Genomic DNA, 576716 nt, shown 5'->3' with positions numbered 1-576716 from the left:
ATTTCAGTGACAGTTGTCACAGTGTCTGTTTTTTTTTTTTTATGAATTGTGCCTGTTTAGCATGGTGAAATAAAAAAGCACCAATAGGGATTTTACCTAAATGTCATATTATCAGCCCTTTAAAATATTAAATCTTAATATGAGAGTTTGAAAATTTGCCTGTAAGAGACCGAGGACAAGCACAAACAGACTCAAATGTCTTTATTATGGCTTTGTTATAGCCTTAATAGCCAGTATTCTTTAGAAAGGTCACACTCCAGCACAACACTATTAGTCATTTTCTTTTACCAAAGAAGAAGTACTAGGTCACTAGGATGCAGATTGGTTCCAGTACCTGTACCTGTCCAGCACCTTAGCAGTTACGTACAATATTATAAAGCCAGGGGGCCCAGCCCTGGTCCTGAAGGGCCACGGTCTTGCTTGGTTTCTAACTATCCCTAGCTGCAGGGGTGGTTGGAAAACAAGCAGGACCCCTGTTATGAAGCACTGTAGTTATGCAGTTTTTTGTTCACAGATGAAATAAAATTTAATCTTATGTTTACATGAACCAGAAACCACTCCATGTGGTTCATTTGCATACATCAACAAGAAAACATGGCTAATTAGCGTCTCCTTGGGAGTGCATACCATTTCTCTGAACTAATATGACCACATATTCACTATATGATTACTATACAAGAGTAATTATTACACACACGTTTAATAGTAACCTCTCATTAAGGAAGCACTTTAATAATAAGGGTTTTCTAACATACTGTACCAGTAGCACCCCTGAAGAACTGTGTATGTGTTCTTTCAGTGATGCATTTGTCTGGCAGGTAAAGCAGAGCAGTGCTCGGAAAGACACACACACACACACACACACACACACACACACACACACACACACACACACACGCATACACACATACCTAGACTTGTCACATTATTCAGCTCACAGAGCCTTGGGATTTGAACTTTACCTCAACTTCTTCTTGACACAGTGAAAACACAGAAGAACACAGAAGTATACAGTCATAAAAATACACACGTACAAACACAAAGTACAGTTTATGTCAGGCATCTTTGTAGGCAGTATTAATGTCTTTAATGTTCTGTACTTCATGAACTTTAACCTTCAACCTTAACCCAGTTATCACCCTAAACAAAACCTAAATAGATATAACACATGTTAACGTAATAGGCGTGTTAACAACATTGAAGTACACAGTGTACAGTCCAGTGTTGTGTTAGTAATATCCCACAGTGACTTGTTAGACCACCTCAGATGCAGGAAACAGGAGTCTACCAGCAAACCATTTACACCATGTTTGTCCAGTATAACCTGACCACAGACATGAGCATCTTTAAGCCTGTTAGTGCTGGAAACAAAGCAATACAACAAGCTGTGAAGCACGGCATGACAAATGAGTGATGTGACAGTGTGGTTATAGGCCCGGAAAGCCAGATGGGTACGTGCTTTCAAACGGTGCAATATGCTTCCAATGCGGCTGATATCAAGCTAAAATAAAGACATGGGCAGAAATCTTCCAGTTGAGTCACAGATTGTGAGTTCAATGTTTTGTAAATTCTCCTATCTATCGTCTTTCTTTGTTTTCTAAAGACAAACACTTTTTCATGCAATTCAAAACCAATTTGATCAATTTCACAAAACAATTAAAATTAATAAGGCCTCTATGCAATAATGTAGATCATGCTTTAAAAATCATCTATTATTAGCAATTGTCAGTCCTCTGCATCCACCTCCTGGTATGGCTGCTAATTCAAGTTAATTCTTTTATAAGGCTAATTGATTATGAGAAAACTCTTTTGCAATTATGTTTCTCAGCTGAGAACAGTTGTACTAATGGAGCAAACAAGGGAGCATGGCATTCATTAGGTTAGTTTAGTACCTGAACACCGGCAGTTGTTTGTTTGTTTACAGGTTCAAAATGGCCAGAAAGAAAAAGCTTTCATTAGAGACCCATCAGTCTGTTGTTGTCCTTAGAAAGGAAGATACTCAGTGCGAGAAAGTGCAAGGAACCTTAAAATTTCTTATCGTGCTGTTAACTACTCCCTTCAGAGAGCAGCATAAACTGACTCTAACAGAGATAGAAAAAGGATTAGGAGGTCCCGACAAATATCTGAGAGTGTGTGGTTTAAGACAAAGATGTCTCACAGGTCCCCAAATGGCAGCTGCACTAAATAGTACACATCAAACACCAGTGTCAGCAGCAACAGTGAAGAAGAGACTTCAGGATGCTGGACTTGATGGCAGAATTGCTGAGAAAAAGCCGTATCTCAGACTGGCCAATGAAAAATGGCTGAGATGGGCAAAAGACATTGGACACAGGACGGCTGGAAGAAGGTGCTGTCTACAGATGAGTCCAAGTTTGAGATCTCAAAATTTGTGAGACGCAGAAAAACAATAGAATATCTAAGTGAGTTGCTCGTAGTGACAAATATTTATCAAAAAATTATTGTGCAATTTTGCAGGTTTCTTGTGTCTCATCCTTGTGCACTGTTCCGTATCTATGTTATGGGACCCACATCTTACCTTTTATACACAGCATAATTGCCCAAAGTGAGACTACAATGAATGTACATGTGACTTTGTGACATGTACTGGGGTCCCCTTGATGAATAACTGTTTACATTATAATGATCCCTGCACAGTAGTGCACACACAGCATTCTGGGTAACAATGTCATTGGAAAACAAATTACATTGTTTTAATAGGTATTCATTTAAAGAAGTGTACCTGTAAACGCACAGTAACTAACATTGACTACAGTAGAGCACAGTGATCATCGAGCATAATCTGTCAATAACTACTCATAGGTGGGACATCCTGTGAAGTGATGGGTTGGCCCACATACAGTATGTGGAAGACAAAAAATAGACTGCTCAAAGAAATTTAAGAAACACATCAAATCTCAATGGGGATAAAAATCAGAGTGCTGAATTCAAAGACACCCTGAAAATCTAAGGAAAAAAAAGATGCAGCAGGTTAGTCCATTTTACTGGAATTTAATTTTCCTTCAACTGAAGATGGTAGTTTGCATGGTCCTCACTTGCTGGTGTGCAGGCCTGACAACATTGGGACATGGTCCTAAAGAAAAGATGGATGGTGTACTGGGGTATCTCCACCCAGATCTTGACCAGCGCATCACTGAGCTCCCGGGCAGCCTGAGGTGCAACGTGGCGGCGTCAGATCGACAATGATAATGTCCCAGAGGTGTTCTATTGGATTTAGGTCAAGTGAGCGTTGAGGGTCAGTCAATGGTATTAATTCCTTCATCCTTCAGGAACTGCCAGCACACTCTCACCACATGACGCTGGGCATTAATGTGCATCAGGAGGAACCCAAGACCTACTGCACCAACGTAGGGTCTGACAGTGGGTCCAAGGATTCCATCCTGATACCTAAAGGCACTCAGGGTGTTGTAGAGGTCTGTGCATCCCCCCATTGTTATGGTTCCCTAGACCATCCATGATCCACCACCAAACCGGTCATGCCGAATGATGTTGAAGGCAGCATAACCTAAGGGTGGCCCTTAGGCCTTTATGTGATCCAATTGCAGGATTCAAAGTTTGAGTGGTCAAAGTAGCTCTAGTCAACACCCTCAAAATAATTTTCTTCCAGGTTTTCTAATGCACCACTGCAATGAGCTTTTTGGAGGTCATTAAGGTTCACATACTTTTTCCAGTAACACTATGAGGTTTATATGGTTGTTCTCAAGAAAGACATGACGTATCAGGATTGTATTATTACTATATGCATATCATATTTGTTAATAGTCTTGACTTATGATTGAAGATCGGATCACATTGTAATTCAGAAATGTAATTGTTGTCATCACTGGTGTGATGCTTGAAGTTAAAAAGCTGCTGGTCATAGTTTTAATGTAAAAAAGCTGAACCTGGTTAATGCTGCATTGTTCTTACTTTACCCCTTATAACACACACACACACACACACACACACACACACACACACACACACACACACACACACACACACACACACACACACACACACACACACACACACACACAATAGAGCTTTAAGGTACAGTAAAAGGGCAAGAAGCTAATGATTTATATTGCACTTATTCCACAGCCTAGATTAACATCATTTTAAATACACCTTGGACAGCGTTTCTGGATTTCATATCTGCTGAAATATTGATTGCTCCAGCCACCCCTTAAATCACCTGCTACTGGGCTATTCTGTCTCTGTGATGCTGTGGACGTGTGCATGCCCGTGTGATCTGCCATCCTTTGCCAAGTGTGAATTTTGTGTATCTCCTGTCACCATATGAGCACACAAACACAAACACCTCCACCACAGTCCTGTCGCCTTTTAACAAGGTAGATTCTGGGAATGGCCACGTTTAGAGAGAGAGAGAGAGAGAGATATTTAATTGGGATGTGTCACTACTCTCCTCTGACGACAGAGCACTCATTATGGCTGCAGGGAACGTATGCTCAATTTTAACCCTGGGATTAAGCAGTGCAATCCCACAATGCATTGTGCTGAATGGGCAAGTTGCTGGCCAAACTGCAAGGGGAACAGAGCAGAAGTGTACTGTAAAAGTATAACAGTGAAGACACCCTTAAGACTAATTTTACAAACAGCTCTGGGACATTTCTAAACATATTCTACATTTTGCATTAAGCCAGTACGTTTTGTTACTTCATTTAAAAGGATACTTTTGCACATTCATTGGGGAAAGTACCTATCTCTACCCAGCGATAACAGTTGTCTTGGCAGGAAAAGCAAGATTGAAGACAGGAAGTCCCCTCTCAGTGAAAGGCCAGGATAGACACAAACTTGTGTCAGCATTTTTATGTCAACATCCAAGATTGTATTTACATTTGGGTCTGCACCAAAAGCAAACTTCTGAGAATAGCATGCCTCAATTATTTTGTAAATTAAACATTTTCACAGGGAACTAGTGTTGAAATACAGCCCCTGTCAGCCTTTCTGCTGTTGCACAGGACACATGTGGTAAGAGCCAATCCACGACTTGAAATTTGTAATAATTTTATTAAAGCACAAAACGCAGACATCACCCTCAAAAATCTTTAAATGGCTAATATTTCTATTATTAGATCCATATGTGAACCCTGTCAGGAAAACTGACAGGCTTGCCATACAGTACTATTGGACCATCACTCACCAGGATGAGATATAATGAATGCTTAACCCTGCATTCCAACATGTGGGCAAAATACCTCTCTAGTTCCACAAATCAGACATCCCTAAGATGTGTGGAGCAGGTATGTAAGATTTACAGGCAGCCGTTTAGAGAGGCAAAGCAAGTAAGCAAAAATTCATATGGATTTTTATTGTTGTTGATCCAAACATCAATATCCTACTGGGGTTCTGTCAGTTTGGATTCATCCTGATGCAAAGCTCTCTGAGAGCAGAAAATTGCAGCAGATAAAAGCCAAAGCAGAGTTAGCTGGACAGGGTGGGGAACTAGACGTGGTCTGAACAAGTCAATGTTGCATTATTTCACACAGATTTACTGAAAAATAGCCAAAGCTCTTATAATAATTCAGTGTCTTTTATTTCTAAGACCTCAGTCGAAACACCAACACTTCATGTTTAGAAAAACTGCAGCAACTTTTCTCAAAGCCACAAATAGATGGAGTGATGAAGTCAAGATAGTGACTGCTGAGATCAGGGGATATTAGTGCTGTCACTGTGTTTTGTCCCACGTCTCCCTCCCTGTTCCCCAGACGCTACACCTCCCTCTGTGGACGGATGTCCCACTCAGGGACAGGAGGCCTCTGTTTGTGGAAACTCAAGCGTGTCCTGCACTGGGCAATGCTGCGTGCATGTGAGCATCTGCTCGTCAACCCCTGCATGCCTATCTCAGGCCGCTGCATAACGTCCAGGAAATCAGAGGCAAAACAGAATTGAACATTATGTAAACAGCTCATGACACACGTGTGGAGAGACCATCCGACTCGACGTAAGCTGCCTTCAATAAGAGGAGGGTGCACAGATTCAGTATTGTCTCTGTGGTATACAGCAAATGGTCTATGTCATTGCTTACTGTGTTCCAGCACAACCACAGCCAGATGTGTATCTCTTATAAGCTGCAACTCCTCCAAATGACATGGGACATTTTCTGTGTGAATTTTTTTGTGAGTTCCAAACTGAAAGAAAACGCAGCTTTGTACTTTTCATAATGAAATATTTTCAAAACTTAAAATGAATGCAGCTTTTCACATGCAGCGTAATGCCATATCTGTTTTAAATGTTACAAAAAAAACCTCTCTGCTACTAAAATGATTAACCGACCAAAAATAAAAATGTCTAATATTTATTGAAACCTGAATATCTTGGGATATTCTGATCTGGCACTAGCACTCAATTCATCTGTGAATCTAACTATTTGAAATTTGTGAATGTGCTTTAAGGCTATTCAAATTTTTACGAAAAGCCTAATTAAAGAAATAATAACTTACATTATGTTGTGATAATTAGCTATATCTACTGATATGGAAACAATTATCATGATCATTTCTTTTTTTTTTTTTTTTGGCTACATCGCCCAGTCCTAGCTGCAGCTGTAAATGGTAATTGCAAATTGGAGTTTGCTCAACTCCTCAGGCTGTGAGGCTACAGTATGAGTGATTAACCCAGGGAGTTAGATCCATATTATTTCTTCTCTAACACAGGAGCTCTTGCTTTCATTCTTATTCCATGTCACACAGCTGGGATATTTCTGTGAGGTCCAGCTGAAAAGACCGTTCTACAAACTTGCCTGGCCGCCTGGACCACAGATATCCAACTATATTATTACAGGAAAACAGAAACAAAAATAGCTTTAATGGACGCCTTCCAACACACACACAGAAAGAGTAAAGATCACAATGTGAACTATTACAAACATTTGGATCTGCTGGCCTCAAGGCTTCTAGCCACTTCTCTTCAAACAGTGAAAGCCTCTGTTATTTTAGAAGATCGAGTTACTAGAGACAGCTAACCAAAATAACATATTTCATATCTTCTAACATTGACCTTGGACGGGAAACAGACTCTGCTTCGGGGGTTACCTACAGATGCACATATTAACAGAACAGATGACACCCACCCTTTATGGTACAAATCAACAATACAGTAACAACGTGTGTTTCACTTGCATAACAAAAAATGCAATTAAAAGAATCGAATTTTCTTAAAAATTAACAATGAAAGAAGCTGGATATTTTCACAGATGTTTTTTAAAGTTCTGATTTGTTACTGGTGGTGTGTGTACTAATTAAATATAAAGTACCTACATATTCCTCACATTATGGGACCTTGCAGTGGACGAGGTGTAAACAAACTGCACTTGACCGGAAACAAATGGACATGAGGAAAATGGCATCCTGAATAGAGTTTTTATTCATGAGCTTTGCGATCTGCAAAATACCCTTGAATTAGCAAATTTCTAAGCTAATGTTTGTTTTATGTAACATTTTGTCTCTCTGCAGAGGTTCCCCATTGACTTTTTAATCCACTTTGTTTCTATAGTGCATTTGATGCACACACATCCTGCCCCAGGTGGGGATAGATAGAGAGACTTGGAAGCAATGCACAGTATAAAATATGCTTAACAATTGGCTTTGCAAATGTTTCTGAGTAAGAAATAAAATGCATCCAACATGTTTGGCAGCCCTCAGGGGTACGCGCAATGCATTTTGCTGAGGGACACATAATGTAAACAGAAGCAATTTGTTCACAACAACACTCCACAAGCCACTGTGCAGTGCCAAAGTTTCTTTCTGACGATAAAGAAGCACCACCGCGTCCCACCGCTGTGCTGTATAATCACGTTTTTGCAGTTCTACAAGAACAATAAAGGTTAAGTTACACATTACAGACCTGATCTGGTCGTTCTGTGTTGATGGTTCATGTTCATGTTTCTACCTGACCTGCATATGCAGAAATAAATTAGTACAACTAAAACAATGACATGATTGTGCGACAGCTAAACGTCTCCACAAAGATAAAACAAAACGATTTCTTCCTTCCAGCATGGCTTGAACAGATCCTTCTGCATAAATTCATCCATTAAACGCGAAACTTCCCCATCTCTCCGCTGACCCACGTTGCTGTTGCTGTAGCTGTTCTCCTCTATGTTTATTTTTACTGGGATGTGGGGTACCGACTGTTGAGCATTAAAATTGAATTTGAATCAGATCTAGCATCACATACAATAAGTTGGGTTTGGTTTGTTCCATGAAAACACTGTGATCTGAGTCACACAGCGGTATGTAGTGTGAGCGTCGGTAAAGTGATGAGTGATCACTAGTGAAACAGTCGTCAGTCGTGGTACTGAGTGGCTAAATTAACTTACTGCCTTTGTCAACCTAACAGTTCTGTTAATCAGTTTCTATTATCTTAGTGTATGTTAATACTCCATGTTCTGTACATGTTCTAATAAAGATGTATTGCCAAAACATTTTGCCTCAGGCTTTTTCATGGCACTGTACGTATCATGAGAAAAGGGTTTGCGGGATAATGTGACACTGAAGTGCATCAATATTTTTGACTGTAGATGTTAAATATGCTCTATAGCATGAAGTATGGATAAATATTTCTTTGTAAAAGCAGTTCTCCTACATGATTATTTTGCTGAAAGCCTGAGTGACTTTCAAGTGTTCAGCTCGCCATTATGTGAAGTAACACAGCGCTTCAATCAACATCAATGACTCGCACTGACAAATACACAAGCTGACAGACGTCAAGGATCCTATATAAACACCTACGCCGGGACTCCTTGTGTGCACACACACAGGCACACAGCGCTGATAAAGGCCTGCCAGGGCTCCGGCGAGACAGGCAGGCGAGCTAATATACTTCCCACTGAGAACAGAAGCAGCACACATCAGGCCTTTAATCACCTTGTTTTACAATAAGTCAGAAAACAGCGAAAAGACAACGCGCTTCTAAGTTGGCCTCCTCTGCTCTCTCAAATTTACGACCCTTTAAGTAACCTCAGTATTTACTCTGTGCTGCAGGGAAGACGCGGAGATAGCAGAACAGTGAAGTATGCTTGGCAGACACTGTATTTATCTTTACCTAATATTTTACGTGGTGAGTCTGGGTTTCGACACATTCTTGATTTTTCGAGGCTAAAGCACAATTTACAGAGTCTTCTCTCTCTCTCCCAGCGGTCACGAACCCTCCATCACTGAATCATTATTGTCTAAAGCAAAGCTGATCAGCTGTTTTCTTGAAAGCGTACCACATCTGAAGGCAGCTTATCTGGAGGCCGGCAGACCTGCACTTTTACTGAAGGATGCCTCAACACACATCCACAGACGTCCTGACAAAATAGTAACCGTTTGCCGGTGAAGAGATTAATCAGTGTCTACTTGTTAGGGAGAGGTTTTTACATAGACCAACATTACAGCTCAGCCTTGACCTCACAGTCCCCGAACACACAGCCAGCACGAGGGCAAATGTTCTCGGCTTTAGCTATTGCAGAGGGGAAAGTGCTGGGGATCTAAAAGTATTACACCCTCTGGGGCTTAGACGACTGATATCGGAGAGTGCACTCATCTAAAGATGAACCTTTTGCTTTAAAAAAAAAAGTCTTCTGTATCAGTGGAGATAAGCGCAAGAGAAGCCAACAAAGAGTCCGAGAGAGAAAGAGAGATTGGCATGACTCCCTGCAGGTTGAGATGTAAGATACAACATATTTGATCAGGGTCATTTTGGTCGTGTCTCTTCAGATTAGCAGCCAGCTCTCTTTGTAGGTGAAATGTGCATTTTTACACCATGAATGTCCCGATGCTGGGCATCACTCACAGGTTTTGTTAGCGAGGTAATGCACATGAGAATATGGACAGGCTATGTGCGTATGGCAATGAAATATTCATGTCGAAGTACTCAGAACTCTGAAGAGGGTAGAGCACAAACAGCACCTCGGCAGTGTAGGAAAAAAAATCCCCCCAAGGAATAACAGCAAGGGAAAATAAGAGAGAGAGAGTGAATAAGAAAGGAGGCGGGGGTGGGGGGGGGGGGGGGGATATACAGAATTATATTTTTAGCAGTACTAAAAAATAAGATGAGAGAATGCAGAAAGCCATTTTAGGGAAAGAAATAAGGCATGATATGCTCCAGTGGTTCAGGAGGATGCCCACAGATCAATGCAACCGTCTCGTTCCTTCTATCCGCTACAGAACGAGATCACAAACACTCAACCTACAGTGCAGCAGCACAGTACTTCCAATCCACCAGCTGTTTAACAGCCACAGCCTGCAGGAGCGTCCCATGGGCCTTTGGCACGCTGGCACAATGACTGGCGTGTTCTTATAGTGGTTTAGAGTCAGCTACAGCCTCGTCCTGATCACTACCCTCGAGACACCACAAACAGCCCTTCCTGTCTGTTTCTTAAAGGACGACGGTTGATTTGGCTCCGGCCTAAACCTAATTCCCTCGCCCTTTCTCCCTTAAACAGGAGACAGATGGGCTTTGGAGGAGGTTAGCGTGGTTTCTTTAAATGAAAATGTAAAAGTGCAAAATACCTGTTTAGGACTGCAATTCTTTTAAATGAGTTCTCACAATTGACTCGATCTATTTCAGTACAGAAAACAACCACACGTCTCTAAAAATCAACAGAACATCCTGGAGACACTTAAAGTATTTATTCCAGTGAGTTTGTGTGATTGTTTGTTTATTAGAAGCAGAATTGTACACATAGTTCATTCATATCATTCATTCATATGTGTTATATTTCAGTCAAGAATTGAATGGAAGACTTCGAAATGGTGCCCATGTGAACACTGAAACCGTTTTTTCTTTGTTGTAACTATTCCACCTCCTCCTTATACGCACCTTTAACAGTTCAATTATCAAACCCACAGTCCTTCATCTGTGCAACAATGGACTGAAAGGTTTATCTGAAGAGAATATAAAGACTGCATCTTCCAAACGAGTCACATTAAATAGATGTCTTCCAAAGTGACAGCTTGTTACTTTCCTTCACACTAAAAATCATTTACAATGGGGAAGAAATCAAATGAACTCACAGTGCGTGAGCCGTGGAGCTTTACATATACATTTGAATACAGTTTGGACAGAACAAGGACTGTGGATTTTGGCCCCCATCACTTCCATTGTAAGGGCTTTAGGAAGTGATCTCTTCATGGCCAGTATGAACCGGAGAAACAGGAAGAACAGTTACAGCAAGACCTGCACCTGACTGTCGTTGTGAGACCATTTTAATCCTTTAAACGGATATAACACACCTGTTGGCTGACTCCTGCCTTTTCACCCCTTCACCGTTCATTTGCAGCTGCGTATCAGGCGCTCGCTCTCTTTTTAAGCCGTTTTTGGTCACCACCAACTCCTGAGTGAACCCTTTTCTGTTTGCTGTGGCTGAAGATTTGTGCTTTAAGAGCAGTGAGAACAAACCGAAACATTTGTGGGCTCTAAAAAAAAAAAAAACAACTCAGCTGAGCTAAAGGAGAACCACAGAGTCGGGTCATTCTCTGTGTTCACGACTACAAGTGGCCCATTTTAATACACTTCGTCATGTGGTTTATTATTAAAAGAGTCATATTATGCCTTTTTATAAAAGCACACAGTTTGCAGACGCAGAAGAAAAAAAAGTCTGGGCGTGCAACAATTACACAATTGTGGGAATCAAACTGAAAGTCATTTTGAACCTCACACACAGGGCTGCACTCAGCAGGTGAAAAGAAATAGTCAGAACAAAATGCAAATACTATGTGACCCAGGTCTGGTTTCAACACAACAGCTCAGCAAGAGATGAAACAGCAGCAGCAGCAGCAGCAGCTGTAAGACAAACTTCAGAACTTTCCAGTTATGTAAGTGCACAGTCTGGAGCTCATTGCGTTCAGTTTCCAGCAGTGAAGAGACTCCGAGGCTCAGTTTCAGTCTGTGCAGCAGCCTCCGCATCCAAACAATCAATTTGCAGCAGTCGTGTCATCTCAATTAGCCTCGGCTCTCGGTTGACATTTGATCACACACTTCCTCTCCTCACTTTCCCAGCATCCTCTCTGTCGTTCCCTCTGTTCCTCCAGCTCTATGTCTATCTCGCATCTTCACTCTGCCGTCCCTCCACCTGCTGGAGCGCCACCTCACGCAGGTGTTGGCTGCTCTGCAGAGACAGGGCCTCTACCGCTTGGCCGCAATGAAGCAATTACACCATCCAGATCCCAAGGTCAACAGAGCTGTCAGACCTTGCGCCAAACTCTGCAACTCCCATTTCCCCTCATGGAAGATAAGAAAATCAGCAGCTGTGCACAGATACTGTAATGACACACTCTTAGGTTTAATTTCACCTCTCTTATGTTTTTCTCTCATGGGTTCTTTAACTTATTAAGCTGGTTTTCTTTGGCACACCCGAGTCATCACATTGTTGCAGGGTTTGTTCCTCATAAACATTTTATACATTTCACAAAAGTGAAATGTATAAAAAAAGTGCTCTTAATTGGAGGTGGCGTTTGGATCAGGGGCAGCGCACTCGGACGTGACACACGGTGCCCGAGTCGTCATTGAGGAAATGGTTCTGCAAGGAGCTCATTGTCTATGTAGGAGGTGAGATGAGAGCACACAGGGAGACATTTGGGAGATTTCTTCAGCCGTCCACATGCTTCCCTTGATATATCTGTTTATTTGCACAGCATATCTAAACAAAAGAAAGAGCAGGGAGGCCACTTCAGAATGGCAAAGGTCACATTTCCTAATGCAGGAAAACTGCTTCCTGGCCAGCTACAGCTTGGAGGTAGGATTTAGTTCACCGAGGACCAGGACTGACTGAGGAATTTGCATATTTATTCCGATCTAATAATAACACAGCATACACAATACCTCAGGTTTGACTGAGGAAGAGATGTCAACCTCTGAGAGCACCCATTCAGTTTGACCCTTACTGTATAGTCTTTAAGGAAAACGTCAAATCTATGGAGACCGCTTTGAAAATCTAACTTTGTCAGTGCCTGTGACCTATAAAACAGTCCCACCTTGATGAATGAATGAAAAGAAAACAAAGCCTTTAAGCATTCTCCACTTAAAGGAACAAAAGCACTGCTGCCTACACTGAAGCAAACAGCACTCCGAATAAATTGCGGTAAGCAAAGTGCTCCCATTAATCAGCTGCGCTCGTAGTTCAGAATGAGTGGTCGGCTGTAACTTGTCGAGGGCCTTTGCATTTAGTATTTGCTCTGACACTGGAACAGCACACCTAGAGTTTCCAAGAATAAAGCAGTATATTAATCTAGAAGTCAATCTGTGCTCCGGTGGGGGGGGGGGGGCTATCAACGCCTCGAGTGTTTGAAGTGCTATTTCATCTACAGGAGAGGCACAGATGAATACTAAGAGAGGGAGGAAGTGCAAAAATCTATATTTGAATAACTTTGAATACAATGCAAATAATATCCCTAAAGAGCGAAGTCACGAGGGTGACAACTAAAGGCAGGTGAGACTAGTGCGAGACTCTGGTTCTGGGGGTTTTCTTTCCATAAAGACTTAGATTTCATGACCTAATTCATAACAATTAGAATAATTATCATTTTCGTTATTAATAAAGCTGCTGATTGTTTGTTTTTTTCAGGTCATCAAAGATACAGCAATTAACTGTCTTTATTTAACTAACATGAATTCTGAATCAGTTATCAAAGTTTGTATTGATTATTTCCTACTGTCCTATTGTTGACTGATCTTTTTGAGTGTGTGGAGTTTCTTGGCATGTTACAGTAACTGCACTTTGCTACTCGATAACGCGTTTCAAATTAGAGACACGTGTTGTGATTTGTAATATTGCATCTTTAGTGACTTCAGTGACACAGCTGAGGTGCTTTAACCTTTAAAGCCATATTTCCACAGGATAATATACAGCAGCCTGTAAACTGCTGTTTACTGGTTCCTGTTTACTTCTAATAGTCATTTTCTTCTGTGTAAGACACCTGCTGGTTGTTGAACCCTGTGGAATCAATTTATAACATCCACTTCGCTCCCCCCATGGATCTCATGGGGCCTTTTATGGTGCTCCCATGACCTCCAGTAAAAATCATCCACTAAAACATCCCAAAGAAAGTTTTTCAGTGTTACTACAGTCCGGTCCAGACGGTTCGATCTGGATGAGCACTGAATGAAAACCTCTGACAGGAGACACAGTTGATCAGTGTGTGTGTGTGTGTGTGTTTCCAGTACAAACCTGTTGTTTGAGGTTTTAGTTTTTGTCTTGTACTGAAAGCTACTTACAGGGAAACGGTTCTGTTGGGCAGGAAAGTGGGAGGCAGGGTGTCCATCAAGTCCACATCATCACACACTACTTTGACTCGGACGTGGTGCCTGCTCAGCTCCTTGGACCTCTCAGCGGAGCAGTGACAGCTGTCAACGATCAGGTCCGGACAGTTTCTGTTGCCCAGGCTCGACTCCCACAGTCCGACTATTACGCACAGCAAGCTCAGCGCTCTCATGGCGGAACCGAGACTGTTTCAAACACACGCTTTTCAAGTGATGTCCTCCCAGCTTCTGGGACTGGTCTGGAGCATTTCACGTTGCCAGTGAACTACAGGCTGTGATCGAGCAGCAGTCCGGCTCTCATGCCCCCCGCCGCTCACCTGCTGCCTTCCCAAGAGCCGGAAACCTTCCGCGCTACGTTCACGGCAGAAACCGGGAGTAAAAGTTTGTCATCAAGGGTGTGAAACGCTGAATAGGTCCCATTTCCTGTCATTATATTTCCTCCAGTTTGTCTTCTGTGTGGCTGCAGGCGGAGAGAAAACCTCCGACGGCGCGCTTTCAAAGTCCGGACAAACTTTACTGCGACACATCCCTCTCCCGGGAGCTGAGGGAACGAAAACACATCAGAGTGTTTGTGTCGGAGGTTTTTCCCTCATGATCCACGTAGAGACCCGTCTCCTGACACAAGCACAGCACCCCGTGTTGTCATTCACTCCCATCACGCACACTTGGACTTGTTGCGCATGCAGTGTCCAGAAAGTCCCTCCCCGCCAAGAAATGACAGGCTCAGTGGGAGAGTTCCTGAACTTCTCATGACTAAACAGTTTCTTTCTGCTACTTTCACATAGTTGAAGTGTTAATTTCTGCAGAGCGTCAAACAAACGACAGTGATATTGAACCGTTTCCCAAATGTGCCACAGAGGTCTGTGGGGGTCCCTGTCGGATCCGCAGCGCCGCGCACTTCATGTGTGTCAGGCATGATTTCCCAAACACAAACATTTACAAAGTGTCGCTGTTTGTTTGATTCTCTTATTGACTTGAAGAGAACAACAGCAGCAGAGGAGCCTCTCTGGATCCTTTCACTGTGACCTGCACACAAACTGGAAATAATCTCATTCTTCAGTTGTCTCTGAATCACAAGAGAGAAAAGAAACTAGAAATCTCTTTTTTTCCTTATGATTTTATTAAAAGGACATTTATGGAAGGATAATTGCTCAGAACAAAATGTAGAAAAATACAAAGGGCTTAGTTGGTGATTCAGGATTCATGTTGCTCTGCTGTGATTAGCTGCTGCTGCAGGCACTGAGCCCCTGAGCAAAGGACACACTTGTAAACCTGTCATTCATTTAAATGATGACAATAAATAAAGCATATGGTTTTGGAAAGTGAGCTGACTGACACAGCAACACGATGTTGGAGGCGCAGGAGCAGTTAATGACATGCTGCATATTTATAGATGAACTTATAATATTTAAAAGAAAATGTTCTAAAGTGGAAAAGAAACAAGACAAAGAAAAGGAAACAGGGTCTGGGAGTCGTCTTCATTTCCAGCTGCAGCTTTGATTGACTCCACGTATTGCTTCTGGAAGCTTCTTGACACACATATGAGACGATGTGATCTGATATCTGTGTCATAATCCCAGAATTGGTACATGTTGGAGTGAGAGGATGGAGAGTTTGAACAGCCCACACAACGAATCCAGTGACATCAATCATGTTTCTTAATGGTGGATCATCTTGGCCCCAGGGAGACTGAAGCTGAGACAGCTGGCTGGTTGGGCTCCCCGGGGCCTGGGCGAGGTGCTTCTCCTTTGTGTGTGTGTGTGTGTATGTGAGGGTGTGTGTGTATGTGAGGGTGTGTGTGTGTGCGGACTGCACCCTACGCCAAATTCCTCCCTCATCATCCACATTGTCTCTGACTCTGGCCTGAAAGCACAAAGGAGGATTTGAAGCCGCTCCCACTGACCCTGCGAGCGGGCCGTGTTCCCTTTTCTTCTGTCTGACAGGCGAACGTGGAGGAGCAGACTGCGCAGGACAGGACACATCCCTCTGCCCTGGGTTTATCCACATATGGAGGCCTTATTCTCCCCGTATTGTGCTCCCATGACGCTGTCACTCACGCTTGTTTACACAGATGCATATCTACCTCGTGCCTGTAAGTGCATGGGAGGATCTTTCCTCTGAAAAGCCAATAGGAAAGTCACCCGGTGGAGCTGACATCATATTTGAAGTGATCCATCTTTAACGGGGCCTGCAGAAACATTTTCTTGGACGCAAGCCACGGCAGTTCATCAAGCTACTTGTATGCTCCTAATGGAAAACAGATCCACGCATGTGAGCCCGTGCTATAAAGGTTTACTTCTGGCAGGAGCTGCACTTTCACACCATTAATCCATCGTGTACTGGATCACTAATCAGTACAAACAACGTTATTTGAGCTATAAAATAGTTTACACTTCAACAATATCATTAAAACAACTTGAGATCACAGTGTTAACTCAAGATAAAGACTCATTAGTGCACAATGGGAGGAATGGGGTCCGTTGTGTTGCAGCAATGCAAACAGTTTTTCCTCTGCAGAGCGTGTTCACATGTTTCGCCTCTCTCACATTAGTGTTCACAGAACTCTATTATTACTTGGTGACAGAGATGAATAGGCAATGGCCGGGAGCAATCACAGTCCTCACTAAATATTTACCTGCTCCACTTGAAGAGGCCAGAGTACAGCAGGATGACAGACTCTCATTATTACTCCATGACTTTTGGGGATAAAGGCTCACGGCATTTTAACTTATTCTGGTTTTATGGAGTTCCCGCCACGCCGCTGCTGCAGTGCAGAAAGGAGGCGAGAGCCGTCGTTGTGGCCTTCGGCAGGTCTGACAGGTGGGATTTGGTTGCATGGTGCAATCACTAATGAAAGTGTTATCTGTGAGGTGTGAAGTAGTAAAATCATACCACAACGATGCCTCTGTCTGTGATAGTTTAAAGAGAGTCAGCTGAGGATACAATGACCCCCCCCTCCCCAAGAAAAAGTGGGATGTGGACGTGGATTGTTCTGTAAAAACTCCAACTACTTATATTTGTTGGTACATTTCAATTTATTGCTACTCGGGACAAGATAAATGAAGCAGGTTTCCAGAAGGTCACGACCCGATGGCGCTTCTGTGAGTCAGATAACAGCTCAGTTGATCAGCACAAACAATGCAGCCACCGCGTTAACATGTGCTTGTGGAGGCCTGATCAAATGCGACTGGGCACCGGGCACCGGTGACATGCATTGTTGTGACACTGTGAACATCAACACGAGCCCACGGCCATTAACCGGCTTAAAGCCCGGAGGATTTCGGTCAAGAAAAGTCAAGTCGCATCAAGTCCGATTTATTTAGAGAGCGCTTTTATAAAAACAGTCCTTCATCACTTTCTGCAGAGAACAAAAGAAACCCAAGTGGAGCGTGGGACTGCAAGCTGTCGAGCATGTGAACCAGAGCTGCCACAGTCCAAAGTAATGTTAATGCTAATTCCAACCACAGAGCAACAAGTACAATAACAACACAGTAGAAAAGTCGAATCACATGTTGCACTCTGAACAATCTGGGTTCCTTTCCTGGATCCCACCATAAATTTACCATCAATAAACTAGGACTCACTGTAACAAGGTGCCAGGAGAATTTCGGAAACCAGTGCTACTTTTACATTTGAGAACGATGCGGTGTGAGCTGACATGTTAGTGTTCCTGCAGCAGCAGGGTGGACCCACTGACCACCAACCACCAGAGTGCTTTACAAGGCCCTCAGCAAAGCTTTGGACCATGCATAATGATCTAAACAGAGACTACTGGAATTAATCTGCTGAGGCCTTTTTACGAGAGTGTGGATTTGTTATTGCCTCTGCAGCCCTTCTCCACCTTCCCTCGCCTTGCTGAGAATATAAGCACCGCATCACAAACCAGATGCCAACAATGAGTTTGAGCTGCGGTCGTTTTCACCTCATTTACAAACCGGGCACATGACAGCTTTTTCAGCTATATTGTTTTCAAGGGAGGCTGCAGGCAGTAAGTCGAGCATGCTCATTTGTAATCAAAGTTCCCCCTCAAGTCTCATAAACGTGCCGCACCATCGTTTTCACATCTCAATACGATCATTGGGAAATTTCATCAGCTCGCTCCTTTGTCATCATTAGCGTTGATGGAGATCACTCTGCTCCCCTTTGCCGATTTCCAACAATAGGTTTGACAGAAATAAAAGCTGTTTGCTGTGGCTTTTGTTTTGATGCTCCGACAAACCGTTCTGGTGAAGGAACAGGGGATTCACAGGCCAGTTCTGTCGGTGGTGCAGCACTGAACTCATCCTTATAAGTATTCTGGTCTCCATCCATAATCTAGCCTGCGTGAGTGGGGACACAATGAAGAGATAAGTACCATGGGAAGAAGAAGAGGAAGGGCAGTGAGAAAAAAAAAACCTGTTCTCTGTCTTAAAACATGATATTTAATAAAACAAAACACAGAAAACAACCTGCCAGCAGGGTGCAAAAAAACTCACATGGACTCTTGAGCTCATCTCAGTTGTCTTTTTAAACAACAAACGATATCTCTACACACATCACACTGATCCTTAGGTGTAAAGATACATCTTCCTGTGTCTTTTTTTTTTCAGAATAACAGATTTACTGACATTTTTGTTGCAGTATAAGAAAAACATTTCCTTGCTGCCCTTTGCTTGAGTTATTCTTGGGTTGTGTGTGATTCTGTCTGTTTCACAGAGCTGGGAAAGGGCAAGAAACATGCAGCACATGCATGCACACACACACACACACACACACTGAGAGAGAGAGAGAGAGAGAGAGTGAAGCATCGTCAAACAGTGTGATCCAATCACGGTTATGGGAATGACGTGACAACGCTGTGTCTGGAAACTACGTTGCAGTATGTTCGACACTTGTTTAGAGGATGCGTTATGAAAAGCGACGCTCCCTCACTGTCTTCTCACTGTCTATAGTAAGAATAATAATGATGAGGAAGCAGAAATACAAAAACGTGTTTCAAAGGAGCACGCTTAGCTAGAATTTATTTCACTTTCACACAGAGATGTATTGTGTGAAAAAGGATTCATCCAAAAGCAGCCCCCTGAGGGGCGGCTTGCATGTGAACTTTGACCTCAGTGGCTGTAAACTCAGAATAGCAAGGGGGTAAAAGGCAGGACTCTCATAGCCTGGCCTATCATGCCCATTTCTGGCGCATAATTGCTACTTGTTTTCAGTGGTGAGATAGGTCATGGTGGAGTCAGAGCTGCAGCCCTCTCATGACAGATATTTCACGCCTGTCGGTGGATCCCTCTTTATCTCGCTCCCTCGTTCTCCATTAAAAAGACTGTAGCTCATTCTGGAGATGTCTTCTTCTTCTTCCTGTAGCTGCTGCTGTGAGAGGCTTAGAGCTGGACACTTTGGCCTTGAGTTAGCCCTCCTTCCCCCCCCCCCCCCCCCCCCCCCCCACCCCCGCCTCCTCCTTCACAACGGTTTGCATCCAGTAAGTGTTTCTTTTTTTAAACCACCCTTAATTTATTGCAAATCCACTCATCCTCAACGTGACCTTCATGCAGAAACATCTCTTTTCTGTTTCCTACCCACACCAAAGAGGACGGATGGGAGGAAATCAAGAAAGCATATGTCGCTCACCACAGGAACCTCCAGCTAAGCTCTGCCTCATCAGGAGACATTTCACCAAGTGAATGTCTCATTCTCATGGACACCTTATGAGCAGGGTCGGCTGGTGGCTTCTCTCTTCCCCGCCTGAATTCGACGGCTCCGTCGCTTTCCCACTTCAACCCTCCTTTCACCATCCAAACTGAAACCCCGATCTCCAAATCCATCTAATTGGTCAGAACCGCTCATTTGGCTCTTGCGGCTTGGCCCCGTCCACAGAATGTTCCACGGCCGCTGTGCCGCAGCAGAGCCTGGGAGGATGCAGCGGGCTGTGGCACAAAGGAGGAGGGATGTGGCTGGCATGGCTTGGAGAGAAAAACCACGACCTCAGAAACCCAGAGGGTGATACACAGAGCATTCCCAGATGAGCTAGAAGAGCAGATAGCTTTGAAAAGCGAAGGTACAAACAGCCAGGCTGGCAGAACAGAACAAATCCACTACAAGCACACATTCATTTACTAGACTAGAAGTAGCAGCTGGGTGAGGTTAACCAAGCAGACAGTGTTGTGCTGTTACCTGCAGACATTTAATCTTTCTGTTTTATCATTTCAGTATTCCTTAAGGAAAGCCTGACACCTCTATCTCCACATACTCATCTGCCTTTGCTCTTGACCCATATCGGGGTTACAGGGCTTCATTCTTCCCCGACCAGACCCCCCCACACGCACTTCAGCCAAGTTCTGCTTTGTTTTATTGGTCGTGTCATTTAAATCCCTTTGCTTAGCAAAATATAGATGAGCAGGTAGGATTCAATCCCTCCACCAGCTCTGATTTTGCATGCACACACGTGAATAAGCTGATAATTTATTGGCTTTATTACACAACTGTCACGAGGCAATAAAGATCTCAGGCCGCCACGTTTTTTTGGATGGGATAGAAGAGGGCCTCGGAGCAACTGCAGGATTTTTATGACTGGTTTCTGCTGGAATTATCGAACACATCAGCCTCTCTCTGCCCTCACTGAAATTTTAATGTTAATGGTGGAGGTTTGAAATAAACATATTTCTCACAGACGAGCACATATAACATTATTAGGAACCATTCAGTCCTGTTCTCAGCAAACATGACAACATTTGGCATTAATGAAGGAGGGAGTGAGAAGAGCTGCTTCAACAGATGGGTACTGGGGTCTGTGGGAAAACAGCCTCTTCACTTTATACAGATGAGGGAGAGGTCGTGCACCTGATGGGCTCCTGTTATTCTGGTCGACAGAGGCAAAATAAAAAACTCTAAAAATGACACACATACACACACACACACACCCAAGAGAAGATGTGACTGGTAACACACAGAAACAAGTTTGAATCTTTGCAATTTAGGCTAATATTTATGTTGCCAAGACATTTACTGTAGTTATAAAGTTAGCTGGGCCCAGTTTATGTGGATGGTGGTTACTGCTGCTCTGCCAAGCTAGTTAGTCGGATCTGGAGTTTAGATTTATCACAGGATGACAGTTCAGTTTAGCTACAGCATCATTTAGTTAATTGCAAATCATGAAGCAGGCAACAGTGGGTTTATGGACTAAAAACATATGCTTTATTGTTTGAAACACTACAGTTACAGTGGTGTCTAGCATGCAGTGAGCTAAGAGATGAAAGATGATGAGAAAAAAAAAAGGAGGAAATTAACATTAACATAACAACATTAAATGAGGTATCGGCTGGTTTGTCAGCATCAAGACTCATTGAGAACAAACAGAAACTCTTCATTAGACTGACGAAAGGATTAAATGATCAGTCAATTAGAACTGGCACAAAACAAATATCAATAATTTTGATAAATATGCAGCAAAAAATAAGCAATTAGATAAACACAACTGTATGAGTGAGCTCAGTAGAAAATACAACACTGAAAAATTTGAAAAGCTAAATATCGGTACAGGGCCTCTCTTCAAGACTAGGAGGACCCGATGATGAACAAATTACAGTATGTACGCAGAAATAAATAACTTAAGCTAACTTCTGGGTTTCCTAGGGGATTTGCATCATTCGTCCACCTATAAACCAGCCTTGTTTCTACAATCTGAGCAGCGATGTGCAATCATTGAAGCTGGTTGTGATTTTACACTCTGTTTAGAGCTCACAGGGTGTTTACATTTAATATGCTGTTTTTATGCACATGAATATGGCGCATTAATATTTGAAAACACATGGCAAAAGCTCATTCCAGTCTTAACGTAGCTAAATCTCTCTGTGTTTTGTCTCCGTGTGGCAAGAATTAACCCCGGTTAAAGTCAACTCACCCCAAAGGGTTTCTCATGTTCACACATACTGTACTCTCCAGAGAGGTCTTGGAGCAAGATGGATGGAACATGAAGCTCAGCGGCGGAGTCGTCAAACCCCCGAGGCCGACTAACCTCTGCACTGCTGCTCTCCGATCTGCTTGGCCCTGATGTGTGTTTTTTCACTCTCTCTCTCTCTCTCTCTCTCTCTCTCTCTCCCCTGATTTCCTGGGCTTATTGAGTCATGATTGCGCACCGGGCCCAGTGACAGAGGATGTCAGTTGGCTGTCAGGCAATGAGGAGGCTCCAGCTGAATCAACAGTCTCTGCACAGAGAACAGCTCACTCAAACACATGCATGCTCACCATCTCAGCATCTCAGTATATACACACACAAGAGAAGCGCTAGAAAAAATATGGCTAGAAAAATAGACCGGGAGATATTTACTACATCTCGTGGACATCACAGAAACATAACCTGAGGGAAACTGTATGTTGTGAATGACACCAGATGCTAATGAAAGACCCGGGCTGAGGATACTCCTCTGTCTGGCTGCATTTATCCTCAGCAGACAGCTCCATACATCTTTGTGACGTACTGGAGGAGTTAAAAATATTACCTCTTTTTTCCTGTTCTCTTTTTTTTCCTCCCCTCCTCATTCCCTTCCCTCTTCAGTTCATGACACTGGAAGAGTGCCAAGAAAAATGTTGACCCTGATTCCCCAGCGTCACTCATGGAGCTGGTTCTGCAGGACTTCAGTTCTCAGTATAAGCAGCACTCATGGCTGATTGGCTGTCAGGAGTCAACAGGTAGTATCCAGTATACCTTAGAGAATTTGCTGGTGCACTCGGACAGGATTTTGCCAGTTGAGAAAATGGACAGAAGTTGGTTTTAAGCTTGAGAAGAGCTGATTTTACTTTTCAAAAAAAAAACAACTAACTTCTCCACGGAGACAGTCCAACTGAATGTATCTTCAAAGAGGTTCAACATGTCTAATGTAAACTCTGAAGGGTCACATTATTCTCAGAACGTCTAGTGGGAAACACTCACCACTCAATCTCCTTTTATTCACGTCAAATCATTCACAAGACGTTGAAAAAGAAAACAGTTTTACATCTGTCTGGTTTCAAATGAGAGTAACCCTAAACCCAGACTGTGACATCACATCCTGTCATTGTGTTGAGAACGCAGCGCTGAACAGACGAGCGTGTGGGCCAGTAACATCCCAATCAAGCCTGTCCCTGCCTGCAGTCGACCAAGAAAAACAAAACTTACAATTAGAGGAAAACTACGAGAAGAATAACAAACTATAGTCCAGACATATGAGTCATAAGAGATGCTGGCTGAACAATGGCGCTGGTAAACACACTGACCATACATACATGCACCTGTTGAGTATCAGTACCAAACTAAACCAAGAGTGGCCTGAAACACAGCAACATACAAAAACCCCAAACAATGTGGAAAGAAATGGAAATTTAAAACCCACCTTCAATGATTTATTCCTTTTCTCACAGTGTTGACTCGAGCTGCTGTTCATCTTACAGAAGCCTCTTTGCATGAGAGACAGGCCGACTGACCTGCTGTACATCATTACTGTCATTATGAACAAAGGATGTTAATGTATGCAAAAGAAGCACCAGATCAGAGCGATCGACAGAAAAATGCATGAAACTAACAGTATACCAGTCTTAAGAAAAAGTATGTGAACCTATGTGCTTACAATAATAACACAAAACTAATTCTGATCTATCATGTCTTTATTAAAAACGAAAACATGGAAAAAACATGTGAACTCATGAAATAATGACCTCCAAAAAGCCACCTGGAGACAGGTGACAGCATACCCCTTGTCTTGTTGAAATAAATCAGTTTGCAGGTGTGGACTAGAGCTAGTTTGAATGACAAAAAACCCGACACACGAAGAATGTGCTTATGTGAGCCATGTCTCATCAGAAGGAGGTTTTGAGAGGATCTGCAATCAAGAATTGATGATTTACATAAAGCTAAAACAAGGATTACAAAGTGCTTTTAAAGAATTTAGAAATTGACCAGTCCACAGTGAGACAATCTTCAAATGGAGACACTTGGGAACTGTGGCTACTCTAACAAGACGTGGGTGGCCAGTCAAAATGACCCCAACAGCACAACAAACACTCATTAATAAGGTAAAAAAAAAAACAACCTGCCAAAGATGCGAAGGCATCATTGGAACTGGTTAACATCTGTGTTCATCTACAAGGAATCCACCCAGCACTACAGCTGGAGTAAAAATCCTAATCATCCCAGTCTTAAAAGATGGTGGAGGAAACATCATGATTTGTGCCTGCTTTAATGCATCAGGGCCTGGCCAGCTCGCAGTGATTGAGAGGAAGATGAATTCCCAAGTGTAAAATTCTTCAGGAGAATGTGGGAATGTTATTAATTACAAGGGTTCACATACTTTCCACTATCCACTAGCACTATGAGTTTGTTTTGGTTGCTCTGAATAAAAACATGAAAGCTCAGAATGTCTTTTGTGTGTTTTGTTATTATTTTAGGTACATTATATTTGTCAATACTCTTGAGATCAGATCGCTTTTTATGACAAATTAATGCAGAAAACCATGAAATTCCACACGGGTTCACATACTTTTTCTTGTCATCGTATGGCTGATTGTGCTCAACAGACAATCTGTCTAACCCAACAACTCTATGCACACTCCATCCACCCCAAACCCCTCCTGACAACATCCTCTCTGCTAATAAATGTAGCGCTTCATTCATTCACTAAATGCGACGCTTCAGACCATATTCATTGCACGATGACGTATGTTACACAAACATTTGCAGTGTGGTTGAAGACCGGGTTAAAGGCACGCAGAGGAATGGATGAAAGACATGCAAGACTGCAGGAGAAACTGTTTCCAGTAGGAGATCAATGTGTTTACAGTGAGCATAATTCAATATTTATGTGCTGCTGTAGTGAATAAAATTTTTCAATCATATAATAAAGCCTGACAGAAAACCATTCCTGGCTGATGTAGTGGCACATATGTTGCAGTTATACTGATACAGGTGAGTGTTGTCCACCAACAAAGATACATTTGAGGTCATTCACCATTTTATAGTTGGTTACATTTAATTAACATGACTTCTTTGTGAATTACTGTACAGTTTGTACCTAAACAAGCTGAGGACTGTCAGGTGAACTGATCACACATACTCCTACAGTACAAATAGCTCAAATCTAAATGAAGTCTTGTAATCTTAAGTCTTTCCACAGTGCTACGTCCATCCTACAAGCTACAAAAACTGTGTTGCTCTGGTTCCTCTCAGCTGAAAGTGGGTCAGATTCTGGGGTTTTATTTTATGTTATTCATTGCTCACCTGTAATGCAACTCCTCTACGGCTTATGGGATAACAAATTCAGTTTGACCTTTTCTTAGGTTGCACATCTGTCATTGAAATGTTATCACTATGCCTCAGTCATGCGTGTGCTTTTAGACACCTGTCAGCTTCAAGCAAGGTTGTACTGTCGTTGACGGTTTTCCAGCTCAGTGGTTGTTAGTGTATTTTATCACCCATCAGGCTTTCTTGTCTCTCAGGCCTGGGAGGAGATGTACTTCACTTCTGATTGTGTCACTCCATGGTGCCTTAAATCTATGATTCCCAACCAGGGGTACTTGTAGCCTGTCCCAGGGGATACAGCAGCTGACAGGGTGCTCAACTGACCTGAAAAGAAGAAATTAGTTTTTAGTAATATATACAGTAGAACATTATAAATGTATTGTAACAGTAGGTCTCTGTGTTGCAAAGTTTAAATCATGCTAAAATAGTGGGTGAGCACTGTGCCTTGTGTCGGCTCAAGAGGGGTTTGTTGTCGTTTTATTACTCCAGTTATCTGAATCCCGTGTACCTTACAATTTAAAGCGCCTTGAGATGATTGTTGTTGTGTATTGACACTATATGAACTGAAAAGACGTAACTGAAATGATTATCTAAAATGGTGTGTTTGTAATAATTAAACTGATACAGTGGAGCCAATGTAGACTTCACAAACACACCGAATTAAAATGGCTTGTTTACAAAAAAAAGAAAGAAAGAAACTGTATAAATGTGACAGTGACATGCAAATCAGATGACACATTTGGTGCATGGTGGATGATGTAATCAGACAAAATAATTAAAGACCAGCACCAAATGGCAACAAAGCAGACATTTAATTCTCCTTTTTTGCTTCCTGCATTTTTCTCTAAGTGGTAAAATGTAGCCTTTGCATCATAAACATCTTTGTTGTTCATAATATGACATATAGAAGCCCACACAGCTAATTTCCAACACTCCACACAAAGATTCTTTTAATGCTGCTTTGAGGAAAAAAAAAAAAGAAAAAAAAAGCTCCTCTCGAGTTAAGACTCTGAGATTGAATGTCGCTTCAAGTACTTTTTGGAGTGTTGGAGATAGCAGGTCTGTGTGCCCATCCTTGTTTGACTTGCCTGGTTCCAGAGTGGCAGATAAGAGCTCACTAAATAACAAGGAGCAGCTAGTGGGCCAAACTGCCAAGGGATAAGACAACCCCCTGAGGACTGTGGCCTTCAACTTCAGTGACAAGTTAATCGAGAGCGTGCCGCTCTCCAGCTGGACTTATTCGTTTGAGCGTACGTGTGCGCGTCTGCGTACAGTACGCATGTGTGTGAGGACGTCTGGTGCCTGTGGGTTTGTGCAACACACACATTTCGCAGCACGTTTTGACAATGAAATCACAGCTTTGTCAACACTTTCCCAGCCCTGCTTTAGCGCTCCCCGACGCTTTAATCCCTATGTAACAAGCTGAAGAGACAGCCGGGTAATATCATCAGAGTATGAAGTATTTATACTGATCAATAACTCACATAATAAAACAGGTACCATGAGAGGAGTCTGTCTCATCTCGACATGTTCCCCTTGATGCTTTTAGATCAGAAACCTGCTGTTCTACAGTATCCACCTTTTACTTCGCCTACAGCAGCATGAGTGATATCATATTTTATGTGTATTTTCTCTAACTGTACATGATGCACAATTTCTCCTCCGCCGTGTTTATTTGAATGTTAAGTCGTGCACATATAATTGCGTAGGCGCTCCCCGGTGTGTCTGTGTTTCTATCTACTTGCTCTTAATTAGGGGAACGCAGTGAGCATTTCAGTTCAGGGGGGGATTTTATAGCTATGTAAACATCATACATCATGATTCAGCGAGGTGAGGTGAGAGCGACCCAGCGCCTGCCAAATCTCACACACAGATTGCTGTCTATATGGCAAACAGGCGAGGGTGGCACAGGCGGCGTGGAAGTGATGACTGATTTGTTTCCCTGGGTCTCAACACATAAGGATGGAGGAGATTTCAATGTGCCCATGGTATTTGGCTCTGGGTTTTGAACTTCAGGTGCTGGATATGCTTGAAAATGCGACCAAATCACATACAACTACATAAAGGCATGTCTTTCAAAGACACTGATACAGTACAAGCTGATCTGGCTGTTTCTTTATTACTATAAAGGAAATAAAACGCTGAACAACATAAGTTATGAAGTAATTATGACACCTTGGTTTAATTACTGAAAAGGGAACACCTATGAGGCCAACACTATGTTACTGCTCTATCCACTATGACTTTGACACTTTTACATTTAGTTTTTGTGACTCTGTCATTTCCTGTTTTTCCAATCTAACACATTTCCCACCAAACCACAACCACCATCTTTTATTGCAGCTGCTGTAACAAGCTTTAATGCTTAACCTGTATATATATTGAAGAAAAAATCTATTCAGTTCACAGCAAAGCGCCCATTTGTTAGAGCCATGCCAACAATAGCAGCCGTTCCATTCATTTCACTGCGAGCGGGGGAGATTTTTAACCTGCACGCTGTTGTGGCTCTGCTGTAACTCTTGATGGATGTGCTGTGCATTATCAGGCCGTGTTGTGGATTTGTTATACAGCACATTTGAAGTTTTACATTTTTTCCACTTTGTCATAAAGAGTGACAATGATAGCGAGGAGTCCTGCATAACAGGAAACGTAAAGAGTCTTTTTCCCAACTGCTCTTTTAAACTGGCTTTTGTTTGCTACGACCAAAGACAAACACAAGTGTTTACGATAAATAACAAAATTAAAAAGCATGCAGCACAGGACTAAGTTTTTTTTTTTTCCCATGCAGCCCACGTCGCCTTAATGCATCATTAAATCGTTGTGTTGTGTAGCTCCGGTGAGACCATTCATATGTGCCTCTGACATTCATATGATCCTACACTGCTCTGATCAGCGTGATCTAAGAGCCCGCTGCGACGTGCCTCACACTGGTTTTCGAAAGGAGCTCAGAAATGTGACATTAAAAATTCTAGAGTGATTATTTCAACTAAAAAAAACTGTATCTTGAATTAAAGGAAAGCTCAACTTGATAAATACACAAACAATCCTCAGCAAAATATAAAAAGATAGAGTTGAAAGAGTTCTTTACTTGATCAGTTAACAGAAACTTGATCATCACTACATGTTTTATATGTTTCAAATTTACCAACATGTGAAACATTCACTGGTTTCAGTTTTTTAAATGTAAAAATGTTTTTGTTGGGGTTTTAGAATGTATCTGTCTGTCTGTCTTTCAGATAAGACAGATAGTAAGGGACTTTTCTTTCAGCCAAATGATGCTAATTCTTCACCACAGTAAGTGGAATGACGCGAGAAAGGATTCATGATTTCAGAGCTCACTTCAGTATCATCTGTTCAGACAGGAGACGCAGGAAGACAAAGTGAATCTGCTCTTTATGTGCTTTGAATTTGAAAAACCTGACATAACAACATGTCGTTTTCAACCCTTAGAAAGAAAAACCTGTCGTGGTCAGGATCCTCTAGACCAACAGGTAACAGACGCACCGACCTGCAAACATTTTGTTTGTTTACACTATAATTTTGTACAGTAGCCTTTTGTACTGTACTGTTTGTTAACTCTAACTCTAATGACTCAGACATACAACCCTGGGACATGTTGTACAGCAGGATCAGTCAATACCAGTTCCAGTGATCCAGGTTTAGTGGCTGCTTTGGTAAAGTTGCTGTGTGCAACTTGAACTGCAGACACCAAAGAAATGATGGCTCCTCAAGTGGAGGACCAGTGGGTCCTACGAGCAGAGAGCAGCAGAGAGGCAGATCATCTTTAGTCTTATTAAATCTTTGAGTGGCACATTTTTTTTTAAACTCATAAAAAGATCTTATTTTTGTCTCGATACGTTCTCCTAGACACATTTAGGCTTATTTTAAAACCAGCATGAGATTTCATTCTCATATGTAGCGTGAGACATTGAACTGTGGCTCCTGAAATGATTCATTTCATCATTTCTTTGACCTGTTAAGATATCGGGTGTAATTTGTTCAAGATTCTTACTTTGACTTTTACTTGGATTTAATTTTTTTCATAAATTAAAGGGTAATGTTTCTGTTCTGCTCTGCACATAATTACATAGACTTTTGCTGGCATATAATTAACATGTAGGTGATTCTCCCACCAAAATCCATATTGTGAATAAAAATTGCTTTGGTCCACTGTATCAGATTTTGTTAGTTTGAGTTTAAAGGTTTCGTCCACCCAAATCCTTTGGCTGTGCTCTAATTAAGATGATGATAGACAAGACTCAATGACAGCTTTCTACCGTTACCCCGACATCTACATTCTACAACCAAACTGAGTCTGAGATCACTTTAACAATTACACAAACAACCCTAATCTTAATTTTGACTCTCCGACCTTTTACCTTTCTTTATCAAAACGGTTATTTAAAAGAAAACCTATGACAGCTCCCACAATTTCGGGCTAATTAAACTGATCTCAGCTGCATGTTTCTTCTTAGTTGTGATTTACTTCCCAGAGAAGGAAAAGCACAGTTTTGCTCTGGGTAACATGAACTGTTAGCTTGTGTGGTTTCTGCTTGTTTCTCTCAAGTTGGCAGCTTCGATCCAAACAGCTTCTTTGAAGGCTTCGAACACAAAGGGAGCACCTGTCTAGCGTTCGAAATGCTGGACAAGAATCTCCATGAGGTGCTGAGGGAGAGACGTGGTAACCCGCTGTCTTATTGAGCAATTAACCCCATCACACAGCAAGTATGTGCATGTAATCATTCTATTACCGAGTCATGATAGCGTATTGGATTATATCTAAAAGCAGGCTGCACACAGCAAAATCACAACATTTTCAACTTTGGTGTCCCTGCAGCTGCTGACTGCACTCGAGTCTCTGAAAACTGTAGGTGTCATCCATTCAAACATAACCCTGCATAACATCCTGATGGTGAGGCAAAAGGACCAAGCCTTCAGATTTCTCATTGACTTTGGTTCAGCCACTGCAGCGGCTGAAGTCGAGCGTGGCGTCACCATGCAGCCTTTTGGATACAGGTCAGTTTGTAGGTTTGTGTTTGGTCAAATCTAATCCCACCACAGGTCACTGATAAAAATAAGATATTCTACTAATAAACTCTTGTATTCCATCCTCAGGTCTCCTGATGTTATTCTGGGACTCTCTCTGTGGTCTCTGGGTGGTGTGTTGGCAACCATGTACCTCGGCAGCCTGCCATTCCCTCAGAGGTGCCCATATTACCTGGTATGTCTTCTAATGTAATTGGATTTATCTCTACAGCTTTACGTCAAAAGCTAAATATATATGTGAACATCTTTTGGCATGATGTCATTTTACATACCTTTACTCTGCATAGAGAAAAATGCTTGTGGAGACTCTGGGTCAGTCGGAGGACGAGCTCCTAAATGAAGGCATCTACATTAGCCAAGACTCTACAAAGACAGCATGGAGACTCAAGGTTTGTATCCCTCCATGAAGAGGAGAACAGTTTCTTCCTAGTTAGACAGCAACCATTTTAAAGTTGCAAAAAAAAAAACAAAACAACAACTTAAAGAAAGTATTTTTCTGTTTTTTTATACAGCTAAGGAGTACAAGGCAGTGACTGGCTTCCCGCCTCAAATTTACAAGGGCAAGTTCAACTGTGTTGATTATCTGTTACAGTGGGTGGTCCTTGTTTTACTGTACTCTGTTATGTGATGGTACATTCATGCAGCTTTACCCACAGATGGATCACTATGTGGATAGGATAATGTTTGTGAGCCTCCGTCTTTAAAGCGAGAGTCTCAAGGGGCAGATCGAAAATCCAAGGTCCAAGAACAGTCCAGATCATACATGGAGCAACACAGTAGCAGAAGTCAGAACACAGGCCAGGTCATACACAGTAAACAGATCCGAGGGAAATCCAAAATGCAAAAGCCACAACAGAATCCAGTCGGGGTCAAGACACAGGGAGGTCCACACAGAATCAAAGCAGGAGGGGAAAACAACAAGGAAGGGAACAGAACAGGAGAGTCAAACTCACAGAACCAAGGGAACAGGCTGAAGTCGGGGGTCAGGTCGGGCAGATCCAGTAACGAGTAGTCAAAACAAAGAAACGCTAGATAGTATGAATCTCAGAAGGCGTGAGACTATCTGGCAAGGGAATCCAGCGGACAGACCTGCTTAAGTAGGGAGAGAGGAAGCACAGGTGAGGTGGATGGCCAATCGGCAAGGTGCAGCAGGAAGGGGGAGGAGCAGGAAGCTGGCCAAAAACAACATGGAGGGCAGACAGGCAGAAAGAGCAGAATGGTGATAGCTCCTGATGATGATGCTGCATCTAAATCCTCAGATGAGGATAACACCCAGTGAAGCTCTGATTCACCCATTTTTAACGCTGAGCGAAGTGAACGATGATGATGACATCATCTCTCAGTAAGTGATCACATGTGTTGTTGTATAACAGGTGGATGGAGGGGGAGACTGTTATTGCACTGGTCATATGATTGACTGATTTAATTAATTTGTTGTTATTCTTCATGCAGAAAGATGATCTCACTCACTGAACCAGGTAACAAAGATCGGGCTGCTAGTGAACAACCTACCAGCTGCTTGTTCAGCCGATGTGCCCACTGCATCTTCAGATGCAGACGTGATGGCTGGCGTTGTACGATACTGTTTCAGCTGGTGATGAGGCGTCAGAGGGGACTGCTGGATCAGCTGATGACTCTAACGCTGGAAGTAAATCTGTAAGAAGAGAGTGAAATGACGCAGCCGCCAGACCAGCTGATGGTGAAGAAGCTGCAGTCATGTCGCTACAGAACCTTTGACCACGACTGCTGCAACTTGCCTGCATGATGTCCTTTCAGCTGACGAAGGCACCAGCTCCAGAACCACTCAGAGGAAGCATCTGAAAAGAGTCAGAAGAGTCTTCAGTGTTCAGATGTCAGAGTCCTGTGCTGCTGCTGCTGCTGCAGCGTCTGTGCAGAAGCAGTGGAACTTTAATAATTACTCAGAATTTCATTCTTCTGTTCTGTGCATAAACTTACAAACTTAAGCTAAAGTTAATTTGAGCTGTTTGTAAACAACTACTCCTGGTCAAACAGTGTTTCATGAGACTAGCAGCATGCTGGACATCACAATTAAGTTGGATAAAATACACATTTAAAATTAGCACATAATAGACCAAGGTTCCAGACTGGACGAACAGGACTTTGCAGCACTTCATAATTAATGTGTTCCACTATAACTCCAGGGGAAATGAGAGATCCCACTCTATGGCACTATCATTGTAATCAGGAGCTGCAACTTTTCATCACTAATTCTATTTTAGGTACATTTCCACTCAACTGTTTTATGGAAATGATTCAGCTAAAACTTAAAGATCTTGAAAAATATTCAACATATATTAACTTCTCTGCCCTGTTTGTTGTGACTGACAGGAAAGAATTTTGTGTTAAAAAAAAAAAAGTCGTTATGAAAAAAACCAGGCATTGGGAAAATTATCCTAGTTTTATTTTTACTTGCAAGTTAACTTATAGCCTAGACCTGTCCTTTCTAATTCATTGTAATTTCACCATGTACATGTGTTGCAGGCTACAAGACATTGTTATCAAGCCCACCAAAGCAAAGGGGCAGGTCTTGTATAACTATAGGAGCTATATTTAGAAAGTCTTTCTGTGTTAGGTAAAGGAAGTATGAAAAATTCCTTCATATTTTCACAAACTGACGATTTATTAGGCAGAGATCTAATGTGACATATTGGTGTTGTTTTGTATTCCACACCAGAGGGCATCAGAGCGCTAAATTATGATGATCCAGACTATCCTTTGCCAGTATTCAGCCCAAGCTCACCCCTCTATGTTTATGAATGGCAACTGGACAGAAAAAAAACAAACTCTCACACCAATCTCACAGCAGCTCACAGACTTTGCACACACACAGCACACATGCTGAAACAGAAAGTCAGATGCAGAATGAAGCCTTATACCGTACAGCACTTGTTATTTAGGATCCAGATGAGAAGTTGGAAAGAAATTTGTGTTTGACATACAGTGTGTTTACTGGACAAGAGATACTGCTGCTGCTTCTGATCCATGTGAAGATTTGTACATTTCTGGTTAAGAAAATTAGTCATCCACCAACAGATTGGAGGTTTATTCATCAGAGTTGCAAGCAGTAAATGCAGCAATCCACCCACAAATGGAGGTCAACAGCCCTCATACTAGTTTGTCATAGATCTCACCAAAATCTAAAACTTTTTTCAGTTTATCTCCTAGATACATTATTTTCTGTCCCTGATTATAAGGGTAGCCTATACTGGTTTGTATTTTCATTACACTTAGAACATCTGTGTCCTAAGGGGCTACTCCACAAGTCCAGGAGCATTCCACAGAGCTCTGAGTGACTCTATTTACCTGTAGATTACCTTATGATCCTGAGAGGAGGCATTCAAAACTGACACAATGCAGCTATTGAATTTTCTAGCTTCAAATGGCCATTCACTTGAACTTGAACAAACTGCAGCTTGCACAGCCAAAGGTCACGTATATGCAGCATGTGATCCTGCGAGCGCATTGCAGCAGGAGAGTCTGTTCCCGAGCCAGTGACAAAGAAACAAATGATGGGCTTCGTTAGTACAACATCAAACTGCAGAAGCTGGGTACCAAATTATTCAGAGAGAGATGTTCCACTGTCTTTCTTGATACAGTACATGGCAAAAACCTCCTAGCACATGATAAAATCACATGGACTCCTGAAGACAAAAAAAAGGGTTTGATGATCTGAAGGTAGCACTCACCCAACCTACCCTACACACAGTATGTTTTATGACCTGTATTCTCTGAAAAAAAACTGAATCCAGTTGCTGTAGCAGTTGCAGGAGACATTGTGGGACATTCAGATGTCACACTGACGGAGCCACATGCTGTTGCACACGTCTCACACACACAGAAAACACTGTATTTGCCCAAACAAAGTAAAAAAATTTAATGTTCTCAACCAAGCCACTTGTGGGTGAACACGACTGTGCTGGCTGCGTGGGGCGGCAGTAGTTCTGGTGGCAGAGCAGTTGATATGAACCCAAGGGTGAGTGGTTCAATTCCTGGTTCCTCGTGGCTACTTGCTGAGGTGTCCTTGGAGAAGACACCAAAGCCATGTAGTAGTACTGACATGTACTGTCTGGCAGCTGTCCAACCACAATTTCCCCAGGAGGATCAATAAAGTATTCATTATTATTTAACCGTGCCGCTCTCTTTACACTCAGATCTCACGGACATACTAGTAACAAATGCTGATCTAGAACTGTCGATGGCTCTAGATCACAAAGTACTGACACAAGCAAAAGTCTAATTGGCTTTGCTGTAGATACACAACATGAATCAGTGGCACATTACCATCTTATTGAACAGAGCTTTTTACTAGCACTACTAGTACTTAAGTAAAAACAGGTTGTTTGCTTGTGATTCTGTGCTATTGCAAATGTTATTTACTGATACAGTATTTAAACTTTTCTCCAGTATTAAATTCATTCTAATAAAAACCTCCACGTGTCAGACTCATCTCTGCCAGCAGTGGAGCCATATTCTCTCAGAGACCTTAAATGATTTCTGCTTGAGTGGATTGATTTGAGTGTCATGCTACAGTAGCACTAGTAAAGCAAGGTTGCATTCTGTGGTTTTAGAGATAAATGGTCTTAATACTTTACCATTAATTACAAGTCCTTCAAACACGCATGACCAGGCAGTCACACATGACAATGTGGATTATTACAGAGCACTATCTACTGTTAACGTTCTGTCTTCCTGTAAGGGAATGGAAACAAATTGGGATCAGATTTTCCTAAGAGATGACTGGATGATCTCATTTCTTACAGCCCTAAAGTAATTTATGCATTCATCCCTAACAGAACCCCAGGACCACGTCTTCTGTTCTCTTAATATGGTAATGGTTTCTTCTTGCAAAAATGCACCCACCACACCTCTAAATATTTTCAGAGCGAGTCGCAGATGACAGCTGGTATTTCTTACAGTAAAGTCTATCTGCTGCATTCCCAAACTCACTCCTCTAAGTGGGTTTAAAGTGCTGGGGTTATGTGAGTTGAAGACAGTAGGAGAGAGTAAAGAGACTCATTAGGCTGATTCTTCAGAGGCAGTTCCAGTTGCTCCTGTGCTTATAATATACATCTTTTTCTTTGCCTCTCTCATTTTGTCCTATCTTGTCTATAACACAGTTTGAAGAGGGGTTATTCTTCTTCTTTATGAACTCACAGTGGACTAAACTGATTTAATAATAAACAAAACACACACACAGGCACCAGGAATGACCACTAGTGCACATTGTGGAGTAAGTAGAGTGGAGCAGGAAGCATCTATTAGCAGCCCTAACAAACCAATGCTGTTCCTAACCTCAGACCTATCCACTCTCTTTGATTTGAATGAACTGTTTCCTTCTGCGTCCCAGAATAAACTGACTACAAAAAGGATTCAGGTCCATCATGAAAGTCACTGAAACCCCCTAATCACGCACGCTGTGATTAGGGGCCGCACGTAAACAAAATACCTTGCAAAAAACCCAGCGCCCCATTACAGAGCACAAGGTCACACTTAGTCCACAGAGACCAGGGTCCTGTTGTAGTCTTCACTTCGCAAGAAGTCATCTGACACCTGCTAATCAGCACAGTTCTCCACACGAGTCTACCACCTCCCTTTCCGGGAGAGCGGCTTGGTTAATCAGCCTCGGCTGCAGATGTGCTGTCTCTGATGGGTACAGGAATGAAAGTTACTGATTTAACCCAGGGCCTCGAGGCCGTCCCTTCACCAGCTGGACCCTGCTTACTGGCACACACACTCCCTGTTTCCTTTCTCTCTCTCAGCAGCGAGCTGTGTGCAGCTACTGACCCTAATCCCAAACCACTGCTGTCACTTCTGCTTAGCCACTGCTTCTGATTACTCTACAGGGGTATGCCATAAAAACCCACTTTCTCCATTTTCTCCAGCTCAACACATGGAGCAGATTGCTGATGAAAAGTGATATGAGAGATTTCAAGAACACACGTGTCCATGTGCTGTGTTCGCCAGCAAGTTTACCAGGATCTGTGGAGCCATAAATATGCCATATAAATTCAACAGGTGTGTGTGTCTTTTTTCAGTTTTTGACATTTCACACTTTTCTGAGAAATTGTCCCTATGAGGGTTTCATAAACAAGAATGTGTTCACCCTCAGTAGCCTTAAGATGGGATATGAACGCTCGATTAAAATATGTTACCTTGATCTTCATCTCATATCTCACTACGACAGCTTCCATTTATGCAGAAAACCTCAAATGCTTCATATGAAATGAAACAGAAGCAGGTGAAACGGTGTCTTTGACAGGCTACTCAAGTTCCCCCAGCGTACAAAGAAGAAACCCCAAAATAGACTGATCAAAACAAACCAGCCGTAAGGAGCATCTTTTGAGCTGCGTTCCGTTTTCTCTCAAGTCTTTAAAGAGATCTTCTTAGTTCAACATAATCAAACTTTAAGAGTTTTATGATGCGGGCGGGGGAGGGGGAATCAAACGGCTGAGCATCTGTACGGTAAACATTAGAGAGGAAGAAACCACAGAGCTCCTCAGAAAGCTTGTCGTCCGGACTGTTTTTATCCCTCTGTTTGCCTCTTATGATTTATGGGAACACCACTTAGTGTTAGAAAATAGAAGCCAATGACTGTAAGCTTTATGGGAAGTTCAGGTCCGTGTGTGTGTGTGCGTGTGGTGGGAATGTGTATTTATCCACTAAAAAATATCCATTTGCACAAGTGCTTCAATGTAGCAATTATCATAAAATGGACATAATGGACTAAATATATCCAAATAAAACTCTTGCTACTTGTTTAATGAAAATGAATGGAAATCCCTCAGTCTACCTCTGTGCATTCTATAGTGTGTGTTGTGGAAGTTGTTTTAGTAGACAGGGCCACCTACTAAGGCCTGTGCTCTTGTCTAGTGCTTTAAAATGAGCCAAGGACCAGAAATAAGTAAGATAGTCCACCGTAGCTCCACATAGATTTCGTCAGCACAGTAATCACACATCACAGTCTCCTGCTCACTTTTAGCGTGTAAAGCACACACCACTTCTGCTTTGTGAGTGTGGGTGACCAAATCAAACACAGACTGTTAAAGCTGTTGGGAGCTGTTCTTGTTCTCCAGCCGTGGACACAGCAGCTGAATGCCAATGCTTTTCAGGACAGTGCTTGTTTGTCAGTTCTTTTGGTTACCCAGTTGGAAATTTGGCTTTTGAGTGAGTGCTACTCAGCAGCAGCTGAGTTAACTACTGTACATGTATATGTGATTCCCTGCTCACCCCTGATTTCCTTTTTGACTGGTAGGTGAATGTAATTTAACTTCAGAGATGCACTCTAAACTCTGTGCGCTCTGTTCTTAAATAATAATCGGACTCTAAAACTAACTCTGCATCACCAGTAGCCTCAGGTGCATGTGTCCATGTGCTCCATGCATCCCTATATGTAACAGCAAAGCAATGATCTCGATTTTCCCTCAGCGAAATGACACACCACTTCTAATTATACTCAAACACATGACAGACTAACCTGTACATGTTTCTAAGGACGCTGTTGCAGATCAATGAGTTCAGATAAGACGATGTGTTTGGACCAGTGTCTGAACAGTCACCACTAAAGCACAATGAAAAAACGGCAGCCAAATGTGGTCTCGTAAAAGCATTTAATATCAATATCTAGTTAAAATACTGTTAAAAAAGAAGTACTGACAAATAGCAAAGACGGAGATGGGTAATATTCCTATAAAAAAAAGAGTGAATGAGACAAAATGTATTGAAAAAATGGTTTAATGGTAGCAAAAAGTTTCTGTCTTACAGAGACACAGCTACCACATTGATTTTCATCATTCTCTTTCATCTCTTGCCTCTAGTTTTACACAAATGCAATACCAAGTTTCAGATGCCCATTTAAGAACGAATTTAAAGTTACATTACTGTCTGAGTGTGTAACTTGTTCTGTAGGTATGCGTGTGTGTGTGTGTGTGTGCGCTTGTGTGTTTGTGTGTGTGTGTGCGTGTGTGTGTGTGTTTACGTGCTACGTGCAGGTGAAATACAGGATGGAGGTTTAAGCTTGTTTCCTTTTTTTCCCCACTGTGCAGACACATTGCAGTGTTGCAGTGAGTTCACAAGGTAGTGTCCAAATACACCTGACTTGTTTAGTGAATACATGTGGGAGCAGACTAGCTGACTTTATTCATGCACTGTATTGCGCTGCTGCAGGATGTGTGTACCTTTTTTCCTTGAGCCAGAATATTTGGGAACCATGACTCATCTCTATACCTTCACTCACTAGAGGCCAAATGCATTCAGACTCCCAATAAAACTAACCCCGGGTACACTGGAGATAGATCTCCTTTCTGCACCCCTTTATTTACCTCTGTGGTACACACACACACATTGGTTCAAATTCAAGCCATTGATCAGAGGAGTGGCGCAAACGTGTTTAAGATGAAAAAAACAGAGCCTCACCGATGCAGAGGCTCTCCAGCTAAACGTTCACCAGCGTCGATGTCACGACTATGTAGCTACCACCACAGCACAAGAGGGAAGAGAGAGGAGAGGAAGAATGGGAGGAGTAGAGGGAAAAAACAGAGGGATTTTAAGATAGGGTTTGCTGAAGGAAGTAACTGAAATATACATCACAGCATGCCGTTCTTTTGAGATCCCACTGCAGTCTCAGGAGGTGCAGGGGTGGGAGAATGGAAAACACGCTCTTTAGTCACAGAGAGATGAAACTCAAATACTGCAAGGCGAGAGATGGCAAGGATACAACAGCGGAAACCGTCTTAATGCAGCGCTGTGTTGGGTGGTAGCGTGAATTTCAATCACACTGCCGAGTGAAATTAATCAGGGACATGGAGGGCTCTTGACTATTCCAGCAAAAGTGAACAAGATCAGAGGAACGTCACAGTGGTGCATTTTACAGGATCAGGGTTAGACAATAAGATAATCTGCTTCTGGGGATGAGGCATTATTTTGAATAACAATGTACGTGCGTGTGTGTGTGCAAATGTGTGTGTCCATGATTATTCTTTTGTGTTGATTGGGAGGTATGGCTCATGAGCCTACACCTTGTCAAATGTGTTCACCTTTGAAAACTCACACACGCACACACACTTTCTTATACAGTTTGTGTCCAAGTATATTTACACGTACATGCACCTTCAGGTACATCTTTGTTCCCCATTTGTTTGTCCTTCTCTACTGCTCCAATGTGTACGACTGTGTGCGCATCTGTGTGTGTTGGCAAAACGCTGGGGCTGCTCTGTATTCCCGACTCCCCGCTGTGATGCAGAGGCTCCAGACTGAGCTATGACTCATCACGGGCTCTCAGCGAGATCTCTGAGGTCAGACACAAAAGGAAAACAGGCAGGCAGAGCGGCACAGAGACATACCAAGAGGAATGGGCTTAACAAGCGCGTGAACATGGGCTTTGAAAGCCCCCACCAGGTCGAAGCCATTTCACTCACATAGAAAATAAGCAGTTAAATAGGAAAAGGGGGATGCAAAACACACATAGGGGGGCGAAGAGACAGTAAGATAAATAGATTTAACGAGGACATAACGCTTTGAAATACCCCAGCTGCAGAATCAACGGTTAAAGCTGCCAGAAACCTCACACCACACAAACCTGATCATACAAATTTCCTTAAACATTTTTTTTTGTTCTATTTTTCCGGACACATCTCAAATTATTATTATTATTATTTTTTGGCCGCCATCAAGAGTCTGTGTTGCCTCACTGCCTCACAGAAGCTTTGGATGGGAGTCAGCAGAGAAAATGGACAGACAGGGCAACAGACAGTGGCGTTATCACACAAATGCTTGTTACATAAACAAGCACAGATCCTGCTTCCAATTTGAGCACAATTACATGGTGCTCACAGGCTAGGGATAGGGAGAAACACAGATCTCAGGGCAGATTAGGGATCACTGCAGCACGACCAGCATAGGGGGCCCTCAATAGAGGCTAAATGCTGCCATTGTGCTCTTAAAAGGGTAAAGTGGCAGGCAGAGGTAGGTGTGTATCTGTGTGTGCAGGTTGACGAATCAGCAAGTTTGAAGGTTTATTTATGGTGTGTAGCTGACATGTCATCGACTACTACCTCACTCTGTATGCAGCAACCTGGTAACTTTGATCCACTGCCTCGTAGTCCTTTTTAGATGTGCCGTGTGCTGAGTTTGACTCAGTGAAGAAAAAGGTGACGACATTGCATCATGTTATATATTGTATCTATTCATCTAATCAGATGATTGCAGATGTAGAGCAAAAACCACACAGAATGGAGTTCCTCATAAAGGTGGAGCTGTCACGTTTTCTGTTCATAGCGCTGTTTGCCTGATTTAATAATGCCGTGTGATGTAACAGGTTCTTTACTATGGAATGAAATATATTATTTTTGAAGTATAACAACAACAAAAACGCTTCAGTGCATGCTAGAGGTGATGGTCTGTTGAAGTTACAAAGGACCACATAATCAGCAAAGAGGGGTAAAACTATTCTAAGGTCCCCCGTCAATGAAAACAAAAACCTGTTTGACCTCATCTTATGAACATGGAGTAGTGTATAAGAACTAGCTGACTCTAGCTGTGTGCACCTTTTTATCCTGAGCTAAAGCTGGTGAGCCATGACTCATCTCTATACCTTCACTCACTGTAGACCAAATGCATTCGGACTCCAATTGAAATATATATATATATATATATATATATATATATATATATATATATATATATATATATATATATATATATATATATATATATATATTCCAAACTGATGTTTTGTAGGCACAGGGAACAGTCAGAGCCTTTCATATAGAGCTGGCCCTCCCATTCTACATGAAGAACCTTTAGCCCAGGGCTCATCGTGAGGAACCTCTCCAGCACTTTGTTCCAGAACCGGTGCTATCAATAAAAGTGAGCCCAACTATATCTGGCTGGTACTGTTCCACATCACGCACCAACTCCAGCTCTTCCCCTTTAGACAGGTGACTGGTTAGAGGCAGCCTATGATGCCAGGGGTTATCTAGATCCTATAAATCACTCTTAGTCTAACTCCTCCCCTGGGGCCAATTTGCCTTGTGGGGCCCTATCAAGGACTGATGCTAAAGATAACAGAGCTTCCAGGATCACTGGGACACACAGACCTCTCCACCACATTAAGGTGGGATTTTGTGAGGGAAGTTAAATGATCTGATGTGAGAACAATTTGTGGTTAGCTGAGTTTATCAAAAACAAACCAAAAATGTTAAACAAGTCCATGGTGACTAGAAATGAGATGTGTCATCCTTTTTAAAGCCAGGTTAGAAAATGTATATTTCTCAAGACTTAAAGGATTGAACTATGTTTTCTTATTGACTGTTTCTTAACAGGATTACAACTTGGTTGATGTTAAATCAAATTCAGGTGATTGTAGCCTTTTGCAGGAACTAACACTTATGTGTGTGTGTGTGTGTGTGTGTGTGTGTATGTTAGTCCTAGAAAGCCACGTGAACGAGAGTAACATAGTATATATACATAGATGTTTATCATCTAATTTCTATATAAAGTATGTACCTTTAAAAACCCCATTCAGTCTTCTGTCGTGGTCCTCAGACACCGGTATGGAGAATGCTGGCTTAATGGAAGAAGCTCTGTTATGAAAAACTGGGCAGTGTGTTAAACATAGTCAGTTAAATGACTAGTGGTTAAAAGGTTTGACTGAAATTCAATTTGCAGGGTAATGTTCCCATTGGTACGAATTTGCAAATTACAGGGAAATCTGATTGACATGGAATGAGTCACAAGAAGTGGGTAATGCATTCCTTTCAGCCAGAGAGCTGCTGCTGAGAGCAGTTTGCAGGTACATTGACTTGAGCAATTCAATTTTTGGCTTCTTAGCAGTTTTTGTCCTGAATGATTGTATTTATATGCAATTAATTTATCGTAGTTCTATTTAAATTAGCACCACTTGACATAACAGCTAGTGGGTGAGCCACGTCTGTCTAAAAAAATCCCTTGTATCCTTGTCATTCTTATTTAGGTTTGTTGTTTAGTCATCTTAATGATTAAATTACAGATGATCAATGTGCAAATTGTACTTTGTAGTGGATACAATGGGAGTAAAAGGGACCTAATCGACTGGCATTATACAAGTCATAACAACTTATAAACTCTGCATGTTTAAAAGCATAGTTCATTAGTGTTTTGTTAGAGGCTATATACAGACACAGCTATACATGTGTTGGACTGAATGGCTTGTTGTAATGAAGCTGCTCACAGTGCAGTACTTTGGGAGTATTTGGGATTTTGAATTAAGTCTATATTTGATGAAGATATTAAGTTATAAATGTAAGTGGACTGAATGAGACCTTACAGATGATAATGTAGTAAATATATAATTTGCACATATAAAGAGTAATTCAGTGTAAAAAAGTGAACATTTTGAAATTCAAATCGAATCAGTCCTGTATATACTGTATGGAGCAGTAGATTATGAAGTTTTACAGCAGGAGTGAATGACCCTAGACTTATAGACATAATGGATTATATGTAAAACAACAAATCAATGATAGTGCATGTTGTCAAAACAAGCTTAGGCTTGCTGCAGTTATGTAAGTGTTGGATAGTGAAACCCTTAAGATACTATATATCAATCAAAAAATAAAGAGTCCTGAAAAAGATTTGACTGCATCAAGCTACGAAGAACAATATATGAAGCACACTAATGTGTCTTTATAGTTACTGCAATAAATATGCAAATGTGCACAAAAATACTCATCTAAATACTTTCTGATTGTAGTTTTGCAAAAAAGCTAAAAGTATTCAAGACAATGAGGGTGATTGCTGTAATCAGGATGTAATCAGTTCATTAATATTATGCAATATAATCAAGTGTTACGTGTGATATTTTTCAGAAAAACAAACAAAATAAAATAAAACAAAATAAATGAACCATCAACATTCAGCAGTACTCTTGGTATCTGAAAATAGAGCAAAATTTAGCTAATCAATAAATGAGTCTTATCAATTCATTAACTTTCTCATTAACACTGATGCCACATTTTCAGATTTATCATTTACTCGTACTGTTCCTTCACCCAAGCTGAACCTCATTTTAATGAGCATCTTTTTTTTTTTTTTTTTTTTCCTTATGTGTCTTCCCATGGCTGTAACCTGCAGTTCCCTCAGGACAGGAGCACTGAAATTAAACAACCGCTAAACAAGAGACACACTCGTGTTTCACGCACGTAATCGGCTTAAAACATTAAAGGGGGATTGTCAATAAAGTGTGATAACAGCTGATACTTTCTCAGTGCCTCAAACATGTGAGTGAATTTCATTATTCTTTGCTGCACAGTGCGGCTCCCCAGCACTGCGGTGGATTGGATGGTGAAATGTGATTACACAATGCCATCGTGTGGCCGCACATGATGGTACCACACCGTGCTGACGCTCATCAGTCTGGAGAACATGCTGATTTGCTGATTTTATTTCGCTGTGGGACTGTTGCTTATGGACATGTCACATTTTTTGCTACGTAACTAACTGCACTGATCTTTTAAACAGCTGTGTATGCGCAGACACAAATGAACACACAGGTATTATTCTGCATGGCTATTCTGAAATCCCTTTAGAATCCATTATCCACTCAATCAATTCTTTGCATGCGTTTGAAAGGTCTCATCAATTTTGTGTCAACAATCTGAATGAGTTTGGACATTTATCGGCTTGGCTAGATTGTAATGACTCATGGCCTCTCCCTCCTGCCTCTGTCCATTTGATTAGACCACTATTGATAATCCATGAACTGCGAGGAAAAAAGATTGCACACATTATTTCACATGCCTGCGCGACTTTTTGTGCCAAGACAGGATCTGACACCCTGAAATCTGTTTTGCAATAACTTTCTCCTCCATGCTCCGTCAAAACCAGATTCAGACTCGATGTGCTGCGGGCAGAGTAAGAGACTCTGCAAGATGACTCATCATATCAGTTTTTACACCGACGTGACTGATGTTTCCAGATACACACTGTAAGGAAAGTCGTCTGGGGTATGATGATGTTTTTTTACAAGCTATGTGACAGTTAGAGGACAAATTTAGGACACTGCATCGCGATACCAGAAGACCAAACCATGATACCCCCAAACCCCATCGCACTGACACCACTGCAGCCTGTTGAGTTCTCATTTCACTAGTAACACACTCAACTTCAAATCCAGCACTATAAGGTCTAAAGCATGAAATTATCATGCTATTTTAAAATTTGATATTTATATATCTCTGTACCCAGTACTGCACATTACACCTGTTTCATTGTCCTCCAATTGCATGTGTCACATGACTATTGACCCCCACATTATGTACTACATGCGGTTTTTGCAGCAGTTTTGGATGCACAAGAGTGGTGTATACTGTAATGGTGTATAATGTGATGTATGTTAGTTCACAAATTGCACATTGTATTTCACATTCTTACAGTGAATTCAATAAAAGCAAAACAAAACATTTGTAGTTTCAGTCTTATTTTTAACTGCAGTGGACATTTTCAAAGCCTCTGCTCAAAGAATCATTTAGTGCTTGCTTTCCAATGAGATATGGAAGGTTTACGGTATTGTCTTTGCAGGGTTATTGTCTATCAAAGTAGTCCAGTACTGGACAGTTATGAGAGACTTCAGGATAAGACCATAAATGATATACCCAGAGTTTGTTCCAGACTTATATGACCCATAAGGTGTCGCACAGCACAGTAGCTGTGAGATCAAGCCAAATGTGTCCTGACAGTTGTAATGCGACACTGGAGTTCAAAGCCAATTCTCAGTTCAATCCAACCACCGGACAAGTGTTTTGTATATAATGTCTGATGAAATGTAGGATTCACGTGTAGCTGACTGAAAACCAAATAAAAATCTGTCTTTTAAAATTCTTCCTTTCAGCTGTACAGTTATTGGAGTCTAGGTGAACATGATGCAGTTCTACTCATAATGAAAAAGTGTGATCAAAAACGTGACTGACCTTTGGGCAGTGCAGTTATGATCAAAGAAGCTGAAGCATAAAAAATGTGCAACAGAGAGGTCCTGAGAAGGTCAAAACTGGCATCTTTGATATACGCTACGTCCAGCTAATGAGACTGAGATGTTAAAATTCAGGGGGTTACACAGAGAAATCTAATTACTCTGTATCACTTATGATGTTGAAATCTGTTCAATCCTCATGTTTATTCTTCTCTGATACTTGCCAAGATTAGTTATTTTTTCCCCCACTTGGAACCACCAAGAGCAAAATGTCCCGGTGCTTCTTTAAAGTAAAGTAAGTCTTACAGAATTCACCCATAAAGAGTAATTATGTGTGTGTGTGTGTGTGTTTGTACTGTATGATGATCTCAGATCTCCCCTCTCTGTATACTGCTGACTCAGAGCTAATGAAGCTGCAGGGAAGTAAGACTCACTTTCTCCACTCCCACTGGGACAGTGCTGTCCTAACATCTGCAACACACAAGCACACACATTTACATATTTGCAGACAGTCTAAGCTGTTGCACTGCTAATGACGTTTTTGGACACTTGCTGAAATTCGATCTTCACACGCTTACGTCATGTCCCAATTATTGCAGTGAGTGAAATTGTACAGATTGTTGTCCACACATTAAACCTCTTTTATTGCTATCATTCATATTCAAACACCAAATAAGCATGCATAGAGTTACTATTTATTTACACCAGGTTATAAGCAAACCAATGCCTATATTAGCATGGTACTAGATGAATACATTTCACATGATGATGTCCAAGGAACTGGTTGTTAGTCAATGTCGTCTCGAGGCATTATTTTACACATTATCCCTCAACAGGAAAACAAAGGGCAATCCGGTGGCAGCCATTTTTCCACAAAGTTGCTGAGAAGTCACTTAAAAAACATTCTGGCAATGTTCCCCATAATGTTTCAGAACGTTCCTGCTGCAATTTTGCCATCTTCCTTGGGCAGTTGTAATTGTCCAGAGTGCTGTCCATTCAGAGCAAAGCAGCACTCATAACGTATTAGCGACTGTGGAGCCAGATAACAATTAAATACTTTTGAGCCGTGTGAATCTACTGAGTCAGTGGGTGACAAAATGTTCTATTTGACTCCACACTGACAGAAAACATTAGTGGTTGCTCCAGTGGGTCTTTGGCTCCCATTTGTTTTGCGATTCACTGAGAAGATCACTATCAAAACTACAACTGTGCTGCTCTATTGTATAAAACCTGACAGTCTGTTCCATCACATAAACCTTTTCAAAAGTTCAGTGCTCACCATCATCCACAGAGCAGATGCTGGTCAGCCGAGCACTGGCAACGATCACTAGTCCTTAACTGAAAATTAGAAAAGTCCAGAAGGTGCTCAAAATGAAACTTGCATTATCAAAATATACATCCTTTCATTAGCTTCCACTGAGCATTTTATGACTCATGTCATGTCTCATGTTAAACTAAACCAAAAACAAAAGAAAAGGAATAAAACTTACACTTAATAATCATGCATAAAGAACAGAAAGAAAACCAAATCTTATAATATCATCAGGAAAACAGAGCAATCAAAAAGTGGTAGCTGATGTATAGTTAAACATAAGAAGCAATGCAGATAAAATGTGAAGTCTGAAAACCAGTGAAGCATAAATAGATATAACAATTTGCGTTATGTTCAATACAAATCAAAAGGTAGTTTTAAAAAAAATGAAACATCTGAAACTTGCATCATGAGTAAATTGCCTGTTAAATTTGGCTTTCATTTAAATGACAGAGCATGTCACAGCAATACTGAATACAGCAATAAATAAACATGCACCTTGGTTGTTCAACTGAATTCTGTGACCTAGAAACATGAATTGTCTGCTGACTGCATGCTATTTCAAAATTTGTACCCAACATGATACTAACATTTGAAAATACACTCCCTCTAGTCCCACTTAGCAGAGGAACTAAAGGGAGGAACAGTAAAAGCAAAGTGTAATCTTTGGTTCACATAACTGGTAGCAAACATACTCAATCACCTGAACGTCTGTGGCAAATCTCAGTCACCCGCCTAAACTAATGTACTCAACACTCACAATGCAAAATATGATAATAGTTTAAAAAACAAGCAATTTAAGTCAGTGTAGCGTAGGTAGACATTTTTTCCATGTGGATAAGGGACTGATGATGTCATTCTGTTGAAAAACTCTGACTATTCCATTTATGTTGAAATTACTCTACTATGTTAACACATGTAGGTGTGATACTGCTTTACGTAATGGAAAAACACAGTGAGAAACACAACCAGCAAGGTACCTGTGTGCCCAGATGTTGCTGTTCTTTATACCAACACCTTCTTATGACACCTGCCAGGTTAGTATGGATCCAAGTGTTCAGCATTTCGTAACGTCATTTCATGCCTTACTTTTCAGTTGGTCACCCCACCTAGCCATCTTGCCAACAGCTACTAGCAGCTTTGCAAAAGCAGTGCAAAAGCAATAGTCTTTGTCTATGTCTATGTGTGTGTGTCTGTCTATAAGAAAGAATTCATCATAAAACTGCTGAGGTAATTCTAAATTAGGTTGCTGTTGTTGCTAGTGATGTCTCTTCAGTTTAATACTAAGCAAATAAGCCATGCTTTCAGCCTATCCGAGCATGTATTCTTGAAATGGTTTATTTAAAAAAAAAACCCTATCCTAGCTGGTTGGCTAGTGGGTAAGTTATCATTACCTCTGCATTTTTGTACCAGCAGCTATTATTGTTAGCAATTGTGAAAGCTTAACTAAACTTAACATTAAAAACATTAAAAAGACACATTGAACTAAGACCATCAATACTGAACACTTTGGAGTTCTATAAGTTAGGACATGTTCCTTAAAGAAGAACAGATATTTGCAATGACAATACTGCTCATGATGCCACATTTCCATAATAAAACTGAGGGGAAATCAAAGGCCAATACATTTATAAAGTTGATGAAGAAAAAAATACAAAGATAGTAGATAGTAATGCTCAATGAATTAAAAAAAACTCAAATGAGGACGCAAACAGAGATTTCAGTAGCCACCCTGTGTCATGGGAGCTTTTAAAACACATTCTTATTGAGTATCTTTAAACACAGCTGCCATGTGTTATTTTTCCTATTTTCATGTAAAATGTTATACCTACACGTAAAAGTAAAAACCTATAAATATACTAGAGCTAGAAGGATGCAGACTGACCAATGTTCTATTTATTTGAAGGTGGATTAGAATTGATCAAATCTTACCACTTAATGTCAGGTAGGCCCACTGAATTTAATGAAGCCAATTTAAAATAGAGCTGTAATTATATATGTGACCATTTTCTGTGCGACTTTAGTCATGAATAAATAACTCCATATGTAGAAATTGTACACACTCATCTCAGATCACACCTACATAACATTTACTGTACATACAGTAAAATCAACTTGTCTTGTGGAAGACATGTTGCTCTCGAGCAAATGCTAAAAATACAGATAATATGTCCAGTAAAGGAGGTTAACCATGACAAAAGACAGGGGGAAGATTAGTCTAGAATAGTTGTCTATGTGATGGGGGTTCTCCACGTGACAGCAGTTTATGGAGCGGATGATTTTGCGGAGGCTGACCAGGACAGTGATGCACCAGTTGGTGTGCTCCGGAGGCGATGCCTCAGGCTTAGGCTCACTGCTTGAGGGGCTGGATGGGCTTACAGCGAGCTCTGTAGAGGAGGGAGCTGGGGCTGGACTTGCAGCAGGCTCCTTGCGTCGCTTAGCTCTCTTGGAGTGACTGGAGATGGTCGTGACGATGCCGTTCATTTCATCATCAAAGTCATGCATGTGGTGGCCGTACTGCAAGACAGTGAGATAGGATGAGTTTTAAATAAAAACAAAAAAACAGAAATCTTGAAGCACTTGTTCAACTCACCATAAAGAGCTCATGATGACATGATGATGAGAATGATGGTGATGACGATGACTGCCATCATGAGAACAATGACTGTGACCGTAACAGCAATGACCACAACAATGAACTAAACAGTATAGTCAGGAGGCGCTCACCAGGAGTGCGTGTGAGTCGGCGTGTGACAGGATACAGAAGTGAGCCACAGCATACTCAATGAGTGCCCCAAAGATAAAGCTGAAGCAGATTCCCAAGTAAACATCTATGGCCTTGATGAAGCAGTTGGCATTGGGTAGAGATGTTCTTGCTCCCATCATCAGAGTGGTCATCGTCAGTACTGTTGTCACTCCTTGTAGAGAAAACACATTGGTGAACTACACATCCTCCAATCAACTGCTCCACATCTACAGTGTGTTAAATGTATAAAATAATTATTTTTAACATGTATATATAAGATCCAGAAGGCAACATGTATGTAAAATGTATTCTTATATAAAATGTATTCTTTTGTATGCATTAATGGCAAAGGTGGATCACACATCATAAATATAGTTACAAATATTTTGTGTATCATCATAGTTCTACCTTGCAACTACATAAAGACATATCTGTCTATACAAGTGCATAGACAGTGTCCTATTCATAACTCCAGTTTGGCCTTAAGTTCTGAATTCCTGTTGGTGACTTTTTTGACTTGGGGCATGGCAGATTCTCCTAAAATACTTCCCAACAGAATGATTATCATTCCTCTGTGTTCAAATCTAGAGCTCTGGAGCTTACCATATGTCCTGGACAAGAAGCAGCTATACTGGCTCTCTTCAAAGAAATAAAATAAGCCTACCAAATACAAAAATGCTCAGTAATTAATTTGCTGTATCTTGTTTGTTAACTGCATAGTGATGGAAATACCCCAGGAACAAAATTAAACAGTACTGTTAATTTAAACGAATTTGTACTTTTAATTACCAATCTAAAGAAGCTGGTGGACATATTTTTAAACCTTTGGCCCTCTTCTATTTTAACTCCTCTCTCTAACTGCATATATTCTGCAAACATGAGAGTCGTGTCAGTCTTGTAAAATGTTAAAAGCAGATGCAAATTATTCTTTTAAATTAGTAAAGATACTTAAACTCAGTGAAAAAGCAAAAACAGCCAACACAGAAGAATGAGGAACCTCACTGGAAAAAAATCTAGTGGGCCATGTAGTGGAGTATCTTGTGGTTGTTTTGAGTGTTTGAGTGGATCTAATTCAGCTACATCTACTGTATGTCTGAAAGTCATCACTGTTTAAATTCAAACTCTCAGTCAAACAATGAAAAAGGACAAAAATAAACAATGAACCTATAATAATACACAATGTCCACATAAGGGTTAGAACGAAATTATGTGACATTTGCTCAGTAACATTTCACATTTGAGCAAAACAGCATTTATTTGCCCCATACCTATACAAATACGTGCTGGAACAGAGGATAGGGAAATCCAGAAGGAAACCCATGAAAGGACCACCAGAAGGCTCGAGGGGACGTATGTCTCCAGGATAAAGTACAGAATGCTCCTCTTCAGCTCAAAGTGGAAAACCAGCTTTGGGTAATGGCCTTGGAGAAGGACAAAGCCAGTAAATGTTCTTGCAAAAACTTAACGACGATGTGAATGAAAAACTGCTGTTAACTGCTCTGCAAGTAACATCACACAATGGTCTTGAATGTAACTTACCAGTTTCATAGATGGCCTCTGAAACAGATGTGTAGTGGTCTTCTACTGTGTACTGAGCCAGCTGTAGAGTGTCTAAACCACTGACAGACTCATTTCCTCTGGTCCAATAGAACATGACATCGTTGATGTTGTAACCCCCTGTAAAAACAAAAAAAAGAAGAGAGATTTACAGATTTACAAAATGTTTTAGCTGCAAAGAAGAAATTCCAGTAAGCTCATGTATGCTACCTACCCAGCACCTAAAATTTGAGAACATTAGTAAGTTATTAGCTAAGGAGCCACATACTTCACAACTATGCAGTTTTTATGGCTGTTCTCAATAACGATCACGAAGGATCAGAATTATCTTCATACTTCTTGCCACTCTACACCTAATAGATAAAGACAAAGACAGCTGTGTTTCTCACACCTAAACAGTTTGTGTTTGACAGATGAACACAAATATTAATCTCCTATGTGTGGGTGAAAACATTACCAGCACACAATAAATTCACATAGAAAGAAGCTAGAGTTTAAAATTATAGTGATGGAGTGACAACTGTGATTTAGAAACAGTATTAACAGTCAGTTTTACTAAACTCTAAAGCAGTTGGTGGAAATAGCTGAGATGTTAATTGCTAAAGCTTTGCTAAAGCCTGATCCACGGTTGAATTGTTAGGAATTGCAGCTCATAGTGGGTGGTAAAATCCCACTTATGCTAAATATCAGCACGAAAGAGAACCAAAGGAAGTGTGAAAACACTTTCTGAAAAGCTAGTTTAACAACTCATGGTTCTCCTGAGAAGAAAATGGGAAAATCATGCACAGTGCAACACTCAAATATATCTGGAGTTAAAACAACACTTGAATTTGACACACTAACTGGAACACCCCCACTCTGTACTGTATATAGTTATCGTCACAGTGGAAACAGAAAAATCTCATTATTTACTGTAACTCAGTGTGAAACAGTGAAGAATTACAAATGGAAATGTGTTTTGGTGTTCAATCAATTCTTCAAAGGGGGTAACAAATAAGAAAGTCCTGATGAAAAGCAACATAAACTAATCATGCACATTGCACTGTGACCTAGGGAACCTGTATAACAGGGAATCCAGAATGGAGACCGTCAAAGAAGCCACAGCTTAATGTGCTTTTGAGTGATCAACACAAAAGAAAAAAAATTGGGAGCAGGCATGGTTTCATTATAACTTTTGTTACAGACCAATACGTTGTGACAAACAAGGCTAAACCTAATCCTAGGTGTATTTTTCTAAGTTATCTGCAGAGGGAGCAAGAGAATAAGACAAGTAAAAACAAGAGCTTTTAGCTGAAGCTGGAATACACAACTCTCAACTGATCCGATACCCTTTCATTAGTTTTCACCTGGTCCCTTTAAAAGAATACTAAGTTTGAGACATGATATTGAGAGCTAAGTCTGATGATGGGCAGTGATGACTTTGATGCTGAAAGGTCCTGTTTATAAATGTGCTGTTCTCTCTCTCTTATTGTAATTCTCTTACCAGAACAACTCATTATTTTCCTGATGTAAGGCCCTGTACAAATTAGAGAGACAATATGGCATGTTGTGTAATAGCATGGAAAGATTTACATATGAATATACAGAACCTTTCTGTGCTTGTTCTTGAAAAAAAAAAAATCACAATTAATGACTTTAAACAATGCTACTAAAGGTCACATAAAAGACTGTGACTCTATATTGTCAAAATATATGCAGTAATTATCCAGTGGGAGGCTCTTACCTATTAAACCTATGAAATCAAGTTGGTGACTATTTTTTTTGGATGGGCAGTGTATTTTCCCACAATCCCAATCAAAACGCCCCACACCCGCCCACAAAGGCATTCTCTTTAAACCTTCCTCCTATGCAGAGGATCCACTTTTGGCAAAGCATTAAAGGAAATAAATCCTTGAATATACATCTTCATAAAAGGATAGAGAGGGCATAAGGGAGATGAAAGCGCAAGGAGAGGAGGAACACAGAGTGACAGGGAGTAAGAGGAGGCAGGGGCACAGCAGCGGGATGAGAGAGAGATTGTAAGAGGGGATAGAGAAGAGAGGCAGACAGAGAAAGATGTTGATATTTAGCCTGGAATTATTGATGCAGCAGAGAAAGGATCCATCATCCTTTCAGTTACCTAACTTTAACCTCCAGATGTCTTTTTGTCTGGTAAGTGGGACCAGAGCTGCTGTTAAATGTTTTATTTGGCAGTGAGGTCCTGGTGGGTTTCTGGCAGGGATCAGACTTAGCTTAGCCTAGGTGGCAAACACAATACATGAGTGATGGAGGCGGGGAGGGGGGGGGGGATTCTTTTTATCCCTTGCACGGGCAAAAAAAACCCTCTTTCTTGTCATATGATTTGATGGAAGTAATAGATTACTTTATTATTAAACTTAGTGCCATCTGTTTCCCACGTTTAACTAGTGGAAATCTGTCTAAATTATGAGAATCTCTTGTCTGATTTCAGAAATATCTAGAATTGTTAACCACAGAAAGATTTTTAAAGCCTTTTGTGCCTATTGCTATATTGTATGTAATATGTGTGTATCTTTAGGCACATTCGTTCCAGTACAGCTATAGTACCAGCACCAATTAAATTATTAAAATGTTGTGTCTTGTTTGTTTAGTGCATGTAGGTCAACATGCAAGACTCCTTGTAAAAGCACAACCTTTTAGTTTTTACATGTGTCTTTAATAGATTAAAACAAACGAGATACATTGTATTAAATTAGTGTGATTTTGAGGTGTTGAGGTGAATTTTCTGAGCTTTGGTGTGGGCCAAGCAATCTGTTTACCTCCTGCCTCTAGCTTAATTCTGAATAGATATACAGCTTCTCACCCACCTGTGGGAAAAAAGTAACCAAGCTTACTTACCAAGCTGTTAACACAGTGAGTGAAGCGTTTGGTCTGCAATTTATGTTAAACTTGCAAAGCATTATAAAACAGTTTTATTTTAACACTTATAAAGGTAAACTTTAGTTTACACACACACACACACACACACAGTTTGGACGATGAGGGAACATAATCTGTTCAGATCTTTATTAAGTATGAAGTGTCCTTACAGCTCTCGAGTTGTAGGGTGCAGGTCTGCTTGTCCATGGGATACTTGGTCAGATCCATGTTGCAGGCTACAGTGGTAGTAATCCTTAAAGAAACAAACAAACAAATAAAACAAATGTTATTAAAAGTAAATTCCATAATAGTTTTTCCTGCAGCATAAATAAAAAGGTTGAGCAGCCCTTTCAGAACAGCAGGATTGACATGTCTGTGAAGGCCTAGGTCACAAGACTGCACTCATAAGAACGGTATTCCTATTTTTTCTCTGTTTAATAAAATAAAATATGTAAATCCACATAATAATTAGCAATTGATGAAGAAACAGCAAACAAAAGTTCAAACTTGACATAAGGGAGAGGTAACTCTGGTTACACATTTACATATTTTATGAATCTATGATGTTATTTTTTTTTTTGTCAAATGCATTACAGATTCTGCTGAGGTTAGAGGCAGTGTAGGACACTAAAATAAAAATATTATTCTAAACATATAAATTTTCCCATGTTTTAAAACAAAAATATATGCATTTGAGTCACATACAAAGATTTTTAGGACTACCATACCTGAATTTTTAAGCCGTTAATATACCTTTTATTAAGTTAAGAGGATTTTTAAAACGTGTCAACTGCAAACTAATACAACGTCCCCACCACAAATATGAATAAAGCACAGAGAAATGAAATGTGATCTGTGTACCTCACTGGACTCTCACAAGGTCAAGAGTGCAAGTAAGGGTCTCTTAGGCTGAAAAAAAAAAGCTAAAAAACATATGCAAAAACAGTTTGGAAAACTATAAGTGCTTCCAAGTACAGATGGACAATGACCTAATGCAAAAAGTGACCCAAGAGTTTCTAAATTTAAAGAAATCGGATATTCTCCACTGGCTAAGTCAGTTATCTGATCTCAACCTGACAGAGCATGGCTTTCCCGTGATAAAGACAAGACTGAAGGCAGAAAGACCTACAAACAAGCAGCAGCTGAAGACAGCCACAGTAAAGGTCTGCCAAAACATCTCAGGTGAAGAAACTCAGCATTTGGTCATATCCATGGGTTCCAGACTTGAGGGAGTCAAGGATTTGCATCCAAGTATTACAGGCTATCCTTATTTGTGTAATTATGCTAGTTAGTTCCATTATTTATGAGCCCCCAAAATGTGTGTATGGAAATGGCTGTAATTCCTGAATGGTTAATCCCACTGTTGTTAGACCCCTTGAATTAAAACAATATATTGTTGTTCCATTACTTAGGATATTGGCCAATCCTAATCTATTATAAAGTGACCAGTAATTATTGAATTGAACTTCCCCCCTTAACTGACCAAACTTCGCTTTCAATCACCTCAGTGCCTCTCATGCGTTCCCCCTGGTATTGCACTGAAACATTTACCACAACTGTCTTTCTTTCCACCACTACCTCACATATCTCACTTTATTCTGTCCTTTCTCAGAGCCCAAATTCTCTGAGGTGGCCAACCATCTCCTGACATCTTTTTTGCCTGGTTCTACTCTCACTAGTCCTGCTCTCCGACTGTGAAGTACTACCCACCTCCACACTGTCTGTGTCACAGTAAAATAGAGAAATGGTAAAGTTCCCTATATTGGGTCTACAAACACAAGGATACAGATACTGTATACACATATCAGCTTAAATCAACAAAAGGTTTTTTACAACATACTGTAACATAAAATCATGAATATAAATTGTGGTACAAGCAAGTTCACATACTGGTACCCATCCCCAAAGAAAGCAAAGCAGTGTCCCCCTGGTGAATCCAATACATAGAGAAATTATTAACTTAACTGATCTACATTACTCCTCCATCACAGTTTCAAACTTGCCATTAGAACAATGAGAATTACTCCCATGGGACTTCACTCACAGTTTGCAACCACAACAGTATTATCCACATAAAGTTCACTCCCATAAAGATAAAGGCACTGCAGGACGAGGCAATGGAATCGAATCAGGACAGCATACAGCTCCTATACAATCCACCCATGAACCTTTAAAGCATGAGGTATAAATCTGCAGGATGTGTGAATCAAATCACCCTACATCTACATTAAGAAACACTGATCAAATTCACTCTCTAGATCAAATGACCCATCTATATCCTGTTTGCTTTGCCTACAGAAAACAGAGCTTGTCAGATGTTAAGCCCTTGTACATAGCAACATTTCTGTTGGCAAGACCCTGAAGAGACTTACAGTATGTTGCTTTGTTAGGCCACGGCTCTTTGCTATTGACCAATCACATGCACCTGTGCTCATACAATTCAATACCCAATATCTAATCTAATAGAATTGACAGAACTCCCGCCTTTGCAATTGCATTATCTCATATACTACATGCGCTTTCTCCCTCATCCATTATCTTCTTTACTCCCTGGCCTACTTTTCATTGTCTATTAGAGAAGGACAAAACAGTCACACACACACTAATAAAGAAACAAATAAAGCAACAAACTTGTTTAGAATCTAACCTCAGCGCATAAAGGACAGTCCCATTGGGGAAGATGCGAATCAGTCTGTTCTCCACGGTGATGTCATGGAGAAAGGACTTCTTGGAGTCCACAATAAAGGTGTCAGGGACCCAAAGGAGCTCCACTAGCCGACCATCAAGACTCAGGCTCTTGTTGCCTTCAAACACCAAGCGCTCATCTGTCCAGCGCTGACGGAGGAATATAGTGGCAGTGTAGTCCTGCAGGATTGGAGCCCAAACGTAAACAACAGATATAACAAACAGGAATGGCCACAACATGATAACAGGCAAGTCTGGTTTTTGCAAACCAAGCCTCTCAGTTCTACTTAAATTTCATTAGTCAGCTTGAGACTTTTCTTTTGGGTGCATTGTTGAGTATTGTTGGTGTCAGGTCCCTAAGCCCCTCTATGCCTGAAGCAACAATAATCCTCAGCATTGCTCCAGGTCAGCAAGTGTGTTTTTTTTTTTTTTTTTTAAATGCTGTGCAGGACATTCAGCCTCAAAGTCCAGAGGTTACATCATGCACAGCAGCATAATCAATGTCTTCCATTATCTTGGAACAAACTGTGACTGTGACACATTTATACATTAAATGCTGGAGTCAATAATTTACTCATTAGCCAAATTAGCAAATTTTTATAAGCATCTGCAAAGCATCTTGCTAACACAAACCAATCTCATAAGTAATATTTTTAACTGTATTGGGTACTTTACCAGTGTTTTAAATTCTAACCCTTCATGTTGGATGTGTCACTATGATATGGTGAATTTGCTGTGTACAGTATGTTTAGTTAGAGGTGCAGCATTATTTTGACGATATACCTATACAGGTATATTCTTTCACAAAGTTCTTGTAAACACTCTCTAAGCAATTATACACTTTGATAAAGTCATGTTACTGATATTGTTTATCTTTACTAAGCTCATAAAGTCAGGTTTTGTGACATTGTTGTGTCATTTTGTATTGAGGTCATGGTTAATAACCTAAATCTATGATGCAGATAGGTACAACTAGTGCAACGTTATTTGGCTTGAGGAAACATAATGACCCCTGAAATCAATTTATAGCCTTACCATGTTGATCTCTGAGATGGTGTCAATACTGGCAATATCCAAGCTCATGCCCACTGTTACAGGACCGTCTGGAAACAAAGAAGAAACTTAGGTCGCTTTCACACCTTAATTCGTTTGCTTTGATCCGAATCAGTTAATGAGTTTGTAATATTGTATCAGTTTCTCTTCGGTTCGGTTTCGTTTCACACTGAGTAAAAATCCAAACGAACCAAAACACGTCACTTCAAACTACGTGAGAACGTCCTCTCTTCTTATTGGTCAGATTGTTTCTGCCGCTGGAAATAATAAGTAAATACATAATAATAGGAAGAAGATAAAGTGTTGTTCTACTGTACGTTTGTGTGACAGTAGGGAGATTATTTTTAACTATAAATGTTAATGCAGATCGATCATCCCGTTCATTATTGTTTATTACGTTACATCGCTTGCAGAGTCTTCAGACCTGGTCTGTGAGACACTTCACCTCCTCACGTCTCCACATTTGTCCTCCATTAATCAGGCTGCATGTTTTTGTTGGACAAACGAAAGAAATTGGAATCTACACACTACCCAAAGTCCTCAAAACACGAGATTCATAAAGCTGCAAGTGTTTATATACTGCAATATCCCCACTACTCAAATGGGACCATGAGGAAAACATGGATGAGGTTGTGGTGGAGGTTCAGTAGGTAGGGTAATCAAGGACACATGTTAAGGTGTCCTTAGACACTATAACCCCAGTGTCATCATCTATTTCAACAAAGTTAAAGTTAAATTTAAAACAAGAAATTAAAAGTTGAAGATATAAAGCGCATAGTGTTGTATAATAAAAGGTTACTGAAGGACAGCATATTTAAAGAGACCCCACATTGCTGGCACATCAACAGCTGCAGTCTATCAAGTGTGAACCTCCTTCAGGGAATTAGTTCTCCCAGATTTCCCATCAAAGAGGGGTAACTTTGCTGCTCTTCCATATTTCATCTTCTTATTCTCATTCTCTCTCTCACACATCAGCCTTCATTTTTGGGACGGAGATTAATGAGCCCGAAGTCATATTGCCCATACTGTACAGTTCTTTAGCTGTACAGTAAATAACTGCTATGTAGGTATGAGTGCGTTCGTGCATTTACTGAATCTTTCAATGTATCAGTGCATCCACTGTGTTTGGGGGGGTGTTTGTATGTTTCTGTCCATGGAATACATCTTCTCAAAGCCCAATAAAACATTTTACATTCAAAGGAAAAGTTCAACATTTTAAGAACAATTCTATAGCTTTTTGGCAAATAACATGACTAGTATGAGTCAGGTATCTGCAGTAAATATTTTATGAGGCTACTAGTAGTAATTGGCAAGCTTGGTACGGAAACAGAGGGAAACAGCTAACCTGGTTCTGCCCAGAGGTACAGTAACCACATGCTCTTAATGCCTCTTCTTAATGCCTCTTCTGAAGTTCACTAATTAACATGTTATGTCCCATTTTTATAGTAGCTGGATATATTGATAATGATATGATGAAATAATCCATTACATACAACAACTAAATCAATGCATACCCAAAATGTCAAATCAGTCTTTTAATTTTACTGAAACATTAGAAACTGTTAGTTTCAATTAAAGGAGCATTCTGCTAAAAATGCCTACTCAGACTGGTCTGTGTCTGAACTGCATTCAAAAAACCTGAACAAATCCTGTGACTGAAATGTTAAAAAATAGTTCCCACAGAGCACTGTATTAGAAAGGAGTCTATGTTCATACTGTTACAGGTTTTACTGAAGCTTTTCTGCTTCAGGATCATGGAATGCCTAAAATTCACATAAACCAAACATAATTACAGGCAAACTAATTTCAAAGGTAACAGTTCTCATAATATATGCATATGCAATAAATTTACAAGCATGTATGAAGGTGCATACAAGCACAACATTTCAACATTTCTCTTCTCAGTCAAATATGTATTTCCCCTGAATTTTCTGTCATTCCCATTGAAGCATATGCTATGCTGCAGTTTCCTTACTGTCAAAGAAAGGCCTGAGGTACTTGTTGTATCCTTTCATCAGCCTCTGAATGGTAGGAGGCAGAATTTCTCCTTCCTTCATTTCTGCGTTGAGCAACGAGTTCTCTAACAACCTGAGAACAAAGACAGAAAAAAGCAGAAACACAGAAACAAGAATTATTTTCCTCCTGTTGTGCATTTGTCAGGTGCATTCCTGCGCAGACCAACTTCCAATTCATAGACTCTGCAGGATGTCAATTGACTTTTACAGCAAATCGTATAAACCATGTTGAGTCAAAGAAAAAATGTAAATGCCAACTTAGAACTGAACAACAGAAAGAAAATTAAACAAAAGTGCTCTTTGGCTTTTTAATTATTAGATTACCTTGCATTGACTGGTTTCTGAATATTTTAAGCCATCCATCTAGTTTCTATTCATTTACGCCTTTAAAATTACTGTTTGCTTTGATGAGATTTCTTTGCCCCGTTCTTTCTGAATTCTATCCTTAAAGGCATATTGAAGTGTGGGAAGATGATTATATTGCTGGCAACTGTGGCAGGGGAAAAGAACACTCATTGCGCCTTCCCGTGTGGCATGTGTGTTTGTGTATAAATCAGGCTCTAAATACAGAACGCCTGCTCTTTAGAGAGTAAGGCCCCAGGGCACGTGCCATGATGTAAGAGGGGCTGAAGCAAGACAGATCAGGCCATGTGCAGAGGCAGAAAACATTCATCTCCATACGCTGGCAGCATTTCAGACTCCCCCTCTGCCACTTGTACACTGCTGTAGTCAAATGTGTGACAAGGAAAGCAAGAAGAAGAATACAAAAGTGAGATGGGCTACACTTTTTTAAACCACACACTTGCATCAAATAGGCCTTTATTTGTTCCAATATCAACACATTCACAAGCTTTTAATTTTTAGGGTCAAGATGTTTCAAAACATGATTGCTTATTAATGGTTTAGCCTTGGTAAACATTAACTGACTTAGGTATTTAGTTTTAATGCCATGCTTGAATTCTGAGTTTCTTTTTTAATGGCATAAGTTAAAATGTCGCAAGAGAAATGTAATATGTTTAGTATTTACCAAATTTAAGGAAGAAATGGGGAAAGGTACAAGAGTTTGGAATCTTAAAAAAAAGTCATCCTTTGTATTAAACCACTTGCAGTGAGTGTCCATGTCAATCTATGAAAGGATCACTGGTTCTCTCCATTTTTGTCTCATGGGAAAACAGGCTGTTCTAATAGTGGATCCACCACTTGGACAAGAGTTGAACTTCTGGACCAGACAGGCTTCTACAAAAAAGAAAAGCAGCGAAAGAGTCTTTTCCATGAAACTCTGAACTGGTTTCACCTGACTGTGTCAAATCAGCTTAGACAGTAACTTGCTCCCAGCACACTGTTGCTAGGCTGCATCAAGTCTCACTCACATGGCTTGCAGCCTGTTGTTTCACCAGGCAAGAGTCTTGAATAGGAAAGCCATGTTAGTGACGGTAGTGATAGCACTGTGCCTCTGGCATCACTGCATTATCAGTCTAGGTTGCCATATGTGACCCTCGTTACCTTCACAAATGCTTATGCATGTATATAAGGAAGATGAGTGTGTCTTTCTTCCTGGTATCTAAAATACAGCAGTACAGCAAAAGAAGAAAAAGAAAAAAAGTCAGAGGGCCATGTCATTAGGAAACTTTGAATAATAATAAAATATGTTTTAATTATAAGAAGGCAAATACAGATAACATGTAGTTGCCATATATCATATTGAAACAAACATTGCTTCTTTGACCTCAATGTGTATGAAGAGCTCCCAGCTTCTCTCTCTCTATCCATCTCTGCAAATCCCCTGACTCTAACTTTTGGCTGTCTAAACCTTCACCTGCAGACGTGGAGGAGACCTCAGTTTTCCAACCTGCCAAACAGTCTCTATCCACTGAGCCCTGACAATAGAATAAAAAGACAAAGATGGAGCCTTAGAATTCTCCAAGAATCCCACAAGCTACTAATACAAATACACAAATACATGTGAACATTTTGCAATTTCATGTTTTTCTGCATTAATTTTTCATAAAATACGATTTGATCTTCATCAGAGTATTAAGAAAGAGAATTAAGAACCTAAAATAATAACACCAAAAAATTCTGATCTTTTATGTCTTTATTGAGAACCGACATAGAAACCTCATTCTAGTAGCTTAGGTATGTGAACTCTTGGTATTAATACCTAAGTTGACCCCCCCCCTTGGCAGCAATAACCTCAACCAGGTGCTTCCTGTAGCTGTGGATCAGACCTGCACATTGTTCAGGAGGAATTTTAGCCCATTCCTCCAGATAGAACTGCTTTAGCTCTGTCATATTTTTTGGATGTCTCATGTGTCAAGTGATTCCATAGCATCTCTATTGGGTTGAGGTATGGGCTCTGACTTGGCCTATCCAAAGGTGCATTTTATTTTACTGAAAGCATTCTGTTGTGAACTTGTTTTGATGTTTGGGTTCATTGACCTGTAGCATTACCCAGCTTCTACAAAGTTTCAGCTGACGTACAGAAATTATCATGGAGATTGTTTTGATACACTTGGGAATTCATCTTACCCCCAATCAATCTAAGCTGGCCAAGCCCTGATGCAGCAAAGCAGGCCCAAATCCTGATGATTCTTCCCATACTTTCCAATTGGGTTGATATTTTCATGATAATCTGCAGTGACCCTTTGATGCCAGATGTTGTGCTGGGTGTTCTTTCCAAATGGTTAAATCTTAGTTTTATCAGTCCACAAAACATTTTGCCCATACCGCTGTGGAGTGTCAATGTGCTCTTTGGCAAACGTTAGGTGACTGGACACACACTTCTTGATAGAGTAGCCACAGTCCCAAAGTGTCTCCATTTGTAGATTGTGTGTCTAACTGTAGACTGGTGAATTTCTATAGTCTTTGACATCACTTTGGAACCCTTTCCAGCTTTATGTAAATTATCAATTCTTGCATGTAGATCTTCTGAAAGGTGCTTTTGGTAAGGCATGGCTTACATAAGCACCTTTTTCTTGTGTAGAGTAAAATCAAAAAAGTTTGAGTGTTTTTTTTTTTGTCAGTCAAAGTAGCTCTAGACTAACTAGGTCTAGGATAAGAGTCCAGGTCTGAGTTTTTTGAGGTCATTAATTCAAGGGTTCACATACTTTTTCAGCTAGCGCTATGAGGTTTTAATGGTTGTTCTTAATAAGCTATAGACAATCAAAGAAAGAAAAGATCATAATTTGTTTGTATTATTTTAAGCACATCATATTTGTTAATATTCTTGACTTAGATGAAGATCAGATCAACGTTTTATTCCAAATTAATGCAGAAAACCACAAAATTCCACAAAGTTCACATAATTTTTCTTGCCACTATATGTCACCTTTGTTTGAAGCAGCATCGTCAAGAGGATATTTAGAGTGTGTGCATTTGTGTTGCAACATGAACTCACACTGCACTGTACACACACGCATGAATGGATGTGCACAGACACAAACATCACTCCATACCGGTAGTTATGTACTACGCATTTACCCAGAATGCTCGCTGACAGACCTGATGCACCTGCCCACCAGGCTGCCTATCACATTTAACAAGAAAACACACTGAGTGCCCACAGATGAGCTGGAAATGGTCCCTGCAATACTAAGTCACAAACTATTGTTTGGCTTTAATTCATTACAACATTTATAAATATGCATTTAAAAATTACATTTTGTATTAACAAACCCTGGAGCAATATCTTGCTCCAGGGTTGCAGTAGCTGCCATGGAAATTGTTATTCTGGTATTTCCTGAGCAGAATCCACTAGAAATAAAACTACTAGTACAATACTAAAGAAGAGAAAAACATTTAAAATCAATAATCACGTTTTGGTATAACAGCATAGAGTTGACACTGCAGCACTACCGTGCTGATGTGGTAAAACCTTGTCACACTACAAAAACACATCTGTAAATTGGCATTAACAGTAATACTAAAGAGAATAAAACTTTATTTTATAAATGCATCTTGCGGATTATCACTTCAAACTACCAACTCAACAGTTGGATGTCAACATGAGCAACAGAGTTGCACGACACCAGCAGATTTCTGAGGGCTTGATCTGTCACGGCACTTGTAGCCTTTTCAGTACAGACAAGACTGTGTGAATCTTAACAACACCTTCTAATGTGCTAATTGGCCAGTCACAAACGATTGCTTCTTAGCTCCCCGAATGTGGTGGAAAATGAAGTGCCAGCAGGAAGTAATGATCAGGCTGTCCGTGTTTTTCATGATGAAAATCTTCCGCTGTACCCAGTAATGAGCCCTTTGGTTTTGCTTATTCTGGTCCGCTTCTCTCCTGTCTCATTCTTGTACTTTATTTCTCCCTTCATCTCTCCTCCTGTCTCACAATCTTAAAAGTCATTGTCTGATTTGCTTAACTGCATCACGATAAGCTAATTAGCTAAGACATTACTCTTACCATGACCCCTGACAATGTGGCATAAACACTCACTTGGCACCAATAATAACAGTAAATTTGTTAACCAACACTAAAACCAAATCACAAATCTATAAATACAGTTCAACATTACCTGTATCAATATTACTTTGCAATCATAAAGCAGTGGAAAATCATGTATATCACGTTTACTAGTTAGTTTGTTCATGTTTAATGTAGCACCCCTGTTTTCATCAACCTCTAAAATGATTCTCAGATTTTCTCAACATTTATGCCTCTGCTTGATTTGAAGCAGAGAAAACTGAGAGCTCTCTGTATGACCTTACACTATTCTTATCCCTGCGTGATCAATGCATCTTATGCTGAGCTCAGACATAGAGAATAAAGAGCCATCTGCACGCAGTGAATTCTCATCCTGAATTATACCTGCGCAAGTTTTCTATTCTACTGCTTGAAAACAAAACTGTAATTCTCATATTAGTCTTTTTTTCAAAAAAATGTTTCCGTGTCCATTCTATCACATGTGGTCCAGGAAATAGAATGATTGTCCACTAAATGCATGATCAGTAGTTTAGTCTTCGTATTTTACTGTGGCTGTAAAGTGTAATTGGGTAGAACAATTAAATCCAAGTAGCCCCCAATGGGTCAGGCATGGCAGCTCCACTGTTATATGATGTTTGAATGCAATTAGAATTATGTGTACCTAATGAATTGGGAAGTAAAATACTGTGTGTATAACTTTGCAGAAACATGTAAGACAAAAATAAATAAATAAAATAAGAATCACAACTTTATCTCCTGAGCTGTGAAAGAGGAAGCTTTTAGCGGAAAACTTTTCCTCTGGACAAACTGCAAAATATCCAACACAATTCATTACCAAGTTGTACCAAATTTCAATACATTTCATCAGAGTGTTCTTCACATATTGCATTTACAAGAATGGGCTGTAAGAACTGGATAAACATGAAGTCAGTGTGACCCTGACCTTTCATACTTGGCCACCAAAATCTAATCAGGTCACCAAAAATTTCTTACATATTGTTTACATATTGTTGTACATGTTCACAACAATTGGTTGGGCATATAGATAGACAACCCAAAAACGTAATGCCTCTGGCCATGACTATCACTGGTGTCATGGCATAAAAATCTATGAGCAGTGAGATTAGTAATGAAAAAGGGGACTGTTCTTTGTTCTTCTTTGTTACTGCTTCATCCAGTTCTTAATGTCAAGGAATTTAATTCAGGGAGATATTACTAACTCTATAGTTTTACTTTACTGTTGCAGACATTCTACCTTCTGTCCTAGACATAAAATGTGATCATTTAAAATATAAACATTTTCTAATTCTGATCCTAATGTATTTGTACAAAAAAAGAACTGAATAAAGATTTCATAAGAATATTATTAAAGTATGAGGCAAAGACTGAGAGTATCCATAAAATCATACTTATCCCTAGTTGTCATTAGCCTCTGTGTGCACATTCAGGCAGTAGCCTCTCATTTATAGCCTCTGCTGATTGTGACTTATGCTTTAATATGAAAATGTCAGTTCATACAGTATGCAACTCAAGTTAAATCCATGACACTGGATTCAAACTAAGAATTCATAGTAAATGTTTATAAAGTGTGTCTCACATGGGACTGTAAAACTAAGTAGGACAAAAAGAGCGATACAACGAGCATAACTGGCCAGCTGTATGAGTGAGTCATGAGTGACCTATACTACTGCACATGGAACTTTTTATGTCCTATGTATTTCAGTAATACAGTAACACATGGGTGACAGGCTGTCTAGGAATGGTCTCAAGCCCTGTAGGGAAATTTGCCTTTTCTGATCCTGTTTCATGATATAACTCTTTCACAGCCCTCTTTCACTCCCAGTGTTACAGTCTTCTGCCCAGTCTTCAATGCACACAAGACATCAGTACAGGCAGCACTTTATATGTATATTTCACAACAGATTAATTTAGTTGAACATAGTTCCTGCAGAGATCGCTCTCTGTGGATCCCATCACTCCTTGTTCCCCAATCTCCCCCTTCACTGCTGCAGAAATCCTTGCAGTTATTGTCATCTTATGATGTTTGAGCCTAACAATGGAATATACAACATGTGTATTCTTTACACAGACACACACACAGAAAGCAAAGTGACTGAATATAGTCCATTAAGGAACACATAAAATTCAACTGAGCAGAGTGGGATTTGATAAGGCAGGGGTGCAGCTCCATCACATCCTAGATTTCTTGTTACAAATTCCCATAAACTTGCACATATACCAGTCCTATGTACTGTATCTTCATAAGAAGAATTTTCATTTTGGGGGAAAGATACATACAGTTATTTGTTTGTTTTTTTCATATTTGTCCAAATTCCCATTTGAGGAAATGAGTGGGTTATGTCATTATAATTTAAATCAGGTCACAGATGTATGTAGGTCATTGAACACATCATATAAAATATGAAATAAGGAAAGCTTTCTATTGACTGTTAAGATCAGAAAATCAAGCTTAAATATTCAAATGACAACTAATAACATTTCTTTCACAATTCTAACCAATAAAACAAAAGGGGAAACCACAGAGGTGGTTCATTCTCTCTATTCTGCTGTTTTCAAATACAGAGTCCCCTCATGAGCTCTTTGTACAGTAGACCATAAGTCAGAGGAGGATTCCATTGTCTAGCGACAGGCTGCTAGGGAGAACAGGTAAACATGTGGCATTAGCTCAATCCTCAAGGTGTGCTAGAAAAGTTAGCTTTACATTGGATGCTTTGCCTGACAAGCTGACTCAAATGTCTTCTTTTCTTCGTTCGCAGAGAATATTCATTTTTTGCCACTGTGAAATGAGATTTGAGAAAAGTCGCTGGTGCGCTCATATGCAGAGATTATTCTCCTGCTCATCAGGGACTTTTGAGGCTTCCTCAGACCCCTCAGCCATTCCAGGCTCAGGGATGCAGAGGCAGGCAACGAGGCACCACAAAAAAGCCCTCCTGAGTTCATGTTGCAGGCTTTTGTGGATAAAAGCAGCTGTTTCTCCTTTTCATGCTATCCAAGGCAGCTCCCTAAGCCCCTCTGGATACAAGAGCAGAAGAACTCCCTCGTGCTAAATGCAGAACATTTACCATCTTCATAAGCCTACTGAAGTCAGAATCTTGTCACATAAAAAAGAGATTTTTATATGGTTTCAATCTGCACTCTAGCCTCAAACCTTAAAAACACAAAGCCTAATCATTACCACCACAAGTTAGTTAAAGTAGAAGGAATATATATAATTGTATAATACATTTTGCCTTAATTATAAAACTTCATATTCTTCAGTCTTGATAGTTCTACTAGAGTATTGCTATTTCTTAATTATTTAGAATACCGATGTGTAGTGCTCTGCTCATTCCGTTATATTATTCTGACCTCGTTTTCATTAATACTAGACATAGAAACCTGCTCTGGTTATAAAGTGGCAAAGTGACATTTGTTTGTCACATCTTCAAACCTTCACTACCAGCCAATTAAACTGAAGCATCATTCACTTTGCGTAATCAACTTGTAAGTACCTCTTATATCTATTCAGTGTTCAATGAGTTACTGTGTCTGTACAGTCAGTGCACTTTGCTAAGTGTTTGTGTGGTAACTGTTACCAATTAACAAGAAGCTGCTTTAAAATGAGACAAAGCTTCTGTAGAAGCAATTTGTCTCCTGCAAAGTTTAGCTGTGTGTGTGTGTGTGTGTGTGTGTGTTAACATTTATTATCACACTGGTAACCTGCATCTTGACAACTGAAAGAGAAAACACAGACATATTTGGCTATTGAAACAATAAACAGTGCATGATTTAAATTGAGGCTGGGCAGAAGCCTTCTATTTCTGCACGTAGTTTTTTTAATCATGTCTGTAGATGCTGTGTGAAAAACTAAGTCACTATTTGTGAGGACTGCATTTTGCGTGTTTTAGAGACAACTAATAACTAATTTATTTGTTTAAAAGGTAGAAGTTCAACATTCAACAGTTATGTAAGAAGATATCTCTTTCAAGTCTACATATTAAATATGATGCTAGAGCCAGAAGCCAATTTGCACAGCATAAGGCCTGAAAGCAGGAGAAAACATTTAGACTCTGCTAAAAGTAACAAAAATCCACCTACGAGCACCACAAACATTGTAGATTGCTAGTTAAATTACTACAAAAACCATGTGTAGTGTACAAGTGACAAGTTGTGCTTTTACTGGAAATTAAGTGTCTTGTCTGTTCACAAGGGTCAGTGATTTCCTGAAATCTCTACTGGCTAACTGGCAAACCCATAGTGGAAACCAGATAGTAAGTGCAAGCTTAGCCTGTGGCCAGTATTTAACTGACAGATATGAAAGTGTTATTAATCTTCCAATCTAATTCTGAGAAAGAAAGCAAATAAGCATATTAGCTAAAATGTGGAAACATAAGACTGTGGATGCCATCCAACTGAGACTGACCAGGATTTTCATTAAGAGAAATCATCAAGGATACATTTTATGCCTCTGTGGATAATCGATAATTACTCTTAGTCAATAAGAAATATTTAACCATCCAGAAAAATCCTATCAGCAGGATAATTAATTGTGTTTTCTTTTAAACACCAGATGAATACAGAATTTATTTGCAGTATACAATGGTATAACTGTAATGACAGTGTATAAGCTAGCAATGGTGTTTCCAGCTTCATTTTTATCCAAACTCAAAAAACTAAAAATGTTAATTTATTTCTGAATATGTATGAATAAGGATAGATAAAAAACAGACTTTGATAAGCTGCTGTGCCAAAATATGCATACTAGGGGGAAACTATACTAGAAATAGAAGAAACTAGAACTAATAACAGGGACAAACAAAAGAAAAAGAGACAAAACTAAACTAGACCAGAACATAAACAAAGCCAACTAAACCTAGACATGGAATGATTAAAACTTAGATTAGAACAGGACAGGACAGGACAGGACAGAAAGGAGGTTGAACTGGCGATGTCGTTGATGAACAAACAAGAGCTCAAGAACACCAAAATATTGTTACTGTGTAGATGACATATTTGCAGTCAAGATTTGAAAATGCACATCATTTGATAACACATTACTGTAATGTGACTTTTGCCAGTATTGATAAGTAATTACATGTTTGCAACTATGATAGCTTGATGCAGAATCTTTAGTAGAAGTTACCAACTAGCACCTTCTAATGTTCTTTGCTTTTAAAGTCTTAATTATGTGTGTTTTCTTAACTGGTTTGCTAATGTTAGCCACTGGCAAGTCAGCATTTATGAATCCTGATTTGATCAGGGTTGAAGGGTGCGTGATCTTTAAAATAAAACAAAATAGGATTTGGAGATGAGCTGTTATTTGAAAAATGCATTTAAGTTGAAAATAAAACTCAGTGTCTTGACAAAAAATTTAAATACTTAATGAAGGTAGATAAAACATATACAGTATTTCATTTCTGCTACTGTGTGTTTGTTGTTGTGACTACAAAGAAAGGGTCCAACATTCACACTTAAGCAAAATAGAGCCCCTTGAGTGCTGTGTGTCTGTGTGTGCAGAATGATTATTCAATGTTAGGTGAAAAGTGGCACAACAATCAGTTTGAAAGTGACTTTTAATCATGAGAAAGGAGTTCCGTTGTCCTGAGAGATACAAATTATGCCCTTCAGTTTAGAGTTTCCAAGGCTATCTACTACAGTAATGTTCCTCTTAAGGCAAGTGTGCTCCTTTTACATTAGCTCAAAGGTCAAAATAAGCGCACTGGGAAATATTAGTTAAAATGACACTATATTGTGTTATTATGTTAAAGGGAGCCTTATGATATGAAATAGACCTGAAAGAGCTTGTTCACAAATACTGTACATAAAGTACACGCATAGCTCCCTAAATTCTGAATTGAAGAATTGAATATAGAATAACATATAATAGCAAATACCTCACTTCCAGACAATGGAACAATAGTTTGCAGTGAGCACAACATTTTGTATTATTATAAGCCAGTACATTGGTATATTAAAAAAAAATTATTTTGTGAAATATAAAAAAATCTCATTGCCTCAATATTTAACATAATGAGGCAACAAAAGAAGAAGACAATGTTTTTTTGAGTATTAAAGACTGCTTGCTTGACAGAAGATAAATACATATATCATACATGGATGATTAATAAAGAAATGTTTAACTATTTTGGTAGCTTAAAAATTGCTGCTACCAGTAACACTGGGCCTCTTTCTAAACAATTACACAAGTTAGCTAGCACTTGTAACCCTAAAGGTAATCTAAAGGTAATAACAGCTAAATCTGTTTTCTCCTTTAAGAAAGCTTTTTTATGACATCTAGATCAGATCTTTTGTGTTTTTTGCCTTTCAGCCGAGCTTTAAATGGGCCATGACATCAGCTGTGAAACATCAGTGGTGATATATTTTGGTAACCCTTGACAAGTGACATCAGTGAGCCCCCTCAAGCATTAGCATATCAAGAGTAGTAAAATTGAGGATCACTCTTCCAAATCAATGTGCCAAAGCACTTGTTGGAGTCCAACCTCAGTCTCTTATCTCAAAAAAGCTCAGAGTTATTTTTTAACATACTAACTTCAAACTGATATTGTCGGATTCTGAGTTGATGGTGAAAACAAAATCTTCATACACTGGAATTTAAACTTCTCATTATATAGCCAATCAGTCCATTAATATTAATATTATTTTTTTCATGTACCACTCAAATGTTCCATTATGTGATATGAGGTCAGAGACAATCCAGTTATATGAGCATAGGGGTGCATTAATCTCTCTAGTGACAATCATAAAAAAAAAAAGCAGACACTGAATGGATTTCTATACAGAAGTAAAACATGTCTCTCCAGTAAAAGCAAAAAAGTGCCAAGTGTAAGCCTTTAATCTGCCTCTAATAGGCTTCAGTAAAATTTTATCCATGCTTTCTGTAACCGGTGTTGAAACCATTGCTGGCTACAGTATGTGCAGTATTATGATTTTACTTTGTGTTACTAAGCTTCTATTGAGAGAGATTCAATGAGAAATGAAGCCTGACTGCTTTGATATTAAAGCCTGTTTGTAAATGTGGGAGTCAAAAGAGAACAGACCTTGTGGTTCAAAAACCATTAATAAACCCTCTCTAGGCATTCACAGTTAACTGTAAAGTGTGAAACACAGCACTTTCTCCTTTTTGAACTTAATTATGCTTATACTAATAAGGGGGGAAGAGGGAGCTGAGGCTGAACTAGTAAGAGTGATACTTAGCATTTTTTGGAGATGGTGTTAATTTTTAGCCGTTTGTACAACAGCAAAAGCCTAACAAATACATTAAACATTATGTTTGGTTTCTCTAACTGTAGCGTCAATTTTTTTGTTTGCCCAGCTAGCTTACAACTTAAAAACAAAAGTAAATGTATGTCACGTCTTAGGCTAAGGAGAACATTGGTTAAGTATGAGAGCTGCTTATCCTATCAGAGTATAATGTTTATGCCACTGTCCTTTTCTTTATTGACTTTGCAAAAGTTCACACTCCAGAAATCCTCTTTACTGGATCGCTGGAGTCTTTTCCAAAATGTATTTGCTCTTGAACATCTAACATGGAAACAAACAGAAAATATGACCTATAAAAATACAAATGATGTAATCTAGACAGCCAAACAGGGTTCAGTTAGAAGATTTTATAGGATTAACTAGATGTACATGTCTTTTCATATTTCCTTTACAGATTAGTGTGAATTGGTAAATATAACTACTGTGAGCTCGCTGATGAAGTTAAAAACCAAAATTATTTCAGCCAACACTATCAACAGTTACTGGCTAGAAGTGATGAACATATGTTTGTCTACCTTTGTCTGAATTCAAAGACCAAGGTTAAAAAATTACAAGTAATTAACTAGAGAATTAATCAGTACATGATAAAATTAACTGACTATAAAATGCATGTGTGGTGTGCATCATTTCCATGTTTAGTCAACAATAAGTAAATACTTGTGTATGCCCGCCAAAGTCATGGTTGACTGCTTCAGACAACACAGATTCAGCTTGTTTTACTTTTTTTTTTTAAACTAAGCTCAGCTGTGATTCTCAGCCTCTTCTCTTGAATCTCTTGCTTTGTTCTACTGATTCGAGGAGAGAAAAAACAATGCCCCAGTGCCACTGAGAGTTTTCAGTGCAAGCCAAAGAAACATGAGGAGGACGTTTTCTGAGGTTGGATTGACACTCAAGGCTTTGACAATGTGTCATTATGGAATTCAGCTACATTGGTGGTATGCTATAGCCTCAACGTGTAGCAAGACATGAATCTTTCTACAGACGTCAACAAGCCATTTTTGTTCTTGAGTCTTTCTTCCCAGATGAATGTGCGACTTTCTCGACCCTTAATGAGCTTACGGTACATTGCTGCAACTCGTGACCTGTTACAAGATCAATACTTCTTTCTGAGGTGAGGGTCTTGGTAGTTTCAGCATTGCCAAGGTCAATAGTTGTCTTAATCAAGTTTCTGGGTCAATAATGTGGCCATGTATGTGAAATATATGCTTGTATGGTATTCGTGTTCAGTTTATATTATTTGTAAGCTAAGATGGGTCATGGATCATCACTTTGTGCCAAACTTCATGTGAGAATTGTCAATCTGTGGCAAAATATTTCTCAATACAAGTTTGCAAAGAATTATACAAATCCCCCATCTACAGTAAATAATATAGTGAAAATGTTTGGGTACTCCAAAGAAGTCGCAGTGAGTAAAGGCCAAGGGCGGAAACCACTGCTGAATGTGTGAGATTTTAGAGCCCTGTGGGGATATTGCGTGAGCATCCGCCAAGCTACTGTTAATGAATATGGCCAGATAGGCTCAAGAGTAAATCGGAAAACTGTTGCCATGGTCCACTGCTGCATCCAGAAATGCAACCTAAAACTCTATGATGCGCAGACGAAGCCATACATCAATTATGCGTAGAAATGGCACTGAGTTGGTGCAAGTGCATGTTTGAGCTTGTTTTCTGGAAAACCATCTTTGGCAGTGTCCATCACAAGAGTAACTTTCATACGATTGATTAACTTCTATCAAATTAGAAACATGAGCTGCTGTCTTCTAATGTCTTTTGTTAAGAAAATTGTCAGGTTTAAAGGCAGTACCTGAAAAACATGGCATGTTCATATCCACATTTTCAGCATGGTATTTCTTTTTTCTGATCCATCCCTGTTTCCAGTAGCCAAAAAATACCTCCTCCATCAGGTTCAAGAAAATAGAGCCCAAAGTCAGCAAATGCTGCAAAGCTACAAATCACAACTCAAAATCCCTCATTCAACACTAAATGTAACTTTTTTCCATTTTGCTGTTGCAAGTATGAACTAAGTAGATGTATGAGAAGCCTTTTCATTTTATTTCAAATAGGAGTCTATGAAAAATTATGCTTAGACTTACTTTTGTAAAAAGGTTTGCAAAAAGTCCATAGACACTGTCTTCTGCCTATACTTCTTACTCATGTGATTATTTGTTATTGTTGTGGCCATACACGGTGTGGTTTAAGTTATATCGACCACATTGCAGTAACAACAATGGCAGCACCCACAGACAAGTCACCCAAACACCACAATGATCAATGTTTAAGTAATCTGTATACAGTCTTTGAATACTCACAGATTAATGAAATCAACTCATATCATGCTTGAAAGCCTAAAATTAGGCATATGGCATTCACACTGAAAGCAGACTCATTTGGCAACATAGGAGTGAAGTAAACCTGCTACAGCACATTAATTCTGGGACTGATTGTGCCAAGACATGCTACACTATACAGAGAAGAATATGCTATAGTAGTAGTAGTATAGGAGTCAGTGATCCCCAGAGGGTTTGTCATATCTAAAATGTGCATTTTGTGATTTGGAAACAAAGTGTAAGAATAGGAGAAGCTTCTCTTCATAGTAACAAACAACTGTGCACAAAAACATCCCATCATTCTCTCTGTGTGACTTCTGCAGGGATTATAACACCAATTCTATGCAATGACTGATGCATGTGGGGTTAGATCCTGCCTCATCAGTTCTGCTCAGCAGCACTATGAATATGGCACTGAAATTCTTAATGTTTCTCTGATGCACAGGGAGTTGATGAGTATTGATGGTTTACAAGAAAATGACACAACTGAGTGACTCTCCATCTCCCCCCGTCCACTGCATTTAAAGGTTCGGTTTTGTTGCAAATTAGAACCTGCACACAGCTTGATTATACATTCAGCCTGTTAGGACAACTTTGTAACTGCCGATCACAGCAGTTGTATTTCTCCTTCTTTATCAATCTTACCTGCTAATGAGGAGGATGGCGAACACAGTCCCTCCAGATATGGAGAGTGCCATGGCTGCCAGAAGAGTGAACACACCAGGTGGAGTTTATCTGGAAGAGAGAGCACTACAATTTAAATGGATGCAAGTGATTATAGTGCTTTTAAAAATGTATACTTTGTTCTCCTAGATAGCAAAGTGTTTGATATACCACTACAAAGATAAATCATACTACTTGCTGACCCAGTGACTACTAAGTATTTTCTTTTCATTCAGCAGTAATCAAAGATTGGATGTGCCCCCTTTTCCCTTTTCCTTAATCTTTACAGTTGATTGTTCCACACTATTTTTACTAAGATGATATCTATCACCCAGGTAAGAGGGTTTTTTCTTTCGCAGATTCCTCACAGAAACTGAAATGTAGGAGTGTCTGTTACAGCCCTGAAGGCCTGAGGGACAAGAGCATTGTGACCACTCATTAATGACTTCACCCTAAGCATATTGTGGTTTATTTGCAACGGAAAACATTCAGAGACCAGAATGACTTATCCAACTGCAGTGGATGGCAAGCTAGGATAAGAAAGTATTTTTTGAAAAAGTTGAAAGCAATATTCTTTGGCTGTGCTGTTAAAAGTGAAATTGGGATTTTGACTGCTATTGAAAACATGAGGTAACTGTTTTGAAACATACATACATACATACATACATACATACATGCATACATACATACATAGATAAAACTGCTCATTATTGCTGACTAATTATTGCTGACTAACAGTTTGATATCTAGGGAAATATCATTATTTATTTCTTAGGAATGAGGAGAGACGTTCTGTCCATTAAATATATGGCTGCGTCAGTTTAACACAACAGCAAATACTAAGGAGCTAATGATGTGTTAATTAGTGAGGTGCTGGTAGGTACGTTTTGGTAAAAAGACGGAGATAAACTGCTTTCTTGTTTCCAGTCTTTGTGCAAAGCCGAGAAAAGCATATCGGCTTACTAACTCCTAAAAAGTTAAACTACATTTAGCTGGACTATGCATAAGTCAGCTGTTTGCTGCTTTCTTTCATTCTGTCATAGTGGAGAGAACGAATAGCAAGTATTCAGCATTTTGAAAGAGTAAAAACTGCTTTTTCATTAACTAATTGCAAGAGACTAGTTTATATGCTAAATATCTTAAAGCCTACCTTGCAATGCATAAAAAGGTCTGAATGACATTCAGATACTGTTTAGGGGATCAGGAATACACTTTGTTCGACTTAGTTTTAAGCTGAATACACTATGCAAAGACTTAATTGTACATTTGCTACCTATAATCTGCCTCTTCTAAAACAGTGGACTATATGGACTATGTGCTCAAAACAAGTAGTTTTGAGCACATAGTACATAATCATTTATTTTTTGTTTTCTCGCTATCTGGTGCAACTGGATTCATCTGTCACAGTGTGTGGATAGGTTGTACATCCTTTGGCAGAAGTAAATAAATAAGGCAGCTTTCAGACAAGCCTTTGTGGCCTTATTTCACATTTACAGCGCCCAACCTCAGGCCAACACACCCCCCTAGATAGAGAAGTGACTGGTTGACTATGATAACCCTAACCTTTAAAGTATCAAATACTGTACTTGCTTACTTGTTATTTTAGGAGATGAGCCCACGATTTTGCCCTAGGTTAGGCCGGGCTTCGTCTAAGCTCTGAAATCTCCACTCTTCAGCCCATGTCTGTCTGTTAAATCCCTCATAGCATGCAGCAGGCCTCAGTGACCGAGGTGGTGATGGTCATGCCGCTGTGGGAGGACGAGCTTCCTCCAAAGTGAAGCATGTCTTTCAGCCCTGACTCTAAGTGCTGGCAATTTGATTTTAAGCTGACTTGAAAAGGACAGGGGGAAATATAAAAAGATATGTCAGGCAGGACTGAGTCACCTCCTCTAATTCTCTGGCTCTTCTCTCTTTTGTTGCTCTTCTAGGTGTTTATTCTAGGCATGCTAAATGACTCATCTTGTAGTCAACCTGGGGCCTCAGAAGTTGCTAGGTCATCACGCTATCTAAATTCACATTATCACCCATTATTCATTCTTTTCTTTAGAGACCTGATTTAGCTACTAACTAGCGTTTTGTCTTCATGTTTCATATCACATTTAGTTACTAAAGAGAGCTTGTCCTGTCTTAAGTGCCTGACAGTAATCTGTTAGCAGCTAAGCTGCTAAGGTACTGTGGAACGAAAAAAAGGCTGTTAATGCTAATTAGTTAGCTAACCATCACGGCTATCAAAACAAAAACATGTTAGCACCGTGTTTGTATGCGAACAAATACATACATACTGTAGCTGAAGGCTAGTAGTAGCATGTTAGCACACCACATTATAACAATAAAGGGCGCTAGCATTAGCCTTGCTACATTTTTCTTTTCAAATTTTAAATGGGCTTTTAGCTAATAGGCTAGCTACCTAACAATGCTAAAAATACAGTTTCAGACTTACAGAACAGGCGAACAGCCACTTCATGACTACATCCAAATATCTTCCTCAGTTATTTACTATCATGTGGCTACATAACGTTAATGCTATATCTGATTAAAACTGGGAAGTAGAGCTCCATAAAGTAACGTTATCAGACCTTTGACCTGTGACGTGTCATTAAAACGCAGAAGAATTTAACAAGGTCAATTACAGCTGGGTTGTTTTATGCTAAATGCTAAATGCTAAATGCTAAACCTAACCTGAGTCTGCACATGTATTTGTAGATAGTTACGACAATAAAGGTGCTGCAGCATGTACTTGTGTGTTTGTGTTTTAAGTAAGGATTTAAAATGCCCAGATCCTTTTCTGTTTAGCTGTGAGTACTGCAGAGATGTTGTATAGCATTAGTTTTGTATGATGTCTTTCCAAAACAAACAGGAAGTTAAGATTATACCAGCGAGTCACATTGCACAGAACTGGTTAATGTTGCATCCCTCCAGACTTTATTGTTTTAATACCTCTTTCATGTCTGGATGATTTGCTTAAATTAATCTCATCCGACCAGGCGCCCTCTCTGCAAAGCAGCATTCTTAATCACACAACCTGTCATTGTGTGGCCTATTTAGCCTGAATTCAGTTGATGAAATCTGAAGAATCGAGTTTGATTTCAAGGCTCATTCTTGGACTATAATATTCATTTTGATTACTAATGCTGTAAATGTAAATTTTGGTGAATAATAATTTGGCTAAAAATTGAAAGGATGGGGTCAAACAAGAGATGGCTGGAACTAACACGAGATTAGGATTAGGACTGGGACAAGATAATAAAAAAGAGCTGAGGAAACACTAATCAGCAATCAGCTGCTGTAGAGACCACACATTATAACTCTGTGCTGAGAAGACAGAAGAAAAAAGAAAGATGTATGTGGTTGTACTCCTAACAATGAGCACCCTGTGTATGGAAAGTAAAACCCTTTTATCATCACTGTCGGAACAAAAGTTTGATATAAAATTCAAGCAGAGCGCTTTGTACACACAGAATATGAAAGAATTGTCCCTCACATTCAGACTTCAGTCCCCTTGTTTTTTTGTTTTATTTATTTATTTATTTATGTTTTTTATAAATCTTCACCATTTCTTCAAGGATTCCACAAGTTCCCTGGAACAAATATAGCTCCAAAAAAACAACTAATGTACGAGTGATGGAACAAAGTAATGGAGCATTTCGCTGTGTGTTCGAAACGTTTCATCTCTGTCATTAAAGCCTCTTTGTGATACTGTCAGTGTTGTGTCTTGAAGGTTCTTGCCACAGTCTAACCAGCATTTCTTTTTATATAAAAGAAGCTTGGCTCAGTGCTCCTCAGCTCATCTCCCGACAGCCTCTCTCTTTCTTGCTCTGTCTCTACAACTTATTACTCCGTGGATCTCGGCTGGGCTCACGCCTCTCCTCCACTTTTTTCATCTGTGGCCTCAGAAGCACCAATTCAGGTTCTGAGTCACTTCTTTTTCTCATCATCCCTGACTGCTCTCCAGAGTCCATCACACTACATTATTATTGACATGAAGTGTAGAGCGATGTAACAATGTTTTTAATTCTTACATCTTCTACGCAAGTTTACGCTCACTGCCATCTTTGATTTAGGTGTTAAAATCAGCATTAGCATGAACTATTTGTTCGAGACATGATGTCGCTGAATGTGAGGGGCCTCTTACCAGAGCAACAGGTCAGCTATAGACAGCTGCAGTAAATCAACATCTAATCAAGAGATGTTTCAGATGGTGGATGATATGTGCCCTGGTAAAGGCTGTAGGTTTTACTTCTAAACACGTCCAGTTTGTAATTTCGCACATTTTCGTTCTGCATTTATCTCATAAATGAATCTGTCAATTTATTCCAGTAACTCAAAACGTTATAGATTTCTTCATTATTCTCATTCATGGGTTGCTACTTGTAGGCTGTGTACAAAAGTTGCTTCCAAAATCACTTCTTCATTAGCTCATTCTTCCTCATTCCTCATTCTTCCACTCACTTCCATAACACCCTCATTAGGCTACACTTTGCAATCATCGTTATTTTGCATCATCACTAACTAGGTGTTGAATTGCTCAACAGTCAATTTCCCATCTGTAACATAAGTTTTGAAATGAGTCTGTCAGGAAGAATGGACATTCGGGAGGATTCGGAGGCGTGAAAGTGTGCCTGCAGATAAGCAGATCAGCCTCAGTTGATGCAGTTACCTGCAGTATGGATGTATCTTAGAGTGCATGGGACTCACTGTGACTGCTCCAGTGGTGCTTCACTACTAGATCTCTGGGCTTTGGCCACGGTTCTATCACATGTAAACATTGAAAAGAAAAGCCTGGGGGAAACCAGCTGATGGTAAGACACGTCTGGACACTGTGACAGCTCGAAAATGAACAATACCAGAAGGACTCATGCCATCAGCTTACACTACTGATGACAGATGACAGAAGCCACTGGGTCAAAGCAACGTCCCATTAGGCACAAGGCAGAAATGGACAGAGCTGTTGTCAGGATGCACCCGCGCTGCAAACAGACCTTGCAAATTTACAACGTATGTGCTTTGATTGAGCGCAAATATAAAACAGTACGAAAAAGTGGAGTCATGAGATGATAAGAGATGGGCCCCAAATCAAATGACTAAGATGTATCACAGAGCTGCCGTTTAGCCTTCTAGGCCGCAGACAGCAATCAATATTCAGGTAAAGCAAGAAAAGAAAGAATAATCAATACAGAGACACTCAGCCACTTCAGTACTTCAGTTTGTTGTTTAAGACTCTTTGTTTTTATTCTTCCATCTGACAGGGAAAAGCAAACACCACTCCCAGCTCAAGAGTTGGGATGATAACAGAGAGCTTTTTCCATTATCTCTACACAACTCAACTCATGCAAATCCCGTTCCTCTCCTGCACTGCAAGAGCGAAACCTGAAAGTCAGCTGGCGCTTTATGCCCAATGAGTGATCAGAAATCGGCACCAATTAAGTAATGTTGTGCAATCTGTGCTTATTCCACTGATGACAGGAATGATCACTGTGAATGTAGTTGGAGAAATTAGAATAAGACTCGGGGAAACTCACCATAAGGTTTCATGGAGCATTAGTGAGATTTTAATTACTGTTTTTATCCCAGTGGAATCGTCGCTTGGAGCATTTGTCTACTGACTTGAGAGGGTTTACTGTTCTTATCTGATGCAGAGCTGCTGGGTAATGTAGACGTCACCACTGATAAGAAGTATCTAATACACAAGGTTAGGCTGTCTTATAAATGTCTACAGGCTCTAGGGGTTAACACTGAATCCAATATTTCCCAGTAACACCCACATGCTATAAACACACATATTACTGTATACACCCTGAGGATCCCTGTTCAATGAATTCCCAATTAAAGGTTGCAGAATGTTTGTATGGTCCTGATATTATCATCAACAGTATCCAAAAATGGCCCCTAGGAGAAATAAATCAACAATCAAGAAGGCTTGAGTGGTAAAGAAAAACTTGTTAACCTCCTAACCTTCGTACATTTCAACAAAGAGCTTCATAGGCGCTGGTGCACCAGCAGCGCGCACAAGCAGAATTAATTGAAAGCAGCGGAATTTAGGAGGGAGACGCACACACACACACACACACAGTCGTGCACACACACATGCGATGCATGCATTTGGATGTGCGATGAGCCTGAAATAGTTGACTACGCATTCACATTTTTACAGATTTTCTGACTTAAACAACAATACTTCAAAGTTTCGACAGCGGACTTGCATCAGGCGCCACAGTCCATACAGCGACGCGCCGGCGAGAGAGCAAAAAAAAAAAAAAACGCACGAAAAAGATGCCTCCAAAATGTGGGGCGCAGCAAGCAAGAAGAGGTGGCATTTGAAATAAATAAAAAAACACCCGGAGAAATAAAGTTACATCACGATTTCTTACCTGAAACTGTCGATCGCTGCGAGCATGTCGCGTATGTCTGCGCACCCTGAAAACAAGAGTCCGTAACGTTAGAGTTTCGCCTTCAGATGGCTGTTGTCGCGATCCAGACTTCCATCCAGTTCTGTTAAAGACGGCACCTGCTGATGCGCGCGTACATACGACCGCACAACTGGTTGTGCTCTGTCAGCGGATTTCCATTAAGCACTACGAGCTGGATGCGCCACTGCGCAATGACGCACGCCATGGACTCGCAGATGATTTGGAGTCTCCAACGCTGCCCGACATAAATGCCCAGAATATCTGTCATGGTGATGTCTGCCCTGCCTTAGCCGCACATTGTCTATGAAAAACAACACTTCATTTATATCAAAACAAACATGCATGGGTTTTCTTTTCTCCTGATATTTCAAAGCTATAAAGTGACAATAATCCCGTCAGATCATGTTTAATGTTCCGCAGCAGTCACTCACGCTCTAGAAATTCTGAGTAGGAATATTTGGGGCTCCACATAAGGATGGAGTACAGGTGCCAAGTTGTTGATCTCTGATGGATGAAGCTCTACAACCCAGGCCTCACGTTTGCCTCTGCGTGGGTGTACAACGCACCACTAGGGCTGAGAGGGACAGTCACGTATGAGTTCACTCAGTGTGATAGGGCAGGAGACAACCATAAGGATTATAGAGAGACCAGCATTCAAGCCGGTCAAGCGGGAGAACCATGTCACCTCTGACCTTATGGTGGGAGAGTAAAGAAAAAAGAGAGCATTTCCCTTAAAACCTATACCTTGCCCTGCACATTGCACTGTTCCTGTGGATATTATCATCTTCAAATCTTTGGCTTTCACTCAGGGTTGTTTCTTTACCTCATTGATGAGTGTTTGTTGGGCTCTTGGGGTCATTGTGACTGGACGCCCCAGTTCTTGGTAGAGCAGCCACAGTCCCAAACCGCTCAAAAGGTTTGAGTGGTAGACATCAGTGACATCAGTGAGGTAGAGACTGTGGTAAAATATAAATATAGCTATATTACTCATATATTGTGCACATTTACAAGTTGCCTAATACAGATTTGCCAGGAATGAGCATGGACAGCAGGTACGTGCAGAAGGGTGAGCTCTGCGAGCTGAAGCCTCCTTCCCTTTCCCCGAGTTGAACAAAGCTGCCAACATTAATTAAACCTCCTGCGTCTTGGCCACTTTCTTCTTTTTAACAGCATCTGATCTCTTAGTGTCTATATATCAGGGAGTTTTCAACTTTTTATTTGTTTGTTAAGTTTGTTATATTTCAACTCTAACATTCGTCCTACACCTGAATAGCTCTGTACTCATAGACGCCTCCTTTTAAGCGTGAGCTTCTGTCTGTGAGAAACTTTCTGCACGTCCCTGATGAACAGCATCCTTTCACTGAAGAACACGTGACTGCATATTTCTTGTTCCTGCTTAAAGCTCTGTCCATTCATCCATTCTGCCAACCAGAAAACCAAATATACTGTGCAAGAACCCCCCTTTTGCTTGTCCCCCGCAGTATATTTTCACAGCATGCAGAAATGATTGCCCCGTCTTTTTGCCCTTGTATTATGTTAAAGGCTTAATATATATCTTCTGAATATCCTTGAAGTTCCAACAGAGGAACCTCCCCTCGTAATTCTTCATGCATGCGAGAGCAGGGGCTTTGAGAGCTGTCCAGCCCTCAGCCTCTAACGACAAGCCCACTTGTGATGAATCTCCCAGTCATATCTCTTCCTGTCATAGTTGAATCCTGCTGGGGTATTTCACCACATCCACCTGAGACTTCATTCATTTGCTGCTGCTGCTGCCGGAGCCAAACCATCTCAGTAACACGAGAGCTATATGACCACGTGTGCGTTTTAAGCATGATTTATGTGTGCTGTGTTCTCCGAGTCCCGTTAGCGAGCTCACCAGAGGGGACAAGATCAAAGGCACACCATGAAACCAAAGCCCTCGATCATTTGGCCAGTGTTTATTTTGTTATCCATTTTCATAACGAGAGGATGACGAGAATACATCTCTTCATTAGGTCGTGCATTTCTGAAGACCTAGAAACCTCATGATATCAAGGCAGCGTTATGTCTAGCTTCACAGGAGCTACTGTGCACCCTCATTAGACAGATGCTGTTGCCAGAGGGGACCGTGGTATCTGGGGTAAACTGTTAGTGGCGTCCCTGCTTTCCTTTCACAGGAACAGATGTCGGAGAGAGTGAGTCTGTCTTGTCATTCCACCTGAGGTTCATATCCTTTCATTCATGCACTTTTTCCTGGTGTATTCATATTAAATGAATAATCTCTCCCCCCATAAAAGGGAGAATAATGTGCCACAAAACCCTTGTGCTAGGATAATGAATAAGTCAAAACATGCATGTTGCAATAGCGTGTCATTAGCTGAAAGAGTAATTACGGAGCTAAAAATAGTGTCGATTTGCCCGTTAAGTAATGGTACCCTGTGCGTGTCATTTATTTTGCATAGCTAGAAGGGATCCAGGGTCATTAAAAGTACGTGTGAGCATTGTACTTGCTCATTTTTAAAGAAAGTTCAAACACGGAGTAAAGGGAGGAGATCATTATTGTAAAGAACTCCAAGACACAACCAAATCTTTGAGATCTGGCGGAGCACGTAGAAGCACACCCTCCATAATTGGTTCCCACAACACCTTTTCCTGTTTTCTTCCCTTCTCCCTCCCTGTGACATCCTTTATGTCTCACTACTCTGTGTAAATATTCTCCCTATTTGATCCCCCTCCCCTCGTTCAGTCGCACCCGCTATCTTTGTCTTTTCGTCTTTTGTTGTTCTCCTTTGTTTAAGTCCCCTGATTCCCAAGCTGGTTCACGTTCAACCTGCCTCGCCATCTCATCCCGGTTGTCTGGGATGAGATGTACACTCTCGATTGCCAAAACAATCCTGATTAATGAGTAGAGTGCATCAATTTGCTTTCATGCCAAGCCCATTAGTAATGTTCACAAGTCTGCACAGACATTTAATTTTTAGACAGAGGAAAAAGCCTTTCCCTCCTGTTTCCATTTATCATGCTAAGCTACTCTAATTGCCTCACGGCTCCATCTACATACATATATTTATATTAGTAGATTTTATAATACTTTTATTAGTGCTCATTAACACATTTTCTGCTATGTTCATCAAGGCAGGAGCTTTGCATTCTATGTTTGCAGCAATACCACAACATTTACTTCAAACCTAAACTTGTTACTCATGTATGATACTTATGTAACAGTGTGAGCACAGCTGTCCATTGTGAATGTACAGTACTGGTGCTGTACTGTAGCTGTGCAATGCTAAATCGCTGAAGAACTCTTTCATTGCACAAAGTAGACAAACTCGCTTTAACCCGCCAACATTCGCAGCATAATGAGTATTTACCTCCTCCACTGAAACTCCAACAGAAGCAGCCAGTGCAGCACATTTTTAAAGATCATCTTCACACAACGTGAGTCTCTAGGTTTGCGTTCTTACAGCTTACAGGGGAAATTTGCTTACCGCCGGCTCTCGATTTGCCAGCACCGTATGCTCAAAAGCATTACATAGTGAGTGTGTGTGTGAGAGATACTGCTAATCATACTGAGCTTTTTCATTTTCCACTGGACATAGAGTGTTATCCCCTAGGATGTATTTAACTGACCAGTTGCAGCTGGACCGGGTCATGAGAACAAGAAACATTCATTTCTTGTACGGTGAACTTGTAAACATGCAAGTACACGGCCGGCGTGCTTGTTTTGTTTGACAATTACACCGAATTAACTTTTAAAATACACCGAGTTTACTTTTGGCCCATGTAGAGTTATGTTTTGTTTCCATGGTAACGCTCTAAATATTCTGCATGTTGATCTGCTGGGACCGATGAGCAGAATATGAAGATGCTTTACAAACAACATAACCCAGCTCAGACTCTCAACTCAGCAGAGCTTGTACATACGTGAAGCCTCACAGCCAAACAGCATTAACGGAAACCACCAGCAAATCACTTTGCAGGATTAGCCGGCTACAGTTCTGCACGCCAGTTTGTTTTGCTGTATCTGAACTACAGTGAGTTCATTTCTTTATCATTGCAGTGAAGCTGATCGGCACCTGCTTTTTATATGTATGCATGTATGTATGCATGTATTTCAATCAGTCTTCCCCCCCCCCCCCTCACACTCTTTCCACCTCCAGAAACTTTAAGGTTGGCCAAAAAAAAACTGAACCAGAAACAAAGATTGCAGAACCACAGGCTCAAACCTGCATAAATAATTTTCTAGAGGTTGCAAATAAAGCACATATAGTACTCTGAGCTAGTCAAGTGAAGGTGAAGTGCCTGCAAGTAAATAATAAGCTGCCAACAATAATACAAAAATAATAAAAAGTGAAGTCCCCTCACACACACACACACACACACAAAAACAGTGCTGTTTGGTAAATGTGTAAATAACCCTATTCTTAGTGCCTGAAAGTTACAGCTGAATTGATTCCAGAGACACAAAGAGCTTCTGTAAATATGCGTAGTAGAAAAGTTTGGTGCATTAATAATTTCCTGGCAAAGTCGAAACTTTCTAATGGGTTTCAGGCACAGTTTGTTACTTGCGCCTCAGTCTTCTGTAAGATTGCGGCAGCTGAAATAAACAGTGAGTTGGCATCAAGCAGTTAGCAGAAGAGTCAGACGCACACACTGGATATATATTACACACCGGCTAGACATGGGTCGAATGTGTCGGAGACGGTGCAACACGCAAAGGTCAGGTCAGGTCAGAATAACAAGAAGTGTTGTGTTGGCAGTTAACCGAAGTGTGTCTGGATTGTGCCACAGTTCAGCGAAATGCAATGTAACACAACACAAGCACAAACCGACACCTCACACATCCCAGATCTCAACAGTGCAGACCTATTGTTTTTGCTGAATATTATTGCTACATGCTGTGGGCGTTTACCCCACAACTGAATCAATTATAAAAGCGAAGGCCGTCCACAGGCTGGCCTGCAGGTATCACACCTGTGCTGAATAATGACTGCTATTCTTTTCCACTTATTCTTTCCTTATCTTGGGAGAAGACTTTGCCTCCTGAATGTGGAATTTGCCGTGTCTTGCACTGAACTGTCACCCATGCTTACTATCACCCTTGCACCTCGTACTTCAGTGTGTGCTGAAGTGAATTTCAAGTTGTCTCTTGACTCTGGGTGAATTAAGGACAATAAAACAAATGCTTATATGTTTAGTTTACTGCCGTGAACATTCATGGTCACCATCATCATTGTCAACATGGTGCAGATTATAGGTGCATCTCAAGTCTCTCTTAAGATCATTGCTCACTATTTGCTGCATCTTTAGTGGGAGACGGAGATCAGAACCACTTCATTTGAAATCATAAACAGTACAAAAACATAGCAATACAGCATTATGTTCACACATCACATCCAGAACTAGTATATCAGTCAATGAATGACAGGCATATTGGATGACATACCTATATTTGTATTTAATATTAAATAACATGCTAGATTTCTTAGCAGGCGTTGAGTCATGCCACAGCTTCGTCTGTAGATACAGTTTTAAACAGATTTTGACAAGTACATTAATAAACACTTAAATATTTCCCACTGTGTATTGTGCTGTGTTGTCAAATCAAGTACGGTGTAGACTAATAGTCAGATATGCAAATGTCAGTACGTGTAGATCTGTGTTAGCTGTGATGGAAAGGTAACAGCCAGGGTGTCAAGTGCCTGAGAAGCATGCTGTGACAGGATCTGGGATCAACCTAAAGAAAATGAGCACATAAATAAAATAAAGAATGACTCACATGTCATGAGCTGAAGGAATTAGAGATTGTTGTGTTTTTTTATGTATTAACGCTAATGATATAACGGAGATGCAGGAATCTGGTTATAATGCACAACATATTTAGCATTGACTGACGGATGACGGATGAGGATGGATGATCGGTGCAGCTACACTAGAATTATGTACGTGCCTTCCCACAGTCTGCTGCGTTGGGGGACTTTCTGCTCCGCGTTCTTTATGGGCTGTAATTAGGACAGAGTTTTGCATAAAGTGTCACCGTGAGGGGGAATCCATCACACCGTCTCTGTCACCAGGCTGTCAACACAAACGCATCACGAGACAGCGGGAAAGCCAAGAAACACACAAACACATATATACACAGCACTACAGACAAGCATTCGTAGGCAAATAAACTTGTGCACAGTATGCAGCATGAACATTGTACCGAATTTAAAGCATCTTAAACATTCTCAATGTACATTTGCATCTATGAATAACATACGGACATCCGCATATGTGAATAGTGACTCACTGAGGTTTGTACTAATGCAGCTCAAGTCTCTCAGCATGAATTTCTTTCTTTCTTTCAAAAGAAGAAGAAGCATTAAAGTAGTGTGTTGTTTTTTTTGCACCATGTATTTGAAGTCGTGCTTCAAAGTGGCTAAAAATGCTCAAATGTCCTCAAAATAGTTTGTTTAAAAAAAAAAAGAAGATATAAATATGCTCAAAGTGAATGCGAACAATTAAATTCATCATCACAGAGCCTCTGGGTTTTAAGCGGGGTTGCTGTGTACAGTACGTGCGTCCCTCCGTGCACGTGTGGACTCACTCAAGGACAAAAAGAGAATGTGAAACGTGCACAGACACATTTCCAGAAAGCAATTGTGTACGAGTCTGTGAAGTATGATTAATAACCTGCGTGCTTATTGAATGAGTGGGGCAGAGTCTTTGTCGAGGTGTATCTGCTGTGTGACTGTGGAAGTAATTACAGAACACGTACGACGGGCGTCAATACGCTCTCGGCCAGCTCCTCACAGTGTAGGAGGATGTAGGTTATTTTAGCAGTAAATGAGAATTCCACACAACACGGCAACAACCAATTATAAAGAGATTATAGTGATTTATGACCAATGAAATTAATAGACCTCACTTACTTGCAAGCTCCAGCTGCACTGTTTGGGTTCATACTGTACTGTATGTGGAGACTTCAGTTGACTGTGCCTGCATTAAAATAATGCATGTTGACCTTCTCAGCTAAATCCAACAAAGACTGGTGAGTGCCACGAGAAGATAAATGAAGCAGTGACAGTTTTATCTCACGGCCTACTCGATAAATCCTCCACCTTTTCCTGTTCTTTTTGATATGACAGTTCCAATTAAAAGGATGATCACTTTAACTCAGTGGTAATTTAAGTTATGATGACATTTAATCAAGCCTGAATTCATGTGTAAAGTCGAGGGGCGGACTGTGCTGGAACTGTACAGTTTCTTTTGGAAGCAAGTCATTTTGCCCATTGTAATATTTTCATGGCAGCACAGTGGTGGCTTGACATAAATACCAGCTATGTATAAAAATATGAGCATGCTCACAGTAGCTTAGTTTCCATCTAAATTTACACAAATTTCAGACAAATGTCCAGAATCCTGACAGCCATTCCCCACAGTTCCCTTAAACACGAGGTGACGTAATGAAAGACTCCAGGTCGAACCTCAAATGATGGAGAAGCATGTGGAAAAGATGAGGGGAAATTCTTTTCTTACTTAGTTTCTGTTCAAGGTACAGTCTACATTCAGTGTCTCTTCAGCTGACATTCACTGTAGCTCAACATTATTTATACCCCAGACTAGCACCACACTCAGGAATAATACTGGAAGTGTATGAGTGGTTTATAAACATTAACTCTTCCAGGTACCTAGAGAGATACTGAGACACACATTTTCTCACACACACATTTGGACCACCTGTACATTTTATTTCCCACCGCCTTTTCCTGTAATTCATTTCTTTTCTCCCCCAATTACACACCAGGCTAAGAAATAACACAGAAGAACTGCTAACGCGTCCCTGCAGATGGTGTGGTGGATCCCCTATCTGACAGGCAAGAAACCATGCTGCTACACCAGTCCAATAGCAGCCAGTGGCCTGACTGCATATGCTTGAACTATTTTAAGCACATTAGCGCCTCATATGCTTTCAATATTGTCCCTGTCAGTTCTCAAACCAGCCCACCTGCCATTAAATCTGAGGAAAGATCGCACTTAATCTCCGTTTCAATTAGCGCATTTATGCCAAATGTACCAGCTCATCATTCCCAGTCAGTCCCATGACAGACGTCTCAAACGATTCCTTGAACTCCAGCTCCTGTAGACTTCTCTAAGTGAGGTTTCTGGGCTTCTACATTTTATTACTTCTGATCAGTTTGACATTCTTTTCATCAGTGACACATGGTTGAGCCCTAGACGCTGTGTTGTGTTAAATGAGCCCAGTGCTTTTTAACTATTCTTATCTGAATCAATCCAGATATCTGCGCTGATGAGTCTGATGAGGTACCTGGCATTTTTAAAAATAATCTGAAATGCTGACCCCCTGTTCTTTGTACGTTTCTCCCTCATTAAAGTTACTTTGTTGTTTAATTCAGTAACATCTCTAAACCTAGATCTCCGAACTTAATCTTGTCTTTGAACAACGTAAATGTGCATAATTCACAGTTCATTGTCTCAAACCATGAAGGTGAGACGCTCTGTTCTCTGATCCAGCTGCTAGTCCACATCCTCAAATCCACACTTTTTCAGTTTGAGTCAGCAAAACAGTTCCCTAAGAACAGCTGATGGTAGTGGCTGTGTGGTTGATTTATTTTCAGACATAGATAACAACAAATCTATGTGACATCGGCCTTGTATGCTTTCCAAATTCCCTAACCGCTTGCAGTGGTTTAGTGCACACAGAATAGTGCTGCATAGTGAAAATGTAAAAAAGATCAACTTTAAATTATATTTTTCTATGTTGATTCTGCATAGTTGAACCTCAGGCTTGGATTTCAAACCCTGAGTTCTGTGACAAGCCCTCCAGCTCACACTTAGAGGCTGTCTGTGAGAACACTTTCTCCATCACTTTGTGTATAAAATAATAAGGCCTCTCCACAGCCCTCCAGCACCATGTCTCACTTTAAACTAACTTTAGAACACGGTTTCACACTTGAACTCAACCACTTGGCTTTTGACATTGTTCCAACTAGATTTCTGAAAGTGGTGTTTCAGAGTGTTGACAGTGAGCCACGAGCTGGTCACGCTGGACCACTCCATTATCAAACCATATCATAGTAGTTCACAAGTATTCTATGAGACACAATGCCACCTACACCTGATTTGACATTAGTCGCCATCCTAAAGTCGACTGTGCTACAACAGAAGTGTTTTGACTTGGAGGTCCGAGGTCCATTGCAGGGTTGTGTTGCAGTGTGTGAATCAATTACTAATCCGATGCAGCATTTTATACTGCATTGGTATACATGGAATATAGCTCAGTGTCAGCAGAAGGGTCTTATGAGAAACAGTTCCTTTCAGTATTCTATGCACATTGGTTTAGAAACTCTTAATGAACCACAAAGCATGCAAAAGGCAGAATATCTATAAGCATATGACAGCGTATTTGGCCTCACTCTGACCTCTGCTACGTTATATAAACAAATTTGAATAGATGCCTGTCCTCCACACTTAACATCTTTATGTGTGAAAGCAGAGCAGACTACCAACTTAGCAAAGCGTTAAACAGCTTACTGTAGCAGCATCGTTTCAATCTAACAAGTACAGTCTTTCAGGCGTCAAGACACATGGTCAGACTGTTTGCACCTTTTAAAATGGTCACTGTGAAAAGTTTCCAGTGTTTCAGTGAAAAGATTATGAACTTGATCAAGGACATGATAAATTATCGTTTGTGCTACCACACTATACAGTCTTTCTTTCTGACTTATCCATATTTCTGGAGGGAACTAGCTGCTTGGAGCATCACCTTGCCTGTGGCTGGTTATGCTGTAATAATAATAATAATAATAATAATAATCATACAGATTTAGTCATAATCTACCCATAACCATGGTCAAACTACAGTACATTAGCTACAGCTACAGGCGTAGAAACAGCAATGACTACAGCCTGAACATCAATCATGGCAGCAGTCTGAACAGCCACAACTAAAACTGCAAACACTGATACAAGTTTGCAGACTGTGGGAAACTGTAGGGTTGAATTAAATGAATAATAATTTTATACTACACCTAATCTATACATAGTTTTCAGTATCAATCATGTCACCGAGCCTGGAGGTTAAACTAGAACGTCCTTCCTGTACGTTGTGGACTCTGTAATGTAATAAACTGTATACTGTATGGGAGGTTTATGAGGAGTTAGAAATGGAATTAAACATAAGGCTCATGACTTCAATGAAATGGGGAATTTAAGTCTGTTTATGCATACACCCGATGTAAAATTTAGTGCCTTGCATTGCACATCTATCATGCATGCACCATCTGTCTGCAGAGATTCTTTCTATTTTCCTCCCCGCTCATACGCATTGTCTCCCTTTTCACCGTCTGTCTCTCACACATTGGAACGCTGTCTTTTTAATATCATGAATCTGCCAGTGATCAGGTGACAGGGGTGTACACCGTGTCAGATTAGCGAGTCTGTCATATTATCAAGAAATGTGTGGGAGACTACAAAGCCCTGTCAAGTGCCGGAGAGGCGCACTGTATAATCTCTCAGTACAAACTCTGCCGCAGGACACAGCAGCTGTTTTTTTCTGCAGTGCCTCAAACGAGGAGAATAAGGAAGAGGGACTGTTCTTTACTCCCCAGATTCCCAAATCAGGTTTGGATGCTGTGGCAGAGGAGAACTTCTAACTACAGAAATTACCAGAGTGATTACAAAGGATTAGTCATTGGAAGGAAAAGAGAGTGTGAGGAGGTACAGAGTCAAATGTCTCTCAGCTTCATCTAGCTGGTGCAGCTGTTATTAGACAGATCCTTTCCCACGGGAGGGGAGAGGAATAGATCTGGTTTTGAACCACTGCAGGATTACATAATTTTTTCCCCAACCAGATACACACACGACGGCAAATGATTGTCGCTAATTGGCTACCCCCCACTGAAGAAAGTAAGCTATTCCATTTTTATGTTCAGTAACATATATCCGTCTTGATAGGAGTCCGTGTCAAGAGGGCTTTCTGCACTTGATGTTTCTTTTAGGCCACTGAACAGATTCTCCTTTCAAAACACGGCCTAATCAAAGCCAAAGAGAAAAAGTCCAGGATGAAGAAACGCTGGTTTTCACAGCTCCAAATCACCATAAATTGACTCTTCAAAGCTCAATGGGTGACCTACTTTTGTGCAACCCATTACATTATGTCTCCCTCTTGCATCTTTTTCTTTTTTTAAAAAAGTGGGTCAAGAAACGCGAGAAATCTGAAAACAACCGACAAAGTTATGGTGTTTGTACACAGGTGGGGTATTTGTTTTTCACTTTCGCCATTGTATCTCCAGCTCATAAAGAATATTCTAACAGAAGAATTTCCTGTTGCTTTCGATTTTGGATTTGTTTAAAATTTCCGGCTGACTCCATGTGTGCAGTCTTTTAGTCGTGATATGATACAACACAATACAACAACAGACGATCTCCTTATGTTAGTAATGATGAGATTGATGATGATCCAGCATTAGACATGAAAAGGTATAAAATTCAAAGCTGCTACATAATTCTACATGTAACTACTGTAAATCAGACACTGAGGATGAACATGGGGTCAAAAAGGATACCCAGAGTATTTATACTTGCACAGCATGTTAGCAGAACTAGTAGTGTTTCAAAGCAGCAGCAGTGATTGTTAATACACAACACAACTGTCACGCAGCATGATGTCTTGCTGTGCAACTACCTGCACTTTCTAAAACACAATCTTTTACAAATGCAGTAGACAGCGGCTATCAATCAGCACGAGTGGCATGTTTGGTTTCATTTCTTTGTTTTTTTTTTTCATCTTTATTTAATGTTGTCAACAAATCCGATAGCTGGAGATGTGTCTGTCTTTCTACCACAACAGAATACTGACAACTCCTGCTTCTCTTGATCAGTCTGCACTGGACTGTATTAGGAAAACACTGCTAGGACTACTGGGAACCAATCCGCTGAAAAGAGAAACTGCGCTTTCAGTCTTTTAAAAATCCATTATTGTCCACAGACCCAACAGAGTCCAAGACAAACACAGCTCTGAGTGGAATTTTAAATAGTGGGTTGACACGTGAAACAGGGGATAAACCTGCTTAACAACTTGCATGAGTTCCTTTTTCAGAGCAAAACAAACACCTCACGCCTCTGTCTGCTAAACTCGCTGAGTTAACAAGGTGTGAAGTCTCTCCTCCAGCTGATATTTTACTCTCCGCTCTGTTGTCTCCGCTCTGCTCTGACTGGATTCCCAACTTCGTCAGAGACGACAGCCTGATAGGTTGAAGGATATAGGTTTAAAGACCGGAAGCAGAACTTTTTGGAATCATAGCTTAAACTGATCATTTTATGCCAAAGTGATTGATTGTGATTGGACTGAAGAGTCACTGAAACCATTTTTAGAACAGGAAACATCACATTACAGGTGTCCGTTAATGAAAATACAAAGCAATATTTCACTTAAGCCTTAGTCTTAATGAAGCCATGTTTAAAGTCAAGATTTTACAAATACTGTGCATTTGTGTGTGTGCAACACAAAAGTTAGGCACAGAAGAAGCCCAGATTGCCTCCAGCATCACACAGTCAGTCTGGGCCATTTGGCAAGCAGGACTGGAGTCTCTGTCACCAGGAGGAATGCAGAGCCTGAGGAGGGGAAAGAAGTGGAGGAAGGCAAAACGCCAGCGAACACTCAGAAATAATCACACTCTCCCCCAGTCACCCACACGCCGAGTTCTGTCAGCGCAAATACAGCCACCCACTCGCTCTGTCCGTACTCCTACGAACACTGAAGAGCCAAATCGACACAGTCCAGCAGGTTTTTGGAAAAAAGCATATGCCTGGTAATCGCAGTCTTATCCAGACTTGGGAAGAGTGCTTTGTGCAGCCTAAACAGGTCACACAATCCGTGACAGCTATGGAATCAGCAGTTCCTCGCAAATGTTTAATGAGAATGGTCCAGTTACAGCCTGGAGAGGAGTTGTGGTTTGGCCGGTGGTGTTGGGAATTTAATTATGAATGTGGATTTTTAAAATGTAACCAAGAGACCTGGCATCAACCAATCAGCAACGACTGAAATCAATTCATGGAGTGAACCACATTGTAAAGTATAGTTACAAATGCAGCACACACACACAACACCTACATGTCATCAAATTCTGATTCTGATGTTTATGTTTCCAACATGATCATCTCAAACCTTATGAAGGGCAAACAGCTTACTGTGGAAAGGTAGTGTCAGAGCAGGCAGTGGTGCAGAGATACACTCTGACCCCACCTCAACCTCAAGGTAACAAGCCTCTTCTCAAACCAAAGCTTGGTCTTATTATGTTAAACGAGGTGGAGCATGTTAATTACTAAGCTTTAGAAGTGCAAGATGAAAGTCTAAACTGGTGCAACCCATCACACCCCCCTGCTTATACAGTAGGCACACTCTGTCCTGCAGTGACACTGAACACTGGCACTGAATGGAAATTGTACGGTGCAGAATTTAAATGTCATTCCTTGGATTATGTGATTCTTTCACATGTATTACTGTGTTCATTAAGGACACTAATCACTTACAGAAAGAGGATAAAGGAAAACATCCTGACTAGCACAACTAATCATGGGAAATCCCAGCAAGTGGCAAAAAACATATTTGTGCTTTCTGGTCCTTTTGGCATGTGCTTGACTTAAATCAACCAGCCCACCTTGAAATGGCACTGTATCCCACCAGGAGAGCTGTATCAGTGAAAACAAAGACAAGGCCAGATATGTAATTTTTTTTTTTTAAGGAACTGTCTCTGTCCATCTCCTCCTGAGTGCATTGCATGATTGACAGACGTGCAGAGACAGTGCAGAGTATAGCAGCGCTGATATAAAAACATTCAACTGAGCAGTGTTGGAGAGGAATTAAACAGAAGTTTGACTGAATCGAATTTAAAGTAAAAGCTGTAAGACAGGCAGGAGAATTATTATCTGTTTATAAATCATTAGGCCATTCATCAATTCAGCTGTCTGTTCCAGATTAATGGCGCTAAGGGAAGTTTTAATGGCTGAATCCTCTGTGCAAAGATGTATCTGGACAGCATGTCAAAGAGTCTTTCTTTGTAACAGTCCAGTATTAATATCATCTACAAGTCACTCCACTAAGTGCTCTATGTGTGTGTTTTTTTTCTGCAATAGTGGGAGGTAGCAAGAGGGAGATAGAAAATGTGCGAGTGTGAGTGAGCGTAACGAGCGCCAGCAGGAGCTGAAATCCACTGATCATTTTGGGATGTACAGTAAATGGTAGGAGGACAGAGATGGTAGGTGGAGAGAGTGGAGAGGGTGAGACTAAGGAATTCTAATTTGCTCAGGGCTGCATGGCAAATATCTTGTGCTGATGATGTTTACAGAAATGCAAACTCGCTGCTGTTTTTGGTGCAGAATCCACGAGAGCACTCCAAAAGCAGAGTGTGTCACGGTGCAATACGCTGCAACACTTAGTGAAATGTCAAGTTTAGAGCCATTGTAAATTGAAGCTTTTTTTTTTTTTTTAATTTAGCTGGGAGCAACTGAAGAAGAATGTAAAGCTTTTGCTCATGCCCTTCACAGTTGCGTAACTTTGGCATTAGAGCTCATGCAACGCCAGCATCTTTATGTCTGTGTCACACGTCATGCCATTGAGTATCATGAATGACTCAAAGAAGTGAAGCACTCACTTTGCCAGTGTATTATGGCAGCTGTCATGAAAAGGGGGGGATGGGAGAATGGCATGTTCCAAGCGCATGGTCTCAGATGATTCTTCTCACATTATTTTCCACATATTAGCTTCTACAAAATGACTAAAATACATGAATGTATTTATACAACTACCAGCTTTTGCCTTCAGGGCGACTGCTGCTTGAGCTGAAACCAGTAAATGTATCCTGCTGTGATGCATAATGATTTGCTATTGCTACCTTAATTAGGCTTCCCCATTAAGAATGAGCATGCAGTTTTAATTTAACTGTTTAATTTTAAATGATTTATTGGAAGACCATACTGTCATTATAACTTCTCATATCTATGCTGTATGCAGCCATAATTTGGAATATACACAAACATGGAATATAAGTATGTGACCATTTTGATTTTGACTCTGCAGGCAGTGCATACAGGTGTTATGGAGAAATAGATTTTTGCTGCAGCGCTGACTTCCACGTCACAATCTTATCTCTATTGGAATCTATGGCGCCAAAGTGAATTCATTCATTTCTAATGGCCACATTGTAAAGGTGAGTGTTTGTTACTCATAAGAATGAATTAGTGTTGTCACTTTAATTCAACTTAGGATATACAAACAGAAAGAAGAGGTTAGATTAGAATTAGCTATTTAAAATATGAAATGAGCATTGGGACACATATTTCTCTGACTGTAAAATCTGACCCTGACGAGTTTATGATATTTCCTATTTAAAAATGACCCTACTGATGCATTAGTATGGCCCTCATGCTTGACTCTGAGGAAGACCTGCAGGTTGAAACATCAATCTCCTCAACCCAAATATGATTTCTGTGTGAATCTCAGAATCTGAGTACTAGTGGGTTCCCCAGGTTCAGTTTGGGTATCTACCTCCTGCTGAGAGCTACCTCTCTTTCGCAGGAAAGCTTCAATTACATTCACAGGAGGGGAAACTAGATTGCAATCCTACCAGGATGAACCAGCTCATTTGTCTAAACTTTAGGCCACAGCTGATGGCGTGCCTTGGATACAAATGATGAAAAGAATGCAACAACACAAGACAGACAAACAGGAACAACACAGTAACTGTATCATCTCTTGCTCTTTTAAGCTTCAAACCTGTTCCATTTATTGCTGTAAACACTACAGTAGGTGTGAAGTGGTGTATTGTCCCAGGTAATAATCCAAGTCCTGCCTCAGAAAGTCAAGGACAAACACTTCACAGTACACTGGTTCACTGATGTCTCAGAAGTGCAGTGCAAGGACATATTCTGTACCATGTCAAAAAAAAAAAAGGTCTGCCTTCCTGTTATCAAAGACATCTCAGCATTTGTGCTTAAAAACATCCCTTTCTCAGTAGCTGAAATGGAGAACATCTGTGACGGCAACTAGCACAACATATAAAACCAAAGAGCACAATGTAAGTTTAATAGGCTATAGCCAGCAGTGTTTTCAGTGTGATGTCTTTGCATCTGCTGCACGCAGCAGAGAGGCTGTCTGTGCACAGGAGGTGTCTGCAATATCCTTCCACAACATCTTACACATCAAGCTTAGATCTAAGCCCTCCTCCCAGGACGTGTTGGGTTTGAAAGTTTCCCATTCTGGACCAGATCTCAACTGAAAAAACAAAACAAAAAAACAAAATCAGTCTGAACTGACTGAGCAAAAAAGATAAATGAGATGCTGGACCTGCTGGATGTGTGTTGCAATGTGAACTGCACAAATAAGATACTCTCCAGTCAAAGTTCCTCACAAGCCTGCCCCACTGTACGTCTCCTCAATGTGCGTCTGTTCCTCTATAGCTGTCAAGCGTGCGTGTGCTCTGATAAAAAACTGCTGGGTGTCCGGGTCATGGCTGGACATCTCTGGCAAAAAAGAAAAGACCATAATAGCTTGGTCAGAGTAACCCTGATTCAAGGAAACACTGAATGAAGAAGTAACAGAGTGACAGCATGACCTTCAGACATGAAATTGGCGTTGGCCGGCGGATGAAGCAGGCGGTCAGCACTTGGCTAGCGAGGTCAGTGTGTTGTGGGAGGAGGACGAGGAGGATGAAAGATATGAGAGAGCGGTCTGTTAATAGGGCCACGCGTGGCTCAGAACACTCGCACCCTGCAGGCTTCTGAAGAGTCAATTGAGCGACAGAATTACGGAGGATGTGGACATGCGAGAGGGGGGGGGAGAGAGGACAGTGCGGCAGAGAGAAACAGGGGATGGGGAAAGCCTGCGTTTGGTTGAAGTTGATGTCTCGGCTCACAGGGGATAGATTTTCAGGAGCATAACAGCCCATCTGTGCCCTTACATAAAATGTTTTCCCTCTAGTGGATTGTGAATTGAGGGAAATGCCCTATTCTGCCAATCAGTCTGGTGAAAGAGAAGCCGCGTGAACCGTAAAAAAGCTGGGACCACTCTAAAGGACGTGCGATGACAGAAAGGTGCCGTGTCTCCTTCTCACTCTGCGGTTCTCTGTTTGACCTGTCGCTGTCAGCCGCTGCAAGGCTTCACGACAGAGTCCAGTCGACTGTTCAGTGGACATGAATCATCAGTTAGGATTTTTCTCCATGAATTAAAAGTCATGCACAGGGAGCAGTAATAAACAAAACGCCTGCATATTAGAAGATCCCTCTCCAAAAACCAGGGTAAGAAAGTAGTTTGTGTTTACTGCAAACATTAGTATTTCCAACTAACTAGCTCACCACAAACAGTAGAAACCTAACGAAGCATAACCTCAGGCAGGTCGGCAGCATTTCATGTGTTGGAGGAAAATAAAGAGTAGCTCAGTTCACATCTAGCACAGCCACTGTGCTGAACACTGTTTCTCCACTGTGCCCTGTGCACTGAAGCTATTTTATCATAGTGTCAGCATCTTTTGACACCTCTGTCCTCCTCGGTTAGATTTGGGGAACATCACATTTCAATGTGTTTATTAAAGGCCAAACACTGGACAAAGGTTTCCAATACTCAGGATTTTACAACTCCGTAAAGTTTCCAATGCAGTTGATCTGAGAGGAACATGAACTGGCACATACTGGATGCAACACTTGGTGCAGTTTAGATTGCTTCAACGTTTTTTCACCCCTTCCCTGCACAGTTTCCAGCCAACGCAGTCAACATCTGCTTTCTTAGATAAGTTAGTTAGCTGCAGCTGATACAATCTGACAGCAAAAGTAATTTCACATAATTATGTTGGTGGTTTCGTCAGGCTGAAATAAAAAATGTACTATGATGTATGGTAAAATTAGCATTTTGCCACAGTAGTATTATGAGGAGGAATTAAATACACTGGTTTCTTGGCTCCTTTGGTACATATGGTAACTCCTCAGAGGACTACATAATACATCCGTCTTCAATTTCTTGTGTCATCGCATCATCCTTTCCACCAGTTTGAGTTGACAATAATTAATGTGTAGAGGAACGAGCACTCGTCCTTTCAAGAATACAAAGAAGTGTTCGAACTAACTTACTTAATAGGAATTACTTTCCTGTTATTAAATTCTGAGTTGCTCTATTTTGAATAATCCATGCAGCGAGAGCCAGTGGGCCGTCTTATTTTGGCAGCTAGTGCCCGTTTGTTGGGCAAACAGCCAAGGTGAAATTGAAAAATGACAGAGAAATGACTCTCAAAATGTTCTTCACATTGTGTAAATACAATTTTATGACTGACCCAACTGAGTTTCTCTTTGACAAATCTCGAGGTCGTTTTTCAATCATTCTGTGACAGCATATCGTTATAAGTTTTTTTTTTTTTTTTTCAGGCACACATTATTTTTCTTATCATCAAAGAGGAAAAGAAGAGAAGGAGTGACAGGGGGGAAGGAAGGAGGGAGCTGTTCCCGCAGAAACTGCTTTGATAATGTGACCGTGATGTGAACTTTGTCATTGGTATAGTGTGAACAGCTGTTTTGTAAATCTACGCTGTTAAATAATCAGTCCGATGCTGCTTGATGACCAGTCCTCCATATGTTTATGCATTTTGACAGAGGATGGTCTTTTTTTTAAAGATGGGGATAAGGAAATAGAGAAAAAGGAGATAAAATGGGAAAATAGCAGAGGGAGGAGGAAGTGCTCCGACTGGTTACCATGGTACCTGAGCTCAGCGATGTTGCACAAGTATTAAATATCACTGAGGGTCCTTTTGCTTTTGATCCAACTCTTCCAGACTCAGGCTGCTCCTCCTCCATATCCTGGCAAGAGCAACACCTGGCAAGAGGAACACATCAGCCGCCTGAAAAAGAGAGAAGCACCCAATGACAGTGACAAAAACACACACACATTCACAAACTGGTGCAGCACTTAATATATAACAGCATGATGAAATACACATTCTCATTAGCCAAGAGTAGCATTCTGTGAATGACAAGTTCCTCCTGAACTATTCACACGAAGGTTTTCATCTCTTTGTGGAAGCATGTGCCAGATTTTGTCAAAGCTGATAATGTCAAATCAGATATCTATGGAATTTGGAAATGTCATTTCCATGACGTGTGGTAAACAATATTTCTTTTGTTATGTTTCTTTTGTCATTGTTTACAGTTTATAGAGTGAAACCTGGACTGCTTAAAAAATACCACAAAATGTGTTAAGGAATTTGCATCCAAGAAGGATCCACAGGTTTTTGAGAACCATCATAAATGATTTGAATGAATACACCGAGGTGACCAAAATATATTTTTATACCATATAAAAAACATTAAGTCAAAAGCAGAGGGCAGCTCACTTCAACATCCACCTGTATCATCATCATTTATATTTATACGTTTGGATCCACAAAGCTCATGTCTTGAGTCGGGTGTGAAACGACATGTAGCATGATGTTTATTTGGCATTGCTTATTTATGTTCTGAGCAACAGCTCAATGAAAACATGTGGCAGCTGATGTAGACATCCAAGAAAAAAAAAAAGGTGAGTGATCAATCTTGTCACCTGCAAACACGTGAGAAATAAATAGCCATGCTGCTAATACATCCTACAATGAACATACAGGCCACCAGTGATCTGGCTAAATGTTCTCATCTGGAAGCTGATGACAACTAAATACATCAACGACGGTTGGTACTTTCAGCTTCTGTTAGTTCAATGCTCGGGAGTAAGGTCTTAATTTATTGTCTCACATGATTTCAAACATCTCACAACCCTTAAGAGGAAAAGTGGTTAGGATAATGGATGGATGGATGAATGGATGATTTCATATATTAATCCCAGCATCTGGACAGCAATAGGTTGTAAAGACGCACAATACTGGAGGATCAGTAAATTGTGCTGAGGAGAGATTATTTTATGTGGGCAGGAAGTTACAGAACATGTTTATCAGTGAGCATGAATGAATTGAAGTGAGTGAAGGTGCAGTTATGCCAACAAATATATGGTTTATGTTCAGGTCAAGCTGCACTGGTGCACTGTCAGCCGGTAGAAGATGCATGGGAGGTAAAAGTGCAACCATCGTGTGACTTTAAGTGGTTTATTGATGCCTGTCAACAGGGAACCAGCGTGTGGCTAATCACAACTGACACCCTGTCTCTATGCTGGGAGGGGGGCTTTGAGAAGAAGCCGTACCTCTTAGCAAGGTCAATCAGGCCGGCTTATCCTTTCAGCAATCTAAATGGAAACAAGTTCACTGCAGCCCTGCAAGGCTACAGTGATCATTAGACATTAGAAAAGTTGCTGAATAAAAGATGTTGGATAGGTGAGAAATGGAGAAGCAGCTCTGCAATTCTTAAGTTACATTGTTATAACTAGAGGGGCAAAAGTTCATTGTCAAAAGGGTTTGCTTTGTTACTATGGATACCACCACTAAAAGTAGTTTCCACCCAAATACAACTCTAATGTGATAAAAATGACACAGAGCTGAGAGATCGATAACAGAAGCAGTGAGACATCATTTGTACTTAATAATTAGCATTGTTAATAAAAATTATTTTTTCAGTGAGTGATGTGTAATGAGTATTTTGACATTTTTCAAGTGCCTTGCCAAACACCTGGGCACATCTAGATAAACAGCTGGTCTCCAGTCCGCTTCCATACAGTAAACCGCTGCAGCTGGAGGGGGCTCAACCAGATGATGTAATTAAAAGAGCACTAGTCAAACATTAAACAGTGGAAACATGATGAAAATATATTTAATTTATGTTGTTGTATGCACAGTATGTTTCATGTTACATTGTAATGAATAACATTATATATGTCAGCCAGTCAGTGGACCAGCAGAACAAAACCACAGTTCTAAAAGTCATTCATCTATCTATCCATCCATTATCCTAACTACATGTATTTGTCCTCTTAAAGTCTGCAAGTCTATGGATGGTGACAGGAAACCAGAGTACCTGGGAAAACACCCACGTAAACATGGTGGTGAACATGCACACTGCACAGATTCTGACAGATTCAAACCCCGGACCTTCTTATTGTGAAGTGACAATTGTAACCACTACACCAGCGTGCCACCCTTGAGTCATGCATCTAACATGGCTAAAAATACATCTGATGAATGCACTGTGTTGTTTAGTTCCTGGGCAGACTTTGTCAGAGAAAGACATTTTTTGCATGGGTACAAGATATTGACACTATAAACCTTAAAATAACTTTAGTTTCATGAGCTGGTTTTTGTGTGTTTATAAAATGTGAAGCGTGGTATTCATGTAGACATCAGCAAAAATTAGATTGTCACAAAATGTGAAAAATCATCTCACAAATCCACCTGAGAGTACGACTTGCATCATATGTGTAAATTATGTGCAGCAATGCAGCTTGAGTGTAACTTGATATAAACGACTAATCTCTATGGAGCGCAAATGCATGATGTAAAGGATTGGGCATCGTGTCAGTTTTTGCTAAGTATGCATCCAGGGTGCCTTTAAATCCAATCCCCATGCTGATGTTGTTTAAACAAATCAGTGACATCTGTCATCTCCAATGAAAGTGTGAGCTCTGAGTCAATACCCTCATTAGCTTTTTTGAACACATGCTTGCATAGATAAGAAACTGTGTCTGATGGTCCAGCTCTGACAGGCCAGATTACATTCTCAAATGTCGAACTGTTGAGGCAGTTTAGGCATCCTAAAAGTGTGCAAGCCTCCTGTGCACAAGGTAAGACACTGGGAGAGCACAGTAAACTGCTGGGGACAAAGATACATACAAATTAACCCACTCAGTGTTACAAAATTGAATTACATACATTACATCTTGTGGGAATAAAAAGTCCAAGTATAAAAACTGTAAATAATTTCCAGCTCATAATAATTCTGAATCAATATGGGAACTGGCTATTCTGTGCCAGAACTTCTACGAGGTGTAACGAATGCGTGCAGAAGCTCCACAGCATGATTCACACCACTAATTACTCCTATCTAAAATAAAACCTCATTCTTAAAGGGAAAGGAACATTAATACATACGGAACCTAAAGAGACAACATAAGTATGTGATGGTTTGCCACATTTTTGTTTGGACTGCCAGATCATTTCATATTTATTTTCTGAAAGGATTTGAAATAGACATTTGGAAACATTTAACATGCAACTGTTGTTACTGTCTGCCTTTTCTTTTCTTTTTTTAGTTTATGAGAAAATAATTATGCCTAGCTCGACGTGGGCTTTCTGAGCAAATGCAAAGTGAATTTCAAATGCATCCATTTAAATAACTAACACCTACATGTTTTTAAAATTCTATCCTGACTGAGCTGTATTCTAAATGTGGGGGGTCCTACTGATTAGTTATGGCTAAATGCCTCTGTAGTGCAGAAAGTATTCATAGTTATCATTCTGTGTTTACGGTTGTCTATAGGGTTGTTGTAGCCTATTTGTTTTTAGACATTTATATGCTAAAGTGGTATGAGTTTAGCAAAACTAGTGCTGCACTATAGGTTGGTCTATTGTCAGCACACTACTCAATACTCTAGATGGAAATATCCCAACAACTCCCAAACAGATGAGATGCACTGCACAGAACTTAGACAGCCTACTGTGGTGGTTCCAGCAGTTACCAGCAGTATGAACTATTTGGTATTAAGTGCAATATCTTCAAACAATTAGCTGGATTACAACGAAACAGGCCTTCATGGTCCTCTGGTTATAAATCCTAAGAGTTTGGCAAACTTTTCCTCTAGCACTGTAAGGTACATTATTGTGTTTTGAGTGACATTTTGACATTCCTGTAGCTTTTTGTGTTTAATTCTAATTAGGAACTTCAACAGAGGTGCATTGTGGTTGTGTTGTAATTGTATTTCAACATTAGCCTATCACAGTCACTTTCATTTCCTTTTAAAACTGCTGCGTTTGGCCCATTTTATTGATAATATTTTGCTGAAAAATATGATAGAGATATTTGTACACCTAATATATAATACATATTAAGTTCATAAGAATTTCCCCATCGTGGGATAAATAAATCTTATCTTATCTTATCTTATCTTATCTTATCTTATCTTATCTTATCTTATCTTATCTTATCTTATCTTATCTTATCTTATCTTATCTTAAGGTCTATTTACCAGTACCGCAGCCAAAACCTACATCATGAAAACAAAAGAACACTCTGACCAATTCAAAAAGGATATTGAAAAGTGCAAGTTAGGTTGGATACAAGAAAATGTCCATGTCACTGAATATTCTTTGGAGTACAATTAATCCATTATTAAGAAATGGAACGAATATGGCCCAGGCCTAAATCTGCCGACAGAAGTCATCCTCAACAACAGAGAGGCAGTGTGAAACAGAACTAGTGAAAGAGCTTCAAGTTTTCATGGTTGAAATGGGGGAGACTTTACATACAGGAACCGTTACTGGGGTTTTCAATCATCGTAGGGCTAGTCTGATGGCCAAAAGATCAAATCTGGTGTTATCAGACCATTGAACCTTCTTCAATTTTACCTTTGGCAAATTCTAGCTGAGGATTAATGTGAACTTTATCCCTTTCCCACTCTCCTATAAAGCTTCGACAGGTGAGGAACCAGGTCAATAGTTGTGTGCACAGTCTCTCCCATTTCAAACTCCTTCAGAGGAGTCACCGGGTGCACCCTTCTTGCATGCTTCACTGCACTCAGCTGATCTCCATTCATCTAATTGTGTGACCATGATTAAAGGTTTTAAAAACATGAAAGGTGAAAACTTCCGAGGGCGGGCAGGTGAATGTAACTCAAAGCACCACTGTGCCTCAATGCAGCCTGCACACCAGCTGTAGCATCTGAGTTTGGTTTAAAACTTTCACAGATTTCTATATAGTTACATGTGGTATGGTACAAATTGTTTTAATTTGAAGCGGTAGACGTTTTTGCACTAGTTATGGATTATTTTAATGAGCCTCTCAGAGTTGCATCACACTTCACTAATACAGTATTCATAGAATTTTATTAATTTTAGACTAATGTCACAATAGTTTCACCAGCTTGTATACACAGGCTAGTGTATTCTAACTCTTAATGAAAGGCTATTTCTAAGTATTACACTCATTTGCAGCAACTGTTTCATAAATATACAGAAAACAAAAAAAAAAAATCACTGTTAAATTATAGATTAAATGTTTTAAGTCTAAAAACATGACATTTCCTACTTATATGAACCAAAATAGTTAAGTATGTGGGATGGTGTGGATCGGGGCTGTTGCCATTCTTGTGTATGCTGCTTCACATGTGCTAAATACTTAATTATTGATAACCATTTGAAAGTTGATCAATAATTAATCTCATGCTGCTGATACAACATCTTAAGGATTTTCTGGTATTATGGGATAATGGCTTTGATTAATTATGAATGAGAATTGTGCCTGTGTGTGGCTTGATGCAAACAAATACTTGGATAGAAGATTGAATATCTAAGTGGCTTTTTTCTCAAAAATGCATCCATTCTCAGTGGCTAGCTGTTGATTAATAGCGTGACTTCAAAGCACGTAGCGTTTTGTAAATTTGCCGGGTCAAATGTAACTGACACAACGCTGAGGAGGTTAATTCATCTTAGTGTGCGATGCAAACTAGCTGCTGCGAACGCCCTCTCAGCAAGTTCTTTTACTATTACTTTATGGTCAGAAAATTGTCTCATTATAACTTCTAAGCACTTAAGGTAAAAAAGAAATTAAAAACAGCCAACAAATCTGTTCCGAAGCATCGTGTTTATCTGAAATCATGTTTACAATGAGCCTCCTGGTGAGAAACACAGTTACTAATAGCCTTTTGGGTTTTTGCTTCTTTCCATTTCTGGAAGATGTTGGGCTAATTAATGTAATTTCACCACTGGTGGTGCATTGTTTATCTTTGTTCTCCACCTTGGTGTGCATCAGCACTGCTGACAAGATTATGTCATGTGGTTATATCCTGATTGTGTACGTCTATGCACTTGCAGATAACACACACACAGCTTGTGGATCATTATTTAATGGCACTGGAATTTCCTTTTTTCATTGTATAAGAGACCAAGACCCAAACACGCTGCATGCAACAGAATATTATGATGGTGTGTCGACAGAAGCTGAAAGGAAGTGAAATCTACTTTTGAGCCCTAACTGGAGCTTAACATTTATTCATGGGATTGAACTTCCAACTCATTCTTCAGAAAAAGTCCAGGCTTGTTATTTGTGTAATCCTAGACATTAAGTCTCTCTGTATGAATATGAACCATTTATGGAGCAGCTCCACTGACAGTAAATTAAAGCCATATACTGTGTAAACAGTGAAAATGCTCTGGTTGTTTCTCCTGGAATATTGGCACATTCAATATTCTGTTATTACTTCTATTTTAGAAAAGCTCATTTAGGCAAATATTTCCACATCCAATGAGCTTTCATCCAGACATCACATACTGGAGCCTTAATTCTCCAAACTTAATGAAAACTTTTCCACATTGACAGATAACTTTATTTTAGATGACATTCATATTGCATTTAACTTCATTCTACTGTTGTTTTATTCTATTTATTTCTACTATTTTCTTATTTTACTACTCTACCATCTAGTTTTAAGTGTGTTAAGTGTTTTATGTTACACTGCAGGCCCTAATATTTTAGTGCAGAGTATGTCTGGGTATGTTGTAGAATGACAATAAAGCTTCTTGAAACTTGATGGAGATGGTAAAAATATAACATAATGCATCAACTGGATTTAATAATATTGTACACAAGTAAAGCCTCTTGTAAAGGATACAGCTGGGCAGGTGTATCGCTTTAACACACTGGACGACAGCCTGAAAAGACATTCAGCATTTTAAGAGCCTATTCATCCTCAGATACTGTAGTACCATCTGTGCTGGCCAGATTGTCTGGCTCCTGTATTTGTGAAGCCAACCACAACCTCCTGTGATATGAACTGATTATATCAATAATAGACGTAAAACTGCTCGTCCTGTACATTGATTTTTAACAAAGCAGGTTGTGCATAATCTGTTTTAATAAGAACGTACGGGTGACATAAGGAAAGCGGACATGTCACTGATTAGTTCTGACAGCGTATAATTTCAGGTATGATCTGAGCTCTGAGAACTTACTTCATAAGCTTTTTTACAATAAGTATATTAAACAGAGACACTGTCATAAATTATCTCTCTCATATTTACTCACATACATAAGCAAAATCACAATATGACATGACAATACAATCTACACTAACTCAAACCGTAAAATAGGTCAAGTGACAGAGGAAAAATCTTTTTGAGAAAAATATTATATATTTCATTAAAGGGTGAGTATTGTCTTAGTGTGTATTTTTGGACAGATCCCACAATGAACAGCTTTACAATTTTGTTTGAGCGCCACTGAGGAGCTCTCTATGCAGGGAACACATGGTTCTACACAATAAGCCTCAAATTGGGAGCCCTGAGTTCATTATATGGAGATTATATGAAGGCTTTGTCACCTGTCCCCTGTCTTCATCAGTAGTTTGACCAAACAAGTTATATTCGCACACTGAGCAGCCTGATTTCTAATGACACGCTTTAAGAATTAAGAAGCACAAACAACAACAACACAGGAGGAGGTGCTTTTCTGCACCCATGTCTGCGTTTAGATGTGTTTAGATGAAAGTCCTGGGGAATCCGAGGCAGAGAAAGACTGTGGGACCTGTCATCTTTCATTTTTTACATTTGCATTGTTGTTTTAATCGATCCTTTTAAACTAATGAAAATGACGTACACATTATGTCAATAAAGCATATGGGATTTTAATTTAGAGACTACAATGAGCTGTTTGACCTCTGATGTAACACAGATGATTCATACTTAAAGAAGAGTTTCAACAATTTTGGTCTAATTTGTTCACCGTAGTTCACAAAGCGGTCGCCGGTTGCTTAGTAACGCTAGCTACAAACACGTTAGTGATAGTTGAGGTCTAACTAGTGTTTCTGTTGACACCGGGTTATTTGTTAAGGTAAATAAAGACGCTGCATCAGGCAACATGTTTGCATTAGCAACACATTAAACAAAAGACTAGATAGTTTTATTAACTGTCTTAGAATTTCGCACAATTACGCACGCCTGTACCATTTTATTGGGGTAGCGCCAACTTGAAACAGGCTATTTTTATTTTTACGCTAATTAGCAAATGTTAGCCCAGAGACAAATAACTGCTACTTAAGCCCGTTTTTGTCAGTTTAACAGGACATGGAGCTGGATATTCATCAGTATCTAACTAAGGCAAAGGAGAAACAAGGTTTGTTATGTGATAGTTTCGAGTACGTTAGTTTTCAGTTGTTAAAAGTTGTCATAGTAAGCTAACGCTAATCTTATGTTCACCGTGTGTATTTCATATAACTCCAACGCTGTGCAACGATAGACTCTGGAGCACTGCAGTCAGCCTTCAGTCTAATCAAGGACATCACAGCAGCAGGAACCAGCAGAGGAAACCTACGTATTTCCCCAGAGTTGTACGTCTTGTGTGCGGAAGCAGGCCTCCAGGTGAGTCATGGATAGCCATGGATGACTTACTGTAAGGTAAGTGTAGATGTAGCCTTCCTACCGCCTACAGGGCCATACTCAGCATTTTAGACATGCAGAGGTCATGATAAACAGCCCCTGGATAAGGCTCTGAATCAGAGTGAAGTGTGACGTCAAGGGCCGGAGAACATGACGTAGCTTTCAGAAAGAAAATGTCATTCAGAAAAATGGTCAATCTAAGAAAATGCCTTGTCGATCCAAAGGGTGGAATATCAGGTATTACAGCAGCAGAGTAAAAATTATAGTACAAGTATTAAATATCTAGAATAAGACAAAACTGTAATGCATAGGTACACAATGTACAAGGTGGTTAAGATATACAGGCAACTCAGTCTGTAGTTATTTTAGTTTGCTTGGAACAATGATGGAGATTGTTTAATCTGATGGCAGCAGATCACACACTATGGGTGAAACAGCCGGTCCCTGAACTTGGTATAGAGGACACTGCCCTCCAGGTTTTGGGAGTTGTCCATAATAGCTAACAGTATGGCCACCGTTCTCGTTTTCTCCACCTCCACAACTGAGTCTAGGACCTTCGTTATCACTTTGACGAGTTTTTTTATTTCTGCTCTTGTGATAACACATAACGCTGCCCTAGCAAACCACTGCATTTAAGATGCATTCATAAAGTTCAAAATTTCATAAAATAGTTGAGGAGTGTCCTGCACACTCCAAAGCAACTGAGTCACCTTATCACCCTGCTCCATCCCTTTTCTGTACATGGCAGTGATGTTGTGTGTTTGTCCAATTTGCTGTAAAAGCAAGGTAAACACCCAGGTATTTGTACATCTGAACAGTCTATTTGTCCATTCCCTGGATGTTTACTGGTCTGGTAGAGGCTTTATTATTTGTTGTGCATGTCCACAGCTTGATCTTATGCATCAAACTGAAAGCTGTTCCACTGACACTATTGAGTAAAGTCTTCAATCAAAAGTCCTGTACTCATCCTTATCCTGCCCTTTATGTTGAATTCTAGCAAATACAGGGTACATTTATAGAAATTAAATTACTACAAATCCCACAGTCTGAACTTGCGGCGACTAATTAAGGTTAGGAAATGCAGATCAATACATTTGCCTATAGTCATCATCAGACTTTGATGAATACTCAACATTAGACAAGAACTGAACTCCCCTGAGCGATTGATAAAAGAAAACACATAGGAATGTGTTTACAGCCTTTCCCTCCAAGTGCTGTGAGGAATGTTTTCATGTTGTGTGGAGCTCACGAGTGCTGAGATGTCACATAAGACATGATGCTTCAAGGAGCCTCCAAGAATTGAAGATTTGCATCTGGCTTTGAAAAATGTGGAGCTTTTTTCTATCAGTATATACCCACTACTGTTATGATATGTAAGCATCTTCTTCATCATCATCTTCTTCATCATCTTTGGTTGTTAAATTATCACAGACACTATTTCTATGTAGAGTTGATTTATTGGGTTTATCTAAATAAAGCATGAATTATTAGCTAATTCGATCATTTTGGATGTGCTGCTTGACACCCAACATCCATGCCTTGTGTTGTTAGTGTTGGTAAGTATTCACAGGTACCCAAAAACAAAATTATAGAAATAAAATTTCTCTTAAAATTGCCAAAGACTGTATTATGTCTTTGGACAGTAACATTAGTTAGCTAAATCTGACAATTCTCCCAGCAGGGAATAGTAATGACTATTTACCAATGTGGACTGAACTGTCCTAGAGCAAGGGAACATATTTGAATAATGAAACACAGTGATATTCCATAATGTGATTTGTTTTCTGTGCTTTATTTCATATAGCATGGTTTATCAGTAAAAGCAGCTTGCCTTGAAGTCTCAGGCCTAAGTGAATACTGAATTAGTCCTCATCTTCAGTAGATAGTACATCACTATATTCTTCAGTTTTCTAGAAAAGCAATAATTTTGTTTTTACACTGTTTGAACACTCTTATCCAATGTTCATTACTGTCTCATATATATGTTAACCCATTCTGTATGGTTTTAGAAAAATACCGGTGACACAGTATTACATAAGGTTGAAATATTTATTTTGTTTTTCAGTTGGGTGTCTCTTCCTTTGTGTTTTCAGCTTGGTTGTTTAGAGATAAGCACAGCGTGTCTAAAGATGTACTTTGAAGAGAATCCGCCGGCTAATCAATTTTTGTGTCGAGCCTACCTCTGCCAGGGCCAGCTGAAGTCTCCACCGGCCACTGGAAGCTTGGTGAGAACAGTAAATTGGACACATCTCCTGAAGGGGTTGGGTGTGTTTGTGCCAATAAAATACAGACACAATTACTGTAAAGATATGCTGTCCTGTATTTTCTTGCACTAAAAGTGGAGCAGGTGCTCTCGCTTAGAAAACAACAGTTTCCCTTTTTTTTCTACAATATGACTGAATCTTTAAGGCATATTGCCCCTTATCTTCACAGTTTAGCTCAGTTTACAGTTTTTATTGGTCTGCATTGAACTGTAGCCTGTATTGAACAATCTTTATTACTGATCTTCATATCTATGATGTGACAAGTTTTCACTTCTCCCTTTGTATTGATTTCTATTTTAGGAAGAGTTTGAAGAAGCTACAATGTGTTTTCTGAAAGCAATTGAAATTTCAAAACATGAACCAAGGTATGCAACCTCTCAGAAATGTCAATAAAGTTGACCACTTTATGCCATACTCAGTGTGATATTGTTTGTACAGCTGAAAAAACATAACTAAAGTAGTATTCACTGCAGGAATTAGCTAAGAGGGCTTATCACAGTTCAGTCTACCACACAGATGTGGTCTGGGTGTGGAGGTTTGATTTGCAAAGAGCATCGTTGAAATTTAACATAATTCTTCAGACATCTTATTCACAAGTGGGTAATATTCAGCTTGTATTTTTCTAAAATGTGATGGTAGACTGGAAGGATCTGTGCATAGGGTGAAAGGGGTGATAAATATAGATGCAATAATAGAAATTATGAAAGATATGCTCCCTTGTTCCCTGCTCTGAAAGATTTGTTTGGAGATGCTGGATTATCCCTAACAAGCAATCAGCACTGAATCTCTTTCCTAATGAACTCATAACCTGTCAATGAAGAGCTAAATGAGCAATCCCAATTAACACCAAAGGGAATGCATATCTAGTACATCCTGCCTAAACTAATGCAGAACACACTCTCTGGTGAATAAATTAGCGGTAGTCAAAAAGTCTCACACAGTCACAGTCTCTTCATAAATTTCACCTATTTCACATAGGACATATAGCACATGCAGGGTCTCCTGTGGTTCATTGGATAGTAGCTAATCCACACACATTTGCAATTCAGAGGTCTCCTACACACAGAGTTGACACTTGATATGAATTTATTGTTACTATGGAATGAAATGGCTTACATGTGCATCATATAAAATATTTAGCATTCTTTGTTTAATTGTTATGCATGTCATTTGTGTCTTTCAGATGCACCTTCCTGGTGTTCAATGCGTCAGTGCTGTATTTCCAGACAGTGCATCCTCTCTTGCAGCCAGGGAGGTACCAGCACCTGGTTTCTTCCCTCAGGCAGGTGGTCCAAAGTCTGGAGGAGGTGGCAGATCAAGACCACAGCTGGAGGGCTGAACTCATGATGCAAGTGGTCCCTCATTGCTCTCTGACTTCCTTTTCACGAAGTCTGGTCCTATTCTCTTCAGTTTCATGCTGGCAAGATATGGCGTGCAGAGCTAATTAACTAACAGGCAGCCTTGTTAAATGGTTGCTTTGTTCTCTTTTATAGAGTGTAGAATCTGTTCTCATGTAAGCTGTGTTATCATGTTCTCATATTCGTGTTTAGAGGATTGTCAGTGATACGGCTAGCTAGTGTATTAATAGGATTGGGTACAGTATGTCAGGCATGACTGAAATTCATAGCTATTGTGGTCATATTATCATCCGTGTAAGATAGAATACTCACTATAAGAGGCTTTTTTTTTTACAACTCACTGTGCGACTCCCATGCATCATATGCATGCATCATATGGTCATTTTCTATTCACAGTAATCAGACTAATGGTCTAATGGTGAACAAAACTTGCATTTTGATAGAATCTAATGCATAATTACAGGATCACAAACTTTCAATTGACCATAGGGACATAGTGTCAGCCAGAAGGGAATATTATAGATTTCAAAAAGCTTAATCTGGATGTACAGTAGCTACTTGTGCTGTACATGGAGAGTATAGTGTAATAACTGTAATAAGTCACATCATGATCCATAAATTACAGTAATAGGCAATGCTCAGTAGGCTATTCTTTCAAATTCAAAGATCATCAGTCACATTTGCTTCCCGTTTCTATTCAGGCACCTGATCAAAGGTCTTGTGGACTCCGGGAAAATGGAAGATGCTGCAAGTTTTGCCAAAGTTACAGAAGAGTTCATTAAGTCACACATACCACAACTTTATCCCAGACTTTTTACATTACTGGTACATAGCATTTCTTTGTTACATACTAAACTGATAAATGTGTGGACGTTTTGTAGCCAAATGGCTTTAGGATGATGAATAAATCGTGACATCTACTTTCATTATTGTCTTTTTAGGTACAACACAAGTTGTCAGAAAGTGATGTCCTCATTGAAATGAGCAGAGAGAGTACGTCTTTAGCAGTCAATTACAAAATACAGGAATTCAAAAGGTAAGGAACATTTTCTGTCCATTTTAAGCAAAGGTTTAATTTATTTGCTTTGCTGCAGGATTGTTTTGCAGAAAACATTGTTTTTATGCTATCAAGAAGAAAGCCAATTCCATCTATCTGCAGGACAAGACAAACACAAGACAAACACGTTGTACTGGAGCTATAGCTGCCCAAGAAAAGAACCCTTTGATCTTCTTTGATAATGTTTGCTTTCTAGCCATTGTGTGACGCTCAGTTGGAAAGACTGTGTGTTATTCATCAATTGCATGTTTACTTTTTTAGAATGTTTCCTGCTAATAATAGAATCAAGCTGACCCAAAACATTCACTAGTTAGGAGCTAATTCACGGTCTCAATAGGTTATGATTTGTCATAGCAAGTTCATACAATCTATCATTCTTTGTTTGTAACCTGCAATTTAAAGTTTTCCTATGTGCTAGGTTTTCTTAAGGTGTGGGCCTTACAGAGGGATATTGATGTTTCTCTCATCCCAAAGCTTTTATGCCTTCAGCTAACTTGGAAGCTCTGCAAACTTGGGTCAATGGTCCACTAGCTGTCAGCTTAGCCTGTGGCATCCCATAGTGAGGAGGTTTATTTGGCTGCCTGCATACAGTACATTAACAGCATAGCACCATGACTTCTGGTGTGGCATACTTTAGTACAAACCCAGCCCCCACCCCGATTTCTCCAGGCATGTACTCAACATGTCAGAGCTCCTTATGGCTTCTCAACTCAGTGATATACATTGACAGAATGACTCAGTCCTAACGCAGCCATCATGAGAATTATATAGGTTATTCAGCCTAAGGATTATGGGCTGTATGATGTGAGAGGGCAAATGAGAATACAGATGCATGCACAGTCTTGGATGCACAAGTGTATGTATATTAATGCACACACAAAAGAAATTTCCCCTTTGTTTTGTAGCTGGCTGGAAAAAATGAATGAGGGTGAGCTGAAAAGGGAGGATTCTGCCAAGCTTGAGGAGATTTTCCATCTCTTGAGGGATTGTTCCAAAGCATCCACTACACCCAGGAACTCCAGCCCTCTGCACAGCCCAATTCCTATTCAAGTAGCTGACAGGTCTGTGACCCAATCTGTCCCAAAAAATGTCCTACCAAACAACTTAGCTTTGTAACTTCCTGTCCTTTTCCTAAACTTCCCAACACCATACACCCACATACTGCACGGGTATCGCAAGGGAATTACAAGACTGAGATTACTGTACTCAACTGTTGTAAATTGTATAAATTAGGTTTTATCTGGGATTTGCAGAGTTGCCTTCCTACTGGAGTTGGCTCTGCTGGCCTTGCAAGTGAAGCATCAGAAAGTAGCTGCCGACTGTTTGAAAGAGCTGAAGTCAGTGGGAGAGACAGTGAGTGTCCAATATTCTCTTAAAACCTCAGGCAGTATCATTGCTCCATGTTGTAACTGTACATATTATAGAAACATGCAAAAGCTTGAATGGAATTTTCACATGCCCTCTTATGTCGAAGAGATTAATTAGCAAAGCCTATGCCAAGAGCTACAGAGGTTTCACTGTAGAATTAATTTCATAGAAATGTATGCAGCTTTTTCAGAAATGTTCTGATTTAACTGAATTAAACTGTAATTATTAGATTTTTTTTTAATGTGCAAGTTCATTCTTTGTAGATCTGTCATCCTCTTTCTCATACACAAGGCCCCTGAAATCCCATCTATATTTGTCTTTTTAGAGTGTTGGGCAACGCATAGTAATGGAATGTGTGAACTGTGGAATCAACCTTCTGAAGAAAGAGGCGAAGATGAATGACTACTGCAAATCCAGTGTGGAGGTGCTTGATCATATACCTGAATGAGCTGTATTTCCACTGCATGTTTTTAGTGGACCCATTGGCAGAGGCTTGAATAACCATTCATTACTGATGGTCATCAGTTACTATATTTTTTTAAATCTCACTTTTTGTTCAAAGGCAGTGAATCCAGAAATCCCCTTCACTAGGATAGAAATATAAGAATTTTCATTATTATATAACAAGCCTAATCCATGTTCAAGAGTTTCTGCCCCCCAGAAAAAAAGCATGAAAAACAACTTGGTGGAAGTATGATCTTTTAATCTAATTTTATGCCATATAATATTTTGGTGTGAAACTGTCACATTTAAGAACTGGCACAAAATATTCCAGTGCAATTCAATCCAGATTTTCTTGCCAAGTGATAGAAGTGTTGTCTTCTTGCTACCGGAGAGATTCTCAATCTGTAATTGTTATCCGACAGGCACGGCTGAAGGAGATAGGCAAGCTGGATCAGTGGCTGCACACTGCGGTGAGAGAGAGGAACCCTCAGGCAGTGCAGGCAGTGTGTGCTACCCAGTGGAACTTCTGCCTGCCACTCCTGCAGCACAACCTCAGGAGGCGCATCAAGGCACCTCTGCTCAGGGTGGTCCAAGCGCTGGAGGACATGCAAAGGTTTCCAGCTACTGCAAATTCATGACAACACAGGTTTATGTGTGTATGTCTTAGGGCTAGTTTGTTGTGTTTGCACTTAACTAAAACATATGTTTGGCTGCGTAGCCCATGTAGCTTAGTGTGAAAAAAGGCATACAGCAAGGTTATGACCTAAGTTGACTTTTATGTCTTTTGTTACTGTTTACATTTAGGCATTACTCACGATGAAGTAGATATCATTAATATCCCCAGTTTTGGACTTTGGTATCACACCTACATTGTTTCTTCTAATTTAGATTTGATAATAGTTTTTGGTTTCATGAAGTTTCATTTGTATGTTATTTTTAACAGTATATTGCTGGGGATGCGCAGTCAGATCCACTCAGAGCTGGCAGCGATAGAAGAGGAGGAGGGTCGTCTTGAGGCTTCTTTGACTCACCTTCGGAAAGCCATGCTGCTGGATGATGGGACACAACGACAACGCCTGTCATCGGCTGCCTACCTCCTGCAGCTTAGAGGGACCCTCTACCAAACACCATCCCGGAATGAGGAGAAAGCTGCTAAGCTACTGCAGCAGGTTTTCAGTCTTTCTGCATTAAACAGTCTAACATCATGTAATGTTCCTAAAGCTACACAAGACAAGATGTTTATATAAAAACATACATGGGTTATAAACCATAATTGCACATTAGTCTAGTAAAAAAAAAAAAGACCAGAATAATTGTATTTTTTTTATTATGCCTGGAAAGATGACTTTAAAGTGTATTCTCCTGGGCTTGGAGCCACAGATGGCTGCTTAAAGGACTGTTAACATCACAGATGCAAGTGTATTCTGACATCCAAACCTTTCTTTCTATCTCAGGCCAGGGACATGCAGCCCCAAGATAAGACAGACATTCGTCCCACTCTCATTGCTGTGGGTCTTCTTTTGGCCCCTGATGATTTCCAGATAGTTCTGGATGCAGACAGCACCTCCATAAGTAAATATTTTTCTTCCTCAATTTCAGTTTTTACTAAAACACAGGAACATTTTCTTAGATGTTTTCTGATTAGTAAGACTTATGTTCCTACTAGAATATGGAACACACATATTTTCCATATTTACTGAACATTTTTTCCAATTTGGTGGCACAAGGAAACATGTTTTTCATTAAGCTTTATTAAATGGACAGTTACTGGCCTGGTAGGACATACCAGGATATTAGTAGTAAAGCACATATACAGTATTGCATATAACTAGTACTATAGCTAGTACTGCGCATATGTAAGTGAGGCACAAGAATATATCCTAAGTAACTGTGTTATAGCATTAAAATATGTCAGGACTTCAGCTTTTGCTCAACCTGCCGCTCAGTCTCTCTTTCTCAGATATCTCTATGGCTGTTTTGGCTATTTTGGTAACTACTTTGTGTGTGTGTGTGTGTTTTTTTTCCTTACAGATCAGGAGGTATTATAAATACCTGAATAATGGAACATTAATCTTAGGTGTTCACTCACAGAATACGACTGAAAGGCACTCCTCTGTGCTGATTGTATACTGAGGTGGTGTCTCAGTAATGCAGACTTATTTAAATGATTAATTTATTTGAATGAATGTCGCACAGTGAAATTGGTGTGTGGCGACTCACGTCTAGAATTGTTGCAGAATTGGTGGCAGATTGTGTGGGGACCAGCAGGTGTTCCAGTGTAGCTCACAGTGAATCCCACCGCACACTGTATTCAGTGGATCAAGTGCTTGATCCTTGAAAGAGCCTTTGATCTCACACTCATTCCAGGTCTCTCGGTACACATCAGCTAATAAACATTCAGAATTCAGAAGTTAACATTCAGAATAAACATTCAGGGTTCTAATAACCACTTGCCTCTGAAAGTTAATCAAGGTCAGGTCAGGTTTTCCACTGCAGACATGATTTAAAAGCTTTTTGTGCTTGTCTTTGTCAGTAAACCTCAAGCACCCCCAGGTGATGTCACTTAATAACTTTATTGTTTGCTTCAAAGCCAGAAGTCCAAGTTACCACTAAGACTAGTGCGTAATATTGCAGAAGAGTTTGTTTAACCGTTCAGACAGTCATGCAGTGGATGTGTGTATGAGAATATGCTTATTTAAACTTTCAGAGAGGTCACACAGGCACTTGAGAATTTAGCTTCTTTAGAACACTGCAGTCAAAGTCACAGACCTCTAGTCTGTATTCAGTCCTTGAAATAAATTCCCCTGATGTTGTAGATAGGTGAGACTGACAATGTGGAAGACCTTCTTTGTTTAACACTGCAGTTAGTAACACCCCAAGTTAGCAATGCTGAAAATTTAATCTACTTATTTGTGCTTTTTTTTTTTTTTGCTTGCATTTGAATGGCACTGTAAATATAATTATTTACCTTCCTGTGCATATGAATGCACATTTTGATACATAAATTATCATTTAGGCCTAAGAAGTTATGCAAACAAATGACTAGACCTCTTGTTATGCATAATAGCAAGGGACCTGTATTGATTCATTTTTTTTATGCAGCAACATTTCCAACAGTGTTGATAAAGGTTGTCTTTATTAAGATGGACCAGCTCCAGGCAGTCCTGGATCTGGACCAGTGGCTCAGCTCTGTGCCAGGGCTCAACATCACACTACATCTGTACAAAAGGTGGATGGACACCTGGCCAGCCAAGGAGATGACACTGACAGGTGTGTGTACAGTATGTGTGTGTGCGTTAATGTCTAATTTTGACTATGCATGTACAGTAAAGTATCTACAAGTAAACCCCTTTTTCTGTTTATTACTGTAAAGCTATGTTTGTCTGTATTCTCTGGCCCGATCTGCGGTTAACATGTTGTGTTACTATAAGAGTCTGCAACCACCTGTTCCACCTCCTTATTCATATAGCTATGTTTGCTTGTGTTATCCTTAAAACATGGGCAAACGGGCAGAAGTGAACAACCTTTGCACCCTTCCCTCGGACCACCGTCTTTGAAAAGGGAATCATCTGAAAGTTCACTTGTTTCCTAGCTGTTCCAGGTTGAAGTTGTGGGCAACACTCGTGAAGACAGCCAGGAAACACGAAGTTTGGGATGTGTGCCGAGCTGCTTGTCGATTGTGTTTGCTTTATGATGATGGGAGATGGAAGACTTTCAAGACGGACAGTAAGATAAGAGAGGTTTAGATTTAGATATAAAACTGTTCTACTTGAGTCTATAGAACTATGACAGGATTATAAGGTAACTTTGCTCATGATCATGTGTGAGTAACGTCCATAATAATATAATCAGTTCTTATTTCTTTCAGTTACAATTTGGTTAGAAGTAATGCTAATGAAAAAACACAAATGGGCAAGAAGTTAATCTAATAGCTAGTAGAAGTAGTAGTTGTCTTATATTTAAGGAGAGAATTCCTGTCACAGATTTGTCCTTTCTCTCCAGAATGCAGATGCTCAGGGGAGGAGCACTGTGCAGAATGTCTTCACTGTTGCACTGAAAACCAAACATACGTGAGGGACGTGCTACGCCTTTTAGCTGAAATCCGCTTCATTAGTGGTGAGGTGTGTGCTAACTAATTCATACCTTCTAATACACTCACACACACCTTCTGTATGTTCTTACAGAAGTAATTCACAAAAGAGGTTTCACATTGTATGAACATGCATACCTGTTGTTGTTGCATGTTGTTGCAGACAAAAAAAACAAAAACAAATGTCTGCACTCCATCTTTAACTGATCCATGGTCAGTCAAAGGTGACATAATCCTTTAAATTTCAGGAGCAGTGGCATGACTGCATTTACAGGTTTCACATTATCAGCTTTAAATATCTAGAGTATCAAAATACCAATGATTTTTGTAGTAGAGATTTTCATGTTATTGTGGACTATCTGCGATTATAGACGTTTTCAAGGTCATTGTATTAGTTTGAGTTATTCTCTTGAAATATACTGAATACATTGCTCATGATAGTAGACATGTAGGAATCTTAAGGATTTCTAATAAGCCTATGGAGTAGAGTCAGAAATAGTGGTTGTCTGATGAGCCTACCATATTGTGTAATCCCACTTCCCATCAATCTTGCGTCTCTTCAGTCAGGTTTTCCCGCAGTTCATAAAGATGCTACCTTGATAGCACTTTGAAGAAATGGAACTATGAACTATTCAGACATACTGCATGAGCTTGACACAAGTCACCCTCTGCTTGCCCCTCTCATGTCTCGCTCTCTTTGTTCTATGCCATATAATTTTTTTAAGAATGAGGTTATAATATAATAAATCTGATTAAAAGATTTCTACCACTCGGTTTGATGATGAAGAAAGGTTCCTCTTGTATTACCTGATTTGTCCACCACTTTTCTGTAAAAAGTTCATCAGGTGCTTGTTTTTTCTTTGATGTGCTTCAACTGAGCTTTAATAGCTGTGGAGAAGCTGTCATTCCCCTACTCAGAGGTCTTCACATCTCCCTTTTTTATGAAATTGTCAAAATAGGAAGTCAACTTTAATATTTCTCATTACGGTTTTCGCTCAGGCCACTGTGCAAAAGCTGCAAACAGAGGGAGTGCAGCTTAACAGCCCTGCCGTCCTCCCACAGGAGAGAGGAGTTCACGTGTCTGAAGAGGATCCACACTGGGTTATTTACAGGTGAAAACACAATAAGTACACAGACACTAAAAAAGTACTTACTTACTATATTTATTTTAAATTTGAAACTTTTTACTCACTCATAGGCTTTGTTGTTCACATTTCAAAAATCTTCACACATTCCATCAACAACACATCATCAGTAAGGTAAAACTAACCTGTCTCACGACGGTCTAAACCCAGCTCACGTTCCCTATTAGTGGGTGAACAATCCAACGCTTGGTGAATCCTGTATAACCTTTGTCCTGATCAATACCTCACTACGATAAATCATAGAGGTCTAATGCATGACAAAAATAAGGCTTTCAGCCATCACTGGTGATATAATTGTCTTAAAGACCAAGACTTTACAGTTGTGCTCTACAAAGGATCAGACACCATTGTTTTGTGCTGTTTCCCCACCACCTCAAGCCTTTTACAGTTTACAGAGTTACAGTGGTTTTAAGATGTTTCTCATTGATTATTGTAGGATTCGAACATTGACCCACACAGAATCTGCGTCAAAACTAGATTTTTAATGGATAAATTAACTCCCTGGATTGCAGTCATGTATTATACAAAACAAAAGTTTGTATAATACATGACAAAAGTTCCATTCAGTAAATGGAACTATTCATACTATGCATTATAATTTTAAACAAGTAACTTTTTAAACATTCACAGACTTTTTCACCTATAGTTAAGTTTGTTAGATACATCAACATATGTCACTATCCTTCTCTTTCACGCAAAGAATTCCTTTTTTTTTCCCCACTCTATGCTGTGCTTCTGTACCTCTAGAGATTGGATCCAGACTCTATCCGCCCACGCCACCTTCAACTTTATCCGGGCAGCAGAGCTTGGAGCAGAGATCAAGGAGCCTTGGGTGGTCGCCAATGCAGCGATTTACCTGTGGAACTACAACAGCCACCTGTTGGCAGCTGGGGAGTACCAACACCTGGTTGCCACTTTCCAGAGCTTGGTGGAAATGCTCCAAAAGATAGAGTTCACTCGGTAGGCTGGCTCCTCAAAGAAAAGTTTTGTTTTACAATTTCTACTTATACAAGCCTGGACTTCTGGCAAAAGCTATTTTGGTGAGGTGCTAAAAAGAGTCTGCCTTATTGCATTTCTGAAATGAAATGTTACATGTCTGTGATGAAAATGTCAGCATTTAAAGAAACATGAAACATAGCTCTTCTAGAACGATGACCATACACATTTTAATTACTGTAGGATTTGTGTCAGTCCAGCAGTCATTATCACAACCCACAGTGGACAATTGTGTACACACAGTCTTTCAGTTCAAGTGGATCTTGTAAATTATTGCTTTCTCAGCTAATAACAACAAATATACACTTGTCCTTAGAAAATAATCTTAGATATGGTCAAAGTTGACATTTATAAATATAGTGTATACACTTGTAAGTATGGAAGGAGGCAGTGAATGTAGTGAAAACAGACCAAACTCTCCACATCAATTATGTTGGCATTCAGTGACACTTTCATTTAACAGCATGGCAATGAAGGAAACAAATATTTCTGTTACGTTTAATGGATAGGGTTTATATTTTACTTTCTTTCAAGAAGTAAGCTAAGAGGTACAAACTGAGTTTAGACCTGAAAAAGCTCAACTTCCTGGTCAGATTTTTGGACATTTTGGTCACTATTTGTATTTTTCAGGGACCGTGCTCTAGTTGTGCTGCTGTGTGATGCTGTGGCCAGAGGGTTGATTCAGCCCGTGTGTGGAGCAGACAATATTGAGCCGGCCCCGCCAAGAGACAAAGGCAAAAACAGAGCTGAGAAGGGGACGGAGAAGACTGCCAATATCCATGGAGGTTACTTAGACTCTGCTGCCCTGCAGGATGTTTGCAAGGCATTAGAGGTATGTCAGTGTCTAAGTGTTTTAATTTTTATATTTAAAACATATCATGCCTATGTGAGTAAATACATTGCAGTCGTTTTAAACACCCTGGTTCAAATTCACAGGTTGGTAGGGTGCCTTTCCATGTTCTCTCTGCATGGGTCCTCTCCGGGTACTCTGGCTTCTTCCAAAGATATGCATATTAGGTTAATTGGTGACTCTAAATTGCCCATATGTGTGAATGTGAGTGTGGAAGTTCATCATTCATTCAAGTTCAACTCTTGTAACCCTTCAGTAGATAAGAGTTAAGAAAGTGGATGGATAGTTTTTAACACAATGAGAATCATTATAAAACAATAACCAAGTTGGATGCAAACTACTTTGTCACAATATATTTAAATAAAAGCTGCATTCATTGCTTGTAATTTACATAAAATGCCCTGTATGCTCATATGTGTAACACATTTATATTACATTAATTTGCAAATAATATTGTTAGGTCACTATATGTGATTAACTTGAAAAAAACATAAATGGAGTACTACAGTATTACTAGCTGAGATTACTATCTGAAAAGACTTAGAAGGTACAGTAATTGTAAAAAAAAAAAAGAAAAAAAAGGAAAGATTTAGCCCTGAATGACTAATGTGGTTAAGGGAAAGAGTTATTAGAATTAAGGTTTAGAAATATGTACAGATATTAAACAAATATATAACATCCTAAATAGTTATGTTTACACACTGTCAGGTCGTTGACAGTGGCTACTGAATTAATGGCTACTAAACATATGCAACAAATGGCATTTTTTCATTTTAAAAAAAAATCTTTAAAATGTTGGATTCATATTTTGAAAATGTTAATAATTGATCATCCTCTGAAAAGTCTTTCCAGCAGCACTTAGGTACAGCAATAATGTGTCAAAATGTTCATGGGGTTTATCAGAACAGAAATAAAGACAAAGAAAGACAAAGAATAAACACACTTTTTATATGTTTAGACAAAGTAGGAAGGAAGAAATGTATCATAAACATGGGCATTTTTTAGACTTCATTCAGAAGCCTTACAGCTGTATTTGTGAAACCTAAGGAAGCACTGATGTTATCATATCATGAACGTTACTACTATTCACTGTCAGAATAGATTTTGTTATCTCATTCATCCTTTGACATACATTACTTCAATCATGCATGTATATGTATGCAAATGAATACACAGTCACATGTAACTTGAATGAGTGGGTAACTGTGTCACAGGACTCTGATTTCTCTCTTTTTTACTCTAGTTGCCAATTAAGCCCTGATTCTTTTCTTCTTTTTTATTCAAAGGATCCACCATGGATATCAGCTCTAACTTCAGATGAAAGGCGCTTTATCAGTAAATTATTAACTCAATTTTCCTGTCTGCCTGTTTCCCCTTTTAAAGAAAGATAAAAAGTGATCCTTTCCAATACATTTTTTATAAATAGTCACTGTATTTTCAGATCCACTGAACAAAGTCATACTGAATTCTCAGTCATTTGCGTATGTCTTCAACTGACAGACTTGCAGAGGGCCTTGGGTTGGAGAAAGAACAGGGTGTGGAGAGCTTTACAGAACTGTACTTATAAACATCATAATGTTCAGTATTAGAGAGAAGCTTTAATCCGCATACGTATTTTAATATTATTTAAGATTAAGAACGATGCTGACTATGTTTTCATATTCTACCTAAAATACATACAAGCTCCTTGTTGTTTTTTGCACTTCCTCCTAGCTGTGTGACTATGCCCTCCACATATCCAGCTGCAACACTCCAGAAGAGACAGTCCCCATTGCAGTAAGAAAACAAGTGGTGGCCACATGGGTGCAGATCAAGAAGCTATTGCAGCAGCAAATTGGCTCAAAGATTGACATTAAAGATGAGGTACCATTCTTCATGTAATATTCAAAGAATTTAGCTACTTATATGCACATTTTTGCACTTTAGTGTTCTGACTTTTGATTCAGGTAGACTTTGGATGCTGATTTGGAGCTTTCTCTATATCTATTTGATGCATGGTACGTCCTTTTTGTGAACAGGATAAACCAGCTATTTCTCTGGTTTTCAAAACAGTGAAAATGTGAACATGTTGGGTTATTAAAACTTTAGTTAAAAGATGCTTTAGCTAAATGTGTGTTTTTTACACATTTAGTTAATATCACAGAAACAGGCTTCTCTTGAGGCTGAACGTTCATTTTTAAAATAAATCTAATAGAACTAATTTAATAACTGGAAACATAATTGAGAATATTGCAAGACTTCAATGTTGGAGTTGTCTGGAGTTGTAAAGAGAACTGTGTCAACAAAATAAAGTATCCTCCAAAGTGAAGTGAACCCATTTGTAGCTGTGATTATGGCATTTTTTATGATGTGCTTAAAATATTCTAGGCTTCTGATGGCCGACATTAATCTTACTACAGTAGGTGTTACTTCGGTCATCACAGCATTGTACCCACTGGCATGTGATCATCTCCGGTTTTACAGTTTTACAGTGAGACAGAAATGTGGGAAAAGCACTTGTACCATTTGTCATTTAAATCAGCACTATTTGATTGCTTGTCAGCTAAGAATTTCCTGCCCAACCCTGGTCCCTTTATTTTGATGTGCTTTGAGTCACAGCCGAATGAGATTTGTTTCTTGCTACACAAATTAAGAAATGAAGTATTGATAAAAAAGGGACTTTTCTCAAAATTCAATCAATAAATTATTCATGACCTAATTTTGCACAAAAAGTCATTCATTATCAGCAAGGTTAACTCTCATTGGGATACATACAATTTGATAATCTTGCTGCAGGTCTGTGTATAATTTATTAGCATACGGTGATATTGGAATATTTGCTTTGTGTTAGTTGGTATATATGTTAAGAGGACTATATTGAAATGCACAGTATTGTTCTTTTCTGCATCTCTTTTCCAGTGTGAGAATGAGGAAGTCTCTGCGATGACACGGGTGCTGGTTGGAGTGGAGATGCTCCAGTGCAATAAGAACCCGAGGCACATGGAGTTCTCTGTTCCCAGTCTCTCCACAGTATGTACTGTTCATGTTTTCTACAGTAGCTATTACCCAGATGGTGACAACAGATGCTAAGATGACATATGAGCCTTTGGAGTCTGTCTGCATGTCATTATGTGTCAGTACTTTCACAGTACTGTAGCTGCCTTGATAATGTTGTTTTGGTCAGATTGTGGCTGTCAGACATTTCTCTGACACCTTTTCCACATCTGTATCTTTTTTATGCATCTCATCTGTCTATGTCCCCAATTCTCATTCACTGCCACTGTGTACCCTCTTTTCTTCTTTCTGTACATGTACGTATCCACTTTTCCCACACTATTAACTCCCCATTTCTATTACTTATCCTTAATCCTTTCTCCTACTAACCAATAATCTTGTGCAAACCCCTATCTTCTCCCTGTACCTCCTACTTTTGTTTACGTCTTTGCTTCCTGTCTATTTCTTTCAAACCCTGCTTGATTTACTTTTTCTGCCAATCCTTTTTTCATTTCTGTCTCTTCTTTTTCTTCTGCTTTCTGTTCACTATTCTATTCCCTCTTTCATTCACTGCTTCCTATTGCCTCCATTTGTCTGCTTGTATTAACTCCCCCATCTCTTCTACCTTTTCTTTCCCTCCTTGTCTCCCCTCTGTTCTCGTCCTTCCTTTGCCAATGTATATTCTCTCACTCTCCCCTCTGTCGGCACACTCCCCCATCCCATGCTTTCACATTTCCTCCACTCTATCCCTTTTCCTCATACCTATATATTCCTCTTTTCTTTTTTCTCCCCTCACCCAAAGCTGGTGAGCATGGCATCAGAATGTAGCTGGACTGACGCTGTAGTGGAGCTGCAGGTGTGGTGTCAGCTGGCTGCCTTCTGCTACAATGTCAAGGACCACAGCTTGGTGCTGTGCTGCACCAAGAGCGCTCTGCAGCTAGAAGAAGCAGCAGCAAAGAGTCTCAAGACCATGCCTTATGCTTTGTAAGTGTAGTTGACTGGTTATAATGTATCATGACATAGACAGTCTATGTCAAGATAATCTTATAAATGCCTGTTTTATCCAGTTGTTAAAAATCATTAGGGACTTCAAATTATATGAATGGACCACGAAAAGCAGTGGTAAGTATTAGGAGTAGAGATGTTTGCTTTCAAAGAATATGTGTGCATATTAATAATGTAAATCCTACAAAGCTACAAAGTTTCAGATTTTCTGTGATATGTCAGTTTTACATTTTGGTTAATTGAATGAATGACCAGTTAATACATCCCCTCATAACCCTAGATATGGCCTGACTACAGTGAATGAAATGCTGAGCAGTGCAGCCTGTTTGAGAGGTTTAAGCTTAGCCCATGAATCCAGTGGAGATCTACACACTTACAGAGAGGCCATGAAGCTGCTTCTGTCCAGTGTCAGGTGCATTTCACATTCTTGTCACAATACTGGCCCATGTTTTTGGCTGCAATCAATTTATTTGTTTAATTGTTATATGTGCTTGCTGTTTTCTCTTGTCCAAAGCTATGCAGAAAAGGCTGACAATCCAGAATTGTGTATCGCAGCTGCCAAACATTACTGGAACACTTGTGTAATTCTGACACAGATTCCTGGGGAAAGATGGCAGCTTCAAAATCCCCTGAAGAAGATCCTGACTGCTCTGCTCCATACAAACTCCAAACATACAAATGTATGAATCTATGTTGTCTGCTGCCACATTTATGCTATACATAATTTCATGTTAGCATCATGTGTGACTAGTAATCAAAGCATATTTTTTTATGATGCTCACTCAACCCATAGTCAGATTTCATAACTTGTCGTTTGGAACATTCCAAGTCTTCATTGGCCAAATGGCCTCCATGTCAAAGGACACTATGGTTTATACACTCCCCATCCAAAAGAAAAAGTCACCACTGAATTTAACAAAGCAAATAGAATAGTTTGATTGGATAAATTACTGCATTGATGATTATTTTTCAGCTGGCAACAAGTTATTTAACAATATGACAATGCCAGGATTCATTGGACTCAAATTGTGAAAGAGTGGTTCAGGGAGCAGGACACATCATTTTTACACAGGATTGGCCACCACAGAGTCCAGACCTTAACTCCATTGAGAATCTTTGAGATTTTGCAGTGGTCCGACTCCCATCATTAATACAAGATCTTGTGAAAAATGAATGCAACTCTGGACAGGAATAAACGATGTCATGGCAAATGCATGCTGTATATAAAGCTTAAGGTGGTCCAACAAAACATTAGAGTGTGTGACTTTTATTTTGGATGGGCAGTGAACATGGGCACGAACTGATGACATCCTGTTGTAGTCTTAGTCAAATCGCACAATATACAGCCACACTTACAAAGTAGTATGTGTACAGGACTTGCCTGTACACAACTACCTTCTTGGATTTCTATGATATTTAAAATTGTAGAATTATTAATGGTGCGGTTTAACTTTGAAACAGGAGTAGAAACAGCACAGCAACAAGAGAACCCACAGAAACACAGTCTACACCTTTGTTAAAGAAAATGGGAAAATGTAATGTTTTGGAGAGAACCAAAACATTACATTTTTAGTCATGCCACCTGCTGACAGGACAAGTGTTGATTCATACAATGAAATAAGCAAAATAAATGGCAGCCAGAATTGGAATCACATCTTTTATTACACAGTTTAAAAATGTAGGTTGTTTGCAACCACACATTATAACTGTAAGTGGTGTAATTGTTTTAAAAGAAATTACAATTTTTGTCTTTAGGGTTTTACTTTAAAATTAGTTTGAGAAAAACTCTCCATGGCACTACTTTTAAACAGCCAGGGAGATAAACACTTAATAACCTAAGATACATAATTAAAGACAGAAATCAGAATGACATTTGTTTCCAATTTGTCACTATTCTTTAGCAGTGTGACCCACAGGAAGTATGGAAAATGCTGGATCTGTCCAAAATAGCTGTGTGTTGTCTGTACAGACTGGATATGGATGTTTGGTGTATGGGATGCCCAAGTGTGCACAATGTAAACAACCTCATCCAGATAATTGAAGCCATTAATGTTGCAAACTCTGGATGTGAAAGAATATTTGCAGATAAGAGGACAGGGTCATATATAGGGCAAGGTCAGATAGCAATTTACCTTATATATTAGAGCGCTATCCATCGCTACCACTAGACCTCTATCACTCCTCTAGCGATTTAAGTGTTAATCCTTGCCTACTTCTATTTCACAAACAGGGCAAAGAAGAAGATTTGCTGACCTTGACAGCGCTGCCTCCTGGGAATTCTAAACACGGGGCAAATGGTGAGTGGTAAAAGAACAGACCAACCTTTTTTTTCTTTGAAGTCTTGCAGGATATACCCCTTGCAAATCGCTTTACGTATTGCTGTGCTTCCTGTTATGAATCTGATTGATTCCCTGCATACTACGATTAAAAGATGGCTCAAAATGGATGTCTGTATTCTAAATATGTGTTTTATATATCTGTGTTCTGTATGTCTTTTATGTATCTGTGAGCAGATGAAGAGGACCTAACCCTGAGAGCAGCTATTTACAGTTTCTTGCTTCAACTCCATGTTGATAAAACAGACTGGAAAAGTGCTCTGCAACTGCTGGACAAAGCAATTAGAGACATGCCCCGCACCAGACACAGACTGTAAGTGACAAAATAACAACACAGGACTGAGTGCAGGAGATGGGGCAGAACAACAAAATTAAATCTTATTGTTGCCTATGTTTTACCAGACCTCTGCTGAAACAACGTATACTGGTAAAAGCACAACTGGGGGAAAACGTGCTGATGGACATGCAGAAGTTACAAGATGAAGATGAGCAGTGCTGTTCATCTATGTGGCATCAGGTGGCACTTTGTGCTGGCAATATAACCCAACAACTGACATGCTACCAGAAATCCATCACCTCTGTCTTGGTAATACTTCTGCTCTGGCTCTGTTTTTTTTTTTTTTAACAAATACCTTCATCCGCAGATTAAATTAAATACATCATGTTGGAATCTGTCATATGAGTAGAATCTGTTCATTAAACGTGAAGGTAAGAATGAGCATGAAGCTCTACCACCATCTTGTGGAGTCAGAATATCATAACAATTTATTTCTAACTACTTCTTGTAGCCTGGAAGAAAGAACACAGTACATATATTACTTGTTGTAATGCCTGGAACTACATTATGTATTGTTTAAATTCTTTTCAGAAGTTCAGAAGATTTTGCATTTGTGACATATGTATCACTATTCAGAGCATATCACTCTCCAGCATACAGAAATGTCCTGACCAGTAGATGGAGAAAAACTTGATGGTCCATCTTATACAGTAGCAATTAAATTTTGTCCTGATTGATCATGAGTAAAACAAACACAAAACCAATAAACATGCTTAAACATAAAAAAATATGTTTTAATTGGCCTCTCCGTTTGTGTGAACAGTTTCCAGAGAGTCAGTGTCAGAAGGTCAGCCTTCTGCTTGAATTTGGAGCATGGCTGTACTGTCACAACTTTCCCAAAGCTAATGCCCAGCACCAGGTTCAGTGGGCCATTGACATCCTTCTACACTTGGAACCTGGACAAACAGAAGGGACAGGTAGGACTCATCAACTCAGGTTGTTCTTTCTTTGATAATGGCCCCGCTGTGTAAATTACAAGGTCGTATTACCTATGCTACTGTACACGCTAAACTCCACAGGGGAAGGCAACAGATTAAAAAAATTCTTCTTGAGGAATGCATGTGGGTGTTATTCTAAGGGGAATAACATATGATCCTGTTTGATCCAGAAAAAGGCCATCCCACAGCTTTCTAATAGTTGCAACAGCAATCACCCTTTGTTCTTTTATTTCAATTGTTACCTTGTGTAAATATTAAACCAAATATTGCTCAGAGGAAAAGGACTGACCAGACAAAGACTCATTTCTCAATTCCCCTGTGGATAACCAGTGAGAATAGCATAATGCTATTTATAAGACTGCTGTGAGAAGTTTGTTTACTTTCCCGCTAAGAGCCTATTAAATATCCCCTGAGAGACTAAGTGAACACTCAAATAAGGAAAAAAAGGGAAAACTAAGCACAGTGCATTTGAAGGATAGGCTTTACTAATGATGTTCAGTTGCTTCCAAATTGTATATACAGTATCTGTCTTTCTTAAATACATTTTCACACAGTGTGTATTTTTCTTTTAGAGGATGAGTCCAGAAAGAAGGATTTGAGCTCAGTGAAATGTGAACCCCTGTTAGGAGTCCAGGGTTTGTTATCGACGCAGAATTTGTCTAATCTGAAGGAAGTATGGCGTCTTGACCGTTTGATACAAGCACACACTCTGCTTGCCGTCATGACAAACGAAGCTTCACCTGAACACCAGCTTAATCTGCTCAGAGCCTACACCTTTGTACTTCAAATTTGGCAGGTGCTGTGTCTTCACGACAACATTGTTCTCTCATTCAAATCTGAGATGATGAGAATGTTTTTCAATGGACATTTTATTTCACTGTAGGTGTCCATGGCAGTGGCTAGTGAAATCTTCAGTGATATTGGAAAGAGTCAACCACCCCAGCCTCCTCCATCTGCTGGATCCAAAAAAGACAAAGACAAGACTAAAAGTAGAAAACTGAAAGATGTATGTCCTTCAGCGTAATTCTGTTTCATAATGTGGTAAATTTACAGAGTTTAACTGTATATTCTGCACTGCTGAAAACTGATGAAGAGGAATATTCCAGTTGACCTGCTCATGTTTAGTTAACATTCAGTAAACATTTTATTTATTATAAATATCTCATCCAAGTCTCATCTGTTTGTCTAGCACACCCCTGCAGAAGAGAGACCGAAACCCTTTGTCTTGGATCACACACTTCCATCCACCCCAAATGACTGGGCTCGCTACATTTGTCCTGACCAGGCCAGGCAGATTTTCAGAACCAACAGTAACCCGGGTTGTATCAATATCCACAGCATTACAAAGCAGGCAAGATTTATGGCTTTACCACCAAAGTTAGAGATAAAATTGGAGCTAATTGGTTTGTAAATAAAGCACAAAGCTGATATTGTGGGTCATTTCCTATTCTGATCAAACGCTGGATAGCAATGATTTTTATGGCAGTGCAATAAGATTATTTTTTATTTTTTCCCAATGTTCATGTGACTGTAGACTCAAAGCCTGTTTTATCTCAACCTGCTGGACAAAAAGCTTCACGCTCTGTCACTTGACCACCTGACCCTGCCTGTATTGCATCTGGCTGAGACCATTGCTCATGACCTTATGGATAAGAGGAGCCTCTCTGACCTCTACCGACTTAGGTAAAAACACAGTTACATGGAAGGGGATTGCCAAAATCGTATTGTATCAAATCTATTTCCAGGTCTTTGGTATTCTTACAACATATGAGAATCAAAAACATCATATAAAGTCTATTGTGGTTACAGAGGGAGCTGTGATAAATTGCATCGAATGGTGTCACTGGAGTCTGCATCAGTAGAAGGGATACTCTTTTAATACACTGCTCAAAAAAATTAAAGGAACACTTTGAAAACACATCAGACCTTAATGGGAAAATAAATTATGCTGGCTATCTAAACTGATATGAATTATGTGTTAGGAAGGAAAGGATGCCACATTGCTTGATGGAAATAAAAATGATCTGCCTACAGAGGGCTGAATTCAAAAAAATATCCAGCAGGTAAATCCATTTTGCTGAAATTTATTACAGCAACTGAAAATGGTACTTAGTAGTTTATATGGCTGCCACATGTTTGTATGCTCCTAATGAGATGACGGGAACTGCCTACATACTCTCACCACGAGGCCAGGCATTGTCAGAAAGGTTGACTAGGGAAAAACGTGTCAGTGGCATCCACCTGTAAAACCATGCCTTTTTTGGCCGTTGTCTCATTGTTGCCCCTCTAGTTCACCTGTTGTTAATTTCATTAACACCAAAGCAGCTGAAACGGATTAACAACCCCCTCTGCTACTTAACTGACCAGATTAATATCTGGAAAAGGGGTTCTTTTTTTGGGCAGTGTATTTTTGTAGGGAAAAGGACAGATTCACAGAAAACCGGTAGGCTGATGAGGATCATCTCGTGCTTCTATCACTTACTTTTCGCAATCTTATTATGTGTAATGACTTTCGTCTTGATTGTTTTTCCAATCTGTAATTAGAATTGTGAGGACCTGTTGTCATCTGGGTTTGGAAACACACTCACCATATCAGGAGAAGCTCTTGAATTTGAGTAATATCCAGGAACAAGAACAGATGGAGTATGTCACCTAATTTATTAACATTTCATATTTGAACATATTTCTTTGTGTCAAAAAAGATGAGAAGGGAACAAATTGTCAATGACCTGTAAATCATTCCTGTTTCGTTGCCTATGATACAATATGTTGTGATTTCAGGTGCCACAAAGTGATTGCTTTGTCACAGGAGAGGAGAGTCCTTTTCAGAGCTTACAGCCAGGTCAGACAGCTTCTCACAGAGTTAAATCTATAGTTTTTTTTTTGTTTGTTTTTGTTTCTTTTTTTCACAAATTGATACGAAGTTAAAGCATTGTCTGTTTAAATGAACAACTTTTAATTTACTCCAGCTTTATTATTTCTTAACCTCATGAGGGACCTTAGGGTTCAAGGGGTAAAAGGATGATTGGCAAGCATCCATAAGTGATTATCTGTGCAGGAAATGTAATGTATGCTGTATTATAACACTGAGTGATGACAAAAGATGGCATATTAATATATGCTATCATTTAATATGTTAATACGTTTTTTTTCACCTTCACTTGTTTCATAAATCTAAAGTGAGTCTTAAGACGATTATGATTCTTTTATGATAATAATACCCTGTGCGAATGTCATTTTAAAATTTACAGGGCTCATTCAATTAACTGCAGATAACATAGTGTTCCTTTTTTTTTCCTAATACAGCTATTGATTCAGTTCTTGGTGTCGCTGTGTGAGTTGCATGGTTGTGCATGTATGAAACTTTATGTTAGATGGTGCTTGTCTTGTGTGGACAGTTCAGCAAATTAAATAACCTGAATTGTCCTAACAGCTTGGTGATTTTTTTAGAAAACAGAGATGGATGAAAATGCTGGGTCTTGGCCACAAACTATGGATGTGTGTGCTCAGGACATTTGGGTGGACAAAGCTGAGGTTTGCCTCAGTATGGGGCTCTATCAGCAAGCTAGACAGCTTCTAGCAGAGGCCCACTTAATGGCTGTGGTGAGTTGAAAGAGAAGACCACGGTGTCAGACCCTGACCATTAAATACAAACTGGCTAATCACTCTTGCTCACATTATGTTCAAATTACATTACTTTACTACATTAAATTACAAGAGACATTACTATCTTGACATACCAGACTGAACTATTTTATGTATCTGCTATTCTGACACATACTGTATTTTGACTTATTATAACACTTTATTTTACTAGTACAGTAGATAATTTAGTGAGAAACTTATTATTGGGGATCCTCATACACAGCTTAAAAACTAATTTCCTAAAAAAAAAAAAAAAAATTTAGCTTTGAATTAAACACATATTTCTAAGAAACATTTTCTAGGGTAATTAAAGCATTAAATGCTATAATTATGTTGCTTGTTATTATTACAGTACCAGCAAAATAATAACCATCTACCCTATAATGTTGGGAAGAAGAATAAAAAATACAGATGGATATTGATTGATTGGTTGCCTTTGCATTAACCATACTGTATGTAATGAGTCAGAAAGTAGAACTTTCTGGAGCATGTTGTTAGTCGAATGGTTTGTGCACATGCCCCATTATTGTATTGTCATATTGCATTTTGGTCTGGCTAGGGACCGTTGTTGCATGTCACACCCTTTTCCTATTTCTTTTCTGCCTCTCTACTGTCAAACTATCACATAATGGATCATCATAAATAAAATTAACTCCCTATTTTTCCCTTATAATTAGTACCAATTTGTGTGGATGTTTTTTGGAAATATTCTAGTAATCAACAGCTAAATGCCAGCTATTTTTAGGAAACTACAAGAAAGGTTTTCAGAAATGTATTGGAATTAACAATATTTTCTTTTTACTTTACTCTCCACTTTATATCTAATACTGATATGTACTTATGGGAAATACTATATGTCCACTAAAATATTAAAACATGCCTCTTGCAAAGGTTCTGCTAATATACTCAATTATTCTAATCTACATTTTTAAGGAGCTTGAAGATCAGAAAGCAATGGCAAGATGTTTGCTCAGTCTGGCCACTCTGGCTTGTGAAGAGCAGAACCATGACCAGGCTTTGATTCTGTTGGACAAGGCCCAAGCCCTGGGCGGAGACAAGGAGTTCTGGTACCATCTCACCCTCATCAAGGTCAGAGCTGTAATAGGACAGGGACATCAAGATGCACAAACCAAGGTAACAGTCCTCTGCCGTGCCGTCACCTTGTTTTTGTAGTCAACATTATTTCCAGCATTTCGTTCTTGTTTTCATAGGCTGATCAAATTATAAAGCACGGCTGTGAGGCTCTGGAGCAGCAGGCAAACCAGGTCCCTGAGCTCACATTCATGATCATTTCACTAGAGATGAGGTAATCCTTCTGCTTGTGCATTAATGTGCTTTTTTTTTTTTCATGGTGGGATTTTTAAATGTTAACAAAAAACAATGTCATTATTATTACAAATGATCATTATGTAACTACCAGACACACCGGCAAGTTGTAACTTTCACAGGCACTTATGCAATCCTGATCTAAAGCAGTATGAATGTATTCCAGAGGTGCCTTGGAATGTATACGTGCCATCAGTGACAGTGGACATGGAGAACTACTCTGCACTGAGGCTGCTCAGAGGCTAATGACCACCTGTGATATACTCAGAAAGTGTGCTAACGGTTTTACTAAACTCAGCTACAGAGAACAGGCAGCAGAGGCGCATGAAGGATGTGCACATGCTCTGAGGTTAGTCACTCAGGAGTTAATTCTAATTGAAATATATGTATTTATACATATATATGTATTTGAATATAGTGTATGTCATTTACAAAATGTTTAATCTACCTGGATGCTTCTTGATAACTTTTGATGAATGATTTTGTACTTTTCCAACACAGATTCACAGTCTGCTCTCACATACTATATTTGACATTTGCTCTCTTGCATACTTTATGTTTTCTTTGTGTTTTATATGCTGTATGTATGAACAGTATCTCACAATATCCCTCTACAGAATTTTGTCCAACCATTCAGTTGATCCAGATGATAAAACGCGTTTTCTGCTCAATGGCCTCTCCCAGTTGCAGTTAGCTGTCACATTGCAGGAACAGGCAGCTCTGAATGCTCAGAACCTGCTCCATCCACACAGTGAGGTAAATAAAATATGAATGTGTTCTTTGGAAATCTTTTACTGTAATGATCCCAAAAACCTTAGAAGGCAATATCATCTTTCACATGTCCACAGAAACAGCTACTCTAATTAACTTATTTTTGAGGATATTGCATAAAATGCGGGGGAAAAATCAACACCACAAATCACTTTAGAGCAAAGGAGGCATTACTAATACTAAATAAAAAAATGCTTTGAACAATTGTTAAAGTACATTCTTCTGGGTGTTTAACTCATCAGAAGCTTTCTGAGTTCTGGCTAAAATTCTTGGCCCATTAGGGGTGCGCAGATGGCAAAATCTTTTATCCTATTTAAAGAAGCATAGTTTTCAGTGTTGAGAGCAGGAAAGAGTTTAAATTACTGACTCACAATTAAGCTGTTGCATGAGGTCATTAAGTTCCTGATACAACACTGTTATTCAGTATTATTATTATTTTGGCTACTGTATGTAATGTCTTAGAAAATAGTTTCTGTGTGTATTTGTGTGTTGCTATTTTTATAACGTACATTTTTGAACAATGTTTTCACATAAACAGATAAAGCCTCTATTACTGTAACAGATGGATGTTAGAATCACAGTTTATCCCACCACTATACTGTTCGAATGCGAGAGATGCACTGACATAACAGTGGCTGCAACCTTGATTTACATGTTGATGGAATAACAGAAGAATATTGATTGAGCAATTCTCACTTCTGCTGCAAATCCTTGTTCAATTGAGTTTTTGATGAAATCTTCTGTGGATGCTTGCCTCAGCCATTAGAGAGAGTGTAGCAATATGCTTTCAGCAGATGGTGCTGCTGCCCTTTTAAGTACTGACATCCAGCCTGCATTTAAAACAAGACAAGAGGTAGCTGTCATGTGTTCATCTTCATGAGCTGAGAGAACTTTTATTTCACGGTCAATCCTAGCTTGGTTAAATTAGTGGTTTTCACTCTCAATTATACTATTGCCAAAGCTTCTCATTTTACATGTCTCACAATATCTGATCACATCTCACCTAAGTTGCTATTTGTGAACTCATCACATCCAGCTCCTGCATCCTAACCTGCAATTTGAGAATGATTTTAAAATTGCCATTTTAAAACTAGTCAGATATTTTATTATTAAAGTGCTTCTTTTTTTAGGGCTGACTCTTCATATAGCAGACAACAAGTTAATTGCTGTGGAATTCTCTTAATCATTAAACCTTGACTACTACATGTGTATACCACTTTTCAATGCATTGTCCTTTTTGTGTTCCTTACCAGAGCCAGGGACTGTCACTGGCAGCCATGCGGAGGCTGCTTCGCCTGCGACTGGACTTGGCAGAATTTAGTCTGGTGATGTTGGAGCACCACTGCTCTGAGGAGAAAAGCCGAGCTGTGGAGCGGGCATGGAAGAGCGCTGTTGAGATAGCACTGGAGGAGTTTACACGCTGCACACCTGAGCCCAACTCTACGGAACAGGTAAGATGTGCATAGGCACAACAAAAACTGGGCCAAACGTGAAATCTTACCTGTCTATCTTTCTTTTATCTATGTTAAGTTAAAACTTTCCTGGCTGGAAGTATGTATGTACAGTACAGTACTAACTGGACTCCACATTAACTTAAAAGACATTAACTGTTATACTGGACTGCTGCCTAACACAGCATGTAATCACCCATATGAGGATGGGTTCCCTGTTGAGTCTGGTTCCTCTCAAGGTTTCTTCCTGTTGCCTTCTCAGGGAGTTTTTCCTTGCCACCGTCGCCCTCGGCTTGTTCATCAGGGACAGTCTGATTATTATGATTCATACACATTCACTGTTCATGTACTGTTCTTTGGTTGTGTAAAGCTGCTTTGCGACAATGTCAATTGTAAAAAACGCTATACAAATAAAATGTAATTGAATTGAATTATGATTCATTGATTATTTGTTCATTGATTACAAACTGTAATGTCATAGCACTTTCATACATTCTCTCTTGTAACACACTATGTTAGTATTTAAAGACCCCCCAGCAGCTCATATAGAGTGCAATCCTATTTCTTGTCTTTTTCTTAGTCTGCATGTCAGTTTTTATCTGAAAAAAACGACTTAATTAATGCTGCCTCCATAAACACCACACCTCCTTTATAGTGTATATGAATATCTTGATGTTTGAAAATAAAAAATCTAACTATATTGATTAAACCCTGGGTAGCATCTGCATCCACAAAGTGTTTCTGTTTTGCCAATTCCTGAACATGTGTTTGTATACACACATTTTTGTTGGTCAGAGTGTACTGCAGTTGTAGTAACTAAATTGCTCTCCTGTCTATCTCCTTATTTAGGACTGGGTGAGTGTGGGCACCACCTTGGGACAGGTGGCACTGAGCCAGCTGGCTGCAGTCAAATCTCACTCCCTGGGCAACATGGAGACCAGAGCTCGTCAACTGTTTCTCATGGGGAAGTACCTCAGACTGCTGGCTGTGCACGAGGACCCCATTTATCTGTGTTCTCTTTGGGACAGACACAAGCAGGTACACAAAATAAATGTTGTTTAGATAAACTATGGAAACTATATAAATGTTGTGACACAAAAACAACTTATTGGATAATCCTGTGAAGTCATCATGAATCTTTTCTAGGCAGACCTTTTCATCAGGAGTCCTGACACACACACACACACACACACCCACACACACCACAGGCTAAGAACCTGAGAGAGATTACAGACATTTATGTCCACTGACATAATTTAAGATGAAAGAAAGATTAGGTTTTCATGGTTTGTGATCATTAGGGGATTATGTGCTAATTATGACCATTGTTCTGTGATCTTGAAATAACTCTGTGCAGATGGAGGTCAGTTCTGATCCTAAAGCTGTTGCCATGAAGGAAGAGAATTCAGAGAAAGACAAAAGCAGAAAAGAGCCAAGGATGACCTCTGCCAAACATGTCGAGCTGCAGGTACATACAGTACCTCCTGACAAGTGCCTCTCAGTTCTGAGACTTCTCTAATCTAAGGTCTTTATATTGAGGCTTACCTCACATCTCAGATCCTCAGAAAGTTTTTCTGAGTACAGGATAAGGGTGTGATGACATTTCCAGGAACACTAAAATAGTTTAGTGTAACCCCATAATAGCACTAACTTTGACATGTGATGTAATCCAATAAACAGTAACTTGAATTAAATACTTTAATTCCTGAACAGGGTACTTACATGTTTATAGGTACAAGAATACTTGCTTTTCTTGTCCATAGTGGCAGTGAAGCCAACAGGAGGTTCCTGCGTTCTAGATTAGAACTTAAATAAATTACAGTTTTTGCATAGTACAAAAATTCTTGTTCATGTTAATAACTCCCTTGGAGATGGATGTATACACAGTAATACACTTCTTTATACACAACTGTATAAGGACCTTAATCTGCCAACATCTTGTCTGTGATCTGTCTTTATTGTGTAGCAAAGAAGGCATAAAGCCCAGCAGCTGTTGGCACAGGCCAGTAAAGCATTTGCTGAAGCTATCAGCCTGTGTCTCCAACATAACCTGCCTTGTTCCATCGTTGCTGATGCCTCTCTTAACATGTTGGAGTGTCATGGCCAGTCTGACCCTGTGGTGGCAGGCCAATATCTTGCTCTTTTTCAGGTAATAAGCAAAACTGCATGTAGCTTGAGTATGTGGTGTATGTATAACATATAATTATCAGGGTTGACATACTGTATAGTACATTATGTGAAATAGGGCTTTGTATGTGACCACTGACCTACTGATTCTATGCACACACTCCTTTTATTAATATTCAGTTTTATTTCCAGAGCTGCTGCACTGTGTCTGTGATAGCTGAGATCCTCAATTCTGCCTGTGCGGACACCAGTGTGTCCCAGCTCTCAGCCCTGCTTAGCCTCCACAGGAAACTACTCCTCTCTCAGGAGGAGAGGCCCAGCAGCATGCTGAAGGGAGTGGAGGACTCCCTCAACAGCCTTTCAAAGGTACTGGGTCACCAACTCATGATTAATGGATGCTGTCACAGTAAGCTTGGTAATGTCCCTTGATGGGGGACACTGTATCTGTGATCTCTGATCTTTATGCACTGTAATATTCCATAGTTACACAGCACTATAACTGCAAACATACTGAACTTGTTAAAAAACATTTATGCACTGTCTTGGTTCTGGTGGTAAGTGGATAGTTTGGATACCATCTGCATTGTTGAATGTATTGTAGTACCTCAAGAACCTGCCTACTATTTGCTTTAAGAATTGTAACACTTTTTAATTTAATTTTTAAGTGTTTTCATTATGGTTGTTGATGAATTAGCTGAAGGTCTCTCACTTTTAAAATACCTAGAGATTGAGACAAAAATATATTTAATTTAATGTTTGCTCTCTAAAAAAAAAGGTAACCAGTCTCTTTAGGTTTTCAGTGTTATCACAAAAACTTAACTCAAGTGTCACAAACACAAAAAAGCAATTTTTTTCAACCAGATGACATTGAAGAAATGTTCTGCATTCTCCAAACAACAAAATTATTATCATTTTATTTTAAGACTAAAACATTCTAACAACACATTTCAATCAATGAAATAGATGAAGGTCAAATACCTAAAACATTGTAAATCAATAAATAATACAGCCTAGGGTTAGGGTTAGGGTTACAGATTTTTTGTTTTCACTAAAGTAGTTTTGTAAAACTGAAATGGGGTGTTTCCTTACATGTGTCTTTCTGGTACAACAGGCCTTTACATGTTCTGAAATCAAACCTTAGAACTCAGATCTTGTTTCTTATATTTTCTAAAATCTTGTGATTTTGTAATGCCTTTGTGGTTTGCAGGCCTCCGGCCATCTGACAGTCAGTCCCAATCACCTAAATATACTTGCAGAGCTTCCACCTAATCTGAAGATCTTACTGCTTCAGCACTCTGAGGATGGGTAACTACTATTTTGTCCTTATCTGTTTTCTCTCACTATTTTTCTATCTTTGTCATGTTGTCAGTTGTGTCCCTATTCGTCTTTCACAGTGTCTTGGTACATGTGTAAATAAGTGAGTACCTTCATTTTTAGGCTACAATCAGAGCAAACAGAGACTGCTATGTGGTAGACAGACCACTAGAGGTCCAATGATTGGAATGACATTTGTGTCGGTAGCTTGTGTCTATGCCATTGCTTACAGGTACAGTGTAAAAATCCATGGGGTGGTGTGTGTCATTTTCAGGTCAGAACTTTATGGGGCCTTCTTTGAAACAACCAAAGCCTCAGAAAATCACAAAGGAAAGACAGGTTTGTTACATTTTTAAACCTGTGTTCACAACACAAAGTGTAGTCAGTGTTCCTCCTTATATTGCAGCTATGGGTTATTTAAAACATAACATTTATTGTATTTTTATACTGCATCTAATTTGTTCCATAGCCCCGAGAAACATTTTTTCATCACACATACACTGCTGCATTTAGCATTATTGTCAGCATGTAAGTATAGTCAAATGAATTTTGTATTACCATGTAACATTTATCTGCAAGGCAGATGAAAAGTTCAGATTTAATGAAGACATGGTGAGAGGAAAAAAAGCAGTGAAATACAGAAAAATCCTGTTTCCCCTTGACCTCTTTACTGCAAGCTTGTCATGGAACACCAGCTTTCATACGGTACAGTAGAACAGTATTAGAATATTATACAACCTACTCTCCTACTCACCTTTTCTGTGACTAGTCTCAGATAACTAGAGTAGATAAAGTGGAAAAAGCAAGAGGCTAATCTGATCTAGTGTCATTATCTGGGAATTAGGACCAAGTCATAAAACAGCAAAGGCAGTATAGAATAAACAAGATGAGCTAGATTAAAAGAGGGAGACAAGAGGATACAAAAGGAGCATGAGTAGGAGGAGAGGATGGAGGATCTCACAGGGACTAATTACTAAGCTTGTATTGCATCTGAGTATGTGTCTTATTGTGTGGTAATGTTGTTGCAGGTACCCTTGCGTGCTCCAGGGTGGCCAAGGTTTCAGTCTGCCCGTGGGCTCTGTTGGCACTGAGGGAGCAGACTCGAGCCTTTGGCCAGGAGACTAAACATGCTTTTCTCAAGGAAGGCTGCTGGCATGGTGCTGAGGGCAGGCTGGAGGTCTCTGAGGAGCATCAGGTTTTTCCCTGTCTATGTCATGTGCTCTTTTTTTATTCTATTAACATTATCAACTACAAGCCTCATCTGTAAGCTCACTCCACTGCAAATCATTATTATCTGTTCTCACTTACTGTTGACAAATTATAACAGCACCTTGGAGCTGAAAGAAATATTTGTATGTAAGTAATTAGAGGCCACAAGCAGTAAATGCAGTTTTTTGTCATTTTTCTTTCCCGACTCAGAAAACTGTTGCAGAAAAAAAATTAGCACATCACTTCAGACAAATTGTCCAAGATATGGAAGAATATTTGAAACCACTTCTCACACAGTTTGACTTCTCATGCTTAAGGTGAAGTACTGAATATCTCAGTCCTATACAAAAATAATTAATGTACTTTTCATATCCCAAGGAAGGAAACTTTGCTACTTTGAAGTGAAGATTTTTAATGTTTATAAGTCCTTTTACACAATACCTATGTACAGTTGTTATGTACAGTTAACATAATGTATGTACACCCTTGCAAGGTACATTTGGATTTGTCAGACACAGCTGTTACAGTGCTATGGCCCTGACTTTGTGTATGCTGGCTAGCTAGCAGTCCTTTTTATTGCTGCAGCAGATATAAATGCCCACTGTGAGAAAAGTCTGTTCAAATATGTTTTATAAATAAAAATAAGGTGACATGGATCTGTTTATCTGCTTATCTCGTTAGCACATTTACACAAAATCCTGCATATCTATTTTTTGCAACTTGTCACATCTTACAATACCTGATATCTTATGTGGTTGTTAGACAGAACGTAGTGTACCCACACAGATCTTTACCTGTCTGTATTTGCCTCAGGCTTAAGGCTTTATCAGTTCCAGAGATGACCAAAACCAGAGACAGAGAAGAGAAGGGGAACTCAGCTAAAGGTACATTATGTTGAACATAGGTTTATGTTTGTCTGTGATATCCAAGGGGCTTTGTGGTTATCTTTGCGGTGTATCATATGAACCACTATTCCCAACATCTGCTTTTTTGTCTGCTTATTGGCACCCCCTCGGCAGGTTTCTGCTCAAGCAGACTGAAGCTCATCCCCCTCTGACATGTTGTTGCTGTGAATGTGATTTGATGTGATACATATTGCCTTACACACACAACACGATAACTTCTTATTTTCAGAAGTTACATTGGATTATACTTGAAACTTGATACTGTTTAAAATGATTAAAATGATTAACTGTTCTCTCTCTCTCTCTCTATCTATCTATCTATCTATCTATCTATCTATCTATCTATCTATCTATCTATCTATCTATCTATCTATCTATCTATCTATCCCAGTGCATGTGTGTGTATATATATATATATACATGCAGTGGGAACACACAACTGACTTATTTTATATAAAATAAGTCAGTTGTGTGTTCCCACAACAATGCATGTTTCGTTCTGAATAATCCAGAATCCATGTGTTGTTTGTACAGTTAAATCACCAGAGGAACTAGGAAAGTATATGGTTTTGCTGGCAGACAGGAAGTTGCTGGAGTTGCCGCTGGAATCCTTGTCCATGCTGCAGGAGGAAGGCCTGAGTTCTGTGTCACGAGACTTTTCACTGCAGCTTTTCCACAGTCGTCTGAAAAAGGAAGAACCTGAGAAAGGTATGAAAAAAAACACACATGAGCAGAATTTTAAAAAAAATGAGAATCCAACTTTAACAACAGAATAATCTAGTAGATTCCAAGTCGACTTACTGCAGAAAATTTGATGAATGATAACTTAACTTCATGATAACTTAACCATTGTCCAACAATTGTCCAAACAATGGATGTTTTGCTGAAACTTACAACATTCGAAGAATTAGAATTCTTGCTCAGCATTTGTTCAACCCATTGTCATAGCCTCAAGTAAACAAGCCCCCTGGGTAAATGCTAATACATTTTTTTATTACCTAAAGAGCTTTTAATCAAGATGATTAATTTTGTAATACTGTAATTATTCTTAATTCAAAGAAATATTTTGTTCTTTGTTAAGTTTAGACTATATCTAACTGAATCTTTCATATTTTGTGTGTATCCCTGCAAAACTGTCCGTGCCTAATTAGGTAGCAAAAAATATAACTCTCTCTACTTTCTTAGAAAAGTTCATCTCAGATGAATAGGACATGCTATATGATATCACTGTTACACTGACGGTGTCATATAAAGTAAAAAGAAAAGTGAAGAAACAACAAGATTTGACTTAAAATGACAGAATACCCACAAATGGGCCAAAACAAAAATTCTTAATGTGATTCATGCCAGAGTCACAAATACTATGAGATCAGAGGACAAGGCAGTGTAACTGTTTTAACCATCAGCTGTTAATAATAAGAAAAGGCTTTTTGTATGACTGGATGTTCACCTCATCATATTCTAACAACCAGCATATATTTGTAAAAGCATCTTGACGCCACCATTTAGACTGCAGGCAGCCATCCATAGAAATGGAATTTGTTCAGGAGAGAAAGGTCATTCCACATCCTGCCGGCATGCAGAACGTCATGCGGACATCCGTGAACACCGCGGCCTGCTTTGCTGAAGTGCATGTCCACTGCCTGCTAAAACAATTTCAAATCAGGACTGTGAGTTTGATTGTCCAGGTGTAAGGATCATGTTTGTTCTTTGTTAAGATTACACTATATAAGTGTAAACTTTATGTCATGCTCTACGTTTTAAATGGCTACATGTGCCTACAACACAAAAACGGCTGGCCCAATTAAAATTCATTTGGTTTTATTTTAGGACATTGGAAGGAAGAAAAAAAAATCTTTCTTATAATTATATTATTTAACAGTTTACAAATAAACTGTAATGTATAAATTGTCTAGCTTTGGCTGTGTCTAGTAGTGTCTGATGTTTTCCTCCTGTCTTCCTATTGAAAACAATTCACTTTCATGTTTATTCATCAGTGTATTGTGCAGAAGTGAATGTGAATGAATTTGCCACACCCCCACAGTTTTTGTAAAGTTTCCGTCCTGTTTCACTGTCTTTTTTTCAGCAGTTTATTTCATATGTGTGTCTATTTTTAATTTTGTTGTCAATTTGTGGATTTAAAATGCTGAAGAAGTATTGTTTTGGGGTAATGAGCAGTAAAAGCTAATGAGCTAAATGTTTGATTAATATTAACCAACTCAGTGTGACCTTGTTCAGTCCAGTTCAGGGATTTTTTGGAGGTCCATGAGGAGCAGAAAATCCCTAGAAAAAACTAACCTGTTGTTTTGTGGCAATGATACCTCAGTGCTTGAAGGTATTATACACATGAATATTTTGGAAAGTAAAGCATTGAATCTGATGCTGCTGACATCTTTACATTTTTAAAGGTTGAGCATTTTGCATAACTTAAGTGAATGTTCAAAGGTTAGTGTGTGTGTGTGTGTGTGTGTGTGTTTGTGTGTGTGCATATGTCAGACACAAAACTACTGCTTTTCCTGTTGTGTCTTTCAATGCGTAGATATCCAGTATGACAAGATTAGAGAAAAAGTCATTACCATAATTTTGACAACTACAGTTTACCATTCTGTCAAGAAGATTTAGTGCCTGGAACCACATTTGAAAGGTCTGTTTGTTATTCCGTGTAGTGCTTTGCATGAAGTATGCACAGACCATAAAAAGATAGCCTTCAGGTTGGAAATGTTTTGCCTTTGTATGGGACAGTGGGTGCCACGTGACATTATGTACTGTAGTACTATGAACAGTATGTAGGCAGTAAGTTAATAAGCTGTATTAGTTAGGACAAAACAGTACCAAGCATACTACAGTACAGTGTTTCAGTGTATCAGACTTAACAACTTTCTCTTCAAAGTTTGCTTTAAAGTTTACCCTGGGATTGGAGTTTCATTGCAAGAGATGTATAGCATATAGTGGGGTTTTTTTTATTCTTTCACAAGACTAGCATTTTTATCTCCCACCACCAGAAAGGATTTTGTGGCGGTGGTAGATAAAAAAACTCAACAGATAAGCGTTTGATTCATCGCCAGAGAATCTTAAATATTTATGGAATTTTAAACCATGTTATACTTGTGTTGCATTACTGTTGCAAACACGTTTGGCCCAAACAAGCTACAATAGCTTGCATTCAAAACTCAATAGAAATGAGAGCAGAATGTCATCAAATATAAGAAGTGTATGTCTCTGAAGTACAACATTGATGGTGAAAAGTTACTTTGGATCAAAGTGTTGGACTGAGACTGATGAAATGAACACAGTAATTCAATTGATAATCAATTCTTAATCAATTGTCTATGTTTTCATTGACAGAGGGTAATAGATGTTGCATCCATGAGGAAACTTGTCAAACAGTTGTTCAGTCAATGTTATTGACTTCTACTCTCAGAGATTCTGAGAGTTTTTAGTTAGTTTGTTTTTCGCTCCCCAGTCCAAATGCTGTGTTTTCTACCCGAGAGACAAACGTATGTGTTAATTTTGCCTCCTGTGTGTGGCAGTTGAAAGAGACAACAAAAAGGAGACCAAAGGTGGCAGGGGAACTAAGTCGAAGGGAGATCAAAGCCAAGCCATCAAAGCGGTGAGTTCAGTATATTAATCTGGGCCTGCCAGATACAGACCACAAAATTACCTTTACCCACTGTCACCACTGGTAATTATTTAAGTTTTTCCCAACTCTCTTTTAAGTGTGTTTTTCCAATCAATTACATAATATGTTTTCTTAAAGCTCCTATTTGTAATCTGAGCATTGATTCTCTGTCATGAACCACTTCTAATTTTTCCACCAACTAATTTCATTTTCCTTCCATTTCATTTGCAGACTGTACTATCATGTGCTATAGACAATATTAGATGTTTATTTACTTTTAATGTATATGCTTTGAGTGTACTGTATTAACTTAGTTTCATTATTTTCCCAGATACCTGTCAGTCGTGTCTTGCCTTCAAACACCTTCCCTGTGGATATACGTAACTTCAAATGTATCTTTTCTGAGGGTGTCCTTTCAAAATGAAATGAGAATGGAAAACAAGATGAAAGTCTAGTCTAGTCTAATTTTACATGTTGGACTAGATATTTTACATAATAATAATAATAATATTTATTATAATAATATTATTCTTAACGTGCTTCTGAAGACCTAATCGACCCTTACAATCAAGGCAACTTCGGTAAGAATTATAAATGTAATACAATTCAGTGCAGTTTTTGCCTGATAACAGCACATAATTAATACACTACTTGTTGTTCCAAATATGATTTATAAGGTGTAAATGTACTCAGTTATTCTAGTTGTTAGTTGCTTTATTAGGCTCTGTATGCGTGTCGTGTACTGTTGTCAGAGGAGGGCTAGGAGTTTTAAAGCTAAAGAAGTCAATTTCTGGTGTGATTAATGTTCTCTCTGTATGGTATCGCAGCTGGGGATTGTTACAGCTGGCTATGTACAGTATGTGCCCCCCACGACACCTAGCTTTTAAGAGATTCTTCATATGCTTTTATACTGTTTCATTTTACAAAAGCTCTACCTTTGTCACTTTATGTAAGACAATGTGCTGCTGCAAATCATTGGTTTGCAGGTTTCTGACTATTTCTATGTTATTGTCTTTATTTGACATAGGAGGGATCAGTTTATGCATGAGCATGAAGGAGATTTTAGAATCTCACAGCCAACATTTTACCCATCTGTGGGAGGGCTTCATGGGCAACAAACAAAAACCCAGGTTAGATCAAATGAAAGCAATGCAGCACTTCTCTGTTATTTGCTTATATTTCAACACACCTAATTTGTTCCACTTTGTTGTCACTTTCCATATCTGTCAAGTCTGTCTGAGATGGAGCAGCTGCTGTGCAGATGCAGTGCCTTTATTTACCTAGGGGTGGAGCACTTCATGGCAAACATTTCAGCTGCCAAATTGTCAGCTTTCAATCTATGTGGTATAGTACACCCATACACTACATTTTACTGTGTGTGTGTTATTTTAAAGAGAGATGTCAGCCCAAAATAACACCAGTCTGCTGTCTGTTTACACCTGACAAAATGTGTTATGTAAGTAAGAAATTAGCTAAATAAGTGTGTATATGGATATTCAGTCTACAATTACAGATGTAAGGCTTTATACTAGACTTGTCAGTCTAGTATACTTATATCAGTCTTGGAATTTACCATGCATTCTTCATTTAACCTCTTTATTACTAAGACTACCTTTAGGCCTCAAAAAACAGAAGCAGTAAAAACAATTGTTATAAAGGCTCCCATCGAACCTCAAAATGAGAAAAAATATCTTATGTGCCTATCTTTTGAGTTTTCTGAAGCATTTTAAGTGGTTTAATGGTTTAACAGTGTAATGAATAAATGATTGAAATTTGGAGCAGAGCTATTTGTGGATAATGTAAGCAGTAAATGCAGCAGTAGGCTTAAGCTCTTCAAACACATCAATCCTTCATTTCCCAAGTGGGTATATATAGAAATATTCCTGTTCTGCAGTAAGAAATCAATAAGGTTTTATTGGTTACTTGCTAAAACACTTCACTGAATGGCTGTAAAATGCATGAATTCAGAAAATCTAATGAAGACTAATGAGTTAGTTGTGCTCATTTAAAAGAATTGTACATTTATCATAAATACGTTTAACAAGGGCCTGTTTCCTATAACAATCTAAACTAAATCTAAACTCTTGCTTAAGGTAGCTGTATAGTTTAGTGTAATGTATTATTGTATTGTGTTGTATGTAGAATGGCTAGGGTAACAATGGATGTGTACAGCCATCTTTAGGTCATTTTTAAAATAAATCATTAATATTTTGGTCATTATTTGGATCATTATTAAAAGGCTTTTTACCTTCTTCACTACTATTTAAATAAATAATAACTTTACTCTAAACCTTTTAATCTTTAAGCTTTTCAAATATATTTCACAAGTATGGCTTTATCTTCATGGCACTTTTCCTCTCCACCAGCAAGCCAAGGTAGTTTGATGATGAGTGGACTTTTTGATTGACGAAGTCTTGGCCTTACACATCACCCCAGGCAAGACATATGTGCCACCCGCTAACCAGGCGTTATTGCTGCTAACTATAGTGTGACTGTCACCATGGTCTGAATTCCAGCTGTTATTTCAACAACAACACACTGTTCCTACTTAATTGGGCGTCGGGATATGATTAGGTGATGGCAGATTTGTGTTTCTCAGAATGAAGGGGGTCATACGGTTGATGCTGCACCATCTGCGTTCACGGCAAATTTGTCTTGTTTAAGTAAGAATATCACCTCTTGACATGACTCTCTGAAGGACAAAACATGATGACCATATCACTGCTATAACAGCATTTATGTGACTGAGACTCACTTTATGCTGGACCACTCTTCTGGCCTAGAACAATAGTGCAACAAAGAGTAGGGGGGGGGCAACAGAGTGCAGACAGGCAGACATGTCACTGTATAGAAGGTCAGCCAGAATAGCCGTAAGGCACTGCTCGTCCTTTGCTGCTGTGGAGAGAAAGGTGAATGACCTTGCTGGCATATGCCTGAGGTCAGACACAAGCACCAGGTTTTCACACCCGCAGGTCTAGTCCAAGTGTTTCTTCAGTAAAAGCATGTTTGTGTTCTCAGACATAGATGGACTGTGTGGGGGTAACAGCGTTTTTGTGCTGGGAGTTCTGCTAAAAGCCTCTTTGGCTCTTCGACATCACTCATTGCCTCAATAAAAACAGTTTGTATCTTCTTCTTAGAGTTTCAGCTGAGGTGATGTTTTAGCTCATTAATACAGTTACATAGAATTTATATTTTTCTATAAAACAACTATGTCTTTCTTTTAGCTGGAAGTGATTTTAGGAAATGTTCAAAGGCAAAAGGCTCCCACTGTTAACTCATGACAAATTGAATCATTTAAATCTCATTTATATTGAAGTACTGTAGAGGGAGCAGTATTCTTTGGGGCTGCTTTTCTGCTTCTGGGCCTGCACAGCTTACATTGGGAGGAAGTGAATTCCCAGGTTTTTGGAAGTGTTGTACCAAACAATGTCATAGGACTGTAGCTCTCCAGGACAATGACTCTAAACGTCAGTTGTTTGAGGTTATTCCTGTCAAAAGTGGTTTAACCAGTTTAACCATTTAATCTGAGGGTTCACTTTCCAGCTGCACAGTGAATGTTGAATGGGTAATCAGTAATAACAGAAAAGACCAGAACTGTTTGTGGATTAGTAGCTTGTGTGCAATATGTTTAGATAAAGATTACATCATATTTTATGACCGATCAATACAGAAAACCAGGCCACGTTTTCACATACTATTTGTTGACACTGCATCATTTGTTATGTATTCTATATCCTTTTTATAAAACTGAATGAATGAATATTTATCTTTCATTAGAACGTTTATTGATTCTGTTACTAGATACTGATACTAATGTTTTTCTTCAGAGTGTCGCATGGCTCTGCTCTTTGACCGGCTTCAGAACACTGCCAGCCTTTTCCACCAATCAAACCTTCATGTGCGAAAGAGGTAACAAAAGAGACGTACTACAGAAAGTACATACTAACTCACATATTTTTACAGAATGTCTCGTTTTCTCTTTCCTCATTAGATTCACCTCACAGTAACAGCACTTGATATTTTTGTCTTTGGCAGCATTGCAGCTTTTTGTTTGGTAGGATTTTATAGGGACAGGTCTCACTTTCCTTTAGTATGTATAATCATGCTGTATCTCTGCTCCAGTCCAGGACAGTTTGCTTTGGAGGAACCCCTGGAGACTGCTCTTCTGTTGAGTTTGGGTGGTGTCGGCTGTGTTATCCTCAATCAATGGCACAGCAGCCTTCTGCAGAACACACACAATGTGGCTACAGTTGTTGATAGTAGGGTTTGGATATGACTTTTCAGTGCTTTCTGTCAGCTTCATATGTTGTACTTACTGCAATACTACTACTACTACTACAATGCATTTTTAAAGAGTATCTTTATTCCACTGCAAGTAATTGGTGGTCACTGTAATAGTGTGTGTTCACCATGTGTTTCAGATCTATTGAGGGTCAGTCAGACCTCTGGCCAGACCATCCATGCCTTAAGGAAAAGGAAGAGCTCAGAGACACCATGTGACAATCGATCAAATGGTTGCATTTTTTAAGCATTTTCATTTCTATTTACTGTAAATACATTTTCATATGGATACACCACATCCACACACCTTTCTCTGTTTCTGTGGATGTGACTTTGGTTGCTTTGCAAAATGAAAATATATAGGTCAAGCAGAATAGTTCACGATGAATCAGAATTAGCTGGATTTTAGTATAACCCTCAGATATAATCTTCACCTTCTCTGTCTTTGCTTTACAGATCAAGAGCTCCTCACAGACTCAAAGGATGATGATCACCACAAAATGACTCATTCAACCTTCAACTGTGTTCTATATGGACTCCCTAACTTAATTGTTACATGATATACTGTATACCCTCAATATGTATCACTTTGTGTCACAGTTCAAGATGAGTGCAGGTGCATGGGGTTAAGCATTTCATTTAAGATAAACCTTAATTCTTCTTACTCTACCAAATAGTGGAAGTGAGATACGTCAATCCTGACTCTGTTACGTAAGAATAGAACTTATAGAGATTAACCCTATACATTGTTGTTTTGTTCTCTGTTATTGAAGTACTAGTGTTTGGGAGCTCTGACCCCACATTTAATGAGGGGGTTTAAACATGTACCAAACTATATCATCACAAAGACCATTAGGTCTCTGTTTGGTGACTTCAGTTGAGAGAAGCTGGTTTTAGCCTTTAATTAAAATGAGGCTTAGATGTATTTGTGTTTACTAATTTATATTTATAGAATGCCTCATTCCAGGGCAAGCTTAATCCTTGTATTTCATTTTATATTGGACTAAATGTTAAGTTGGTAACTTCCGTAATAGTAAATACATGCCTTGAAGGAAAAAAACAAAACACTTCTCACTGTAAGAAGTGTTTGACATGAGGATTTGCATGTAAATGTTTTCTTATTTATGGCAATGTACTGAGCTCTAAGTTACACCTAAAGCTAGAAGAGAGAGTGGAGGTTATCATTACTAACATGTTGCAATATTATTCCTCAATAGACTGCAGAGTGTAAGTTCACTAGAACACGTATGTATTTAAAAATGAGGAGATTTCTACATCTAACATCTAACTTTCATTCAAGTCAACAAACTTCAATGGTTACAAATAAATGCCTACTATGTATTTATTCATTTTGGTGTTTGACTGACCTATTTTAATCAATCTCTCTTTCTTCTATCTTTATTGTTTGTGTGTGTTGAGGTGAACTGTCCTCAAACTTGCATGGCAACTGTTGAGCGCTTCAGTCACGTTTTGAAGTGGACCAACAAAGATGGCACAGGCATCAGGCATAAAAGGAAGGGTTAGAGAATACAATCCCTATTTGTTTTTTGATCAACAGACACAAAGTTTTTGTGCTGCTTCTGAATTATATGGATTTCTGGAGTGTCCTCTGAAGATATAGTTGATTTGTGTTTGATATATCTTTTAAATAAGAACACAGTGAAGGGCTCTAGTCTTATCTTGCTGCCTTGGCAGATGACAAATGGTATTGATTTGTCACCTTGTACATTCAGGCTTAAAATTATTATTATTATTTGTTTATGGCTCTATGTCCTCAGTCAGACATTGATCATTAGACTATAGAACATCTCCTGTGTAGACATGTAAAAACATGGCACTGTAACCTTTACCTTTTACAACAAATCGTTGATTACTGAATGACATTAAAGTAATCACTGCTTCAGCTCATGTTTGCAGCACTGATGTAAAGCTCATGGTTAGCCGATGACAGTCAGAGCAAACAGCTGGGTACGTTTCTCTTATTCTGATAAATAACTGCTGCTAGCTGTCTGTCCCAGCGGCGTTTTTGTCTTCTCACCCTGGGACAACATGGCTTTTCACCCCTCTGGGCAGCCAACAGATGTTTCTATCTTGCTTCTGTGCCCCCAGATTTCAACAGGCATAGCCCTACTAAGTCTCCTAAACTTAGATCTTTAACAGCATGATGCAACCATGCATGTTTAAACACTCCATAGATTTGTACAGTATATATGCGTTGTTTTCAATTTCAAAGCTGTTTGTCATTATTCTTTGGTGTGAAACTATGAAATGTACCTTTCTTTTTTATCAAAGCATTGACAAATCAACAGTGAAAGGCACAGTAGAGCACATTGCTACTAATACCACTTCTACTACTCATCAGTGTTTTTAACTCATTCTTACTGACTTTGTTGTGTCCCAAAAGACTAGAAGCCACTTTATCACTGTGTTTGTTTTGACCAAAGAGAACGAGCCACAGGATGTTCTCCTCCAGCGTGTCATTTGACCTTTGTGTGCACTGTATGTATGTAAGTAGGTCAGAGAGAGCTCTTCACTGTGCAGCAGATTTATCACACGCTGGAGGCAGCAGAGACAGGGGAAAAGGAGTCAGAAGGCCTGGAAATTATTCACACACAGACGAACTACTACATCTTGGGGATAAACCCTATCATCAGTAAGCATCATCACCACAGTGAGGTCATGCTTGGTAAATATTGGCATAGCATAAAGAGACAGATGCAGTGAACTGCTGTCAATAAAAATAGAGTTCTGATGTTAAACTTAACATTAAAGAAAACAAAAATGCTAAAGTTAGCTGCCTTTACTTTTTCATTTTTAGCTGAATAGTAAAGCTAATTGACAACTTTTTAGTTGCCTTTCTTGGTTTCTCTTTCAGATTAAAGAATGACAAAATAATCAAAATGTTAAGTGGTGGCGAGCTGTAGGGTAGTTTTGTCAATAATACAATAATAACCCATATGTATTTTTGGTTTAGTGTCTGTGTGCTGTAAAGATTATTTCCTGAAAACTTCATTCTCATAAAATTCTAAAATTATTTGAAATTTAGCTGCGCATTTCCAGTAATAGTTTATAATGGGTTTTTATAGCAAATATAAAGAGAAAATGTTAGTTGGTGTAGTTTCCATGTACCAGCTCATTATATTCCCCCATGTTTTTATAAAAATAAATAAATAAATAAACATATTAGTAGCTAATAGAAAAACAGTTAAGATGTCAATATCCACGTATACTGTAGATAGAAAGGCTAAGGTGAGATCTTTAAGAGTGCTCAGTCACTAATGAAAATGGGACATGAATACAGTGCCTTGCAAAAGTGTGTCTTTTCTAGGTTGATATTTTTTTCTATACTGTATACATGCTCATTTAAATTAGAATAATACTAGTTACAGTTACTAGTTACATAACTTTCCACACAATGGAAGAGCCTGTGCTGTTTACAAAAGTATTGAAGCCCTTTCACTTCAGTTAACCTCAGTTCAATGAGTTAGGTACTTTTAGAAGCAGCCTTATTAGTTGTGTGGTGGTCTATTGTAAAATAATATTGGTTCAACGACACATCTTCAACAACACATCAAGTCTTGACCACCTGAATAAGTTGTAGCTTAGGGTTAATTCATTCCCTTTGACATAACAACACATAATTTACCCAGTACGACACTTCATTTTCCATAAGTAGACACACACTATATATTATGTACAACTGAGAATTATGATTCTTCTATTAGCTCTAAAAATAAGTGAGAGAAAGGCCATGGCTGCCGTCCTTATGCACCCACTATGATGACCAGCTTCTTACTCCACCCCCTATGAGAGTGCAGACAGCTGACAAGGAGAAATGAGATGCACCTGTAACCACTGGCTGCATAATGAAGGGATACTGTTTGTCTGGCAGTATAGCAAAGGGACTATAGGAAGTATAGCCGGTACATCAACTGATAAGATTCATAATTTTCTGTATGAATGTGCAAAGTGTAACTTTTGCCTGGCCAATCCCTTCGCCTGGATCTCCCGCTCATCGCCCCGTCTGGTCCATGGCTGCATTTAAGCAATGTGCAACAGACAATGCCTGCATTACTGTAGTCTGACATACAGCCATTCTGACAAGCAAGGTTGTTAGATGCAACCCTGTGAAGCATCTATGAAACCTCTGCATCTTTATTCAAGGCCTGAGCAGGCTGCCTACTAACCATGGGTGCACTGCTCTGATTTATGGTGATGCTTTATTTGACAGACACCCTTTCTTGGCAAAGTTTAGGGATTTGTCGTTGAGCACACTGGAGACACCATAAAGCTAGAGAGAAGCAAACAAACATCAACAACAATAAAGAACATGTACAGACAGTCTAAACCTACATCCATCCATTAACATCACTAACTGGCTTGTTAAAGATTTGGCTCATCACAAGTTCTTTCAACCTAAAAACATGAGTTGTTCTGAATGAATGAACATCTGAAAGTTCAACTCATTAAATTAAGTTTGAAAGAAACAAAACTAGTTGACTTCCCTGCATGCATTGTTGAGAGTTGCACAGAAAGATTCAAGAAAGATTTTAAGGAGGTGGAAGAAGGAAGTTTTAGCTGAAAAAACTAAAACAATCTCTCCTCAAGCCACGTGTTTCACAAGCCATCTTTAAAATTAACATTGACATTTGATTACAATAACTATAGAGACAGGGGTAATACACCCAATAATGAGGCATCATTTTATCACAAGCAATTCTGCCTAAGGATTATAATCTATAGTCATGAAATCAAAATTTGCCGTTTGAGGCTGTAATCATATAAGAACAGCGAAGACTGTAGTGCATGTTCTAAGCACATGCTTTTTATTGATTGCATTATTGAATGTGTTGAAAGATGCTGTGCACAGTTGGTCTGTTTTCTGACATGACTACTTTACATCTGTATCACATGCAGAGGCCATTATAGTACTGTTTCCATAATGAGTGGTTTTATGTGTGAGGGATTGCATATAGAAGTGATGAGAAGTCTCAGAGCTAAACACATACAATAATGCAAAAAGTGATGTACAAGAATGTGCACACAGATTTAAAATGTCATGTTGTTAAACTACAACACAATAATATTGAAATTTGCAGATGGAAGAAGCTGTCACTTACTCTACTATGTGACATTTGCTTGGATTATCTTATTTACGTAAGCCTTGAATGAGAATTGCAGTGAAATGTCATATTTTCAGACATTATGTAATGCACAACTTTGGAAAATACTAAACTAACCAGCATTTTACATGCAACTTAGAGCATGTTTTATTATTATATACATAGTATTATATATTATTAGGTAATTAAATGATGTGCGTTACACTTCAAACAGTTAATAATGTACCTTGAAACACTTGTGCCTATAGTAAGTTGCAAATCAAAAACGTCAGTGACACTTCCGAGGTGACCCTGCGACTGTGATGTGCGGTAAAGCAATGTTGAAAAGCCTACATATATGCTGTAGCATGTCAGATTGGCAAAAAACATGCAAATTCCAAACCTACAGTCTGCAGACAGGACTGTTAGTACTGTGAGTTGAAGGCCTGGTGACTTTACCACGTGGAACGTAGCTGACATTCTTTGTCTGCTCTTTCTTTCTCTTGTTTGGCAGCAGATCTGAGATTGTTCGGATGAAGATCTATTCAGAGCAAAGATGGGCAAGAAGCAGAAAAGGTCAGACTCTAAAGAGATGATTGCTGCAGAATTCACACAATTTTACCCTCTCTTCTGTCCTTCTATGTATCTCTCAGCACAGTTTTGTCTTGTTATAGTGTTGCCTTGTTTGGTCTTTGATATGTTATCTTTTATCACCTCTGACCTTATTATTTCTACCTCTCCTCCCTATTCCTTGACTTTGACTGTCCTTAACAGCAGCATGGTATTCTGTGGGGTCTCTTTTTCACATAGCACTGCAACAAAAATGAATCAATTTTGCATCTAATTTACATTCCCCCATAACAGCCTATCACACTCAATTTTGTGTGAAGGCTCGGCTGTGCTGCTGCTATCTGTGCAGTTCTGTGTTGGCAGGTCTGGGTGCACTTCAAGGACCCATTCACCTCTGAGATGGTGAAGCTACTGTAAGCTGTACGTTGTCTCAATATCTCAGTGTGTTTTGACACTAATTATAAGAAAATGTCTACCAGCACTCAAACCTGGGTGTGGCATTCTTGTTATGGTGTTTTGAATTTACTGGCTGACAACTATTGGCAGGTGGATACGTAATGCAGAGGTGCAATAACTGGCTAAAACTCGTAATATCAAGCTCCTTCTCTATGCAATATCAATCAATGTTTTCTCTGTTTTTTCTTACCTGCCATACCTCATTCAGACAGAAGAATCTTTGAATCTTTATTGGATTTTTATTTGGTGCACTACATTAGCTGGCATGAGACACTGTACATAAAATGCCTGAATGCTTGTAGTGAACTCTGGGCTGCTGCATATTATACATTCATTAAAGTCAAAACTGGGTCCATCACAGACACTCAGGGTTGACATTGTGTGCAGCAGTGATTAAAACCTATCAAATCACATAGGAATTATAACTAAATTATCACTTAGTCAATGGACAGGTGGACTACTTTTCTCACTTTGGCCTTCTAGTAATGAAAAGTCAGCAGATCACTGCAATCATAGCCATTTGATCTGACATGGTTACCACTTCAGCCACTGGGGGCTGCAGTAGCTCATGTGGTAGAGCAGTCATATACAAACCAGCTACCTGCCGAGGTGTCCTTGAACAAGACACTGAAACGCCTGAAATACTAGTGGCAAAATGTGCTACCTGGCAGCTGTCCAACCACAATTTCCCCAGATGAATGACGTATGTCATTATCATTATTATGGGAGCCTTGAAGTTTTTTAGCAAACTTCCATCAAGTATGTATCGAACAACAATTAAGTATTGTTTGTGTTCTGTTATTGCTAAAAATACTGGAAAGCTAAATATAGCATTTCTTTCTGTCAGGCTTCAGGCAGAACACGGGGAAGTTAATGCTCAGACAGGGAAGAGGGAAAAGTAACTGTATGAAACCATTTCAGGGATTTCGCTCCATCAGAAATGTTTGCCCTGCAAATTGTTGCTATGCCACTAGAAATACTACACATTCCCATTAATAGTCCTGGTAATATGTATTTATATTTAAGTATTTATATGTTAATGTCAAAAAACATGATAAATTCATTTGAGGCAGCAGGTGATTAGTAAACTTCTCCATTTCCAGTCCAGTCCATTTCTGGATGAACGTATTTTTCTCTAATACATCATATTCTGGTGTTATTACTGGGTGACATCACACTCTACAGTCACTATCATCATGTGTTTTACAAAAAATATAATATAATATTTTAAATGTTTAACAATTTAAGACATTTATTTTCATTAATTAAAATGCAAATGAACAGTTTACAGAGTGTATTACATTTTCAGTTCAGTGCAGTTTACATCATTTGTTTAAGATTTTAAAGACAAGCAGCAGACGAAACACGGAGCAGGTTGTTTGGTCCACAGCTGCACACAGGTACAATACAGCTCCAAAGCTGAGGATCCCTGCAGAAAGGTCCAGAGACAGAGACAGAGAAAAACAAACATTGTAAGTTTAATATGATCTAAAAGAGCTTCTTGATTACATTTGTCTTTGAATTCAGTAAAACCAGATAACTGCAGGAATAAATCCATAAACTCCATAAATAACGTGTAAAATACAAAAACAGACTCACGTTGTTGAAATGGTGTCAGGTGTAGTTGAGGAGCGACGAGAGATGATGAAGAATCTTCTTGGTTGCTGTTGACGAGGAGAGGTGTGACTTTGTCTCTGTTTGGTAGAGAAGCAGGAGTTGGTGGTGAACATGGATGATGAAGAGGAATACGTCTGACACAATAAGAAAACCTCAGACTCTTCTACAGTGGACTTGTTATTACCTTAAGTTCACAGTTTAGACGGAGGAAGAACAGTTGTTTAAGTCAAGCTCAGTCCTGGTTTCACATGATGCAGGTTCCTGTTGACGACTGTGTGTCTTCACTCATCCAGAACATGGAAACACCTGAGAAACAAAGAACATTTGGTTCATTGAACAACAAACACAGGTTGAAATGATCAGACGGGAAAAGCTGGAGAAAATACTTTTGGACAACAGGTGACCGCTGGAATCTGTGGGTGGAGGTGGCAACTGCAGGGAACTGGTAGAAGCTGACAGACAAAGGTTGAAGGTGGATGAGAATATTTGGGTGGATGTTAGAGGCTGTGGACAGTGGATGTAGGTGGAGGATGAAGGTGGTGCTGCATGATGTTAAAACAGCAGAGGGAGGCTGGAAATGGAGGATGAAGGTGGTGCTGCATGATGTTATAGGCAGCTGACGGAGGCTGGAAGTGGAGGATGAAGGTGGTGCTGCATGATGTTAAAAGCAGCGGAGAGAGGATGGAAGTGGAGGATGAAGGTGGTGCTGCATGATGTTAATGGCAGCTGACGGAGGCTGGAAGTGGAGAATGAAGGAGGTGCTGCATGATGTTAAAACAGCAGAGGGAGGCTGGAAGTGGAGGATGAAGGTGGTGCTGCATGATGTTAAAAGCAGCGGAGAGAGGATGGAAGTGGAGGATGAAGGTGGTGCTGCATGATGTTAAAGGCAGCAGAGGGAGGCTGGAAGTGGAGGATGAAGGTGGTGCTGCATGATGTTAAAGGCAGCAGAGGGAGGCTGGAAGTGGAGGATGAAGGTGGTGCTGCATGATGTTAAAAGCAGCGGAGAGAGGATGGAAGTGGAGGATGAAGGTGGTGCTGCATGATGTTAATGGCAGCTGACAGAGGCTGGAAGTGAAGAATGAAGGAGGTGCTGCATGATGTTAAAACAGCAGAGGGAGGCTGGAAGTGGAGGATGAAGGTGGTGCTGCATGATGTTAAAGGCAGCAGAGGGAGGCTGGAAGTGGAGGATGAAGGAGGTGCTGCATGATGTTAAAACAGCAGAGGGAGGCTGGAAGTGGAGGATGAAGGTGGTGCTGCATGATGTTAAAACAGCAGAGGGAGGCTGGAAGTGGAGGATGAAGGTGGTGCTGCATGATGTTAAAGGCAGCAGAGGGAGGCTGGAAGCGGAGAATGGAGGTGGTGCTGCATGATGTTAAAGGCAGCAGAGGGAGGCTGGAAGTGGAGGATGAAGGTGGTGCTGCATGATGTTAAAACAGCAGAGGGAGGCTGGAAGTGGAGGATGAAGGTGGTGCTGCATGATGTTAAAGGCAGCAGAGGGAGGCTGGAAGTGGAGAATAGAGGTGGTGCTGCATGATGTTAATGGCAGCTGACGGAGGCTGGAAGTGGAGGATGAAGGAGGTGCTGCATGATGTTAAAACAGCAGAGGGAGGCTGAAAGTGGAGGATGAAGGTGGTGCTGCATGATGTTAAAAGCAGCGGAGAGAGGATGGAAGTGGAGGATGAAGGTGGTGCTGCATGATGTTAATGGCAGCTGACGGAGGCTGGAAGTGGAGAATGAAGGAGGTGCTGCATGATGTTAAAACAGCAGAGGGAGGCTGGAAGTGGAGGATGAAGGTGGTGCTGCATGATGTTAAAGGCAGCAGAGGGAGGCTGGAAGTGGAGAATAGAGGTGGTGCTGCATGATGTTAAAACAGCAGAGGGAGGCTGGAAGTGGAGGATGAAGGTGGTGCTGCATGATGTTAAAGGCAGCAGAGGGAGGCTGGAAGTGGAGGATGAAGGTGGTGCTGCATGATGTTAAAAGCAGCGGAGAGAGGATAGAAGTGGAGGATGAAGGTGGTGCTGCATGATGTTAATGGCAGCTGACGGAGGCTGGAAGTGGAGAATGAAGGAGGTGCTGCATGATGTTAAAACAGCAGAGGGAGGCTGGAAGTGGAGGATGAAGGTGGTGCTGCATGATGTTAAAGGCAGCAGAAGGAGGCTGGAAGTGGAGAATAGAGGTGGTGCTGCATGATGTTAAAACAGCAGAGGGAGGCTGGAAGTGGAGGATGAAGGTGGTGCTGCATGATGTTAAAGGCAGCAGAGGGAGGCTGGAAGTGGAGAATAGAGGTGGTGCTGCATGATGTTAATGGCAGCTGACGGAGGCTGGAAGTGGAGGATGAAGGAGGTGCTGCATGATGTTAAAACAGCAGAGGGAGGCTGGAAGTGGAGAATAGAGGTGGTGCTGCATGATGTTAATGGCAGCTGACGGAGGCTGGAAGTGGAGGATGAAGGAGGTGCTGCATGATGTTAAAACAGCAGAGGGAGGCTGGAAGTGGAGGATGAAGGTGGTGCTGCATGATGTTAAAACAGCAGAGGGAGGCTGGAAGTGGAGGATGAAGGTGGTGCTGCATGATGTTAAAGGCAGCAGAGGGAGGCTGGAAGCGGAGAATGGAGGTGGTGCTGCATGATGTTAAAGGCAGCAGAGGGAGGCTGGAAGTGGAGAATAGAGGTGGTGCTGCATGATGTTAAAACAGCAGAGGGAGGCTGGAAGTGGAGAATAGAGGTGGTGCTGCATGATGTTAATGGCAGCTGACGGAGGCTGGAAGTAGAGGATGAAGGAGGTGCTGCATGATGTTAAAACAGCAGAGGGAGGCTGAAAGTGGAGGATGAAGGTGGTGCTGCATGATGTTAAAAGCAGCGGAGGATGGAAGTGGAGGATGAAGGTGGTGCTGCATGATGTTATAGGCAGCAGAGGGAGGCTGGAAGTGTAGGCTGAAGGTGGTGCTGCATGATGTTAATGGCAGCTGACGGAGGCTGGAAGTGGAGAATGAAGGAGGTGCTGCATGATGTTAAAACAGCAGAGGGAGGCTGGAAGTGGAGGATGAAGGTGGTGCTGCATGATGTTAAAGGCAGCAGAACAAGAGTGGATGTAGAGGTGGAGGAGGAAGGTGGTGCTGCATGATGTTATAGGCAGCAGAGGGAGTCTAGATGTGTAGGATAAAGGTGGTGCTGCATGATGTTAAAACAGCAGAGGGAGGCTGAAAGTGGAGGATGAAGGTGGTGCTGCATGATGTTAAAAGCAGCGGAGGATGGAAGTGGAGGATGAAGGTGGTGCTGCATGATGTTATAGGCAGCAGAGGGAGGCTGGAAGTGTAGGCTGAAGGTGGTGCTGCATGATGTTAATGGCAGCTGACGGAGGCTGGAAGTGGAGAATGAAGGAGGTGCTGCATGATGTTAAAACAGCAGAGGGAGGCTGGAAGTGGAGGATGAAGGTGGTGCTGCATGATGTTAAAAGCAGCAGAACAAGAGTGGATGTAGAGGTGGAGGAGGAAGGTGGTGCTGCATGATGTTAATGGCAGCAGAGGGAGTCTAGATGTGTAGGATAAAGGTGGTGCTGCATGATGTAAAAAGCAGCAGAGCAAGAGTGGATGTAGAGGTGGAAGAGGAAGGTGCAGGATGTTAGTGGCAGAGGCTGGCGGTGGAGGAGGTGGTGTAGGTGGATGTTTCAGGAAGCAGAGAGTCACTTTACTTTTACTTCTTTGCTCTTTTTCTTTCTGGATTCTGAGGCTTCGGTTCTCCTGAAACATCCACGTCATAAAGTGGAGGATAGACACCAACCTCGTATGACGCCACCACGTCCAAACGTCCGTCCTCACCGGCTGACGTCTCCATCAGGGGACGATTCAGCGTCTCCCACAGCCTCTGCTTGATGCGACGTCCCAGCTCCAAACTGTACGGACGAGGTCGACCGGTCTTGTACCTGTGAGGAGCAGAAGAAACACAAACCAAATCTTATTGATACAAAATCTCACATGTGGAAAAGTTGAGACACAGAAAAATGTGGAAATGATGTGATTCAAAGAGTCGGGAACATACTTCAGCAGCTCATCGACCACTCGCTGGTAGATCTGCTGGTACTCTCCCACTGACCAGTTGTGGATCATCAGGGGGACGTCGTCCTGCAGTGGAGCAGTGGAGGGTCGGGGGCTGGGGGCCACGCTGGAAACAACGGGCAGGTCGGCATCTGGGATGGTGGACAGAGGCCTCGGGACAGGAGTCAGCAGAGCTGAGGTGGAGGTCTGAGGAGAGGACACCACGTCCTCCTCTGGCTGTTCAGTTGGAGCCTCTGAGGTCCTCTTCCTCTTCCTGGGACGCTGGACAGCAGCAGCAGCAGCAGCAGCAGCCTGGTGGAGCTTTATTAGAAAATGGAAACACACCAGAGGACGTCAGGTTTTCATCAACTAGTTACTTAATACCACACGTTAACATGTGACCAGAGACAAATGTCCATCAGATGGACACAGGAGACGACAAGTTCAATTAACACATCCTTGACACAGTTTTTAAATTTCACTGAATTTAAGAGGAACAACATTTCTTTGATTTTACACCAGGCTGCAGAACTAATTTAAATGATGGACAATAAAAGTGAAGATGAAACAGAAACAAAAATGTTTCATGACTGATGTATTTTTATTTTCATGACACACAAATGGACTTGGTTCACTTCACTTTCCATCATTTCATTCAAATGTCTGCTCCACTATCTATTACTTATTACAGCGTCCTGTCTGTGTGTTTCCACTCATTTAATAATAATATCAATAAATAAATCTCATTTCCTGATCAGTGGATTTTGTGGATGCTGTGAGCACCGGGGTGGACACTGTTCATGTCTCAGTCAACTCACAAACACAGAGAAAACAGCAGAGACTTTCAAAGGGTTCAAATCTCACATTTTCCATCATGAAACTCGGATGTTGCTCTTTCTTCTCTGACTGGGAGTCTTTAGTCGTCGTTAGGACGGAACAAGTCCTCAGTACAAGAGACAATCTGGAAGAAATCGTCGAGTGAAACTTGGAAAAACTTTTCTTGACCGTCTGAGGTTGTGTTGATTTTTAAATGGTGATCTGATGGACATGATTCACCATGGCAACCACAGAATCTCTGTCCTCCATTTTGATCTGACTGGTCCTCACTTCTTCTCTGCTCCAAGTTCACTTTCACTCTTTCTGCCCACATCTTGTCATCAAGTCACCGTGTCTCTGCTGTTTGACCACATTTTCCCACAGCAAATAAATCCACACTTCGTTTCTTCTTATTCTTCATGTTGTTGTTGTAGTTTTTCTTCTGTGGACTTTATTTAATACTTGTCGTCATCACAGCAGCTCAATCGATTTGTGCGTCTCCAGGTGAAAATGCGTATTTTACGCATAGAATTGAAGCTAAAATGAATGGGAAAGTACCGAAAGGCCACAAGCAATTAAATACCCCAAAATAAATCGTGTTATTTGGGTTAAATTACAGATTTTGTTGACGTATACATTGAAATCTACATTTTAAAACCTTTTTACTATTTAGCATTTGGATTTAAACAAAATGTAATTCAATTGTCATTTTATTTTATGCCGTTGTAAGGCTTTCATTTGTGATTGAAAACTAAAACATGAATAATACATTTCATGAAGAAATTAAAGTCTAATCTTACCATCTTACAAGCTAACTTGCTAGCTAACGTTTGTCTTACATCCAACGGACTTAGCTATTTCTGTGTGAACCATTAATGTGTTTAGCTAGCTAGCTAAGTGTACAACAACATGTGTCGTTTTCATTTCTACTATGGTACTATGTCCTTCTCTGCAGACTTCACTGCAGCAATGAACCACATTGTTTATTTAAGTGTGGAGCTGGTTGCAACCAGACGTTTTGTAGAGATGAGGCGTTTAAAGCTCCTTTTTATCGGTTAAAGAGCTAATAGCTCACTTAAAGGAGCAGAATATTCTGTATTGATCTTATTATTGGTTTTGTGTATTTATGTTGGTGTTGGATCTTTCCTGGTTGTGGTTCCTTTTCTTTCTGTCTGTTTAGAACTACATTATTAACACGTCCTGCAAAACTATACTTCAGAGAACTTTCTATGACATACAATTCCTTGGAACTACATCTAGTTAAGGCTGTCTGTATATATGTGTGTGGATATGATGCTCATCACTGCATTCATCTCATTTCGCTTTGTTTGTGTTCAGGCCAGTCCACAGTGTGCACTTCATGGACATCTTGAAATGATGAGCGTACACATCTTAGAGGCTCTAAACCATGCTGAGCACCGTCTTCAGTCATGTCTGACTTATTACTCTTGATCAATCTGGGCAAGTGGCTGATTTGTTTATGACCTAAATTCCACTGTACATTGTCCTAAAAATACGTTGCTGCTTTTTCAAGCTCTTAAAACTACTTTGTGAGTTACATGGGAAGTTTATTAGATCAGATCAACACAGAATGCTTAAAGGCACAACCTTTACTTTTAATAATGATAGTTTGTTTGATTTACAGTGCATTTGTCAGTTTAATTTGGAAGTTATCAGAAGTAATTGTTGACTGTAAAATCTAAGCTAATCAACTTTAATGCCTTATTTCACATACCGTTACGTTACGTTACGTTTAACTTTGAACTTTGCAATAAAATCAACCAAAAAAGTTGCTGACTATAAAATGTACGGTTTCTTATCAAATATACAGTAATGTGTCATACATTTGTAACTTGTTTTTTATGGTGAAATTCTGGCATCCACAGCTGCCGGTATTTCACCGTGAATTACACTGATTTTTCAGCTTCAAAACAGCAGTCAGACATTTTGATTCCTACTATAAACCCAAACACCAGAGTTCCTCTAGGGAAACACTTTCTGTCCTGTCACATTCGTCATCACAGACACTTTTCAGCTTCTTAAATGTAAAGATTGACAGAATTTGCTCCAATGATCATTAGTGTGCTCATTGAGAAGCAGCGTCCATATTCACCATGACTAACAACATCTTCTCTTTAATGGTGAAAACAAGTGGCAGCACGTTGCAGCAACAGTGGAAGAAAATGACATTTTCAGCATCATCACAGTATCTTAGATAGATTTAGACCAGACTAGATAATAAATGAAAAACAAACATCTGCTTCTTATATTGTTCTAAGAAAACTTTGTTTTCCTCATTAAATCCGTCAGTGTTAAAATGATCAAAGTGTAGAATGAGCTTCCTGTGTACATCAGGCAGGATAACTCACTTTCTGATTTTAAATCTTTTCTTAAAAACACATTAATTCTCTTTGGCTTTTGACTCAGTTTCAGATGTTAGTTTAACTGTTGTTTTACACTTGTTTTTTTATGTCATTTATTTTTAAGAAAATATCAAATATCATGTTGTTTGTCAAAGTATCTTTAACACTGAGCTGATCATAACCATGAGGTTACACTGGAACTGTAATGTACATGTTTCTATTTCTACTGTTAAGGAAGGGTGGTGCAGCATTCATATTTTATTTAATCAATCGCATTAGTCCCATTAATACATACTTATATTGAAGTATTTATTTAAGGCAGCAAGTGATTAGTAAACTTCTCAAATGATCATAGAGTTTATATCTGTGTTGATTTATTTTTCTCTAATACATCATATTCTGGTGTTATTACTGGGTGACATCACACTCTACAGTCACAATATCATGTGTTTTACAAAAAATATAATATAATAAAATAATATTTTAAATGTTTAACAATTTAAGACATTTATTTTCATGAATTAAAATGCAAATGAACAGTTAACAGAGTTTATTACATTTTCAGTTGAGTGCAGTTGCATTCACACATTTTACATCATATGTTTAAGATTTATAGACAAGCAGCAGACAAAACACGGAGCAGGGTGTTTGGTCCACAGCTGCACACAGGTACAATACAGCTCCAAAGCTGAGGATCCCTGCAGAAAGGTCCAGAGACAGAGAGAAACAAACACAACTATGGTAAGTTTAATATGATCTAAAATAGCTTCTTGATTACATTTGTCTTTGAATTCAGTAAAACCAGATAACTGCAGGAATAAATCCATAAACTCCATAAATAACTTGTAAAATACAAAAACAGACTCAAGTTGTTGAAATGGTGTCAGGTGTAGTTGAGGAGCGACGAGAGATGATGAAGAATCTTCTTGGTTGCCGTTGACGAGGAGAGGTGTGACTCTGTCTCTGTTTGGTAGAGAAGCAGTAGTTGGTGGTGAACATGGATGATGAAGAGGAATACGTCTGACACAATAAGAAAACGTCAGACTCTTCTACAGTGGACTTGTTACTACCTTAAGTTCACAGTTTAGACGGAGGAAGAACAGTTGTTTAAGTGAAGCTCAGTCCTGGTTTCACATGATGCAGGTTCCTGTTGACGACTGTATGATCTTCACTCATCCAGAACATGGAAACACCTGAGAAACAAAGAACATTTGGTTCATTGAACAACAAACACAGGTTGAAATGATCAGACGGGAAAAGCTGGAGAAAATACTTTTGGACAACAGGTGACCGCTGGAATCTGTGGGTGGAGGCGGCAACTGCAGGGAACTGGTAGAAGCTGACAGACAAAGGTTGAAGGTGGATGAGAATATTTGGGTGGATGTTAGAGGCTGTGGACAGTGGATGTAGGTGGAGGATGAAGGTGGTGCTGCATGATGTTAAAACAGCAAAGGGAGGCTGGAAGTGGAGGATGAAGGTGGTGCTGCATGATGTTAAAACAGCAGAGGGAGGCTGGAAGTGGAGGATGAAGGTGGTGCTGCATGATGTTAATGGCAGCTGACGGAGGCTGGAAGTGGAGGATGAAGGTGGTGCTGCATGATGTTAAAAGCAGCAGATGAAGGCTGGAAGTGGAGGATGAAGGTGGTGCTGCATGATGTTAAAAGCAGCGGAGAGAGGATGGAAGTGGAGGATGAAGGTGGTGCTGCATGATGTTAAAAGCAGCGGAGAGAGGATGGAAGTGGAGGATGAAGGTGGTGCTGCATGATGTTATAGGCAGCAGAGGGAGTCTAGATGTGTATGATGAAGGTGGTGCTGCATGATGTTATAGGCAGCAGAGGGAGGCTGGAAGTGGAGGATGAAGGTGGTGCTGCATGATGTTAATGGCAGCTGACGGAGGCTGGAAGTGGAGGATGAAGGTGGTGCTGCATGATGTTAAAAGCAGCAGATGAAGGCTGGAAGTGGAGGATGAAGGTGGTGCTGCATGATGTTAAAACAGCAGAGGGAGGATGGAAGTGGAGGATGAAGGTGGTGCTGCATGATGTTAAAGGCAGCAGAGGGAGGCTGGAAGTGGAGAATAGAGGTGGTGCTGCATGATGTTAATGGCAGCTGACGGAGGCTGGAAGTGGAGGATGAAGGAGGTGCTGCATGATGTTAAAACAGCAGAGGGAGGCTGGAAGTGGAGGATGAAGGTGGTGCTGCATGATGTTAAAGGCAGCAGAGGGAGGCTGGAAGTGGAGAATAGAGGTGGTGCTGCATGATGTTAATAGCAGCTGACGGAGGCTGGAAGTGGAGGATGAAAGTGGTGCTGCATGATGTTAAAAGCAGCAGATGAAGGCTGAAAGTGGAGGATGAAGGTGGTGCTGCATGATGTTAAAAGCAGCGGAGAGAGGATGGAAGTGGAGGATGAAGGTGGTGCTGCATGATGTTAAAAGCAGCAGATGAAGGCTGGAAGTGGAGGATGAAGGTGGTGCTGCATGATGTTAAAAGCAGCGGAGAGAGGATGGAAGCGGAGGATGAAGGTGGTGCTGCATGATGTTAAAGGCAGCAGAGGGAGGCTGAAAGTGGAGGATGGAGGTGGTGCTGCATGATGTTAAAAGCAGCAGAACAAGAGTAGATGTAGAGGTGGAGGATGAAGGTGGTGCTGCATGATGTAAAAAGCAGCAGAGCAAGAGTGGATGTAGAGGTGGAAGAGGAAGGTGCAGGATGTTAGTGGCAGAGGCTGGCGGTGGAGGAGGTGGTGTAGGTGGATGTTTCAGGAAGCAGAGAGTCACTTTACTTTTACTTCTTTGCTCTTTTTCTTTCTGGATTCTGAGGCTTTGGTTCTCCTGAAACATCCACGTCATAAAGTGGAGGATAGACACCAACCTCGTATGACGCCACCACGTCCAAACGTCCGTCCTCACCGGCTGACGTCTCCATCAGGGGACGATTCAGCGTCTCCCACAGCCTCTGCTTGATGCGACGTCCCAGCTCCAAACTGTACGGACGAGGTCGACCGTTCTTGTACCTGTGAGGAGCAGAAGAAACACAAACCAAATCTTATTGATACAAAATCTCACATGTGGAAAAGTTGAGACACAGAAAAATGTGGAAATGATGTGATTCAAAGAGTCGGGAACATACTTCAGCAGGTCGTCGACCACTCGCTGGTAGATCTGCTGGTACTCTCCCACTGACCAGTTGTGGATCATCAGGGGGACGTCGTCCTGCAGTGGAGCAGTGGATGGTCGGGGGCTGGGGGCCACGCTGGAAACAACGGGCAGGTCGGCATCTGGGATGGTGGACAGAGGCCTCGGGACAGGAGTCAGCAGAGCTGAGGTGGAGGTCTGAGGAGAGGACACCACGTCCTCCTCTGGCTGTATAGTTGAAGCCTCTGAGGTCCTCTTCCTCTTCCTGGGACGCTGGACAGCTGCAGCAGCAGCAGCAGCCTGGTGGAGCTTTATTAGAAAATGGAAACACACCAGAGGACGTCAGGTTTTCATCAACTAGTTACTTAATACCACACGTTAACATCTGACCAGAGACAAATGTCCATCAGATGGACACAGGAGACGACAAGTTTGTTCAATTAAAACATCCTTGACACAGTTTTTAAATTTCACTGAATTTAAGAGGAACAACATTTCTTTGATTTTACACCAGGCTGCAGAACTAATTTAAATGATGGACAATAAAAGTGAAGATGAAACAGAAACAAAAATGTTTCATGATTGATGTATTTTTATTTTCATGACACACAAATGGACTTGGTTCACTTCACTTTCCATCATTTCATTCAAATGTCTGCTCCACTATCTATTACTTATTACAGCGTCCTGTCTGTGTGTTTCCACTCATTTAATAATAATATCAATAAATAAATCTCATTTCCTGATCAGTGGATTTTGTGGATGCTGTGAGCACCGGGGTGGACACTGTTCATGTCTCAGTCAACTCACAAACACAGAGAAAACAGCAGAGACTTTCAAAGGGTTCAAATCTCACATTTTCCATCATGAAACTCGGATGTTGCTCTTTCTTCTCTGACTGGGAGTCTTTAGTCGTCGTTAGGACGGAACAAGTCCTCAGTACAAGAGACAATCTGGAAGAAATCGTCGAGTGAAACTTGGAAAAACTTTTCTTGACCGTTTGAGGTTGTGTTGATTTTTAAATGGCGATCCGATAGAAATGATTTACCATGGCAACCACAGAATCTTTGTCGTCCATTTTGTGATTTTTAAATGGTGATCTGATGGACATGATTCACCATGGCAACCACAGAATCTCTGTCCTCCATTTTGGGATCTGACTGGTCCTCACTTCTTCTCTGCTCCAAGTTCACTTTCACTCTTTCTGCCCACATCTTGTCATCAAGTCACCGTGTCTCTGCTGTTTGACCACATTTTCCCACAGGAAATAAATCCACACTTCATTTCTTCTTATTCTTCATGTGTTCATCTGGGTTTTCTTCTGTGGACTTTATTAAATACTTCGTCGTCATCACAGCATCTCAATCGATTTGTGCGTCTCCAGGTGGAAAGAGGCGCCGCGCGTATTTTACGCACGTGGCACACTCGGACAGGATCAGTGAGGATGAGCCAGTTAGTGAGCTGCAGAGTTTCCTTCACATCACACAGGTTTGCTGCTCCACACAGATCACAGGCTGATGAGGAAAGGGTGGGCAGTCAACAACAGCAGGGAAAAAAGGACAAAAACAAGAAGCAGCAAAAACACTGCTTCTGAAATGTAACTGAATGTGGAGTGTGTAAATGGTGGAAGTGTAACTGCACTGCAAATATACAGCTCAGAGGCTGGGGATACCTGCAGACAGGTAGAGAGAGAGAGACAGAGAAAGGGAGAGGAGCCCAGTGTGTAAGGAAGGTCCCCCAGCAGACTAATCTATAGCAGCATAGGAGATGGTCAAGAGGAAAGTTTTAAGCCTAGTCTTAAATGTAGAGAGGGTGTCTGCCTCCTGAACCTGAACTGAGCTTGATAGCTAAAGGTTTTGCCTCCCAGTCTACATCTGGAAACTCTAGGTTAAGTTGCTGTTGCTGTTGATTGCTATATTGGAGGTTAGAGACTTTCACTTCTCCTTAAATAATGTTGAACCAAAGACCAAAGCCTTCGCAATGAAGGGCAGTGCAGTCAGTATAAAGGAATCGGTCATTTTGTCCAGTAGCCAGCACCCACAGTGCAATAAAAAGAGAGTGTGTTGGATGAGACCGTGAGAGACACTGATAGAGTCTGTGTTACGTTTCCTCCTTTCTGACTTTTCCCAATCTCTTCTTCAACTTTTCACTCGCTTGTTTTTGATGGGGGTTTGGACACTTTACTTTGGACTTTACTCGACTACTCTTTCTCCTTTTAGTCACACTTTATGTGCTGTGAAAGTTCCAAGAAGACAAATCAGAGGCACCTAACACATATTGGTAAGACATTATATCAGGAGTGCTTTCATACACAAAATCATTCCTCTCCTGATTGCTTCTATCTGTGACCTTCTGATTGCTCACCTGGAGTTTCTACCACTCTACTGCCTTATAACTAGGGGTCTCTTTAGGAAATTGTGATTCTGATTGAGAGGACTGGGCTCAATATGATCTCCTGGCCTCTCATTAGTAGTGTATAATAGCTACTTAGTAAAGTGGATGGCTTTCATTTATTGGCAGCTGACTTTGTTTATGTGCTCACTGTAGTGATTGCTTTGCCACCCCCTCTTTTATCCATTTGATCTCCTGATTTGTAGCGTAAGCCTCTGAATCCTAATGCTTGCAGTTATATTATTGCTGGTATTAGACACATATTTGCCACATTTGTCTACAGCATTGGCGATTTTCCCAGTCATTTAGACTGGCTAGATAAAAGGTGGAGAGCCTGGGTACACACCTGAAAGTCCTATTAAACTTATCAACATCTATCCAGTAGCTTTAAAGTGATTTCACTGAAATGTTACCCTGCTGATAGCAGGCACATAGTGCCTCTGAAGACTTGAACAAGAATGTTGCTGCCAAATTTCTTGGCCGTCTATCCAAAGTTTGTTGGAATATTTAATCAAAACCAAAGTGTGTTGGATGAGACCAGCTGACACCACTATTCTTAGAGCCACGCCAACAGTCCAGCTGAAGGCTGATTCACAGTAAGCGATAAGTGCTGTCTTAGTTTCGGGTGTGCTAGAAACAAACCCGTTTAAATGCTTTCAAGAAGAAAGGTCTACAGTAATACCTTAATAGTTCATCGTCAAATGTAATAGTGTTGTGAATCCTTCCAAATATTTTAAAAGCCTCTTGCTCTGTTCAGCTCTGAAGTAGCACTGCTCTTGAGCCCAGCTGCAGTTCCTCATTAGCTGTGAAGATACATGATTTTGTGTCACTGGAACAGAACATGACTAAGGAGTAAGTAGGTAACAGTGTGGATCTACTTTGCCCCGCAGATATTAAACACATTGCTTTGTATAATAGTCACCATCTGACATCAAGCAGTAAATGCTTTTCTGTAAAGTGGCTGTTCAGTCTGTGAACACAGGAATGGATGTCAATGTACAGTACATGTTTCTCATGCGAAAATAGGTAGTAATTGCCTGAAGACCTTCATTTATTAGCAGCTGATTGAGCTTCTGTACCCACTGCATTGACTGATCCAAAAACTGACCCCTGATGTACTCACTGTGTAATCAAAATTCAAGAGGAGATCAACCCATGTATATTGGTCCACTGCAGACTCATGCAGTAAGAATACAACAGTCTCTAATGTCAAGTCTATCTCTCCATTGGACTTGTATGGGCAGCAGACCCAAATCCCGTACATCTTTTCACTGAAGGACTCTCTAAGCGTAGTTTAAAACAGATTTTTATTTCCACAGAATTTTCTAACTCTTTTCTTAGACAGTCGTAAAACAGCAACACCCAGAGCTAGTCAGGAAATACTGTATAATGGGGGCATAATTGTGGAGACAGCATAATGCAGAGAAAGGAATGATCCAGATTTTGCCTGTCAAAAATTCCTGTCTACTGGTCTCAGATAGATTCTCCTGCAGCTGCATTCACACTTTTTATTATCAGCCTGTGCCATCAATTACAGCAGCTATCTGGGAGAAGAATACACACACCTTTCACATTTTTACTTTTGTGTGGAGACTGTATCTAGAGACAGCAAGAATCTCATTGTATCAATATGGTGATGGCGACCCCCAGTCAGTGTTCACTGACAGGCTGATTAACCGTCCGTCAGTCATGGCTTAAAGAAATGATGGATTGTGATCAACATTATGCACATGGTGTGGCGGCTTTTAGGCAAAGAGTTGCACTTATGATATCTTTCTGGAACTTTGTGGTGATGGCATGCAGGCCAGCTCTTCACCCCTCATCTCTCTGCTCTCACCACTCTGCAAGAGTATGGTGACTCAGGAAAAAACGCAGACTGACCTGGCATTTTGTTACAAACTGGATCTAAAGTGACAACTACTGGGACATATGTGTTAGATTCTCAGACAAACAAGGAGTAAAAAGCACACTGGAAGTTGTCGAGAAGTTCCTCCGTGGGCATCATGTAACATTCTAAACATATAAATCTGTAAAGATCCATGAAGAGTTACATTGTGCTATGATGATTAAAGGTTGTGGCTGATCCCTATACAACCATTCATCTTTCAGGTAACATGAAATTATACAGTTCCATCATATTTCACACTCAAATGTCACGATGGGCAAAAAAACATCTCTGGGGACCAAGAATGTCACTGCCAAATTTCTTGGCCAGAGTAGTGGACAAACCAGCTGACACCACAACCCCCAGAGACACTCTAGCAGTGTGGCTAAAAGGTTATTCACAGTGAATAAAAGGCTAGTTAGCCTTCACTGACAGTATGGAACTGGAGTGTTTCATGTTGGTCCAAATGTGCAAAACAGCTTTTTAAAAAGGAAATTTTGTTGTACTTTTCTGTTCAGCTCTGAAGTAGCACTGATGTTGAGAACAGCCTGAGTTCCTCATTAGCTGTGAAGATACATGATTTTGTGTCACTAGAACTCAGCATGAGTAAGGAATAAATAGGTAACATTGTGCCCTTCATTTTTGAAAATCACCTCAATGTCAATTTGAACTCTATTTGGATCTATTTGCCCCGCAGATATCACACACATTACTTTGTGTAATAGACCCCATCTGCCATCAAGCAGTTAGCTGCCTTGTTGTTATTGTGAGCTCAGACGATGGATCATTGAGGACACATTTGTAATAGTCTTACTAGACTTGCCTAAACAGCCGAAAGCAGGTAAAGCTGACTCACAATCACCTGTACTTTCTTAATAGACAGATTGATATCCCTGAAGTTTACCCTACTTAGTGTTATACTATGATTATTAAGTGTTCCCTTAATCTTCTTCAGCAGTTTGTATTTGTTGCACTTGACACATGTGATGTGTTATAGGACCATTCAATTTCCCAATTTTTTTTAATTTGTATTTTTGCAGCCTGCAGTCTCTGTCTGTGGTCATCTACCTTGCAGGACGGAAATATAGGTACGAAACTAGTCTGTTTTGGTTAAATACAGAAAAAGTTTCTGAGTCAAAAGCGAGTTAAAGCATGGCCCTCAACTGCACTCTGAGATCTGTCTACATCAGAACTGAGTCTCTAATTAAAGTCAGTAGAAACTGGTTCCTCTAACATTCCTGCTCTACCCTGCACGCTGAGGATTTATTACTGTGTCTACCAGCTCTGTCACAGATGTACAGTATTATTACGTTTGTATTTATTCAGTCATATCAAACTGCAAAATCCATATGCACAGCATGTAGCCTGTAAAGATATGTCCTATGTGTCTCGCGTGATAAAACCCAGTTTTCACGTGCAGTGTTTGATAAATATACTGCTGTGCAAACAAAGCAGATGCTGTATTACAGGTGTATGTTTGGTGTTGGTGTTTACGGTGATGACTAGGATCACAGTTTGAAATATTAAAACCCTGTAGGGTTGTTTATTTATGTACTATACAGTGTATGTAAAATGTTACCTGATACCTGAGTGTTGTTTTTCTACAACAGCCATGTTGATTACACTTAATTTTGGTTATGTTTAGGCAACTTAAAGGACTGGTTTGACCTGAAGGAAATATTGCAGTGTTAATTATATAGTGCAACAAAAAAAAAAAAAAAAAAATCAGTGAGCTAGTCAATCAAAAGTGCATCAAAGCATGGCACACAACATGCATTTCATTAATGCTTACCTGTGTATATGTTGCCTAAAGCATAATAAGCATTCTTAGAGGGTAGGGTTGATATTTGTTAGAAGAAATCACAATCAAGTTGGACTCAGATAACAGATGAAGATGCACTGAGGCTTCTGTCAATGTGACATTTCTGTAGAAATTGAAATTTGTACCCATGACAGTAACACTGTTACATAACTTAAGTGTGAAGGTGTCAGTAATTCACACTAGTACCTTTGTGCCAGGGATAAATTATGGGTTTTTGAAGGTCACCAGATAACCCTGATTCTCTTGTGTCACAGCACCACCGGCTGTGCTGCAAATGGAGTATCGAATGCCAGTGGAAGGATGGCAATACAGCAACCAGGCCAGAAAGATGGATCTATGGACCAGGTGCTCAGGTATTTGGAAAACACTGGGGAGAATAATGCAGAGGACAACTCTTGATATTGTCAAAACAGCATCACATCACACCAGGGTCACAAACATGGGATGATACATAGTGTACATAGTGTATAGATAGACAAGTAACAGATTTTAATTTTACTTGCATTTCAGAAAAAGTACCAGCTCCTCTTGAAATGGGGTTTGGGGGTCTATAACCTAGTTTTTTCCAGCTGAACTGAAGTAATCCTTGTTCAAAGGCACATTGAGAGTTAAGGAATGGAACTAAGAAAAAATTCATTCACTCCTCCCACTCAGTTTGTCATTGACCCTCCAGCTGTTAAGTTATTAACGCCGCTATGGAACCTTCCTTTGGGTTACAACTACACCCCACAATTATATTATATTCATATGAAAATGTATTATTCTAATGAGAAAGCAGAATCACTCAGAACATTAAAATGGTCTTCATGGTGTACTTACATTACATATTACCTTATATAAATTTAACTGGTGGAGGAAAAATAAAAAACAGATAAGTTACACAGTGTCCTTTGTCCTTTGTTTTACTCATTATTGTTAAATGTAAAAAAAAAAATAGTATAAAATACCATTGTGGAGTACAGCCCCAACAGTCTCGGCAACAATTAAGTAAAACCCAAGGAAGTACACTTTGACATAGGGACATTGTAGGGTAAGTACATTATGGACAATGTGGTTGTGTCTACTTGGAGCAAAGTGATGGCAGGTGAATAGGAGAAACTGGTTTTAGAGGATGTTCACAGGCAAGAAAGTACAAGAAAGTATGAGCAACTTATACTATCCCAGTATTTTAATTGCGTACACAAGGATTTAACTTGTCCTGTGCGTGCAGCTATAGCTTTATTTTAACACATCTTATCTTATCAGTGTGATAAACAAACTTAGCTCAAGGTGAGACACCTAGAGGACGAAATTAAAATCCCACTGAAGTGGTTGAAGTGTTGATTGTGTTAAATAGGGTAACTACAGAGGGAAACAGTGCTGGGTTCTTTTAGACCTCACCTTGTATTGTAGGAAAAAGGGAAATGAAATAGTGGACAGGACGCAATAGATAGGAAAAAAATCAAATGAAATGTTCTATATATATCTCACCCTCACACATTTGCCTTGAGGAGCTTTACAATCTGTAAAACATAACCCTTCTGTCCTTAGAGCCTTGAATCAAAAAAGGAAAAAAGGATTTGGATAGATCTGGAAGTATTGTGTGGAACAGTTGAATTTGAAAAGCTACAGTAATAAAAGGAACTTAATTTAGCCATATACTTAACATGCATGCTCTCCCAGATGAGTATTGATAGCTGGCTGTTTTTCCATGTGAACATGTTATTTAATGATATAAAACCTTTTACGATGTCATGAAAAAGAGCAAATTTGGATTTTCTCTCTCCAAGTAGCAAAAAGCTCGTAAATGTTACCAGGCTGGGATGGAAATCCCACAGGCATATGTTAACTTGGGCCTCTCATATACAGTAGTCTTCACCCAATGTTCTCTCTATAATAAGATGAATTTTCAAAGGGTCCCATGATCAGTCAATGACATTATCTAAAAAACGTCATTAGTCCACCAAGTCAAACTACATTACAGTAAATATGAAAGAGATTAGTCTGGCCTTGAGGCTGCCATGTGGAAATTTTGTGGTAAACTTTCAGGGTCCCACTCCTTACATGCCTGTCTGCGGTGATGAGATGAGAAACACAGTGTGTGTTGGTAACATTGTGGGAGATGGTAAGCAGCTAAATTCTAAAGTATGAAATATAAACTGTGGTGCTAACTTATCCAATTCTAATGACCTGGATAAAGGAGCCTTTAACTGTACAGTAACGTTCTGTACATAATGTCTAATGGACAAAGATTTATCACCCACCATTGCCGTTTCCCATAGTCTGAGGGGGATTTGATTCTTTATGCTTACCACTCTCTTCAACCCAGTTTCCAGCAACAACTATGATAAATGACTGAACACTACCAGCACCAAATGGCACTGGTGAACATGTGAACAGTATTTAACTGCTGAGAAGTCACAGACAGAGCAAAAAGAAAGTGCTCTAAGAGTTAGTGGAAACCAAAACAGACATAAAACAAGTGTGAACTTTAACTTGCATTAGTCAAGCAGCCATCAGTTTTGTTAAGTACCAAGTTGATGATTATATTGTTCTGCTGATCCCAACTGGCAATAAAACCAATTCATACATGTCAGGCTGGGATAAAATGTTACTGAGTACATGGATTGGCGTGCTCTGAATGTACCCGGTGTGAGCCATTAATACTTTAACTAGTATTACAACAGTATGTAACATGACATACTGTACATGTAATGGTATAATAGTTTATTAAGATAACTAGTAGCTGTCAGATCGCTACACAGACTAATTCTGTTAGCATGATGGAGCATGACAGAGATATCACTAGCAGCAGCATCTCTCGGCATCATTGCTTTAATGCTTATTTATATATATACTCAACACTCACGTTACATATGTCCGAAACAGCACCTGAGTAGACAGGTTTCTTGTTGTCAGCCTGTATCTGTGTGATCAGAAAGTCAGGGCCCTCCACAGCATCAATCAGTCGGGTAATAGTGTTCAGTAGTGCACACAGAACTGCATTTAGTGTTTAGTGACTATGTGCATATGGCTGATAACATCTCTAAATCAGCACACCGTGTTGATGGAAGAATCCTTTCATGTGTTTTATGTATTATATTCATGTGTCTCTCTGTCTGCCATGTTAATGTGTTATTAGAACAATGTAACATATAAAACCATTTATAAAAATTTATAAAATCTATAATTGATAATGAATGGTCCAGACTTTCTTTATTTGATGTCGCACAAACTTGTGAAAGTACATACAATTGAGTCTAGACTTAGCCTAGACTTTGATTAGTTTTGCTGCTGCGTCTGGCAGGTGTTGAAGCACAAATTAGAAACCGTCTTCAAATAAAGCAGCGGCAGACAGAGAAAGCAGTGGGACGGAGGAGGAGTGCAGCTGTACACACAGTGAAATGACAGCACGCGGCTGTTAAATGGTTTTTCAACTTGCCTACCTGATAGGAGCAAGATTGCTGCCTGACAGAAAGCCTGAGCAGATAAGTGTATTCAGCAGGTGATAATAATTGTGAGGCAGTGATGCAACGACACTGTGGTGAGGTCACAGAGATTTTCTTCAAGATCAAACTTACATCAGCTTTAATGTAATCGTACTGACAACAGATTTATTGCAGAATAGTATGTATTATGTAAAAAGCAATTCCCCTTTCGGAGCATGTGGGGGAGAATCTTCATAAGACTAATTATTTTAGAGCTCAGCTTAGAAAGAGTTAAACCTACCTGTTTAAGTCAAAATCTATCAGTGGCATTTGGAATCCCCCAAAGGTACCAACAATGTGGGGCCCTTTCATTCATGATCATTTTACCAGGATTCACATTTTCTTTCTACTGGGATAAAATATTACCCCTGAAGCTTTGACAAAATGATGACATCTTATCAATTAATGATGGCTGTAAAATGGCAGGGGAAATAGAAAGCCCTAATGTCCCTTTTCATCTTCTGGAAAAATGACTGATGTTATGGAATATTTATACACCAGCAATTAAATCACTGCGTTATAAAGAGTGATGCTTTGTAAAGCTGGACCGGATCTGTTTGACTTATCAGAATTACATAATGTGCTTTTCATTTTTTATTTTTTATGCTTGCTTCTTTTCCAGATGTCAACATCGTAAGCAAGCGAAGCAGCTAATCAGCAAGAAATGACATATACAAGATTATAATCAAATAATATAATAAATGTGAATGTGTCACCATGAGTTATGTAAGTTCTTCACTTGGATTCTGTTTACAGCGTGTTTTTTTTAACTCTCATTGAAGCTCTGGAAACCTATTTTTCATTCACTTCACCAGCTAACGTGGAGCTCTGCCAGCTAATTTGATGGATGTTAGGTTCATTGTTATGTGTTGACTGTCACCAGTAATTGTATGAATTAATAAATTCAAAATTTTAATTACATGCACTGCTCCTTTAAAACCTCTAATCCTTTTTCCATTAGCTTAGCTTGTATTGTATGTTTTCAGATGTAATGATGAAATCTCAGTTCCTTTCTACTTTGCTGGTGTAAACGCTGAAGCGTGGTCTGGTGCATTTCTGTAAGTTGTGTATAGAACATGACTGGACAGGACACAACAAAACCATTAGATGAAGTCTCTGTGGACTTCAGATCAGATCATCATATATAATAATGCCAAACCCCAGCACGGTAACACTAAATATCTACGAGAACAAATCTGCTTACTTTCATTTTTTTACACACAGCTGCACGTTTGCCTCCTCTTTTTACTGTTTACTTTTTTGTAAAGCAAAAGAGTAACAGTACCAGGATGGTACATGTACTTGCTGTTATACAGTCATAAAAAAATAACCCAAAAAATAAAACGTGTAGACAAGAATACTGATGAAAAACAAAGAGAATCATGGGGGAAGAAAATCAATGCTACTGTATCACTTGAGGCTGACGTGCAGAATTGCTCTCACCATGGTAAACTTTGTTAACACCTGGGAATGAAATTGATTTCACTTGGGGGTGAAATGAGATTGATTTTCAGGGGCTGAATTTTGCTCTTGAAGGCAACATGGCGACAGCAGCAACCTGGCAATTTTTTTTTTGTCCGACTTGAGAACGTACATGAAGCTTGACAACCAAAAGAGATGAGCGTTGCACTTCTTTTCACTCGTGACAGTTACAGAAGCTCTTTTAATCAGACGTATTCAATTCAGACTCGGAACATGTTATTTTGCCATCACTCTCCTGTGATGTCCCGTCCTCCTCGTGTTTTATATACACACACACACACACACAGAGAGAGAGAGAGAGAGAGAGGCTCCTGCTAACACACACTTTTGTAAAAAAACATTTAAACACAGTACAAGCTTATCACATTATAGCTGCACTTCTTTCATGAAGCTTGAGTTGAATCTTTGCTGTTGTATGAACATATCAGTCTTTTTTCCCCCCGCAGGAGTTACATCAGATCAGCTGCTTTTTGAATGATGCCCCCCTTGACACATAAGCAGCTCTCTGTCATCGGCAAGATACAGCATCATTTTGCTGACAGTGAAAGATCTGTTGTGCTGAGCTTAGAGGGGGAGACACACATCTGCTAGGACACCAACACAGCATCATACCCACACACAGTTACCAAACAGACCATTGTAAAGGAAGAAGAATTATGGTCCAGCCTACTGAAAATTCTCTTTTGGTGTCTAAGAGCCACAGTGGGAAGAAAAGAGAGCAGAGTGCTTTCACAGCACTTAAAGGAGGAATGCAATTTGCACTCTGTCATTCTATTTACAGGGTGAATCTGAAGCAAAGCGGAGCAAAATCACATGTGAACTGCAGTGTTGCAAGAAAGGAAAGGCGTGTGGCTCGGGAGTTCAACTGCAGAGTTAGGTCTCGGGGCTCCTGTCGAGAGTGGAATGACACCCACAAGTCTTTAAACACAGCTATCATTGTAAAGAAAAGGTCCTTTATTGCTGACTTAGAAATAAAAAGTAATAATCTGGAGCATCGCCAGCTAAAAGAACGTTTTCACCGATGTTCTGAAATATCTCAACATCCGCTTTATTTATTGGCTCAGCATTTTGTACAGACATTCGTCTAGATGATGGCACTCTAATTACTTTGGTGATCCCCAACTTTTCCTTGAGATTTAGTTTTGTCATGAAATGTCTTGACATTTATGATAACGTAGTCATGAATAACGAAGTTACTGACTAGAAGCCAAGAATTGGCAGTGTTGATGCACCTTAGCCAGAATGCCAGTATAATACTAACTGTCCGCCACAGTCAGAACTGCATTTGATGTGATGTTATCTGGAACAGAAAGAAGATGTTTGCCACAAACATTGAAAATCATTTGCAGCAGGAGAGATGGTTTGATTGGAATAATTTAGGAGCCATCTTTGAAGTAGTATCTGGATCTCCTGTATGTATGATAAGTGACGGGTCTTAACATGCATTAGCCCTCCATCTGCTGTTTTTGTAATACAGTGTGATGTCTCAGCATCTTGAGCAGAGAAGATAAAGTGCTGTCTACAGCTCTCTTATTCAGCCTGCCCTCTTATTGTCACTGTGTTCACATAGATGATGGACGGCACCTGTCGCTGCTTTGACTGGACAAGAGAATGACCACTTATAATGATTTATGAGAGGGTTAAGAAGTCCCTATAGATATACAGTATGTGGATTATTTTGTGAGACTAAAATGGTTGTTGGGTTGGTTGAGTATCATCATGAAACAAACCACATGAAGACATTATTGATCGTGTTGATATTTATCATTCATCATTGTTCATATTTACATGTGGAAAATGTGTCTATCATACTGTTGCCATTAGTTTACACATTATACCTCCCCTACTACTATAAAAAAAAAGAATTTTAAATTTTAACCACACATAAACTGTGCCATGTTTAATGAACTGTACCAGCACACCTGTACTTACAGTATACTGTGTGCAAGTAAGCTTTGTTGAAGCACCCATTTCCACATGGGAATCACTCGGTCACTTTCATTACAGCTGTGCTCGGTGATGAATTTAACACGTACGTGCACCATGATAGCTGTAAAGGCTGTAGGCATGAATTGAAGCCTCTCATCACGTCAACCTGTTTACCATAACCTCTGCTCCTGTGACTTGTGCCGTCTTCCTCTTTCCTCGCCTCTGCCTTTGCCTGCACCAGCAGCCTTCATCTTAGCTGTCATGCGTGGCGTGCAGTTTGACAATGCTTGTTTAATATTTACTGTTTCCTCTGCATGATAGATATGGAATCGCTGGTGTCACTGTTGCTTCAAAGGGTGGCTTGAAAGCTTCCAGAGGATGGAGGAAGGAGGAAAGATCACTTGAGACCAGCAGAGATACTATTCAACAAAGATGTTTGAGACCTTTGAGACATTGAATCTCAACTATCATCAAACACCACATATCAAACACCAGAATCAACCAAAGTGCAATTACTTACATATAAGATGCAGAAATTAGACAATGGATGTTCTACTCATAATAAAACAACAAAAAGTACTCTAATCTCTTATTCGGGAGACGTATTGCTTTGACCAGGAGTCATTTGTATGGAATCTCATGTCTGCTAGGAAAAAAAATGTGACGCATGGGGAAAAATGAAGGTATTCATGCTATTTGACATGCTTGATATAACGGCTTGTGTGATTCTATATCTATTTAGTGGTGAATGCCCTGAACAGCATTCACACATGTCTCAATATAGTTGCTTTTTTAATATCAGTGATTTGCAGGCATTCAAATATGAAAAAGCACAGATTAAAAAAAATCACTCTCATATTTAAAGACTAGAATATAATTTGATGTCTTGTTTTGTGTGTGTGTGTGTGTGTGTGTGTGTGTGTGTGTGTGTGTGTGTGTGTACATAGTGAAATAACACTCTTGATATGATAATAATAATAATAATTATTATTATAATAACTTAAATACTTCTCCAACAAGCCCTTTTTACATATGAACTGTATTTTAGCAGGTAACAAGGTCACATCACAGTGTCAGTCAATACAGTTCATCAGGATGTGTGTCACTGCACTGGCTGTGAACCATGCATATGGTCAAACATCCATCATCACAAGTAGGGTGAAAATATTGATTGCTTCACTCTGGGGGCAGAGCAGGACCTTGTAAATGCCTATTTGTGAGAAAATCCTTTTTTTTTCTGGCACTAGAGCTACTTGGACCTTTGCCATTTAAATGTCTGCTGGATGCTGGATTCTGCTGAAGTAGTTACAGATTAGACTGAAGGACATCGCTCACACAATTCTTTCTCTTTACAAACTGCTAATAAAACAAAACAACTGGAATGTGAAGTTCAACAAGGCACATAAACCCCAAAGCTTATGTTCACATTTCTTCCATTCTTCCACTTTATCTTAATCACTTCCCTCTACAGAGCAACCTTATCACTGCCACTGCCCCCTATCTACTGATCTCAGTTTTACTGTAGCAAGAAAGTGCCCTCAATCAGATACATTGAGTGTGTTCATATCTGTATATGTTAAATACAGAATATGTGATGTGTGTAGAAGATTTAGACTTATCTAAAGGTACCTTTGACTTAGTTTGGCTGGATATTATCTGTATATCACACATGATTTTATGTGTTGCTGTCACTAAAATAAGGTACACTTTCCATGTCTAATATGTAAAATTGATTCTATTTTTCTTTTAACTTGCACAACACCTGTACATACTGAAATAATTTATCAAAACACGTTTGCCACAACAAAGCATCAGTAAATTGAGGCACTTTGTCGACATTTATGATGACAAGCTAAGGCTGCATATTCAGCAGATTCGTGTGACAAGAAGCCATGTCTAGGGTGCTGAAATGTGGAAAAACGTTCCGCCTGCTTCTCATTAGTAGAAGATATCGCTCTGTTTGCATGTGTAGTCCACCTTGATTCTGCTCTTCGTTCTAGTCACTTTTTTTATTTGGGTGATCATATCTAAAAACTGCAGTAGTTCTCAACATTATCATTATTATTATTGCAAAATATACAAAGAGAACAACACAGTTGTTATTGCTTTTCAAAAAATATACTTTAATACCAACATCTTTATAACCAGCGTGCATCAATGACTTGTAAACCCATATAAATCCAACTCAAAATCACTTGTGACACAAGAAACATACAGCAGAGGAAGTCTTGACATGCCTTGTAGGTACAACACAACAAACAGGTGGAGTGATTTGATATTCGGGGTAAAGAGGTGATTGGAGCTTTAACCCATCTACACATTTTGGAAGTGTTCCCTCCCCTCATCAGCATGCAGCACAGTCAGTAGTCTGTGCACCAAAACCTTAAGACTGGCAGGTTTGTTTGATTTATATCCTGTCTGATCTTCAAAGTGAAGATACTGCTTCCAAAAGCCTCTACACACCTACAGTATCCACACCTGTAAATGTGTGTGTGTGTGTGTGCATCAGTAGTGGGGAGGCAAATTGGTAAAGGTTAAATAAAAAATGTAATAATACTTAATGGTACTGAATGGTGAAAAGAATACGTCTCAACACAATTGGCATCATTGTGGTTCGTGTTTTTGGAGCAAGACGTGGCCAGATAAGACCAACCAACAAGCATCTAAAGACACACTGGCACATGAACTGCCACTTTAGTTTATATAATTAGGTAATCTGGTTGCGCCGTCTTCGTCTCCAATTCTTTAATGGCACCTGACTCCTTATGTTCACTTAATGTTAGCGAAAGGCTACACAAATTTGGGAATCCACCAGACAACCCAGACTGATAATGTCAAAACCACAAGTAGAGAAGTAAAGAGGAAAAACTTTGACATATGGCCACGATGTAAAGTAGCAATTAAGCACGAGATGTGTTTCCCTTTTAATTTCTACAAATGCTTAAACATTGTCCATCAATAAATTAGGAATGTTGAGACATTAATAAAATTGCCATGTAAATAAGGCCGTGTCCAAGAAAACTGTAAATCTTTACTGGCAAAAGAATCATATTACACAGTATGTTTTTAGATTACTGACTGGTGAAATGTTATTACAAAAAATGACTTATTCCTGCATTAATCAATTTTTGTTCACTTAAATTTTTGTGCTTCTGTTGAAATCAGCTACCTGCTGCTCAAACAGAGTTGAAGTGAAGTGAAGTGAAGTGCTCTCACAAAATCAAAACTGTAGAGTGGCTAGATTCATTCATCCTCTGGGATTTTTAGCAGTGTGAGAAAACCTTTCACAACAAAGTCATTATCAACTGCTGACACCAAAAAATCGATTAATGCACGCCAATGTTCCAAAAGTGTAATTTTCACAGGTAAGAAAAAAAATAAATAAATAAAAAAAAAAGCAACAAGAGTCATGTAAAAAGCAGATCATCTGTGAAACTGTGTGAGAGTCATATCAAGGCCTCGCTATTAATGTGGCACAGGTGCACTGATGCATGAAGATGCTAAATGATACTGCTTCTAGACTGGGCGAACATGGCTGGAACACAGTACGCTTGAAACACACACCACACTGTTACATTTCTAACACAGAGAATCACTGTGCAGCACAGAGAATACAACATTATTTGAACACATATCCAGTAACAGTGAACAAACATGCACCACGGGTCGACATTTTAACACTCACTGCTACGTCTACTGTAGCTAACACTGACTGTGTTCAACTGTGTGACAGTATATCGCGTTAATATTGCTGTAGACCTGTGCTTGTGATGGCCTTGCTTTTGTGCACGGCCACTGAGCTAAGCCACTTTTGTGCTAGGCCATTTATTGGTGCACTGCATCACCGACACAGCGCCTATAAAGAGTATTATTGTAATTCAGGCAGTGAGCTTCAATCTATGTGCTGCTTGTAGTTGTGTGCATGTTGGTGCGCTTGTTGATCCCCTGCTGACACTTCATAAATATCTAGTCCTACATCTGCAACACAGGCCGAAAGGAGACTGACTTCTCCAAGTCGCATTGTCCATCATCACCAAAGATGAAAGCACTGACCCAAACTGGTTCACGTGGGACCAACTAAAGCAAAAGTATCCAAGTTCATGAGACTGCTCTGTCCTCTTGACAAGCAGAGATGAATGAGGACGTGCCATCGCAACAGCATAAAAAAAACAATGGTTTCTCTGCAGGCGCCATCTCATGGCTTCAAAGGAGAAGGCAAGAAGGAGATGAAAGGCTGGATGTGCTGTAGTTTGAGAAAAATGCTGGTTAGCCCTCAACTAACTAATGTAACTGACGTTTGTGTGATTTTTAGCAGCCTCTTTTATTGTGGAGATGCGAAGGCAGACACCAAGTCAAACAGAGTGCTTCTAACTGACAGCTGTGGCAATGACGCTCAAGAGAACATCCGAGACGTTCTCTGATTTCAGGACAGAAAGGAAATATTTACAGGATATCTACAAGGTAAGGGTCCGAGCATTTGTGTGTGAGCAGTTCTCTTGCCCTCTGTTGTGCTTTGTTAATCAAATATTAAACAAACTACTGAACTTTTTTTGTTTTGTGTCTGTCCTTGATTACTTTTTCAAGTAAAATATAAAAAATGCGTTAACCCTTCAAAAGTTGGTCCTCTGCTCTTCACACTGAACTCTCCATCTCTCCATGAACTGAACTAAATATTTAGGGTTCTGTGAAAACAGTTTCTGAAAAAAAAAAAAACATATCTAAATAATAGAAGGTTATAATGGGCGCTGAGGGTTAGAGGGTATATATGTATTGGGATTTACTGTTATATGGGACACACTTTGTTCTCTGGAATGGGCAGCTGAGCAAATGGGCCACAGTCGGTTGGAGAATTGTCAGACCTAGGAGATGCACTGTCGCCCATGGGGATGCGAGCTGCGATGGCTGACATTTCTCCCGTGTGACTCTCGGCGGTAATTCCGGGTCGCTCTGAGGTCTGGTTCAAGTTGCTGTCTGGGATGGACCCCATGCCGGTGAAGAGCTGAATTAGACACTTTCTGAACTGGAAACAGAAAATAAGAAATTAAAAATTAAAGCTGTTTTAAACCTGCTTAACATAACTTACATTGGTACAATGTTTTTGATATGAAATGAAAATAACGCTTTTAGATGTTGATGAATATGTGTGATCCAGTGGTTCAGTGTATGCTAAGCTAAGCTGATCAATTGTTTCAAATGGCATCGTGATTTCTTAGAAAGCCATTCTTACATAACAGCAGTGACAGTGAAGCTGTGTCCAAAGCATTTCTAGGAATAACAGCCATTTCTAACCTGTTCTCACTAATTGCCCCACAGTCAACGCTTTCCACATTACTTTAAATCTAGAAAACACTTAATTGACTGTTTTCAGTGTTCCCACTTTGTGGAGCCCTGGGGAGAAACTGTGACTCCTGACCCTTAATAGCTTGTCTAATTCAACACAAAAGCCTCCTAACTGCTGCCCTCAAACCAGCGACGCTTTCCAAAGTGTGGCAGTGACATCTGTGTTACCTTCTAATGTCATTAAAAAGCAAAAGGCAGCTTTAAGGTAATGGTGTTGTTCACGTAAAATATGCTGTCGAACTCCTTACATCTACTTGTATAACTTTTCCCTCCAACTGTGAAAAATTTGGCTTTTAAAGTACATGGACCAGGAATGAGGTCACAGAGCGTCCTAATGATAAAATGAATAGAGGGAATCTTTAACCCTGAACTTCCACAGCGCATGCATCAGTTTACGGATGAATTCTAGAAAGCCACAAAAGCTGATTACAGACACTGCAACACTGGTAATTACCACAGTTTACTGATCCATTCATTCACTCCTGACCTGGCTTCACCTGTTTACTGACCCTCTTGTTGTTTTGGACCCTCCACACCCACATACCCTGTGATGTCCCTCTCAATTAGTCTTTTAACAACTCCCGACTTTCCTAATGCATTGTATATATTGTGTTCCTGATATACTCCATTAACTGGGAGTGGGACAGACATAAAGTCTAATTAGAATATGACCTTGACCTTTGACCTCCGACCATGAAAATTCTAATCATACCTGATTCCAAGTGGCCATTTATGTAAATCTTACAGAAATTCCCTCAAGGCATTCCTGACCTATCACGTTCAGTGTTGGATTGATGAACAGAGAGCTGGACAGATGTACAATATCTTGGTCCTCTCACACATCAGCACAGGTGACCTGTCAGATTACAAGGCTGTGTTTCATTCTTATGTTTGATAACCTCTAAAAACTGCTCTTCACATTCATTCACAAAGCGTCTACGTAACTGTCAGTGATTACAGCAACATCTGATTACATCAGTTTGCTTTCTAAATGTACATTAGTGAATTGGATCCCATTGAAGCACATATCTGCTTACTGTGAGTGCTTATATTGTACCTTTATTATCGTTATCATCATTATTAACAACACAAGCACTGATGTCATTGTGCTCTCAGGCCATTTCTCGTTTTTAAGCTGGCATCTGGTCAGAACCATCACAGGTTTGTGATATGACAGCACTGTAAATATTCCTTCTGGCTGCTTTAAGTTAATGTCTCGAGCTCTCTAACAGCTTCATCATAGCATAACATTTGGGAAAATCTGCTGTTCAGTTGCAGTTTCTTGTGACTTAACACTTGAAGTTTTACAAAACCCAATCACTGGCAACAGGAGTAGAAGAAGAAGGAAAAACTATTTTCCTCTTTCTCATGTACAAACATCACTTTATTCATGTCCTAAATATATATTGTTAGTTCACACTTAATTTCATTACAGGTTTTTAATATCTCTTGTTTGCATTTACAATTGGATATTGAGAGATCAAAGCTTATTTAAGCCACATGTTAAATACTAGTAGAGATGATAAATTGCTATTTTATAATCTTTATTCACCTCCCTCTAATGTTGCATCATGGAAATCCCCAGACACTCTGCTTTGCCTCACCTTGTTACACATGTAGCTCAGAGAGGGGACGGAGGGTAAGTAGGGGTGGGGACGGGGTCAGCTGACTCCTATGAGCACCAGTAGTTTGGCTTCTGCTCAGACCAGAATCTGCTTGCTAGAAAACCTTATTTATATCCTGTTGATGTCCTAGTAGAGACACTGGTTGACCCATTTACAACTGTATAGAAATAGGGCAGTCGGACATGCAGTTCCCTGGCAAAGGAGATCTGATTTAGGCATTTACAGAAGATTCAGAAAGTATTTAGACTGCACAATAAAGTGGGTTAAAATGTCAAAGGCTGGACAAAGTATGCAGCAGTACAACATCTAGTGTGGTGTGTGGATTGAACCCCTCAGAATCATAGTTGTTGTTGTTTTACAGTCCAGTGTACCACTGCCTAACCTTTATAGCGCGGCTTCATTAAATAAAACACCAACAGCTCATTAATCGATTCTTAAATCCAGTCTTTAGAGTTATGGTGCCACACTACAAATAATCCAGGAATTGCTGTCAGCTCTTAACTAAAAAAAAACCTTTGTTTTTGTCAGTGTGAACCACAGTGCAGTTGCTTCACACAGTTTGCAAAGAAGAGTCTAGACACTTACAAACACTTTTTAACTAAAATCCTTGTGTCATGTGATCAAGATGTGAACATAATCACTCTTTTCAGACAGCAATAACAGTTACCACATTTAACCACACATCTCAAATACTCTCTGGATTTCCCCTTTCATTTAGTTGTACATAATGTATTATTGAGAGACAGGGAAAACCCAACAAAAGAAAGTAACTCAGTATTGTGCAGCAACTTTCATCTGCTGCCGTTGAGCAGTGATGTGACTCACCTGTACCAGAGGAAGGAAATGAGCTATCTACCCTGGTCCAGGCCACTGTGCTGCACTGAGCACAGCCAGTGGCACAAATCAAGTAATGTGTGAGACTAATGTTCACCGAGTTACCTGTTTGTTCATGAAGACGTAGATGATTGGGTTGTAGACAGCGGCTGTCTTGGAGAAGAAGGCCGGGATGGACGCCAGCCTGGGATCCAGTTCAATGGCTGGATGAGCTGTGACCAGAATAGAGAACACTGCATACGGTGTCCAGCCCACCATGAATGCAACAATCATTACAACCACCATGCGGGTCACCTGCCGCTCGGGCTTCTTGGCATTGGCCAGACGACCATGAGAAACCTAGAGGAAACAGAAAACCTTTGTAATTTAACAGCTAAACTATTAAAGTATTGAAAGACTATTAGTTTCTAACAAACAAATATGCAAGTACTAAATTTAATTTGAATTCAGCTGCTGAGCCTAGTGGGTCTGACCTTCCTGAGTTTCCTGAGGAGTTTTCCATAGCAGAAGAATATCACTCCAAGAGGGAAAATGAAACAGGTGGTGAAGAAAGTGATGATGTAGCTGTGATTCATCACGCTGGTTGTGTACCTGTCCACAGATGGAGAAAAACATTTGGACATTTATGTTTTTTCAGGGGATTTAAACATGGATTTATCTACATTACAATACAATTTCTAAACAGGACAAAAAGAAGATTATAGATCTGAGTTTGTTGAGCAAAGTGAGTGTCTCTTTAAGAACAAAATGGTTAACAATCCCGTATTTTCCCAGCTTTGAGCTGTCTGTGAAATGTCGTTTTGGCATTCAGAGGCTTTTATCTGGCTGGAGAGAAAGACGACAGTTTTGCACCTCGTTTACGTGTCGATTAAAAGGGAAATTTCACAGCTGAGACAAATCTCAGTGACACATTTAGGGGCCCCGAGGTCTCTAATTTATTCTAATTGTGTTATTTCCATGAGAATACCTACCGCTGTCAAACGAAACAACCTCAACATCCATTTGTAAGGAATTACCTGGCAGAAACAGTGGTGTACATGTGTGTGTAAAGACGTATTTTGTGTTCAAGCATATTAATCCTTGCTGAAGCAGGGGAGTGTGGCTGAGCACACATTCGATGGTGCACTTCACATCTCATTCCTCACATGAAACAAATAGTAGCCCATGGCGAACAATTATTTTCTCAGTTCGTTTTGGTGGTTTGAACTGAACCGATCATTCAGGGGAGTCAGCTAGTTAAAACACACAGTCGAGCGGTTTGGAACAGTAAGGACCTCTGTTAGAAATGACAGTACTGAGGCTCTCAAACTTTATCCAGCGCCCCTGAAGGCAGGAAATGAGCACGCTCATTTTTCTTCTAAATGAATCCTGACAGTCAGGTTGTGCTCTCTGTAGTTTTATTAAAACATAACATACTCTATGTCAACCTCAGGCCATTTGTTTTGTTTCTCTAGCACCAACACACATACCTTCACGTTTATCTCCTCATTTTATTCAGACATCAGTAAATTTTACAGTTTGTTTCACTGGGTACTGTTTACTCCCCTGTTTAGAAGTTTGGACTCACTAATTTTCTAATGGTCGATTCGTTGCATTAGCAAGCACGATGTGCCGCCGGAACACAGGACTTATATTTGCTGATCATGGGCTTTTGTATGTTTGGGTATATTACATTTAAAAAAAACAGCTGTTATAACATTATTAATGTCTATGTAGTATTTCTGATCAATTTCATGTTAGAAAATCACTTTTGAACTGTGCACTAGCTCCATTTCAACTTATTTATAATCATAATGGAAAAGACACACCAGTAGATAAATTAACTTTATCAATGTTGCATCAGACAGCTTGCATGCATCTATAGAATCCAGCACTTCACGCTCCTGATTAATACTGATTTGCAGGCTATTTGCCACCTGTAATGTAAGTGTAATATACTATAGTCTGGTACAACCGTGTAAAAAGTGTAATGATAACCGTAGTTGAATGAAGGCAGGTATTGGGTTACTGATATATGAACAGATTTTCCTGGCAACTCCCAGGGATTTGATCAGGCAACTTCCATCGGCGCGTGTATTTATAATAAATGTCTAACATAACACATGAGCACCAGAAGGGATTTGCAAGAAAATCTGCAGCATACTAGCGGAAGATTGCATCCCAAGCCCTCACCAAAGATGCAGCCACCTACTGACAATCCACTGATACCAAAGTCTGATGCGCAATCATTCAAACGTTTGCATATATGCCTTTTAACATCCAGAAGCTGGCCAGCGCTGAATAGATGCATGTATCCAGTGATAAAAAGATGCACATAAATGAGGCTTTTAAAATGCATCCGACTGTGCATATGTGGCACCATTGTGGCCCTAACATGCCTGTGCTGTTCATGCTCCTGCTGTTAACCAAATGTTTCCTGAGAGGACTCGTGCTGTGTACCATCAGAGGTGCATCGGGTCATGTATTCTGCAGGTATCTCCATAAGGTGATCTGTTAATTGTATTGTCTGAACCATCTGTTCCCCACTCGCTCCGTCTGAGCATCCTTTTCCTTTATGGGCTTGAGGCAAACACTCAGCACCCTATCTGCACACCTTTCATCAAAGCGGCTAAATAGCATTACCCAAATGGCACCCTGAGGGCCAAGGTTATAGAGCTGACCTGTTTCTCGACTGTTTCCATGAGACACATTCACACAGTGTGAGCTAAAATGGCTGGAGCGGCTGCTGAACCTCTATGATCATCTGTTTGTATGTGTGAGGTGTGCAATAACAAAAATTATAAAAACAAGCATGTTTCTGGGTTAAAGGTAGAGTGGAAATGCCAGAGTCACTGTAAGGTTTAAGACTGGTATTAAGGTGAGCATTAGGATTTAGTTTAATGTTGCTGCTGGGTAAACTTACCATATGTAATGTAAGGATGTTGCTTGTACTGACAAACTTTAAGCTGAAGAACTGTCCTCTGCAGTTCACCTTATCTCTATGAAAAGCTTTAGTTTTCATTGTTATCTGCCTATTGACCCCTTAAGATCAACAACTTACCGTTGTCTGCTGGTGTAAACAGTCACAGTTATTTGTGGGAGAAAATAAAATACCCATTTCTCACCAGTCGGGTTCACAGGTGGTTCCAATCTTGCTTACGGTGTATCTGTTCCAGCCTAGCACAGGAGGGAAGGTCCAGATGAAGGAGAAGGTCCAACAGAACAGCAGACCCAGGACTGCATGCTTGGCTTGCAGTCTGATATTCCCCAGAGGTCGGCAGATTACGAAGAAGCGCTCAAAGGACAGAACGGCCAGGGACCACAGGGCTACGATCCCTGAGACAAACAGCATGAGGTGAGTGTGTAGGAGCACAATGGGACAACAGCAGTTAAAACACCTACTGTGCCACACAGCCCTGTGTATCTGCACAGTAATAAACCTTTTGTATTGGTATTTTGGTTTGTAGCTAGTTAACCAGCAGTAGTTAACTTATGAGACTTGAAGTGAGATCTCCTGATGATGAAGACCACCAACTCATGTTTGACAAAGTATTCCCATTCTGTGCTGTGCAGAGGTGAGAGCGGCAAGACAGCTGCTAGAAATAGTTTAATGATGTGAGGTGGGTGCATTAGGCTGACTCCTAATGGGCTAAAAAAAAGCTGATTTTAATTATGGTGATAAGTCACTCTCACAGACCGGCTAATTATCTGTCTCTGCGCAGCCAGGTACCGGTGGCCATTGACCACACAGGACAAAAGAGAGAAGTGGAAACCAGGGGGGTGTTAAAATACCTTACACGCATTTCAACAAGAAGCGCCTCAGCTGAGCATCACGCCGGTACTCCTGTGCTGCTTTTGTAGCTTTGAAAAGTGCACTAGGACTGACCATCAAAGGGAGTGCTCCTCTAGAAAAACACTCATTCCACTTTAACGTTTTAACGTCTTTATCTGCAAAGCACAGCCTGACAGGAAACCTAGAAATAGACTGAAATGTGAAAATACTGTCACTCTGAGCAGAATATGCTAAAGGGGGATGCCTGGCTCAGCTTAATCACTTCCCAATTTACTCACATGCACACCTATACATACACGCACAGGTGATATCCGATGTATAAAAAAAACAAAAACTGCTTTTCAGACTAAAGCTGGAGTGGCTTACCAGCACAAGCCCCTTGAAGATAAGCTCATATCTCCATCAGTGGGTTATTGATTATGCATCAGCGTGGTTCTCTCAGTGATGACTTTATTATGTCAGATGGTTCCTTTCAGCACAAAACGTGTTTTTGTGTCTCCCTGTGCTGCAGCTGCTCTTTGCTCCATTTGTTTTTCATTCACTGCTTAATCAGATCAGCAATTAATCCTTTTCTGGCTTCGATCCAAATGGCATAATGTAACTCATATTACGGACCTAATCTCCCTCATTACCTTTCCAAGTGAAAGCGATCTGATATTATGTTCAGAGAGTCACATGAAAGTCCTCATATTCTCCTGAGCATTCATCACAGTAATGTTTTTATTGACTGGAGCTGTGGCACTTTGACCAGGCGTAATAAGGATATCCTGTGGTTTCTTGCATCATTTCTCTTCTTCGAGGTTCTTTAATTTGCCATAATGGGAATCACACAAACCTTGTGACCAAATCTAGCATTTGTACTGAATTAATAAGGAACTCTCCCTCTGGTCATCTTGATTTAATGTCCTCACGCTTCTCACAAAGACACAGGTTCCCACTATTATATATAAATATAATACACTTAAAACTAAAAAGTTGACACTGTAAAATCACTCAAAAGACTTGTCACATTTATTTTACCTCACTACCAGATGCCCTAATTAATGAACAGGCGTTAAATGCAGTTTTGGTGCAGGTTTGAACATGTGCCATATGGAGCTGCTACTCATCGCGCGTCTCTGCAGCGCATCTGGAAAAAGCTCCAACACTGACATCTGCAGTTATAAAAACTGTGATAGTGCAAATAAATAAAAAAAAAGCAACAGCAGGAAACAAAAGTAACGTGGAGTACACCTACCGAAAAAAGTAACAGCAAACCCCTCCAGGACGCAAGCCCACTTTCCAAGGAAGAAATAGCCTCTTGCATTAGTCAGGAAACTTATTACTCCACCGGTGAGCGAGACAAGAAAGTCAGCGATGGCCAAATTAACTATGATGTAGTTTAGAGGCTGCCTGAGCTGTTTGTACTTGAAGGTGACAAACATAACCAGGAAATTTTCGCTCAGAGACAGCGAGGTGACCACAAACATGAGCACGGCCAGGACGGTGAAGTTCCAGGGAGCGATGTTGGCGATGGGTCCAGAAAACGGATCATGAGTTGTGTAGAGTGGAGTTGCCACAGTGTAGGGCACGGCGTTCACTGACAGATTCAAAGTATCCATTGTCCATGTCCGGAGAGTAGGCTACCTGCTCTGTGACCTTAACCGAGATCAAATCCAGACCGTCCTCTTTTTCTCATACTCACAAGTTCAGGTGGAGTCGCTTCCAGGCAGCGTGCAGTGAAACGCGCCGCCTGCGCCGCGGAGCATCCTGTGCTCCTCCAGGACTCTTCTTTGACAAAGTTCTAGTGGTGAAATCCGTGTTGGAAATCCGACGGAGATGTGCGCTGTGTGGGCTGATGGAAGAATGAGTTGCGGAGCGCACGGTGAGAGGCGATGCCCTTAAAAGTGCTGGCAGCAAGTGCATGAATGAGCGACCAGTGGCTTTTTGGCAGCTCTTATATAGGAGGTTCCAGCATCACTGGTGCCCTCCAGGAAGACGCGTGCTCTTCAGATGAGCGCGTCTTTGCGCGGTGCACACTCCGACTGAATCACTATCCAAATGTTTCTCCTCAGCGTCTTCTGTACACACCCTTATCCCCGACCCCAACGACTGTCTTCTGGGGTGTTTTCCTGACCCAACACCGTACCCCCTCACCCCGACCCGGCTACCTTCCGTACGCACAATCCAAACCCCAACCCCAGCCAGGTAGGGGGCGCTACGGGAAACAGTAAAGGGAAGCGCACCGGGACTCAGTGTTGTGCCAAAAAACGATGTCCTGACAAAAACTGAAAAACTGAAATCAGATTTTCAGCTTAAAGCTGAGATTAATCTCACTCATTTCTTTAGACACAAACCAATAATCACTCCTTGTCATGATTGATGGGTTACAACAAGCGGGGATCTGTGGCGCGTCCACAATTTTAATGTGCAATTCATTCATGATGCGTAATTAGGAACCTCAGTAGACCATTTGTCCACTGTGGTTGTATGCATCAATCTTGATTAAATCAAACCTTTTAATCACATTGTATAGCCACAACATTAAGGTGGATTTAGTGTTTAGTGGCTGATTGATGTACTTTTGCGCTTTGTGCACAAGTCTTTATGGTGCAGTCAAGAGTACAGATAAGTGTATTGTGTGCTAGCTGAAAAATGGATTAAATAACATCCCATGCTGCAGCCAAAAAATGCAGAAATCACACTACAGACTGAGCTCTGATTATGTTAGACTGGCACCGCACCACACACATAATGCACACTTATGAATAAAAAGCCAACTGAACAAAGAAAATAAAGCATGAACAGTGAACATGTTGAATCTGAGATGAGCCATTGTACCTGCTGTCAAAACTATATGTGGTTTACTGAGCATAACAACAGCTTCAATCCGCACCTCACACTTTCCAGCTGCACAGATTGTTTAGGCACAGATGGACATTAAAAATATAAAATTTGCATGACAGTATGTGCAAATGGAAAATGCCCAACTTAGACACATGAAAACATCAGTTAAATAATTAATAATTATGCATTTAGGCAAATGCACTTTAAGATTGCACGTTGAGGCAGCTATAATTTGTCTGGGGAACAGTTTGAGTGCATTTTAAAGCAAATTGTCACTAAATCACACCTGTCACGATGCAAATTCAGTGGCTGCCGTCCGTTTCCGGTCGTAGATGCATATAATCATTTTGGAAAGCAAAAAAAGTGACATAGTTTTTGTGTACAAAGCATGAGCAGTGTCTACTGTATGTTTAAGTGCCATTTCAGTTAGAGGCAGCTCAACTATAACTTGTAAAGTTATAAAGGAAAGGAGAAGTGTCACAGTGTCAACAGTTTGTCACTTTTGAGCTGCAGCTACGTGTTAGAAAAACCAGCTCCCAGCTGAACCTATTAGTGATCAGGTCACCAGAATGGTGCATGGTCCAGCTGCCTTTTAGAGCTGCCACTTACATTAAGCTGGTTCCACACACATGTATTTTAGTAGTCGTACTATCAAAAGGATCAGGAGTTTCAAAGGGATTAGGAGTTAGATTTGTTCCACATTTATTTCAACTCTTACAAACATGCCATTTAATTTGCTAGGTTCTGCTTTCATGTTAACTTAGAGGCAGAACTTGAAGGTCAAATCAGAGTTTGCACAGAACATTTCCTCAGAGGTGAATCACCTTCCCCTCTATCTCCATCTCTGCCCAGTCTTTGATCTAGTTCCCTCTTGTGGAAGCCAGCTTGTCACACCTCAGTGACCATCACGTAAATGAGGATTTATTGCCTGTGCTGTCTGTCCAGACCTCCGTATGATACTTTTAGTTTTGGCAGGTGTTAGAAAATGTCATTGCCAAGTTCAGCCCTGTGCATCGCTCAAGAAGAGTCAAAAGAGCAGATCCAATTAGTTTTGGTCCAATCTGAAACTCGTGCCAAAAAACCTAGAAGCACAGTAATTCAATGTAGTAAATGCCATAGACCTGTAGTTGTATTTAGCAGACGCCTTTATCCAAACCAACTCATAAAGCAACGGCAGGGTGAGCGTAAGGAGCCCTACTGGAGGGAGGCCACAGGCCAGTCACCCGCATGGTGACACCATCCAACCACTATATGGAAGCAATTCTGAAGAGGAATCTCCACAGTTGACAACATTACATCACTGTAACAACACACAGGGTTTGTTTTCAACCTTCAATCCAGCCCCACTTCATCCCACAAGCAGTGTGGGATGTTCACCAGGCTTCCACCAGGACAGTGACCTGTGGAATTGGCTAGTTCAGCTGTCTCAGCAATGGCTTTGGATGGGAATGCAAGCCCGTGGGGGAAATCTTGAGAAGCACTGGCAACTGTAAGTTATTGGCCTTTTCTTCAGCACTCTATCACAGAGAGCCTAAATTAACAGAGGGAATCCTGCAGACAATGTTTTTCCACTGACCATTTAAAAAAACAATTTTTTTGTTTCATTTGATATTGTAGTGCTGTACATAACTTGATTAATGTCACTGTTATTGTCATTTCCTTTTTCGTTTTCTCTAAATGCACACTCACTGTTGTCACCTGAACCAAAACCAAACTGAAAATGAGTTGCTGTCTCTCTACCATTGTAGTGTGAGGCATTCAGTGTAGATCAGTTGTGTTATGGAAACGCTTCAAATTTGAACTATGAACATGAACCAGTATATTTCAATTTGTTGAAATTGAATTGTTCTCATTTTAAACACCTGTTTTGTCCCAGGAAGATTTTTCATATATAATAATATTTTTAAAAAACTCAAATAATACTATTAAAATAACTTAAATGTATTTCAAGTGCTTCTACGTGCCCACAGTACTGACCTCCCTTTATGTTCCTCTGATTTCCAGGTTTCACTTATCTAGTCTATACATGAGCCACAGAGGTTCAATGTACAGGTCGGCTTATGAGATTCCTCTGTTTCCCAGGCGGGCAGGGGCAGAACTAACCTCATGGGCCTTGTTTATTTCACTTCCCCATGCTCCAGCTCACCTGCAGTGTGCAGAAACACCCTCCAGCCCTGCAGTTTTTGTGTTGGCGTGTGTGAATGAAATTGCGATAACATCCTGTGACTTATTTAGGTGAGCTTGGGCACGTGTGCTACATTTTGGTCTTCTACTTGATGATGTACTGAAATACACAAAAAACGTTTGGAGACTTGATAAACACAGTCATATCCAGGGGTTTGAACTGAAATGTTACACTATACACACACACACACACACTCAATTGTGGATTCAAGGAGCAGAAATGTTATATTTAAAGTTCTCTCGCAAACCTGTCTGGTTATCAGAAGTCGAATAAAAAGAAGGGATTTTGTGTACTGTGATTTCAAAGCATAGGGTTATACATAGTGACTAGCAAACAAACATTTCAGACTCGCTTTGAACAAAATTCCAATGCCATCCACATCAGACCCTTCAGATCACACAGGCATTTTCAACAGCTGCTGCGCTTTAGTAGTCTTTTATACAGTGTGTGGCACTGTAGCAAAAAGTGTGGCAAAATGCTGATGGTCAAAGTTTGAGCTTTTTAGCATCCAAATCAGTCACAGGCGACAAAGTCAGGCTTCGTACAGCATCTAACCACAGAACACTGTATGTGTCACATGTCCATATTTCCAGGACTAATCATGCTCATTTCCAAATCAATATGTGCAATTTTGACAAGCCTTCTATCTAAAAGGGATTCTGCTTTGACACGATTAGACCTGGTGATCATGTCTGTGCGAATGATGTCGTCATTGTCAAGGAGCTCCATGTAGAAACAGGAGCTTTAAGGAAAGTGCCATGTGAGGATAGGGTTTCTACTGTTTGTTCCGTCCTTGTGTCGACAAACTGAAAGGAAAGTTGAAAGATGTCAGCTGTATTCAGATTTACAATATACTGCATTACTGTTGTCCGGGAATTGTTAAAACACATCAGTAAGCTACACTTTTAACGCACTTTTTAAAAAAAATTAACTATATTGTTATAATATTACAAGGTTGTTCCAAAACATCTGGTCTGGAAGAGCGGTGGAAAGTCTTATGCGTAATGGGTGTTATAATGTTTTGTTCTTTCATAGGTTAATTGTAATGACAAAAAGGTTCACATCTGAAAATGAATCCAAAAGGTGCAGATATGCGAGTCCACCTCTGTTCCTCTGAAGTCACATTAATTCCATGTGGTAGATACTGTACACTGTTCCTCTATCTGTGGCACACAGCTGTTATACGGAGGTTATGCTAATTCATTCTGTGTGAAATCACAATCAGGAAGATCAATGGTACCCGCTAGCCACCGTGGACTCGGCACAATGACCTCTGCCATTCTGCTCGCAGCTGTACACTGCTTCCAAGAATGCAGCGCCAAACTGAGTGAAAGGTTTTATGTTGACAGATTCGAGGTTGTGCTGATGGTTCGCTGTGTGAGCTAAAAGCTGCAGAGCATCTGAAGGGCTCATCGGGAAATTGAATTACCCCCAAGACATGAGAATATAAACTTATTACATTCACTGTAAAAAAAACTGAAGCAATCCCTCCTGGGTTGACTGTTTACTTAGAAACAAGTAGAATGATGCACACTACAGACACAGTGTGTATCTAACCCTGCTGCACATGTGTACCATGTGTACCTAAGAGGCTTGATGCAACAATAACAATAAATGGCAGGCCTCTACCGAAAAAGAAAGACAGTCAGAGGAACGCTTGATATATTTCTAATAATTTCCAGGTCACCCATAGTTACAGACTTTTAGATGAGGTCTGACTTGATATGAGTGATAAACAGCCGCTGTGAGTTAACTGGGTGTGTTGAGAGGCTAATGTGCCATTACCTGAGTGCAACCTGTCGTCATCTTTAGCATGAGTTGGAAAAGTCGAGAAGGAAAAGTCATACTGGAGGGTTTGAGTTGGAAACACAGGGGTGAGTCTGAGTATTTATGTTTCATATACAGGGATATACAAGAAATATCCAGGAATCCAAAGTAATCTTGTTTGGATTCTTCTATCCAAACTTCTTTCCTATTAAGTCTCACACAGCTCCAAGAACTTTAATAAAGGCTTGTTTCAAAATCACAATCTTTTGGCTAGAATGAATCGAGGCTATGCAGATCTCTTCTGCCCTATTTTAAAAAGTGGACATTTTATCAAAAGAAAAGCACATTTGACAGAGTGTAGCGATACAAAAACATACAGTTACAGCAAGAGTAATAGTTAGATGGGAAAATGCATGTTCAAGGAAAAAAAAAACACGAGTAATGTTTGGTTTGTCTTCAACTAATAGATCATGTAACATTAAACACCTGAAAGATTTATCCTCTCTGTCATCACAGAGGGGTGTGTGTGTGTGTGTGTGTGTGTGTGTGTGTGTGTGTGTGTGTGTGTGTGTGTGTGTGTGTGTGTGTGTGTGTGTGTGTGTGTGCGTATGTGTGAGTCAAGTTCAGCTGTTTGGTGTGTAAGTGTGTGCTGCAAGGTCACAGAATATTAAAAGAGAAAAATGCAAACAGCCACAGAAAATCAGCTCCATGTGTTTGACACCTCAGACCAGCAACGAGCCATTCTCATATACAGGACGCTGATCAGTCACAACATTAAAACCACTGACAGGAGACATGAATACCATTGATTTTCTTATTACAAAGGCACCTGTCAAGAGGCGAGACATGCTAGGTAGGAAGTGAGCAGTCAGTTTTGAAGCTGATGTGTTGGAAGAAGGAAAGATAGGCACTGCGAAAGGATCTGAGTAACTTTGGCAAGGGTCAAAATGTGATGGCTTGATGACGGGGTCAGACCTTCAAACGTACCATGGTCATGGTCATGTTCATGTTCAGACCCACCAATAGCATCAGGGTCATGGGCATGCATGTGGCGAGTGAAAGTTCACCCATATGTTCTGATCTCACAGAAGAGCTACAGTAGAACAAATTGCAGAAACACTGAGTGCTGGTCATAATCAACAGGTGTCAGACCACACGGTGCACCACATCGCTAGAACTCGATCATGGAGTAATGGAAGATGCTGGACTGGTCAGATAAAACACAAAGTTGTGTAGAGGGTGAAGAGATGGTACCAGGATGCATGATGGTATAAGGGGAGAGATATTCTGCTGATGTCTTGGTGCCAGATACCAGAGCACCACGTTCAGAGGCCTCTCGTGCAGTCCACGTCTTGATGGGTCAGAGTGAGAAGTGTGCAAACTAAATTAGGTTGGTGGTTGATCAGTGTAATGTAATCAGGACCATTATATTAAGTCAATATGATTATTTATGGAAAATGTAATTAAACTCTTGAATTGTAAAAAAACATTGTGAAAACAACCTATTGACCTTTAGTATCAGCATATTTGTCACAAACTGTCATTTGTGTTAATTGTCAACATATCCTCATTATGTTTGATCCAGTTGTAATTAGGTTCCCTTCAAACACACATTTGTGGCTGCTGTCTATTTGTGGGAACATCATTTGGAGAAGACAGGGCTGCTTTCTGCAGTGTCTCGTGATTTTTTAAAACCATGGCTTCATGTTCGTCTTGAAAGTTTTAGTAGACTTAGAGGAGACTTGGACTCGACTCTGCAGATCAACCGCAGACAGTCGTTCAAATCAAATTTGCTTTGTACTCTCTCTGATTTCCCTCCCTTTGAATGAACACCCATTGACTTTGCAGGCACGTTCTGTGAAGCAGAGATGACCTATGACAGAGTGTCAATATCATTTCTGCACCTTCAGCCTCAGCTAATTTCTTCCCACTCTGTGGACCTTTCCGAGATCAAACAGCCAAGTCTCTGACTGTGTGTGTGTTGGGTCTGGGAAGGGTAGAAGGTGACGGAGTAATATTTTGGTGTTGTTTTGATGACATCTCATCCTGGAACCTTTCTTCATATGCCAGTCCACCAACTGGCATAACACGTTTCTCTCCCCCAGCTCTTATTTGCCAGCTCTCTTATCTGCCACATGAGAGACACAGACAACCCCCCATCAGGAGACGAACGATAATTGTCAGCGCCTTTACAGGACGACGCGGCTAATAGACTGGCATTTATCCCCCCATTAGTTTATTGGTCAAGCCAGGGAAGATGGAAGCGGGGCTGCGTGCAGCTGGAAACAATCTGATTCTGCCACTCTTTCAGACTGAGTGTAAAACACAACATCAGCTACATTTGGTTCATGAATCACAAATGAAAAGCCGAGAAGATCTTTTCCTCATCTAATTCTTCACTCTTAGATGTCGCAGTCACCAACACACGTTAATCGGTCACTGGGAGAAAGTGTTATAGCAGCAAAGTGGGACATGACTGAACCCCCTCATTAGGTTTCACATAACAGTAATCAGAGCTCAGACTCTACCCCTCCTACAGCAAGGGATCTTAATCAGGTCCCCCTGCCACATATAAATGCAAATTGCTCTTTTGTGGTTGTACACAATGCCAGACGTTTCCTGCACATGGTAATAATATGCAACAGTGGCATGAAGCTGCAGCAGCCTTTGTAATGGCACAGATAAATGACTTTGGTGTTAAGCTGTTCATTTGTTGTAACCTTTTAGCAATATGTTGAATTAGAGAGCATGACATTATGCTGTTCGCATGGTGTAATGTGACAGTCACGTGGGTGGGCCTCCACTGGCGTTGCAGTGGCTTGACCTTTCCAAAATACTCTCCGCTGGCATGTCTGTAAATGTCGGATCACTTCCTATTATGAGGGAGAAGTTCCTTGCGGCTTAGTTCTTGTTATCAGTATTTTTGTATCGAGCAAGTGTGTGTTACACGCCGCAGCAGGGCAGAATTATGTGCACGTAACGGTCTAAGAAATCTGCTGGATATTCATTGTGTTGCGTAAGAAAGTTGGAATCCTCCAGAACAGGACGGCTGATGATCTGGGCTTGATTCCTCTCACAGTAAAGTCTCACTTTTTTTATTGATTTAGCTTCTGTAATAAAACTAAAGCGAACTTTTTAATGTTTTAGTTTGACTGATTTTAAGCTCCATAGTGTGAAATTCTTCTTCTTCTTACACTTGCATCATGTAATATTTTGCAGCTCAATGAAGTCTTAAAGCCGCAGTTCATACACTTATTTGGAATGTTTGTCCATTAATATGACATGAAGACATGATCATAAGGGAGCCCAAATTAAAAGTGACATTTATTCATTGATTTATCCTAGAAAATCACCACATTATTCATTATAATACTGAATAACATACTAAAACCATGAATATCTGTGTGTGCCAAAAGTATGTGAAACTGTCCTGTCAGTAAGGGTGAGAACAGACTTTGCAGCATTAGACCTAAACGATTTCAGTCATTGTTTCTCAGACTTGCACATCAGCTTAGAGAGATTTTAGCACATTCCTCATCACTGGCTTTCTTGCATGAACTGCTTCAGTTCTGTAGGATTAAGGTCAGGACTTTGAGAAGTCGGCTGATATCTGAGCTTTCCTCTGTGATAACAACTTAACTCTGGGCAGGACAGGAAAGGTGAAAGCACTGATTAGAGGGATGTTAGCTCCCCATGTGGCAGTTCGGAGGATCTCTGTGTTGCTAAATGAGTGTGGCCTCCGGTGAAGTGCATGATGGAGCAGCTGGCTGTCTGTTGAGATCTTCAGTGCCGCTGGAAATCCAGACTAGATGCCCCTGATGCATGTGTCAGGCCACAGACACTTCTAAAAAAGTCGTCCTGAGCCTCCCACCACCATTTTCTTTGTGCATGTCTGTGTGCGTGGACGTCATTTATCAGCTTTCCATGTAAGCACGTGGTGTACCTTCAGAAATATCAGTTACAGGATATGAAGAAAGCACTATGAGTGATTTGGAAGCAGTGCAGATCTGACGTTTCACAGTGGAGCACACAGTTTTTGTTGATGTCCTGTGTGGTTATGATGGGAGCATCATATGAAACAAAAGATCCTTGCCAATGAAATTAATTAATTAACTCTTCAAGCTTCAGTGGGTCTTCACCGCTCCTCAAAACACACCTGGGATTGCTGTTGGAGCATTGTAATTCAAAGGTCACAAGTTTCTCCGTTCATCTAAAAAGGCGTGCTGCGAATTTAAGATCAAACACAAATCACGCCCCGAGGGCAGCGGGGAAGGGCGTGACAGGCAAAGCTCAGCTGTTCGCCTCGAGACTCGAGAAGGCCAGGGAGATGTTGAGCCGTCTGTGCTGAGAAAAACCATGTGTCACCTCAAAAACACGGCCCTCCTCCCTCCTCGTCCGTCTGCGACCACATGGGGACCGGGCACACATGATGTTCTTCACTTCCTTCCTGTGAATTACACAACATGACCCACTTTTCTCTGGTGGTCCATAAAAGATCACAGATGAAGACGAGTCAAGGGACAGATGAGTTTCAGTAACTTGTGACTTCACAAAAGAAAAATGTCTAAGACAGATTTCTCAGCTCTTGTTGTCAGATACTAACTCCATCTGACAGGCAGTTACTTTTCAACTCTGCCGTTTATCATTGAATGTCTTAGGTTTTAAAAAATATACAATTTTTAAAATTATTAGCGTCTTCAAAATGGTCCAGATGTCCACTGGAGCTGGATCCAATACAAGTAGGTTACATGTGAGAGGTGGATTTAAAAAATTAATAGTCTGAAATCATTTGTGCAGTAAAGCGCTTTAATTATTTAGAGTCATCCTGACTTTTAGCTCTTTTATTCATTTATTTATTCGTTTATCACATTGTTCAGGAAGAAACAAAATGAAACAAATGGATTTTTCTGGTCTTTACCTGTTTGCCAAAAAAGAAAAGTTCTGGATGAATGCCAACTAAAAAGGTCTGCACCCTGTTTGCCATTACCTACATCTGGTTAGGAGTCCCTCTGTGATACTTCTTCCACAAACAATCTTAGATGTCTGCATTTGCTGAACCAGTACTTCAGACAGAGTATCTGCATAAGTCAGGAACAGCTTGATGAGAATAGGAACTGGTTCTATGTCTCTGGGCCTAAGACTCTTCAGTCATGAACAGATTTGTGTTCTAACTGATAGGAAGACAATAAATGTTTGTTCACTACGTGTGATTATGATGGACAGACAAGACCTCTTTTCTCCATCAGTGCATAGAGCCTGAATCATGCCACAAGGCTTTGCTTTAACACCACCAGGGCATACCAGGTAGTTTAAAAAAACAGGTTCTATATTTATACTACTGCAAAACATCTGTAGCAAACTACAGATACAGCAGCAGTGAGCAGCCTAACAAACTAGTAGGACAGGCGAGTGTCCGAGTTAGGAGCTGAAGAGAAGAGCTTGAAGGCTAATGAGCCAGTTAAGTGAACATCCTCTATAAAAATATGTCAGTAGCTGCTCTCATCTCTGCACTGGGCGTAACTGAACTGTGGCTTAATTCCTCTTTAGATACACACACGCTCTTCGTGGAATCTTTAGATGAATGAAGCAGAATAAACCTATTAACCTGTTGGACAACATGTGAAAAATACCACATCACTACATTCAGCATCGATCAGACTCAGGAAAATCCCTGTAAAAACACAGAAGGAGCAGCAGCCGGGTGCAGAAGCGATTTATGTAAAATCATTCACATGTCCGTCCCTGTTAGGGAAACTGATTGAAGGTGTTATGGCTCGGCTACTTTTTGACAGTTTGATTCTCTGTTGATTGAGCATGCAGACATTCATATGAAAAGAAAAGAATTTAAATAAGGAGTGCTTGGTCGTTTATTGCTGAATTGCATTTCACTGTACATCTTACACTGATTAAAATGAAGGTATAAGAAGCCTGGTGCTCCTGTCCTGCAGAGGAACACAGGCAAACGGAAGCTGTAAACTACCCTTAATTTCTCCTGCCTGTCATCTGTGCATTCAGCAGAGGTTGTAACCTGCCCTGGAGAAGACAACAGGAAGTCTACCAGGTTGACTGACAGCCAACCTTTCAGTCTTTGAATTCATTACCACATTGCTGAGCTGGACTTTGGGTTTGTGTGCACTGTGATGTGAAGCCATCTTAAATGTTTCAAATCAATGCTCACATCACACCTAAGCCACTGTAATTCTGCTCCAGTTCTGTCTCCATCTCAGAGAAATTGTGGTATTATAGTACTAATTTCTGAACTGCTACTGAGATTGTTTTCAAAGGAGCAGGCAGAGGAGGAGTGGGTCCAGTTTGGGGACCCCTAAAACACTCTTGATGCTTTTTACAGATGATTCAGTGTGCACCGTGGCACCAGAGGAACACTCAAGCGGAAAGTGATATTGACACAATCAGTATCAACACATTTGTGACTAAGTTAACAACACAACCTCGTTATGTTCACCTATAATGCATCAAAATGTATTTGTTGCTGCATATTAGTTGTTTATATGTAAACAGTAAGAGATGGAAGAGAAAAACTAGGGTCTTAATCATGTGTAAAATGTATCTTAAAGCAAAGGAAACTATCCAGCTCCAGTTAAGCTCTAGTTGAATTGAGTGTTTTTTGCACAGGCACTGTAGATTTTGTTTCAGCTCACCAGGATACCTATTTAGTGAGAGTGCATTTATTTATTAATATATTTATCATTAATGACCTCCAATTGAAATTGCATCATCACATCCCTGTTTACCAACAGTCAGTTCGATGAGGGATTCAGTCTTCTGCAGAGTCAGTGAGATTTTTTCTGGAGTTGGAGCTCCGTGGAGGAAAACTCCTCAAACTGGTGTCTGATGAATATCAACAGTGTTCCTTGAGCAGAGTCAGGCACACCATCCTTATGTGAATTCATGAGGGCAGAGGAGTGGGAGTGACTCTCCCCTCCTGGTGACAGCTCTCCTGGAGTGATTCACTAAATGGGCTGTGAGCAGCAGGCCTCGGGGAATACGTGCACGGTGGAGCCAGTGAAACACATGCATTGGCTCCCAGGAGAGGGTCACATGGACAAGGAAATGCAATCTACCTCCTGACATTGTTTTATAGTAAAGCAAGTATAACAGGCATGATAACCCTGCATCTCAGTACCAACCCACATGGCTACGCCACACACAGAAAACCTCAAGGGGACTGTAAGAGAGAAAATAGGAATTAATAGGAGGTTCTGCATGGGAGACTTTTACAACTCTGCAAGTTTTCTGTTGCAGGCTGTCACCTGCACTCACAGAGCACCAAGTATGAAGTCAGAGTTACAACCTGGGTTTATGTGCTGCTGTACACAACTGCTCCACAATTAAATTAAACCTGGTGCTAAAGGGAATCCTCCAACTGAAGCTGGGAGAGTCTAGTTAATAGTTCAGCAAGGGAACAAATGTGACCACAGCTTCTGCATGAGCTGCTGTCAGAAGACGCAGAGCAACATATACAGTGTTCATGTTTTTACATGTTTCCTAATAATCACGTTCCTTTTTGTCTTTTGTCTCCATTCCAGACATGTGCCTCTTTAACTCCTCTGTGCTCACCAGCTACAGAAGATGCTGACTTTGTCTGTCTGCCATCTAGTGCTTGGCACGTATTGAACAGTGGGATTATCTGAGCATTTTTGCTCCCAGCTCTAAAGGGAAATAAAGCTGATGACAGTGGAGTTATTGGCTGTAAAATCACAACAACCAGCTTAAAGAGGCTAAGACTCTATAGAGCGGCAGAGCTGGACAATAATTACATTTGGGTTCATCACTTTGAGAAGCTTTCATGATGCACATTTCAGTTATTTTGTGGCATTTTGCCTTTATTTGACAATGACAATGACAATGTAGAGAGACGAGACCAAACAATAGAGGGGAGAGGCAGATACAGTAATATGATACGACTCTTATGTGGTTAGAACAGCAGACGCTGTGTCCATCATGATTAAAAGCAAAAATGATTAGTGCACCTTTAAATGAACATTGGGATAACACTAGATTTTTACAAAGGTGAGCTAAATTTACTAACTTGTTTGTTAACAACAAACAACACTTGTGAGACGGGGTTGCTTTAGGAGACCTGAACTGTTGAAACTATGACAAACACCTTTCAAAAACCTGCTTTTGAATACGTTTGTATTTGACTGCGGCGTATTCGGGTTGTGTCCTTGACTTTAAGCCCTCTTGTTCTTGCATCATGTCCAGACTGTGTTGCCACCAGTGCATCACCTCTTCTTCTTTATTCAGTCATCAGGATGAGCAAAGACATTGGACTCTGTAGTGTTCCTGTGTTGTTCCTTTCTGTATGTGACTGCCATGTGTCTCAGCTGCTCGGCTTACTGCAAACTCCACTTTATTACACTGATATTTTCCATACTGCTTTTTCCAGAATTCCAATTAAGTGTCTGTTTACCTTTGCTTTTAAGGCCATGATGTGATATTGCTGATAGAGCACTTACACGTTTCTTTGTCTGGAATCGTATGAGTCACATGTTATTTCGATTTGGGTACAATGAAAACAGTGATTGAGCAGTGTACTGAATATTTTATATGTATATTGCCATATGTTGCTGTTTTCTGAGAAGAACATGGGAGTGATTCTTTTCTTAGATGCACTCTGAATCATTAAGGGACAAACTCATTTGCTACTAAAGTCTTGGTGTTCATTAAGAAATTGACTCTACTGGATCCTATTGACCTCTGCTTCCTCCCGAACCAACAGCAATATAATTGATCAGCGATCAGTGATGTCACACACCCTCCTGTGGTCATGTGGCAATTGTAGTTTAAGAAAAAAATAGGAACTCAGTAGTCATTAATTGGTTTTCTCTGGATGTGAATGTCACAAGCTTCATCTGTACATGAAGTTCACTCTGCTGTCAGAGACTTTTCCAGCTGTGTGATAAATGAGTAGGTCCAGCAATAATTGTTCTTTCACATCTGTTTTGGTCTCTCCTGAGAAGAGTCATGTAATTTGTTTGGCTAATTGAAATTAAAGCTGAAGGAACAGCATGTACTAACAGTCTGCAAGTTCATTACAACCTGTTTTGCAAGCGGTCGTGTAAATTGTAAATATCAAAATGCTGTTTCCAGCTACTTCTGCATGGCTGGATTTTAGTGCTTAGTGAAAAACATCTTTTTTTTTTGTGATTTTAATAAGCTAACTATTTAAACTCTGGATATCCCAGAATCTACATAATTACAATGCAAATTGACACCAAGAAGGAAACTCAGCAGCATCCCTTGCTGTCACCCAGAAACCTTTATTTTTATCAGCATATTAGCCTCTGTGCATTCTCAGTGCATGACATGAAACTTCCACTGGTAGCATCAGGAAGTAGGATCCCATTAAAATGTTGCAGCTGAAGAGATTATTTCAGTGAGATGGGCTCTAGATGGTCTACCATCACATACTGACAATGCAAGTCATTCAAAGCTCCACAATAAATAATAGTTTTACGGCTGCACCAGAGGCTGAAAGGAAGCCAGGTCACGGTGTGGTTACAGTCTAATTCTGATTTACCCCCAAAATCAGCTCTGAGTTATTAATTGGTCTGAATGATGATGTGTCTTCAAACAATACCTTGATTTGTTCCTCCCTCTGTGTGGTTGGGTATTTATCCATCTGACATGACGGGCGCATTCGAGGTCTAATTACAGTCCCCATTTAGGCACAATCCAGCCAATCTCCTGCTTTTCTGTTTCTTTACAGTCTTATTACACAACGAGGCAGCAGCCTGAGCTAAATGGTAATGAAAGCCTGGAAAAAGAGCCCTCTTGTGACAGGTCACCATCATCTATCAGCCTTTATCCTGGACCACACAGACCTCTTTCAGGTCTGCTTCTATAATCACCTGTGACACTCGTGCATGTAAAGCTCATCACATTTCCAAGGAAAACAATTAGCACTAATGGCTCCCTTACATAATATTGATTTGTGTGTTTTATCCACAGCTGCGCAATACATGTACACACAGCATGATGACCTTTAACCGCACACATATTGGACGTGGATGGAGATGGAAGACTTAGGACAGGTTTTTTTTACTTCACATGAAGCCTGACATGGATACACTACTAGGTTCTACAGCATGTTGTGATGAACGTACTGTAATTAACTATGGTGGCGATGGTAGGAAACCTGCAGCCATTTTCCTCCCTGCTGACGCCTCTCTCTCTCCAATTGTCCCCAACAGTTCATCTCTATTAGGGAGCCAATGAGCTGTCGAGCTGCTCACAGAAATGCGCAGGCAAATAAAGAATAGTTCTCAGTCCTCTGGAGAGGAGCCTGTCACCTCACTACGGGCATTTCCCTTCTACTCTACATGCTCAGGCTACTGATCGATCAATATCGTAGACACTAATTGCTTCTTCAAAAGAAAAAGTAAGTCTTTATAAGCCACTTAAAACATTGATTAAAAGTTTAGTTCTGCAAACTTGCACATTAGGGATGGCTGTGGTAATGGCAGTGTGCATTGTTCATGAAATAGCCCTGTTGTCTGGGTAATTGTAAGCTCTGACCTAGAAATAAAAGCTTGGGGAACAGACAACAGTGCCAGGTCCGGCCATTCATTTGTCTTAATCCAGATAAACTCCTTATCTTTCATGTGCCTTTAATTCTCTCACTTGTTATTCGCTCTGTCATCGATAGCAGCGAGAGCCAAAGAGGGCCGGCCAGCTGCCAAGGAGAGCAGACATTAACGCTCCTGACAAACCTCCTCAAGAACAGGAGATGCAGGAAAGAGGAGGAAATTCAAACGGCCGTCGCTGCTGAGGCCTTCGGGCTTAGTCGGAGGCAGCGGAAGCCTGGCAATGTTGACCTTTAGGTGTCAGAGCGATCAATCAGCCTGACCCTGTGGGTGCTCCAGCTCTCCCAAACAGCCTGGTCTGTGCCCTTGATATGTGCCTAACAGGAGGCGTTGCATTAATCTCAGTGTTGACACTAACAAGAGCACCAGACGCTGCGTGGAACTGTTGGGTGCTCCGACTGCACTGTCCAACTTCTCAGGTGCTCTGTCCTTCCTGCTGTGAGTGTACAACTAGTTCTGTGGACGCTGTGACTCGCAAGATATTTGACATCAACCAGCCAACTTCTTTTAGATCTTAGAGAAGATCGCAGCGGAGAAACGTCTTTCGACCCAGCCGGGGGTTTGCTGAAACACTGTGACTCACCAAAAGGACACAGACATCATTTGTTGGAAATCCATGACAAACGAGCTTTCAGAATCCTCCAGACCAATGTTTCCTTTCAAGGCATTAACATTTTAGGAAAAGGTTAATGTTTCATGATTGACACGTATTTCATTTCACTCAGCAACAACCAAAAAGAGCTAAATCATACCACATCGAATCCAGACACCTCATTTGATCGCTCCGTCTAAACTGCAGGCTTCAGGAACATTTAGTCACACTGACACTTGTCATCACAACAGGATGTTGATCATCACTTTAATGTCGTTGATCTCTGTCCCTATATCTAATCTGTTCAGCAGTCGTGTCATTTCATCATCTCCACGCAGTATTTCAATATAGAAATTGTCACAGTCCACAAACTCCTTCTGATGCTAAAGGAAAACTTACTGTCTTTACAACAGACCTACAGTACAGAGCACAGACGAGGACATGATTTCCAACGGCGAGGGCAGGTACAGAACCTTAGCAACACACACTTCCCTGGAGCAAATTTCCACCAGATCTTCCTTGTGACTAATTGCTCAGACTCCCAGGGCCGCGTCTAATGGCAGTCTGGCACTGACGGGAGACAACGTTACGGCAGCACCAAATTAACCGTGGAGAAAGATGAAGAAATTCATTTTGATAATCTGAGTCAGGCTTTAGGATCCTACTGGGATTTGGGTAAAATAAATATTGAGCTTGGAAGACAATACAAGACTAGACTAAAGCAAAAACAGTAACATCTTCTCACCTTTCCCACCTCATAGTGACCACAGTGTTAAACTCCTCTTTGATTTACATTAAAGTACTTCCTCATTTTAAGTGCTATTCGATTTTCCTGCCACTCTGAACACAGCTGATCACAGTCGCGTCCTGAAGCTCTGACACAGACATTGTGGTCGTTTCTTAGCTCACTGCCCTCCTACAGTGTAAAGAATGTTATAACGAATTATTGCAGAAAACCACAACATTTCAAGGTTCACATCATTTTTCTTGCTACTGTAAATAAGAAAAACCACAGTAAACAGTGTCTGATCCATTACAGAATGTGATCATGTTTTGATCCACGTGGATTTAAGGAGCAGTGGCATCAAATGTCGCCTGTGGTTTACACATGTGAAATGTGCTACAAATAAGCCTCTGGTCAGAAACTGGCCTTCTTTCCTTTTTACTCCAGACTTCAATCTGACTCTTGGCTGCAGCGAGTGTAAGGACACTAAGGTTGATAACAATCACATGTGGAATAAAACACTGTCCAAATACAACGTTGTGAGCTGTTGTTGTTGCTCTGTCAGACCAACCACACCCTGCTGATGTATTACCAACAACAAAACTCTGTCTGCCATTGTCTGGTCTAGATATGGAGGCAATTTATAATTACGCAAGCTGTGTTATTCACAAACATCCAAAAGAAAAGATGTTATCTTATGTGTTTTCTCATATCTTTGATCTGAAATAACTCATCACTCCAAAAGCTTGCCTAATAACATCTGTCAGACTTTATTTTTTTAACATTGTTACTCTGAAATTCACACAGTTAAAATCCAAGCTCATTCATGTTAATAGCTCTTTAACTTTAAGATTTCTTTCTTGGTTGTACTGAGCTCTCAGGGGAAAATCATGTTATTGAATTAAAACTCAATTTTCACTCTGAAACCTTTCTTTTCTTTATCTTTATCTCTCAGAAGGATCATTCAGGAGAAATCCATGAGCACTGCGTATCTGGAGCGCCATTTCTTCTGCTGCTCCAGTTCCAGGGATAATTTCTCTTGTATTGATCTAAGCTGTGTGTTTCTCATAAAGCAGGGTTTAGGAAGGGACGTCTGTACCCTCACAATAAGAATATGATTTGCTCCTCTGGAGACAAAGGGAAGACAATTGTGAGCGGTGCTGTTCTCCTCTGGGCACGAGTAGGTTAATTAGTTTTCATCCATTCAAGCAGTGATCAGCTGTGATCGTTTCCACTCTTAGAAGCTTTAAACAAAGATCTGATCCACCTACTGGACTTTCCAGATCATTGTCTCAGTAGTACATGAAACCACACTTCACCACCTCCCACATAGCCCGGTGTTGTTCTAATGCAGGGAAATCGTCTGTGTAAATGTAGATCTAATGATCAGATCGGAAAGAACTTCAAGCTGATACAGTGATTTCTGCTGGTTCACTTCAAAGCAAGTAAGTCACTATTAAATCTGTTCTTTGTGCGGCTTTCAAATAAATAAGAGAATCTGATGACGACTGCAGAAAAGCACCTGATCGAGCTGCAAGTTGCTGGAAGGAGGACGCCTCTTACACAAAAACACTACTTTTAATAGAACGTCAGTTGTGCCGTTATTGTTTCAGCCATCTTGAAATTTGAATGCATCTTTCATTTTTGGACAGAGGTCAAATATACTTGATTAGCTACAGAGAGATTTGCTGCAGGCTGCTGGTCGTTACACAACAGGAGAGCAGACAAGCTGCCAAACAGGTTGTTAACTCCTTCATAGCTACTATATCTTTTTTTTTCAACTCATCAAACTCTGTAAGGGAAACTCAGGGTAGCTGGGATGCAAAGGGTGGCAGGTAGCCTGTGTGTGTGTGTGTGTGTGTGTGTGTGTGTGTGTGTGTGTGTGTGTGTGTGTGTGTGTGTGTGTGTGTGTGTGTAACTTTCCCTTCATCTCACAGAGAATTTGAATCAAAAACAGATCTGTAAGTTCAGCCACAATATCTGCACTTGTTCCAGGACGTCATGGATCTGATTCTGTTTTCCATCAGATTCCACAGTATTGATAAATCCACACCAACGTGACATTTACTCGCTCAGTATCACTGTGGAGATATTTGAGCTAAAACTCTATTTGTCACATTAGTCTGAACACACAGGATAATGCAACATGCTGTTTTCATCCTGGGTCACATTGCACAAAGCAAAAAAAAAAAAAAAAAAAGAGAAAGACCTTGCACTCAGTGGGGTATCTATGCTGAATTTAAACCACGTAGTATCTGTGAAACTATGATTCTCTGCTGTCCATCCCAGTAAATAGGCTGCCTGAGAGCGGTGCCAATAGCAATGTTTGTCTAAGCTGCAGTCAGTGTAGCTGCACCACACAGCACTTTCATTTTCCTCAAGTTCCAGCAGGTTTTGGCCCCTGATCTGTGCTGTAATGCTGCTTTCATGCTCTGACTTTCAAATTATCACATAACAGGGAAACAAACAAAGTTTCCACTACTTTAACCAGGCTGACACCATGGTATGTTGACTTTACCTGAAGGAAACAGCAAAGACCAGAGCCTGTACTGGTCCAAAGCCTCAAATGGAAATACCTGTGGAAAGGTAAAGATCACTTGCTAATGTCATTCATTTATTTTTAAATATCTAACCACAAACTGGTCATTATCTACAGCATTTCAGTGTTTGTGATGAAACATGGGTAGAATTATATTCTTTGAACAACAATAGAAAATTTTGTCCTGACTATTCTGATGTTTTAAGGCACACACTGTTCTGTGACATGAAGCTGATGTGTGCTTTTTCATTAATTGCACTTACATCAGTGGCTCATTTACCTGCGTCAGCATCAGAACACCAGCAACAGACCTGAGAGCGGAGACCTCAGGCTGCCATCCACTAATGGTGCAGGCTGTTAGACGCTGTTTCCTGTCTTCTTCTGGAGCAGACAGCCATCTAGTGGTTTTTCACATTAACTGTAATTCTTGAACAGGAAACTTGCAAACTGCACAAAATAATGGTCCAGCTGGAACTCAGGAGCTTCCAGCTGTGAGCACTGCTCGCAGAAGAAAGTGAACAGCTCGTTGAATAGTTCCCAAAATCCATGTACAGATATGTAGTTGAACTGGGGGAAAGATATAAAGACAATGAAAAGTGAAAGGTAAAGTTTTTAAATAACAGTTATTTTAACTTATGGACTGTATGTCATAACTGCTTTAACAAAGTCACTGCTAATGTGACTTATTTTTGTTGTGGTCTTTCGTAAAGCAGCACAATAAACAAATGAATTGAACTGAGTTCTCAACTTCAGCTGCAATTAAAATATACTGGTGAATTTTCCTGGTACGTTTATTTTGAAACATCAGGATGGAGGAAGGATATTTACCAAACAGGCACATCAGTGAAGCTGAAGACGTAAGAAGACTTCTTTCTTTCTTGAATTCAATGTTGGAGAAACCTTTTTGTGTTTAATTATAAAAAAATGCATTGATATCATATTGATTTGACACATAAAAACCTGACTAGTCCTAAACATTCATCATGTTCTTTTAGTTCATTTTTGTATTTTAGTATGTTTAGTGTTCAGGGCTGTGAGTTATTTGTCCTCTAGGGGGCGCTGTGACGGATGAATTGTGGGAACCACTGTTGCAGGTATCATGGGATTGACCTGGTTTCATTAGTGAGTGGTCAAATTAAATAATTTCTTTATTCTTATTTACCACAGTGCCGAATGCATGTAATACTACAGATGTTTATCAGAAGGTTGATCAGAGCTCCCTGTGATGTTGAATCCAACATGTCATAAACCTTTAGTGCTGTCAGTCCTCCATGTGTCTGTCACTGATAGAAACCTGACGTCTGTTTTTAATTCATGTAAGTAGCGTTGATTTCAGATGAGGTTTTGGTGAAATTAGAAAAACTAGACAAAGTAGAAAACCTGCACTTTTGCAAATAGTTTATTTCCTTTGTGTTGGTGTCTTGGTCTGGATTCACTGGAAAGTGTTTATAATCCATTTATGAGCACTTTGACACTTTTAATGATCAAAAAGAACAGCTGCGTCAGTAACTGAGCACTCTCTGTTTTTTTATTTATTTATTTATTGACTATGTATTTCTTTTTTTAAAATATGACATGAGACCTGTTCTTTTACACGTCATAATAACTTGGGCTGGTTCTGCTGTTCGCCACTAGAGGGCGTCGCTGGCCTAACTATAGCAGTTTTCCTGTTGGTTGTGCACAGACTGATTTGTCTGATGACAGCGGGGCCCGGTGTGTGTTTCCTCCAACATCAGCCTGACCCCGGACAGTTATCTCTGCTGCGCCCATTACATAATGTAGAGAGCCTGGGGGGGGGGGGGGGCTTTAACAAGAAACAGCTGATGATGAACAGACAGTGTTTCTTATTTTCACTTTATTTAGAGGCGTCTTAGAAAAAGACTTTCTTCATTTAAACACCAATATAAAACCACTAAACGTGCGGATAAAATATCATTTTTATTTTCAAAGCAGGCTCCGTCCTTGTCCATTGTGAATTGATATTATGATTATTGTTTATTTTGCATTGGATCTGCTCATATGTCTTTAAGGCTCTGATGTTGTGGTGTGGATGTTAAGGCCAGAGAGCTGTGAGGCAGCTGAACGCATCCACCGACTCCAACAAGCGTCTTTTTGTCCAAACATCTGCTTATCTCCCCTGTCGCTGCTCTGTCAATTCCCATTTGTGTCGAGGTTACACTCAGATAAGATTATCTTTATTAACCTATTTCCCTTCAGTGGCGGGACAAAGGCCCGAGGTGCGCGGCAACAGCCGACGATTGAAAATCACAACAGACTGTAGATCATAAATAAATAAAGACTGTTAAACAATGACTTAGTGCTGGAAGCAACAGGTTTACATTTGATAACACAGCACATGAATCAACCCTCATTATTATTATCATTATTATTATTATTATTACTGTTATTATCATTATTATTATTATTATTATTATTATTACTGTTATTATTATTATCATTATTATTATTGTTGTTGTTATTATTATTATTATTAGTGTTATTATTATTGTTACTATTATTATTATTACTGTTATTATTATTATCATTATTATTATTATTATTATTATTATTACTGTTATTATTATTATTATTGTTATTATTATTAGGTGGTCATCCCTCCGTCAGTGTCTCGGTGTTTAATCCCAGAATATAAAGTTTCACTGGCTCAGTCGAGTCGTTCATTTCACTAATTCTCCATCACCACGTCTGTGTCTTTAACAAATTTCAGTTTAAGAGCTTAAACTTTAAATTAGTTGTAAATTGACGAGATAAAAATTCAAGTCATTCGTTACGTTAAATTGCTATTAAGGTATGACGGTGACGGGCTGTTTGGCAGCTCTGCTCTTCCGCTGCAGATGAACCGGAAAAAGTGCCAATTGTTCTGTCATTGATCTCCCACTGGGTCACACACAGGCTGCTTCATTCAACTCACTGACATTTGAGAAAAACGAACGAGATTAAGCAGCAGAAACAGAGTTTCAAAAGAATTTAAGGCGCTGTTTATTTAGTTAGTTAGTTATTTTCAGCAGCTTCTCCCACAGTGATCATTTTCAGATTTTAAGACCTTAAAACTAAATAATAAAATCGATGTTTAGAATCAGGGTGGGAATTAGAAATGAGCCATTTGCAGAATTAGAAACCGTGCGTGCTGCTTCCCTTCAACTTGGAGAAATACAGGCAAAATATAATAATAATAAAATTGTGAATCACCTCGCGTTGAGAACCTTTTAAAAATCCACAGTCTTTCCCCGGTGAGCAAATGGGCAGCAAGGTGCATTTGCTGCAGCCTTTCAAACGCTAACGTGGCCATATTTCACTCTTACAACCTTCTCACATCTCCATAAAATATTACAGCACTCACAGTGATGACTGGAGCCTGGGGCTTTTTTTTATTATTATTATTATTCTGCAACACTTTCACCGTAATAACACAGTTTGTCTTTAAAAATAAAACACTGATTATCTCACGCAGATATATTGAAAACCGAGCTGCGTCCTGCTCAAAGTCTTCATGCTCTGTTGTGATCCAGACGGTGATAGTTTCTTATTTTCTTCCTGTGCTGTAATAAATGAACATGAAACACCTGAGATGAGTTAAAAGAGAGTGAAAACAGATCACAACAGGAGCCGGAATAAGTCCGTTTATCCGAACTCATTCCACAAAGTAGCGGGATCAATGACAAGATGCTGCGCGGAGAAAATAATAATAATACAAATAAAACCAGTCCTAACTGCTTTATATCATATTAAACATATCAAATAAAAATGTGACTTTTTAAATAAGCTGATGCAAACCAAGATAAATCACTGAAGTGTGGTTTTTATTTCAAAACTCATTAGAAATGCTCTCCTCCTCTGTCAGGAACCGTTCCTCCTTTAATATACTCACGTCCTGTGCGGTAACACCTTTTAATGCAAATGTATGTTCTTTGTCACAGGTGGAAACTATTCTTTCCACGGTGTGAGACGCGTCATTAACAGCAGCACCAAACATCTTAATGGAGTGGGTCTGTTGCTGCGTTCACGGCCTTCTCAGACTTGTTGGCTTCCCCGGGTTCAAAGGCTTTGAGCGAAATGCAAGTGTTTTAGTTGCAAATAGCAACATAGTTGTAGGTTAAAGTGGAGAAAAGTACAACTGGATGAAATGCGCAATAGTGTTTGCGCTAATTTAAAATGCAGACTGATCATGTAACAACGTTATTTCAAATGTTTTGTCGTTTTGGCTGTTGTATACCCGCTTTGCTATGTCGGTCTCTGCAGCGCGTGCTGTGTTCTCTCTCAGAAATATTTCCACACGGTGCCAACACGCGCGGAGTTGGAGCGTTCGTCCGCAACTTAACCAGAGACTCCTATTTCCGACGGCACGTCAATGCAGCATCCGCCTAGCGGAGACGCACGTGTGAAGCAGCGGAGCTTGCGTCTCCTCCAATCACGGCGCCGTCTCACTCCAGCCGCGTCCAATGGGAATAGCGCCCTCGCAGGTGGCGGCGCGGTTATCAGCGGGTCCCGCTCGTCTCCCGGCAGAGAGCGCGTCAGTGTGTGGAGAGACGGCCGAGCCCTGATGGTTCCCATCCAACCCCCTGACAGCATCCTCACACCGTGCTGCGGCGGGCGCGCGCAGCCCTCTCCCAGCTGACAGGCTCCGACCACAACAAACTCTCGGAGACAGTTTGGGGACTTTTCAGCAGGACCTGAGCTCAAGTTTTTCCAGCTCCTCTCATCCAGCACTTGTGGAGGACGCGGCGGACGCGGCCCGGCTCCGTCTCTGCGCCTTTCCTTCGCCCTCCTGCTCCATCTTGACCTCTTCGTTTCTGCCCAGGAGAGTCGGCGGTTCATGTCCACAAATGTTAGCGGTCGGGCAGATGGAGGCTAACCGGCAGAGTGCTTTCATTCTGGGCAGCACCCCGCTGGCGGCGTTGCACAACATGACCGAGATGAAGACGTCCTTGTTCCCGTACGCGCTGCAGCAGAGCCCGGCGGGCTTCAAGGCGCCCCCGCTGTCCAACCTCAACTCCCAGCTCTCCGGGGGGACCCCGCACGGAATAAGCGACATCCTCGGGAGGCCGGTGACCGCGGCCGGACAGCTGCTGTCCGGGTTCCCCAGGATAAACGGCCTCGCCACCACCGCCGCCGCCGCCGCAGCGGGCATGTACTTCAGCCCCGCGGTGTCGCGGTATCCGAAGCCTCTGGCCGAGCTGCCGGGGAGGGCGCCCATCTTCTGGCCCGGGGTGATGCAGGGCTCTCCCTGGAGGGACCCGCGGGTTCCCTGTCCCAGTAAGTCCTGTCTGTCTGTCTGTCTGTCTGTCTGTCTGTAGGTAAACCAAGAGGACTGCACCACGTTTTAGTAAAGCTGAGCTCTGGTTTTATTTGTACCACCACAAATAACTGCTCCTTTATTAGACTTCATTATCCAAAATAAACCTAAGTTTGTTTTAATTCTGTAGCAGTACACTCTACATTATTATTATTATTATTATTATTATTATTATTATTATTATTATTATTATTATTATTATTATTATTATATTGACTATCTATAAAACACTGAACTGAACATGGTGCTTTCAGGATGTTAGAACTATTAAAATCTCATTTCTTCCTCTGTGAATCAGCAGCAGCTCAGATTAGAAATAATGTGAGGCTCATGATGTGAAGCAACAGGAGCATCACATGTTATTATTTAGGTGTCAACCCTCCACTTATATATATATATTATAAGTAGTATATATATATATATAAATAACCACACTGACTTATTTGTTATTCCTTTTTTGAATTTTTCCAGCTCAAGCCAACATCATGGTGGACAAGGACGGCAAGAAGAAACACTCCAGACCAACTTTTTCAGGGCAACAAATCTTTGCTCTGGAAAAAACTTTTGAGCAGACTAAATATCTGGCCGGTCCAGAGAGAGCGCGCCTGGCCTACTCTTTAGGAATGACCGAGAGTCAAGTGAAGGTAAGGACTCAAACACCTGCTGAGAAAAAGAGAGTTTATATGAATGGAGGAAGTACTGATCCTAACTAAAGACGTTATTGCATACAGCCTATTATTATTATTATTATTATTATTATTATTATTATTATTATTATTATTATTATTATTATTATTATAGTTTGGGTGTAGTTAGTTTGTTCTGTACATGTTTCTTGGGATGCTTCTTTCTGGACCTGTTGAGCATCTGTGCGCATCTCAACCCGCTCTGTCTCCCTCCCTCCCTCCTCAACAGGTTTGGTTTCAGAACAGAAGAACCAAATGGCGGAAGAGACACGCGGCGGAAATGGCCTCGGCCAAGAAGAAGCACGACTCGGAGACGGAGAAGATGAAGGAGAGCTCGGAGAACGAGGACGACGACGAGTACAACAAGCCGCTGGACCCAAATTCGGACGACGAGAAAATCACGAGACTGTTGAAAAAGCACAAGGCCACCAACCTGGCGCTGATCAGCCCCTGCAGTAACAGCTCGGACACCTTGTGATGCCCACGGCTGAGGAGGGGGGGTGAAGTGCGGGGTTTGGTGGTGGTTGTTGTTGTTGTTGGTCTAAAGGGTCCAACAGAGACACGTCGCACTCTCTCCGGCCCTCTTTTCACCTGACTTTATGAACATGCGTCTGCGTCTGCGGGGACACGCGCTGCTCAAAACAAGAGCAGGACAATGTGTGCAAAACACAACAAAACAAAACAAAACAAAAACAAAAAACAAAAAAAGATTTAACAAACAAAAACAAGGAGTGCGCAAAGACGCACCGGAGAGGCGCGCACCAAACCGTGGCCAGAGGCTGCATCCAGACCCAGAGAGACACTGAGGACACGGATATACAGCTGTGAACGGACACACACACTGGACAGGAAGTTGGCGGCGCAATTTTTACGCATACAAGTGGAGTTTTTACTGGAGTTTAACAGGTGTAAATGTAAAACTAAGTAGAAAATACGATCCGGATCAGTGTTGGGCTTCTTTTTATTTTTATTTTTTACATGACTCTGTTTTTATTCCACAAGTGCTTTACTTTCCTCATGCGGCATAATCCGTGACACTTGTTACATATTTTCCTTTATGCCTTCACTTTAAATCAGCAGCCGGTGTCAGCTTGGTGTCGCTGAGGCCTTTAGCTCTGAATGAGACTGTTGGTTAGTATCATTAACTGCTAATATAACAGCTAGTGGTATTTTTTGTCATGTGATTTCTTTGTAATCAGCACTGATCCGGATCCCAGACGCATGTTTTAAATGGCAGGTGCAAACGGGGCCTGTGATGCTTCTAAAGCTCAGTTTAACCAGGGTATCCACTGTCCTAAAAGGCGACACTAGGAAATGTTTGAAGGCGCGCAGGTTCCAAATGAATGATTTGTGCTGTAGCCTAAAGATGAAGATGTACGTGAGATTGTAGATATATTTTTTACTGAATAACTTATGTTGTTTCGACCAGTGGAAACGTAGCAGCTTTTATCCCCCCCCCCCACCCTGCAGCCCTGACGCGCTTATTTCCCTCTCAGATAAACGTGCTGCTTCGTTTTCATTCCTGCAGAGCAACGTCGGCCCTTTTCTCCACAACTCTGACACACACACACACACACACACAGACACACACACACACACGTGTACATACGCAACATGCTGTAAATAATCCCTGTAAAGAAAAGCAGCTTGTTTTAACGACTTCACATGATTTTTATTTTATTTTATTTTTTCTGTTGTTTTACCTCATCGCGCAGCGGAATAGAAAACTGGACCATCGTTTATGTTGGAATTAAAGAGTTTATTATTGCTTCCGGGAAGGTTATAGGAAGAAAAAAAAAAACACTTTGTATTATGAATAAATTATTTAACAAGCATTTTATGTTTTCCTATGGGTTTGTTTTTATGTATGGGCTTAATATAAATTAAAGATAAATTCATGACTGTAATTGAATTTCGTTATTACAGGTAATGATGCCTTTAAATATGTGATGTAAGCTCAGATTTATTTATATCTTATGAGCAATAATGGTATAATAATAATATAAAATACAATAATTTCTAAGTATAGTCATTTTTAAAATAGCTATAAGGCAGCAGCAGCATTTTTATGGTAAAATCATGAAATAAATATGTCTGTATTACATTATTATAATAATAGTAAATGGTAGAATAATTAATTTAAAAAGAAAATTCACTAAACTTTACTAAAACAGACGTCAGGCTGTTTTCTTAAATAACAGCTGTTTTCATTTGCAGTTATCTTCATTTCTCCAACTCAGGATAATTTTATTTGGACCTTTGTGATTTCCTGTGGGTGAAGTCCATCAAAAATATTCAAGGTTAGATTTCATTTAACGATATTAAGGTAAATATCTAAAGATATTATTTATAGATATTTAGATTTATTTAGATTATATTTAGATTTAGAGCGCCCCCTCTGTACGGAACGCGGTACTGCGGCAACTTCCTGCACCGTCTCCCTGGAACCAGCCAATCAGAAACGAGCGCTGCGAGCATCATCGACCGACGTGCACACCTGCTGTCATGTGACGTGAGCGTGGACAGGTGAACGGTAACAGCTGGTTCCTGGAACAGCACAGGAAGTCACCGCTTTGTGTTTAACTGCAAAATGATCGAGATGTTGTTATAAACCTTTAACATTTGGCACGAAAAAAACAAACAAAACAAAACCTTTATATTCCCGTTTGCTGTTATGGGAATTGAGTGAATTATTTAAGCTAATATTCGGATAGATTTGACTCATATAAAATGTAATAATTGTGCAAATAATTATTTATAACCCGCATTTATTTTACTCAAATGCTGTAAAAGGTTTTCGGCCTGTTGCAGCTCATTTTACGCCCTGGATCAGTGAGAGCAGATATTATTTTTATTTAATTAAAACTTCAAATTAGGCGTTTGCCACTGAAGACAGACGGTATTTTTGTTCTTATTTTTATTTTTTTGTATTTGTACAACCTGAGGGTAGATCAGCCAAAGCGTCAACGCAAAAGTAGATAAACGATAAACGATAAAGTCCGCGTTATTATGGTGGGAGCCAATTAACAGCGGTGTCTCCCTCCAGAAAATGTGAGCTCCTCGTCCCCGTTAGGCTCCTCACTCCATTACAGTGCCCTAATAATGCTCCGATAACACACGGATGATCTTGCTGGAGGCTAATTGATGAAGACCTTTTTCGTTAAGAGCTCTAATTGTGCAGTAAAGAGGTGAGAAGAGCTGTAATGAGGACAAACAGCAGTTGAGCTCTAACAGTTTTTATTGCTTAAGAAGTGCATCACCTACAGTAGAGGCCAGGCCGTCCGGAAGGGGCTAGAAGAAAATCTCTATCTGCTCTTATTAGATGGAGTGAAGAAAAATCTGCGGCTTATTCTCCTACAGTAAACTCACATTGAGCAGCAGTTACAAAAACAAGCAGGGCTGCCTTTTTTTTTTGTTGTTTGTTTTGCCTACGAACCAAATCACACAAGACAACAGAAACTGAGCTGCAGGCACAAAATCATTTCCATTTGCACTGAGTTATATGGAAAAAACTTAACAGAGGACCAATCTGACGACTTCACACAGTCTGAAATCTGTAGTGTAGTACATGAAATCGATAAAAAGAAAAAAGAAAAGAAAAACATAACAAACAAACAAACAAATAATAATAATAGAAGAGGAACGGTGGCGTCTCCGGTCGCCTCTGTAATGCTTAACTTATTCTTAATGAAGGCTGCTGAAGGCTACATCCAGAACAAATACAGATACAGATACAAGGCCTCCTGATCTCTCCCCGCATTTAGAGTTTCTCTCATTTTAACATTTCATAAGGAACACCTCCACCATGTGACTTGAAGTATTTTATAACTCTTACACGCTTCACTCCTGTGTAGGATACTTGGCACCATGATAGCAGTAACAAAAATAGACAAAAAAAAAAAAAAAGGTTACATTTTAAGGATACCCAAGCCTATCTAAAATATCACATTCATAACCATAATATTATAGAAATAAGTTAGAGTAAGAATAATAACGTGAGAGTGCCATATATGAAACATTATCTTATATACTTGCATGGTCTATGGCACTGCTTAAAACATTCTTGGATAGGCTATGAATCACTGAAGAGTTTCTGTTTGTCTCTTCTCCACTATTCAAAGGTCGCTGCGGCTGCGGGAACACCCCCCCCCCCTCCACACACACACACAGCAGCTCTGTCTCTGCGCCGCACTTCAGCATAAACATTTTGGTAAGAATCATAAATTAACTCTTTAAAAAGTACAGTATATAAAATGAACTGATGTGTCAGGCATGGCAGTGTGTTGTGCACACAACATCAACTCAAGAAAACAAAACAGAAAACACACATGCATATACATATACATTTATATATCTATATATATATATATATATATATATATATATATATATCTATATATATATATGTATGTGTATATGTATGTATAACTGAAAAGTTTTACTATTCCAACAGGGACCACAAAGTTTGATCCAAAAAGAGAACGGCACTAAAACCATCAACAACTCTATGTTATACTGTCCAATGTACAAATAAACCTAACATTATAGATATACAACTTTTTTTGCATTGCACTTTTCTTTTTTTTTTTTAAAACACCTTACATACTGTATGGAGAGTAGCTTCTATACATAGAGGCATACCTAAAAATGGCAAGTACGGTGTCTAAAAGTATGTAGTAGGTTTCAGTTAGAGTTTTGGCAATGAGGCTGTGGCGTGGAAAAGAGTCGTCCGTTCTTCTTTTTCTTCTGTGGAGAATGGGGTTGCATGGCAACGGTGAGGTCAGCAATGTGCGTCTTGTCTTGGAGCCGGGCCCTCGGGTGCTCGTCCACATCTCAACAAGTGTTTTATGGAGAGAAAGGAGCTGCGTTTTGTTTTTTTTTTTCTTCTTTTTTTTTCTTCTATGGATGAGCTGTCAGGACAACTGCAACTGGTCAGCACTGCTGAAAAAAGTTTGTCTAGGTTCTTCAGTGTACGCTTGTGCAAAGTGTGTGTGTGTGTGTGTGTTTGTGTTTGTGTGTGAATGTGTGTGTGTGTGTGTGTGTGTGTTGATGTCCTTGTTTGTTTCTCCGGTGTTCTCACAGAGGCGCTTCACGGAATATGTTCTCCCCCCTTTGGCAACACTTCCCTGTGGAGGAAAAAGAAAACTCCTAAACACCACGTACATATTTCAGTTACAATAAATTCACCTGACTTTTGACTCTTTGCTCTGTTTAAATACAAGCTGCACGTCTAGCTTGTGAGTACATGTCTTAAAATGACTGAAGCATTTTAAGCAATCAGGAATACAAGACATTTTTTCCATTGATGATATTTTCATCTGGAACAAAACTCTTCAGAAATAATTGTGCAAGGTGATGACAAACAAACAAAGCAAAAAGTAGCAACAATGGGAGGAATTATAATAAAGAAAAATGAATATTTACCACGACATCACTGCACCACACAACACTTGTGCTTATTTGCATTAGGTTTACCTGCCCCCGCTGTTATTCGAAAGGACAGGAAGACGGGCTAGCAGGGGGGCAGAGACAGACCACAGTTAGAAACAAGTTGAAGACTTTATTAAAACTGTCTGGGAGCCACCTCTCTGAGCTCCTGTGACACGCGGGTTAAACTAACATACCAGCACTGTGCATTTTTGGGCCTGTGTGCTAACTACACTGGACATTTTTTAAACATAGCCAGCTGTGATTTTAGCAGTAGTGTGTGGTTTGGAGGTGAAGGCTGTTGTAGTATCTGTCAGTGTGCTCAGGGTCACCTCGCACACACACACAACCATCTATGTCACACTAAGTAATGATGAAAGACCTGGCTTGAGGCGCCTCTCTTTCACTTTAAGACCTTCTGTCTGACAGGGCACAGACTTAAGCGACAGTGTTAAACATTTCGTATACAGTGTGCAGGTTCTTACTAGAATAAAACTGTGTTAATTAAGGGCTAATTATTGTCCTATTTTTGTAGATTAGACATATGAATATAGAAAAAAGCTGGTGGGGGGTGAAATTTAGTTGCAAAATTTACCATAGTTTGATTTTTATAATTCAAGTTGTTTCACACTCTGCAATAATGAGATGTGAGTTGATCACTACCAATCAATTTCAAATGCAATAAAATCAATGTGAACCCTGGACTGTAGAACTAAAGCGCCTCTTTCCATTCCTGGCTCTTTCACAGAATCACAGTTTACAGTCAACATGCAACATCACAACACAGTCGCAGCCCCTGTTGTTACCTTGTGGTCCCCCATGCAGACATTGGGCCCAATGTTATCATAGACTGTAGACCTCTCTTCATTTTCAGGCTGCAGAGACACAAAATGTAAATGTTTTTTGGTGATGTAAATGTGATCAACACTATGTTTGAATCATCATATGAAGGGACACAAACACACAGATACACACACGGAGACATACACACAAACACACACAAGGTGCAGAGTCAGCAGCAGCAGCAGTGTCTGTGTTTACACAATCCAATCATTACGGGCTTGTGTCATGTTTTATGACACATTCATGGATGAACAATCAATGTATCAGCTTCATTAAATACAATTAGCAGGATTATGTTGTACTTTCAAAATAAAAGACTTCTTAAGCTGTGCAATTCATATGTCACCCTGGTCGTGGAGTGGGTAATATTTCTGGTTAATATTCAGATACAGATTTAACCTTTTAGTTTTCTCACTATAAAGAGTTGAAGGTTTAAAACTGCAACTGTAACTAAATCTTTACACTTAACTGTCTGAAAATTGGCTTAAATTTAGCCACTGGCTATAACTGGTGCAAAACACTGCAAATATTGTTTGCTTAAATTCTTTTTAACCGTGTTGTTCTCTCACAGAGCGGCAGCATCTGATTTATGAAAAACATCCAAAGTATCCACTGAACTGAAAGCACCTTTAGAAACTATGCAGTGTTTTTACTTTGAAACTTGTACACAGTGAAGAGAAATGAAAAGCAAGACTGATTTACAAAGTGGACAATTGCGTCTCGACCAAATACACTCCCACTGTAATCTGAGTGCCTATCTGAGAGAATCATGTTTCAATATTACTCTGCGCACACAAAGAAGCCGTTACCCACTCACACATGAATCTGCAGACTGGAGTATAAATCACACTTGTCTGGTTGAACTAAAGACATTTTAAACAGGCACCCCAACCCCCCTCTCATACACACACACATGCACACACACACAGAGGATGGTGTGTGCTACCAGCTGTGACTCGGTGAGCTGCACTGGCACTTCAGAAGAAACAGACAGAGAGCTTGAGAATGAACCATAAAGCAAAATCCAAATTAACTTCAGACCAATCCTGCAGTGAAGTGGGGTCAGCACACGCTGTGCCTCCACCTCACTACCTTTTCTAGCGGGCCACGCACTGCCACCTCTCTATTTGCCTGGCAGCCGGCTGCGAGTCGCTGCCTCCCACAGCCTGAGATACATTCATCAAACACACACTTGATAATTTACAAAGGCAGCATAAAATTGTGGATTTTCGGGCTGCATAATCTTTAGACAGATAAACAAATTACCCGGGGCCCTCCGGCAGAGAGGGAGCGCTCGCTCGGCTAAACATTCATTACCGGCGCTCCCGGAGCTGGTGCCGCACCGCACAGCCAGCGGGCAACCTTTGGCGTGTTAGGGCTCGGCAAGCAGAAAATAACATGATGGCGAGTTAACCGACCGTGCCATGATAGATGACGCCACACGCTGGGCTGTTTACGGGCCCATGTCTCAACAATCTGTAATGCTCGGAGCCAGAGAGTGTGTGCACAGTGAATCATCAGCCAATCTGCGAACACACTAACTGCTCCACTCTGTCCCTGCATTACAAGCAATTAGCTGGTGCTTGAGGGGAAGAAAAGCAAACATCAACCCAGCTGTGTATGTGTGTGTGTATGAATCACTTTTTACATGATTCTTACACATTAAACGGGTTAAACAAACTGAGTGTTGTCAATTTTTCACAACTTGTGCTGTAGTCCAGTCATCAGTTATTGTTCTGGTCAGACTGTAGGGTCCTTGTGATGCTTCAGTCAGCAGAGAAGAAAGATCAGGAAGGAATTTCTCATTTGTGGCAACAAAACAAAGCCAAACGTCCTGAGCAGGCCCCTGCTGTGGGGTGTTACTATACAATACACTACTGCACCTCTGTCGCACACATTAACAGATGAAAGCCTGCATGCTCCAGCACTGAAAACACTCAGACCTCTAAAGCTGAGCTAACGCCAACAAACTGATTTTCAGTGATCAGAGCAGCTCTTTCCCAAATCAAAAAGAAAGACAGAGGCAACGTAAAGTCTGGCTAAACTTTGCAAGGCTGCATGATGGATCTCTGAGTAATCCAAATAACATCGCGAGTCAAGAGTGAACAGACTGCAGCACAGGCTGTAGGAGGAAGGAGAGAGATGGGGTGGGGGGGTTAGCGGCGGCAGATTGGTTTGAGTTTACAATGCTGGGATGGATTTGAAGTAGAGCGAAGGCTTGCAGGGTTAGACTCTCTGAGGACGGGGACAGATCTGTGGCTTTATGAAGAAGATGGGGCCTGATGGTACTCTATAAGTGCTGGGATATACTGTCTGGGTGGACCCACGGCTTAGTGTTTCAAATTAATATTCACAGACACCTCATCTTTCCATCTGTTAAGTAACAGAGGAGGGGAGGATAATGTGGATCAAGGACGATGGAGTTGTAGAAATAATGAGTGAGACACTAATGAGGACCTTTAGTTAGTGGAAATATACAGCTAACAGACTTAAAACTTATTTAAACTTACTTACTTAAAATAACAATAATAATAATTTACATTCACCTTTAACACCAGCTCTCTGGCAGAGGGAGACATGAGGATCCGGTCACACCAGGCAGGGCATCTGGTGTTCATGTACTGCTTCCCCTGACTGCTGTCTTCACTGTATGGATAACTGAAAAGACACACACGCAAAACACAATCAATATACATAAAAATATTGACTCAGGTGACAAAATTTATAGCGTTTATCAGTATCCAAATAATAATAAACTATATTTTCTGATACATTGCTGCACAAAGAGGAAGACGATAGAGGAGCGCCAATAAGGAAAGCAATAAATATGAAATGTATGAATCAACAGAGCTGGAAAGGAGTAATAAATATGAGACGTCACGTCATCTGCCTTATCTCAGAGACAGAGATCAAAATGTTTTCTCAAGAAAACAGGAGGTCCATTAGTATGACCAATCATCTGAGTAATCTCTTGAGTCAACACACATGGATGGCTCAATCAAAGCAATCCTTCTCTGCCAACTGTACAGGTTGTAATTGCGGGTTTGTAAGCGAGTGAGAGAGACAGGGAGAAAATAAAGGAAAAAGAATGAGAGCGCTTAGGCAGAGCGGGCCAGAGGGAGATTCAGTTGCCCATATGTATAGCTACATCCCTACACGGTCATCAAAAACAGATTAGGTGCCACGGCAAATGGCCAAGAGAGATTGTATCTTTGAACAGCAGGGAACAATCGCATGATTTAAGCGGCGGCAGGGCTGGAGTTGGGCGGAGAGCCATCGAGCTGATACAGATTTACATTGTTGAGAATTCAATTTGCCCCTTCGGCTCATCAAACTGCTTCAGATTTACACGCCACCAATCCAATTTGTTTGTCGGCGCTCATCAGGATGTAAGAATGGGACTGCATACTGTAAAACCAATCCAATTTGCTCCTTCAGTGCCACACGTGCTAACCGTAGCGTAACACAAAGTGCTTCTTCTCCGAGGACGGTGATATCCTAATGATAAAATAAACACACATACGCCGGGCCTCCGATTCATCACACTTGCCAAGCTCTGATAGCTTTATTTGACTTTGTTATACACTAGAATATATTACGCATTTGGTTGTGTTTGCTTTATGTGTTTTCAAATTAGTAGATAGTTGCTACAGTTGCTACAGCTACTGATACTACACTAGTTCTAATACTAGTATGAGCACTACAATCGTTCCTTAGAGGTCCAGCAGATCATTTCAACCTCCTTCTCTTCTAATGAGACTTGGACTTGCACAGTTTCCACAGTGTGCTCCGTGATGTTTGGGACAAAGACCCCACAATGTAAGATTTGCACATTCTTACCTTTCATTTATTGGTGTTTTCTACATTTAAGAACACAACAATGTTATGTATAAAGCTGCCATGTTAGTGCTTTCTTGAAGAGCCTTTGCATGCTATTACCGCTTGAGGTGAAGCACTGCAGAGAAATCAGAGAATTTCCTGCTTGATTGGTAAGGTTTGCATCATTCTTATGTATTTTAATTTGTTATTGACTAATACCTGAAAGGCTGTGCAGAGCATGAGAGAGCATCACAAACGGCATGAAGAGAAGCAGAGAGAGAGAGAGCTGGGCTTTGATTTTGAGTGTCATGCTAGCGTTCAGCTTAAGTTACTTTAAATAAAGATTATGAGGTGATGTTGGAATTAAGGTTTGGGGTTAGTATGTGTACAGTACAATTGAATGCATGTGTGTCACTTTTATGCTGTGTCCAGAAACATCAGGTAAAATATTCCTTCAAAGCTAAATCAAATACAGCTATATAATATGTGCAATAAATAAATAAATTATCAAATAATTTTAATGGGGCATTAGTCAGGAATATATTACCATTGTTCTTTTAAGTACTCCACAGCTTGCCTGTTTTACACTATTGTAAAAAGTCTCTCAAAAGTGATCGGAGTACATATACAGATGACAATATCAATATTGAAATGATAGACAGAAATTTGTTCTGCAGCACAGTCAAATGAATCAGATGAATCAACATCCACATGCACTAAAAGACACTAGGATACAGTATGCGTTAATACAGTGATCATTTTTGTCACTTAATATATGAGGTTAAGGCTGGGGCATGAAGCAGCCTCATCTGGCTCACACACCCACACACACACTCACACAGATGCACATACACACACAATGAGCCCCCCACCAAGTGTACAAACAGACCTGTGGAGAGCTACTTAAAGAAGTTCCCTGCCTCCAATTAGCATTAATAGCACTTAAACCGTGGGGGAAATGCAGAGTGGGTTTGGTATGCTAATCAAAGGCCTAAAGAAGTGATCATGGGATAAAAGAGAGCATGAAGAATAGGATGAGTGAAACCAGATAGACAGGGAGGCAGAAGAGAGGGGATAAAAACAGATCAGACAGAAAGAGGGCAAAGTGAGGGTGGAAAAGAGCAAAGTCTTCAAAGGGCTTGAGAAGCTGTTCGACTTCAGGGTGGCCTGAATGCTCCTGCTTCCTGAGGGACGGTCCCTGGTTTTTAACAGCTTGTGAACAGTCCTCCTATCGGGAACTCTGTTATAGCTCTATTGACTTACAGGCCCAGGGTCATTTTAGTGTTAAAGAGATTGAGAGAAAATCAAGCCCCCCCCACCTTCAAACAATGAACTCCCGCCTGATAGCAAACTTCCCCAAGCACTTCAACAACAAAACTTCTGCTATTGTTTAGTCATTTTTGATGACAGCTAGTCATTGTAAAAGCTGATTAGAAAAACTTAACAATGGCCATTAAAGAGCCATTCGGCGCCCCAGTGTGTGCAGGTATATGTTGTTCCTCTTTCTGTTTTACCGCACCCTCCATCGGCTCCAATAGAGATAACAAGACTTAATGCAACAGCAAACAGTTGAATGTTAGGCTGGGGCCAAAGTGATTAATGTGTCCGATTAGCGAGCTCACAAACTTATCGTGGAAAATAAACAATCCAAGAGGGCGTGTGGGCTGGAGGCCGTCAGCTCATATCAGGCTCTTATTGCCCGCAGCAAGACTAATTAGACTAATTAATGGGCCAAGCTGATAACTCCAACAATTGTGTACCTGTGTAGGACAGAGCTTCACTTGAAGATCCCCAAACACACACATACTGTGTATATGTGTGTGAACATGCAAACAGCCAAACAGGCCACTGGCTCACCAAAAGATGGTTGGATTTGTGGAAGGCAAAGTTGTAGCATAAAATCAAAAGAAGAACTGGTGGTTTAACTTCTAAAGCTAAGGGAGAATTGTTTCTCCTCAAGGCTGGAATGTAGATCTTTGGTTTAATAGGTGAACAAAACAAGCATGATGAATGGGGTCCAATGAAGGAGATTAAGATTGTGCTGTTGATTTACACATTTTTACTAGAGCGCAATCCTATGTAGTTTTTCTAATTTCATACATTTATTTGGCACAGGTTTGACACAAATAGTAGGCAGTATAAAATCATGCATCTGTCTCTTTATTTGCAGGTGCTGGATAATGATGATGACAATACTGATGGACTGATGACACCATCATCTTGGTCACTGGTGTTAAGCTGGCTTCAGACATTGTCCTTCTGGTTGTGCCTTGTTTCTTTTGTATTGCTGGCCACATATGTGTACAGTCACATATCGAGACCCTCCAGCACCCAATAAGAGCTCATTCATTCATGCATGGTCTGGGGTTTAATGTTTGACTTGGCTGCTGACACATTACTCACAGCTGGTGTCAGCTTGTTTGTCTTGCAACAGTAGAAACTGGCGAGGTGAGCACCGACCCTACCTATAGTGTGTCACTCAAAGCCTCACCCAGAAGGAGAGGCTGCTGTGATGTAGAAGACAAAATAACACCTGGTACTATATGTACCAAACATTAAAACAATGAGCAATAGAAGTTCTAAATTTGAAGATAAAAAAATCAAAACAAACAAAAAAACTAGCTATGTATAAAATGTTTTTAGGATGTTATTGGTATAGGCATGGACCGGACACAGTCGTAGCTCCAGATTGCTCCAGACTAGACTTCCTTGACCCATATTCTCCTATCTCCCCGTCAAAACCTATTACCTTGTTCTACATAATGACAAGTATGTGACAGGCCAAACAGTGGGTTATGCACTTAGTCAGTATTTAATGAGGGCAGTATAAACATGTGAATATAGGCAGGGCAGGAAGTCAAAGATAAGAATTATACTATCAGTGACATAAGGTCAAGAGTGCTAAAGAGCATCGTGGGATGTTTGAGTGGCAAGTACCTGGCTGGGATTGGTTAAAAAGTCAGAAAGTGGTTTTCAAATGACTCGCTGCCTCTGCAGCTATGTTTGTTAGCCGTTGTCAGGGGAAGCTTGGCAAAACACAACACAGAGAAAGAGAGAAAGAGACAGAGAGAGAGAGAGAGAGAGAGAGAGAGAGAGAGAGAGAGAGAGAGGGAGAGAGAGAGAGAGAGAGAGAGAGAGACAGAGATAGAGAGAGAGAGAGAGAGAGAGGAAGAGAGATTCAAAAATATCAGCCAAATGCTATCAATAAAGCTGAATGTTTGCTTCAGTTTGTAGAGCTGGGAGGCTCGCAGGCACAACATTGGCATAGTGCAGTACAAACAGAGTGAAATGCCATCAGTAGCTCATGGCTCACGGCCTGCTGGGGTTCAGTTATGACATGTTCGGCCTTCAGCTGCTGTAAATGAAGACAAGGAGCCACAGATGGCATCCATTTAATCCTCTCCGTGTAAGATTGTTTTAACAAAGCCTCCCTCTCAGTGGCATCATCTCAGACAAGAGGCTGTGACACACAACAGTGGGCAATCTTGAGCTATTATCACCACAATGGCCCCTCATCATTTTCACAGGCTCTCTAGTAGTTAGAATGATGAATGTGCTGATGGTTGTAAAACAATGTTCTAGTTCAGTACATCAGTGTGTAACACTGATACTTGTGGCCACGCTAACCCAACACATGCCACACAGTTATAGTTGCTTTAACTAAACATTGGCATTAAACTACATCTGTGAGCTAGTATAGAATAGCAATTCATAGAGAAGAGAACAAGAAGACTCCTTCATATGTGAACAGCAGGGCTATAGGAGTAATGTAGTCACAGTGAAATATGCATGCAGAGAGGGTGACATCATTTGTACAGGCACTTCAGGCGGGTATTGTGTAGATTGTTCTTCACAGAACAGGAGAGATCTATGTGAGCTCAAATCAAATACATCTCATATGCATTTATTAGCAGTTACTGAGGAGCTGGTGGTTAGACATTTACATCACTTCACCAAAATCTCCCCTCAGCTCAAGTCATTCTGTCTAGCGTCAGTTTTCAAACTTCCCCCTCCCTATTTCATGAACCTGTGAATATTACACAGTGTTCCACAGTTGGGCTCAGGGAGCATCCCAACATCCGACTGTTTTTCACTTCCTGCCTCCTCACTGACCTCACCTCCTAACCTCAAGGCCACACTGTGATCCTCCACGTTTCCATGTGTAGACATCGGAAACACAAACACATGACTGAAACCACCCTTCTGCCTCCGACACCTTCCCTTTTTTCTATGTACTCTTCTGCTAAGCATTAGAATAAATGACAAAAAATAGACCTTTTACTTGAGCTTCACATTCAGTTCTTCATGTGCTGAATGTTCTACCGTATTTTACATCCCAAGCCATGTACAAGATGTTATGGACTGTATGCATCTGTATACATATGTACTTTGGCTTCTCTCCTACTGCTATGCAAACAGAGACGTAGGACAGTAGCCATCTCTCCAACTCTTTTCCTCTCATCAAGCACAACTTCCATACCATGTCCCTGCCCTTAAATTGCTTGTGATGTCCACTGATGGAGTTGTACCACAGGTCTGATGTCACTCAAAATCTCCCTCAAAACCCATTCCCAGTAACCATGTTACAGGCTGAATGCATTCTTCCACTGCTCCCTCATTGTCCACTACATTTCCTCTTAAAGCTTCAGTCCCGATTGAATTTTTGCATCGATCTTGTGCAAAAAAATGGCAAAGAAATCGGATCAGAGGAGTACTAAAAGCTTTTCCCTAAATCAATCAAAATACATGAATAAGTTACTGTTGCCTTAGTATGTTTTAGGGGGTATTACCTTAGTTATGCTATTTCAAATATGAAATCAAAGATACCATAATGAATAGTAAAACTTAACATTATTTTAAATCAAATGGTCATGCTGCAGCCTATGCAAAGATAATGCCTTGATGGCTGGTTGCATTTTCAAACATTATATATGATGGAGGAACTGTGTCTAAATAAATGACTGATTTCTGATTAATAGACTCATCTGTTATCTTCAAGTATTGTACACTGGCTATGAAAACTCTTGACCATACATGGGCTCTTTTGTATGAATGTATGTGTGTGAGTCGTCCCGCGCTCTATCAGTGCACAGCAGCCGTCTGGCTCCAGGTTCAACTGTGACAAGGCCTGGGCAAATTCCTCACCCCAGTGTACAAGTACTTAGACTTGTCATGGCTGTCTTTGACAAACGACTTCTTGAAAGTGAAGAGATACATGTATGCATTTTAGAGTTTGGAGCCACTACAGAGATACAGGGGAAAATTCACGTGTGAATGGATGGTGACAGAGCAATGTACAGTACAGGACACCTCTACAATGTTAGGTAGGAAATCCTGTGTGTTTAATACAACTGTAGTTATTTTGAGTTCAAAGCCCAAGAACAATGACAACAGTTATTCAGAAAACGTCATCCTGGCCAGGTACATGCCAAACACGCTACACACCATCTGAGGCAAACTTATTTTGGTTTGCTGGGCCTCTTTTCAAGTTTGATCTTGCAGTTTTGTGACATTTTGGTTATAATTCCTAATATGGTTACTGTAGAGGCTGGCTTCATATAGCGTCCTTCACATTGTCTGTAATTTCAATTTCCACAGATAATCCATGTGCCAAGTGAGAAGCTGCGGTCAGTGTTTTTCAGTGTAAGGTTAGTGTGTGATGGCCATTGTGGCTTCTGTTATGGGTAATAAGGCTAAACTGATAAACTGACTTTTGGTGTACAGAGGTAATTTTGTCTATTAAAGGTACAAGATTGTCTAATTAAATCTAGTCTAATTAACCTATTTGTTTATAATTCAATCGCAAACCCTAACACCATCTTAAATGAAGAAAATACAGCAAAATAGTACAATTGTAGTGATAATGCAAAGCTTTTGTTGTACAGTGCTTGTCTAACAAAACCTCATATGAAATGCAAAAAAATTAGCTTTCTCCTCTGGATGCTTCAGCTAGAGTTACCTGCTAAAAACAAAAAGCTAAGGATACAGTGTTTTAAGACCTTAGACCTGCTGCTTCACTTGTTTGGCAGCACGTCTTATTTTGACTTCCTACCTACCGTCGGACACCAGACAGAATTAACTTGCAGATTAAATGTTTGTGACTAGTATTGATTTATAGATTTGAACAAAAGTAGGCCATGTGCATGCAGGAGTGTGTGCGTGTGTGTGTGTCAGTGAGGGGTGCTCTGATGGGCTGCATTAAAAAGAGTAATAACCCCACAGATGGCAAGGGGCCGGTCCAGAGCAGGCTATGTGATGGAGAACAATCGTTGAGGCTTGATTGCTCATGGAGCACAAGGAAGACCTGACAGGGGGAGGTGTGCCACTACATGTATGTGTGGTGTGTGTATGGTGAGTGTGTATGTGAGAAGTGGGAGGAGACAGTTGTTTAAGTTTAACTAGGCCACTGCTACCCATTACAAGGCTGACAATGATGTGGTTTGTCGCACACACAGAGTAGATCAAATCAAATTTCATATGCTGCTCCTGGGTTTCATCTATTTGATTCATCATCACCTCAAGTATGTAGGAATCATTTGTATTCTTCCAGAGCAGCACATTCATTCCTCCCTGTGGAGAGATGATTCAGTATTATATGGATAGGTGCAAAAGTCAGCCAGTGTAAAAGGACAATAAATCCAACTGTCACTTATGCAAAGTGATGTAAATGGGGTCCCTGATTAAGACACAGAGTCATTTAAAAAACAGGGACTAGCACAACCTTGACACACACACACACACACACACACCGAATCTCAAACTCACACTTTGATAGCTCTCTGTATCCCAAGACCCCTCTCTCTCTCTTTCTCTCTCTCACACACACATACACACACACACAGACAAACTAAAATCCCCCGCCGCCCTGCGCCTGCCACTAGAGCAGTTTATCAAGTAATTATTGTTTGATTACAGCGTTTCATTATCTGCACTGATTGAGTCACAACCGACGGCAAAGGTCAAGCGCCATTAACGCGCTGCTCGCGAAACATATTTCGGCGCCTGCCGCGTGTTTGCCCTCCCTCTCCTCTGAAAGGGCTAATTGCAAATGCATTTGTTTGAGGAAGAGGAGAGGAGACCACCCGCTCCGATCTCCCCCAAGTCCCACTGAGACGGAATATCAATGCAGCCAAAAGCCAACGCGCAGCAACACACACAACATGCATATACACACGGGAGCAGTTTGGGACCATATTCAATCATCCTTAATGTAACTGAGAGCTATCAAACAGAGATCCAACAGCTTTCATTAAACCATTTTGGCCAATAAGGGGGTGACTACAGACTCCTTATTTTACATATTAAAAATGAGTCCATATGGCCATGATCTGGTAAACATAATCACTACATGTTTCAACATGTGATAGAACACCTTAGAGCTGGTGTTTGCTCTATTCATGTCAATGATTCATTCTTTTCCATTCATTAATTTGGCTATCCAATGAGGTCCATGTGCAATTCAGATCCAAACTTAAGTTTCAAGTGAACTGACTATATGTTCTGTATGTTCGCAAAGCTGAAGCTTTGAATGGTTTAATATATTTGAGACCTCATGTCATGGAAGCAAAGACAGACAATCGGCGAATTCACAGAGTTGTGTAGTGATGCAGAGTTTTGTAGAATGAATGCAACAGTGTCAAACAAAGTTGTGTGTTGATATGAAATTTCTCTATACCTGGGTGGGAAAGAGATCTCCAGTTCATGCAGCCGGTCCTTGAACACAGACAGCTCTTTGTCAAACTCTAAAAGCTGTGGAAAGAAAAAAAAAGGAATGGTAATGAATAAAGGTATATTATTACTATTTCTGGCAGTTTAAATCAGATGGAAGAGAAGTGATTCTTAACATTTAGTCTGTTTTACATTCACATTCTCTAAAGGTTAGCTGGCACTAAAGGATGACATCACCATCTTTACTATTTTATCTATTAAACCCATATAACCAGTACTGGTGAAATATTGACCAGAGCTGACCAGTTGTGTGTGTGTATGTGTGTTAGTTATATTCTGTGGGGGTCTATCCCTTCACACTGACAGTGCATCCACACACTCTTCATCAATCATGTCTCCTCACCCAGCTGTACTCACTCACTAGAGTGTACACACACACTTCCCCCAATTTTCCCCCTTTTACAAAACCCATAAATCATTAGTGAAAAGCGCAATTAGTGGCTTCTTGTACACATTAATTATCTGGGAGATGAACAGGTAGCTTGGGCACCTGCATGACTGACTCCCTGAGAGACTGACAACGACGTTTCCAAGCAACCTCAGAGGACTAGCCCCGCCTTTTTCCTTTCACACAGAAAAGATATCATGACAGAGCTGACACGTGTTCGTTTAGTGGTAAATTGGGCTATTGTACATATTTCAAAAACCAGGCTACAATTATGGCCTGACAAATACCTCATCCTAGATGGTATCACACTGACAGCAGTAGTATAGGCAGCTTGACATTAATGACATTACATTGGTGTATTACATGCAGCAATATGTTGACGGCTAGATGATGAAGTATCAAGGTGGTGCTCATGGGTAATATTTGGAAGGACATCCCCACAAAGTGGAGACATGCTAGGAGGGAGGTGGATGTCATTTGAATACTGTATCAGTAGAAGGTAACTACAGTCTTCAATCTACATTGACATATTTATGTTGTGCATGTATGACCAAGCGTTGTTTGTCTTCACACCACTGGTGAGTACACATATATAAATAAGACAAAGTCCAGTAAGTGCCTTCACCGTAACGCTCTGTGTGTTTGTGTGTATGTGTGATTATGTGTCAGTGGTGTAGAACAGTGGCCATTACTTGCAGGCAGAGGGGCCTCCCAAACGAAGTCTCAGTGGTTCAGAAGGGCAGATGTGCTGCATTCATCAAACTCACACTGCCGGGGTCACAGGAGAGACTCACACACTGTGGATGAGGGATGGCAGAGCAGGGGATGCAACCCCACGCTCCACTGTACACCCCATCTCACCATACACCCACCCATTCCATCCTCTAGCGTGTGTGTTTAACCCTGACTGGATTTTTGAGGACGACAAAAATATTATAATATATTATATATAGTTTTCACAAAACCTGGTAATTCACTGTGAAACTGAAATGTATATTTCGTTGTATGCTTGCCAAGACACACCTCTTCCCATAGTTACTGTCCCAATGAATAGTAAGCGTTTTACTCTTGCTTTTGCAGTTTACAGTTATTAAAGTGGCAGATTTACTCATCATACTGTAGTAATCTTTGCATCAGTGGCTTTCTGATTTCAGACAGAAGCAGATTCTCGTCTTATTGTACATAAAGTACGTGTTGCTTCGATGAACCCAAACCCTGCTGTCCCTGGCCACCCTTAACTAAATTACTTGTTTAATTTGAAGGTACTGAAATGCACTGTGAAACATTTACTTATGTACTGTACTTAAGTAAATTACAGGTACTTGTATACAAATGTAACCAACTGTAGACGTCTGATCACAACAAGAGAACAATCTTGTTCTTTTTACTCCACATTTAAAACATTGTTACTTAAATAATTAATTTGAATTTGTTCAAAGTTTAACATTTTACACTGTAAAGATGATGATTTGCTGAAATTATGTACTGCTATAGATTATATGCCAGACGTATACAAGATCTGACTCTCGACCTCTCAGTTATGACTATAAAATACTGATTAGACATTAATGAATTAGTATTAAAATGACTATACTAGTTTAACTATATTGTAAAGGATGTTCAATGCATGATTTATTTATATCCTGCATTACTGAAACTTTCAGGATCTAAATACCTTCTAATTCTGTAGAAAGTGACCAACTTAAACATACAGCCAAAACAACCAAAGAGCTTTTTAACAGTGAAGAGACACAATATCACTGAGTGAGATGTATTGCATTTGAAGATGATAAGACTAAAGGCTGAAAGATCGCACAACAACGAAAGCTGAAGGCAGCTGCAGTGAAAGCCTGAGAGAGCCTCACCAGGGAACTTTCTATAGGCACAGAACACCTATAGATAATCTATGAATTACTGTATGGTGGCTCTGTACATGTTCACAGGTGTGATTCTATTTGTTTGAGGTAAAGCACCTCAGATTACCACCTCAGAGTGTGCCTGTTTAAACAGCAGAGGAGGAGCAACATATGGCTGTGTGTATCTATGAAGTGTGCCTTAAGTGAATGCTGAGCAATTCTTTCAGGTGAACACATTTCACACTACATTTCATTCCAGGTCAAATTAAGCATAATGCTCTACTGCTTTGTTGGGTCAGTGGTTTTAAAGAAGCTGCTTATACTGGTTCAAGGCCTTGTGGCATTATAAAGCCAAGAGAAGTCCGTCAACCACAAATGACCTTGGGAGCTGCTGAGGTGATACCACTCTGGCTATATCACAGAAGGAAAAAGATGGAGAAGTGTCTGGGTAAAAACCACCCTGTCATAGCCCCAAATTTCTCTTTGCTTGGACGATCAGCAGCCTCCTAAATCAGAGAAGAGGTGATGGTTAAGAGGCAGGAAGTTCAGGGGGGAGAGAGAAGTAGGAATACAAGGTCTTTGGCCTCCAACTGTCCCTCTCACTGTGCTGGTGAGTTGTCCACCACCTGTAATTGTGCTTTGATTTACGTGTTGTCAAATATCCCCTGTGACAACACCTGCTGCCATTAAAACCCATCAATAAATGCTGGGGTGAAAGGTCATTTAATTTGATTTTTACACCTCACACTTGGCTTTCATTGCATGGACCATATTTTTCCTTCTTTTTATGGGATCTTTATTATTTTGTGTGGAAAAGCAATAAACTGCCTTTGACAGTGGGGGCCGATTGGTGTAGAGAGGGGCCGGTCCAACCAAAAATTCAACGCTACAGTACACCAACGCCTGTTCAATTATGTAGATGACATGTGATTTCTCATACAATGATCGGAATATGTCAAAATGTCCACTGGACAATCACAGAGAGTCAAACAAGGGCAGTAAAAACTAAGGTTAATGACAGAAGCTGTATAAAAGTGCATTTGATTTATTATACATGTATGCCATCAAACATCAGAAGGCTAAGAAAGCAGCCAGTGCTTTCATAATACAAGAGTTAACCTAAGACAATGTAGTCTGTAGAAATCCTGTGGGGTCAGATTTTATGAGGCACGGCTTCTGTGTTGTCATTAAGGGTCCTGGCAGGTAAAATATGAAACAACTTTGAGTTGCAGCATCATTTGTTTTTTTTGTTTTTTTTATGTTTGTCTCGTGTTTAAAATGTCTCTGGGCTTTCTGAGTAATGCTGAGAGCTACACTGCCAGCATGACAAAGAGAGGCAGGCCAGACAGAAAGGGTTCATCACTTACTACAGCTAGTACACAAACACACCCTCCTCTCCTGGTCCCCCATCTGCCGACACCACACTGATAAAGTTACAATAAAGGGATACTGAAACAAAATCAATGGGGATGGAAGAGGGGGACGGACCTGTGGGTGTGTGCTGCTGTGGGGGGGGGGGGCTGTGCAGGTCTAGAGAAGCACAGCACAAACACACCCAGTATGCATGTGCACACATGCACACACGTACACACACACACGTACACACACACACACACACACACACACACACACACACACACACACACACACACACACACACACACACACAGTCACGCTCCTCCCATCTTTCCACTGGAGCAAGGCCCCTGGGTGCCCCCTGATGCCACGAGCGCCCAGAAAATTTAATCTTCCCAAATACTCATCAGGGCTCTCCATCGTCCTGCCATGACAGCACCGGGGATAATTAATTATACAATTTCGATGGGAATATCGACTAAACAAACCTATTAATCATAGCAAAAGTCAATAGGCATGGACACATTCAATCATGTCCCAGCCAATGATTACTCCTCTCAAAATACAATAATTATTTTCAAGAGCTGCCTCGAATTAAATTTCTGTCAAGCTGGTACAAGTCTTGCAGTTGATGAAGGATGCAATGGATTTTTTTTTCTTTCCCCGTCCCCAGTGGAGGAGTGTGAGGAGGGACATTTATCCTTTTGGAAAGGTAGTTTGTTTTATAAGGATCATAACATGGTGTGTTTAACTAGACCATGACCATCAGATTATCTCTGATGCCCCCATTATGTCATCCATCTTGTCTGGCTTGGCAAGGAGGAGGAGGAGTAAGAGGAGGAAAGGGAGGATGGGAAGAGGAAATGACTGGGTACTTCAGCTTCCTCCAGCTACTGTTACACGGTCATGGTTCCCACTTATTTCTGGTGATCAAATTCACTGACTCTCTCACGTCTTGCAGTACAACGCCCAAGGTCATTACCTGCCAGTGTCCAAACTCTAAATACAGCTAAATACTGCCCTATTCTGCTGTTTTGACCTGAGTTTGACCATTATAGAGAAACACAGGAAATGCATTAAACGACCACATCTACAACTGAAATTGTGTCGCCAAAAATTAGTTAACCCTCAGAACTTCACTTCAAATTGTTTTTAAGATCCCAACGTTTCTGAATAAACCAAATATTGAGAGGACCAAGTGCAACAATGTAGTGGGCACAGGAGGCTGCTATAGAAGAAGAAGTCTAACATGGTTGTGTGTCAAGAGGTTACAGTTTCTGTATGTCACTGTTGTAAAGCACACGTGCTGATTTTTACTTTTTATTTTATTTATCAGTGTGTGTTGAAAGGAGGTGGAGATGTAATGTCTGGGTCGGTTTTCCCCTCAAACCAAGGAGCCAATCAGCAAGAAGGAGGTGCACACCAGCACAATATAGAGTTTCAAAAAAAAAATAGAGAGGCACGTGCCAGCAGCCCTCAGGCTCGGTGACGTAACAGGGGTTATGTAATAGTATGATAACTATTTTTCCTCTACATGAAAAAAAAGCTGTGGAATACATCTCTTTCTAGAATTAACATAAAACACAGAGCATTCGCGTTTAGGAAGACTGAAGCTAGATTTATAAAAGTAAATGTGTTTTCGTTTATGAGCAGGGTTTTATCAAAGAAAAAGTGAAGAATAAGCACATCAACAGGATGCAAAAGGATAAGACTGCCGCTGGAAAACAAATCTGTATATACACTTTTCTGTATATTCTATGTGTTACTTGATACCAGCTTTGTTCTACAGTTGTAGTAATATAGCAAATGCAGCATTCCACTGTTATACATGAAGCAAACCCATGTGGAGAACCAGAAGGTCAATAATACATTTCACTCTGATCCACAATTACCTTGATATTAAACTTTTGTAAGTTTATAATTTTCCAATGAAAACAATAAATATTGATTTATCCCCTACAACTCATATAATGTTTTTACATTATATGGCCAAGGGCATAAATAAGCTCTGTGCCTCCAGTCTATGACACAGTCCAGTCTGTTAATGTAGGTGTGTGTGGGTGTGTGCAACCCTCATGTGGATTTTAATAAGGTCTAACTTTGAGTTACTTAATGTAATATATAGCCATATAAAAGCTTAAGTGTGTACTGGGTGTTTCTCTTCTGTAGACAGTCAAAGCTCATTTCATCTACACACAACTTGGGCTCTATGTGGATATGTGAGTGATGTGAGGCCATCATCTATAACATCTGCATTAGGTCAGGTCAGCAGCTGCACAGAACTTTTCTGCCCATATACCTTTACACCACCCTTTCTGTATCAACTATTCAAATATGAAATGCCTCCAAATCATGTTTAGTAGCTGCAAAAAAAATCTTTTGATTTTCAAGCTCCTGATCTCCCCCTTTAACAGACAATCAAAATGTATTAAAGAGCATCTGTTTTGACAATGCAGTGGAAAAATAAAGTCTATAAAGTCAACAAGAAAAATTAAACCTGTAATAAACTACAGGAGGAGCGATAACAGTCAGTGAATATATAAATGGTTAGGAAGAATAAGAGGTGACTTACTGAGGTCCCATTGTTTTCCCGGAAAACGTCCTGGTTGACATAATTAAAGAGCTTCTTTTCAAGTTGAAGAATAACCTAAATCAGAGGCGAGAGAGAAACAGTGTTCTGATTAATACCGATAGCAAAGTGAACTGCCCTTTGCAATTAGAGCACTAATGACCAGCAGTGTGCTGCAGTGGCAGACAGCACAGTTAATTCTACATGTGTCTCACTGATGCATCACACCAATTCATATCACATCACATGTTAACGCAACCTATCACCTCACATTAAGATCTAAGTCCAAAAGTGGAATTTGCAACAAGCAGTATAGAGGCATCATAGTATTTATCTTGAGGTCTGATTACACCAGTGTTTAAAATGACAGTGAAATCGCAACAACCATATTTGCATACAAAATACATCCACACAAATATCTGGAGAGACCAAAACAGGGGACGATATTGTTGATGATTCGCCATGTTCACTTAGATAATTAACAGCTTCAGAAAGTTATGAGACAGGAATTGGTGGGTGAAAATAACCTGGGTCCTGATTTTTAATTTAGTGCCATGTCCTCCTGTTTAATAACTCTGTAACTAATGACTGTTCATGCTGGTTCTGCTTGCTGCTGTGTTAGGCCAGGGATATACTTGCTGGTATCTATGCTCTTCCATACATGTCGCCCCCACGTGGCAATGCATATGCTAGAGACATTATAACTAGGTGCTAGTCAGCCTCCTCCTGGATTAACTTTTAAATGCTGACATTATCTAAGCCTATTCGTTGGTAAACAGAAAGTACCTCCCTGGTCTTTTACAGTTTAGTTTACAGCTACAGTAGTTTACCAACTGACCCTGCATGTCTGCAGCCTATAGAAGAGATAAATTCAGGTGTATTTCACTCCGCCTCTTACTTGTGTGTCTAGGCCTTAAGACAAATTTGCCATTATTAAAACAACATAAATTCAGTTTCCAGATTCCTGTTCATCTTAATGAGGTTATGACAGGTCAGTACTATGAGCTTACCTTTCGGTCATTATCACTTTCTCTGAATATTAGCTTGTCAACTTCATTGGTGTCGGCGGCTCTGACTGTCTGCATGGTGGCAGTGGAGCAGAGACTCTGGAGATGACATAAGAACAGAGAGGCTGATGACAAAGATCGGGAAAGAATGTTCAGATCTACACCAATTAGCAATACTGTATGCGTGCTCAAAAAAAAGGTAAAATAACCTAACTATTATTTAATTTGCACTTTTATTTTATTTAGTTATAAAGATGTTCAAAAAGTAACAAGAATACCAATCGCCCACAGGATTACACATATACACACACATACCCTGACTCTGGTGGCTTAAAATGCTCTGAGAGAAACCTATTACTGGAGTCTGCATACACTAAACTGTGCCACATTTGAATGATTTTTAAAGAACCACCCCACACACTATCTATGTACTGACCCCATGGACTGTGTGCATGGTTAAATTCCCCTTTGTGGACTCTTTTAACAATTAGTTAAACATTCGACCATCTGTGTTTGAAGACATTTGAATGAGGTAATCCCTCAGCCAGTGGTTCCCATAACACATGGCAGAGACTGGGTGACCTGATTGAAATTCAAAGCACAGATTAGATAATCGGGTCAAGCCAATATAGCGAGCAGAAAAGGGCCCTTTACACCGAAATGTCACAAATCAGTCCTGCTTCGGCCACGTAGAAATGGCACACCAGATCTGAACAAACACGGTGCCATGAGAGAAAGTGGAACAGCTCTCTGCAACCCCCCCACCCAACTGCCTCAACCCCATTCCTTCATGCTCAACCTCCCCCTACCCAAAAGCAACTTTCTAAAGCCCTAACAAATCGCTCCATCTTTCACTCATTTAGGCCATCCAAATGCAGGGTCAATATGGTCCCCTGGCAGCCAAATGCTAATGCGCTTAAGTGTGCTTAAGCAGCTTTGTGCAATGAATAGGCCAAAGAAGGAGCTAGTGAGAAGGGCAAGAGATACTATCCTTGTCAAAAAGTCATTGTAGCCACAGCTAGCAAAGACAATCACAGAAAATTATTTTTTGCCGCCTCTGGTTAGAACCAAATGTGGTCGAGTGGTATACTTTGGGTTCTGTACAATTCTTTTGCATTTCAAATACAAGCAGCATTAACTAGCTTTTCAGAAGGTGTAACAAAGATTGGGAGTTTCACATTTAAAATATATAGATTCAATAAACTTTGATGTGTTTGGATTCTACAAGCTTATGGTTTTATGAGTCTTCCAACCAAACCTCTGTTTGGTTGGAAAACTTCCGTTTTGCAAATCCAAAAGTCAGTCAAGCAAAAATTCCTACCAACTCACTGTTATAACTGAAGCCAGATGCTCACAGTGCTTAGTGCCACAATCAGCATCGATATTTAAAAGACCACCCATTCATGTTCAAAAGATTTTGATAATGAAGTCAGCAAGGCTTGGAAAAAAAAAAAAAAAAAAAAAAAGCCTTTACTAATCATGCAGCAGCAAATATGCACCAAAATAAGCATGTACGTGCAAATGCATACAGATGCAAACATGTATAAGACTATATATATATAGGTAAGAGTAGATAAGAGTGGGATGACATCATTGCAAGTAAGATAACTGAACCACAGATTTTGTACTTGTGTTAGGCTCTACCTTGTGCCAAGAGTGTTACTGCAATGAAGGTTCAATTAGGAAAGAAATACAATTAGCTAATGCAGCTATTTGTTGTGGGAAAATGTCTTTTCCTCAAGTTGAGCAGACCCCACATTTCTGGGTGAATTAAATAGTTAGCTTCAAGAATCCTAATGCAGATTTTGCATGTGGTTCATTCCAAAAACTGCAGAGCACAGATCCAGTCAGATAGACTTGATTTATTCAAGGTATGTATCACATATATTTAATATTTTTTAATGTCAAAATAAATACTTGGAGTAGAGGTCTTTAGATATCCTGGGCTGGACCTCTACATACTGCTGGATACTGAGGATACTGACATGTGATTGATTCACTCATGAGTTCATCGACTGACCAATCAGTGTGTCAGTGCGGTTGGTGGTGGCTGATTGCAACCTATTGATCACAGCTCTCCCACTGTCGTCTTCTGTGAAAAACATCCCCCTCCTCCAACACACACACATGCGCGCACACAAACACACACACTTCCGCCAGGCATCAGTCCTCCCTGATAGCAGCGTCTCTGTCACTAAGTTTTGTCCACCTGACACTGGAAAATGAGACCCCCATGCTATCATTCTAGGCTGTGTGTATAGTGACGCCTCCTAACTACTGCCAGCAGAGCCCAGGTGCCTGTGCAGGAACTCTTAACAGATCTGTCTGTTTATTTAATTTGGTTGCAACTAGCGCCTGATGTGATACATGTCAATAATAGACTGGAGAAGGTAGAGAGGAAGATAGGGAATGGGGGAATGTACTGCTTGTCACACACTCTAATCTTTTGCTGGACGTCTTTAGCTTTGATTATGGCACACATTCGCTGTGGCAACGTTTCGATAAACTTCTGCAACATCACAACATTTATTATAGTCCAGAGTTGCAATTTTAAGATAAATTTAAGATTTTATATTGATGAGTCTTCTCCAGCAGATCCCAAAGATTCTCAATAGGGTTAGGGTCTGGACTCTGGTGGCTGTCAGGAACAAGCATCTGTAGCCCAGTGGACAGTAGGGATATCGACACTCCTCTGGGCTCCCTAAGTGATCCCACAAAGTGACTTGGCATTACGTGTCTGCATTATGGGTCACAGGTCAACACAGTGTTTGTAGAGGGCCAGAGGCCAGGGGCTGGGATGAGAGGTTGCAAAGGAAAGCACTGGCTTTGTGCATCACTGGAGGATAATCTCATGACTGTCGAAGGAGGAAGTGGCTGTTTAAAGGAGCTCTCTATTCCAGCTGCTCTCCTTAGAAGAGAGGTTAAAGCAATCTGTCCCACTTCAAGGGGCAAAGACACACACGCATTCAAGCCTTCTGTCTCTGGTCCAGGCAACAGATGGAGGAGATCCACTGTGCCTGGAACTAAGAAAACCCACACACAGCAGCATGGCATTTCTGACAGTGTAGAAGTGAAATAAAATGGCAATGACACACATTGCAAATAACTATAATGGAATCAATTAGGTAGGGAAAATGTGAGACCATGTACAGAGAGAGACAGAGAATGAGTGGACAATAAGCTAACTGTTTATTCTTCATTACAAGAGGCATGGGACAGGGGCTCCCCTTTGTGTCAGCAGGGGCACTGGCATTGTCAGAACGCGCCATTATTTTCTCACTGCCAAGCAAAGGGAGGCTGCCAACTGGGTTAAGGTGTGCAAAGGCAACAACAAATTTGGCCTCCTGCTTTGCTGCCAGCTATTACACAGGAAAGCCAGTAAATCAGCTGTGACCCTCAACACCTAATCTGACTGGACACAAGCCAGAGTTATCCACTTCTGTCTCCCTGTGGCCGGCTAATTTAATGCTTCCAAACACAGTGGATTTATCATTGACACACCCAACAAGCTGGGGATTCAACATAGAAAAGAGGTGAGAGTGGACACACTATCACCAGCATAGTTAGCCTGTGTGTGACCCACTGGTCAAATGCTGACCCTAGTAAACCTGGCCTGTGTCACCCTTAACAGCAAGCAACTCACAATCAAACTCTCACCCCTTCCCATGAACTCGCTGAGCTGTGTGAGAGCTGCCAGTGAGGGTTGATGGCAGTGTGTGCGTCGTAGGAGGTCTCCTAACCTGCCACGCCCTCGCCAAAAATGAGCTTGGAGAGGTAAGAGGGCGTGCAAGGTGGTGATAATGTGCCCTATTTATCTTGTGCATTATAACATCTGGGAAACTTCTCTAAAAACAAAGGCACGCATTGAGAGCTGCCATTCTGGCTTTACCTTCAGAAACTGGCCAAAAGCATTTGTCCCCTTGCAATGGATAATGGACAGGCCACAAATCATTCAGGACAACAGGACGGAGGGGTGTGCGTGTGAGAGAGAAACTGAATGTATGTGTATGTTTTGTGTGAGTGTGTGTGTGTTCCCCCCTGGTATTTAACTTCTCTGCTGGCCCATTCTACAGGGCCCCGCAGGACAAATTGCCCTGCATGGTTGTCTTTGAGAGGCAGTGCGGCGCGCAGAGAAAGGGACAGGGCTGAAACACAGGGAACAGGCCTATAAAAATTCATCACTTTGACCCTGGTGACCTCCTACTACTGGGGGGTTACACAGAGACACACACACGCACAAACAGATGCACAAGCATGCATTTGCCCACCCACCAAAACTCATAGTCTGGCCTGGGAGCATCAATTTGGAAACTATCTCCAAACATTTAAAATAAAGCTTTATAGTAAGTGAAACCCAAAGTAAGCCTCCTGATCTCTCTGTATCTTTCTCTCAAACATGCACATTAGCAGACACAATGGCTGTGAAAAAGCCTTCTACACAGGAAAAGGCCACCAGATGCCTCATTGTGACTGTGTCTCTGTGTAAAGTAGAGGCAGTAAAAGGAGGGTGGGTTCTCCTCTGGTGTATTAGTCCCAGTAAGAGGAGGGCATTGTCTCAGGCCAGGCTCTTGACACATTACTGCCACCTGTACAAAGAAAACTTAATGAGAGATTTAATCTGAGAAACGTCCCCTGCCACTTTTAGTCAGCACTTTGAAACCAACTGCGGCAGATGTCTGCAAGACTGTTTAACGTACCGGCTTCTCTTAACCTCTCAATAAGACCATGCATGACTAAATTGCTCTTAATGTGGCATTCATTTGAATGTTGTTAGCAGCAGTTGTCATGCTCCCGAAAGGAAGCTTTGTAATCTCCAGAAGTAACCAGCAGTGCTGCAGGCATTCATGTTTTCTTTTTAATGCCCCAGATTCAAAAAGAACATTTATCCTGTTAATGAGGAAACAACTCCACATTCAAACATGAAGCAATCACTGTAGCACATTTAAATATAGTCAACCGCAGTGCTGTTGATGGAGTATAAACACTTACTAAGCACCTGAAAACACTGCACTCTCATTCAATTTACCTATTGCACCATAGCTCCAGCTGGAAATCAATTAAAGGAAACATAGAGTGAGGTAATTTGTCGCTGCTGAGTCAATTACAAATTATTGAAAACTTAATCGGTGATTAGTGACAGTCTAATAGGAATGTAGTTTGTTGAGTTCATTACGCTTGTATTTGATAAAAATTAAGACTGAACAATTATTGAAAGTCTAATTCTATGCAGCTGAAATAGTTCTGGTTATCTGATAAGCTTGGTTAGCACTGTACACAATGTTTGCGACAGTACATTTTGTAAATGCTACAGTGAATTGTTCAAAAGTTAAATTAAAATTGTCAACCTATTAGTCAAATTCACTAAATGAACACAAATTTTCACCAATTAAAATGTATATATAGGGCAATGATAATGACGTATATATATATATATATATATACATATATATATGTAGATCATTTTTGTTTTACATTTTCTTTCCTTTAGCAACAGTTGAGATACCTAAGAAACTGATGACTTTTTTTTAAGCAGGCAGGTGACCAGTCTTCCTTGCAGGGAGAAGAAGACACCGGTGAGGCACAAAACCCTGTCATCCAGGGTGAGAGAGAGGTGTAATTCAGCCAAGGAAAAGGAAAAGAGGAAGGTACCAGAGGGGAGGAGGGGTCTTGACACCCCACCACAGGGTGCTAGGCAACCATCTAGTGGGTGGGCTTTGTGATACATTTTACCAATTTTTCATGCCCTCCCTCTTGATGTGACCCCACTCAGGTCCTTTTATGCCCCTGACAGCTCTGCACAGGAAAACATGCTGCCGCTCTGATAGCATGAAATCGGGAACAAAGACCCCCAGGGAGAGGAGAACAGGGCCACTGAGGCACGCTGTGCTCTGGTCCCGCCTGGCTCTGGACACAAACAGATGTTAGGCCAGCCCCGGCTCTCTCTGCCTCCTGAAAGAGGAGGCCCTGTCGGAGAAATGGGCCAGAAATGCATTGTTTTGGCCCTCCTCTAAGACAAAAAGTGGAGCCACTCCTTCTGAAAGGCCCTGGCAATATGGCCGTCACAGATAAATCACATAAGGGGGACTGGGAGAAAGGCCCATGAATTCTCAATGTGGCCCTTAATAGGCCCTCTTAAATATGATGGGATATTTGTGTGCGGATGTGAATGGAGCCCGGCGACTTTAATGTCAGTGGGCAGAGTTGTTTAAAAGCTCATGGTGCCAACACTGGGTTTACAGCTGTGTTACAATGAGCCATTCTGTAGGAACATCATTCTGCTGCTGACAGTAAAGATTCACACTGAGATATCTATAGGCCAAGTTGTTTAAATAATTCTGGCACTTCTACTGGCTTCCTTAACAACACCACAGCATTTTACCATCACTCTTCCTCTTTAATTTTATCAAAAAATACACTACAGGCACTAGATGATTTGAACTGAAGTGGCACTGACTTATCGAGTGTGTAGAGAGTTCCTATACAAACTACTTTTTGCATTAGAACAAACTATCATGAATACTGTATCATTCTTGAAATAGCTATGGAGACGGTGTGTGTGCATGATTGTGCACAGCCCCCCAGAAACAACACGTGTTGTCTTGGCAAGCACTCCATCTTTCAGAGGAAAAAAAAAAAACAATTATTGTGCTGTGCTTTACAAAGGCTGAGGACTGTATTAGTCAAAAATAGACTGACATCATACAAATTGGACACTATGTACCAGGCACAAAGAGATCCCCTATCCTTCACAGTTTATGCCAGCTTTCATCTGTACTAAATAATGGCATCAGTGTTAGCTGTTGTTGTTCCTGCTTGTGATTTCAAAGGCAAGGGTCTATTCTGACTAACAGAAGACAAGACAAACCATCAATAAAGCAAGAGATAAAGAAAGCCTGAGCTGGAAGCCAAAACTGATTATTCATGATTTATAGAGAGATTACCTTGTTTAGAAACAGTGGTGGATTAAATAAAAAAGACATAGATTGAGTATCTGGTCTACTTCAATTCACTGACTGATTGAATTATTAATCAATTAGACCTGGAATATTTCTATTCTATTTGCATAATATTGACAACTGCACCTGGTTACTAACACATGTGAGACACACAGAAACTTATTTTCATTGTTTTAAATAAGCTATAATGGTTTGTGTTATATAAAACATTTCACTTTTTACATGTGCCTGGACTCACAGACAGCAGATTCAGGGATATTTAAAGATGCATCATCACTAGTTCTGTGCACCTGTCTTTGCATACTGTGTAGCTGCTGTTATAGCTAGCTATTATTCTATACATTTTTTTCTATATATTATTTGCTTTGCAGAGCCAATTCAAAATCATATGAAATATTGCTGAATGAATGTATCAGATACGCTGCAAGATCTGTGCCCTACTGTCAAACCTTTAAAAACAAGAGTGACAATGCAGCAATAGGGCAGCATGTTTGGACTTAAGACATCTCAACATTGGCTCAGGCTGAAGAGGAGACCAAAGGACAGACTGAGGGATAACTCAAGTTATACTCCAGACTGGGGCCAACCTCAGGGGCCCACAATGCAACATGCCCTCCAAGGCCCTGTTAGTGCCAGGCTCTGCTCTCATCCTTGGCTTGGTTTGTCACACCATCCCACCGTTGACATGGTGTTCCCAGCTGCCAGTCACAGTGCACCCCCCTCCTCCAAGTACACAATGGCAATAGCATGGCTGGCGCCGGGCTCAAACGGCCTGTTGTTAATGAGCAGGACCAACAGAAGCCACTGCTTGTTCTTCATTTGCCAGCGTTTTAATTATATGGACAGCGCACCCATCAAAGCTGCATCGGTCAAGTTACCCCCTCATAGCTGAACTCTTTTCCTCTGTGTGTTCAGCGCTGCATTCATTAGCATCGAAAGAGAGAAGAGAGAGAACAGGCGCTGTTGTCTAGAGGGACTAGTCTCCCTCTATATGCAGATGGGTTATCTGTGATATAATGGGCCCTCATTGTGATAGATTGGCCTCTTCTAGCTAGATAATATGTCTTTATTGTATTGTGAAAAGGCATCTCCATCACAGGCTTCACCTATGAGACCATAAACAGGCGTGGATTAAATAGTAGGTGCTAAACACTGTTTAAACTTACACTGTGGAGCAGTAAATAGCATAAGGACAACTGAGATAATGTTGAGTATGTTGTCTTTCACAGAGAAGTATATTGATTTACTAGGCTACAACAAACCATGTAGAGGATTTGTAAATACAATTTGTCCTAGCCATAAAATAGTCAAATACAGCACTCCAAATACCTCCTCTCTGTACGCTGAGCCTTGCAAATAGTCTATATCTGAAATTAAATTAAGTAAAGAATTGTCCAGGAGCAGTATGACAAAAAATTTATTGTAATAGACTTCCTTTTGTAGCTGAAATCTGATTAACTACATGAGGGTTAGTGTGTCTGTGAGTGTGTGTGTGTACACACATCTGTGACTCTGGGTGTAAATGCATGAGTGTATCTAGAGAGCGGAGGGCAGCCAAGGAGGGTCGTCATCCCAAGTGTCAGGGGTTCCACAGAACAGAGGCCCAATCAGTGCTGGCCCGCTGGTTAATGGATGGATGGCCCCCAAAATTAATTAGCCTGACTAATGTAGTGTACACTTAATTACACTAGCTGCCTTTTGATTTATAGCTGGCCAGATACACACAAGCTAGTCAAAGTCAGGCTAAAAAGGGAAAATTGTTTGGCCTTCACTGGTGCAAATTATTTACCCTGACTAGGTTCAGCAGCCAGGACAATGGCAAGTATTTGATGAACTGCTGTCTGCAGGTAACATGTACCAACAATAGATTTTGTTTTCTTACATCGTTTAAATTGACATATATACTGTAATTGTTCTTGATGTCATGAAATCAAATAATTAAAAACATAGTAAGATGCTAAAATCACCTTAAAATTTTATAATAACAGACTGGGTCAAAGAAATTCAATGTCTTCCAAAATTTAAATTTAGCATTTACAAACAGAAAAACCCACATACATACATACATACATACATACATCCAGGACGACGTCTACTCAACCTCATACTGACATGTGGCAATGAACACAAATCAACAATAGGATTTGTCTGCAACATGTTTCTCAAAAATCACTTGTTTTACATCTTCACTGTCAAGAGCGTTTGACTCCACCATGTGAAAATAAATGTCACTATCGTGCTGGCCTGCCATTATTGAGCATTTTACAGCATTCATTAGATGTGGGGCCAGACTAGGGCCCCACTTTTAATTTCATGCTGCTCATGCGGGAGAAAGGACACAGGACAAAAAAGAAAGAAGATTGATGGTCCAGTCCTGGACACTTCCTGAAGATGCAGGCAGGGGGTGCTGGTCCAAACTGCTCTCCAGTCTGGGAGAGGCCAGCTAGCCTAATGAAATCTGTCCATGTAGCAGCAGATCACACCCAATTAAAACAGCCCCACACCATGTCACAGGGACAGTAGATCAAGTCAGCAATTAACCTTCCCGTTGGCCTCTATCAATCCTTAAATTGGAGCAGCCCGGCCAGCAGCACACAATTTCTGCAGATATTAAATTTACATTCTATTAACTTTAATTAGGAGGGATTTTAAATATACTAGTAGTCCAGGCACAGAGCCCTGAACCTGTCATCAACACCGGTGATTCACAGCCACCAGCCACCTCGAGGGACACACACACTTTCTCACACAGCACCATAAAGCCTTGACTACCCTCTGACTGAAGCATGGAACCAAGGAAAGAGTGTTTACTGGTGGTTCAACAAGGATTATCTGCACTGATTTCATGATTGAAATCCCACCTGGAAGCTGGCAGTGATCCACTTTGGTCTGACATGCTGGTCATAAGACGGACTGGCAATTCTATTTAGAGATTGTGATCACCTACCTTTAACAGTGTCTACTCCAAATCTATCTACCTGATCACTGGTTACCGTTCACCTTAAGACATGAACTGGAAAAAAACAGCTTCAGCTTCAGTGGAAAGATTATAAAATGTCACTGAATGAGTGACAAAAATGAATGAATGTTCATATAAATTCCTATAGGAGCAGAGTCAAACCAGATACTAGTGTGAGATTTCAGACTTAGATTAGGGACAGTAATTTTATGTAATGATTTTGAAAATTCATCATCCGGCCTTCTTTGAGAATCAGCTTTCTGATACTAGTTGTAGGCTCTGATTTTATTGCAACAGGTCTCCGGTGTGGAACGACATGCACTGCATCTTTAGACCTTTCGACAGTTAATCACTACTGGCTTGAATGGGGTTTGATAATGAGCGCTCAATGAGGGATTAAAATAAATCACAGGCAGCAAATGAACAAGTGGACTGTGAAGTATCTGATTCCCCCGACAAAATCTTCAAAACCATTCCTTTGTAGTTTCCTGTTTTATCCGCAACCATGCAAATCGTGATCAAGCCAGAGCATGATCAGCCCATGGGAGAGGAAGGGAGAAGGCTGGTGGGGACTGGACCACCTCCAGGCTGCTCAGTCCTAGCATTAGTCTCCACGTGGCTGTGTCCTTTGTCTGCCAGTCAAAGGGCCACTGAATGGGGGTCAATTGAAACCAATTCCCTCTGTCGGACACAATTAATGGGGTTGCCCGGACTGGGCAGAAGGGGGGCGGCTGCAGGGCTTTGGTTACTGATCCTGCCGCACAAGCATGCCAGGAATTTGCCACCTGGAATTTGGCTTGTGACAATAACAAATCCACCCCCTTCCAAACCCACCTCCTTGTCTGTACACACATGGATACGTCCTAAAATATCCCCTGTGCCATCTTCCCACCCACAAGACAGAGTGGGTGACAGGCAGTGGCTGTCCACAGTCTAGTCACCCACAATAGGCCACAGACAGAGAAGAAGAGAAGTGGTGTAGCGTGCAGAAATAGAGAAATGTACTAGAATATTTTCAGATCCAATGACTTTCAAAGGGATCCTCATGAGTGCTCAAGGGTTGGTCCTGAGGTTTAAATAATCAAAAAGGCAAGTGTAATTTTGTTATTTTATTAATTTAACACAGAAAATGTATCTACTCATCTGCATAACTTGTTGGAGACAGTTGAAAGTGGAGAGATAATAATGAGAAAAGCAAAAAAATTAGACTCTCAGACAGTGAAAATGGAAGCTGGCCTCTGTGTCTGAATCAATCTTCGGATAAGTATGGGCGATCGATCCACCAGCAGCCCATCTACAGCTAAGCACTTCAGTGGATGTGCACTAATTGTCCTGTTGACATTAATTGTCATTAAAGGGCTTAAAACGGCCTCCTGGCTGTGAGTTACACCCAACACTAAGGTTGCAACCCATTTATTTATTGGTGACATCACAGCTCTCTCTTCCGCTAACACACGGGTCACTGTTAAATCAGACAGGTCGACCACTGCACAGGATGGGTTTATGCGAAGCAGAGCTGCCCCTTTAACGATGTGTTTCTCACAGGTGACATCATCAGCCTTTCCTGTTGTCCCCTTTAAATCATTGGTGTTTGTGGGAACTTTAAGCTGAAGGGAAGAATGTCTAGGTGTGTGTGTGTGTGTATGTGTGTATGTGTGTGTGTGCGGGCCTTATCCTAAAACCCACAGCTCCAACTTCCTGAGGGGAAGTTTAAAAAGCCCCCCTGCATGGCTGCCACACCCCCTTAAATGGGGTGAATCAATCAGATTCATTTGGCCTAACAAATTGGTTTGTGTGTGTGTTTGTGTGTGTGTGTATTCGCTCTGTATGTGAATATGGTGAGGCAAGGTGCATAAGAAAGAAGCTATGTGGAGGGGAGAGGGGGCAGAGATGAACACACCAATGCAAGCCCAACACATCCCTGGAAAAGGGGTCATGACCCTTACTGCACTCAAACAGCATTTCAGAGCAGCAGAGACATGAAAAGGATGAGCGCTTGTCTGCCACAGAGCAGTACAGACAAGAAATATGGGGAAAGAAGTACTGAGATCAGCTGTACAGGAAATACATAAACACGATGCAAACACCACCAATCATCTGACTTTGTTTGATTAGACACTTTCAAAAGTGCCAGTATAGGTACTGAAAACACATTTAATAAGACATTTAATAAAAACCATTCAATATATTCAATGTGTAGAACACAATGTATTTTATCACAGCAATGATGTAAATACAGACATAAAATAGTCTATTATTGATCTACAATGACTGTGGTGACCTAAATTTGTGCCGGGTGACATTTAATTGCAATAGCAGACTTCTGAATAGCCCCAGTGTTTGCACATCTGCTGTTGTGGATTCTGTACTTGGCTTTGTTATCTCCAAAGCAACACATGTTCACATGATCAGCGGGTAAATGTGACTCAATTACAGAACCAAATCTAATGTACTGCACAAACTTTGAGGCAATCAATCAATGTCCCTGATGGATTGCTGAATAAAAACATGTGATGTCCATCCCACTCTAGAGGAGATGGTGATTTACTGCTCCCCTAGTGGCCAAATGACTAAACCAGTAAATGTTCTCCTTGAGCACACACACATAGTGAAGTCCTTCCTCAGTCATTTGAGCAAAGCCCCTCCATTCAGAAAGCTTTCCCTCCTCTATCCCTTCTTCCTTGAATGGGGCTCTGGCTGAAATGAACAATGCCCACACCTTGAACAGACCCACTGATTCGAGGGCCATTGTGCTGGAGAGGATCGGCTAACAAGTGGTTCTCCCACTCTGTTATCATAGGACACCACTGTCTGCTGTGGGCTTATGACCTGTTGTGCTACTAAATCCCCTCCCACTCCAAATTTTCTCATGAAGAATGCTGAGTGACTGCACTACCTTGGCTCTCATAGGCCTCATTTGCACCAAGAGAAGGAGGGTAGGAGGAGGAGGAGAAGAAGGAAGAAAGGGGCTAGGGAGGGAGCAGGAGAGGAAGAGAGAGAGAAAGAGCAGTGAATGGCACCATAACATAACAATGCACTTGGAGGCTCAGTTGGCAAACACAGCTGGGCCAGCCACAGTGAAGCGTTTAATGAGTCATAACTCTAAAGAGACAGAGGGCTACTGAAACCACTTTTACTACATTGCAGTCTTTCTTTAATCCACACACACACACACACACACACACACACACACACACACACACACACACACATTTTTGTATGACGCTCATTGACATAATGCATTCACTAGCCCCCTACTGTGGTGTAGGCCATGCTAATTTACTCTGTATTGATTTTTAATTTATCACACGTACAGCCTTACCCTAACCCTAACCATCAAAACTAACTGCCTCAACACTTTACCCTAACCATAGCCTTACAAATACACACGCACAGTTTATATTACTTGGACTTCATAGTACCTAACCAAATAGGCATGCATTATATTAGTTCACAAATGTCTTCATTACTAATTAATGTGTAACACCAAAAAAATAAAAACTTACCTCAATAACCTGCTTTGAGTCCAACCTGAAGTTAAAGTCCCCAAACACAAAATATGGCACCTTCTCATACCGCTGGTCTGTGATCCTGAAAAACAATTACAACTACATTACAACTTGATTGTAAAAATGCTTTACACAGTTATAGTAACCTCTATGATGAACACACCAAGAAGAGCTGCGGAAATACATAATCCCAAGTTATCCAGCATATTAGAAGAGATATTATATCATTAGGTTAAAAAAAGAAACATTGAGTAAGTTGTTAATGACTTTTGAACTTCATTTCTTGATCTCTTTCACCTCAGGGTACTTACTTGATGAGGGCCACAGCACCACCTGGTGGTCTGAACACTTTGATTAGAGGGTTTTCAACTTTGCAGAGTCGACACTTAATTGTTACAAAGCTTTTTTGACGTTTTTGTTTTTGTTGTATTATTATTACAGCAATCATTATTTGCTAGATAATGCAGAAGGTATAGGTGTATAAATAGGGAGCAGAGAAAATAATCAAATGTAATATGACTGCAAATTCTCAAGAAGAGTCTACAGCCTGTGAGGGCGAGGAGGACTTATACAACAAAAACATAAAATCAGGAAAAAAAAAAAAAAAATGAGAATCAAATCTGAAAATGGATGCAGTATATTTATACTAGTACTTCATTCATTTATTTAGTGCTAAAACTAGTTATATCACAGTACAGAAACACTCAGAACAAAAAGTAGCAAAGTAAAAGTACTCTTGCACCTCTAATTATAATTATTAACACGTGAATGTCTTCATCACTTGGAAGAGATGGCGCTTATTTTAACACCTTAGATTTTAAATGTAATAATATATTTTTTAGATTTCTAAACTGTTATGATTATACTATACTATACTATACTATACTATACTATACTATACTATACTCACAGCGGAACATGTTCTGCACGCTGATTTGGCATGTGTTTTACCTGGCGGATATATAAAGTAACAATAGTTATCAAATAAATGTAGTGGAGTAAAAGTACTATATTTTCCTCTAAAAGTGGTGAAGTCAAACTGTGAAGTAGCAGAATACTGGAAACACTGAAGTAAAGCAGAAATTCCTGGATACCGTACCCAAGTAAGCCCCACTTTCCGAGTTCTATTGTTTGCCAGCTGACACCACAATTTAATTAATCAATCTTGATAACTTCCTTTCATAATCTGCTCTGAGGAAAGGAAAATTCACTTTCCAGAGCTGATCAAAGGAAGAATGACCAGCCCAAAGCCTCTGATTCCCTGGATTTGTTTGTGGCCTTTTGAGTTTAGACCTTGAGTCAGAAACATGTGAACAGTTTGAAAGACTCCATCCACCCATGCTGCCAAAGGTTCTGCTTCAGTAGTGACTCTTGTTTGTGCTCCTTTGCCCCCCATGGGTATTTAAATCCAGCACATTTTCTCATCTCCTGTCGTGCAACTGTTAACCACATAAGTATAGTGTCAGAGGATTCATAGAGTATATATCCTCTCTGTCAAATCTCTAGAACCTTGCCACAGTGCCAGCATCTCAGTGCTTTAATAAAATAAAAATAAAAAAAAAAGCACCTAAGCGACATTTAATTATCTCCTTCGCTTCATCACCGACTTCAACGTGGCTCTTCAACAGAGTAAAGATGGGAAATTAAGGTGGATGTAGTGCAGCCTCTTGTGTAATTAATGATTCAGGATGCTTGGCTCACCATCGCCACTAATTGTGTGGATAAATCTCACCACGGACTTCGCAGGCTCAGATAACAATATATTTATGGGGCCGTAAAGACTGAAGGAGCCTCTTCTTAGTGGTGGGTCTCAGCTCCGGCCGGCTGTCGTAAAGCACGGCCACTGCTTCTCTATGAGGCGAGAGAGGGAATGGCATGGAGGCAAAGGTGACTGGAGTGCGAGGCAGGGAACACTGCTATTTTATTAAATAGGCAACGTGTAATTTAGATATTTTATTATATTAAACTGAAGCTAGATTGTCTTTCTACCTTATGCCATGTTTTGTTCAAGTAGTGTCAGAATAACCATAGGAAGAGAATGTAGAAGACTTTGATCTCAAAAGTGTTTTCTTACTATAATTTCTGTAAGTCTCTGTATATTAACTGTCTATCTTCTATCACACATAAGGTTTTTTAGAAATGACTTATTACAAATTCTATATTGTAACTGAAATACGTTTAGTTTACTGTCACAGAGGAAAGAGAAATAAAAACACCTTAAATTTAAGAATATAGAGAACACTGAATTTGTCAGTGTTCATTAAACTTCCAAAACTGGATTTAAACTTGGGTCTGTGGTCTTAAGGTCCTGCACTTTGTACAACACCCTCTCCACCCTACTTAACCACCTCCTTCTAACTTGTTTTCTGTTAAAAAATGTAATGTAAAAATGCAATCGTTATTTACAGTTTAGTTGTATAGAAAACTTAATTGGGTTCGATGAGAAAGCTAAAGTTTAGTTAAAACAAGATCTGCCGTTGACCTGAGCACATCTACTTGAAGGTAATCTTGTGTAAATCACTGGGTCTTCTTAAAATAAGGAAAATTAAAGTGCACTACTGATCACAGGCTAACAGTTAAACGTTTGTGTCAATCCACTGAAAGTGGCTGATGTCATTAATGACCTTACAACCTGGTGCTAAGACACTCTGCACTATTCAAACAGGGTTAGTGCTCAGTTTATCTTGTTGTCTTGGATGGTGGCCAGGAAACAGTTGTACACAGACATCAATGCAGATTTTATACAGTTAGAAACTTGTCAATGTAAACGTCGCACCCATGTTAAAATGTGACAATACCACAGAGAAAAAGATGAGAATGTGATAAGGGATGTGATGGGGGCAGACAAAAAATAAATAAATGAGACGGAACCAGTGAGTATGACTGTATGTGTGTTTCTCTACAGCCTGAAGGTCCTTCTCCTCCTGCAGCTTTATCCCACTAACAGCCATGTCTAATACCCGCAGCCTGACTGTTTTGTCTGCTCCAAGGTATCAGCCACAGGTCAGAAGGTAACACTCTGTTTACACGATCATTTCCTAAAGCACTCATGGTGACCCACTGGTGTGAAAGTTGACTTTTTTCCTTGGCCTTTGTGAAGAGAACGAAGAATTGCAACATTAGCTACAGCTACTGGGCGTGAAAGGAGCCTGAGGGTGGGGGGTCTCAAGCTTTCGAGCACCCCCCTCCTTGCTGACCCTCACCCTTGGTGGGGGCCCCCCCATTAGCTTCGTCATCACAGTTCATTCAGGCAAACTGTAACAGTGTCAGTGACATTCTCCCACAAAGACGCACTCCTTTACACAGTCTATAAACATGCTTTCTCCTGGCCAATTCATCGCGCAGTGACACCCATGAAAAAGACTCTTCACACAGGCAGTTCTCACTGAGGTTTGGGCTGGGGCCTTCGTCAGGCCTTCCTAGGTGCCACACAAAGACTGGGGTCAGACGCTAATTTATAACATGGCCCCTAACTCTGCTCCCAGGCTCCTTAAACCACCAGCACAAAGCAGCCACGGTACATTCTCTTTTTCCGATTCCTCCCTTTCTCTCCACACACCATACAGTCGCAGAAGTGAACAAACAAGAGAAAAAAAGCTAGCGCTCAAGGTTCTGAACATGCGCTGGCTCCAAAAACATGGTCAGCATCTCAATCTCAGAGATAGGACACATGTAGACCACGTTAAGACACAAAGCTCGCCTGAATTTGAATCTTTCTCCTTCACGCCAGCCTCTATCCGTCACTGACTTCTTTCCAGATTATATGCTGTGATTGACAGCTAAACTGAGCCATAATAGACAGTCTATATGGGATTATGAGGGTGCAACTGGGGGCCATGTCATGATTATATTGACAAGATGACTTACCATACATTGGCAAGTCAGATTTGACTTTGCACACAATAGCTGGGCTGAGCGCAGTCATCCATTGTAAGTAAATGTTGAGAATTTGGGAGAATGTTAACATTGTGAAGAATGTGCTGGGTGACGTCTTTTTGAATAGGCCAGGGGTGGCCCTCGACAGGACCTTTGACTCTGCAGGACAACCTACCCCTCATCCTCCTGTTAGCACCCCAACTCCTCAGTAATGCCGACCCCTTCCCCTTCTAACTACAACACCACACAGGAAAGACATGGCACTGGGGGGATGCTAGGATGATGCTGCGGTCACTCAGAGGTTAATATGTATAAGTCAGCTCAAACCAACAAGATAATCAACAACCTGAGTAAAAGCACATCTCTGAGTAAAGGGGAACCATAAAATTAGATAACTTCACCTTTTGAAGCTAAATCTGATGAATCTTTACTAAATGGACTGTTGCCTAAAATGGACTGTCAGGGGGACCTACCAACTGTACTCAAGATGGGATGACCAGCTGCGCAAAGATAAGAAGTAGTAACTGTCCCAGGGCCCCAGATATTCCAGGGGCCTTAAAAGCCCCAGGTTCACTGTGTTGCAGGTGTTTTTGGTCATTTGATTACTTAGAAATGTGTTACAGATTGTGTAATACTAAATTTGTGTATAAATATATATACATATATGTAGTTAAAACACCTTTATTAATTGTGCTTATACTAACAACAAAGATCAACAAAGTCAAAACTGATTTTTCACCTACAAAGGAGAGCTAAGCTTCAGTGATGAGGCCTTATCACTACATTTTTGGAAAGCGTGGATATTGTGGCTGGTTCTCACCTCCCAACAAGCCATCAAAGGGATTTGGGAGTTAAGATTTGGTTTCAAGCTTCAATGTTGGGTTTACAGTTAGGTTTGGGTTTGGCATTTAGTTTTGTGTGTCCTCACAACTATAGGAACTATAGGATGAAAGTTTATGTGAGAAAGAGAGAGAGGAAGAGAGAGGGAGAGGGAGCGAGAGAGAGAGAGAGAGAGAAATAAACAGGTCCACTATGAGCAAAGAGACACTGGGGAAGATTAACCTCTGCTCCTGGAGGCCTCCCAGGGTGAGAAAGCAGTTCAGAGGGACACACACAGTCACGCACGCGCACACACACGCTCGCGCGCAAATAAAAACAACAGCAATATTATTACACTGTTAACTCATGAAACTTACAGTGGAGGAACAACACAAGTACAAAAAGGGTGTTGTGAATGTTACATGCTTGGAGACACACACACACACACACACACAGTGAGAGAGAGAGAGAGAGAGAGAGAGAGAGAGAGAGAGAGAGAGAGGGAGAGAGAGAGAGAGACTAGTCTCTTTAATTCTTTCATTCTGGCTTTATGGAGGATCTCCTGTGATTATCCAGTCCTGCCTCTACAGCTCAACATGTCTATTGGCTAGAAACTAGCCGGCCTTTCTCTGCTCTTTCAGCCTGTTGTTCTGGGAAAAGCCTAAAGGGAAACATTTAGATTGGAGGGCTCTTTGAGACACTCTGACAGTTGACTGATGACCGTCCATAAAATGACAAAACATCGCTGTGTGGTGGCCAGTGCGGCCCACTGCCTCCCCATGGGAAACTAATTGCTTTGAATTGTTAACGGCAACATTATTTTTCTGCCAATCATTGCTTTTCAATGCCCTGAAAATGAGCATGAAACAAGTCTTTTCAGCGAACAAAACAGTTAAATGTCCCCAATGTTGATCAAATTAACTTCAGCACTGTGACAATGGACTATATTTGTGTGAAAATAATGGCGCGTCACAATGGACGCCTTTATGCCAGGATTTCACAGTTGTAATGTAAAACTGTTCTACCCTGAACCAGACCAGCCACTTTGAATGAGGTTGGAAAAAAGAAACAAACTCCAATACACAAAAGGACCTATTTTAAGGAAAAGTAAAAAAAAAAAAACTGTTGACTTTATCTCATGCTATCATTTCACAGGCTCACTGCTGCAGCCATGTTTCCATCCTTCGAGAACCAAAGGGTTTCATTGAATCAGCTGTTACGCACAGAACTAAGCAAATCAAATTACGTTATACTTCTAGCATCGTGTACCTTCATACTATAGTGGCGTCATAATACTGCAGATACTGCAACCTTATGACTTCAATTTAATAAAATAGCCAATTAAATTATTCTTTAAAATGCTAAGAGGAAATCTAAGTCATATATCAGTTAATTTACACTGTCTGCATAAAAAGGACTATTTATCCTCGATATAATGATAAAACAATCTCTAACCTATATACATTAAAGTGTAGCTGAGTCAACAAGGTACATAATGGTTGTTGTGGCCCTGACCACATATGTTTTCATTTTTTAAAGAACAGGAAAACAAGCAGGGGCAACATTTCAAGTAGAGCTTTTCTTTCCTCTCATGGAAGTGGCCCACACATCAGCACGGACTATAGAGCAGTGCTTTTTTGATGTGACTCAATAGTGAGATCTGGCTGGCTAAACACTGTTCCTTCTCAGCATGGTTCCCCTGAGGCCTTGCAGCACTTTGGAGATAAACACAGTTTAGTGGTTAAAAGGGCCACAGAGGAAAAGGCTTATCAGATGTGTTCTCAATGGGCCGTAAGCTGCATTATTAGGCCTGGGCCCCAGATAAAGTGAAGGCTGAAGTTTGATTGTAGGCGGCAGAGTCCCCAGCACTGCTGTGTGATCAGCTCCTGTGCTGGCTGCCTCATGGATCTCAGCTAGTCGGGTGCTGAGCAGCACCCCTCCCCTGCTCTCCCATTCCGCAAAGAGAGATTAGAGCTCAGAGAGGGAGAGAGGAGAGAGGAGAGAGAAGAAGAAAGATGAGGGAGGGGAGGTTGGCTTTAGATATTCCCCCTGTCCCTTTTCCTGCCCTGCTTTCTGGGGGTAGGAGTCAGAGTTAGGACAATGGCCAAAAAGATGGTTCCCAACCAGCCATTGAATGGGAACACTGTTGGTGGTAGCGCTTCATTCAAAGCCCGGCCTGGGCACATTGTCCTCCCAGATCGGCAGAGTAGAATGGAGTTTGCTGGTGGCTGCCAAAAGGTTAGCAGCCACTGTGAAAAGACCGACCCATTATTCACTGCCCTTTACAGAGCCCATGCACCCTTTGTGCTCCTCCTCTCTTCCCTCTGCACCGCCAGCTTTTTCTCACTCCGGTGCTCCGGATCTGTGCCCGACGGTTTACCCTAAAGTGAGCGACTGAGGCGCAATGCCCCCACTATCCCACTGCATAAGTCTAGCAAGGAATACCAGGGTAGGCATAACACATCACAACCTCCCCACCACCACCACCTTGCCTCACACCACTAACACCCATCCCCACCCTCACAAAAAAACAACCTTTAAATGATATGGCCCAGAAGTAACAACAAGGTTACCATCCCAAGGGGATTTAAAAAAATACACAGGGAGTGTGAAAACTGCCACTCAGCCAGCACAATTTCTATTGAATCCTCTCAGCCACCCAACTAAAACTTAGAAACCTGACTATGGAGTGTATTTATAAGGGGCCCCTTAAATATAAATCAACTGCAAAAGCATGATGAAAGCAAAGGAAATACAATGAAAACACTTAAATGTTAGCAACAACAGAGCCCCTTTTGAAATGTCATTATGTCAGTAAATCCAGGTAAGTTACAGCATAATAAAATTTGCAAAAGCTGCCATATTCTTAAAACACTCCCACTTTCCTGTCCATTAAAGGCAGACCATTCTTTCATCAAATCAAGAGTGAACTGCAGGTAAAATATGACGTCGTAGAGAATACTTTTAAAAGTGCCTCATAACTCACGCACATCAGAATGCCTGATGATAATGTATGCCACCCATACATGCATCTAGTTATTCAAAGTGGAGGCGACGGGGAGCTATGTTGTGCATTCTGATGCTATGTGTATAGAAGGTCACCTGATGCAAGTCTGGTACTAGGCTTTTGTTCTGTGTAAGCATGGACAGGTAGAGACCAGGGGTTGTACCACGCACTGTATCATTCTGCTCCACTGCATATAGGTATCCCATAAATCACATTAGCATGGCCTATATATGAAAAGGCTGACCTGTTTGTATAAAGGCTGGCTTTACTCAGTACACAGCACAATATGCTTTGTCATTACTATTATAATTCCTAGGGGAGTTACCAAAGCATTAAGGTTTATCCTCTTTGGGCAATGAACTACAAAGTGCAATTCATTTCTAGCAATAGAGTACAAAGTTTGGAGTGCCAAAAATAAATGGCTTCCACCTGTCGGAAACTTTAATGGTAATCAAATTTAAATGCATGCCTTGGGGTTGAAAATTTTGTAAATTTGAGATACCTTCTCACGAATCTACATCTTTGCCCACAGGAAATTCTGGCCTGATGCTGGCAACACATAAGTTCAAGATGATCTAAATGATTATGCAGGGGCCAGAACAATCAATTTTAAATCTAACGTGTCAAAGTGTTGCATGGACACCTAGCTGAACATACCAATCTAGAAGTATTTGTATCCTTATGCTTTCCAGTAGTGGGACAGAAATGAGGATGAATATAGGATTACATCACAAAAACAGATTTTGTTGAAAAGTAAGGAGAAGTTAGAATAGAGGGACAGAAAAAGAACAGATAAAGAGACTTGGGAGTTCACAGACCGTATAGTGAGTAAGACGCCCCTACTCCTACAGACAGATGTAATCCCATTGCTCTGGGACTGAATCCCAGCAAAACCTTCTCTATACCTCTCCTGTTCAGTCTCACAGTAAGCCTCTATTATAATATGAACATATGTTTTGACATGTCTGATAAAGTCTGAGTCACCACACAGCAAGAGACTGACTTAAATTGACCTATGCATAGATAAATTCTGCCATATGAATGCCAAGAATAGTGTGTCTGGTATTCACCTGTCTAAAACGTAGCCCAGGGCCTTCTGCCTGGTCCCAGAGTAGACTGAGGGGCTTTTCTCCCAGGCCACCAGGTTGGAAGCATCATGGAAAAGGTGGATGTTGACCAGATCAAAGGCACTGGAAGGAAAGAAAACACTGTGAATGAGGTTATTCAACCAGAATTACTAGTTGTCCCGACACAATAAAACTAATATCCTTTTAGTAACAGGATCATAAAACATTTAAAGAGACTCTCTAACTACTTCGCATCCCAGCCCTGTGAACACATGTATCACTACAAAACCCTTATCTGCTTTCACTCAGTTTGTAAGATAGCTCTCTACAGCGATGGACATCTTCTTACTGATCCTTACTGATCAGTCTGCCATGTTTTCTTAGCATGGTGTCCAACTGGGCAGCCCAGAGGAATTGGTCTTATCTTAAGGGGTTTATTCTGGAGTGACAACCTGAACAATTGAATACACACATGGTGTTCGCTGTCTCTGTGTCCCATCTCTGATCTGATCTCTCTATTCTTCACTATCTTCTCTCTCTCTCTCTCTCTGTCGCTCTTGTCAAACGTCATGCTCCTATTAAATGCTTACCGTTTCAGCTCTTTAGTTCTCATGTCATCCATCTATTAGATTACAATCCGCATCTTCCACCCACAACCTCCAACCCCCAACCATCTCTATCCCCCACTCTGCACACTGGAGGCCAGCGTTTGTATTCATCTCGTACGGGTTCAATTGCATGTAATGTTTTTTGTCATCTGTCATATGTAACTTCATGACTAACATGATTATGTCTAATTGAATCCCTGCTCGCTCCTGTGGCCCACTGTCCGGAGAGGATAAAGCAATGTAACGTGACGACCACACTATGCACAGCCCGCTGCTGCTGCTGGGTGAAGCCAGGCATGGCTGACATGGCTAAATCTTCATCTCTAATCACAAACAGTGTAGTGGTAGTGGATAAGATGTGATGCATTATTGTAGCAACTTGTTAATGAAACTCACCAGTCAGCCAGGGCCCATCGAGTCCTGATGAATCCCTTTCTGGACCACTTGGACTGTAGAACAGAGAGATGGAATTTAGCATAACAACACATTTGACAAAGCTAAGGTGTCTTTTACTTGGGGCAAAGTAAATTAATAAAATCAAGTGATTTAGTAATTTAAACACAAAAGAACTAGCAATGTATATTGTTAATAGCACAACTTATTTTTTATCTTTTCACCATAATTAAGTATTTTAATTTCAATTGCAGAGATTTTAGTTTAAAAATAACATAGGTTTAAATGAAACCTGTGAATAAAATTTGTTTATTTCTAAAAAGAATAGAGTTGTTGATGGAGAGATGCAAATGGACTTCAAAGTAGAGGTAAAATGATAACGACTAAGTTTTGACGCACTTGCCCTTCAATGTCATTACATTTTTAAGGGGATTACTTGACTATTTTTAGAACACACGTAATGTGATGCACTGTTACAAATCAAATAAGCGCAGCTATATAAAACAGTAAAATAACCAGAAGAAAGAGTTAAAACTATAGAAAATATTTGTAAAGTGTACACATTTAGCATGCAGCTGTCTGAACTGATCCCACCAGCCCTGAGTTAATTATCCAATCGCAAGTTCAAAGATCATTCTCAAACAGCACATGATTCACCACAAAGCTGGTTATTAAATGAGAGACAAATTGATGTTGTGAGTGTCCTTATTCTGAATAAATAAATAAGTCTCTTTCCTTTAGCCTCTCTTCTTTTCTGTCTATCCCACTTCAATACTCCTAATGGGGAGATAACTGCAGTGATGAATAAACTAATTATGGGCCAGGTCACATAATTACAAACTGACTAATTTTATTTAAAAACTCAGATGCAAATTAAAAGGCTAAGAGGTATTTGATTGCGCCTCACATCCTTCAATCTGCATTAGTGCAAGATTAACTGTATCAAATTGAATTACATTAGCATACTTGAATTAATCCATACTGCCTCGGCAGGATGTATGGGCCCAATTATAACTCGCTCTCCCAATATTGTAGCTTTGAAAGGAGCAAGTGGAATTAGATGAAAGCGTCACATTGCACTTAAACCTTACACTCGAAATTTTCTTTTTTTTCTCTCTCTTTTTTTTTTTAAGTAGCTCAGTATATTGAAAAGACAAATCTGTTTTTGTACGCAGAATGTATACATTCATTGAATTACACATCCATTAATGTACGATACTGTGTTTGTCAATGTAAAGTTGAGGCAACAAAGTCTGTGTGTGGAGGATGTGGAGGGACAAGATGAAGAGTGAGTGAGGGCATATAAGCACTGACTGCAGCCAGAGACGTTTAATCTCGATTTAATTTAAAGAGCCATTAACTACAATCGCAGCATTAAAATCCATCACTTCTTTGACACCCGGCCCCAGATTGCCGCATTTCCTCCACGTATGACTGATTGACCCCCTGCTTCATCGCTTGCTTATAAACATGCTCAAGATGTACACACACACACACACACACACACACACACACAGTAAACAGGCAGAGGGTGATGGCAGTCAAGCGGAACAAGCATCCACATATCAAAAAGTAAAAAAAATAAAATAAAAAAATAAACACTATCTATTTTACCCAATTGAAGTGCTTTTATTTTCTAGCACAAGTCCGGCTAAGATGATTATCTCACACAATCAATCTAAGTGCGGAAAAAGAAAAGTGTCCCTTTCTGATGGTTGACATGATGACATCATGATTTGGTTGCTGCAGCTGATATCGGAGCAGAGATGATGACACAGATGCTGTCTGGTCCCATTTAATTTCTTGCTGAAACATCATCATCACCCTGTCCTCCCCCCTCCACACAGACGCACAGATCTTTTTAAAAAAGTAAGAATTTTGCCAATATACTATGCCGCTGTTATTTAGAACAGAAGATATATTTGAATTAAATGAAAGGATGACATGTAATCATATCATAGATCAGGTTTGGTGGCTATAAAGCGTCAATGGGTTGGGATGAGGGTGGGAGTCGAAGGGGCAATGGTAAAAGGTCAGGAGGCTTGGGGTGACATTGGGTGACCTTCCACAGGTCAGCGATTGCACCCACGACAGTGATGAACGGCAGCTGCACAGTGGGTCACATCCAGGGGTGTCTGACAATACGGAGAAGAAATGAAGAGAGGAAGAAAACAAAACAATACAAAGTGATGGGATGAAGAGGAAGTTGAACCATCAGGTTCACACAAAACTGGAAACCACAACATAAAACTCCTCAGTTCTGACCAACACAAAATTAGAATGAATCCTATAAAATAACAAACTTAACACAGACAGGACACACACACAGACTCAGTACCTCCCACTACCGTTTCCTGGTCCATCCAGTTTCATTCTTTGACCTTTATATAAGTCCGACCCCCATAAATAATATTATGGCCAGGTGATGTTTGGAGGAAGGGTGATAGAAGAGTACAGGGCAGGACAGGGGTGTGAGGAGGGGGTTACACAAAAGCCCTGTGACAGAAATGCACTGTGAGTAATAAGAAATACACACAAACGCTGATTGATTTGAGCCCCTGGAGACGCTCACATTTATCTTTATTCCATCATACTGGGGGCCTCACATAGGGTTTATATGAGTGGACAGCACGTGGCCATGCATGCATGTGCGTGTGGGTGCTCTGATAAAGATGTACTGCAGTCTCCGTCACTGTCACCACTCAAATATAGCAGTAATCCCAATGTAGGAATGCTAAGAGCTGGAAAATTCACATGCTAACCTCAAGAAGGTGAAAGGAACAGGATGGACTGAAACAGCCCACTGGAGATTTTTACAGCAGAACTCCGTTTTAAGATTGAGACATTTTTCTGATCCTTCCATAAACTGATAAAACATGAGTGTAGGAATGCTTCATTTAGCTTCCATTTCAACATTATCTCCTCGTTTATGAGCTCCTTGCAGTCTCATGGATCACGCCTGTCACAGAGAACAGCATCTGTGTCACAGGTGTCTTGTCTGGTGATAAATGCAGAGAGCATTTTACAAGCAATGCCATTTTAAATGACTTCATCTCCTTAATATACACATTGCATCTATGAATCACATGTGGTGTTTAAATCAGAGGAGAAAAATATGAAGGAAGTTAACTTTGATCAGGGGGCAGAACTTGAGAGTAATCACAGCCCCATATCAGAGCTGACTACAGAGGGCACTAAAAGGGGATGAAAAGTCAATGCTTTTATGGACACGCTCATGGTGCCAAACAACAAATACAAACTCATATGGACGTTGATCTACAGCCCGTCCGCTATTTTCTTCCTTTCTCTTTTTTTCTACGGCTGTGTAAAACGATCAATAGCAAGGGCACATTAAGGTCTGGGTCGTATACTTTATTTATATAAGGCAATGACAAATCCTTATGATGCAATGGTTTTTTTGGAGGCGTGTATTACTGCGCCAAAGAAATAAATATATTAATGCCCACCGGGGAGGTGGAGAGATTGACGGAACAACGGGAAACGACAAGCAGCAAAATCCATCACGGCGACCTTTCAAAAGAAATGTGCCCACAATTTTGTTCACTTCCTTCTTATTCAGCATTTCAATTAATGTTCCTACTTCTCTCCCCTTCACTAACAACTATAACTCACAGCGGGATTATGGAAAGAACTGGTGTTTTGCATATGGGAGAGCTGTCACTTAAATCAGAATAAAACTAGGAGCAGAAAGGGGCCAGCAACAAAGCGTAAACGAACGTCATTTTACCCAATACTTGATTTTACGACACACAGTTTAGCTGCTTTTAAATAGTGAAATAAAAATCCACTGGGAGCATGATTTAGGTTAAATGAAAAAGGATCTTTTTAAAACACTAAGCAATGTAAATCTAGAAAGAATATGGGGGTTTCTGATTCTTTTCTTTCTGCACTTTTATAAAAATCTAATCAATCAATCAATCAATCAATACAAGTCATTATTGAATGACAGAATATGTATACAGCTTGTTTGATAATAAATGATTGTACAGTGTATAAGTAAGTAGATGAAGTGAATCATTAGTTGCAGCACTACTTAGTTTAATTTAGTGAGCATAAACACAAAGAATAGACACACACACTGTGTCTCAAGTGCACTGAAATGTACTGAATGACATTTTGTTCCCCTTAAACACAGACATCAACACACTTTTACACCACACCCTCCCACCTCGATGTCAGCAGCATCTCGCTCAGTGACACTTTATTAATGGGGGACTGTAAAGGTAAGGCACAGCCAGGGGGACACACATCTGTCTCCCACTGGCCACCTGAGCTGTCTACCTCTGCTCTCGAACCTCCTTGTGACGATTCAGTTTGACAATATATATATATTTTTAATCAGTATCAACAACAATTTATCTTATTTCTGCTGGAAATCAGTTATGATTTATCAGTTATTGTAAACAAGACACCTGCCCCATGTACTTTCTGTTAATTTGTAATGATTTGGTTTCTATATGTCTCAATAATCACTTGTCACATCCCACTGTGTGGCCCAAAACTCAGACAGCTGGGACAATTGGTTTGGGACTCCGTGTGGCGTCCTGTCCGGTCCAAGATCCGCATGTAATAAGATTCCTCAAAGCTGCAGATGGATGGCAAATCTAGGCAGTTTCATCTACTAAAAGAGGGCATAAATCACTAGCGGAGGAAGCGGGGACGAGGCAGGGGTTATCACCAGTCTGCCTCCCTCATGAGAGCTTTGCATTAAAGCATTAGTGAAATTAATTCATCTTTCATAAGAGGTTTGAGCAGTATCTGTGATCTATGATAACAACCAATTTCTCACTACGAAGGGGCCGGAGCAGGAGGAGGAGGGAGGCAAGGGAAAAAAAAATTTAAAAATACTTGCCGACCCTGATAGACTACACAAATCTGCTCTTTTTAAATGGGCTAACATTATCTGGAGTGCTGCTCTCTGGAGCATCATCCCAGATTCATATCCCAACCGGGAAAGAGGCATAAATCACCAGGCAAAAGTTTTCTCATCTCCGATCCTCAGTGTACACACTCACACGCACACCTCCTTTCTCTCTGCATCACTGCCATCATCCTTCTCACAATATGCCATGCCAGGTTTGTTTTGTGGTTTTCTTTGCTTGTCCTGTTAAATGCAGAACAATGCTTTGCTGTAATCATTTCAAATGGCTTTGCGCCTCAATCAGTGTAATTGGTTTTAGATCATCTGTGGAATGGGAAAGTGGGAAACCTGAGGTATCAAGCTGTTGTGTATGTGTGAGAATGCATATGTTTGTGTGTTTATCTTGGGTGGCTCAGCGTGGGCACAGGGCACAGAGAAATGGGGGGTGGTGGAGTGCGTGGGGGGGGGGGGGGGGGGGCCCTGCAGTGTGTGAAAGAGACGGAAATTGGGGGAAGTGTGTGAAGGGGCCGTATCCATCTGTTTTGCATATATTTGCGGAGGCGTCCGTCGGAGCATGGTTGACAGATGAGTGGGGAGTGCGGGGATGACACACGGGCGGTCATGCTCTTTATTACTATATCAGCACAGCTATGCTCAGCGCTCAGCTCCCCTCTGAAAGCACACCGCACCAAAAACCAGAAGACTGAACACAGCGGAGTGAGCACAGAAGTGCACCATGGGACGCGGGAGACACAATGAGGACTTTCTCTGTTTCTGGATTTGAATTTTTTAGATTGATTTGAGTTTAGATGAGTGGGGTGGCAGTCGGACTATTTTTTTATTACATTTTTTTTTACAATCAAATAGAATTTCCCTTTTTCTCTTTTTTTTCTTGTAAATATATAAACTTATTTCATGTACTTAAAAAACATTTGATTATACGTGTGATGAGGATAAAAGTGATTGACCACCTTTTTAAATGTAGCAGCTTTATTAAACCTTCAGACTGATTTTGATTTAGAGTTTCTATTTGTCATGAAACATTTTTCTTTTTTTACATCTGTCAGTCCACATCTCCACAGGAAGCTGTCATTAGATGACCACACTACCGTCAATCAAGTGTCACAGAACCCACCTCTGGAAAGTAGTCCTGTGGAAACTTCTCCTTCTCTAGCGTGGGTGTGTTTTCTAGTGTCTCAGAGCAGGTTTCCTTCCCCACCACCTTCTTGAATTTCTTGGCTAAAAGGAGCAGTAGGAGGGGGGGAACAGAGAGAGAAAGAGAGCAGGCAGACAGACAGAGAGGGGGAGGTGGAGAAACGGTATTGTTACCAACATGTCAGGTTAATTTCTGATGACCCTGTGTAGGAATAAGAAGCTCATTGAGAACGCCTTTTTCAGACAACTGCCCCACCTGCTGGTCAGGATGAGGAACTCAGCTAAAGAAGAAGAGTGTGTGAAGTCACAAAGTAGATCATGCTCGTCTTTAACCTCACAGGAAGATTGTTCAAGTCGATCACAAACACAGCCTCAGCAAAACTAATGTAAGTAGCAACACCTCACCTAGTGCGCATGTGCACATAATTTACTCTAATAATGAGATTTCCATTAGTTTTCATTAGAGTTTACAGAAGACCACAGTTTACTACCCACATTTGAAAATTGCAGTTGATCGAGATTCAAGTAAAGCTTAAGTAATACCTGTTATACTGTTGAACTGTTAACTGTTTTATTTAAAGACCTAACACATAAAATCTCTATAATTAGAGACTTTTTTTGTTTCCTTTAAGAGATTCTCTTGTATTTTGCACTAAACACAGTTTTAAACATTTTATTAAAGAGGAATTTTTGCTTTATTAAAAATCCCAACCCAATAACAACAAAGAGTGTCTCAAACTGTAAATCATGTTAGAGAGTTGTACACTATTACAACCATGGACTGACTTTATTGTTACAAACCTGATGTCAGATCAAATTCGATCTTTAAAGGACCCTTAATTAATAAGTCATTAGAAGACACCCAGCCTCTCTTTTAATGAGCTTATTGAGGTGAATTCAGCTGCTTCACTGAAAGCGTCCTCATTTTGTTTAGGCTGTTGTATTGTCATTGCCAGTGTTCAGAAGGTTACTTTTTACTTCTTACGAATGCAATGAAATCACTAGTTGCCCTGTAGTGGTTGGAGGATATCTGGGCGTTAAGAGAGCTCCTCGTTCGCCATCATATGGTGGTGCACTTAAGTCTGTCCCAGCAGCTTTGCTCCAGAAATGTAACCCCTGTGGAGCTTAACTGTAACGTAATGACAGTTTTTTAGTTAACTGGAGTTTATTCCAAATGCCTTTATTTTGGGATTAAACTGCATGTAACCAGTTACCTCTCAACACTATTCAGGGCTTAGTAAGATACTTAAAAAGGACAGAGTTGTCACTGTGTCAATAAAACCTGTGATTCTTCTAGTTTGACAAATCAAAGCTACTGAGTGATAAAAAAAAAAAAGAAAACCAATCTATAGTGGGACTTCTGTTATTAAATAAAATCTTTGAAGTATGTCTGTGTACATGGGGAGTGGTCGACCTGTCCCCTGCCTTCGCCCTGTCCTTCACTGGGGTAACTGGTGCTAATGCTGACTTGAGTCTAATAGAAAGCGAGGCGCCTCCACATCTATATCCCTTCTTTAATTAGCGTGGCCGCCGGACCCCGGGGCCCTCTGACACCACAGGCTGATGAGACTGCTGTAACTGTCCAATAACCCGCCGCAGACCATTACTGTGGGCCCGAAATCTTATGAATTAAATCCTAATATTAATAAGCATTACCATTCTGTCCTGCTCCCTTTACATTATCCTCAAAGCCAATCTTAGCTCGCTGGTTTTGATGGAAGCAAGAATAGCCTGCAAATGGTTGTGTGATATGCGGGGGGTGGGATGAGGGGGCATGATGTGAGGATTTCATTTCAAGGCAGTGTTGATGATGTATGTGTGTGCTGGAGGAGGGAACTCACCTTTGAAATCAAACTGGTGGATGTTTTTCAAAGACTCGTGGATAAAGTAGAAACTTCCAAGAGCCTACAAGAAAAAAAAAAAGAGTTGAGATCTGACACTTTTTCCAAGAATGATTCACATTTACATTGTTTAGACTAATTATTTCTCTAAACCCCCTGCTCATAACCTTTTTACAACATTGAGTGTTAAACTGGGCTCCAAGTGAGAGTCTCAGCCATCAACACTACACAGCACACTTCCCACAGCTCCACTCAATGGGAAGCCACAAACACCACACACCATCAGCTCCACAACAACAGGTGCAACATGCTCTCTGTACAGTACACTCAGTGAAACCCATTCCCGGGCTCAGAGTCTTCTAATGTGGCGAGTCAACAATTTGAGCTTTCAAAAGACACATTCACATGGACTTCTGAATGAGCAAAGATCAACTTCAATAGGCTTAAAATCTTAATTTTCCCTGTGAACAATCAGGAAACTTTCCCAGTCGGTGGACAAGCCAATCAAAGTCTGTGGGAAGAAGTGAGAGTTGTACAGAGAGGGATTTGATGCGGTTCACAGTCCACTACACTGCTTTCTGTTGCCCTTTTTACATTTAGGGCAAATGGAGGCAAAGCTCAAGCTCAATCCCTTGTGTCTTTGAGATAGCAGACCTTTGGCTTGGGATACTTCTAAGCCTCCTTTTTCTCTCTAAAGAGGGAGGCACAGGGTGGTGAGTAACTTTTCTTATAAAAGCTAGAGTGACCAAATTAAAACATGAGTAAGCGGGGAGAGAAAATTATGGCAAGACTTGAGGTTGGATGAGCAGATAGGTAAGACTTCCATGCTCAGGTACAGTAAAAAAATAAAAAAAATAATAAAAGGCAGGAGATGAAGAGGGGTTGAAGGTGTGTGACCAAAAGAAGGAGGAAACATCTGTAGAAGAAAAGGCTCTGCTGCAGGGGAGGATTTGGTTTCTCCTGTGTCTCCCTTTTAGCAGCGGGCGCAGGCGCCCGGGAGAAGATTTGGGCCAGGCCCGGCCGGTCTCTGCATTATTTATGAGCACCGGCACATCTTGAGATTAAACATTTGCTGATTTGTCAAAAGCACAAACATGAGATTCTGCCCATCTCCTTGACATATAAGTTCAGCTGACAGAAAAACACTGTCGCACATTTAATTGATGAGAACAGAGGACGGTGACCCAAACCCATGCCGCGCTACCCCCCTTCCCACCGGCACTCCTTCTCCTGCTCTGACGGAGGATGGAGAAAAAGGGAGAGGGGGTGTGAAGGCAGGACTCAAGGTCACTGCTTCCCATTGCGAGGAGACAGCTTCCAGGAAGGCCCCCCTACTGTTATTTGTGCTCACTTGTCTTTATGTTCTCTTTCACCTTAAAGTGCTAACAACAGACCCAGGGACAGAGACAGATAGGGAAACAGGGTGAGGGAGGAAAAACTGGCCTATTTGTCAAAATGGTGCCACTATGCTAACTGCTGCCGTTTGTGTGTGTGAATATTTCAGTGGGCAGTGAAGTAAAAAAAAATGTTGAAATGTGACATATGGGAAATTATAGAAGAAAAATCTTATTTATTTCTATTACAAATTAAATTGCAGTGCTACAGTTCCTCTGCATAGTTAAACGTATTACTACTGCTTGACTACTACTGAAAATTTTAAATATTTAGTAATTAATTAATGGTTTAAATCATTTATCAAGCCATGCTGACAAAGATTCATTGGTTGCAGCTGGTTGAAGGCAAGAGTTTCCTACCACTCTCAGTATTTGGGTTTTGGACTGTTGTAAAAAGGAAAATAAAATATAGAGAATTCAGTCTGAAATTTACAAATTGTCTGTGATAGATTTGAATCAATTAGTTAATTAAAATAAATCTACAAATTAATTAAATTATGACAATAATCATTAGTTGCAGCTTTACAAAGTACACTCACTGGCTGTAAAAAAAAATGTACTAGACCTTAAAACCTGATTAATGAGTGTAGGGACTCTTGAGTAATTATTGGCTGTAAAAAATAAAAATAAATCAATGATGAAACCCTTCACTTTGATTCCAAATAGCCAGTGACACTCTACAGTGGAAGTTGATCTCTCCATATGCCTTCAGTGCCTGAGATGGCTAAAAATAAAATTAATATGACATCAAACAAATCAGCATGAATCAATTTTCAAATAAATGATAAACAACTATGCTTAAGTGGCTATCCCTGTAATCGCAAAAACCTACTTAACCCTCGACCCTAATAAATATTTATTTGACATCGGGGTTCAGAACCTAGCAGCTGCTCTCTCTCCTCTGCCACCCTCCCGCACTCTTCATGAAGAAGCTATTATATTAGCAAGGCGCAATTAATCCATTTGTCTCCTTACATGACAGGCTCAAAATATTCATTAGGGCTGGACTGCGCTGACAGGCAATGCTTATCTTTTACCAGTAGCTTTACAATGGCCTGTGTCAAACGTATGTTTGTCACGTCCCTCCTTATTGATTAGCTGCCAGATTCACTTGAAATAATTAAAAGTATATTTTACATATTTATAAACCCCAGTGCAACGGTGGCTACTTAATTTTCCATTAGTAAAATGTAGTCTATTAAGTGCACCATGAGGGCTGTGGGGGGAGGCAAAGGGAAATGAGTAATCACCATAATTGTAGACAGAAAGACAATAACCGCACTATAAAAGCTGAGGTTTCATGACTCGTTCTGGCAATGCTATCTCTTATCACGACTTGTACTGGCTACGGCGCTCACAGATAAGGGCACACTGACACAATGGCAGCTGTGCTCACTCTTTGTGTGCATGTGTGTGCGGTCATGCCAGTGTGCAGTTGACATTTCCGAAACCCCAGCAGATACGGGCTGAACAAGTCCCAATAGACTGGCTGGTGGAAAATAGAGACTTGTGAGCTGCAGTACATAGGCTCCATACTTTGCTCCGCTGAATGCTTTATCGATACCGGGGGCTGCAAAAATTAGTTCTGGCCGACGAAGAGAAGCAGAAATTCTGTGACCTCTGAATAGATTTTCTGCGTTTAATGTGAAAAATGAGTCATAAACCAAACATAAAAGTAATAATTTTTCTTCAAGGTCTCACCTCCAATCTGTGCTGAGTAGCCTGTCCCAGGAGAGCTGACACATACACACTCCAGTGTCATTACAGTGTCACTGTGCAACTTCAGAGGGTAATGTTCTGCTGTCCCCCAAATGCAAGCAAAGTGCAGGATTATGGATTTGTGGAGCATAGCTATGAGAACATTATCCAATGAGTGTTTTAATAAGAAAAATAAATTAGACACTCCATGAGCACCATAGCAGGAGAAGCTGACTCGAGTATGTTAAGGGATGCATAAAAGCATAATTATAGTTTGAATCAGTTTGGACATTATTTCTAGCCATAACAATAACTAATTAATGAAGTCAAAGTCTAACCAGGCTTATCATCTGACAAGTAGTCAGACAATTGAACAGCACAGTTGCAATATTTAAACCACCTTTTATGTGAAAAAAAGCTAAGCATTGCTTTTGATATCCAGTTGTATTTTACCACTCTGTGTGGATTAGAGCTGACATGTTATAGTCAATAAATAGAGAGTGGAGTATCTGATTATTTGCCAAGGTCCCAAAGTCAGCAATAACTCATTCAACATCACCAGCAAAGAGAAGGGCCAAAACTACACCAACCTGACCCCCGTTGTACTAAACCATAATTATTTTTTAACAGCATTTCCTTTAAAGTGACACTTGCACTGTAGTCAAAATTATCTGTGTGCGGGTTGTAAGCCTCGTTACAGGAACCTCAGAGAAATATCTCCTCTGGGTTTTCTGTGGCATTTCGCCTGCTAGACAGCAGAGACAAAATGGGCTCTTTTCCACTTTATACCTCATTGCTCAGAAATCCCTGGAGTCCCCTCATCTGTCAAAACTCGAGTGATGCCACAATTCCACATAAACCTGCACACAGAAACATGACCGCAAATGCAACTTGGATATGTACAGACACACACACGCACACACATACAAGCACGTACACACGCGTGGTCTTATCGGAAAGGTCAATCAGATATGCTGTCATGAAGAAATGGTGTTGCGATATATCAGAAACACATATTCTGTCAAAACAGCTTAGAGCAGGATGCACAGACATAAACTCTGAGTAATAGGTGAATAACATCCTCATTAGCCACTAAGGACCAGCATTCATCCATGGTTAAACTCCAAACATACTCCATATCAAAGGCTGAATCCTTCAGCAGGAAATACTGAATATAAGAATCCACTTGTCTATTCTCACTATCAGCTCTATATCACACCAAGGAACCCATTGATATACAGGATCATGGGCTGAAAGAGCACCTTCACAGGAGGGTCTCTGCACAGGTCGCCGATACTGCACAAACAGCCTGTTTGTCATCCTTGGCAAGGAAAACACCACGACCTAGTGAGCAGCATATATAGCTTTTTCAGCGCAAAGATACAAATGGAGAAATCTTTTTTTATCGACACCTCCTGAGCCCACCGCCCACCCCTGGCCGCTATGTGTTTGCCAAGGCCCTCTCCCAGTGCCATTGATTGAGTATTCAGAGTATTGAGCCACAGTGTCTATTATTCATCGTCTGGCTGCAAGGCCTGACTGGATACACAGACAAAACTCTCATTAAAACTTCCTCTGTCACTTCCCGTGATTTGAAAGCAGCCTAAGCCTGAACCATCTGTCATCTCATGAAGGAGTTGTTGTCTCTGGGTTAGGTGTTTGTGTGTTGTTGGGGAGACACAGGTGACAAACAAAGGAATGAAAGTGAAATGCTGCATTAAAAGGAAACATGCTAACATAAAGACATTTAGCTTTAACGTTAAGATTCAAGTTAAGCTTACTTATAAAATGTGAAAGATCTAGTGGCATCTAGTGGTTAGACTGCAGAATGCAACTTTCTGAGCACCCCTCACACTCCCCACACCCCTGTTTCCAATCATGACGGACCATGGCGGTTGCAACAGGATGGCCTCCATGAAAGGGTCCCTATGTAGATGTATAAGAATCATTATACGCTAAGGAAAACAGTTTTACTTTCAGGTCCTTGGACACCAATGTCCGTCCATCTATTATCTTAACCACTTTTTCCAGTTAAGGGGAGAATGAGCCATTCCCAGCTGTCATTGGTCGAGAGACTGGGTACACCTTGGACAGGTCTCCAATCTATGACAGGGCTTATAGAGGCTGACAAATGTTCACACCTATGGGCAATTTAGAGTCACCAATTAACCCTAACAATCTGTGAGCTGTGCCTTTGGACTGTGGTTTCTCCCAAAGTCCAAAGACACACTGCACAGTTCATGCAACTAGAGTACCTGGAGGAAACCCACTCAGGCATTGAGAGAACATAAAAACTGCTAATGCAATAACAAGAGGAACAGCAGGTTTTGACTGACTCCAAGGCCACCTGAACCTCACTGGTTAAAGCTGACCTGTAGCATATCATTATGGTCAGATGACTCATTTTACATTTTACACTGCCAAAACTGCAATAACATTTGATTTATAATATCGACTTACAAAACCTGCAACTACAATACCATGTCTGCAAAGCTGTAAATAGTCATCACAATAAACAATAGATCTTTGACCTGTCACTGAATGGAGCATGATAAGCAAAACGAACATGAAGGATATGCACCAAACTGCATGTAAACCAATCCATCAGTTGTTGAAAGAGTTTACTCTGAATCATAAAAGCAAGTCTACTGGTAGTTCTAGAGAACCCCCTGTTACACCCCTGTCCAAATTAATTATTTTGTCATTTGGGATCTTAACGCTTGTTCAGTTGAATCCTCTAGTCTCTACCAAATCCTGACATACTAGACCTGATTCTGGGGACTATTGTGTATGTGGCGGTAGAAGCTAACAGCACATTTTTGGTAATAAGATGATTTTAAAAATCTCAGTTAGTGACTAGTTTCTCTAGATCACCTTTTTAAATTACCAGTAGTAGCTTTCTAACAATCCCTGACGTCTCCCATTCTGTCCATACGTCTGTGTCTGGGCTATCTGTGTCTCACTGTCATATAGCCTGGATCAAAAGTGGTCAACTCAGCAACCAACATTGCTGTCTCTAGATCCACAGTCTGAAACTTCTGTATTTGTTACATTTGCCAAACATCCATCAATTTATTGATTGTCTATTTCAAGTAAACCCCACCTCTGTATGGCTCATATGATACCTGTATCTTTTGGCGGTGTGTTTCCGGGCTTCCACTTCATTATTCTAAAATCTCCCAGAATGCAGGGCGACATACGCTCATGATTGATCCCAAAACCACTGATTTTATTTTCTTTTGAGGAAAATATTATGGATGGGTCTAAACAAGGCATAATTGGCCAAACCCACAGCCAGCGCCTGACCTGCCAACAATCCAGACCCACTCCCAAGGTTGGCTGCCTCCCTGGGAAATATTGTGCATTAATTTCATTTAGTCTCCCCTCCAACATTCAATGGTAGAAGTTAATTAAATTGCTTGTCCATTGTGTTCATCCACTTACAAAGTTAATGATATTGTGCCGGGGAATTAAAGAGCGTTTTATAAAGCGCACGGGATGGGAGCTGGCAGGCACTACATTGCCCAGTTGAACCCTGTCAGTCGGTGGGCTTCTGAACCCCCTAATTACCGGTGAAATGGATGCTTCCATCTGCCAATTTCCTGCCACGCTCATCTGTCGTGCAGTCGCTCCTCTAACCTGCCTGGCAAAGGAGTCTAAAGCAATAAAACCATCACAGCAATGACATTCAACAAAAAAAAAGAAAAGAAAAGAAAAGAAAAGAAAAGTGAATACAGGTATACATGATATGACTCAGACTTTAAAAGTGCTTCTTTATAATGCCAGGGCTTTCTTTTTTGCTCTAGACCACATTATGGGCTTCTTCAGCATAATCCAGATAAAAGACTTTGATAACTTTGTTAAAAATGCTCCATACACATAGTAATAGCACCTCATTTCTATTTTCAGAGGGCCGTTGTCTTCTGATATGGTGATGCACATTTAATAGAATACAAGCTGTTTCTGTAAAGATACAGTACATCAATCCAGTCCAAATTAAAACACAAAATATTTAATTTAATTCAATGCATAATTTCTGCAGTCACTAACTTCCAGTAAGTTTAGCTACAGATTAACAAGCGTCACTTGGGTTTGAGGCTCAACTGTCACAGAAAGCCTATGTTATAAACTGAAGGTGTGGGCATAGGAAGAATGCTGCTTTTATGCAATGCTCATCTTCAAAATCTGTTTGTTGTAAATCGCTTAGTTTCACAGAAGCACATTTCTTTATAAACAATCCAACTTCAACCTTCAGGAACATCTCGGGTATACACTATTTTAACAGTATTGTTACAATCACTTGATAGTAAGCACCCAGCTGTACTTGGTAACATACAGTAACATGTCCACAAGTTTCCACCATTATTTGTTTTTTCCAATTATTCCATCAATCTAAATTAAATTAGTCTAAATAAGTTGAGTCTGAAGAATGTAAATTAATGTCAATTTAGACTCATTTAAATTTGTCAAAGGACTATCAAAAAATAGCAATGGTCATTGCTTGGTTTCTCTAACCTAACCTAATCTAACCCTCAGCTCAGCAAATCTGACCTACTGAGGTCACGTTTTTCTGGTTTAGTATATGAACTCTCAGTCTCTTTAAGCCTAAGTAGAAAAAAAAACTACTGATATGCTTTAAATAAATCCTGTACAATCTGGAAATGTTACCTGTATTAAACAACATGTTCAAGGTGGTCTACAGAGAGTGCTTTAACCTAATTAAAGAGCAATGTCAAAGACTACTTTGTTGTCTCATGCTATGGTGACTTTTTGTTGACTAGAGTAGTTTAACAAAGACAGCAGAGCACTTATAAGGTCACCGATCCCTATTATTTAAACAGCTATGCTAAGCTTGTTCTATAACTTCATAATGAAGCTCAGGTCAAAAACACTGCAGTGGCCAATTTAATCAAGACAAGAACAACTAAAACAGGATGTAACATTCATTCAATGACAAACAGTGAAGAGCAATATGTGGGACAATTATAGTTCTAAAAGGAAATTATTTAGAGTATGTCCCTGCTAACAAGGTTAACTTCTCAACCTTAAGTGTATCAGACAACTGGAATTGGGCATGAAAAGACCTTTCTTCTTTCTTCACAGGAAAATAATCTTTTGAAAGCAATTTTCAAATAAACCACTGATCTTGGAGGCTGGGCGTGGTAAATGGCCTCTTTCTTTAAATAACTACACTCTCTGCGCTTGACAAAATCATCATTTTAAAAGGGGATATGAAGATGATGAATATTTGCCTTATTAGATTGTTCCCATAGATGAAAAATCAAAGTCTGAACAATTGAGGTATCCATTAGTAATTAAAGTGACATTACCTCCTCTCTATTTTCTCAGGCTGCCGCTTGGTTGCCAGAGCCATTATTCAATTGTTTCGGATGCTGGCGGATAAAATGCCTTTAATATACTTACATTCATTAATGTAAATCATATTTGGCTATGGATGTCCAATAATCAACGTGAATATTTCAACTTGTAATTCCCTGTCTGTAAAAGTATTCCCATTAGGGGAAGAGGCCCATGCAAATGACAGGTCTCTGAGCTCATTGATTTTTTTTTTTTTTTTTGGTCCATCTCTGCATTTTGGAAAGGCCGCTAATGTTGTCATAGACTGTTCATCAATCTATATTATTATCTGATTTAATATTGCGCCTATTCATATGGCCTCATTTGTGAAAGAATTGATTGAGTTAGGATCATACAAGTGACAGGGAGAATGGAAGCAATATCATTTTAACTAATCACTGTGGTTGAATAAAGAAGTTTCAGAAGTTTTTTTTTTTTTTTTAAGTTGATTGAATGCAGAACATGTTTACTTGCGTTTAATGAACACACTTTTTTTTACTTAAATCATTCTACTGCATTTATAGAAATGAAGCACATGTGCTCACATGCATGTCAAGCTCTGGGTTAGCTGACCCAACTTTCAATGCCAAATAATCAGTATTGAGCAAACTCAACTCTCCCTAAGGATGCTGGGATAGCTGTCAGAGTTGATGTCAGCTGGAAAAGTAATCAGTCAGCTTCTGTCCAGAGGCAGCTTTGATTCTGTCCCTGTCCCAAGCTGCTACCTCATGTGGCCTTGTAGTGACAAAGTGGTATCCTTGGCTACTCAGTGAGATACAGCTCTATTGCAGAGTCCCATAATAAAATATATTAGTTTGCTGCATCTTAGCGACATTACTTAGTGACTTGTGAGAAGAATTTATCAGGAAGATCCTTATTTGTCTGCATCAAGAGTCTTTCCTCCTCCCTTAGTACAAACACAACTCTTCCTAAATGAAGCCAACATCATCTAGATCATGAGCTATCTCGCGAAACATCTATAAAATATGACAGCTTCCACAGGACTGGGAGAATCATTGGTGGTCTACAGTACCTCATTGGGCCCAGAGACCAAAGAAGACTCTTCTCAAGATCACGCCAAGAACTCAACCCAGCAGAAGACTGGTTGCAATTCAGTTTTGAGGTCACGTTCAGAAAAATTATTTTTTTCCCCTAAATGTATAAAAAAAATAAGCAGCTTTCTGTCTATGTTCTGTCTGGGTATGAGCAGAGGCGTTTTCGGAGCACAACAGTGACCACAGGACCGTGAAGCTTTAGAGGAGCCTGCAAAAAAACACGCAGCGGCTCGTCTCAGGCTAAGACGCCCGTCCGGTGGCTCTTTGTGGCCTTCTTTGTCTTTATGTAAAAACCAATGCTCGCCAATGATGTGTTATGTAAAATTCCCAGAGGCTTGATTTAAATGGTTGGATATCCTCCATGCTAGCTTAGTTATACTCCAGTGCATCGCCCCTAAGAGCACATGGACGCTGCATGAAAAGCAAATGTAAATGCAGCCTCAGCTTCTTAGATAACAAGAAATTATGTCATGGATTTTTTCCCTCTTATTGTATTATTATAATAATAAATAAAAAAAAGAGCGAACAACAGAGGACTTTCTTACGCAGATGTTTCTTTTTATCCGTACAATCACAGCATCCAGCTTTCCCGTGGCCTCTCCTAAAAGAGACTTAAGGCAGAGGTCCTGTGCCAGGGTCAAGAGTGGCAGCAAACACACGTCTGCTCTCCTGTAAATATCACACCCACAAAATGTAGGAAGAAAAGAGGATTTGGAGGGGCCCAGGCAGGTCACCAACAAGTCTCCTGGGCTGCTTCTTTGAGGGCTTGACAGATTGACCAGGTGGTACCATATTGTATATAAGTCATGTGGAAGTGGAGCAGAATACAAAACGTAAGTGCATCTGTTACATTTGTTACCATACTACAGTGCAAGACAGGTGCCAACTTCTTATGATTTTTACTAACTTTGCCTGTCCAATGAATCAATACATGGGACTCCTTATCCACAGAAAACTAAAGTGATCTTAAAGGTGAAGCTATTTTTAAAATAGGATCAGATATGTATTCATAACACTGCTTTAATTTTATTACTTACTTTATTAAACTACGTATTTTAGTGTGTTATCCTTTGTAAGTTGTAAAATAATGAAAAATTATTAGTTTGAAGAGATACATTTTGTATTTGTCATCTACATTGCAAAAATATATAATTTCAATGAAGTGATCCAAACGCATGCTGGTTTAAGGGTTGTGGCCAACTAGCCCTGTCAAAATCAGCTTATTTTAATTAATATGTATGTTGTAAAAAAGATATATATAACTTATGTTAACTTTTGACGTTCCAATTTCCCATCTTTTTCTATCAACTGAAGGTACTATTATAATATAAAATATCCAATATTCCTATCAACTAACTCGGCAACTTCCTGCTCCTATACACTGACTCACTAAGTTCAGTTCTCTGTAGTTCAGCATTCTGAGAAATGCTACGTTTCCAGAAAGCCAACACATGCTTTGAAAAGTGGGTTCTGTGTCTTTTCAGAAATGCAATTAGGCAGTTAAAATTAAGAGCTTGAATTTAACAGAGATCATAACATCCAATCTAATTAGAGGGCTCTTTAATGAGTTGGTAATTAGCTACAGCTTGGTGCACACAAGATGCAGTTGTCGCTTGAACTCGTGCAGCGACCTTGCTAACTGGGGCACCTTTGTGTATGATTTGTTCCTACTTGGGATGCATTACTCAATCAAATATGGTTATATGGTTATGTTTTGCTTTATACCTTGTATTGATATAACAGGACATTTGAATATGTTTTGGATGTCAGACAGAGGTTTGAACTGCTCATCAGGTGAACATCAGGCTCCTCAGATCTTAGAGAGGAAAAAATTTTCTGACAAAAGTTTGAAATGCTACACCAAGAAAGAGGGTCTGTTGACCTGGAACATCAGGTTAAGCTTGAAGTTTCAAATTAATTTTCAGCAAGTCTGAATGAATTTTTGCTTTCAAGCTATTGTCAACACAACAGAGGGATATATGACATAAAACAATGCAGTAAACACAATTCTAAGGTGAATGAGTGTAGTCAGTGAATGAGCCTATATATGTGCTCAGTCAATCATAGAAGAGGCATGAAACAACACAGAGACAATACATCATAAGCTATAGCACGCCTCCACCCTCAAACAAACTGTTTCTTTGAGGGCAAGTTTCATCAGGCAGTCTGGAGGTCCCGTAGATGCATGCTGGCTTTCCATTTGCCCAGCACCGCCCCTCATCTTGTGAAGCCCGTCTCCCTCTGACCTCCAGAACCTTGCAGCGACTGCATTAATTTTCCTAACAAAAATCAATTGGCTGAGGAATGAGAGAAGGAGGAAGGTCCTCATCATTACATTGGGCAGGATACACCCTCTGGCTGGGAGTGTATGACTGTTTTTATGGGTAATAGTTTAACAGGGTAGGGGACAAAGGGATTGCTCATTTCCCCTGACCTCAGAGATGAGTCATTCCAAATAAACTTGCACATGCCCTATTTAATATCATTAAAAAATGAGGACTTAAAACAAGTTTGGGGTTATTTGATGTGAATTTGCTCTCTGTTAATCACAAGAAGGGAAGCATATGAGACAAATTAGCTTAGAAAGATGGCACTGGAGTGTTGAGGATTGAAAAGGGGGGAAAAAAATCATTCAGTCAAAGGCCAGAGGGTGCATATGACTGCAAATTCCAAGCTATGTGGTAGCTTCATTTTTGTTTGTCTATTTATATGCTGGCCAGCTGAACCGATTTGCAAACATTCCCCAGAAATCAGGGAAATAATGAGCCCTATCATTAACTAGTAAATTCAGTCCAGAGCTCTGGCTTCCTATTTTATAATGAAGTTCAAAATGCGCTTTATGAGCTATTAATATGTAGTACATAACATAAACATGACAACAATATTGGCTGCACATTTGAAGATCTGAATAAACTGTCCACGGTGAGCAGAGTATAGAGTTATGACAGTTAAAGGGAAAAGGCACGCACTGTATGGAAAGCTTGTGATGCCATTACTCTGACAGCAAGTGAGGGATCATAAGCCCTGGGAGGGAGGAGGAGTGACTGAGAGTGTGTGTGTTTAAAATGGCCTATGTGTTTAAAATGTGCTGCACAATACCTGCTAATTCTATTAAGTGCTTCCATGGTGTGGCTGTGTGGTTATGGGTTGATGTAAATGGACGGCTGGTTGACTAAACAATGCAATAGCATTAGAATAAGGTGATTGGATGACAGAGTGGAGTAGAAGGCCCAAGCTCAGCCACCCCGGGCCTTGCCAAGTCCATTACGAGTATTGAAGACATCTTGAAATCCGTCACGGGGTGTTGCCAGTCATGAGAGAGAAGGGGTTGTTGTTTTGTTTAGCCTTCATTGTCAAGATGGCTCCCACGTTGCAACATCCAGTTGTAGGTAATGCAATCAAATAAAGACCTCACAAACAATCCCCCCACCCTCTTTCAATCTACTCTGGAACCTTTAGGCCATTTTAGGCAACACTGGTCGTTATCGGGCTCAAGGACAAGCACAGTCTTGAGTTGTGTTTTCACTGCCACAAATCCATCACTGTCTGATTTCAGGATGTGTACCTGTTTCCATTAATCATTTCTAAAGCTGCTAACAGCACAAAGTGGAGTAAAACAGGAAAGGTTGACAGGGAAGAGGAGAACTTGTAGCACAGGCTTGCTGTGGACCTGTAAAAATACATTCCTCTCACATTGCAGGCTGATTAACTTACCACAGTTGCTATAAGTTTTAAGTTGTCGGATAAGTACTTTTCTTTGTTCATTTTATTAAATGGTTCTGCACTGTGTGCTACAGCTTTTATACATTTACATTATTACATTTATTTATTCTACATTTAATTCACTGTATTAAACAAAAACATATTGCTGTCTAGTTTTCTTAATAGACATTTTAAGTTATCATTAGAACCTCTATTACATAAAATTACATTTAGCATAATTTGGTACAGTAGCATTGATTATGAAGTACAGATAACCTCTCTACTAAATGTGTCTCATGACAACATTAAGTTACCTACCCTAATATGTCAGTGACCCTTCTCTAAAATCTTTATCCATATATTTACATACTCATTAAGGTTTAAATTTTGCTCAAGGACACTTCTGTGTGGGATCAAACCACCAACCTTTCAGTGGAATTGTTTCATATCAGGTATAGCAGATACTCCTCCTTTCTGTATGTGCTTACAATCCCAGCTTTACTCCTATTACCCCCCTCACTCTGAGAGCCAGTCTTTAAAAGCACTTGTGTGGAGTGTGACTGTTTAAGTGTGTTCTTCAGTGAAGTTGTTTTTGTTCTGCTGTTAATTACTCCACAGCACAGCCCTGACCGCAGGAGCCTCGTGCTATCTTCCAACTGGGGAGAAATTGCTTGGATTTCATCTAACGATTTCCCTCCCGGTATTAACCAGCTGTGCGTGACATCAGCCTCGACTGAAATCAATTCCATGAGAATGTGTCGTTTTCTTCAGACAGACAGTTGAGCCAGGATGAGAGGGAGAATCACGGACTGGCACTTCCACCACTGAGAGGCAGTGTAGATTAGAGGCTGGTTACTTAACGCAGGTGCCTCACCCCTGCTCCTCCTCCCTACTTCTGTACATGTTACCTGGCATGGGGAAGGGTGCTCCCAAAGGAGGAGGGATATATATTTATATATATATATATATATATAGATATAGATATATATGTAAACAGTTAGGCAGGAGAAAGGTCAGGCAGGCTGAATGTGGCAGGCAAACAGGCAGTGGTGGTCTGGAGGCCTGGGGATGAATCACAGGAGAATTGGTGCATGGCAGTGAATGAATAACCCGCCATCGCTCCCCAAACCCCATTATTTCTCTCCTTCTCCAGCGAGGCCAGAAATTCATGTCTGCGCATGCTGCCAGTTCATTAGGGGGAGGATGTCATTCCTCTTCTGACTGTGGCAGGACAGGCCAGGCGGGCCCCAGGAGGGCCCGGCCCTGTTTAATTCCACATCAACCTCTCCGCTGAGGGCCTTAATCTCTGCTTGTGTGATCAATACTGTATCAGTGTAAATTAAAATGACAATTGTGAAGTAATTAAGCCTGTTAATGCTTGATTCAAATGTCTTTATTTGCCTGAGGAGAAGCAAGCGGTGGATAGATGTACTATATGTGAGTGTGGGTTATTTCATGTGTTGTTGTTTTTTTTGTAGGGGGTAAATTGCTATGTAAACAGCTATGTCCACAGTGACAGGTAAAGCTTTAATCGACACAGCCTGATGTTGCCGCCACAGCCACCAAAAGGAGGGTTTAACAAAAGCAGATTAACTCTCCACCCATGCCGGTCCAGAGACCTCTCCAATTTCGGAGGAGGATAACCCAATTGCTGAAATCTGATTTGTACAACCAAACCCAATTACAGCCATATTAGATGAGAAGTGGCAGGGAGAGAACGCTTGCTGAGGGAGGCAGGAAAAACAGAGCGGGTGAAAGGCTTGGGAGAGGGTGCAGGGGGAAAAAAGAAACGTTACACAATAAAAATGCACTTAACTATAGAATGAAGCCCAGCAGTAATTGTGTGATTTGATTATTTTTGTCTCCCTCCTCACTTGACTTTTGAAAGGCTATTTAGAGTCATTGTTAGAGTGAGATAAATGGGGCACAATGTTAACCTTGTCCCAGTGTGTGTGCATGTGTGTTTGTGTGTCCTGTCTCATGTGAAGTGATGTGATGTGTAAGTGAAAAGAAAATGAAATGATCACATTGTTGGTTGTTATTATGACAGGCTCACAGCCCGTAGCCAACGACCCTCCACTCTCTCTTAGCCCAGACTCACCAATTACACCCAATCCCGCTGGTTAGGGGCCACACAGGGTCCAGCAACCACACTTCCTACTGCAACTGTTGCCTTGCAGAGATGGAACCTAACACCACTAACAATCACACCTGCACTCTCCGCTTTTTGTTTCATCATCTTTCTCATGCTCCCTAACTTGAACATCTATTCCAAATGACACACACAACAATTACACCAAGTGCCACTGGTGACTAGCAGTCCATCCTGTGCAGCCCTAAGTCAAGCTAATGAAGCAGCTAACAGAATTTTCCACTGTGGAAAATGCCTATATCTCACAATTAGCAGCTAACAAGTCATGTGTTGACAAAACAAGAGGAAGCCATTAGCACAGCGGTATAGATCAGTCGTGGACGTGTCCATCACTGCTCAGCTCATTCACTGAAAAAGCAGACAGCTGTGACAAAGCAATAATTCTATGACACTGTTGTCACTGTTGTTGAAGCACCTCGGTGACAGTTGGAGGAAATCGCTTGGAGGCACAGTTATTTGGCAGCTTCACAGCTAATGTCCCACAGTGCTGCGACTGCTTCGGATAAATAATAAGAATGCTCATTGTAGTTGATGTGCACCATCTACATCATACATGTACATGACTACCATTTAGGAAGTCAAGGTTAAGTAAAAATTTTCTTCCGTAGTAAGTGTGCTCTGTCCATCGTAAGCTGTTAAACCCCTAAAATCCAACCGACTTTATCACAAACCTAAGCAGGGTCCTGAGTGACGCAGTGCCATGAATTATTAAATACATGCCAATAGTGAACAGATAGAAAGCCTCCCTGCTGAAAAACACCGGCAACCTGTGGGTATTTAATTAGCAGGGTGGGCGCTCCTGTGCATGCCTGATCATGCAGGGGAAAGAACACCCAGGGGCCTTTCAGGAGGCCGGAGAAAAGCTTAGTGGTGTATTGGTTTGCATCCAAGCTCTCCGATCCATCATGCTGTCTGTTGACTGGTGGTTGCAGAGCAAGCCCTTATTAATTATCAGCTCATTTAGAGAGAGGAGGGGGTGTCAAGGGTGGAGTGTGGTTTGTAGGTGTTAGGTCTACTTAGATCAATGGAAGCAATCACTCTGAGCGAACTCTGCTTACAGTGATTAAGGTCAAATTGGACTGTCATGTCCTGACTGTTTCCTCCAGGAGAGGATGAGCACCTGAGATGGAGATACAAGGGGCTTGTTAGCTGGAAAAGAGTCGACCACCATTGCCGTTGCTTGTTGGAAAGCATTAGTGATTGGTTTTCAGACTAGAGGTTCAAACACACCTAAATAGGAGTAAAAACACTAAAATCTCTCTACATAGTAAATCAAACTGTTTAAATGTTGGCCACAATTATTTTACATTGAAAACTCCCAGCTCTCTACACACTGTTGATAATGAGTGTGTAAATCTTGCAGTGCTCGCAGAGCGAGTCCCTCCCTTATTCCACAGTTAACTAAATACATAAAATACTGTTGCTTGCCAATGTATCATAAATAATAATTAAAATATACATTATATCTAATGCCCTAGCACTGAAAGAATACTCTCTGCATAATGGGCACTTTTTGTTTCTTACTTCTTTCTTCTTATAAATATTAAATTACAATCAATGATGAGATCAATGAGATATAAAACTTACTACAAAAGCTGGATAACTGAAATTCTCTGCTTGATTAGAAGGGACAGCCCCATTAACCTTTTAGTCCTGGTAACAGGGGGTTTTCAAAGACATGTTTGAAAAAAGATACATATTGTATCTGAATGCTTCCACCACTCACACACACTAAATGTCAACATAATCATAAGATTTTGCATCGTATAGGCATGTTTAAATATTCATATGCACGTGTGTTGAATGCATGTGAAGATCTTGGAAGAGTAAAAGTGTCTGTGGTGAGGTGGGTGGGGGTCTTTTTTTTCTCCTTGGAGAGAGAGACTGTGGGAGCTGTGAGGGCTCTCAATAGAAAGAGGATTATGGAAATCAAAGCTGAGAGATTAGCTAATGGGAATATAATGGCCACTGACTGCCTGGGTCAGCTGGGCCATGCAAATGAAGCTGATACAACGAGCGGTGGAGTAAGAATCAATATGTATGGACAAAGTGCTGGTCAGAGATAAGCCTATATCCTATCAGTAAGGCTGCACAGAGAAACATGTATGTGCAGACACAGACAAACAGAGTGAGCTGAAGTCAGCAGACAGGAGTGAGCTTTCAGCGAGAGGACCCAGCTCAAGTGGGGAACCGGAGACATCGCCAGCTCTGGGCCCGCTCTCTCTCACTGATGTCAACAGGCAGCATGCGATTCTCCTCAACGCCCTGGCTCTCGTCCCCACTGACACAGCACTGAGATGCAGATGCTGGTCGGGCCCTGCTCTCCATGCTTCATCAAATATCTATTCATCCCACCTTGGCCACAAAACAGAGCAAACGTCCTTGTGGACAATCAATAGTGCTGGGACCAGGACAGCCAAATATTACAACAGCATTTAGATACAATAAGTATTTGATTTTCCTACCGACTCTGGACAATCTGACATCCACCATTTAAGATGTGCAGATATTAACCTTCTACAGATGTATGAGGTAAAGTGGGTGTCGTAAAACTCAATTGACTAGGACACATGACAGCTTTCATCATTAAACTAAATGGAACATCGCCTCTGTTATATATTAGAATACCATTTTTAAGCGTGTCAGAAAAATTTCAATTTCAGGTGGGAGCGGCAGGACTCCGGCTTCCTGTGCCTGGCCTCTCCCCTCTCATTTCCATTCCTGCCCGCTCGGCACAGCCATTCATCAGGATCTGGGCAGAGGACACCTCCCGTCTGCTCACAAATGCATGGAGCAGGCAATAAAATTAACCTTGTGGCAATTGTTTTCCCACCCGTTTGATGGCCCCGTGTCAGCTCATCTGTTACAGCGGGAAGGAATAATAATAAAAAAAAAAAGTCAAGCTTGGATGTGCAAAAATTATGACCTGGGAGGGGTGGGGTACCTGAATGGAGCCGAGCTAATGCCAGATTATGGAGTCAAAACCCGATCAATCAGCGTTAGAGAGTAGCTGAAAAGATGCTTGCTTGTTGATTTGTGTCTGGGAACAATAAAGAGCATCAGGAGCCTGGTCGCTGGGTATTATGAAGACTACTCGGCAACAAGATGGTGTGATATTTTACAGTTCAGCTAGCCTCCATCCCTGACCTGGCCCTTTCACAGGGCGGGGAGGGACAAGACTGAGGAGGGAAGGGTAAGAGGTGGGGGGAATAAAAATCCTTCAGAGGGTGTTTATTTGCTCTCAACACCACCTAAGCGATCAATATTTTTAATTTGGGTCCGAGTTATTATTTTTCACATCACTGCGCCGGAGAGCAGAGTAAAGTGGCTCATATTTTAGCACTAAAAAGATCGATATGACAGGCTCACCTTCACTCTGCCCCCTCTGTGGTTGGGGCCCGCACATCATAATGGACGGTGGCAAGGTACACCCGGCCCGCCTCATGCTGGAATCACATCATTATCTGTCGCTGCAACACACACACAAACACACGCACACACCACCACCACAACAACATCCCACCCTCCACCGCAGGACAACAACACCTCCACCTCTAACACAGCTGATTTACTCCCCTCGGCTACATCCCATCCAAACACACTCACACTGGTAAACACTTTATCAGAGCGCTGTTTGTGAGGAGAGGCTTACGTGTGTGTTTGTGTCTGTGAGAGCAGCCCTTGAGCAGTACTGTGACGATCCCGGAGGGCAAAAGCCTCGGCTCCCCCAGATTTGACTTCTTGTAATAAATGCATCAATTTCACCACCTCTTTACACAACCCATTAATTATAGCTACATTTTCAGTCAAAATATTTTCACACAGGGAATGCCCACTCTCTCCGTCTCATAACTCACGTCTGATGGCAGATTCATTGATTGTCGCTCAACACATGTCAAGAGTGTATGTGTGCGTGTTTTTTACGTGTGTCCCTGCGCAGGTGTTTGTTTGGCCTTGCCACTATATGTGTGTGTGTGTGTGTGTGTGTGTGTGTATGCACTTATGTCTGGCCTGAGAGAATGAGTGATGGCCAGGCAGAGTTATGGCCTGGCGATATTACTGAGCTGACATCTACTCCATTCAAGTGGCCTCAGTCGGTGCCGTACCTCTCACCATATTGAAATAAGAGCTCTCTTGAATTTACTTTGCAATATTTTAACCTGCTTATATGCTGCTGCTGCGGTCTTTTTTAAGACAGAGCCGAGAGGTGGAGGGGGGCTGATCCTGCTTGTTAACCTCTGTATCTAAAACCAACAGACACAGACAGACCCTCAGTAGACTCCTCTGTAAGGAGGAGGGGTCTCTTCCACTTTTGCTGGAAACTACATAATCTCTATATGCAACCAGGTTTTGATTCATCATAAAGTGGTGGAACAGGGGGGCGATAAAGGATGCAGTATAAAAATAAAAAATAAAAAAAAAAAGCTAATAAATGCAAGTGACACGCATTTCTAGGTAATACCATAAACACACTCGCACTGGGGCTGTCAGCACAGAGGGACACTAAGTGTTCATAAATTCCTGGCCGACCATAGCGATACTGATGATTGCATTACAGCTCGCTGCCTGGAGGAGAATTAAGGAGTCACCTATGGAGCAGAGTAAGGCTGAGCCACTGGCAGCTAGTGAAAGGGCTGCTCTACTGAACAAAGATCATTGAGGCAGCTGAGACAGGAAAGGCAAAGATTAGGAGTTTAGCTAATTAATCATCTGTTAATCAGTTCGTTGAAAGCCTTAAATCTACAGAGATAGGGTTTCTGTGCTTTGTTTAAACACTTATCAACATGTGGCTGCTGAGGGGGGTCAGACAATCACAGTAAACTGCACACCAAAGCATCTTAAAGAAAGAATGGTAGAAAGGATTTTGTTCTCATTTTTCCTTGGCTTTCTTCAAGTGAGTGACTAACGTCAGGACACGTCTGTGCATCATCTACAGTTTCAACATCAAGCAGCCAGAAATCAAAAACTGCAACAACAGCTGGATGGATTATCTTCAATAGTGAGACATCTCTGTATATATCTACATGGATACATGCATACAGTACAGTACAGGCACAGCCACAGGATAAAAAGAGACAGCAGTGTTGTGTCAAGCCACAGAGCCTGATTTATCCTCTGTCGCTGCTCTCATTCCTGTCCTACAGACCACAGACATGAGGGATGCCTTTAATTTCCCATTAAAATGCCCTGGAACAACTGAGGGCTGAGGAGGCGGTGTATGTGTGTGTGTCACTGTGAGTCACTGTCTGTGTATGTGGATAGCTTGATTAGACAGTTTGACAGTGGTGTGTTTGTGCATGTACTGTAGGCTTGCAGGCATTTCTGTTAAGCTGCACAGACACCACAGTGAGAAAGCTGTAACATTAGCGCACATCACTGCAGATGACATGAGCTGCAGCTCCAGGGCCAGGCCCACGATAAATATTAATGGCCAAGAACAAGTGGATTGGGAGTTGAGTTATCAGGGCGGGCCTTCCTAATTGACATTTTACCTGCTGTATACCTTAACAGGGCTGTAAAACACCAGGCCCAGGGCTATGCCAAAGGGGGGACATGTCAGTCAAGCTCTTCCCCCATCACTGCTACTTTCCTCTGGGAGGAGAGAAAAAGCTCTTTTCATTGTTCTGATTTGGCATCAAGGTGCAACATATCGCATTTCAACATCAGGAAATAACTATCATGCATAGTCTGAGGAAATATAGATACAATAAAATCTACACTGCATTTTAGAGTTTGTATAAGTATGTATCAGCAGGTTGGATTTGATATATACAGAAGTCCATTTCTTATATAGATTTTTCAGACTTTAATATTTCCACACATGACAGTTTCCACAATGACAGTTAGGTCTAATGACCATTTTCATTTGCCAATATTTCATTTTCATTTGCTTAATTCATCTTTTGGTCCATAAAATGTCACAATATAATAATATTAATAATAATAATAATAAATATATATGCAAATATTAAAATAATAATACAAAATCAGATAAACCCCACTAAACCCGAAATGGCAACACACCCACGCTTAACTCTCCACAACTCAAAAGAGTTCATTTAAATCTGAACTACAGAAGACAAAGGAAACAAACATTCATGACTGAGAATGTGGAACCAGTCAAACTGTATGATCAAACAAATTACATTAAATAGTTACTAATTAAGTCTGAGTTGATCATCAAATTGATTTGTTTTTTCCAGTTCAATTCACAGTTGCAAAAAAACGGCCTCTCATTACAGTTCTTCACCTCCATTCTTCTCTTTCACTGACACAGAAATGTAAATCTAACACAGTGTCATGATGGCCAGGCATGTAAACAAGAGTGTAAGGCCTTCACCTTACACTCATTCACTTGTCTACTTCCAAAGAGTCTACACACACATAACTGAATACAAAAACACTATCAAATACACGGGACCCAGAAAAGTGTTCTCACTTACATTATCTGAAAATTGACAGGCGGGGCAGACAACAAACAATTATCCCCAGAGCACGGGGGGTGGGGGGGATCGAAGATTGAGAAAACAAATACGGGTGATGTCACTGAAGCTAAATGGCAAGCCCTGTGTGAGAAAGACTGGAGAGTCTATTCATATTTACTGTTGCCAGGATTTCAATATCAACATCATAGAAAGCACATCAGATGTTTCTCTTTCCACTGACTGATTCACAAAGAGACACACAAGCTGCCATCTCTATTTGATGAAAATACAACAAAAAGGTTAATCTATAGACAAACACCATTAAATAAACAGCTCATAATGCTGGGATATTAGCTGCACTTATATGAAATGGCAGATAATTATATTTTGTAAAGGCCAATGTTTGTAATATTTTTTTAAAAAGACCAAATGCGACTGAGTGGGTGCTGTGATTTATGAGCGTTTGTGGCGGTGCAGTGTAGCGTGGTGATAAAACCAAAAACATGGAGGAGAGCCAAGACAGACAGAAGTCCCAGACAAACTGAGAACACAGTCTGTGTCTGTAACCAAATGAGTCCTATTCTATGGTCATAATCCTAAGAAGACAAAGAAGATCACCTGACATATCTAGTCCCTGTCAGTTAGGTGTCAAAAATAAAATGACACTTTAAGCCATATAAACCAGAGGACAGTTACAGAGAGCAAGATTCAAGTCTGCTGCTCTTAACATCAGGTTTGAGTATTTGGCTCCACCATGAGGCCATATTAAATACAACTGCTGAGCTGTGAGATAAGTGCAGTATATCAATGAGAAGGGGAAGTCACCAAAATAACAATTATTACAACTATATTTCTATACATGACCATATTATTATTGATGATCTTTGTATAACTATTTTATATCATTGTTATGTTGTTTGACAATTTGCTCGATTTGGAACATAACTTGTAGAGATGTTCAAGGAAGTGACATATATTATGAGTCATCTGACGGGCAACAATATTGCTTGTAAATCTTATTTGAATCACATGTAAGGTAGGTCAGGCCTACAGGCCACACTGAAGAAGAGTTACTGTTTGAAACGTTAAAGGAAAAGTTTGACAAGGAGTGCTGTTCTATTTGGATTTTTTAGTCTTTAGACAGAGGACTTGGTAACCAATTGACTTTTTTCTTATATTCATATTCTAAAATGTAAAATTCTAATATTTGTATTGACTTAGTTTCATTAATTAAATTAGCCTGTTTGTTGACTAAATATGTATTATTGTGAAAGAATGATGGCTTTGCTTATTATTGCTGATAATTAATAAAAAATAAAAATAAAAAGAAGTCCCAAAATATTTTACCAGCTCTAACTTGACTGCTGACAACAAATATCTACTGCCATCCTGTGGCCATCTGAGGGAAAAATTGCACGGGAGCAGGGCACAGAGAGAAATACCTGCCTGTGCACAATGTAATTATTAGATATCACTAAGTGCCTCTGTATTGTTTTTCTTGGTATTATAAGTTTCAGGTTAATCGTTTTGTAAAGGTTTGTTCTCCCATTTAATTCAAGTAATTTCAAACCAAATATTAATTATCTTGACATGTTTGTTACAATTACACTTTCACAAATCTATTTACTGCAAATCAACCACAAGCTAAAATTCCACCAGTGTCGTAATTTAAGTGCTGTGATTACAAAATGACTCAAGTAAAAAAGCATGTTTGTTTGTAGATACTTACCCATAGAATGTCATTGCATCATTAATGTAAGAAACAACACTTACTGTGAAATGCTCCTGGGATTTGTAGTTCTCATCGAGGTAGATGCGGGCTCTGCTGTACTCTTTCATGGCATCACTGGACAACAGTTCTCTGATGGACAGAGCACAAACACATATAAAAGTATTAAGAAATAGTTAATTATCCTGATGCAGGATTTAAACAGTAAAAAAAAACAAGTAAAAACATTTGTTGTACTGTCGTACAGCTTTGATGCGACCAGTGGGGGGAGTAGTCCGCTCATTTACTAGAGTACTCCCTCTTGTCCACAAGCCATTAAATTGGTGTTTCTGAATCACTATACAGCTGTTACCACTATAAAATATAAACAAAAAGCCCAGAACACTACATTATGAGCCCAGTACTTACTTGACAAAACTATCCACATGTGACATGGATTCCGCATAATTCTTGCCACCCACCTCTTGGCAGTGCACTGCCAAGAAGTGAGGCTTATGTGACTGGACTGCCTGTAGAGGAAGGGAGAGAAAAACAGGTCAGAAAGCAAGGAAAGTGACAAACAGTACCATTCCACTTTATAGCAAATGCATCTATAACAGATGTAACAACACTACAGCAAGCCCATTTGCTCATAATAAACAAAACTTAAGTTGAATTATTCAGTCAAGCGCAAAATCCATATGAATGTGGTGTCTGGGCCTACAATTCTTCCTAACTCCACTCTGTGACATGCTACTATATTTACACAAGACAAAGTGCCTTGCTAACGTAGGCACAAGGCACTTAGTAAGCTTGTTCCCCAAGCATAACATCGGCCCCTGCTCATCTACCAACATGGATGTGCCTGCAGCTCTGTACACTCACAAAAAAAAGTAATGGCAGCATTTGAAATTCTCCTGGTTTTAAGCATAAATTTGTCATGAAATCTGATCTGATCTTCACCAAAGTTACATATATAAACAAAATGTTATTTCTCAGCCTGACAATGTTGTTTCATGTCTTTACTGAACACCTAGTGGGTTCTGATGTAACTGAATGGGTCAGGTGTTAGCAAACCTGGAGTGCAATCAATGAAACAAGAATGGAGGTGTGGTTAAGAGCTTTCTTAACTTCTTAAAAACATAACAGTCGATTTGCATGTAGCAGGAAAGAGTTACAGGGTATCTCATAGAGTTTAGACATTCATCAGTCCACAGTTAGACATACAGTATTATCCATAAATGGAGACAATTTGGTGCTGTGGCTACTCCCCATAAAAGTGGGAGACCAGCCAAGTTCACTCCAAACACAAGAAGGCTCAGTGAGGTGAAAAAGAACCAAAGACTAACGGACTTGAATACACAAAACATGGAGCTGGCGTTTGACGATATATATGGTGGAACACTATGGAGAAGGCCACTGCTCTCCAAAGAACACACTGCAGCATGCCTAAATGTTTTGTGGACAGAAGAAACAAAGATAGAATTGTTTGGGAAATGAAACCATCATCCTAACAGTAAATTACAGTGGAGGAAGCATTATGATTTGGGTCTGCATTGCTGCCTCTGGAAGTGGAAAGCTTGCCATTGTGCATGTTAATATAGAAGAAGGATAATGTCAGGGAGACTGTCTGCAAGCTAAAGCTCAGAAGAAGCTTGGTGATGCAGCAGGACAATGACAATAAACACTGAAGTTAATGTACTACGTAATGACTTCACAGATATAAAATCCACCTTTTAGAGTGGCCAAGTCAGAGCCCAGACCTCAATCCAATAGAGATGTTATGAAATGAGCTCAAGAGAGCTGTTCACACCAAGCATCCAAAGAATACGTCTATGCTGTGAGGAAGAAAGGTCCAAAATTCCTTCTGGATGTTGTGCCAGTCTAATCCACAGCTACAGTAAGGACTTGCTTGAGGTTCAACCATTTTTTAAAAGACTGTTTTTGCTTTTTCTGAAGTGGAATCATGGCAAATGGAAACATCTTGACCTAAATAGGAAGTCCAGCATAAATAAATTGTGTTTATTGATTTGTCACTTTAAGGATCAAATCACATTTCATGACCAATATGCAGAAAAACAGGAAACTGCAAAAACTGCCATTCATTTTTTTTTTTTTTTTTGCAACTATGTACAGCAGGATGTGACAGATGCTCACCTCACCAGTCATACTGACACATCACTCACTAAACCAATAAAAACTCCACTGTCCCAGCAATAGGGGGGGAAGGCCTATTAGAATATGTACAATATGCCAGTAGATGCAAGAAAAAAGGTTTCTGCTGAAATGCATATTATGTAATAAATGCAAACTGTTAATTACATTTTCAAAGTGAAATTTGTAACATTAATGCAAGCTATTTTACCCAGAGTAACATGACCTCACATGCTTTTTTTTTTTTTTTTTTACCCCTCTTACACATGGCGTGGCGTACCTCTGAGGGGGTGCTCAGAGTAGCTGACCTCTAATGGAAAATCAATACCACTGAGTGATTTACAGCACTCACAAGCACTCAGGGTCAAGCCTACAAATGGTAGGAAGAAGCTGTACATCAATGTCACCAGGTACCGAGGGGTGGAGCGGCTACAAATGGTGCCCGGACTTGAATGGGGCTCTGCTATTCTACCAGCACCCCATCACAGTGCTGCATTATGCTCACTACAAGCCCAATCAAATAAAAGTAATGTGTGTGGCAATAACACTATGGATTTTCCATCAACCTATGGCTTGTCACTTAGCTCAATGACCCAAGAGCGGGGACCTGCAGCAGCTCAAACTTGAAAAGATTAGTGGACCTATCAACTCACATGAGAAAAGGTCACACTCTCGAGGAACTCTCAGCTAATGTCAGGCTCCAATGTGACGTGTGGGACGTGTACATGTGTGAAACGCTGGCACGTACATGTTTTGCTAATCCACTGCATTCTATTTATTTTTCCAGGCTGAAATTTTAGGTCTCCTGTCTTCTTTGGAAAACAGACAGCATCCAAGTGGTAATTTCATTACCAGAGATGTAAATCTGTCACCAGTATTTAATAAAATTCACAACTGATAACAAAACATTCTAGTAACATTTGAGTCTAATATTACCCAGCCAATATTTTATCTACAAAGCATGATTTTATGATGGGTAACAATAGCAGTGACCTGTCCAAACCCTCACACACTGACAGCTGCTGTGGAAGCAGTAGTGAGAAAGGCCTGTCTGGCCGTGCTGACATAACTAACAGAGCACCACCATATGGGACCATTTCTCAACCTCACAAGGATGTCAGACACTGATGCGTTTGATATGGAGGTGTGTCTTTTCTTCCTCTCTCTTTTTCTTTCCCTTCTTTCCATGACATAATTCTTGACAGCATTTAAATTTCAAGGAGGTTCCCATTTGTTTAAATTACAGATTTGCTGAACAGTGCATGTGCGTATGCTGGAGGCAGAGGCTTGTTAGACTATGTGCTGCCACAGTGAAATCTACTAAGAGGCAGCGTTTTTTTTACATTCACAGCTGTTCCTTAACAAACAACAACAAACCACAATCCATCTGTTCTTTAAGCGACCACTGAGTAAAGTGTTGATTTCAATGTGCTGAAAAGTCTTGACGAACAAACTGATAATGTCAGCTAAAGTATCAACTAAAGTGCACACCATCAAAGTATATAAAGATGATTAAATGTGAGGACCTAAAAGCTTAGACAAGAGTTCAAATGTCACAGAAGAAAGGCAAAATGTTAAGGAGCTAGAGGTGAGTGTAGTTTGTTGTCATGTAAAATGTAGACACTTTTCACTAGTAGTAGTAAAAAGAGCTGAAGAAAGTTTTGTGTGTGTAGAAAGCCAAAGTCATGACGTCATGTGTCAGCTAGCCTCTGTTAACACTGGCTTCTACAGCTGAATTCCTTATTCAACATGTCTTATCTTCCTGGTGTTTACTGTGTGTAGACAAATCTGTTCCACTACACAATGTATTAGAAGAAAATGAAACCTTCTTGGTTTTAACTAAGGCTACGTTCACATTCTAGGTGTTAGTGCTCGATTCCACTTTTTCGCTCATGGTTCACATTCATGTTTCTAACTTACACAAAGTATGTGAACACCCTGAGTGGCTCTCCTCCACATTTTTTTTTTCACCAGGCCGTGAGGCTGTGAACACCAACTGATGGCTGTAAAAAGAAGAAAAGTCACTATACTACAAGTGTAGGGGTAGTATACACTCTAACGTGGCTTTCACAACATCCATAACATCTCTTTGCTATAATCTCAACTGCCTACAAACTACAGCATTCAGTCATCTTTCTGCTAATTGTTTCATCTTTGCATTCTTGAGTTTTAGAGCTGTATCATCATCATCCACTAAGCAGAAATGCTCTTTGATGAGGACAAATGAAAGATTAGTTCCCATCTTTGATTGGCTTTATGATTCAAGACTGACAGAGGCTATGAAGTAACACTTCATGGTCATTTCATGGTTTTGTGGTTAGGAGGTGGGAAATAATAAGAAGGGTCAGAGGGGAAATTGGGGTTTGGGAATACATATCATGAGTTTATAATGTTATTATTTTGTTACTGAGGGTTTTAAGATTCAGTTATCTATGTATGACACTGTGGGGGCTTCAACTGGTACCGTAATATACTTACAGATTGGGTATTCTATATGAAACATCCAATGACATCAGTTGACCTTCAACACTGTGCTATCTCTACAAATTTCAGACCACAAGACTGGATGTGGGAACCTGACACAATCACAGGCCTGTGACAGTCCAGAGAAGTTTTCAATGCAAATTGGCTGCGGGATTATTCAATTCAGTGTGGTGCAATGCAAAGCACTGTTTATTCTACACCTGCAGCAATACCAAACTCCCCTTCAACCCAGGGTATTGCATATATATGAATCAGGCAAATGAGGTTGCTTTGCTTATGTGTAAATGAATGGAATATCCTTAGATACGGGCAGAGATTTGATTGGACTCGAAGGCATCATGAGAAACAAAGAAATGAGGAGCTAAGATTTTTAATCATGCATAGTTTGACACATTTATGACACTTGGTTTCTAATGTGTTTTTTTCTGTGGTGGGAGAAGCCAAAAATATCTGCACCATTAACTGTAAATAAGGTGGATTGTTATGCCTGTGCTGCTTCCTGTAATCTCTGATGATCATACCAGTTAACAACACTTGAACAATCTGAATGACTAATAGCACAAACGTTTTTTTTTCATTTTGTTTTATCAAGGTTTACATGTATGAGTAAGGACTGGCTGTTAGATGTCAATTTGTGTTTCTCTGCCCCCTTAGAACCTCACATGCTGCAGCAGATTTCAGTAAATTGTTCTGATTACATTCTCAGCCCTGCAGGACTAAACTGCAGTTCTCTTAGAAAAGAGACCTATATTTGCTCTTTGACATTTTGGCACAGTTCAGTTTTTTCTCACCTGCCTAAATAAACTGAACTAAACAAGTTCATGCTGCATAGTTTATCTACATTGTTCCAAAAAATGTTTGGTATGAAGAGGCAGCCTCTCCAGAATTAGCCAGGGTAAGTAGAAGAGAACAGGAAGGGAGAAAGAGCAAACCTTTTAGCAGGTTTTACAGTAGCTGGTGCAAACAAGCCAATAGAAATATAACCAAGGTGTGTCATAAAATTAAGAATTGTATTTCCCCAAGGCATTCCCTCAAGCTACTGAATTACTGAAGGAAGACAACAGCTGCATTACACACTGTACAAACATATGTAAAGTATGCATGTTTAAGATTTGCAGGAAGACAGCAGGCATCAGTAAGCCTGCTCAACCTTGTATAATGATCTTTGTTGCAGTGACAGCTCTATAAAAACCAGTTTAACAGCTTGTAGTGTTTATTTTCCAGGATGCCGAGTGGAATATCGCCCTGTAAGTGTGGAATGCAAACAGTTGCCCTGGAGTGGCAATGCATGCAGCATTTCTGGAAGTGATACAGTGGGAGCTGGCAACACAAGTGTCCTCAAATGTTACTTGATGACAATATTTTCCCATGTGATTAAAGCAACAATGCTTATTCAATTTTGGGCATTAGACCAAAGTTTTCCTGTTTGAAACTGCCCCTGAATTCCTACCAAATCAAAGCAAAGCAGAAGTCATGACAATATACTGTACTGAACAAAAAATGTGCTTTTCTTTTTTATTTCCACTGAAGTTTTCCAGTATAAAAAAGAGCATCATATTTAAAGAGTTCATTGCCAAAGGGCAGGCTAACTTATGGACCAGAAGACACAGTGACTCTATGATGTGTGCAGAGGGGACACGGTGAGTGAGTGAAGACCATCTGAGCGCTTTTACCTCTAGCTGTCACTGCTAGTTGTTCCCAGTCGCGCGAGTTCAGAGTCTGATGCTTCTTTCCATGACGTCAGCAGCACAGAGTTGGCATGAGGCTACAGGCCTGCCTGGTTTACACTGGGGCACACCTCTCTCTCCCTACACGCTTCTCTTTTCCTCTTTCTTATTACATGCATCAGCAGACGTGATACCGGCTACACAGTAGTTTGCACAATGCAAACAGAATTCCTCAACAGCCGTATCCACAACATGCTTCTCTGCGCTCAGGCATGCTTAATGCTCACGATATCTAAAACCCCAGTGCTAAACACAACATACTGTACAGACTGGAATCTCCTGACAAACATGTTTTAACATGTGACAGTCATAGTTAGTGGAGGCCACCATGCAGCTCAGCAGATTTTTTACTTGTGTAACTATCTGTATGTATAGTCTAAGGGGAAATTCTTTTGAGATAATGAGGCACTTTCAGTAGTTTAAGATTTTATCCACAAACCAGTTTCAAATATCCATATGAGAAGCAATTGCAGCCTTTTTTTGTTAGTGTTAGTTAAGATTAAAGGCCAGTACACATACAAAGTGTTTTCCTTTTCTGTCAATCATGCTTCTCATGGAAAAGACAGTTTTCCTTTTTTCTATATATGTCAATCTACACTCACTCTGAGAAACTCTTTGAAACTCAAGTCCATTTTCCCTCCTGGTGTGTTTAATGAAGCACGATCTCTGCCAATAGTACATTAAAACTGTTTCAAAGTTGTCGCAAACCTTTCTACATGTAGCTGGAATGTTTGACCATCACACCAAGTTAATGCTGCATGATTTGTCTGAAGGAAGTGGTGCCAATCTAGGCATACGGCATTACAAAGGATCAGTGCCAGCTAAATTAAAGACCAAGGTGTGTGAGATTGAATAGGATGCAGCTGTTATTTCAGTGTCAGATCGGAATCTGTTTCTGCGTCCACTAAATATTAAAGGATTCCAGGCCAAAGGTAACAAGAAAGGGACATCCAAAGTTAGAAGTATAAAGTAAGTAAGTATTCTTACATCCATGTGACAATATTTGAATTGTGGGAGAAAGGATTATCTTATATTCTTGAGAAAACACAATGGTGAGTTGCACAGGTGGATAGGTGTGTGTTCAAGGTGAGTCTGGAATATTTTATGTCATAACCAAAGGACTATTGCTTCTTGACAATGGCAAATAAGATTGTGTGTTTTTCTCTCCAGCGTTTGACTGGACTTTATTTACTTGATTTACATAGAGGTCTGAATTAACCACATCCCAACCACTGTCACCATGACTGTCCATACAGAAGCAGCAGTGTAAGCAGATGTGAATAGAAAACAGAAGACGTGTTCAATGCAGAGAAGGGAAAAATATGTTGTGTATATATATATATATATATATTCACAACGGCTAGAAAAAAGTATTCACCCCACCTGAAAGTTTTCATTTTTTTATGCTCCAGAAAGAAATTTATATTTACAAAATGTAAAAACTTCCAAGGGGACTGAATACTTTTTATAGGCATCAAACTTACAGTGGGGTCCAAAAGACCAGAGACCACTCCCTGCATGTATTTCAAACTTAATGAGAAGTTTAGGCCTTTTCAGAATATCTTAGTAATTGGCCCGCCCCCGGCAGCATGCATTCAAGCTGGAATGGAACGAGACAATCTATGCTAATCCTGCATGATTTGACATTGTTCCAAAGACCAATAAAATTACTTATCACTTTTTATGGCACATTTTTTTGTTTCAATGTTTGTAAATCCTCAAACTCTGATCTGTTCTACTGTGCAGCATGCCTGTATTTCTACACATACTGAGCCAATTACTTTTTGTTTCCACTTCTCCACACTGAAGAGTGTCTGTATTTATATTAGGAACACCTAAAACAAAAGAAATGTTTGACTTCTGCCCACAAGACAAAACAATTGTTTGACTTCTGCCCACAGAACCACATTTCCTCAAAATTACTACTTTATGAATAAAGTGTGGAAAAACATCCTAGAAGCCTGCACTGTCATAAACATCATCATAAACATATAGCATCTCTTTTATCCAACAGACATGTTGGAAACGAGTCTGTGACTTAAGAAAAGATTGCCATGGCTAAAATACTTTTGGTGATCTGTGCTCAGTCGACTCAGAAATGTAGTTAGATTCAGAAAATGAAGGAATGGAAAGTGTAACTAACCCTTCACAACCACTAAACAGTTTCACTTATATATTCCTCCTAACACTGCGGTGCTCATTCATTCATTTATCAGTAGGCTCACAGTTTATGACTGGGTTGTCTTGACTGAAAACTAAATGCATGGGTCACATGCAATAGGACTCAGGATTCTTCTACATAAACAAAGTTGTGCCTAGAAAACTATTGTACTGTAAGTTAATCTGCTTAATGATTAAAAAAACATCCTATACAGTAATAAATAAATACTAATAATTAAAAAAAAAAAGCTTGATGTAGTTGTTGTGTGGTTGTGTGTTTTTTATATATAAAGGTATTCGACCTAGACACAAATTAAGAGGCCACATACTCTAATACACTTTTGGCTGGTTTATTTAGCCTGACAGCAGCGTTAAGTAACACTTTCAGAATCACTGTCAGTCTTTTTTACTAATGAATTCAGAAATGCAGTGTTAGTCTTGGTGTTAGCTTTTAATCTTTAACATCAATTTCCGTACATTTACCATGATAGAGATGGACCCATTGCGTTTGTATACACTCAGGAAGTGGAAACAAGCAAGCTGACCTGGGCTAACTAGTCTGGAAGCTACACAGCTTTGCTCAACAATGTTAGCACCATTTCCAACTAGTCGTTGAACTAGTCCAGGTAATCAAAACAGCAGGAAAATACATTTAAACTTTATTTTTAAGTTCAAACTGACCAAGTAAGTACACCAGTCTAATGAATAGTAAAAATGTAATACTAAGCAAAAACTTCATCCACTACAATCTGCAAAAATATTCCCTTTGAAGGCTGCTTTTTAATGAAAACATCACAACTACTGTTGCACAACTGTTCCACTAAGATTTGCATCTTATTCACCTAATCTACATTTTTTCAACCATACGGTTATAAAGAAAAATTCTGGTGTCTCTTTTCTATCCGTCTGTCACTTTCAAGCTGCAGTTAGACTTCTAGCTGTCTCACTTCCCTTACCCCAATGGAAAGAGTTGTGGTTAGTCAGGGGTTCCAATGTAGATGAAAAGGTAAGATATGAAACATGACTGTGCTTGAGCATTTGCTTTCTGAAGGAAATTATGTGTATAGAGTGATGAGAATTAAATAATAAGATCACAGCAGCTTAACTGAGCATTAGTCTGCAAGATTCTTTTAAAAAGACTAAATAGGAGTAATTGATTACATAAAGGTAATAAGTGCATCGCAGGTTACAGCACATCTGTGGTATCTATAGGTTTTCTCTTTGCACAAGAAAATGTAGTATAGGAGTCCCATGACTCATAACTGAACTTTAACTGGAAAGAAAACCACGTGAATTAGCCGTAAATTCTTTTATGTCAGTCAAATGATAGCACTTATAGCTAGAAACACATGCCAGACCGGCTGAGTGAATAGCACTGTAGCACTACTGCTACAGCAAATAAGGGAAGGATGATGTGGAAAACAAGCAGATTACACTTCCCATAGCGTAGTGTGTGTTGTCATGGTAAAAGCTGTGGTGATATAAACTTTAGTATATAAAGTACACTTTAAGTCTGGTCTGAGCAGTGTCTCCATCACATCTGCAATTTATTTCAGGCATTTGATTGTATGTTATAAGCAATTTGACCATTTGACAAAAGATGAACTAACAAGGTTTGCTACAGCCAAAAGCTAAGGCGTCACTCTGTCGGTCAGCTCATAAAACATTAACGTACACTGTAGCTGCAGTAGACTCTGTGTAGCTGCAGGACCCAGTTACATTACACTGAGTGTAGCATCCAACAGTATAGGCTACAGTAAATCACCCCAGTTTGACTCATTATGTCAGGATAAACTTTCCCATTTCCACAGCAATAATTTGGCCATGTAAAGTACGAGGAGCTCTGCAGGTGGGATGTCAGTAAAGGCAACTACAGCCAAACAGAGCAGCTGAAATTCACTCAATAAGTGAAAAACTGATGGGTGTTTATTTAATCAGTAATAGTATCTATTCTGCATTGAGGTCAATTCGGCTGTACTATCACCCAATTAGATGACAGCATTTAGACTACGTAGTCAACACGTGTCTGTCTAAAACAAGAGAAGCACATGCATGTTTCTGCAAAAGTAAAAATGAGCAAACGTGAGCGTCATTCTTCCACACAAGATGAGGAAATTGTGGTGAAGAGAGATCACAACATACTGGTGCAGCTTTACACTTTGCCACCACTACTGACATGCAGTCTAGCCACATGGCAGAGCCTTACATTAGCCTAATGAGCATTAACGTTATACCAAGTCGTTTGCAGAGAGCATAAAAAGGTTGGTTGGTTTCGAAAATAAATTGTAGTTTAGGACTATCTTTCACAGTAGATTCAGTGGAGCTCAATATAAGATACAATATGCATGTTGAGGTCCAACATGTTAAATTAGTTTCTTCCCTCCTTAATATATTTAACATATATATAATGAAAATAGTCAAGTACAAATTACTCACCTGGTAAAACTCCCTCAGCCATGTTTTCTGTAGATTTACAGGCTGAAAAAGGAAAATAAAAGACAACTATTAGCAACATCATTAAGAACATTTTCTCAGATTTTCTGACATCAAAGATCCAGTGAGGTTCAAAGTGTGTGTCTTAACTAGCTTCAAATGCCAGATAGGGAACACTGCATCTTGTAACTTGCTAGTTAGAAGAAAACAGACCAATGGAGGATGTCTTGTTAGTCAGTCTGTAAGCTTAATGATGTCTGCAATTTTCTCAGACAAATCTTTAGTGGATAATTAAGGTACAGTTTGTATGGGGTATGTATAGATACAGTAAGTACAGTGTGTAAATGTATATATGCATTTTGTACAACCATGACATGCTGTCTCTCCTTCTGCTGACATGGAGCTGCCTCACTACATGTAGTGTCTTTCTCTCAGGGTCACGAATCAAGTTCTTTAGCATAGCGACAAGCCTTTTGCTATTTCTCTCTTTTTCTCTCACCTTCTTTTACGCCGCCTATATTTGTCATTCCCCTGTCTGGCTCTCCTCCACTTTAAAAGGCTATTCCCAGACCTGGATTCATTTGGTTTGTGCAGTGGAAACAGAGACAGGGCCCTGGGCAGTCTACCATTTAAGGAGAGATCTCCCTATGTCGATAACTAGGTCTGACGAACAGCTCTGTGTGTGTGTGTGTGTGTGTGTGTGTGTGTGTGTGTGTGTGTGTGTGTGTGTGCGCGCACGTTTTTTAGAGAGTTTGTCCCAACAAGACCGGCCTATAATAAGAATACACAAGGGATCTGTAAGCTCTATAATATCTGTAACCAAGCCAAGATATTAGAGAAGTAGGTGCACTAATTCTGGATGGCATCAGGGTACAGAGCACACCACCATGACAACTCTAGGCCATTTGAAAGCATTTTTAATAATTTTAATTTACTTAATATTACAAACTTTTACTTTACTTTGCCGTTATCATAGGTTAAATAAGGATATAAGCAGGTATTGGTATCAACATCTTATAAACCTAACCTTAATACTTCATTAATCGCCATTTAATCTCTTATTCTACTTTAGTCATTTCAGAAAATGTCATTTCTCAAAGTAATTTGTATTAATAATTACATTTGGAACATAACTACCATGCACCTAGTGTAACTGTAACTTAGGGGGTTCCCATTGCTTCTAGTCTCCACACTAGGCTACGTTAGCTGGTCTTCTGGCTTTTGCTCTTTCCTTTAATATAAAGCTATTAGAGTGGAATCAGATTTCTTTAACATCAAAGAATCTATTAATTCTTCCAGTTTCATTTAAGGAAACACGTAAGCAGCACAAAATATTAGTATAATATAATATAAATAGTACAGCTACACTGTTCACTGTTTTACCACCAGTATATTCACACATTCATTTATTAGATCATGAAATGATCCCTAACATATAGTGTGTTGATATTTCCAGGGGCTACTAAATGTCTCCAGTGTGTGTGTGTGTGTGTGTGTGTGTGTGTGTACACATGTGCACCATAGTCACAGCCTCAGCCAGATCAGAGAGAGCATAGGTCTATATAAGGACATGAGCACTGGACCTTGTCATTAGTCACATGAATGGAGGAAGAGAAAAAGACAGTGAGACAGAGACAAGCAGACAGAGAAACAGAAAAGTTCAAACAAAGAAGCTGCCACCTGACCATCGAGGCCTGACACAGTCATACGTTTACAGGTCAGACTGCTACAGTATGTGCAAGCTGCTGCTTACACATACATAATGCAGCACGTTTGAGTTGGCTGCTTGTCAGCTTCAGATGCACCTGTTTGTCTGAAGTTTATTTCGTAACCCTGTCATCACTGCCTCCAGCATGGGAGCCAGTGGTACCATCCAGTAACGCTGCAGCCCTTGATGTCTCATTGAGAAAGTTTCAGCACCAAGGACCAGTGTTAGCTGCACTCGCTGCAATTTCAAAGGCTTCCTGTGTATCACATTTATATCACACAGACACTCAACAGCACGGAGGGTGGAAGGGCGATGAATTTTATCTCTCCAAAATCTCCCTGCAAGTGCACAAGTGGACGTTGCAAGAAAGAACACAGCAGACATCAGCTTGACAGGAGGGTTACCATGGTAATGAGGCTATAAAACCATACTGTTGACAGTTACTTAAACAAATCTTAAAGTAACTCCTTTGGGGAATAAGTCCTAGATTAACTTGACATGGAGCAGAGAGTGGAAACAAAACAGTTACAGCAGCTTGGTCCAATAGAAGTTCTTTCAGAGCTTTTCTAGAGTGCTCAAATTTAGGCTGACCCAGCTCTGATGTGCAGCAGGGATGTGTGATAGTTCTGGGCAACAGATGTTGGCCTTGCCAGGGTGATTCAGAGGAGGACCGGCAGGCCCTTGGAGGCCAAAGCCGCAGAGAGAAAGTGGGCTAATAGCAAAAGGAAAGAGAGGATGAACTGAGTCTATATCTGTCACCAAGGCACGTTGCCACCCGCCTTCAGCTTATCAGAAGTTAATTTGCAGTTAATTAGAAAGTGGGGCTATACTGGCAGAGAGATAAAAATAAACCCATACCCTCCCCAGTCTCTCCTCCATGTACACCTCCTCTTCCTCCCCTAGCATTTCACTTCACTCACTTAGTTCTCTCCACCTCCTCTTTCTTCTTTGCCCATGCGTCTTTTTTTTCTCTCAGTCGATGTCCTACTTTTCAGACAGCGGGGGGAACTAAGACACTCTGCTTTGGTTTTTAGTGAAAATCCATGTAACACTGCACTTCAAGAAAAGGTTCTGAAGCACCTGCACTATTGATGAGCATATCAGTAAAACAGAAGGACAATGAAACCTGCCCATGGTCGAGCAGATTGAGTCCAAAACATGACAGAACTAGTTTTGAACACAAAATCCCCAATATAATCCTTATACACTTGCAATAAATTTGCACTAGAGTGGGTAACACTGGTGAGAAAAGTGGCATTTCAGTATGACAACACATCCCATCCTTTTCAATTAAGGCTGGGAAAAAAAATTAAAACTTCACCTCCGCTTTATTTACCTAGGACAACATCATGAATTTAGGGATGACTGTGTCACTGCAAGATATGTGCCAACTGCAAATGCCAAATCTTTGAATTTAACAAATACCATGCAAAGCACTTCAGGCTGATGAAGTCAAGTTGCACTAGTGCATATATCTTAAACGATCAGTTCACATAAATAACAAAAAAAATGAATGGTGACAATGACAAGGACTTTTTTGTTCTTGCTTATTGTTTTTTTTTTTGTTTTTTTAAGGACTTGCAATGAAGTCATAACAGTCAGACTGCCACAGAGCCTCAGAGTTCATGACCTGAAGTGTCTTTCCCATTGTGGATCATAATATAGCAACGCAGCCCAGCGTGGTATTACAGCAGGCGATGTATACTGAGACTGGAAGGGAAATTACAGCTAAACCTGTCCCATCAAAGAGGCCTGCTAAGATTAGCTTGAAACACATGGTCACTACAAGAGTTTACTCCTTCTCCACCTACTCCTCTCCTTCTCCAAGTAATCCTCATACTGTTGTCTCTTGGCCTCAGTTTCAGTTTCAATATTATTGCATTTGGTTCTGCTAATCTCTAGGTGTTTTCTATTCTCCCATCTCAGCTGGTTGTTGTTCTGTTCCATCCTTCTCAGCCAGCACGCCATTCTACCATTCCCAGCAGGCGTTGCTAGCTTTCACTTTGACCGACCACATCAGCATGAGGTAAGAGAAATAATATTATAAAAAGCTTTTGCACTGCAGCATGCAACCTCCATAATTGAAAAGAAAGGAGGAGAGATGAGAAGTCTTTAAAAAGCAACGGTTGCTTGGTTACACCTGGCACTAATATCAGACTCACTCACACACAGGTCTACCACAGAAAAAAAAATGCTGCATTTGAGGTAGAACCAAGGTACAGAAGATAATGACTCATGTAGACCTTACTACAAAGCAACTCACACACGAAACTGAAAATAAAACAATGTTCAGCACGTGTGCTCAAGTTTCCCTCAAGGACAACTTAACATGTAACAACCATGTCTGGCATGAGACGGATGTTTTTTTCTCAAATGTGTGTCACACTGTTAGATGCATCTGAAGAAAAGCTGCTGAAGGCTTGAATTCTATGTAAATACAGAACACAAAAACTTTTGTTACTGGTCAGAAGAAAAAACTAGAAAACTCACAATTGCTACAAATAAAAGCTCTCATGTAAACGTAGTTATGACCAATTGTTAATAAAAATACAGACTACAGCAGCTTTAAAGTATTTGTCAAGGTAGCCCACCAGTAGGTAAATGCTCACTGGCATTACCATCACATTCAGGTTAGTCTTCTATTGTTTCATTTGAAGCAGTTAGTCTTACCTCCTCTATACTAAATGTCATAAATAGACTTGTGACCTTGTCAGAATGACCACCATTCAAGTAAATAAAAATAAATAAATAAATAAAAATCACCCTTTCTCACGCATTCAGAAAGTCATGTCCAATTTGAACTACACATGATTAAATGAAAGAGATCTTCTTTTTTTTTTTTTTTTATGAAATCAAAACCAACCTTATTTGCCATGCAAATTGAGGGAATAAACCAGTGTCTGTGTTTACTACCAGGAAGAGTTGGAATGCTTCTCTAAACAACCACAGCTCACAAATATATCTTTTCAAAGAGAATCTCTTCACTGCTTTGAGACTGTTCCAAGCTCAACTGAATTATAGTTTTTACTATTTAATAACAGGATTTCACATCCTTGTATCCAACAAAAACAACCTAATTAATAACAACCAAAAGATGCTGCATAATAAACTAAAACCTAAATGAAGATGTTAGGATTTAGAGTGGGGCCAGTGGGCATGCAACACAGGCCTTTCATGTCTAAGCCTTGTTTTTTCCCCGGCCCAGCTGTGGCACTGGTTTCTTGTGCACGGGCAGTTTGTGTGAGTGCGAGTGTGTGTGTGTGTTGACAGACTGTTAGAAAGAAGGTTATTTGCTTTCAGGGGAGCGGGCAGCTGACTAAAAATACTCTGCATAGATGGAGGCCACTGAGCGAGGGAGGGAATGTGAGGAAGGAGAGCAGCTGGAGAATCAGCAGGGGAACTGATTGATTGGCTGGCCTCGCGTCCTTCAACAGGTTGGTGCCGATGTCACTTTCTTTCTCAACTCTCCATCAAAGTTGCTCGATGGAGGATGACGCGGAGGTGTGTCCCCTCTGTGTTTTATGTAACTCCACATCAAAGAGGCTCATTATGGAATTAATCAGAGCACACTGAGAAAAACACTTAATTAGACCTAGCCTGTGTCCAGAGAGACACACAAATCTTCATTCTTGTGAGGGATTAGGTACGGAGGAGGATTAAGGCATCGGTTATGATTCAACTGAAGTGTTTCTCACAATGTTTCATAGCACATGAAATTCCCCTTGGCCTAGCCTTTTTTTTTTTTTTTTTAACACCAGACTTGAGGGGCCACATTTTACTTTTCGATTATATTTTTTTTCTTAACTTTACAAAAACAGATAATCCCACAAGGTCGCCCACTTACGAGGAGGCGGAAAAGTATGTAGGATTTTTTGTTTGTACAAATGGGTGGATTTGGATTGTCGATGCCTTAGTGGCGAGTCCGTCGGAACGTCTAGAAATTTAGCAAAATAAAACGTGTGATATAATTAATGCGTGTTTCTATCCAACACTGTTCTGTGAATACTAGGATCCGAGAGCTGGTGGCACTAATTTTTCCAGCTGGTTGGCATTAAAAAGCTGCAGAAGATGAGTGTGTAGCAAGGTGATGTTGTTAAAAGAGTTCCAGCTACATCTTAAACTAAAGTAAAAGATGTAGAAAATGTAACAAAATGTGAATTTATGAAAGTTACCTCATTGTCTCCTTATCGCTACAAAAAACACATCTGATGTTTTCATCTGACTTTACATCTCCTCCATAGAGAGGAAGCTTCAGTGGTATTTCATGTACATCATTCTACCTCAGCCGACAATGAAAAACATTACTTTTCAGGTTTTTTACTCACATATTTACCAACAAGCATAAAGGCAGGTGGTCTGAGCCACTTTATGACAGTAGGTTTTTCAGCCTGCTTTTGGCCTCTTGAACAGCTACAAACAACATGTCTTTGTTTAGAACAAGCCTAAAAAAACGACTACATTTGAAGCATACTCCGACCTTTAGACTGGAACAATGATTAGAATGATGTTGGTTTTCAAAAAATAAAGCCTCCTCTAGCTTCAAATTTGGAAAAATATCACCCAGCTCCAATATAGTGTGTAGGACATTTTATACAACTAAAAGTAATCACGACTCAATTTCAGTTGTGCTCTATGTTCAACTGCTCACTCTTGTGCTTTCTTGTTAGGACTATAGTGCTTCTGAACTTCTGAGGAAGTTTACCTGCCTTTAACCTAATGCATGCTGGGACATATTCCAGCGTTCAACCCTCAACTGAATAAAGCAAGAACAGCATGAATGACGGGTGAGTGTGTGTCTCTCGGTGTGTGCTCATCCATGAAAAGATTCAAGAGAAAACTATTTAAAATGTACATCTGTTATGTACTTTTATAGTCAGAATGACTGTTTTTATATGAGCAATGAAAACAGAAGCAGACAAAAACAGCACTCAGCATTCATAGTGGGGCAGCTACTTGCAGGAGGGGAAAATGTATAGTAGATAGAAATGTACGCACAAACACTCCTCTTTAGTGTGAATCAAGACAGCAATCAGCTGGGATTTGTGTCGACTGTCATCAGAAAACAGGAAGTTACACCACTTAGAGCAACCACAGCTGTGTGGTTCAACTCCTCATAACATAAGGCTGCAGCGCTCACTTAAGAATACCATTCAAACAGCTCACACCTTTTAGATGGATAGAAAGAGTATCTGATGAGGGAGATGTTGTACAGTAAAAGCTCACTGGAAAAACTGTGCAGGGTGGTACAGAACTAAAACACGGCCTATTAAGCTGTGAAATATTTCAGCTCTCCCACTCACACCTCTGCCATGTGTTACTCAACACAGACAGCTAACTCCCCACAACAATATGATGCACAGAGCTACTGTATTACAATGAAATGCATCTTTTTTTAGAGAGAACTTACCAACACGAGCATTGAACATATGATAATTTCCATTGAAAGCACAAATGAAAGGGTGTGTGACAAAGTATATACGTATTTGACTCACACCGACTAGCCACAATATTAAAACCACTGACAGGTGAAGTGAATAACATGGATTATCTTGTTACGAGATAATCTAAACAGTCAACTAATCAGTCAGTTCTTGAAGTTGATGTGCTGAAAGCAGGAAAAATGGAAAGCAGAAGGGTCTGAGCAACTTTGATAAGGCTGGCTGACTGGGACAGAGCATCTTAAAGAAAATGGCAGGTCTTTTTGGGTGTTACCAGTGAGCCATGGTGGAATAAATTACCTAAGGTTATGTTCACAACAACATTTCATTGGGGTTAGGAAAAGCTGTTGTTCAGGGAGTGTGCTTTGTTGGATCCATTTATTGACATGTTATGCGGTGACTGCATGGCTGTTTCCACCACTGGCAGTTTGTTTTTATAAGTTTCTTTTTTCCGTCATCACTTTGCATATCGTATTAAACACACATAGTGTGTTTAACACACTAATAATCAGGAAGGCGAGGCCAAGTAATTAGCTCCTCCTCTGTTTTCATATCAGGTAGTATAGCATCAGCATATACTTGAGTTTTTCTTAACTTTCTCCTGTCGCTTCACTGAGGTCCTTTTGTCTCTGTCTCGCACAGTGGGGTGTCACGAACAACCACGCTGGGAGTAACTGGCAGCTGTCACTGTGTCAGTGATATGTTATTCATAGCGAGTGTAAACCTCAAACCATTGAGGTTGTTTCATTTTTTTAATAGGGTCCCCCTTATCTAGTTTTAGAACGTGCAAAAGTCTGATCAAACTTATTCAGAATTAGAGAAAAATGGGGTCACAAACCTTCAGGGGTCACAGTGAGTTTTAAAAAAAGCGTTCACATTGTTGGCTTCAGGTCACTTTAATAATTCCTGCTGAAGCACAACCTTCATATGAAACTGCATGTTTTATATGAAGAAGGAATATGACGACGTTACCCTTAAAACTGCTGTGACATACTCTTGAAATAACCATAAATATACTGCAACACATGATGTTAGAAAAAGCCTTCTGAGAAGTTTGCACAGCGTGTGCATGTAAGCATTGTTATCAATATTTCAGTTCTGTACACACAGTAAGCATGTATGTGTTTAAATGTCAGGCACGTGCAGCACTGCACAAAAACCAGGACCTGTCTCCGCAAGACGGCTAAAAATAATCAACTGGGGGTTTGTGAAATCTCTGGGGCACCACTTAAAGTGATACTCCACCCTAAATGTGTATGTAAAATAAACGCCTATTCAACTTGACAGTTGACTATAAAAACTTGCATCTGATAAAGGACAGAGGTAGGTTTCTTGTAAATGTCAATGGTGACTTGTTATAATAGCATTAAAGTCACACAATGCCCAAATAAACCTAAACATTCTGTACTGTGAAGTAAAATCTGCCTGCCTGTCTGCTCAGGGTGCACACATTTATATTCTTTCCAAATCCAGCAGAATGCATTTAGCTGTATTTTGTGTGTGCAATGTTCACTAACATGGCATGACACTTTTCTCCAAAGAGCAGATGTGGTGACAAAAGGAAAAGATATCATCTTAGCACAGGAAACCCAGCACCACACTGGTCAGCTGTTGATGTAATGAATTAAGATACTTGTATTGAATGTTAAAGTACTGTATGCCAACACACTTCTATTAAAAACAACTAAGCCCTTCGGATACTGCCTGATCAGACCTGACATCTCTACGCTTGCTACTGGTTTTAAGCTCTTATGTTACATTCTGTCTGAGTACAAGAAGTGGCCTGTCTTTCTTTCAGTGGTCTTGATAACGAATAGGAACATATGAATCACCAAATCACCAACAGCTCTGCATCTGTGTGTGTGTGTGTGTGTGTGTGTGTATATAAAAACAGAATAACAGGGAAATACAGTGCACCGCTGCAGAGAGAGGAAGGGAGTGTCTGGTGTTTTAGATGTCACCCAGACCTACCACACTGTAATTACAAGTCACAAATCAAGCAAAGGATAAAGACCATTTGTACTGTGCGGCCCACTGTGAGTAGAGTACAGGGCTGAAGGCTCCTTCCTGTATCTTGACCATCTAGACCAATAATTACAAAATAAAAACAAATGGTGAGTGGACTGGTACTATTCAAACCATGAACAAAAGTTTTCCAGCTCTACATTTTCCTGACTTTCAGTTCTTGGCCAACTTTCTTGGCTGGGGTGGTGTCCTGTATGGCTTTTTATGGGCCTAATAAAAAAGTAAAAAAAGCGTGTACCAACAGAGATAAGAAACGTTCCACGGCAACAACTTTTTCAGTTCAATCAGTGCAAAGAGGACTCACCCAGACCCAGCTGGTCCTGGTTTAAACTAACAGCATTCTGGTATAAAACTCAAATTCCAAATTTATTGCTACAGCTAATTTGCTTGGTGTCTGTTAGGAGTTTTGGCTTGACAGTTTCAAGAATATCACATCACCTCTTAGCTACTGTAAAAGTGTTTTTTACAATAGCTGACAACATGATGGAAATGACAGTGGAGGGAATGACGCTGGTGAAATTTTTAAGACACGGAAATTCAATTCTTCTTAAGTTGTTTTCCAGACCTGACCAAATTAGCATTTCAACCAATACTTTTTCAATAAAACACATCTGCTTTCAGATGAATGTGATTCTAATTGTAGGGGGACTTAAGTCCGATACCCACATCAGCTTCGTCAGAGCCACTGTCAGTAAAAGAGTAAAGGTTATCTTTTTAGCTAAAAGCTAAAGTGCAGTACGTAAAGTGTCCATAAGCAAGACAGTTTTCATTGAAGCAGCTCATTGAGATTAAAAAATGTTAATTGAAAATAAAATTTAAAAAAAAATGTTTGAATGAATGCAACATCTCTGGAAAAGAAATAAAAACTCTCAGCTTTTTACAAGTGCCAGACACTTTCCTGAAGAATCAAACAATGTTCCATATGGCAAAAGTAATTGAAAGACCCCATAACATGCTGCTTGGGCCTGGCTTGTCTCACACTGAGTACTATATCTTATTTGCTATTACAATAACCTGTAAGCAGCCTGGGAGCATGGAAGAATTATGCAGTATTTGAAAAAGCATACAAAGCTGAGGTTTTCTTGGTAGACCAGTGGAGCAGCTACTATGTGAGGATTTCTTATTGTTTTGAGCGGAAAATGCATTCCATCTGAGTTTTAAAAGCTATGTCAGATGCAGTGCTGAAGGTTAATCCTCGTGTTTACTTTGCTCCCGGCGGGGTAATTCAACAGAAAGAGCAGTGACCGTAGCTGAGCTGCAGAGCAAGTCACATTATTAGGGATCCCAACAAAGAGACTGTTTTATATTTATGATGCACAGAGTCTTCCCAAATTAACTTTGAGGCCATTATCAGCAATTTTCCCAAGAGCTGTTGCGAGTTCCCTAAAAAGCTGCCTGACAAAGATATTTACTTTTCTTTCTTCTTATCTCATTTATTATTCTATACCATTATTCAGATATGATTCATGTCTTTTTTTAAGTTAACACAAACATGTCAACTTAGACGAGTTATTTCAGCAGATGGCAGTGGAGTTTCTGTTTTATAATGTAGAGGTTCTGGCACAACATCATTAGTATGGTAAGCAGGTGCTCAGAATATAAAAAAAAAAAAAAAACACTTATGTATCATTGCCAACAATTTTATAATGAGGCCAACTGGTATTCCTCTATTGGATGACTCACATCATCTCACATCTAATAATAGTCACGTCTTTCTTTCAAATACTGCTAGAATTTTGATCCTTTAGCTTTGTTGTTTGTTTTTTTTTGGCCATACAGGAGCATGTGAAGCAGGAGCAGGGAATACCCAACAGGTTCAACATCAATATACTATGTTACTGAGGTCAAATAGATCACACATTATGAAGGCATTACAGATGCACTGGCACCAACTTTTTACAAAATGATAGTCCAAATTAAACCACAAGGCATATTACCCTCGAACATGAATTCAGCCTTCATAAGCTTGGTCCAAAAGCAAGTGTAGACCTGAAAATAATCTGCAAAGCACTCGCCAGAAAATTACTCTATATAATGCACTCCGACCGAACCAGGTTAATTAAAGGTAAACTCTAATTTACACGTTATTAGAGTTGATTACTCTGATGACATGTAAAGAGTAATCAACTGACAACTGATTATGCTATCACCTATAAGCTACAGTCAAATGTTGTCTCTTAGATGCAAAAAAAAAAAAAAGCTTTCTCCCCCTCACTTTTTGCAATCTTCATTGAACCATTAGTAGCAGCAATTACACAAAACAAAGAAATTACTGCAATAACGACAAAAAATGTACATCATAAAATAAGTCTATGTTCTGATGATGTATTACGATTTCTCTTTCTTTGTATTTGTTTGCACGGGGAGAAATATGAGCATGTGTGTGGGAATGGGCATGTGGATGACAAGCAGAGCCAGCGCCGTCAGTCCAGCTTTTCTGTTTTGCCCTGGGTGTCACTGCAGTGCCCCTTGGCCCCCCATGGAGAGTGACTACCCTCAATGTTCCTCATATTTTATCACATACATACAAAAATTTAGGGTCCAAGGAGGTGGTCGCTTCACCTGGGGTCCGGGAGGTGAGGCTGCACAGCTGTGGCTTCATCCATCGGCCATGGTGGAGACAACTACCTTCCAAATTATAACTGCATAGACACCTAGGGCCTGGGTCCTGCCCGGAGCAGCGCAGGCTTCCAGTCGTGTGTGGGTAAATGTGTGCATGGATGTCCATTTGTGTGGTGCACTAGTGGAGGGTTAGTGTGTGGGCAGTCTATGTTCAGGTCTCGTGGGTTATAGGGCACACAGGCTTGAATCTGTGGCTGTTGTGTTTGCTCCTGCCTTCCCTGAGATGCACCTGCTCTGGAGGAGGTTTCTCTCCATGGCTGCTCTGGACATCCTCTGGACGTCCTCTGACCTCCTGGCCCTGGGGGCAATGGGGTGCTCTTGCGGCTAGGTCTCTTCTGATTGCTCGCTGGACCTGGTATGGATGGTGGCCACGCCCCACCTTTGTCACCTTGGGAGCAATCACTGGCAGCATTCAGTGCATACTTGCACGTCCGCACGCATGCATCACAAGCATGAGTCACCATTGGCGGTGGCTGCTGTTTTGCCACTGCACATGATAGGAAGATGTGGTATATTTGCGTGTGCTTGAACTGGTTGGTATGCATTATATGTTTGCACTGTGCTTTGCTGTTACTTTTATGTCTGTTATCATTATTGTTGCTACGGTTAATATCATTACTAATGTTATTAGTGGTTGTTTTTGTTATGATTGTGTATTGAATTATTACTATTTATTTATTTTCTTTCTTTTTTTGTGGTTGCTGGTCGATGTCTTTTTAGCTAAGTGTTTGTCTCTTTTCTTCTCTTCTCCTTCCCTTTGTCCCCCTCTATCCAACCCCCTCTCTCCATACCTTTCTGTCCCCTTTCTCACGTGTCATATCCTGAGCTGGAATTATATATGCAAACTGGACCATTTTACTATAAATACATGTCACCAATCAAGTGGAGTAAACTACAACCTAATTACGCCTATATTAAAACATATGCATTCCATAATGTGGGGTTTTGGATTGTTGAAATGAAACTAAGAAAAGCATTTCGCTGGATTTAAGTAAAGCATCAGTGCTCATTTTTCACCTTGGAAACAGTTTTTTTTTTTTTTTGACCAAAGAACAAATCTGACCTTAAAGGTAAAGAAGGTGCAGGACTTTAAGTACTTAGGGTCAATGGTTCAGAGCAATGAAGAGTGTTGAAAAGAGGTGAAGAGGTGTGTGCAAGTATGATGGAGTGGGTGGTGTGTCTGCTGTACGCCTTGGACAAGATAAAAGTTGTATAGCTTCAATTTTTATCTGTACTGTTTATATCATAGTGTACTGTATTTCTGACATTCTCTAAAGTTCTTTTAGTCTGACTGTTCCTGACTGTTTCTTGTGTCTACAACTACATGATCCACTTTCTAGGTTTCTGGAGTCATTTTAAAACTTTATAAAAACATATGTATTGCCATGGTAACCATATAATCTACAAACCTCTCTATGCACAGGCCAGATATTCAGCAACACATTAGACAACCATTACACAGCTCCTCATTATCATCATTCTACTGAAACTCTACAGGTGCTTTTCCTTTCTTAACATCTGTTAAGGTCCTCAGTGCTTTGGTGGCTTGAGGACATCCTGAGGGACCTGACCAAATTGGTTCTGCTCTCACATTGAAAAGGATGATTCAATCTGCAAAAAGGATACACTTAAACCTATGCATAATTTAACGGTGGACGAAAGGGAGAAAAAATTAGGTTGTCACAGATTCAACATTAAAAGGCTGCTCTACTTTCTCAAGCTCTGAAAAGTCCTATGAACGCTTTCCATCTCCAGAGACATCTGCAAAGGAAGGTCTGATGAAGATTTAGTTTCCTTTTTATCTCTGCATGTGTGTAAGGTCTATAACCCTGAAATAGTGTCTCATTGTCAGGGACAATTGCTCATATTGATTTGACAAAATCAACAAAAAGAGGTGGTAATCTCCAGTTCTCAAAAAACAACAAATGTCACAGCAACGGATCATAAAAAGCCCTACTTTTTTGGTTTCCAAAGGTGAGTCTAGATGTGTGAAGGCTGCATGTAAGTGAGACTGTGCCTGTAGACATTTAGATGTCTGTAAATCAGAAATCAGTGTACGTGACAGGTGTAGCGTGTTTATTCAGTATGAAAACATGCAAAGAACTTAACCAAACAAGATAATTATAATTAACGGTTGTTTGTCATGACTAAATGACTAAATAACACGTTTGTCCGGTGTCCAACCAAAATAACCTACTGGTACATTATTGGCAGCAAAACAGCACACACTTATGTGGAGAAATGAAACTAATTCTTAAATTATTGCTTTCAAGATTATAATACATTTACATCCTGAATTAGTGTCTTAACAGCAGCATTATAGAGACAATGTGCTGATGAAAAGTGGGAATCCAGTAATGCTTGGCTTAATAGAAAAAAGATATAATAATGCTGTAATCTGTTTTAATATAAGAATTAGTTTACACCTATGAAACTAATTCCTGTCGCCTGTGACTGTGTGCAGAGCCAGCAATGGCACCTGAGCCTTTAACAACTTGTGTCAAAAAACACCATTTGTTAAATGAAGTCGCTGCATTATACTGTATAGTAAGGAAGCAACTGGAAATCGGTAATAGTAGTCTGAAGAGGAGAGACACAATGTCTTGTAGTATTTTACTTCAGGTAGTGACGCACCACTCAATTTCCTGTACAGGAATCATGGTGATACTGTAACTGTACCACTGGTCTTTTTTCTTTTTTGTCTCTCTTGGGGTCATCATGTCACCTCTGCATCATCAGTCTCATTGCTGTTTTTTCCTCTCTCTGTCCAAATTGTCCTCTGCCCTTTTGGTTGCCTTTTTTTTTTTTTTTTGGTCTTTCCCACTTGCCGTTGTCTGTTCTTATCTTGTGCCGCTCTCCTGCACACAGCATCCTGTTTGCACTGGGGCAGGACAAACATTGTCTCTGTGTGACGCCGAAGACATTTCACAGGCTATCACGTTTTCAGCATGGGCCTGATATCGCTGTAATTGGGTTCTTCCTGCTGTGGGAGTGCTTGAGAGACAGAGAGAAAAAAAGAAGAGAGAGAGAGAATGGAAAGAAAAAAATGAGAAGGAGGAAGAGAGAGAGCAACACAGGGAGGGAGGTACAAAAAGGGTCAGTTTCCATTTCCATCAGAACCCCATTAAAATGTCTCAGAGAAGCCCCACAACAATTCTTTCTGTCACTGTTCTCTATCTAGAGCAGAAAGATCAACATGGACATCCATCTCATACAAAAATAGGTTAAATCCATCACAGTGCATCTGCAAGCCCAAAACAGGACAAACCAGACTCTTCTCTGCTCTACCAATAGAAACCACGTCCAAAAAACGTCCAAATCAAGAACCTATCTATCTGTGGCGATTTCATGTAATGGTTTCCCTCAGCACTGACCTTTACAGAGCGCCACAAAACCAGGCGTCCAAAATAAACAGTCGACAGGGAACTGGTTCTCAACAACACAGTGCCCAGGCCTAGACCTCAACCAGACCCAGAGTGGATGACTCACGTCTTAGAAACACCACAACAGCCCTTAGTGGGAAAGGCAAATGCACTGGACACACGACGAACTTGTTATATATGGCTGACCATCTGCTGAAGAAACTGAAATATACAAGTGAAGGCTTCAGCTCTATCTAGAACTTTTTTGGATGGTGGAGTGTTGATGAAAAACCTGATCTGGTCCCGTAGCTAAACTCCTTTATTCTTTCTCCTCCGTCAGTTTCAGTATCTACGTTCTTCATGTGTAAAACATTTTCTGTTGCTCCTCCGTGGAAAGTTTAAAAAAAAAGGTTCCAACACTCTGGAGGGATTCCCTCAACAGGATGAATCGAGTCCTCTGCAAGAATGTGATATCTTGATCTGCTGTTTATGAAGCTTACATACCCTGCTTCCATTTATTATTTTCCTTTTTTAGTAATACAAGTTTACACTTTTTATGACACAATCAAATAATTTCAAAATCCACTTTCGCAACTTTCTTATGAACTAACATCACAGAACAGCAGTTGGGAAAGTGATGAGGCAAGCCAACATCCTCAAAGGACGTGTCATATATTTGGCAGTGAGTAGTTACCTAGCCTCCTGTGCATGTAGGTCATTTAGAGACAGGAAGGGGGAGAGCACAACTTACAAATGTTGTGAGTTTAAAAAAAATGGCGTTGGTGTTTAGAGTAAAAAAACATCACTTGGTTAAGATATTCATAGTTTCTTCTGGGCATCGTATAGTCACTAGCCCCTTGACCTTGATGCATAGCCACTCTATGAGGATGCACTCCAAACCTGCCAAAACCAGGGGCTCACCAAAGACATCGTGATTCATCCTCTGGAGACTAAATATACACTGCCCGTACCAAAAAAAAAAAAATATATATATAGCACAAAAGTCACCAAAGTAATTGGAATTCATGCTCTGGGGACCATGAGAATTTTGCTGTTAAGTTATTTAAAAATAGTAAGGAAATGTGGTATGTGGTGGCATTTTAATTCCGCTCTACAATTCAGCGAATCCCTACAAGCATTTGTTGCATCATTTGTACTATACAAACTAACTGTATGTAACCCTCTGATAAGGGTCATCCTAAAATGGAATGACCCATGTACACACAGATCTTATAGATAGAATTATGATGTGGGCAGGCACTGAAAACTGCAATGTTCAGTCTTCACAGACAGGTTTGGGCACAGCAGACTCCAGAAACAGAATCCTGACCTGCCTGAGTTCTATTCCTATCTTCAAAATGATTCACTGTTTTCAACCGTTAGTTCTGTGCTTGCTGTCTGTCAGGCTACATCTTCCTTTAGAGAGCTATGAGCTTGCAGCCTCACAAACATTAGCTTTACAGATGCAACCACCTGCATTCCTATTTACTTCAGTTTGTTCCCATTCATCACCTGATATATCTAATCACGTCTCCCGGGCAATCCTGTCACTCTCTGGTAACCTTCCAGCAAAACAAAGGCAAACAATAAGTAATATGCCTACAGTCACACTGACACACACACACACACACACAGAAAGACACACACACAGATGCACACACACACACACACACACACACACACACACACACACACACACACAGGATAAGGAGTGTAGATTGGTCATCATGAGAGACATGTAAACAGGAATTGAGAGACAAAGTTCTATGTAATCTCTCTGTTCCAGATGCAAAACTCAAACAAACTCACAAACCGCCTTTAGCTAGACAAACACACAAACACACACACATACACACACACACTATTAGAAAAACTAAACCATTTGGGCTAACTCAAACAAACTCTTTGGCAAAGAAACTTCACTGAGTCACACAGACAGATGCAAAATGTGCGTGGTAAACTCACCTTCACTTCGTCCCAAGGTGAAATAAACATGAGTATAAGGCACACTGGGCCAGCCTGTTGACCACATACAGAACAGACACATACAAACAGCTTTTCTGATCCTTATTGTGACTGACTAGTCTTAGCACCCTGGCTAGCGTGTTATCTACTAGCTCAGCAGTTCAGTGATCATGTGTTACTGTTCTGTGTAAAAACTTTTGTTTCTGTATGTTCCGTATGTACGTTTTACTTGTTTTTCTGTTGTGTTGTCTTTATAAATGCATTGACTACCTAACTGTCATGCATGTTGGAAGGATGTGGAGAAAGAACTGGTTGGGTTGGGATTTTCTTCAACCAGCGAGCCAATCACGATTTAGGTTATCTGGATTTTTTCACAGCTCTGAAAAACCCCATTGAGAAGGGGTGCAATAAACAGAAGGTCAACTAAAGGTTAAGCTTTAAGCATCCCTATGTCGATGTTTCTACAGGTGTCCCCTGCTTAATGATCACATGTCTGCTATCAATGATCAGACATTTTAAAAATAATATTCAGTGCAGCAAACCTTGAGATTGGGATGAGGAAAAGCCATAACCAAACCTTGAGGCTCAGCATTATGCTGTGAGGAAATTTTGGAATTAGGGCCAACCCGCTTTAGCGCAACTTATGCATTGATCACATGATGTGGCCCAAAACATTATTTCCTGTGACTCACTGCAAAAGGGGCGGCTACAAAACAGTAAACAATTTCATTCAAAGCACCAACTACAAATCAACCCTTTCTATTATGAGAATCTGAACTGGCCTCACTGTTCTAGTATTTTTGGATGGGAGCAGATGTTGAGAAAAGGTCTTTCAAACTCATAGTGGTGACTGCAACAGGAACAGGGGGTAAGGGTCAATGCACTGCCTCTGATATAGATTAATGTTCCTAGAAACCATTTATCTGTATCTCTAGATATAAAGACAAAGATGTGCTACATAAAGAAGCAATAGGTTTTTAACTCATTTTTACAAGACAGGAGTATAAACCAGATGCCAACCCTTGTAAACCCTAGCACTGTTTTGTGTCTGACACTTTTATGTAACTGGACAGCTTTAAATAGTCTAAGTACATGAATTTTATTCTGCCATCAGTGGTACAGTAAAGCTGGAATGTGTCTACACTGACACCCTAAGCTGGGCTTTACTTACTCAATTTAACAAGGTTTCCATCTGTTAGGCAGCTAAAGCAAATACCTATAAAAACTAAATGATATTCATTAACCTAAGCAAATTCATATTTTCTCAGCACGTCACACTTAGATAGCATTTATCTGAATCCTGTTGCACATTTGCTTATCGAAACCAAATGTTTGTGAACTCCTCCTTGAATTCCTCACAGAACTTATGAATCAGTATGAATCAGGTTTTTTTTATGTATTTTTGGTACCATTTTTATTTTACTCTAACTTAAAACTGTTCTCTATAACAAATGATTTAGCTTAATATTAAAGACACCAGCTTCTCAAATCACGTTACTACACCACATTTTAATTGTGGTGTGATTTTTTTATTCACTGTTCAGGGACATTTGTTAACCCTTCCCTTGCTTAATCAAATAAATACATTACTATTATCTTGAATTCAAAACTCATTGTTGTCAAAAATGCAAGTTCTTACACTAACGCGTTGGACAGCAGATATATAAACAAAGGATTTGTTGTTCCCAAACACACAAATATTACATTTCAAAATTATTTACAACAATATGAATAAGTTATTGTGCATTTGTATTTGTCATCAATCTTTGATGACGTCGGATATCAGTACTTGTCCTTACCAATCACTGCCTGGCTGTCCACCTTTCAAATCCACAGCAAACATTAAAATCCGACAATAAACAGATAATAATATTTAGTCGTTTTATTAATAAAGCCCACTCACACCTCTGATACAGTACATGTGTAGATAAGAGTGAAAACTGCCACCAAAACACAGTGCCACAACTTATCCTTAAAAACTATCCTTAAAATTCCCAGTCACCACATGATTTCCTGTCTTCTTTGCAAACATACTCGCTATTTTTGTCACTGACAAAGGGAATTTGTGTAAGGTCAATACCTAATTGTCATATAGTTTCCCGGGACCATGAGACCTATTTTTGCTGACACCATTCAGAAATAATAGGATGTCTTGGACAAACTTATACTTGTGGTAGAGGTCTATATTTAGCTGCCAGAGGAGAGGCAGATGACGGAGGATCTGCATTGTTCAAGCTGTCCGCAGTGGAAACTTTACTGTCAGTGGTGGAAGACCAAGTGATAACCCTCTGAAAAGGCCAGAGGTGATAAGGCAGTGTGAGGGACCACACACAGCAAATACACACATGAGCTGGAAAACTGGCAAAGCCCCAGTGACAATTTCAAACCAGAGGAGGAATCAGTGGGGAGGGGTCAGCCCCGACCCAGCTGTAAACCACAGGAACATCAACAGAGCCACAGCTAACTCAGTCTTTCACCTTACAACTGTGATCACTATTGCTAAGAAAAAATTATGTGTCTCATTTTCAGGTGAATATTTGATTAAAACATTTTTACTATTAAATTAAAATCTAATTCCATCATTTCATTGATTCTGCAATTTCATTCTACTTCTGTCACAGAAGGACAACCACAGCATAATATTAAAATTAACTGAATTCCATTTAGCTTCAGGGTCCTGGTACTGTGCACAGTGGTTTACTGAAACCTAAATAGAACAGAGTATTTCTGTTAGGTTATTAGGTATTAATATTTGTGCTCAAATGTCTGCTATAAAAAGGGTGATTAAATGTTTATGTGTGCAGCTTGCAGATTAATTTGCAGTTGTGAAGTTGAGGGCTAGTAACAATATAGTTTTCAAACAAAATGTAATGTTTTCCAGAACTAAAAGTGAACGTAAAAAATTACTGCCCATTGTTCTTTGCTATGCGCTCTTGAGGCAATGTGATTACAAAGCCTACGAAGTGTCCGAAAGCCAATTACATGGTCTGAGAATGTGATGCACACATAAAGAGGCAAAGTAAGAGACATCCCCATCCTACATTTACTACAAAATTTCAGCAATAAATTATATTATGCATTATATATTCACTGTCCTGAACCAGCATCACACTGATGTTTCCAGTTACACATAGGTTAAATCCTCCAGTTAAGCATTTATAAATCCTGTTAAGCAGACATGCAGACAATGTTAGGTATCAAAGGCTGTATTTGCTAACAAATACATTTAAAGTGAATTAATCTATTTGTTATTATGAGTTTGATTATTTACCTTTCACAAACTGGCACAAGTTCTGTGAAAAAGTGTTTTCTGTTTCAAGTTTACAGTACAGTACATTGCACAAAAGTCCAAAGTTAAGAATGCAATATTAATGAGACAATTTAAGCTGCAAGTGGGCTAACTCACCAGTGAGCAGCAGAAAGCAATATCTATATTATGAAAAATAAAAACAGAAATTAACATTTACTAAGAGGAATCTGAATCTGAACCTGAAGCAAGGGATCCCGGGGCACTGGCAGATTCCATCAGTGATCACACCGTGTTGGCACTTTAGGTGAGTTACAAGGTCAGTTGTACTGCTTGTGTACTTTACAGCAGCATGGCACATTTTACATTGCATCAGACTTGTCAAGCTTCCCATCTCTCCTGTAAAACCTATATCATTTGATTTGTAGATCACAGGTGAGTATATACACTCAGCCTCCGCCATGTTTGTTGTGGTGAACTGCCATATACCTATACTGTTTAATATTAAGGTGTTTCAGTTTTCAGACAGACAAAGTTGGATTCTACTTTGTTAGAATCTAATACTTATCTGAGCATCAGTAGTTTGACAAAATAATGTATTCAAGGACAGAGACATCGTTTTCTCCAGAAATTAAGCTGAGAGTAGGAGGACTAATGATGCAGTAATTAAAGCAGGCGCCAAGCTCTAACACCACAGCAGCTTGCTGAGGAGTAACACTCAATACCACCCTCACCCACCCTTCTGCAGCTGGCCCTCTGTTTGCATCTGAGGGAGGAAAATAACATGAGCATTCTGCATGCGGCACGGCAACTAACCAGCTATAGCCACAAAACAAATATTTACATGTACTATACATACACTCTACAGTCAGTATTCCTCACAATGCTTTCTAAAGATTCGTAAGATCAAAGGTGTTCCATGTGAAATTTAATAGGAGCCATCAAGATATTTCATTAGTGTGTGTGTGTGTGTGTGTGTGTTACTCTTGTGCGTATTGTTCTTTTAGTGTAGATCTTTGTGTGGCCTAAATGGGAAAATACGGTGTAAAACTGTCAAACACTCATGTTCATAGGGTTTTCATTAAAATTAGTGAGAGAAACAAGACATAGTTTTAAATGATGTAAAAGACACACAAACATGCTTTTTATTTCACCAAAAATAAAGCATAACACACAGTAATACCATCCAGGTGCGTAACAAATGCAATGGCTACAGAACAGGAAACCTGAATAAGACGGAGGCTAGAAGAAAAGAATAGTCATAAGTATAGTCAGTACCACGTCCGGCTTAATGACTTTGCCAGAACAGCAAGTACGCTCTCGGAGTGGGGCCACAAAAAAACAATGGCCTTAACTGGGAATTATTCACCCACCAACCATACGTAGCCCAGAGACAATAAGCACACTCCATCAAGGTTTGAGGGTTAAATAAACACTTGTTCTGCTGGGAATGTGTGGCTGAGTGTATATGGAGAAAAAGATAAAGGAAACTGGTGAGTACAGAGTTCTCTGTGGGCAGTAAAGTGAGAGAGGAGAGAGAAGAGGTGCGACCCGACTGAAGAGATGTTTTACCTCAGGATTTGGATGCAAAAAATGTAAAAACATAAGGAGAGACTGATAATAGGCACCATCCCCAACTGGCTCACATCCCTAACAATCTGCTAATGATAACAGTGATGCTCATTAGTGTCCCAGGACCAAATCATCACTGTGCTTCTATGTTCTGTATTGTGGAGTTTTTAACTTTACAAACGATACCGTCCAGTACAGCTAAAGTTTAAACACTAATATTAGTGTTAGCAGGAACGGCTGTGGCTGTCATCCACAAGTAACCATTACATTTGGGATGTATGACATTTATAGTATATACATATATTGTAATGCTTTGCTGCAGTTGATGTGTTTCCTCATTAAAAGCATCTGAACTACCTTTGTGCACATATTGACTTGCTGCTCTTAACGTGTGTGTCTCTGTCTGTACATTGTTTAACACACGTGTAAAAGATAGTCAGCCATCTGTCGTATATAATCTGACACATACTGAATAAACCGCCACTTATACACTGCTTCTTCAAGGCGGGTTTCCCCACACCAGTATGCCACCTTGCTGTATTACTGTACACTGGCTGGTATATAACTAGCCAACATAGTGTCTTGGCAGATGATGTGATGCTTTGGCAAAAAAGAAGCTTGGCTCAAAGTTTTTGCAGATGACAGTATGTGTAATTGCAAAGAACGTGAAACTACATTGCCAAAATGCAATACTTATCCCTAAACGTAGTCTCTCGTGCAAGCTATCAGCTGTTATTTGAAAGGGCCAGTGCTAGTTTCGTACAGCAGCAATTTATCTTACGGGCCCTCTAGAACAAAGTCCTGTTAAAGTCATAAAGTGATCTCTGCTGTGTCGTGTATCCCCCATGCTTTACACAGGCAGACCTGCCATTTGCTGAAATTAATTAATTATTAATTAATTAATTAAGCAGTTACTCCTCACATGAGAACATGACTCACTCAGACAATCTCCTAGGGTAGAGTACATGTGTGAAAGCTCAACTTCACACGATGTCCACACCTGATTCTTCCAACGAGTTTAAATGTAAAAAGTGCTATAATGTCAAGTGACAAGGTTAAAAGGTTAGTAACCTATGATTCAAATATCTAATGTTTCTAGAGGATTTCAGTACTTTGTCATGTCTGTTTTGATGAAAAGATAGTAGAAACAATAGAAGCTAAGCTAATTCAAGGCAGCTATGCTTAGGTTGCACCTCGCTCCATCTACATTCTTTGGACATGAGAACTCTCATTTACACTATTTATAAGTTTCGCTAGAGAGCACGCAGGGATGATATGCAGCCCGTAGCAACAACAATGACCCAGTCTCACCGGAATAACATCAGGCCTGTATGTAACCCAGAAATTAACTAGAACAGCTGAGAGACAACATGTTTTAGCCTATTTACACTTAATTGCTTAGAAGATGTGTAAAATATTAGTTATAGGGCCTTTTAGCAGAGTGTCACCCACGTTTTCATGGCTGTACAGGTTGGGTTATGACATTACTTTCACCTAAACAAATATTTCACATTGTCTCAAAAAAGGTCACCCCTGAAATCTTTCGGTAGATCTTAATTTTGGACCTTGCCACAAACAGGCTAGCAAGAGCCAATGGTCAGTGTGAAAGCTTTTAACACAGCATAGATGAATCTGAAAATATAATTCAGGAAATAACTGCACTGCAAATAAAGTGCTGTTGACCCTATAATAAGAAAAAAAATCCACACTGCAAATCTATCCTTTCTATCCATCCAATATGTGAGGACACAATGTCTGTGACCAACCTACAATTTTATGCATCCTTTTTTTTTTTAACAAACCATGCAGCTGCCTGTGAGAGATTTTGCACTGCAATGTGGAGCAGAACAGGGAGGACAGACTGTCTTGAGGCATTGCTTCTGCGACAGCACAGACAGGCTTTAAGCCACAGCTCTTTTACTTAAGACGTTTGTCTTCTATGGAGATAAAAGGGGTATAATCACTTCTGTAACCATTCCATTTGTGTGTCTCCTCAGCACGCTCAGATGCTCAGAGAAAACACAGCAGACGGAAAGGAGAGAAGCATGTGTTCGCGTGAGCGTGTCACTATAACAAACAGAGTAAGAGGTTTTAAACTGACATCATCACAACAGACCATGCATAAGTGAAGTGATTGTGGATCATCAGTAAAAAACAGAAGTGGACAGACAGGATGCTCCTGCTAAGAGCTCTCTTTAAAACACACACTTTGGGTTTACAAGATGAAAGTGAGCCAAATTCCTTTGATAAACAGTGCTGATGCCGGCTTAAATACTGCACACAAACTGCTCAGTATTGCAGGTTTAAGTTCAAGCAGTTTGGTGACACACTGTTAAAAAACTTAAAAACACAAACCTCATTCTGTAGCGTGTATATCACACTCTACATGTGCTCTTAAAGAAAATCATAGGTCTGGTTTAGTTCTTACCACAGACAGAACATCCGAGTTGTAACAAAACCCACATGGTCAGACTAAACCAGCAGGGTAGAAAATAAAAAATAAAGTGAGAAGTAAGCAAGAAGCTGTGAATTTTCCAACCACATCAATATGTGAACAGAGGGAAAAGGCCATGATTCTCATGATGCAGGGCAGAAACCCTCCACGTACAACACCTATACAGTATCAAAAGAATTACAGGGGGATGTTTTGTGATTTAACTTCAAGCTGCTTAAATCTAACACACAATGTGATATGGTACCGCAAAAGATCAGTCTTACCAGAAAGACAGTAATATGTTAAATCTACTGTATACACAACTGTATACAAACCTTGATTAAGGCCCAGTTTTAACAATAACTTTCATTCTCTCTTGTCTCACCCTGTTACATGTGACAGATGCATGGAGATGTACTAACTGTGTTAAAGCAGGTAATGTCAATGAACGTATGGCTTGAAAATACTGTAAAAACATTCACTAGGGACTCGCCTAACATTCTCAAACACAATGAGTGACTTAATAGCCAGACATGTCTTGGCATGGTGCTACAGGCTGGGAAATCCGGTGTGCATTCTGGCTGGCAACAGAAACATCCTCAGGTAACATGTCAACCCGAACCAGAAAAAACAATCAACTAATCACTGCAGTTCTAATATCAACAGACACTTCTGCGTGCATACAGAGATGGGAGGCACAGCGCACACAGAGTTTTCTGTTTTTAACTGGGATACTAAAGTAACCGTGTTTTGTGTTAATGCGACACTTTAAATGTCACAAACGGGTTCAAATAAACAATTTTTAGCTAATTTAACCATGTTGACATTTTCCTGTGGTTGCCAGTGTCAACGCAAACCACGTAACATTTTGATGTCAACAAAAAGCGGCAGCAAGTAGAGCTGGGTGATATGGAAAAAATGTATGATGACTTTTTTATTTTTCATTTGTCAGTATCGATACATATCACCATATATGTCAAATCACAAAAGGTTACTTTTTACTCTATTAGTACCAAGTAAGAGATATATATATATATATATATATATATATATATATATATAAAAGTAGCTCAAACATTAGCACCTGTGATGCTGCCACCTGCTACTACCACTACATAATCCAGGACATTGGCTGCATCACACCACACACGTCAACCTAACCTGACATGGCTGGAACTCCTCCGGCCCCATTGGTTTGTGTAACACTTCTCATTATCACTGGCTTTTCGTGCTGTCTGACTAAACGTGGATGTAATTAATTATATAAAATTATATTGACAGTGTTTTAAAGATCTATTGAGGAAATGTTTTTTTGCAATACATATCTTTATTGTTTTATTGCCCAGCACTAGCAGCAACATGTACAAATCAAATAATACGGGATAAAACCAGCTCTAATTAAGCTTCCATTTCATGTATTCACATGTTCTGATATCTGTATGTGGTGTTTTATGGAGACTGAACCCCCAGTGTTGTCCCTTTGGGGAATCTTATGAATGGATCCTTTGCCTAATCAGTGGGATGGGTGCAGGGGGGGCATGCCCCTCTGGCTTTCCCATCTTGGATAATTATGGTTCTTGGAGTAAACCCAAGATGCACTTGCTCAGCGTTGACACTCCCACCCTTATCCCAGTTTCTTATCTAGGTCCAGTGGGGCTTGCCTATTTATTGTGCTGCTCTGCTTACAAACACATTTTCAAATGCTGAGCAAGGTCAATGAACTCTAGGACTCTGCTGACTCAAGTCCCAGTGTCATGCTATTGAGTGCCAGAGTGTATGTCTGCTTCCATATTCTCAAACATGCCTGTGAACGTCCCATGGGAGAACACCAGTAGAAACTCCCCTGTCTGGCCAGCTTGGAGAGACACATTATTCTGTGCATCAGCAACATGATGGTCTCCACACCTCTGCTGGTCTGCCTGAGTGGACTCTTCTGCTCTGACTCAATACTTGGGAGGTGCAGCAGCCAGCAGATAAACTCTTTGCACTGTGAGGCTACATACAGAAACAAGGTACAAGGGTACACTGATGTTTGGTTTTCAGTAGTTGATCTCCATGTGTCAGATCCCTAAACTGACACCAATGCTTTAAGACACAAACAGAGAAGTGGCGTAAACATCTGCTCTGATCTTAACACACAGCATCAGACTGTAAACCTGATGTGGATGAGGGCCGGGGATTAATCACATGGTGCATCTTGAGTTGGTCCCATTTTGGAAATGCAAGAGCACGAAAAACGCAAAAAGTCAAGTTAGGTTCTTCTGACGTGCGGCAGTCTCAGACATCACAAGAACCCTGGGGCAAATTGTGTGAAGTCAGAGAGCAACGTGACTGAGGACATAGCTGAAGCTAAAAAATGTATGTACAGTGTGACGGCTCAGTAGTATGATTTACTCCTGAAACACTGCAACATATTAAAAGATCTCCTTAAACTCAGTTAGTCAAACAGTCCCAGTCACATCAGAAAGGAACACAATAAAATTCATGTATCTATGCAAATTGTGGTTCTAGTACCTCAGTAAGGGAGGGACTACTAGCTAGCCAGGAACATGTTAGTGCTAGTCAGCTCGTCACGCCACCTCTACAAACGTCTTTCTAGTTTCTCCGCACAGTGCAGACATTACAATAATGATAATAATAATAATAATGACATATTCATTGATGCCCTTGGGGAAATGTTCTATGTCTTGTACATCATTTCTCATACGTGATTGCATTCAATAAAGAGTTGAAGGAGATAAGACAAAATGCTAAATTCAATCATCTTGTCAGCTCGTTGCTTACTGGACATAGGTGCACCTGAACCTAACACAGTCCTATTAATAGTAATATTAGTCCTGGTGGATTTGTATTTGTGCCATGTCTCTGCAAACACAGTCTCTTTTATAGAACACTATATATACACTAAATAAAACACAGGTAATATCTAGGATAGCACCGATCCATATCAGGGGGCTCTCAACTTTCACCCCCTATTAATCATAGGCTAGACTCTGTGTATGCTAGCACACAGCTTTCCTCAATCACTCGAACAATATCATACTCTGTGCCAGCCTATGCCCTTCTGAGTCCGAGCTGAGGTTTTTAATGCAAATGATCATACAAGCAAAAACATGACATATGCAAAACATACAATACACACTTGATTGTGTGGTGCTGTTTGACTGACAGTGACAGATTGCAACATTCACACCACAAATTATTCTTATATTGTCATTACCACAGAGGTGTTTTTTTAAATATAAAACCATTTATTACAGCGTGTGTTCATCTAACACAAAAAGTGTGACATAATACAGAATATAATTCAGCAATTTTTTTACTTTTCCTAGCATCTTCGAAGATAACGATATTTCTTCATTACTGTTAGAATTATATACTCAAGGGAATAACAGAATTTATGTGGATAACCACAATGGAAGCCTACGTGTCAATACAAGATGAGTATGCAACTAATAAATAATAGTAATATAAACAATTGTCAAATACAACAAGATAATGCTAATATTTCCATGTTTAATAACTACAGTATACACCGTAATCGCCACTGTCATCATGCTACATACTGGTGAAGAATAAGTTGTTTTCATATTCTACATTTTCGCTCCGGCTGGTGGCACCTTCCAGCACTTTCCAACATCTTTTCCTTATGAAATTCTAATTCCATGTTATGACAGGATGGCGGAGGGTAGAGCAGGGGGAACACCAAAATAGCATCATCTGATCTTTCTTTCATAAACTTTTCCACTCCTGCAGCAACACACTGGAACAGACTTTGGCAGAGGAAGAAAGACAAAGATTTAGCTGTCAGCTGAAGTATTTAGTCACAGTCTCAGCTGCTGAGCTTCTCCTCATAAAACCTGAGCTGAGACACAAAGAGCTGGACACAGAGTAAGGACTTATTAAGAATAAAGACGTTTTCATGTTGTTGGCTGCCTCTATTCCATCCTCTTATCAACACAGCATCACATCATTTGCACTACTATTGCCAATAAATACTCACCCAGAATGCTAAATTATATTATTAAGTTGGGGAACTCACTACCATCAGAAGTCTATGCTCGCTCAGTAACATCGTCACAACTTTAGAAAGAAAATGCATTATAACTACTCTGGTCCTTACCACTATTAAGATTCAGAGGGATAGTGTGGTATGAACAAAGACATTTCACACATTTCCTAACCACACACACTGTATAATACTCAGTGAAGACAAAATACTGAGAGCAGTGTTGGCGTACCTTCCAGGTTTAGGACAAACTCAGTCAGGTATTTTTTTTCCTGCTCTGTTCTATCTTTAGTGGTGTAAATATGCCAGCTCAGTGGGGTCTGGGCTGTGATAGTCTGAGCTAATGAGCTGTCAGTGGACGGGGGAGAAGCAGACAAGACGATAGGTAGGGGGCGGCCGAGAAGAAGATGAAAAATAAGTTGGAAGATCAAACCCACAAGGGGGTTGGTGGTGGGAGAGGGTATTCACAGTAATCCATTGCCTCACCATATGGTCATCTTGGTTTGGCAAGCAAGAGGTGTTTGTAATCAAAAACAGAGTGGTTGTAATCAAATGAAAACCACAGCCAGAGAGCAATGTTTACTACAATGACAGCACTTAAGGAGAATGTAGGACCCACTGTCAGGATGCTAAAGTAATAGAGTCTACCCACATAGCCTTCGAAAGCAGGGAGCACATTGGTTTACAGCCTCAGCTACCTCTAGGCTTGGCAAATGTCACATCTCAACTATTTGGTGTAATGCAGCCGAGCTTTCCACGAGAAAATATCCACAATTCCAAATGATATGATCCCTCAATTACTGTTCTGTTGGCAGGCCAGATGCAGACTACCACCAAAGACCACATAAAGGGCCCTCAAATCACACCTATAGCTTGTTTATTCTGGACCCAACCACAATAAACAGGAAAAGTTCACTTTGTTATTTTTTGTCTTGGGTTCTTTTAGGTTCACTCAACACAAATGCAATGAAAGCAAGGCTTGTAAACATTAAAAATAAAGACTTCCACATGGCAGAGGTATTGGGAGCTGCAAGATTTCAGTTCCTACAACTTAAGAGAAGCATGATGGACGCACTGTATCTGCACAGGCTTGTCTGTAATGTACCATCTCAGATGTTCATGTTGAGTAAGAAAAACACAGATAATAGACGAGAGTTTGGATTCTACACGTGAAAATTTAGGTCAGTTTTTCTCAAGAGTGAGTTTTGATGTCCAAACTTTCCACGTTAGAGTTGTTTGTTCTGACTGGTTTGCTGCTGTTTTAGAACACATTCACACCTTAACAACATACATCCGTCCGCTTTTAAAACAAAACCCACATCGGGCCTCATGGTGAGAATATTTGGTGACACCCAGGTCCAGCCAGCACAGTTTCCAACTGTTTAAACAAACCAATATTTTTATATTTAATGAAAGGAAAATAGACTTGAGCACTATAAACTTATATGAACATGCCCACACACTGTTACCAGAGTTCAACTCAACTGTTGAGAAATAGTACAATGAATGCATTGTCATATTTGTCTGGTCTTTACGTTGCCCGGTGCAGCCAAAAAACAAAAACTCAGAGACTCAGTCACGCATTTATTGACCAAATCATTCATCAAGGCGTTCTCCTTTAGCCCGTTTCCACTGTAGAAGCCATCAGCAGGCAAGACAGTGTCAGTTTACATTTAAGCAGAATTATTAATCAGCTTTATCTATGCTGAAGTGTGTATTACAGAGCGACTTTAGATCAGGAACCCACGAGAACTCACGAGAATCTTGCAGCATCATCCCACTGTCTCTTCAGTATGGGAAGAGATTATAAAACCAAGCCTGTGGAGTAAACATCCTATGTGTCTTGTAGCTTCATTATTATTCTGCGGCAGTTTAAAACACACAAGGCCAACAGGTATCATCGTACCTGACTTACATTTACATTTACCCAGGCTATAAGTGATTAGCTCGAACGGAACTGAAAATAAAACTTCACTTCACTTCACTTCACTTGTTCACTGTTCCCTTGCTGTCTTGGTACATCAGAGTGGCTGCTTGCTGTAAAGTTTGACTTAAACACTGAATGCTACTGTCTTTGCATTGATCGCTAAACTTATTGTAAAAGTAAAGTGGAAAACACACAATCAAGCTCTGCGATGGACTCACAAAAGTGAGAACCCAAAACTCAACAAAACACAAATTAAGGGTTAACGCCTAATGGCAGCTTTAAACCAATGTTTACAGTCATAATTAGTTTCACCGAGGTTCGCTCAGAGGACAAAGAATGGTAAATGACTTGTGCTCGAGGAGGATTGTTTGTTTTCTGCTTTTTTGTTTAAACAGCAACTGAGAAAAGAAATGAGGAAGGATTCAGATGGGCTAATTGACATATGGAGGCTGGCCGGCAGAACAGCTGTATTAACATCAAGGCGGTGGTTTTAATCAGCATACACAGGCCACGAGTGTAAAAAAAAAAAAAAAAAAAAAAACAGCATGAATGACTACGGATTATTCTTCATATGGATAATTAACAGTATAAAAGACAAAGAAGAACACAAGCTGTGAAAAAGACACACTTGGACAAAGCATATTAGAAAGTAGAGAATCAACTGTAGCTGCTTGGAGCTCCTCTGTGATCGGAGCTTCTTTGTCATTTTTACACAATGGCTAATAAACTTTAAATCTATACATTTATGAAAAGCTTTAGTTGTATTTACTAAAACATGGGGATAAAACAAACTATCAGTGGCACAGTATTTTGCAAAACTGTTGATTCACTGTTGTTTATTTAAAGTATGGATTTTTGTAGTGACTTGCTGTTCAACTGAAAATTCTTTAATGGAAAAAAAAAAAAAAAAAAAAAAACTTAAAATGCTTTTAAAATCTGGGCACAGAGAGTACAGCAGCAGTTCTTAACTAACAGCTTGAAGGAAATACATGTATATTATTTCTACAGCTCCTATATGCTGGAGATTAAATTCTATGCGATTATAAATTCACATAAGTGAGCCAGAGGCCACGTATGCTAGGATATGGCGTGTCCGTTGCAGAAACAGGGAAAAGTAATAAAGTTAAATAAGTAATAAAGATAAAAATAACTTAATATTGTCAATTATGCTTCTTACACCTGCAGCTTCTAACTAGCCAGAATTAGTCCAATGAGTTAGGTGTCATTCCAGAAAAAAGGCTGTAACAGTAAAACCACTAAGCCCCCTCAATTTAACTTGAACTCAGATAAAATTCCTAAGTAATAAAACGGCTAACTATTATAAATGTGCCATTTCTGCTTTCAAACATTACACGCTCTTAAGTTAAAGCCAAAAGTGGTCAGCTTCAGAGTAGAAAACAAACTGACTTTCTGCTCACGTCTAGTGGGCTCTCTGTATATAGGCTCTAAATGTGTGGCACTCACAAACTGCATCCATGTCATTCTAGCTGAAACCTCACAGTTATTAATCAGTCCTTGACATTTGTCCACCTCTTAATCTTAAGGTACACCTCTCATAGACATCTTAAATCAACAAGGAAGGAAAATCTGTGTACAGTATACGGTACTTTAAAGTTTTTAATCAATACTTGCAGAGTGGCACTCCCTGATCAAACACCCGGGAATTGACGTGTTAAGGCTGTGTAGTGTTTACATTTCTAATGGCTGTGAACACAGAAGCGTGCGGCCATGTAATGTGATATGTAATAAACATAGTTCCAAAAACAAGCAATTAGTTAGCTGGAGAACTCAAATGTCTACTTCATTTAATGCACAGGGGAGACATGATATTTTGACCCATAGTCATGCAGGAAGGACGCACGATAAGAGCTATACTAGAAAAACATCACACAAACTCAACTATGTCAGGCTGAGTCCCGGCGGCTTGTTAGGTTTGGGTCGTGTTCCGCCAACAAATCAAGACTTAATGTATTTCATATTGTATCTTGTAGGATCATGGTCTGGCTGTGCCCCCATAACACACAATCGTCTCATCTACAACAGGCCTAAGAGTGGAAACGGCATAAATAGCAATCAACAATGACTTCATTCAACTCATATGCATCACAAGGGTTGCGCAGCAGACAGCAGATAGCCTCATATATGACCAGCACACCCACTCATACAAGGAATCATGCTCAAATGTGCATTTTGGCTCAGTCTGTTAGAAGTCTGGTGGAGAAAAAAGAAAAAAACACAAGCCACCCAAAGCCTGGTGCTTGTGAGAGGCAAGCTATTTATAGGCTTACTCTAGTGAGGGTGATGGCTCTTCCCTCATGTTTTGGATCAGTACTTCACAAGGATGAGTGGAGGGAGGAAGAGGGAGACACTATTGACACAACACTGAAAGTGACACAGTGACAGGTTTCTGAACCTGACGTGTTTAATGGCAACCCTCATTCCCACTGCAATTAATGCCACTGTAGATACCAGCGTACACAGATACAGCTGTTTACAAGCTACACACAAACAACAAGACTCTGAAATGATATCAAAAGCTCTAGATATCATTCACCAACTTGCGCAGACACTCCTTAGGAAGCCTGACACACCTATTTACACACAGAGCATGGCGCTTTTGCTTTCTTCAGCCAAGCAAGCAAGTGGTTTAGTCTAGAGTGAATATTTGAATGCTGCTTGTTGTCATAATGATGCAAATACAGCGTTGGTGAGTCTACAGTCGGAATTGCCACTGGTGTTATTCAGAGCAGCGTCTACTTTAAGAAATACCCTGCCACCTTGTTCTGCAAGATACTGCAGGGCAGACCTGTCAAACTGACGGAACAAATAACTAGAAGGTGTAAAACATCACTGCAACTGCAGTGTATGTTGCAAAAAAAAAAACAACTCAATCAGGCAACAGCAAGTTTAATAAATAACAATCTTTGCTAACTTTTATAGCACAGTTTCCTAAAAACAAGCCTCGTATAACTCACTTAAGATTGACCTTGCATGCTGTAATGCACATAAACAGATTCATATAAGCTTTAAAAAGAAAAGGTGAGTGCACCGTGCAACCAGTGCAGCCCTGATCACCTCACTTACAGGATGGGCTGCAGAAAAGGAACTATTACGGACAGGGCAACAGTGCAGCTGTGGAAAAGCTGCATGTTATAGACAGTGAAAAGTGAGGGGGGGGGGGGGGGGCACACTGCATGTATGAAGCATTTTCCACGGAGAGCCAGCATGTGTCTTTGTGGATATGAGAGGCCCATGCGTTAATGGGTGACACCATACTGTAGGTGCACACTTGAAGCGACTTGTCAGACACACACACACACACACGAGTCGTGACCAGCTGAGACGTTGTTTGGCATTAACATGGAGATGGAGTTGACTGCGTGAGAGAAACACACACACACACACACACAGAGAGAGAGAGAGAGAGAGACAGCGTCTGTCAGTGGAGACACTCACATCCTCGAACAGAGATCCAACGTTGGCCGTCACCAGCAGGACTCCTGTGCCCTGCGGTGCTGTCAGCTTCCCTGCCATACTTCTCTCTCGCAGGTGGGTCGGGCACTTGTACAGCGGACCTTACGGTTACGAAGCGGAGGGGGGGGGGGGGAGGCAAAACAAACACAGGAGTTGAAGAACGTCTCACGACAACCGGGTTAAAACACGGACACTTTGCGAGTGAAGCCGGGGCTGAGGCGGCTCGACTGGGGCATATTTCTTGTCAGCAGCGGTCGTGCATCCAGCCTCACTGGGAGTCGCTGTGCAGTAGAAGGACCGTTGGCGGCGGCGGCGGCGGCGGTTAGCGTGCTGCTTGTCGCGCTGCTACTTTTTCACGTTCCGAGCCATCGCAAAAGTTTCCGTTTTTTAATCCACGGCGAGTGCCCGAGGGCTCTGGTTGTGGTTTCGAGCGGTGTAAAAGTGCGGCTCCTCCAGCAGCACTCTCTGCCAGGACCATCGCTTTCACTGTTTGGAGAGGAGAGGCTGGAGTCCTTCACTGCTCTGACGTCAGCGCGCCAATGGAAACATGGGGCTGTCTTAAAGGGCCAGCGCAACGTAAACACAGCAGCTGTGCCACTGACGCCTCGGCGTCCATTATCGGACACAACTGGACCACCACCATAGAGAGTGTTCGCCTCTGTTTTTCTTTAATGTGTCTTCCTAGTTTTCTTTATAGACTGCACATCTACTGCTCATGGTATGCTTGTTTTGTTTTTTCAGTTCAGAGTGTGCAGGGATGAAGCCTCCCTCACTGCCACTGAGGTAGTTGAGCGAGTTCAGGCATGCAGCAAAGCATGAACCAGGTGTATTTAGGTTGTGACATCAAATTGCAGGTTCCTCAAATTCTTTAATGTGCAGCGAAATAGTAGTGTGGCACATGCACGGCGTTTGAGATTGTTTGTCCTGCAAAGCATTGGTTGTTACAAGCAATATTTAATGTTTCTGTTCATTCGTGTGACCAGCAGTGCAATTTAGTTTTTGTATAATAGTAACAAAATGAGCACATTCATCAGACACATTAGCTTCAATTGCACCATTAATGTCAGCTGCATGGGTTACAGGTGTCCCAGTCAACAAGTCTATTTGAAACAGCTGGTTACCTCACATTGAATGAATCAATCCCCATTTCTGCAGAGTTTCAGCAAAATAAGACAAACTCTGTGAACATGCTTTTGAAGTCTTCGTCGTGATGTCAAAAAATATTCATCATGTTCCTTTGATTTATGAACTAATTCTCATTTGTCTGGCAGTACAATTAAGACTGTGGGTTTTATCAACTAGAAAATGCATTAAATAAACCAGAACTGATTTATTTGAGATGAAAGCGGCTGGAAATCACAACGAGCGCTAATCTACAGTGGGCTCAGCAGTACCAGAAATTCAAACACATTACAGGCTCATTTGGTTCATTGCTAATATTAAAATGTGTTGTGTGATGCTTGCTTTTGACCTCTAAGCTACTAGAATACACTCAATGCACTTCAAAAAGGCTGCGTTTTAAAATAGCCCACCTGCTGAAAACCACACTATAATTTAGTGTAGACGGTGCATGTCTTCTTTATATCAGAGCACACACACACACACAGTAGTTGACATGAGAAACACAAAGGTGAAATAATTCAGTCACAGCTGAATGGTATTGTGCATGCAGGCTCTTTGTCACACTGTCATTCCATACTGGCTGAGTCTTCACCAGTGTTTTCACAGTGGCAAAATAAGGCAAAAGAATTCCAGTCAGCTTTTATTAGCATTTCCACATATGCATGAATCAGACACATTTAGTTTGTCGGGCACAGCAGAGCCAGGCACACTTGGAACCCTGTAAATGTAAAATTACTAACTCAGTGATTTAGTAATAGATGATGATTTGTGGTGTGGTTTTTGTCAGTATGGATATCCCTCATGGTCACCTTATGCTATGCTTATTCTTGCCTAACAGGGGATAGCTATCCCATAACCTTTAAAACCAGACTCAGAAAGCAAAACTGATCTTGGCCTGATGCACGTGTGCTAACATGTAACGCCCTTTCTATTGTGTGTGTGAGATCCTTGCGTAGGCCTGGACGCCGACTGCCAAATGTGCACACGCAGTCTTTGAAATAAGTTCGTAAGTTAGGTTCTGGCAGCATGATCTTGGAAAGATTAAATTTAAACTGGGAACCAAATCAGTCCGGTGCATGACTGGAGTTTGTCAAGAGTGTTTATAGATGCAAACGAGCTCCAGTATGATGGATTATTCAGATAAACAACAGATTATATTGACCTTTTCTTGGCATTGCAAAACTCAACAAGTTGCTTATTCAGCATTATCTTACCTGTTTACTGAAACAAGGCTTTCAAGTGCTGGGAAAACACAAGTAACCACATATGAAAACTGAGTTTAGTGTATGTCAGACTATTATAAGTGGAGGCCAAATGGATTTTGTACACTACAACAAGAGCAGAATTATCACTTAGCTGAGTACAGTTGGTTGCTTTTGCTTTTGGAAATTACAATAATCAGTGATCCTGTTGTCACCTTTTGGCTTCTGTCACCTCACATCTGGCACGAGCACAGCATGACCCTCCTGCATCATTCACACATCATCGTGCTTTAATTACAGACATGCTTTTCACACAGCATGATGTGATCTCCCCTGATGGTTTCCGGGGAGTCTGGGACCATAAATAGCCCTCTCCAGTTAAAGGTATTTGGAGGTTACCTGTGGGCAGGCATAGGACATGCTGGACAAAGGTGCAATGAGCTCTTGTTCCTAAGAGGACAGATGTGGTCAACAGAATCGGAGTGATAGTTGACTGTGTATACAGTAGGTTTGGAGAGGGGGATCACGGCTCACTATGAGTCATTGAAGAGAGCTGGGAGATTATCGCTGAAAAAAAGAGTGCTCACAGCTGTGTCTGGCATGTGTTTGTGTGTGGGAGTGTGTGTGTGTGTGTGTGTGTGTGGAGAGGTAAGACTCTGTGTCTGTAACCATGTCATGATCTCGTTTGCATGAGTGTATGTTTATTTATATGGCGTCTCGACATGTTCTGCATGTGTGAACATGATATGCCACAGAATCTCCACAATCAGTCATTCTGACACACAAAGAGGATAATGATAACATTCAAGAGGCAAGAAATCAGCGGCAGGCCTTTTGTGTGTGTACAGCGTTCTAATTAAAAACACATCAAACTGCCCTTGAAAACAGTACAAACTACATACCTTCTTCTTTGCAGAATTTCACAGAGGTGAGACCCACTATAGAGTTACTTAAGGTGTGTCACCTGCACTGGAGCATTCTCGGTCTGACTGACTGATGTTTATCATAAAGCTAACGTGTATATGCTTATAGAAAGTCCTGCTGGGTTTGAGAGCTAATAGTTTTACTCAGGGGGAGGCTGAAAGAAGACAGAGCTTTAAAAAAAATACCATTTGCGGTGTCCTTAATAGGCAGAAAAAGAAGGAAGGGAAGAAGGGACTGAGGATGAGACAGATAGAGGATCAAGGGGTGGAAAATGAAGGTGGTGCCTCGCTGCAAGCATGACAAAGCAAATCTTTAGATGAACTACAGCCACATTTTGGGAAATATCAGAAAGTAGCCCACAAAAGTCATGTCTTAAATACAGTGGCAAGAAAAAATATGTAAGCAAAAAGTAAAAAGTATGTGAATCTTTTGGAATTCCATGGTTTTCTGCATTAATTTGTCATAAAATGTGATCTGATCTTCATCTAAGTCAAAAGTATTAACAAATATAATGTGCCTAAAGTAATAACACAAAACAAATACCTGATCTTTCATGTCTTTATTGAGAAAAACCTCACAGTGCATATGGAAAAAGTATGGGAATACTGACCTCAAAAAAGCTAATTAGAGTCAGGTGTTAACATAAGTAAAAATGTTTTTTTGATGGTGTGGAGTAGAGCTAATTTAACTGACATAAACCTCTAACTTTTTGAGTTTGCTATACACAATAAGAATATGCTTATATGATCTGGAAAAAGTTACAAAGTGATTTTAAAGTCGTTAGAAATTCAGCAGTCTACAGTTAGACAATCTACAAATGGAGACACTTTGGGGCTGTGGCTACTCTACCAAGAAGTGGGCATCAAGTCAAGATGACCCCATGATTTTACAGTAGGCAAAGCATTGAACTAGCAAGATGTCTATGGCAGGACACCACAAAGGAAGCTGCTGCCTACTAAACAAAAATTGCTGCATGCCTGAAGTTTCCCAAAGAGCACATTGACACTCTACAGAAGTATTAGCAAAATGTTTAGTGGTCTGATGAAATTATATTGAACTATTTAGAAAGAACACACAGCCCTGTATCTGGTATAAAATAGTCACTGCATATCATCATGAGAACATCATCCCAATCGTAAAGTATGGTGGAGGAAACATCATGATTTGGGCCTACTGTGCATCAGGGCCTGGTCAGTTTGCAGTGATTAAGGGGACTTTAAAGAATTTGGGTGATGCAACAGGACAATGACTCAAAACACACAACAGAATAGCTTCAGAAAAACTAAATCCACCTTTTGGAGTGGCCAAGTCATAGCCCAGACTTCAACCCAATAAAGATACTATGGAACAACTTGAAGAGAGCCACACACATGAGACATCCAAAGAATATGACAGAGCTAAAGCAGTTCTGTCTGGAGGAATGGGCTAAAATTCCTCCTGAATGATGTGCGGGTCTGATCCACAGCTACAGGAAGCGCCTAGTTGAGGTTATTACTGCTAAGGGGGGGGTCAAACAGTATAAAGAATTGAGCGATGAGGTTTTCATGGTTGTTCTCAATGAAGACATGAAAGATCAGATTTTTTTTGGTGTTATTATTTCAGGCACATTATATTTGTTAATACTTAATATAATGTTCAACCACCAAGGCCTAATGTTGTTTTGGTACGGAAACAACACGCTGGGAGCTGTCAATTAGTTTGACTGGTGCTTTGAGTCCTTATGCTAAGCTAAGCTAAAGTAACTTTATAGTTATTGGACAGACATGAACTGAAAAAAAAACAAAAAACAAAATTCCCAGGCAATAGTATTCAACCTGTCCTGTTGCTCTGTGGACACTGCTGCTTCTTCCTGTTAATCAAAAAGCCTGAAGGAAAAGCAAGTGGAAATGGCCCTAAAAATAACAGGACAAATATGTATGGAGGTCTGTGTGCACTCAGATAACAATTCAGGTAATGTGTTCCATGAGAGTCAGTAAATACTACACCGTTAACTGTAGGCAGGATATCCCACAGTGGGAAGGTGAGGAGGGGCCAGTGAATTTTGTGTGTGTGTGTGTGTGTCTTCTGATAAAGCAGTTCTACGCACAGGCCTGAAGCCCCTCCTCCTGCTCTCGGGGTAATGGAAAAAATTATGTTGGAATTCCTGACTGCAAGCAAGTATGTGCACTTTGACCCCGGCCTCTCTACTGCTTCAATTTGCCTTTCTAAAAATAGACAAACCTGGAAATAATCAGGCTATCTTATGTCTCTTAAGAAAAAGGGATTGGGCCATGTAACGGTGTATTAAGACTGGCCCAACGTGATGTTTTATCTACAGCCGTGCTCACGAATCGTGTAGACTTGATGTATGTGTCCCAAGAGAGCTTCCTTTGTTAGCATGGGAATTTACCATGAGAAAAAAAGGTTTCATTGGTGGAAGGGTGGAGGTCTGCGTGCACATTTGTGTTGTTTAAAGATAGCTGAACCACGTGCGGATGAAATCTTACCTCTGAGTCACTCAGGGGACAATTTATATAAGTCTGACATATTTTCATATCATTCAAATGAAAATGTTTGCAGTAATTTCAGATTGCTTGAACAAAGCTCCCATATGTTTCCTTTAGTGAATCATAATTTCTATTAGCCGAAGCTTTTACAGAGTCTGTGACATTCTGTTAGAGACTATATTAGTTCAACCTTGGCAGAGGGATGACAAGCGTGTGGAAACTTAAAACCTCCTGGTGCACATAAACTACACTGCCATTCTAGATTTTCCTATGTATTATGAATGTAATTTTCAGATTTTATTTGTAGAAAAAACGCACCAGTTTTTTTAAATGTATTGTTTCTATATATTGTAAATGATTCCTTGTAAATGTAGCGTGTTTAAAGGCACATCCAGTCCATGTTCTCAATGTTTTTCAGCTGAAGCCCTTAATAAATGCAAATGAGCTTCAGTGTTTTTCAGATGAGAAGAACCTGTCCTCCCTGCTGACGTCATCTCACCTGGTGTTATAGAATTAAATAATCTAAAGCTCATAGGTTTATTAAATTACTTCTAGATCTCTGAAAGGTAGAATCATTTCATTACACACGTCGTTTTTAAAAATGCTGCTTTCCTAATTCATTATATGTTAATTTAGAGAATTAATTTTAGCTTTCAAATGACTGTAAACATCTGCCTCTTTGGCTTTTGACTTTATTTGGTGCTGCTAAATAGTGCACGTTGGGTTTTCAGAGCTTTTTGATTCATGACAAATTATCATAATAACCTAGTTTTAAGTAATTACTGTTCTGTCTGATTCATCGTGATCATCACATAAGAAAATGAGCTGAGAACCGGGGGAAATACAGAAAATCCAAGGACACAAAGTGGCCATTAAAAGTCTGTTTTCCCACACTGGAAGCTTCAGTTAATCCTGTCACTTTATTTCAGCTGGGTCCCTTCACAAAGTTTGTCTTTTCTGCCTGGACTGTACCCTTAAATCTCTGGCATATTTCTCCGCCTCCCTCTCTCAGCCAGAGAAGCTCCCACTGAGAGAGAGCCTATTTTGGAGCTCCCAGTGGGTGCTTTATAATATCGCCCCATTCTAATTTATCCTCCCTTACCAATTAATTTGGATCACATTATTCTACTGGGATAAAGGTCAGTTATTTTCTGAAAGAGGCTGCTGATGGCCTAAATCATTTTTAGTTCCAGGGGCCCTGAGTGGTAGCACTGTCCCAGCTTTGACTCAGTGTTCATACGATTTTAAATTCTAGAGTAACCTAATATGTCTAACAAACTCTTTTAAATTCATCTGAGAAACATGTCAAACATGTTGTCACAGTTTACACAGTAGACAAGGAGCAACGTTAGCAGCATTTCTATCAACCTAAAACTTCACCTCTCACTTTAATTCTGTTTCCTCTCAACCAACTTTTGGGAAACATATGTGATTATTTTGCATCTTACTTGTCCACTTTCTTCACCTGCTACCTTCTAACATTGTCTGTTGTTAAAATAGCAAACAGCTTATATGAAGCCAAACTCTACAGCAGTGTTAAAGGCGCACTAGTTGATTATTAAATAATATATAAACATGGATCAAATGATTTTGTGTTATGAGAAAGTGGGTGAGTCTTGTTGGAGCTGTGCAGACATTGTGCAGAACAATGATTTGTTTATTTTGGACAAAATCTCCATGGGTGCATCTTTAAAGGGTATTTTTCTTAAAACCCCGCCCCCTTTCTCTCATATTCCTTGTATGACCTCTCTTTAGATTAAGTCTTTTAGCACGCCTCTTAGTGCTGAAGTTATTTGTTTAGTTGAAATGATTATTGATTGATTATTAGTTCACTTTATTTCAAAACAAACACATCCAAACGTTTCCTTTCATAACTGTAATCAGTCATATGATATCACACGCTATTGCATGCTATGATCCTTCCTGTACCACCGCCATCTAGAGGGGATACACTGAAAACACACACACACACACACACACGCACACACGCACACACACGAACAGAGAGACTAAATAGCTGAATGATGATATCTTCTGTCACAAAGCTGCCTTGTATCGCAGGCCAGTTCAGTAAATAGGGTCTCAGAAATACTTGTGCGTCACAGGCCTGAAGCCATTTGCCCAGCTAAAAACAACATTTTCATTTTAGCAACCAAAGAACAGAGGCGGCTGCCCTGCTCAGAGCCAAGATCACCTCTCCCACTCGTTCCTCCATTCATTCAAACCATAACTGGCAATCTATCAAACCAACGACCCCGTGTTTCAGAATCTTGTATTAGGGCAACTGGACTAAATATAAACTGAGGGGATTAAGCCCCTTTTTTTGCTGCTTGTCAAACACAAAGCTCGTGAAGGTGCTGAAAACAGGCCTGTGTGTATCTAGGAAACGGCCGCTGCCAAAATGGGAAACAAACCGTGCTCTGTGCTGCTCTCCAGAGCCTTATGTAAATGTCCCGGCAGAGTGGGGCTTAATTGACATCAACTGGTGGCCCCCAGCCAGACTGAAAATGATGAAATTGTTCCACCTTGTGACAGACAGATGTTTGCTTTCATGATCCTAACTGAGCTTCCTTGTATGACCTGTTTATGTAGCTTGTAGCAGTGCGGCTCCCTGGGACTGTAGAAGAAGAAGAAGGGGGAAGGATTAAATCCCTCCTTTAAAATACAGATTCATGTGAACAAGATAATAGTAAATGAAAGAAAGAAAGATTATTAACAAAATATAAGAGATGTGCAATCCTTGTTTATTTCCAGGAGATGGCACTAGAGGTCAAGGCTAATTTAACAGTGCTGTAATGACATGTGACAGGGGTATGACACCTGTAAGACCTATTTGAGGACGACTTTGCTCTTGTCATTATCATTATTAGTAGTATTATTATATACTGGTTTTAACTTGGTTTTCAAAGTTTTTCTTTCATCTAACTATTCTTGTAGCTCAATACTGCACATACCTTGTATCCATCTTCATCACTGTGTTTTGTTGCAGTTTGACGTTGAGGAAGTCCTTTTTTAACCAAATGAAACTGCTGCTAATTGAAGGCTCTGACATCTGTAATACTCTCTGAAGTGTTGGTATTTTTTACTGCATGTTGTTTGGTCAGTTATAATGTGGACTCCATGATTTGAATGAGTCTTCTTAGTTATATGCCTGAACTGTATAAAAGATTATTAGACATTATGCCAGGCAAAATTCTCTCCATAGGAAGCTCCTTAATGATTTTAAAGCAATAAAAGTGGACTTGACTTGAAACTTCATTCAGCACAGAATCTGTTTTATACAAAGAAACAGTCCATTACAGTCCCCAGCCCATCTAACTTTAATACTCAGCTCATTCAGTCACAGATAACATACCACAGCTGGTTTGGTCCCAGTTTGAAATAAAAGGGGTTATTCCAGATTCTTGAAGGGTGTTAATCTGTTAAAGTAAACAGATGGGTCCCTCAAGCACGGGCTGAAATAAAGGGCCCCTGGACACAGAGAGATAAAAAGTCTCCACCCCTTCCATGTTGCACCTTCAGATTGAAAAAGACACAAAATCACCACGAATGTTGCTGTCACATCGTTTTCTCCTCATTCTTAGCTTCTTTTTTTGTATTTCTTTTTTCCAGTTGTTTGTGGTCATTCTGTTTTTCGGTGTTGGTGATATTTTAAACTTTTCTGCTGAAATTAGTCGATTTTCTCTTAGTTGCTGTGTGACCTTCAAGTGTGGGTTATTAACAAATATTAACACTCGTCTCATATTGAAGGCCAGGAAACCGACACTGTTGTAATACAGTCCCCCACAAATCTTGTGGTCGTAGCATGTGCACAAACCACAAAGGTTACCAGTGCACTCTGTCATTCTCTGATTTTAAACCCAGACATCTTCAGAGCACAGCGAACACTGCTCGACCGGCCTTGCTGTTCGAATACTTTTGAATGGGACCGTATATGAGACAACCTCGAAGAAACTTAAATGATATAAAAGCATATCAGAAAGACAAGTGAAGCCAGCGGACGTACACAAACAATATTAGTAACACAAAGTATTCTGCATGCAGATCAGTTTGTGTTACATCACATCTAGTCTTGTGCACAGTAGCGCTCTCGAGCTCTTGATTTGCTTGACTGTCTTTGATTCATGGAGTTATTATATTAATAGGCGCTCTGTACTGTAATTGACAAGTTGTTATTGACTCTTCAGTTACACGTCCATCACCACTGGGTGGCAGTGTTGGACTTATTTAAAGTTTATTCATTACACAACAAAGGACCTTGAGTTGTAATTGTGAGAACACTCTAGAACACTAATTGGTTGCTGCCGTGCCCCTTGTTGTAGTTTGTTTCATTTAGTCAGTCTACCATGATCTAATGACCTGGTCATTCAATAGTCACTTACACAAAAATGATCCCCAGGACACTTTTGTGTGTGTTTTTAAGAGATATAAGTTAAAAGCAACTTAAACAGCTTTTGCCGGTGGTCACTTCAGTGGTGGGTGGTACCCAGGAGTCACTGTGGAGATGTCTGACCAGAAACCCACTATCCAGTCCAGATGAGGGGGCACGATAACATCCTGAGTGACAGGCCTGTGGCAGCTGTGTTGTGAAGGAGGTACCCCCCCACCCCACCACCACGACCCCCCTCACCCCTCATCTCTGAGTGTCCATTCACAGAGGGAGGCGTTTGTTTTTGTGTGACAGCTGTCACGGCTCCCCCATCGCCCTCGCCCTCTCCTCCAGCGCAGCTTTCCACACCATTACCTCTCCCCATAACCTGCTGTCACCTAAAAGCAGAGACTTGTCAATAAAGGCAAAGAAGCAAAGCAGGAATCCGGAGCTGTGATTAAAACGTATCCATTTATCAGTCTTCAGTAATGTGAGGAATTCAGATTGAAATACTGGAAATGCTGCAGTGGAAAGAGGAAAAAAGCTCCACAGCGTTTTAATGGACGGTCTACGAAATAAGACGTCACGTTGTAAATACACTTTGATTGACAGATGACATTTGGGAAGTGGAGTGTAAAAAGACCCTGGCGCTTAGCGTAGCAGTAAACACGAGACAAGAAAAAAGCATGGAGGCACCCGGTAAACCAAATAAATATGATTACTCAAGCCGACATTAATTAAAATAAAGAAAATACATGAAGGCAGAGATCTGTTAGTTGGTACCAACCCATTCCAGCTGATTAATAATCATGACTGGAACATGAATGTATGTTTCATGTCGGTCTATCTGCATTTTACTCAAACCACAAGACTTACTGTGCAGCGAGAGGAAGAATCAGTAGCTATTACAACCCCTGGAAGTACAATAATGCTTATGCTAAATATTATGCAAATCATGTAGATGTGAAGTTTATTTTTATTGGACCGTGACCTGCTGCAGCTTCTAAATGTTGTTTGGACTCGTCCTCTGGGCAGCATAGTCATCTGTGCAAATCTCCAAGGAAAGCATCTGGTAGTTAGTGAGATATTTGTGTATATAGCTATGGAAAAGATAAGAAAGGAAAAACACTACCACACAGAAGTATATTCATGTTTTCTTTCTAGTGTCAGACTTTTTTTGTCTTGCGACATCCAGGATATTTTTACCTCTCCAGGCTTCTGCGTTGGGCAATAATCTGCGGTTAGGGGTCACGAATAGACACGGTTTCATTTTAAGAGGTCATGAGCCGCAAGAAAGCACTGCTGTGGGTTTCAGTTGTACTACCATTCCAACTTGAAACAGCTTCAGCGGTAAATACTGAATAGACGAGAAGCCACCGGCTGCATCTAAAGGTAACCCGTCCACCTTTAGATGCAGCCGCTGGCTTCTCGTCTCGTTAACCCCAAGGTGGACGGGTCAGGTTTGTGGATTTGTTTGCCTTCGTGTGGAACGTCCTCGATATGAAGACATTTACAGCTGTGGTGTCCCTTAATACACCCATGGGTTGAGCAGGCGGTTTCTAAGAAAGCCAGTGTGACTTTTTATTACAGGATGAGTCATGCACGAGCCCACGGACACACAGACTGGCCTGCATACATGTAGTATGGCTATATATATATATATATATATATATATATATATATATATAAACTAGCTATTGAGCCGAGCTTTTAATGACTGATGTAATATGTTCCTGTTATTGTCATACATCCCTGCTGTGATGACTACATCATGACACAGCTGGGTTTTTGTAACGTTGGAAACAATTTGCACTGGTTCTAATATAAAGATTCATCTAATAAAAACAGAATAGGAACGTGCACGTATTAGCAGGCTCACTGCAGACGTGACTTTCTCACAGCTTTACTGTGAAAGCCTTAATCTTTCATTTTAAAGACGTCAGCACCGAGATGGTTTTATTAGAGAATAAACATCTCCACCCAAGGCTGTAAATGCTCTGTGGGATTCTTCCTTATAACTGTACACTGACTTTTAGATTAGCAACACAGATGACTCCTCTACTGTATAATACTGTAAAATGCAGAACAAGCCAGTAGGTTGTTGTTTAAAATGAACAGTTTACAGTGGTTGAGCCGAGCATTCAAGGTCATTTAATCATTAATCAACATTAAAACAGCTAAATGTCATCTGGATATCTTCTAACAGCCAGATATAGTGAAGGTTAGGCCACATATATTAATACTTATACTAACATGAACCCATTTAATCCACTGTTTCATGCTAATTATATTTAATAAAGAGCAAATCACACTTCATGGGGGAACTTTAGAGCATGCTGATGAGTGTTTTTGTCCCCAAATGTAACAGAACAATCCAGCCTGTCCATGGGATGAGTCACAAGTCGAGCGGCTAATTCAGGGGGAGGGTTAATCCAATCAAGGTAATGACACAGTCCTTCCGGTACGTTCCGTCCTGTTGATTCATGGCCTGCTTTCCACATAGTCCCTGGCACTGTCACCTTATACTACACACACACACACACACACACACACACACACACAGTCAAAACTACACTAGAGTCACGCCCGGAATCATCGTGATTACAAAAAACCCTCCTAAACGTCCTGTATTTTATGTTAGATAACAAATAAATGTGACATAAGCACAGGTTGTATATGTTATACAAGTTATATATGTAGCTCAGCAAAGATCCAATGTACAGGATTGTATATTAAGCTACTTTGCTTGTTTGCTGTTGCCAAGGCCAAGCTGTTCACGTTCACTGTTAGCTGAAAAGCGAATCACGTGGGTGTTATAGAAGAAGTCCAACTATTATAAAGCAGGAGAAGCTCTAACTCGATGCAGTTTCTCTGTGTTTCACCTCGGTTCACTGCATGAGTCACACAGTTGGCATCAAAATAGTTTCCCTTTGATTTGGTCCTAAAGGTTGTTGTGCTTCAGATCCTGAATCACTTTACCATCACGGTCCTCGTCATGTCTGGCGCTTATAGTGTGAGTGTGCAACTGAACGTGAGCTCACGTACACATCGTCTGTGTGTGTGTGTGTGTGTGTGTGTGTCGTGGGCGGCAGAGTGTTGCACCAGGGGGCATTACATGGAGATATTCAATTTCAGCTCAGTAGTGGAGGGAAACATGGGCCGTAATTATTTCACATCTGATACCAAATTAAACACAGATTGTGCCGGATTTAATTAGGGGGTAATTAATCGCTGCTCCGATTAAGGGTGAATCACAGATTCACGTTGACTCTGGCTGATTTGTTCAAAGACATGAAGCATAATGTTCAGTGTAACTGTCTGAAGGCCTGACTGGACGGATGGCAGTGATGCAGTGCAGCGCTCGTCTGTCAGCGAAAGCCATTGATTTCTTCCCTGCTGATAATTCTGGGGTGGTGTGTGTGTGTGTGTGTGTGTGTGTGTGTGTGTGTGTGTGTGTGTGTGTGTGAGTGAGTCACTCTGAGCTGGAGCTGTGAGCTGTCGATGAGATGAGTGGAAAACCTGTCAGAGAGTGAGGTGGCAATTAGATACCACCGTGGCCCAGGGGAATCATGGGGAAAAAATGTGTTGGCTCTCTGACTCTCTGGGAGTTTCGATACCTTCAAGCTGGTCTCTATACCATCAGCTTTAGTGAAGCCTACGGCAGCCTTTAGTCCTGGGGTCATTCTGATAAACAGAGATACACAGTAATACACAGTGTATTAGCCAGTAGCCAGTAAAACTCAGCAGAGAGGTAGCTGTAGAAGCAAAATCAAATCAAATCGAATAAAAAAAGCTCTCCAGTTTGAATTAAAACATCGTATTACAAGCTCTGACTGACTGTCCGGTTAAAATGACACAAACAAACTAACACCAACCAGCCAAAAGTAGCTGGCTGTATGGGTTATCTCTAAAACCGGAGGGTTCTGTGTCTGCCAAATATAAAGTTTAACTTTGTGCCACAGTTGATTCACTACTTATCTTGATAGATGTTACTCATCACAGGAAGGTAGGTCTGTCCCACATGAAGCATGTGACAGGTCACAGTTTTGAGTAATATTACATGTACATTATATCAGAAGAGGCACCACTTTGCCAGCATACATTAAAATAGTATGTAGGAAAGTATGATATAAAAGTATTCTCTAGTCCCTACATGTAATATACATAACATGATTATTAGATTCCCATCTCTGCACACTGACCTCTGACAGGCAGTGTATGTGTCGATATGTTGGAGCGACGACTAAAGCTCTTAATGCTACTGAAAGGCAGCTGAATGTCACCTTTGGTGTGTTTAAACACCGTTAATGTTTCCGCTGTGATTGATTTTTGTACTGGATCCACTCAAATTTGAACATAATGTACATGTTGCAGTTTAAGTTTCTTAAATGGTGCCACAGTTTCCACAGTGTTATCACATGTGATGTGACACATCTAAAGGTATGAGCTGTTGTAATGTGAGTCAGGAAATGTTACTATCAGCCTTCACAAGCGCCATCACCCTATTTTAGCTCAGCTTTTTAAGGCCATATAACCAAAAAGCGAGCTGCCTGCAACAGTTTCAAGAACTGCATTGCTATATTATCATATCTGACCTTCAAGAGAACCATTTCCTAGAATGCAACAGAGGGAAATAAGCCCCCCCAAAAATGAGCTTTCTTTGACGCCCTGCGGCGCAAAGCAGCAATTAGAGAAACATTTCACTTGTTATCTCCAAAGTACACTTCGCCTTTCCGTTGCCTGGACTCATGCTGATGTTCCGCACAAGCGAGAGTCCTTGATGAGGGCTGAGTGATACTGAACCCACGCTGAAATGCCTGCGCGCTTGACACGGGGACACGGAGATAATGACAGTGCAGTTATGGGTATGAACGCACACTTTGGCATTTCCTCCCTATGGGAACACGGCCCACAAACCAAAGCCTGAAACCCTGAGTCATCAAGACACATAGTGTGTGGATTCATAAAGAGAGAGACAACAAAATAAATAAAAAGAAGAAGGAAATAAGATTTATTTCTTCAGTGTCACGTGCTACCTTAGTGGGTGTGTGTGGAACAAAGGGTTTATCACGCTCCCTGCTGCAGATGTCAGTCTGCTTTTCCAGCTGTGGGGCTGCATGTGAAGTGAGAGCTGTGGAATGGCATGAGCAGCTTCTTTTACCCACTGCGGAGAGAGAGGGCTGCGGCGCACAGAAGGCTTTAGAGAGCTGCGGTTATTATTCTCTCCTGGAGCACCATCTGATGCTGATCTGCCATACAAGGCCAAAGAATGTTAAATATGAGGGAGGGCAGGGAGTGCATTGAAGCAAACTCACTCGCTTTCGCGTCTTTGCTAAAACACACACACACACACACACACACAGGTTTAATTCACGTGCACGGTGGTGAGCTCGCACAGAGGCAAAAGCACAGATCCACATGTTCCTAGAAGAATCAACAGTTCCCAGGCCCCAGGAAGTGGAAGCTATGCAAACTCAGCTGCTCTGACTTACAGTAAGCAAGTAAGCTCCTCAGCTTAACCACAACCTGAGCACTGATCTGTTTTCCTTTCCCCCACAGAGCCCAGCTAAGGCCATGTGCACAGCCCCCCAAGCACTGTAGGTAAATTGTGTTGTGCTTGTCCCGTGTCTTATTATTTGATTTTTATCTACTAGACTATTTATGTCCACAGCAAGGCCACAGCCCCCCTCAGGCTTTTATCTGTTCATGTCAATACTAGGATGAACCGACGGATGTTGAAGAAATCAGCAGAACCAGCAGAAATGCTATGACTGACAACACGCTGGTGGAGAGTATCCACTTGATTTAGCAGAGTCACACAACTAAAGCCAGGGATGTAGTCACGCAACATGATGCCCATGTGTAGCCTGTGTTGATTTAAAGCATCAGTTTGCATGTCGTCCAAATGTTAATACTACATCACACTACCAGCCTGGAACCAGTTTTTTCCTGACTGAGAGTCGGTCCTTCAGTCTTCGAAACACAGAACAGATTTGGCGTTGGCTTCGAACTTTACATTTTTTCTTTACACTGACAGCACCACCTAAGGTGACGCAAACAACTCTGTGCTGCCATCAGTGACATGAATACTGATCTTGTTTTCTCTTTCTGTTGCCAACACGCTGTGGTTTTGGTTGGAGTCTTCAAATCCTGGGCAGTTTTCTCTGGCCTACATGCTAAAACACTCCACGCCAGCCCCCACGGCGCTGTATGTGGCTGCTCACTGCTGCCCCCAGGGGGGTGGGTTAAATGCAGATTACATTTCAGTGTAACATGTGACATATACAAAGACAAATAAAGGCTGCTTCTTCTTCTCCTTCTTCTAAAACTAGATGAACCTGTTTATCTGAGCTTGGAACAAAGACTGGGGTAGTGAATAAATAGTTTGTCATGTTAATTTCTGGGATGTGCAAGTAGAGTCATTGTGGCATTTTCACACATCAGCGCGAACCAAACCAAAATAAGATGATGGTGGCACCGCTCTGCTTTCTGAAAAGCAACAAGCTCTCTCTTTATTCTGCACAAATAAAACATTTTAGTTGCCTCCTACAGTTTCTTTTAGACCTGTATCTGGTGACATAGATCCCTGAGTGTGATCTACTGGATGTCGCATGCAGCAAACGCAGCATATGGACACTCAGTTTTACAATCTCACCATAAAGTGCTGATCCTGACTAAGGCCATTTTCATTTTGGCACCTGTAGCAACCCAGCCTCGCCCCATTATCAAAAGGTGTTAATCCACCGGATCCTGTTAACCTTGCACACACACTTGCCCCTTCAACCTTCCTCCTCCTCCTCCTCCCCTTCCGAGTTAATTAGATTGCAGTCTGTTCAGAGGAGAGAGTTTTGGGAGCCCAATAAGCGCCTGTTGTGGTGCTGCAATGTTAATAGTCCTGGATTAGTGAGACAATGGAGGAACTGGGATCAAGCTGTGAGGAGGCAGGGTTCACAGATGGGATCAGCATAGCTGCAGGGCCGGGCTGCACACACACACACACACACACACACACACACACACACAAAGAGCGTGCAGAAATCTACATACAGTATATTTGTTTTGTGCAGGTATAGAACACAGATGCACAAATAACACACTGATAACTGAATTACTTGAAGAATCAAAGATGAACACACACACACACACACACACGCACAAACCTAGTTACCTAATCCATTTTTACAGATATCATGCCACATTTCTCATTCAGGATCCTGATCCCTAATCCGAGCGTGACCAGAGCAGCTACAGTGCACTGCACACACAAAGTGCTGAACGTCCAAAGCAGAAAAACATACAATCAGATGCGGTAAATACCACAACAGGACGTAAGGAATGCTTGTGATTGACGACGGATAGAATACCAGAGAGATGAAACAACGGCAGCTGGGTTGAAAGGCTACATTTATTATATTAACACACCCAGATCGCAGTTTGTGCCAGAAACTGTCCCAACTCGATCGCGTACACAAGAGCCTCCCGCACGTTTCAGCTTCAGCAATGTGTCAGCATGTTACAATGCTTCCATAGCTCTCTGGAGGTTTTTTTTTTATTTTTATTGACACACACCCTACTTAGTTAAACGTCATTCACTTAATATGTGAATCCTTCATTAAATTACGTTTATCTGCTCACCTGCTGGTTTGACTCATTACAAAACACCACATTTACAGGATGAATTCAGCTCATGTGACTGTTACTGGCGTTCCCTCCATTCACAACGTTAACAAATGGAGTTAAACCCGTGCATTGGTTCAGTATGGCCCTTTACATTATCACCTGCTTTATCTCACTGCCACTGAAGAGAGTGCTTTAGGGTTTTTGTAAAACCACAAATTTAGAGGTTTCATTTCATGGCAAGTCTCTTTTAATGTTCAGCTAGTCTAGTTCAGTCAGGATCAAAGGGCTGATCATTTGTTCCACAGACCAATATCGTTCTTACCATGCTGCTAGTGCAGCAAAAAACGGAAATGTGCCTGATTTTTGAGGAACTTTGAAACGTGTTTGGAGAAGCCCACGTACCACAAACACCACTAACAAAGCCGCCCGACTCACAATGGGTAAACAATGTCATAATCAGTGTCCTGAAAATATTATTCAGCTGCGATAATACTCTGTGTAACTGTTCTATTTGTGACATAGGAGCTTGGCAAACACAAAGGTGTGGCAGATACAGCGTTTCCTTATAAAAAAAACCCCACACTCACAGGGTGTGTCTTCTTTTGTAAATGATGGTGCAATCACATGTGTTATGTGTTGACTTGTTTAACCTAATACCAGACGGATGGGTACCACTAAAGCATGACTTTTGCAGTATAAATCCTTTTGTGTACAGCTACTTGGAACCATTGTAATACACATAAGAGGGTCCAACAGGTTGAGTCTATAAGCCTTCATGTTATTGTATTAGTTCAGTTGTTCAGTTTATTCTAAAGACTAATGCTTTGTTCCTGAGTAACTACACCGCAGGCCATATTAATAATATCAGTTTAATGTTTTTAATCTACAATTCAACGCATCTAATTTCACCCTATACCCAGCACCTTAAACATACCCCTGTGCATTAAATAAATCCATTCAAATGTAGCCTGTAGTGTTACTGTGTCTTCAGTTCACATATGACTCATAACCACTAGGGCGTCTGAGCTCTTATCTCTTCTTGTCTTTCCCCTTCAGATTCTTTATCTAACAAAGCGGGCATTATGTAAAGAGACCTTAAAGGAACAAAACATCCCCAGACAGGCAAACACAGGCACTCTCAGTGGTGTAACTTTGATTTGCCATGTTTAAGGCTTCAGAAGCTGTGACCGACCTTACTTCTCCTTGTTTCCCAAGGACAAACATCATTCGTGCTTCATTTCACATCTTAACATTTTCACTGCAGTCAGCTACTGATAAATCCACCATGACCCTTACACTGCTCTACTTCCTATGTTGTATTTCCTTAACCGAGTACATAATCATTCTTGATACATGCAGCTGCCACAACAGGCTGACACAATCATTAGTCAGACTAGTCTACATTATCCTGACGTTTTGTTTTTCCACACAGACGCCACGGACTCTCTTCCTTCCTATGGTGACACTGGCACGCCGGTGGTTTAAAACCCCGGAGGATATTTCGCCTGGCTGTGGTTTCAGTCGAGAACACCAGTGTAGTCATGAGGACAATGGAGGAGGTGGTAAACAGGAGGTTGAGAAAGAGGAGAAAAAGGAGGACAGATGGGAAGACACACAGGGCTGAGACAAAGGCCAATTAGACAAAAAGACATAAAGACAAACGAATGATGAGTGCACACCTACATCTTTAAAACTAACTTCATGGCGAGATGCTGAGGAATTGCTCATGATTTCTCCGTTTCATCTGTCTGTACGAGTGCCCATCCCCCTATAGTGTCTGCACTAGGAGCAGGCAGGCGAGTGATATTGGGGGCAGGGCTCTTACTGTTTCTAGAGCCCGCTGACAGCTGCTCGGGGAGGCCCGAGGCTGCTGCTTCTGGCCCGGGCAAGAGCCGCAGCCACATCCTGGAAGATTCAGTGAAGAAGTCATGCATGCTCATGGTCACGGACGACCACAAAGTGGAGCAGACTGACACAAAGACAGCCCTAACAAAGAAAGTCCTGGTGCTTGCTCAATCTGTCCACTCCGTGTTAATATTTGTGGAATCCCTGTGTGGCCGGACGAGTCGGAAGAGAGACGTGACAGGCGAATGCAGACTATTTAAAGGTTTCAATTCCATCATAAGCGACAGCCATTTCCTGTCTGAGACCTAAGTGTGATTACCCAGGTCACGTGGCTTGACCCCCGGGCAGTCATGTAAATCGTCAAGTAGAGCTGCACCCAGATCCATGAGACATAGATGTTGCTTTCCTTCTGGGAATTGTGTACATATTTGGCGAGATAAACTCGAAAATTGCATGATCCAGCTATTGTTGAGGAACAACTTCATGCTGTAATATCCTTTTAGCAGAATAAGAGTCTCTCTGACAGCCAGAAAACACACACTGTACACATTTCAGTGCTTTCTTCACCTTTTAACTAAAAGGTATTAAATAACTTGAGCTTTATCTAAGGTGTTTGTTATCCTATTAGATTATAAAAGAAGAGAAAGAGGGAGGCAAGCTGCTGCTGAATGCAAATGAGAGACTGAAGCGATCAAACCCCAAATGGTTAACCTAGTCAATATAATGATCCAACTTAAAAAAGCCTGGCCAGCAAACTTTAGCTGTCGATACAGATGACAGGAGTGAGAAATGACTCTGAGGCATCAAGGACAAAGGAAGAGACAGCTCTCCCATTCACAGCCCTGGAGACGCGCCAAAGCCCTGTTTTTGAAGCCACCGTGCCATTTGCCTAGCAACCCCAGGGACAGGTGGAGCACGTCAAATAAAGACAGACACGCCAGGCTGCATGGTTTTCATTTTCATCATGACTGTAACGCTTTGAGGGAGAACACTATCGCACACCACAGCAAAGGTGTCCACTGTGGCAAATAAACTACACCGACTCGTTTGTAATACATGACATTTTACGCCTCATGAGTCCAAATATGAAACGTGTGTGGTAAGATATGAGATTTTAAAAAGTCAAAATTATGAGACAAATACCGCAACTTTTAGATTTTTCTAAAAATACCTCAAATGTTTCATATATAATTCAAAAACTATTAAAATTGTTTTTGACCAATATGAACTTCTTTTCCCTCCATCAGTTTCCTTTGATGGGTGAATTAGACAATTAGCCAACGTTGAATTCAACCAATCGGCTGCACCACACCCTACTGAATTAGTCCAACTTTTAGCCGAGCTCCAGAGGATCATTTCATTAACATCCGCATCGTGCTGCTCCTCACACGGGACCACCCAACAAGCCTAATCTGTGGGAGCAGACACGCTGTCTGAACAATGTCAAGACAGGTTTGCTTTCTTAGCCGAGGCTAAGAAAGTGCTGCGCCTGTTCCTGCGAGTATCCCCTCACACAGAGCTCAGACAGGCCAGGCTTCTTCCAAAGTAATTATGGCCACAGCTTGCATGGAGGCATATCATTAGCAGTAATTGCACACAGCATCCCACTGCCATGTGCCTCCCTATTTTTTTTTCCTTCCTCCTTTTGTCCCAGATTTACGCAGCACTGATCCATGAAGGAGCAGCGCACTGTTTCACGTGCTGCGAACGGGAACGCGGTGGATAGAGGGGAAGGAGCGATGCGGCTCCAGGGCCTCTCCATGTGCGAGCATGTGTTCACATCTGTCGGCGGGAGGAAATCAGGGTCTAAGTCCGAGGGCTGGGTTTCAAAGAAGCCGGGTTAAAAGGACACACGTGAATGGATGGTACAGTTCCATGTCAGCTTCAGGAAATACAGGGATTATTGAGAGAGAGAGCGTGTTTGTTGTGTAAGCATGAGCATGTGTAATAGGTGTTAAGTGTTTTCATATCAACAGTGGGGTGGTTGTTCCCTCCTGCTCGGCTGTGGAACCGGTGGCTGCATGCCGAGCCGTGGACTGTGGATTTTCAAAGTCCAAATGCAATTAGCCCGTTTCATCTCTGTGGCCTGTGCGGGCAGATGGCTGAGGTCCACTTTGGAGGGAGCCTCTTGTAAAGCAGACTGCTGCAGTGCACCACCAAGCTCCACCTGTATGGAGATGGAGGCCTGGGATTACATGTAGTGGGTCTGGAAGAGCTCAATACGCTGTTACTTGAGAAAACACATGCAAATAGACAAAACACAAGCAAATGCAGATGCAAACGTCACCCAGGATCACAGATAACACAGGGAGATGCATGTCAAAATGCTGATTTTCCCCCGTTTTAGCCAAGAGATCCACAGTGGAAGGCGATGCTGGCTCCACCTCAATAAAAACTGCCCCCAGCATGATGAACCACTCTACATGTGTTTTGTGCATGCAGCACTGCAGGTTAAAACAATTCACACTACACCAGTGAGGTGGGTGGGGGGGTAGTGGACAGAGAGGACTTGCCTGCGGGAAGAACAGACTTAACACAAGCTAGAAAAACTAACACAGATGCTACTTTGTAAGATCAACAACGTCAGAACCAGGGCTTCAGATCCTATGTAGCAGAGTATGACTCCGTTTGTTTCCTTTCACATTGCTGAATGCAGAAATGTCGGGGTCTTAAATCTTTTTGACAAACAGGAAGCAACACACAGCTGCACTGATATCAGACCTTCACTTAGTCGCTGCACAGCGAAAACTCTCCTGATGGGGGAGACTCTCATATATTAACAACAACATTTGTTTCCTCTGCACATGCAGGAGAATCACTTCTCAACTTCTAGATTCTAACAGCTGCTTGGTCTTTAACACCATGCTAGACGGTTAGTTAGTACAGCTAGGTACATAGTTAAATATTCACCTAGCAACACGTTTCATATTTGCTAGTTAAAGGACAGGTTCGGGGCCCATATCAACACTGAAACTGGTTTTTCTTGCTCTAATCTTTCCTCCTGCTCGTACAGGCCTTTTAATGGAGGTGACGTGGGCCAAAATCCAAGTCCTTGTTCTGTCTGAGTGTGTCCAGCTGTGTTTCTATTCCAAGACTCAGTGTATCAACTCAAAAAATGAATTGTAGTCTCAGTGCAGTGTGAAATTCCCTCTCCCTCTTCCCTTTATATTTACCGGCTGAGTTGGAATTGAAGATAGTAGAAAGAAACAAATGCTGGAAGTTTTAACGTCGGGACTGTTTACAGCAAGTCAGACCTGCATCAGGGCCTCAACTGTAGTTTTATAACACACACGTCATAACTGAAGATGCTGGAAAATGCTGAAGAATCGACTTTAAAGTAGGCGTTTCGCATATTCGCAGACGCTTTTCTGCAAAGAGAAGATAAAGTTTTTACTTTCACAGCTGTACCGTAAATATAAAGCAACTCTTAGCAGCTGGTTAGCATAGCTTAGCAGACAATATAGCTTACACAGAGCAGTTTCCCTTCCTTCCAGACATCATGCTAAGCTAGGCTAGCCTCTCCTGGCTGTAGCATCACATGGAGGTTATTTGAGGACAAATCTTGATGAACCCACTTTTCATTAAGTTGTTTGTGAAATGCTGAAGCAGATCCTGACCTTAAAGTCGGGAAAATCTTCATGCTAGCACTAAGAACTGGCCTTTAACGCCCAAACTGGTCTATTTCTAGAACATCTGTTTAGTACCACACATCCTTTTTTGGCTCAGCCCTGCAGAATCTGTCCATTTACTTTGGGGCAGCTTCGGTCCAAAGGAAACAGAGTGAAGAGTTATGAAACGTCTGGCAGCAGAAACAGTCGGGTCAAAAGTATGAAACGAGAAGGGGGCGTGGGTGGAAGGGAGATCTACAGCGGAGTCTGTGTAGTAAAAATGATCGGATCAGGAGAGGGAGAGCCAGTCGAGGGTCATCTCACCTTGACCGGCCCGCCAGCGGGAAACGCTCGTTACGCAACAGACATATTTAACCGATCCTATTTCTGACACAGAGGCTACAAATCGGCACACATAACATGGCCGCAGCTGAGTGAGAGCCTGGAGGACGGGCGAGGAGGACAGAGAGGAAGATACAAGCAAAGATATCCAGCACAGAGAGCCTGTCGTACAGTGGGGGTCAGTCTGTACAACACATCTGATCCAAGCCTCCAGATCTTAAAACGGTTTCTGCAGAAAGGAGGAAAAAACCGCAGCACCATTCTAGAAATCCACAGAGCCCTAGTAACAAGTCCTTACTAAACAGAGCTCCCAAAGGTCTTATCAGTGTAAGAAGAACGCCGTTTCAAAAAAATGTTGAGCTGTCGCTTGCTCTGGTTAATACGCAAACTCTGTCTATTCCTAACTAACACATATTCAACACTAGAAGGAAAGGAAGCAGTCGATGGGAGCTGGTTCAGAGGATACTAATGAATACATTTTTAATCCACCATTCCTCTAAAGCTGGTTAAAAGACAATACAATCTGTAAAACCTACTTTTGATTGTAAATAGCACAAAGACAGCATGTGAACTGTTGGAACTGTGACATGTAGATGTTTTTTTGGAATGTATCTGCTCACTGGAGTTGGAAACCCCCCCCCCTCCTCTGAACCTGAGCTCATTTAAGATGGACTGAGGGAAAGAGGAAAACTAACCTGTGGTCTGACAAGGCCAAAATGGAAATTATATGTGGAAACAATGGATGCTGTATTCCTGCAGGCTAAAGAGAAAAGGGACTATTGGACTTTTTCGCAGAACCCTTTTTCAGGGACGTCCTTGCTTTTCTTAGTCAGACAATACCAAACCACATAGAGAACGTGCAGCAGCATGGCTCTTTAGTGTAAGAAACCGGGTGTTAAACCAGTTTGTCTACAGTCCAACATGTCACTCAGTGAAAACATTTGGCGCATTCTCAAGCAAAAATTACACCGGAAGAACCCCCCCAACTGTAGAGCTGCTGAAATTATATATTGAGCAAGAAAAAAAATTACTTTCAAAACTAAAGCGACTGGTCTCCTCACTGCCAAGACACTTAAAGAGTGTTGTTAAAAGAAGAGGTGATGCAACACAGTGGAAAACCCAGCTTTCTTTGAAACATTTCTCAATTTCAACATTTGATATGTAGCCTTACAAGAATGAAATTAATAAAGAATTGCATTCTGATTTTGGTTTCATAGGATCCTAAGAGCAATTCAGTATAAAACAGTGGAGTGACTTAAAGCAACAGACAAAAAAAAACAACCAAAAAAAAAAAAAAAAGGCAGCAAGGACAAGGTACAGTGACTTCTAGTAACACTGGAGCCTACATTTCCCACAATGCAACTGGATAGCATCACTCCACATTTTTCCAAACTCCTTTCATTTCAGGGTTATTGACATCATTTTTTAACACGTGGAAAGCTGAGGAAGTTGAATGAACTGATCATGTAGAATTGATGAGTGCCACTTTAAATAAACAAACAAACAAACAAACAAAAAACAGTAAAAAAAAGAAAATCAAATATCATATAGAGAGACATTTTCAGCCATTAAAAACATGTGGACACAAATAACCTGAGCTTCCACTGCTTTCTCTTCTGATCATTAACGATGAAGTGACCGATCCACACAGCACAGATATTGCTTGTATATTTTATTTTATGTACAGTACATGTAAAAAAGAAAACAAAAAAAGTAGCCAATAACATTGACCAACGTGGGCAACAGTAGATAGCCATGTTGCTCATACATGGGAAAATCCCTCTCTGGCATACATACATGGAGGCTCTCCCACTCCTCGTGTAGATTTGCCTGGAAACTAGCCGGGCTTGACAGCAAACTGTCAAACCACAGACGGTCAGAATGGGAGGAGTGTATTTCCTGCGCTCCTAATAAACACACACACTCTCTCGCTGACAATCAATGAGCCAGGTTTGAGCCTCAGTTCGAACTAAATGTTCCCAGACAGGCAGCAAGGAGACGGGCTGGTCGGCTGAGCGTGACTGTGTGCAATCTTCGGTTTGAGTTTTTAAATACAGGCCGGGCTGACAGTCGTGGTCTCTTGCCTTCGCAACACTCCCCACCCCACCTCCCCTCCCCCTATTCCAACAGTGCTGCTTGCAACACAAAAGGTCACTAAAGGTCAGCTGTAGTCTGCTGTAACTGCAGGGTCCGACTAGTAGCGAGCTTTTCTTCAGCACACTCAGCAGTTGAATTCACAGTATTCTTACAGCATGTTATTTTATTCTCCCAAAGTCACTAGTAAAGCTTTTACTGATAATGCATAGGGGACTTTGACACATTTGTTCACCTATGTTTCTCCAGTGGAAACTGTTAAACGCAGATTTTTTTTTTTTGTAGTGTGTGTGTCTGTGTGTGGTATATAAGCTGACAGAGAGAAACACACCCAAGTCAAATGTGAGAATACAGTGTACACAACTATCTGTGTCTGGTGTCCCCAAAAAAAGAAATCGTACAATAGAATAGCATAAAATAAAAAACAAAAAAGGTTTTTTTTTTGTATCTCCAAGGCCATGGATAGTCAACAACAAAGACCTGCGGCCTATCAGGGCTGTATCTCGCAATAGTGTTTCAGACAGTGAGCTTACAGCAGGCCACCAAGGTACAGATAAAGTGCTTTTTTTCTTAAATTTGACACTTTAAATAATTAAAGTGATGTAAAAATGGTTCTAAGGAATAAAAAAAATAATAAATTGGTGGGTAGGGGTGGGGGAGGGGAAGGACGCTGACGTGACACTCCTAAAAGTTAAAAAAAATGAAATGGAAGAGAGACACAATGTGATTCTGGAGAGGAATACAGTTAAGTTTAAATACACGAGTCCACTTAATGTCGCAGGGTGGAAACACTGTGATCGCTAGGAGAGCTGGAACAGTCACTACTCGTCTCTGGATGGAGCCGTTCACATTTTGAGAAGTTAAGAGGATTCAGGGTAAGACTTTTTAAACCATGGTTAAATGTCCAGTGGCTGCCAGCTTCTTCTGGCTGGCGAGCCAGACCTCGCAGTGAACATGTCGGTGGCGAGGACCGTGGTTATGACAGCAGCAGACAGCAGGGAGGTTTTTGTGAGACTGCAGTACGGAGGTGTACTTCATGGAACATAAGAAACCATTACAGATAATAAATACATTCGGGTCCTTGTAGTGTTGTCATTCAGCTCTATTGAAATCTGATTAAATCTAGAAAATAAAAAAAGGAGGAATCGTTTAGTTCGTAGTAGACCACGGGATGGATGGCAACATCTTTTTGCTCCCTTACCCAGTCCCAACAACAATCCACCTTGGCGGCCATTTCCCACTATCGTTGTGAAAAAGAAAAGGGAAAAAACAAAAAACAAAACAAACAAAGAAAAATAAAATTAAACGGCGTATAAATAGTAGCCATGGCAACCACACGTACTCCCTCCCGGGACTTGATGACAGAGTCTGAGAATTCAGAAAAACCTTGGAGACCTTTCTTCGGTCCTCAGCCTCTACACACAAGAGAAAGAAGAAGGAGAGAAAGAAAGAGCACAAAGTAAAGATAATTGAGCAAACGAAGCAGGTCGTGCATCAGTTTTTTTAACTGATTGTACATCTGAAGATTATGGAGCACTAGGAAGTTAGCGTCAGCTACTTTCCAGCTGGCTACAAGCTGACAGAGCGAGAAAAAGACTTCCTTTATGAGCTCCAGTACCAAATATAGGCCTGTCTCTACCACATACTGTGTTTATTCTACACTACAACCAACCTCTTATTGGCTACTGAGACCATAACAGAGTCAACATGAGGGTTAGGAATGGCCTTTCTGTCCTTCATATCGCTCAAAGAAAATATTTAACCTCCGAGTGAGAGTTGAGGGCCTGCTGCTTGTTGGGGGGGGGGGTCAATGTGCTCGGAAACCAGGGGAACAAGCCTGGCACAGCCGCGGCATGACAATGTGCTTTTTAAGCCATGACTGATGCCCTGTTTTTACATACGAGACTCGCGCTCTGCAATGAGCCGTTTTAACAAGCTATTCAGCAGTGCGGCCTGTGCCCTCATTAAAGCTCGTATTAATGTTTGTTTTGCTGCTTTCAACATGGAAACTATTTAACGACGAGCTGGCATGGCACAACTTAAAAGTGTTTGTTACATAAGCAGAATCATTTTTGCTTTGAGCTCACATTCCTCCAAACTTCCACGTAACAATCGTCTAATTAGATATTTTTGACTAACTGACGGGTAGAACTGGGTAATTTGTCACATTTATAGCAAGACGCCACAATTACACTTGTGAGAACATTAGTGAAACGGCAAATGGCAGTGATAAGTCGTCATCTGCTGAAAATGAGTGCAAATTCTCGGAGTAATTTGATAACGAGCCAAAATGAAATGTGGTTGTTGTCAGATTTGTGCGCTCCCTGCAAGCCAGTGTCCAGTACATATCATGTGTGAGAGCAGAAACACGACTCTGTAGTTTTAGTTCCAACCAATCAAGAGTGATAAGTCTTCAACTGCAATAAAACTGGGTTGAAAAGTGACTTGCCAGCTTCAGGCATTAGAATCTCCTATTTGTCACATCATAGCAGTCAATGCAGCTGACCACAGCCTCCATAGATCAGGGCTCTAATCAAAAGCAGTAAAGTGTTAGTTGAGCACAACGCTCCATTACAGCTGCCTCTTTTTGTTCCTGGGTCATGCAGTTTTCATATCGAGTGACTTCTGTTTACGTTGGCTGCTGAATCTAGAGGTGTAAAGGACCACAGCTGAACTGAGATCTGCTCAGGTCACGCTCCATAGTGTGAACTGTGGACGAACTGCTAAGTTTAATCATCATTAAGTGACTTGCAGCTTTTCTGCCACTGTTGCTTTTTAAAATTAACTTAATGGTTCCCTACGTCCTCATGCAGAGCTGCAGTTAAATAGATACAAATTAGCTGTGGGGCCACGTGAATGATGCATGCTAGACGCAGGTGACAGTGGCGGCCGTGGCCAGTGGAGGAGCGGAAGATTTATTAAATACATAATGTCAGATGATCACGGGAGAAGGCTGTTGAACAAAACAGTTACAGTATGTAGGCACTGTGGCACAAGAAAGACAAATCAGAACATATAACAACCACAGCCACAGCTACACATGTGAGGTGACTTCACCCCGGTGAGGACGGGGACGGGGAGTGAAGACAACAACTTATCCCTGCAGCATTTAAACAGCCCTGAGCTGCAGAATCAAACCGTTAATCGCTGCAGAGCCACATTCAGTTGTGGAAATTTGTATTTTAACATTTTATTTACACATTAGCTATTTTGAATATTGTTTAGGGGCTAATGCGAAAAATGGTTTGATCTCTGAATTAAAATTCGTCATGTGATCTGATCCTCGACATCTGATATCCGTTACACCCCTCACTGAAACAAATGCCAGCCCTTTAAGCATAGCTTTGTTTTGTTCTGTAGCATGTTTATGATGCTGTGGCATCTCATTTTTGTACCAGCTCAGCTCAGCAGTTACAGTAGCACTCTGCACTTTGAATAGTTTCCTAGGACTTGTCCTTAATCTCAGAACCTAATAGTTGGAACAATCCTGACTTAACTTTCTGTTTGACATGAAGGACACAGGCCTCCTGACACTTGTTGCATATATGTAGGGGAAATGTGATTTGTTCTATTATTTTCAGGTGCATAGATGAGAATAGACAGATTAATTGCCCAGTTACTTACTTTACTCACTGAACTCTGACCTCACAGTAGAAGTAGAGCAGTGACATGAGTATGTTTAACTGGTGTGAACTAACCTACGTGTCGCAGTGGGAAAGCAGCGATGTGATCTCCGGGCCCATGTGTCCAACAGCCTTGGCAGCCTCCAGGATGGCTCTCCGGTACATCCCTTTCTTCTTTCGGTTGAAGCGGGACCTGAAGAGCTCTCTGAAAGGCGACAATTTGGCAACAGAAAGCTGAGAGGTGGTGGGTGAACCGAACCACGCCACCTTTGCCTGAGGCCACTGCGCCTCGCAACTGGGAGTTTCCTGTTTGCGGGTGCCGCTGATGCTGAGGACGCGCGCCGGCCACCAGGGGAAACCGTGGATCTTCCCCCACACAATGTCACCCACCGCCACGGCGTGGCCCTCCTCGGTTACGCACTTTGTCATGCTGCGCGTGTGCAGCCGCACCGTAAGTGGCGGCACTGTCTTGCAGTCCTCTTGTGAAGGTACAGAAGATGAGGTTACGGACAGATCTTCACCAGGCGCCAGGTCACACAGCTCTGGTGAGGTGCCGTCAGAGCTGAAGGACTTGGACTCATCTAGACTATCGCTGCTGCAGACTGAGAGACTAGATGAATCCGCTTTACGCTTACGGAAATTGATTAGAAGGGTGAGGTCACTGTGGCTGCGCTCCGCCTCCTCTCCAGAACTCCCTGACCACAACTCTAGAGAGTTCTTCCCTTCGCCTGAGTCTTCAGAGTGGGTAAGACAGGGACCGGGAACCCTGGGGCTTCGTCTCCTAGTGCCTCCTACAAGTTCTGCCTCATACTCAACCACACTCTCCTCACCCTCCCTCTGAGGGGGTCTCAAGCGGATCTTTGGAGAAGGCAAGTCTTGGCCCACAGTTGTGAAAGGCCTGGTTAGTTTGAGTTTGGGAATAGACACAGTGAGGCCAGACCTTGTGGCATCCAGAATGTGCCGTTGTTCCTTGGTGGGGTCAGAAGGCGCCTTGCCATTTTCTCCCACACCATTTTGCACCAGCTGTTTGGGGCAGAACGGTTTTACTGATCCATGGACACGTGAGGGGATCTTCATGACCTCCCCCTTGCCCTGTGGAGTGCTGTAGGAGATCTTTATGACAGGACTGTGGGGGATAACATCACCTCCAGGGAACTTCTCCCCATCAGCTTCCCCCCTTTTGTCTTTCCTGAGGCGCTTGCTATCAAGGCTGGTGCCATTTTCCCGTCTTTTACCGTCCTTGGTTGCAACTACATCCTCTTTTCTTGACAGTTTAGATGGGATGTCCTTATCATCGCCATCATCGTCGCTCTGTAGTGTGTTCTCTTTTCTAGAAGTCTTGGTGTTGCTCATGCCATCTTTGCTGTCTTCATCACTGTTCAGTGTGTTTTTGCACTTTTCACATAGTACCTGTCGTGGTCGTAGACGGATAGTGCTAATGGTCATGCGGCCCGGTTCTCGCGACCGCCGCTTCTTTCTCTTGATTGGTCGTGGAGGGGGCTGAGGTACCCATTGGCTGTAGCTGTGGCGCACCCATAAGGGCTGAGGGAAAGGGGCTCCTTCAAAATAAGGAGGGTAAGGAGTCTGTCCAGTGGGTACTGGTGTGGGTATGGGGCAGGGGAGTGGTGCAGTAGATATGCTGCTTTCAGGGAGAGAGTTTTCATCCTTTGGTCTGTGTGAAGGCTGGCTGGGAGATTTGGACAGCTGCTCGTCACTCAGAACTTCTGGGATTTCACAACCTGTTTTCGATATTGAACAGTCTCCAGGGTTTGCCGTGAACTCCGGTAGACAGAAAAGTCCAGTCCTGTGATAAACAAGAGAAAAAAGAACAGCTTAATAAAGTGTCACACTGAAATTCATCTGAGTGCTACAGTGAACTTCATGCACGCCAACGCAAGCATTCTTGTCACACATGACAAGCATTTCTAGAATTTCTTCAGTTATGCAATTTCCTCCAAATGAACACTGTAATACTCTTGTTTGTGTTTCACCATATTGAGATAACTGGACAGCACAAATCAAATAATGTGCTGCTTAAATTAGGCCAAACCCCCCCCAAAAAAAGAAAGCCTATTCTACAGGTGTCCTATCACAACGTGCTATAAGAGGGGAAAATCTATTCTTCTGATTTTGTTTTACTGCGACTGGACTCACTGACTCCTTGTCACCTGTATGCTGAAAATTCATTACTTGTGGGGGTTGGGGTCCACTGTGCAAGCAGGCAGCAAAACGTCCTGCTGCCTTAGGCCACAAAAATGGAGTAATAGTATCCGTGACTCTCGCTGAGTGATTTTACGTGTTCTTTTTCATACTGCAGGGCCAGCAAACATGTCCAAAGAAGGCCCAGCTGCCAAGGAGTCTTTGAGAGGTGGCTGGCACGCAACAGTAACATGGCTGTGCTGCTTTAGTCAGGAGGCAGCAGACAAAGAGACTACAGGATGCCCAGGAACAACCCCCCCTCTCTCCCCAACATCTGACTGAACAAAAACAATCCCATGAATCACTCGGGAATCAGAGAGGTAGAAAAGGAGCCAGGAGATTTCAGTTTGTTTTTGCGTCCGTGTCTACTTTGGGCTTATGTGTGGTGAGATTATTAATTAGGGCGCACTGGGGAGCCTGTTTTCCTCCCCAGGAGAAGTACCTGGCAGGCAACTGAATAATAGTGTCCCGGTGAGGTTTGTTCCTCTCACCTTTACATAGGCGCCCTAAAAAAATGGCAGAATATTAGCCTTCACAGTGATTGACAGAGCACAAACAGTGCAGCCTGTGACAGGGAACACACAGTGCTAGTTAAGCACAATACAAGGACGCAGCATATGACCAGTCATGATTCACTGCACTGGTGCCATTTAACGTTGTGTACAGTGTAACTAGATGCAGAGATCTGTCTGGATGATAGACATAGGCGATAGCATTTAAAAAAAAAAGGAAAAGAAAACCCTGTGGGAGACAATGACAGGAAATGTATTTCTATGAGCTGAAAAGGAAGAAGTCAAATTATGTCAGTGACAAGGCCTAAAATATAGGCCTATTTTAAGTTATTCCAAGGCCTCCCCTTTTCCCATTTAGGTAGGTTATTTTCAGGACAGCTTGAGCTCTCACATGAAAAACCATCTAAGCATACTAAGGGGCAAAGCTGGTCAGATTCTGATTCTGCTTTTCTATTAATAGTCTAAAGCCAATGGCTTTTAAGGTGTACAGTACCAAGAGCAACACAGGGCTTACACATGTGACACGCACACGCACGCACGCACGCCACAAGACAAGTAGATAAGTCATGACACTCGGACATGTCCATTTACATATGGTTTCATCATTTGAACAGGATTGTGTTGTCCTGTAATTGATGAATTAAAAAAGGGCATTTTCTTGTCAAACACTGGGCCTGAGGTGATCACTGGATCTTAATAAAAGATTTTCAAAGATACAGACACATTTTAAGAAGCAGTGCAGTTGTGATTTCTCAGATCCCACATGTATATTTACCATTTTCTGCCAATTCCTATTGTTTCTACTGATCTAAAGTAACTGAGTATGAGAGGCTATTTCTACATAAATAAACAGCATTGAGATTATTTCAACATCACTCCAGAAAACTAGTACATCATGCACTTTCATCTGTGTACATAAAGACATCCAAACCTAACTGTTAAAGTCCCTTCTGTTCACTCATGGCCTCCCTTTTCACTCTATACGTTTTAGCTGCTCTGTATTTGATTAGGCTAACAATAAGCTATAGATGAACCCATTGACATAAGCTATTGTTTGAGACAAGTCATTAACAATCTCTGCGGACAGGGTCACTATCTTGACACACAGTTGCTTATCGCAGTAAAATACCGTTTCTGATCATATCATTATGTGCTAAAATATCAGTTTGCATTAGCCGGCTAGCTAGCAGATAGCTCCCTTGTCAGCTACAATAACCTGTAAGTCTTTTTTATGCAGGCCCAGTTAGCTAACAGGCTAGCTTAGACTTAGCAGCAAAGGTAGATTAGCCGTTAGCACAGTTTGGCAAATTAATTTCAGAGATGAATGTATAAAAGAAATGGAGGAAATAACACTCACTTTTTGTTGCAATCAAGTAATATCCCCGTGTAGTTCCTTTCTCGATAGGTCAGCGTCACCACCAGTGTATCGTTAACTATTTGATCGATAGTGACAGGTACCCGAGAACCGGCCCGCAGCTCTTCGGCCACAGCCTCCATGTTTCCCGGGGTAAAGTGTCCGGCTTGGCGGTGCTCGATCCCGGCCAAGGGAGCCACGGTCGCGTCGGCCAGAGATCCGTCTCCCCTTCGCTATTGGAGCAGGAGGCTACACCAGGGCATAAAATGACGCCATCACCCCCACCAAGTACAATTACAACAGTATAGCCGCCGCTGACATCACGCTCTCTGTGCTAGAGGAGCAGAAACCCTCTGAAGACAAGGCCTTCCCTTTCTGTCTCACTTTGACTTTTGATGCTGTTCATTACTACTCACTTTTATCTCGGGAATGTCTCCGTTTCCCCAGCGGCAGCCTGATGGCGTTTTGTTCTAAACGTAACACAATCACTAAACACTGGAAATGATTCTAATGTACATGCATTTCCTAATCTCCTGCAATCGATACTGTTCTTTATTTCACAAAGTGACATGATTGTGACCTGCATTTCAAAGACAATCACTGTATTATGTAAAACCACTAATCTCAGATACTTTAAATACTTATTAAGTATGCCACATGGTCGAATGTTCTTAAGATGAATCAATTATATTCCTTTATCCTGCCATTTATCTTTTATTTCTCCTAAGATCATAAGCTTTCATTGACTTTGTGCTGATTATTTTTATAATTAACACAGATGATAATAATATGCTATTGTGGTTGTAAGCTAATCTAGCATTTAATAACTGAATAGCTTCATTTCACACATTAGAGACGCAAAGGTCCCGTATTTATTCTAGGAGTGTTTTGTGTACTAAATGTTAATAATGTAAGATAAAAGCAAAACATGAGTAGTTTGTACAGTGGAGAGCATGTCTTCCAGATGTCCGGAGGGAACGAAGGTTTAAGCCATTCATGGAAAATTTCAAATCACTCAGCCACTCATCTGCCTTGTGATCTTTATTTAAACAGTATTCTCAGTGTTACAGTGGTTATTCATTAACAAATTAGACTTTACAATGAATTTTGAGTGGGAATTCATTATCATCAAACTCAGGCAAATGTGCAATTCCTGTCACTGATCAAGGAAACTTGGCCAATTGTCTCCAGTGAAGATAGTAAAAGAACTTTTAGGGTCTCTTCCCAGATTTCTCTTCCTCTCCAGGAGCCGCCTCTGCAACATCCTCATCTATCATTAAAAAAGAAACACAACCAAACATAAATAAATAAATGAATAACCAATTTGGATCACAATCATAGGTATTTAGGACAGATACGTCGTGTGAATAATGAAGTACAGGTTTGACCTCCTCCACATCTTGCTCTGTTGCTGCCATCTGCTCGCTGGTCGTGCCCCTGGGATTCCTGCGTCTCTCCTGCATCTTCTCAACACGGGCACGGATCTGCCGTTCCAGCTCACGGGCCGATCTCAAGGGCCAAACAGATCAAAGGTCAACAATTCAAACCGAAAGACTGATTATTTAAATGCTAAGGTATGGCCACTAGTGGTATAAAGAGTATGTATCTTTAATGGATGGAACATTACCTACAAATGCAGTACCTATGACTGATTATCTTCACCTCAGTTAAGATTTGTTATGTTGATGAAAATGGAAAATCTACAGTGAGTCATCAAATCTGCTTTGTGTGTTGTTTTTGTGAAGACAATAATGTATAGGAAGAACAAAGGAAACTGTTTATTGTGGGCATACAGTCTCTCTTTGTCCACTAGGTGTCTCTGGTGGTCTGCATGGCTCATACTGGAAACGCAATGCAAAATGTGGTGGACACTTTTTTTGTCTCAAACTGTGTAGTATAATTTTACCACGTGATAAAGCACTACGCCTTACTGAGTTCCCTCATGAAATCTTCACCCTTTACTGCTACCTGGCCACCTGCCATGACAGATTAACAAGACATCACAGTAACAGCATTTTGAACATCCAGAGCTCTCATGTACCTTGCCTCCTCACACTCTGTGATGGCTGTGGTAGGGGTCTGCCTATGAGGAGAATAACTGCTGTCCTGCATCTGTGGATTCAAATCTGCTTCTGCTTCCTGTATCAGATAGGGAAGTGTGTTTATTACTCTGTACAACAGTATTTTGTTCAGTAGTGCAGAGCTTGTGTACATAAAGACTGACACAACTGTGTTAACAACCCACAGCTACAGCTGTAACATATCAGCCTCGTTGTGGTCATTTTTACTACATTTTTCAGTGAATATTTACACTGATGTTGGCGATGTAGCTTGCAGTCAAATGAGCTTATGGCTGCATGCATAGATATCATAGATTGCTAAGTGTTGCTGCTGTGTTCCATCTCAGTCTCAGGTAAATGCCCTTAACAACACCGACCTGATCATTAACACTGACTGACTAACTGTGACACTACCTAAAAAACCTATGCACTGCAAAGATGATTTAGGTTATTACAGTATGTAATTTGAATGGCTTTAGGCCTCTACCTAGTGTTACAGAGGTGATGCTCTACTGCCCTCTTGTGGTTGTCAGGTGGAAACATACGTGACGTGTTCCACACATACCTGGGGTTTTCTTTGTCTTTCATTCTTCTTCTGCTTGTGTTCCGACATTTTCTTCTGCTGTATGATCTTGGCTTGTGTACGCCACTTCTGAAGAGCCTCTTGGCTCCTATGGGAAAGCCAGATAACTATAGATGAATGTCAAGGAAAATGGGTCTTGGTTGATTGTTTCTGAATGGTTGCAAAGGGGTCTATAAACATTGATTCTTTCTTGTATCTTTACATAGTGGCCACAATATTGATCCCTTCCTGTCGGCCACTTGGGGAAATGTCAATTAGATACAATGTAGCTGTGCTTTAGGAAACAACAGCCAGTCTCACCTTTCCTTATCTTATCTATTAATTGTCCAGAATGTTGTGTAATTCATCCAGTGTAATCAAATGGTGAAAATGTAATAAAACAAATAACAGAGTACTGAACCAATAATTGCTGAGCAGAAATCAGCTCACTTTCTCTTCTGCTCGAAAAGAGCCTGTTTCTCTTTCAGCTCTTTCACTGCAGCCTGTCTCCTCTCTTCTGGCCTCTTCCAGTGATGAGTGTCAAACAGAGGGAGCTCGGGAACTATGCTGGCCTTGGTAGTTGCCTTTTTTCTGAAAGATAAATTGAAACAAAATGGTTTACTTTTATTGCTCTCCTGAGCTCTGAGTCCAAGTCGAGGGGCAATTCTTTTTATCACTCTCGTCTGTGGAGAATGTCATTTAAAGGTTTCGTCCATCACAAGTCCAGACCTCACAACTAAAGTTTTCTTCTGAACCTAAAACAAATCACCTCCACTCTCCAAATAATTTTCCTATTGCATTGCATAAAATATATGAACTGGTGATATTTGCAGCCTAAATACACTGTATAGAAACAATGGCAATTAGATAACTAGTCATTTTGATCTTTTCAAACCAAACCATACTAAAAAATATTTTACATGCACAACTCGAATATGTTTGTGGCCCAAAGATGTATCAATGGTCAATTTTATCTTATTCTTGGAGAGAATGTACATACATGTGGATCCCAAAAAAATTAAATTATTGCTTTAACTGAAGAAAATCTCTTGTTTAGTTTACCGAAATCCTTTTACCTCACCTACCTTTTGGTAATAGGAAGAAGACATGGCTTTGTGCTTCTATCCCCCTGAGCTATTGAGCCCAGCTCAGCTTTGTCCAGGAGGATCATCTTTTCTTTCAGTTCCTTGAACTTCAGCAGCTCGTCCTCATCCACTGACTCATCCTGCCCCTCCATACTGGATCCCATCAGTTCTGACAGCTGGAGCTTCTCCACCACTGGCAGCTCTACCAATGAAACCATGGCAAAAAGAGGAATGAGGTGGGCACAGTGAACCCTGGCAAAAATATCACTGTCTACAGCTGCAGTGGAAGTACACGATGAGAACTGGCTGACTATCAAGAATTTCTTATAGAATATACAGTCCTTTTCCATTTGCAGCAAATACAGTATGTACTTGTGTTTTACCAGTGAATTCATATGACCAATAATAGCAGGTAAAATATTCCCTTCTAAAATCTATGTTTAGAAGTGAATTCAAAATGTAAACAATTTTCCCTCATGTATAATTAGACTGAAACCGGCTAAATATTCAATGTTATCACAGCTTACAAAGGTCGATGACAATGTAATATGTACATGAATGGTGTATAAACAACTTGGCTAAACTTGTACTCTGGGCCAATTAGATCAAAGGAGATTTCCCTGGATACCAGAGCCCTGTCTTTGTTATTAACCTTGTATGCAGAGTCAGATAAATGGCTTCATTGAAGGGGTTGGCTCTGCTCATTGTGCAGCAGCATCATCTCCTGTGGAGGGCTGTCTTGGACTTCTCACAGTGATTACCTCTAGACAGTGCTTAGTGACAGAGAGCTCCTGTTTAGGGCCCACAAGTTATTGATCTTTTTCATCTGGCTAAAAATATTACAGTGCTGGAACGGGGATGGGGAGAAGGGGGAGTCGGCCGAGAGGCACGCGCCGTCTCCAAGGGAACAGAAGTCACACCAGTGAAGTGGTACCAGGGCAAGGAGCTATTTTTGTGGCCAGTCATCCTATCTTTGACAAAAAGAGCAGATGGCTAGGATGCACGTGCAGACTGAACACGTTGCTGCTTTGCTATTCAAAGTTAAGGTGCCTTTGACTCACCTGAAGGGGTCTTTCTCATGCTAACTGGTCGCATAGCCATAATATTTCTCAGGTACTGGAGGATGCTCTGGAGCCCCTGGTGAACTATGTCTTTCGGAGGGAAAGTAATGGGGCAGTTCCTTAGGTTCAGGCCTTTTAGGGTAATAACATTTCCTGGGAAAAATATGTAAATTATGAATCTTTTCTTCAATGTTTACTCTCTGATACTTACATTAATGTAAGTATCAGAGTGTATAATGTGTAGTAAGCAAGTAAGTAAGAGGAAAACAAAACATTTCAAATGATATTGTATATAATTTCTATTACTTACTACTTACTACTACTTATCTTGTACTAGCTATATATACAGCTCTATCTATTAGATCCCTATATACTTGGACAGTGACACAATTTTATCATTTTGACACTGGATGTGACAATATGTGCTTCAAGTGTTTACTGTAGGCTTCTATTGTAGTTGTTTGTCAGAGTTTAAGACATTGTTGTGAATCTTTTACAATCAGAGGCTGTCTTAAGTCTTGAACTTGTAGCCATCACAATATGCTGAGTTTCTTCCCTGATTTACTTTAAACACATGATGACTATTAGATTTCAAATACTGTGGTGGCACACAGAGCCATGGTGATACAAATTGTGTTAATCTCTATATATGTATGCACCTAACTTTCGATCAAAATTTGTTGACAGTGAGGCTTATAGAAACTGAATAAACAAAAACAGGGGTGGACGAAGAGGTGGTTCAAAGAGCACAGGCTCACTGGTAGAGGTGACTGAACTCAACTTACCTAACTCTGGGGGAAGTTCTGAAATAGGATTCCCTTCTAGTAATAATGTTTTCAGAGACCTGCACGAAAACAAAGCGCAGATTGTTAGATGGTTGGAAGGCTTTGTCTTGACTAAGGTATGAGTGCAGTCTTAACTAAACAGGAACATAGTATCAGTTTTGAAAGTCAAACCATATGATACTAAACAGACAAACTCTAAAATAGAAACATTCTCATCAAAAAAATGTTTTGAAATGTGATAAAGTAACATGTTGTACTCCCATGGTGGCCTAGTGTAGCGGAATCGATTGGCATATATTTCAAGGAGGAGTTGCATAATTACCTGTGCATGCCAATTTCAGCAGGGAGCGACACAATTTGGTTATTTCTCAGGTCCAGCCACTGCAAGTTGGGCAAGCTGGTGAACAATGAATGTGGGATACTGCAGATCTGGTTGCCTTCAAGATATAAATGCTGAAGATGACACGGTGAATAGTTAAATATAATCAGAAAAATAAATTAAACAAAGATATTAAGTATAATAAATTTTGTTTTTACATGAAAACATTGCGGTAGACAGTATGCAGTAGGGTTTGGTAGAGATTTACAAACACACAGTGAAGTCCAAACTGACCTTTAGTGTGCTATATTTCAAAATACTTTCTGCAACATATTTCAGCTGATTTCTGCTCAGACACAACATCTCTGTTGAATAATACTGAGTGAGCTCCTGTGGTCCTGTGTCCTCAGGCAGATAGAGGGGGGTCTGTGGTTTGTCAACACTGCTCCCAAAGACAAAGTTAAGCTGAAGGTCAGGAACCCTCTCCTTCTCCTCTGGGACAGACATTGTGCAAGTGATGCAGCGATGTTTAATGTAGACAGGCTATGGTCCAGGCAGCCCATGTATTCATTTTCATTGGCTGTGTCCGAAACAAACAAACAAACAAAAAATACAGTGTTAATATGTAAACAGCTGAATTCTTTTACTTGTTATTTTAACCTGCGACAAGTGTTAGCTATTTAGTCTCTGCTGCTGCCTAACATTAGCTAACACTGGCTAACATTAGGAGATGGGTTGCTTACGTTTAACTACTGTGCCAGTGCCGTATTAGTTTACATGGCATTAAATACAAAAAAACACATGGAAAACAGGCTCTGTAGCTTCTTAAGAGAACCACTTCATCAAAATAAAATAAAAAAGAAAATAGGAAACTATCCTGCCAACTTATCTAGTCACCGCCGCACGAGTTTGACGGAACCATGGCAACGCGTTGAACACAAACTACGGCAAGCCCCAAGGTCAGAAGAGTTGGCGTCTTTCTAAATGAGCTTCAACGCGTTTCGATAAAAGAAAAAAGTAAAAATAAACTCTTTACAACCACATTAAAATGTGTTTTAATTGTAAATCTGTTTATTTTATATTTATTTTTATGTTATTCTTTATACAAATGCCAAACAAGATTTGCTTTATTTACAAGATGTGCATTATTTACTTTTATTATTGTTACTAATATGTTAGCCTTTGTACAAATGCTAAACTAGATGTTCCATGTGCTTTCTTTACTTATTTATGTATATGTTTTCAGCCCTGTATTTCTTCTAAAGCCTCTATGTGTTCCTTGATATATGAACTGGTTGTTCTCATTATTGTGGTGAGTGTAAAAATAGTTTGACAATCAATTTAAAAAATCTGTTAGCAGGTCAGGTGTGAAAGGTACACTGAACAACATATGTCATACATGCTTTATGATGTGCAGTTGTGTAACGGGACTAAATAAATCGTGTGTGTGTGAAGAGAAAGTGTTAAATCTCCCCCTCGGTGATCCGGCACCACCCATCCATCTTCTAATGAGACTGTGGAATCATTCACAAGGTTCATTCAGCCGTGGGGAGAGCTGCAGATCTCTGCTGGTAACAAACGATGAAAACCTTCTGCTTTGTGCTGGGCTGTCCTGGCTCCACACTCGCAGGCTCGTCCTTACGTGTTGATATTCATGACAGGCTGTGATCCAGAGCTACGTCGACTACAGTCACTGGCCAGAAACTGTCACACTACTCTCACAACTGTCAAGCTAGGCCCAATGCCCGCGGGTGGCTTCCGGTTACTGCTTTCAACATAAAAGCCTCGGTGGCACGCTGGAAAAAAAGCATATGAACAAAAATAAGCAACATGAGAAAGATTTCTTACAACAAATCTATGACTAAATTCGTTGTTTGCTTGTTTCCCGTTCTAATAAAAGATAAGTGCATAGTCTATAGGCCAAAAACAATGGGAGAATTGTGTAATTTATATTGTTTCCTGATCCACCAATAACGTCCTTTCCTGTCTCTTATTATTATTTATTATGTCACACGAACTTGAATTTGTAATTACCTTTTCTGGACTGGACTGCACTGTTGGCATGGATTTGCCTGCGCTAATGTGAGTTGGCAGCAGTTGCTTTGCCACGCTTTTATTTTCGATGCAAAACACATCGACTTCCTGTTTAGGTTTAGCAAACTAGTGGAGGTGGACGTAGCTCATACTGTCAGCCCGACAAACATGAGTCTCTCGGTGTGTTTAGCAGGCTACGGAAGACAACTGATCAGTACTAGTACCGAGTGAATACGTCAACCTCTAGCTGTAACTAACGAACAGTGTTTCTCTGAAAACATTTCACAGTCCGTCGGTACCTGCTACACTTCCTCTCCCGAGGTTTAGAAAGACTTTAACTCGCGGTGCTCAAATCTTCGGCAGAAATAAATAACGGGGGAGAAAATACAAAAAAAAAAAAAAAATACTACTAATAAATAAATAAAGCGGTCTGACGGACACGGTTTAGGGGAAATGCATGGTTATTATTACAATATTTTTCGGAGGGGGTCCAACACAGAGGTGTAGTTTCTCTTCAAGAGGCGAGGAATGCAATCTGAGCATCGATGTTTCACTGGGGCAAGTGGAAGAAGAGGATGGGAGCCAACAGTTCTTCAAAGAGACCCGTTTTCGACGAGAAGGAAGATGGTAAGTGATGGAAAGTGAAACGAGGCTTCCCCCGAAACCCGAACGAGAAAAGAAAAGGCTCGAGTGAAAGAAACGTCAACATTTCATGTGTCTTTAGCCGTGTGTCTCTTGTTAGCCGCAGCCTGAAACACTACTACTGTTGCTAAAGCTAAGTTGTCGAAGTTTCCGCTGGGGATTTCAGTGTTTTCGTTAGTTTTTTAAAGCTGTATTTGTTAGTTTTCTTCTTCTTTTTTTTCCCTAAACAAATGCTGTTTTTGTGCCTTGGAATAGTTAGGAGTCGCCAAGACCAACTTCTTACTAACAGACAGCTTTGTGGCTCTGAAGCCAGGTAGCCTTCTAATGAACCCGTGTGCAAATAAAGTCAGTTTCCTCCTCACAAGGCAGAAACGGTAAAAGAAGATGCTAAGATGAACTCTTTGAAATGTGGACTATTTGAAGACAGACAGTCAATGGCATAATTAAGACTAGATTAGTGTTATGCATGGCAGTAATTTGAATTCATGATATCTTGTCAGAGTATGGGAAATAAGCCTCTTGGAAGTGCACCTAATAAGCTCAGCACTGGATCTCTGTGATAGACTGCAGAAATCCAGTGTAGCTACAGAGCTATGAGGAGGGTGCTGGCCAAGTTACAGGCAGAAGTTGAGTAAATGAGGTCATTTCATTGGGGTGATGTGGTCATATGGTCTGTGTTTGTGTTAGAGTGTGTGTGTGTGTGTGTGTGTGTGTGTGTTTAGTACTGGCTGCTAGGTACAGGGACAACCCAATTAAGTTTCCAGTTTTCTGTCAATAGCCTTCAAGAAAGGTGTGGACCACTAATTAAGATTACTATCAAAGGGAGTGGTTATTAAAAAGAATAGGAGTTGACCTGCTCTCACTGGTCTGCAGCTGATCAAAGCCAAAACCCATATTTATGTATTCATCTTTTACAGAGAGGCTGTGCGAATTTCAATTTCTATAGCTGCTCCCTGTGATTAAAGGAGAAAACATGAGGTTCAGGGCTGACGCTCTCAAGATGAGTGTGTTTGTCCACTTTGTGAAGAGAGAGAGAACAAACGGTGACTATCTTGATAACCAGACAAAGTCCATTTCCATATCATCCTGTTATTAATATAAGGCAGCCTGCCCCTTATGAATGACCTGCAAAACACTAATAACAGCTGTGCTTCAATTCCATTTAACACTTGCTTTGTATCAGGAGTCAGTGCAGCTGCATAACCTGCATTATTGTGGTCACATTTGCTTTTGGCATAACCACTATCATGATGATCATATACATAGACTGAGGTTAAATCTGTTCTCCTATGCAAGTATGTACTCTTGCAGCACAGAAGAAGTCTTTTGCCTAGCACACATTGAACAGTAGGTATGAAGTAAAGTGGGTGGAGGGCACACATACATTAAAAAGACACAATTGTTAATGTCAATCGGATCACCTTGAACACTTGTGAAGTGCTGATTCTGAACAGTTTACAGTCTTTGTAAAGCAGCTGCCTTTCTTTTCCCCTGTTCGTCTTTCAAAGATGAGCTGCTCAGCACTGAAAACACTGAGCAAACCATGGTGCACTGCGTTATGTGTGTGGATGCTGACTTAGACTCTGAATGTCTCATGCTGCCTGTCAGGTCTCTTAGAAACAGTGTCTCTTGGCTTCTTGAAAAACAGCATATGGCCTACATTAGGCAGTAATATTAGAGCAGCATTTGGCTTAAAAGGCTGCAAACATAATCAAGCGGTCAGGTTGATGTCCAAGCAAAGCTGCCAAAAGGGCTTTTTTTGGCAGATAAATATGATTAGCAAAGGAGGGCTGTGGAAATGATTGAGGTGCAAAATCGTACCAGTTCCTGCATCCCTTTTCTCACTGAAACTCTTTCAAAACTGCATTTGGGGTGAGAAATTAATTACACTGAGTGGTAAATTAATGGGGGATAAGCTGGTTTGGCCTGTTAGACACTATCCTTGGTGAATCATGATGAGCTGTGAGCAGCTGTGTGACGAAAATCGAACGGTAGCGCTTATGATTAGTCGATACTTTTAAGCAGACACATTTCTTTTGCCTTTCTTTTTGAATTCTTGACTTGTCGGTCAGACAAAACGTCACTTTGGCAGTGTTTCCCGCAGAATTAGATTTAACTTGTGGTAGTGGGTGGGAAGACAGGGTGACAATCACATTAGAGTGCTTATTTGTTATTTAGCCCAAAGATGCACAGTAAAAATAGTAGAAATAAATAAACTTTATTGTAGGGGTGTAAAAAGCATGGCTCCACAAGCATTAGTGGCACAGGTATAGTAAAATATATATGGGTCAACCGCAGAAGTGTAGTGTGTGTACAAAATCATCATCTTGCCACTGTGCCTGACAATTTGAGACCTACTGAGTTTTACTCCATAAAGTTGTTAACACAGTAGGAGCTCACTAAGTGCATAAGCAGTCATGTTCAACTGTTAACCAGGCTCAAGACAAAGGACCACTTCACTCTCTTCAAGTCCTCATTTGGCATCGGAACAGCACTAGCTTGTCGCTTTTTGAAAGGACACTTGTTGTAAATGTGCTATAGTGTTCAGGAGAGAGTGCAGGATTGACAAATGCCTGCTTTAATTGAGCATGGGCACGAACTTGGTGTACTTGTTATATTCACTCCAAAGAGTTTACAAAGTATTCAGAATGTGCGTGTGATTGTGCATGCAGACAATGCTGTTAATTATGTTGTCTGTTTATTGTTGTTACATTGTTGGATCCATTTGATCAATCTTGTTAAGCCAAAGGCAGATTTACACGTCTATGGACAATAAACTTCTATTCCTTGTGTAGCACGTGTGTGTGTGTGTGTGTGTGTGTGTGTGTGTGTGTGTGTGTGTGTGTGTGTGTGTGTGTGTGTGCGCGTGCGCCTGAATGTCTGAGTGTGTGCGTGACTGCTCTCATTGTCAAGGATAAGTGTCTGTGGCAATGAAAGCAGATTTGGTTGAGGATAAAGATAGATGCAGAGAGAGAGAGATGGCTGATTACTTGCACTGAATACTGAGGCGCTCACTTTCTTTCATCTTTATTACAGACTCTCTGTTTTTCCCAGTCTCTTTATTCACATCAACTTCATGGCTGCCTGCAGCTACTGGCCTCCTGCCACAGCAGAGGTCCACTGTAATTGGCCTTAGCAGTAACGCATAGATGGGGAATACTGTCTTGGTCATATTGCGGCATCCTCTGATCGCAGAGTGTGGCCACAGTTGAGACTGATGAATATTTCCATCGTGGAAACATAGTGTTTGTAATTGTCAAGTGTATCGCTACAGCCTATAGTTCTCTGTTATTTTATTATTTTCATAAGTCCAGATTTATTTTGGTTTTTGTTTCTAGTTGACCATCTGCCAATGTAGGGTCGTCTGTGAGCGTCTGTCAGCCTAGGAGGAGAAAAATGGAATTTCAGTGGTTCACATGGTACTTTGTCCATTGTCACTATGAGGTTTCCATGGGACTTTTCAATAAAGACATAGAAGATCAGAATTTGTTGGTGTTCTTATTTTGGGCCCATTATATTTGTTAATACTCTTGACTTAGATGAAGGTCAGATGTAATTTTATGACCAATTAATGCAGGAAATTCCAAAAGGTTCTGACTAGTGACTGGTTCTGAGTGGTGCTAACTATCAATTTTTTTTGTCCTTTTTTTTTTTGTTTTACCACTTCCCTGCTTCACCCGCTGTGGGAATCAATAGCCTTAACCCCTATAATGACTAAAACCTGATGTGTTATATTCACGCGTGGATTGAAGTGCTGTGCATTTCAATATAGTGTGACAATTTGGTGTGCAGTGTAATCATGTTAGGTTTTTGTAAATTTTTAGTCGTATGTGAGATGGCTATGGAGTATGTGATAGCTTTTGGGGAAGGGGGGATGTGAAATCCCAGATGCTACCTATTATTTTACAAAGGAGCAACTCTGTTTAATAAAAGCATCAGCATTAACTTAGGCTCTCCACTGAACAGGAGGGCATCACTAATGAACCACTGAGTATACCTCTTCTATCTCCCATGTATGCTCTATAACAGAAAGATAACTTCCTACTTTTCTAAATAGGCTACCAACTTCACATGCAGTCATCTTGACCACTGCAATGCACTACTAACAGTACTATGCTATTTCCTATTATGGAAACAAACCTGTCCAGATGATCCAAAAAGCAACAGTGCATCTTACTTCATCAACCAAAAAAGGCACTTGTCACACCAGTGTTTGTAACACTTCACTTGTTTCCAGTGGCTTCCCAGATAAATCAAGATTTTACTCAAAAGCATCTTCCGACTTCCCTTGTCTAGGTCTACAGTCCATCTGCTTGTCCCTACAGCACAAGACAAAAGACTACAAGCAAGCTCTTCAGCTCAGTTGTCCCGCAATGGTTGAACAAACTGCCAAACTCTGCATACTCACTCACTCTTCAGTCTCAATAACAATGTTCAGACCTATCTGGTACACAAGTCTCACAAAACTGAAACACTTAGCTATTTTGCTTCCTCTCTACCTTAGTTGTACCTCACTTTGCACAAAAGTGCCTGCCAGGTGACTAAATGTAAATGTTAATGACTGTACCTACTGCTGCTGTTGACATCTTTGCGTAGGCTTTTTTTTCACAGCAGACATTTTGACTTATCATAGTATGAAAGGCACAAGTGCTACTAATAACATTATCAGTGGTTCTGTCCTATTCATGTATCCCATTAATCCATGACAGTGTGACAGTGAGCCAGCCTGAACAATGCCAGGATCCTGAAACTGAACAAGTTAAATGGAATTCAGCCATCATGCGTTTAATTTTTAATACCTATTCTTTTCCTGCTGTGACTTGTCAAAATGTTTTTTGTCATACTGTAGTGGCTATCTTTTCCATGTGGGTTACTTTTTCAATTTTTGGTACAGATGTCTTGGTCCACACCTCATAAAAGCAGTTCACATTGCCTCATGTGTACTCTTTGTTTATTACACCAGTCTTATGCACAGGTGATGTGCAGGTGATGACAGTTATAGCAGCTCCAGTGCCCGAAGAAAAGGAGTCATCAAAGAGAACAAACTCAGCTCGATGCTGAGGTGACAATAGGTGGATGATGGGTTGCTCTTGCTAGTTGAGGTGTACATGTGTCTGTCTTTGTTTCTGTGCAGGGACAGAATATAGTTGATGTACATTTGTTAGGAGGAGTTTCTGCATTGATACTCATACACCTGCTGAATGTTTTGTCTTTTCTTTCTTCAGTTTTTGTTAATTAATCCACTGATTATGGGAAATCAAAGGAACTGGTGTTACCTTCAGGCACTGTTACAGCAGCAGTTACATATTGGTTGGGTTAATGTTTGGCTCCAAAACAAAATACATATTACTCTCATTGCCACATTGACAATTACTAAACTAAACCTGAACAAAACTCTATGTACACTTGAGAAGGATTGGATTGCACATCACAAAGTCGACACATGCTGCTTGACAGAATGACAGACATAAAAACTCTGTATTTTTAAAATCCCATTCATTATGTAAGGGGGGTGTGGTATGTGTTGTGCTTCTATGTGTGCAACTTTGGACTCCGGCATTTCATATAACACACAGCCCAGATATTATTGCCCATAGAAACCAATTAAAACCAGATTTCAGTCTCAGGAATCCTGCATTGCTTTGATGTCAAATGTATTTTTATTTTTTAGAGTGGTAGTATTACTGGTTGTGCACAAATGTAAAGCTTCTGAAGCTTTATCCATCTATCCATCCATCATCTAACAGCTTTTTCTGTTAAGGGTTGCATTGGGTGAGAGGGAGGGTACATCCTGGACGGGTTGCCAGTCTATCAGAGTGCTGACAAATAGAGACACATCTATGGGCAAGTGAGAATCACAAATTAATCCAAAACCTAACTACATTTCTTGGACTGTGGGAGAAAACCTATGCAGGCACGCGGAGAACATGCAAACTCCACGCAGAAAGGCACCTGGCTGACCATGAGGTGACCATGCTAATTACCACACCCCCATGCTTTATAGCTTTACCTTTTTGGCCCATTGATTAAACTTGTGTAGGATTATTTATTGTTTCCCAGGCCTGCTAAGCTTGTCATTGTTGCACTGCACAGTTATATACAGTTTACAACATATTCAAGTGCAAGTCCACTTAAGTTAATTTATTTTAAAACTATGTAAGGGGTCTTTATAGGCATGATGGCCACATACTGTATATGTACACATGACACTGTTCTAAAATAAAGAGGCTACAGCTACAGTACACCCCCTGTTAAAAAGTCTGCATAATCACCAGTTGATTATGATATAAACATGGAAAGAAACAGGACTGTTGTAATGCTGTCAGAGGCAAATCACTCTCGTAGTTAGAGGAAGGTCACAAAGTCTGAAATGTTTTACAGTAGGTATTTAGCTTACGTCTAGTGGTGGTGGTAAGTTATGACTTGGCTGATGTAGCTAGTAGTAGTAGTTTATGTACTGTATAGTATATATAATGTAAGTATTAGATTTCATAAAAGTTGACATAACTTCTTCAGAAAAAATATCTTAATCTGCAATGCAGAGATCTAAAATTGCAGTCATTCTACTTCTCTGATAGCAATATATTGCAGACATTTAGATTTCTCCTGAAATGATAGTTTTGCCCTTTTAGGACTGTCTGTAAGAGATTTGATTTTTTTTCCCACAAGGCTTTTTGTAACTGAGAGAATGAGGTCGCAGTAAGGTGACTCTGTTCTTCATATCACTGTGTGAGGACAGGAAAGGACTGCCAGTCTGTCGGGTACCCTCTTTGATATCAGAATACCACTACTCTAGAGTACTTCTCCACTGTATGTGTTTCTTGCCAGAGGATTTGTTGTACTTGCACTCAGTTTGTCAATCTTAACACACACACACACACACACACACACACACACACACACACACACACACACACACAAGGGTATGGCAGCAAAATCAGTGTTTACTTTAGTTTTATTGTAAAACCCATGTTTACATGCACTTGGTCAGTAATCAGATTTTTCCCCTAGCCCCAAACATATTTTTTTAAATAGGGTTTTGGATTTAATTATTTTGGACACGAGGACGCACCACTGCACTAATCTTCACTTTCATCCAGCTGCACAAAGCAGTACTTCCCTCGTCTAAAGTCTTTTTCATGCACAAGTGCTTTTGAAAAATCCTGTAAAAAATGTACTTGACTCAAAATCTTCCAGCAGAAATCAAACTATATTAACCAAATATTAACCAAAATTTCCCATTTACTGCAGATAGCTAGCATTAATCAGATTACTTCTTTGCATGCAAACACAGTGGCTCACTGGTTCCACACACACAAACATCCATATTCTCATTCTTAAAATACTATACAGTGAATGGCCATGAAAATGTGACACTATTACATCTGACAGAGACTCCTCCCTTGCAGCTGTTCATTATACCCATGGGGAGTGTGTGTGTGCAAACAAACCTCCTTTACTTCATGGATCCGAGGTCTATCAAAACAATCACGCAGTAGGTGTTAAAAGAAATGTTGCTGATTTCAAAGAGAAATGTACACACCGATTTAGGGGTTTTGAAAATTGGGTTTGGGTTGAGGCATCATGTGAGTGCACACCTGACTGGTGAACTGAATATACAGCTCTGTCCTGAATACCTGTGAGGACTAACAGAAGTCAGGTATATCTGGGCCAGAACATGATGTGTCCTGCCTCTGCCTTACATTGGAGTTATTAAGGGGAAAGAACTAGGCCGCAGTGTCCATTTCCTCTCACCTTAACATGCACTTAAATGCACTGTTATACGTGCTGTGCTTCAGCCAGTGATACAGTCCTGTCTTGCCCTGCTGTGATTGGAAAAAACGTAACAAAGTGAAACTGTTTTATTTGTCTTAAGGTATTGCTCTCCTATTTACCTCCACTTTTATTGCACAGTCCTACAGCATACAGTAGTGATATATATGGTTTATTCTCGAGACGATTAGGAGCTTATTTGTGAAAAAGCACAAACTGTAACTGGACGTTTTGTATATGATCATGTCTTCATGGGGCGATAGCTGGTGTTCGAAGGATACAGTAGATGCATTATTCATCCTGCAGAATACTTTTCAAAATAAAGAGGGCTGTTTTCTTTTTTCAAAACTCTGTACCCGAGTTTTTTTTGTTTACTCACACTGGACAGCATGTCTCTATTTACAGTATACTGTACCATCACAATCTTTCTTCTCTCTTAGAGGCTCTTTGTGACTGCGCTTCCTCTTCCTATCCCTCTACCGCATCCCCTCACACCACCTCTCACCAGGCTCTAAATAGATCCCTAATGTATCCCTCTGTGAACACTCGAAAGGTTAGTAAGGCATTTTAACCCTGGAGCGTGGTCCATTTCCTCACCGCGATGCGTCACACTCCAGTGGATTGTGAAACTACTGAGGGTGCAGGATGGTGGAAGCATTTAGGGTTGAGTTTTGAGATTCAGCTCTTAATTGGAAGAACTTTTTTCCCCAAATACATAGGCTGCAGGGACTTCGAACCTACTCAGCAGCTGTTGACATGGATGGTTATGCATGAATCAGTGCTTTTTTGTAATGTTACCAATATGGTGAAAGCTACAGTATCCGTTGAAGGTGCTGTCAAACATCTAATTTCCTGCAGCAATGTGTAAATATCCGGTGGTTTTCAAAATGACCTTGAATAGTGCTGTGCTTGCTTGTATAGGTGAGCAAGCATTAAATTGTGAACATTCAACTTGGACAGGGAATGATAGAGAACATTTTGCATTTGTACCACAAATTAATAGCAAAATAATATACCATGAGTTACACGTAGTAGCCTTATTGCAGCTTAAATCTGTTAAAGACACTGATACTTTTGCTTTTAACATACAGTACAGGTGACAATTAACAGGAAAACCAACAGTGTTGGTGTTGCAGTAAGGCCAATAAACAGCTTCAATGTATCCTAGTATCTGGCCTCTGGAAGTCTTTTGAGGGGACACCATTGTTCTAAATCATATTCTGGCATTTGGTGTTTGGATGATGGTAGTGGATGTCTAGCACGCTGACACAAAATCTCTCCCATAGAGATCTGGTGGTGACTACCAAGGAAATAGTATATGACTCGCATCAATGTCAAATTCATCAAACCGTCCAGTGGCTCCTCTTTCCCTGCAGACGGGGGCACTTCCAGTCATCCTGGACGAGAGCACCTACATCAGGATAGAAATCTTTCATTAGAGGATAAAGGTGATCGCTCAGAACAACTTGGTATTGTATTTACCTCTAAAGGGACAACCATGCCAACAAAATATAAAATATAATATAAAAATAGGAAAACGGAGCCACCAGACTCCCTCACTGTGGGGGTCAAGCATTCAGGGCTATACTTTTTTCTTGGTGTGCAATACACAACTCATCTGACCATATACTCTAAATGGCAGAGCTAATGTTTCTTTGCATAACTGGCCTCTCAAATGTGCATTCGTCTTTGAAATGAGGGGTTTATGCAATGCAAACCTACTATAATATTTGTCTCTGACATTGTCAAAGGGCTCTTGTTGCTAACAAAATCTGATCATGTCCTGGATCAGGAACATTCACCTTACGAAGAGTTATTCTTCTGTTTTTCCTTACATATTGCACTAATGCATGAGTATCACGGTCATCAAATTTGCACTTTTAAAATACCAGCCAGCTGAGCGGTCTTTGTGATTGAAGCTCCTGCCATCTTTGCCCCATCAAGGAACCCGCTATCAAAGTCACTTAGATCTTTTTCTCTTTCAATCTTGATCCTAAATCACAACGAACTGGCCTTTCTCAGCATTTTTATAAAGGTCACAAAGTATAATCTGATTTTCTATTTGACTGTATAAACATTTGTTGTGTTTCACCACTCATTTATTCAGGTTTTTTCTTTAATTTCTTGCCCGTCTGTATGTTTTGGAAAACAATATTGCTAATCAAAAACAATATCAGATTTGACATAGATAAAAATGACACTAAGGCTTTTTAAGTATTTTTTAAAGGGCAATACAACATAAACAGATTTTGAGAGGATGGCACCAGCAAATGTTTGGCATTTTTTAACCTCTAAAAGAAATCAGGTTTAATTGATTATCAATTTAGTTTACAATTAACTTTGTTTCTATTGACTGATGAATTAATGGACTTCCAAATGTAGTGGCAATGAGGATGGCGACACAATTTTTGCTATACCTTCAGCTTTAATGACTTTGCAGTAGCTGACCTGATTTCAAAGTGATGGTCTTGCAATGATGACCTATTGAAGAGTCAGCAGGACTATCCAATAAATCCATTGCTTTTTCACTGAAGAAACTTAACACTGTGCCGCGGAAGTAACTTAAATTAACATTGACTTGCATTGCAGACAGTCTGTTGTGTGTCTGACCCCAGATATAATAATAGGTTGTAGGTAGTTCTCCATAAGTCCAGCACAATGCTGCCCCTGCATTTTATTAATCAACAAAAACATGATGAATACACAATGTGCCGATGCTGGCCCAGGAGTTGTGAATCACAGTGAATTAATTATGCCAATGCAGAGACTAGCAGATGATGTGGCAGCACCGTAACGTAAGACGCACATAGACACACAAAGGGACATGTTACCATGGTAACCTCAGAAGTTTTCACACGGTCCAGATGATGTTTCTTTGTGACAATGCTGTGCATGCGAGAGTCCCCATGCTGCAGTGCAGATTTATCGTCTGAAGTGTTCTCGTCCTGCTCTCCCTTTGTCTTGACAGCCATTAGATGTACAATACAGCCTCCCGTAGTGATTTCCAAGTCTGCGGAGGTCCAATTTCACATCTCCTCTCTTATTCTCTGCGGCATGATTTCCTGTTTGTGAAAATTTACTTGACATCTGTGCAGCTCATTTATACTTAATTTAACTTTACTACTACAGAATACTGGGCATACTCACACATATTGCAAGTGAAGTTTACTAAGAGAATAATTAGAATAATAGTTCATTAAAATTGCATATTTTTTTTTTACATCATGTTAATAATTGGAAGGCAAATGGGGATCTAAATGAAACTAAATGACTTTTGGTATTCAAAACCTTTGCACGTCCCTGATCTGTACCTTTTATTGATCTTGAGGCACCAACAGTTTACATTCATTCTAATTTGATGAGTAACCTTAGCAACAAGGTACAATGTATGAATCACATGTCCCACTAGTTGTTTTTGAACAGAGATTCATCACATTAGTGAGGCACACAAACACAGCCAGGAGAAAAAAAACTGCCACATCAAGCCTTAATGGCTGCTTTAATTTACCCGCATCATGACTCTTTTGTGTCATTGTAAAAGCCATCCAGCAGATGAACATCAAAAAAACGCTCAATTAATGCACATGCTAGGAAACTCAAAGAGAGTATAATAACAGGACGGCCTGCCTGCAGGGAGCATGAACTCACCACTGGAAATAAGTATACAGTAGAGCAACACTGGTGCACCCTTCAATCGCATCTCCCCGTCCTTGCTCAATCATCAGTTGAGATCCTTAGATGAAATTGTCACGCTTGTAAAGACAATGTGCTCTATAGTGCTCATGAATATTGATGTGGTGCTCTGTTTAGAGAGCCTGCAATTAGGCTATATTAGCGCTCTAGCATACAAGGAGAAAATTATGATGATGTCTGCACAGTGATGATAGTGATTTAAGTAAACAGATTCATCAAGAATGGCCTTCAGCACACAGAGGCATTTTTCTCTTGTAGCTGTTTGAAATTGAAGACAGCGAGCATTTGCTTTTTGACACTGGTTAGAGAATAAACTTTAGCTACATGCCAGACAGATCTCTTTAAGTGAGAGCATCATGCTTTAGTGAAATAAATAAAAGGTTGTATTGCTGTCTAGCCATAAGCAAGTGATGTATATGTGCAAATTGAGAGTTATACTTTTGATTTTCATACCTGAGACTTATTACAGCAAATATTTTCATTTGTGCAAAAACGCCAGAACATGGTGTACCAGCTTGAAATGAAGCATGCTAACCGTGATAATTCAAGACGCCCCATTCTTCTTTCACAATCCAAGTCACATGCAGCCTTCCCTGTGCTCGTCAAAGAACATGTCTTTCCCCCCCAAGTATAATGGGAGTCACATCAATAAAGATCAAAGAAGACTGAAGGCAAAATCACATTGGCTTGTAACCAGCGCTCAAAGTCTGAGATAGACTGAGAAATTGAGAATATCAATAGGAAAATGTCTTTGATTTACAATGAGTTGAACTGTACGGTAAGTCTTCCTGCACCTGCGTCTTGGTGCATTCAATTGGATGCTCAATATCAAAGACTCTAGTGTGTCCCAGTAGCAGCTAGACTACTACAGACCATGAAATATGGCTTACTGCTGCAATGAAATATTTAGTAATCATGTGGGAGAAGAAGCTGCTGTAAAGTAAGCAGTCTTTTTAGCAGTTCTGACTATGATCCCAATGGCACTGTGTCATGTCACATGCACAGTCAACATGCACAATGACTTTGATCCTTCTGCCAGTGCTTATGTGCAGATACTAAACTGCTGCCATAACAACTTCAGCAAAGCACGTATCCCTCTTGTATCCAGCAGTGGCTGCGGCTAGTGCTACAAATCTGCCAAGCATATGGAGTAATTGTTATGTACAATGTGTATGTTAATGGAAACCTCTCAGCAAAATTTGAGAAATAGCCTACACACCGTGATAACAGTACAGTTGCAGACAGAATGTGATGGGTTAGAAGCACAAGCATATTCTCAAAAGACAGAACAGGAAGGGATCGATGCTAGGAGGCTTTTTGATCCCATTCCAATGGGCTTGTCTACACACGCATTAACATTTCACAGTTCGCTTTCTGTGTTTTGTGTCAAACTACTTTACATTTTAGTGTTCAGCCTGCCTTTGATATTTATTAAATGTTACACTCAGATGGACATTTTACCATTATTGAAACAATGATCCAATTGGTGCCAGTTATGCTGGGGTCTGTGGAAATTGTGTATTTATCTACTGCATTATTAGATATAACATGTTTACACTGTTGGTAACAGCACAGAAATCATTAAAGTGAGTTTATGTTATTAGGAAATGCAGCATGTCTATTTAAATGAGTCTTTCCTGCTGTCAGGTGGTAGCATAGCACAGTGATAGCAATGAAGAAAAATATAGTTCAAATCACAATTTCTGTGTGTCTATTAACCGAGTTGGGATTTATGATCATTTTCACCATAGTTTAAATTGATAACTCTTTTCTTTCTTAATGCAATTTCTGTGTCTATAAAATGTCAGAAAAACAATGAAAAATCTTATTATGCGATGATGATGAAGGCTTTAAATTATGCAGTATTAGTGAAGATTGTTGTTTTCCACAGGCTCACTACTGGTTGCAATTAGACAACCAAATGTTACTGGGTTCTTTGATTATCTGGCATTTATATTATAATAATGGATATGGGCAAATATGTCAGTACCAAATTTTTTCTTTCTCAAATGTTGTTTTTTCAGAGCTGGAAATGGCAAGTGTTGATTCTCTGTGGAATCTGTAGTAGTTTCCTATTAACACTTCAGAAACTAAGTGAACTCAGTGTTGGTATGTTCATTTAAAGCTTTGGTCATGTGAATATTGGTCTACGTGCTTATCATATGTATTCATTTTAGTAATAAGGAAGAGTTACTTAAGATTACTTTCTAGTTACTTTCCTAGACTATTCCTAACATAGATACGTTATTCCACTGTTTTCTTCTGGTCTGCTTTATGTTACATAACGTGATAGAACTTAAGCGCAGCTTTATGAAACTAGCCCTCTCAACACAACACAATAAAACGTGGATGGAATGAGCATGGTGAACCATGGCACCATTGTATTAAGTGGTATTGCGTAGATCGATGTGCTCGAGCTCTACTAACATCAAAGGTATTAGGTTACTCTGCCCCCCATTAGTAAAGTACTTTGCCTCCTTTAGTCTTTGGTAGTGTTCTAGCTCAGCTTGATGGATCCATTTCAGGTGACAGTGGAACAGTATCATCGGTCCGGTTTATTGATCATGTGGTGATTCTCTTCCAGTTAGATATAGTCTCTTTGGGGAACTGAGGATGAAATTGGAGGCTACACGGTGGAGAACGAGATGTTGTGGGTGGTGTTGCGATTTACGGAGGAATGTATCAATACTTAATCTGCTCTCTCAGTGGTTTAACATTTAACCCAACTGAAGTTCAGTTATTTTCTCTTTGTGACATATTCTCAAAAGTGACTTGATTGAGTTGGGCGGGGTAAAAAAGATCATCCATTATTATTCTCTATTAGTGACATACATATACATATTGTGTTATATCAAGCACTTGTAATACCATTAAATAGTGAGTCAAAACAACAAATAATGTTGCATGTAACCACTATTTGGAGTGCCAAGGACGTATTTATAGTGAAACATTTCACAGCTATTCTTCCTACAGGTACTTGTAGATGAGTTTAACTTATAATTCATCAGCATCTGCACTTTTGATAAATTGCCACCCCTCCTCCCCTCACACAACCATCTCTTTGCCAAGAGCAGAGACTGTGATGGTAATTAATAGAGCACATCTCATGAAAATTACATTATCATAATTAGTACGAAAATATAGCTATAGAAACTTTGTGCCACACACTTATATACATTTATTTTTTGTATGTGTCAACATGTTTTGCCTCTGTGTGCTGCCTCAGCTGTTAATTAGTCTTTCTGAAGGATTAAGACTAACTCAACAGTATAGCATTGTATTTTGTTGTTTTATGTTTTTTGCTTATTTTGTAAAGTTATCCAGTTTAAGGAAATTTCTTTGAAAGGCTGGTTCCAAAACTCTACAGTTCAGTATTTTCCAGGGTATAATTAGCAAGGTTAATGATCCTATTGCATTATGTATTTCTCCTGGTCTTGAAGGTGCCCGCTACGTGGTTCACCTTGTGTAGCCCTCCCTCGTTTCTCTCTTATCACCCTCTGAATTACAAATGATGTAATTGTATTAATTGCAGTCATTTTAGAAATATGCTGAGCTTTTGAGGGGTTTGTGTGAAGCAATCCAATCAAACAACACCAAGGTCCTGAGCATGTACCACAACTAACAATATATTAGCTGTTTTTCTCTACATTGAATCTCTGTATGTAGGTTTTAGAACTCCTCTGACTTAGCAGTTGTGCTTTATGAGTGTTGAAAATTCTGTTAGTGAAGGCTGAATTGCAACTTTGGCTCAATTCAATACATGTACCTACATATATCCATACACTTGACGACCCTCTGAGATTTAGTATCAACTCCTCCACAGGAACTGATCACCCGTTGAGGACACCCGTAGAGCTTACTCAGCAGACCATCCTGGTGTTTTATCAGCTTCAGGGGAAAAGATGTTGTTGTTCTCCCACTGTTACTGTGAAACATCTAATTCACTCACACTACATGCTGCAGCTGTCTGCAGGGCTTGGCTGTCGTCTTTTGAGCAGCATCCTATGAACCTAAGAGTAGTTGATGGAGCCATCATGGTGACTATAGGCACTTTTTTTTAATCCAGTTTCATTCACCATCAACTTATTGACTTCTCTTAAGTACTGCTTTACTGCGAAGTGACATAATTTATAAATACCATTAGCAGTGTTCCATCAATTTAACATAATTTTTACAGACCTCATCACAAGAGTGGCAATTGATGCCTTTCTTAGTCAGGTGGATATACCTTAAAAAAAAAAAATTGCCCTCTGTCCACGCTGCTCAAAAAAACACTTTTTAATCAGAGTTTAGAATCAAGTCAGTTAAACTTCTGGGATATTAAGCTGTTTAGTTAAGTAGCAGGGGTGATTGTTAATTAGTTTCAGTTGCTGCTTTGGTGTTAATGAAATTATCCACAGGTGAACTAGAGGGGGGACAATGAGACGACCTCCTGAACAGGAATGGTTTTACAGGTGGAGGCCACTAACATTTTTTCTCTCCTCATCTTTTCCGACAGTCTTTTTTTGCTAGTTTTTCATTTGGCCTATGGTCAGTGCACTTGTAGTATGAGGTGATACCTGGACCCTACAGAGGTTGAACAGGCAGTCAGACTCCTCTAGGGTGGCACATCAATACGTAATGGAACGTATTGGTGTGAAGGTTTGCTGTGTCTCCCAGCACAGTCTCAAGAGCACAGAGAAGATTCCAGGAGACGAAAGTTACTCTAGGAGAGCTGGACAGGGCCGTAGAAGGTCCTTAACCATCAACATGACCGGTATCTGCTCCTTGTCAGGGCCCTGCAAAATGACCTCCAGCAGGCCACTGGTGTGAATGTCTCTAACCAAACAATCAGAAACAGACATCATGAGGGTGGCCTGAGGGCCACACGCTCTCTTGAGGGACCTGTGCTCACTGCACAGCACCGTGGAGCATTTGCCATAGAAAACTAGAATTGGCAGGTCTGCCACTGGGCCCCTGTGCCTTTCACAGATGAGAGCCCCCTGTTCACCCTGAACACATGTGACAGAAATGAAAGGTCTGAAGACGCTGTAGAGAACATTATGATGCCTGTTACATCATTTAGCATGACCGGTTTGGTGATGGGTCAGTGATGGTCTACAGAGGCATTTCAATGGGATGCACAGACATCTACAGGATAGACAACAGCACCCTGAGGGCCATTAGGATCAGGATGAAATATTTGGACCCATTCTCAGATCCTACACTGCTGCAGTGGATCTTGGGTTGCTCATAGTGTACATTAATGACTGGCCTCATATGGTGAGAGTATGCTGGCAGTTCCTGGAGGATGAAGGAATTAATACCATTGACTGACCCTCACGCTCGCCTGACCTAAATCCAATAGAACACATTTGGGACATTAAGTTTTGGTCCATCCATTGCAGCCAGGTTGCACCTCAGACTGTCTTGAAGCTTAATGATGCCTTGGACCTGATCTGGGAGGAGATACCACTGGGCATCATCCATCATCTCATTAGGAACATGCCCTGACATTGTCAGGCATGCATACAAGCACATGTGGGCCATACAAAGTACTGAGTGCCATTTTGAGTTGCTAGAATGAAATTCTGTAAAATGGATGAACCTGCTACATCATTTTTGAACTTTGATTTTCAGTGGTGTCTTTGAATTCAGCCCTTCAATTGTGTACATGTACCCACATATTTCCATACACTCGACGACCCTCTCAGTTTTAGTATCAACTCCACCACAGGAACTGATCACCCGTTGAGGACACCCGTAGAGCTTACTCAGCAGACCATCCTGGTGTTTTATCAGCTTCAGGGGAAAAGATGTTGTTGTTCTCCCACTGTTACTGTGAAACATCTAATTCACTCTCACACTACATGCTGCAGCTGTCTGCAGGGCTTGGCTGTCATCTTTTGAGCAGCATCCTATGAACCTAAGAGGAGTTGATGGAGCCATCATAGTGACTATAGGCACTTTTTTTTTATCCAGTTTCATTCACCATCAACTTATTGACTTCTCTTGAGTACTGCTTTACTGCAAAGTGACAGAATTTAAAAATACCATAAATCCCTGACAGTCTGAGGTGCAACCTGGCTGCATTGGATGAACTATATCTGTAGGTTGATAATTGTAATTTCCATCAAATGATGCGACTTCCTTTCATTCCTATCACATCTCCCAGTCCATATGACTATACATATCCAGGACATTTTTTCCCATTGAAATCTGATGTGTTTTCAAAGTGTTCCTTTAATTTTTCTTAGCAGTGTATTTGACACAACCACATTTGAAATAAACCACTTCATGCTAAGAAAGAAAAGCAATACATCGCTGAAGACAGTTATCAGCAGGTCTACAAACATTAACTGGTCAAGCTCGCGTGATATGAAAAACCCATACCACCTCCCACATAATGCTTCCTTCTAGTATGTGGGAGCCAGCCCGGCACATAGGAAGTAAAAGAGAGAGCCTCTGATGATAAAGTGATGGTTACAGGAAATGCCTTGTCTGCTCTAATTATCCCCTTACCATTGAGCAAGACCCAAATCTTTATTGCCCCTGAATCTGAAGAGCAGCTCCTTTCAGCAGGCCAGTTAAAAGGAGGGAACTACTTTTGTTGTGCTTCTCATTACCCGATGACTCATACTTCGAGGAAGCGCTGCATTGCTGGAGACACAGATCAGTGATTTTAAAATGTTTTTAAAAAGGTTGAGATGGATTATTAATTGTTGAACTTGGTTTTAAACAGACAAGTAAAATAAAATACACGTCAATCAGTTTTATATAATAAAATCTTTTAAGGGAAGATGGCTGTGGACAGGTGACAGCATGGGAACTTTGACCTCTCTGTTGCTCTGCAGGCTCATATACAGCAAGCTGTGATGTGCTGTTAGTTCTCCTGACGCTTGTATTTTATGGCACAACATTACTCATGTTGTCTAAACCATGCCATATTAAAGGATTAATCATGTACAAAAGACTGGATTAGTATATCCTTTAAAACATACAAACAGCACCTTGCATCTTTTGTCTGAAAGCAACCAGCACTGTGGGGTTTACCTCCTGAGTCAGAGCAGAGTTGCAAAGGTCAGCTGCCAGTGGGTTTGTCTGGAGGTGCTCAGCATGTTTCCTTTTCTCATGATCACTTCTTGTCTACATGGACAGGGGGCTGAGCAGATCAGGATGTGAGCTTTAGAAGCTGACTGACTTTTAAGGAGGAGTTGTCTGACTTAGCATCATGCCTGCTGTGCTCCCAGGTGCCTGGGGCACAGCTAAACACACACACACAAACACATGTCTGCACACACATTTTTATATGGCAGTTATTGTGAGGTCACTTATTGACAAAATGCATTACCTAGCCCCCTACTGTCACTTAGGCCATGTTAGTCCACTCTACTTCGATTTTTAATATATCACATGCATTGTCTTACCCTAACCCTAACCATCACTAACTGCCTCAAATGGGTGAAATGTCCTCACTCCAAAGGTTAAAAATTCATGTTGGTCCTCACAATGGCCATACAAACACAGACAAACATGCACTTTAAATAGAGAACAGAGGCTAGAACACATTAGAAACCCTTAACAACCACCACCACAATTTTAATTAGCTATGACTTAAGTAATTAACAGTGTCCTAGAAAAATGAAAGTTTAATCCCATAAGTGTTGATTTCATTGACTATAATGTCAGCTGTCACTTGACAATGTATTCAGCTTTAGCCAATGCAGTTACTTCTGTGAGCTGGAAAAACAACAAAAAACATTTCAGATGTTCTCTGATTAATACGTTTATTGTGGTATCGATGCTATTACCACTTGGATCAAGATGAAACAAATTGCTAACAAATTTCCCTAAGGGGATCAATAAAGTATACATTATTATTATTGTTGTTGTTGTTGTTGTTGTTGTTGTTGTTGTATATTGTTATTGTTAAGCATAATATATTTTTTAGCCAAAGTCAAAAATAACACAAACCCTTAGTATTCAGAGTTATAAGATTAACGTTAGCTGTTGTGAATTCAATTTACCACCAGTTTTTCATTAACATAAGTGGCTAACTATGTAGTGGTTATCATAATGCCACAAGAAAAAAGGTTCTTTGGCATGCAGCGGTCTAATGTTTCTTTGAAAGCACTGGATGTGAATATTATTTAATAATGTCAAGTTTCAAAAGATTTTTGGTAAAGGCAAAAATGCTATACAAGTTGGAGTTCAAAATGATCGCAATCTAAATTGAAATTGCACCATTTGCTATAACTGCATTGCATGTCAGTCTTATTGTGGTACATTATGCAGGGTTTTCTTTTTTATACCACATACAGGGCAATTCTATCAATCAGCAGAGTGCACACCCACTGAAGAACGAAGTGAACCAAGACATCTAACTGTGCCATTACACATATTGCTATAACAAAATAAAATTAAAAAAAGATAAATGATTGCAGTGCAGTGATCTGGGTGTTTTTCTGAAATTGAACTCCTTTGCTTTTTTCTCTGCTCTGATGCTCACATCAGATAAGCTGGAATCCCAAATAAACTTTTTCATTTAGAGATAATGAGCCTCTTTTTAATTTATTCCTCTTCACTTGCACAAGCTGAAGCATGAAATTATATATACATAGACATCACTGTCATCTTATAACACACACATATATGTATATGTATATGTATATACACACACATATAGATTTTCTTTGTGTTCACTGCCAGTTAGCTAATGTTGCCATACTACCACACTAAGCGCAGTACCCAAAGACTTTATTTTTGTTATTGCTATGTGTGGGTCAAATACTTTAGCCAGTTATTAATTTCAAAAGCTTTGGAACTGACCATTAAGCATGCTGGCTTCATTTCAACTTGTTCAATTTAAGTCGTGGACTCCGTAAACAAGCGACTGCAGCACCTCCAGTATCAGCATCAGCACTTTACCTACTCAGTCACCTTTTTGACTTAAAGAAAATGTGCTGCAGTACAGAGCTGAAATAAGAGCAAATGTGTCACGGAACTAATACTTAATGATTGCCCTATGTGTCATGTTCCCTGTCCTGAAATGTAGCTGACAGATTCTTTCTTTCTCTCCCTCTCTCTTTTTCTTCACAGTGAACTTTGACCATTTCCAGATATTGCGGGCCATTGGGAAGGGGAGCTTTGGAAAGGTATTGTAAACCCTATTTTTAATTACCCAGCACATGCATTATCTCTGTTAAAGAATCAGAGCAGGCCAGTTATATTATGGTGCTTAAAAGATAAATATTTTTTGAGTTTTAATAATAGCTCTAAATACGGCTTATTGTAATTCTTTCTGAAAATCACTTAGAGGAGAGCCAATTTACTTTTCATTTTATGACAGGGGACCTGTTGGGAGTTTTGACCCCACGTCTCCATTTAATTACAGAGCAGTATAATACTGGGGCTGCATTTGTCATCATGCTCAATGGTGGGGCTGAATGCAGCAGGGAGGACGGCTTGGCATGTCTGTGTGTGTGTGCTGCATATTGTGAAACCAAATTACCGCAGTTCTTTTCTGCCACGTCTCAGGTGCCAGAATCATCATTAGTGGCCATTGTTGATAAAACAGACATTTTGGATTAACTTGTGAGCCGTTTGTTAGTTGAAGAATCCCTTTGTGTTCAAATTGAATGCTCGTAGAAGACTTCAGAAATGAATTCAGGGCACAGAGTGTGTGTATGTATGCGTTCTGACACACAGTTGGGCTCCAGAGATTGGAATAGTTTATCTTCATTTCGAATCCCAAATATCATGGTTAATATTGTTTCATTATACTTGTGTCTGTGCACGCCTCTGAAAATTCTTTCCGCTTTGCTCTTCTGAAAACACAATCTTCTTTTCAAAAACATGTCCCTCTGTTACATGGAAAGACATTGCCCAATTCTGAATACATTACCATGTGAATTTATGGTAATTTTTACTTGCTTTAATTGCTTTGTTCCCTCAAACTGCTGTCACTTTGCTTATACTGAAGGGAATATGCAGTAAGCTGGGAAATTTACTGCAGTGTCTTAGACTGAAGCCGCGCCACCAAAATTATCTTAATATTGATTCAACAAATAAACATTCATTCATCCTTTTGGCTTTAAAATTCAAAGAGAAACTACTTAATAAGCAGCTGTCCTTGCTAAGGCAGAAAAAAACATGATAATGAAGTTTTATTGTTTCCTTTTGACACTTCCTGTCCCTACATATTAGACAAGAGAAGGCTTTATCCAAGAGGCATGGTCCTTGTCTAAGAACTAGCTTCCAGTTACACAATACCTGTAACTGAGTCAGAGACAGATACATGCACACACAGACAATTTGCAACCCACATAGTCAGACAGATGCTCCAGAGTCCAGATAAAGTTTGTCCTTGTTGGAGGTTGTCTTGTCTGTGGCTTTTGGTACACTCTGGCCTCACTCTGTGTTCTTGCTGTTTCTGAATACTTAACAGCAAGAGCACATAACTTTCCACACAGCACACTAAACATGTTGGTGTGTGTGTGAGCTGACAGGTAGAAATAAACATGTTAAAACATCGATATTGATGTTGAATGTAAAGATAAAATGTAAAGAATCAGCCACAAACAGAGATATTTTCCTCAGACTGTGAAACATTACCTGTGTTTGTCAGTGTTTCTAGGTGCTAAAAGAAAGAAGGTTCTTTGGTGTGCAATACTGTAGGTGTATGTGTGCTTTGTGAAAGTTGGAGAATCTGTGTTGTGGGACTTGTTGTCTCACAGTAGGGAGCTGAGAAAGGTAGGTTGGAGCTGAGAAAGGGGAGACTGCCATAGGGAAAGTGGAGAAAACCTCCTTCAAAGCATTTTCCAAACATGGCTGACATTAGTTTTAACCTACTCTTAATCTTTCTTACTCCTTCTGTCTCTTTTTACTATACAACTATATTACAATGCTACGATAGTTCAATACAATAGTTATATTTAAATTGAAGAACAGGCAGTTAAGTATAATGGCAATTGTGATCAGCCATCGGCTAGTGTCGGGCCTTCTGCCAGGCTAGTTTTTGCAGATTGTCCTGCATTGCATCACTCGGATTGTTGAATCACTCGTGATAGCTGATGAGAGAGCCCAACCTTCTAGGGTTTCTGCTTTTCCTTTACAGACTGCAGCCACCTTCTGGGATGGAGAGTTATTTGCTCTAGAACATATGTGTATAGTTGGCCATTGGCTGTAGTCTTTGCAGTGCCCAGACAAATGTGACTTGAGGCAATGCAACAGTTGGTTCTTTGAAGGTGTCCTGTTGTATTTCTACCTTAGAACAAACTGTTCAAATAGAGTGCACTGTACAGTAAATACAGGCTGCAAAACATCAATATAGCAAATATGAATACACTGTACTCTGCACTGGCTGAGCAGACAACACGAGTGAAAGACTCAAGACTGAAATCGGGGTATTTTAAAGTTGTCTGAACATGTTTCATTTGTGCATATGTGATGGATAATTGACCTACTCTGTTTTGGAAATACAACACACATCACATGATCCAGAGACACACTGTTTATACTGACAAAGCTTGCTTAATGTTTTGTGACAATTCCAAACCTTAAAGCAACATGGATGAATAATGTGAGTTGACATGTCTGTTTTGGTATTTACTGTATATTACACTGTAGCAGCACAGTGTACAAAGTGTGTATTGTGCTATTTGAAAGGCATTAAATTTGATATTGGGAAGTCAGATACAGATTGCAATCAGGACTTTATTAGACTAATCGTGTGCATTATGACATTACACATACATATACTGGATCTGTTGGCACTTTAAAACAAGCTATACTGACAGAAACATTATTCCAGATGCAGAGCTGTCTTCTCATTGCATACTGCTCATCCTCAGCATCACACTCACCTCAGAGTGGCTCCAACTAGAAGAACATGTGTTTTTGACTCTTCTTCGAGCTACTCAAACTGGCACAGATTTTGTGCCAGGGTATCAGTGTTTATTTAAAAAAAGAAATTGATTGGTGAAGGGGCAAGTCATGACAAATGTTGTGTGGTGTACACTAGACTTTAATCAAATTTAACTCTGTGTTATCTAGAATCTCTTTCTTGTCCTCTTGTCTTGGGACAAATCATTCCCCCTGTTCCTCCTTGTGATATATCAGTTGAGGTACTCTGTGTCTCCTCTCTCTCTTCTCTTTATCCTCTTCTGCCCCTCTCACAATTCAATTCAAGAGTGTCTAATGGGCATGGCAGTAAAGAAACCTGTTTTGGCAACACAATATAGTATTATTAAAAATAAATTGTGGCCATAATGTCTTTTGAATTCCCACTCAAAGCGCCTTCTCTCTGTACTTCTCTATGATGTTTTGGCACAGGTGTCCTCTATAAGGGGTTGTGGAGAGCAATGGTAGATAGGTGTGATTATTTCCACAGCAGCTCATTTGTAACATGCTTGCTAGAGGGCTGGTTTGTCATATACAGCACCAGAGTCAAGGATAATTGCCTGCTTCCCTGTTGCTCTCTTTCCTCCTCTACCTTTTTCCCATGAGCATCACACTCTTGGCCCCCTGTGTCACTCCATCTTGTCAGCTCAGGCTATATAGATGGTTGCCGTTTCCACTGCAGGGCTCATTAAGGCTTGTGCTTTGAGTGCTTTGAGAGCTGGGGGGGAGTTGACACTCGAAGGGTACATGACAGTCATTGACAGCAGCATTGACAGTGATTTAGTGACAGTTCGTTAATGCCAACAGTTGGATCGGTAAACATCTAAACAGAGAGTGGGGAGCAGGAACGGAGGCGTTTGGAGGGAGGTCAGAGGTCCTACAAGAGCTCAGCTGGTGTTTTCTTCATCTTCATAACCTGCACCGCACACACACTTGAGTGGGAATAAACCCTTATTAGGTTTGAGTGTGATGGAAGTAGAAAGACAGACAAACAGAGATGGGAGCTGCAAAGACGGGGGAGTAGATGTGGGAGAAAAAAAGGACAGCAAGAGAGATGCTGTGATTCTCTCGTCATATTGGGGAAGGTGCCAGCATCTGCGGAAAGGTCAGGAGATGATGAAGCCCTTCCTAGTGTTTTCTCTTTACATTAGCTCTGCAGGGCTCCAAGGCAACACACTGAGAGTCCTCCTGCCTCTAAAGACCGAGGGTAGAGCTTGTAAGTAAGATATCTCCCCCTTCCTTTACTTGCAAATTGAGAATTGGCTTTGCAGAGTGCAGCACAGCCCAGTCGCTGTGTAGTGCTATTCAACCTACCTGCAACCTGTAGACATGTATGCTCTTTCATTATAGTACATTCACACAAAGCTTTACCTCATAGCTGTTTGAAGAAGCAGGGGTCACTTGAAAAGATGCTTGAGCATTGAACATCGAGCATGCCCAGAAATCTTGTAATACACCTACATGTTCATTTCTTTAGTTTGAATTGTATAATCTTAGCCATTCTTTGATCATAAAATTGACATATAGATTTGAATTCCAGAAAAAAATTTGTAGGTGTGAACATTAAAATACTTGGCAACAATATATAATATACAGGACATACGTTACAAAATGAGAATAACAACAATGCTGTAAGCCAGAAAGCTATCATGGTCTCAAACCTTTTTCTTCACAGAACATCTAATTTCATGATTATCAAAGTATGCCAACGCTTGTCTTTGTAGATTGACATAACTGCACACATGAATAAAAATGAGTATTTCAGCATTTCCACTAATAATGGGATTCAATTCTTGCTTGTATTCATTATCATTCCAACAGAGAACAAATCTCAGTATTCACATGTACTGTGTCATTATTTAACTTTACTGCTTGTGTTAGCCAGAAACAGGAGAAAGACAGTTTTGTTCCACCTCCACATTCTTGATATAAGCAGCTCCATGGAGAATGAATTGCGGAACTGTGACAGTATCCAGCTTTTTTCTTAGGGTACCGTTACATTTCTGATTAAGGTCTGATAGGAAGCTATGATAAAATGATTCATTTGGCTTTGAAAGTTCAGATAAGAATTCCATCAACCTTCACTGTCCTTTCATCATCAGTGCAGCTAGACTGGACACCAGGATATATCGGAGACGTTATGACGTATATGATTAATGGCCTTTGAAAATACTGTTTGACATTCTTAGGTATGAAGTTGCAATAGATCAACATTATCCAACATATTAACAAGAGAAAGTGGAGTGTGGAGTTTTCATTTAGTAACATGGTTGCATGGCTAAGAAGAAAAAGTATTGGGCTATTGCTCAATGGTCCAAGGTCTTCTTTTAATATGAAAGTAAATTGTGCAATTCATCTGAAATTTAAGGTTCCAGAATCTGGAGGAAATTTGGAGAAGTTCAGAAACCAAATTGCTTGGATGAGTTTCCCCGGTCGTGATGATTTGAGAGGCCATGTCCTCTGGTGTTGGTCCACTATGTTTTATCAAGTCCACCATCAACACTGCCATCAACCAGGGGATTTTAGAGCACTTCATGCTTCTGTTTACTGTTCTATGGTACTTGATTGCCCACTGACTTGCCTGAACTGAACATCATAGAGAATCAATGGTGTATTGTCAAGAGGAAGATGAGAAACACCTGACCTAACAATGCAGATAAGTTCAAGGCTGCTATCAAAGCCCCCTGGTCTGCAGTAACTTTATCTACTTTAACTATGAGTGAGGCGCAAATATTCAGCTGGAGCAGCTTTTCAGCCAACTCATAACTAACTAACATTTTGCTTAATTACCTTGTTGGCTACAGATGTTGAAATCAGGTGTTATTTCAATGAACAGAGTTTACTACTTGTCTAATCTAAAAAATACTAAGAATTTTGAGTAGTACATGTGCTGTGAGAACAGAAAGGAGTCAAGGCATTGTATTAGTTAACAAGACAGTTATCAAGGTAACAGGCATCACAGTTTTGTCCCCTATTGATGTACTGTATATTATGCCTTAGTTTCTAAAGACATGCTGTATTTAACAGTTTCTAGTACTGTAGGTCATGGCACTTCGCATTATCAAACAGAATCCAAGCTATTTCGATCTTATAGAACAAGATATCGGATAACGGCCTCCAGTCTCCATCATGCTGATGAATATGTATGAGATATTTCACCCTTAATGAAACATGCAGCTACACCTCTAACACCTTCAGAAAACCTGAAGAGAATATGCTAAAGATAAGCCTTCAGGCACTTTTTATGCATTTTTGAGTCTCTTTAACATTCTGTGATGCTTGTAATCCTCATTATGCTGTCCTTATATTTTCCCACCATTATCGACAAGTGGCTTTCTGTATGTTTTAATATATATATTGCAGACAAGCACAGACTTGAGTCAAGCTTGTATACATTTGGGCTTTTTAAAGAAATGTTCTGCCATTTAGTGTCTTTTTTTAAAGGACATGTTGGAATTTGTATATCAGTTGACTCATAAATATTTAAGTTTCCCTAGTTGTAGTTCAGCAGTTAAATATTTAAAGAATAGAAGCAGAATAAGGACTTCACCAACCTGATAACCTGATTGACAGGAATCATGGCAGACAATGACCCTACTAAACAGACTGGCTTTCAGCCATGACATGACCGATTCACATTAAGTTACATTAAGCCACGGTGGTCCACCAATCCGGTTGTTTAGCATCACAGCTTGAGTTGAAATTATAAGTTGAATAGAGAAAGTTAATGGGGAGCTGTTGATTTATATTTGTAATTGTTGAAGCCACTGGCTCCAGCTTTTTCAAATGAGATGAGTTGATGCTATTTTTTAGTTGGCCTGATGTCATGTGAAACTGATCTCAGTGAGATCCATGCAGTGAGGTACTGTACAGTATATAGATTTGGAAAGTGTTGAAAAAAGAGCTGATGGGAAATTAGTATTAGCACATACTGAGAGTTGTGGTGTCTGAATAAGTGTCAGGGGAAACCATTTTGGTGAATCCCTGGTATGAGTCTTGTTGGTTTAAATACAGAGACATGACTCAGACTGTTTTGGCTTTTTCCTCAGTGACACCAAATCCCTGTATAATTTTCAGTGACTGTCATGAGAGACGGCTTCAGAAGAGTGCTGATATGCTTGAAAGTGTCAACATATATTTATAAGTTATTTGAGTTTATCTGTGCTTGAGTTGATTTTCTTGGGCAGAAAACATCTATAATTTTTAGTACTATGAAGCTTCACTTTGCCCAGCTCTTTCTAAGAGAGTCTACTTATTGATGGTCATTCCTGCTGTAACGATGCATCATGGAGCTGTTGTAAATGGATGCCCAAGCTCAGTAAACACTTTCATTTCCTGCAGGCTGACAGCAGCCGCCGTGGAGCAGAAGACATCCAGTGGAATGAACCAAATGAAAGAAATTATTCCTTCTTCTCCCTGGATGACATGTTCATCAGACTCTGAAAGTGTGTTTGCCTCACTTGCCTCTCTTAGAGCACCCTTTGCCCAAATGCTGCTTTGGCAGGAGTCTGTGTGTGTGTGTGTGTGTGTGTGTGTGTGTGTGTGTGTGTGTGTGTGTGTGTGTGTGTGTGTGTGTGTGTGTGTGTGTGTGTGAGCAAGCGTGCCTATTCAGATGTTCTCAGGCTATCCTACACTTATATAACTCTTTAGTCAAACACAAATCACTAATGATGAGTGTTAAACTATTGCATCAACCAACAAAGCTAAATATGAAGCTTAATCTGAGGCAATGTTGAAGGTCCCCTCTTAATGTACAGTATATTTCCACTAAACCTAAGAGGACAGTCATAAGCTGTGCTCTCTCCCCTTCTTCCTACCCGCAGGCAGTGGTCTTCTGTCTGTTTGTGTTTCCCCATGTGTCTTAGAGCCTTCTGGCCGACTTGGCACTTACCTGACCTAGAAAACAGAAAATCCGCAGCTTCCTGACTGAGACCACTAAATTTAACACCCAACCCTTTTCTCTTCTTTGCTATCCTTGTTGTCCCAGGAGCTTTAAACCTCCTGACAACAATTGATAGGACTGCTAACTATAGTGGAACAGTGGAAGGCATGAGGAGGAAGAAAGAGGCGGATTGTAAAGGTAAACAAGATGCAGCCATCTCTTGTTTAACAATGACTCTCCACTTTGAAGTGCAGCATGAAAGAGCTTATTTTGTGACCAAGAAATGTTCATCTAATAAGCATTTAACAAGTGAATGTGTTCAAGCAGCGCGTAACATTGAGATTAACCAGAGGTAGGTCTGTGTAGTGAGAGATGAGCCAGAGGCAGCATGAGGTAAAAGTTTGGGGCTGCAAAACTAGATCACTATTCTTTAACATATGAAAGATTTAGAGCAGCAGAAAGGGAGTTTGGGCTGTTTTTTTTTTTTTTTTATTCCCCTGCCTAGAGGCCGAACACACAAGGACAGAGAGAGTGAGTACAGGTCAGCCTGCCTGCTGGGCCCCATCTCATAGCTATGATATTAACATAATACATGGCATAATATGTGGCAGAAAACCAGTGTTAAAAGCAATGTGTTTACCAGCCAAAGGAGGTCTAATATAAAACTTTCCAACCAACTAACTGGTTCCATTCAGGCACCAATGAACCAAACAGAAGTAAACACATTTGAGAGTCCATAATGAAGCTAAAAGCCAAGTGTATTCTTATGACCAAGCAACACACTTCTTCTCTGTTTTACTTTTGGATTGGCGTGAACTCCACTTACCTTAAAAATACTCACCTATAATCATAAAAAGCACCTATAGAAGCAAGATGTTGTGAACAGTATGTCATGTGGCTCATTAGGTTTTGGAATATCATCTAATATCTTTATTCAGCTCTGTATTTGCAGTATTTTGATCAAACACAATTTCCCATAAGCTTTAGTTAATGTGATTTCCACATCTGTGAGGAAGGCCTGCTGTATGTAATTTCAAATTCAGATATTAGCTCTTATTATTATTAATTTATTCATTTGGGACTTAGTTGCTTTTTGCACTGCCATTTTTAATAAAGATTAAATAAATAAAGTAATATAGATATATAAAACAGATTTCTGATTTAAGAGCAGCTTTGTTGAAAATGATGGGAGCACATTGCACAGTGTACCCAGGTTTGTAGAGAAGCTTAAGCTGATGTTTGTATAGCACAGATAAACTAATGTGACATGATTTACACTTGTAGAAAACATTTCTGAAAGAAATGAATGCAATAAAACTAAGATAGAAAAATCATGACCAATACCAATAGGAACAGACCAGTGAAAGTCAAACTGCAGGCTAATATAACAATGATGTATTGGGTATGTCAGTATGTCACCAAGCTGTGTTACCAGATACTATAAACTATCTTGTATTGACTCTAAAACCAATCATGAGCCTCTAGAATTACAACCTCTACTATACTTTAGGTTGTTCTGTGTCATTTCATCACTTATCACACTGACCAGGTTTTTTGTGACCTGTATTGTATGATATTCTAACTCTGAGATAAATGCCTGAAATATTTATTGTAACAAAGGTCATGAGCGAGAATGTAGCAGTAGATAGGATGTAATACCTCCTCTGTGATTGATGAAGCACATTATTAAAGGATGGTAATGAAGTTTCTGGTTGCCTATTTTTAGCATAGTTTGAGGCTCTTGCCTATAGGCCTGTCAGTCTTACACTGCACCAATATTTTCCACATCTCATAAATCTGGCAGCATAATTGTTTGGTATCTGTCAGTTAATAAAAAGGTGCTGAAGGAGCTCTCTTACCTCAGCTTTTGAATACCACAGACCTTATGAGTGGATTAGGACTATTGATGCTTTTTAATGGAACTGGAATTGAAATCATGTCTTTAGTTTAATTTAATTTTTTTTAAATTTTTTAATTTAAGCTAAACAAAGGATTTATATTTATGAGGTCATACAGGTGTATGACCTCCATAAATATTCATCTGCCTGGTACTACTACTACTACTACTACTACTACTACTACTACTACTACTACTACTACTGCTACAAAAACGATTTCTCTTACCTCCACCAAAAAGTAGGTTTGCCCTGTGGAATCATTATCCACCGACCTCCCAAATGAGCATCATTCACCCATCAAGGAACCGGGTAAAAGGGCCGGCCAGAGCGTCTCAGTGGAATATATCATTAGTCTTATTATTTGCAATAGATGGGTCATAATAGCCGAAAGGTTATGCTGAGTCTCTGTGGAACTTTTCCAGCACATTTTAGAAGACTTTCTCTTTTCTCCAACAGCAGTCTGACAAACACTGCCTGCCGTTTACATAGCTGCACTAATTAGATCGGTTCTCCCACACAGCTCTGGGATCAACTGGTCATGTTACTGTTGTATTAGTCATGAAGACTAGTCAGAATGTGTTGATATTTGTGTTTTGTTATATTTTTATGATAATGTGATATCATAACAGAAGTTTTCTCAGTGTGGTCATTCCAAATGTGTTAATACAATGATATGTCTTCATCCAAAACAATGCTTAGTCACACTATTGAACATATTCCAGTTTTTCTGTGACATGACAATTATTACAGACTATATTATTAATGAAATAAATATTACACAGCTGGATTAAAAGTTTTAATTTATAGTTAGGGCTTCTAGACTACTAAAACAAACAAGTTTAGTAACTGTTTCTGACAATTATGTTAATAACTATCTCATTGAAGTGGTAAGTAATGCATTGGTGCAGTTTTTCAACATATGAACATGAGCTAGATGTAAGTTGTTTGTGTTGTGGTGTCAGGTCACATGACATAGCTGTTGACGCCTTCCTAACTTTGTGACATTTGTAATTGGCTGAACCAATTAGAACCTGAATGTTTGCCAGCAACAGCAACCAGAAGCTAAAATACAAAACCAGGAATGGAATAAACAAAAGTGTAGAAAAAGGGTCAGCAGCTTCTATACAGGTGTAGTGTTTCTCATTTTTGCAAGAATATCACTTACAGCATTTGATTCACCTTGCTGCTTCACCCAGCTGGATGCAGTGGGCCTGGTTCACTGTGCTGCTTCTGATGGTATGTTGAATATGAAATGCTGAATTATTAATAAATGACTCTTGCCTTAATAGACTGCAGCTTTTCAATCTTAGTTTACAAGTAGTTCCCATACCAAACCATGGATAAGCCCCCATGTGATTGTATAATTGCTGCTCGTACTGCCTCATTAGGGATCCTCAAACGTTTTCACCACGTATGGATGAATAACAGTGGTGGCTTTGTTCAGAATGGTGCGTGTTTTTATGTGTTGTTCAATCGTGGGAATGTGTATTTCTGCCTGCCAGGCGCCCCTGGCTGACCCTTTGAAAATTAGCTCCAGGAAACAGCCTGTCAAGCTCCTTGTTATTAGCGACGTTCTTCTTTCTTAGCACTGATTAAATAATGATTATAATGCAAAAAAAACAAAGTTAGTTTCATGCTTCAGAGCTCAAAACTATTAAAAGTGAGGACTGGAGCTGGGTTTGAGGATGAGACAGGCAGGTGCCCTTATCTGTAGCATTCCTTTACATGCGCCATTGTTGCCTTTGAATTCCTGCACATCAAGTGATTCCATATCTAAAACTGTCCACAGAGAAATCGATAGGTCCCACCTTTACATTTACTGTGTGTGTGTGTGTGTGTGTGTGTGTGTGTGTGTGCCTGTCTGACTACCTCTGAAGGGCTCTCTTTAGGAGAGATAAACAGGTGCAATGTGCAGCTGGTGGTATGAGATTGCAGCCAACGCTGTGACAGCATCTCACCTCAGGCCAGAACTGTCGTCCTGTTTTTTGCTCACTGAGACTTGGAATCTGAAGCCAAGTATAAACCCTGGACACAGCTCGCATGAATGGCCTGTTTTTCCTTCAATTGTATTTGCTCATTAACCATAACGCCATTCAAGTTCCAGTTGCGTGGGACTAGAGCAGTGTGACAGCTGCAGTGCTGAATTCATTGTCACCTGGACCGTAACAGAGTTTGCTCACATGCTGAATTTAAATACAGCTGGGAAAAAGGAATATGGCGTAAATAGTCTTTATGTACACATTTCAATCTTAATAGTTGTAGTAAATAAGTGAAATACTTTTATTTTTATATTTATTTAATTTATTTGTTGCTGCACGTTTAGTGGGGGTTAAATTGTTCCATAAAGCTATAAAAAAAACACACATTCTTAAAACATTACTTTAAATCAGAAAGTAAATTATATCTGCTATATTAGTCACCTTAAGTCACGGCAGTCCTATAAACTACAGTAGTTACAGTTTATGTAGACCTGTTGCTACTTAAAAGACTGTTGTGACTCTTGATGACTAGCTGTCACTGGCTGCCGCATGCGGTAAATCCAGAAATTTTGTCTACAAACAGAATTAACTGAAAATGACCCTTTGCCAGCATCTGAGCTCTTTTTCGGGGAGATGGTATCTCTGGCTCCAAGATGTGAGGCCATGGAATTCAACTGAACAATTTTTAGATTTATTCTGTCCCTGCTAGTAACTAACACTCTTTTAAACACGAGCCATGCAGACTTATATTATATGTCCTGTCTGTGCTTGAACTGATCTTTAAAGTGGATGTGCTGTACTTAGCGGAAACTTCCTGCCACGCCGACAGTCGAGGATTGCATTCATTTTTTTAAATGATGACACCCTTTTAAGTTGTCTCACTTTATTTAGTGTTCTAGCTAAATTGTTCCCTGAACTACAGATTTCTCATATTTTAGTTGCCAAGCAAATGGTCCACAGTGTCACATCTGCCTTTAAAGATTACACCTGGTCATGACTTCTTCCAGAAACCTTTAATGTCAGTGAGTTACACCAGATTTTTTTTCTTTTCTTTGTTTTTTTTTTTTTTAGCTAAATTGACATCATAGTTGCTAAATCACAAGAAAGACTGTGTGGCATGTGTAAATAGACAGACATGTTGAATGTTTGTCAAATGCTTGGTAGATCTATATTATGCATTTCACATAATGACTAAGAGCATTAGTGTTGGCTAGTGTGCGTTCGTATGGGGTTTATTGCATCACTTAGACTGTTGCAATGTTCAGTATTTGTTGCAGGGGAGAGCTGATGTCCTGAGTTTAGATAAGAGGTAATGTAGAGCTGCAAACCCAGGGAGCAAAATGACCAAAACATCTTGCAACTGCAAAGTGCAGCAGAGGAGATGTGTCTGTGTGTGCATTGGGAAAAAGATTTGAAATTTAACAGATCCATACACTGCTGGAGAATTTGTGAGGAAACATTTTTATTAAATTGGTATAGCTCCAATTGATTGTACATTAGGTGGCCGTTAAAATGATAAGGTATGCAATCAGAGTTTTACTTCACATTTTACTTGTACCTATAAAAACAATTTTATATTCAAACAAATAAGAGTGTCGCCCACTTTTTAGACATAGCAGCAAGTTAAAATGCTAAGTAGCATTTCAGGCTGCCATTCAATACGTCATTCTATTGAATGTGATGGAAATATTTTATATTGATTATGGACATGTAAATTACATTTGAATGGGGAGTTTAGTTTAGTGCCGATATCCAGCCCTGTTGTCCAGTGACTCATGCCGGCTTGTAGACAAACCACAGCCTGGTCTGTTAAATGTGCCAATTTATCAGCCAGTTCTTTCCCCAGCCAGCCAGTTGAGACACTTGGCATCATCCTCAGACTCTCCCCTAGTTTCCACCCTGTCTGTTTTAAAACAAAATGACCTTTATCTCTGACAAATATTAAACAGCGATCTGAATAGCAGGTGTTCCTAAATTAGAATTTAACAATGAAAACCTCACCAGCAGTGTAATAGCAGGTCGATTCATGCCGGCCATTAGCATTTAGGAGATAATGTTACAGAATTAATTAGGGACACTTTAGTGTCCATTACCATTCAGAGAGAACCATCACTCTGTTGGGGCCTCTGTCTTAAGCCAACACATCACAGCACTAGCCAGAATCTTCCATCTCAGCTATTTTCAATCTGGGTGAAAATGTCTCCATTCATATGCAAATAGCTCACAAAACATTCTGGCTCAAACCTCTCACCTTCAAATTGTTACTTTTTCCCTCTCCATACTAAACTGGTCGAATGCATTGAATTGCTAATCTGATATATGAATATATGAATAAATCCTTTTTAAAAGTGTTCATTTCACTCTGCTGACCCACTCCTAAGGATTTAAGTTAAGACGTGGCTGGTTGATGATGAGTGACAGTGTCATTTTTGGGGAAACTCTGGGTCTCACATTCTACAGTTTCAACAATCATGAGTGTAATAAAGAAAATCTAGAAGTAGCTGCGCTGTACTGTAAATATTCCAGTTTTCTGTACATAAAGAACAGCAACACAAAGCACACTCAATGATCATCAGCAGAGAAAAACACATAAACTCAATGTTTTATGTCTACGAATTATGGTCACAGATTAGTAAACATGATGTTACGTTGGAAGAGAAACAGAGAGACTCTTGAGGACCACAATAACTGCTGTGTAGGAGTTGGCAGAGGTACTGTATGGTTAGAATATGGGTAAGGTTGGAGCCAGGGTAGGCACCATAACGTAAGAGTGGCTGTTACATGTAAAACCCCCTCCCCTAATTTCTGAAGACCTCTTTACTGTGTACAGGAGACAAGGGTACAAAAACAGTACTTTAAAAAGTAAACAAAATGTGTTAAAGCTTACCTAAAATAAATTGTCCACAACAGTAAAAGTTCTAAACTTCTACTTCTGCGTCTGGTTTAAGTTGCATTACGCTCACGTAGTAATGGAGCTGGGACCATTTTTTAAATCACTCGCCTCTGTGGTGCTTTCAGCTGAACAGATCATATCTGGTAGAAAATTGTGCTCTGTGCCAATGAAAGAAAATAAATGTAATGTCTACTGAGTGCTGCACTATGACCACAGCCATAAGTTATCCAGATACGTTCCTGGCTTTCATCTGTCAAAAATTGGCCTCGTATAGAATCTGCTATCTCAGTTAGTTCCCACAAGACATTATTGTCTCTCACAAAAGACTTACATGTACATGGATGTTACATGTTGTATACGGAGTCAGCTCTTTCTGTATGTAGGAAACCTGCAACCTTCAACACATTTTATTCAAGAACCTTGAATAAAGATTCACTCCCATAAAGATACAAAACACTCCCATAGCTGGCAAAATCAGCTCTTCTTGTTCCCACATGGCACTGACGTGGGAAATTGCTTAAACATAAAAGGGTTATGTTGCATATGGGAAAGAGAACAGTGAAAGAGTAATGAAAATGTGTAGAGCACCGTGTGGATTTTTGTTTGCAGGATTTAAATTAGTTTAGTTAAATGAGTCTACCTTCTAGCACAGTGCAGATGGTACAGACTGGCCTGGCTAAGAGCAAAGGGAAACTGGGTCTGTGTTGAGCTCATCGAGGGAGATGGAAAAACTGAGGGCCTGGAGCTGCATGTTATCTTGCTGAGGGCTAAAAAGAAGTATAAAAAGGAGCTATAGTTGAAGTGAACTCAACAGATTTTAACTGGCAACAAGGAATGTTTTTAGCATTTTTAAACTGGAACATGTTATGTTGAGCATATACTGAACTGTATGTCTGATGCACTGTGTAGTCTAGAATAGATATACTGTGATAATACATCCTTTATCCCGGGATGTATCATTCAGAAAATAAAGCAGCCATTTCTAACTCTCCCTGCTTTACTGCACCTGCTAATGACCATCGGGTTTACTACTCAGCATATCAAGAGATGCACTGATCCAAGCCAGGTGTGCTGGGACAGGTGGAGATGAAAGGTATATTTTACAGGACTGAATAACAGAGCTATGTGTTGAGCTATACATATGTTAATCATAATTGGGGATGTAGCCCGTTTATCAAACAGTGCCAGTGAATCACGTGTCTAGGAGTAGGAATCTTCAGCAAACTCACATGATTGAGATACAGATTTAGTCTTGATTCAATAAAAATAAAGAAAAGGGGAAGATGATTTGGCTTTTGCATTCATCCTTTCAGAGGCTGCGTGTATTGCAGTCCACTGTGTGCTAAACCACTGATCCTGTGCCCGCTGAAACATAACAAAGAATCATCATACAAATGGAAAAGAAGCAGAAAATGGGTGTGTACACATATGCAGCTATGTATGCATTCATTGTTAATACTGTATATTTAAGTTAAATAACTATGTTGTTTGTGTTGGCACGGGGCCTCTCGGGTGAGTGTCACCTCTTTGTTCAGTCAATATTAGTACAAAAAAACTTATAGGAGTGCTGAGTTAAGAGTAATGCTACTGCTTTTTCTAGATTTGGTTACACATCAGTCAGCCTCCATCTCCGAAGCCTTTTCTGTACAGTAGGTGACAGTTGTCATTTTAACTGACAAAATCAGTCTGAGGTGAAGCGGTGGGAGAAGTGAGAGTCTGTTATTTTACAAATTATCAACAATTTGGAATGTAAAATGTGACACTTATTATTGTAAAACACATACTGCATGTGCAACAAATGAAAGCTTCAAAGGCATAGCAGCCGTAGCAAATCTTTAGCAAAGGGCTGATTAGGCAGCTTATAGATACTCTCTTAGTCAGTATTATCTGACACTTTGTGAAAGAGGAGGAACACGTGTGATGAATTTCAGCTGCGATGAACTAATTAGAAGTGACAGAAGTAAGGGAAACCTGAGCTTGGAGGTGATCCAGATAAAAGTAAGTGGAGACACAGCTGAGTCAGACCCGGAACTTATCTGAGATGTGTGCTTGAGGGGAAACGACGAGTACAATTGAATAGATGGCGTTTTACATTGTAATATTTCCACCTGTCACTAGAGTCATAGTATTCATTTTAACACCCCATTTAACTTGGTGCTTATTCTTAAAATTCTTTTTCCCCATTTAATTAAGTGGAAATCCTCATTGCAATAGAAAAATCGATCTTACCAAAGCCTTTTCAGATTGTTATTTGTTTTTAATGCTGAGGTAATTTGAATATGGAAGACAACTGCAAGTAACCCATTTGAAATTGTTATTACCGTATTCATCAAAAATGCCTCTGTACAACTGCACAAATACCCATGTGCAAGGAAACAAAGGAGAATTTGTCTTCCCTTGGAAATGTATTCTGTCTTTTGTAAAACTGAGCAAATGGGAAAATGACTATCTGAGATGGGTGTTTTTGCAGTACATCAGGACCAGAGTGTAAACAGCCATCTGTCTGGCTCAGACTGTAATGAGGAGACCTGGTGGACAATTCAACCCGGCTAAGGCCTTTTGTCTGTAATAGAAATACAAGAGCCCTGCTAATTGTTAAATGCTTCCCAGCGTGCTCAAGTGCTATGCTCAGGGCCATCATGGGGCATGTTTAAGGGTCAAAACAGCTGTTTAGATTTTGGTCCCGTAGCACTTTGACAGAGAATGATGGTGTGAAATGTCTTTCTTTTTATAAGGGCTTTACATTTGCACGCACGCAGGGATCCAGGTTACTAAGAGAAATCAAGTTAAACAGGTAAATCAGAGCTTTCATTTACATGCAGGTGATTGGTAATCAGATTCCACCATGACCTTTTACCTTAGCTTTACAGCTCTTACATGAAATACATTCAAGTCACTAACTCTCCAGATTTCACTTAATGCAATAGATTTCTAACTCTGTAGACTCATTTTACAACACTCACCCAAATTCTGAAGTTAGCTCCCAAAAGCTCATAGAGTCTTGTAGATGCTAAAAAAGCTTACAAACACTATCACATGAAGCACTCAGTAACGTCACTGAGACTGTTATTTTTTTGCCATTTTTGTTTTTGTGAAGAAAAACTGAGAAACTGATTAAAATGATGATTTTCTTTTCTTTTTGACTCTGACCACCTACAAGGGTCTAGGAGGATCCAGCTTTGTAGTCTGGTTTGACTGTTGATGTGGTATTTAAAGAGATGATCATACTTCCTCTGTCTTCACGTACTCCTGTACAAAAACTGAGAAACATACACAAGACCAGAGCTCATTAGCAGTGTGGAGGGGGAGCGAGCAGATTTTGAAAGGAGTACAAAGCGGCCTTTTTTAAAAATGGAGGGAACATTGCCCCATGTCCCACTCAGAACACAAGCCTGAAGCGTGCCCAAGTCCCAGACCCAGAATGCTATATTCAGTCAAAAATTGGCATTGCGATATGTTGGTCGTTAAGGCCACAGTTTAAGTGACATGCAGATTTTTTTCCTTTGTCTGTATATATGGGTGCAATTTGAGTAGAGTGGGTGAAGAGTTAAACATCTTTACAGAAAGGGATTAACTGTCTATAATTAAGGAAATCATTGTTACTGTATATATTATACAGAAGAAAATAGAAAATAAATAAAGGCTCAACAGTATTGTCGTGACAAGATTATGTTAGTAACTGTGCACTTGAAGTTACTGTAAATGTGTGTTTTCCTACTGGCCCACTTAGGCTTTTTACTGACAGCGTTGTGGAGCGCGTTGGTGGCATCCCTGCTCACCAGTCATGCAAATTAGATCTTACCACCTTTGGAGATTGCTGTAAAGCCACATTAAAGAAGAGATTCACATTCTTTCAAGTCTATTTTGATACAATACAAACATGGCACACACAGTATGTACTGATGGTGATGGAGAGAGAGAACCTGGCTCCTTGTATATGTAAATATGGTATAGTGAATGTGAAACCCTCACAAAAATACAGAAGATTCACACCATTACTCAGTTTAAAGGGTCTGTCAAGAACTAAATCTAAGCAGCTGCATTGGCCTTTAAATGTGTCTCACAATTCCTCGATTGTGGCACTTGACCACCTTATGAAGCATTAAACACTAAACAGTCCTCTGCTGTTTCTGTACAGACAGAAGTCCTGGACTGGATTGAATTGTCCACCAGGTCGCCTCATTATAGCCTGAGACAGATGGTGTGCTTCACACACCACTCTGGCATTGATGTACTGCAGAAACACCTTTAACTGTCTCCATGCCATGCTATCATAGCGATTAAAAATACATCTTACTGAATCGCTCAAGTAAAAACCAAAGGCAGAATGAGTGAAGATAGGCACGCAACCTTAAAAACTGAATCCACTGTTTGTCTGCAAGGCACTGTTTGAACCACATCCATGATCAGCTTAATGACTGCGGTTGGACAGTAATGTTATTGTAATGACTCTGACCTCTTGGGAGTCCCGCCCTGCTCCTGACCTTTTGCAGCCGCATCCTGACAAAACCGCAGAACTCGTAATAAATAAATAATAAGGTGATGGGAGGGATTTCTGCCTTAAACTTCTGTGTGAAAATGAAGTTCATAAGAACTGCTCAGCGTGTCAGATTTTCATGCACCGGGATATGGTATCCAAACCAACGATCACATTAATCAACAGCTGCTGGGCGCCACTTTGAAAGCATGTTTTGTTTGCATAGCAGCGTGGCCGCTTTTGTGAAACTGAAATTCGGCTTAGACAGCTTAGCAAGAAATTGTCTTTCCTTGCCACTATACTGTAGTTGTACAATATGTTCTGTATGTTAATTTATATAGGTCTATTTGTTTACATGCATACTTGGAATGCAGTCTGCCTAAAGAAGTGTTATTCTAATATGCTTAATTTTCTGTCTTTGTCTCCCCTCCCCCCCCCCCCCCATCTTCCTCTCGTTCTCTGCAGGTATGCATTGTACAAAAAAGGGACACGGAGAAGATGTACGCCATGAAGTACATGAACAAACAGCAGTGCATAGAGCGAGATGAGGTCCGAAACGTCTTTAGAGAGCTTGAGATCCTACAGGAAATTGAACATGTTTTTTTAGTAAATCTCTGGTGACTATCTTATGTTTTTACACTTTCAGTGTGGTCTGCTCTGCCTGTGTCGGTCGCTTGCTTAATCTGTCATTTTCTTTATTTGCTCTCAATAGACAAGTGCATGCTCACTGTTACGATCTGTCCCAGCCTAAAATAGATGTACTCTATGTGGATATTATGTTCCTAGTGTTGTGCATGCACTTCATTTTCTGCATTTTTATGCTTAGTGGCTAAAATAAAAAGTTTTGTTAGTTTTATTAAAACTTGAAACAAATCGTCTTCCAAAAACCTGCAGCTATTAGCTTAAGAAACAATTTACACAGGAGGGATATTTTGGGATATTAATTTTGAATCTGTGCCCATGAAGCACACATTTGATAATTACTGTGGTTTGAAATGACCTTACTCTTCCCTTGAGTCTGATATGTGGGTGAATGGAGGCTGCTTTCATTATTCAACACTCATCTCCAAGCGGGACACATTTCTAAATGTAATTGGGGACCTGGCACGGCATTCACAGCATATTACACAAAGCACTTTACTCCTCTGTAATTGGTAGAATGATATTGCACCCGCTTATCTTTTCTGAGCAATCACTTCTAGATTATTTAGTTATTCACGCATTCCATGATAGATTGATTATGTGTAGATAGTGAGTAGATGATTCAAGACAATGCCGTGTCCTGGGCCCATTCTCTCACCAATGTTGTAAATGATTTAAGTGTAATCTACAGGATATTTTTTGCCTGCTAGAGAAGCCACTCTACTAGAACAAACTGAGGAAAATTTAATGAGCATACAGTAGTAGGCCTGTGTATTTTTTATAGTATAATTCCCTGCAGGAGTTTATAGCTGCCAGAGTCTTCTGTGTTCTCATTTTCCATGCACTGTGTTGCTCTGCTCTCTTTCTCTTATACTCAGCATCCAGCACTATTTCAAATGCCCATTAGTGATGAAGATATCAAACTGTATCATTGTGGCTACGTGGGTATGAGAAGTTTCACACTTCACACCTCTTCTCTCAGCTTTCTAAGTCGACTTCACAGAGATGCTCTGAAAAAGGAGCCGATCTATCTCAATTAGGGCACACAAGCTCAGTTCCCTTATACAATACCAAAGTTCTAATGGTGCCATACTAAGATGTTAGTGTTAATCTGGGTAATCCACATGCTCTTCTATGGGACCAGTTTCATTGATATCATCCATAGTAATTTTAAGCCTCATTTACACTTTATTTTATGTTCTGAAGATCTGAGTCTGCCACTGAATTTTTTCCCCCACCTTGGCAAAGTAAAAAAGTCTCTTAATTAATAAAATAATAATAAAATTAAAACTATTACTACTAAAACTATCTGCAAGTCTCAGCACAATAGTAACAGAATTTTAAAATGTTAAATCAAACAAAACACAAAAAGAATAAAAGAAACAAACTTGGCAACAGACATATTAAACAATCAACAATTTAGGCATCTTGCCATAGAGCAGGGCTATGAGAATTATTGGGTTTTTAGTGATTGTACAAAATTTCTTCCTGCCGCTTATAAATAGCATTGTGTTAAGTGGTATAGAGTTAATTTTATGTTGTTAGATTGAGAGTTCACTGTCAGGTGTTGCCAGCTTCATACTGGTCTGAACTTGGAGGCAAGATAATACAGCGAGTTTGAGAATAGGGGTTTTCTAGCATAGTGAGTTTGACCCTTGGGATTTTTTTATGCCATAAAAATGAAATTAGTGGTTAATTTCAGTGTTTAAAGAGTAAAAGAGATTTGGGAGATGTGCTTCTTTTATTGTGTTTAAGGTCAAGGGTAACTCCATTCACTGAAGGTCCACTTTGGTTTTAGTATCTTGGATTATTAAATTATCTTGGAGATTGGTCAGGTGATTTTCTAATCTCAATGCCCAGGTCTTTAAACCTATTGGGAGACCATTTTAAAGGGACTGTTTGACAGAGTTTGTGTGATTATCTTGTACATCGAATGAAAATGTTTCACTTTGGGTAAGGTTGATAACCTAATACTGCACTGCACTCCTTTAGGCATTGCATTAGACAAGTTTATTGAGTATGTCAGCTATAATAAAACACGTTATGCTTGCTCCGTCCATACCTAATTCCTGCAATATTTAAGTTAGATCAAATAGCAAGGAGCTGCGTCAACGTTTTGAAATGTTACGATTAGACATTTCCCATTTATAGTGACCAGAAAGAATGACAAAATGTGTTTCTAGATTTACTTTGCTCTATATTACCAGTTCCGTACTCTTATTGTCTAAACCTGGATTCAGAAGGAGACTGAAAATACTGTTGTGATTGGCTCTGTCATCAAGGAGGTGGATTCATGTAGGACAGCTCTAGAGAGCATCTGCCGTCCTCCAATGTCGAGGATTCTATGTGCTCAAAAATGTATGATTCAGTGAAAGATCTCCAGAAGCTCGAGAGCGTAGAACACAGTGATAGATAAAATAATCAGAAAACTAAATTTATAGCTCAAGTCTGTGTATGTTTTTTTATTGCTGCCCCAGTTTACGCAGACATTTTGTGAGCATCCGTGTGTGACAGCAATGTTATGTATTGCACCTGTATGGATTGCATGAACTGTCAGCTTCACTTAGCTGCTTCTTGAGACAGCATCTCGACTGGCCAGGTAATGAGATAGGACTGATGAGAGCTCTGCTTCATCTTCCAGTTGTCTCACTTTCTGTATAACAACTAGGAAACTAATTGGTTCACCACGTGGGTATGCTGTTTAACCTATTCCCTGTAGATCAGACAGTTGCCAGTAACTATACTGTAGGATTGTCAAATAGAGTGTTACAAGCACTGGGTATTTGAGCATATCAGAACATTATTAATGGCTGTGCAATGAACTAGCTTGGGGTTTTAGGAACTACCTGAAAAAAAGAAGATGCAACTTGTGCTCAAAGACAACAGCACAAAAAAGTATTTGACATTGATTTGTTTTGTCAAAAACAGATGTGCAGACTAAGAGGATTTGTAAGGTTTTCCCTCAGCTCTTACCTACACACACACACACACACATACCTTCTGTCTGGAAGCAGGGTTTTGCTTTCTTCAAGACATCCTGAATTCTGCCATGCTTATGGACAGCTCTGTCCGTATCGTGACAGGAAATTCATTAGGAAGCAACCTTGCGAAAGCCCACACTGAATCCCATCAGCTGGGTAAAGGCTGCTTTAAGCTGATGTCAAGTTTGCAGCCCACAGTAATTGCAGCGACCATTCCCTTGCTGCATAGATATGATGTGTAGGAGTCGAGGGTACGCTGAATGGATTACCTTGGAGGAGGAAAAATTAACTATCATGTGCTGCACACACCGAATCCACACAAAACCTTGTGAGGATTTGCGAAGCATGAGAAGACACTGACATCTTCTTTCTCTCACATATGCTTGAAACCTCAAAGTGCAGGGGTCACCTCTCCCCACCTAGAAGCAGAGAATAACCAGCATTAGGGCTGAGCAATGAATCTGATCTTCTGGTCTACAAAGTATAATAAATCATTATAAAAGACGCATTTCTTGTTAAGCATTACAACAGAAACCATTACCCCTTCCTTCCCTAAGGATTCAGACACGCAGTAGTGAATCATGGCCAAATGGACGCTGCTTCATTTGTGTTGAAAGCAGAGTTGTAAGAGCAGTGAGGGTAGCTAGGGTTGTCATCAAAAAGTTGGAGCTACAAACACAGTCCCTTAGGACAATCTTAAAAGATTTGAAAGGTTTCAAAACTAAAATAGAGGCGAGTCATCTGGAGAAGCGGCATGTGGTGCTCTCCTCTTATTGTCCGTTCCTTCATCAGAGTCAGAAAGCGAGCGAGAGGAGTGGTGAGGATGGATTTGTAGTGTCCTGTTCAGCCTCCATTAGGAATATTGATTTCAGGCCTGGATGGAATAAGGCCTTAGGAGACTGTGGAACAAATTAGCCTCTACACCCCCAGTCAGCAGTCATAACAAGCTCTGTGAAGTGGTTTAGCTTTAAATCATCCTTATATAAGGGCAAATATGGGGTCATTTACAAAGGCGCAGGAGTCTGTTTTTCGAGTATATCATTGTGTATTCACACTGTACTGTCCCTTGGACCTGCAGCCTTGAAGGACTTTTTGGTGAAACTGCCTCATACGCTACTTTAAAGAACTTTTTATGGGACATGGCTTTCAAGTCACCTTGTAAAAGCAGGCCAATACAAGTGTTGTGTCTTAAGGCAACTGGTTGGAGGCCGTTGAAAGGAGAGGCAGCATTCACTCACACCATTGTTGCAGGAATCCTCAGAGGAGGATGTGAGTGTCTTGTGGTTGAGTCACACAGCCAACTTCAGCCAGCCGATCTCTAACATCAACTTTATGTAGGGCATTAAAACTTTGCAAGACCAACTCGAGCCAACAGAATCACAAGCTCTCATCTCTCTCTCGCTTCTTCCTCAGAACAGTTCTCCTCATCCACTGTTCCGCTATTTCCCTCAGTCCTCCCTACCTCCCTGGGCTCATTTGTCTTTGTGGCCTGATTATTTCAGCCTGTTCTTGTGCTCCTTCCAGCCGGCTAACCTTCATCTCTTAGTCGCTGTGACTGTCGCATACAAGTCCTGTCCTGGTCTTTCTACTTGGCCTCCTCTTATTTTGGACAGTTTTCCTCAGATCCAATATGACCGCTCGGCATTCGTTCACACTCAAGCATTTGATTATAAATCCTCCAATGTCATAAAGCACTGTTCAATACAGTACAGTGTACACATCACTCAGTAAGAAAAGCAGCATACTTGTTTGAAATGATGGGATGAAAAGCTTTGTAGGAAGGGGTGAGACACAACGATGCGTGTATATATTGTTTCTCTCCACAGACATGCATGCTATTGCATTTCATATCAGGGCATAATGAAAGACAGAAATAACTTTGTGAATAAGGAAACACAGGGAGTATGAGAGATGTTCAAACCATGGGTACTGTACTTCTGGACATCTGGACAGTTAGTACAGTACTTGAAGTGGACACAGTTGTTAGATTTGTGCTTTGATTCATAACACTTGGACTAACCTGCTACCACCAACCTATTGTGGAAATCTAAAGTTAAGTGAAATACTCCTTTAACTTTCGGTCTTTCTTTGTGATTTTCACATTACTTTCCTGTTTTGTTCAACCAGCATTGTTTTACCACTTCCAGACAATCAGAAGAGTCCCTTTAGAGCTGTCACATGTCTGGACTTTTGTGTTTATTTGGAGTGAAGTGTCCAGAAAAAATCGGGGAATAAAATTGTTTGTGTTTCTTCTCTGTCCCATCATTGGCGAGAGTCTTAAAGGTGACAAGGCTTGTCAGCGCCGGAGCTTTCATACGATCCAGTAGTCGGGCTATGTCTGACATTTCCTTGTCACCTCAATAAAAGCGGTGAAGGAAGTGACAACCAGGCCGAGCCGCAGCAGTCTCTCTCCCTCTTAGGAGCCCTGATATGTCGACGGAGAATTGGGAAGACCGTTTTGTGGAACACTGAGATAGCAAGTGTTGCCTCAGAGGAAGCTCATCCTGTCAACTGGATACCGGGAACCAGCGTGACAATGAGGTGATAAAAAGGTGACATTGAGAAATGCCTTCCAACAGCCAACAACATCCTGTGGATGGCCATCTGCTGAGGGTGCTATCTGTTTTAAGTAGTATGGCTGGTTTCTGAAGGGTCAGGGCAGGTTGGTTTACTGTGTCTAAACTATATGACTCAACAGTTATTTACTGTTGAGTGCATACTACAGGAATGTCTTCCGAGCAGTGGTAGTAAGGTGTCTAATGAGAGGAGAAAATGTGGGAGCTAGACCTTGGTATTAATATTGCAGTATTTAAGTTTCTTCTTGCGATTAAATTGTTAAGGTGAGTAAGGGGTAGCCCTGTACTACAAATGGGTTTTTTCTCAGTGACGGAACCACCAAGCTGTGGATGAGATGGAGTGTTTTTTTTTTTTCCTCTGCAGCAAACACAGGCCCAATTTCTCACTTACAAAGAGGCAGGAAATTGCACCTGAATAGGACCTATCGGAATGTCCCCCTGAGTGTTCAGAGCCAACCCTGGAGACACAGAGGGAAACTGCAGCTATAAATACCACAGTATTGGTGTTTTAATGTGACATGACACAGAATTGTCTCAGTAGCAGACAAAATAACGTGAGGTTGGTAGAAGAAATCCACAAGGCTCAGTTTATGTTCCCTCCTCTGCTGCAAATTGACATAGGGGAACTATTAAGGTATTATTCTGCCTTTTAGGTTCAGTTGTGTTGTTTTGTTAGGTTTTTAGGGCAGAAATTGTAGTGTGTTGCAAATCCCCTCCCAGATAACTTAGAGGTTGTGTTTTAATTTGATGTGCATGATTACTAAGCCTGATTGACAAAAAAGTTCAGTGGACCGCAAGCAGCCTTCAATTAAGCTGCATCAAGTAAAAGATGGGCTGTTGTAAAGTTTCTGTTTGTCAATCTTCCTGTCTTTTATTAATAGGATAATGATGGATGTTAATCTAATGCTGGAACAATGTGCATGTTCAGAGCCTGCCAGGAAGTACACATTCAAACAGAAACCAACTCAAGCATACACTGACATACATAAATATGCATTATGGATAAGGCAGAGCAGTGTATGATGAGCATGTTCTCCTGCTGCTCTACTCAGATACTGTGTGGCCTTCTAATATGTTTGACCTTGTGTGGGTTTCCATAGACATGCATGTGTTTGCAGATGTTTACTCTGTAAGCTTTGCACTTGTGAAGTACTGTGTGTACTGCATGCAAGCGCATACAGTACAAGCCCCTATGCAAGATGTACTGGATGTGTTGTGTGTGTACTCAGCCATTGTCTTTGTTTGTATAGCATGTTTATCCTTTTCAAACTGGACAGTGACTTAGCTTTGTGTCCTCCCTCTCTGGTCCCAGGTACTCGTTCCAGGATGAGGAGGACATGTTCATGGTGGTGGATCTCCTTTTGGGAGGAGACCTGCGCTACCACCTGCAGCAGAGCGTCCAGTTTGGTGAGGACGCCGTCAAACTCTACCTCTGTGAGATGACGCTGGCGCTGGACTACCTGCAGAATCAGCACATCATCCATAGGTAGAAATTTATAAATATATTTTTTATTATTCATTTTTGACTTCAAGGCATCCAGCAGCTTCCAAGCTTTTTGTGAATATTTATAATGAAACATTTCTCTCTCACTGGAGAGGCATTTGCTTTAAACTGTCTCAGGCAACAGAATTACCCAGTGACCATTAATCAAAACCAATTAGTGAAATTAATTTTGCACACCAAATTACTGCAGCGCATCCTGATTTTATGGCCACCTGGGGGCGGTAGAAGAAACATTAACTCTAGTGACATATAATAGAAAGGTAATATCCCAAAAGTAAACAAACAGCAACATTAGCATTCATTTGGAGTCACATTTCTCTTACCTACCTAAGATACACAAGTCTAGTATTCCTTTGTTGTTGTCTTCAACACCAGCAAGTTACTAAAATCATGTGTATCCTGTCTGATGCTGCATACGGTGGGTTGCTCAGAGCTTTTTCATCAAAAACTGCACTGTTGAAGACCTGCCGAACAGTGGTTGTTATAGTCAATCTAAAACAACAGGCTAAAAGATACTAAACACCACCTACTATAGACGTGAGAGTCACACCATGGAGTCATTTGTTAATTCTTTGTGGGCTTGTTACTACTAACAACTACTTTCCCATGCTGCTTTAATTTTTCTCAAAAGAAAATCCCAATGTCCATGATTCAAACCATCACTTTTTTTCTCATGGTGATTTAATAATCTGTGTTGTGTAATTCTGTATGTAGAAGTCACAATAAGCAACAGAGTGACAATCTCAATGTGCGATCAGGTAAAAAGAAAGACAAATTAAACTCCCAAAAACAGCCATTAAAGTGTTTACATGTACAATACATATTCCCAAATACACCCGAAGCAGCAGTGTCAGCCTGTTACATCATTATGCTGGGACTCTTCTGTTTACAAAACTCAGTTAATTTGGTCAGTGAAAGTACTGAAAATCTTTCCTTTGTACTTTGTCAGATAAATAAATGTTCAAGCAAAGTAACAAATCAAATTTTTAGCTTTTAATGCGTTTTAGAAAAAGCTTTTGCAGGAAGATTCAGCTTCAATTCAAAACATTTCTCCTGCATTGACAGAGCTCTGAAGATCTGCTCAAGGTCTTTTCAGTATTGTTAACGTTCAGTATTCAGGAGCTTTTGGTCATTGTGTTCTTGCTTCTGCAGCTTGCAGCAGTATTACTGGCCGTTTAAGATTATAATGATTTACTCTTCAGGCTGGAAATCAAACATCAAAGTAAATATAAGCACGATTCAAACCTCTTCTTTTTGCATTGTGCCAAATGTATTACCTCCTCTTTTTCCAGCGGGAATACTGCAGTAATCCTTCTCTTTTGTGTGTTATTTTATCAAATCCACAAAGTCACTGTGTCTTTCTGACTTGTCTTCATATGTGTAGTTCCTTAGGCTGTAAGCATGACTCAAGTGTAGTCAGTATATACAGTGTATTTTTACACCCACATTCATCATGCCCTGTTCACTGAAGTCACCTGCGTTCTCTTTGACCTTAATAGTTAAGATCACGTCCTGTCAGAGGAAAACATAGTGCCCTACAGCTCTAAGACATATGGCAACTTAAATGAAGCTTTTGCTTTTATTATTTTTCAGTCTTGGTGTAGGCTGACATGTGCTATATTACTATTTTTAGGAATTTGGACATCACTGCTTTTATTTACACTACTTAACATATCCAAAAATTGCCTAGATGTGTGTTCTTGTAATTGTTACAATCCATCATCTTTAACTAGGGTGTAGAGTATTCGCTGTCCACAGCTTTTTGTCCAGATATGCTGAGAGCAGCAGTAAGTGTCTGTGCAGTCCAGTAAGTCAAAGAGGCGGATCCCTGCAGACTGCAGATTTACAGCCACAGATGGCTTAAAAACTGTTTGAACCTTGCTCCAATCCTCATATGGGCTACGTGTCAAACAACTGTGTGTGTCTGTGTGTGTGTGTCTGTGTTTCAACATCTTATATTCATATAAAAACTAAAAACATGTGAAGTAGCATATGTAGAAAGTGTGTTGCTGAATAATCAGTAAATAAAGACACATAGCAGAAGAGATAGAACTATTTATTTGCTTTTATGCTGAGTTGAATGGAGAGATTGATATAGGAAATGTATGTGTGGGTCATGGGGAAAATGTCTTGCATGGGAGCGGTAACTTCTCTGACTCTCGGCTGGTTCACCGTCTGGTTGCCTGGCAACCGCATGGCTATGGCAAGACTCCATCAAGAGTCTTTGATAATTAGTGAGATTTCTTTTCTTATCTTACAAGAATGTGAGACTTTCATGAAAGCACCCAACAAACATTTCCTGGACATGTAAAGTTAAGTTTGTATGTGTTGTGCGCCTGCATGTGTTACTACGTATACAGATTCACATATATAATAAAGCCCATGTGTTCCATATATTTTATATAACATCAGTCTGCATTACACTATGATTATATTAATTTCATCACATTTATCACATGACAGATGCCAACAGTCTTTTTTCTGGTCCTGTTGACCTAGAATTCAAAAAGGCCACCATACTTTAAATAGGTAACACATGCTGCTTGCTGTATCTGCTTTTTCCCAGTGTTTTTAATGCTCTCTTTGACATCAACTGTTTTGCCTTTGACACAATTGTGTCTGCACTCAGAGCCATAATCCAATCCCTGGGTATCCATGGCCGTCCCCAGCTCTACAATTTGGTTCCACCCTGTAAGTTTTTGACAGGAGAATACTATACAATTATTTTGTTGCACCAAGTAAAGGAAGAAGAGCCTCTGGTCTCCTAGCAACAGTCAGCTGCCACCATGCCCAAGGAGGTAAAATTAGTCCTATGAGAAGAAAGGAAGTACAAGTGGGGAGTTCCTTTCCCTTTCTCTTCTCTGCACAGACCACAGGATTGCTTCATTTGTCTTCAGCGTGTACTCCACACATTCAAAGCTCTACTTGTTAGATCACCTCACTCAGGAGGGTTGTTTCTGTACAAAATAGGAATTCACTTCACATGCTGTATCATGTTAGAAACTGTCTTCTCCAAACAGCTCTGGCAGATTATATTAGCATCAGCTTAGTGTTGCAGGGCGACAGTGAACACAAGCATCGTATGGGGTGTGTAGATGCTCTCTGCGGACCATGTGTACTCTCCACACCAGCGTGTCGTGTGGCACAATTAAATAAAGCTGTGTGCGCACCGTTAATTTCCTGTGGAGCACTTGGATCGGTTGGGATGTGTTGGAAAGTGTGTGTGTGTGTGTGTGTGTGTGTGTGTGTGTGTGTGTGTGTGTGTGTGTGTGTGTGTGTGTGTGTGTGTGTGTGTGTGTGTGTGTGTGTGTCTCCACTGCATGGGTGCCCAGTGTAATAAGCATGTGAAGACAAACCTCCAAAAGCCTTGAGAGAATTGATGATGCTTGTGTTCTTATGCACTTTGGCAACGTTTCAGATGTAGGGAATGAGGATTTTCTCTCTTGTTCTCTCTCTGACACACACAACATGTTGCACCAACATGTAATTCACACATACATCAGACTGCAAACGCCTCCTACTGACTTTCACATCCACACATACTGTGCACATCTACATAAACCTGATCCTTCTCACCTGACCATAAACAACTTGAGACACCGGACAGTGTGTGTTTGTGACTTAGAGTTATAGGAATAAACTGAACATTTAGCAAATGCCCTGAATCTTTCTCCAATTCTATAAGTGCATTTCCATGCACATATTTTAATGCCCATTTCAGTGGAAATAAAACAAATACTGGAATGTGGATATGCTGACAAAAATTAAATGTGACAAAATACAATGGAAACAGGCTTAGTGAATAAATCATGACATTTAAAGCATCTGACTTCAACATCCACAGAAGCCTCTGCTGAAAAAGATTATGGCAACAACATCCTGCATGATTCAAACAGAAATATCATGTTTCCAACATGTTTCCACATGGTTTGCAAAGTGTGACTAGTGCTCTTTTACATACAGTATGGTTTAATGGCACTAAATTGGACGACTGCTTTCTCGACACATTCGAGTCCTAATATTAGCACAGAGACTCAATTAAATTCACAATTTCTTTTGCAGATCTACATTTGGATGATATAAGAGCTATGTATTGGCATAAATCCAGAGATACAATACATATCGCAATACAGGCATTGTGATTCGATATATCGAAATACTGTATCCAAGGTGATATATGGAGACTTTTTAAAAGCTAATTTGAATCTTATAAAAAACAACTCACAACATACACGACACTGCTATATATCTGGGGTTTAAATCCAAAACAAAATGAAGCACTGTCTGCCTTGAAACTTTGCCTGTAAATGACTAATTAATTTCCTACACTCCTAAATGATATAAGGCAGAATCAAACTTGAATTAAAAACCTCTAGGAAAGCCAATTTAGTTGGCTATCCCAGTATCCAGTAAAATGCTTCTTATTGGCAGAGATCCGGTCTGGTTTGGATGACATATGTCCATTCAGGTTTCAATTTTCATTTATGTGATAAATTACCGGTCTTCCATCTTAACATACACAAGGGATGCAAACACAATCCCTGAGTCCCACAATGCAAAACATCAGATAAATCATTTTGACAAAATAAGCTGTACTACTAACAGTTCAAATCTAATTTGCATATACAGTATATAACTCAACTGTTTTTGTCTTTTTTCAGAGATGTCAAGCCAGATAATATCCTGTTGGATGAGCAAGGTAACAATAACGTACTTATGTTTAGCAGAACTTACTTTTCTAGTGATGTGTACCTATGGTGTCACTTTTTCAACCTTAATTTCAAAAGCAGTGGGGTTCGAATTTGGTTACTGGTTCAGTTCTTGGTCTATTATTATATACAATGTACAAAACAAATTATTATTCCAACACAAACGCACACTGTGAAGATCCATTTTTATACAGTTGATTGAGTCCTCCTCTCATGTCTCTTGCACAAACTGTGTGTAGCTTACAGTCCACTTTCTTCAGACTTTCTCCCACTGATCAGAATGTTTTTGATACTCCATTACTGTATTACATACTGCTCATGCTTGTCTCTTTCCATCTATACACAGTCTGCCTTAAAACAACTTGATGCAGTTCACCAATTCTGAATCATCATTGCTGTGACATTTTTATCTCTAAGTGTATGCTGCTGAAGCCGCCTCACATCAGATGTGAGGGCTGCTTAACTCATGATATTCCACCATTACCAAATGTATGGAGACTGCCACCTAGTACATTACAGATGAATTTTAAAACTCAAGAACATTTCATCCACGATCAAAAACAGGGATGTGTGCCAGACTCTTTTACACTGAAATGTTTCCTTTTGATGTGATCAGAAACCTTTTTTTAAAGGACTTATGTATGAATAGATTTTGTTGCTGTGTCTTCTCAGGCCACGCTCACCTGACAGACTTCAACATAGCAACAATAATAAAGGACGGAGAGAGAGCTACAGCCTTAGCTGGAACCAAGCCCTACATGGGTAACCTTCATTTGCAGCTGCATCACAACACAGCTCGTGTCATTGAGGCTTTGTACGAATACCATTAATGGACAGAAAGACCATAAGCCAATGATTGTTGGATTCTGGCAGTCGTGTTACGTTGCAGGCTCTAAATCTGGATACAATGGAGTTGATTTAAACAAACTGTTTCTGACATTCTGTAAGATGTGATAAAGCACCCAGATGCAGTTGTAAACATGTGATAAGCCAATCCTAGAGGTTTCAAATTAGATCCTGCTGCTACAAGGTGCTAGACTCTGATGTCAGCGATTTTAGCTTATTTCTCTACACTCTTTTTTACACCCTCATCATCAGCAAAGAGACACTTGGTTGAATTAAATGACAGAAATTACAGTTTGTGTGCTTATTTGTGAAAAGCTGATTCAAAAAGGCTAATTTTGTCATTAGCGAGGAAAGGATGAGTAGTTTTTGCTGACATTTTGGAAAGCAACACTTGCTTGCTTTTTAGCACATGTGAAAGGTGGAGAGTGGTTGAAAAGGCTTTTTTTGATTGTGATTTTCTGTCTCTGCTTTCAGCCCCAGAGATCTTCCAGTCTTTTATAAGTGGGGGGACGGGCTACGCCTTTGAAGTAGACTGGTGGTCACTAGGGGTGACAGCCTTCGAAGTGCTGCGTGGATGGGTAAGCTGTGATTGGTATTTCACTTTACGTGTTATTTGGTTGCGACACTGAACTTGCATCCGTCCATCCAACCAGCTTTCTCTTCCCTGTGTTTTTTCTTTCTTATTCTTTCGCCCTCCTCTTTCAAAACCAGAGGCCCTATGACATCCATGCCAGTAACTCGGTGGAGTCCTTGATTCAGCTCTTCAGTACAGTCAGTGTCCAGTATAACCCAGCCTGGCCCAAGGACCTGGTTTCCCTCTTAAGGAAGGTGAGCAGCACAAAAAGGCATATCATTCACTTTTACCTTCTGTTAGTTAAATAGCTGGATTTATTCCTGAATTCAAAACCAGGTAACATTGCCCCACTGAGAAGTAAAGCTGCCATGAAACTGGAGCAGGGCTACTTCAGTTACAGCATTGTTGTGCAGAATCTCAACAATGTTACGATCTACAGTACATCAGTTAGACAAAGATGTTTTGTTTGTTTTTACATTCATGTCTAGTGCATATTTTATTCTGAATCATAATTATAATATTTATGTAATTCAAAGTCTTAAATGCGGCACAGAAAAAATCCAAACACTGTGTAAATATAAACAGTATTCAGACATGAACTACTTGTGTGAGTGTCAGCTTACATTTTAGAGTAAAATCAGTGTAATGTGAACCTGACTCTGGTGCCTGGATACGCATGGTGAGCTCAAGAAAGAAGAGCAGGGAGGATGTCAGGGATATACAATTGATATTGGGGTTGTGGATTTTGAAGAGTGGGAAAAAAAGCCACAGAAGCCACATGAACATAGGATGCAGGTACTTGCAGGGGGGGCTGGAGCTGGAGGGAGGATGAGCTGGGAACCTCAGGGCAAAGGAGAAGAAAAACGACAGATGGGTCTGTGAAGGATGGAAGCACAGAAGCAGAGCAAATGGGTAAGAGAGGAGACTCTGTGTGCTACTGATAATATTCATCTTTACAAGTAATGTAACCTCATATTGGGGCTCAAAATGTACTTTTCCTACAAGTAAAAATCTGCCAGTCGGATGAGATAATGTCCTTTCCATCACTCTCCATATATCTGATAAATTTTCTGCGCACACTGCCTTATTCTGTGTGTCAACATGTTGTCATCAGAACAAGTGAAGCTGTGCTAGGAACAAATCATCTCATCCCCTCTGGCAGTATTTCTTTAGTCATTTTAAGACAAGATTTTGGAGCGAGTTAGAGAAAATGTGCCTTGTTAAAAGGGATATTTTTTGGCAGCGTGTACGTGTGAGCATGAGTGCGTGCATGTGCTCTCTGTCTGAGTGACTGAGTGTTGTGGATGGAGCGCCGGCCTCTTCCGCTCTGCTGCTGATCGATTACCGTGTCTGGACTCCACTGAGACAGACTTAACCGGCCCTGCAGGAGAAAACTGAATCAGTCTGGGACCAAAACAGGGAAATAAAACACAAGAAGAGAGTTAACATGATAATAAAAGCCACGTCCTGTTATCATTTCCAGCATTTAGCCCGAGGTGGAAAATGAAACAGATGGTATTTCATTAAAACACAACTCCAGTTTTATTTCCCCCCTGGAATAAGTCACTGCCTTCATGTGTGGCGTTCATCTGTCTTGATCGGTGTAAGAGTTTTAATTCAAACCTGATGAAAGGTTGATTTGATTGAACACTGCCCTCTGTTGGTTAGTAGATCAGCAAAGGCTTCAAAAAATCTTTATATTTATATTTATTTATCATTTATATTTATTTTATCTTTGTGTTATTTAACTCAGTTGGATTATATGATGTTTAATTATGCCATAATGTCAGTTTTCTTTTTTTATTATGTTATTTTTTCTTCATAATGGTATTTTTCATGGCAGCGGTGTGGTTGTTGCTCACTTGTCACCAGTCACACACAAACAAGCTCTAACCACTGCTGCCATAATTAGCGAGTTAGCATCTTTTAGCTTGAACAGCAGTGTCAAACTGATGCACATTTTGTCGCAGCGTGCATCGTTGGCTGTCATGGTAGGAGAGGTGCAGCCGTAACTGGAGACATTAAAAATAACGTTTCGTTTTGGGTGAGCTGGTTGCAGGGTCGTGGTGCGGTGCATGCCGGCTCACTGTCACGGCTAACTGGGACATTTGATGGGACTGAGTCAAATGTTAAAGTTATTTCCCTGGTGCTTTTCCTGCTGTGACAACTGAAAATGTGAAAAGGGTATATAGAGAATAAACACAATATGCAGACACAGTAACTATTACATGCTAACCTCTCTCCATTTACTCTATGTAGATTAACAAGGCTGCACAACAGGCTGTGTTTTTGGCCTTTTTGTTCTCTCAAACCAGCTTAGCCACAAACATCTTTATCTTTACTTGCGGACTGCTCCTCGAACCTGTAAAACAAAAAGGAAAGAAACCATCAGATTGTTTTTTAGTTTCTTTCACGCGCAATTTGTTGAGTTTATTTCACCACCCACAGGGAAGAGCCTGGCTGTGAGTGAGGAGAGAAGTTGTGAAGGTGATATTGCCACTTGGAAGGTAACATGATGTAGGTGACGTGCGTGTGTGTGTGTCCCTTCCTTTCAGCTGCTGACAGTGAACCCCGAACATCGTTTCTCCAGCCTGTCTGACATGCAGACATCTCCCTACCTCGCTGATGTTAACTGGGATGCCGTGTACGAGAAGAAGATGGAGGCCGGATTTGTTCCTAATGTTAGTGTGAAGTCTCTCCACACACACAGACACGCTTGTTTATATAGACCTACAGTAAACACAGGCTCTCTTTCACATGTGCAGTCTGCATGTGTAGCAGCCAAATGACACAAAACTGGCTTCCTCATGGTATCTCACTAAATCATGCACGTGTGTGTGTTATTCAATTCCCTGTGCACTCTGCAGCTGTGTGCACTGCAGCTGATTTATGTTCCTGCATGTGAGTGTTTGTGTTTCTAAGTATCTCCTCTGTTTCTGCTTCCTACAGAAAGGTCGCCTCCACTGCGACCCCACCTTTGAGCTGGAGGAGATGATCCTGGAGTCGCGTCCCCTTCACAAGAAAAAGAAGAGGCTGGCTAAGAACCGGTCTCGAGATAATAGCAAGGATTCACAGTCTGTGAGTGACATCATCCTCGGCACAGACTTATAAATCACAGAGAGAGCTGCCATACAGAAGCACTCTGGGCGCTACTACAGTGCTAACATATAATTCAGTGCTTTCTTGTTGTTGTCTTTGGACAATACACATTTTGTCCCTGGTGCTTTCACCATGCACTAACCTTTACCAGGATGGAGACAGGCTTTGATCATACAGTGGCATCTTTGAGCTTCTTCACATTTAAAAGGCTTATTTACCATTATTTAATGCTTTGATTTGCTGTTTCACTGTTAATTTGAGTTATGCAGATCAGATTAGTGTTCTTTTCAGTATGTAGGTGCTAAAAGCAAATTATTATAATGAGGACACGAGCACACACACATACAAATTATTCTTTGCTGCATTTCAAACTGTGTTAAGGGTTTAACTAGAGGGTTTAAAAAGAGGTGAAAAAAATGGACAGTCAGTCAGTACTGTAACATAGTTTTCTCTTAACTAAACCAGCTTCAGCGTTGTGATTGTGATACTGTTTTCACATAGAAGTCAAAATGATCTCACCAAAATAAAAGCTTCCAAAATGGAAAGTTTAACATTGCTCTTGCTCAGTATGGTTGTTCGATTGGAAACATCTTTGTTGAGTAACTGTCGTCAATTCACGCTTCAGGGTTAATGGTCCAGACTATATGTACACTCAATATTTTAGCTTATCAGGAAGCTCTTACTGTCTTTGCTGGTTGCCTGGCAACTGCATAGTGAGAATTAGTAAATTGCCATTTTTACACATCAGGTTTGGTACAAATGAAATAAACATGTTAATGGTGCTGGTGGTGGATTTTGTAACCCTTGGACAGAGCTAAGCTAACTGAAACTAGCTGCCTTCTCTACCTCCCTATTTATCATGAAGTCCCAACAGCAAAACAATTGCTGGCTGGTTTTAGCTTCTAAAATCAGAAAAAATGTGCTGCTTTTCTGTTTGATATTATTGTAAATTGAACAACTTGTTGTTGTTGGTTTGGCAGAAAAATGTAATTGGGTAACAGTATCACTGGCTCTGGGAACGGTAATGGACCAACATTTTATAGTTTCCTATATTTTGTAATCCAAATATTAACTGATAACTAAAATAATTGTTTTAGCCTTAACCATTCCCAATGATGTATAAAGATTAAACTCTTCCTGAGACCAATGGGAAAAAAATATTAAAGAGAGGTGTACTAAAGTTGGGAAACAGTTGAGTGTGCTAAACCCACATGTATTCAGCACAATGTCTCTTTGTCTCGACTGTTTGTTACACTGGAACAAGACAATATTAACCACAGACAGAAAATATCCTCTCTGTATTTATGAGAAGCAGCCTGTTCCCATCAGACAGTCATCATGACATCAGAGTCAGTAATGTCAGTCCTGAGTGTGTTTGTCACATGTCATCATCATTGGTCCGCGTGTGTCAGGAGTGTGAGCCTCTAACAATAGCGGGGTTATGAGACTTGGTGTCTATATGTGTGTGTGTGTGTGTGTGTGTCTGCGTGCCTGCTCGTGTGCGCTCATGCTGCGTTATTACCAAGATCATTAAATTATGAAGCCTTCAGTGCTGTTGTCATGGCCTCAAGTGCTTTCGGAAGTATGAGCTTCTATTTTTGTCTTGGGCCAAACATCCAATTTGAGCAGGGTTCACAAACAATTCATGACTTGTTTTAAAAAGAGCAAGGATGGGGAGGAAAATGAGGAAAAGATGTTTTCAACCCAGAGGTCACACAGTCGACTGACTCAAGCTGATGGAGATTTTGATCACGATAATAAGATTGATGCTGATGTGGAAGATAATGATTTATTTTTTTTGCATGTTAACTGCCTGCAGGAGAACGACTACCTACAGGAGTGCCTTGAAGTCGTGCAGCAAGAGTTCATGATCTTCAACCGTGAGAAGTAAGAGAAGCTACGAGCATCAGACTGTCTACAATACAAGCTTAAAGCAGACTTTCCTGTTTAGTCATTCAACAGTTGTACACCAACACAGTCAGAAAACTATCATCTCTCTAGACCAAAGGCAGGGGGCTAGATATTACTATAATTATGCCTCATTTACTCAAAACAAACGAACAAATGCTGCTACCGTTTTCTTCTTTTCTGTCCATTTTCTTTGAAGCCAGTGGAACATGGTGACACTTTCGTCTGTGTATTGGCTATAAGGTTCTGTGTAGCAGAGGCTACAGTGGTTATGATAACATATAATAGTACTGTTCAGATGACTCTACATGTCATGACACTTACATTAACCATTTGGCTCCTATGCACACACATTATGTGAGTTATTTGTTTGTTTGTTTTCCAGGATGTTCCTAAAGCTGGTTCTTTTCATCCACAATTAGATTTATTTGTACATGACCGTGAGCAGCACGTTCCAAAATCAAGCTTATTTTAACTGAGTTAATTTTGTTATGTTTTCTAGGATGAACATGGTACTAAACAAACCAGCTTAAAAACAGTGTGTTAAATGAGTCAGAACTGTATGTTTACTGGGGAAGATTTGGATGCCAACAGTAGCATTATAATAATTCAGTAATAGTATTTTTGACTGATCACATGGTTACATAGAAAGTCAAACCTACACCTACACATAACTTTTGGCTAAATGTTCCTTAGTAAGTTTCACTTTCTGCAGACACTTTTGGTAGCCAACAACAACCTTCTGGCCAAACTTTGGCTGGATATTCAGCTTCTCTTCTTGGCAGAATTGGAGAGTTCATTTAAATTTGTTGGTTTTCAGGTTTTTCACAGACCTGACTTCACAGTCCAAAGTCGACTTTGGGAGGGCTGAAAAAATTCCAAAATCTTTTAGACCTTGGAAAGTGTCTACACCTCCACTATCAATATTTGGTTTGAACCGATGACCTTAAAACATTTAGAAATGGCTCCAAGAGACGTTCCTGACTTGTGTAATTGTACCCTCCTCTTTCTCATAACTGCAAGTCTGTTGGAACTTCTCATTGTACCATGTGTTGGTCAGTCAAACTCATCATGATCACTAACAGGATATTTCACTGAATTAATGACCTGAGGACGAATGTGTGATTTTGATCCACTTTGTTTACTTTTTGATGTCAGAAAACCTCACACATTTGAACCATGTGCATTCGATTCTTTGGGTTTTTGTTAAATAAACGTGTATGTTGTACAATCGTCCTGCCTTGAAATGACAGTTCAAAGAAATCATTAAAGCCCAGTAATATAATATTATTATATTATAATAACTCATATTACACAATCAACTTACATTACTAACTACAAGAGTGAACGCGCCCTGAAGCATCACTGTTGCGGGTACATTGTCACGATAGGAGGAAAGTTATGAAGCTCTATCAGCTGCAGTACGTGAGGCGGCACAGCAAATGCAAATTTTTATTCCCTATACTACAATACCACAGAGCATGCAGTGTACCTTACTAAAGTTGCAGCTGCAGGCAGGCTTTCATCCTACAGGAGAGCACTGCATATTACTTCAATCGTGCATGGCAGTAGAGCTTCTTCATGAAAGGACTTGGATATGTAAATCACAAATAAGAGAATGTCACCCTGCATCTACTCTTCAGTGGATGTCAGTAAAATCTACAAAGTAAAATATACTAAGGACATCATACATAAAGATCTACAGTACATTACATTGTAGAATATGTGTTCGGGGAGGAATTTCAGTTCAGTGCTGCTGTAAATGATTGCCTCATTTATTATTGACCAGGTCCTGACACTGTGTGGGAAATGTCTTATTATATCCTATTTATCTAATTAATGATAATCTTCTTCTATTTATAATGGAGGCTATAATATCTAGAATTATGTAGGGCAGAGATGACTACAGAATAATAGACTCAGCGCCTCATTGTCTTCAGATACTTGCTGTTTCCTGCTGCAGGTGCATGTTAGGTTTTACTGCATTTCCGAGGACCACATGTGCTCAAAAGCATAAAAAAATCAGGAAGACTTTAAAAAAACAAGTTCATGTTGTGGACGGAAGGTTAAAGTTAGTGTTGAGGGGAGATATAAATATTAGTAAATGATTGTATAGTCAGGACTGTATAGAATCGCTCCATGTTTCTTTTCTTCATCCGTTTCAGACTGAAGAAGCGTCAGGAGGAGGGTCAGTCAGAGGCCGGGGGCGATGATGTCAGTGCAGACGGGGATGGAGAGGCCGAAGCCGTGGCCACTGACGATGACGCGCCAGAGCCTGAACCAGATCCTGAGCCAGAGCCTGAGTCCTCCTCCAAACGGAGCATGTGCGGCTCAGTCTGCTCCTCCCCCGGCAGCTGCTAGCGCCACATCGCCTCACAGTGACGCTCGCAGGTCTCTCTGGCCACTGCAGTGTTTGTGCCATGCCAGTAGATACATTATCACCTCTCTGCTCTGTTGTAGCCAGGAGTGGCAGGGCGACATGACGAACAGCAGGACCCAAAGCGTCTCCCACCATTTCCCTTCTATCCCTCTCTCTCTCTCTCTCTTTCTCTTTTTTTTTTGTTTGTTTCTGTAGCATCCTTCTGGTAAGGCATGAATGAAGCAGATTCCCAGAGAGCCCCAACCTACTGTACCCATCTGCCCTAGAGTAAGCTCTAACTTCTATGCAATGTTACAGTAGAGCATGACAAATAAAGTATAGGTGTAGGAGGTGTTGCTCAGGAGCATAAAGCCCGAGCATGATGACATCCCGAGCAATAGCAGTCCACTGTTTTTGTGGGATGGGCGGTTTTGGTGGAGACACCTCCCCTCTCAGCCTTCCTGTTCAAAATCTGAGGGGGACGACTGAATTATTCAGCAGAAGCGCACGCTCGTTTTATGTTATTGCCTTTGTCTTCAGTTTATCCCCCCTGCAGCCTCTTTTCATGTAAGCTGCCCTAATTTACAACTGTTATTTTTCATTCAACCTGGAGCGCCTTCCTCCTGTTGCAACACCTTTTGGAGACACCTCTTCAGTAAGTGTTTGAGGCTGTTCGTAGTTGGCCAAGACAGTGTGGCTGGTTTCATGTTGTCAACCTGTCTAAAGTGGTGCCTGTTGATAATAATCAGTATTTGTTAATCACGCTGTAGCCATGGATGCATTATAGGCCAGAATGCTAGTTTGACCTCCTCTTTAAGCTTTTTTTAGGGTGTTAAGGTACTGTAATTTATGGGAAATCAGTACAGCAATCAGGGTGAATGGTTTTGCTTGTCGCTGTGTCCGTAATAGTTAGCAGGATGTGTGACAGCGTTTTAGCTCTGCATCATGCTCTGATTCAAAGAGCATTCACAAACTCTGCTCTGGGTATTAAATACACATCACCAACAACCACGTCCTTTAAGAATCTGTTAAAATGCTCTGTTGGCTTCACTAGACGTCATCTCTGTAAGTACTCAGTTTGTATAAAGACCGTCTCCCTGCAGACTTTGTTTTGGAGCTGTACTTAAATGTGTAGCTGTGCCCTGTTGCTCTTTTAAATTGTATAGATGAGCTAGTCTATTACTGTCATAGTGATAGTGGTACCTTTAAGGTGGCACCATAAATCTCAGTCTGAACACCTGGGAACATGTAGCAAAAGTCCACCTTAAAACCCTAAGGCCTGGTAAAATGAAAACCGTGTAAATAGCATACAGTGTAGGTAATTAAACTTACCACAGTTTTATGTGGGACTGCGAACTAGACATATAAACTAAAGGAAGAGCTGCGTGAAGCTTCACACGGCTTCATTCTGCTCTTCTTTCCAAGTGTGCAGGCACAACTTGTAGGCAAAATATGCCAAAGCTTTTCTACCATTTGCATAACCATTTCTAAGGAACTTTGAGTGTGTGTATGTGTGTCTCCTTTTCCCAGTAGAACATAAAACCAGTGTTCCCTCTGTATGTGGAAAAATACATTCATTTACATTTATATGACCATATTGTGATTACGTACTGTACAAAGTATCTGTTTCAGTTAAGAGGGGACCTTAAAGTAAAAGACATTTAGGGAAATAAGCCTGTTTGCTGTAGTTGGTACCACTCTTTTGTCTGTCTGTTAAGGTAAACCTAGCTTATTAAGAAGAGGAAGAAGAAAAGCCACCTAACAGAGCTCTAAAGCTCACTGATTGGCACTTTGTATCTTGTGTGTTAGATTCAGGAGGGGCCACATTATTCCATCAGTCAGGTGCAGTGATTTCCCCCTGACAACCTGGAAGCATGGACAAAGTCATTTTCAAAGATTAATCAGTGTAACACGATTGCCCAACACTAGTAATCGTAGTTTTTACTGGGCTTTGTTGGTCATCAGCCTGAGCCAATTGACCCTCTTCTTTTATGCTAAGCTGGGCTACATGGCGCCCAGCTGACGCTCTACTATACACAGACAAGTCGGTGGTATCAATCCTCTCATCTCATCCTCAAAAAGAAAGCTAAATAGTGCGTTTCCTTAAATGTTGAACAATTTCTTTGAACACTATATATCATGATTGTTAGATTAAGGAGCTTCCTTAAAAGGATATAAAATATAAAGTGGCATTTTCCAAGTCTGCCAAAGTATGATGAATAGCCCTGTTTTTTCTTTTTTTTCTTTACTTCTATAGTAAAAGCCTGTTTTTTGCCGAAGCCTGGACCTTGAGCCTTACCGCCTGATTTGTGCATGCACAAGCTTTTGGTAATAGCATACCTCAATGCTCACCTGATTATTGACACGGCCTAAAACCAGAGTATGACTGGCCTGCATGACTGTTTCTGGACAGTGAGTTTTGTGAACTTTAAACTGTACAAAATCGTATAATCCCAGTGTTAAATGGATGGCATGATATTCTTAGATGATATGCAGTACCTTTTGGCATCCTATCGGTTGTCTCAGTGCTTTGTTCCAGTATACAGGCTCGTGGCCTTGCTGTGTGTGTGCGCGTGTGTGTGTGTGTGTGTGTGTGTGGAATGAGGTCAGCAGCTCTGTGCGATGCTCTGTTGTGGGTTAAATGTTGCGTTATTGTCTGCAGGAAAGGAAGAAGAAATTGGAACTGGGGCAGCTTTTTGCTTTACCCCACCACAGCATCTGCTGCGTTATTAAAAACACTGAATGTCTTCATTTGTGGAAAGGAGAACTCAGTCAAAATCAGTCTACTCACCACCAGAAGCAGCATAGGCTTGAAGTGTAATTATATGTTAATCATTTGTAAATGGATACAAATGGATTTTGATTGTTCATTTAAACTTTACTCTAAGTTACAATACTAATTACAGGTTTGTTTCTTGATATCAGTGATCATTTTTAATTGGGCCGTGCTTGCAAACCCTCCTGACATGTTTATTTATGTGTTAATGTTCTGGATGCCGTTAGGTGTTTCAAAAGATTAAAAAAAAGGCATCGTGCTAGTGTTTGACCAGCAGCAACAGCATGTCTCCTATTCCTGACCGACGCTCTTGAGGTGTACCGTACTGTAGATGTCTTAACTCGGTGCCCTGTTGGGAAAACAAACGAAGAAGAAAACGTGATTTTATGCCACCCTTTTCCTCCTTGTGATCCATTTTGCATAATGTCGTGCTGCAGGATTTTTACAGGGGTGAAACGAGTGAAAGCCTTGTTAGTGTACCAACTGAAATGTCCCGTGTGTTTAAAACATGCTGCTTTAAGTGCTTTGATAAAGAAATAAAAGTCCTTCCTGTAACTTGGCTTCCTGCGTCTTTGTCATTGTCACTTAGGTACACGGTTTGTGTGCAGACAGTAGAGGGCGATGAACAGCAGGGTGGGACTTAACTGAGCAGAGGTGTCCATAATGAATCGGTCTCATTTGACTGAGGTTGTAAACATGAGCTGCACCACTGTGGCTGCAGGGGGAACGAAGCTCACACTGAATAGGATTAGTAGCAGTAAAAAATGCAGACAAAACACGGTAAAAAAAAATCATTTTAATACAAAGATACATCGTATGTATGAGACCGTTTATAAAGAGTAATGGTTGAATTAAATCATATAAACATATTGAATCATTTAAGGTTAAAGTTCATGAGCCTTTTTGATTAATATGTGGTTAGTTTAGAGGGTCCCCCCCCTGCCCAGGGTCTTCCAGGATGTCCACAGCTGTGTTTCCTGTACTGTCCAACAGTGGGCGCCACCTTGGGGCTTCAATGGCGTCCAGCAGAGTAGCGAGCTCCACCTCCAACTTCTCCACTGTGTCCTCCACTTTCTGCAGACAACAGGAGACGCGTTGGTGTGGTTGACATATCAATAATACATTATTAACTTGTAGCATGAATTATAGAATCACCACCCATGAATAAGTCAGTCACTTATTCATATGAATAATAGAGTTGGCCAAAACAGGTAGAGAGGTGAGGGCAGAGGAAGTCTGAGGTTTGTCAGATGAGGGTGAGCAACTCGTCAGCATTTAGGAAAAGTTCCTATTCCACAGTTATCCGTGACAGGAAATGCTGAGGATTTTTTTGGCAGGCTCAGATGGAGAGAAATCTGACATTTAATAATGAAGCTGACAACACTGAAAACACACATCCCAAACCCTCGTGGTTTCAAACCACTGAGTGCTGATTGTGTCGGTTTGGAAAAGGCACCTTCTCCACTGCATCCATGCGCTTGTGAAGGTTTGTGTGTTCCTGACAGGCGCTGGAGCGCACCGCTCGAGGCCGCAGGTCGGGCTCAGGTCCTGACAACAGAAGAGATGCAAACAGAGAGACGATGTATCATGAAGGCTTATAAAACATCCAAGTCCAGTTTAATCTGGTGCCTTCAACATATGCAAAAGCTAGTTCACTGTTAATCTGTACAAAATGTTTTCTAAGTAACATTAAAACCTGAGAGGTGATGCGAACAACACTGATGATCTCATCACGGTGGCACCTGTGAGGATGTGTCATATATAAGGCAGCAAGTCAGTTGACCAAAGGGGCCCAAATGTGATCTCTACATGGAGAGCATCTCCAAAAAGACAAGTCCTGTAGGGTGTTGTGTGGATGTTACCAGCATAACGTGTCCTCCCACATGAACGGGTTGAGGAACATGACGAATGGTTCAAAATTCCCCAGATCTCAATCTTGATTCAGTATCTGTGGGATGTGCTGGAAAAACCCATTCAAACAATGGAGAGCCCACCTCGCATCTCACAGGCCTAAACAGTGTGCAGCTGACGTCTTGGTGCCAGATGCCAAAAGGACACCTTCACAGGTTTTGTGGAGCCCGTGGCAGGAGGTTGCATGGCTGTTCTCCCTGATCATATTCTTGTCTGCTTGCTCCCAGTCGCAGTGCTGCTCAAGGAGGACTGCTGGGTTTGTGTCTCTGTAACTCTGGAAAGGTTTCGACCTGAAAACACAAACTGCGTCGGGAGGATTCTGTTGCGATTTAGTGCTATTAAAGTAAACTGAAGTGAACACAGCTGAAATCTTTTGGTGTTCTTCTACAAAGGCCGACAACATTTCCGACATTTCAAAGCTTATGAAAACCTCCTAATCATTTTAATGTGTTTTATAATACCTTCTCCTAATGGCAGGAGAGTTACAGCGTGTGCGTGTGTGTGTGTGTGTGTGTGTGTGGGGCGGGGGGCACTGTTCCTGCCGTTTCACCCTCACAGTTGTGTTTCCAATTATCTATTTCTCTTTGAAGCCAACATATATTGAGCCTGCGTTCTCTCACAGGGCTCCACTTCCACTTTCCGACACCTTCTCGGTGGCTGCAGGCCAAGTTCCCCTCGACGGCGTTTATACTTTAGCAAATGAGCGAGCTCTTCAATCATTAGCTGAATAGCTGGCAGCAGAGCCGTCGCAGCTATTCAGATGAAATATTTGGAGAACGCGGGCGGCTAATGCCTGAGAGTGTGTGTTGTTGTTGTTGCTGAACATTAACGACACCGAGGCGGTGGTCTGCTGCTTGTGCACAGTCAGTGTTATTCCTCTCGTAGTGTGGTTGCGAACACGGATTCTACTGGAAAAACAAAGTTAGAAACTCGATCCTTGCAAAAACACATCCCTTTTTTTTTTTGCTTTATAGCCAACATTTAGTGAGCTGGTAACTTGCAGTGAGCCAAGATACCTTGAACCCTCTCCAGCAGGGAAAACTAAACTCTAATGCAGCTTTTTTTTTAATGTTTTCATGAGTTTAAAATGGTTTAAGTGCAAATCACATATCAGCACTATGAGGAAGGTTCTTCTTTTCAGTCGGTGTTCAATAAGCTCAATCCGTTTCTTACCTTTTCCTACATCTGCATTACTCTTCTTGGCTACTCAAAGGTGTTCTTCCCTGTCTGTTGGCAACAGAGCCTCCCATGGGAAAGCAGTCAGTCTGCCGTCAAATAAACACAGACTGTGGCGTCTGACATACAAATGATCAAAAATAGATGGATGGTCATTTGAACAGGTGCTGAAGCCTTGACGGGAACCTTTTTTCCTCTTCCCTGTGTTTACAAGTAAAAAAAATGAAATTTCTACATTATAGGTTTCTTCATTTTTCCCCCCATTTGTGAACTAGATGTCTTTAAACATGTCAGTTATAGCTGTAATAATAACATGCAGATTAGCACAGATCATGTTTTATTCCTTAAGCTGTGAACACTGTGCCAGCAGAGTCAGACGCGATGGCCGCGTCTGACTCTGCACATCGTTCTTACAGTCGTGCCTCAGCATCAAACTGCCTTCATTTTACAGCGGTATTCCATGGAAACATTTTACAAGCTCCATTACACAGGCAGGCGGGGTGCCAAGTTCAGTACATGCAGGACAAGAGGCCGAGAAAGAGTGATGGATGAACGGAAGCTGTGCAGGAGTAAGATCAGTCGATTTTCTCACAGAGTGGACAAAACAGATGTTTGCAACGCTGCGTCCTCAGCGATGGAGGTTTTGTGGCTCTCACTCGGGTGCGTGAAGACTTGTCAAACCAGTAACAGATCAATTATGAGTCAATTCCCTGCACAGGATCCAGCAGAGGAATCACAATCGAAGTGATCCCAACAGTGGATTTGATAGTCACAACAACTGCGATCTTCAGCTTTAACAGGACGTGCTGCTGGGTTTCTAATCAGCAAAAAGAATAATAATAAAAAAAAAAGGATGCAAAATCCTCCTAAAACCACAGCTGTGCCTCCGTCTCAGTGCCAGTGTGTGTTTGTGTGATCAGTGCAGACACAGAACACATCCTGCTCTTTAGGAGGCCCAACTTGTAAAAGAGCTGCACGCTGATGTTCATGATGGATATCTCACCCGCGGAGCCTGATGGAGCTAGAAGCTACACGTGTGATTAATATGGCCGGGGCGGGGGGCTGCTCAGATCATATAATGTGGTGATATGGTTGTTTTGTTCTTTTCCAGCACAGGTTAATGATTAGATTTAGCAAAATGCTGCATTTCATCCAGCAAAGGTCACAACAAAGGACTTAATCTCAAAGACAAAGACCCAAAGATCATCACCGTGCCTAGTGCAAAATGCTCCTGACTGTGAAAAACACAAAGCAGCCGACAACCTGTGGTGACGTGCAGGCCTCAGCTGCCAGAACAGTCTGAACAACAGGAGCTGGACATCCCGCTATGTCCAGCTCCTGTTGTTCAGACTGTGCGAATGTGGAAGAGATCTGAAGATGCAGTTTTTCAGCGACCTTGAGAGAGAATATGCTAATTGAACCTAATTACCAGTACGGTAGCAGTGAAACACTGAACTGTATGAAGAAGAGGAGTTTCACATGTGCATCACGCACAATTAGCCTCTTTTTATTTGCACTGACAACACGGAGAAACAACAATAACGTCCAGTCCAGTCCCTCTATATAGGAGACGTCATCATGCATCATCATGAGGTCACTTACAGCCACATATGACATCATCCTCTGGCATTTTACTAATGATAAGTTCTGTTTTTCAGCTCAACCACACAGTTTCAATGACGCATTGGAGGCGATAAGACCCACTCGCTGCAGCTGTTCACACTCGTATATCTGAGAGGTGAGGGGGGGGGGCATGTGAGGTGACCTCTGACAGCAGCTCGCCATGCAGCTGCTCCTGCAGAGGACCCCGCCTGACTAACGTTGACGCGAACTAAGTTCCCTTCATACTGAGCTGTAAGTAGAGCGGTTTTAAAAGGATCAGGTCTGTTTCAAAACAGCAAGAAGACATTTTTTCCCTGTTTGTGATGCTTTTTGCTTTTTGTCCAGCTCTGTATTTTTTATTTTTTTTTCTGTCAGAACTGTTCCAGGAGGTTGAGAAATCACGTAAACCCCCCCCCCCCCCCCCCCCCCCCCACACACACACACACACACACTGCACTCCAAGGAGACACAACACAGGAGACCCAAACGCACATACGATGATCTAACTCTCTGACTCCACCCGAGGAGTCAGCTCGTGCACTGACATCGCTCTCTACAGGAGAGCGGGAGTTCAGTGGAGTGCAAAATGAAGAAGTCAGCGCAGGTCAGGGCATCAGTTCACAACAACAAGTTTTGAACAAACCCAAGCTCCAGCCTGACAGACACCAGTGGAAAACAAGAAGTGCGAAATAAAACGCTGTGCTGTGCCAAGAAGTGTGTGCTGCACACCGGCTCACTTGTGAATGTGACATTTTACAAGCAGTCTTCCACCATCATCTTCACTCTCTGTTCATTTTTTGGGCATTTTCTGGATTGAACTGATAATAAAACGGAGCCAAAATGCTTTGGGTATTTCTCAGTAACTAATGTGTGAGCTCTTGTTGTTTTTTCTTTCGCCATTCTTGCAGTATGAAGTCAGTGTAATTCACACTTGAGGCCCTCGCTGACAGATTTGGCTCTGGAGGATTGGCCATTTTCATTGGATTCTGGTAAAAAAACGTGGAAACGGTGGCGAGAAGCAGTCAGACGAGCGGAACGGACCAAGGCGAGAGGGATTGTTTGAAAGCATGATGACAGTACATACATTAGATTGAGTGCAGCCAGAGCTGTGGCTAAATCTGTAACAGATGTGCCGGAAAAACCCTGAACGCACACACACACTCACACACACACTCACACACAGTGTAGTGTATGCAGTTCAACTTCATGTGTGTTCATTCATCCATCACCTACACACACTGTACATCTGTGAAATCTATAAAACTCACTGTACAGTGCGACAAAGACAAAGACTGAGTATTTTCTCTACACCATCTATAAATCTTCTTCTTCCTCTTCATCTGACCACACATCTGCTCAGCTGCTCTGCCAGCTGTGTGTCCTCTGGTTCTTCCTACCTGACCTGTGACCCCTGCCTCCTTAAAACAACATCCGGCTGCGTCCCTTACCTGTAACAGCGTAGCCAATCAGAAGGAGGACTAGTCCGACTGAAGAGGCGGGGGGGGCGGATCATGGTGAGGAGAAAGACCTGGTGAGCAGCTGGAGACGAAGACGGAGGAGTGAGAGAACGAGGGAGAGTCCAAGCACAAGAGCCAGACTGAAGATCTCTGCTCCAGCAGGGTGTTCACTCCCCTGCCCTCTAATCCTTCCCTCCTTGACTTGGTTGCGCCCAGTTTCCTAATGAAAACATTAACTGCAGAACAAAAAAAGCTCAGAGTCTGGGAGGGGGCAGAAGGGATGTGGTAGGGAGGGGACTCTCAGAGAGAGAGAGAGAGAGAGAGAGAGAGACTGCTGTGTTGCTTCAAAGTTCATGTCTTTCAAAGTAAGACTCATGTAAACAGCCTCTCATTTCTTTGGTCCCGTTACATGAGCTGTCCGTTTTTATTTTTTATATATATAAAATCAAGAGAATAATAAAAATGGCTGCTCTTTCTGGGAAAATCACACAGGGCTTGTGTTCAGGAGGAAGTCGGGGAAATCTGAATCAATTCAGCAGCTGAGAACGCCCTTTGTAATCACATTGATTGGTTCCTGTTATTCCCACTGAATTGACTTCACTCTCTCTCTCTCTCTGTCTGAGTGACTCACACACCTTCCCGCACACACACACACACACACACACACACACACACACACACACAGACAGAGAGACAGTCGAGACTGTTACGTAGAAAACGTGGTTACCTTCGTTAAGCCAGACTGTCTTCAGCCTCTTAAGCAGATCTACGGGTTTAACGGCAGAAAACAAAAGAGGAGGAAAAGTAAGTGAAGGGATGAGTGAGGAAAGGTGAAAAGAGAAGCTGAGTTCAGTGTGGACGATACCTCAGTATCAGTGACTGATGCTGTAGCATCAATGTTTAGGAGAGAGAGTACAGAGAGTTCAATGTGAGCCATTAAAATTACATTTGAAACGTTCGCCATCTCCTCAGAGTCCCATGGAAGAGTTGCCTGGTGTGGTATGACATGTAAATGTGTGTCAGAGTTCATCCTGTGACCCCTTCGTCCACGTACTGAATGTCAGTTCAAGTTCAGCCAGCAGACACACATGCTGGATCAGAGGATCGTAGCATCGTGCTGCTCGACGTCACACTGGTCTGCGGTGTGACAGACTGCTGGAGGCGGGGTCACCTTATACCATCTATTTCTGTCCAGTCCTCTTCTTCCTGCTGTATGTATGTATATATACTGTATATATATGTATATGTACACATATGTCTGTTGATTTGGTCAGTGCCTGCCAGTAGCTATGACGACTGAACGTCCTCACAGGCCTGGACAGATGAAGGAGACGGTAAACACAGGCTGCCAGTCAACTTCATTTGACCGTCGACCTCAATAAACCTTGTTGTGGAGGGGAGCAGAGAGCTCAGCTCCCTGTGCCGGCCTGGTCCCTGGCGTACACCCATGCTGTACCCAAGGCCTTCCTGTCACTGTTTAAGGAGCTAAATCTAATTTGGGTAATGAGTGTGGTTGTGTGTGTGTGTGTGTGTGAAGTCTGAGAATCCATCAAAAGAAACAAAGCTCAAGTCATGAGTTGACCTTTGGTTTCCCCTGACCGTGTTCTAATCCTATTGTGCATTTACTGTACTTACAGAAAGTGTCAACAGCTTATTCAATACATGACACCGGTCTGACAGATGGAGCGACTGCATCCTGTGGACACTTCATCTAATACTGCTGTTTCCAAAGTAGAAGACAACCTTTCAGCTGTTCAGAGTTAACTTTGTTCATTCATAACTTCTGTGGACAACACAGTCTACTTTAAAAAGCCTAAGAGGAAATGTGTGATTGGACAAAAAGAGGGAACTCGAGGGAGAAAATTCAAATCCTGCTCGCTGTGTCTCTTCATACACTGTGGTGCGTCCACTGGTTGAATGAATGCTTTGTAAAGTTACCAGTTCTGATTTTGGAAAGGTGTTTCTGTTTGATAACAATCCAGAAATCACCTGACCTGAAACATACTGACGTCCCAAACACAGGTAACCTCAGGTGGGAACCGGAGGTTATGTTATTTTACCAATAAAGCTATAAAACAATTATGAAAAGTGGAGCTCGTTGAGCATGGGTTGGGATCTGCTGGACTGGAGCCAGTCTGGGTGTTACTGATATATCATAATCACTACAAGAGACAGTAGAAAAGCTCGGAACTTAACTCCGCCCACCTCCATTCACTACTCCCAGATTTACCCCGCAGTCCCACATGGGGATGAGATGGTGCACGATCACGTATGAAGTAGACTGAAGAAGTCTGATCGGGGCTCAGTAGGATCTGGACTGGCCGCTGGGTGCTGGCAGCAGCCACGTTACCTGTTCTTCTGTCCTCTGTCTACAGTAAAACCACCTGCACTGTTCATTTATGTTGTTCAGATGTTTTCAGAGGAAGTCGCTCTTCTACGCCTTGCTGTAGTATTTTTAGCTCCTTCCACTGACAGCTCAACAGACTATCATCTATTTTATGTCACAGAGAAGATTTTGAGGTGAAGTGCAATGCGTCATATATTTTGGTGACACTGATTTCAGCCTTGGGCATGTCATAAACCTGCACCTCCACCCTTTTGACACCCACAATCCTTCATTTCTGATCCTCCATCCATAGTTGTCTCCTCTTTTTGGCTGAGCCTCCAGATCACTGCTCCCTAGATAAACCCTAAGTCTGCATCTATCTCCTTAGACTGTCTGATTAGCACTACGTCACAGAAAGGGGAAGTAATCCTGGTCTGGGCCCAGGAATAGAGCTCTGGGCGGGGCCAGGTCGCCGGAGCCACTGTGCATGTGTCCCGGGGTAATCCCTTCTTAAATAACCCCTGTGTAAAGGAAAGTGGGAGGGAGCTGGGGTAGGGGACGTGACACCGTGGGAGCAACACTAGCCAGTGTCCTCTTATCCCTCGGACACGCCACAGCACCTGGAGGAGAGGGATTCAGATACAGAGACGTGTGGGACCGTGGGAGGACAGTACTTCCAACAGGATGAACTTTGCTGCCCAGTTATTCTACTCCAGCTACTTGAGCGAGCGACTTGAGCGTTTGTATTCACCCAGGCCTGCACTTAAGGGCAACGAGGAGAATGACCCCTTCTGGCAGAGGTGGGAAATTACAACCCGTAGCCCCCAGGATCCTCCAGACCTCTCCTCTCCCCAGATCAGTCCTATAGTGACAGATTTACCTGAGGTAGCTCCAGCTACTTCCACTGTGTTGGTGCCTCTCTCCCTTCCTCCTTCACTTCCACTTTGTTTGCAGCCTACTTTAATGAGAACACACTCAAATCACAACAGGAGCTCTGCAAAACCAACCGCTTGTCTTTCAAATACACGTTTAGCTGCAGAGGTCCCTCAAACTAGCGTTCTACAAACTCCCCTCCAACAACCCCCTTCGTCCTCAGATATTTATGTCAAAGAATCTCCTGCTCCATCCAACGTTCCTACACAGATAGCCTCCTCCACCTCCTCCATCTCCCCATCTGCTTCTTCATTTCCTTCTTTGGCTCCAGCTCCTTGTAGAGATGATCTACTCCCTACCTTCCAAACCCTGGTAGACTTGTTGCTTCGCTTGCTCATCTACCTCGTTCTCCTTGTGGTTTCCAGGTAAATCTGACAGATTTAAAGGTCATTAGGGACCAAAAGGTTCTGTAGAAAGTTGTTGAACCCAGGACTTAAAGAAACAGTATATGATTATAGTCTCTTTAGAAATATGCTCCTAAACAAAGCTTAATGTGGAGAGGTGCTGCCAAAGCCTCATGTGATCTAAACTCATCGAGCATCAGTGCAGATATCAGCTTCTGCATGGTTTTGTGCAGCCCACCCTCCTAACCAATCATCTGTTTGATGAACCTCCAGTTTTGGAGCATTCTCTGTTTTTGTAATTTTGTAATGACGACAACCTGAAGTGCTGAGCAGAGCTTGGTGAATCATGCGAGCAGTAGCTTACGTTGCACATTGCAGCTAAAGATGCGTATGCGTGTACAAAGACGCAACAATTGCAGTGCTGCAGGTGTTGTTTTCTGCTGAATAAAATGAACATTGTTCCTGTCGAAATAGGAAGTGGTAAATCAGCCAGTTAGGGCACATGAAAGCCTTTTTTGCTTTGTTCTCACATTTCATTTTTGTACCATTTTGAACTAAAACAACCTATTTTTTTTTTTTTACCATCTCTGCGTTTCATCTTTTCTTCTGAGGACGCTTTTTAAGGCTTGATTTCAGCTTTGGTGTTGCCCTTTCACCCCTTTGATGTCGGTTTTGAACTCTGCTTTTTGAACCAAAGCACAAACCTAATCACAGGTGCAGCCTTGGCCTTGCACAGACAGAATAACCCCTGAATAATGGACTGAAAATGACTGACAAGCTGGGCAGAGGGCAGTAATGGACTGAGGGGATGAGGGGAAAGGTTGCACTACAGTTTATGGCAATTCATTGTACTGTAAATAGACTGGGGTGTCCTCTGCTGAGAAGAAATTCAGAGGGTTGTTAGAGAAAGCTGCTCCACCTAGTGGCCTCTCAGGAGGGTGTAGACTCCATGAAGTGGATTCTTTTTCTTTATATTGTCAGGATAGCACACCTGTCTGTCAGCTCGTACTTCAGATCTGAACACACTCCATCGCACAGCCTTAGTCAAAGTTTCAAACTTAGCTGTTAACATTTGTGATCTGCTTTAGTGGCTAAGTGAGTGGGTTAATCTCCAACGGGTGTAATCTCATTATTATGTTTATACTGCGTAGAGGGCCTCCTGATTAATTATGTGGTTAGAGAAACAAATGAGTCTGAGGTTTAATCCAGTTGTGTGCAATGTCATTCAAGCAGCAGAAGCAGAGTCTGTGCGTTTGGGAACAAATTGAACTATTTAAATGAATCGTGTCACTGTCCGATCAGTGAGCGGTGATAAATCAAACTGTCCTGCCTTTGGGCCTAAGTTGCCGCTTTAATCGTTTGTGTGTGTCCTAAAAATAAGAAGAGCCGAGCGACTCGGTGAATCATAAGTTGATTTATAGATGTAATCTGTCACAGTGAGTGGAAGCTGGGGTGACATGAAAGATGAAACAATTCGTCTTATGCTAAAGCACTGGGACTGTATGTGGATACATTCATGTCCCTTCGTGCCGAGGTCTAGATTTAAAAAGCTCTAAAGTTCACCTGATGTTAATGCTGTCAGTTTAGTCGTGACGATTTAGATCATGCATGATATTATTGCAAGCCTGGAGTTTAAAAGATGTTTTCTGCACACAAACATGTGACCTGTGCTCTCGCTCCTTCACTTTGCAGACTTACCCAGCTAAAAGTTCAGTAGCTCTAACTTTGAAGTCTGAAAGATTTTTTTCAGTTACTCTCCTCAGTGCTGTTTGATCCAAGAGATCATCTTTAGGATATTTTTGAGGTTGTGGATCAAGTTTTCAATTGATCGTATGCTCTCTGTGCTGCCGTGCTGTAATCATTATTTATTTACAGCAGTTTCAGATGATACCTTTAGACTGGGAATTTTCACCCACTACTGATTCCATTAGGCTGTTTGCAGGGACTCACAGCTGAAAACTTTAACTGATCTGAAATGTGCTTTTTAGAAAATCCATAATCACAACCTGAGACGCTGCTACTGAACAACAACCTTCTTAATTCAGTGAGCTTAGTAGACAACTCATGTTTGGCAAGTTTCAGATTTCCACAAGGTCGTTTTAGTTCTGCAGCAAAGAAACAAGCAATAACAGATGTAGAAGGAAACTGTAAGTAAAAAGACTCTTGTGGTTTTCTGATGTCACTGAGAGAACTGTAGAGTCACAGAGTTCGCGGTGCAAGAGTAATGTACAGGCCCGGGGATCTTAAATGCACCATCTAACACGTAGAAATAAAACATAACATCTGCCCGTCATCTTGTTTCCCAGAGAGGAGTTGCATCTGGGCCCCAAACTGCCAGGTACCTCTTACAAATGTGGCCCCGTCAGTAACGGCACGGCAGGCCGCAGACCCACCCTCATCGAACCAGAGCGACTGAAAGACTTTGGTGAAGAAGAACTTCTCAACGGAGATGTGAAGGTCCACGACACCAAAGTGGTGGGCGGCCCTGAGATCATGCTCATGGAACCGCCCAAAACCAGAAGGATCAGCGAGTTCAGGATCATTCCCAGACCTCCTGCCCAGTACCTTCGCTTTGAGGACATCAGCGCTGCGGCCTTCAGGATCCAGTCAGCAATACAGAGGACGCCCTGCACGGTACGTTAGCACAGAGACACAGAACAGAGAGAATAGATACAGGCACATAGTGAAACATGGAGATTATTTTAAAGGTGCTTGGTCATGTGCAGTGTTTACTATTAATGTGACAAACTGTTAATAGAGATGTTGAACTTTGACGGATCATTGTTGTCAATATACTGAGTGTTTTGTGTATGTGTGTGTGTGTGTGTGTGTGTGTGTGTGTGTGTGTGTGTGCAGTACTCCAGGCTGTCCAAGCAGTACGGGATGGAGATCTACCTGAAGAAGGAGCACCTGCACTACACAGGCTCTGTGAAGGAGAGAGGAGTGCTGTACCTGCTCTCCTCCCTCACACAGGTAAAACAGGACAGAAAGTGCAACAGCACATGACACCCCCCCCCCCCCACCCCCCCCCACCCCTTAGTCAGTTGTTTATATTGTTCAAATACCTAATATATTCTCATAAAGTAAAGGTTCAAATTAGTTTGAATTCCTGGTGGCGAGTCAGTGAAAGCACAGTGAAGCCTTTTTTAAAACATCTTTACCACTGACAGCTCATCAAACCATATAGTGACTATATATTGATGTTTGCTGTGTTACATATGTCCCTCCAGGAGCAGCAGAGGAAGGGTGTGATCGTGGCCACTGACTGTAACTTCTCCATGGCCGTGGCTCACCACGCAGTGGAGCTGAAGATCCCGGTGTTCGTCATCATGCCGTCGTGCTGCTCGTCCCCCCGCCTCAGGACCTACAGAGACTACGGAGCCATGGTGATCTCCTACGGCAGCACCGGCCACGACTCCCAGAATCACGCCCGGCATCTGGCCAAAGAGAACGGATACCTCTACCTGGAAGAGTCAGTCCCACTAATACTGAGTTGTACACTTCACACAGAGGTCAGAAGGTGTCGGTCTATACTGTCCACTGCAGTGAGCTATGTCAAGTTTGACTAAATGCTCAAACACTGACTGTGTAGAGGAGGAACTGTTCTCCAATAATACAAATATGTGCATCTGTAGCTCAGCTGAATTACACGCGGTTGATTTAAAACGAACAGGGCGAGTAGGTAGGTGAGTGATGAAGCTCTCTTGAATGAAACTCCAGATGCCAGTGAAAAGCATTTGCTGAAATGTTTTTCTTAATATTGCTTTTGGGCATTTTGAGCTTTTATTGACAGTGGAGGGCCGACAGGGAACATGGCGAGCGTGACATGCATATATACAAACCACTGGGCCACTGTATGATTTGTATTAAGATGGTGTGAACACACACTTCTCTTCTCATCCAGCTATAGCGCTGAAAAGGAGTTGCTTATCACATTTTCTCTTGTTTTTCATAAGATAAGATATACGATATAGTTTCTGTCATATGTTAAAATAAAAAGTGAGGTGCAACAAAATAAAGGTTATGATCATTACTACACTCTGCAGCTCTTCACTTCATCTGTTCTTTCTTTCTGTGTCTGATGTCCAGGGATGAAAGTGCAGTGTACCTGGCAGGACTGGGCACCGTGGGCATGGAGGTCTATGAGCAAGTGCCCAAGGTGGACGCAGTGATTGTTCCCGCGGCTGGACAGTATGGTCTCCTGGCTGGCACAGCTGCAGCCATCAAACACCTCAACTCCCGGATTCTTGTCATAGTAAGTAGACGGAGAGAAGCTAGAGTTTAGATTGATGAGTTCAGATTGTAGTCCTTGTTTTACAACCTTATTACTGCTGGTTTCTTCAAAGTAGGTCACTTTCCCATATACCCTGACTTCATATTGCAAAGATGAGATTGCTGCTTGCCTCTCACATCTCCCTTGTGTTGACTCGAGTGTGTTTTTCATTCTGCTTGGGTTTTCCTTAGCAAGATAAACGTGTCTGAAGTGTTTTCCCCTGTTCTGTCTCTGCCCACAGGTGGAACTGACAGCTTTAGCTCTGTGTACACTGGAGCAACAGAAAAGCCCCAGCCTTGTCTTTTCACTCATAAAGAAATATTTAATATTATAATATTAAGCTAATTTACTGTCAGCACTATAGTGAAGAGTAGGCAAATGAAGTAAACCCACAGATGGTCCTGTTGCTGTAGTTATAATGATCATGCAGGTGTTTGACGCACCATCACTGTAAGAATCTGAGCATGTGTTAACGTCAAGCTGAACGGCCGTGCACGTTGCTGTTCATACATTAGGGTAATAAGGTGAAAACATTGAGAAGAGCTCTAACTGAAGGTGTGTCCTTCAACAGGGAGTCGAGCCTGAAGGGTTCCCCATGCTGCTGCAGTCTCTGAAAACCGACAGCCCAATCAAAGACATGCACAGCAGCCCCAATAAGAAACTCTACGGAGGTCAGATCAAGACGGTCCTGGTTCTGTTGAACAACCTTCATCAATACCTGCTCCCTTTGCCGTTTTTATTTCTCTTTATTATCTTTCTGTGTGTATTTCTCAGATCTCAAGGAGCGTTCGCTTGGTGTTAACACCTTCCAACTGGCAAAGAAACTAGTGGATAAAGTCATCTCTGTCAGGTGCTGCTTGGATTTTCCCTTTTGAATTACTTATTAAAAAGTAATGAAATCCTATCAATCAATCGAAATAATCGACAAAGAGTTTTTCCTTCTGCCTCACAGTGAGGAGGAAACTCTGGTGGCGATGCTGCGCTTTCAGGAGTTTGAACGCTCCACTGTGGACACAGAGGGAGCCATGGGACTGGCTGCCATCCTGGCTGGACAGCTACCAGAACTGAGAGGCAAAAAGTGGGTCAGACCTGTTGTAAAATGTACCTCTCTCAACCGCATCTGAATCTTTGTGTGTGTAGCTTGGTATGAGGCCCCTTTGTATCATCTTAAATATAGCTCTAACTCGGAGGGCTAGGACATTTTTCACAATGCCTGAATGTTAATGCCTGACATGTTGGCAATACAGCAGTGTCAGCAGAGCTAATCCGTTTGGCAGCACATGAGACAAGGTTCCCTCTCTGTGTGCGGTTCTGCTGCAGGGTTGCTGTTGTGGTGAGCAGCGCTAACATGGAGCTGGAGCTGGTGAGGCAGTGCGTGGACCGAGCCCTGGTGCTGGACGACCGGGTCAGTAAGTTCTCAGTGCAGCTGGGAGAATGGCCAGGAGACATGGCCAAGCTGCTGGACATCCTGTCCAGAGAGGACGTCAGGTAGACGCATGTTCAACTCTGCTGCTTCATGCAAAGGCATAAAGTCCTTTATGTTTACTTTTTATGCCCCTTGATGCCACATTTACTTCTTTGCTCTCCGTCTTCTTCCTCCCTCAGGCTGTTGGATGTCTGCCACCGGAGACACAGCGACAAGTCAGACCTCTTCAAGGCAAAGGTAGGCGACTAATCTCTCCTCTTCGCCTCGTTCTCTTCCCTCCTCCTCTCCAATCCGCTCATCTACTTTTCCTTCATCGCCATGAACTCTTGGCTTGGAGTTGGCAGTGAGTTGGCGGGACTTAGAGACCCAAAAATACCAGCGAAACCAAAATAAAGTGCGGAAAGAACCTTGTTTACATTGCAATATATGTTCCTACCACTTTCTAATTAAACACCCTTCGTGTAGATGTTAATGGTGTTTTGATGAATAGACTATGTTTTAATATTCTATCACTCATACTCTAATATGAAGAACAATGATGGGGTTGCTAGGATATTAAAAATCACTTTTGTTCATAAACAAATGGCTGCAGATGTTGCACAATGTTATTTTTGACTGAAACTAATGAAAAAAGCTGCTTCACTTCCAATGCTGAAGCTTCTTGAACCAACTGTTACATATCATCTTTATTCTATATTGTTAAGAAACTTGTATACTGACTTGTCAGTATCTCCTGCTCTGCGCTGTTAAATCACCAGCAGCATCAAGAAGTGTTGTGTAATTAACTGGAAGGGCATTTGCTGCCCTGGTTCTTATGTGTGTGTGACTATGTGATGTCAAAGCGCTAACTGTATATCTGTATGTGTGTGTGTGTGTGTGTGTGTGTTGGCAGGTGGAGTGTATAGTGGAAACCAGGGATAAGACACAGAGCGCTCAGCTGCGTAAGATGTTGAGTGAGCGCTACCCGTCGATATGCTGGCTGGACCGGTGATGACGACCACATCATAAACACAATCTACAGAATATAGAATAAATCTATATTCAATAGAAGAAGAATGAGGAAATGACACACAGATGACTTGCAAACACATTGTGTAACATACACTACTATCTAATGGACTCTGCTACATAAAACACATTAAGAAATTGGTTGTTCAGCAAACTTAATACAGAAAAGCCTTGAGATTATAGAGCAGACATAATTCTTACTTCTATTACTTATGCTGCTGTCGTTCTTGCACCCTGTAATTACAATAAAGTGGTTAGACTGCATTCAGAAGATGAATATAGTCCTTCTAGTTCATCATTAACCACAGCCTGTGAATCATGCACTGTAGATGTAATGGTTCACACTATCTCATCAGAATATGGGACATATATTTTTAACCATATGCTTTTTGATTTGTTGTATATACACTCACTGGCCACATTATTAGGTCCACCAGTACAGTCTGCAATCCAATACAGTAGATGTATGGAATATCCTAGAGAGCCAAAACACTAGATCTACCCTTAATATTATGCACTCCAGAGTGACTCCACCACCCACTATGGCATTAATAATAGATATATAGTAGAATTATCACCTTTCTGACAGTTTCAACTAGAAGATTTTAAATTTATGGCAGAGTTGCTATTTTGGATAATGTCAGATTGTACAGGTGTTCCTAATAAAGTGGCCACTGAGTGCATTTCTTTATTTTTAATGTCCAAGGTGGTAGTGTTAAACCCAGTAAAAGTGCTCTCCAAATAAACATAAACTAAATGACCTGATTCTCTTGTGATGGTTACTGTATAAAAATCAGCTTCAATCCAGAGTCTCAGGTTCGAACCAGTAACACGGAAGTGAAAGTGAAGTTGTTTCTATACTATCCATCCCTGCTTAAAGGCTGGAGACAGCTCTGGTGGAGACTGGTCTGTTTAAGACCAGCTAATGCTCTTACGTGGGTAAGCAGAGGACATCGTGACCCCGTGTTACTGCTTCAGCCCCACTCACATGACATCACACCGTCTACCTTTTTCTGCAAGAAGTGTACAATTAACACTTCTTTTGAACCTCTCAGAGTAAAATCTAAGAATTTAACGTAGAACATTTTTAGTTAAAGCTGCATCGATCAGTAATTTTATGTCAACAATCAATCAAATTATTATGTGTAATATAAAAGGTTGCTAATAAAGGTGCTTTTAGCTCTCCGTTTTGGCCTTACATTGTTGCTGCAGAAAGAAAACGATAGCGTGCATTTAGCATTTAGCAGCTAAAGCCCTATGCTTTGAGAAACATGAGAAACACACTTTAACAGCAAAAGGTTTTGTGCAGTTAGTAGGTCACTCTTTATTTTACAGTGTTAACGTGTAGAACTTCCAGTCTGTATTCTTGAAAGTCAAAGCATTTCACTGAGAGAAAGGCAAATGTAAATTTAAAACAGCGGCTCCCTTTATTTTTATCCTGGAGGACTTCGAAGGCTGATGGCAGGGTACCATCTGCAGCCAACCTGCCTGACATTATGTTCATCACAGCAAGTGAGAAAATATTCCTGCTGCCACCATCCAGGCTGAATGTAAACATCATGAGAGCACATAACTATTTCATAGAGGATTCACCGTGTATTGCACTAAATGATCAACCCTGGGCAGATTCATCAAGAGAACTTTAATGCTTAAATAATTACTGTTAATATTATTGTTATTATTATTATCAATAAAAACATGTATTATCTGTACTTAGGTAATACACCTCTCACAGTTTAGTAAATAGAAAATCTATGGAATGAAACAAGGATTTTGATCCATCACATGAGGAAAAGTTATAGTGTCAGTAAAGATATGTATTTATCTTGATTATTTTATGTTGTAAGAAACTATAAAAGAAAGGTCTCCCCACTCCACGCCTCTAAGCAGCACCACAGAGAAAGACAGTGGAGGAAGAAGAGGCACAGGTGATTTTTAAAAGTCAGCTAATGTTGTTCTGTAAGTGTTGTTCTGTGGGCTCCTGTTGCTGGTGTCAGTGGCGTTTGCGGTGCTCGGGGTTGTACTTGAGGAGCAGGCCGAGGGAGGCGAAGCCAAAGAGAATGGTCTGAATAAACCACAGGTAGCGAGTGGCTGTGTTGTTGATACCTTTGTTACTGAAGGGACACAGAAGAGACAATTAACTTAACATCTCACTGAAGCAGCTGTTTCACTGTGGCCAAATTCTTACAGCGTTTGCTCGTCCAGTTACCAGAGGACAAATGGGCCAAGAATAATTGGAAGAGGAACACTGGTCCTGGATACTTTCATGGTGTATTTTTTTTCTCTCCCAATGATAAAAAACAATACGAGACTCAAATGAGATAAAAGCCATTTAAGGATAACTTATGTTCTGCTGTCACAAAATAATATTTGTCTCCTGATGACAAGTTGAAGGATGAAGCTTTTAGGTTTATTTATAGGCTCTTTGTGGCTGTGAAGTTTTTAAAGAGGCCCCATTTGATGAACAGAATTCTAAAAATGAGGTTACAGCATCACCTAGTGGACAGTAAGACTCTAGTCATGCTTACCTGCACACTTTCAGTGCAATAAAGGCCTCAAAGGTATGAACAGCCCAGGCTGCCCACCACCTGCAACAGACAGACATGTGCTGTGCATCAGCTCTGCAGATGTCATCTACTCAATGCAACAATTAACTAATTAAATAAATACTTTAAACACTGGTTTCCCAAAGGACGACTCTAACTACTGTATATCACAACAGTGTGACACTAGTAGGGTTATTTACATAGTGAAACTTAAGCCTGTATCTTTGTGTTTTTTTTTTTTCATGCAATGATGATTGATTTTTGAATTAGGCCTTCTAGTTTAACCTTCTTCTCAGAAGAGGCTTAATAGCTGTCCTTAATATTACATTAAACAACACCAGAACATCACCACCTGATGGCAGCTGATGGCTGTCTTGATACTACAGCAGTCATGTGCATTGAACAGCTCATTAGCAAGAGGTGGAAGTGGTGCTGACGACCTGTCAACGGCTCAAAACATTAAGGCTGAAGTTGATTAAACAGTGTATTTCAGCCCTGTGAGGGTACTTTGCACATCATTTGATTGTCTTTAAGGTTGCTCTCGCATGTGATACACAGCAAACCTCTCCAGGACCTTTTATACTGTGAATAGAAAAATTCTTTAGAAGGGTTTGTTCATTAGATTTCAGTACATATCCTCACTGTGGCATTAACAAATGCACCTTGGATGTTTGCAGGAAAGTCTTATCACTTACCCTTTGTACATAATACCAGCGTGGTTGTCCACAAGGTGCTTGCAGAAAGTGCCAAATGCACCAAGTTGCTCAAATGGGATTATTTCTGGCACAAACACGGTGCACTGCAAAACACAAACGGAGCAGGTCAACATTAAGGCTTAGAAACCGTGCACATTTCTGTAAGCATACTACAACCTTTGTACACCCATCAGTCACATTAACAGCACCTCATGGATCCCTGACCCCTGTCCACCATAACATTAGCACCACCGGGTAACTCCTTTGCCCAAACATGCTGAAATTCAGTGACTCTCCCAGTGATTCAGAGACGCCACAACAACAACGAAGCAAGTTTCATGTGATGCAGCTGATCGTAAGAACCACCGCTTCTTTTTAATTAATTTAATACTGGAAAATGCAGCGGTGGTTAACACACTCTTCATTCATTCAATTAATTACTGTATCAGCTGGAAAAGCTGCACACAGACAACAACTGTTTGTGAAACAGCACTTTGAATAGTGTCCCAGCAGCAGTTTGGCTCCTGTACTACAAAGAGCAGCTCTGTTGTGAAATATACCACTAGAAAGTGATTCTACACGGCTGTGGAGGAAAACTGATTGAGTAACATGTTGGCTGTTTAGAAGAGCTGAATTAAAAATAAGTATAAAATAACTAATGTATTAGTGAAGATAACACTATCATCTACACACACACACACCTACACAGGATTATACAACACACATTGATCCCAGTCAGATTAATTAATGACATGATGATTGTCCTCCTCTGTCCACCTGTGACATGTCAGGTATGTGTAGTTCACCATAAACACAAAGGGCCACAGAGGCTGCACTGTGTCACTGTCAGACACACAGTACAACTTAATGTGTGTCTAGGACCTTTTGCCTGGATGTTCATTCACGTCTTACTACTGTGGATCAGTGTCTACGTGGCATGTGTTGGTGCCTGATCCTGGATTTGTGACTGTTTTAGTGCAGATCTCCTTCAGGTTCAGCACACTGACACATGTCCGACACCTCTGAAAATCATTCTGCAAATATTTAGCCTAGTTTTCAATTCGGCAAACATTTCACTGACCGAGCACGAACGAAAAGCCCAGTGTGTATCGAGTGGCCAGTAATTCACCGTAAGAGGAGCCATACACTAAACGATCATGCGGTGAATGGAGTTTGGCACGTTTGCTGTTACAAAACAAACATGAGCTCCAGCTGCCTCCTCCTAACTTCACTTATCCACTGGACTTTGCACAGAGGGACTGAATGGATCCCGATAAGATTAGTTATCAATAAAACAGTGACTTGGCAATGACTTCGGCGACATTTTTATAATTATTAAATGTCCAGCGTCAATGCAGAACTAATACTTACATATTAAACCTTTATACGAGTAACATGAACTTAATGTAAAGCTCATAATCGACCCGGAGGACATTTTACGCAACACCTCGCGGAGGCATTCACATCATCAACGACAAACACTTTCATTGTCTTTATTCTACTTTCCTTCAACTTTAGCTGATGTAGTGAACTTACAGTGAAATATCCCATCCCGAGTGTCACGGCGACAATCCAAAACAGGCTGGTTCTTCTAAAGTAATCGCTTCCATCACTTTTAGCCATAGCTGCTGCTGCTGCTGCTGCTGCTGCTGCGTCTCTGCGCTGGTGCCGCAGTCAAATGTGACCGTAGAGCGACGGCGACGAGAGGAAATGAACGGACCGGTGCTGTGGGCTCACAGTTATGTACAGATACAAACTAAAAACTATAATTAGTAAACAAATATAATATGCAGGGAAGTCTGATGGTAACTCCTAGATATTGTCAATATAAGTCTTGTTGTATGTGAGTTTCCACTATATATTAATATAAAACAGTAAATAACATGATTTTTCTTTAATGCTGCCCTCTTGTGTCTCCTTCTTTGGACTTTTATTTGTTAATTTTAAGGTTTCCATGTGTCCAAAGACAAAAATATATAATATGGTATTAATCTAGCTGGTGACTTTAACATAATATGTACCAAATGGGATTATATAAACCTGCTCACTGCCTCTATGTATTTAATGCGTTCTGCAACATTCACATTAGTGTGTCACCACAGCATGCTGTCAAATTTATCTCCAGCTGTTCCACAGATATATTGCTAAATATTGCTTGTCTCATCCTGTTATTTTTGCATTTAAAAGCAAATAATGATAGATGTCCAGTTTTATCTAAGATGTGACAAATGCTCCTGCAACTAAGTGCAATATAATTATTTCCTAACCATAATGTCTGTGGTTTACATCAGCAGCATTGCTGACTTCCTGTGTGGAGGATTATGCTATTTCATTTACATGAAGAGATAAGCTGATCAGATGCCATTTTGTTTTTCTAATATGCAGATCTATGCTGAGTCAAGTCAAAAGTAAAGCTCTTCATGGTGATTTTGCATTAGCTGAATAGCCGGTGGGCTCAACCAGTATTTAGTTATCTTTAACCACTCAATCATTGTATGTAAACGTGGGCATAGCAAGTATTTAATCTGAAGAAACTGTTTATCAATAAGACTCTTCCCCATGTTCTTATTTTATCAGACTACTTTTAGATAATGACATATGTGGTGCAAGTGTATTAACATTAAAATAATGTAAAATTCATTGAAATAACGAATAACTTCACATTTGTGGTCTTGACAGCTTCCACTGTTGCCTGAATGCTGCACATGATGTCTGATAGGATTTGGATAAAGCATAGAGGGAGCTGGTGGGACTTTCAGGAGCCGTCTCCACACATGGAGACACTGAATCTAGCAGTTGTCCAGATAAAGACGAGATGAGACACGATGGTAAAGAAAGGGCCTGAGCTTGTTGCTGCATTAGATAACTCTTCAAGATGCACTGTTTTCGAATACAACTATGAATGCTGTAAATCTCTTCCTGCACTTTGCCCTGTTATACTGTTTGACTCAGTAGCATTTACATGTTCAATGCATTAGACATGCCAAGAACCCAAGACAAATAGCTCTCATGCTATTTAATTCATGTATGCATGACTGATTTCTGTCAACATGTCTCGGCACAAAAGAAAAAATTGTCATCTTCAGGTTAAAGGTCAGAGCAGGCAAATACACAGAGGGTGGCTCTGGGGCTCCAGCCCTGGCCTTTAATCAAGGTGCCACTCTCAACATAAACTAACCTCTGAGGCCATAACTATTTAATTCTTATTACTGATGCCTCAACTCTTTTGATAAACACACATATATATAGGAGTTTAAGGTGCAACAAAGGTATTGATATATACGTTTTAGCACAACATGGGCCATGTGAATATGTTTGCTGCAGTGATGACACATTACAATACAAAAACTTGTAAAACAAAGATTGAGGACAAAAAGTGAAACAGAAATTTTCACCACTTTACCAGTGTACTTCAACTATGAGCAAATGTTGGCAGTCTTCCCATGTGTGGTGAAATTCTAACCACAGCCTTGAGCAAAGCTGCCTTTGTGGTAGGGTAAACATAAACTCCTGTAATTATGTCTCATAATTAACACATTTATTTGATTTACTATCCTTACCAGCAAGATAAAAAATGTGGTGAATGTTTAAATAATTATATATTAGCTCCCTTTTTACATTGTAGCTCCTGCCCTGGGTCATAGCATTGGCATACAGCTTGGTCATGGCCCGGACATGTTAAACCATTTGACAAGCTTGCCACTCACTTTGATGCATTACTGTAAGGCGGCTGCTTTGTGGGATGAGGTAACCGTCCAATTAATCACTGAATAATTACCCACCTTTGTCTTTCTTCTTGTGATAGCAGGGAGCTGATCTGCATATGAAATAACAAATAATGTATGCTTAACATTAATCAGAGGACTCCCAGTGGGCACACTTGAATTCAAGTGTGACAAATTAATTATTAAGACAGATGTGTTTAGACTCTTTTTTTTTATTTATTATTTAAAATGCTACTTTTGTGCATGATTATCCTTCCATGTCACATTTTACAGCATCAGTGCAAATACAAAATACAAGACTGTTCACAACAGTATCTATTTTAATATGCACTGTAACAACAGGTTTTAGTGACAAAGCAACTAAACACACAAAAAGGTGTATGTATAATTTCTGTTTTTAACCTTACTTTGCATATTTACTATTTGATGTGCCACATGTTTAGAAGCAACAGTGCTAAAAAAACAAAATAATCACTTGAGTCGTCTTTTAGTTAAGTGGTATCGATGAGGCTAATGATCCTGGAATTACTTTCTTTTGTTTCTCCCCAAATCGTTGTACTGTGTGTCATATTTGCCATTGACCTTGCCACCACTTTGATAGAGATTAGGTGATAACGGGGGGTGGGGGGTAGGTGGGGGGGGGCACTCAGGTCAGAGTACTTCTCTTAACCCCCCATCCTCAAAGTAAAACAACACCCCTCCCCAACACTCTGTCCTGGCTTTACTGTGGCCTTCTGGGGCCTCAGGTGATCGATATAAAAGGTACCCTCATCCAACCAGGAGACACACTCAGTGAAGGAGCTTCTCAGGGAAGGAACACACTGCCATACTCAACTTTGTCTAGTTGGAAGTCCATTGCAAGTCGATTTTTTCCCCGAGCATCATTCATTTAACTGCTGGCATGTGGAAGGAATCCAACTCTGGTAAGAACTGTTTTTGTAGACTTACTTTACTTATTTGTCTGCTAAATAGATCTGCACCAGAATTTAGACAGGTTGTGTCAATAGCAAAAACAAAAAACTTTTCAAAATGAATTTCAGGTTCTTCTGTTATATTTCACATTGCATGTTCTAAAGTTAAAATGCATCAATCTGCTAACTAAGTGGGCTTAAAACTAACATTTAGGAACAATTCACTATTAGTAGAACCAGGTTTGTAGTGATTGGTGATATAAAAAAACACAGTAGCAGTGGAAATAACAAATCTTTTTTGTTTAGGGTAGAATGTGGATGGAATTGATGCAGAATTGATCAAAAATAGGGAAAAAATTATTTGTAATAAATTCTATCTGACGTTGAAACTGCTCTCTCCTCCTCCCTCAGATGATGCCAGGCCCGCAGCCTCCAGCGGCGGCTCCTCTCGCAGCACTAGCCGCAGGAAGAGGACCAGCTTCTCCAAAGAACACGTGGAGCTCCTACGTGCCACCTTTGAGACCGACCCGTACCCTGGCATCAGCCTCAGAGAGAGCCTGTCCCAGACCACGGGCCTGCCAGAGTCACGCATCCAGGTACCCAGTGGCTTGTGCTACTTTGTCTGTATCTGTGGAATAGATATTAAACTGATGTTTTCAGAGTCAGTGAAATTGTCGGTTCCATTCAGATTGGGATTATCTTTATTTGGGGAATTGGATACTGGTGTTGTTCTAAGATAATGCACACATACACACACTGCATACAACAACACACACAGATGGAAAACTGTGTTGTAAGACGTTTTGCACTGTGGTTTGTTATCATTAAAAAGGCTCTGTTTTCAAATGCATCCTGCATTGAATCGAAGATACTGCTCTCGCGTTATCTCTGCATTTCTTTATCTTTGAAGATGACACAAGCTGTTTTTATCAGAATCTTGTTTGAGCTGACAGCTGACAACTACTAGATCTGCTCTCCCCCCTGCACACTGGTGCCTGTTTGCCCAGAAGATGATTAACAGAAAAGAATGTGTAGTTTATCAAGTTGTGCTTTGAATCTAAAGTCTTTTTTCTCTCTCTTCTTCCTGTTCAGGTGTGGTTTCAGAACAGAAGAGCTCGCACTCTGAAGTGCAAAGGAGCCAAGAAGGCGCTGTGGCAGTCTGACAGCCCGGTCCACGATGCCATGTCACCACATCATGTTGCAACCAACAGGGGCCCACAAGCTGGAACTATCCCTCTGCCACCTCAGGGCCCCCCACCGACCTTTCCAACCATAGTGAAGGAGGAGATGGAGGAAGCCTGCTACTACAGACAGTGTCCTCCAGCTTACTCCACCATTGACGAGCATGGGCAGTATGGCTCCATGTATGGGTTCCAGCAGGGAAGACCAATGGGCAGTAGCTCCAGTCCACCATTGAGGGGCTACTGGTCCCAGTCAGGCAGCCAAACCTCCCCTGTTCAGCAACTGTGGTGCCACTCTCCCATGGAGACAAGCAACTACAGCTCCAGCTCCAGCCAGGCAGCTACCTTCATGTATCCAGGATCAGCAGAACAGCAGATGTACGTTGCTCCCTCAAACTCTCACTCCTCTACCCCAGACACCCCCGATTCTGGATACTGGGAGGTCAGTATGGAGAACAGTCCACCACAGCAAGGTCAGTACTCACAGCTGGAGGATTCGTGGAGTGGGGTCGCTCTGGAAGGCTGCGCGAACTCCGGACAGCTGGGGCTGGTCCCACATGCGCCCCTGCCCGAGCTGTCCCTGCAGGAGATTCTGGGGGAGCTGGGTGAGGACTGGCTGGGAGGAGAAGGACTAGACAGCCACGGCACTCAGGAGGAAATGGCTTTCTGCTGATGACTCTCTTCAAGCCATAATGGACAATTAGAAATCGCATGTATTATTTTGATTTAAATCACTGGATATTGCTTCTGACATGTAGTGTATATATATAAAGTCAGAGCATTATGCCAAAAAATTAGAGGCAGGATTTATGGTTTCAAGATCTTACAATCCCACATGATGTTTATTTATTCTACATATACTACCTTTTATTCTGGTTAATGCATTTATTCATCTATTCTGTATTTATAAGCTTTATTTATGATTTTCTGCACTTTTATACAAATAAATCACGAGTAATGAAACTCAACTTCGTTTTCTTTGCTTTTCATCTGAGAATTTATTTGGGGAAAAATTTACAACATTGATACCAAATGCTATTTATTTAAATATACATATGACTGGTTTGCCATCAAGCTGAGTGAGAAAGTGTGTCAGTGCTACAACCAGTAGATGGTGCCTGTGAGCTGGGGGAGGTGATGGAACCTCAGTCTTCTTTGGGGATATGGGGATCAAAATAAAAGCTTGTGCTCCAATTGAGCGGAAGATAAGACCTTGATGAGTCGGAAAAAAACAAACATCTACTTTATGACAGTATGGTCAGGGTATTGACATTATGTCATTTGCTAACATAACATTTCAAACTGAACTTGACAAGTTAACATAACAAGTTAGTCTAATTGTATCTCTGTCATATCTAAGCATAACATTTTAAAACCCATTTTTAATATGAAACAACCTGAATGCATTTGTTACAAAAAGCAAAAGAATTTGGTTCTTTCACATGCTGAGAGTTTAAGTTTACGGAGTCCTAAAAGTGACAAAGAACAATAAAAGCTTAAACAACGCCTTTAATAATAATAACACAGTGAAAAATAACTGCACTTGAGACAGTTAGATGAAACAAGATGAAGACAGATAATTATAGATAGCATGCATGGGGTCCTCAAGTACCATTAGGTAATTCAGCCGACTTTGTTCGCTTTACCCCAGCAGTTGAACTGCTTTACCTACTGTGGAGATAATGTGCTGTGAGCTGGTATTAATTATGTCACAAAAGCTCGGTGAACAGACTAGAAAACACTTTTGACAAGTGATTGGATGTTAAGGTTTAAAGCTTTAAAGGTATAAAGCCTTCCATCTGTTTACACTCCCCTTTGTGTGTCATGATCCCCCTTTCCATGCATTCCTCCACTCTCCCTGTCTGCAGCCTTTTTTTGGGGGGGGGGGGGGGGGGGGGGGGGGGGGGGGGTTGATCACGCAAACAGGTACAGGAGCAAGACTTTAGCGAACAACATGCAATAAAAGATTGGAAAGTTACAGCTGGAAGGACATGGGGTGAGGCAGTGTGATGAACTGGGTCAGTCTCAACACTCAAACCATTGAGGCTGGGAAACTGGTGAGCAGGGAGAGTCAGGTGACTGGGAACAGCAAGAACGTATCATCCTCCTCTCTCAAACTGAGTGGACAGTGGAGAGACCTCACAATTTCATCTTCATCATCTGTCAGATTGAATTTATAAGCAAAATAAAGGTTGTGGGTAAAATCACAACCGAACACAAACAGGTCTAACTCAGTAATACTAGTTGTATCAATTACTAAGAGCTGTATTAATTACTAAGAGCTGTTTTAATTAGTAAGAGATCCTGTAAAATTCCTATAGTGCTTTTAAAGAACGGTACCTTTGTGATGGAAGTGGAGTCCTGTTCATTTTTTAACTTCAACAAAGAGTTCAAGAAGTTAATAGTAGACTCTTTGAAGACCTTTAGATTAAAGAAATCTCATCTTTTTACCATCTGCCAAACCCCCCTGTGTATATCAGGCTTTGTTTTTTCCTTGACCTGACCCAACAAATATTTTTTTATCAAATATGCAATGGCGAACGCCCAAGACAGTACACAGGATGTCAGGGCTTCACACTGTTTGCAGCAACACTGAAATGTGCTTAAGCTGTTTATACTGTTTTTGGCCTTCTGCCTTCATCCTCAAGATGGGAGGAAGGGTGTTGTCCTTTTGTTAGTGTCTGGCGTGGGTTCCTGTCCACAGAAAAAACACACAATAGGCCATGTCACAGGAGGGAATATAGTTCTTCAGCCCGCTGTACTCACTAAAGATAGCTCGGCAAAGGAAATGTCGCAGACTGTCTGTGTCTGACGTGCGTCGGGCAGGTGTTCACCAGCACGAGGCTCAATAAACAAGATGCAGACAGCTGGGTGTAAAGAATACCAGCAATGAACCAAAGTCGGACTTGAATGAGTAGGAATTTCTAAAGGCTGCATAAGCTTTTGTTTTGGAAAACCATTAAGATGTCAATAGTCAAGTAGTGAGTAGTACAAATTAGTACAATAGATTATAATAAAGATTTGTGCAATTTAATCAAAGTTATTAAAGATGGATGACAATAATATTAAATATGTAATGGAAAGTAGAGTCATCTTAACGAGATTTAAAGAGGTTATAATAACAATTTTTATACACCGTGGTTCATGTGTGAACAGTGTTGCTCGTAGAGACAGAACCACATCACTCTGCACTTCCACTCAGCTCCACAGAGCATTTAAACATCTTTTACCTCGTTGATTTGGTTTTTTTTCTAGAGCACGGTTTTACTGTTTGGCTTCACTCTTGCTGCTCTCTGCACTCCAGCAGGTGAACAGTGAATTTTCTTTAAGAGCTAAGAAGCAGAGTGACCACTGGACTCACAGGTGGACACAGGAGTGACTCCAAAGGAATGCTCACGTGTCCTGGACGTGTGGGCCGAACAAGTAGTGGCTAAAAATAGAGGCATTAATTACAACAGCAGTTGTTAATTACTAACATTAGAATGTTAACATGATCATAATGAAAACTGTAAGATGTTGTTGTTTAGCTGATGATATCTACCAAATCCATGTTTTTTAGTTTAGCAGGTTAGTGAACTCACATGTGCTACTTAACACAAAGTGCAGCTGAGGTTGATGGAAATGTCAGATCTGCAGATATTTGGTCATAACAACAAAGTTCTGGGAAGTTTTTCCAGATGGTGGTACTTTCGGATCAGAAGGTCTGTGAAGTCGTCAGGGAACACGAACAGAACCGTGGACCACATCCATTCAAAAGCTAAAGCAGTCGTAGTGATTATGTGGCAGTGCAGATAACCATCCCAAAGCCCCTCAACGTGAACACATATTAGTGCATACAACACTGTGGTTCTCTCACTAAGGCGCTTTGGAAATGATTTGAATTTAAGACGCTAACTGATTAAAGTCACACACGCGTGCTCACGTACACACCCGCGCGCAGATGATGTAGTTTCATAATAATGCCATCTGGGAACAATCTTCACCACAATTGGAAATCCAGTATGTAATAGTTGCCATTATATTCATTCTAAAAGACAAGTGGGAAAATGAGTGGATGTTTGTTTACCTTTCTGAGAAAACCAAGCCAAGTATGATGTGATTCTCTGACAGCTCCCACGCTCAATAACCATGAGTCAACCATGAAAAATGTCATAATCCACCAGACCTACAGATGTTAGTGTGAATGGGACTTCACCTATCAGACGTGCTTGCAATAAATATTTATGGTGCTAATCAACTTACTGTAAATGATTTCGCTTGTGTCTTCCTCATATTGACCTCATTATGGTCAGCATGGATTGCATAACTGAAACATTTCCTCCACAACTACTCTAAATTTACAGTGAGTCCGGCAATCAGCATGAAGTGTGTAACATCAGGTGGTTTATCATGTGTTTCAGGGTTACTAAATAATACAAAGTTCATCCTCTGTCAGCCAGTAGCCTCCTTCCAGGCATGCTGTTGTCCAGTAATCAGCTGAGGGTTTCATGTGACGAGGGTTGTGTATGTGGTTTAAAGTGTCTAGTGATATTGTGACATGGCCAACATGGCTGACACAGGCGTGTGAGTGATGGTCCTCAGCTGCTTGCAGTTCCAGGGATGAAGCTTAGCCTTCACTAAAAATATGGCCTGTAATTTAACCAAACCCTCCCGAGGAGTCTGCGCTGGCCACACACTCTAATTTAGGAGCTCATCTGAGAGTTTTCTTATTGCACTGTGCCGCTCTCGCCCGTCTACGGTGTCATCCTCAGTCTGCAAGACCGTGATTGATGTCAGTCAGCGACAGGAGAGAGAGGACATGTATGTGTGTGTCTGCATGCGTGCTTATACAGTACGTGAGCGCTATCTAGAAGATAGTGTTTGGAAACTGGATAGGACACATGGGAATAAAGGGCTTTTGCGATTGTTTGCCTTTCCCAAAATAGAACAGCAAATCAGTGACTTGCTGGTCAGACTACAGTCCTCCTCAGATAGACTGATGTAATGCCATACTACTGAATATGTTTATTTTCTTTTATATCCATGCAGCATGAATAATAAAAACACAGTTTCCATTCAAACATCAGTGTCTCTGTTGGCAACACAAAACTAAGTGAACAGGTGTGTTGTGTGTTTGCGGTTATTGTTTACACGTGAAAATGCTTAAATGCGCCAAACCAATGTATTTTATTGCATCCTTCACCTTTAAACTAAGCTCCACACAGAAATAGATAGTTGATATTAAATGTCATCCACAAGGGAAATAAGGTCAGCAGCTCACTAATGAACTCCTGGGCAGCAACGTCTTCTCGTACCTGCCAGCACTATTCCACACTACAGCCGCTTAATAAACCTGATACGCTGTGTGAACAGGAAATGTGGCATTAAAAAAAAAGTCCTTCAAAATAATGGAAGATTTACATGGATAATATCCTGCATGAATATATTACAGATGTTCTGAGAGATAGAAAACCTATGGTTGGGTAAGGTGGCATTAGGACACGTATCTAAATAATACTTTCACTGTTACCACAGGGGGATACAAATCACAAAATAGGATCACAAGTATAATATCAATTGATACCAAATTGTCTCATGTGTAGAGTCTAGTGTGTGCAGTTCTTCCTTCTTTTATGTTATTCAGATTCAATTAGTACATTTTTGTACTCATTATATGATGACTTAAAGGCTACACATTTTAGTGAAATGTGAATTTTTTTGGTTGGATGATTAAATTAAAGAGTCTGTGAAGCTCTGTTAAGACGTGATGTCCATTTAAAAGCGAGCTGTTAGAGAAACCAGCGTAATAGTCAGAATTAAAATCGTGTGTCAGTCATTGCACTGGATGAAAGGTTGACACATTTAACTTTAGCTATGATGGGCAGTAAAACATTATAGTGTATAAAGATCTGTCTGGGTGAAGATATGCAGTAGACCAGAGGGTTTCTGCCCTGTGGTGATCAGTGACATGAGGTTATAGCTTACTCACCTTTTCTATAAAGTCTCATCATCGCTATGGGAATGGAGTAATATCATAGTGATTGATCCATCTATGATTGATCATCCCAGCAGGCAGACTTTTGTCATTTCAGCTGAGAGCCCCCTTGTCGGTTCACCTGCCCAGCCCAGTACAGGAAGCCCTGTCTCCAATGCAACACCTTCAGTAAGGAGCACTACATGTATGAGGTAATTGTTGTTTGGTCATGTGATCTGCTGCAGCAGCTGTCAAATGTGATGATAGCAGGAGAATCCTCAGCCCAGCCCCCTGCAGCTGATTGGACAGCTGGCAGCCGTCTAGGGACCATCAACCAAGGGATCAGTCAAGAGATGGGTACAGAGTTTAGTTTCACAGGATGAACACCAGAGCCAGAAAATCCATTTCTAATTAAAATCATAAAGATATACTAAACTATAGTAACATTTAAAAAGCCTAACTCTGAATTGCACTTTTCTTTACATGTTTGTTGTGTGTATGTTCATCTGTTGGTATTTTATAATTTCATAGATGCTTGTAATGCTGTTTGCAGAACGTGTTGCCAGAAGTGAGAAGAAACTGTGAGTGAGTTGATTATCATGCAGCGTGTGTCACAGTGAAACGTGTAATGAGATACGACACAGTGCTTATATATGTTTCTGCTCCAAGGATTGTAAAGCACCACTTGCCACTTTAGGAGCACTTGGCCTTGAGATCACTGAAATGAAGTGGGAAATTATACATCATGCATGTGCATGTGTCATTCCTTTCCGTTTGTAGGGGCACGCGCTTTATTAAGATGGCTGTGGGTGCACTGATTCAAGGAGACAGCCCACACCTGGCCCACTCCACCACAGAGGTCAAATCTCTGTATCTCCTCTCCTTCTTTCACAAACACGTCGCCTCCTCCTGTGGTGTCTCCATCTGCACCTCCCCAGTCCCATCTCACACGCCCCATCCATCCACCCTGCACTCGCACGCAGACACACGGCACAGTGAGGACGGATCATCTCCTCATCTCCTCAAACACAAAGTCGCGTGAAAGACAGTCGTCAGGACGTCCAACCTCAATGTCCCACCTGGTGTCTCTTATGTTGTGGTGGACGGGGGCCAGCAGTGGAACTATTTAATGCTGGCCATGATCGACAGGTGTCACCGTGCATCACAGCTGGTTGTTCATAGTATTGTGTAGCTGCAGACCTGTGCCCGTGCTCCATCCATGTCCACCACAACTTTAAAACCACCAGGTGGTGTCAATGACAGGCGGCTGATTGCCTTCATTTGAGGGACTGAGTGATATTTTTCATCAAGGGCCTCAGAGTGATGCTGTTAGGTCATAATGCTCCAGTGATTTTCCTGTTTGGACTTGTCGGCTTCTGAACATTGTATCAGTGAACTGTAAGTAGCTGTAAGCGTTAAAGTCCTGCAGAGCTCTGCGGCTGGTGCAGTCATTGGCACATTTTTGACCACAAAATTGATCATATCATTGGGTTTCCTCTTTAGTCACATAGTGTCCTTCACGTGTCGAGTCTAACACAATTCTGATCTAATTCTCGTCTAATATCTTCCTGATTTTTATGCTGTTCCTTGCAGTCCTTGGTCTGCAGCTACCCACCACGCGGAGTGTACTTTATCCAGAGCCCCTTGGTTTCAAATCCAAGCTCCGCCTCTCCAGCAAGCGCACCCACCTTGTCCACCAGCAGCACAGTGCGCCAGGGAGCGAGAGCACAGGCGTGGGGCGCACACCGGGGAGCGGACACGACGCACCGGCAGCAGCGCGGAGTGGCAGCGGCGTACTCCTCGAGGAGAACGCGGTGGTTTCTTGATTAGAGGAAAACCTCTAATGACTGAGGAGCTCTGCTCATTTTGTCAGCCGTGAGACGGGGACTCCTTCACGGCAAAATTTGGGTGCACTGTAACCGGTCGTGAGGAGGAGGAGGAGGAAGGGAGAGAGATGCGGTTCCAGCCCGTCTCGGTGCGCAACCCAGTCCGCCTCCGACGCTGGTGATGCCCGCTGTGCCCAGCAGGAGCAGCGGCAACAGCAGCAGCAGCAGCAGCAGCAGCAGCAGCAGGAGGAGGAGGAGGAGGAGGAGGTCGGGACAACAGGCGTCGAGGATGATGGTAAGGTCGGGATCATGGCTAACGGAACCGGTACTATCATGTTAAAATGCGTCGTGGTCGGAGACGGTGCAGTGGGCAAAACGTGTCTTCTGATGAGCTATGCCAATGACGCCTTTCCCGAGGAGTATGTGCCCACAGTCTTTGATCATTATGCAGGTAGGAAAACAATTCTGCTCTCACTTTGATTCTCATGAGTTTCGGGTCATGTTGAACTGCTGCACTTCCATTTTTATTTGCAGTGATGACTTTTGTAATGATGCACATCTAATTAGAGGGAATTTCATGTAAGGAGTGAGTGAATTCCCAGTTTTCACTGTCACCCTTTCTCCAACTGCATTGGCTTGCATCTGTTGCTATAATCAAAACCACTTGTTTGCCTTCTTCATAGCAGAGAGGGGTTGGGGGACCCCTCCCTCCTTCTCTGGCTGCTCCCTCTCCCCACCCTCAGCCCCTCTCCTTCCTCCTCTCATCTGGTCTTTGTCATTTCCTTGCAGTGAGCGTCAGCGTTGGTGGGAAGCAGTACTTGTTGGGACTCTATGACACAGCTGGTCAGGTACGGTTTATTTTTTACTCTGGCCAAGTGCCAGGTATGTCAAGGACACACACATACATGCTGTCTCGCACTCCACCTCTATCTCGGTCTCCCCTTGTGCTCTTGGGGCCAATAACGATCCTCCAACACGCCCACAGGCTTCATATTGAGGCCAGACACTAAGCTGCAACAGGTGATGGTTTTCGCACGTGGGTTTGCAGCCAAAGTCTTGTGTGCCATGGACAGTGATGGTAGTGAAGGGGTTTCAATAGTTCTATTATGTGGAGAACAGTGATCCTATGTCCAGTAGTGATGTAATAGGTTTGTTAATAGGCCTGCTTAAAGCCTGGGCTTTTTCTTTACAATGTGTCATTCAGTGGATAAGGGTTAAAACTGTGGAAGTGCACTGGCCAACACACACACAATAATGTTTCCACTCAGCAGAAGAGCCACTGTACACACACTGAAGCCAAGCATGGGAAAACAATATATGGGAAAGGATCTTATTATTAATTATTATTTCTCACTGGAACTTCCAGTCATGGAAACTACTTTTTAGGGCAACAATGGATCTCATTTAGTCTAAATGACAAGTCAGGCAACAAGACTGTTGAAGTGTTGACATGATGAGTCAGAACGTCGATGAGTTCATGAACGCAATTTTAGTTGAGTTTTCAGTTTCGTTTTATTGTTTTCCGGGATTTTAATTTTGAATATTTGTCATGACATTAGTCATGACAGTAAACTGATTATGTGTGGTTTTGTACTTTTGGTTCGATAAAAGGAGCAATTTGAATACTTGATATGTGGTCTAAGCAGTTGTGATGGGCATATCTAACTAAGTAAATAAATTGCTAACTAGAGAAAGTAATCAGCAACTGATAATGAAAAGCAGACATGTATCGTGCATGCACTTTTATCATTAATACACATGTATTTTGAAGGGTCATTAGTCCTCTCATGTCTTTTGAAGATAAGGATTTTGTGCAATTTCAATATTAGAAACAAAAATATTAAAGGCAACACATGGAGTTTTTGACCACTAGTAGTGCTAGTGAGCACAAAACAAAAACAACCCTGATTACTTTAGTTTGTACACTTGCATTAGGACGCACAAGCACAGAGATATCATTCTGCAGATAGTGACAGCAGCAATGCACTGTAATAGGCACTCCAAAAAACGATTTCAACAACTTTGCCTGTCTTTTAAGAAAGAGGAAGTGGATTCTGCACTTTTTTAGACATGTTTTTGGTCGGAAACACTGAACAAAAATGAAACTTTGTTTACAAGAATCTCAACACAGCAGCTTTAGGTTTGGAATCACTTCACATGTACTTGCCCGACTGGTGTGAGCTATTCAAATGTTGAATAGTTCACACTTTCTCCAGGATCGGATTTAACTGTGTGAAGCAAGCATGAGTCACAGTCTGAAATGTGAACCTCTCATCGGATGAGACAAAAACTAAGCAGTGAAAGGTCAACCGGGGAATATTCAGCCGTTCTCCTGTCTTCTCTCATTCATGAATGTTCAATGCTCTTCTCTGTGAATAGCAAATCGCAGCCATCCTCCCTCCTTCTTCCCACCCAAACAGCTACCTGTGGCTGCGTTATATTTTTTTTTCCTCGAGAAAACGGATGGTAGAAGTGTTACTACTTGGTTGTACAAAGCGGAACACAACCTTATTGTCTATTCTGGCGTGTTTGATAGGTTGTGTTTGTCGGAGCAGGGTTTGTTTTTTAGCTGATTCAGAGTGTCTCTGAAATGGAGAAGTTCTCCCAGATGTCTGCCGTGGGTGCCACCGGCTGCTGAGAGTAGAGTTACTGCTCTTGAAAATGTGCCCCCGCCCCCGACTCAGCTGACCTCTTTATGTGGAGCACAAGGCCAGCTGGTAATGTTTATAGCTTCAGCGTCTGATCAAAGCCCCGGCGCCCCAAAGAGCGAGGGAGCGAGTTAGAGGAAGGTAGAAAGAGGAAGAGAGTTAGACAGATGGGGGGGGGTGGCAAGTAGAGTGAGGAAGAAGGAGGGGGGGGGAGTAGAACTGCTCAGAAAGTGAATAAATTCAGTCGTCTTAGTTTTATTTTCCTTTCCCGTTTTATCTCTCGCTGTCTTAATTTAAACCTCAGCCTTTGTCATCACCTCCTCTGACCTGTCCTACACACATCTGATTGGCTTTTTTATATTCCTGGCATGGCTGGAGCCCCCTCAATGCTTTACTGACTACATAATGGCATCAGCAACCTTATACTCTGCCGTTGTGCCCTCATCGGATCCAACTCCACTCTGTCGCATCAGTGTAACATGTCACATAATCGTGACACGGCACTGAGCTGAGTGCCACTGTGCTTTGTCTGCTGCTGATAGCTCCTCGCCGCCTGCTGTCGTCTGCGAGCTGCCACGTTGCTCCCGCAGGAGCTGCCGATTGAATTATTCCATATGGAAGGTCTGTGAAGGCTGTTTTACTGAATGTGACGAGGGAGCAGAGGGGAAAGTCTTTACTTATTCATTCATTCTCCTGCAACTGCACTCAAGAAAACCTAGCATCACTGCCTGAGGAGGAGCAGGAGGAAACAGGAAGTGGATGCTAAGTGCTGTAGTAGCCATGGAAACGCTTAGGGTGAGGAACTGTAAACTGGAGTTTGCACCCCGTGGGATCCAGGTCCTGCTAGCCTATTAACTCCCACCTTGTTTCTCAGCCTCTCAAATGTTTCGCGCTCAGCTGCACATTTTCTTATCACTTGCTCCTGTGCGCTTCACACATTACAACGTCTCTCCTCAGTGCTCGGTACAGTCTGATGACTCCATTTTGACTCAGCAAACCCAAAGTGGCCCAGTGACCCACAGACGGGGCGGTGGGAGGGTTGGCAGGTGGGGATGGTTGTGAGGGTTGAAATGGTTTTACCCAACTGGGAGCCTGTTACCACTCAGCTGCTGAGACACAGAGAAACAGGCATGCTGCAGACATGCCTCAGCTCACGCTTTCAACGTGAGATTTTACACTTTAAAGTAGCCACAATGGAGGGAACTCTTAAGAGCTGCAAGTGAGTATTTTAACTGATGAGTCAATGAGGTTCAGTTAACTGATTTATCATTTTGTCTTAAAACTACCACTAGTTCGACCAGAAACTCAATATAAACTTTATATTGCTTCTGTAGTTTTACCTAATTTTATTTTTAATAATAGTTGGCACTTGATTATGATGATAATAACAATTACAAAAACTAAAACAGACCAAAATGAGAGAAAACAATCACAGAAATATTTACAATCTAATAAAATAATACTGTGACTGAATGATGAGATCAACTTTGTAGGTGAAAGTCATTTTCAAAACACTGGTTCTTAATTGAGGAAGAGGAAGTTTTATTTTGAAAGTTGCAAGTAAGCTACACAGTCTCAACTCTGTTGCAGGATTGTTCATTGTTGAGGGGCGTCTCTGCTCTGGAACGAGGAACAGTTAATGTAAGACAACTAGCAGAGTGCAGCGATCTGTTAGGAACATGAATTGTGAGGAGCTCAATGATGTAGTTGGACCGATTTTAAAACAATAAGAAGGACCTTAAAATAAATAAAAACAGGCAGCCCATAGAGAGATTTTAATAAGAAGGAAATATGTATGCTCAGTTTTGTTTTGGTCAGGATCCTGGCTTTAGCATTTCAAACAAGATGAAACTGTTCTTCTAAGGGAAAGTCTGTAAAATGGGAAATTGTAACCTTACAAAATAAAACTGTATATAGAATTATATACTTGAGCAGCAACTGAAGAAAGCTCCAGCAGAACCAGGCTCAGGGTGGGCGGCAGTCTGCCTTGACCGGTTGGGGTGAAAGGAAAGAGGAGAGAGTGTAAAGAAAGTAAAAAGAATTGTTAAAACATATGCGACATAAACTTTTTTTAATGCTGCATTTGCTAGGAACTATTTTCATTTGCAGAACAGAATATTTTGAGCAACCTTTTATAGGCTGAGTAGGACAATAGTAGAAAATAGTGAATAGTTTCTTAAAATGGAGTGTTATTGATTTTCCGTCAATAAACTAATTAATAAATTAAGTAAGAATTTCAGCACTACACCTAAGACTTTCATTAATTATCATGACCATCTAGAGTGAACTTAACCACAGTTTAATGGATGTGCAATATATAAAATTAGAGAAGTGCTTCTAATTATTCATAAAGGTCCTAATCTATTGTATTTTGTTCCAAGCTGAGTGCACATTTCACTGCCGTTATCAACCATTAAACTGTCATATTTTTGAATGGGGTTTGGCAGGATATTCTCACCATGAAGGCATTAATAGACAGTACATGAGTACAGTAGAGTACATCAGTATTATTATTCATCATTAAAGCCAGTCAAATAGAGAGAACCATGCTTGGCTTTTCATTCCTCAGGCCCAGGTCTGTAAAATGTGCAGATTTGCACATCAGAAACAGAACTTTATGAAGCGACTGTGTCTCTGCTTGCATTCCTACCCAGTGGCCATGTTAGGGCAGGCGTCTCTGACTCTGTTGACATAGGCAGTTTATAGAGCCCTTAGGAGGAGACAGGAGAAGAAAAGGAGAAAGCTAGAAAAGAGAGAGCAGTGGGAGGAGGGGGCGATGGAGGAGGGAATGACTCACTGATATCATAGCACTCATATGTCACTTAGTCAACAGAGCACAGTCACACACTCAGTGGCCAAATGAAGATGCACAGACTTGTTGTTATGGCAACACATGGATATGTATAGAAAGTTATTTCATAGTTTATAGTAGTTAGATTACACACCAAGCTACACTGTTTTTTTTTCCTATCATTCCTTTCCACTGATCATTGTATTTACAGTACACTTCAGGCTACCGTAAAAAAGACAGTGTGCAGTGTGTCACGAACTGTTGAACTTTACTAATAAAATAGCATGACATAAAGTGGAAACTTTCATCCAAAGCACCATAAAAGCAGCGGGAGTATAAATATTTCTGGACTGAGTGCTGATCAAACTTAAGAGTGCGAACTGGAGCTATGTAGGAGGATACACTCAGCCTGTGTCTTACTATATCTCCTGGCTAGTGTCTGTACTGATGAAACTGTGTGAGAGGCAGAGATGGGTCTCAGAGAAGCTTCAGGCCTGTTTACAGTAAACTGCTGAGTGGCTTACACTATGTTCCTTTATGTCTGTGGCTCACCAGGGGATCGGAGCATTCACTTGTGCGAGCAAAGGTCATGAGCACACAGAGACACATAAACACAAAGCACACTTGATCCCATGTGACACATACTAGATAATATATGGGGGCAGGGAAAGGCACAATGTGTATGTGAAAGCGTACAATACAGTTGGTGCTCGGATAAAGGTACAGTAGTACTTGATACAGCTGGCAAATACAGTATCTTTTAACAGCAATGGAACAACAAGGTCAATTCATTTGTTTTTGCTCTACACTGAAGACATTAAGATTTAACATCAAAAGATAAATAAGAGACAAAAGTTCAACATTTCTGCTTTTATTTGATGGCTATCTGACGGATGAATTGTTCAAACAAGAAATAAAGTAAATGACTACTCTTGATTTTGATTGCTCTTTTAGCCTTGGGTTTTACCTGTAAAGACTGTGTTTATTAATAACAAAGATGACGCTGCATAAGTATTACAACAATTTGGAATCTCAAAAGAAATAAACCACTGGTGTACTGAGCAAAGTACACTAAATGGGTTGCTAAGAAAACAACAGGAGGAAGAAAGCTTATTTCTTTAATTCAAACTATACAACCTCCTCTATGAAGCAGTGTGGAGGTAGTCTCATGGTGTGCGATTGCATGGCTGCTTGTGGAAGAACCTCACTAATCTTTAATTGTCGATACAACTGGTGATGGCAGCGACAGAATGAATTTAAAGTTATACGTACGCATTATATCATGCACCAAGACATTTATAATATCATCAAGGTTTCAAAATGTCCCTTCCAGACTGAATGAAGACAACATGTGTAAAATTCCCTTTAAAGAGATCAAATAAGTTTATGATTGAATTGTTGTGTTCATTTTTAATTCTTCAGCCTCAAACTGTAAAACTAAACACGAGATGTGTGAAACATAATGATTGCAGATCATCCTCGCTGTTTATCTCGGCGTGTTTGACGCAGCAGATGGTTCGCATTCATAATTGATTTATCACATCCGGAAGCTCAGATAGTGTCAAGTAAACTGTCAGTCACAGGAAAAGTTCTTTAACTGACTGTGTTGTCAAAACACTCAATCGTCACGTTAGACAATCCCCCACCCCCCGGCCCCCCTGGCACTATGAGAAATAAGCAACAGCCTCGATTTGAAATTCCCACATGAGCCAGGTCTGAAAGCCTGTGAAATACTGTACTCATACATTTTTGAATTATATCCACTTGACCGTCTCCACTGAGGCATAGTTGAGTCATCTACTGTACGAGCACAGGCGCGAAGATTTGTGTGGTGCTTTCATCATCTACTCTGATCTCATATAAAGTCGGTATATCTTAAATTCATTCCAGAGACAACAAAAGATGACATCTCGCCCGGCTGATCTACTGCTATTTGGAGAATCTTCTGTCATTTGCATAACTATTTCCTATAATCCATTTGCGTGACAAGGACAAGTCTCCAGTGTGATCGTATTGGACTGTGCCGTGTGTGTTTGGCAGAGAATGGGGCTCGCTGAAGGCAGCAGAATGAAAGACTGTCATGCCGTCCCATTGCAACTATCTCTGCCACAGTGGGATGTTGTATCCAATTTGCTTTGATTTCAGGGACGTGGACTGTAAATTTCCAAGACAACAGAGTGAGATTGATTCACATGGTCCGAGTTGGTCTGGTTGAGTCACATCTAATTACTGGAGATCTATTGATTCCCTGTGTCTTCAGGCTAGCAGCAGAAAACCATGCGCCATGAAAAGAAGTAGTGAGATGAGTCATGCATATTCATATGTGTGCAAATCAGACACTCTGTCAAAAGGGTTTATCTTTGGTGAGGACAAGGGGGTGCTTGATCTGGCGCACAAAGGGCAGTCTTGCGTTTGTGAATTAGCCACACAAATATTGGAGATGGCGGTGTGTCTGGTTGTCGGCGTCCTGTGGCGATGCCTTGTGCTCAGCTCGCATTAAAGGACTGCAAGTGTTAACTAATCTCTGACAGTCTCTGTCGGGATGGGAGAGCAAAAGAGAAAGCATCTCTCGTGTAAAGGCTGTCTTTTCTCTCCATTTTTTATGCCTAACATGCCTGTTAGACTAGTCCACATCATCCGTTTGAAACGCCCAAAGAGCTAGATGAGCATAGAAGTTATAGTCTGTCTCCATTTGAGGCTCATTTTAAAATATGCTTTAATAATTTTTGTATAGTCATATAATCACTGGTTCTTTGATGTCTCTCCATCCTGACCGCTTGTCCTCCAGCGACCCTTAAAGTCAGTATTAATCTGTACTCTTCCAGGAGGACTACGACCGTCTCAGGCCATTGTCCTACCCCATGACCGATGTCTTCCTCATCTGCTTCTCGGTGGTGAACCCCGCCAGTTTCCAGAATGTGCGTGAGGAATGGGTGCCTGAGTTGCAGGAGTATGCACCCAGTGTCCCTTACCTGCTCATCGGCACCCAGGTTAGTCCCTACACCACGGTTCACACTAAATATTGTCACGCTCAGCTTCAAATTGCTGTTTCTGTGTTAATTCATTTTCATACTAGAATAGTATTGAGCATTGCGTTTTGTCATTTGCAATACGTTGAAATGAACATTCACATTCCACACATTTTACAAAAGCAAACACACTGTTGACTTGAGAGAGTCAGCACATTCTTTCGCTTTCAGCTGTAGTGTGAAGAGTGTGAACGGAGCACAAAATAATGTGTTGGTTGTGAATCGGCGACAAGGCGTTCACTGGCATTTGTTAAATTTCTCAATTCATATACATAAGAAACATAAGAAAGTTTGGATTAGTAATATAATTTATACAGTTAATATGCACTGATAAAACTGCTTTGTTAGACTGGCTTAAAAGATTTTAATTACTACTCTATCATTGTATGACTTCCCTCAGTGCACAGATATACATATATATACAATAAGTAATTTCCACAGTGTCACATGCTCTAAACACAAATATTTTCCATTGTAACTTTAATTATAGTGACAAGAACTATTTGCAAATTTGTAACTAACTGCAAATTCTTCACTTACTTTACTTGTATGTGTAAAAAATGATTTAGCCTTGAGGCCATGGCAAGGAAGAGTTATTTTAATAAATCAGTAAATTTGCAAACCTGGCATAGAAGCTTAGACTGATCTGGCCAAAATTGATTTAAATGCTCTGAGGTTTTTTGCTGGGCTCCTCGCGACCTTTATAGATGAAAATTAAACAAGATTTATTTTTTTTTAATCAGTATTTAACTTGTAATGCAAAGATCCTAAAGCTGGCCTGACCTCTTGTGATTCTCAATCGATGCGCCAAACTCAAAGTTGTGATGAAATCATCCACTAAGTACAAGCATTAGCTTATATATTTTTGAGCCAAAAAATCCACTGCCAATACCATATGTCCTCCCTTAAAAAACGAAAGCTGACTTGTGGGAGATTTTCCATCTATGTTCCCTGGCAACCAAATGCCGGTGCAGCCTGGGCCCAGCGGTGATGAGGAGGATGGAGTGGGTGTCTGATTTATCTCGTGTCAGCTGATGTTCACAGCTCTTTTATCAGTTTCCATCATAACTCACTTGCCGCCATTTGGCTGGATGCTGACACATGTGAACTTGTAAGCCAGCGAGCCATGCTGCCACAAATCACACCGATCAAGAAGAGGGTTAATGAAGGTTGCTCTCTGTAAGAATGCGCAAGTGGATGCATTTAATGTAATCGGTTGTTACTGAGACAGGAATGGGTTGTGTGTTTCTGAGCATTGCAGTGAGTAACAGAAGAGTGAGGAACCTTGTGGTTGGCTATGAAATCGCTTTGCACTAGAGCAGGAAGTGTTGGCCAACATGACTTTGTTTCAAAATGAGAAAACGCACTGTCAGTTGTACAGTCCAGCTCTTTGACTCAACAAGTTGCTACTGTGTGTTTAACAGAAACAGTAACACCTGATTTTACATTAAGATTATGCAGCGAAATCAGACAAGTCAATAATAATATTTGAATAATTGAATTTCTACTTATTTAAAACAGTAATAGCAATGTTAACTTAGCTCAGAGGAAGTGTCCCTCATATCTTTCAGATTGATCTTCGTGATGACCCCAAGACCATTGCCAAACTGAATGACATGAAGGAGAAGCCTATAGCTACAGAGCAAGGACAGAAGCTGGCAAAGGAGGTTTGTATGTTTATTTGACTAAGTAAATGAAGTAATATGGAGGTGGCCGAGAAAGCTTCTATTTTCACTTTCAGTGATGTTGAGATAAGATGTCGGATCCACTCAGATTCATTCCTGTGTCTAGATTTGACCCAGGAATGTCTCGGTAAGAATGTAATTTCTTCTGTGAAATGTTTGGAATCAGACTTCTGTACATTCTTTGCCTGGAAATCAATCCAGGAATACATTCTGAGGGCACATGGATGTCCAGCACAGTCTCAGACTGTAGGACATTGATACCAAATGTGGTCTGTGATTAATCACTCGTGTCAGGCAAGCAGAGAATAAGTTTCAGCCCTTCAAAAAAATGACATTTAAACATGGATATATCCAGGATGTTTTGGCATCGCAGGATATGATTTAAATGGGATTCATATTTCAGTGGGTCATTAAGTTTACAAAGACCTCAAGAGGCAACATAAGTTTATTTTAGCTATATGAGAAGCAGTACAATTAGAGCTATTTACTTCAATTAGAGCACTATTATACCTTTGTATAAACCCAGAAGTTATCATAGCTCATAGCTTGAGTGCATATAAAGAAAAAGGCAAAAGACATAACACTATAAAGGTATTTAGGTTGGAGGACAGCTGTGAATTTTCCTGTTATATAAAAATGTTAATGATGAGGTCATCCTGCTATGTTGGTGGTCAATATAATCAAAACTATATTATATTATATACATACAAAAGGTCAAAGTTTACAGACTTACAGACTTGCTGAGTTATAAATTCAGTCACAATAACAAAACAAAGCACACATCTGCAGCAAGCTGGAGGTTTACCTAGGGCCATTTCCTATTATCTGTAGATATAGACACGATAACAGCAACTTACAAAACAGTAGTTTGTTTTACTGCAGATGAGACTGTTGCGTAAAAGTGATCCCCACACTATCTCTGTTGATTCATCATTAGCAGCTAAAGGTACACCATAACATCGGTCGACATAGCATCTGGTTTTAAAGATGCTCTCTTCCTAGCAGGCAGTGCCGCTATTGAGCTGTGTTACAGTTCCTCTGTAGTGGTGAAGGGTGTTGCATGTCAGTCATCCACAATCCATAATGTCCTCTTATACTACTATATTGTTACTATAAACAATGCAAAGTCACCTTGGCCTTTAAAGATATGGCATCCTAAACTGTAGAGAGAAGGAAATAACATTCAGTGGCATTATAGGTGAATGGCTGATGAAGAACTCTAGTAAGTTGTGCTGATAGAAACGTCTACAGCTCACTAATTAACATGTAACTGTATCTTATTTGTACAACTTGTGGTAAGAAGTCAAGTAAAATGGTAGTTCGCTGGTTAGTGCTCACATTTGGTTATGTTGCCACATTAACCAGTAACTTCCTGGAGTCTGCAATGGTTGCCTAACAACAGCAAATAGTTTTTTTGTTTTTATTGATATAATAATATATTGTGTGGATAATTGAAGAGATACCATATTAATCAGTGCTGTTAGGCACATTTTGTTATTCCAACTGAGCCCAATCTTATTTCTAAGCTGAGCTAGCCAGCTGCATGTTCATATTTACCATACAGACCTATAAACGTTAATGTTATCATCTTACTAATTCAACATTGGCTTTAATAACTTTAAATAACTGACAGTTGCCCACTGTATTGGATGGTTTACTTATGTCCTGGCCTTTGTATCTCATCAGATTGGTGCGTGTTGCTATGTGGAATGTTCAGCATTGACCCAGAAGGGCCTGAAGACAGTGTTCGACGAGGCCATCATTGCCATCCTCACTCCCAAGAGAAAGAAGGGAGCTTTGAAGAGAAGACTGGGACCCCGCTGCATCAACTGCTGTCTGATCACGTGATACTGAAAACCCAGAGGTCATTCAGCAGCCAACCATAAACCAAACCTGAACTGAAGACAGATAAAAGGAAAATGCACAGGCAGCAGAGTTAAACAAAAGAGAGGACTGAAATGGACAAAACAAGAGCTACTCTTAAGCTGCAGTGCTCTTGAAAAGCTGTAACTTTCTCTCCTGCTGTCCAACGCTGGGGTTGAGGATGCAGATTACTACCAAAGGAGCACAAAACCCAAGTCGGTCTCTTCTTCTTAAAGACTTTTTGCCTCAAGAGTATGTTCTTTTATAGCCATTTTTAATCATTCTTCCTGTACTAAAGGGTATGCTGTCATAAAGAACCACACAAAATGTCAGTTTCAAGAGACATTTAAGGAGTTCATGTTATTTCTGTGGTTTTGAAAGCAAATAATTGATTTGCGAATTTATCAGTATAAGATCAGATACCCAAATCAGAAGAGAAGGCCTGCAGCTGATAAATAATGAGAGGCTGACTTAAGTGACACTGTGACAGTGCCCAGGTTATATTTCTGGGCCCTTATTTTTCTTTTATTATAAAACTTGTGCTACAAAAAGTCGGCCCACACAGTCTGTCTCCACTAATTTATCATTTGAGGGCCTGCAAATGTAAACACACAAGATGCTTTACCTTGTGTGAGGGATAACACACAACAATGGTGAAATGGTGATCAGATGAAAGATTTTTGGACCTAGAACTGTATTATTTTGAAGTTGGAGCTTGTTTTTCTGCTTTATGAAAAAGTAATTATTTTAAAGTATGGCATGCCAAAATATACTGTAAGTTAAAACTAGGGGTTGGTCTTTGTCAGGGACTGAAGAGGTTTATTATCCATTTTAAAAAGATATATTACGCAGAGTCTGTATCAGAGATCATCCAATCTGTGAAAATATATAGTCAAATGATAGCGTACATTTTTGTTTGAACTTTTTTTTTAATCATGCAATAATATGTTTTGGATCTCATTTAAGGAAGTTTAGAAGGTAGGAGAAGAGGAGGCATGTCATTTTAAAAATGAAAATAATTCATATCCAGTTTCCCAAGAACATGCAAACCCTCACATCAAAAGCAGGTAGCTGAGGTGAATCCAAATCTGCTGCACAACATGAAGCACAGTCTACTCCACTTCATTTACAGCCGCAACAAAGCACATTCCTCTGCTTTTAGACATTGTCCCTCTCCCAGAACAGACTGACTGAAGCACATACAATGCACATTGGTCTGTCCGGCAGGAGCATAGCACACTTTCCATGCACAATCATAGTTCATCCTATTAAAGTCCTGCTACAAGGCACTGGATGAAAACCTTACATCCTAAATGTCCACTTTTCAAATAAATATTACAGAATACAGAAAATGCACTTCTCTAAACTGTTTTCAAAGGGAACTGCTGCAAGTTGCACCAGCTACTGATTAGTTCAAATGCACGTTTTCGCTAAATTGAGATTTCCACATCAGTAAGTTTACTCTGGAAAATAGTTCTTAAAAAGCTGCCACCAAATATTTACACCCAGGAATTGCCAGGTGTAGCTTTTGCATAGCATTAGCTAAGTAAACCAACTGACAAAGGTAACGTTAAACAGTGGAGGATAGTAGAATGTAAAAAGTAACAGTGGACATATCAGGTGGACATATCTGACCTGACACTTCATTCTATTTGTGTTTAACAATGTCATAAACTGGGAACACCTAACTGGACAAAACAACACAGTACGGCACAAGAAAAGGCCAATAACTGGCTGGCCTTTTATTATCTATTACCTAATAAGCTAAACTATCATTTTTTTTAATGGTGCAAAATACTTCAGAAAGCCGCTAATTTGAAACTGCTACTAAAAACTAAGAAAGACTTACTGAAGACACTGGAATAAATTGACAAATAGTTGCTGCAACGCAATCTGAACAAGACAATCTTTTCAATTTGAATAGAAATAATGAATGACATTTGCTATGAGGTCCTCAAATCACAGCAGTAAGTGATTTTTATACAGTATAGTAGTTCCAGTAGTCAATGTGCCCACCACCCACCTACTAAACCGGACTTTTTGGCAATATTATAGACACAGACTACTCTCTAAGAATTCATTTATCGGTGCAACAAAGTCATATTGTGAATATTTAAGGTGGAAGGCAGATCATATGTTTAGGTTTACAAGGATTTAGAGAACAGTTCAAATATCCATGAGCCTTCAAAATGCAACAAAGATTTCAAACCCATATCTGACATACTGTAGATAATAACCTGAGGTGGAGACTTTTCCTGTATGCCAAACATCTAAACTATCGGTTCTTATTATTTTTCTGTATTTGTTAATGGCATTTGTTAATATCATTTTCTAACCTGTTTTAGATATTAATCAAAGGTGCCAACTCTTGCTAAATAACTTTGTGTTCAGAGCCTGATATTATGATTTATTAAAGCTTTAATGTACATGGTGCTCCTCCTCTCTATCCCAGCTGGCATTGTCTTTCTTAGCAGCACAGTGGATTGCAGGGTGAGCAGCCTTCTCTCTTGGACAGTTTTGCTTGCTAACGTTGTGTGAAGGTCCACCCTCAGGATTCGGGACCTAAGTGCCGCAGCCACACCTCCCCATTGATGCTTCTCTCTTCTCAATAAATGTGTTTTCTGTGTTAATAAACCAGCCTGGAGGGTTTAACTTGGAGAGGGTCAGATGTGCTGTGGAATGCATTTGTGAAATTAAAGTTTGCAGTGTTTATTTCTGGAACTCGAGGGCATTCATATTTATAATGGGTCAGACATGCTGGGTTGACTTGATAAGCAGGTTAATGGAATGAAACTCTGGGGCACGTTTGCAACAATGCACAGACATTACTGACTTTCATTTTTGTATGCTTTGATATTCTGTGCTCACGTTTCCTTTTTGATTTTCAACTTTTTAGTTGGTGACATTTGTTCAATTTACTCTTTATGCCACTACTCAGTAGTAGTAGTAGTAGTAGTAGTAGTAGTAGTAGTAGTAGTAGTAGTAGTAGTAGTAGTAGTACTGAGTGCTGTTCATCTCTTGATCACTAGCGCCACTTACTGGTTCCTTTTTTTATATGCAGGATAGCAGAAGTCTCTTTGACATGACCACAGCCTTCATCTGATGGTTCTAATGTTGTGCTAGACAGGAAACTTTAATGCTGGATCCATTAGCGTCATGCTGGAACATACAGTTCCAGCATGTGGGGCTGTGTAGCCACAGGATCCCGGGGCAAGTTCTGGGATTCAGGGTAGGCATTCAGAAGCTCCTTTTCAGTGCACTATATTCTTACATTTACATATCTTACATTTAGTCATTTAGCAGATGCTTTTATCCAAAGCAACTTACATATGTCGATACAAGGGTAGGCAGGGTGAGCGTGAGGAGGTCTTGCCTAAGGACCCCTACTGGAGGTAGGCCATGGCTGGGATTTGAACCCCAGTGATGTTACCACAACACTAACCAGCCGAATATTCTTGAATCTGCCATAAAGTCTGTACCATACAGTCTGAATAGCTAAGATATAGTGAAACTTTCTCACATATAATATATTGGAGTTGTTAATTGTGACATACACGGGTTCAGGCATCAGTTTCACTACAGCAGGCTCCAATGCCTTTAATGATTCCTGTCACTATCTATTAAGTTAGATGCTCTGAAATGTGGAGGAAGAATAAAACGAATCTAAAACAGTAAATATTAAAACAATAAAAGGCAGGAAACATATTTTACCTTACGGCTCCCTACTGGAGACATCAACCATGCTGGAAAGGTAAAAAAAAAGATTAGATGGGTTTTTGTTCTGTTTTGTTTTTGGTGCGTGTGTGTGTGTGTGTGTGTGTTTATCTATCGTCATCACATACCTCTCAATCTTTTCAGATCAGTCCTCCTTGTTTAGGGCGTGTGCTTTGTTAGTCTGACACAGTGAAACAAAGCATGCACTATGATGACAATGAAAACAATAAGAACAGTAAAGATGCCCTTAACAACCAAACTGTAGAAATTGTAATTTATAATTTATTCTTACCGCAGCAAATAATAGTTTACCTCTAATGGTAAATCTAGTGTAAAACACCATAAATTCTATTAAACTTTATGACTTACTTTATTGATCACCATGGGGAAATTGTTGTACATGCACAATAGCCCTACCAACTGATCAGTATCCATCAGCGGTCCTTAAAAGACACATACATGTTCTAAATTAATCAAAGATGCCCCTCTAAACATTAATTACCCCTGTGGAGTCTTAACCATTAGTTTCTACAAGCATTACATAGGCTATTTGAATGTGATGTCACATCTGTGAACAACTTTCTCAACATTGTAAAAAGTTGTAATACCTATGATCTAATGTAACACAATGTTGTCAACACAACTAAAATATCTTCATGTATGTAGCACGAGTCCCCAGCTACAAAGCTAGATTTGAATTAAACCTGCCTTTTGTTGTACTGTAATTATTTCCATGCCAGTAAAAAATAAAATACCAATGAGTTATGTCACTAGTCTCATCCACACAGTTATATATATTATCTCCACAACCTGCGTTCATCTTTAAATGCACACTTATGAAAGCTCAGCAAATGCAACTCTGAAGGTAAGAGAATGGAAATCTATATGACTTCTCAGCCAGCAGATTTGGAGGCGTTGAGACACTTACCAGAGGTCAGTACACTTAAGTTTGATGTAAGTGTTTTGTTTCCATCCACAAGATGGCAACCCTGCTTTTGTTACCACACGAACAACTCCTCCAACTACATTATGATTCAAACAGTGCACTGAAAACATAATTCATTTTGTTAATTTCCCTTTGTTGTTACACCTGTGAACACAATGTCCTCTCTATATGTTCTCTGACTATAAAATGGTAACAACATCACTTCACATGAATTTGTGCAACTGTTCTGTCCTGAATTGAGTGTATCATTTTGGAGAAGCCAAGTGTGTGAATGATTTTATATGTTGAGTTTCATAAACTATGATGAGAGACGCTGAAACAAACAAACAAAGCCTGGATGTTCCAACACCTTAATGAATTCCTGCTTAAGTAAACATTAGATGTACAACTAAGGTAAATAATGATGTGAATATGAATTATGCTCTACAGTAATGTGATCTGCACACCACACTGAATAATCCCTGTGTACTTCCCTTAAGTCATTCTACCTGGAAAAATATATGCACCACTAAAGGGCCTACCAAGCTTTTTCATCTCTCCATCTATTCAATATCATGTCTGATCTGCATCCAGAGCTATTTCTGTCCTGAGTGGCTGCCCATGCCCAAGCACTGTCTGTCAACACATATGATTTGTATTAGTTTATTTAGACATCTGACTTGTAGCTCGCTGCCATAAATTAAAGTTTACTATGCACTTTAACTACTTTCTTCTCTGTAACTGACACCTCTCCTGAAACTTTCCAAATTACCCAGAGAAACTCCACCTTTTGCTCCCTCAATAACTTGCAAGCAGTCTAAATGTATTAATAATGGTACAATAACTGTATAATAATGGAAACTAGTTTGGGATTATGGCATTGTTAGACATTTCTTTTGCGGATCCAAATGATTCCCACTCGTTGGACACAGTGGTGCGTTGTCGTATTCTTGTTGTGGATTTCTTGCAGATGACACAGCATAGATCGGGTAGAAAAGGTCTCCGTTGACTAAAATAATGTGAATCACTCCTGGCAGAAGAATCAGTGCTAATGCAATTCTCTGTCATTTCCTTTCATAAGCACAAATTAGATCAGCATCTTGGAGATGTAAAAGCTAATGTGTTCGGGCTGCTGGTGATTTCCCCTGAACTCAACCTCAGCTCCGGCTAACTACTACATTACTCACACCACTTCCACTTCCCATTACGCCCTGTGTCATGTGCTCATGAATGATCTGACTCCAGGAGATGATCTCATGTGTGGGTGCAAGCGACTATGAATTCTCCTTTGAGACATTTTAATTGTTCTAGAAAAAGATTTACTTTGGTGAAAGTTCTGGTGTATAACTGGTCAGGCCTATATGCTGCCACATCTAATTGTACAGCACTTGAGAGGGTGGCTCACTGTATTAATGTTTGTTTTTCACCCTGACATGTTCACAAATATAGTCTTATATATAAATATGTCTTGCTCCCTTTACCTTGCGCTCTAATGTCCAATTGACATGTGTAGGAAAGCTTGCAGGTGTGGTTAGACCCTGCTAAGGGTCCCAGTGCACAAATGAGCTGCTGGGCTAACCCTCTGTTCCTCCCACTGTCTGTGCAATGAGTACAGTTTGTTCTATGCTGGAATAGGCTAGTCCCTGACGCACACTTTCCTGTGCAGTAATTTGTGTGTTAAGTTGAATTTAGAAGTAGCACTTCAACAAGAAGAGGTGGAGATTTTAACACTAGGGTTCAACACAACATAGGGAGTCAAGATCGGACAGTTAAGCAAGACCCATCTAAAGGTCTTAAGGTCTGTGTTAGTTAATATTGTGCTGTAAGATTTTACATTTAATTTGTACAAATCATTTAGTTTGAAGCTCCTGGCAGTTACCTGCCTTGCCCAGCTGGTAATCCAGCACAATTCTCTATTTATAACTCCTTAGACAATAAAAGAACTGTGAACTCCTGGTTGCTCTGTGATTTCAATCACATCACGGTTTGAACCTTTGCTGGCCTTCTTTACCTGCATGACATCAGTGAGTCAGTGCTCCGTCCTGGCCGGGACACCAACCAGCATCACTTCACCTCTCCACGTTTCCAAGTAGCTGCTGGAGGAGAGCCTCGTCTTCTTCTCCCCGTTCATTGGCGACTCGGGACGCCCATCACGAGAAGCCAGCTCCGGGGCATTCCCCATGCGCATGCTCCGTCGGAAGTGGTGGCTTTTCCCTTTCGTCCATTGGACCGAGCCGCTGTCAGTCGGTTCCCTCACGTCGCGCAGCGTCCGTCTCTCCGGCTCCTCCGTCTGCTGAGAGCCGCCGTCATATTGGCTGCTGGAAGCAGCAGCGACCACGGCAGAGAAGAAGACCCCCACCATGATGAAGAGCAGCCTGTCGCGGCACTTTAAGAATAATTGAACCTTTTAAATCATTTTGATTAGTATTTAAGTAATTATTTTAAAAAATATTCGGGATGCTACCATCCAGCATCCCGGTACTTTTAGTGCTTTCATCTGATACCGTGGTCCGCAAGGGGGATACATGCCTGACTTCTCTTAATAGCCATTTTTTGCAGACAAAGAGAGCTGTTGAATAGGGCTTTCGGGAAGCACAAGGGTAAGATTTCAATTCTGGAAACAAACAAGTACTTGTAAAGCATGTCACGTTTGTGAACTCAGCATCTTTCATCGACGCAGCACCACTTTGCTTATTTATATGAATTTTCTGTCGATTTTTCACCAGCTAACAAGCTAACTCCGCTAGCTGGAAGGCTAGCCAAGGCTAAAACGTTAGAACCCCCTATTCTAGGGGATGCTAACCGTTAGCATTTTTGACAGCTCAGTTGGCTGTGTCTTCAGTCATGTAAAATAAAACAGAAATGTTATAGATATGGCAGAAGCGCCCATAACGTCTCGGCCCATGTGAACTTAAATAACGTTATCTTCGCCTCCATGCTTTGTGTCATTCCGACATTTAGCAGTGTAGTGAGTCTGGCTGTGGATGGTTAACGTGTTAGCAAGTCGGCTAACTTGGCTGGGACCAGGGAAAAGTAGGGCCTCCAACAATCTAAAGGCCTTCCAAGCATTTCTATAGATCAGTTATAACAACGTTATAACTCGGTTAGCATGTGTATTGTGTTGACAGTAGTGGCACAACATAGACTGTAATCTTACCTTTCAGTGGACAGTATAGTTCCTTTATTTCGATTGATAGAAATAAAGGAACTATAGATACTTTATTAAGACCAGAATTACCCTTCTGGGATTAATATTCTGATTTTCTTATAAAGAAAATATATATAAAACTATCTGAATAACGGAATCATACTGTCCACTGTTAGTTAATCAATAGGACAAGATGATATTCAAACGATGATAGCTTTGCTATTATAGGAGTAACTTCAATGTAATCCACATTATCCATAATCTGTTCGTGTTCATATACAAGTTAATGCACGTTTTTCCAATTAATTTGACGTGGTTTATTTTTATGGCATTGACATTTATGAGTTTTTTTGAAAACATTACTGAGCAAAAACTACTAACAAAGCTCAACAAAGATAGTTATTATATAAACACTATGTTGATGCTCTAAGGAAAAATGCAATATTGAGTTGCAGGGATATGTTGCTATATTGTATGATATATGCACACTCCGCCTACATGGTATGTGTTGAAAAAATATGTTTTTAGTAAAACAAAACAGTTCTACCTCAGTTTTGTGGAAGAAAAAGCTTATAATTTCTATTAAAATCTCTAATATGTGTTGAGATGTAATCATAGGAATAATCAATGCTTTAAAAGACCCTTTATGGCTTCCTGCCATCCCACATATCTTTCAGAATGTACGATGCTGCAAATATCTCATTAAATCTGGTCTGGTCTGAGCAGAGAAGGCATTCTCCCTTAATCTTGTCTTCTCTCCAGCCTTCTCTTAGATCAGTTTGATCCCAGGAGAAAGGGTGTGTTAGGCTGCTGGAGAGCATAGGAGAGCAAGTAGCCTAGTTAATTCAATGCAGAAATCTGAAAGGTTGTGATGCTGTGATTTTTGTTGTTTGGTCAGACATGTCTAGTATTGTCATTGTCTACTTTGTAAGCTCCAAGAGAAAACGACATGGTGCAACTTTTCCTTTTTCACCTGCTTGTCAGGTCCAACTTCTGAAGTCTTGCCATTTATTATCAGTTAACAGTTAATGTGAATGGCTTCACTGACATGACCACAGTGAACAGGCTAACAAACACGTTTATGTTTTTTTTAACTTGTGTGTACTTGATTCAGCAGTGCATTAGCTAGCATGTTTTTTCTGCTAAGGGATCATTATTGCCTGTAAATAATGGTTTTATGGCTGACTTGCGGTGACAGTGATAGTGTTACTTTATAATTTCTGGGCATATATATTAATCATACTACAAATAACAATTGTGCAGAATCTGTCCTCTTTAAGCCACATTTCCTGGTCTCTGGAACTTGTCATTGTTTTTGAGGCTATTAACAAGCTAAGAGATAAAGCACACCAACCCGTATGGAAAATCCAGCCTCTCAAGATATAACTGATAAAACATTAGCTTTAATTTCACTTCACGTTAGAGGAAAAAATGGCAGGTTGTCAACAAGCAGTTTTGTACATCAGTGTTTTTATGCTGGCAGTCCAATTACTGAATTAACATACTAGCAAATTTATGTTGTGGCTATTAGGACTGTACCGTTAAAATGAGAGACAGTTGTTTGCATGTTATCCTGTCTAAAATCAACTTGGCTGGACACATTGTTAAAGTTCACTTTTACATATATTTCTTTGATCATTGCCTTGACACAGTCAGAACTGTTAAAATGCTAATATTATAATTAATCTGTGAAGAATCAAGCTATGAAAAAAAATATTCGGTTTAATATCATGTAACACCTAGTAGCACAGCAAAGTTGCACAGTTGACAACGAGCAGCTCTCCAGACATTTCCATTTTTGCTTGTGATTGACTAATTGATTAATGCAGCTCTACATAAGAATTAGAGTACACCAATATCAACTCAGTACACAATTTTTGCGTGTCCCTGGGTCAGCTGTATTTCCACACATTGTGGATAGTTGCTGTAACATGAGGAATTATAATAAGGGCCTGTGCTGGCACAGTTTTCCATATGACAAGTATGACGCCATTAAAAGATGTTGCTTACCTTGATGAAACTTTGTAGATATAGGTTTACCTAAAACTGGAGTCAGCAACTGCAGTGCTTTGACTAACCAGTTCAGTTACCGCTGCATTTAATTTTGCTCAGTGTCCCCTGCAGTGCAACAATGGACAAATAAGTTTTTTTAACGTCCAGCAGTCACAGTGTACAGTGATTCACATTTGACAATGTAATTAAATTGAAAATAGAGTTAAATGTATTCAGGAGGCTGAGATACCCTCCTTTTATTTTTCTTTTAATAAAGACATTTGAAGATTAGTCATTTTCAGGGCACTGAGAAGTTTACAGTAATTCAAGTAATTACCTTTTAGTTTGGTATTTCCATTCTAAATTAAGTTATTTACTTGCATATGCCAAGAGCCCTTGGCTGAAATTAAAATGGTCTCATTTTACATTTTATTAGCTTTTAATGAACGACTAAAAACATAGTCAATAACTGATTAAGTGGTTCTTGTAGGTTTCATTACTAAGAATCTGCAACAGAACATCATCCTTGCAATTGTGGTTTTATTTTATTCTGTTTAAACTGTTCACTTTCATTTAAAATATGAATACAAGCATTCATTATTTTACATGTTTGATATTAATGATCATTCATTATAAACAACTATACCTTAGAAAAAAATTTGAAAATCCATTTCAAATGCATCAAAAGTAGCAGGCTGCTCTAACATGTCTCTAATTAAGTAATTGCAGCCATTCCCATTTTGCCCATCCTCAGACTCTGCAAAATGGGAATCATTTAAACGCAGATTAAATGATAATTTCAAAGCAAGCTATGTCATTACAGATTCAAAATTTAATTAAAACCTTAAATATTTTGGTAAAAAAAGTATGGCAAAAAGGACTTTTGCTTTGGGTGTTTGTTAGAAGTCAAATGTCAAATGTTATCACTAGAGTTCCATCTCAAGCCAGTGGTAAATCAGATAGAGGCTGGAGTACTTAGAGTATAGTTGTCACTAACTAAAGAATGAGAAGATGGTGTCTCGTGGACTAAACCATGCACAACACGTTCTCCAGTGTATTGTGTACGGGCCTATGGAATACAAAATAGGAAATAAACTCTAGCATGAGTCATGTCATATTTGGTGATGTAGTTTAGTTATGTTATTATTTTTTCATAGCAACAAATTGATAGCAGGCGCTTTTGTAGGCCTGTGCGTCACAAACCTCCACTGATTGTCAAGTGGAGGAACACAGTCATCTTTTGTGAGTATGGAGGAAGTCAGTATGCAGAACAACTAAAGCCAGGATTTGGCAGAAGGTGTCATGAGTGATAGCTAGTGATAGCTTCATCAGTCACATGCCAAAGACTAATGTGGTTTCCTATGCATCACAGAATGTTTGTCTGTCACAGCTGACTGTGCAAATCCATAATGTCCTTATCAGTATTAGGAGACAAAGTCTGTATGCAGGTTGACATGATGCCAGGAGCTGGATGTCTACTGTTAGCCCTAGAAGCAAGTTGAGTTAGCTTATCATGGAAAGGGGAAGACTTGTGGTAGACCAGCTATAGAGTGACTGTATTTCTCTGTTGTCAGTGAGAACTCCTCTTATTAAAGTACATATAGTATTCTTATAAGAATCAGCATGTGCCGCTCCTACTCTATACCACTGTCAACTTCAGTTTTTCCAGATATAAAAAATAAAAACAGAACTTGTTGAAGTAAGACATGTAGTGGTTTGCCTTTAAGAACAAAATCTTAGTGTAAATGAAATATGTACTGTAATAAATCCATGAAGTTCAGAAAGCGTGTCTGAAAAAGGGAAGTGCAGCGTTATGGAATCCTTCGAGGGTTTGTCTTTGGCAGGCCACCCACATGTGGTGACTGTGCTCGCTGTAAAATTCAAACACAGTTTGGTGCTACTACTTCCAAATCCCTGTCAAATTTTAGTAAGAGTGGTAAATCAACGGCATATGTATGTACATGTACATGTGCCTTGTCTGCTGCTGTTACAGGGAAAGTTTTTGTCAGGTCTAGACTGGCTCTGTAATACAGTACATACCAACAGATCAGCTGTGAGCAGATCCTGGGTTCATTTATAGCTGTGGCCTTGTGTCCCTGCACGTCTGCCTGGCAACTCCTAACTCTGCTGTTCCAGCTACTCAAGCTCACCCACCTCTCAGACACTTTGGCCCCGTTATACTCTCACCATGTCTAATTACTAGATACACAGTAGTCTGGGGAATTAAAATGTAGGACATTCTTTATGTAGCTTTTAACTCCATGTTAAATGGTAGGTATTGTTGCTTTTGCAAGATTTCTCCACCTGCGACTTAATCTGTTTTATCTCCTGTTACCTTCAGGTCCCAGGGGCTCCTATTGATGAAGAAAGTGGGCAACATGTGGAGTAACCTGAAGAGCAAATGCCAGACGCTCTTTCACAACAGCAGTTCAGGACCCAGTGAAAGCAGAGTTGAGGCAGATGCCGTCCACTGTGTGGTGGATCTTGGCCAAGGAGGCACCTCAGGTGAGGCACAGACATCAGGAGCCTCCAGCCCATCACGGAGCCTCCTACCAGTGCCAACGGTAACACCAGGACGTCGACATCACAACTGTGTGTCTGACATCCCGCAGATAGTTGAGATCACTATCGATAAGGACACTGAGGATGTGCGGGGGGGATCGGGTGGTGTTCATCTGGCCCGGAGAGACTCCTATTCCCGTCACGCCCCATGGGGAGGCAAGAAAAAACACTCGTGTTCCACCAAAACTCAGAGCTCTTTGGAGGCTGAAAGGCGCTCTGGCCGCTTGCGGGGGAGTGGGAACCGTAGGGACAGGCGATATGGAGTTAGCTCTATCCAGGAGATGAGCGACTCTGTTTCAGGAGGACGGAGTCTGAATACTCGTTCTCTGCGCCAGCGACTAAGTGATACAGTAGGACTGTGTTTACCCCTGCCTGCTCGCAGGCGCTCCCGCTCATCCAAGAACCCTGTCACCTCCAAACGTAAGATTCACCTGACAGAGCTTATGCTGGAGACCTGCCCGTTCCCGCCAGGCTCAGACCTCGCTAACAAGTGGCACTTGATCAAGCAACACACAGCACCGGTCAGTCCGCATTCCTCCACTGCCCTGCTGGATGCCTTCGACCCAGCCCACCCCTCTCCTGAGGATGAAGAAGAGCGTCTTCGTGAGCGTCGCAGACTTAGCATTGAGGAAGGTGTGGACCCGCCACCTAATGCACAGATCCACACCCTGGAGGCTTCAGTGCCGGGCTCCTCTCTCTACAAACTGGGACCAAAGATGGCTCTCGGCATGGGAGAGGCCTCTGGGGATGGCCGGCTTTCAGGGACTGGCAGCTCTGTGGGTGCAGGATCATCAGGGGCCTGTGGGCAGCTGCTGGGGGCTGCAGCATCAGCCCAGGACTGTGACTCTGAGGAGGATTCAACAACCCTCTGTCTACAGGCCAGAAGGCCCAAGCAGAGGCATGCTTCTGGGGATGGTCACCTCAGCCGGCAGCAACCTGGACCCTGGAAGGTTCACACCCAGATAGACTACATCCACTGCCTGGTGCCGGACCTTTTGCAGATCACAGCTCTGCCCTGCTATTGGGGCGTGATGGACCGGTATGAGGCTGAGGCACTGCTGGATGGACGGCCTGAGGGCACCTTTCTGCTGCGTGACTCAGCCCAGGAGGACTACCTCTTCTCTGTTAGCTTCCGCCGTTACAATCGCTCACTGCACGCCCGCATTGAGCAGTGGAACCACAACTTCAGCTTCGATGCTCACGACCCTTGTGTTTTTCACTCTTCCACAGTCACAGGACTGCTGGAGCACTACAAGGACCCCAGCGCCTGTATGTTTTTTGAACCGCTGCTTACAGCCCCTCTCCATCGAACCTTCCCTTTTGCCCTGCAGCACTTGGCTCGAGCCGCCATCTGCCGCTGGACCACTTATGATGGTATAGGCTCTCTGCCGCTCCCTCCTGCCCTGCAGGACTTTCTCAAGGAGTATCACTATAAACAGAAAGTACGAGTTCGCTGGCTGGAGAGGGAACCTCCACTCAAAGTCAAATAGGGCAGGCTTTTCCATTGCCTGTAGACACACTGCAGCAGGATTACAGAACTTGCAGAAATTCCTCATGGGCCATTTAGAAGCTATATTGAGATGGCTTTCTTCCTGGTGGGGGAATTTAAATGTAACAAGCTATACAAGATTCATTCTAATCTTTGTTTTGGTTATTACTTACATCACAGAAAATACATATGATTATATTCAGTATAACGCTGTCTAGCAAGCACGTTTTTGTGTTGAACAGGTTGTTTTGACAGGGTGGAAAGGCACAAATATCAGCGCTTTGTGTTTTTTCTCCCTTACTCTGTGCTAAATGTCTGCCTGATCCCACAACATCACCCTGCCTGCATGCCTCTCCCTGTTCATCCCAAATTGCTAGTTAGGCCCACATGGCAACATTGTACAATTCACTTTGTGCTTTCTCTATATATTTTTATTTTTCCTTAGCTTTTCAAAGCACCTAGTGGAACACCTTCTCAGGAGGGTTTTAGGTGTTCGGTGTGTGTGGGTTGAGAGGGCATCTGGAGGTGCTATTGGTATTCTGCAGTCAGAGCTTGTCCCATGGACAAAGCTATATAAAGCGTGACATCTCTTTGCACACATGAGCATCACCTAAGCCAGAGATAGGGCCAGATTCATAGAGTTTAGTACAGCACATCAGAAAATTGAAGTGCTATCTAAGGACTATAGATTAGTCCTTTGAAAAAAAACATGTTCCTCCTTAAGCAGTAATGATGAGTGATGAATAATACTCAATCTACTGTGTCCTAGTTAGTGAGCAAGCTAAACTTATCAACTTTATTGCCTCTGTGCAGCAGTGCTTTGGAATCGGGAGAAACAGATTGTAAGAAAGTCGTCTGCCACGTCTTGCCATTGTTACAGTTGTCAAAGCAGACTGTCAGCTTCTGTCAGCGGCCACAGGCACTTCAGCTCCGTGCACACTGCTGTGCACCCGTTTCATTCCTTCCACACTGACACCAGTCTGCAGTTGAGCAGTATGGTTTCTTCACAGAATTGTGTAATTGCTTTATAGTGTTTATATTTACACCTGCTTCCTTCTGTTAACATCTTTGGTGGCATCTGGGATACAGAAATCCTCCAAGTTTGGTTACAGTAAGGAATGCTGATGAGCCTGAGGAAGTGAAGGCTGTGTTTGTCGGAAATGGTGAATGAAAATTCGAGATTCCAACCTCCCATGATTAGTTTGCTGTACCACTTTCCTCCTTAATTTAGTTCTCTTTTTATAAAACCATGTTGATATATGTCGAGCTCTGTGTCATTCACTCTTAGAATACTGAGTGCAGAACTTAACTCTTGAGAACTTTCTGAGAGTTTCAGTAATCTGAATGATTTTCAGTTAAAACCCCGCAGAGGCATTTCAACACAGTACACTTAGATGCCATCAAATGAGACAGAAGAAAATAACAATGAAAAGGTGCATAGGCCCTGTGCTTTAAGCTCACCCACTTATGGTGCACGTTAAAGGTAGTGGGGCTATGACACGGTATTGAAATGATGAGCTGAGAATGTGCTACATCTGTTCTCACTCACTGATGCATGCATCAGTCTCTTGCCACATCATGGTGGTAGAATTAAGTTGTTAGTCGGTCCAATACCAGCCCTGTTGTAGCATACTTCAGTGCAAGACCAGCCGTCACTGCAAGCTCGCAATTTTACAAACGAATGCCGATGAAAAGCCACAAAGGTTAACTCTACATTATGACCATTTTAAAGAGTATAATCCAGCTTTTGTTTTTAAACACTGCTGCCATCAGCAAACTAATTATTAGTAAATCATTTAAAGATTTAAATGAGTTAAGCTTTTGAGAAAACATATATGAGATCATGATGACTGGAAAGACTGACGTGTAAAGTTCTCAATCTAGTTTGGATCTTAGTTCTCATCAGTAGGGATGAACTCATGAACAAACATCCATGCATTCTCTTGCCCATGAATATGTGTCTCTGATAAAAGCTCTTGTACACAGCTGTGTGTAGTACCTACTGAACTTCGTTGGTCATCTTACAATTAAGCTAAACTATGAAATACCACAAAGTGTGTAAGACTCATGCTGCTCTTTTTTCTGTTATATTTATGCCATATCAAGCTCTCATTTACATTCTGAAACTCAACTCTGACCACTGAAGGTTTCAAACGGTTGTAAAACTGAGGTCAGCACCGCGACACAAATGTCCACCGGCTTGTGCCCCACCATTGCGTTGCTTGCATGTGGACGTTTATGTTTCAGGATTTTTAGCATTAATGCTGTCAAATAGAAGCCTCTATAGATCTATCTGAAAACTTGCACACACACGCACACCATACTGTCTTACTCACAGTTACCTGTCCATCATAATGCTTCCTAGCAATAATATACAACTCCTTACTGTGCTCCAAACCCATATGCCGCAACTAATCATGGGCTAATTTTACCACGTTGGGACAAATATTTACCATAAAGACCTCTTTGTGTTGCCTTACCTCTACTGTGTGTTTGAGGGAGGCTTTTCTCCATCCAGCCACGTCCCCAACATCACTTTGCTGATGGCGTACAGTATACTTCTGACATGCTTGTTCTACCTTTGATGCCAGCCTGTTAGGGGGATGTTAGGCTGTTCCACATTAACGAGCAGGAGGAGGAGAGGTGGAGCTGGCTGAGAGACTGAGAGCCTTTGCTTCTTGTTGTGGCTGTGGCATGCTCAGAGAGAGGGCCAGGCATTTGTTGAAATAAATAGCACTATAAATGTGTATTTGTGCAGTCTGCAGGTGTTAGGACATGGACGTATGTTTCGTTGTGTTGGCTCTTGTCTCCAGCATGTTGGATTTGAAACAACAGTGAAAACAAAACTAATTAAGCTATAACCTATTGGTATCCACATTGGGTGAACATAGTAGGAATTGTACTTGTATGTGTTTGTAGTTGCCCCAGTGATGACATAAATTACCACACTTTAGTTGTCATAGTTAGTATTTAGTTGAAAATCATTTGCAAATAGCAGCTGCTGCACTGGCACACGTGCATGAGTAGTCCCCTTGTTTGCAGTACGATTCTGCTTTGCCCATAACTGCAGTCATACTCATTGTTGCTGACAACCAGTAGGAAGGCAAAAAGCTTCCAGAGCAAGCAAGTAAAACATCCTGAGTTGGACTGGGATCAGATGACTGTATTCTCTTTTGGCTCTCCTTTGTCATCCTGTTGGTGGGTTAAAGATTATTATTCACTTTGCCTTCGCTTATAAAAAGCCACTGTTCCCACTCTGTACACCCAATGTGGATTAGAACACTCTCAAACATACTAAAAGCTGTGAGGTAGCCCTGTTTGCCTATTAATAATATTCTGCACTACAGAGTCATAGCATATGAAACTATCCAAATACTTAGACAGCACTGTATGTGTATTAGGTCTCATGGTGAGACTTGTGTGAGTGTCGAGAAGAAAAGAAAAAAAGAGCTGGTGGTCTTGAAACATTTCATTTCTGTTCAGGCACAGTAAGCTGTGTTGATGGAGTTGTGCTCTCCATCAGGCTGCACACTCGGTGTGCGAGTGACATGTGGGGGCATATTTGACAGCCCACACAGAGGGTTCTAGTGGAGGGGACGCAGAGTCAACTGTGAGGGGTGATGACACTGACTCCTATGAACAGTGCCTCTCTGCCCTTGCTCCACCTCCCCTCTTAATTCTCAGGCAGGCCCATTGCAAGGAGAGTCCCAGGACCCTCTCAACCCAGTTTTCCCCATGGGAAATATCTGACATTAACTGTAGCACATGTTTGCCATAAATACCCATAGATTTAGGAGAAGAAGGAAATAAAGACATGTATGTATGATGAGTGATGGAGTTGTGTAATAGGAGCCTGATGAAAAGACATCTTATTGTTCTGTGGTGCATTTATTGTCTGGGACACACATTTGCACATACACACTGGTTATCTTCTACACCTGCATTAGCACAGGTATTGACACACACCCACACCTTCCCACTGCCCCACCCTAAGCTAGGGATGTTGTGTAACCATGGACCACATTTAGCCAGCACCACCTTTCTGTGTAAGCCCCCCCTGCCCCACCCAAAAGGGAAAACAAAGCTGGGATGTGTATTCTATGTTACTAAAAAAAAAAAGAAAATGGTGATTTCAACAATTTTGACCTTACGTTGTCATTAGGATGACATCATTTAGCTGCACTAAGAGAGCCTCATTTGTGGCACAAAACCACAGGGTCTGGTCACAGATAAGAGACGAGCTAGTCGTGTCGCTAGCTGTCCCGTTAAAGCAAGAGCCCCGGATGCAGGACTCCTCCCCCCATCCTTTGCCCCTATCTCGGTACGACTCGTGGTTTGAGCTCTAAGAGGACAAACAAAAACTAAAAAAAAAAAAAACATATTTTAACTTTTTTTTTCATGTTCCCATATATATTTTAGGAAGCTGGGTTAAGTGCTATATGCAAACAGAAAAAAAAGATGTATGAAAGAAATATTATTTTTCATTACTTCTCCCTGATATGCAATGGAGTGTAGTGTAACAATGGTTGCAATCTTTTGTCACTTTAATGCTGTATGTGCACATTGGTTGCTGTGTTGGATGTGGGTGTCGAGGCAACAGGACTTGACAATGATGGGAACTAATGGTTGTCACTCTGCAGCACCACCGTGTTCCCAGACTGCCTTATTCGTTTTGACCAGTCACAAAAGCCCTTTAAATCCTGGGCCACAGCCACTCTGCCACAGGCTGACCGAGCTGACGTCAGACGAATATCGCCGTTCCCGTTCTCCTCTTCTACTTCTTCTTCTGCTTTTCTTTTCTTTTTCTTTTTTTTTTTCTTCTTCTTCTGCTGTCTGGTAGGATTTGGAGCATGTAAATGGCATAATCATGTTCACATCTCACTTGTCTGCTCTGTGTATCTGCTTCACCGTTCAAAAAGAAAAGACAACTTGTTTTCCAGTATAACCTGTTCATTTTTAAGAGCCGTACAATGCGACACCTGTAGCTGTCACTCTTGGTGCTTGGCTTATGCTTCATTGTCTTAATATTCCAAATAAAACTGTTAAGTGTAATCCACACTGGCCTGTGATACAACGCTGAGTGTGTTTTCGTTCTTTCTTCATCGTGCTGTAACACACTTGTGTCCTGGCACAGAGGTGGGGTGTAATTTGGTCAGAGGCCAAGGTGACATCTGGGTATTTGATTTCAGTAATGTTCAAAAGACAATGGTGATGGATCACTGAAACTAAAGACTCAGCATTCAGTACATACCAAATAACTGTGTCTCCTCAACCGGTGTATGGATGATAAGTAACAACATTTCTGCAAATACAATTACAGTTGTATACAATGATTTTACTATTAATTTAGTAAAATCTCCCCTTATCAATTTTTACTGCCTCAGAAATTCCAGCTTTGTACACACACACACACACACACAATTACACTGCAGCTAAAATTAAATATATATATTTATATGCATATATTTTTTATTTTTAAAGCAAGACTTGCTGCTGCCAGCCTCGATTGTGGCTTGGAAGCTAGGAGGCAGCTTGATAAACTAAAGCAATGGGAATGAATGGGATCTCAGTCTGTGGACCCCAAAAAGGGTAAAAACTGCTTCACCAGTGGGCAGTTTCTAGCTCTAAATTGGACAAAGCCTGCCTGAATCAGAGCCATGGGCAGATCCAGAACCACAAAAGCACAACCAGAAAACAGTTTTATGATCGAATCTACAATTTTCTAAAGAGTTCAAGATCAACACTGTGGTCCAACCACTAAAATGGCTCAGTGTTTAAAAGCAAATTCCTTCTTTTATTTACTTCTGATTTCGAAGTTTCAGCTATTGTGGGTGTAAATCTGAGTGTTTGCACAATACAGAAATAATGTCTGGTTGTGAATGGGAACAGAACAGGTTAATGCAAATGTAGAAATAAAATCTAATTCAGACTCGTCTCACCTATAGCATACAGCTGCTGATTCAGCCTTCCTATTAGTGGGGCGACCCTCAGCCATACCCACTCCCTCACTGTGCCCAGCAGCAGCTATGCAGACAGACACGACCAAGCTGCCTGGAAGTTCACGGTTAAGTATTTGTTCATTTGAAAGGAAGTATAAATAGCATGTGGGTTATCGGTTTCATGTTAGCTACCCAAGGCTTATGAATAATTGACGTTCACCCAGGAGAAGGGACAGGGTGAAGGTGAGGGTGAGCTGCCATACAGGGCAGGAAGCGTTTTGTAGAGCTCAAAGAGAGGACAAGAAAGTTGTAAATTCACTGCAGCACATTTGCATCAGTGCCCTGAGAGCGTACCCTGTGAAACAAGCCCCCTCACCAGAATAGCAACCGAGCAAAAAGTCTCCAGCAATAAGTTGTGGAATCTAGTGTCGGATGTGGGTCACTGACTGGAGGAGGAGGAGGAGGACGAAAGCACAGATGATGAAGGTTTTGTCAGTTGATCATCAGGCGTGAACCCTGTCAGACTTCTTCATCTATGTGCGTCCCAGTCAGCTCGGAGCACTGGCCTCCACTGGGTGCGTTGCTGCACCTCTGCTTCGCACAGTGAGCTGGACACGTCCAAGGTGAGAACCATCACTCCGCTCTAATCAGATCAGATGAAAGATTTGCCTGCTGGTGTTTGCAAAGATCCTTATATTGTGTCATTTGAAAATTAAAGTTCACACAACAATACACCTTTTTTTGTAAGGTTCATTTGATAATACACCTTTAAGGAGCACCAGTATTCCCCAGAAGTCCTCAACTACAGCACCTGAAATGTCACAGCTCGATATGACTCAGACAACCTTTAATAACCTGTCAGAGAAGACGAGTAAGAAGGGAAAGCATGCTGAGTTTGGCTGGGAGGAGCAGAGTGGGGTGAGTTCAGTTTTCATGCTAACATAGATTAAGATGCATATTGTAACTAACGGTTTGGTTGCAACACACTGGGTAATAAGGTCGTCATTATTTAGTATTTTTAGCTTGAACTATACCAGTAATACCTGTGCCACTTTTACAGCCCCATTTTCTGAAATCATCAGCAGCGTGTGGGGAAAACTCTTTGGCTCCACCATCTCCCGTCTCACTTGTGAACTAGTTAGGCTTTTTCATTTCCTTCACTTGTTCTCCTGTGAGGCCTCCCCCCCCCCTCCACACACACACACACACACACACACAGTGCTAAGTCCAGAGCTCAACACAGATACACACCACATGGCTCCCTGCACGCAAACAACAGTAACTCTGGCAAGAAGGGGAGGATGAGAAGGAAGAGCACGGAGAGAGGGAAAGGACAGAGTGAGCAAGAGACACTGCTGCTTCCAGCGTTGGAGATTCGCCAAGTCTGTGGCGGCAAAGTGAGTAATGACCTCTAGTTAACCCTCCGCAGACGGCACGCACACACACACAATGCTTACATCCATGTTTCATAGCAGAAATATATCTGCCCAACGGTATTTTACACCCGCTGCGGAGCTCACCTCCCAATGGCTGACAGAGCTCAGGAGGGACGGCCCGCGAGGCTGCTCCTCTTCCACCAACCAAGCCAAGAGCAACAAGGGCACAATCATCTCTAGCTGAAGAGTCGAGGCAGCTACGGGGTCTTAACAAGCAAGAACCCACTTGTGTTGCCGTGCTTCCCTTCGAACGTCACGCAGCTGGATCGTGATCACGAAGCTTCCTAACAGGTTACAGTGACTGGTAGCTTAACTCATAACCTTTGCCCCCTTGTGAATTCTCAGACCTGCTGGAAGTTCAGCTCCCCACCTGTCCAACATCTGCTCTCCAGCTCAGCTTCACATAATCTGATTAAAACCGACCCCCCCCCCCCCATCCAAACCGCGCTCGGCCTCCTCCTTTGACACCCCGTTTTTCTTTGTCAATCCCTCCACCCCTCAGCTACAGAGAAGCCGGACCACATGTGAACAGTCAGTGAACGGCATCTGGACTGACCTCTTTTTCTTTTCTATTTCTTTTTTCTTTTTCTTTTTTTTTTTTGTTCTCTGGCAGAGACACTGGAAAATTTCAGTGGGCATGTCCTGTTAATTCCTCTGTCTTTCCCCCCTGCTTCTCTCTTTCTCATTCTCCCCCTCTCTCTCTGATCCTATCAGCTTCTCTACATGTATGTATACACACTTATATGCCGACATATCGAGGGATGTTGTGATTCTCTGCGTGTCCAGTTCAGGATGCAGGGGTTTAGTATCTCCTATCTTTACTCTTTTTCCTTTCTTTTTTGGTTCTCTGCTCTTATTTCTACCATTTCTGTTCTTTCCCATTCCCCCGTGTCTTTCTCCTCCAGTGCAGTGTATCATTGCTGCTTGGCTGGCCTCTGCATAAACCCTGGGCTCGTTGAGCAGCCCTGCTTACTCTCACCCCTCGGCTCAGCGAGCCTCCGGAAAGTTCTCCTCTCTTGGAGCGCTGGCATCAGGATCCGAATCCATGTATGTGTTTATGGAGTTCTGACAAATTCCTTCCTCCTCGCTCCCTCTCTCTCGCGCTGCAGATTTGACATGCGAGCATTATATTTAATCCTTTATTCCCTGTGCAGGCAGAGGCAGTGTGGTGAAGGAGCTATGGTGCCTGGAGCTGGAACTATGGCCTCTGTGGTGGCTGGTGCACCATTATGGAGGCAGCAGAACAGGCGAGCAGAGGGTTCAGATAGGCCTTGTGGTGGAGTTATGTGATATGTGGTGGAGCTGTATTTTCTTATGGTGGGGTATTGCCTGGGTCAGTGGCATTGGGCATGCTGGTCACTCTGTAATTAATTGAATTATGAATAAGCAACTCCACTCCTCTAGGCATTAGCTTCTCCAGTAGATTTTTGGGCTTTTGTGTTAAATCGACCCAGCTATACCACGGCTCATTAGAGCTAAAGTAAAACATAAAAATGCACAGTAAAGTTACCACACATAATGGTATACCACATATGGTGCTATAAGAATAAATCAACCCCATAACAACCCGGTTAGTAATGCCTCCAGAGTGAGTGGTCAAATTACAGCTGGAAAAAACACTTTTAGCTCTACATCATTAGTTTACAGTCTCAGATTGATTTAGAGATGTCAAATGACTTCTCAAAAGTAGCAAAAGTCACTTTGAAATGTCAATTCAATTTCCTTAGACCTCAGTTATAAGCCTCTGGTACACCACAGTTTGATTCTTGACTATGTGCCTCAGTGAAAACAAAGTGTTTGTTGGATCATCTAACAGCATCTGAAAGCCCAGATGTGCTAGTAATCAAGTGGTCCGCATTTTCAGTAAGTGCACCCTGATCACGAAGTGTGTAAAGGTATAAATATTATCAGGGTAGATTCTTCTGGGAGTTTAAAGCCACGTTATCTGCCTGTCCAGAGATTCACTAGCAAGGACAACGCCGCAGCAATGCGAGTTTAAATGTTTAATAAATCTTTAATGAAGCATTTGGCTGGAGCTGATGGAGCTTTGACGTGCCTGTGGAAGATCCAGGAGTCTAGAAAATGTAAGATATTAAAAATAATAATCCGTTTTCTGTGTCAGCTGGGGTTAAGGGTCTCACAGACAAGACATCACAGTGGTGTTGAGTGCTTTTCCCCTCTCCCAAACAGATTCAGCCCTTCAGTTCTGGGTGATTTAACCTTTAGGCTCAGGTGAGGTTTGAAGTAAGTTCAGCAGTAACTCTTGTGACTCTGTTTTTGGCCTGTTACTGGCCTTTTAGATGCTAAATGCTCCACTGCCTTCTCTGACTAATTGCTTTCTTCATCTGTCTGAGTCCAGAAGCATAAAGCAAAACAGTAACACTGAGCATTTAAGGCCATGAAACCAAAACAATGAGCTGAAAGATGCTAAAAGGTTCTGTAGAATCGGGGGGAACCACAGATGTTGGTTACAACTAGCTGTTACGTGATGCATTATTGGAGCAGCTTTAAACCAAGTCATTCTTTAAGACTCAATGCTAATGCTACAACTGTATCCATGCTGAGAAAGCGAAAAAAAAAACAAAAAACCCTCTGTCCCGTCCTGTCCTGTCTGTAAAGTTGTGATGACTTCCAGGCGTGGAGTAAAACAACAAGAAAGACAAAGTGAGAATAGAAAGAAAGAGAATGGAGACAGGACAGTGAGAAAACGAGGCTGTTCTGTGGTTTTCCTTTTTCGAGCCAGCTTTCCCAGAAGCGTGAATCACCTAAGGGTGACCACAAAGGAGCCCAGAGGCTTTTTCATCCCAACCCCGGGGTCTCGTCTACAATGGGCAGGGTGGGACAGCTGAGCCACTGCTCAACTGTCACACTGGCCTCTCGCTCTGTTTCCCACTGACTCATGCAGCTGTTGTGACACCACAGAGCACCAGCTACACGACCACAACCCACCCAGTTCGTGGAAGGTTCGCTTGTTTTGTTAACGTGTTGACATATGTTTTTTTCTGGCACATCTGGCTTTATTGTACGTCCAGTATGTCACTTGTTTACATGCTGCTGACATGTATCATTTTGTCTGGCATTCAGCTCTTTTATTTACCGCTGCTCTGAGGATATAAACATTATATATGGGCTTCTGTGGTGTTAAGTGATCTTCCTTGGCCAGATCACATGCACCCACTATGGATGTTGTTGATGTTGACACTGTGGCTAATACAGATTTGAGGATCAAGACTATTTCGACTTTGACTCCACTCCACTACATCATTTTTATCTACGTTATCTAAATGCTGTGTGTTTTCAAGACATCTGGCTCCAGCCTATACCAACTGACCCTAACAGGATGTTCTTTCGACCACAATCAGTTCTTCTGCCTTAAACAACAACCCAAGCGTTACTGTATTTTTCTTCAGTGGAATTTCTGAACAAATTAAGTTGAACTGCTGTTTCTTGTAATCTTTGTTTGACTAGAAAATGTTCTTGGAGCTCCCTGCTCTGTTCTCAGCAAAGCTCGCTTTCACATCCTGCATTTGATGGCCTAAAACAACCACAGGTCATTGAGCAACTTCGCTGGAGCTGTTGCCTGTTGGGCAACTTGCTCAAGGGAATCTGTGGATGTGAACCTGTGACTTTTGGTCACAGTCTGCTCTATCTACCCGAATGTTACGAGGCAGTCTGACTCGAGCGTTTGCAGGGGACGTTTTGTGCATCCTTAAATGACTGTCCACCTGTAGATCACTCAGCTTTTAACTTTATGTTAACACTTTTTATTTTATCCATTTCTTGGATGGATAGTAATGGAGTGGTTTGCCCTCCTGGCCTACGAGCAATCCTCCAATTAGCCAAATGAACATGAAAATAAGTTAGTGCTATAGATTAAGTTGATTATATTATATGTGGAGAGGAGTGTAATTCATTTGGATGAGATAAGACGCTTCCAGTAAGATGCTCACCGCTTCATCATGTCTCTAACTCCTATGAGTCCGCTGGATCAGTGCACAGGTCAATCGCTGCACTTCCTTCTGCAGCTGCAGCCATACTGTGAGTCACGCTTATTGAATGCACACAGTCACTCTAGCGCCTGTTAAATGTGCTGTGTATTTGTAGAGTGAGCTCTATGGTCTACTGTCCACACTGTCTTCGCACCGCATGTGAGGTCTCATGTCTTTGTGCCATATGGGTCAGAATAGTGTGATGTATTGAGACTCTGTGCCAGAATCAACAGACTGTAAATGTCTGTATATTTGTTTCAGTGGTATAGGTGTTGGTTTTGACAGGACCATTTTAGGTGCCATCTTGAATTAAATGCTTTGGTGAATCACAGCCCGAGTGTCTTAACTTTGTGTTAAAAGACACGGACAGCTCACTAGGGGCTCACTGTGATTGGTTGTGCGAGGAATGGTGTGACGCTCAAAGCCAAGCACAGAGTCTGCTTGTGGTCGAAGGCACAACGAGCCCTAGCTGCAACAGGAAATGACAGAACTCGGCGCGGAGGCTAAAAATACATGTAATGCCCGTTGTTAAGGGAGAATAGAGCTGGGGAGGCAGCAGAGTACAGCAAATATTATTTCAATTAAACCACAGGCCCAAAACCATGGCCTTCGATTCAGAGAAAAACCCAGGTAGCTGCCAGGGGGGAAAAGAAAGTGAGTAAAGTGAGAGTTGAGGAGTTGTAGCTCTCAGAAATGGAGTTAAAGGTTAGGTGTTGGTTGTGATGGGCGGGCCGGCGGAGTTGAGTGAGGGTTTCTGAGTGAAATTCCTGTGAAGTTATGCCACTTTTCACTGACTCAGAGACAACAATGTGTATTTTTTTGGGGTCTTTTCGCAACAGCCTCCACGGCCGCCTTCCCTTGCATTGTTAGTTCCACCTCCCCCTTTTTCCTAGCCCCACTCACACACTCACACACACACACACTGGCAAGCCCAACACAGCCTGGCACTCGGCGATGCCGAGCTAAGAATGGAGCGCTCCTTCGGCTCACGCGATGTGGTGTGCTGACATTTCCTGCAATAAAAACGTGATTGGGAAGATACCCATTAAAACATGCGAGGAAAGAGCGACAAAGAATTAGAAAGCAAGGGAGAGGAGAAGGGGGGAGGAGGGCAGGAGAGGGCAAGGGGAGTTGTGTGGATAAAGGTTATAAGAAGAGAGGGATCAGGGAGGGGAGGTGGAGGGATATTCTCCTCTTTGACTACCCTGCCACCCCTGTGCAACAAGAAAAAAAAAGCATTTTGGTATCTTTCACACTCTCTCTCCTTCTCTCTCTCTCTCGCTCCCTTTTTTTCAAATGCTGTTTTCATTTAGCACATGGCAGCACTCCCTCAAACTCTTGAGTTTCCCAAACCAAGAGCTATTTCCTGATTCACTCCCTCTCTCATATAATTATTCTGCTGGACTGTGTTGCTCAGTTCTTTTTTTTTTTTTTTTTGAGGCCTTCTTTTCCAGCACTGCCTGTTCTGTACACAGGGTGACATCACATCACAGCCTCAATGGGGCAAAGGCAGCCAGGCTCATACTCTATAGGTCAGAGGTTGTGTGATGGTTGCGTGTGGACCTGATGTCATTTTATTAAACACTTTTTCTGTGGGATAATAAAATGGGGATAAAAAATAATGGAAATGTAATCACCACTCCTTGAATAAGGATATAAAAAAAATGTATTAGTATTAGACTACTATTAGAAAAATACTAAAACACGAATGTAAAACGTTTTATCAGCTGTATCTGTATTTGAGGGTATGGGTGTATCGCAGGAAAGCTGAACTAGTGTTGTTACAAGACATTTCTCGAGCTCAAGCAAGTCACATGGTTAATATGTTAAGGACTCTTGTTAAACGCTGCGGTATTCACCCCATAAATGGCCGTATTGTTCCACACACGCACACGCACACACACACACACACACACATACACACACACTTGTGCATACACTGAGGCTTTTTATGCCATAACTCCACTGAATGTCTCGTAATGTGCCCTCAAGCCTGTTAAAAGTGCACATTCGGTCGCATTAACAGTGCATTACAGCCACTCAACCTGCACGCTACCTGTATATGTTTTCTAACCCCTCGCCCTGTGTTTCTGCTCGTGGTTTTAGCAGTGTTAAGCTGCACCGACACTCATCTGTCTGTCTGTCTCTCTCTCTCTCTCTCTCCCTCTCTCTCTCTCCCTCCCAGCTGTGTGCTTCTGTCCTTGTTCCAGCTGTCCGGGTGTGGCTGCTGCTGCTGCTGCTGCTGCTGGCACCATGCAAAACCTCCACAAACTCGAGGAAGTTGTGCTCATTAGTTGACGGCTGAAGACGAGGCCTCGGAGAGGAGAGGCAGGCTGCAGACTGACATATACCTAACTGTTCATGCTTGTGGTACAAGCATGCATGTTCATACAAAGGGGGTTAGACTATAGTCCTCCTTTACTGGATGAGAGTTAAAGTGAATACCTGTGTAGTCAATGTGTTTAACTAGTGTTAGCATGTGGGCACAGGTTGGGTCTGGATCTGATTTAGGATAATTGACTGTTCCGGTACCAAGCTTTGCGAGCATGGAACGGTATCAGCAACCTGATATTATTTCAGAGATGCTGGTATTAATAACAATAATAATAATAATAAAATTAGTGTATTTGATTTGCACTCATCAAATCCCTATAAACACAACTCAAAGTGTTAAGCTACGTATTAGCACAACTGCAAAAATGTCTTTTAAACTTTGTTGTTCTATAATTTGGCAAATCACAGCACGATATTATTTGAAAAAGTAAATACTTTACAATGGAAACTTGTTATTTGACAACTGCTCAGATACTATATACAAATTTGGTTCATATTCTAAAAATGTACTGAATCAGTACGCACAATCTGTATGTAATTGCAAGTGAATGGATAATAGTGAACTCATTTTAATGTAAAATATACACAGCAGCTGCAGGGTAACACGCGGACAGAAGCCATCACACGTGTATTCAGACAGTGGGACACTAAAAGCATTGCTTTCACATAAAGCTCGACTTGGGTGAACTTTCGGCTGCTTTGCTTTTAAGCTGCTTTGAATTTAACTTCACATTTGGTGGTCGAATTGTTGAGTACAAAATAGCTTGAAGCCATCCAACTCGTGCAGTTTTATACGATTCTCTGCTGGCAGAGTAAAAGTTGCAGTGGCATGGTTTTCGGTTAGTTGCGATACAGGGTCAAATAAATGGCATTAATAGGTGTTGTGTTTTTTTTTTTTTACTGGAGTCTTGTTTTATTTTTGGATTTTCCCCTTTGGGTCCCAGCTTGAGAATGGCCAATTCCCCTAACACTGCACACCACCACCACTCTATTCCACAGCCATTAGTTTTTAAATCCTGGGTGACCACAGCTGAGTGTTTGTCTTTGTTGCACTTTGATGCGAGCGAGGGTTAAAACTTCTGTCTTGGTGCGTCATATATAGATATTTAGGTTTATGACTTGTTTAAGTGTGCAGTGTATATCTGATCTTAAGGCTTTAAAAATCTTCTCATTTACAGAGGTGGCAGTAGCTCGGTTAATAGCGGATTGATTCCCTGTTCTTCCTGGCTACTTGTCGGCGTGTCCTTGGACAAGACACCAAAACCCTGTAGTAGTGCTAATATGCACTGTCTGGCAGCTGTCCAACCACAGTTTCCCCCAGGGGATCAATAAAGTATAAAAAAAAAAATCTTCTTCTTATTTACATTTATAATAGTGCTAACATTAGCCTGCAGTCTAGACTACAGTATATCAGCAGCGGAAATCCTATACCAGTGTAGAGGTCATACAGTCTGATCTGTGTTGAGAAAGCATATATGAGTTTACGACGCAAAATATAGCCTACATGTGTTAAGTCAGGAAGCATGCATGTCTGCATGACACTTGGAGTAGATGATTGGCTGGTAATGAACAGGCATGCGCTCAGTGGGCTTAGTGTAGTCTGCTGGGGTCAGGGCTCAGCACAGATGATCACAATATCAAACAGTGTTGTACAGACTTGCAGAGGAGGGAGAGCGAGCGGCACTTTTAGACCAATCACTGTCACCATGGTTACGACCACCAAGATGCTGACACGCCCTTCCTATGAAAAGCGAGTTGTTGCACAAGAGGAAGTGCTTAACAATCAATGCAAATAGATGCTCATAAGCAAGGTTGCACAAGCGAAAAGAGACCACAAGGGTTGTGGAGGAATGTTGTTTGGGGCCTAAAATGTACCCTGTAAATAATCATTTATAAGAGACCAAAGATTTGGAAAAAAAAGGTTTTGATGAACTTGTTTAGCTGTTACTTTTGCGAACCACGCCCTCCTAATCGCCTTTTATGGTTCTTCCCATGCTAATGCAGTGTGCAAGGGACAGACTCCATCTATAAAGAGTTGGTGTGTTTTCCAAACCTCAAAATAGAAAGTTTAAAAACCTGATTAAATGATTTTAAATGCTCCAATGTAAACTGCAAAGGTTAGCCTATGTGGCTAACTTGGCTAACTATATTCAGTAGTAATTTGGAGGAACTGTGCAAAGCTTTTCATGTTGTTATCCAAGATGTAATTATATTTGGCAAACATATACGTCTTAAATGGGGTTTCTTTTGAAACTGTATCTATGTTTATGTTAACAGTGAACTTAGCATTTGAAATTTTAAACAATGAAACATAAATCTAGCCTGTCTTTCTGTCTTCAAGGCCCAAGTGTGTAAGCCAAGCAGCCCATGATGGTTACATTTGAACAATGTGCTGACTTTTGGGATGTCTAACTTTATTCTCAGCCTTTTTGGCCTGATATAATGTATGTAGCCATCGACTGTTTTTATATTTAACCTTTAACCTTTTAACCAACTCCAAGAACTAAGACCAGCTTAAAAGCTACAACTGAAAGAAAAACCTTATTTGTGCTACCTGGATGAAACCAAAGACATGACAGGTGTAGCAGCTGTATCCACGTCTTAGCAAATGGTCAGTTACTTAAAATCAGCAGCATAATAACATCCTGTCAATCTGTCATTGATTTTATTTGTCTGTAGATAATTTGAATTAAGTTTGTGGTGGTAAATGATAGTACTTCTTTGCCATAGCTTTGTTTAGTTAAGTGATACCCTGACTCGGATGTGTCATAAAGAAATTAAGGTGAAGAGAGAGTTGCAGAAAGTACCGTGCCACTTAGTACCTCCACCCATTTCCTCCCCTGTGGTAGCGGATAAGGGCAGGGATGGAATGGTAGGGTTAAGAACAGAGTATCATCTTTGAGTTCGGGGAGTGCCTCTGAGGACCACAGGAGACCCTTGGAGCCTATAAAAGCCTGTCGGGAGGTAAAAAGTACACCACAGAGGGAGTCTGGAGCAAGAGGAGGCATCCAGACAACAGACAACTCTGTAAATCCACCAGCTCTCCCTGCCAAACAGCTGAACCTCGAAAACCTCACGCAGGGCAGGCTGCCACACGCCACCATTATCTCAATCAGTCCACAGGAAAGCTGACATTTTCATGGACGCACTGCATAAACAGTAAAAAAGACTTTTATTTGTACAATTACATTCAAAGCTGCAGTCGAAAAGTCTGTGTCGCTTGGTGAGGTTCTAGGACTTGCTGCATTGTAAAACTTGATGGATGGGCCATCTTTTCAGCGCCCGGGACAACCTGTCCAGTTCAAACCTGGCATTCTTGGCTTTACATCTGTGTCTGGGAAAGATGAGATTCCCCAAAGAGCAGGGTCGTATGACGGCCTACATAAGTTATATGTCATCAGAGCACACGGAGTACTTCTGCAGGAACACAGGCCAGTGAGAGGGTGGTGCTGCATGCCGCGCCATTTGCTGAGTCATAATGGGTGAAATGGTTCCTGCTTCAGCCTGCAAACTGACCCAGCGGTCAGACAGACAGATCCATCACAACTCTATCATTTTGTAGCATAAAGCCTCCAAAAGTGCTATTTCTGATTGTGAACATAAATTATAATATCACAACAGTAGTGTTCAGTGTAATGCGCGGCATTATCAGCTTCAATAACGTTGTTGCATGACGTGAATACCACCCAACCCCCCATCATCACCCCTCTTCTTCAATTACTACAACGTCCTTCTACGGTGCTACCAACATGTGCAACCAGATCGATCCACATGATCCAAAAACACAGCAGCATGTCTCATTTTGGATCAACCATAAAAGCTTCCAGTGGCTTCGGTTTAGACTGGTCAACTCAACGCAGCCTTCCCTACGTTCCTACCTGAACATCTTCGTCCAGATCTGCAATCCCTGGCACGCGCCGCGCTCCACCGAGGAACGGCTCCAGCTTGAGCTCAGCGGTCCCAAGATGGTCGAAGGAGCTGCCAAACTCTACAAACTGAGCAGCTTCGGTTGCACTAACACACTCGAAGCCAGAACTCTTCCAGAACTTCTTGTGCACCGAGTAATGACAAACACAATCACTCATGTCGGGGTCAGGCTTGTGTCTGTTTGCCAAGTTAGATTTAAATTAGGGAATGGGTACCAAATTCGAAGCTAATTAAAGGAACAGTTACCGTGGATGACGATGTCAGCTGGTTTTCCTCACGTGACTGAGCTTCAACATTAACATCAGCTTTGTTTTGAGCTCCGTGCTAAACTTAGCGTGCTGTTTTTGTTACTGTTTGCGCTGTTCGTTGTTGTTAAGAGTTATGAATGATTATGCGGTTACTTTTGTTTCTCTTCGCTTGCCCTGTGTAATTTCTATTTCTGTTTTCAGTTTTCACTCTCAGCGCTGCTTTGGCTCTAGTTGGGAGAGATATTGCTCTTATAGTTATTGCTTTGGTGAGATCCTTTACAATGCAAGACCCCTCAAAGATGGATATTCACCTGGTATATTGGATGACCGTGAATTGGTAAGAGATAAAAGACATCCCTGTCATCGTACAGTGGTGTACGTTTCTCTCTCTGTCCTCACACAGCTGGGCCAGCAGACTGCTGGATGGAAGGGGGGGGTGTCGAGGGTGAAGCGGGGGGAGTTGAGTTACATTCCTTCCATCGGGGCTGTGTGTCTGCCAAACAGGTCACTCCCAGTTCAGTCCCGGGAAATTGGGAGGGAAGAATTTCCTCTAAGTGTCCAATGCTGGACACGGCCACAACCACACAGCGGCCTGTGTGCACCCGTGGCCTGTGTGTGTGTGTGTGTGATGAAACTAAGCACCCAGTGCAGAATGACTTGCATTATTTTTTCCTTTACATACATACAGTACATTATACAAGAGGCAAAATGTGTTGGCATGTGTTTGTGTGCATGTGCACAAGACAAAAAAACTGAGACGGAGACAGATTTCTTTTTTAAGTATCTACACTGATCAAACCTGTGATTTATCCTGAGCTCTGTAATGATATGAACTCTTTGTGCCACTGATGAAACCAAGTTGCTCCCTCCAGGCATCCCCGCATCTCCTGTGTAGTGCTGTTCACTTCTTGCACATCATGCACAACAACACACAGATGACTGATGCCTCCAGAATATTCCAGGTCTTCTGGCGCTCTCTGTACACTAATAATAGAAAGCCGGAAAGATAAACTTACAGGAAGAGAAAAAAGGGGCAATCTTTACTCTTTGTGTTCTGCTGGCGTGTGCTGCATTACAGTACATGCATAAAGCTAAAGGTCACTAGGGATTGCTGCAGCTTTTTGGGATTGTTAATGTCGCCTTTTGTTGCAGTGTGCTCACTGTAACAAATGTATCGCCTTCGTGTACTTCTTATACAGGCAACAGCTGCTTGAAAGTGGTTTCAAAGTAATGTCCGGCGAGCATATCTGCATCTCTGTAACTGATAGCAGAACCTTTAAAGACAGACAGATAAACGGTGCAATGTGAAATCTCCAACAAATGGATGTAGATCTGATTTGCATACCTACAAAAATATTCTTAAAGCTGCATGAGTTAACATTTTTTTACAATGAATCAAATGTGTGTATTCATAGTGCAATTCATATCCCACATGCGGATGAACATGCAGTTCTTTGGAGTTCTGTAGAGCATTTTAGCTACTTTGAGCTTATTGTTTTGTGTGGTTCATATAACTGTCACGTATATATCACCACACAAGTATTTATCAAGTTTCAAATATCTATCATAGGAATGAGTGGAGACAGAGCACAGTTCAGACAAGTGAAAGGTTTTTTAATTAGTCAAATTCATCCAAAAGTAGCAGCCTTTCTTATATAACTACACAATTTTATCTATTGTTGATTTTCACATTTTGATCAGAGCAGCTTTAAAGTGATGTATCAATACTAGGTACATTGCAAGTAAGATGTAATGCTGCACTGTAAATTCTCATTCAATAAGTTTGTAGAAATAGCAAGTATGTTTGAATTAAGTTAACCTAAATAACTAAGTTTTGTATTTTCAAGCTAATTCAACTTTAGAATTGTGAGTTAAATGATTTAGTTTTGTAGAGTTCACTCAACTTAAGTTGATAAAATACAAAACAGACAACAACCAAAAAAATAGTCATACACACATACATTAGATCACAGTAGATCAAGTCAAGGTAACATTTAGTTATGTTAGAAGAAGGAATTGCATTTGTTGGCTTGATGTAAAATCTTACGGCAGCCCTTCAACTTGAGTTTTCAAGTTGAAACAACAAGTTACATTTTACAGTGTGTGAACTGTTTACAGCATAAACCAACACAACCAATTCAAACGGAGTATTCCAAAGAAGAGGACATGCAGTAACATCTTCTTTGAGACTCTGCTCTGAAACATTTCATCAAACTTTCCTAAATGTTTGTTTGGAATCCGACTGAGGAGAATGTATTTTATCACTGACCTTTTCCAGATGTTGTATCAGCTAGGGAGACAAACAGAAGTGGCGGTGCAGACAGAAAACACAGACTTGCTCGGTGTGCTTTGCTGGGGGTTTTGTGGCTGAGTTGTTGTCTGGGACAGGAAACATGTGAGTTGAATATTGGATGTGCGCAGAGGACTTTGGCAGGCTGTGGACGAACACACACACAACGCATGGAAGCTCTTCCAGGACACCCAGGACTTGGCCCTCACAGACGACGTGTCACAAGGAATCAAATTAGACGTTGCTGCACAGATTTCTCAATGAATCTACAGTAGAGCTGGTTGAATCTCAAGAGCAACAAGGGATCACGCAGACCTGCATCTACAGTGAAACATTCAATCACTGCATTTTGTCTATTGCACTTTCCTGGCAAGGATCCTGGTCCGATGGTTGGGGAAGGAGGGCTACAGTCTACTGTATCAGTGTGACACATCAGTGTGTGTTTGAACTTCTGATTTACTGGTTTCTGGGAGTCGGATAGCGGGGGTCAGATGGCTTCTGATATGAAAGACGTGTTATACAAGAAGGAGAGGGTCTATTTAGAAGTCAGCACAATTAAACACACGCTAATCTAGGAAAATCTGATCTGATAAAGGACCTCACCTCCTTGCATTACCTGCATGTGCAGTTTTCCAAGTACACACTGCTGCCACTATATGGATATATATATACACACACATTGTTCCACAAATATAGTAGCATGATGAATAGCTGCCTTGTATGAGTCCCAATAAAAGCCATGCCCTGTCATGACTCAGTGCTGAGTAGGACATTAGTGGGTCTCTTCCTAGTATCTAGCGCGGTGTGAGAGGGCCATTCCTGCACACTGGCCCACGACTGAGTTTAGCATCATGGGAACTGCTGATAGCAGCTGGAGTCCGGGAAGGTTGCACAAGAGTTCAGCCGAGTTAATCCAGTCGACGGGGTGCCCTGTCAGTCAAGAAACTGGGATCCAAATGCGGAGGGGTTGTGTTTGTGGAAAACCAGTGGTGAGTGTACTCAGCTGGGTGGTCCCCACACTCAACCCCTGTATCAAAATATAGACCCACAAGGATTCTTCCTTTTGCAGTTCAGTCCTTTAGCTCCCAGTTTGTCTCTTTGACATAGTCCTAGGGCCCCCTGGTGGTCACACAGGCAGCTGCAACGCCTAAGATTTACTCAGAAGGAACCAAGGATTTGATCAAAATAATAATCACTCAGTTATTTACTTCCTGTATGTAAAAGGCACACAAACAGCTCTTCAGTGGATTTAAAATGCAAAGGGATGATCAGTTCGTTCAACTTCAATTGAAAAAAAAAATAAATCAGTCAATATTCTTAAAAAACAAACCAACAAGCATCAGAACGATCCCTGCAACTGTGTTATTTTTGTGTATTTTATTATTGTTTGAGAACTTTAAAATATAACAATATTTTCCATTCAAATGTGGTGTAGTAGAAATATTAATATTAATAAGTAGCAGGTGCAGTATTTAGTGTAGTAGTGCACCTGATGAAATAATAAAAAAAAAATAGTATTTGAATATTACTTAATACAATGTTTTAAGCCTGAATCTTTGTTTATCATGAGCTGAGGTCTAACGAGATCGGGGAAGCAAACGTGTCCCTGCTTTATTAAAGAAAGAACAGACACGACCAGCACATCTATTTCTCTACAAGTAATTTATTTATTTCCTTTTTTTTATGGACATCTGAAAACAATTGCTTGGAGCTGAAATACAAAGTTTCTTCTTACTTTGTAAGTTCTTGCTGACATTGAACACAACTGGAAGCAACATGTTTGGTTTCCTTCTGTTGGCGTTTTAAAAATACCTTTGACTTGAATGGATCTAGGTTAAGAGTACATATGATTCTTGTAGTTTCCGATGCTGACTTCCACACAGGTTAAGGGGTTAAGGTAAAGCAGGTGGGTGGGACATGGACTTGGCAGGTGCCTTTCTGGTCAGTCGTGTCTGTGTGGGGGCTCAGACAGTGCAGACTGTCCCGTTCGTGAGAAGAGACACAGTGATGGCCCAGGTGAAGGTAGCAGGGGACGCGGCGAGGAGCCAGCAGGACTGTGCAGACGTTTACTCCGACATGGCCACTGTCAGCTCCAGTGCAGGTGAGTCGAAAAGAACATTTCATCTAGGTTAAAGGTTGTTGTTACAGGGATGCAGCGATGGTTTACTCTGTGTTGTTAAAGATAGTGTTTAAAGGGGAATCACATTTTCAGACAGAAATTTCAATTGAACTGAAAAATTTAAAAATATCAGCACAACATGTTGTTATAGTCACTTATAAATGAAACTTTGGCACCAAAAACATGTTACACAGATTCTGATTGTGTATTTATCTTTGAAACTGCCAATCAGCATCATGTAAATTGTGGTTTGACCTTATTTGACCCTTGGTGGGTGAAATGGTGGTCAACTCTTATTCTAAAAATGTCTGAAACAGTCCGAATCAGATTTATTCTAAAAGCTAATGAGAGAAATCAAACTATCACCAATCATATCTGCATCCTCTGTGTTGTTTCCCGACACCATGGTGTGAACAGACAAGGTCAGCTGAGTGCACCAATTTGACAGATTAGTCACTTTGTTAGCAATTGTGCAAATAATCTTGGTCAAATCCCCCAGTTTCTGGTATCTCTTTCTCACGAGCTTGGGTTTGGCAGCTAAAGCTCTCTGGCTCTCAGGTTGCCTGATGGCGGTGGGAACCATAAAGCCAGAGTAATCCCTCTTTTTTGAGACGTTCATTGGTGAAATGCGCTCTTAAAACTTCAGGCCGCATTTTTGTATCATGACAACCTGGGAAAACACGAGGAAGTCAAGAAACAGGAGCTGGAGAATTGTCTCCAAAAAGCAGACGTCTTTTTTAGCAATTACACAAAACCTCAACTTTTTTTTTTCCCCTCCTTCATTCTGAAAACAGATATAGGCGAGTCGGTGAGGAAGGGGTCAGTGTGTGAGACCTCCGTGGCTGCAGGTCTCAGCAGGCGGAGCAGGGCCTATCCTTCCTCTGCCAGGAGACGCCACCGCACAACCTTCAGCCACAAGCAGCTGGAACAGCTGGAAATGGCCTTCGGACAAAACCAGTACCCTGACATCTACTACAGAGAGGAGCTGGCCCGCATGACCAAGCTCAATGAGGCTCGCATTCAGGTGGGACAGCCTACACAGCTTTCTTCAAACATGGACTCCACATGAGCGATGCAGCACCTCCACTGTTGAGTTGCATTACGCTGTCAGGGGCTGCTGTTGCAGGCCCACTAACCTTTCCTTCTCTCTAACCCCTCCACCCCCCTCCTTGTCTGAGCAGGTTTGGTTTCAGAACCGGAGAGCCAAACAGCGTAAGCAGGAGCGGGCCTCTCAGAAGGTTCTGGGTGTGATGTCCGGCCACAGGGCTCTGCTGGGAGGCATGCACGTCCAGTCGTCCAGCGTGGCTCGACAGTACTACAGCCAGCCCCTGGCACACATCCCCCGCCTCTCCCCCATGCTGCCCTCTGGGCCGTACTCCCGCCACCCAGGCACAGTTAGCCAGTGCCCGTGCCCCAACGTCCCAACGCAGCCGAGCTCCCAGCGCCAGCATGACGACTGGTATAGCCCACTGAGGAGCAACCTCACCTCATCCATGTTCTCACTGGCCTCCATGCAGCCTCTTGACCCCGCCTCCCACTGGAGTTAAGACGTAACCGACATATTACATGTTGTGAATTTGTTTTTTATCATCAGACACGTTGCTCTGTTTCTCTCTTGCTTTTCCATACTAACCTGCAGTTGTGCTTCTTTTAACTCTACTACTGAACTTGTTTGATATCCTGTAATCACCTCATGTATGTATGAAGTGGATCTTTGTTCTTATGTATTAAACTATTCTTTTAATTGACATTGAAGATTCATCTTTGGAAGCAGTAGTTCAGGGATCTCATTGACATATTACATTTCTTAGTCTCCTTACTCCAACTCTTACCTTAACCCTGAAAGCTTGAACTCTCAACACTTGTGATCGTCACGTGATCAGACCGGACACTGCACCATGATTTGACTAAAAAACACGAGACAGCTGCACAAGTTGAAGTTGGTAGATTACATCTTTTATTGTGTTACATTCAGGAGACAACACAGAGACTCCTGTGTTTCTTTATATCTGCATTAAACAACCTGAAATGATTGAACCAATACTACATGGCAAAAATATAACATTCGTCCATATGAAATCACAGGTGGATTCAAGAAACACTAACACAGTCTTACCTGTGTCTGTTTGAAATGCAGTTAATGTCTGAGGCAAACGTATTGTGTACAAGTGCTTTACTGAAATTAGAAGCTGCACTGAAAGCAGCATCAACCAGTGTGCTTTAAGTCTAGCTTATTCAGTAAAGGACATACAGCAGCGTGAGGATTTCCACTCACTTTACACGTTCATGTCACATGACTGACTACAGTGAGAGTAACGGCGCTCCAGCTGTTCTTGTGATGATCACGAAAACTACCAAGTGATGTGCTGATGTGCCACAACATTCAATTTACACTATTCTGTTTGTTCTTGGGCTTCCCTCCCCAAATAAACCCTTCAACAAGGGCTTCTGCTCTACACACACTACATAGGCTTAGACTATAGATTTGAGCAAGGCCACTTTCTGCTGCCAAGATGACGACAATCAGTTAATCTCCTCGTCACGCAGCGAATTAAATAGATTCACAGTAGGAATCATTTGGTCCACTAAGTTGAGTATTAAAAAGTAAAAGTATTCTTGGTAATCAAGTCCATCATATACAGTGCAGTTTGAAAATGTCCATGTAGAGTGATCACATTCTGTGCTACTGCTTTTTTTTATGGGTTTCATTTGTGCACGTTTTGAGATATAGGAAACTGAGACCTCAGTGTAGAGGAGGGGAATCAGCGTCCAAGTTGCTCTATAGCCCACAGACGTCATTATGTTTGGGTCAGTTGTACTTTGGTAGAAAAAAGTCCTGGTCTTTACTGTATTTGGACACTGACAGAAATCAGAGATCTCTAAACCACGTCAAGCTGACGGAACTGAGAGGATGTCTGCATGGTACCAGTAAAGGTTTAGAAGGTTTGGTTTGTTAGTGATGATGGGTGAATTGGCTCATTTTAAAGCTGCATGATTTTCAAAGAACCTCCAAAAACAGAAGGTACAGAATGAACTACAAGCTACACCAGAATCAAACTGACTACCTATTTTCATTCTTATTAAATTAATGGCAAAAGCAAATTTGGGGGAAAGAGAACTGTCTTGAGCTTAGAAGGAACAAAAAGCTTCATGAATTACAAAAAAAGTAAAGAATAGACTGACTCGTCATCTTAAAGACGATGGCAAGACCAAACCAGGCTCTTTTATAATGTGAGGCATCCTTCCCGTCACTGATGGTCCTTCTGTTCTCTGCAGGCTCTGTGCTGTTGTGGTGGACATGATGACACACGAAGACACTTTATTCCAGTGATTTGGCAAACTCGGCATAATCTATGTAGCCGTCATTGTTTTTGTCATCGTCCCTCAGAACATCATCAATGAGAGCAATGAGGTCCTCCTCTTTCATGGGCTGGCTGTTTTCTCCTCTTTCCTGATGAAAATACAAGAGAATGAAAAGTAATTGATTAATGGAGAAAATTAATCAATAACAATTCTGATTATCCATTAAAAAGTCAGTTAACTTTAGTTTAGAATTTATTTCTTCTTTCTCCGTTTCCTGTATCCTAGAAAATGACTAAGCGTCTTTGTGTTGAAGAAATGTGACAACATAAAATATTTCATGTAACAAGTGCATTAAGCAGGTAAACAGGCATAGTGTACAGGTAGTGTACGCACAGCCCTACCTCTTTGTGTACATGTGTGATTGCTGTGGCTAGTTCCAGCCCGTCCAAGAGGTTGTTTCCGTCATAATCGTGCATTTTAAAGTAGTGCAGCTGTAGCTCCTGGGGTGTCATGTCTTTCTCTGGTTTGTCTATCACTCCATCTAAGTGCTCTAAGATGTGACTGGAAGACAAAGACATCAAAACCATAGTGTTGGAAAGTGTAAATGACCCCAATGTGGAGGAGGAGCTACTGAATTACTCACTCTTTATCCTGGACCATGTTTTTGTCCAGGCGACCGTGACCGTGTCCTGTTACGTGAGCTCCGCTCTCTGCGACCGGCGGCTGCTGCTGCTGCTGCTGATGATCAGAATGCACCTGAGAGTGAACACCCAGCAGACAGCAGGACAGGAGGAGGAGCAGAGCCTCCCAGCGCACACCGCAGCTGCCAGTCCTCATTCTGCTGGGCACACAGACAGATCACAGACAGATAAGACATGAGACATGAGGGCAGGCAACATTACTGTGCTGTATAGAGTATACTGTATCCATGGCCAACACACAACCTGCTAACCTTCACTACTTTTACATTTCTACACTCTGTAATGTATTCACTGACACTTTTTATTCACACTGCACCTTCATTTAAGTACTGCAACACACTCAAGTTGTATCTCCAGCTAGCTAGTGCAGCATATTGCTAAGAAATGAGCCAACAGGTCATAAAATCACGATTATACATAACTATTGTACAAAAGCACTATTACTACGACACTACCGTATCATTAAACGTGACGTTAAACGTCACATTTAAACAGTAATCTTAACAAATGACAGTACCAAAGGTAGACTTGTTTAGTGACTAATAGCGTTCTTGTTTCTGTGAAAAAGAAACATAAACATAAACCGTGTTACATAATGAGGCAGGTTAACGCAGGTAGTTAGCTAGTCAGTGACAGACTAACTCACACTAACATGAGTGTAGCTAACACTAAACATTAGCTACAGAGCTTAATGAAGCTTCACTTGAGGACCAACTTAGATTAAGATAATAAGCACCTGTCTAACATCATGTCTTACTCTGACAGAACTAGTAAAAATGAGATTGTGATACCTACTGAGTAGACTATTTCTCTTCACCTGACTCCGCGGACTGTTATGTTGTTTTAGAATTGGACTGACAACACTGATTAGTCACAGCCTTTAAGAACCAACCGGCTTGCCGTAGATTCTGTTGGACACGACAGCTCATTCTGATTGGTTCAAATTACCAGAGAGTATGAAACCGGGGCGAGAGGGTTCATGTCACTAACCTACGTACTCTGGTAAATTGCTGGACAGCTGATAGTAGCTGTCCACTGAAGAACTTGTATTCTTAGTAGATCCTGTACGTGCTACAGCTTTAGCACACAGAAAAACACAGGTCGTCATAGGACGGGCGGAATAGCGTTTGTGCAAAAAAAAAAAAAAAAAAGTTGTTCACTTTGCCTCGCTTAATAAAGGTTGAAGAAAACAAAACATGATTAACTATTACTGCCATAATCCCACGTTTACAGTGACGAAATATTCGCATTCTCGTTTTTAATGACTTAACAAATGGCTCTTTTCGGTACAACGTGTCATAGGAGGGTGTCTATCTTGAAAGGCGACAGGCAGCTTTGAGGCGAGTCTTTCGTTACAGCGCTGTGTGGTCAACTCACTGACTTAAGAGAAGGACCAGCGTGGATTTATGTCCAGCAAATGTCAACTTTCCAGAGAGAAAATGACGCTGCTATGTCTCTGTTCAGGAGGCTTGAGGTTTCATTTTATGTCATAAAGTAGAGACTTTCAGTCCAACCCCTGGTAGCCCGTGACCCCTGTCTCCCCTTCTAGCTCTGGTTCATAGGTCAAATGCTAATTATTGTTGAGCTGTCTTTTATTTCCTTTCCTCCCTTTAACATGATCATACTCCCCTTCCTTTAAGGGTTGTTAGCGTGAACTGAAAGACTGATTTTGTGCATTCTTTGTCTGCATCCATGTGCTTGATACAGTCCCATTGCGTCACAGTGCAATAGCTGACAGATGTATTATTTTGTAATAGAGCCAGCTTCAGTCTGACAGTGTTGCTGAAGCCAAGCAATTACACATAGCTTTTTGTTTTGTTTCACTGAATTCACCGATGAAATGAGCACTATAAAAAGAAGAACACGGCACCTTGTGTGAATGTGCTCTGCCTCAGCTGGATTACAGCACTCTGCTGCTGTAAGAGTCCGGTTTTCTTTGCATTGCTGCTTCTTAAGCCTCTACCTGATCCAGTTAGAGGGTTAGTGGGAAAAGATTAGGGATGTGGGCCTCAAGAGGAAGACACCCTTTCTCCAAACAGCTACAGATCTTGTCAACATGGCGCATCCGTTAAACAGGGGCAGTTCTAGGATTTCATCCTTAGGGGGGGGGTTTAGCCCTCACTACTGTATAACGTCACTACTGATGTTAATCCCTGTTAGCCTGTTAATGGGGAGTTGAATTATGTGTTTTCAGCACATCATGGCACGCTTTGATTGTAATTTGACTACGATGAGGAACGTGTCATACTGTTATTATTAGATAATGGATATATCTAATTATTACAGAGATATTTGAATGTGCTGTCAATTTTATTATGGTTGATTTATATATATTTGTTTCGTTGTTGTTTTTTTTTTGTATGTTTCAGTTTTACATTGGTTTCATTTGGGAGACAAATAAAACGCCTGAACTAGCAACTCTTGTCTCTCATTTGGGAAACTGTTGATCTATCTGCCAAACTTGACACCATCATTCAGGGAATTGCATTTCTTAGTTATTTCATTTTTATTTTAAAAAGTAAAAAAGATCCTTTCAGTACATGTTGATGGTTTGATAGCCCCCCTGAAAAGGGTCTAGAACCGCCCCTGGGTTTCAGGAAGAAACTTTAATTGACAGGTGTAAATACTAGACAAGAAGATTTCTGCATGTTAGTGTGTGCTGTGATGGAACCAGGTGGGAAACAGTCGTTTACTTTGAAGAGTCAATGTTAAAAATGCAATAAAAGTTGGATTTATTTCTTTCTTTGTGATGACCTTCTGCGGCTATAATAACCCACACTCCACCCTCCACCCTCCACCCCTCCGCACTCTAAGATTGCACATTTATGTAGTCCGCAGTTACTCCCATCGTGTCCGGGGAGTACAGTCACCACCGGGACAGAGCGGCGATGGCAGCCCGGGTCTCCTTCACCCAGGTCCGGCTGGAAGCGGAGCTGGAGCGCTACCGGGCCGAGTGCCAGTGGGACAAGATGCCGCTGATCATCGAGCAGATGCAGGCTGCGCGGATCCACGAGGACGGTGAGTGTCAGTGGTTTCCACCTGGAGGCTGAGGGTGGACGGATCTGCGCACTGCAGGACACAACCATCACAGTCAGAGCACCACAGTCTGAAGCTCCACTTTGTTTAGGGAAGTTTCATTAGTTTCAGGAAGTTTCCCAAAGTCTTTTAGGGTTAAAGTATTTATAAAACATGGTGTGGAGTAAATTGATTTGCACACTGAGGTTTAACTGTGTATGAAATATGTTTTTAAAGGGTTTCAACTTATTACTTAGCTCCACTGTTTGGCTGTGTTTCATAGATATGTGTTGCACTACAGAGCCTTCAGGCTGCTGTACACAACAAGCTGGACTTTGGACTCTCAACAAGATATATCGAGTTAATGTACTCTTTGGCATTTAGCTTTTTCTCCACAAAATCATTCATTAATAACTCTGCTATGAATGATAGGTTTCTTATATCTGTCCTCCTGGGTCGGACCAGGAGTCAGCAGGGGGTTGCCAGATGGATTTGATATGTGTACATGATGGGAGCTACTGTACGGTTAACACCCTTCACACAGGATCAACACTACCACCACCAGTGGACTCACCACTGGCTGCCTTTGCCCTTGACATCATTCCACACCGTGCATATGCAAACACACTTATCGTTCTGCGCCTCATAAAAAAGCTTTAGTGCTTTAGTAAGTCATTCATTCGCCTGCCTCCAACCTCTCACCCCAGTGAAAGTAAATATGGGTTCAGGTGACTCGACTGTGATTCTGCTGTTGTTGAGCTCACGCGTTTTCTCCCTCCGTGCACTGAAGTCACATTAGCTGATCTCACCGTGTGTGTGTGTGTGCACAGAGAGCCAGTTTTAGATCAGGGATGGAGGAACTTGGTTGTGGAATTTGTGATAGCAGTTTTCTGTGGCAGCATTAAGGCTTGAAAACAGCATGTGAACATATTTTTTTTAATGACATTTGCTAGATGCTTTTTTTTTTTGTATGTGGTAAAAATCATGTGTGTGTACTGTGCAGTTTTAGAATGCAGGGCGACCACATGTATGTTTTAAGGGCATTTAAACCAGCAAATAAACATTTTTGACCATATAAAGTATCAAAATGTAAAAGCCAGCTCTAACATACTGATATGGCTAAGTTTCAGCATTTGTTCTCTGAATAAGTACAGTGATCATGCTCCTTTGCTACTGTGCTACTACAATTTCATGGTGTAAAAGTGATCAGGGGCCCTCTTTGGCCCTCTTTGCCCCCCTGCAGCTCTGCCCCTGTGTGGGACTAAGTTAAAGCAATAGAGATGTTACAAAATGACTCCTTGGGGTATATTGTTTAATACTTTATCAGTCATCTTGAACTCAAACAGGAATATTTTATCTCTGGTTGTCTTGGTTACTGTATTGCGACACACTCTTCGTAAAGTCCAACTCCATCTTAAAATCATTAGTGTTACCTTCCCCTCACTGATAGCCTTTTCTGTGCTGATAAAAGCAACAGGCGAGTATGTCGAGCATATCGAGACATAAACATTGTGCACAGAGCTGGCATCAGAACACGCTCACACTGAAGGAACAAGCTAAACAGGAAGGCTTTAATCGAGTGCGTGTGTGTACACAAAACAGAGCTTTCTTACTGGACACTGGATGCAAAGCACAGTTAGTTTATCATAAGAGTAAACTTTGATATTTTGATTCAGTGTAGGTGGACGTGGAGGCCTTTTCATGGTATTACAATGTTTGCTATTTAATGGAAAGTATGAGACAAATGGAAACTGTAGCCTTTAACAAGACTTCAGGACTCAAGCATATTTGAACTACTGTCTCAGAGCTGGTGGGAAATGCTGTTTTTAATGGACAGACTGAGGTTTGCTTTGGCTACAGAAACAAATGACCTGTGACCCAGAACCTAGACCTACTCCGGCGAACTCACTTTTAACTTTTGCATTCCCGCCCCCCCCCAGATGACTACGCAACTCTGCTGATGGCTGAGGCGCTGCTGGAGGAGTGCCTGGTGGAGAACATGGACCTGTTGCGGAGCTCCACCCCTCTGGTGGACAAGATGCAGCCCAAACTGTGCAGGGCCAAGGGCCACCTCAACACCATCCTGAGCCGGGGGCGTCTAACAGTAAGTCTACTCTTGGTTCCATCAGACCATCAAATAGTTGTAGACGGTTCCCTGTATCTATGCAGGCTGTTTTATTGGCCCTAATGAAGGAAGCACTGAAGCCATTACCGCACAGAACACAGGAAGCGTGTGACAGAAATCTCTTCCTCTGCATTGCTGCAAGTTAGTGCCAACTGTTTCTTTCTTTTCTTGTCCAGCCCAGGTACTTGAATGAGGCTCTGCTGCTGATGGCCAAAGTGCACTATGTTCAAGGTCGCTACCGGGATGCCCAGGGAATGTGTGCCAGGGTGGGGCTGGATGAGCTGACGCAGGAGGACCAGCCCACCTATCACCTGCGCTTGCTGGCTGAGGCTTTCGTGATGAAAGGTGCTAGAGAAATACTTGTACCTCCAACATCTCCTGGTTCAGGTTCATGTGAGAGAATCAGTATCTTGTCTGCGTGCTAACTTGAATGTATCAAATGCACAAGCACCGTCTGGGACCCTGCTTTTGAGTAACAACGGGTACAGTTTCGCAACTGACAGCAATGACAACCAGAAGCTATGAAAACAAGACTTTAATTGTATAAAACTGAGCCACTATTTTTTTACTGGCTGAGACTTCCCAAGCCACACCACACTAATTGATGTAACGTGTATTTTGGTGCTGACAGCTAAAGGAAAAACTTGCTTTAACATGGCTGACAGGGTGTGGCCACAAGTGAAACCCACAGTACTTTGTCAGCTTCAACAGCTGACAGAGAGAGAACAGTGCATATAGATGAAGAGTCTGATCTTATACTCATTAATTGATTGACATATTGATTAGACAGCTTTAGAGAGCATCCACCTTAAACACCACCCAACAACAAGTGTGCAATAAACCTACTTTCAATTCAAACAGACCTAGAGGAGGTGTGTCTGCTGTAACTGGGACAGACTGAGCACCTCCACGCGTACATTACCCTGAGAATCCCATTCCTGATCCCTTTGCAAGAAGTTATTGTGACCTCGAAATCACACTGTCCTTTTATGGGTTTTGGAAGTGGAAGTGCAAGGGAGTGCAGCGGGCTGAGCTCCAATCTGTGCAAGTGAATAGAACACGGCTGGAAAACATCAGCTTGATTGGACAGATAGTTATGTCGGTAATCTCCTAGTTTTTTTGTTTGAGTCTCAACCTCAGCTTGTGAATGAGAGTGATGATGGGAAACTGGGAGTTTAGAAAGTTCGACCCCTGAGTAGTGCTCGACTAAGGCAACCTTTGTGGTTTCTCTCCTGAAGACACCTGTGGGGGCAATAAGGTCTAAGACTGGTTAAATTCAGAGTGAAGTAACGTGGAGAAACCGTTCTCTGAACAGATTTCCCACCGTCCCGCACAGATGCTGTTTTAAAAACACCATGATTGTGACTCACACATCAAAAAAAAAGCACTAAGTGTTAGTCAGAGTCACACATGCACACAAGCTGTCTGAAATCCAAAAATGCTTTTTCATTATAGCAAAAATATTTTAGGGTCGTTTTAAAAATGTGTGTTTTTTCCAGTCTGATGCTTCAGTATTTCCATTTTGACACACTGAATGCCAAGATAATTATATGCTCACGCAGGTCAGCGTATTGCACAGTCCTTAGAGCGCCGGACAATCTTGTTATACTTGTCATCATCGTGTCATTATGCTCCCTATTTCCTGATAATTGGACGTGACCTCATGATCATGAAACCGAGGAGAGGTTTATTACAGTAACTGTCCTATTTTGATTTCCTCTGATTGTTTTGAAACCCACTCAGTGATATTTCCAGTGGATTCCCATGACGCCTCAGAACCTACATGAGAAAACAGATCCCATCCTTTGAGGGTTGTGTTGCTCATTCCCATGCTTTTTGTGTATGTGCTGGGGAAATGAAATCACATGTGAATATTTGGATGATGATGTCTGGCCTATTGGCAGCTGTCTGCTTATTTGATTAGTGCTGGCGACTCGCCCGAGGCTTCTGACCGTCACAGGCCTCCTGTGGTCTAGAAAAGTTCCTGCTCCATCCGTTTATTTGTACCAGTAAGTGCACTGAGGGACATCGCAGCATGCATCTGGACAGCCACCACCCTGCTTCATCTGTATCAGTGCATCAGTAATGCATCTGTCTGCACAACACAGTACGAGTGAAACATGCTTAATACATTGGGAACTGTGGTTTTCTCCCACACAATAAAACTGTAGTTTAGATTAAGACACAAAACAAAGTGGATCCCCTTTATAGAAGGACAACACAAAGCCAAATTGTGGTTAAGGCCGTCACACCCTGCATGTAGACCAGCATGTAGACCAGGGTGTAGCCCAGCCTCTCACCCAGTGTCAGCTGGGATCAGCTCCAGCACTCCTGAGGCTCTGATAGGACAGGCAGTAAAGATAATGGATCTGGCTGATCTCGATTTCGCTGTCAATAGGTGATGAATGAATTCATGTCAGTTGTCTCTCTTTGTTGTTTCAGGTCAGTCTCTGGACCACCAGACTGTTTCTGCAGTGTCTCGGGTTCGTCTGTCAGAGAGGGAGGAGGAGAGTCTGTCCTGTTACCTCAGGGCCTGTGATGCGGCTCTGTCATTCCTGCAGGAGCTTGATAAGGTAAATGTTTAGACACGCACAGTATGCAAGGCATGTGTGCATGTTTATGCGTATGTATATGTTCATGTAGAGTCACTAACATTGAACCTGTTCCAGAGTTCGTATTTCCATACGATCGTATTTCCAAGTATTTCCATTCGGATGATGCTTCAAATCCAGTTTCTAGTCCTAAAACTACTAAATACAGAGAAGGGGAGAGAGACAAGAACAGCATGAACACAAGAGACAAGGAGAGACAGGATGAAGATCCAGATCTAGGCGGTCTGGAATGAGACACCCAGGAGAGTGTAACAGAGGTCCCAGGAGAGTCGCCGGTCCAGCAAGAGAGAGCATGAAAGAGAAGAGGAGGAAGGAAACCAGACGGGGAGGGGATCATAGGGAGCAGCATGGGTGTTCATGTGACTGAGAGAACTAATAAAGGCTTCAGGAAAGTTTCCAATAATGTTGAACAACATGGACCATGGAGTGTTTAGAGCACAGTAATTTATTGTAACTTCACGACACACACCACCGTGTGTGTGGCGGGGCGTAGTCAAGTTCAGCCTGGCCTGGACAGAGAAGACAGGACAGAGGAGAGTGAATGGATGTTTAAGTGTTCAAGGCTAGTGCTAGTTAATGTTTTAAATTGCAGTTTTAAGGCTTAAACGTGAGTTTTCCATACGTGATTTAAAGGACTGTGTGATGTCAGCAGGCCTGAGCAGACAGACACACTGCTTCCCCACAGCTTGTTACTGGTGCCTGCTTCACTTTGTGTGACCATTACATACTGTTTGTTTCTGTGGGTTCTCTCTAAGACGTCTTCTGTCCTACTCCAGTGACAAAATGCTGGAGCAATAGTCTGAATGCATGTACAGTAAGACCCTGAGTCGTTTGTTCACATTAGCTTTATGATACTAACATTTGCAGATATCAGCGACGCCTCATGGAAAGACAACCAAAACCAGTCTGCTCCCTCCACCTGCGGACGTTGACCTGGGCTACTTCCTGCAGGCCGCATTACAGAGTGCTTATCTTTGCCTGCTGCACAGGGGGTGAGTCTGCCAACTGTACACATGCACTGCACTGTTGCTCTGTAAATCATTCGTCAAAATGCAGAAATGAAGAAATAAAACTCCTCACAGCTTCAATAGACGCTTTTCACATGTCACCGTGACAGAAAAGTACTACACCGGTGGAAGTCAACTCATACCGATACTATATCGACTTCTACAGGTTATGTTCCTGCTCCAGCCGGCAAAATCAAATTGATCAGTGTTATATAGTCGGTTGATGGTCTTGCACAATCACAGATGGCTCAGTCGTTGGTTATGCAGTATGGCTGCAGTCTGTGCTGATTCATCCATGTCTGTGATGGCGGAAACCTTGGATTTTGTCTTGATTTAGAAAGTGAGGAGGAGGAGGAGGAAATCCAGAAAAAGCTTTCAAGCTTTCAAGCTCGACCTCAGGGAAGCGAAGACGCATTTTCATTTTTGAGCAGCAGGTGTCAGTGTTGCACTTAGACTTGGACCCGCAATGGACTGTTTGGACAAGTGTTGGACTCATCTGCCAGTGTATCAGCTACACCCGGCTCGGAGTAATCACTGGAGCCAGTGCAGGAGTCTATTCCTATGCAGGACTATTGTTTATAAGCTTGGGCGCGTTAATCATTATGCAAATCAGTATCATATTAGAACAATGTGTCATGTCACATATTCTCTGTTTATTTTTTGTGTTCATTACACATTCGCCACCAGTAAGTCTCACTCATATTTGTGTGTGTGTGTGTGTGTGTGTTAGTCATCTTGCACAGGGTGCTCACCAGCTGCGTAGGGTGCTCAGGGTGGTGGAGTCCCGAGGGTCTCAGAGCATCAGAAAGGTGAGGTGTCAACTGAGTGTCTTCTCTTCACCGCTATAAACGTTCACCCACCGTCCCTTTACGACCTCCCTCAGTTAATCAATTTGCCGTCTGGATCATTACCATTTAATTCAGAAGCCCATCAGCGTGCCAGTGCACCAGGATTTTAACATGCTTCATCAATGAATGCATTGTGGTTGCATCTTAGTCTGCAGCGAGGAAGCTGGCAGAGGTGCTGCTGAGCTCAGTGAGTGAGGACAGCTACTGGCCCCCACTTGGCCCTCCACCCTCAGCCTGGCTCCACAGGGAGGGCGCCGCCGCCTCCAAAGACGCCATCTATCCCACCGTTAAACCGCCGCACCGTTACACCACTGACTGGTTAGTTAGATTTTTACATTCCTTTATGTCAGCTGTCTCACTGTATGTCTATATTTCCCTGTACTACACTGCCAATGCTGCACCATCAGCATAAGTGCTTCACCCTTACCAACATTTAAAAAGGTTAATGCTGCCTCTCATTGCATTGCTCCAGCGTATCATACAGCAGTTATCTCTGTAGGTGTCGGGCTTTGCTTTCAGCACATGTGAATCACTTTTGTCCACGTCCTCTCAACAATTCCAGATTTCAAAAGTTGCTGCCAAACTTCTTTGTTCAAGTGGTTCTTGTATTATTTTGTGCTAATTTAAGACTATGAGTCATCGTCAGGGTGGTTTGAATCTGAGCCACATTTCTGCAAAGTCAAATAACACCTTTATTTTTTTTTGGAAAGTAAATTGTTATTATCTAATAGGGAAACCAGCAGGTTTGCTCTTATAGGCTGCCACTTTACACTGGGTCATCAAATGTGAGGGATCCCACATCACACCCTCCTTATTTCACACACATTCCTATAACTCCACCTATATGGATATGAACAATATATATATATACTGTAGAGTTATATTTGTACAATGATGAATAGTGTAAATTAGTGCCAAGCATTAGTGTGGGAGACAACAAAAGGCTGTTGCTTGTCAATAGCTTAACTGGTGTTTAAAGTTTCAAGGGTTGAAAGCCCTGGATGAGGTCACACAGCCTTAAAAAAAACAATCAGACTAATTTGTACCTCCTCCAGAATCAGCGTCCCCAAGTCTTTGGCTATGGAAATTGTTGCATTGCTCCCTTGGGTTCGGAGTGAAGGAGTGTTTTTCGTGGTCTTGCCCTCCAGTGTGGGTCAGCGTGGTGTTGAACAAAGTTTTCTAAATGAGTTTCCTCTTGAAGGAACATCCAACTGATACAGTAGGAGACTCTGTAGGAGTGATTGTAGGTCTCATCTATTCTGGGAACGCCTCAGGATAAAAAGATGGATACTGTGACCCAGTGCCATCCTGCAGTATGTGGGCTGGATGCAGGTGGCAGGTGTTGCTGGGCCACAGCAATATGGCTGTCTGGGACGATACAGCATGACATAAGATGACATAAAGTGCCGTGAAGTGACATAATATTCACAAGGCATGAAAATCCCCTACCCCAATCCTGACATGACAAACTGGTTATCTACATCAGCACATTAAGCTGTATCGCCATGATTCCCTCTCTGCAGGGATCCTATGCTCGCTGCTCAAGCCCCGCTAGCCATACTTAGTCACTGCCACATGACTAATCCTGCCCACACTATCATAAGTGAAGATCTAAATCCATGTCTGAGATTGGGAGGAGAGGAGAATTCACCCTGAAGAATGGCTGCTTCAGAGTTGTTCAGAGTTGGCTCAGGTGCATCTTCTGTAACGGCCACACACTGGAGTCTGGTGCTGGAGTCTGACGCAGACACGACCAGAGCTGGAAGAAAGAAAAGAAAGTGATGAATGACAGGGACAGGAGGAGTAGAGATGGAAGAAATGAAGGAGCCGGTGTGTGTGTGTGTGTGTGTGTGTGTGTGTGTGTGTGTGTGTGACATTTGAGATATTGCTGTGTAGTGATACATCCAGGGTGGTCCGTGTTGTGTTACAGCACCAAAAGTGAGACAGAAACTGGACACTAGCAACAATCTGGCAGTCTAGATCGGGACAAGCCGTGTGTGTGTGTGTGTGTGTGTGTGTGTGTGTGTGTGTGTGTGTGTGTGTGTGTGTGTGTGTGTGTGTGTGTGTGAGGGATAGACTTCCTGTTCATATGGTTCTATTTCCTGTTTGCTGTGTCCAGTTGCTACTGCCCTCAGGACGTGGTGGAAGAGGCTGTGCTGCTGCTGCTTATCACAGAGTCCATGGTGAGACACACACACACACACATGCACACGTCCGTCCTAGGCTTTTTTTTTGCTTTCTGTGTGTTTCATGTTCCAGCACATTTCTTGAAGAACCTTTTAACCTTTTAGCTGAAATCTTCAGTCCTTCCTTCCTTCCTTTGTCCTTTCTCCTCTTTCCTCTTTCACCTTCACTGTCTCTGTCTGTCCAGACCAGCAGTGAGGCCGTGATCAGTCGCCTGCCGGACCAGGCCGAGGCTCGCCACGCCAGCCTGCAGGATGCAACCTCTGTCTACGACCTGCTCACCATCGGCATGGCCAGGAGAGGGCAGTATGCTATGCTGTCTGAGGTGTGCTCACACACACACACACACACACACACACACACACACACACACACACACACACTCTGTGCTGGAGGTCTAAGGAGAGGAAAGCAAACGAGTGAGAAATTAGACATGTTAGTGAACGGTTCGCCTTTGGCAAATTCTTTAATGAACGTCCTTATCACTTGGAGTGAGGGGATTATGTGTGTCTTTCTCTCTCTGCCTCTCAGTCTTCCCTCGCTGTCCGTCTTTTTCTACTTCTTCCACTTCTTCATTTCCTCATATTATGTTTTTTTTACCTCCCAGTGCAAACTCTGCAGCGTGGGAAGCCGGGGAGGCAGAGGTTATTTCAAATTAGATTTGTCCTCCTGTCTGACTGATTCATGGAAAGGGTCAGTCATGTTATAAGAAGGACCACACACACACACACACACACACCCACACACACACACACACACTCACACACACTGAGGCTGTTCCATCTACAGCTGTGGATTGGTTTGCTGATATATGAGGCCAGTTTGGGCCATTTATTAAAAGTTTGATGTTAGCTACTCAGTGCCATTCATCTCTGATGTGATGTATCACATTGATCAGTTACATATTTAATGTGTTTTATTAATCAATTCACAATGTGTCTGCAACAAGCTCTGATTTTTATATCAATAAATGGACTTAAATAAAACGCAGACATGTGATATGGTTCTACACTGGGAAGCACATGTACTCGAAATGAATGGTAATAAAAGTCCCTAATGTATTGAAATATCTCTCTACTTGTAGCTGTAAACTGCTCCAAGTGAAGTCATTCATTCATTCCACATAGTTTTTTATTCATTCGTTTATTTTCTATTTGTGGCAAATGAATGAAATACCAGCTCTGTACAGTGGCTATTAAAGGACATTAAAGAAATCACCCCCCTCTGCCTCTCCTTGCCCTGCTGTGCTCTGCTGTGCTCTGCTGTGCTCTGCTACGCTCGACCACTCTTCCCAGCACTTTACTTAGTCATTGTTATGTAATGGCACCAAAGGACAAAGCTTTCGAACATACTAGTCAAGCTAAAATAATGAAAATTCTCCGATTGGTTAGTTAGAGTGTTTAACGAGTCTGGATCAGTCCCCATTAAGATGTTTATAAAGCATATAATCATACGTAGGTTATTTCCATAACTCTCTCTACTTAATCAACTCACGCAGAGGCTGATACTCTGTGCAGCACGACATCTTTGTCTGCATGTTAAATGGTCAGCGGTTTTTCTAATGAGTGCACATTATTTCATTAGAATAGCGCACAGACCTTTGTCCTGGCTTAGCTTACTTCTGCAAGACTGACAACATCTGACTGAGCGGCGCTCCACGCCATCCTCAGCTCGTCCACACACACATCAATCACATCATTATGGACTGAAACAGCACAGAGTGGGTGGTGAGTGGTGACTTACAGTCCTTTTAAGCTACTGTAGAAATATTGAGTGATTGAATTTAGTGACTCTGTTTGGTTGAATAAATTCTCTTTCTTAAGTTAAAATATTTAAATTAATTGAAATTTAATTGAAATATGATCTTGCTGGTGTAGTGCCAGGACAGTTCATTGCAGGTTTACCTGGGCTGTCTCATTCTGCTTAAACATTGTGCTTAATACAAAATGACATAACTGAAACATGTGTGTGTGTGTGTGTGTGTGCACGTGTGTGTCTTCTTCAGTGTCTGGAGCGAGCCATGAAGTTTTCATTCAACGAGTTTCACCTTTGGCACCAGCTGGGCCTGTCACTCATGGCAGCCGGGAAGGTGAGCTCATTTCTCCTTATATACCAGCAGCAGCCACTTGCAAACACCACACCACACCCAAAGGAGACATCCGTCTTCTACCACGCTTCTATCCTGTACGCACATACCGCCCTTGTCCAGAAGTGTAGCAAACAGCTTTTTACTGTGTAAACTAAATTCTGATACTAAATAAATAGTACTAAAATAGCATAAAGCAAATAGCATCTATTTGCAGATAGATAAATAAATAAAGTTGACCAACTGCACATTCTTCATATGGGAGCTATCAGAAGGAGCTGGGATAGCTGTCTCTCTGTTCCTCTGAGAGAGAGTGTGTGGACATGTCTTAATATTCTCATGTGGACATAAAAATACCATTCTTGTGAGGACATTTTCACCATAACAAGTTTAAAGAGCATTTTTAGGGGTAAAACTAGGTTTTAGGTTTTAGGGTTAGAGTTTGAATCAGGTTTTGGTTAGGGTTAGGGTAACGGGCTGGGGAATGCATTATATCTGTGTGTGTGTGTGTGTGTGTGTGTGTGTGTGTGTGTGTGTGCATGCGTGTCTGTGTGTGTATGTGACAGAAAAATTGATCTGGGTTGCAGGATAAAGTGACACTGCAGATCAATGGAGAGCTCTAGAAATAGGCTGCTCCCTAGAAGGAGAAGGGGCCGCCTCAGTGTCGTCAGATCCGCTTCTATTTAGGGCTGGCTTGATGTGTGTGTGTGTGTGTGTGTGTGTGTGTGAATGTGTGTGAGCACATGTTCGTGTGCATGTGGTCCATTAATGATTGACCTACATGTATTAAGTGACTGCATGTCTAAATGGGTCTATTAGGGCTGTGTAAGGACAGTTGATGTGTGTTTGATAGACTCGCTTAAAAGCGAACCATGTCATCTGAGGCTGCACGACAACTGGCCTCTGTGCGCACATTTATCACAATTTGTCACTGACATTTGCTTGTGTGTGTGTGTGTGTGTGTGTGTGTGTGTGTGTGTGTGTGTGTGTGGGTGTGTGTGTGTGTGTGTGTGGGTGTATGTATTCCAGGGGGTCGGTGCTGTGTCTGTGTTTAAAGAATGTGCCAGGATGAGACCAGAGGATCCTTCATTGCCACTGTTGGCTGCTAAAGTCTGCATTGGTCAACTGCACTGGGTGAATACACACAAACACGCCTACATAAACTTGCATATAATAACATGCACACACACACAGGTGAGGGTCAAGGGGTGAGATCCCGAATCATGCACACACATGTGAGAACGAACTAAGGATCTAAGGATCTTTGATGATCCTAGTTTAACTCCTAACTCTGTCTGGGACATGAAATCTCTCAGTGTCAATGTGCACGACTCAATGACATGCAGCCTGTGACTAGAGAATAAAAGTGAGTGACTTTTCTTCAGGGATTACAAACAATAAGATTGGCAACATTGTCATTGTGCTTTCTAATCAGTATGGATCATAAAGCAACAATCCATTCTCCATCTGGATCTAATGACGCATCACAAAGCTGCGTGTAAACGGACAATCATTTCTGTAATCCATGCATGTTCATTGAAAGGTGAAGTTGTGTCACAGCATTCTGCAGGGCACTCACTGGAGGTTTACAGCATGAGTGACGAATGATGTGTGGACGCACGTTTGGGAAAGTGGCGTGTGTGTACATGTAGTCCACACGCAGCATCGTGTCACTAATGTTTTGGGATTGACACTGGGGTCACTCAGTGCAGATACACTTCACCGTTAGATACCTTGGATGGTCCCGCTGTTCGTGATCTGGGCAGGAGGGGAGAAAGTCACATCATCAGAGGGAGAGAGAGAGAGAGAGAGAATGCGTGAGGGTGAATTAGACAGAGAGAGAGCAGAGAAAGGGGTCAGAGATTAGAAAAGGGGAACTAACGGGCGAATGGAGAGAGCACATCTGTCAGTGGCTGGAGATCATGGCAGGCGACACTAAGGAGCTTACAGCCTTAATCACAATGGGACACTATGGCCATAGTGCAGTGGGACATTACATAAATAGGCCACAATTATCTCCCATCAGCTCCACTGAACAGTCTGGACTGTTATCTAGCCAGCAACATTTTCTTTGCTCATTGCATCGGGCCACTATCCAACACACCAAACCATAAGAATTTCTTCTTCTTTTTCTAGCTCTTCGTAGTTCTGCTCCACATGTCCAGTATATGGAACAGAAACAGCCCGTGGGACAAATTAACCCCGTTAAAACGCATGACATCACCACAAACTGCACGACCGGTGATCAGAACGCGAAGCCGCTTCTCTGAATTCCTCAAGAGTCGTCTTTGACTCGACACCAGCCGTACGTTCTTCTCTCATGCCCTTCAAGGGTGCAAAGAAAAAAAACAACGTAATCCTCCTCAAGTGAGCGTGGACGGGCTGCGTGTTCAAACGACTTAGCTTTGAACTCACAAGGACTTGATTCAGAGAAAGAACAGAGGACGGGAGCAGGAGAGGGAGGGAGGGAGGGTGTCGGAGCAGTTGGCTTGCTGTTGCGCTGGCGTGCTGTCAAAGGCATTACCCCACCACCACCACCACCACCACCTCCCCCCACGCCCACCTACCCACCTGGCATACCTCACACAAAGTGACACACTTTCTCCTCAGCTCAGAGCACCCCGGTGTGGCTCAGGCACACACACACACACACACCGTCTGCAGGCTACTGCTGCGTGTGGGGGCAAGCTTCTGTGTGTGTGTGTAGGCGTGTGTCCTTCAGCAAAGTCTGTGTTGTCCTTCAGCTGAATCTATTCGGAGTAAACTCAGCCATCACTCCTCCATTTCCTGCTGCACCTCAGCAACATCTGCCTTTCAGTGTTACACAGGCCTGGCCTGTCAGTCATTTATTGGTTTTGTTTCATATTAGAGATTATTAGTTTGGCTGGGTTTGTGTGATAGCAGAATAATTCAGTTTAATTCAGCACTTTAATGCCTCATATCCAACTAAACTATCCCACAGACACTAAACCAGTGTATGTGTGTGTCCAGTTTGATGAAGCGGAGGCTCTGTCCCAGACTGTGGTGTGCATGGGGGAGGAAGCCGGAGAATTTCTGCCTAGGGCTTACCTATCTCTGGGACTCAGCTGCAGTCTACAGGCCTCTGAAGGTACGGTACGGGTACACACACCTTACTGTGACTGTCACCACCAGAAAATCAACAGCATGAGCCATTTGTTCAAATGCATAAAAGCGTCTGTGTTTATTATTTCCCTGACAAGCAAGAGGACACAAAACCACTTAGGAGGAGTGAAGGAAGAGTGGTACATCCAAAGTGTTACTACTACAGTAGTTGGTCGCCTTTATCTTAAAGGGATAAGTTCAACATTTTCACAATAATTCCCTCCCTCCAATAAACCCGACCTTTTACTCTTTGCAGCCACTCTGAAAGCAGATCGGAATGAATTCAACAAAAAAGCACTGCAAGCGCTGAGCAAGTAGGTCCCACTTCTTCTATTATTTACACCATAGGGTTTGCTGTTGATCAGTTGTAATTCTGCTCACATCACACATTCAGTATGCAGTGTGTACCTTTTTTAGTTTTTAGCCATGCTAGCAATCCATCTAACTACTGTGTGGAACATCATTATGTTTATTATGTTAGGATGCTAAAGTTAGCATTTAGCTCAGATCAGGGCTATGTCGAAGAAGAGCCTCACAAATGCTGTGATGAAGAAAGTCTATCTCCCAGCGTTATAACCTTTGCTGTATAAACATAAACACACATCTATCTCTTTACAGGGCTCATTCATTAGACCCCCAGGATGCTGAGATTGCCATGTACCTGGCTCTGGAGCTGGCACTAGTACGGCAAGTAAGACAAAACAAACAATAGGTATTACTGTACATGTTGGGGTAATTGAAAACAGATATTTGCTTTTATGCTAGAAAACATTACACATTATAAGTTGTGCATGTCTGGCAGGTCTCTGCAGCCATGGAGCCCCTGCAGGCAGCTTTATCTCTGCGCAGCGACGACTTACACGCCCTCCACCTGCTGACCCTGCTGCTCAGCGCCCAGAAACACCACCGTCATGCCCTGGACACCCTGGGCCTGGCCCTCAGCCAGCACCCCGACAACTTCAAGTGAGCCAGCCCACTTAGTCACACTCAACAGAAAATGGTGAACTGAGGAAAATCAGACGCAGAACATTTCAGACTTTGTGTTGTGATCACACGTCAGTGTGTGAGTTTGTGTAAAAGTAGTTTCGTGAGTGTGAGTGATGCAGCAAGGCTCTGTCCTAACTCTAGTCCTCTCTGTAAGGATAGGGTGTCTTAGCTCCACTGTGCTGGAGGCCAAACACACACACACACACACACACTTAACACCTTATTTAGATGTGCCAGTGGAGGCCTGCATTGCGGAACACATGCCTCTTTTAACACTGTACTTCTGACCCGAGCAGTGGTGCTGGTGTCCTGATTGAGACAACCTGTGACAGAAACTACTCTGTCTTTCAAGTAAGTTAAAACATGTAAAAAATTCATTCTGCTCATTTTCAGGCAGGAATTTAGGGGTGTCTCTACTCATGCATCCAAAATGTCACCTTTGTCCAGACGCATACCTGACCAAGGTTCAAGGTCCCATTCATTCAAACATAAACACTTAAAACATCTTATTAGCTGTGGAAAAAGATGCTTGTATCAGGGGCAGACATTAACTCTCCACACCAGTTATTTCACACTAATGATATGGAAGCTTGTTGCATCATCTTTCTGATGTGTTTCCTCTCCATTCCAAAGCCCAGTAAAGCATTTCATAATGCTACCATTTGGGGTCAGTGTTGACCTCCACGGTCCCAGCACAGGCAGCTGGGGTACATCCGTGTATCAGGGGAGAGAAAAACAGAAAGGAAATGCAGAAAAACAAGAAAAATGATGAAACAGCAACGGGAAGGAAGGATGTAAGAGCCTGGCAGAAAGGAGAAAACACAGCGACAGAGTGGGTGGATGCAGGGAGGATGATGGTTTTATAATTACACAAGCTTTACTGATCAGTACTGTATGTACAATAGGAAGATTGAAATCTGTTCTCTCTGTCTACAATCACACACTTAGACACACACACCTCCTCCGTAGAGACACTTGACTGCTTTGACCCATTTAAGAGCTCTTTTCCGGGCTCAGCCAATCATATTGCTCTCTGCGCCAGGAATCCCCATTGCCTCGGTAACCATGAGGTCATATGGGTAGAGCAGACAGCATCAGTTGTTATTCCCAAACTGTTGATATGGAGCGATAGAGAGACAGTGAATCAGAGAGAAAGAGAGACATAAATCTATCTGTGTTTAGTTTGTTGACTGGAACAGCTGAATTCAAATGTTGATGAATTATTACCTACAAATCCATTATGTAGTCAGTTGCTATGTTATTGTGTCCAGGATAATTGTGTAAGTGTAAGTCTCACTGAAACATCATACACAGTGCATAAACACACACTACATTGAAATATAACATCTCAAGTCAGAGAGAACAATATGGTTTTGAAGAATCACTTAAAGCTGCACTGCGTAATTTGAAAGATGTCTCTTGTAGTGACGAAGATACTTGAATGCACACAGAATGATAATTGTGATTTTTCAGCTACATTACACTACACTTTGCCGAGGCTTTCAAGTATTACACAAACAGAAATGATTGAAATTCTCTGATTGGTTAAAAGAGTGAGCCTCACTTAAAAGCCTTTTGGAAAGACTATCTCAGCACTGCTGCCAGACTGTTTAATGTTTAATTTAACTGTTTAAAACCCTAGCAGCACTTCCCCACAATAACATAAGCTTTGGAGCGTATTTCTTACTTATTAAATATATTAAATACTTGAGAAAAGTCACATACTGTGTCTTTAAATGTCTCCATTAGCAGCAGGCAGTTCTTTTTATTGAACAAACCTCTGATAAATTTTACACTATGTGTGTAATATTTAATACTTGATAAACAAACTTGCATGTCAATAGTGAAGATAAGAACAGACATGAACCGACAGACATATTTTTCTTTCATGGGTAGGATGTATTATCTGCTGCCCATAGACACATATTTAAGTTAGTGTTTGCTGATTGCTAATGTTTGCTAACGCATTAGCTATTAGTACTGATTGCAGCTTTAAACATCAGAAGTTGAAATAAACCAAAACAGAATTATAAACTTGCTTTACTATCAAAACAAACACTATAATAAATGGTGGTTTTAATGTTGTGGTGGACGGGGCATGGGCCCCCTTACAGGCTAGAATGCTGCATGTACAGTATGTCATAAATAACATCATAATAATAATCATAATTTCCATTGCCCTTATCAATACACTCAATCATTTTTTTTTTTTTGTCATAGTTTAAGATTTTTTACTTTTTTCCACTCATTTTTTTATACACAAATTGTTAAATGTGCATAAAAAGTAGTAGGCACAACTCTACCTGGAGAGAGAGGGTCAAAGGAGGTGTGTTCTCAATAACAAGCTCATTGAATATCATGTGCCTTAGATGTGTGAGCAAGCATCACACATCAAAGCTTGCAGCGTGCATGGTGCTGGGCATTCCGCGACACTTGTGTGTGTGTGTGTGTGTGTGTGTGTGCGCGCGTGTGTGCATGTGTGTGTCTTTGTGTGTTGTGGTGGTGAATCTTGTACATGTGCACAAGATTGTGAGGTTGCACATGCATGTGTTTGCCTGTGTGCATGACTGTGTGTGATTCTCGTTAGCCACTGCCTCTCTGCACCACAACAAACTGTCAGCTCACTGTAGCATACCGAATTTCTCCTTCTTCCCGTTTTCTCCCGCATCCTCAACCCCCGGCTTCTGTCTTTCTCTCTTTCTCCATCTCTTTCTTTCTCTCTTTCCTTCTCACCCTCCTTTTTTTTCCTCTACTTGCGTCTCATCTGTTTTATCTCTCCGTCTCCACTTCTCCCTTTTTCTTTGAAATTTTAATCACCCAGTAAACAGGCATGCATTTCAATGTGAAATGGGATGCTGTTACAGATTGAGAGAGCTGAGGCGAGAGATGGACAGGGGGGTGGGGAGGTGAGGGGTGGTTGTGTGAGTGTGTGCGAGTGAGAAAAAGAGACACAGAGAGAGAGAGAGAGAGAGAGTGATCATGGTCTTTCAGTTTGTACTAAAGAGAATGATTAATTCCAGCCTTTGATTCTGGGATTCTGCATTCGTCTAATGGGATGTTGCAACATAAGTGTGACATTTGTGTGCATCTGTATAAGTGTGTGTATTAGCTTGCTGTTGCATGCCTGGCTTATGCTCTGGTACACAATGTAAGCACGTCTGCACAGTGTGATAAAGTGTGTGTGTGTGTGCACATTATGACTCTGTATGTACTTGTGTGCCTGTAGAGAATACACACACTCTGATCTGTGGGAGTGCAGAATGAGTAATACTGTAGATGTACGACTTTTTTCAAGGGAACATTATTATCTATTTTTATACGGAGTTACGCTGGCGCCCACCACTCTTACCTGGCCACCACTGATCATTTACGCTGAGCTACACCGCTCGCTGCCATTCGCCCTCAAACACCTCGCTTTGCACACCAGGCTCCGTGCCAGGAGGCTGGAAATGACAGCCTTTGTAATCTGATGTGTGGTTTCGATTGCTGTAATCCTGATGAAATCTGCTTTTTCTGGTGCGACGAGGACAACACTAGAGTGTGATCAAGTGGTGAAAAACAAGGTGGAAAAGATTCAGTTGGAGATTTCTATAGGAAACAAAAGCCATGTACTCATGGCAGACTAAAGACTGTACAGGAAGAATAATTTAAAATGTGAATGACCTTTATTGGTGTTTTTTCCTTTTTTTTATAGAACTATTTTTCTTGATCTTGCAATCCCCTTCCTTTTCTTTTAAACTTAAAGTAAAGAGGGTGGGTTGTGTGCACTATAGTCTAAGCTGTGGTAGAGTTACCAGCAATTTAAATTAGGAAGTTTACCTGAAAACATTATTAAAGTAGTGATTCCACCTATAAGGTTTTTGTCACTTATGTTTTACATGTCGCAAAGCTACAGTATACAATCCAAAAATGATGGGCCCACTTACGAAAAGGAAATCATGTGATACAAGATCGCACACAGCAGCAATATTCAAACAATTTACTATTCGCATAAACAATGCTGTGTCTCAAAGATAGAACTGAAGACAGTACAGGATATGCTGTATGTGATAAACATCCCTGACCACTTAAAAAAAAAATTGAAAACAAGAAAACCTGCAACTCAAAGAAAATGTGCATTTCAGTCTGCTGACAACCTCTTGTTTTTAACATTTGACTTTTAATGTGAAACTTCGGAGGAAGTGATTAACAAATGATGTGGCTTGACGCGTTGTAAAAGACAATTTGTAGAGGACAGCAGTATTCACGATGGAAAGAGACAAGTTAAAACAATAATGGAGGCTCATTAAACTTAATGTGAGTTTATGGCAAATTTACTTTTATTGGTTTATCATACAGTACGAATAAAAACATTAAAAACACAAGTCCGTGACAAGTCAGTTGTTTATACAGCTCATAAACCGTAACCCCCCCACACACATGCACCTTGTCATATTTCAACATTAGAATGGGCTTGCACCATCACAGTGCTTCTAAACGCTTTGCCACGGTGGTAATGGGGAGCCTAGAGACATACACACACACACACACTCTGGTGGACCCCTACTGGCAGGCGTATCCTTAACACAACGTCCCTCAGGAGCACTTGTCATCCGCACATCAGAAAATCCAACATCTTTCCTCCCACACACACATACAATGTCATTTTTTTTTTCTTTTTCCATCTTCTCCTCACACCCGCCGCACACACGCGCACACACACACGCACCCAATCGTCCATTGACCCATGAGTCAGTAACGAGGCACATTTCAACAAGAGTTTTCTCCCCTGACATGAGTCCTTCCCTTTCTCCAGCTCCCCCCACCCCCACCCCCACCCCCACCCATCACCATCTGACAGGATAGTACAGAGTAATTGGAGGAGCCTTGAAAAACAGGGAGGCAGTGAAAAGCTAGGCAGGCGGGCGTCAGATGTGGCAAACGCCACAGTGTCTGTCTCTCTCTCTCTTTCTCTTGCCTCACACTCATGGATGAGTGATGCCCATGACAGACTGCATCCTCTGAGAGCCCCTTCTGGCAATTACCACACACACACACATACACACACATCAGAGACTCCCACATCACTTAACCAGTTGTCTTCAACTAAAAGGGCTGAGCGGAAACATTTTATGGCCTTTCCTCATCAACGTCTACTGCGGCGCACACATGGCCATTACACACATGCACACTTACACACGCAGCATGGAGTTGGTGAATGTCTTTACCCCCTCTCTCTGTCGATCTATGTGTGACTCAATCCACATGCATCTGTGAAACGTTGATGTGTCCAATGTAGCTAACAGAAGCCTGAACACCTACACAAGCACATGACTGTGTACATGTATGCACGCTTATATTCTTCTTTATTTTTTATAACAAAATAAGCAACTGGGATACTTTCAGCTATTAGGAGCAGTCTGCAGAGATCCAGTTCTCCAGTAGTGGTTAAAAGTACTGGATGTCTTTAATCTGGATTTCATGTTGTGAGTTCTAAGCTAATGTGATCAGTCACAATAAAAGCAGGTTTGGCTCCAGGTTTGGCAGGTTTTGTTCAGCTTTACAGATTAGTTTCCATATGGGTACAACAACACACACACTGTTTTGGTCCACTTTACTTTATGATAAGGGTACATATGAACATGATGTGGCAATAAAACATAAAAATAAAAAAAGCACCGTGACATTAAACAAACATGTTGTTTGTGTTCCAGTTTACTCTTCACAAAGGTGAAGCTTGAAGAGGCCCTGTTGGGCCCGGCTGTGGCCCTGCAGACCTGTGAAGACATGTTGCAACACTGGCAAAGCCGCTACGATGTCAGCCGCTCAAGGTGACCGTGCCAGTGCACTTTTGCTTATCGGGCGCTGTAGAATTTGTTGCATTCGAAACAATGCAACAATTTCAAGAATTGTTTCTCTATTAAATTCTGCTGATACTTTCACACCATATTTAACATTTGTTTTCTGGATGTTTGCACTGTACTGCTCGCATCTTCACTGGTGAATGTGTTTTGCAGCGAGACAGATGACAGCAGCAGTATACCGATGGCTGAGAGAACAGAGGTCAGCCCTGGAGGCAGGAAACCCTCCATCCATCTCACCCTGCCTGATTTCCAGGACACCTCTACTGGTCTGTTCTCCTGCTAGTTAAAATCTTTCTAATAAGGAACAACCACTGTACATATTTGGTTTATTTTAAATTAAACATCCTCATTTTTCTTTGGTGTTGAGAAAATACTAATGAGATACGTAGGTCAGTCTTAATCCCCTAGCATTTGACATGTTTTAAATAAAAAGCGTGTGCAGCCCTGTTTTGGGGCGCAGATGTTCAAATATCTATGGTGTGACTCATATTCACACCTGTGTTTCTAGCAGGATCAAGGGTCTGTACAAATTCCATTCAGTCACATGTAATATCCTCATAGGATTCTTTGCAAACAAGTTGACAGCAAAGATAGTACCGACCCTTAAAGAGATTACTACAACTAACACTAACGGCAAGTGTGTCTGAACCAGTCTGTAATCTTCTTCATGGTGGTTCATCTGTTCTCTTTACTTGTGCCAGGTTCGCTGAGCCCTCCGTCAGTTGCAGTTTCTCGCCTGGAAGCGGCGCTCTCTGAGGTGTCGGACATCAGCTCCACTCGTCGCCAAGGACCCACCTACATCTGGGCCACTCTGGAACGCATTTGGCTGCAGGCTGGTACGACAGCGAAACACATGACTACATGACTATAATGCAGTTTTTCACTTTGGATTCTTCTGTCAACAGGGAAGCTTTATTCACTCTAATAATACAGTGTGTATTCTCCAAAAGTGAGAGTTTGAACAGGGAAACTCTGCCCACGTACTTATTGACTAAGAGCTGGAAAACGTTACGGTGAAACTTTTTGTGGGAAACTGATGATCGACAGTAATCAGATTCCATGGTTTTCTGTTTCAGTGTTACTGAGTTTTATGAGTAACCATTGGCAAATGCTAAAATAAAATATTCTGGATTTGCCAAATGCAAGAGATGCCCATGGTTTTCAGACAATTCCAGTTCACATTTTCTATAAGCTATGCCTTCACAAACAAGGGAAAATAAAGAAAATGTTAGAGACTCTTCAGTTCCATTGAATCCTTACATAGTGCATGCTCTACCTGCAGACAAATGGCAGTGATGCATGGTGATGCACTATTACTTGCACCCATTATGTGATTTTCCATATGCTGCAAAGCACATGGAAGATCACAAGAGAGCAGAGCATTAGCAGGAAATGAAGGCAGAGGAGTAGAGAGACGCTTCCCACAAACAACACTTCATCCATCCATCCATCCACTCAGCTGGAGTGGATGAAGCATGGGAATGAATGAATCCATACAGCGACGGCAATGATGCAACCAGCATATCAGTGTGTTACAGCACAGGATCAGATGGAAGAGAGGCCAAAGGGTCGCGTCCCCTGGGGCCTAATGTAATTTGAAGGTTGTTTTCCTGGTCCAGCCTTTGAACCCTGATGTTTCTCTGCTGAGAACAGGAAAAATCCTACATTTTTGCTTAAATAAGCGGGTGTGGGTGAGACCAGTGAGTGGGGGGGTGTGTCCCCTCACTCAAGGCTGAGCCCGTCATACTCCTCTCCTTCCCAGCATTCCATGTCTCATCGGTCACTTCCTGTCTGTATCTCACATCCTCATTAGCCACAAAGGAAAAGAAAGGGCTGCACATACACTTATACACACAAACACCTACCTGTAACTATGTAAACACACTGTATACTGGCAGACACTGCATGTTTTTTGTGGGAGCTCAGGTGAGGAGCAGAAAAATCTCTTACATAACCATTTACTGAATCTTTTATTACCCAAAATGAAGCTGTGAAAAGGAACCCCCGGGCTTGGAAATTGGTCTTTTTTCTATCTCGCAGAGGTAGCATGCACGCATGTGTTTCCCATCTGTGCATCTTTGAGATACAGGTAAACAAACAAAACATCTGCTGCTGAACACACACATGGGTTCACACAGAGCTCAGGAGCAGACAGCGCAGACGAGGTATTTGCACAGCACAGCTCACCATCTCTCTGGGCTGTTAGAGTGTTTCGAGCTGAGGGGATCCTTCCTCGGGGTTTGTCTGGGTGTTGACCCAGTGTTCGCTCATGAGAGTGACTGACTGACAGCGCTTCACTCCAGCAAGCCGTCCACACACTGGTCTCCTCCAGCCTCGGGGGCAAGTCATCTGGCCGGCTCTGTGCACGAGGTCTTATTGGACAATGTGGTGCTTGTAGGCGTGATTGCGTGTGTGTGTGTTTGTGTGTGTGTGTGTGTGTGTGTGCTTCTGGGAGTTGTCCTCATCTTCCCAGCAGCAGCAAAGGAAGGAGGCAGGCAGCCTTAGTACAGTACATGATGGCCATATTTAGGCAAGACTTTCATGACTTCTCAGGCACTACACTGCTCCCACTCTCTACTTCGTGCTCTTTGTGCGTGAGATTGTGTGTGTGTGTGTGTGTGTGTGTGTGTAGTGTGTAGTGGTTGCATTTGAGCACTGCACAGTTTACATTTTCATATGATGCTGTTGAACTCTCATCATTAACTATTATTTCCTCCTTGCTCTCCCTCCCTCCCATCTTTTTCATATCCTCTTTTCTTTCCCTTAACTCCTGTGCCCTCTGTTCCCTTGCTCCCTTTCCTCTCTGTCCTCCTCCTCCTCTTTCCGCTGTTTCTTCTTTTTGCCCCATTTCGCTCCCTCAATCATCCCCTGGACTTACTCCTCCCTGTCCTTCCCCTTTCACCTCATTTTCATTCACTATAACTTCCTATCTCTATTCTCTCTCACCTTTCTCACCCATCCTCCCCTCTTCCCTTTGTCCTTCTCCTCCTGCAGGCGAGTTGTTCATGGCGGACGGTCGCCTTAAGGAGGCCCAGTTCTGCATAGCCGAGGCCAGCTCGCTTTTTCCCAACTCACACTCAGTGCTCCTGCAGCGCGGCCGCCTTGCTGAGCTCCGGGGCCACCTGGACGAAGCCAAAAACCTGTATGACGAGGCCCTGGCTATCCATCCCACAGGAGAGCGCATATTGGTGAACATGGTGAGACTGTGGAAGTTTTAGATACTGCTGAACTACAGCAATCAGTGGTTATTTAGTCTATTAGATTTCTTGTTTAATCATTGTTTAAGGTGCAGAGTGAACAGACTATATGCTTACACCATCTGTGCACTATTACAGACAGCTTCAGACTCAAGTCTGACTCATACATGTACTAACACACACTGACGCACATAAGAATATATATGCGTTTAACATTATTTAGCTTTGAAAGTATTCAACAAGTAGAATATCTGTGGCAGCTGGCCTGTTTAATCAATATCTAAAATCACTCTCTTTGAAATGGCTGTTTAAAAAGGCTGTGTTAACCTCAAACACAGCCTTTTAGCTGTTATTAGATGCTAACTTTATGTTAATGTTAAAAAGATTAATATATTTCTTATGTGATTATTTGGCAGGAATGATTCTTCCCATTTGCAGTGCTGTGTCAGGATTGCTGTCATTATAGTTTTAATTATCACATTATAGCTCCGTTCTATTCTTAGACGTGTTAATTTGTTGTGGGCAAACATCAGATTTCAGAAAATAGAAACTTTGGTCCATAACCCACAAATGATCAACGCTGTTCAGAAACTCGCTTTCTCTCTCTCTCCTGTTCACTCCCCCACATTTCTTTCATCTCAGCGAGTCCTCCCTCTCTCTCTCTCCCTCTCTCTCTCTCACTTCCACTCTGTAAAGATCCTCGTTCGCCCACTTCCACCCACTCCCTCGCTGAGTCTTTCTCCCAGTCCGACCTGCAGATGATCCACTGGATTAAGCACAACTTTCCTGATCTCTGAAATTTCTCTGTTGTCAGGTGAAGGGACCAGGGAGGGATATTCCTCAAATCCAACTCTCACACACACACGCACATATAATCACTGTGGTCTCCATAGTAACCATAGATGTGCTGGTTGATATCTCTTTGGCTTAAGTACTAGCCACCTTGTGACCACATAAGGCTAATGTTTTAGCTCCTACTGTGCACTTTGGTGTGGATGTGTGTATCTGTGTGTCGGTGTGTGTAGAAGTGTAGTCCCCTTGGGGTAGACAGAGGTACACATCGCTTCCATATTTGGCCTGTGGGAGAACCAATCCCAGGGGGTGAAAAGTTGAAACAAAGCCAGCTGGCAGTGTCCTACTCTGGGTCTCTTACAGGGCAGATGTGCTCTCAGTGTGAGCGTGTGTGCACATGTGTTTACGCAGTCATAACCGGGTTTGTGCACTTTGCATTTTTTTGAGTGAACTGTGTGCATGCACTTGGATTAAGGCAGCAGTATTAGGAACTATTAGACCCAGTGCAAGACAAAAATGCTGCTGCATAGTGTTGCATTCAATCCCGAATTATAAATAACACATGCAGCGGAGCAGTGTGGCAAATGGTTGCACCTTATATTGTCAATGAGCTCAAGTGGGACAATGTGTGGGACATTTTATTTGGAGTGCTGCCCATATTTCTGACTTGCATCAGCCTGCCAGAGTACAACCTACAATTGCTGCTACTCTGTGGCACTGGCTTCATGCATTTATTTTTATACTGTGTCTGCTGTGGACACTTTGTGTGCCGGTGGCCCACTTATTCTGCTGTGCCTTAAGGGGAATTCTCATTATATTCTTGGTTGATATTCTTACACTGGAGCTATTATTCTGCAAAAGTACATACTGTACTTTCCTTGAATGTCCTTAAGAGCTTTTGCAGCTGTTTTTAGTCATTAGGAGTACAGATAAAAAAGCTGGACTCCTTCTTTTCCTTGTGAAATTGAATGAAATTCAGTGAAAATCGAGAGGAGATTAGAAGTTTTGTAAGTCAAGCAACCATACCACCCCCACAAACTTGAACAAGAACCTAATTGCAACACTTACTTTAATATTTGAATTCATTGAATTCATGATTTATAATGACTGTAAGACACTAAGATCTATCTACCATACAGCCAGTGCCAGTAGCTCCATTAGTTAACATTGGTTACTGCTTGATTATTTATCAAACAAAAACAGCTGTAAGCTGTAAGCCTGTACGTAAGCCTACATACTATGGATATATTATATAAAGAACTTGATTGTCATTACAAGTGAAAATGATGTTGCTCAGTTGTGTATTGTCCACAAAAAAAATCAACATTCAAAAAAGTTATTTATCAAAAATTCTCCAGATGACGCTTTTATACCTTTTGTCAATTGTGACACTAATATAGAATAATATGTAATTAATTAATGTAATTAATTTTAATTTAATAATGATTTTGTTCTTACTGTATTGATCGCTCCTTTCTTAAAACACACCGCCTGTCTCAATCTTCCACCTTTAAATTACAGCTGCAGAGGCTGTTTGTAAGTCGTTTCTTCTCATTGCTACTGCACATCATATAACATTACCTTTTGGGAGGCTATGAACCAAAACGTATTGTACACAAAGCTGTAATGTTTTATAGCCAATGTTTGAATTCAGTTAAGTTAAGTTACAGTGTGTCATATTAGTGTCCTGAAACAGTTTAAGAAACACTTTAAAGTAATGTAGGGCATTCATTAACTATTAACCTTAGTGACATCAGAGATGGATAAATGTACATTTCAACATATTATATGTTATTAAAGCTGCTTTCTACCCCTTAAAGTTACTAAACCTGCTGTTTCTTCTACTTGAACTTGTGAGTACAGGACATCCTGGTCCACCATGGCAGATGCATTTCAAAAGCCTCGATCTATGGCCCAGCACAGGGAAGTTTCGGACAGCATTGCAAAGCTTCGTGCCTGCTTACCCGAGTGGAGAGTAGTAGTAATTTTCTCCGCAGTAGCCACAGTAGATGAAAAGGGGAAATGTGAGTAAGGGAAACCCACAACTGCAAGCTCACCAGCCCCTGAGGTGCGGTTCATATGAACACGCCACCGCCGCCTTTTCTCTTATTCAGCACACATCACTGTATTTGTTGCAGTTTTACGTGTTAGCACTAGCTGTGTCCACATGTGTGTCAGGGGACGGGTGGGAGGCAGGGGGGATACAGTGATATCAGACCGTGACTCATAGCTGTGGTCAGCTGCTGGTTTCAGAGTATTTTGGGATGCATGAGGGTGTGGTAGTGAGTGAAACCAGTATAGGACTCTGGTCTGGTGTGTGTGTGTGTGTGTGTGTGTGTGTGTGTGTGTGTGTGTGTTTGTGTGTGTGTGTGTTATTCGTGCACATGTGAATTGGATAGCTACTTGTTACAGTCCACAGGCTCCACTAAGCATCTCCTCCATTGGTCTCTCGTGGTATTAGCCATGTCAGCTTTTGCACATTTGTCTGTCTGTGCTGTTAACCTCATTATGGTAAGTGTTTGCTTGACGTGTGTGTATGTCTGGCATCTGGTGTATGTGTGTGTGTATGGGAGCATGTGTGTCCTGTTGAGTAGCTGATCCTGAAACACGGCCCAGCCTTGCTTCTGGCGATGGTATGAAATGAATCTGACCCACTCCCAGCATCCTCCACATCTCATCCCTCCTGTTCTGTAGTGGAGCCTGCTGTGAGTCAGCCACACACACACACACACACACACACACACACACTTTACTTTTCCTGCTCTCCAACAGAAGCATATTCATGCACAACTTCACATATGTATGCATACTCTGAAGGACTTATTGAATTAATCGCGTTCCAGTTATCAAATGCCCCCCATCTCTCTCTCTCTCTCTCTTTCTCCCTCACTTGCTCTTTTCATTTCTGTGTGGATGGGGGTGGTTGTCAGCTGATTAGATAATGCAAATACATTATTTATAACACTTTGCTCATTCTCTCCGCTTTATGGGATTGCCTAGCAACCAGGGAAATATATTCTATTGAGCAAGACCTCTGATAACCGGAGAGAGAGAGAGATAGAGGGAGAGAGAGGAAGGAAAAAAATGAGGGAGCAAACAGAGAGACTACTGGGAGTTGGCTGGTGCCTCCGTTGCTATGTATGGCTCATCTGGGCTCACTTATTTTTTCCTTTTTCTTTGACGCCTCTCTTTTTTTTCTCTCCATCTTCATCTCCCTCTCTCTCTCTTTCTCTATTCATTGTTCCCAGTTTAGCGCTCTCTCACTTGCCCATACTCCCTTCCTGCCTTGTTTTCTTCCTCCTGTTTTCGTTCCTCTGTGGCTCCTCTATCAACCCTTTCTTTTATTCCTTCTTCCTCCTGCTTCTTCTTTTCCCTTCCTGTTGCTATCTCGTCACTTAAGGATGTCTGTATGCAGGCGTGCATGCACGTGTGTGTGTGTGTGTCTGTTTGCGCCATGTTGACTTGTACACTGGTTCATATTTATGTATCTGCCCTATTCAGTAGAAAGGTTAGAATGTACTTTGCATGACAGGAATCAACTCTAGACATACTGAGTATCTGATTTCTTTTTCCTCACATATTCTCACAAAATACCTTGAATTACTTACTACTGACTGCTGTGGAGTTTGTGAATTTCACACTGGGGTTCAGCAAAGTCTTGTGGATGCATTTGTCTCAGAAATGTAGTGAACTCAAATTATGAAGCAGCAGAAAATGGAAATACTCAAACACAGTAGAAATCCCTCAAAGTAAATGTACTTTCTGTGGAGAGGCTTAACATGCAGTATTAATGACAACATTGCCAATGCTGACAAAACATTACTTTAATACTTAGATTCACTAATGCTAGCCTGTATGTTTACAAGGGCTGTCGTCCATTTTTCTGCTGACTTGGACTCATCTTGGAGTCTTTGGATTGGCCACTGGACCCCTATACTTTAATAGTTCAGCATTTTTCCCTCTGAGTTTAATGCCCTTCCTTCCATCTTTAAACCAAAGCTGAGGGAACTTGTTTAAATATCAGAAATATAAAGTTGCACTTTCACTTTAAAGTCAAAAGACTGGTCCTGGTGTGGCTACACTGCACTTTTTCATCATCAAATAGAAGCACAACACCCTGCTCAGGCTGGGGGTTACATGCTGTCATGTCTTTAGAGAGTGTTGAGTGAAGATGCTATCTACAGTAATGTGATCCTACAGTGTTTCTACCTTGCACATGCTTGTGGGTCATTATAAATTATACGGTATTAAACGACAAACTAGCTCTAAAATCACCAAAATTACACACATGAAAGTGATCTTGAAAATATGTTGTTTTTCATTTTTGTCTTGATGTTTTATTCTCTATTTGATTTAAATAGTCTTGGATGTGGACTCACAGACTCAGACTTCACTTGGAATTTGACTGTTGTTTTACTCTGACTTGACTCAGACTCAACTAACTTGGACTTGGACCTGGACCTGGACCTGGACACAGGATGTCAGGGTCCAGATGAAGAAATCGATTTTACTCTCTTGGCTAAACGCAGAATCCATTAGGTGCACACATCTCTCTCCCCCCTGTTTCTAGTCTCTATGCTCATATAAGCTAATCAACTGCTGACTGTAGCTCTGTGATGGACACATGTGAGTGGTACATCAAGGGGTTAATACAAGTCAATGTGACTGAGGTTAATACAACAGCCACCACTCAATTCATCTATCCCTGTTTGTCCAGACTTAACTTGATGGGATTTAAGGTCCATGCTCCCCTGATGGTTGAGTGCCAGAGCACTAGGCCACTGTGTTACACTGTGTACTCGTATGTAGTAGATTGTAGCCTACAGAGGTTCAACACAGTTGTTAGGTGACATAACAAGCCATCTGGGCACCATATTGCATTATGATTGATCTGAAACAGTCAAGCTACTCTATACACACACAGAATTACCTCTAAAACGTTCTAAACTTCATACCTGAACTTAATTTATTGCATTGCTCTTATTTTCCAGTATGTCTGGTGAGCTATCTGGTGCCTACAGAGCTCTTCAGCTCTTCAGCTCTGTAGGCAGCATGGCTGACAACAGCAGACTGCAAGTCTAAATTTAGAGTTCAGCTGTCTCTACACCATCTAGAAGACGTTAATTTGTGTGCTGATTTTTATTTTATTTTTTTTACTAGGAACTGATCCATCTGACCATTTTGTCACTCGTGGATTTTGAGTCATCACATTATAACATCTGTTTAAAGCCGCTTCTGTAACTTGGAATCAGTGGGTGGCTTTAAACTTGGGGTAGTATGTGTTACACGCAAACTATGATGTAATAAAAAGTTTTAAGGCTACTTTTTGGTAATAAAGATATTATTTAATAAATATGATTCCTTTTCTCTGCGGTGGCTACTTAGCTGTAGTTGGAACATCTGAATATCACCATGTACTCTTTTGTCTTTGCACAGTATGAAATATGAAATATCAGTTGACAACAAAGGCCAAAAACTCATTTCCCCAGTGTTAATCAATTCCATAATCAAATCTCTGTTGGGTGTGTTTGTGACATTCAGGAAGCTTTTTTTCCTCCTTTTCCTCTGTGTAGTGGATTCAAATATACTTAATTAAATGTTATTTATCATTGTTGCAGCGTTTTAAAAGTTTGCCTTAAATTAGCTTGAGAGATGGATGCAAACACCACTGCCCACTCGCACAGTTTGGCTCACTCAGCTCAGTTCACTTGCGTTTTTAATGGCACACCAAGAAACAAACCTATGCTGCCAAGCTTGATGGGATCAGCTGAGGTAAAACTGGAGACAGATGGCTGGGAGTAATTAAAACCATTAGATACCAGTTTTATCAGCATGATGCCAGAAACCCTCGCTAGTGATCTAAATGTTCTTGAACACACATTTATTCAGTCACTCTCTCATAGGTCTGATCTTTCTCCAGGTCCCTCTGTCTTTTCTTGTGCGTTGCCACCATGCCACCATGGCTTGACCAGCTGAAGCAGTTTGGGGTTCAGTGTCGAGTGGACACCGGGAGATACTGTTCTTTCCAGAACTGAGATGCAAACATCGATCTCAGTCTCATGTTTGCATGTTAGATTTCAAGCTGCACCCAGGATGTAGTTAGAAAAGTTTAGCATTAAGATTGGTGGATTTATAAGTTTAAATAAGTAGATAAAAAGTTGATTAACATGAAGAGCATCTACTTTATCAAGCCAGTGAGGGCACTGTGAGATTGATCCACGCGTCTCTGCAAAATGTGTGGGTCTTTAAGTTTGGTGACTTAGCCACCTTCTTGTAGGACTTATTGGTGAAATAACTACTGTAGCACACACTCATCACTGACACAGTATCTTGCTAAGCTTGTCCTGTCTTCTCTGAACTGGCCTGTTTACTCCCTCATGACATTTCGTTGACAGCAAACAACGTTGTTTCATTCCATAAAGAGTTTGACTGATGAGGGGAAACGGGAATACGTTTGCTACCTGGCTGCTAACATCGTATTTTTGCCATTTGCTTCTTCAATCCTCTGTAAACCAAATCTTTGTTGTGGAAAAACAACCCTGTCTTCTAAAAAGTCTGACAAGATCAGCACGAACTCGAGTACAATCAGGTGGGTTTAGGCTGCAAAAACACTTTGGTTAGGGTTAGAGAAAGGTCATGGTTCTGTTTAATACAGACAGTGTGTGTGAAGTGACATTTTCTTTGTTAAGCCAGCCCACAATCTTTCCCTGACTTTAACCAAGTGCTTTCAAACCATAATGTCTTTAATTATGTCACAAAACTCAATGTTGTACTGCAAGATCCACAAAGTTCTGATTTTGTAATGTATTCAGTTTAAGGACCATTGTGAAGTTGTATATACAGCCACGGACACTGCGCTGACAAATTGCTTTATCAGAAAACTTAACATAAATCACAAATGCAATCATGTAAAGATTAAACTTTGGAGGTCTTTGAATGTAGCTAGGTGTTTGTTAGGTTTTTGCCTGCTAAGCTAAGCTAACCACAGACCATGATCAACTCAGATGTGAGATATATTGAGATTCACTCTTCTCATCTCATTCTCAAGAAAACACCTGCAGTTGCAAGACAAAGTATTATAAATTCATGGTTTTCTACAATAATTTGTCATAAAATGTTGATCTTCTAACAAATATCATTATTAACAAATATTATTAGGTATTAACAAACATGAAGTGCCCAAAATAATAATATAAAAAAAAAATAGTGATGTTTCATGTCTTTATTTAGAACAAGCAAAAAAATCCTTTGGACGTCTTGTGTGTAGGTCTCTTCAAGTTGTTCCTATTCATCTCTATTGGGTTGAGGTCTGGACTTGGACTATATAGTAGGTCACTCAAGAAGGCGAAGTTTGTTTTTCTGAAGCCATTCTGTTGCATCACCTAACTTCTTGAGAGTTTCAGCTGAATTAAAGATATTCTCGCATCAACCTGAAGAATTTTGTTTGATTCACCTGGGAATTAATCTTTCCCTCAATCCCTGCAGGCTGGCCAGGCCCTGATACAGCAAAGCGGACACAAATCATGAAAACATCATGATGATGTTTTCATGATAATATGCAGTGCCCTTTTTACGCCAAATGTATTGCTGCTTGTTCTTTCAAAATAGTTTAATATAGTTTTATCGGTCCAGTAAAGATTTTGCCAATCGTGCTGTGGCAGCAACTTCCTTCGTGGTGAACACAGATGTTAGCCAGTAAAAAATCTTTGGTTGTCACTCTGGGTTGCTTCTTTACCTCATTGATGAGTGTTTGTTGTGCTCTTGGGGTCATTGTGACTGACTGTCCACTTCTTGGTAGAATAGCCACAGTCCCAAAGTGTCTCCATTTGTAGATTGTTTGTCTAACTGTAGACTGGTGAATTTCTCAAGTCAACATTTCTTGATCGTAGATCCTCTGAAAGCTCCTTTTGACGAGGCGTGGCTCACATAAGCACACTGATCTTGTGCAGAGCAAACTCAAAAAGTTAGTGGGATTTTTGTCAGTCGAAGTAGCTTGAATTAGCATTATTCAAAGGGCTTACATAGGTTTTCCACTGGCACTATGAAGTTTATATTGTTGCTCTCAAAAAGGCTTGAAAGAGCAGATTTTTGGTGTTATTATTTAAGAAACATATTTGTTAATACTCTTGACTTAGATGAAGATCAGATCCCATTTTCTAGCAACTGTACATCAGTCACACTATTTTATGTGTTTTATATGGAAACGTGTGTGTTGTGGTGCGTGTGCTTTCATGTCTCTATCTTGCACGGCCTCTCCTGCATTTGTATCAGTGTATACAGTTCTGTTTTTGACTGAGCTGCTGACCTAGAAGAATCCAGCTTAACTGACATGCGGCACAGTTGGAAGAATGTGTGTTGTGTGTGTGTGTGTGTGTGTGTGTGTGTGTGTGTGAGAGAGAGAGAGAGAGAGAGAGAAAGAAAGAGTGAGCCCAGAACTGGACTGTGTTTACGCTAAAAAACAATGAGAAACAATTAGAACAATGTAACTCATGTGAGTCTGCAGACAAGAGCGCAAGACATAGATGTTGAAACTAGCAGCCAAAATTTCAGGAAGAGATACGTCATTCACCTCAAGCATACACACACACACACACACACACACACACACACACCCTCATATAGTCGCATACACACACGCTGGTAAACCTGTGTACATCCTGTGAAAGGTTTCTGCCGTACCCAAGAGTTACTATCTTCCTCTGTGCTTTCCTCACAGCAACAGTGAGGAAAAGGAGAAGAAGAAAGAGAAAGAGAGAGAGAGAGAGTGTGTGTGTGTCTGTGTGTTCTTTTATTGAAAGTTGCATCAGAGCCCCTAGACAGCTATGAGAATTTCAGCCCAATTAATCTGGAGCTTGTGAGCAGAGCCTGCATAACAAGACTCGTCTGTTTGACCTCAGGCCAGCTCAGCGTGAGTGTGTGTGTATGTGTATGTGTGTGTGTGAGCATGTTTGTGTGTGTAACAGATAGTCAAAGTAAGGCAGGGGATGATACAGTGGAAGAGTGGCTGCCTGTTGTCACCTTGAGTATGCATGTGACACTGTAGCTTGTTTGTGTGTGTGTGCCTGCGCGGCATGTTTTTGTGTGTCAGACAGACTTGACTCCATGCTCTCGGTCAGTTGCGTGACGCCCATTTCTGCTGGGCGCTCCGACACGCCGCGCCCCGACTGAGCTGAACTCTGAAGAGACAGAACACGCATACTCTCACGCAGAGTCCTGCCTGACCTTTGACATGGTCACCACAGAAATCAGACATAATATCCTTCTCTTTCTCACATACGGTCGTGTTTACACACACATCCTGCCACAACCATTTTATTCTGTGTGCATATCGTAATGGAAATTTGGAGATGAATATCCACTCTTCCTGGCAGAACCCAAGGCCTGAGTCACCCAACATACTACTGCAAATAAATACTAAAATAACATGTTCTGTAAAGGAACACACCTGCTATAGTGGAAAGATAATTTTTTATCATTCTTCTGTGTTTCCCACAAAGCTGCTGACTAAATAAGCACACTTGAAATTTGTTCTGTTACTTGAACCCTTTTAGGGTTGGGTTTGTTTGCTCGTATCAGGAACCTGATGAAGTGTGAGGGCACTTGTCCAGTAGCTGCATGTTCAGCACAGTGGCTGGAGGTCAGGAGTGGGGCAGTTTGCTTCAAAGGAAGAGACAAAATGCAACTCCTGGAAACTCCAAAGATGTCTTATTTACATTTATGTCATAATTGGCTTGCAGGCTAACACTAGCTACTGGTTCGATCAGAACTGGAGGTGATTTGGACTCTCACGTGTTTAACGGTGCTTAAGCAAGCTGTTCAGTAAGTACCTCCAATTATGCCTCCTAAATACAGTATATATTTACACACTGAGAAAATGGGTGTGCAGGAGACACCCCTGCCAAAAGCTGCAAAAGTTATGTAACGAGTAAGATCCTAAATGAAAACTACAGCTCACAACTTTGGGTACCACTCTAGTGAATATTGCTTCACTCCTGCCGAGCTGTTCAACCAGTCTGAGTCACAGGACCCCTTCAAAAGACCTCTTCATATAATATTTCTATTCATACATATTTCTATTTCAAAGACACATTTCAATGCACATGCTGTAGATCTAACTGTGCTCCCGATCGTTTATCATAATAACACCATTGTGGAGACACGGGAACTCAGCAACACTGCTAAAAATAGGTCCAGCATGACAACAAGCTGGAGTGAAGATGATCACACGGGTTAATAACAAATCCAGAGATTAGCCAGGTTCATTAAGAAGAGAAAACAAAGGCAAACTGTGATATTCCAATACAAATCTACAAATTCAAAAAAGGAGGCTGCACATCTGTTCTGGGCCACAGTTGTCTTCTGGGTTAAGATTTCCAGATTAAGCTGCTTTGTTTTTGGTGTTGCTGGGTTTCTGATTTCACTCTACAACATTACAGTATAACAGTAACGTACCTTTTGCATATAAATGCATCCTTTGACCTGCAGTACACATTCATTACTCTAGTGTGTCTGTGTGTCCTACTACCAAACATGCTGCAGAGCGCTGCTCCTAATCTCACGAGTTGTTCAATTCCAGCTGAATACGCCTCCAGACACGGTGCAGTCCTGATGGTTGTTGATGCTGTTTTGTTTGGTTTTTTGTTTTTTGTCCTACTAAACTAGTCCACAGGACAGCAGGCATTATAATCCAAGATTTGGATTTTTTTTTTTTTTTTGTAAAAACCCACCATCTGCTTACTTGATCTTATCCTACCATGAAAACTGTTTTAAAAAGATATTTGGGACAAGGTATTGAAGTTAAATTTAATGTTAGTCTAATCAGTTTTAGGACAATTTCAGCCATAAGAAGAATAAAAAAAGAAAAAAAGGAAGAAATAAAGTAAGATTTTGCTCCACTTACACCTCTATCGGTTTAAATACTTATATTTCCAAACTCTATACTTTGCTAGAGCTTCGAAAATCTTCTTAGCCATCATGTGTTTTTGAGTTATTACATGTGAGGGTGGGAAAATCGAACTTACCCTAACAAGCCGACATACACATATACACATATGATATATGATACATCATTATCCTTCTCCTTTTATCCATCTGTCCATCCAGGGACGTTTGCTGGTCAATACAGGGCGCGTCCACCTCGGGGAGAAGATCCTGCGTGATGCAGTTCAAGTCCACAGCACTTCCCACGAGGCATGGAGCGGCCTGGGCGAGGCCCTGCAGTCTCGGGGCTCCAGCCAAGCACCCGACTGCTTCTTGACAGCCCTGGAGCTGGAGGCCAGTTGTCCCATCCGACCCTTCACCATAATCCCCAGAGAGCTGTGAGGAGCTTGGGATGAGGTGGAGTTTGGATTAGAGTTTAAAAACTGGCCTTTTGCTGGATCACTTTACACTGATGCACCTACAGTGCAAAACAGTGTTGGATGAAAAACGATCCTAAAGTCAATAGGTTGAATCATAGAAGTGTTTGCTTTCTTGCCAGGTGTAAAATGATAAGATTGATACAGGGTGCTGCAAACATACCGCCGTGCAAAACCTCACTGGATATCTCAGTACCACTTTGATATCTGTTCCTTAAAGATACAATGCTGTATGCAACCTCTGTGAATCAAGACGCTGGAGAAAGAAATGAAACTTGCAGTTTATGCACAAGTCAAGCAGAAATAATTGGTTTTGTCTGACTGACTAGAAGTACAGAAATAGGATACACTGTTTTTAAATCTTCATTTTCTAATACGACTTTCTAGACTGTTCGAAACTGTAAAAAAGTATCAGCTGATTATTTTTGCAGCCGCTGTTTATAGTCAGTGCTTGTGGGTAGGATTTCCAAAATTGATTAAGATATTTTTGTAAATATTAAATAATGTATTAGCTTAATATAACGATCTACACATAAAACCCGAAATAAACCCTAAATATTTGCACATTTTACCACTTTTGTATGAATTGCAAACCTCTTAAAAGAAATATAATTATTTTTGATTCATCAACTGTGTAGAGGTTAAGAGACTTCTGTGGTTTCCACGTTTGAACAGAACCAGGCTAGTTTTATGCTAAATTAAGCCAACAATCTACCGCATGCAGCGCCACCTTTTTAAAAGGGATTGATAAAATCATCCAGCCTGGCAAGAAAGTGACTCTAAGCTGTTCCCTTAAAAAGTCCCCTTGCACCAGGAAATCACTTCTGACTTAAATTATTATCAAATTTTCCTCCAAAATAAGCTATTAAATGTGAATGATTCTAGTGTGCATTCTTAATAAGCTACATAGATATTAACAGAAGAGATAAAAGAATGTTGTTTAGAAAAATATAGAACTATTATAACGGAAGCACTGTATCAATGTACATGTCCTATGAAGTCACTGGTAAAGATGTTTAGAATATTTAGAATGATCAGGATCACTGGATGTCACTGAGATGTGCTGGTTACATCTTTATATAAAATGTACTGTATGTTGTTGTGTTATATGTACAACTGCACATACACAGATAATGTATAGCTATAGATTCACCAGTCACAGTAGCAACACTCCTACTCCATCTTTACTATTGCCTTTGATGTATTTTTGATGATCGTGTTGATGCACACACACACTCCTTACCTTCACTTCTTCAAACGAGCGTTCTCTTATGATTCCATATGTCAACATCAAGTATGATTGTGTCTGTTTGTTTCCATATAGCATCTATATCTTCATGCATGTGTGTTTGTTTGTTTTGAACCATCTCTCTGGGGGTGTTATCAGTCCCCATCCTCTTCATTGTGTTTGTACGGTACAGTAGGAGACTTAGTCGCTCATAACATGTGTTGTTGTTGTTGTTGCTGTTGTTTTTGACTCATCTCTTCATAATGTTCTCCATTATAAACAGCAATAGCTTTTAAAAATCACTGCTACACGCCGCGTCTTCACCTGCCTTGTCACTTGTGACTAATGGACATCACTTCCGAGTGCCTAACCACATTAATGTGAGCAGTGGGACTGGGCTGCCGGCTTATGTAATACTGCCAGCACAGTTTTCTGCCTCCAGACTCCCTCCTCCTCCTCCGATCTCTCTCTCTCTCTCTCTCTCTCTCTCTCCGGCTCTATCGCTCTGTGTCTCTCGCTCTCTCCCGACTTGCCTGATGTGATGTGATGTGGCTTGGTTGCCTAGCAGCCATCCCCCTTGTTTGAGTAACTGGGGAAGCGGAGAGAGATATCTGGTCTGCAGAACAACACACACACACAGGCAAAGACAAGACACACACACACACACACACAGCGAGAGGCGGATAATGTCCCTGTTGTGTGGTTTTACAGGCTTGACAAAGTCTGATGTCTGCTGTTTCCACGTGAGGTAAGAGCCAGCTATAATCAATGTCTCAGGCTGGTGTAAATTAATGGGGGTTATGGGAAGAGTCCCTGGCTTTGCTCTCAGCTAACCTTTCCGTTTCTTAACCATTTCCGTCTCCGCAGGGCTACAGAGACTAACCCCTGATTTCTCACCCTTTTTGTAAAACTCCACTATCGCCCACGTTTCCATCTCTTGTGGTATTAAAGTCCCTCCTTTATTGACTGGGTTCGATTTTCGCGCGGGAATTATCGATCACCGTGGCCTCCTTTCTGCCATCTGAAAAATCTATTTTTACTCTTTCCCTCCTCGCTCTCTGGCGCTCCCTTGTTCCGTCCTCTCCTCATTAGCGCTGTGTGTGACACCTACACGGGGCCTTCGGGAGATGAATGGTCTAATCCCTGTGGGTAAGGAGTGAAATATTACATGGTGTGCTCACACGTGCACAAATATGCACACTCGCTGACAATGAG

The 576716-nt window shown here is 40.9% G+C and overlaps 17 protein-coding genes and 1 long non-coding RNA gene across 32 annotated transcripts in view; 9 read left to right on the top strand and 9 right to left on the bottom strand.

Annotated features, from left to right (window-relative positions):
• LOC113159810 (adhesion G protein-coupled receptor A3) overlaps positions 1 to 14924 on the bottom strand; it is a 168792-nt gene extending 153868 nt beyond the window's left edge. Inside the window, exon 1 of the mRNA XM_026356735.1 lies at positions 14221 to 14924. Within this exon, the coding sequence (XP_026212520.1) occupies positions 14221 to 14438 (218 nt within the window). The 5' untranslated portion in view covers positions 14439 to 14924. The remainder of the gene's footprint in view (positions 1 to 14220) is intronic.
• Positions 14925 to 48944: 34020 nt separating this feature from the next.
• On the bottom strand, positions 48945 to 80946 carry LOC113159205 (gamma-aminobutyric acid receptor subunit pi). Of its 2 annotated transcripts, none has more exons than XM_026355782.1 (10): positions 80834 to 80946; positions 74448 to 74537; positions 59724 to 59836; positions 57731 to 57798; positions 56658 to 56875; positions 54181 to 54263; positions 51116 to 51253; positions 50845 to 50997; positions 49558 to 49748; positions 48945 to 49347 (listed from the first exon to the last, which is right to left on the bottom strand). In XM_026355782.1, exons 2-10 carry the CDS (start codon positions 74498 to 74500, stop codon positions 48982 to 48984), a joined length of 1383 nt encoding a protein of 460 aa, XP_026211567.1. In that variant the 5' UTR covers positions 74501 to 74537; positions 80834 to 80946; the 3' UTR covers positions 48945 to 48981. The 2 variants fall into 2 exon arrangements, with proteins under 2 accessions (XP_026211567.1, XP_026211568.1); XM_026355783.1 differs by lacking the exon at positions 80834 to 80946 and adding an exon at positions 76906 to 77015.
• Positions 80947 to 107754: 26808 nt separating this feature from the next.
• On the top strand, positions 107755 to 174755 carry LOC113159935 (cilia- and flagella-associated protein 46). Of its 8 annotated transcripts, none has more exons than XM_026356950.1 (63): positions 107755 to 107851; positions 108074 to 108133; positions 108257 to 108378; positions 110490 to 110621; positions 110961 to 111025; positions 111844 to 112008; positions 112720 to 112843; positions 112960 to 113054; positions 113981 to 114136; positions 114329 to 114428; positions 114769 to 114867; positions 115310 to 115500; positions 115831 to 116056; positions 116342 to 116459; positions 118031 to 118157; positions 118480 to 118613; positions 118890 to 119008; positions 119977 to 120089; positions 120870 to 121082; positions 121749 to 121950; positions 123682 to 123831; positions 124867 to 124977; positions 125744 to 125925; positions 126227 to 126358; positions 126461 to 126626; positions 128177 to 128243; positions 128460 to 128595; positions 128685 to 128868; positions 129383 to 129536; positions 130130 to 130353; positions 130441 to 130563; positions 130747 to 130908; positions 131092 to 131240; positions 132102 to 132200; positions 132339 to 132399; positions 133008 to 133160; positions 134136 to 134336; positions 134414 to 134508; positions 134695 to 134877; positions 135146 to 135284; positions 136553 to 136750; positions 137600 to 137788; positions 138108 to 138218; positions 138717 to 138899; positions 139070 to 139243; positions 140085 to 140182; positions 140466 to 140530; positions 141220 to 141368; positions 141611 to 141717; positions 142214 to 142284; positions 142840 to 143013; positions 145836 to 145915; positions 146256 to 146316; positions 146473 to 146505; positions 146952 to 147054; positions 147156 to 147268; positions 149752 to 149833; positions 150047 to 150183; positions 150346 to 150438; positions 150662 to 151724; positions 152721 to 152858; positions 155822 to 155883; positions 174640 to 174755. In XM_026356950.1, exons 2-60 carry the CDS (start codon positions 108085 to 108087, stop codon positions 150763 to 150765), a joined length of 7746 nt encoding a protein of 2581 aa, XP_026212735.1. In that variant the 5' UTR covers positions 107755 to 107851; positions 108074 to 108084; the 3' UTR covers positions 150766 to 151724; positions 152721 to 152858; positions 155822 to 155883; positions 174640 to 174755. The 8 variants fall into 8 exon arrangements, with proteins under 8 accessions (XP_026212735.1, XP_026212736.1, XP_026212732.1 ...); XM_026356951.1 differs by having other exon boundaries at positions 141220 to 141386; positions 142885 to 143013; XM_026356947.1 differs by having other exon boundaries at positions 141220 to 141386; positions 152750 to 152858.
• Positions 166034 to 166537, bottom strand: LOC113159937. The gene is made up of 3 exons (XR_003298648.1): positions 166433 to 166537; positions 166230 to 166352; positions 166034 to 166122 (listed from the first exon to the last, which is right to left on the bottom strand). It is a non-coding gene; the product is annotated as an uncharacterized LOC113159937 (long non-coding RNA).
• Positions 174756 to 186046: 11291 nt separating the features above from the next.
• Positions 186047 to 194450, bottom strand: valopa (vertebrate ancient long opsin a). The gene is made up of 5 exons (XM_026355714.1): positions 194072 to 194450; positions 192167 to 192377; positions 189536 to 189653; positions 189168 to 189401; positions 186047 to 186283 (listed from the first exon to the last, which is right to left on the bottom strand). The coding sequence occupies exons 1-5, from the start codon at positions 194433 to 194435 to the stop codon at positions 186047 to 186049; spliced, it is 1164 nt and encodes a 387-aa protein (XP_026211499.1). The 5' UTR covers positions 194436 to 194450.
• Positions 194451 to 218613: 24163 nt separating this feature from the next.
• Positions 218614 to 221906, top strand: nkx6.2 (NK6 homeobox 2). The gene is made up of 3 exons (XM_026355913.1): positions 218614 to 219351; positions 219863 to 220035; positions 220307 to 221906. The coding sequence occupies exons 1-3, from the start codon at positions 218922 to 218924 to the stop codon at positions 220553 to 220555; spliced, it is 852 nt and encodes a 283-aa protein (XP_026211698.1). The 5' UTR covers positions 218614 to 218921; the 3' UTR covers positions 220556 to 221906.
• A 1391-nt stretch (positions 221907 to 223297) lies between these two features.
• On the bottom strand, positions 223298 to 344894 carry LOC113159306 (inositol polyphosphate-5-phosphatase A). The gene is made up of 16 exons (XM_026355928.2): positions 344358 to 344894; positions 310596 to 310637; positions 300064 to 300164; positions 299700 to 299787; positions 276143 to 276206; positions 274282 to 274385; positions 268268 to 268320; positions 267267 to 267386; positions 258492 to 258576; positions 245074 to 245169; positions 244067 to 244141; positions 237842 to 237915; positions 228894 to 229005; positions 226311 to 226379; positions 225502 to 225589; positions 223298 to 225203 (listed from the first exon to the last, which is right to left on the bottom strand). The coding sequence occupies exons 1-15, from the start codon at positions 344433 to 344435 to the stop codon at positions 225509 to 225511; spliced, it is 1242 nt and encodes a 413-aa protein (XP_026211713.1). The 5' UTR covers positions 344436 to 344894; the 3' UTR covers positions 223298 to 225203; positions 225502 to 225508.
• Positions 344895 to 368387: 23493 nt separating this feature from the next.
• pwwp2b (PWWP domain containing 2B) lies at positions 368388 to 378155 on the bottom strand. The gene is made up of 3 exons (XM_026356216.1): positions 377679 to 378155; positions 373686 to 375414; positions 368388 to 371402 (listed from the first exon to the last, which is right to left on the bottom strand). The coding sequence occupies exons 1-2, from the start codon at positions 377816 to 377818 to the stop codon at positions 373686 to 373688; spliced, it is 1869 nt and encodes a 622-aa protein (XP_026212001.1). The 5' UTR covers positions 377819 to 378155; the 3' UTR covers positions 368388 to 371402.
• Positions 378156 to 378708: 553 nt separating this feature from the next.
• LOC113158201 (leucine-rich repeat-containing protein 27) lies at positions 378709 to 385339 on the bottom strand. Of its 3 annotated transcripts, none has more exons than XM_026353932.1 (11): positions 384291 to 385339; positions 383842 to 384127; positions 383551 to 383681; positions 383229 to 383287; positions 382444 to 382596; positions 381383 to 381584; positions 380748 to 380888; positions 380301 to 380406; positions 379717 to 379814; positions 379064 to 379184; positions 378709 to 378945 (listed from the first exon to the last, which is right to left on the bottom strand). In XM_026353932.1, the coding sequence occupies exons 2-11, from the start codon at positions 384052 to 384054 to the stop codon at positions 378832 to 378834; spliced, it is 1338 nt and encodes a 445-aa protein (XP_026209717.1). In that variant the 5' UTR covers positions 384055 to 384127; positions 384291 to 385339; the 3' UTR covers positions 378709 to 378831. The 3 variants fall into 3 exon arrangements, with proteins under 3 accessions (XP_026209717.1, XP_026209718.1, XP_026209719.1); XM_026353933.1 differs by having other exon boundaries at positions 384433 to 385339; XM_026353934.1 differs by having other exon boundaries at positions 385137 to 385339.
• Positions 385340 to 385715: 376 nt separating this feature from the next.
• Positions 385716 to 447216, top strand: LOC113158101 (serine/threonine-protein kinase 32C). Its single transcript, XM_026353793.1, has 12 exons — positions 385716 to 386208; positions 406768 to 406823; positions 426164 to 426315; positions 433210 to 433383; positions 438063 to 438100; positions 438783 to 438872; positions 439431 to 439534; positions 439668 to 439784; positions 442086 to 442211; positions 442480 to 442608; positions 444449 to 444516; positions 446703 to 447216. The coding sequence occupies exons 1-12, from the start codon at positions 386127 to 386129 to the stop codon at positions 446896 to 446898; spliced, it is 1332 nt and encodes a 443-aa protein (XP_026209578.1). The 5' UTR covers positions 385716 to 386126; the 3' UTR covers positions 446899 to 447216.
• An 11612-nt stretch (positions 447217 to 458828) lies between these two features.
• Positions 458829 to 466337, top strand: LOC113159589 (L-threonine ammonia-lyase). The gene is made up of 11 exons (XM_026356360.1): positions 458829 to 458944; positions 461728 to 462055; positions 462278 to 462394; positions 462652 to 462893; positions 463511 to 463676; positions 464266 to 464365; positions 464469 to 464544; positions 464647 to 464772; positions 465015 to 465182; positions 465300 to 465357; positions 466013 to 466337. Exons 1-11 carry the CDS (start codon positions 458829 to 458831, stop codon positions 466109 to 466111), a joined length of 1596 nt encoding a protein of 531 aa, XP_026212145.1. The 3' UTR covers positions 466112 to 466337.
• A 1100-nt stretch (positions 466338 to 467437) lies between these two features.
• tmem254 (transmembrane protein 254) lies at positions 467438 to 471047 on the bottom strand. Its single transcript, XM_026353908.1, has 4 exons — positions 470906 to 471047; positions 469370 to 469473; positions 468657 to 468716; positions 467438 to 468242 (listed from the first exon to the last, which is right to left on the bottom strand). Exons 1-4 carry the CDS (start codon positions 470990 to 470992, stop codon positions 468122 to 468124), a joined length of 372 nt encoding a protein of 123 aa, XP_026209693.1. The 5' UTR covers positions 470993 to 471047; the 3' UTR covers positions 467438 to 468121.
• A 2948-nt stretch (positions 471048 to 473995) lies between these two features.
• Positions 473996 to 475859, top strand: mxtx1 (mix-type homeobox gene 1). The gene is made up of 3 exons (XM_026354259.1): positions 473996 to 474017; positions 474417 to 474601; positions 475098 to 475859. The coding sequence occupies exons 1-3, from the start codon at positions 473996 to 473998 to the stop codon at positions 475857 to 475859; spliced, it is 969 nt and encodes a 322-aa protein (XP_026210044.1).
• Positions 475860 to 482705: 6846 nt separating this feature from the next.
• On the top strand, positions 482706 to 497409 carry LOC113158898 (rho-related GTP-binding protein RhoQ). The gene is made up of 5 exons (XM_026355215.1): positions 482706 to 483416; positions 483755 to 483813; positions 491230 to 491394; positions 493005 to 493100; positions 494805 to 497409. Exons 1-5 carry the CDS (start codon positions 483275 to 483277, stop codon positions 494964 to 494966), a joined length of 624 nt encoding a protein of 207 aa, XP_026211000.1. The 5' UTR covers positions 482706 to 483274; the 3' UTR covers positions 494967 to 497409.
• Positions 497410 to 501854: 4445 nt separating this feature from the next.
• Positions 501855 to 513885, top strand: socs5b (suppressor of cytokine signaling 5b). Its single transcript, XM_026355066.1, has 2 exons — positions 501855 to 502220; positions 507102 to 513885. The coding sequence occupies exon 2, from the start codon at positions 507121 to 507123 to the stop codon at positions 508810 to 508812; it is 1692 nt and encodes a 563-aa protein (XP_026210851.1). The 5' UTR covers positions 501855 to 502220; positions 507102 to 507120; the 3' UTR covers positions 508813 to 513885.
• A 16855-nt stretch (positions 513886 to 530740) lies between these two features.
• prop1 (PROP paired-like homeobox 1) lies at positions 530741 to 532765 on the top strand. The gene is made up of 3 exons (XM_026356048.1): positions 530741 to 531075; positions 531888 to 532117; positions 532275 to 532765. Exons 1-3 carry the CDS (start codon positions 530892 to 530894, stop codon positions 532638 to 532640), a joined length of 780 nt encoding a protein of 259 aa, XP_026211833.1. The 5' UTR covers positions 530741 to 530891; the 3' UTR covers positions 532641 to 532765.
• A 262-nt stretch (positions 532766 to 533027) lies between these two features.
• Positions 533028 to 535986, bottom strand: mcfd2 (multiple coagulation factor deficiency 2, ER cargo receptor complex subunit). 5 transcript variants are annotated; one of them, XM_026356879.1, is made up of 4 exons: positions 535889 to 535986; positions 535040 to 535234; positions 534798 to 534957; positions 533028 to 534544 (listed from the first exon to the last, which is right to left on the bottom strand). In XM_026356879.1, exons 2-4 carry the CDS (start codon positions 535231 to 535233, stop codon positions 534413 to 534415), a joined length of 486 nt encoding a protein of 161 aa, XP_026212664.1. In that variant the 5' UTR covers position 535234; positions 535889 to 535986; the 3' UTR covers positions 533028 to 534412. The 5 variants fall into 5 exon arrangements, with proteins under 5 accessions (XP_026212664.1, XP_026212667.1, XP_026212666.1 ...); XM_026356882.1 differs by having other exon boundaries at positions 535893 to 535985; XM_026356881.1 differs by having other exon boundaries at positions 535040 to 535237; positions 535889 to 535977.
• A 1913-nt stretch (positions 535987 to 537899) lies between these two features.
• ttc7a (tetratricopeptide repeat domain 7A) lies at positions 537900 to 575803 on the top strand. Its single transcript, XM_026355718.1, has 20 exons — positions 537900 to 538115; positions 540053 to 540216; positions 540414 to 540582; positions 542680 to 542810; positions 543717 to 543841; positions 544587 to 544665; positions 544853 to 545022; positions 546824 to 546887; positions 547076 to 547213; positions 548894 to 548977; positions 550004 to 550108; positions 551966 to 552083; positions 552354 to 552411; positions 552716 to 552788; positions 552900 to 553060; positions 558778 to 558894; positions 559081 to 559193; positions 559629 to 559763; positions 561922 to 562124; positions 574020 to 575803. Exons 1-20 carry the CDS (start codon positions 537986 to 537988, stop codon positions 574236 to 574238), a joined length of 2556 nt encoding a protein of 851 aa, XP_026211503.1. The 5' UTR covers positions 537900 to 537985; the 3' UTR covers positions 574239 to 575803.
• The last annotated feature ends 913 nt before the right edge of the window (positions 575804 to 576716 follow it).

This window comes from Anabas testudineus, chromosome 15 (genome assembly GCF_900324465.2).
Source record: "Anabas testudineus chromosome 15, fAnaTes1.2, whole genome shotgun sequence".
In the NCBI taxonomy this organism is placed as follows: Eukaryota; Metazoa; Chordata; class Actinopteri; order Anabantiformes; family Anabantidae; genus Anabas; species Anabas testudineus.
The sequence above is the reverse complement of the archived record's forward strand: the minus strand, read 5'-3'. Positions and strand labels throughout refer to the sequence as shown.

Coding starts and splice junctions, on each gene's coding strand:
- LOC113159205 (XM_026355782.1), bottom strand. CDS start 74,500: ATGGCACTCTCCATATCTGGAGGGACTGTGTTCGCCATCCTCCTCATT. Junction 57,799..59,723: donor CCTCAGGCCTTTCTTTGACA/GTAAGGAAACTG, acceptor CTTTGTTTCCAG/ACGGTCCTGTAACAGTGGGC. Junction 54,264..56,657: donor ACTGTCCTTTATGCGCTGAG/GTTAGATTCTAA, acceptor TGTTTCTTTAAG/GATTACTACCACTGTAGCCT.
- LOC113159935 (XM_026356947.1), top strand. CDS start 108,085: ATGGAGCTGGATATTCATCAGTATCTAACTAAGGCAAAGGAGAAACAA. Junction 116,057..116,341: donor CTGCTAAGCTACTGCAGCAG/GTTTTCAGTCTT, acceptor TTTCTATCTCAG/GCCAGGGACATGCAGCCCCA. Junction 136,751..137,599: donor AGCCCAACTCTACGGAACAG/GTAAGATGTGCA, acceptor CTCCTTATTTAG/GACTGGGTGAGTGTGGGCAC.
- valopa (XM_026355714.1), bottom strand. CDS start 194,435: ATGGATACTTTGAATCTGTCAGTGAACGCCGTGCCCTACACTGTGGCA. Junction 192,378..194,071: donor GTTTGCTGTTACTTTTTTCG/GTAGGTGTACTC, acceptor TGTTTGTCTCAG/GGATCGTAGCCCTGTGGTCC. Junction 186,284..189,167: donor ACGTCTTCATGAACAAACAG/GTAACTCGGTGA, acceptor TTCTGTTTCCAG/TTCAGAAAGTGTCTAATTCA.
- nkx6.2 (XM_026355913.1), top strand. CDS start 218,922: ATGTTAGCGGTCGGGCAGATGGAGGCTAACCGGCAGAGTGCTTTCATT. Junction 219,352..219,862: donor CCCGCGGGTTCCCTGTCCCA/GTAAGTCCTGTC, acceptor GAATTTTTCCAG/CTCAAGCCAACATCATGGTG. Junction 220,036..220,306: donor TGACCGAGAGTCAAGTGAAG/GTAAGGACTCAA, acceptor CCTCCTCAACAG/GTTTGGTTTCAGAACAGAAG.
- LOC113159306 (XM_026355928.2), bottom strand. CDS start 344,435: ATGGCAGGGAAGCTGACAGCACCGCAGGGCACAGGAGTCCTGCTGGTG. Junction 276,207..299,699: donor AATCCCAGGAGCATTTCACA/GTAAGTGTTGTT, acceptor TTTTTCTTGTAG/GCTCTTGGAAGTTTCTACTT. Junction 274,386..276,142: donor CCACCAGTTTGATTTCAAAG/GTGAGTTCCCTC, acceptor TGCTCCTTTTAG/CCAAGAAATTCAAGAAGGTG.
- pwwp2b (XM_026356216.1), bottom strand. CDS start 377,818: ATGGAGGCTGTGGCCGAAGAGCTGCGGGCCGGTTCTCGGGTACCTGTC. Junction 375,415..377,678: donor TTACTTGATTGCAACAAAAA/GTGAGTGTTATT, acceptor TGTTTATCACAG/GACTGGACTTTTCTGTCTAC.
- LOC113158201 (XM_026353932.1), bottom strand. CDS start 384,054: ATGTCTGTCCCAGAGGAGAAGGAGAGGGTTCCTGACCTTCAGCTTAAC. Junction 383,682..383,841: donor TGAAATATAGCACACTAAAG/GTCAGTTTGGAC, acceptor TGTCATCTTCAG/CATTTATATCTTGAAGGCAA. Junction 383,288..383,550: donor GCTGAAATTGGCATGCACAG/GTAATTATGCAA, acceptor GTTTTCGTGCAG/GTCTCTGAAAACATTATTAC.
- LOC113158101 (XM_026353793.1), top strand. CDS start 386,127: ATGTTTCACTGGGGCAAGTGGAAGAAGAGGATGGGAGCCAACAGTTCT. Junction 433,384..438,062: donor AATCAGCACATCATCCATAG/GTAGAAATTTAT, acceptor GTCTTTTTTCAG/AGATGTCAAGCCAGATAATA. Junction 442,212..442,479: donor AGGCCGGATTTGTTCCTAAT/GTTAGTGTGAAG, acceptor TGCTTCCTACAG/AAAGGTCGCCTCCACTGCGA.
- LOC113159589 (XM_026356360.1), top strand. CDS start 458,829: ATGAACTTTGCTGCCCAGTTATTCTACTCCAGCTACTTGAGCGAGCGA. Junction 458,945..461,727: donor AATGACCCCTTCTGGCAGAG/GTGGGAAATTAC, acceptor CTTGTTTCCCAG/AGAGGAGTTGCATCTGGGCC. Junction 464,366..464,468: donor CAATAAGAAACTCTACGGAG/GTCAGATCAAGA, acceptor TGTATTTCTCAG/ATCTCAAGGAGCGTTCGCTT.
- tmem254 (XM_026353908.1), bottom strand. CDS start 470,992: ATGGCTAAAAGTGATGGAAGCGATTACTTTAGAAGAACCAGCCTGTTT. Junction 469,474..470,905: donor TCGGGATGGGATATTTCACT/GTAAGTTCACTA, acceptor TGTGTTTTGCAG/TGCACCGTGTTTGTGCCAGA. Junction 468,243..468,656: donor ATTGCACTGAAAGTGTGCAG/GTAAGCATGACT, acceptor GTGTCCCTTCAG/TAACAAAGGTATCAACAACA.
- mxtx1 (XM_026354259.1), top strand. CDS start 473,996: ATGTGGAAGGAATCCAACTCTG. Junction 474,018..474,416: donor GTGGAAGGAATCCAACTCTG/GTAAGAACTGTT, acceptor CTCCTCCCTCAG/ATGATGCCAGGCCCGCAGCC. Junction 474,602..475,097: donor TGCCAGAGTCACGCATCCAG/GTACCCAGTGGC, acceptor CTTCCTGTTCAG/GTGTGGTTTCAGAACAGAAG.
- LOC113158898 (XM_026355215.1), top strand. CDS start 483,275: ATGGCTAACGGAACCGGTACTATCATGTTAAAATGCGTCGTGGTCGGA. Junction 483,417..483,754: donor AGTCTTTGATCATTATGCAG/GTAGGAAAACAA, acceptor ATTTCCTTGCAG/TGAGCGTCAGCGTTGGTGGG. Junction 483,814..491,229: donor TCTATGACACAGCTGGTCAG/GTACGGTTTATT, acceptor GTACTCTTCCAG/GAGGACTACGACCGTCTCAG.
- socs5b (XM_026355066.1), top strand. CDS start 507,121: ATGAAGAAAGTGGGCAACATGTGGAGTAACCTGAAGAGCAAATGCCAG.
- prop1 (XM_026356048.1), top strand. CDS start 530,892: ATGGACTTGGCAGGTGCCTTTCTGGTCAGTCGTGTCTGTGTGGGGGCT. Junction 531,076..531,887: donor CACTGTCAGCTCCAGTGCAG/GTGAGTCGAAAA, acceptor TTCTGAAAACAG/ATATAGGCGAGTCGGTGAGG. Junction 532,118..532,274: donor TCAATGAGGCTCGCATTCAG/GTGGGACAGCCT, acceptor TTGTCTGAGCAG/GTTTGGTTTCAGAACCGGAG.
- mcfd2 (XM_026356879.1), bottom strand. CDS start 535,233: ATGAGGACTGGCAGCTGCGGTGTGCGCTGGGAGGCTCTGCTCCTCCTC. Junction 534,958..535,039: donor AACATGGTCCAGGATAAAGA/GTGAGTAATTCA, acceptor TTTGTCTTCCAG/TCACATCTTAGAGCACTTAG. Junction 534,545..534,797: donor TCACACATGTACACAAAGAG/GTAGGGCTGTGC, acceptor TATTTTCATCAG/GAAAGAGGAGAAAACAGCCA.
- ttc7a (XM_026355718.1), top strand. CDS start 537,986: ATGGCAGCCCGGGTCTCCTTCACCCAGGTCCGGCTGGAAGCGGAGCTG. Junction 552,084..552,353: donor CAGTCTACAGGCCTCTGAAG/GTACGGTACGGG, acceptor TACTCTTTGCAG/CCACTCTGAAAGCAGATCGG. Junction 559,194..559,628: donor TTTCCAGGACACCTCTACTG/GTCTGTTCTCCT, acceptor TACTTGTGCCAG/GTTCGCTGAGCCCTCCGTCA.